At 38.9% G+C, this 487,587-nt stretch overlaps 2 protein-coding genes across 2 annotated transcripts; one reads left to right on the top strand and one right to left on the bottom strand.

Moving 5' to 3' along the window:
- Positions 1-524: 524 nt before the first annotated feature.
- On the top strand, positions 525-275,382 carry STK39 (serine/threonine kinase 39; the record flags this gene model as incomplete). The annotated part of the gene is given in 20 exon segments (XM_084231279.1): positions 525-724; positions 57,498-57,606; positions 73,113-73,221; positions 76,169-76,310; positions 78,323-78,378; positions 99,643-99,752; positions 99,996-100,097; positions 102,188-102,321; positions 109,989-110,037; positions 110,140-110,205; positions 155,657-155,666; positions 155,669-155,724; positions 156,179-156,301; positions 156,393-156,422; positions 162,367-162,429; positions 164,206-164,273; positions 212,611-212,663; positions 217,381-217,449; positions 268,919-268,983; positions 275,308-275,382. Coding segments are annotated over 20 exon segments (1,689 nt in total).
- An 88,536-nt stretch (positions 275,383-363,918) lies between these two features.
- B3GALT1 (beta-1,3-galactosyltransferase 1) lies at positions 363,919-364,899 on the bottom strand (the record flags this gene model as incomplete). Its single annotated transcript, XM_084229631.1, has 1 exon — positions 363,919-364,899. One exon carries the CDS (start codon positions 364,897-364,899, stop codon positions 363,919-363,921), a length of 981 nt encoding a protein of 326 aa, XP_084085757.1.
- Positions 364,900-487,587: the final 122,688 nt, after the last annotated feature.

The following is a 487,587-nucleotide window of genomic DNA, read 5'->3' as shown; positions in this document are numbered from 1 at the left end:
ACAGGAGCTGCAGGTCCCTCTGACTCTCCGGGGTCTCCCTGGCCCGGGAGACGAGGGAATCTGAGAACCTGGCAGCGGTTCAACGACCCCGCCCGCGGGCTCCCCGGGGGTGTCTTCCGGACGGCTCGCTCTCGGGGAAGGCGGGGAGTCAGGGGGCGAGGGACGCGGGCCCCGAAACGAGCATCAGCCCCCCTCGCTCCCCTGGGCTGGAAACTTCGCGGGCGCGAGCGGAGCGGAGCGGGCGAGGGCGGCGGTTCCCCTCGCGGAGGCGGAGACCTGCGCGCGCGAGGCCCGGGGCGCGCGGCGGGCGCGGCGGCCGCCTCCTCCCCTCCCCGCCTCCGCGGCGCAGCCTCCTCCCTCCGCCGGCGCGGCCTCCCTCGCTCCCGCCCCTCGTGGCTGGCTCCGGCGGCGGCGGCGGCGGGGAGGGCGTGCGCCGGCGAGAGGTGTCGGCGGCGAGGGCAGGGAAGTTTCGAGTGGAAGGTCGTCCCCGGCTGGCGCGCCCTCCGCGCTCCCCCGGCGGCATCATGGCGGAGCCCGGCGGCTCGCCCGCGCACGTCCAGCAGCCCCAGCAGGCGGCCCCGGCGCCCGCGGCGGCGGCCCCGGCGGCCGCGCCAGCCGCGCCCGCCCCGGCGGCGCCCGCGGCCCCGGCCCCGGCCCCGGCGGCGCAGGCCGTCGTCTGGCCCATCTGCAGGGACGCGTACGAGCTGCAGGAGGTCATCGGTCAGTGCGGCGGGCGGCGGGCTGGCCAGGCCGGGCGCCCGCGGGTGGGAGGCGCGGTCGGGGGCGGGGGGCGCGGGATGCTGGACGTGTCTGCGGGAGCCCGGGCGGCGGAGCGGCCGGCTTCGGGGCCTACCGGCTGCAGCAGTGTATATTTTTTCTTTCTTTCTTTTTTTTTTTTAAAATTCATTTGTGCGATCCGAGCGCGCGGTGCTGCAGGAGGCGGCGCGGCGGATGTGACTCGCGCTGCAGGCGAGCCGCATGCTGCAAACTTTTATCTCCCGGATCGCCGGGTCGGCGGCGCGGGGGACCCGGCAACGCCGCTGCATCTCTCTCCACCCGCGCGCCGGGGCCGCAGCCCGCGGCCGGTGGCCACGCGGGCAGGCGGCCGCGGGTGGGGCGGGTGGGGATGCAGGGGCGCCGCCCTGAGCTTCCAGCGCCCCCGCGCCCGGCCCCGGGGGCCGCGTCCTAGGGGACTCTGCGGGCGCAGCCGCGCCTCTGCTCTCCAAGCTCGCGCTGAGCCTCCTGGCAGCTGCCTCTTGCCTTGGGTAACGGGGCCACGTTACCCAGGAATCGCGGAGGCCCAGGTTCTTTCCGGAGACAGGGGAAGATGCTGGCCTCCCTGCCTGACAGCTGCCGCCCGCTGGCTGCCTCGCAGCCCGGCTCTCCGCGCCGCGGGGCGCGCCTGGGTATCCTTTTCTTTCGGTGCCTGGGCGAGCCGCCTGCCGCCCTACCCGGCCACCGGGGTAAAGCAGTCGCCCTGGCCTCCTGCCTTGCCCCCAGCCGATGCTTCGCTCTGGTCCAGGGCCAAGCTGCAAGGGTGAAACCTGAGGCTGTCGGTGATCTACTCCCTGCCTTTCGGTGCCTTGTAGTCGGCTCACAAATATCACCTTATCTTATATTTTTAAAAGCCCAGCGAAGTAGAAAGGCAAGAAGTCGGCTTTACATTTCCCAGGGCCAAGCACGTGAAGGGTAGGGAGGGGTGTTGACCCCTCACTTAGAACCTTCCCTATTGGATCACCCGGTTTGAGTCTTAGGGAAATCTCCCTGTAAAGTGGGCCGTCTGTCTCTAACCATACCGGCACTAGAAGGGGATGCTGCTTCCCCATATCTTGATGTTTTAGCATGCCGTGAAAAAAATGAAATGAAGATATTTTATCTTAAATGTTTTCCTGCTTTTCATGAAAAAAAAATTCACCCCTTTAAAAAAATTAAAGCATTTATTTACTTTGGATGTTTAAATGAGCCTTTATTATCTGCTACTGTGTGAATTGAACATAGCCCGTATGTCTATACCCAAATAACCAAAAATTAGGTATCTACGTAAAATTCTTTGAAAACGTGGACCTATCATAACTTTTGTATTTAATAACTTCGGAGACTTCTCAAAACCTAGCGTGTTCAATGAAAATCGTTTACACCTGGCACATGAACCCCTTCATCTTCCCAGTTTTACTGCCTGCCCTCAACTGTCCTAGGGGCTCATCTGGTTTTCCCTTCTTGGCTTTGCTCAGGCTTTCTCCTCTAAGTACTCATCTTTGTTGTGAATTTCGCTTCACTTACTTGGCCACAGTGAATATTCCTTGAGAGGCCTCTGCTTCTCTGGAAGCAAAGTATGGTGCCGCCTTCTGTGCCTCTTTATATGCTGTATAGCATGTTTTTATTTGAGCAATACAATCTGAGGGCCAGCCAATGTCCCATGCATTGTGCTAGGTGCTAGCAGTATAGAAATTAATAAAAATAGTCTGGCTGTCTGGGACTTCGCAGATTTATGTAAAGGGTTCTGTAGAATGTGAGGAGTGAGCCCTGGGAGAACACAAGGAGGGAGTGACTGGCAGGAGAAATAAGGAAGTGGGGTATTCCACAGAAGGCTTAATGTTTGAGCTGAATTTTGAAGCCTGAGTTAGAGTTTGTAAGGTGCTTGATTATTTCCTTGCTGCCATCCCTAACCAGCTGTGAGTTCCTGCAATCTTACTTATACCTGTCACCAACATGTAGGTTGGTCCCTAAAAGTTGAGTGATGGTATCTGCTATATATAGTTTTCCATAGGACTGGGACGAAGATTTCCTTACAATGAATTTGTGCTTATTGCATTAAAGGGGTTCAATGCACGTTATTTTCGAGTTGACCAGTTTTGTGAACTAATGAATAAAAATTTATTTTAGCTTAATTGAAGTGATGTGATTAATTGTAGGGCCCTTAGGTTCCCATAACGGTATTGTTAACTATGGCTGGTCAATTTAACAATTAAAAAAGAAAAAGAAATTTACTTGATGAATTTGAGAACAAAAATACCTGCTTATTCTACATGGATTTTTGCACATTCACAGTGCCGGAAGGGTTTTTTTACATTTTAAATTTATTTCAAATTTTTTTCCTACTAAAAGAGATGGCCTTTAGTGTGGAGGCGATGTTATCAAAAAGTCAAATTGCTGAAATAGGATTTTGTAAAAGTTAATGTTTATAGGGAATTACAAACCCATTTCCATTTAGCGTTTAATTCTAGTTGAGTAATTAAGCATTTTTGTGTAAACACTGCATGTAGAGGTGAAGTCAGTAGTTCGAACACTGAACCAGTTTCAGCGTGAATGAAAGTGGACAGCCTTCCCTCTCCCTGCCATAGGGCAGGTGTCATATGATAGGACTGGAGCAGTGTGGACCGTGACCAGCAGGAGGCTGCGATGTGCTTGAGCTGAAAGCCAATGTAGGCACCGTGTTTTGACTTTCCAGCGTGGCACCCAGCACTGAGCACTTTTTTTTTTTTTTTTTCATTTTCTTCTGGGCAGAAGTTTGGGCCTGGAGATTAGGAGAGAATAGGTCTACGAAAGTCCAAACAAAGCAGGTTCAGTTGTTTGACTTCTGTTTTAGAGAAATAAACACAGGATTTTGCATGTCTAAAAATATTTTTTTTCTTTGTTTTATTGTTGTTCTGGTACTGTACAAGATCAGTGAAGACTTTGTAATGCTCTCGTAGGGGTTATCGGGTTCAGACTTTTATGTATGACCTAGAAGTGATGTAAAATGTTGGGGGGATCTTTATGTTGAAAGGGATTGAAAAATGTGAAATTATTAAATTTCTTCCTTCAGGTATTGATATTCTTAATAGATTCCAAATTATTTCTGTCTCCTGTAAAGTAAATTCTCTTTGGAGGTTTTCAAGCCTCTTCCTACTGTTTAGCATTGTTAGTCTCCTCCCCATTCCCTACCATCTTACCTTCATTCCTTCTTCAGAAGTGTATGGGGCACCCAAAGATATGCGCATTGAAAAATTAGTTTATTTGTTGGTGTTACTAATAGAATCACCCGGATATGCTATTAAAGACTAAAAGGTGAATCTTGTAAATGTTGAACAACCTCAGGAAGCTTTCCTGTTAAAAAGTCGTAGTCATAGCAATATCATTTTCCATATTTGAATCAGATAATTTTCCAACAGGAACTGTTATCTTTGCTGATTTTCCTTTAAGCAACACTAAACAGATTTGTGCTTCAGAGAGCGTTTGGTTTTACAGTTTTTGCTGGAATGGACTCCGTGTAGTTTTGCTCTTGATTTTTCAGTATTGCTTCATTTTTATTCTGGATGGCCAGTTAGACTGATCTGAAAATAACACTTAATTTTCAGTCCTAGTCAACAAGGCAGCGTCTGCTTCTTAGAATCCTCACTGTAGTTTCACAGAGGGTTCCTCTGAGTACTGTATTTCTATTTCCCCTGAGCTGTGGTTTAACTATCTAGGTGCTTTTCCCCCGGCCCAGGTAATAGGTCCTGTGGCTAGGCCTTCAAGTAGTAACAGCCTTTCCTAAAAGGAGAACAGCGAAGAGTTCAGAGCACTCTTGCTTTGCCTTGTGCTCTCAGCGTTTCTGTGGTTTAGGAATTAGAACTGGTTTTATATAGATGTTCTAGAGGGGTCTTGAGAACAGTGGGGGCTGCACGCAGCCATAGTGGCTTTCATAGGGCTTCAGAGTCCAGGCACTGATCTCACACACCTTTAAACCAAGCTGCTTTGCTGCCTCTGTCAGTTGTTAGTTTGGCTTTTTTTTTTTTTTTTTTTTAAACTAAGATGCCTGAGGTTCTTGACCCAAGATAGGACTTTGATTTTAATAGCATTTCACAGTTTCCTTTTCGTCAACAGAAAAATGCATGCAGAAACATTGTTTTTGCATTTTAAAAATTTGTGGCAAAATATACAGATATATTTAAGATTTAACATTTTAATCAGTTTTTGAATTGTACAATTCTGTGGCATTAATTACATTCATGACAGAAATGCTCTTTTAAATGTGCTGTTCTGACTGTCTCAGTATTTAAACTACCACACGCGGAAAATTATCTAGGTAAAAAAGAAACTTATGATAGAATTGCTGTAATTCTTGCTTTATTTATACATTTGATTTGTGATGAGTAACATGATGGATTTTCCCCTGGCTTTTATGGTCTGTTTTATACTACATTTTTGATGGTGTTTAAGAATAAATTAAAACATTGTGGGCTCTGGAGTCAGATGGCCTGTTCTATTTCATATCCTGGCGATGGCAGTCACTGACCTTATGACCTTGAGCAAATTACTTAGATGTGTCTGCACTCAGTTTCTTGCTTTGTAACATGGAGATGATAAAAATAGGGTTGTGAGGATTGAGAGAATTTAAAGCACTTAGAATAGTGCCTGGCACAGGGTATGCTGTCAATTAAGTCTTTGCCACAACTGCTATAAACTGCATTAGCTAATCAGATTCAGGTTATCAAGAGAGAACACAGTTCTGTCTTTGGCAGGATTTTTGAGGTGGCTCAAAGAACTTCTCTGCTTGGATTCTACCAAGGAGGAAGCAGGGGGGAGAGTTTGCCTCCTGTCTCCTCCTTCCGGTGGGTGGCTAGCAGGTAGCTTGCAAAGGGCAAGACAGAGGTCCGCGTGGGGGTGGCTTCACCTGGCACCTCTGCTGCGGGGAGGAAGCTGGAGAGACCTGTAGAGCTCCTGGTGATTTGGACAGCTCAGGGGTTTAGGTGCCAAATGGCCCACTGACAAGTGGTGAGAGCATCCTGCGGGAAGGTTGCTGGGAGGACCAGCCCATTATGAAAGGGCTCTGAGAACAACCTGCTAAGACTGCACTTTTCTTCCACCTCTGAGTCGCCCTGCGGAGGCTGCCATGCTGGCAGGAGATGCTGCTGACTAAAAGAAATGCTCACTGTGTGTCCCAGCGAGTGAGAGGACAGGGGCATTTGTTTTCAGATAAAGTCATCACTATTGCTTCCCTATCTCCTTCCTTCCCTCTCTGCATTTCCCTCAGTTTATAAATATTCTTAAGCCTCCCCCTTATCTTTAACAACAAAAGGGAACAAAACAAAACACTCTCACTCCTCCTTCCTCCTCTCACTACTACCTTATCGCTTTCCTTCCTTTCACAGCCAAGCTGTTTTATTTTATTTTTTTTTAATTTTTATTTATTTATTTATTTGTTTGTTTTGTTTATACATGCACTGGGTACAGTCAGAAGCGCGGGAGGGTGAGAGAATTCACCAGAGCCAGAGCGGGGAGCAGAGCAGGCAGAAGGACTGAAGTACACTGCTGAGGGGAGCAGCGGGCGGCAGGGGAGAGGGGAGCAGCGGGCGGCAGGAGAGGTCTGCGCGCCATGTGGGACCCTCCTCCGGTGGCCGGGGAGCAACCGGGGATCGAACCGGCGCCGCAGAGGCCGCGGGCAGCTTCGCAACCCGGCGTTCAACCGCTGCGCCACTGGGGAACCTCCCATTCACTCTTAGCCCACTGCAGTCTGGCTTCTGCCCCCTTTCCAAGAAACCAGAGTTGCGCTCACCACAATCACTGTGACCCTTCAGAGACCAGAGCCAGTGGACACTGCAGTTCTTCTCCCTCCTCTCCCTCTCTCTGCAGGCTTTGGCATCATCTCTGCTTTCTTTTTCTATTTCCCTGCCTGCCCCTGCTCCAGCATCCACTTCTTTCTCTGTGTTTGAGGCTTCATCCACCAAAAAAAGCCGAGGGTCTCCCTAGTCTTTGGGCTGGCATTCCGATTCCTTTTTTATATCTTTGTTTACACAGTTTACAAACCTTCATACTCACAATTAAACTCATGGTCCCTCCACCTTTGCTTCAATCCTAGTCCTGCGCCTTCAGCCTTCTCCATTAAGATCCTTGGCATGAAACAGAAACATGGTCTTCATCCTGTGTTTTTCCATCTCTCTTCATCTCCTATATCTAATTGGTCGTGGGTCCTAAATATCCTACATACTTGCTACCTTCTTTGATCTGTCTCTGACCCTTCTTCTTGGCCATCACCAATTTGATTCAGGCCCTTACAGTTCTTATTGGGTTATTGTATTAACTTTCTAGCCAGGTTACTTGTCTCCATTCTTGCTATCCCAAGATTTTTATCAGTTTCCCCCAGTCCTCAAGATTAGAAACAAGATTGTGTCTTGACTTCCTTTCCAGCCATACTGTGTCATTTCCACTCTCAGGACAGACTCTGCTGCCAGTGGGAACCTTTTGCAGTTGCTGATATCTTCATGCTTCCCTAGCCTCTAAGCAAGCTTTCCCTCTGCTTGAAATACCATTCCACCGCCCTTCCCTTCCATTTTCAACTCTAGCAGAGAGCGCCTCTTAAATTTACCTTCACTAACGCTATATGTGCACACAGAAAAAGGGAGAGAGTATACCAGGGATGTATAGCTTGAATGTGTGTCTATAAATTGAACACACCCTTATCCACGCTACCTTTTAAAACCCGGAATAAATGGATTTCACAGAAACAGTCTCTGCTCCTGGAGCCTCAAATTAAGTCTCATGAATGTTTTCAGAATTAAGTTCTGAATTCTGGGTACAAATGCCCCCCGCCCCTCCTTGCGGGGAAGGAACATGGCCTGACTTCTGAAACTTTGTCTCTGAGTGCTGAGGGTTTGGTCTTGTCTCTGGTTAATGATGATGCTTAGTTAGTTGTTTTGGGCCAGTCAGCTTAAAGGGCTCTGTAGAAATTAGTTCATTAATCCTCTCAGATCAAGAGTAAGCGCTCTGAGTGCTTCCACCTGCCTGTGTTGTGCGGGCAGGCGGGAGGGCGCCTGGATTTCCTGAGGTCATCTGCTGGAGGTGGCCTCCCCGAATTAAAGGACTCAGTGTTCCCTGCCACAGTCGCAAGTCCTTTCACTTAGCCATTGGCGAACAAGATGAGGAAATCCCCCACTGTTCTCTTCTCCTCTGGATTTTTCCTTTCTTACGTGTACCAACGTTCCCTCTCTTGACATTTATGTATTACACAAACTTGAAGCTCTGTGGGGCCTTCTCTGGTGTAGAAATCAGGACTGTTAGAGGAGATCCAGGATGTATCTCGTTGAAACACAGGAGCAGACTTTTAGGCCAGGTGGTTTTCATAGGTTGTTATGATGGTGTGGGGTGGCAATTGTATTTTTATAAATGATAGGGAGGCGAGGGTGATAGCATTGATGTGGCACATGAGAAGATCATAGACCTGCGTCTTTAAGCCAAAACTGATTTCATACGTGTTATAATACTTTTATGGGATTTTTTTTTCTGTTTCAGTAATATTTTCTGTGTAATCATGTGAGGTTTTACATTTTCCTCCAGGATGGTTTGTTTAAATTATACCAAAACCGATTCCAGGATAATACAGGTGATTCAAATATTGCAGTGCTGCTTTTTCCAAATCTGCCTTTCATCAATCACTTGCTGCCTAGCTCAGGGACTTGCCTGGTATGCATAAACGCTATTGGTTCTTTACTTTTTGAGTCTAAAGAAGAATTCAATATACTAGTTAAAAAGGCATTTTAGGCTGGGCTTAACTTGGAAAGAGTAGAGAAATAAAGGCCTTTTAGAGAAGGGTTGGCACCATTTCTGTTCTAGAATTGATTTAGGTAAACACTTCGGAATCTGATGTAAATACTGACATATTTCAACTTTCTCCTTACTTGCCAAATAGTTACTTGAGAATAAAATGTGGCTTAGCTTTGAGAGTCTTCTTGAACATTGAGGAATTAGATGAACTGACCTTTTAAACTGATTGTGTATTTGATATATGGGGAAACATCACTTTAAGATGGCATTTAATATATTTTAAAAGATAGTTTTATTTTCAAACTTCTTCCAAGATAAGTAGCATGTAGTATAACTCTCAGAGGCCTATAGCACTGAAGGTGCTTATTCATTTCTTCCCTTAGGTGACATTTGTGGGGTTTAGGTGTCCAACTTTTCGTCACTGCTGAAGCCATTAACCAGAAGAACTAGTACAGTAATTAGAGATTAGTGGCTTTCTGCCATAGCAATAACAGATCTTCATTTGGAGGCTATTTTAGAAGCCAGTGTCCTGTGACAATTCTGAGAGTTCTCATAATCACTCTATGAATGGTTGTGGTCTTAGAAGAATTCATGATCTTATGTTAAACTGGTAACATCAGTGTTTGTACCAGGGTTTGTCACAAGGTACATTCCAATTACTTTTTTCCTTGCCCTGTTTAGTTTGGGAACTGAAAAAGGGTTATAGGTTGTGCTTATTGACCTATTTTGTATTGCTTATTGAAATATCTGGAAGAAAGGAAGGAAGGAAGGTAGACCCTCTCTCCCTCCCATCTTCCTTCCTTCCTTCCTTTTTAATTGTCAATGTTACCATCCTTTTTGCTTAATTATGGGGATGACTCAAGAAAGCAGGGAGAGAGTGCTCAGGGGAAGGAATGGTAAGGTCAGTGCTGGCTTTTATAAGTCACTTTCCAAGTGAGGAATGGCGTAAGACTATAGGGAGAATAGGAACACTTAATTTTGGAATAGACTGAAAAGAAAAGCTATTCCTACATTCTTATTTTACAGGCGAGGACTCTAATGGCCTAAGTTGAAGTAATTTGCCTGTGGTCCAAGCATTGGAATCGCAGACCCATGAGACCTACATAGTTCAGTATTTTATTTACTTACATCACATTGATTCTTTGTTGGTGGGAAAGAAGTTAGAAATATCGACTCAATGAATTAATTATATAACTGCCATTTTAATAGAGTAAATATTTATATGTTTTGGAACATAATTGCCAGGTAGATATCACAGTTAAATTTTTATTTATTTCCTTGGGAGTATTAATATATTTCTTTCTGATCAGGCAGTTTTGTTTAACATATAAACCTAGTGAGAAATAAGCATAAAATAGTTTCATTTCAGCCATCATCTTTTGCCTGATCTGTTAAAGCAATGTTTTTAATCTTTGCTTACAATCTGTCAGTGAGGTGGAGCTGGGGGTATGTGTGTGTCAAAGTAAAAGTTTGAAGAGCAACAAGTTGATGGGTGAAGAAAGTATATGGAAGAAGATGTAGCTCACGTATCATTAGCTGGAGTAACTAGAGTCAGTGCCTTTTGATGTTTATACCAGAGCTGCAGCAACATTGCTAGCAAGTGTCTGGTTCTATGCTGTCCAGTTTGGGAGCCGCTAGCCTCATGTGGCTATTACATTTAAAATGATTAAATGCATTTTTTTGAGGGGTGAGGCATGAGTTGGTGGAGCATAGAGGATGGGCAGGGAAGTGAAACTCTGTGTGACACTGTAATGATGGATATATGCCGTTACACATTTGTCCAAAGCTATAGAATGTACAGCAGCCAGAGTGAACCCTCTTGTAAGCTGCAGACTGTAGATAATTTCTGTCACAAAACAATTGTATTGGGTCATGCTGCATGTAAATTTACCAGAAATGTTAAAAAGCTGACTAAATATTTTTATGATGACTTAGTAGTATGAGGTCACCCTCCTGAGAGAATGCTAAGGCCTTGCCACTGACTTAGTAAGAAGAGGCGGACAGAGATGACCTGATTTACCAAAACAACAACAACAACAAAAACCCAACCCAAAATAAAAAAAAAAAACCCAAAATTTGTTTTCACTTTGGGCTGTTTGAAAGCTAATTGATTCATATTTTCAGAAGAACAATTATTCTTTTTGTGTTTTTGGTGAAACAGATATCCACTGTGGAAGTGGGGAGTTAGTTTTGAAGTGTGAGTTTTTATCTTACCCACTTAACTCATTCTGGGATGTTCTTGTGATTACTGTAAACAGAGAACCCTCCCTAAGGAAATCCAGCATTTTCAGAAGTATCAAAATGCTACATTTCCTGAAAACAATCACTTCAGAGTTTAGTTGTGGTAGACAGAGTCACTTTAGTTTGTCTTCTGTGTTAGGAAGGAAAGAACTGACTTTTTTTTTGGATGACACTACAATGAAGTTCTAAAATTAATTTAGGAAAAGTGATACCTTGCTAAGTCATTTATATGGTGATTTGAATCATGGTCCTTTCTTTTCCTTTTAATCCACAACCTTTTGGTGTTTGAGTAGTGAAAGGATTAATGCCTTAGGCTGTGTTAATATCACAAAGCAAACCAAACATCCACCAGTAAAGCAAAGTTAGTACTGTAACAGATTCAAACTCAATAGCAACCATTTGGGTGGGATACCTGCTTTGTTAAGAGAGGAAATTAATGACTGAGGGGTGGGAAAAAAGTCTGTATAGAGAGATTAACTGGATTTAAATTTGGGAAATTCAGGAACATTCTGTACTTTCTCATGTTTCGTGTCCCTTGGGTGACCAAGCCATAACAGGGAATGTTTTACTATGTAATCCTTTTTATTTTTCCTTGTAGATGCCCTTTCAAGCTTCTGGAGTCCTAAATCTAATGCCTGACCTTAAACAAGGCTTGTTGTGGAAACATTTTTTAACATGGCACCTTTCCTTGGCAGTTGGGTGATTGAAATAGGGCTAGGTAAAGTGTTTCTATGTCATTTCAAATTGTGACTATCAGGACAAGCTTAAAAGTAGTAGTATTTTAGGCATAAGTCAAGATCAGGGCTGGAATGTTTATCTTTACTGTTTAAAAAATGATGATCTCTAAGCTTGGGAGATAATGAGCCTCTCATTTCATCTCTAGTAATCTTCCTGATTGTTTTCAGAGAAGCGACAGGACTTTCTAATGTCCTACTCTTTTAAAGCCCATTGAAAATAGACAGCAAGCAGATTTGTAGCTTAAACATTTGCTTAACTAGTCTTGCAGACCAGGATAACTGACATTCATCCACTAGCACAGGTTAAAGTCATAAGTACTTGTTCTCCTTGTACTTACAGATTATGGCCCATTTAGTCTACTGTATTGAAAGTGAAAATGTTTTCACCTGTATGTAGTTGTTGAAAATTAAATCTTCCCTTGTCTCTTGGAGCTATTTGGAAGAAAGGGAGTGATAAATATGAGAAAAGCAGTGTTTGTGAGATACGCATGACTTTAAATTGATCATATCAGAATTTTTATATATATAAATATATAAATAAAATAACTTCATATATAAGACTTTTATATGAAGTTATATATATAAGTCTTATATATATGTTATATATAAATTATATGTTATACATATATACTTATATGTTATATATATATGTTAACTTATATATATAACTTTTATATATATAAAAGAAGTGTTATTTCCTTCAAGGGAACTTGGTGAGAGGGTATCCACTTATTACTTTATAAGTACATTTTGTTTTTGTTTTTTAAGATTTATTTATTTATTTATACATACAAGCACTGGGTACAGTCAGAAGCGCGGGAGGGTGAGAGAATTTACCAGACCCAGAGCGGGGAGCAGAGCAGGCAGAAGGACCAAAGCACACCGCTGAGGGGAGCAGCGGGCGGCAGGAGAGGTCTGTGCGCCATGCGGGACCCTCCTCTGGTGGCCGGGGAGCAGCCGGGGATTGAACCAGTGCTGCAGAGGCTGCGGGCAGCTTCGCAACCCAGCGCTCAACCGCTGCGCCACCAGGGGAGGCCCAGTACATTTTGTTTTAGGGCTTCCCCTGGTGGCACAGTGGTTGAGCGCTGGGCTGCGAGGCTGCCCGCAGCCTCTGCGGTGCGGGTTCGTTCCCCGGCTGCCGGTGAGGGTCCCACAATAAAAAAAGTACATTTTGTTTTAAATTAAAAAAAATACCATTTTGTGCCTATGAAGAAATGAGAATGATTTTTCTATTGTGACATTAATTTGCTCTTAGAATATTTCCAAAAATGTTTGAAGCAGTTGTAGCTTTATTGGAATGATTATTTAACCTTACCAGTGACTCTAGCCTGAAGGGTGCTTTTAGTTGTTTAAAGTCAGTTTTGTTTATTGTTTTTGTTAATAGGTTCTGCATCACTATTTCATGGAATTAATGAGATTATCTGGGTCTGTAGTGTGGAATTATTACTTGTTTGTCCAGAGGATGAGTACTACATTGGGGGGGGAGGGGTAGAATTCCAGATTCAGATTTATAAAGGCAGAGACAAGATGGGATCATCAAAAGGCACAGACTAACCCAAGGCAGCAAACGACCTCAGACCTCAGCAAGAAATGAGTAAGGGAGGAAGAACTTAGGGTTGTTTCCAAGTTCAAGCCTTGCACGGGGTCAGAGCAAGTATGGTAATTTTTCCAAGAAAGCTTCAGCAGCAGCCTTTACTGAGGTGGGCACCTCTTTTGAAATTTGGCCTTCAAGCTTTCTCTGACAAACTGTAAAGTTAAGTGAATGCTGATGATATGTGTGTCAGCTATGTATAGCTGTGTAACATCCACCCTGAAACTTAGTGACTTAATATAACAACCACTTTACTTGCTTACAATTCTCTTGGTCATCCATTTGGGCTTGACTGGGCTGGGCAGGTCTGCTGGTCTTGCCTAGGGCAGTGCATGGCCAGCTAGGATGGGGTTACCTATTTAAAGATGTTCTCACTTATGTGGTGGCTGGTCCTTTCCTTCTACTGAATCGCCATTCTCAAGAAAACTCCGGTACTCTATCCTTGGCTGCAGCAGCCTTCCAAGGTAGGTAAGATGGAAACTTCAGGAACTGTTTGAGATCTAGGCTTGGTAGTCACACTTGTTTCTCTACTTTGCTCACTTGGTCAAAAGACATCACAATGACAGCTCAGATTCAAACTAAAGGGAAATCCATTTCCCTATTTGTTGGGAGAAGTGGCATAATCGCATGACAAAAGGACATGTGTACAGGCAGGGGAGGATTCCTATCACCATCTTACAAACCCACTACTACAGCAGCTTGGTTCAAGCTTGAGGGTGACAGTGTACAATGTTTGTCATTCATTTAACTTTATTTGTAAGTTCCTTCCCACCCTGGTTGTTACAGTGTGGTTGATTATAGGTTTCATAAATTAATTTCTGTGTGGAGTGATGTTTGCTAAAATGACTTTAGAAAAGTATACCTTCCTAAAAAATATAAAGATGTTTTACTGTGACATTTGAAGGGCAAAGGGGTGTGTGTGTGTGTGTGTGTGTGTGTGTGTGTGTGTGTAATCTTGGTCCTTCTCGCCTTGAGGCATTTTATTCCAGACTGATCTTAAAACCAATAGTACACTAAAAATGTAGACTGTTTGCAGGCATGTGTAATTATCTTTTCTGCCACCTAGAAGTCAGTTAGATCTACACAACTCTAAAAATAGCGTATTGTCTATGAATACTCAGTTTATGGGTAGATTGTTTAGACAATTATGAAAAAAGTTTCTTTACATTAAAATCAATACAGCAGTATTTTACTGCTAGTTTTCTTTAAAAAAAAAAAAAAGCATTGCCAGTCTATTAGGATAAAAAGATTAGAAACCGAGTAATGTTGTAGAGAGAAGTTGTTCATTTTCTTTAGTTTATCATACACTAATGGCAGAAATAATAGGAGGACTAGAGAATTGCAAGGATACCACTTGCTAAATTGCAACATCTTTCTGGTAGAAGCCCTATCATTAAATATAATGTGTTTTTAGATGTGGGAAGAGGGCTAAGTATTATCTCTGTAAACTTAGAGATTTAAATGCCAAGGGGCTTCTTTATTCCAAAGGGGAGACAGATTTGTACATGGATTAGATATATGGAGTGTCCTTACTGAGGTTGGCTGACACCTCTTTCTCATGTATGGAAGAATGAATGAGGAAATGATGTTACCTTGACCCCTGAATTATTAAACTCTCTAAGCTTATTTACTTTGAACTCCCCAGATATAGTACACAAAATAGATGACCATTTTAGAAAATTTGGATCATACAGATGAATCAGTTACCTGATTCACCTTGGTCTAGATACTGTCTGAAATTCAGTGTGGGAGTATGGGTTTTTATGGGACAAGATTAGGAAAAAAATGTGAATTGATATTTTTTGACATTGGTACTTTTAAGCATTCCTAATACTGTAACACCTGCTTTGTTTAGAGTGAGAAAAGTAAACCAGTCTCAGATTAGCATCTGCTTGACTGAAGTGAGTTGTTTTTCAAGACTGTAGTACATGGTGAGAGTCAAGCGTACTGTATGATTACTGGACAGAGTATATTTGTGTATTTTTCTCATGCTTAAATATTTTCAGAATTATAGAATACACTTACAATCTAATCTTTAATATCTGTGTTACAATTCATTTCTTAAAAGTATCTTTTACGCTTTTGTCCCTCCTTGCTATGAATCATCTAGTACTTTCTTGATTGGAAGAGAAAACATTTTACAGAATGTTTTGGGGGTAGAGGGAAGGTAAGATTAAGTAACTTTCAGGTGGGTGTGTTTGAGCGTAGTAATGACTTTTATTTTATTTTATTTTTTTTTAATTTTCTAGAGGCATGTCTTATTTATTTATCTATTTGTTTGTTTGTTTGGTTTATACATGCACTGGGTACAGTCAGAAGCCGGGAGGGTGAGAGAATTCACCAGAGCCAGAGCAGGGAGCAGAGCAGGCAGAAGGACTGAAGTACACTGCTGAGGGGAGCAGCGGGCGGCAGGAGAGGTCTGCGCACCATGTGGGACCCTCCTCCGGTGGCCGGGAAGCAGCCGGGGATCGAACCGGTGCCGCAGAGGCCACGGGCAGCTTCGCAACCCAGCGCTCAACCGCTGCGCCACCGGGGAGGCCCGAGTAATGACTTTTAGATTTCACAGTGACTTCTTCTATCAAACCTAGAACTGCCCAAGTGAGAATTTTCTAGGTTCATTTTATGTATGCTATCTTTTTGTACAACTAGTTTTTTGATTTCATGGGCGAGTGGGAGAAATGAATCTCTAGGAATTCAATTTAATGATCTGAATGTTGGGATCTAGGTCTTTTAAATGTCAAGGATTTATGGTATTTTGAATAAAAGACATGACTAGTCTTTATTTTTATTTAAAATTTTTTTTAAATTTTGAAATAATAATAAATGATGGAGATGATAATAAATACTTTAATATCAAATAGGTGAAGGTAACAACCCTCAATTTCTTTTTTTTAATACATCTCATTTTTATTTATTTTTTTATATCATTGTTCATTTTTAAACAATATTTGCTACACCCTCAGGTGTAGTCCCCATAGAGTTTCCTTCACCAGTGCACCCGTGCACCATCACCTCAGTCCCCTGTGCGCCTCCCTCCCTCCCTCTGATCGCTCTTCCTCCTTCTCCCCTGCAGGATGTCTCTGGTTTATAATTGTCTGTTTTTGCTTTGTTGTGTTTTTTACTGTTACTATTTTTTCCCCTGATGTCTCATTTGGTTCCCCTATATTCCTGCTATAAGTGAAACCATCTGATATTTTTCTTTTTTCTTCTGGCTTATTTCACTGAGCGTAATTCCTTCTAGTTCCATCCACATTGCTGCGAATGGCATGAGTTTATCTTTTTTGATTGCTGAATAATATTTTATTGTGCATTTTTATACCATGTCTTCTTGATCCAGTCATCTATTTTTGGGCCTTTGGGTTGTTTTCCAGGTTTTACCTATTGTAAATAGTGCTGCAATAAACATAGGTATACAGGTGTTCTTTTGAATCAATGTGTTTGTGTCCTTTGGGTAGATCCCTAGGAGTGCAATTGCCGGACAACCCTCAATTTCTATTCTCCAGAGATAACCTTCTATGACCAGCCTGGTGTATATCCTTCTAGATATTTTTCTATGTATTTTTTATGTATTTTTCTATGTATGTATTTTTCTATTGTATGTGTGTGTATGTGAATAATGTAACTATTACACATGTAATGTTTAACTGCATATTATTCTACAACTTATAAATATTGCTACTACAAAGTAATATATATTGCTTATGTATTTTCTGTATATTTTCTATAGATATTTGTAGTAAAATATAAGCATTATAGATATTCACAGCTAATTATTCTAGGTCATTTCTCATAGGTCCAGCTCATTAAAAATGTGCCAGTTCACTTCTATGCTGGATTCATTTCTATTCTGTGGATGTACCTTCTTTAACCAATCCTTTATTGATGAACCTGAAGGTTGTCTCCAGGCTTCCATATTTATATATTCAGAAGTGGAATTACAGAGACAGATGGTATTGCATTTATACTTTGGATAGACACTATGATAATTTCCTTTTTAGGGTAATTAATTGCCTTCTGAGTTTTTCCCATTTCTAGCCTTCAAACTAGAAGAGAGGGTGAGATGGTACCTTACCTTCTCCCCTACTTGCCCACATTTAGAGTATATCTAAGAACTTTTAGGAAAAGAAAATGAATGAAGTGGGTGGTTATAAATTGCAAAAGAGAAAAAAAAATAATTTGAGTTCAGGAAATGAAAGTTGCATCATTTTATGGACTTAAAAAATGAAATGTCATAAAATCAATTACTATAAACTAATTTATTGTAAGATTTTATGAATTGGTATCAAGTCTGAATGATAGCAAAATTGATTAATATAGTCTTCTGGTTACAAGGACAAGGCACTCAATAAAATTATCCCCAAGTAATAGGGCATTCTTTATTACAAAAGATGTCGGAAATGGAAGACAAAAATCTTATCCATCATCCTATATTTGCCATGGCCCTCTGGCAAAGATTGAGGAAAAACGGAATACCTGGGTCTTTGGGAATTGCAGTCAAATGTCCTCATGAGCCATGAAAGTGGACAAGAAACTCATGAGCAGCAAAGATATTTGTATTCTCATCTCTGAATCTTCTAACCTTCGTGTGTCTTAGCTAGTCATCGTGCATCTGCTTTTGTTGGTGTCTACCTGCTCATCTCTTTAGCCTATAGTTTCTGCTGAGTCACAATTTTGGCTCTTCTGGCCTTTCTGGCTTCTCTTTTCCTCTTTTTCTTTTAGCAATAACTGTGCCTGCTAATTGCTAGACTCTTTCTTTGTTTCCCAATTTTATTCCCAAAGATTGCAAATCCCCAAAGATTGAGAATCCAGTTTGGACCAGGGTACTCTCATAGGACACATGCTCACCAGGGAGTGCTAGCCTAGGCTCAGGGGCCCTCTTGGATTAAAAATGTAACATTGGAAGCTCCTGTCTGGGAAGGGTATGGCAGGTACCACTAGGGTTAGTGTAACATTACTGGTAGGTGAGTACCTAGCCAAGATGGTATTCATCTTAAAACAGAAATGGAAAAGAAGAGAAAGACAGAGGGAGGGAGAAAGAAGCAATTCTATTCAGCAAAACATACTCCTAATTAAAGTACCTTTTTTTGTTTTTTAAAAAAAAAAACAGATCTACTTAAAAAGCAGTTTGTTCTTTAAAGTCAATAAATACTTCCTGGGGAAGCAACCTTCCATCTTCTGTATGGAGTGTAAATAGGGAAAACTTCGCTCCATCTCAGCTGTAAATTGCCTTCAATTCTGAACCACGGTTGCCTGAGCCGTGAGATATGGTCTTCCCTTTCCTGTTGGACTTTAAACTACTATGAAATAGCTTATCCTGTTTATGTAATGACTTGAAGTTCTGAAAAAAAATATACCTGGAACTTGATACGGCTGGAAGAACTTACTTTCCTATGTCAATAGTTTTATCTGAGCTGTATTATCTCTTTTGTGTATTGGGAAGAGTATCTGGTCATTGCTAATTTTATTGAGTGTTTGGCCACACAGTGTTTCTGAGTGGAAGGGTTGTTAATATTCCTTTGAAAGGTTTCTCCAAGCTGCTTTGTTTTCTTCTCATGGGTAACAGTCAAGTATGTATTTTTTTTTCTTGTTCTCCTGCCTCCTCAGTCTGTTTGCTCCTCAAAATCATGGCTGGTGGGTCGGATTTTTCAATGACTTGGAATTTCCAAGTCCTCAGAGACCTTAATTTTGGTGCCTATGTCCTTGAGCATCTCAAAGAGCAACTTTTCCTGTTACTTTTTTTTTTTTTTAAATGAGAACCATGCTCATAAAATGCCGCCTTAGTTTGGTTTCAGATCACTTGAAATGCAATCTGATTTGAGAGCAGCATTTAAACTCCTGTTTACCAAAAGGTTTTGATTTTCATTTTGTAAGAATTTTTTTGGGAAAAACAAAGATGAACAACATACTTGCCTTTGGAAGAGACAACTAAATGTCTAATATTCCGGAAAGTTTCTTCCAGTGATCTTGAATTCTGTATTGTAAGCTACTTAAAAATGCCCTAAAGTACATAAAGAAAAATATTATTTTATTAAAGTCTGTGCAATGGTCTTTATTATTTAGGAGAAAAATCTTTTAAATACATTTTGGTACGAGCACTTATAATTTAAGTCTTTCATTTTGACAGCCTGGTTTTAGCTGATAGGCATGTTAATCTCTATTTGATTGCTTTGGTGGGGAGCTGAAAATCACCTACCTAGTTCCAGGCTTAGAGTGTGCTTATAAATGTGCTCCTTTTTTGGTCTTCATTTTGTGAAATAATGAAGTGAATTTTCTTACATGTTGTTTTATTATAGATTTGACTATTTGAGTACCAGATTTAAAGGAAAAGTTTAACTGTTGTCCCTTTTGGCAGTATGTCCCTACGTTTGTCCTTTTTAAAATGCTCTGTGTGTGTGTGCATATGCATAGATGCCTTTAGTTACTTTGTAGCATGATGGTATACTAGGAAAGTGATTTTTGGTTGTCTTTTAAGTATATCCCATTCTTTTCTATTTTTATTTTTTTTACATTCTTTTTTTCTTTCCTGTGGAGGTGACAATGTGTGGATGTAAGATTGCATATGTAGAGTATATGACTTTTGTCATTGTGTGCATATTTGTATAAAATTTGACATGACCAAAGAAAAATGATTGTGGGCAATAAAAGTTATTTGACTCTTAGGGGAGAATCTTATTATATCTCTTGAGATATGGTAATCTTGGAAAAATTGAGAATTAAAATTCTTTGGAGGGCATTTGTCTCTAGTTCTAAAGACTTGTAAAGCCATTCTAGCCAACAAGATGATTATGACATAAATTAATTGAGTACCTGCTATCTGCCAAGAAGTCAACCAAGTCTTTTACATACTTTATGTACTGTCCTTACATCATTCTCCTGAGGATTGGTATGCTTACTCCAATTTTACCCAGTAGGAAGCAGCGATTTAGGCAATTACATCCTGTCTTGAAGGTGACATAGCTGGATAGGAAACCAGTGATGTTTGATTGTGAAGCCCCTCCATTTTCCAGGGTTCCCTTGACTGCTTCTGTTTTTGCTATCTGACCTGTGCTTAGGATCCATAAGTTATCTGGAGGAGGAGTTAACTTCCAGAATGAAGGTCCCTTTTTTCAGAGCAGCATCCCATGGTAGCTAGAGCTGAAATTTACCCACAATTTGGATCCCATTGGCACCACTTGCCAGTTTTGTGACTGTGGACCAGCTTCTTTGCTTCCTTGTGCTTCATGCTGTTTTATCATCAAAATCAGAATCATTGTGTCAGCCTTGTAGGATTGTCTAAGGATTAGACTTCATGAATGCATAATGTTTAATAACTAATAATGGTGGTAATGATTTTAATAATAACAGTTAGCACTGAGATGCTATTATGTGTCAGCCCCTGGGGTAAAAGCTTTTCATGGTCCATTTCATCTTTACAACAACCCAATGAGATAGGTACAGTTATCTGTTTTTATGTATAAAGTCCTCATTACGTGAGAACTGTTAAGATATTATGCTGGTGGGCCTCCCTGGTGGCGCAGCGGTTGAGCGCTGGGTTGCGAAGCTGCCCGCAGCCTCAGCGGCACCGGTTCAATCCCCGGCTGCTCCCCGGCCACCGGAGGAGGGTCCCACATGGTGCGCAGACCTCTCCTGCCACCCGCTGCTCCCCTCAGCAGTGTACTTCGGTCCTTCTGCCTGCTCTGTTCTCCGCTCTGGCTCTGGTGAATTCTCTCACCCTCCCGTGCTTCTGACTGTACCCAGTGCATGTATAAACAAAACAAACAAACAAATAAATAAATAAATAAACATGCCTCTATAAAAAAAAAAAAATTAAAAAAAAATAAAAATATCTTTAAAAAAAAAAAACATTATGCTGGTGTGTCCTTCCATTCACTGGTGTTAATAATGGAAAATTCACTGACTAGAAAATTCACTGTCATTCAGTAAACTTAAATTTATTAAGCACTTATTATATGGTTATTAAGAGTGATAAAATTTCTCTCCTCAGGTGTATATTTTATTGACTTTTTACAACCATAATGAATATTTTAGCAGATTTCTTTTGTGTTGTTAAAAATTGACACATCTTGGGCTGCCCCGGTGGCGCAGAGGTTGAGTGCTGGGCTGCGAAGCTGCCTGCAGCCTCTGCAGCGCCGGTTCGATCCCTGGCAGCCAGCGAGGGTCCCACATGGCGCGCAGACCTCTCCTGCCGCACCCGCTGCTCCCCTCAACAGTGTGTTTCATCAGTCTGCCTGTTCTGTTCCCCGCTCTGGCTCTGGTGAATTCTCTCACCCTCCTGCGCTTCTAACTATACCCAGTGCTTGTATAAATAAATAAATAAATAAATAAATCTTTAAAAGAAAAAAGAAAAACTAAAATTATAAAAAAAAAATTTGACACATCTTTTGATAACTCAAGCACTTGAACATTTCACAGATGGAAAAATCATGGACTGAAGTTCCTACATTGCAAGCCAATTTTTATGTGTCCTCGAAATAAATTAGGTTGGTAGACAGGCTTCCAGAGATTATATGAGAGGATGAGGCATCTTTTGAAAAATGCTCTGTCCTCTGTCCTCTTACCCTGTCTTTTTCATACAAATTTCCTAAAGTTACAGTTCATAAATAAGTTGCATAAGGCATTATCTTTATGACCTGCTACCCACCTAAATCAATGATTGGGAGGTTTGAAAAGTGTTGATGACTGATAGAACAGAGAATTCTGGCAGTGAGCTGAAATTTTACTACAGAAGAGAGAGATTCCCACACCAGGTGAGAAATTGGAGAGTTTTGCTCACATATTCCCAGCATTAAAACCAGACCAAAAAGCACCCACAACAGCAGACTGTTAAATATTTAAAAGAAAAAAAAAAATCTTATGAACACATCACTCTCTAAATACTCCTGTAATGTCCTGAAATCTCCTGGGAGGTGCAGCTTTCTCACACGTTGGAACCCAGTTTTCAAAATAGGAAAAAGAGTAGGGAGATTGGTGAATTTTTACAAGGATCTGAGCAACTCTGAACTGGCTGATGGTCAGAATTTATACCTCCCTGTTTTTACTTAAGCAGAGGGGGGTTGATTATCTTCCATCTATTTATTTGGTCTTCACTGAGCTCTAGTGTGTGCCAGACCTAGATACTCTTGGTAATATAAAGAGGAAGCTCCCCTAGGGGTCTGAGCTTGAGGAACTTAGAATGTCTATAGGCAAAAACAGACGGGGAACTGATTATCCCGCAGTGATGTACTTCTCTAGTGGAGGTGAGTAACAAACTTAGAGCAAATCTGCTAGCCCATCTTCAAAATCCTTGTGTCTTTCATCAGCGGCTAAGTCATACAGTTACTATCATAATCCTAAAGGTAGGAATTTCAAAACCACTTTGTGAAATTCCCACTATATACTGTGTTAGTTGTAGACATTGTTCCAAGATAGAATTATAGCAAAAAACAGATAACGTTTTGATCAAGCTTGGTAATTCTCTCTAAAAACAGTTGCTGAGATTTAGTGCTATTCATACAAACGGGTTAAATCCTAACAGTAGTTGACTATATCTGTAAGTATGTGTATAAGTATATACTATGTCTGGCTTTTTGATGTTCATGTATTAATTAGCATCATGCTTTTTATCTTGTATGTAAACTGTGGACTCTGAGACAATCAGTGTTTAAACTTTCAACAAGGAAAAGAAATAATGAAAAGGAACAAAGCCTTTTTGTTTTCCCAGCAACTAAATTTACCATTGTTCTGAGAACTCACCAAATGACCACAGGATGTGAATTTAATCAAGTTGTGCCTTTGAACAAAGGTGTCCTGGTTGTAGTGGAATTTTTTACTTCCCACCAGCCTGTTCACATATTCAGTTGCTTCCCTGTGCTAAAATCAATAGCAGTTCACTGTGACTTAACCAAGTTAGAGAAGAATAATTTCAATATAAAAGAAATGGCCTCAGGAAGCAGAAGGAACTATTACTTCTGATTCTGTCTTCTAGTTCAGTTTCGACGTCAAGGACTTTCACCTTTTACTGGGAATTTTTTTTTTTCCGGTAAGGTGACCTACTTTAAATTTAACCTTCAGTGCAGCCTTGATTTAACTGGAGGCATTGTTTGATTGGCACTGAGACGGGGCTTATAATCTTAATCTCAGCTGCACACATGTGCAATTCTATTATCTCAGACAATTTAAATAAAAGATTGGTTCTTCATCCAGAAGAAACTACGACATTTAGTGAGAATAGTTAAGAACGAAACTTTCTCTAGAAACATTGGCTTTCATTTTATGAACTGTTTTTCTCCATCCAATTGAAATGTCTTGGCCTTGAGTATGACTTCTCTTTGGCATTGGCTGTACATGCCACCTCTTTGGGAGAAAATCTCTATCCCCGTTGTTAGTCATCTCTTACACTTCATCAGTGCCGTATTAATAGCCACCCTGTCAAGGACTTTACGTGTACATTTCATTTAATACTCATCAAACTGAAGTCTGAAGATGAAAACAATTTGCCAGGCCAGGTTTGTTTTCTCTCTCTCTCTCTGGAGTCCACAGCCTTAGCCATGACTGCTGCATAGCACAGGGGCTTTTTCTCTGTGTCCAGAACTGTCACCAGGTAAACAGTCAGCACCCCCGCATCACTGCAACTGCTCAGAGGCCCTTGCTTTGCCATTCACTGCTGTTGTTAGTTGAGCTGTTTAGTATCATTCCATTATTTTTCTCACGCTGAAATTTGCTAACAAAGAGCAATGTTGATTATCACACTGATTCAAGTAGACAAAACGAGTACTCATGAGCCCTTCTCTTTCCCTCATGAATGTGCCACAACCTTGCCTCTATATTTTGAGGTGTGTTCCACAGTAAGATAAATAATGCTTGCATGACAAAGCTTAAATCAAGTTGTGAATCAAAATTGGCAAAATGTAAAAAAATTAGATGAAGAAAAGCAGGTTAGAGAAAGTTGTCCTTTATCCTGACATCAAGGGAAGCAAAGGCTGGAAGGTGTCTGTGAGTTGTGAAGCCAGTCTCATTTTTTAAATGTTGATTCACAGAAATAACTTTAGTTTGTTCCTAAACCTGGATGGCTGGACAACACTGAGATTGCTGGGAAAGCAATAGAGAGACCAGAAAATGTTTTGTTTTTTTTTTAAAGATTTATTTATACAAGAACCGGGGTATAGGCCAGATGTGTGGGATGGTGAGAGGCTTCACCAGAGACAGAGTGGGGAACAGAACAGGCAGACTGACCGAAACACACTGCTGAGGGGAGCATCAGGTGAGACAGGAGAGGTCTGCTGCGCCATGTGGGTATCTCCCCGGCTTCCGGGATCGAACCCGTGCCGCAGAAGCCGTGGACAGCTTCACAATGTTGCGCTCAACCTGCTGTGCCACCAGGGAGGCCCGAGACCAGAATGTTTTTGCATTGAAACAAAAAGACAAACTTGGTACAGACTCTTGAAGAGATCAGGGAGCATTGGATTTGCTTGCTTTTCTTTGGCTGAGGACATCTCTCCGATTGGCATTTGGTGTGAAGAGTGGAGGGGTCTACCAACAAACCCTCTGTGATTTAGTAGGAGGAAAGTAAAAGAAGCCACAGGAAATACCTTCTCCTTGAAGAAGGGGATATGCCTTAAGACCTCAGCATGGGGTGGACAAAGTCTCCCAGCTGTGACTTAACCTGTGCTCTGCAACAAACAAATCGAGAGTGAGTAAAGTGTATTAGTTGAAATTTTTCTTTTTAAATTGGTTTTCCACTTGCTGGACACAGAGAGACATGTTTGGGTCACTTCAGCTATTGCAGGAGTTGTAAGAGAATTGAGATTTTGCCTAGCCAAGGTCACAGAGCCCCATAAGGACTGGGGTTGCCTTCTTGGGTACCCAGTGTCATTGCTTATCTTTCAGACTAATTGACCACCTCTTTTCTCCTAAACAAAGCGTACTCAGTGGAAAAGAAACCGAGAAAAGCACCAGCCATCCCACATTTTGTTCTGCAATGTTTAATTTTATTTTGAAGGTGGGGCAGTCAGCAATACTCCTGGTGATGTTTGTTGCCTTGATGTATCGCTGCCCCTCGTCCTCTCAGCTCTGCCAGTTGCTGTTTGGGGACTTCATTTTTTTTTTTTTCTTACATATTATTTAAACCTCTCCATGCTCTGGTCCTCCTCTGCTTTTTCAAATCATCTGTCATTATTATCAACAGTACTATTTCCTGGTTCCTGAAATTAAATGGTTGGTGCCACCTTTTTGCCATTGTTGCTCTTGGTGCAATCATCTCTTGTCTTTCTAGAGTGCAAGCATTTCTTTTGTGTTTTTGTTTGCTTGTTTCTAATATTAAAGTAATAGAACTCTCTCAAGGTTCAACCCAAATACCCATCCAAAATTTTTAACTCATTCAGTTCTTAGGGAAAATCACCAAGGGCTGGATAATGTAGTTATTTGTCTTTTTTTTTTTTTCCTGCATTATTTGCACAGGCTCATGCCTTTGTGGTTATGTAATTTGTAAAGATATTTTTCATAATGTCTAGATACAGTTATCCACTTTATCATTTCACAACTAGGCTTCAAATGCTTGTCATTAGACTTATTTTTTTGTTTTTATTTATTTATTTTTTTTTACTTTTCTTATTTATTTATTTATTTATTTTCAATAATAAATTTTATTTTTATATTCCCCCATACAACTGCACATGCCCCATTCTGACCCCAATCCCTCCCCTCCCGGCCCCCACCCCCCAAAAAGTGTCTCTGGTTCATAGTTTTTTGTTGATTTTGATTTTTACTTTCTTATAGTTATTCATTTTCCTGATCCCTTATTTAAGTTTTCTAGATTCCTGCTATGAGTGAGACCATCCGGTATTTTTCTTTTTCTTTTTGGCTTATTTCGCTGAGCATGATCCCTTCCAGCGCCATCCATGTTGCTGCAAATTGCATGTGTTTATCTTTTTTGAATGCTGAGTAATATTCCATGGTATATATGTACCACATCTTCTTGATCCAGTCATCTATTTTTGGGCATTTGGGCTGTTTCCAAAGCTTAGCTATTGTAAATAGTGCTGCTATAAACATAGGGGTGCAGGTGTTCTTTGGAATTGATGTTTCTGTGTCCTTTGGGTAAATACCTAGGAGTGGAATTGCTGGATCATATGGAAGCTCTATGTTTAGTAGGTCCAGAAATCTCCACACAGCTCTCCATAGTGGTTGGACCAGTTTGCACTCCCACCAACAGTGCAGGAGAGTTCCTTTTTCTCCACAACCTCGCCAACATTTGTTGTTGCTAGTTTTTTTAATATGTGCCATTCTCACTGGTGTAAGATGGTATCTCATGGTAGTTTTGATTTGCATTTCTCTGATTACAAGTGATGTTGAACATTTTTTCATATGTCTGTTGGCCATTTGCATTTCCTCTTCAGAGAGGTTTCTTTTTAGCTCTTCTGCCCATTTTTTGACTGGGTTATTTTCTTTGTTGTTGTTGAGTCTCATCAGCTCTTTGTAGATTTTTGTGATCAGTCCTTTATCATTAGTGTTGGGTGCAAAAATGTTCTCCCAGTTGGTGGGGTTTCTCTTTGTTTTTGTTATTGTCTCTTTTGCTGTGCACAAGCTCTTTAATTTGATGTAGTCCCAGCTGTTTATCTTTGCCTTCACTATCACTGCTTTGGGTGATGTGTCTGTAAAGATGTCTTTGATATGCAAATCACGTAGTGTTTCACCTATATTTCCTTCTATGTATTTTATGGTTTCAGGTCTTATGTCTAGTTCTTTAATCCATTTTGAGTTGATTTTTATGTATGGTGTGAGGTAGTGGTCAAGCTTCATTCTTTTGCATGTATCAACCCAGTTTTCCCAGCACCATTTATTGAACAAACTTTCTTTGCTCCAATGTATAGTCTTTACTCCTTTGTCAAAGATTATCAAATATTTGGGAATAAATCTAACAAAAGAGGTAAAGGACCTATACAAAGAAAATTATAAAACACGGTTAAAAGAAATAGAAGAAGACACAAAGAAATGGAAAGACATCCCCTGCTCATGGATTGGAAGAATAAACATTATTAAAATGGCCATCCTACCAAAAGCAATATACCGATTCAATGCTATTCCAATCAAAATTTCAATGTCATTCTTCAAAGAAATAGAACAATTATTGATGAAATTCATATGGAATCACCAAAAACCCCGAATAGCCAAAGCTCTACTGAAAAAAAAAGAAGGAAATGGAGGCATCACACTCCCAGACTTCAAACTATACTACAAAGCCATAATCATCAAAACTGCATGGTATTGGAACAAGAACAGACATACAGACCAATGGAATCGAATAGAAAATCCACAAATAAACCCACAGATTTATGGTCAACTAATCTTTGATAATGTATTTATTTGGTCAGAACACTGGTTTGCCCTGGTAGCTTTTGAGTTCTGTATCATCAGCCTGGTTACTGCCACTTGGTGGGATCTGGTTAATTTGCTGAGTGTCTGCATGGACATCATCTTTTGATTTCCTATTAGTTTTTCTGTGTCCAAGTCTGACTTTCATTCCCAACATTTTAGAGCTCTTAGTATCTTTTGTTTATTTTACTTTTTGGGGGGAAGAGTTTAGCCTGTGCTTTTGCCTTTGCTCTCTGTGCATGGTCCTAGCTTAGGAGAAACAGGACACCTTTCTGATTTTGTCTCTTAGGTTTTCCAGTCTGAGGTTAAGAAGTTTCAGGACAGTCAGGACCCTGGCCCCTTTTCTCCAGCACCCATGTGGTTGGAGTATTTGCCATGGAGGCTGGAGACTAGAGAACTCGGGCACCTCCACCCTTACTTAGCTTGGTGCATGTCGCACTTTAGCACATGTGGTCACATTTTTTCCAGTCAGCTTCTTGGAAAAGGTGATATGTGTAGATGGGATGAAGGTGACCTTATCCTGAGACTTTATTTTGGGATTTTTCTTGGCTTTTATGACCCTGTTTAAGTAACTTGCCTACTTTGGATATCCTTGGCTGCTGGACCCTCCATAAAAACAAAACAAAAACCTGTGCAATCCTGTGGGCATCAGCAGTGCTGCTGATTCCGACTGGGCAGAGTACAGGACTTGGTGGTACCCTATTCCAGTGTATGCAGTCTAGTCCTGCTTAAGTCCTTCTCTATTAAGATCGCTGTCAGCAAAAGTCACACCAGAAATTTCCATTTATTGCCTCTTTAATGATACACTGCATTACAAGATGTTAATATGATCCCTATATTTCCTAGTATTTTCAAAGTAGAGAGAATTTTGGTGACTTGCTGCTAGTAGGCTTTTTCAGTCTAAAACATGGTGCTAATATGTACATGACCTTGAAATCAGTAGTTATGCTGTTTTTTAAATATCTTTTTATGAAACACATTTGTTACTAGGACTGACACACACACACACACACACTTTTTTATACAATCTGTTCTCACATAATAAAAAATATTTGAAATGTAAGTTGATATGGTTCTTTAATTTTTTTTCCAGATTTGTATTTCTGCTGTATAGAAAGGTGGTAGATGTTACTATAAATAAAATGTTGGAACAATTTAGCTCATCCGCTTCTTGCATCTTCAGAGTGGCCTTGTTCTGATCGTGGGGCTTTCTAACATGGCTCTCCTTCATGTGGAAGGTAGATAGGAAATTGAACAAAGTGCATCTACAGTGGAACACTTTCCCTGTGTGACTTAGTGAATCAGCAGCCTTACTTTCCAGGTACTCTTTGTGGAATATTCTTAGGGAACTTGTGAGAGTGTAATGCTTTTGCCTATGGTGGAAGAGATGCAAAAAAATACGTAATTACATATTTGGTTTGGGGAGTTTGTTCGGATTCATAAGGTAATGTCTTAGGGAAGCCCAGTCCTAGTACGGCAAAGAGATGTTCCTTTACCTGACATGGCACATACCCTAACCAGCAACCCCTGCTGCTGGGCTGACTTGACAAGAGCTTGCTCCCCAGACGTTGGGTGAAACTTCCTGTGCGGAGAAGGGAGGAACTGGGAGTCACCAAGCCAGGAGCTCTGCCGATAGACATGATCCAGACTTCTCTGGAAGATCAAAGTTCTCTGCTCTGAGATCATCCATTGATAAGAGGTGCCTCTAGGGGCATGATGTTTGCCATCAGAAGACTGAAAGGACACAGATAATGTCCTCTTTTGTAGGTGGCTTATAACAAACTTTCTGTGCCTCAAGACTGGTATTTCTGTAAGGTTTGCTCAAGCTAAGAATGGCGATTTGCCAGTTCATTAGATGACTCACCTCACTGAGAAAAGACAGTTAGTGCCTTCTCTGGACCATCCTGACCCAGGAAATTCTGGCAGGAATTCCAAGATCTTTAAGCAGCCAAACACAACTCTTCCCTTAGTGTGTAGGCACACTTCTGTTTCTGTCAAAATAAATTAGACTGGTAAGTCATAAATTAGGAAAATATTTTGTGACTTGTGTTTATTATTTTTTTAATAAGTAAAATAAACAGCTGACCTGAAAAAAATAAAACAAAACAAAAATGTAAACCTACCCCAGGTTAGTTGACAAAAGGTTGTTTTGCTGTTTGCCAGTGTGAGGTTTGTACCCTCTCTGGGAGAAGGGAAGTCTTTCCCCTGATACTCTGTGAGTTTATTCCTTCTTCCACTTCCATCTTCCTATGGTCACCTTGCTGTTTTCTGCCTCTGCCTTGGGTTTCGGGTGGGGAGATGAAAGACTAGGAGGGAGGTACTGGGAGCCCTTTCCGTATCTCAACTGTTTACTTCCCATCTTTCTGCCACGTTACAAAGTTTCTCCTTACTTTGCTTTTATCAAGTATATGAATGATCCCCTTTGTCAAGATTATTGGAATGCCCTGTGGGAGGGATGCTATGCAAAAAAAAATTGTATTGCATAACTGCCCAGTCCTTAGAGATGCCAGATCACCCTTGGCACCGGAACAGACCCTCCTCTTTGGCAGGTCCTAGGAGAGCAGGGTGCAGTGCATTTGAGAAGTGCCTCTGTCCTCCACCCTGGTGCCATAGGGATGACCTTTACCCCAGCTCTGATAATAGGCTTATTTTAGATTTCTAAAATGCTAGTCTTTCCTTCGCCCAGAAGGGAATGTTTCTGTGTGTGGTGTGTGCGCTTTCCCTGTGTGCTTCTTTCCAGCTGCCTTTTCTTCACAAATGTCAAGTTTGCCTCTTCTTTGTCACCTCAAGGCAACTGACATTCATGACTAATTATTAAAAAGGGCAGCCTTTTAGTTTATTTTGACGAAAACAAAATCTCAGAGAGCTCTGTTATAAACACTATAATTGAGCAGGTGACATGTTGGTGCTTGGGAAATAGATTCAGGAGAAGTAGAGGTTTTTGGCATGGTAGCTGGTGGAGACAGATGTAACTCCAAGGTGAAGTTTGTGGACTTATTACTGACACTGAGTATGTCCTCTGAAGCTATTCCAGGCCTTTAAACTTAATACCAGACTGTCAGACCAGGCAGTCACTGGGCTTAGGTGACACCCATCTATCTTGCAAAGAATCATACAATGAATGCCTGTCCGCCTAACACACACGTTTTTCCTTTTAAAATCAAATTAAATCAGCCTCCTTCTGGGGTATCATTGCCCTGTTTGGCGGTGGCAGTAGTGGTTGCTGGGAAAGATTTGGCTGTGAAGGTTTTGTATTATAATGGCTCTAAAAATTAAACTTATTTCCAAACAGGGTTTTATTTTGGTAGAGGCAGTTGTAGACTGTGTTTGATCCTTCAGTAGGGAACTTTCATTTCTTGGCATGTTTTGGGTGATCCAGTAAAGCAAGTGGAAAATGCATGGTTTGTGTTCATCCTGGAGCTTCCCGAACACTGTGATGCAGGGAGATGTACTAATGTGAAAAGAGCTCCAGGTCTACACAGTAGGTGGGAACAGCAAAAGAAGAACAGAGGTGGGCACTGTGTATTTAAAAAAAAAAAAAATGGGAAGGCAGCCAACACAGTGTTTCCCCTCTCAGGTGTGGCAGCCGTCCTACCTCCCATCAGTTCCTGGACCCTGTTATCAGTGGGCTGGACAGCCTCCTCGCAGAATTAAGCTGTCACATTATTTTTTGACTGTCGTTTATTCTGCTCACTCCTTCCCCCTTTCAACTTTTTTGAATGTTTATGTTTATCTTTCAATTTGTATATGCTCTTGTGAAATGTGTTTTGCATGCACGTGCTTTTTTCCTCCCCTAAGGTGAAGTTCATACAACATGAAGCGGACCTATTTAAAGTGAACAGTTAGTTCAGTTGCCTTTAATACATTCACAGTGTTACGTAACCACTTCCTCTGTCTAGTTCCAAAATTTCCATCACCCCATAATAAAACCCCAAACCCACTCGCCAGTTGTTCTCCCTTATCCCCAGCCTCTGGCCAACAACAATCTGCTTTTTATTCCTAGGGATTTAATTAACCTCCCGATATCATATATAAATGGAGTTATACAATATGTGACCTTTTGTGTGTTGTGTTTTTAAATCAACCTAATTAAGTTTTAATTTATATGAAGAAATTGTACATTTTCTCTTTAGTGGAACTCATGCATAGGTCTTTTTCTTTTTTTTTTTTGGATCTTTTGCATTCATATATAGCAACTTATGAGACAGGCACTACATCATCACCTGCATTATGCAGCTGAGGACTGAGGCTCAGGGGGCTCTGTGATTTGCCTGAGGAGGCATAAGTTTTGAGGCATTGGGGCGGGGGCGGAGGGAGATGCTGAGAGGCCATACTGCTGGCTGCTGTTGTCCACAGATGCTCCAGTCTCTTACACATGCCATTCCCGAGCCTGCTTTCCCTCACACAGTAGCTCTTTTTCCCACATTGACCACAAGTTATTGGGTATTTTGGATATTTTCTGTTTGTATGTACCATAATGGAATTATTTCTCCATTATTGAATTTTTAGGATATTTCTATTTTGTTTTTCAGTTATAAATCATATTGAAAGGAACATGAGGGCAAAAAAGATATGTAAAATTATGGCTAAGCAAGAAGAATAAGCCAAAACGTACATATAATTCCCATCAGAGGTAACCACTGTAAGCATTGTTTAACATAACTTTTCAGTCTCATTTATACATTTTTTTTTTAAATAGGGAAAAAGAAACCCCTTTTGGAGAAAGAATGATATGATAAATGATGTTTTGTTAGGGTTTACAATATACTGTGAACATCTTTTATCTTCTAATTAACAATAGTGAATATTTACTATGTGCTTAAAATGTGACAAGGGATTATTTTAAGTGTTTTACACATTTTCACAGAAGTCATATGGGAGTGTGGTGATTTATGCATGTCTTAAATTTACATAAATGGTTTTGTACTCTAGCTCTTACTGTTTTATATCTTTTAAATTCAGCACTATGATTAATCTATTTACTTTGCTGTGTTTACCTAAACATTTGTCCCCACTACAGATTTCCTTATCCTCTCCTGCAGTTCCAGGTCCAGCACTGCACAGCAGGGGAACATCCTTGTCCATTTCCTTATGGACCTGTGGGAGGAACTGCTGGCAGCAGGATAAATGGATCATGGGGATATATACAGGCTTATGACTCAGTGTTGACAAGGCAGATTCTTTTCCAGAATGATTATACTGGAGACTATACCCCTATGCTAGATGTTTTCCAGAATATGTGCATAAATACCTAGAGAAAGGGCCGGGAGAATGTATACCAAACTGCCAACATTAGCAACTTGTTCAAAGGGACAGGAGGGACAGGATGGTGGGAGAGCGCTTGAGTCCTATTGGTCACTACTTGACACTATGTACGGAAAATATCTTTGTGTGTAACTTGTCACTATAATATACTGATTTTAAAAAAATGTCTAGAAACAGGACTTTGACCCAAAGTTTACTGTTGTGTGCTATGAACACATTTGGAATTGTGAATGTGTGGGTTAAGATTAGTCATGGTGCATGGGATGAATTCTTTTGCGGCTTGGTGCTTTTTGAGGCATATGCAATACAATTATCCAAGTAGTAACTGTCAGCTCTCTTTAGACTTTTAATCCAGGTGCCCCACATTTCAGGTGGGCCAGAGAGGTTATGTGATTTTCCCAAGGGCACGGGGTCGCGAGAGTTTGCCAAGTTCCAAGTGGAATTGCACCTGAGAGGCGGGGCTGGATAGGTGGGTGGAGCAGAAGCCTTCTTTCTGGGGAGCTGGGGAGGATGTCAGTGCTGTTTTCCTGCAGGTGAGGTGGTGAGGAAACAGTCTCAAGAACAGTTTAGTTTCATTAACTTCCTTGTGCAAACAGTGAATATGTTTGTTTTGTCTATTTACTGAGCACAAGGTATTAAGATAATCTTTGCCTTTCAAGACTTCTCTGTAAAATGAAGGTGTGTGGTCTTCAAGTTAGAACTTAAGCTTCTTTCTTCCTCTTTTAAAGTGAGAGAGCGAAGGTTCTGGATGACTGAAAAGATACTTTTTAAAGGTGCCATTCAGGAAGTCACTTCTGAAATAACTGATGGAGTGGACTAGCTACCTGCAAGGACCTCTCCTATCTCTGGCTCCCTCGACTTCACCCACACCCTGACGATAGTGCATCACTTGGTGATGCATCACATTCAGAACCACTGAATGTTTGTGTCAGAATTTTACTTTCAGAACTGGGGATAGCTATTTATACAAATGTACTGTGCAGAAGGAGGAGGCGTTTGCACACAGCTCTACATGGATACGTTCTTTCCCACTCTTGCCCAGTGATAATACATGGTTCCTGGGATGTGCTCCTTGGAAACAGAAGAAGGGTGGTTGATGATGCTTTCTGCAGTGCATGTATGTTTTCTACTTACAACTAAGTCATGTTTAAAAATAAGAATAAATTGGGAGGCAGTTGCTGATATAATGCCATATTTTTAAGACAGGGGTATGTATTTTTTAAATACCAGTATGTATTTTTAAAATTTTTTATTAAAGATTTTTATTTATTCATTTTTTGCATAGAAGAACTGTGGTACAGGCCAGAGGTGAAGGGAATGAGAGGATTCACCAGAATCAGAGTGGGAAGCAGAGTAGGCAGATCTACTGAAATACACTGCTGAGGGGAGCAGCAGGTGAAACAGGAGAGGTCTGCTGCGCCATGTGGGTTAGCTCCCTGGCGGAGGCTTGAACTCAGGGCTTCCAAATGGGCCTTCTCAGTGGTAGCCCTAAGACTTAACCCCTAGGCCACCAGGGAGACCCCTTCACCAGTATGTATTAACTGGCACTTGTTGGTTTGGAGGTTACAGGTATTGAGCACTGTTGATAAGGTAGAAATCTGGCTTATCTGTTGTCCCCAGGGGTGGTGAACTCTGTACAAACTCTGGAACACAAATGACCCTTATAAATAGGTGCGCATGTGTGGTAAGTACTGATGAATGTGTGCTAACCAATAAATAATTAATACTGCTTCCTCTTGACTCATGTGGTTGAAATGAAGGCTAGTCACTCTCATTGCAGTATATACTTGTGTTGAGCAGGGAAGTTGAGCAATCCTGCTGTGTTTAATAGCACTTTTGAGACCAGGTAGGGTGGGAGAGTTCCCAGGCATGCTTTGCCTTTTGAATAAATCTAAATTAAAACCTTTTTATGGTCTAGATTTATAGCTGCTTGACAATCTCTTGCCCTGCAGTGCTGAAAGTGCATGATTTTTAAATTCAGTTAAGAGGAATTGAAGTTTCACTTCAGTGTGATTAGATGACCATAAAAAAAGTGAACTAATTAGGGGGTTAATAACTATAGAATGCCTGTTCATGATTGAAACTTTGATGAGTGAGTTTTTGCTTTATTTCAAAGAAAAACAAGTGGAGTAATAATTAAATCGTGCAACGTTTTGTGTAGATTGTCTTTCAGAAGAAAGGAAAACCTTCCTTGGTGTTCCCACAGAAAACAAAAAAGAGATTAAAATTTCTTCTGAGTGAGGATTTTTGACCCATTATTCAAAGTGTGACAATTTGCTTAACTAGTAGATAAACAAAAGAATTGTGTGTCTCTGTGTTTCTCTGTAGCCTGTATGGTCTGGGAACTGGTAATGAAATCTGCAGCACCTCTAAGCTAGAAATTTTTATGAAACCACAACATATATATTTTTTTCATAGCTGTTCTCTGAGCCTGTGTGTAGGCCCCTTTTCAAGTAGTGGGAAAAAAAAGTGTGATAGATGACCTTTGAAGTGAACCTTTGATATTTGCATTACAATTCTGTGGGTTTAAGCTTTTTATTTTTAAGATTGTGACTTATTTCAGGACTATCTGTTTCCATTGTGTTCTGAATTGTGGTGATATGACACTAAAAAATGTAAACCCATTGATAAACCTGTTTTATCTGCTCTGATGTTGTCAGTCAGCTTGTCCTTGCGGCATAGATAGAAATTGAGATTTTTCTAATTACATTAATAAGAGAAACTATTTAAGCAGCTTCATGATTGAGCCTTATTTTTTTTCCAAAATAAATGTTCTTTTTTTTCCTTCATGGGCTTAATAATTTCCAACATTCCTTTTAAAGACTAACTTACTCAAATTCATTTGACTTTTGCTTAAAACTTTCATCGCCAAGAATAAAAATCTATCAGACTGCTACTGTGCAGTTTCTTCATGAAGGTCTCAGGATGCAAAGGAAGAGGGGAACACCCTGGTTCTGGGAGTTAATCAAAGTAGAGGGGAAGTCGGTAGTCTGGATTTGGATGGAAGGCCTCTCTGGATTTAGGTGGAAGAAGGTGGAAAGTTTGACGTTAAGACAGATTTTTGGTTCCCCTGGCATTTCCACTACCCTTGTTCTTCAGTCTGCAGAGGCTTTGGTAACACAAATACATTAAGCTCCTGAAATCACAGGAATCTGATCCAACTGGAGTGTATTTCTCATTCTCATACTCCTGTGTATCTGGGAGATGCTACATGTCAGCAGCGGTCCTTCCTGAAACAATTCAGTGACCCAGGCTGCTTCTCTCTTGTGACTTTGAGAACCATAGGAGGGGAGGAGTTGGCAGAGCAAGGTCTTGCTTGTGCCTCAGAGATGATGTCTTTTTTGACAACTGACATTTCCTTGGCCGACCAGTCACATGGCCCTGTTGTCTATTTCCAGGTACTGCAGTGCTCTTGTGCCTGGGAAGGAGTTATTGGTGAGCCCTGGAAAGTTCTGTCACATGTGTGTGCTTGAGGATTGGGACCTCAGAGAAAAGATTGGACCTGGAGATGGGGATTTGAGGGAAATCACTTACAGAAAGGAAAACATTGAAATTAACTTAGTAGGGAGAGTATACACTTAAGGAGGGTTCAATGTTCCAGTTTCTCTACATAAAGCTTTCTTCATAGCCCAGGCAGTATGCTGCCCTAGAAAAATGTAAGGCTAGCTATCTATAGCCACTGCCAGGGAAGTCAGAAAGGTTTCTTGGTACTGTTGTTGATTTTCATGTTCTGTTGACCCTATCTGACTTCAAAAGTGTACTTGCACTTGGTTGATCATTTTAGGGTGGTGCAATCTTGTAGGTCAGCAGAGCCAAAGTGTTGATGACACCAGGTTGTCTTGGTCAGAGTTTAGTTAGTAAGCTGGTAAAAATGATTTCATTATTATTTTTCAACCTCATCTTGCATTTCCTACCCCTAGTCTCCCTCTTCAGCAACTCCTCTTTATTCTTCCCTCTGTTTTTGCTTGTTCAGGGCATCATCTTTGGGAATAGGCAAAAGCTGACTGATTAGGTCCCTCCCCTGTGGATGTTCTGGTTCTAGTGGAAGTATGGCCATACATTGCAATGTTGAGGTCAGATAATGAACAGTCTTGGAAAGCCAGTATCCTCATAACATATAACATGTGTTAGAGTACATATAACTCTCTTAATAATCTCACTGAGATTGAAAATTAATAATGATATCAAGTGAGTGTCCTTCACTCATTGCAGTATCTGTGTATTACCTTTGCTGCATGGTGCAAGTAACAGGTCCTTCATTAAAGGTCAAATTGAGTCAAAATGAGATAGAAGGGGAGAGGGCTCTACTATAGTTATTAAACAGTGTCTCTCCTCTTCCCACACCTCCCCGCCTTGGGTAAAATCTCATAAGTTGGAAAATATAACTACCCTAGAAATAAGACTCATTTTCTTCCCTGGTTAGAGTACATAGATGACTCTGTTTAGGTAATCGAAACCTTAATGTAATAATTAAAAAGGAAAATTAAAGAAGTAATGAAAAAGTGTAAATAGCATAAAAGGTTATTTATCACAGCCACAGTCATAAGGAGTTCACATGTGCTCAGAGGAAAACAATGTGATCTTGGTCATTTATGTCACTGAAAAGGTGACTTATTTCTCTTGTTCTTGCTTATTTCAATTGGTTTTGCATATGGGAAGTTACACCTGTTAAAGCAAAAGAGGGGTATTAAATGAATCTCTCCTGAAGTTGAAGTCCCCTAAAGATAGTGGATTCACCCACTGTTATGCTTTTATGTGGACCTACCTTGTGTTAATGGGAGTTGGTTTTTTTCCCTCTAGAAGGGCATCCTTGGTCTTTCTGCCTCTGTTTCCAGGGCATCACACAGACCCTTTTTCTGCTACTCCCCTGGCTTGGATTGATCATCTTTGAACATTTGCTTCTCAAAGATATCCTTGAGAAAACTTTTTTCCACATTCCTTTATTCTCTTCTATTATTGAATGGAAAGTTTGGTGTCTGTCTTGAGATATATAACACTATAAAATATATTTTTTTAAAGATTTATTTATCCATGCATACAAGAACTGGGATATAGGCCAGAGATGTGAGGGGTGGGATGTGTGTGTGTGTGTAAGAGGATGCACCAGAGACAGAGTGGGGAACAGAACAGGCAGACCGACTGAAACACACTTTTGAGGGGAGCAACAGGCACGACAGGAGAGGTCTGCCTCGCCATGTGGGTTGCTCCCTGGCCAGCTCGGGATCGAACTCGTGCTGCAGATGCTGCGGATTGCTTCATAGTGCGATGCTTAACCCCTTGTGCCACCAGGGAGGCCCCACTATAAAATATTAAAGAATGTAGAGACCTTAGCCTACCAAGACACATGCTCCCACTTTATGGTCATGTCATTTGCTCATCCATGGAATGAAGTCTTGAATCTCCTTATGTCTGCCACAATACTCATCAGCGGTTTTTGTTTTTTGTTTTTTTAGCTTACCCTAGTAGATAGGTGCTGTGCAGTATGCTCTGGACAGAGAAACATGGGTATATGGGCCAGCTCTGGACTTTTCTGGAGGCAAAAGGAGGCCCCCATGAGAACACTGCTCTCAAGGATTGTGCTAGGTGGTGGTGTTGATAAACCCAATGGCTATGTGGGGATGGTAGTAGTACATGAATTGGGGACTTTGATTTTAAAATCTGCTTAAAAGGAACTAACTGCTGAAACACATTTCTTGTTTCCTTTGCTTTGTTAAAAATGGTGCTTATAGGTTTCTCTTCTACTGGGCCACTATAAAAAATCTGTCATGGGGACTGAATATATACATATATAATGTATATATTTATATAATATTTATAATTATAAATGTGTATATTATTATAAATTACCATATGTTATATAATAGGTATATGTTTTGTTATGTGTGTGTGTATAAAGTTCTCAGTAATTCCCAACAGTAATTTAGATTTGACTTCAGAAATTTATTTAAAATGTATTATAAAGTAAAATTTTAGTTAAAACATAATTGACTTATAACATTATATTAGTTTCAGGTGTGCGACATAACGATTTGATATATGTATATATTGCAAAATATTCACCATATTATTTCTAGTTAACATTCATCACCATACATAATTACAAATTTTCTTAAAGTAAATTACTTGATTGCAAACAAACATACTAATTCAAGAAAAAATGGAAAATATAGAAAAAATAAAGAAAATAAAAGTCAACCATAATCCCATCTCTAAAAGATTATCACAATTAATGTTTACTGCATATTCACAAAATTAGAATTAGATTGTACATAATGTTTTATAACCTTTTAGTATTCTATTAAATGGCCTTGTATTTCCTCGTTATTACTTATATGCAATGTTATTTCAAAATTGCTTTCAACATTTTATTTAAAAAATTTTCAAATATGCAGCAAAGCTGAAAGAAATTTAAATGAATGCCCGTATGTCCATCACCTATATTCTACTATCAGCATTTTACTATGTTGGCTTTATTACTCATCCATCCATCCATCCATCCATCCTTTCTTCCATCCCTTCATCTAATTGCCTTTCCCCTGCATTTTAGATTTCAGTGTAGTACTTTTAATCAAGCTAGTTTACCTTCGTAATTGTACTTGGTATACATCAATATTTAAAGGAATTTATGTGATTACATAAAGGAAAGTCCAGACAACTTGCCAAAAAAATTTTGTTGGGCGTAATGAGAAAGAACATCTAGGGATATAAAAGTTGCCTTGGTGCAATACCATCATTAGCACCCCAAGAGGCAAATAACGAACCAGGAAGAACGATCTCCTTCTCACTCGTCTGCTCTTATGCCTAATTCAGACTTTAGCATGGAGACAAAGCAATCTTTAGATTTTTTTTTTTTTGCCTCTTAGTTCTGAATTCTGTTAGCGACCTCCTCCATGAGTGATAAATAGGATTAACTAATTGGTTGGAAAAGCACTTCAGCGTGGTTGCCACCAGCCTCCAGGTGGAGCCCATTGACTCCCAGATGCCTTGTGGGACCTGAGACAGCGTCCACCATGCTTCCCTCCTTGGGTTCCCTGGGCAGGGGATTGAGGGTGTTGCTCTGCCCAGGTGTGAACAGGTTTCCTGCCCATTTACCCTCTTTATTTGACAGATACTTTTGTTTTGGCAGGCACAGAAAACATCTCTTCCTGTGTTTCTCCCATTCCTGCTTTTATATCCCAAGGCAGGGGCTGCGACTTTGCCTTTTGTACAGTTCCTGTCCTAGCACCTTGTGTATTTAGCCTCTTAACAATTGCTGGTTGACAAGTAGCCTGCCCCGTAAACCTTTCCAAATTCCTATAGTTGTTCTGCTCTGCAAGCATGCACTGCCTTTCACAAGCATTTCAAGAACACACATCAGTTCTTCAAAACTTATAACCTTTTCTTGTGTTTTCCAGAGGCTGTAGGCTTTGGGTATCTCCCCTCCTTCCTTGCCAATGTTTTGCATTCCAGGGTTTTTAACCTCAGTGTCACATCAGCGCCATTTGAAACGATAAGAAGCTTCAGCTCTGACATTGGTGACAGCTCTGACATGTTCTTTCTCATAAACTCAACCTCAGCTAAAATGCCTGCCTAGATATCTGTGGAGCCCTGGCTTTACATAACCAGGTCCCATAAGGCAAAGCTTTCCTTCTTTTGTCTCCATCTCTTCCTTTGTTCTCTTCCTGAGGGCAATTGATTCTTGGCCATATCAAGCAGATCATCCAGTTTCTGGTTTATTCAGGTTCCTTGATTTCTCCCTCAGGCGATTTCAGTTCCCAATGACTGGGTTAGCATGGACCTTGATAGCAGAAAGGACAGCTGGTTTCTCCCCACCCTCACCTCCTTTCTGTTCTCTCAGGAGGAACCCTCTCTTATTCTTAGAGCTGCAATTCTCTACTGAGAGAGAAGTTGCCCTCTTCTCCCCTCACCCTCTGGGATATTTGACAATGTCTGGAGACTTTTTTGGTTGCCACAGCTAGGGAGGGCTGAGGGAATGCTACTATCCTCTACAGGGTAGAAGTCAGGATCCTATAACACAAGGACAGGTCCCACAAAAAAGAATTAGCTAGTCCAAAATATCAATAGTGCTGAGGCCAAGAAGCCCTGTCCTAGGCATAAAGGTGTTTTTTTTTTTTTTTTAAATCTTCCCATCAGTGGCATTATGTAAACTCCATGCCAGTATTAACACTGTTCCTTATCAGAAAGTTCTTCTGTACATCTAACCTAAGTTCCTTATCCTTCAGTCAGTTGCTCTGAAGTGGAAATGAAAACATGTGCTCACCATCTGTTGCATATGATGTCTCTTCAATTGTATGACCCAACCCAGAGAAAAGCTTCTAGCAATTTAGCCATTGCTATGTAAGGTGGAAGTGCTTATTTTCAGGGTGGAATTAATGGGGCATCAGGTCCAACCATGTCAATAACCAGTGGGAAAGCAAGGAAACTGTTACTTCTCAAGTTATTCATGAAAAGTGTGACTTTGGGCCTCAGGTTTCTCAGCCACAGAGAGAGATAAAATACCTGAGAGGGTTGTTGGAGTATATAATGTGGCTGGGACTGTGTCTATGGGAATGATGGTTAGCACTTGTGAGTAAGTAGGAACTTGGTGTTTTATTTTGCTGTGTCTGTGATTTCTCTTAGAGAAGAGAGTCAAAACTTTTGGAAATCCACAGAGGCCCTCTGAGTTTCATGGTGGTTTTCAAACTTCTTTGTGCAGAAGAGTTCCCAGGGAGCTTGTTGAAGAGTGCAGATCCTCAGGCTACACCCCTGGGAGTCTGTATGGAAACTTTCACCAAGTCTGCGGGCATTTGTCTTTTTCACGCTCACTTGGGTGGCTGTGATGCAGGTGGCCCACAGTAATGCTTGGACAAGTCCTGGCTTTCTGGCTACCAGGGAAGCATAAAGGAAGGACCTTAGTCTTCTTAGGAAGTTACTGCCTTTTTTTCTGCGACCACTGACAGAGAACAATCTTTTAGAACTGTTTCAAACAGGACAAAGCTGTTCTTTGTTTTTGCTTTGAATGACAACTAGAGATATCTTTTTATTGGATGGTCTCCTCAAACATTGTTTTGACTGTGAGTCCTAATTCTTTGGGAGCCAGCTTGGGAACCTGGGCCGGAAAATTCTGCTTATTGGCTGATGGAATTGTGATACGGGGTGGGGATGGGGCAGGTTGGACAGAGGTGGTGTTTATTCTCAGTGGGGTTCTTGGAAGATTTTGGGGGAAAAAGGAAATGAAACATGCATAGGATTTCTCCTAGCCTCAGATTGCATTCCTTTAGAAATGGGGTGAAACTGTCCATATTCCAGCAAGTTGTAAATGATCTCTGTCTGGTTATCTCTTCTTTCATTGCATGAAGCTTGGTGGTCTAGATATTGACTGCGTTAGTATTCAAAGAATTTCTTTTTCTGGTCTGGCTCCGAGGGGTCCGCTGCCTCACTGAGTAGATTGGTGATGACCAGGGCTTGCTAACGCCTGAAATGGATGTTTATAATTTCCACACATAAGGACAAAACAAACATCCCAGGCTTGCCCAGAAATTTATTTCAGTGCTTCCCCTGGGCAGGAATTCTGGGTCTACACGTGTTCTCAGAGAGATTTCTTTCCATGGAATATGTTTCACCCACAGCTTTCTGTCAGGCACAGCATTTAGCTGCCGGCTAAAATTTGGCCACTGCAGTGTGGACTGTGAATCCAAAATATTTAAAAAGAAAATCTTGGAAAGAATTTCCATCATTTATTAAATGAAAGTGTTAGGTCGAAATTAAAAGTGAACTGATGAGTGTAGTTGGAAAATGTAAACCTTGTAAGATGTTCCTTTAAAGTTTTAACTCCTTGTTGGCAGCTTCCTCCCTCAAGCATTCAATGAATGTGAAGCTGTGAATGTGTATTTTGTAGGCAACGTGAACCAAAGCAGTCAGGTGCTTCTGGGTTGGTATTGTCCAATTCCCACATATAGGATGTTTGTAAAGTAAGTCTGTTTCCCTGAGTTAATAGATTGTTCTGTCTGAGAATATTGCATCCCTGTACCCATGGCAGGTAGACATTTGTGGGGATTTCATCAAAATAAACCCAAATAGAGGACATTCAGTTACTTATAAATAATAATTGGTGCATGTCCAGTGATCACATGGCAATGAAAAATGAGCATTTTCTCAACACAATAGGTTTTTTATTTCAATTTTAACTTTTGGTGTCCTTTAACATTTGCTTTAGAGTTGAGAGGGAGGTTAAGTTGGTGGGTGGGTATGTATGTGTCTTGTAGATTTGTAGATTTAAAGTGTGGTGGTCTCTAAGATTGCTGGCATGGCACTTAACATTTCCCCAGGGTTGGTTGGTCTGTTTTTGTCTTTGTTTTTTATTTATCTCATCAGTCATAGCCTTTCCCACTTCTTAAATACTTTGATATATAGTTTTTGATTCATAGATGGAAAAAAAAAGCATGGAAATGTTATTTTAAAGTTCAAGAGAGAAATGAAGGTGAAGGGAAAAATAAGCATTATGTTGTTAGCCCTATTTGGTCATTTTGGGTCTAGTTGGAGAAGGAGAGAAATTGTAATGCAGATCAGATGCTATCAGGAAACACAATATGACATCCAGATACTCTTGGAGCCCAAACATCTCCAAGGCCCTGCTGACAGCTTAATTATTTCAAGCAATATTTGATATGGCCAAATACCAGTTGTCCAAAGAATTTGGACGTCCTCTGGTGTCTTTGTCCAGTGTAAGCCCTGGCAGAAGATGTGAAAATCCTCAGGGTTACCATTTCCCTTTACAGAGGGAAGCATGGCAACCCTTAGAGTGGCACTGTGACTTCAAATGACTGTACAGTTTGCAAAGCTGATGGTGCTCAAGTTCTCTCGTGTGGGACCTGGTCTATAAGTAGCCACATTTTGGGTTTTCCTCCTTTAGACACGCTCCCACAATAGTTAGGCTCACACACAGGGACAGTTAATAAAAGCCAGGAAGAAGCGGCATTCTCGTCTCCAAGATTGGTGACATTCTTCACAGGGAGGCTGCTGCTGGCCTCCCTTTGAGGCTGAGCGCAAACTGCAGTGGGGCAGCCTCATGTCCACTGGATGGCCTAATTTCTTAAGTATCGGGGTATCAAGCGATATGGGACTTTTCTTTTAAACATTTCCTGAAGCTAAGGCTCCTGAAGTGCCCCTTCTCTGCCCTCCCCCACTTTCAGCTGTAGTGCTGTAGTGAAGACTCTGGAGGACAGCTGGGAAACTGGTAATTGTGTGAGCTGTGACTTTTTTTTTAGACCTGCATGGAGAAGTTAGGAAGCCTTAAAGGAAAGACACCTTTAGAATACAGTGTAGTATTTGCTGCCTATGGAACATTTATCTGTATGTTATATATATAGTTCTCAATTACCCACACATTTAAATATAGTAAACCATTTTAATGTAGAACTATCCTTGAAACATTCAGTTTTTTCTGCAGTGAACTCTTGCCAATAATACTTAGCCATCTAGTAAATTCTGAGACAGGCGAAATTACAGAGAACTTGCTGTCCCCTTAAGTCCATATTCCATTCACTCATTTTTTTTTTTAAAAAAAAAAAACAGTGCCCAACGTCTGGTGCAGGTTCAGCTGATTTCCTGTTGTGTTTTGTGCCTTACTGTGGTCTCCTAGGTAAATAATCCCTGAGTGAAATTGATGTATTTCTTTTTACTTGCTTGGTTTGACAAATCATTGACAGATAAGTGATTTTATAAGCAATTTAATGAGTTACCAGATACAGCTACTATACAAGAGCCTTGAAGTTAACACATAGGGCATTGTTGTAGATTTTCTGGCACCAAGGGTGGGTTATCCCTTTGAAATTATTCTATAAAACCAACGGAAGACAAATCAAATGCCCAATTGTAGGGTTTTAAGTAATAGTTTGTGGCTCAATAACATGATGGAATGTTGTGTTGAAAATAATGTAATTATAAACATTTTAAAATCATGAAAAATGTTTACAATCTAATTCACAACGCAAGTAGAATAATATGGTCAGAACTACTGTTCTGTATATGTGAGTGTGTGTATACATAGAAATAAGCTTCAGAATGTAATACACAAACGCTTTGTAATTGTTATTTTGTGTGGCTTAAGGAAGGGAGGAAAGAACATTCATTTGACTGGTTAATAATTTCTTTTGAGCCTCCAAAAGAAAAAGAGGGGGATGGAAAATATTCAGAGGGCCAAATATCAAATACTTAGATTTCTTCCTTTGGCATTATAAAATATTTCTTCATCAGAGCCAGGACACACAAATATTCACTTGTAAGAGATGACAATAATTCTTTCACCCTGAGACACCTCTGGAGTCTGGGTTTCTCTTCTCACTCAGCGCATGGGCGACTGCGCACCTCAGTCCCCTGCACCTTCCACCCTCCCTTGTTCTTGATACTGGAGCTTGGTTGTCAAACCTGGTAGCCCAAGCATTTTAAACCACCAGAAGCAAGCAGGATACAATCAGGTAAATGACCAGCTTTGTTGGCAGAGTGTTGGGGAGGATGAAAAGAGAATTGAGATACTCACTGGAAAATGCAGTGAAGATTGGACTAGAGATGATTACATATTTTATGTTGGTTTCAAAATGTTTTCCCCCAATTAACTTCCAATCTATCAGCATAGCCTGCGGTTCTACCTCCAGATTACCCCAAAATCCTACTACTTTCCTTCTTCTTCACTTTAGTTACCCTACTCAGGCCGTCACTAGTTTGGACCTGCATGTTATGGCAGCTCCCTAACTAATCACGGTCTGCCTGCACCTGCCCCTCACACAGCCTTATCTTCACAGAGCAACCTGAGTGAGTGCTGTAAAATGTGAGCCAGAACACATCATTCCTCTTAAAATTCTCTAAAGCACTTATTTTGATATACAGAACCTCAGTGTCCAGTTTTTCTAGCCCCCTTTTTATCCATCTGGCCATCTCTTTTTCTACTTGCCCTCTCAGTCAGCAAGCTTCAGCTACACCGTCCTTGTATCTGTCCCTGGAACCCTCCAAACTCATTTTTGCCTCAGCCCTTTACATGTGCTGCCCCTTCTTCTTGGAATGTTCCTTCCATGGATCTTTGCATGATGGCCCTGTGTCATTAGTCCAGACGTCACAGCCTCAGAGAGGCTTCCTGGCCATCATACTCAAGTCTTCTCCTCACCAGTTTATCTCATCTGCTTTATTTTTGTCATAGCACTTACTGTAATCTGAAAATCTGAAACTATTTTATTCATTTACCTGCCCCTCAGACCCCCATTAAAATGTAAATTCTAAGATGGAATGCACATTTTTGCTCACTGCCTTCTTAAATAGTGCTTGGCACATCCTAGAGGCTGCAAAAATCTGTTGAATAAACAAGTACATAGACTCTGTTATTATATGGTTGTACAAGCTATAAATTGAGGTTCTTTCTAACTCCAATATACTATTTTTTTGGTGTTGAAGGCATTATTAAAATTGTTATATATTGTAGGTCATGTGCTATTGCTTTTTCCTTCCCAACCCTTCCCCATTAATAGTGGTGGCATTATTATACCCTTCTCTCTACTTTGTTCTTCTTACTGGCCCTGGAGGTGCTAAATAACAAAAATGAAGCCGGCTGAGACATGAGATAGTTGAATCTGAAACTTGGACCTTCTCAAGACTCTGGCTCTGAAACTAGTAGACTGAAACCCACCACCTAGACCTCTCTGCAGATTTCTATTAAATTATTTGCAGGAAGAGTGATTTTTGCTGTAAACAAGGCAAACCAATGGTGTAGGTAACTGCCTTCTGATTGCTTAGAGTTCAAGGTGGAAACAGTAGTTAACCAAAAAGTTAACAACACAGACGTAAAACTACATACTTCTTAGCATTTGTTGAGTAAATGAATCAGAAAGGAAATAAAGAAGTTTATCTATTAAAAGATCAATTTAACGAGTGCTTATCAATCTAATCAGGCTAGCTTAAAAAAAGAAAGGTAACAAATGAGTGACTACAAGTCATATTGAAATTTATGTACTTCTAAGCAGCTCTCCATAAAATATACTTTGACTTTTCAGTTAGAGATACGGCCACACATCCGGGGACCTAGGCCTCCTGTTGCAGGAAAGTCGTTTCAATGAAAAACAACAACAACAACAAACAAACAGTATTTGTAATGATTCCTTGTCTTGGAATATCCTAACAGGTAATCTGTATATGCAAAATGTAGGCATGTATTGCTACTATAAAGTTTAATGGTTTAATATGAATGTGACTGGGGAGTCAATATATGTTAAATGAAAACAAATATGATCTAGCTGTTAAACTTTGTTTTCTGTGCATCTTTAGTTACCCATAATATTTGAGGAATCCTGTTTTCTAGATTAATAAAATAAATTTCCAGATACAGAAGCCCAACATCATTTCAGCCATATTTGCTGGACATAATTCTGAAGTTTAATTGCACTTTGTCTACTGAAGCCGGAGGGACAGCTGTTCTCCAGCTTTCATTTCCAGTGAATTTCTGAAAATGTACCTAAACAACCAAATAATAAGTTTGTATGTCAGGGGAAGGGAGGTTGAGTCTTCATTTTTGAAGAGCTAAATACACATAAAGTCCCTCAGTGTGGTTCCCGGGAGAGGGATTTGCTCCTTCTGGATTCTTGGTAGGCTGGGCTCCCCTACTCCAGACTGACATTTCTCATCCCTGACTCCCCAGCCACCTGCTTTCTTGTGGCTCACCCTTTCTCCCCAGTTTACACAGGAAACTAGGAGGTGGATCAGGAAGCTTCTAAACTCTCTACCCCTCTCTTAGGAGGGAACCTGTGGGGGTGATTTTGGGAAGCTACATCTTTATGATCCAGCAGGTCAGAGTATGGTCTACCATTCCACCTGAGCACCTGTAGAAACATACAGCTTTGTCCTCCACCCCAGAGGTGCTAAATCGGTAGTTTACATTTTCATGCTATACCCAGTTGACCCCTTATGCTGTCAGCACCTCTTCCAACTCCTGCATAGTTCCAGCAGGTTGGCTGTTCATGCCAAGACTACAGGGCAGAAGGAGGAAAAGAGGGAGTTCTCTTGATGTCCTGCCAGACCTCCACCGTTGGCAGCTGGGAACTTGCAGGTGGCATCCATAAGGAGGACCTAGGGGGAGGGGCTAGTGGAGCCGGGGCTGATAGCTTGCTGCTGCTGTCATCTGTGCCAGGGGGCTGTCGAACCCTTCTTCAGGCACTTATTCGTTGTCCTCCTCACTCAGCCGTGTTCTGAGGGCCTGCTGGGGTTACCATGACTCAGCTTTCCACCATCTGGGACATTTGGGTTCATGTAGTTAGAGCTGCTCTTCCCTCGTGCCTCCTCTTTTCTGCTGTCCTTTCAGACTAGGGATCATCCTCCTGCTTCTGGGAGACAGCGTGTCAAGAGCAGGGGAAGGAAGATTTCTACCCTTTGGAGGTTGTCCTTATTTCCTGTTGTGTAACTTTGCAGAGAACCTCAGGTTGCCAGGGGAGACCAGATAAACAGACGTTCAATTATGAGGAAAATCAAATGTGTTGAAGAGGTGGGAGGGGTTGACCGTATTCAAATGAATGGCGTTTTTTTCCCCTTGGTCCATGAGTTAGAGAGATTTTTTTGGTTACTTGCTGCTTTATGGATATAAGAGCCAAGGATATTTAAGTAGATCTTTAATAATGAATCAGTTCCCTGCATAACTTTCTGTCTAAACAGTCCTTACTGGGGAAGAGTGAGTTGTCACTGCTTGTTACTGGGAGTGGGGTTCCAAGTGGTGGAGTTAGTAAGAAGGAATTGGGGCTCCTTGGGAACAGAGGTGGTTTCAGGGATAGGGTAGAGAACAGTATTTTTTCAGAAGCTTGTAGTAGACCTATTTCTAGTGTCCATCCAGGTGTCTGGGATAATTATATTGTAGAGACTATTAATACTAATACAGTCAAACTATAATTCAGTACTTACAGAACAGGCATGCTCATTTATTAGCATTGATTTGCATGTATTATCTCAATATTTATAAACTATCCTGTGAGGTAGATATAGTTGCTATTCCTTTTTTGTAACCCAGGAAACTGAGGTACAAATGCACAAGTAGCTTGCCTCTGATCACACATCTGGTAGGGTTGTCTGGTCTCAGGCACCCTCACCCCTCAACAAATACAACATGAGCAAGAGTAAGCATAGTGGACCTGAGCTGGGTTTAGAAGTTCAGAGTGTTAGATATTAAAAAGGGTCATATTAGAAATTCTCAGTGAAACAAGAATTAAGGGTAAATAGCCTGGCTTGTGTTAGGTAGAACTTTGAGTATGTGCTAACCTCTTGTTGGAGCTGATGGACATGATACTTCCTTGGCTCCTTATTAAACGATTGTCTTTGAGCTCTGCATAGACCTTTCTAGACTCTGCTTGTATATCAGATTTGGCCCTCAGTAAACCTTATTCCTCCTTTGCCTTTGTTAAGCTAAGCTTTGCTAATGGGGGCCCTGGGTGGATTCTGGGAGCCTGGAAGAGGGAGGAGAGCCACACTTCATCCTGTTTGCTGTGTGTCAGTTTCACTCCAGAAAGGGTCTGTCACTGTACCTGCGATGGTTAGTTCTAGTTTCCATCTTCTTTCTACATCTCGGGATTACTCCTGGCTTCCTTCAGTGATGCTCTCTTCAGCCAGTCCTCAGCAGTTCGAGTCCCAAACCCACATGACCCTGATTGAAGGTCCTCAGGTGTTAGCCCCTACTTCTTATAGCTGAGTCCCATAGACTCAGAGGTCTCTCCCTTAAACTGTGAGTTGCAATAATCCTGCCTCCTCCCTTTGATTCTCCCCACCCTCGGGTGACTGTGTATTACTCATGCCCTTTCTGTTCTCTACCACCTTTACAACCATTTCTACATATCGGATACTGTCTGCTGCAAAGCCTATTATTGTTTCTTTTATCCTAACTGGCCTCTGACTAATAGATTTTCCCAAGTCCAGAGTTTCCTGGCAGGGGAGGGAGAGAGAGAATCTAATACCCAGAATCTGAGTTCTTAAACTTAATAGTGTAGGGAAATTGTTAGAGAAGCTTATTTAAATGCTTATTCCAGCATGCCAGTTGCAAATATTTCAATTAAATAGCTTGGATTTGGGCTAAAGAATCTGCTTCTTTTTTTACTTTTTTTTTTAATATTTTTTTTAATTTTTTACATCATTGTTCATTTTAAAACAATATTTGCTTCCTCCCCCCACCCGCTTCAGGTGTAGTCCCCATAGAATTTCCTTCACCGGTGCGTCTGTGCACCATCACCTCAGTCCCCTGTGCTTCTTAATAGACACATTAGTGTTTCTGATGTAGTTACCTTGGCTTAGAAACTTTGTACAGAACAATCTCTCTAAATCATGGAGAGTTTTTTTTAGGTCTGGGGTTGTTGTTCTTGGGGTGTCGGAAAAAAAACTTATCAAATTTTTTAATAGGATGGAGGCTATGGATATTCTAATCTTTGACTAAAAGCTAACAAGTTTCAACATTGCTCCTGGAGGCTGAACATCCAACCCTTGATCAGCCCAGAAAGCTCTGATGTAGTTAACTGGAGAAAGGAGCTTTCCTCACTAATTGTGCATTGTCTACTTCTCAGGCCTTCCACCTCCAGGTTTGGGAGTGCCCATCCAGAGGGACATCTTTTTATAAATTCATACAAGGCAACATGCATGCAGGTGGATTAAGGTTGAGGCAGCAAGAAGTCTGAGACCACCTCCATATCCTGTGAAAATACTACGTTAGAACCAGGACACGTGGGTCCTTTGGACTTTGCCAGTGGGTGTATCTCTTTATCTGTATGAATAGCAATGGACATTCCTTTGTGGAATGCTGGCTTCTATTTGGCTGATTTAATCAGAGAAATGAGTGGGTTTTGTGGGAGGACTTGGACTGCCCCCTCCGAGCAAAACAGGAAGTTTTTTAATTCTTCCAGATCATGGTACTTTGACTTTGCAGGGGGCAAGGACTTCAAAGTGACCTTTAACTGAATATAAAAATCAGATGTGCTCTTAGGAATGTCTCTCTCCCCTGCAGTCCAGAGCCTGATGCTCTGTTTCCTGACACGGGTTTGGAGGACTGTCCTCAGCTCCTGTCTCTCACCTCTTCACATTGTTATGTGTTTTATATCACCTTTGTATACTCAAGTAGAATCATCGAAAGCCCTGCTTTGTATTAACCTGCCCCATTTTTATGTGGCTCTTAAATGCTGAGCCGTGACCCGGGGATTCAATTTTTGAAAATCAAGGTTCCCAACTCTTCAGTATGAGCTTTCCTGTGACACTTAACTCCAGAATTGAAACAGATGTTCTGCAAGTCAGAAATGCCTTCAGGCAGGCAGCCTCCCTTGGTTCTTTCCTTGCAGTTAACTGCCACATCCCGCAACTGCCTTCTTGAAAATGCAGTGAGCAGTGCACAGATAACATATAGAGTGAAAGTGCTCTTCCTCCTTGGCTTGTAGGTTACATTGCCTGCCAGGGCCTTCACTCCTCTCTGTAGACCCAGCATCTCACACAGTCCCATGGCCTAGTGTATAGGTGGCCTTGTACAGTGGTGGGTTGACGTGATTTCACACTCTCTGCACACACTTATTAAGGGCTCCGTTGTGCTAGACAAGGCCTTGGGGAAGGCTGATTCTAAAAGTAGTAAGACTCAGGGCAAATGCCCCATGAGTGTGCTAGGGGGAGGCACCTTCTCGGTTCATGGGAGCAGGGAGGACGTGGCTCTGCCTGGGGCTGCCAAAGAAAGCAGGTGATTCATGGCCAATCCTCTGACTGCTGGTCAGTCCTCCCCTTATCCTGCCATCTTTCTCCAAAAAAAAAAAAAAAAAGTACATTCACAGAGAAATTATATGCTTTGTTCCTGGTTACTTGGTCATTATCAGCATTAGTATCAAATCCTAATACAGTTTCAGCTTTGACAAATCTAACCTCTGAGTGCTCTTCACACTAATTGTTAATTTTTTTAAACTGGCAAGTCATCATATTCACAGATTGATTCTTTGTTATGTTTCATTAAGAAAACAAAAATGTCTAAGAATTCATCCCTATATCAATCACATTGAAGCAGAAATTAGAATCTGCCCCTAACTGCCTTCCCACATACATTCCACTCTCTCTTCTGGTGCCAGCATTTACTCCTGTGCACCCTAATAATTTGCACTAGTGATTTTCTGTTACATGAATCCAATCCACATACCTTCTGAGTTTATTAAGTGTACCATCCTATTTTAAGTGTGTGTTTGTGTTGTGTGTGTGTTTAGTTGTTACTTTTGATGTAACTTGAGGTCCAAGGTGAGCTTATTGACATTCATTCCAGTTTGATTCCACACACCACTTTCCTCTATCTCTTTTAAAATCAGAACCCCAGGCTACATTTTGTTTTTCTGTGGTATTATCAGATGGCTCTTGCTGAGTTACAGACAAGCACTGCTTTTCTTTGGTGAGGTCTGTGACCTCAGTAGGTTCCAACAAGTAGGTTCCATGCCTTCCCAGGTAAGGTAGTTTTTCCATGTCAGTGGTGAAATCTAAGTACACGCATTGAGTGGCCATCTTACCCTGGCCTTTGTTTATTATCATTACATTTTTTTTTTTTTTGCAGTAAATTCTAAATCTGCTCCTACAACCCTAGAAAGAGACTTTAGCTCGTTCTTTTTTTAAAAAAACTTTCGATGGGGACAACCAGCTTGGCTGTCACATGAGCAGGTCACCCAGAAGAGTTACCTGCTGTGTCTGGCCGGGTGTGTCCACACAGTCTGTATACATTGATCCAGAGAGGCCAGTAGTAGAATCTTTGTTGTCAAGGAAATCATATAACTCATCGAATGTAACACTTTCTCACAGTTTTTGTTGCTTTTCACTCAAGAATTTGCTGTGCACATGATTCTCTCACACACAGGGCACTGAAAGACAAAAATAGCTTCCCTAGTTTCTACTTTGTATGAAATGATACAATGAAGTGGACAGCAACAGAGCATGAGTTCATTTCCATATTCTCTTGAACCATAGGAAATGTGACCATTTTTTATTTAGAAGAATGGCAACTTCACATGTGTAATTTAATAAATAATTTAAATCTTGCAACCAAAAGGCAGTGACATAGGGAGGCAAAATGTGGCCTGTGGTGAGCTTCACTGTGACTTACAATAGTACTTTCATATTTTTAGAAGATGAATTGCTAACCTTATCGTATTGGGGGAGTCACACAAATTTCTGGATTTTCAGCTTTTCGGTAAAAATCAGACTCTTGCCATGCTATGTCAGTCATCTCCCATGGAGATAATGGACTGTGGCAGAGTGGCAGCTGCGCCCCTGCTGAGCTTGTGTGTGTGTGTGTGTGTGTGTGTGTGTGTGTGTGTATGTGTCCGTGTGTCCATTTACACCCTGGCCAGCTTTGGCCCTCAGGTGCCATGAATAGCGACTTCATGGGCTGTGAGGTTGGACACTTGATATAAATAGAGCGCATAGGGTAAAGAGAATTGGAAGAAATCATCTCCTGGATCAAAGCCATGCATTTTGTTTATTACACATTACAGCCAGCACCTCTAAAAAGAAAGCCTGAAATACAGCTCTGGGCTCTATGCAGTGAGAAAGAACAAGTAAGCATAATTAAGGAGGCCATTCATGTACTAGGAGATGGGCAAACTCCTGTGGAAGCTTTGGCACAGTGCTCCTCATTTAGTAGGATGTGATGACAGATCCTTCCCTGGCTACCACTCATGTCAGAGGCCAATGTAATAACTTTCATTTATTTGTTTTGTAAATCTTGACATTTATAGGAAAGGGTAACTAGACAATTGACCCTATCTTAACTTAAACTAAAGAAAAGTTCCTGTGAGCTAATACATAATTTTAAGAGTCCCAGATTTTTATTGCTGTGTTGTTCATATTGGGGGTGGGAGGCGAGGAACTGGAAATAAAGAGAATACTCATGAGTGGAAAAAAGGTTGAATAAGTTATTCAACAATAAGTTATTGTACATCAACATCATGAAATGTAGCATTAAAATGTCAAATTGGCAGCATGCCAGTTGACCTGGAGGGATTTCCCTGAAGAGTAATAGTAGCTAACCATTTAATTAGTGCTTCCTATGTGCTAGACCCAGTTCCAGGGGCTTTCCATACATAAACTCATTTGTTCCTCATAGCTACCTTATGAGCATGGTGCAATTGCTGTGGTATTGAAGAAATTGAGGCATGGAGAAGTTAAGTAAGTCATCCAGGAATAAGCAGTTAGTATGTGGTAGGACTAGAATATGAATGCATCCATTCTGGAGAGACAAAGATTTAAAAAACAAATTTTTTTTTTTAAGGTTTGAAATCAAAGAAGAACATGAGCACAAAATTTAGCAATAGAGTACTAACACATAGCTGTTGCTGAAGGCTCTGGGTTATTTTCTTATATTTTAGGTTCTTTGACTTAGCATGCTATGTCAGACCTTGGAAATCATTTAGTCTTTTGGTTTCCAAATTAGCCCTCTTCTTCCCCACTTTTAAGCCAACTGAATCTTCCTGGTAAGAAAAGTGAAACTTAGTATTGACCCAGAGCTGTGCTGCTAGCTCTCAGCTCCCCTGGGTGACAGATAAACTGCAAATATAATCTTCATGTCACAGATGGAGAAATGAGGCCCAGCACAAAAGCCAAACACATTATGTTATTAAGGCTCACAGGTAGAGTTTATTATACTTATTAAGAAAACAGAGGTTTAGATAGAAATTGGGCCCAGTGTCACAAAGGGAGGACCAGGCTTGGTTTGAATTCCAGCCTAAACTACTTTTCAGGGATCTTACTAGCATTGGACAAGGGAACTATAGGGATCTAGTAGAGACTCTTCAGTTGAATCTTGCCTCTTGTTGGTTTTTTTTTTTTTAAAGATTTATTTATGCAGGGTATAGGCCAGAGATGCGGGGGGTGAGAGGACTCACCAGAGACAGAGTGGGGAACAGAACAGGTAGACTGAATGAAATACACTGCTGAGGGGAGTAGCAGGTGGGTTGCTCCCTGGCTGGCTGGGGATCAAGCTCATGCTGCAGAGGCTGTGGATTGCTTCATAGTGCATTGCTTAAGCCCTTGCTCCACCAGGGAGGGCCTTGCCTCTTATTGTTGTTGACTTAATTAGGAAGGTAGGCGACATTCTAATTTGTATGTCATAATTTACCACAAGTGATAGTGGGAGAATGACTTAGAATACACAATAAAAGGCTTTTGTATTCGTCCTTTGGGCGGCCATAATAAAATGCCATGGATTGGGTACCATAGCAACACAAATTTATTTCTTGCAATTTAGGAGGCTGGGAAGTGCAGATCAAGGTGCTGGTCAGTTCAATTTTTGGTGAGAACTCTCCCTCCTTCTCTCATCTAATAAAAGGCGGGGCTTGATGGTCATTAAAACTCCCGGCACCTCTCATGTTGTGTTTGATCTTTCCTGTTGTTGAAGGAAATCTTTGGATTCAAGGCAGAATCTCTCACTTTGTCCAATGAATGCTTAAAGCCCTTCATGCTGTAACCATAATCTCAGGTCATGAAGTTTCATATTTATTCTCTAGAGATGGGAAGCTGCCAGTTGTTCTTTAGTCAGCTCAAGTTGTAAAGCAATAACAACTCCTAGTTGTAAAGTTCTAATAAAGCACTTTCTCTATCACTCCCTCTCTATCTTTAGAAGTCTTGCCTGTGTCCATTTTTTTACATGTGTCCATGGAAGTCAGGAGATTTTTATATTCAAGGACTTAGTTTATCATGAGAGGTAGCTCTGTATTACATGCATGTGTTTTATCCTTTCTGGGAATTTTTTTTTCAGTTACTCTGATTTGGGAATACTCTGGAATATAGATGAAGGGTTAGGGGAGATTTACAAGTAGCGAGCTGAGCATGGCTACTCATCAGCAACTGGTTAAAGATGTTTGTTGATTTCTCTGCTGGGTACCAGGCCTAGTGCTAACTAGCTACCTGCTACTTTCTCTGTGGTTCCCTTAAGTGATGGTCTCTTGTTCTGGAGACCTTGACTGGAAAGTACACTTTGCTATCAGCAGGCCTCTTTGTAGTGTTTGGCTCTGTTATCTGGAGCATTCTGGGTTTAACTCAACACGCTGTGATCCACAGTGCTGGTGAGGCCAATGCTGGGGGACTTGGAGTAGCCTCTGATGGAGCAAACTGCGAGATTAGGGAGCGGACGGGCCTTCGAAACACCCTCTGACAACAGCACTCTCATCTCAAACTGAACTCTGAAGAGATTGAGGCTTACTTGAATCTTCCCTCTAGGTTGTTTCTCTTCTGTTCATCCATCTAGGACAAAAGGCATTATATTCCTAGCAGGACAAACCAAATGAGGAAGGGAAGGATGTGCGCTGGCTCATGCATGTACAAAAATGCTTGGACCTTGAGGTCTGGCCGCCCTGACTCAGGGCCCAGCCTGGTGTTTTCTGGCTGTGTGGGCAAGTTTTTCAAGTTCCAGTTTTCTCACATATAAAATGAGGCTAATGATTAAAAAACACACAAGCCTGTTATAAGAATTCATTAATAAAGTGCTTACTGTACAGTGTGGAATTTCTTCTCCAGTGAACACAGATTGGACAACCTGGGACTGGGATTCTGGAGGTTGGAGACCTGGTACTGGAGCATTAGGGTGATCTGCTCATGTCACCAGGCTGCTGATGGGACGATAGGGCTGAAGAAAGGACAGGCCTTCTGCTCTAAAGACACCCGTCTGGGCACTTCTTTTGGGGGGTGGGTGGGAAAGTCTTGATTTGCACTATAAATGTCATGCCTTCCTGTCCCATACATAAGGAAGCCTGTATAGATCACTCCTCCTTATGGCCAAAAGATGGTCCCCTGCCCCTTTTTGATGATGTTTGATGAGTCATTTGGGAAGTAGCACTGGAAGATAGACTTTATGGAGAAAGGTAGATTATCATATCTAGTCCCCTTCTGCACCGTCCTGACGGTCTTGCAGCAGTGGAGGATTTATGTGACTAGAATAAAATTTTTGGTATTATTTGCAAAATTGAGATGCTCTAACCTAGAGGTCTTTTTGCCCCTATGGAATATAAATTGGATTAGGAGCTCTTTGTGCTCTGCCACAAATCATTACATGTCTACATTTTGCTCTTATGAAATATGGATAATGACATGACTCCGTCTCCTAGGAATTTGAGTGCATTAGCTAATGATCATGAAACCTTAGAAATAGGAAATTCATATGAATGCCGAGAGCTTTGCATCATTTTGCTTGGCATCCTTGAAAGTTGTTCTTTCAATATGAGAATACCGGGTTGATTCCTGTTCTTTTAATTGTAGAGCAAGCTCAGAAGCAAAAAGCTCAAAGAGTGCTCAAAGCAGATCAGTTGTCACAGTGTTTCATGGAAGCCCTCAAGTAGTTCAGGCTGGAGTGGTTTGGCTTGGACTGAAGTGGAAGAAGAACTTAAGATATTTTACTGGCACTGAAGTTGGAAAATATCAGGATCTGAGGGTAATCCTGCCAGATGATCCTGCAGGGTTGTGTTGAGATGCTCCTGTCCCTCATCCCTGTGTCCTCTGCTATGTCGTTCATTCTGAGAGACAGTGAACACACTCTACTGGAATGGGCTTTTTTGATGGGGGTCCCCTTACTGGATTGTCCTTCTGTGGAGGACAGATTCTTTGCATCCTCTAGCAAATTCTAGTTTTTCCTTTTTCTTTCCAGATAATTATTTTAATACCTAAATTCTTTAAAAAGATGTCAAATGGAACAAAAGAAAAGCAAATGACCTTGATCTTAAATATAAGACTTTAAAAGAAATAGGTCTTTACTTATAAAGAGGATCATGCATAGTTCCAGCCTGTGTGCCATTTGATAACCCACGTTGTTTTGATTTCATTTCAGGCAGTGGCGCTACGGCTGTAGTTCAGGCAGCTCTGTGCAAACCCAGGCAAGAACGTGTAGCAATAAAGCGGATCAACTTGGAAAAATGCCAGACCAGTATGGATGAGCTATTAGTAAGTAAAAGTCACTGTGTCTTCTGATTACTTTTCCTAACTGATGGGTATGTGGAGATGGGTGAGAGAAAGAGGAGTCGAAAGAGCAAAGGCAACTTGGTGTTATCTCCTTTTCTGATACACACATTTCTTGGAAAGTGTTTTCCTCCCCTGATTAATTGTAACATATCTTATGATTGCATTGTATAATGTATAATTTACCTTGCTTCAACAAATAGTACTTTGCTCAATTCTCATAACCACCAGGTGCTGATGGTCTCAGTGTTGACACTGTTTCATAAAACGAGGGAACAGACTCAGATGACCTGAGGTCATGTGATACTGCTGAGCTTCTGGCCTCAGTCTAGAATTGTGATACAAACAGGAATCTCTCCCAGTAATTTGTTGGTGATTTTGGCTTACATGAATTCAAGAATCATCCACGTATCTCAGGTATTCAAAATACTACAGCATAGTATGTATTTGGTTTGTAAGAGGAGTCGGTTTTTCGTACATCACAACTTGTAGTTCTTATCTAAATGAAGTATATTACATAAATAATTGGAATTTGCCAGTGTGACTATGACTGTAGTAGCATTAGTTGGTTGAGGGAACATTTGCTTTTGGCTTAACTGACTCATTATTAAATGAATAACTTGGCAAATGGTGATTAGTTGCCCAGCAAACTGTGAAGGGTCTGAGAATTTAATCTCATAAATATAGTTGTCGTTCTGCCTGCCAATTTTTTTTTTTTTTCCATTTGGTCATTTATTTGAGGATAATAGAAAACCGCATTGGAGGAGTTAACTGATTGGTTATCCCAACACTAATCCCAGTACAAATATTAGTCCAATGGCACCATACAAGCTACAAAGTATAATGACAGTTGGCTCCAAATGAAGAAGCCTTTTGTTATAGTCTACATTGGGAATGGAATGTCGTTAACAAGAGCTTTTTGTCTTTACTCAGAATATAGCTTTTATTTCAGGCTTAATTATAGTACACTATAGTATAAATTAAGTACAAGGATAAAAAGCTGTACTTTTCCAAATATCTTTGGCCTTACATTTTAAATTAAGCTACACAAGGCATAGATTTCACCAGAATCGAAGCAACAGATTATCAGCAAAACTCTGATTAATAGCAAGGGCTTCCATAATTTAATGTTACTTTCAAAAATTGGTGTATATGTAAGGCTTTACCCTCTTTAAAATTTCAGCTGTGCTTTGCTCTTACTGAAATTATTACTGCATTTTTCTGTTGCATGTTATCATGGTGACCTATAAGATTGTTCCTATGTCATCCAGCCAGTTTTCAAAGTCACTTTCCCTGAGTGGAAAAAGCTTTGAGCAAACTCTAGGGATAGTTGGGTCTAGCCTCTGCCACTAACTTGTTTATTAACTTTAGTCAAGTTACCTAACAGCTCTGCACTATATAAAAAGAGAGTTGAATTGGAATCTCTAGGATCCTTTTAGTAGTCCTTAAATTCTATTCCTATAGTAAGTAAATATATTTTTGAGTTTTTAACTCACGCACTGTTTGGAAATATCACTCAAGAATTGGGCCACAATAATTGTGTTTGATTGTGGTGCTCTGTTGGAGGTCTCACAACTATCTTTTTGCAACCAGCAGAAACTTTTTACAGAATTTGTATAAGACTTGTGCACATTTGTGTCTGACAGTTCAAGAACCAGCTTTTGGGTGTGGTCACTGTCTGTACCAAGTTCTTGGTACCCACAACCTCCAGGATTGCCTTCTGCTGGCTTTTTATCAGTTGTCAGCTGCCAGTGACATGTAAGGGTCTGAGAGGAAGTTAGCAGAGAGACTGTCACTCCAGGCCCTTTTGTCTGTTTCCCTGGGACACACCAGTGTCATTTGGAGGTATTCTGAATTCAGTCAGCAGTGTCAGTGTAAGGCCCACTGCTTTTATGACTTTGTGCTTGGCTGCATTAATCTTGGGGGTTATGCGTTTCTAATTAGCAGTTAATTTATTTCTCTCATTATTTTGTTCCCTGTAATGCCCATCTTGTGTTAATAGAGTATATAGCATGTATGCATAATTATGTTTTCCATTTAAAAGATATATTGATTTATTGCTTTGGTCTATCCTTCATGTAAAACTCTCAACCTTTTGATGTCTTGATGTTTCCAGAGATCCAGGGAAATGGCAGTGGTTCTTCAGGATGTACTACTCTTAGGTCCGTTCCAAGCAAAAAGAAATGGATTTACATTACAGTCTGCCTAATGTTGAGGCTTTTCTTTGTTTTGTTTATACATGCACTGGGTACAGTCAGAAGCGCAGGAGGGTGAGAGAATTCACCAGAGCCAGAGCAGGGAGCAGAGCAGGCAGAAGGACCGAAGTACACTGCTGAGGGGAGCAGCGGGCGGCAGGAGAGGTCTGCGCGCCATGTGGGACCCTCCTCCTGTGGCCGGGGAGCAGCCGGGGATCAAACCAGCGCCGCAGAGGCCGCGGACAGCTTCGCAACCCAGCGCTCAACCGCTGCGCCACCGGGGAGGCCCTGTTGAGGCTTTTGTGGCCTAGCTCTTGGTCCATGGGATTATGTAGAGGAAAGTCAAAAGTTATCCTTTTGACTTCTAATACTGCTGTTGCTCACACTTTTATTATTGTGGTGGGTTCACATTTTAGCAGTGTTTGAACATCCAGTATCCTAATAATCCTTTAATTCCATGTGTAGCATTATAAAAAGGCCAGAGCTCTGCATCATTTCATAAATTGTGTTAGGTGTTAACTGGAAACTGTTGCTGCTATAGGAAACAATGGCCACTGGAATTTTCATCTGGTGAGCGTCTTAAGGCATAGAAGTCACAATGAACAACTACTTACTGGCTGTTGGAACATCAGCCTTTCTTGCTGAGACTGGGACACCTCCCACCCCCTACTCCCTGCCCTTTTCCTACCTCACTTGCCCCAACTCCCATAGTAAGGTGAGATTTACACACAACGGTCAAGTGTGATGGCACAAAGCAATTTTGGATATCTGACTCTGGACTTTGCTTCTTTATGTGGCGGGGGCTGTCAGGAGATTTTTTCCCTATGATCATGGAGCTCATTCCAGATTTACCTGAAGCAGAATTGAAGTGGTCGTGACTTCTGAAACACAATGCTATTGACAGTTTTTCTGAGAATGGAGGAAAAGTAATTTTAGATGAGATCATTGGGACTAAATAATCAGTAAATAAAATTTATATTATTGAAACAAGTACTGCAATGTTCCTCAAAAATAACTGAGTTCCAAATCTAATATGTATTAATTGATTTATTTGGTAAATACTTAATGAGTTTCTATATTGCACCCAGCCCATAAAAAGGATGAGTTTTAGGTGTATAATGGGAGGACAAAACTATATGCTTATTAAAAATTCATTTTGGTTTTAATAGCACTTCAATTAGAACACCCTAGAATGAATCTTTTCCTTGGAATCACATAAGTAGAATTTAGTTCATCTAAAAACTAATTATTTTTCCATGTATTCTTTTACATTTCCATGTATGTCTTGGACTTTGACCTCTAGCTGTATTTTCATCTCTGGGTATGATGATCTTGGTGGTTAAGGTTGCAGGAGCCAAGAAGGTGTTACTGGTCTGTCCTAAATTCCTGACCATCTATCCTAGACTGCCCCATCCTGACCCATCGAACCTGGGTGCTTGATAATTTCTGAGATTTGTTAATCCATCTTTGTTGTTAACTCCACATTTGTTAATCCCACAGACATGTAAATGCTTGTTGTAATTAGCTTAACATCCTCTGGGAGATATTTATAGATTTAAAACAGAACTTGACTCTAATTATTAAAGCCTAGTAGGTGCTAGGTACCACACTAGGAGTTGGGCTAAGAGGCATCCTTTTTGTTTTTGTATTTGATTGATGAGCTTTTTGAGCTAGGGATATCTTTCTTCCTCTTTTCCCTCTATTTGCCTAGAAATGATTTAGCAGATTAATAGACAGATTCCCTAATGTGTATTTCAAAGAAGGAATTCTTGCTTTCTAGTAGGGGTTTAGGGCTTGCTAAATGGGTCTGACCCACTGTCATGCAGACTGGTAAATTCTGTGTGAAGATGGCCTTGAGGTTTCTTGAAAAAGCTTGGCTCTCTGGTTTTGTGGTCAACCTCAAAGGTTAGGGATGCTACTCTAGGGCACACTTGGTTTCCCTTAAAATATATTACACGAGTAAAGAATTTATCTGCCTTTTCTGAAGTCATCTGTCTTTTCAGTCTCTACCACCAGGTGACAATGGATTCCACAAATGTGAAGGGTCCTTCCTTTTATTTCTCTTAACACCACTTTTTACAACTTTTAGGCGACTTTATTTTTATCCAGGGATTGATAAACATTTTGGTTCATCATCTTTACTTGACTTTATGATTTTTACATTGTAACCATATCCTCACATATTTTGTTCTGAATTCAATTCATATATAATGTCTTTGTTACTTTGTAAAGAAAGCTTGGCAGCATTTTATCATTCTTTTACATATATCAATGTCATCAAAACTCATACTTTAGTTATTATGTTAGGAGAAATCATGGCCCAGGGGCCAGGCAAAGTACTTATTTATTAAGAGAAAAGTAAAGATGTCTAATCAACGTGATTATTATGGAATAGTGTGTGTAATGATCATTAAAATATTTTAGCTTGTGCTGAGTACAAATGTGAGCTAAATCATTTCAAAAAGTAATGGCTACATCCAAGTAATGAGTCCTGAAGCTGATAGAGCGAAAAGAGCTCCTTGGGTCGCATAGCCTCTGTTCTTCTCTTGGATCATGGACTTTGGATGAATCAGTTTCTCTTCTGGTCCATCTGAAGACCTCATTCCTTCAACAAGGAATTACATTCGATGGCAAAAATTTATTTTCAATGCCTGCGTTCTAAGATTCTGTGTATTTACAAACTCTTTTTATTAAATCTTTTTTTAAAATCACTTGAACAGGGGCCTACCTGGTGGCGCAAAGGGTTAAGCACTGCCCTATGAGGCAGTCTGCCGCCTCTGCAGCACGAGTTGGATCCCTGGCCAGCCAGGGAGCAACCCACATGGCGTAGCAGACCTCTCCTGTCTCGTCTCCTGCTCCCCTCAGCAGTGTATTTCAGTCGGTCTGCCTGTTCAGTTCCCCACTCTGTCTCTGGTGAATCCTCTCATCCGCCCCCCTCCCGCCCCCGCCCGCATCTCTGGCCTGTACCCTGGCTCTTGTATACATAAATAAATAAATCTTTAAAAAAAATCACTTGAACAGATATGCAGATTACTAGCAAAGAATGCTTTCTAATTCAAGGTGGAGTCAAGTCACTCCAATATTGTGGTGTGACAAAACTCCACTGTGAATTCATAGATTTGGGTACACATTGTGCCACCTGTTTCCCTAAGTACATAAAAAAGAGTGTCCCAGTCTTGAACTGGAAAAATTCCGGCATTTACCCTTCTCTTCCTGTTTAACTTTATGTGGAGATACTTGGCTTTATCGCACTGACAGTATTTGTATATAGATAAAAAGCTTACTTTACTCAGAAAAAAAGCTACTGCCCTTATTTTCCTTTCCTCTCTAGCATTACTTTATTGATTATTTCTCATTTCTCTTGATCTGCTCTTTCCTCCTTCTCTTTAAAAGGAATGAATTATCTATGATTTATAGGTTCTTTTGGAGAATAAAGGAGAATTTGCCTAATGATCATTTGAGAAAATGGCTTAGTTTTCCCCTAACCATTAGCTGACATAAATTTCTCTCATCCTTTTGAAATTATATTTATGGCCCTCTAAGCTGTTCCTTCTGTCAGAAGTCGTGCCATCCCTTTTAGCTGCGGTTTAAGAAAAATAAATTTTAAAAATTGCACTGGTTTAGCTATTTTCTGTCATTGTTGATACTATTGTAGGTCTTGCTTATTATAGAAAAAAAATTTATGGTTTTGAGGAAGTCAGCTTTAAAGGGCTGTATGCTATAATGTGTTTTCTTTATTGTATTGATGAAAGTATTTTTCCATTCTTTTTGAACCTAAAATTTTTCTAATTCGTAAAGAAATTATTCATATCCCAGCTCATTCCTCATCTTATGTGGTAACAAATTGCATTTGACTGTTTCTTGAGTCTTTTATACCAAGGTTATAGCGTTAAAATGCAAACCTGTTTCACTGAATATACTTCTGGTTTGAGTATTTCAAGTCTCGAACATTAAATTTTGTATTGTCATCTGACCCTTGCCACTTTGCTTTGTAATTACTTTCATATGACTTGTTGTTGTGTTTACCCAACTGTAGTCCAGTCAAAGGCAGAATTAGAAATGGCAAAATTTGGGATATTTTGAAGACATACATGCTTAAGAAATTATGGAATAAATGCCATATATGCAAAACTAATTTACCTTTACAGTTCTAAAGTTACATTAGCTTAGGAATATGTACGATATGTTGGAGAAAATTTTCATTTTTGGAACATCAAATTTAAAAGTTTTATCATAGTTGACTCAGATAATAATTGGATATGCTAGTGTTTTTATGGGCCCAGCACGCTTCCGCTGCGCGACTCTGCTTATGCTAGTGTTTTTATGCACGTATTAGAAACTGCTTGCTAAATTGTCTAGCATCTCATTTGTTTTCTAAAAAGCAAGTAAATATTAACATTGCAGGGACATATGTTTCTGGACTCAACATATACTCAGTAACAAAGCGACCAGGTACATAAACATTTTCAGAGTAGGAGAAAATTGGGAAAATATTTCTGGATTGAAATCAACTTCAGTTACATCTCAGTTTTAATACCTCACTTTTACTGTTCTCAAAGATCTCTGGGAAATGTTGGTTGGTTTGAGATAAATGGTTTTGTCCTTTCCTGCAGTGTCTTCTTTCTTATTTTGGTTTGGTTATTTTCATGATTAAATAAGCGGCTGCTGAAAAAGGCCTCTGAAATACTGAGGGGCGAGGTTGGAGGGTCATGGGCAGAGTTGCAGTCACTTTTGCAGGAAGGTTATTCCTTGTTAGGATTCTGTGGGTCATATCCACAAGAAAGAAAAAGATGCATTTCACCTCACCTTCTCTTCCTTTGGTGATGAGGCCAAGTAAGGAGTGGCACTAGCAGCTGGCCTGGAGGTTCCAGCAGCATAAACTGGCCAAGAAAAATTGTTGGTGTTCAGTTTTAATTAAGTCTTTTGAATTTACTATTTCTAGTCCCCCCCATCATCTACAATTAGACTATCCAGCAGCAGCTGTTGATGACTGAGTCTGATGCAGGTACATTGATGGCCAGCTAGGCGATTTCAACATCTGAGGAACTATTATTACTATTTGTGGAACAACTTTTTTAGCCAACTCCAAAAGAAAAATGGTTTTTCCTCTAGTATTGGGTTTTCCGGTAGTATTTTTATGTTTTTGTTGTATTTCTTGCTCTTTTCTTTCACCTTGTTTTTTTTTTTGAAGAAAATAACATATTAGTGTTTTCTAAGCAACATCATTTAGTTTTTTTGAGGCAGCTTTTCAGAGTGCCCAGCTCTGTGATACCATAACCAAACAAATAGGTTCTGGGATATGCATCCAATTACTCTGTGAGCAAGCAGACACTTACCCATAGTGATTCCCTGTTGCTTTCAAGACATTTTCTAGACTTCCAACTCCCATGACACATAACCTTGTACACCTTTCCTCTCCAGCTTTAAACACTTCTCTACAGACATTGACTAAGGCCATCACAGAATCTATGCTTCCCTTTTTCTAATTTCTTAAAAATGTTTCCCTGTCTGCAAAATGTCTAGACTTTTTCCATTTTTAAGCATGCTTTCAACTGGCTTGCACTTGGATAAACACAGATAGCAAATCATGACAAGAATTACGAAGTTGAGCAGAAAGGGACATTGGTTGATTCATTTGTAAGTGGTCCAGGTCAGGATATTTGGCATACCTTTCCTTGGGTAGGTTTTTCCCCTGTTGGTACTCTTATTCTAAAAGAGACAAAGCTTTGCTGCATACATGGCATGTAAGTTTTATAATTAAAAAATATCTTGTAATCACACTTGCCATAAAAATGACAGTCTAAAAATATATCCCTCTTCTACAAGTTTTGTCAATCTTTTTCTTCGATTTTTTTAGATTTATTTACTTCTTTATGCATAGAAAAACTGGGGTGGAGGCCAGAGGTGTAGGGGGTGAGAGGATTCACCAGAGACAGAGTGGGGAGTGGAACAGACGGATCCACTGAAGTACACTGCTGAGGGGAGCAGTGGGCAAGAAAACAGTTCTGTTGCATAATATGCTGGTTAGCTCCCAGGCCAGGGATCTAACTCAGGCCAGAGGTGATAGTGCTGATATTTAACCCCTATACCCCTAGTTTCATTTTCTTGGCTATTTGAAATCATTGAAGTTTATGAGTTTTTCTTTTTTAAATTCTGCTACTTGTAGTATTGGTTTATTTCTGAATATTAATTACTATTCATAATGATGCTGATGTGATGGAAATGCAAACTCAAGAATGACCTTCTAAAAACTGTTTTTTATTTAACACAGATACTCTCATTATATTTTAGGGATTCTTTAAATGTTTAGAGAGTATTGCATGCATTTTAAAGATGTGTTTGGTTATCTCTTGCATTTGGAAATATATAAATTATTTGATAGTACTTGTAAATCACAGGTGACTTTTTTTTTTCCTTTTAGATTCAGTTGCAATGTGCAAATGTGCCTTAGAGGTAGATGTTTCTTTCAAGATTTCTTTGCAAGAATAATGCATCTCAATGCTCAGCTTGAAGATAGTGGTTTGTGGCTTTGGCTGCAAATTAGAATCACCTGGGGACTTTTGAAAAATTTCATTCCCAGTCTGTATCCTAAACCAATTTATATCAACATCCCTGGGGTTGGAATAAAGGAATTGGTAATTTAAAAAACTCCCCAGCTTATTTCAACATGTAGCCAAGGTTGAGAACCACAGCTTTAGAACAAAGTTAGAAATAGCAGATTTAACGTCACAAGATGTTGGAGCTTGAGTAAGTTTGATTTCTTAAGTAAGGCTGAGTAGGATATTTTGTCACCAATATCAGATAAGAATTTATTTCGGATTTATAGAACTTGTGAAAATATGCTAATTTGGTTAAATATATAGTTTAATATTTTGAATTCAGACTCCATTTAAATCGTTTCCTTTCAGAAATGAAATCTCTTTCCTTTTCGTGCTTTGTGAATCTCATGGTCTTAAGGACAAAAGAAAACTAGGCTTTAACTTTTTCCTATTTCTTATATTTTCAAACTCCTTTATTTCTCTTTGTTTGAAATCCTTTGCATAAGTATATATTTAGACTGCTTATCCCAAAAGAGTTTGAGCAGCTTACCAGGATATGTGCAATGAGACAGGATGGACATTTTATTTTTATTTTTATTGAAGCTCCATTGTTGAAAAATCCCTGTTAGTGTTTTGACAGTGTAGGATTTACTCCCTCAGGTATAATCACTGTAACACCCCCGCCAAGGATGGAATAATTCATCAGTGTGCAATAATTACAAATAATATAGGTTGGGGACGATGTAGAGTCAGAAATGAAGCTGAAAATTCATGGCTCAGTGACCTATAAACATGTTACCTAGGTACTCTTAGAGCCAGCAGGGCATGCTGAGCTCTTTTTTTTAAGATTTATTTATTCGGGCCTCCCCGGTGGCGCAGCGGTTAAGCGCTGGGTTGCGAAGCTGCCTGCAGCCTCTGCAGCCGGTTCGATCCCCAGCTGCTCCCCGGCCACCGGAGGAGGGTCCCACATGGCGCGCAGACCTCTCCTGCCGCCCGCTGCTCCCCTCAGCAGTGTACTTCAGTCCTTCTGCCTGCTCTGCTCCCCGCTCTGGCTCTGGTGAATTCTCTCACCCTCCCGCGCTTCTGACTGTACCCAGTGCATGTATAAACCAAACAAACAAACAAATAATAAATAAATAAATAAATAAATAAGACATGCCTCTAGAAAAATTAAAAAAAAAAAAAAAGATTTATTTATTCATCTAAGAACCGGGATACAGGCCAGAGGTGCAGGAGGGTGAGAGGATTCACCAGAGACAGTTTAGGGAGCAGAATAGGCAGACTGATTGAAATACACTGCTGAGGGGAGCAGCGGGTGCAGCAGGAGAGATCTGCTGCACCATGTGGGTATCTCCCGGGCCGGCCAGGAATTAAACCCTCACTGCAGAGGCTGCGGACAGCTTCACAGCACTGCACTCAACCGCCTGTGCCGCCAGAGAGGCCCGCATTGAGCTCTTTATGTGACATCTCTTTGAAAGAGTGAGTGCTTCTACCTTAAAGGCTTAGTAGAGAATATGGGACGGTTGACATTAGTGATCAGTAAAGGGGATACGAAGAGGAAACTGAGAGACCAAGAGACTAATGTTTACCATTTGTGTTACGCGCCTGCATTTTGCAAGGAGTTCCACAGAGTTTGTTTTGCTTATTTTGCAACAATACTATATAGATGGCATTATTAAGTCCCTTTTACAGAAAAGGAAACTGAAGCTCACAGACACTGGATAAACCTGCCCAGGCATAGTCAGTGGCATAGGCAGGCTTCTAACCAGCTCTTTCCAGTAGGGAGTCCTTAAGCCACTCATGGTGGGTCATGTCCCTGTCACTCCCATTTGCCACTTGTATTCAACATGGTTTATAGGATAAATTATTTTCCTTAGGGGGGTTGGGGGGACAAACGGCACATAACAATATTAGAAAAATCCCTCATAGATATTTATTTTTTTTATTTTATTTATTTATTTATTTATAGAGGCATGCTTTATTTATTTATTTGTTTGTTTGTTTGTTTTGTTTATACACGCACTGGGTACAGTCAGAAGCGCGGGAGGGTGAGAGAACTCACCAGAGCCAGAGCCGGGAGCAGAGCAGGCAGAAGGACCGAAGTACACTGCTGAGGGGAGCAGCGGGCGGCAGGAGAGGTCTGCGCGCCATGTGGGACCCTCCTCCAGTGGCCGGGGAGCAGCCGGGGATCGAACCGGCGCCGCAGAGGCTGCCGGCAGCTTCGCAACCCAGCGCTCAACCGCTGCGCCACCGGGGAGGCCCCCTCATAGATATTTAAACATGGTTATTTTCCCCATTTTTCCGGTTTTTTTTTTTTTTTTTTTTTGGTCATTTTCTCCCTCCCAATCCATCACATATTCAAGGGGGGTGATACCATATGTTTCTCGTATCCCCCACCAAACCTGGTAGGCCCCACGTGAGAAGCCTGAGTCCTGCCTGGGTTGTGAACCTGTGGTGGGGGGCGCAGCAGCAGTGTGTGGGTGTCTGCTCTGCTCTGTCTTCCATCCACGTGGCTCCCAGCAGAGGGAGTTGCTGTGGCTGCCACTTCACTTTGAGCAGATGGAAAGGCCTTTACTTGTCACTCCATTTTAGGTCGGTTTTCCCACTCTTGTGATATGTTGCTTGTGATACACCTCCCATGAAGCTGTGTGAGCGGATCCAACTCTGTAAGCCATGAGGAAGATTAAACACCGTGCCGTAGCTTGCTGAGGTGCTTGCTGACATATCTGAGTCTTATTTTACTGCACTTCCAAGGCAACCACTGTTACATTCCTTGACTATATTTTCGGTGAGTGGGTTGCCTTAATTTCAGAGTTTCCTGTGAGTTCTGACGTTGACCTTGTATGTTTTTCTCTCCCTTTGAGTCTTTCATCCTTTCCCGTACTTGTGTGAAATCCCGAGCACTTTTATTACCACATTCTCCCTTATTTCTCTCTTTGCTTCCTACCTCTTTGTTCAGGTTAGACTGAGTGAGGCAGTCCTGCTGGGCCTGCTCTCCTTCTGGGCCCATCTGATCCATCACCTTTGTTCTAGTTCATTTGAGCTTCTCATTTTCACATTTCCTCCACCCTAGTGCCTCTGGGCCTTCCTTTTCCTCCCTTGCCACTCAAAGTCTGGTTTCTGGACCAATAGCATCTGCATCACTTAGAGCATGTTAGAAATGCAGCATCACCCCACCAGGGACCCACAGGATCAGAATCTGCATATCTATAAGGCCCCTAGGTGATCTGTGTGCATATTCAAGTTTGAAAAATGCGCACTCTTCTTCCAATGATTGTGCCCTGATTCAGGAAATAGAGTGTTAGAAGCCTTTTTTCTTTGGAAAGACTTGGTATTTTTAAAATTGTATTTTTAAAAATTGTATCCATTTCTTCATCTTTGGACAATCCTTTTGTTATTTTAAGAGTAGGAACAAATGAGTATTTTGGGAATAAATGGCATCACCTACCTATATGGGTAAAGTTAGGACGTTGGGAAAAGCTTGGATGATTTAGTTGGTAAACTGTTTCCAAGGAAGGATTTAAAATAGCAACCATTATCACTGTTTTGAAAAGAAATGGAGGTGATAGATCTGTGGAAGGAATATTTGATTCAAGACATATTTATATTTCTCAAAATATAAAATATATGTAAAATTATCTTAATCTGTTCAGAGTGCTGTAATAAAAATACCATAGGCTGGTGTCTTATAAAAAATAGAAATTTATGTCTCATAGTTCTGACCTGGGAGTCCTAGATGAGGGTGCCAGCATGGTTGAGTAGGGGGGCCTTCTTCCTTACATGGTTGAAGAGGTGAGCTGGATCTCTGGGGCCCCTTTTATGAGGACACTAATCTCTTGCACAAGTGTTGGTGGGAATGGATGTCCTGAGCAAACTCCACAAATAGGTTTTATGGACACCCTTCCCACCCCTTTCCCCCCCCCCCCACCCGCCCAGACCAAAGAGATCGAAGACACCAAGGACCTCAAATCCCATAATGTCATCACCACAGAAGGGAGAAGGGAGAATTGCTGGGAACTGAGGGTGGAGTTAAGCAGCCAGGCTTGGTATAAAACCAGACATGGGGGCCTTGGGGATGCTTGGTTTTTTAGCAACTTTCAGCTTGCTATTGGGGTTCCAGCTCAGCGGAACTGGTAGGACGCATTCACCAATTTATCTCTCTCTCTTTCTCCCTAAGTTCTTCATTTCTTCATTTACCCTTTTTGTAAATAAACCCTTTATTAACTTTTTTGTGTGTGCCTTCATTGTAAGTCCCTTTTAAGCATGTGGATGAGGACCCACAGTCAGACCAACTCATTTCACATTGGGGTTGCCCTATAATACAAGGACTTCACTCTCACGACCCCAAAGCACCACCTTTTAATTCCATCAATTCAATTTATGAATTTGGGGGTGGATATTGACATTCAGTCCATAGTGAAAAGATAAATTCTAGAAGACAACTAAACAAAAAGTTTATACATAAAATAAGGGTTAGGTAGGCATATAGGGCACTATTTCTTTCCTTATAAAAGTGTGTTTCTACTAATTTGTAGGAATATTACTTGTTGTGGGTGTTCAATGATGGCTCAGGTCATATACCAAGGCATTGTAATTTATGTTTCTCCCCAGGGCTAGTTTCATCTTGTCTTTAGGCACTGGAGTCTGTATTTCAGGGAAAGGCTGTGCAGTTAAATGGAGAATGCAAGAGTGGGGTGTATGGACCCCCTAGCCACACAGTGAAGGGGGCAGTGACACTTAATGGAATAAGAAGTCAGTGTGAGTGATCAGACCATGCAAGTCCATTCCCAGGTCCCCACCTTTTCTGTGATCTGTCCTTCTAGTGTTCCTGGAGGTGTATTAGTAGTGGTGGTGTCTATTTCCCCCGCTTCTATCCTTTAAATCCTCAGGATCTTTAAATGTGCCATTGGTATATCTAAGACCCAAAATTTTGAAGGAATAGAATATGATTGGTTATATCTATCGGTTATTTAAAAGAGTTAATCTCTCTCTCTCTCACATACACACACACACATACAACCCCTGTAAGAGAATCTGATCCTCTGGGTAGGAAGTGACACCAGTCATCTAAATGCAAAGAATAAGAAAACGTGTTTTTCCAGACTCTGACCCAACTTCTCTTCAGTGCAAAAGAATTTCCTTTCATATGAGCATTGGTGGTTTATGGTGCACTTTGATTAATGATTTAAAAGGTTGCAGTTAGAAAGCTAGAAAGGCATTCACTTACATTGAATATAACATGATGAGAATTTAGCACACAACTACTTTTTGGAAGTATTATTCTTAATTCTATGAACTGGGGGGCATTGTTCACAGTGGACTCCACCTAATGCCACAGGCCTTCCAAGTGGGCCCTCCCCACTAGGAGCAGATGCTAGTGACCTGTAACAGCAGTGGCCTGAGCAGTGTTCCATTTCTCTCTTCAGATGCATCTGAGTATCAAAACCTAACACCAGAAACAGATGGAAACTAAACCTCAGGTTTCAGATCTTGTTCAGAACAGGAGTTGCTAAATTCAAAGGGTTAGATTTAGGAAACCTGTAATCAACTAAATGGAAGAAGGAAATGATGATGGAAAATATTGTGTATATAATGAAAAGAAAATAGAGGAGTGAGTTTATTCTTGGTAAAAATCACTTAAATAAACATATGTTCAGGTGTGTATGAGTTACATGTCACAGTGTTTTGTCCAAGTTACCTGACATATAAGGACATTTTGGTTAATTGAAGATTAAATAGTAGTACATATGCAAGCCGATCCACCCAAATTGGAATTTTCTGGTAAGTTAATTCGAAGTTCATTATTATTAAAATTAGTTACAGGATACCCTACATATACTTTTACCATAAATACATAGGTTTTTCAATAAATAGGTTTCTCTGGTGACTTAGGTTATTTCTTGTGGTTTTTGGGCAACACCTTGAAAGCAAGTTAAACAGGTCTGGTAGTTTTGATTGAGGGCTAGCATTTGACTGAAGCGATGAAGGAGTCATCTGGTGATAACTTCACAAATGAGATCAATTTGAATTTGAGTATTGCAGAAAAATATGGCTTATTGAAGTTTCCCATTTATTTGATTTCAAAGCTTTGTGTTTTATGTGTCTATATAAAACTTCTTCCCCTGCAGCAGAGTTTTCTAAACCGTGACACACGAAACATCCTTTTCCTGTGTTGTTGATGTGGACTCACTCAAATATGACAGTTTATCTATTGCAGAACTTATCAGATCCTTTGGCAGCACTAATATTCCCTGTGACTCTTATAGTGGAATGTAGTATTTGGTGTTTCTCAAGCTTATAGCACTTTGCCAGAGTGCCCCCCACCCCCTTGTATTTTTCCTTGATGGAACATATACCATGGAAGATAGTTTAGGATATGAAATTCTAGCCTTTTTCTTATATATTTTTCTCATTTGCCGCTACAGCAGTCCTGAGAAACAAAAATAGTTTTATTTTCCCCTTTTAGATGAGTTGGGTTTCTCTAGGTGACATGACGGCTGATCTGAAGAGCCTCAGGTCTGTGGCTGAGCCACAGTGCTCTATCTGTGTTCCTCTGTTGAGGCCCTTCTAATTCTAGCCAGTTGACAATGAAGGTGAGCTAGTCCTCCTGTAGTTGCTTTGAAGTAATGGTTTTGGCAGCTCCTGCGGTATGCTTTTAAGTAGGGACGTTACCCCAGGCCCTCAACTGTGGTTCAGTTGTGTTCTGCTTCCTGATTTTCACTCCACGATACTATGTCATGTTTTACTCTCTTTATAGAAAGAAATTCAAGCCATGAGTCAGTGCAGCCATCCCAACGTAGTGACCTATTACACCTCTTTCGTGGTAAAAGATGAACTTTGGCTGGTCATGAAATTACTAAGTGGAGGTAAGTGGGTTTTGTTGTTTGCTCTTTTTTTCCCCTTTTGTGCATGCAGTTCACTTGGTAAGAATTTACATTTGATCCCCTTGCTGCTGTATTTAAAAGTTTTGTGTGGTTCATTTTTTGTCTAGAGGACAAAACCAGATTTCTTTGCATTGATATTCAAAGTCTCTCATAATTTGGCTTCACCTCTTAGAATATATATGTCCCTCTCCACTCTGGCCTTCTTGGAGTTGGTGGGGCTCCCTAAATACTCTAGCAGCCTGGTGTCTCTGTTGCCTCACCTGGGCTGCTCCTCAGGCCCAGATGTCTGTCCCACAAGTCCTGAAATGTCATATTCCTTCTGCAGCCACCCCTTATTCCTTTCAAAAAAGATAACCACTACTTCTTTAAACTCTGTTTCTAACGTTATGCAAGTCCTTCACACTTGACAATATGAGTTATTTCCATGCCGTTTATTGAAAGTTCTGTGATGATGGAAATGATCTATATCTGTCCTATCCAGTTTCTACTAGTGACATGTAGCTCTTCAGCAATTGACATGTGGCTAGTGTTACTGCAGGACTGAATTCCTATTCAATATTAATTAGCCTCTATGTAAATAACCTTAGGTGACTAGTGGCTATGGTACTGGATGGTGCAGATTCAGGTTGCAGATTTCATGAAGAAGCATGGTGTAATGCCCTTCAAATTTATTGAACCTGGCACCAAATGGGTGCTCAATAAATGTTCCAGTGCAAATGGAGAGACCCCTTCTGTGTGCTGTTCTCATCCTGTGTTTACATTTGGAAAGAAATCTCACTTTCCCTCTCTAGTCTCAGGTCACCCAAGTTATATAAACTGTTGGGCAGTTGAATTTAAAAGTCACTTTCACATACCTGTAGTTTATTTCTTTTGATCCTTTAACATCATGATTTGATAGGACAGTAATGATAACTGTAACTTTATTGACTACTCACTCTGGTTAGTTCTTGTTCAAGGCAGTTATTTAATCTGGAAAATATCCTTGAATGGCGGGTGTCACCATCCCTGTTTTTCAGAATGTATACCAAAGCTCAGGAGAGTTCAGCATCTTGCCCAAGGTCATGCACATGTTAATTGGCAGTGCTGGAATTTGTGACTGTAGGACCTGTTGAGTTAAAAACTCTGCTAAACTGCAAGTATTATCACCTTCATGTTTCAGACCAGAAAATTGACACTTAGAAAGCCCAAGTGATTTCCTTTGTAACACCTAGCTTGCCCACATCTCCAGCGTGTTCTTTTCCAGGGTGTCACACCCTGAACATCATTCTGAGATGTGAAGTTTGCTTTAGGAGCAGAGGAGAACATTGTGCCACCTGGGTGGGTGAAGCCAAAATTGATACACATTGTAGAGCCCATTTTAATGTACAGACTAGTTTCAGCTAAGGCGGAATGAGGGAGGCATCTTATTTATTTATTTTATTTAAGAAACTATCTTGGATCAAGCAGAAACCCAGAATTGAGATGAGGAACATATTGTAATTGCCTTGGGTCTGCTTGTGTAGGTCTCAGCAGGGAGCCTGGGAGAGCTTAGTTCAGTTTTGTTCCCAGTCTTGTCAATCCTATTAGTCATTGTTTCCTTGAGTGCCTACTTTGGTTCTTAATTAAAAAGAAAAAGAAAAAAGGAAGGAAACAAGATAAAGAGAGCCTGTTGGAGCAGCACTGTGTTATGGAGTGCTGAGAGACAGTTCCTTGGTTCCGGGGTAGGGGCTCTTTGTCAATAAGAGGATCTTAGTCTCTTCTTGCAGGTCCACAAGTCTGAGAGAGATTCTGATGTTAGGGGTCCCCAGAGAGCCCCAAATGCTCTATTCAAGCTGAGGATTTTACTTCCTGTCTTTATTTTTATCCCATTAACCTTTTGGAAGCATGAGAATAACTCCTGTCCCCTTTCCCAAGGACTTGATAAAAAACTTCATTGTTTTTAAAGAAATCCAATTTACTTTCCCTGTGCAGAGAAACAGGGTTTAAACAGGTTTCCACAGGTGAGGGGAAAGTGGGCAGTTGTGGACTTTTGCTCTTTTTCCTTTCATCAGGCCAAAAATGCACACAGGCCTGTTGTGGTATCTCCTTATGAGATAAAAATAAAATGTTTTGGGATGTATCATTTCCTAAATGATCCAAAAATTCAAGAGTCAGTGAATAAACAAATGTTTCTTTCTGAAATGGAAAAAGATAGGTATTTGTTTTCTTCTATAGAAGTTTATTACATCAAATCTCTTAATGAGGGGCGTGTGGCTAGATTGGTGGAGTAATATCTGATAGGGAAGGTCAATCCTCTTAGTTAAGCAAAGAGAGCCTGGGGCCAGAGTGGGTCCTGAGGTAAGCCATTTGTTAACTCTACAGAAATGTTGACCCCTCAGGTAATTATGGCTTTTAAAATCACCTTGAGATTTGGAATATTAATTAATATGTGTTGAAACATGAATTCACAGTGCCAAGGATACTAATCTGTTTATTGTAACAAAGTCCTGGGTATTTATTTATTATAGAAGTCAGCACATTAGGCATTAAGTAAATGAAACTAGTTAAAAACTGAGATCTAGAGGCAACATGATATTTTTCCTCTCCTCCCACCTGTATCTTAGGTGTTGAGAGCAGTGAGTCTTTCTCCCAGCAATTCACCAAGTTCTTTTCTCTTTACCTCCTGGTCTTTTCTTTATCAGTTCAGACCTCTTTTGTGTCTGCAGTCAGTTGTATGTCTGGGGAAGAGGGACTAACCTCTTCAGGTTTTTGCTCCTGAATTCTTTTCATTAAGTTCAACTGAAAGTATGTTTGCAAATTGGGGTTTGGTGCCATGCAGTTGTTTGTATGCTTTGGGAGTATTTGTGTTAAATAAACAGGGAGGGAATGTGTTTTGCTGTTCCTTGGTGAGTTTTTAAAATTGGGAGCCCTGTTCTGGAAAAGTAATAAATTGTTCTGTCTGTTCACTTAGGTTCAATGTTGGATATCATAAAATACATCGTCAACCGAGGAGAACACAAGAATGGCGTTCTGGAAGAGGCAATAATAGCAACAATTCTTAAAGAGGTTTTGGAAGGCTTAGACTATCTACACAGAAATGGTCAGATTCACAGGTATGGCTTCTGCAGGGATGCTTAAATTCAGCTGTTTCTTTAGTCCTAGTTTGTGAGACGCTTAAGGAAACAACATATTGCTGGTAGGTATCAACATTATTTCTGACTTAAATAAGCTAAATTGATGTGGAAAAAAATATCCTCAGGATTAATTTAGATGCTTTCACTGAAATAAGAGTAGAATATAAAAATCATGTTGTGGACACATTAAAATCAGTTAACATACTGTTTTTGGGTTGGTTATTAAATTTTATTTCATTTATTTTAAAAATTATATTATTTTGCACTGTGGCACTGTTGGTTTACAACACCATATATGATTCAGAGGTACAGGCTTACACCTCTTCAGATGTGTGTTACCATATCATGCTCATCATGCTCTACATAGTTCTCTGGGCTCCATCTGCTCTTTACTCTCCACCCTCTGCTCTTCCCCTCTGGTCACTTCAGTTTTGCACTGAGATTTGTAGGATTTGCTTTGGTTTAGTTTTATCTGTTCCTTTGCTTTCTCTCTCTCTTTTTTTTATCCTACATGTAAGTGAAGACCGCTTGTATTTTTCTTTCTCCTTCTGATTTATTTTGCTTAGCATAAAATCCCCTCCAGTTCCATCCTGTTGTTGCAAAAGTTGTTTATCTGTTTTATATATATAAATATATAGCTGAGTGGTATTCCATTGTGTCTAGATAACATATCTTCTGAACCCACTCATTAATCATCACTGGGCACATAGGTTGTTTCTCTAAGTTGGCTAATATTAATAGTGCTGCAATAAATGTAGGAGTGTATATATTCCTTCAAATTAGTGTTTTTACATTCTTTGGGTAGACACATAGAAGTGGGTTGCAGGATTATATGGTAGATCTATTTTTAATATTTTTGAGAAACTTCCATACCGTTTTCCATCGGGGCTGGATCAATCTTTGTTTCCACCAATAGTATACGAAGGATCTTTTTTGTCTACATCCTTGTCATTTGTTTCTGGGTTTTTTGTTTTGTTTTGTTTTTGATGTTGGCCCTTCTCACAGGTATGACGTATGTTTCTGGTAGTTTTGATTTGCACACACTCGGAGTATACTCAGTCAAACTGGATGACACATCTAATTTTCTAATATAGGAGAGACTTTCAAAATTGCAACATGTTAATTATTTTTAACATTCTTGTTTTGACATATCGTTTTGACATTTTGGTGAGAGGAAAGGAGGCCCTGATTTCATCTTCATTTGTGACATAAAATGCCAATTCTTTTAAATAGCCAATAGCATAGAATATTAGTACCTGTTTCAAATGGGTTAGTATTACTTGGCCTCTTAGGAGTTGTTTATCGCCTAAGTAAATAAATAATCAAGTAAATAATCACTTACCAGTAATACTAACATTGTAATTCCCCTACCCTAAACTATGTGAGCTATATATTCAATGATATCTTCTGTGTTGTCCAATAATTAGAAAAAGTATTACTTTAGCAATCAAACTTATAAATTGTCATTTGTCTTTTTTGAATGTTAAGGCTACTTAGCACAACTTTCATATAATAGAGAAACATATTAGAGAATATTATAAGAAGTATTTATAATCAGTCTCCCAAGAGAAGAGACTGATCAAGTCCATTGTTTGAGACGGAGGATTAATGTGGAGTTACAACACAGACAAATTTGCGTCACAGTAGAATGACTTTATACAGAAGGGGCTTTAATTCTTGATGAAATGATAGTATTGTGAGTTTATGGATAATCTCTAACTCTGTAACACTAATAATTTCATTAAATCTAGGTAATGACTTCACATAAAATACTTGTTGCTAAAATCCTAACCATTCCCTAGGAGCAAACTATAAAATCACAAATTATCCTTGTAACTTTAAAAGTCTGTGATATAATTCTTAATATTTATAGCATAAAAGTTTGTTCAAATAACTGCATTATATGACGTTAAAAAAATCTTCCCAAGTGAGTTAATGCAATAAAATGTTTGTATTCTGTAATTCATTCTCTTTTTTTTTTTTTTTAATAGGGATTTGAAAGCTGGTAATATTCTTCTGGGTGAGGACGGTTCGGTACAAATAGCAGGTAAAACTGATAATCATAAAAATTTCATGTGTTTATACTGTAGTATTACAGTTTTGAAGAATGTGGAATCATTCCTAATAAATAAGTGCATGTAATCTGTTTTAAGAATGTATCTAGGCTAGCCTGATATAACATGTTTGCATCTGAGGCAAAACATGTTTTCCTATTATTTCGATAAATCTTTGTTTTCCTATTGTTTCAATAAACACTATTTTAGCACATTGCCTTTTGGTGAAGAACAATTTTACTTTGAATTTTACTATACTTTCCACCTTTCAGAATAAATAATGATGATATTTGTGTAAGTGCAAGAAAACTACTTTTGAGAGTTGTTTGAGGAATTTGAATCATTAAAATATTATACAGATTTGTTTTATTTCTGAAGAGGTGACTGAAATAATTGTGAGCTCTTACAATCAAGGGCTTGTTTTGCTCTTAAATCCGGCCCTTCTTAGCTATTCTTGATGGCTGGTAGGCATGCATGCTCGGGAGATGTCTCCTGAGTGCCTCAGATAAGCACCTTCTATGTGCAGCACCTCATTTTGCTACCAGTCCTAGAGTAACCTGAAAGATCTGGGATAAAATGTAGTCATATCTATCACAGCTCCACAAAAGTCCATGAAGGTCTGCCTCAGCAGTCCCCTCAGTCATCGCTGCTTTTGGCGTTTTTTTTTTTTTTAAATAATAAATTTATTTTTATATTCCCCATACAATTGCAGCCCCCCCCATTCTGACCCCAATCCCTCCCCTCCCGCCCCCGCCCCCCTAAAAGTGTCTCTGGTTCATAGTTTTTTGTTGATTTTGATTTTCACTTTCTTATAGTTATTCATTTTCCTGGTCCCTTATTTAAGTTTTCTAGATTCCTGCTATGAGTGAGACCATCCGGTATTTTTCTTTTTCTTTTTGGCTTATTTCGCTGAGCATGATCCCTTCCAGCGCCATCCATGTTGCTGCAAATTGCATGTGTTTATCTTTTTTGAATGCTGAGTAATATTCCATGGTATATATGGACCACATCTTCTTGATCCAGTCATCTATTTTTGGGCATTTGGGTTGTTTCCAAAGCTTAGCTATTGTAAACAGTGCTGCTATAAACATAGGCATGCAGGTGCTCTTTGGAATTGATGTTTCTGTGTCCTTTGGGTAAATACCTAGGAGTGGAATTGCTGGATCATATGGAAGCTCTATGTTTAGTAGGTCCAGAAATCTCCACACAGCTCTCCACAGTGGTTGGACCAGTTTGCACTCCCACCAACAGTGCAAAAGAGTTCCTTTTTCTCCACACCCTCGCCAACATTTGTTGTTGCTAGTTTTTTTAATATGTGCCATTCTCACTGGTGTAAGATGGTATCTCATGGTAGTTTTGATTTGCATTTCCCTGATTACAAGTGATGTTGAACATTTTTTCATATGCCTGTTGGCCATTTGCATTTCCTCTTCAGAGAAGTTTCTTTTTAGCTCTTCTGCCCATTTTTTGACTGGATTATTTTCTTTGTTGTTGTTGAGTCTCATCAGCTCTTTGCAGATTTTTGTGATCAGTCCTTTATCATTAGTGTTGGGTGCAAAAATGTTCTCCCAGTTGGTGGCGTTTTTGACTGAACACTGCTTCTCTGTCATTGCAGGGCATTCAGCTTTTGGTTCCCACATATTAACTATTACTAGCAGCAAGTCCTTGGAACATCCTTTGTGAGAATCACTAATCTGCCTTCTGTTGTTGAAGAATGTTGACATTTGCCTCGGAGATTTTATCAGCCTCATTGTCCCTTTTGGAGTTGGTGTAGAATAGGCCTCTCTTCTGGAACAGGGTTAGGGTCTTCACATATCCAGTTTGTGTCTATGATCACAAGGACTAGTTAATCATAGTGTTTGGTCACAGCCTGGTTTCTGGACAAATCTGAGGAGCTAGGGTTATTATTAGAAATTCAAGAGTTCACCAGAAAACAAAACACACCCCAGCACACAGGGCAAGCCCTGGGTCATCTCCTTGGCTTTCTGTGTGCCCTCTCCAAGGGCCAGTGAGCCTTTCCAGTGATGCCCGGTCTGTGCAACACACTCAGCAATATCAGGCTCTGTATTTTGTTAGGTTCACTTAAGAAGAAGTTAAATTTTTTAAAGGGAAGAAAAGTTTTTGGGGAAATACAAAAGGGAAATTGGAAATTTGTTTCAAATCAAATATTTCTGCCTTGAAGAACTAATAATGAAAGTGGTATCTTTTATTAACCTTTGAAAAGATAGATTTGGTCATGGTTTAAGACTGCTGGGGTGATACCCCATATGTCAGAACCCTCCTGTGCCCATCACTTGGCCTCGGTCATAGTCCATCTTTGGCCATTCTACATTCATCTGTCTTCCCCCTCCCTACTTTGGTGGCTGTTCTTGTGGATGCTGAGATTTGTTCCTGAGCCACTCAGGTTAGTGCCTTATGCCTGCCTATCTTGCCCTTGCTCTGGAGAGTGGCCTTCTTCCAGAGGCCAGGGGCAGTTTGAAAAACTCCTTCAACTAGACAAGTAACAGCTGAAATATTTGTGGACAAAAACTTCGAACTAACACCAGAGCAGTCTAGTTGTTAAAGAGTACAAGCTCTGGGATCTTCGGGCTTGGTTGAAATTCATAGGTCACACTCAGACTCTGTGACCTTGGTCAGTTTACGTAACCTCTTTAAGACTCTTTTTCCTTAAAGAGGGATACAGATATAATCATCCTCATCTTTTCTTGTGAAATCAAATGAGGCTCTTCGTATCCAGTGATTTTAATTAACAATGACTGGCACCCAATAGACATGTGGTAAAGATTAACAACTACAAATCCACCACAGTGCTTGCTGCTGCTTCTGATACTGCTATTACTACTGTCACTATGACTCTGTTTTGCCCGGCCTCGTGTTCATTTGTACCTCAAATTTGTCGTGTAAGAGATTCAGCTCTGAGGATCTTTATGAATTATAAAAAGGAAATGCTTTTTAATTATGGAATTTGGAAGTCAACTTGTCATTGATCTTGCTTTAAGCTAATAAGGAAGTACAACTAATTTTCTCTGTTTCGTGATGAAATGATCATTTCTCACTCCGAGGAGCAAAATAGCAGTGAATTGCCTTTGAAATGTGAAAGCTGGCGGACCCCAGTCTTACTCTGCTTGGTGCTTGTCCAGTCCCCTCAGCCCATTATTCTTGTCAGATGATTTGAATGCCGTCTCTGGGTCTTCTGGAACCCATTGTCCTTTTCTTTTTCTCCCTTGGGCTCCCTTGCAAGTTAGATTTGGTGACTTTCTCTTTCTTTCTCTCTCTCTCTCTCTCTCTCTCTCTCTGGCCTTTGGTTTATTCCCTCATTGTGGGTAATGCTGTTGAGTGTAACCCTTTACATAGTCTAGAAAGCCACTGTGTGGGCTCCTGTGAGGACTAATGGAGTCAGTGTGGGAAGGGCCTAGAACTGTGCGTGGCAAACTGCGAGACCTTGCGGCGCTGCCCTTGGCTTTCCTTGGGTCCTTCCTTTTGTGCAGCATCTCGCTCATGTAGTAACACTGCCTGGAATGGCCATTTCCCAGAGGCATGTTGGGGGATTAGCAGGCAGTTTCTTCATCTCTGGAGCTACAACTTTCTTGAATTTCACATTTCTTTTTCTCTGATCTGAGTCCAACACTGAATTCATACAGTATTTAAAATTAAATTAAAAAAAAAAACTTTTAAAAACGATTTGTTTCTTTGGACCAGATAGCATCTGCTGCTAATTCCATTTTATAGGAGTGTGACTTGATGCCTGAACAAATTTGGGACCAGGAGTCTTTGGGTATTTGCCCAGCATCTTTGTGTGGAGGGTGAATCAAGGGAGGTAAGTGGGAGGGTTGAAAGCAGAGACTCACAGGAACAGGAGCGCTAAGAGTTAGGCCAGCTCTTCTGGTTGCTACCTTTTATATCTGGACAAATAAATGCACTGCTTTTTCTCTGACTCTTTGTACCCTTTTCCATCTTTATGCTCTTTAGGCCCTATTTTCTGAAATAAACATTAAACCTGGGAGATGTTTGCATTTTTCTTTGAATGCAGTGTGTCTTTACCTTGAAAGTATTATCATGAGCATTCTTTCCTAAAAGGGTATTTTTACTATTCTAATAGAAAACATAATTTTTATTAGAAAAAAAATTGTGTGTGTATATCCTTTCTCAGAATGTTTAGAAAAGAGAAAATTAAGGGGTTTGGTTGAGACCCTAAGAAACTCGCATGTTATTATTCACCCAACAAGCATGCTGAATAAGGCTAATATGCTTGGTTCTCTTTGACAGTACGAATTCCATGGGAATTACATAGCATCTATTGACTGAATATAAAATCAGTAACTATAGTGACTGAGTGACAGGCTAGGTTCTGTGTGCAAGTGTAATATGACTCATTCAGTCCTCCTCATTGCCCTGGGGGGAGGTTGCTATTTAATAAGCTGATTTCACAGATGAGAAACTAAGGTTCAGATGGGAAAATAAGTTGCTCAGGTCACATGTATAATCCATAGTAGTGTCAGGCTTTAGATATACACAGACTGGCTCAAGAGCCTACGACCCCAAATTTCTAGGATTTCCAGGAAGAAAGCCCTAAATACACGTATAAATGATCTCGGTTTCAGAGGAAAGAGTGGTAGCAATCACTGGCACTTTTACATCTCTGCATAAATCAATCTACATCTCTGTATAAATTGATTCCATTTGGGGGCCGGGGAACATATTCAGCCCCCATTCCCTCCTTGGTCCATCTAGTCGAGACACATAGGCTCACTGCTTAGGCTTTGGGGATAGGACAAGCAATCATCTTAGGTGTCCTCTGGTGCAGAAGTAAGCACAGTAGTCATACTGCAACTCTTTTCAGATCAGAAAACTTCAGGTTTGATATAGTGAATTAAGACCTGGGCACCGCCTATTCAGGATTTAAAAGGAAACACTTTATTTATATCATCTGTGCTCAGAGAACTTGTTTGTGTGACTTCCTGACAGAAAACTTGGGTAGGGTGCCTTGGTAAGTGTAAGTTTTTGCTGTAATCCAGGATGGAAGAAGTGGCTCTTTAAAAGTCATGCTTTTCCCATGACCTGGCATTTTTCGTTCCAATTCTTTGATGTTCTGTCATATTGTGAAGAAGTGCTTAGAACTTTGACAAGCGGCTAAGCCTGTTTGTCCAGAATTAATGAGAGACACTATTTTACCAAACAGAAATTCATATAAAATATGTCACTTTCCTGAAACCATAAAATACATAGAAGGAAATATAGGCGAAACGCTACATGATATGCACATCAAAGACAAATTTACAGACACATCACCCAAAGCAGTGATAGTGAAGGCAAAGATAAACAGCTGGGACTACATCAAATTAAAGAGCTTGTGCACAGCAAAAGAGACAATAATAAAAACAAAGAGAAACCCCACCAACTGGGAGAACATTTTTGCACAAAACACTAATGATAAAGGACTGATCACAAAAATCTACAAAGAGCTGATGAGACTCAACAAAAACAAAGAAAATAATCCAGTGAAAAAATGGGCAGAAGAGCTAAAAAGAAACTTCTCTGAAGAGGAAATGCAAATGGCCAACAGGCATATGAAAAAATGTTCAACATCACTTGTAATCAGGGAAATGCAAATCAAAACTACCATGAGATACCATCTTACACCAGTGAGAATGGCACATATTAAAAAAACTAGCAACAACAAATGTTGGCGAGGATGTGGAGAAAAAGGAACTCTTCTGCACTGTTGGTGGGAGTGCAAACTGGTGCAACCACTATGGAGAGCTGTGTGGAGATTTCTTGACCTACTAAAGATAGAGCTTCCATATGATCCAATTCCACTCCTAGGTATTTACCCAAAGGACACAGAAACATCAATTCCAAAGAGCACCTGCATGCCTATGTTTATAGCAGCACTGTTTACAATAGCTAAGCTTTGGAAACAGCCCAAATGCCCAAAAATAGATGACTGGATCAAGAAGATGTGGTACATATACACCATGGAATATTACTCAGCATTCAAAAAAGATAAACACATGCAATTTGCAGCAACATGGATGGCACTGGAAGGGATCTTGCTCAGTGATATAAGCCAGAAAGAAAAAGAAAAATACCAGATGGTCTCACTCATAGTAGGAATCTAGAAAACTTAAATAAGGGACCAGGAAAAACAATAACTATAAGAAAATAAAAATCAAAATCAACAAACAACTATGAACCAGAGACACTCTATGGGGAGTGGGGGGCGGGAGGGGAGGCATTGGGGTCAAAATAAGGGGTTCGCAATTGTATGGGGAATATAAAAATAAAATTTATAATAAAAAATAAATTTAGTTTCCTATGGAAAAAAAATATGTCACTTTGGGGATTGTCATTGTAAATATATTTGCCATACAATTTTTTAAAATACCACTCTTTATGTACTATTAAAACAAAGATTTCAAAGCATTTGATTTCTGAAAACCTTCTAGAAGCGTATTATTGCATTATATACGATAGGTCTTATGCTCATTTTTACTTATTTTTGCTTTTTAGGTGTGTCTAAGTGTGTGATTGTGAATGTACCAGCCCTTTTTTTTCATAACAGAAATCAAATCTGAGCTAAAGCAGCCTAGAACTCTAGAAAGTTACCGCCACATCTCAGTGTGTCTGAGCCCATTCAAATCAAGTGTATGGTGTAGATTTTTCACCAAGGCACACTGGGTAGCACCTCTGTTTTCTAAGAGGGAGAGTATATCCTCACTTGGCCTTTGAGTACATTTTCAGCTTTAGTCTGCATCTTGATCATTGAAAGCCCTATGACTAAAATTTCTGCTAGGAAAACATGCAACTAGACTTAACTTGCTTCCAGTGCTCAGATACCATTCTCTAGGAGCCAGAGGAGGTGTGCAGGGTGATTGGGTTTTTATACCTGTAGTTATTAGTTTCTTGCATTTTCCTTCTGTGATCTTTGGTACTTAGAGGGAAATTTTTTTTTAAAAATTATTTCAACATAGAGAAGAGAGGCTGCTGCCTCCAACAAGGTGAGAGGGGCTCCCTGTGTGCACCAGAAGCAGATTTTGAATAGTATCAGAAAGCTCTGAAAGCCTCTGAGGCATCCAGACCAGGGAATGATGATGTCAGCATATTAAGAGTATATTATGGACTCCCCACACTGCAGGGCTTCCTGGCAGTCCTGCTTTTAGCCATATAACTATTTAACTGTCTCAGTTTCCACATCTATGTAACAGGGATGGGAAAATACTACAGGGTTAAAGGAGTTTGCACACATTCCATTTTATAATGTCACTTTGCTTTGATATTAAAATGGTGCCTTAAATTATTTAGGGTGTAGTAGGTTCATGAGGCAGCCAGGGAAGTGAAGCTGGAGGGGCCCTATTGATCTCCTGTCATACCATTTTGCTTTCCTTCTTCCTTTACCCCATCAATTTCCCCAGTATCGCCAGCATGAAAATTGTACAAGGCAGATATCTCCATATTAGCCCCTTTATCAAGATAAAACTGTTGCCAGTGGTATAAAGCCCCAGTTCTCTCACATTCTCGCACGTGGAGTCCTTCCCTATTTTTTTTTCAGTCTTGTCCTAGCATGCTCTCTGCTTCACTTATTTGCTATCCCACTCAGTTCTCTTTTGTGGTTCAATTTAGAATGTGCTTTTGCTGGGAAATCTTTTTTATCCTTTCCTCTACCATTCCCATCGTCCCTGGGTGAAGCACCTTTTCCTGTTGGTTTGAACCCTTTTCACACTCCCAACTAGATCGCCTATACAGGGTATTGCAATTGGGTCTCTATGTCCCCCTCTTTTCTCCAGACTGTATATTTACCAGTGATAGAAACTCCATGTTGTTCATCTCAGTATTCCCCAAAAGTGCCTGACACATGGCAGGTGTTCATGAACCTTTGGTCCAGGTGGCCTGAAGTACAAGTATGTAGATACTCATTGGCAGACTCTGCAAATGCACATGCCTATTGCTGTAGAGGATGCACCTGTACGGCTTAGCTGCAAGTTTAAATAAGACTTGATCAGCTTACCAGAGAGGAAGGAGAAAATATTGAAAATATTTAGGGAGTTATACAGTGCATATTTTTAAGGCTGAAAATATTTGTTAAACATTTATTGTGGCAGTAAATGTATATACATGAGAAAATAGTTTGTTTTAACGAACATTTTCAGCTCTGATTTTAGGCAAATGCTTCCTTAGTTGGTTAGCAATAGAATGATTAATAACAAGAAGGAAGAGTGTAACACAGTCTGCAAATTACACACACTCAAAAATGAGAACACAGGCACAAATTTAAATATTTGGGAGGTGCTTCGTCGTGAACCAAAACATATGTTTTGAATTTCAGGAAGTTTATAGTTATGTGAATTATAGTTTAATGAGTTATGGAAAAATTCTCATATATTCTTAATTTTTCTGCTTAAGTAAATAAGGACTGCGAGTGAACGGAACTCCCTGAATGATGGGATCTTGACATGTGGTCACATTTGGTGAAACCTCTAGCATGTGAACCAAGAATGTAATCCATTCTGGAAACTTAGTTTTCCATTCCATCTGCCCACCATTGATGAGAAATATTTGGGGAGGTTTTAAGCAGCTTCCTGCCCTTTAACAGCTGCTAGCAGTTGTTTGAGTAACAACTTAAGATTAAGTCTTATTGAGTGAACCTGATGGGGGGAAATCACTTTGCTCCTCTGCTGGAATTTCTCTCAGCTGTGCACATTTAGCTGCATGTGCCACAGGACTGAGATGCAAGGATTGTGTAGGAGGATGTGCAGCAGATGGGACTCCCTCGTCACCTTCTTTCTAGCCTCCCTCGTCACCTTCTTTCACCCTTCTTCCTCTTCCCTCCTTTTTTACCCTTCCCCCTGCTCTCTCTCGCCCCCCACCCCTTTCTTCCTTCCTGCCTTTAAGGGCTGCAGTGTCATTATTAAATCAGATTTTGTGTATTACCAGAGAGCTGCTGAGGTCTGGGAGAAACAAGAGTTTTAGACTAAGAGCAGAGCAATTCAGTGCCGTTTATGGCATGATTTTTTTTTTTAATTTACTGTCCTGCTTCCCAGAAATTCCATTTGTTAATAGCAAAATATACGGTCCTTCCCTGGCAAAAAGGTGATCATTTGGTGATTTGGGTTCAATATATCTTAAGTGGTTAGTTGACAGATATTTATTGAGCAGTTGCTATGTCAGGTGGGCAGCAATGGAGGCGTCATGCCTAGCATGAGAGTTCACAGTTCCATGAAAGTTTAATGAAACAGACATTAGCCGTTAGCTATTGAATTTAATGCTAAAAATTTTTAGTGGCAGTAAATGCGTATACGTGAGAGATTTAAGTTAGCAACATTAGGTCTAGTCAAATAAATTGTACTGGAGATAACTCATAAATATGTATTGTAAATATGAGTAATTTGGGAATAGATGATAGATGTTTTAATCAATAACATCTTAAAAGCTAAGTATCATACATAGATTAGGCATTTTTAGAAAATTTAAATAGGAGTAACATAAACATATTCTTTGGATTAGAATTTGACACTTGCTGAACCAGAGTATGCTCCAGGATGTAGCAGCTAAGGATTATCTAGGTCCCGGGTCATTAACTTACCCTCTACTCTCATCCAAGCTCTGTGCTGACCATAGTATCTTCACCTAAAGTGAGGGTTCTTGGGCTCTCAAGTTTCCTTTCAAATATAAAAACCCATAGAACACAGAACAACTCTGTAATCCCCGTGCCGCCCAACTAGCTGCCCTTGTCTCTATCTTACTGCTTTTAAGGATGGCAGCTCCGCCTTTCTCTATGAGTAGGCCAAAAGCCTGGTGTCCTGTGGACTTCTCTTTCTCTTACAGCCCATGCTTGCTGCTGCCTCAGAACCATTGCATCAGTGACTCCCTCTCTCTGGAACATTCTTCAGTACCTCCTTCAGATCTTGGCTCAACTTGTCACATCAGTTAGGCTTCCATAGCCCATACTCCTACCACTTGATAAAAATGCAAATTCTTGGGCTCTTGTCCCCCAGACCTGCTAACACAGAAGCTCTGGAGGTAGGCCCTAGCAATCTATGTTTTATGAAGCTTTCTGGTATTTCCAGTGCACACTAAAATCTAAGACCATCACTATATACTGTGCTTAGTAATCTTGTTTATTATATCTGTTTACCTCTCCTTTCCAACCCCCCCCAGGATAAAGATCAGCTCCTCGAAGGCAGGGATTTTGGTTCTGTAATCCAGTGTTTAGAAGTGGAAATGACACTTAGAAAGAGCTCAGGAAATAGTTGTTGAATGAATTAATGAACATATGATTGTGTAGTAAGTTCACATTAAAAGGATACTGAGCCACAGTGTTTAATATGTGATCTTCATATTTTAGAGACTCTTCAGTATTAGTAGTTTAAAATGTGAGGGTTTTTTAAAATCACAGATTAAAAACAGCCTCCAGATTCTTTGAAAATTGTGTTAGCCTCCACTAATTCTTCTCAAAACGGTGGAAATGATGTAAATTATGGCTTTAAATAATTTTGTGGCAATTGGAGTTGTGCTATTTTAATCATCTCCTTTAGGGGCTGTCTCTTTTAAAGTATACAGATGGGGTTTTCTAGTTTTCGGGAGGCTTCTGATAGTAGAACTACTTGAGCAGAGATTTGTATTAAAAAGGCCACCTGCAGGTGTATGAATATTGCATTGGAAATTTAGACTTATTAATATTTGATCTAAGTTGCTTGCGCCTGTCTTAGTGGGTCTGGTCAGCCCAGGAACCCCCACTGACTACAGAGTATGCCTTTGGCTTGGGAAATGAATAATATGTGTATAATATGCTTACCTAGTGCTGTTCTCACAACTGTGTTAATTCAGCAGAGTAGGTCTTAAATATGAGGGGAATGAGGACTGCTGAGTAAATTAGACTGTGTGAAGTCATTCTGAAGGTCGTAAAAACAGATCTCTCAACTCTCCTGATTTAGTTTTCTTTCATTTCCTTCCCCCAACCCCCCTTGCTCCTTTATATCTTTTGGATAATTCAGCTGCACCCAGGGACACATTTTTTTTTTGTTCAGTGTAAAATAAGAAAGGTTGACAAGATGGTCTCCAAGGACCTGTCTTCAGCATAATGTTTGAGTGGCCCTTCATTAGCCTCAGTCACTAAAGACATTCTGGAACCCATTTTAAACCATTTAGGACAGAGCATGGTCCTGGGCTTGGAGGGGAGAGCAAATCAATATCTCTCCTGTGACTGGTTTTACCAGAGCATCTGCAAAAATATCCTTCCTAACTTGCCCTGGGGAGTCAGGGAAAAATGGTTTTGCAATTTGGGCATTCTCAGTGCTTTGTCTTTGTTCACTGTAATTATCATATTTGATAGAAAGTTGGCCACTGGTGAGCTCTTGCTCTTGAGAAAGGCTGCTCTTTCCTGGCACCTTCAGCACAGCTGGCCTAGGATTACTGCTCCAGCTTCTTTCTGCCACCCCCAGTTCCCTTTTTGCAACTGCCGTAACAGGAATGGCCACTGGCTCCACTACTCAACAGAAATCCACCTGCTTTGGAGATGAGTTCTGTGGCTCTGACATGGTGGGTAGAATCTCTGGGATTTGCAACTATCTTAAAACAGTATTCTTCATGCTATGGCTAATTGGCTATATTAGTCAACTGAACTGTGAGCCAAATGTGAACTGACATCAACCACCACTTGTTCTTCTATCTTTTTGTCTGTTTAAGCCTGTATTGTCTTGGTTGTGAGAATGGTTGAGGAATGGGGAAGGCGTGTCCGCTGCATAATCTTGGCATTTTCACCAAGAGTCCTGTTGAATTGCTCTTGTAATTTGTCTGTCTCATGAATTGATGTTGATTCCACATACAAAGGACAAATAAGTTCTAAAAACTTATCCCTTATAAGTGAAAAGGTAGCATATTTGCAAAGAAACCTGTTAAAGGCAATTGCTAGAGTTTACCTACACGAGATGCCAGTAGTAGGAAGATTTGTTTCTTTGTGTTTCTTTTCTTTTGAAAGGTAAAACCCTACCTTTAGGGAACAAAAAGATGATGCCTTCTGATTTCTTGCTTTCTTTTGATGTCAGAAAAGGTTGTGAAATTGTTATTCTCTGATGTTTCAAAGAAGGTCAGGACCACCTCTCCCTCATTATTAGATGGGAAACATGCATGGATTTGTCTAGAGCAGCTGAGGAGTGACTCTTGAGGGTCGAGATTGATGAAGTATAGCAGATTGTATTTCCCAACTGAATGCCGTCGGGCATCAGGATGCAGCCCATAAACTCAAACAAGGCCATCAGGCATCATCTACTTGCCAAAGGAAACAAATACAGTTGAAAACCAGAGACTGATGGCAGGAAAGGAGATTGGGTAGAGAAAGAGCGTTTCAGAGAATTCTCTTTGGCTCTGTCTGGTCCCTCCATCCCGAGCAGAACAGGTGCTATGTCCCTATCTGAAGTGAAGTGGTTGGTGTATGAGTAATTGATTACTAACAGTGGATAAGATGCCAACATGTTTATTTCTGACTTGCTTAAAACATGAGTGGGTTGAAAGTTATTATTTAATAATATCATTCTTGCACAAGTACACTAAAGTTTGCATGAGTGAGGGAGAAAGGAGTAGGGTTATTAACATCTGTGCCAGGAATGGAGCTGCCCCTGACCTATCTCCTCTGTGTCCTGGCACTCCAGCGAGCAGGGCTGTTAATAAGTATTATGATTATAAACTATTTTATGTATAAAAAAGGGTTTGTGCAAATCTGAGTATCCCCATAAAGGGGTAGCCTATGTGTGAATTTGTTTGTCCTGCTTGACACGTTGACACATTTGGGAGGTCTGGTTCAGACAGCTCTGTGCAGGATGTGATTTGCATGGTTAATATTGCCCTTACACATACTGCATCACAAACTGCCCAAATGGACACACACAAATACGTTTTTCCCACTACTCTCCACTCTGTTGTTTTTCTTCATCTACATGGTAAAGAGGGAAGCCATACTTTGAGGTCTTCCAGCCATACCTGATCATGCACAGCACCTCGAGAAAGACAGTGTCTCGAGCAGTGCTTTTCCACCCTCCCTGTGCATTGATCAGTGGCATCTTGCTATAATGCAGATTCTGCTTCAACAGGTCTGGATGGGGGCCACCTTGGTGGTGCAGGGGTTAAAGACAGCTCTATCAAGCTGTCATCGGTCACTGCAGGATGAGTTCGATCCCCAGCCAGGGAGCAACCCACATGGTGCAGCAGACCTCTCCTGTCTCGCCCGCTGCTCCCCTCAGCAGTGTATTTCAGTAGATTTGCCTGTTATGTTCCCCACTCTCTCTGGTGAATCCTCTAACCATCCCCCACCCCCGCACCTCTGGCTTACATCCCAGTTCTTGTGTGCATAAATAAATAAATCTTCAAAAAAATAGGTCTGGATGGGACCCAAGATTCTGCAATTCTCAGAGGCTCCCAGGTGATTCTATGATTCTGTTCCATAGCAAGAGTCTGGAACAGAACGCTGAAGGTACTTCTATCCCTTCTTTTCTTTTCTTAAAACCTTACCTTACTGTTACATTTGTAGTAGGTTTATGTAATTGTAGCCCCAAACAGCAACTCTTGGCAAAAAAAAAAAAAAAAAAGTGAATTAGACTCTTCCTGCAGGATGTTTATTTTTCCCTCCTCTTGAGATGCTGTGCATTTATTCGTTTTGATTTGTGCCCCTGGCGTTAAAAGCCATGCTTAATATTGAAGCTGTTTAAAACTCTGAAATTGCACTGTGTGCTAAATTGTTTCCTTGTGCATTTTTACCAAGTCTTTGTGGGGACTGCGGTGACTTTGACCTCTGATGCAGTAGTTAACCCTTCGAGTCAGGAAGTAGGACTCAACCTAACTGCACTAGGGAAAGGCAAGGGACTCTAAGAGTTAAGAAGCCTCTGGGTACAAATACCAGAGTGCTTGACAGGCAGGAGATTAAAAGCCATACAGACATTTAATTATCTCGCTTAACAGAAGTCTGCTGCATTTGGTTCCAGGCTTGGTGCAGAAGCCCTGGATATCACAGTGGTCATGGGCCCTTTCCTGTTTTCTGTTCTGTACCTCAGTTTGTCAGGCAGCACCTGTCTCCATCGGTTGCTCTTGCTCCCAGCATGACCTCTGCACATGACAGCGTCTTAAATAGACAGGAGAGTGCGGTGCAAAGGAGCCTTGCAGGGTAATTCTGTTATTCAGGCGAAAAATTTCCCCATAAGAGCCTGCACTGTTTCCCCTTTGGATTTCATGGGCCAGGACTAGGGAAGAGCCTCAGATCATTCACCGGTGGGAGGAATCAAGTGCCATGATTGGGTTAGGTCAGTTTAGTTAATCCCTTTAGTCTTGATAAGCATCAGGATCCTGGTAGAGAAGCAGCATATAGAATTGATAGGCAACCAGAAGTGTGTGCCATTAGGACTCATATCAAGAACCTACTACATATATTCTGAGCTTCCCATTTTGTAGCTTGTGAAATTGATGCTCAAAGAAGTTAAGCAAATGAGTAGGGATCACACTCAGCCTGTCAACTGCAAGGTACCTCTTCGGGGTGGATTTCTCAGTCACTTTGGCCTCCCCTGGAAGGCCTTTAGTTTCAGAGACTCCCTAGGAAAGGTCAGGGCCCCACTGGCATGCCTCTGATTGGGGGGCACACCTCTCACATCAAGTGTGTCACTTTTTGGACTCTTGATAGTTATGTTCACATTAGTGAAGTGTGAAATGGCACAATTGGAATAGAGAGAAAAGGACTCTTCTGTGGACAGGAGGATTATTGCAAGAGGAAAACAGTCCTGTGAGTATTGTTGGCTACTACCCTAAATTTTGCCACGTTCTTTCTGGACCCCCTGAATTCTGGGCTCTGCTTCTTGCTTTGGGTTGACTGAGTTCTGCTGAGCAAGGGGCAGGGACCCAGACATGCAGTGTCTCCCTGGAAGACATGAGGTGTCCCCTCTGCCACCTCCAAGGCAGTGCTGCATCACTCTTTCTCTTGTCTCAGTTTGTAGGATTCCCAGCAGTAAGTTGGGCAACCCTCCCCCACTTCCACTCAGACTTGGCTCTTAGAGCCCGGAAAGCTGATGACACTGTGAAGATGGCAAGGCTCCAGGAGTGTGAGAAGATATTCCTATTTTATTTAAAAGCAAAAATAAAACACACAGGGAAAATACTGGGTTTAACTGAAGCTCTGGTTGAAAAGACTAATTATATATTAAAATACAAATTTGAGAAATGGTAATTTGGCCAGTTGAAGAAGCTAAAAGCACTCTGCTGAAGATGTGCTAATTGTGTAAACAGGGCAATCAGGAGGACATGGTACTGGAGACCTGTTGGCTCCAATGTACATGGTGAAGTATGGCCTGGGATGGGATTCTTCAGGTGCTTGATGGGAAGAGAGATTTTGACCAGAGAGTGCTATATGATCAGCACTATATGAGAATCAATCTGGGTGGACTAAGAAGTCTGGATTTCAGTTGCAAGAAGCATGCCTCTGATTCTATAACTGCAGAAGTTGTGATTTTCCGTGGTCTATGGTTTTTTTTTTTTTTTTCACCAAGAAAATCAGGGGTATTCAGAAAGGACGGGAGATACAGGGGGGACAAGCACCTAGAGGTTACCAGTAAATAGAGGATGACACCTTTCATCCTGAGTATAGTATCTTGGCCATATTAGCATATTTCTTCTATCCAGGTTGCTTAGGTCATGTAATTGTTACTCCATTTAAATTAATATCTTACTTCCCATGTCAGCTCTTTGTAGAGGGCCAGATTGTGTCTAAATCAAATCTGTGTAACTCCTGTGGTGTCTAAACCCATGACCTTGAGACTCTGTTGTGTACACCCCATGCTCACATAATATAAGTAGGGTACTGCCCCACTGAAACACGTTCTACTATAAAAACATTTAAAAAATTCATTATTTAAAACAAAACAATTTTCCCTAGTCTATTCCTAACAGTATTAAGAAAATATTTGCTTCTGTTTTATAGCCATTATTATATAATTTACATAATTTAAATCACGCTTCTTTGTTTATCTAACATGAGTGGTTTAACATCGTAAGGAAATTTGTGGGATGCAGGGAGGCTGGATGCTGGCAGCCCCAAAAATGTGCCTGGGCATTTAGAAATACATTTCAATTTTGCAAGTAAAATCTTGGGAGTCTCTCATGAGAAAAGAAACTGGGAATCAAACCAAATGGGATTGTTTTTGATGATATAAATATGACATTTAGGATTAACTAGAGAACCTCAAACTAGTTTTTCTGTGTTGGGTAATCACAGCTTGATCTTTACTCAGGGAAGAGCTTAGGAGTTGTAGAATATTAACCCCATTATTCCATTTTTCAGTATGTATTTCCTTTTCAGTACAGGAAAATACACTGAATTTTCCCTAAAAGGAGGCTGAGGCTAAATTACTAATTCCTCTGTGAAGGACTATGGATTTTATTCAGACCCCCAATAATGTGTTCCAACCAGTCACTTAATCTTTCTTACTCCTTCCTCTTTTTCAATTCCACTGAATCATAGTATTTTCTTAAAAATTTATAAATCTTTGCCATTTCCAGAGTCTTATTCAACTACGGACCCTGTCGATTTTACCCCTGTCCTATGGCTGTGATCGCCTCTGCTTCTAGTCTTTCTCCTTTCCAGAACATCCTGCAATTATCACTTTGCTCAAATTTTCCACTTCCCTAGACAGAGAGCAACAATAATCCTAGGATACTCATTGGATAAAATTCACCTTTCCATGACTGGTACATAGACTCTGTGGTAGGGCTATTCAGCTGTCTCAGTTACTCCTCATTTTTTTCTACATCATAGCCTTTGGGGGCAAAGAGGCTGCTTCCTGTAAGGAACTATCAGGGACCCCTGCAGTCTGAGGTCTTTTGCTGGCTTAGACTCCCATCCAACCACTTAGAGGCCTGAGGGATCGATCTCTCTCATATCCCACTTTGAAAACATTTTAGAAAACCCTGAACTCTCAATTGATGATTCTGTTACTTTTTAGCCAAGTGTTGAATTGACCTGTGCCAGTCTTTTTCATGACAAATCACGTTCCTTTTTGTCCATATTAGTTGATGTTGTGGATGTTTGAGTCAGGTTAGGGTTGGCTGCCACCCACAATGTCACTCCCAGATTTTATGGAAATGAAGTTTCAGACCAGAGTTGGTCATTCATTAGCCAGCAAGCCCCTAAAGAGTTCTCACGATGTATGCTGGCAACTCAAGGAAATTCCTGCTCTCTGTCCTTTTGGGTGAATGGCAGATTCACTTGCAGCAAACCTACCAAGACTCCAGTTGCAGTTTGCTTGGACCCTTATACTTGGCACCTAGAATCCAATTAGACATAGAACTGGTTAAGGATTTAGTTTACACTTGAGCCTGGCTAGATTTCTTCATTCTATTCATGCAAGACTAGGGAAGATATCTAAAATATTTTAGCCACTCTCGACATGCTATCTTTACTTTCACCAGTGAAAGCCCATTTCTAACATGCATCATGCCTATCAATAGGTCATTTTTTTCCCCATTAATGCCCCTTTGGTGCATTCACCTGGCTCATAGTTATCTATACTTAGATACAGATAGTGGATAAACTTTTAGCAGCTGCCCCTGGCATCCTGAATCAGATGCAGCCAGAATCCCCCACACTGGGCATCCTGGATCAGAATGCTGGCTGAACACCTGGTTTGTGTCTCACAAATATTATGTTGCATGGTATATGTGGAAGTATTTTAGGTAAATTTTAGATATGGTAACAACACAATTGGCAGACTGGTTTTGCCGGCTAAATCAAGGAGGTAAAATTGCTTTATTTGTTTTACCTTCTGTTGGGGAGAGGAAGGAATGAATCTGTTGCCAAGGATCGTAGAAAAGAGAGATTTTAAGTAAAGATCCTGATGCTTGGCTTTCTCTGGGAAAAGTGGGAGATCTGCTCTATCAGGGTCAGTCTTCTGTGACAATGTTCTTTCCAGCTGAGTAACAGAAGCCTGTGTTAGACCTGGGCTGGGAGGGCACAGAGGAGACTCTTGCTCCCCAGGGCCCAGCCCTTCCTGATGTCTCCCTACACTGAGACCAAGTGTCAAGTGCCTCTAAACCATTGAGACTGTGCTTTAAGGATCCCCTTCCCTGCTGTTTTCCTGAGGCCCCTGTAGGCATTTGAGTTTTTGACCCTAGCAGCTGTCAGACAGTTTTTCTTCTTGACTCAACACTGGTGTTTTACTCAAGCTGTTTTTTTTTTTTTGGAATGTTGTTTCCTGTTAGGCTTGCCTGTCCAAATCTTGGATGTGGGTCTGAGCCATCTTCAATGCCGGGTTCAAGGCCCACTGGATGCAAAATATTTCATGGCTATTATGGTCCTAGCTGCTCTGCTTCTGCACAGAACTTAGCAGGACATTTGATTTTACACTTTCTTGTTGCTTGTTGTTTCATGCTGTCTCCTTCCTAGATGGTACTACTCTTAAGGTCAGGAAACATAGCTTTCTCCTATTTTATCTCTACCATGGTAAAACTCAGTGCTTATCCCTTTAGCCTATCGGAAATGCAAGAACAGTAACTAATTGATCTACCCTAATAATTATTGTAAAGCATATTTATACATTGTAAAAAGCAGTAGGAGAGGGTTATAAATATGAAAGTAATAGAAAAGTAGGCATCACCAAGAAGCCTGATCAAGTAACTGAGGCCCGGAGAGGTTACAGGTCTGGCTGCAGTCACATGGTAGGGGGGTAGCCCCATCTTCAGACTCTGCATTATTGTACCCACCCTGGCCAGTTAGGACTTTGCTGTTTGCTAGAGGGTTTAACACTCTCCAAATCACGTAGCTTTACTACAGAATCCTGCAGATCCTCTTCAAGGCTTAGCATTCACACATCAAGATGAGATAATTCCCTAAGTTACTTAAATCACACAGAACAAAGTGGTCAAAGGTGATGAATATACATCAGAGAACCATTTACTAACACAGTGGAGGTGTGAACAAACTCTCAGGCACCAAGAGTCAGGATGCTGAAGCTGCTTCCACCACTAATATGGACAGACCAAGTGTCCTCTGCCCATGGTCCTTCCCTTAGTGGAGGAGGGAACATGTACCTAGAGCACAGCAAAGCATCGTGTGCAGGGCCACACTGGTGAGGATAAAGGTGTTGATGGAGTCAGGAAACAGAGTAAGTAGGTTGGCAGTGCTGGAGTTGAGGGTCTGTATTTGGGAATAGTAACAGATGAGAAGGACAGGAAAGGGGAATTAGGTTTGCATATTACCCTAAGGCCTTTTGACTGTACAGTGAGGAAGCAGGGAACCTTTAAAGACCAGGTGTATGACATAGAAAGGTGGCGGTGGAGCATGCATCTGGGAAAGCAGAGTGAGGACTTAAGAGGCCACAGGAATCTTGGCTCCCACTAAGGCAGCGGCAGTGGGAAGGAGAGAAACAGATGGATTCAGATGATGTGAGAGGCCTCTAGTTACCAGGATGGTAGCATTCTTTCTGGTCTGAGAGGCACTTATTCCTGGAGGCGGGAAGATGGCCTGGCTCGCTTTATGGGCAGCATTTCATTCTGGTTGCCAGAGAAATGCTCATGGTTTCTGACCCAAGTGTGTCTGGCTCCACTCCCTTTTGGCTCTATAGATGTAGCCCTAAGAAACAAGGATGCTTTTCACTGTTAGTGCTCCACCACCTCATTCTCGCTGTCATATGTAAGCTGTCTCAACAGAATATACCAGTTTTCCTGTTTATATAAGCACACTGTGTACTTTGGTCAAAATGTGTTTCTTGGTTCATATAAATCTTTCTTTATACACATTAACCATACATAGGAGCAAATTGTGTACTTATTCTGTACTCAAAAGGGTGAGTACATGTTAGTGTTTTCTGCCTCTGGAATCTTTGTTTTGAGCTTTAAAGACATTTAACCATCTGTTTATGACTTTAAAGTGAGTGTTCTAAGAAGGGGCTGTGAATAAATACGTGAATCATACTGCACAGTCTGCTGCATTGTTTGGAGGTGCTGACTACCTTTTTAAATATAATCACCAGGTTACCAGCAACCTGTTATTGAGTTGGCTTTCACTCATAGGTCTATCCTAGCCCTCAATAGATGGCACTTTAATTTATTAGCTAATTTTAACCTGTAGTAAAAATGGAAGCAGAAATGATAACCACTGGGTAGTCCCTTCTCTGCTGTCAACATACAGGCATCATTTTTGCATATGTGTGTATGAATGTCTCATTAATTCATCTCACCAAAAGAACATCTATATCTAATGGGTGTTAAGAATATTATTTAAATTCTACATACCATTCCATCTATTCAAAAATTGTCCAGAAAGCAAACATTGAAAAACAAAAATCTTTGCTGACAGAGCTTTTCTTTTGTGTTGGTTGCTGCACCTGGACAAACCTGGGTGTGGTAGCTTTATATACATGGATTTGTGGGTTTGCCACAGTGATCCTGACTGAGGTGTTAGAGAGCACTGTTTCAGCAAGGACACAAGAATGTGGAAGATAGGTGCTATTCATTCTTTATTTAAAAAGATAAATCAAGATCCTAAAGAGAATGTGTAATGGGAGGCTAGAAAACAATCAAAATAAAAGAAAAACATTAGAAGAAACTACACTACACACTACCTACTAATTTTAACAGACTCTTGTGCTGTTTTTATAAATGGTTTTCTTTTTTAAAGATTTATTTATTTATTTATACAAGCACTGGGTACAGTCAGAAGTGTGGGAGGGTGAGAGAATTCACCAGAGCCAGAGCAGGGAGCAGAACAGGCAGACTGACCAAGCACACTGCTGAGGGGAGCAGCGGGTGCGGCTGGAGAGTCTGTGCACTATGTGGGACCCTCGCTGGTGGCTGTGTATTGAACTGGTGCTGCAGAGGCTGCGGGCAGCTTTGCAGCCCAGCGCTCAACCGCTGTGCCACCGAGGAGGCCCATAAATGGTTTTCTAAAAGCTAAGATCCTTTGTATTTAGGCCTTTGGAAATAGGTTTATATTTTTAATTCATGTAATACTTAATGATGAGTTATGAGTTGATACTTTTATGGTACAAAATATATTGGGCACTCTGAGCTGTGGGTCTGACGAGCATGCAGATGCTGCCCATGATGGTGTTCTCCAGAGTATCGTGGGTGTCAGAGGGCAGGGCCATCCTGGTGTGGACCTGAGAGAGCTCCGTGAACATGTTTGGAGCATCCATTACCATTGCAGAGCTTGCTAGGAAGCAATGTTCATAAAGTTGGAGTGCGTAAGTAATAATGTTTGATATAAAATAACGGTGTTTTTTTTTTCCTTTCAGATTTTGGGGTGAGTGCATTCTTAGCAACAGGGGGTGATGTTACCCGCAATAAAGTAAGGAAAACATTTGTTGGCACCCCGTGTTGGATGGCCCCTGAAGTCATGGAACAGGTAAAAAAGAAAGTGGTATTTTGTGCAGTAGTATATGTATCATTAACACACTAACATGTCATTCAAACCGGTCATTTTACTAGCATGCATCATGTAACTAAGATTTAATTCCTGATTGCTGGACCTTAGCAAGATCCTGTCAAAGTTGTGCATATGCCACTGTGGACTTCCAACGTAATGTGGACTTCATGATGTGTAACATGACTGATGAATAATTGTGTTTCCTTCTTGTTCCTTTCTTAGGTGAGAGGCTATGACTTCAAGGCTGACATGTGGAGCTTTGGAATTACTGCCATTGAGTTAGCAACAGGAGCAGCGCCTTATCACAAATACCCTCCTATGAAAGTAATTACTATTGGAAATACTATGTTGGGTTTGAAATATGATTGAACTTAGTCACTTTTGGAGTTCTCTTAAACCTAGTCATTTTTCTCCTAGACCTGAGGAGAATTAATGGAGGCATGAAGCCAAGTTAAATGTTGTCTGATTTTCTCCGTGGACAGAATAGGACAAAAGTGGAGTAATTCCCAGCTTTGAAGCTTGTTTGATATTCTTAGCACAGAGCTGACTTAAGAATGTGATCAGATTGGTCGATGGAGTTTGATAGCTCTGACAAATGTTGGCCATTACCCTTTTGATACTAGAATCTCTACTCCTTGCCTCAAAAATCTAAAAATAGATTTAATGATGTCATCTTTGCAGATGGATTCCCCAAATTTTCAGCCCTCTCCCTCCCCTTAATGCTCTATAATATTTCATTCCTATTCTTACAGTGTCATGTTGATAATGCATCTGAAATAAGCAAACATAGTGCTTTTATGAAATAACGTATGTTTGGATACTGCTTTCAGATTTTTGTTATTTTAACTGCTAGCTGAAATCTTTTGTCTTAGTTCTGAAAAGATTTTGCTTTGAGGCTGAAATATTTGAGTGGAAAATAAGAAGGTATTTTATCAAGAAACATGGTTTATGTTGTCCTCAAATTTACTTAGGTAAATATTAGGAAAATTTAGGCAGATCAAAAAGAAAATCCAAGAATTAAAAAGTTAAATTATTCCATTGATTAAAAAGTTCCTCATTCTTATCTTGAAATTTTGGAAGTATAAATAACAATAAGGAAGAAAATAATTCTCCATAATCTCATTAACTACAGGCAATCCCTGTCAGGTTTTAGTGTAGTTCATTAAGGTGCTTTTCCGTATATATTTATATACATGTTTCTAACACGGCTTATGTTCTGGCAGTAGGGTGGGGTGTATCCAAACCTGATTTTGTTAGCAGAAAATTTAAATGAAAAAGAAAATTTTAAGTTGATAATTAGATTGACCTTTCAGAGGAAAGCACAAAGCAACTCGGAGGCCTTTTCCCTCATGCCCCTTTTTCTGTATTCTTTTTCTTAATTGTTTTCTTGCTTTCCTGGCTTCCTGGTGCTTCCCACCTGAATCCAAAGTCACACTGCTTATTCCAGCCTGAAGTCCTGCAGGACTGTTCTTCAACCCTCATAGTCCCCCGCTGTCTGCTGTTTGCTATTATGAGCCACAAACAATAAACTGTCCCTTTAATCCTTCATCTATTCACACATCTGAAAGTGTTTAAGAGTCTTGGCATGTATAGCATTTGCATAAATTAAGGCTGATTTATGCATTAGTGAGGTTTATTCATTTTATAGGTCAATAGTTTACTACAGATTTTTTCCTTTTTTAAAAGCAAGTGATTTGATGTTAGTGTGAGAGAGGGATTTTTACCTTTTTTAGTTGAAGCTGTATTTTGATTTTGTTTTGTCCCACTCTCAGAGAAGCATAGCATAACTTTTAGCTCTCCTTATGGTTTTTAGCAACTCAGTTGTATTCTGGCTATCTTTCAATGTCTTACTGTCTCAATTTCGCCAGACTTTTGAACAAGTTTCTGTACGTTTGTCCATTTGGGGAAAAAAAAAACAAAGAGGAAGTCATGTGTTACCTCCTGGGATGTTGTGGATTTATTTTTAGGGTCGGTAATGTGTTACAGAAGCTTTGAGTACAGGCGGTTCTCTGGTTATGAATGACCTGTCCACATGAGTGCTCACTGCTGCTCTGGCCTCTCTTTTTCTCCCTTCCGCCACCCCCTGTCAGAGTCCCAGCTACGTGCTCCTCCAGGCTGTGTGAGGGCCAGTTCCCAGGAAGCGTTCCCGGGTAGCTTTGGGAGCTCATTCTTAACACACAGAGCAGATTTTCTAAGTTCTGTCAATGGAGTAACAAAAAGGTTAAAGGGCACATGGACAGATTTGTGCAGGGAAACTATTACTTCCATTACACACTTTCTGGAAAGTTAAAATCATGGGAAAGTGCATTTGTGCCTAATCAGGGATGGTTCTTGATTCTTTTAAGAAACACTTAAAACTTGATTGTAGTAATTGCTATACTGAGACTCTGTCTTCATGTTTGTTTCTGCTGCAGGTGTTAATGTTGACTTTGCAAAATGATCCACCCACTTTAGAAACCGGTGTAGAAGATAAGGAAATGATGAAAAAGTACGGCAAGTCCTTTAGAAAATTGCTTTCACTGTGTCTTCAAAAAGATCCTTCCAAAAGGTATGTCCAACTTAGTGGATGAATTAATGATCTGGTTTGAGTCATGCCAAAGCTCTGTTTATGGAGGGGAAAGGCTGTATGAGGACACCTAAAAGGTACTTCCAGTTCAAGGGAACTCCAGCTCTGGCCCCCAGATCTCCAACTTGTTAGTGCAAGACAGATAGCATGAGTCCAAGAGTGAGAGGAGTGAGGAAGAAGGAGGCAGAGGAAAATTGTTAGCGCTAATAAGATTCACTGTGCTTGTTAGGTATGGGCTCTGTCATCAAAGGAAATGAAGTAAAACAGAAATCAAAAGAAATTGGCAGTGGTGCACTGACTCCGAAGCTGCACTGTGTAGGTTGAGCTGACCTCTCAGGATTTGAACATCCTGCTAGCTCCAGTCCCAACCAGGCAGAGCTATTGAATTTTGCATGAGCTTTCTTTTAGTTGCAGAACAAGTTGTTTGTGCTGTTTGAAAGATTATCAGTAAAGAAGCTTAAGAATTTTACCTTAGAGAGATTAATCATATAAACAGAAGCAAATGGTTTGAAATTAACTTTAGTGTTTCCTCTTTGTTCTTGGGTTATTACCCTGCACTGTAGTGTGTCTATTTTCTGAATTTGTTCCTTCCTTCTTAATTTCAGTGACTTTGAAATATCTTGGGTAGTGATAATAGAGCCCAGGGTTCTTTATCATTTAAGGGAGAGTATTAATGGTGTGAGCCACATGTAGGCCTTGCCTGGTGTTGTCCCTTGGAGGACTTAGTTGTATGTAGCACCATCCTAATATGCCTTGAACTGGGAAGTTAATGGTTTTCCTAATCCATCCAAGGGTCCAGGTTGATATTTATATTTTAAAACTTAAAAACTGGTTTTCTCTTCTGAAACTTTCTTTTTCAGGGAAGGATCCTGCTTTTTAAATGATTCCTTTATTCTTAAGTTCTTCATGAAACTTAAGCCTTTTACCTTTACACAGTAACCTATTGTTTGAGTAGGCTGCCTTTCTTGAGGTTAAAAACAATCTCCGTTATTTCATTTTACTCATTCATTGTCTGCTCTCTTCATGCCTTTACATTCTACTGAATTTGCCTTGCATCTTTTTCACATCAATCACCTTTCTCATGGAGCCTGCTCTAAAGACTGCTTGCTCTTAAGCATCTTGAAATTATTTATTGTAGAAAGAATGCTTATTTTGTCACACCTATAGGCTCTTTCTGCTGAGCACCTGAGTGTCCTTTATATTTGATTTATAGGACTTTTTTTCCTCTGAAGTTAAATTAGCCTATCTTTGAGGTCATTTTTTTCACCCTTCTATTGAGTGAAAATGTTCCTAGGTTCTAATTTTGGTCTACAAATATAAGGTGCCATCTCCAAACATAATTTTTTGGCATCACCAAGGAAACAGTATTTGATCTTTCATAGTCCAGTCCAGTGAGAGAAGTATTTGTCTTCCCAGTTAGCACTGGGTATTACCGAAGGCCTTTGATTCCTGAACTAGTTGAGTTCCCACCTAATGGTGTTGCTGTGGAATGTCACACAATTCCAACTCCAGAAAATGATTCTGTAGTGTAGAATTGTTACTGTAATGAATGATAGAACAATTATTTCTCTGGGAGACCTCTAACTGGGTTAAAATAAATTAGATTAAATCATATATTTAGAAAACCATCCTTCTTTTATAAAGACTTGAAAGTCTTTCCAGATTTTATTTATTATATGAGATCAAATATCCGGTACCTACCATTCCTACTCCCCAATAATCTTTGTAAGAAAGAACCATAAGTCATATATTCAAATTCTTACAGTTTACCCCTTAGAATACTCTATCTGAGATTATTGATCTACAAAGTATGAATAGTGTAAGAAGTTCTTGTAGAAATTCTCTTTGTAACAATGTAGTCCCACTACTATGTGGTTGTCCTCTGTAACATAGTGTCAGTGGTGGGTGCGCCAACTTTCCAGGTGCCTCTTTAAATGAAAAGACATGGATACAGGGAAGTTGGGGGAATAAGATTCATGAAATGTGAGAATGGCAAAACACAATATTGATGAATTATTTATTATATGGGATGCATTTTTAAAAATGATATTCATTACTAAATTAATAAGTAATTGCTGCACAATTACTCTGAAAAAAATACTTCCTGCCCTCTGTACCTTTGCTCATATTCTTCCTCTTCCTCTGTCCCCCCTTTCACTTGTCTTTCAACACTTAAAAGGACCCATCCTCTTAAGAGTTAGATACATCTGGGTGAGATTTCTTGCTTTACTTTATCACCATGTGCAGGGCTTAGCTTCCTGTCTGTAAAAGAGGACTCTTATCACCAGCTTGGTAGGATTGCTCTGAGGATGAAGTGAGATGTTGTACTGAAGGCAGAAGTACAGTGCATATACTGTACTATTTGTATATTTGTCTTTTTACCCCCTGACCCAGTAAAGTTGTTGCAACTTACAGTTTTCCTCTAGTATGTTGAAGATGTGTCTCTTGTCCCACTTATCACCCTTTATTCAATTATTGACTTCTACATCCAGTTCCCTCGTGAATTTGTAATTTTTTTAGAAAGGGAGCCTCTGCCACGCCTCTTTATATCTTACGTCGTCCACAAAGTTCAGTCTATATTTACATACTTAGTAGTATTTCTTGAACGAACAACTGGAGATGATTGGAAACTTGCAATTTGGGGATCATTTGGACCCACTGAAAAGAGTTTCAGAAACAAGCCAGATTCAAATGGGTTGAGGGATGAATACAAGATTTTTAATAGTTCATATTGGTTTCTGTTGCTGAGTATAGATTACCTACTTGTAATCTCAAACTGGTTGCCTGGTGAGTTCCTTTCTAGTCATGAGTTTAAAAATATTATAGAGGAACAGTAACCAGGACTCCTATGCAGGGCCCTCTGGCTAGCCGAAGGGGCTGTTTTTTCTTTCACCCGTGAAAACTCATAAAACTTTTCCTAATAAAAGAGAGCTGGGGTGTTGGAATTATTTTCTGTATGAAAGTCTGTATTCTACATTGTTATAGAAAAAAAGTTACTGATAATTGCATAGCAGAAAAATTTTCTATTTCTTGGGGGAAGAAAAGAAAGAACTTTAATCTTCTAGATTGCATGCTTCCTATGGAGGAAACTAAAGAGGAACGAGCATTTTCTTTGAGCAAAAAAAAAAAAGAGTAGAAGTTGGATAGACAAAGCCATTAAAAATGAATAAAACTTGAATATTTCTTTGGGGAAGATGGGTGGGGTGAGATATTCAGTTCTGCCTGAGATCAGTGAGCTGTTAGAAATTATAATGCAAATTATTAGACCTATTTAAACTCTATCATATTCATCCTGAGCCTTTGAAAATTATTTTAAGTCTCAGTGGACTTTCATTCATCCATATGTATTAACAGAATCCTCGAAGAGCTTTTCTTCTGAGAATGTTGGTACTTGCAGACTACAGCATTGTTTATAAGGATTTAAAATTTGAATCATCATTCAAAGCCTGCACCATTATTTGAGTTGCTGGTTGGTGTAGCATTTAAGCAATTCTCATAAAACAATGTGTGTATTTATGTTACATGGTATTGCTTGATAATTGGCAGAGGGTGAATAAGATATGACTGTATTTGCAGAATTCTTTCTCCTATAGTGCTCAGCTAAGGGGCAAGTCGTTTTGAGGCTCTATCTTAATGCTCCGCTGGTGTTTGTAGCATAAAATTAAAACAAGAAACTCACAAAGCTGCAGTCAAATGGGCAGCATGCACCTTAGCTTTTCTTGTACTTTTTATCATTTTCTTCCCTCCCTGATAGTCCTCATTCCTTCCAGTTCCAATTTTCCATACTTTGTTTGGAGATAGTTTGGCACATGTGAAATTCTACTCCAAGGTTATAGACACTTGAGCTAATTTGAGCACAAAAAGGACCTGCTATTTTGTTCTTCTCTGTTTAGAGTAGAAATTGCCAATTATTTGATATAAACATTAAGGCTACAAAAAAGAGAATTGGCTTCTTGAAGCCATTTTGCATTTCTTATGTTGTTGTTTTTCTGTATTTATTGATGAAGCATAGAGTGGAGAACAGAGAAAAGAGTTTTCGCTGCAGCATGCTTTTCCCCTTTATAGTTTTGGTTACCATAGAAACGACCTTGCTGGGAAGAGAAAGTATTTTCCCAGGCCTCTCTCTTAAGTTATGTCTGGCATTTCCCAGCCTTCTCTCTACATTGGTGCTACTCTAGGCCTTGATGTACGATGGAGGAGGTGGGGGGTGCAGAGGAGAAAAGGGAGCATTTTGACTCTTGACCTCACTACCTCTATTGTGCACAGATTTTCCCTCACCCTTTTTGCTATCATTGTATTCATTGTGTCCTTCTGCTCCCCATTTTTTCTGAACGAGACATTAGAACTCTGTGCTAGCTTCAGGAGTTGTGGTTCTGTGTTGAGATGTTTGATAGCGTCACTTTTACCCCATGTTTGATGATAGTATGAAATGTCAAGGTTATTAAAAATGAATACCATGTGGTTCCTGTCCTGGAGGGACTTATAACCTAGTGAGGTGGAGGCAGGGAGAAAAGAAACAGATAGTTACAAAATAGGGGAGTGTGGGTATGAATGAAGCATTGTATGAAGATGTGTATGAAGCATTGAAAAGGGGGCGATGAATTTAACTTACAGGAGCTGGGAGAAGTACCTCTGAAGATGGATGATATTTAAATTGGTTCTTCACTGATGAACAAGGGTGTGCCAATTGGTTACAAAAAGAAAATCCAAGGAAAGAAAAGCAGTGTTTTCTTTGTCTTGAGTAAGCAAGAAATGGATGAAGGCATCATTGTATTTGGAGGGCAGGTTTAAGTTACATGGGCTGAGATGAGAAAGTGGGCTGGCAAAGTCAGGATCTCCCAAGTCTTTAAAATCTGTTAGGATGGATAAGAAATTGGGATGTTCTAGAAGCCAACGCAGGAGTAGTGTGGATGATAGATTGAAATAAGGAGGAGAGAAATGGCAAGGAGACTACTGGGAGGCAATTACAACTGTATCAGCTAGAGACAATGAGGATTTCAGCTCTAACTTTGGATTCCTTCATCATTTTGTGGTTTTCTTCAGTTTCTTTTCACTTTTCAAAACTCAGTCTAGGTTATTTTATATGCCTCTTGGTTCTTTAAATTTGGTTTCATGTTGTGAGGTAGCAAACATGCGTGGTCCATTTTATGAGGGTTCTCTGTTTTCTCAGTAACCCTCTCCTCCCACCCAAATGCAATTTTAAAATGTTTGAATGTTCCCCTTATAGTCTTAGCAGTACACGCTCTTATTTGCTAGTTTCTAAGTTGTTGGAGGTAGTATTTACGTCTGCCGTATTAACTGCCATATGCCTGTCACCTAGATAATGCCTAACAAATAGTAGATGCTTAATAAATATTTATTGAGAGAAGGGAAGGATGCATTTGGAGTAACTGGAGGCCAAAAACATTGTGATGTATATGCTAAAATAATAAACTGAAATCATGTAAAATAGTGGTATCAGTTCTAGTGTTTTGTTAATAAGGTACAACTGCTTGAACTTTAACCAGCTTGCCAAGGGAGATGGCACACAAAATGATCTGTTTATTGTTCAGACCTTTTTTTAACTCAAAGCAATTAGTAATCATTGGCTGTTTATTGTAGGGAATGTGGTGATTCGAGATTCTTTGCCGGGTACCTGTAACCAACATTCCACTTGAAACTCAGGAGAAGGGTGATACAGTTTAAGTAGAAAAGTTCTTTGCACAGAAAGCCAGTTTACAACCCCTTTAGATTTAGACAGTTTGCATACTGAGCCACTTAATGACAGTTCCTAATTCTTTAATTTAAATTTTTTAAAGATTGATTTATTTATGCATACTAGAACTGGGGCACAGGCCAGAGGCATGCGGGGGGCTGTGGGAGGATCCACCAGAGACAGAGTGGGTAACAGAACAGGCAGATTGACTGAAATACACTGCTGAGAGGAGCAATGGGTGAGTCAGAAGAGATCTGTGGCGCCATGTGGGTTGCTCCCTGCCCGGGGATCGAACTTGTGCTGCAGTGGCTGCGGATTGCTTCATAGATTGCGTCTTAACCCCTTATGCCACAAGGGAGGCCCATCCTAATTCTTTTATATGTTCAAGTTTGGTCTGCAGAAGCTTTTTAGTGGAACTTGCTTATTCCAGAGCAGTGGTTTCTAATCTTTTCAAATACAAGGACTCCTTTTAAACTTACATACCCCTCAACATAATACTGCTTATCCATTTGGAAATCACAATATTTAGTATTACTTTCTTTACTTCTTCCCAGTTTTTTTACTAAGAAAAATTTAAAACATACAGAAAAGGTAAAAAAAAAAAAAAGTAGTGTTACTTACTTCTATACCACTACCCAGATTCAACAATTCCAACCTTTTTCATATGTTCTGTATTATTTATCTACATTTTACTTGCTGAACAGATTGAAATAAGTAATAGGCTTAATACCTGGGCTTGCATTCCCTACTAAAAGACATGTTCCTACTTAACCACAATACTTTCCACACCACCAAAGAAAATGGACAGTAATTTCCTAAAATTGTCTAATACCTAGCATATCCCCCATATGTCTAAAAAATCTTCAAATCTCTTTGGTAGTCTCTTCCACTTTATCTACAAATGCAGCAAGCAGGCAAGGGGTCACACTTGACCTTGGTTTGATGATTCTTTAAGTCTGTATTAATCCAGAACAGTTCCCTCACATCTCTCCCTTCCCTTTCTCTGACACTGAGTTTTTGAAGCGATCAGGCCAGTTGCCTTGTTGACTGTCCTATGCTCTCTAAATGTATCTGATTCTTCCTGCATGATCTTTTTTTTTTTTTTCTTTAGAAGGAACTATTGATGAAGGAAACTATTCTTAATGGAAGAATGCCCAGATAGTAAACGGAAGGAGTGCTAGAAGTACGAGTCAGTGTTCTGTCACCTCCTAGGAAATAATTACTTAAGACAAAGATGCTACCACCATTAGAAGAAAGGTTTTTGGCAGCAGGACATTCACCCAATGCCAAATGCTGGATTCAGCCTAGTCAAGCTTTCAAACCTACCTTTCAGTTTATATGGGAAACATGAGAGAGAAACAAGTAAAAAGACACTGAGGGAAAAAACACCCATCCAGTAAAGCTTTGAAATGAAAATGCAGGCTTTTAATCACCATCACATTTCCCTCCCCCAGCAATAGTTGTCCACACACACTTGAGACAAGGTTACTCTGGGCAGACACAGCTTGTCTACCTGATGTGTAGATTCCTTTAGAAACTGCCACTCGTGGGGAGTCATAGAGCACTGGAGACGATAGTTTCCCTGACAGGGTCATATTGCAGCTTTTACGGCTTCCTAATAAATATAGGAATTTAGCTCACAGACATGTCAGTCTGCCACCTTTTAGAAACACTGAATTCACTTAGTGAAGTGTAAGGATGAAGGATGGAAAATTGATCATGCCCCAAATATTTAACCTACAGGAGTTTATGTGTTTTGCAGTAGAGGTGTTTGGAAAGAACTGGAAAATTGGCACTGTTTTGTTTGGTGCCAGTTTATGATTAATTTAGTTTCTGGTCTTACTATTCCTAAAACTGGTCTTCCAGAAATAATCTAGGGTTGCGTTGTTTCATCAAGGCGGTGTATTTATTGAGTGGTCATTGTTTCAACTCTAATTTATTATTGATCTTTCAGGCCCACAGCAGCAGAACTTTTAAAATGCAAATTCTTCCAGAAAGCCAAGGTAACATGCTTAAAAACCCAAGTAAATCTGCTATTTTGAAATCACTATGAATTTCTATGTATTGTATCTGATGTTAAACTGTTGGGAATATTTGTTTTGCAGAACAGAGAATACCTGATTGAGAAGCTGCTTACAAGAACACCAGACATAGCCCAAAGAGCCAAAAAGGTAAGCACGTTAGTCTTCTTGGCCCAGTAGGAGCTGTGCCCCCACCCAGAGAAATGAAATGCATAAAAAAAGAGGAGAAAGATTTCCACACAATCTGGGATATCTTATTTAGAGCTTATCTGCTTAGTGATTTCTCAGATAACTGCATTTTGCCTTTTGGTTATCTCAGCTTCCTGTTATGTGTTTGGGTGTGAAACTCAAATGAGTTCCTTTCTGCAGTTTATCAGCTTTGCTTCAGGAGGCCATAGAGGAGGGGATTGTGAGGAGGTTTAAATATTGGACAGGTAAAAAATATCCTTGACTATCTTTCCTTTGGATTTTACAGATGAGGCGCCACCATTTTTAAGCAGTTTCAAATCTTGTAGAATATAGGTTCTTTCCTCAAACAAGAAGAAAAAAACACGGTCCCTTTTATAGGCTACCTTATGTTAACTGAATTATATTAATGATTACCTGAAAAACTATCCACTTAGGTTTTAGATGTGTAAAATGGTGGTACGTGTGAATATATTCGTTTACGTATTTATTCTGAATTTTATCTGTTTGTAATTACAGATTTTATTATGGTATGAAACCTAATAAATCTAACCTCTGGTTGGGTTAGCTTGGTTTTAAAATTGTATTAAAATTATTTACTCACAGATTTGGAGAGGACGGTCCGTTTTTTCTTTTTACAGTTAATAGTTGTAGGGAAAGCTGATATGAATCTGAGTTATCTGCCCTGTAAATAAATAGGCACTAGAGATTGCATCTCATCATGCCAGGTTTTAAGTAACCCTGAATGTTAATTTCCAGGCATTGACTTTTCTAAAACATTCTATATGAAATACATTTAGTGAATGTATTTCTTCAAGAAGTGACCCACTCTGTACTGTTGTATAGAGCAGGAGTGCCTATCCTAGACTGGGATTCTGTGGAGTGAGCTGTGCTTGGGGTGAGGCCTGGCTGGGGCTGGGGGGTTGTTGTGTGGACTGCAGAGACCCAAGCTGGGCTGGTCTTTTGGTGTCTGTCTGAGGGAAGGGGAGAGCTTGGCAGATGGTCCTTCAGAGCAGCCCACCTCAAGGGCAGTACAGAGAAGCTACAGCTTCCATTTGAGGTAACAGATCCTTGAAGTGCCCTCCCAGAGCTTGAAGCTCCCTACGGAAAGCTAAAGAAGGTGCCTGGAGAGATTCCCTGGGGGTGTTGGAGTCTGGCATGGGGCCTTTTGATCAGATCCCTAAAATGTCAGCCAGAGTTGAAAAAAGTTCTTAGAAAGACATTAACTTATATAGAATGTGTCCCCAAAGGACTTTTTTTTTTTTTTTTTTTGGGTCTCTGCTTTTTTTGGTAAAAGTTTTGTGTGATCTCATCCTGAAGCTGTTCCATGAGAGGGGCTTTTGAAGGCCTGTTCTCTCTCCAGAGAGTTAACTTCACACCTCCAACTTCTTGTTTAAATGGCTGACCAGTGGGGTGTTTCTAAAAGCTTTGCTTTCCCCCCCCAAACCTAATTTTGCTGTGCTGTGTATTTCTTTCTAAGTCACCCAACCTCAGAACACTGGGATTATTATTCTATCTGGAACCTCCTCACCTACGCCCCCCCCCCCTTCCTTATCTATTCACTCTCCAAGTCTTTCCATATTTCTTTCTGCAGCATTGCTTGGGACATTACCCTCCTGCTTTTCACTGGACAGTTGTAGTAGATTTTTGAATGTTCTCCCTCTACTCCTCCTTTCTATTCTTTTGACACTATTGAAAAATTAACTTTCTGATCATGTCATTTAGTTGTTCAAAAATAGTTTCTAAATTAAACAAAAATAACCACAGAGCAAATAAATTAGAAAAAAGATTTTATCAAGTAAAGGTCAAAACTTAGTCTTGAGTTCATTATTGTAACTTCAAGTTTTATATTCTAAATTCCAGCTAATCTCTTGCTATCTAATCCATACTCTCCTGTGAGGCTTCCATAAATTTATGAAAATCAACAATCTCTTCAGGCTGTGACTTTATTTCCTTTCTTTCAAAATATAATTATTACATGTTAGTATGTGATGCCTTGCAAATCCCATTTTGCATGTATCTCAAACCATAAGTGGCTAGAGCTTTGGGAGATGTGATTTTCCAAGCATTTCTTCTGCCAAAGTTGCACTTTGATTTTGGACTTAAACCTCAGGGCCTGTTTTGTTACCCTCCCCTATAAATGGAAAATGGCCACACATCTCAGAGTCACACAGAGGAGCAGAAGGAAGAATATAAATGAGTTCTTTCAACATCTTATGGAAAAGAGAGTTGGCCCATTGTAATATTATCCTGGCTCTTTAACTTCATTGAGTTGACTTTTCCTGTCATGTTTTTTATTTTAAATCACCCTTTGGTTATCAGCCACTCTCCACTCTGGGTCTGTGGATTTTGTGGCAAGTATACTGACCAAAACAGCACTGATTTAGGTGCATATCTTGTTCACAGAAAGTACCTACAAACTTTTGCTGATGGAAAGAGCACATGTGCTGGGTTGTACCAGGGAAAGTCCACTTAAAACTCTTACTTTTACTTATGTGAAGCTCTGCAGTGCTTGCCTTGGGCTGGATCCTGGAATTCTCCTGTGAGTAGGAGAAAATCCTTCCCTCCCAGGAGCTCTCCATATTGGTGACAACTGTATTGCTTCTGATTTGAAACTAATCATGTTATCTAGGCCACAGGGTAGTCAGGTTATTTTAATCGCCATGTGCATTGAAAGTCTTTGCTGGAGGATGTCTTCATGTATTGTAGATTCTTCTAGTGTTTAGGTCACTTTTATGTAAAAGTTGGTACAGGGGAGTGTATAGCCTTATTCATGTTAATTGTTTTGGGGATGATCTGTAGGGACTTCTGCTTCCATTTGCTCAGGGGTCTCCTACTTGATTGTGCTCTAGTCTTCCTGCTGTAGATTTGTTTCTCAGAGCCTACTTGTTGATGTTGGCCCTTTGGATTTTGTCTCCTCAGTTAGCTGTTTTTAAGCTATTTCCAGATAGTCCATCGATATATGAGTGTTTTCATGACAACTGGGCCTGTTGGCAAAACTCTAGAGACTTAGATAAACATGGACACAACCAACCGTGTTGATTTATTTATTTATTTTGAAGATTTATCCATTTATACATACAAGAGCTGGGGTACAAGCCAGAGATGCCGGGGGTGAGAGATGAGGTGGGGGAGGTGAGAGAATTCACCAGAGACAGAGTGGGGAGGAGAACAGGCAGACTGACTGAAACACACTGCTGAGGGGAGCAGCAGGCAAGACAGGAGAGGTCTGCTATGCCATGTGGGTTTCTCTCTGGCTGGCTGGGGGATTGAACTCGTGCTGCAGAGGCTGCAGATTGCTTTATAGTGCGGTGCTTAACCCCCTGCGCCACCAGGGAGGCCCAAAGCAAAGATATTTTTAATACATTTTCTTTACCATGAATAATTCTCATATTTAAGAGAGGGTGGGGGCTGGTATTGTATCTGCTCTCAGGGAGTCCCAGGTGCTCACCAGCACTGTCCTTTGGTGTAAGAGAAGCAGAGACCTATCACATTCATGTTTGGCCGTAACGGAAAACATTGGTCGGAAGCCACAGAATTCCATGAAGTTATGTAGTCTTGTCTTCCTATAAATTTACTCTTCTAATCAGGAAAAAATATTAAAATAACTGAAACAGAAAGGTGTGGTTTCCTTGGTGATATAGTGATATAGATGGTTTTTGTAGTGCAGTGGTTAAGAATGCCTTGATGAGAATGCCTCTTTTTCATGTGACTTCCTAGGGCCTATTTCCTGCAATCCTGTGGGGTTTGACAGTTTGTGTGGTGGCTCTTTGCTGCCTGGATTCACTGGGTAGAGAAGGGCGCATGTCACTCTGTTAAAATTGAACACAATGGAATACTATTCAGCAATCAAAAAAGATAAATTATTGCCATTTGCAGCAACATGGATGGAGCTAAAAGAAGTTATGCTCAGTGAAATAAGTCAGAAGAAAAAAAAAAAAACACCAGATGGTTCACTTATAGGAGGAATATAGGGGAGCTAAATAAGGCATCGGGAAAAAAATAGTAACAATAAAAAACACAACGCAACAAAACAAAAAAAAATTGAATGCAATGCTTAGGACAGAGCCCATCTTCTGTAGGAGCATCTAAGCATCAGAGTTGGCTGATGCCTGAGCTTTAAGTTGGCAAAATGAACCTTGAGTCACCACATTCACACTTATATGCACACATTTTCTGTGGCTAAAACTCATCGGTGGCAGGTTGGGGGCTCAGGGTTAGGAGCTACACAGATGTCTAAATGGCAAGCGCTCAGCCAGTAAGCATATTGGTTAGAGGAGGTATGAGGTGAGGAATGTTTTGTTTGTTTGTTTTTATTGTGGTTGTCTGTTTAAATGGGAAGAAGACTCGTTGGAGAAGTTCTGTTTGAATTTTCTCAATTGTGAATTTGACAAGTTAGAAATTGTTAGTCATTATCAGGAGGTGGGCAGTGATATTGTATCACTGCTACATTTGGTGTGGCCACTGCACATTGGGAAGACTGGAACGGTATGAGTTCTGGCCTTTCTTACATCAGGCTGTATGATTGGTTAAGGACCCAAATCTGTTCCCAGTTGATCTTCCTATGTACTCAGAAATCAATGGGTAGGACTATTATAGCTCACATTTATTTTATACTTGATGTGTTAATGTGTCCTGTTTTCATTTTTTATTTTGAAATAACTTTCAATGTAAAAAAGTTGCCCAAAAAATAGTGCAAAGAATTTCTGTGTATAATTTCTGTTTTTTGAATCATTTCAGGGTAGGTGATGGTGCTCTTTATATTTAAAGATAAAGGTGTAACCTGGGGGTTTCTTTATTGCAAAAGCAGTTCTTGATAGGAGGGCTACATTATCATCATATTCAGTATATTAAATATTAAAATATAGACTGAATGTACTTCTTGTACTGGCTCCTTGGTCTGTTTTTAGAAAACCTGGCTTTCTTGTATGATTGTATATTTACAGGTTATTAATGATAGCATTTTCCTATGATTTATGGACAATCTTATGCAATCTTATGGACAAGAAGCACATTGCTAGTGTGTGATGTTCAGAGTTAGGTAGGAAGTGGGAAGGGTGCAGCTCCAGCCTCTCTCTCTAGCAACAGCTGGACCAGTGACCTTCACCAGGTGAGCGGCCTAAACTCTCTGGCCTAATCTGTCCAATAGAGCCAAGGACATTTAAGTTGAGTTGCCGGGAGGATGGGCGATGAGCTGCATGGTATGTCTGGTGCTCTTTTTGACACCATGCTCAGTCAACTGTGGCTGCTATGACTCTCATGTAAATAAGAGCATGATTGCCCTGTTTCCAGAAGATGAGCATTTTAGAAGGATATAGTGAAATAGGATGTGAGAAAAGCATCCTGGTAGTGAGGTGGGTGGGGGTGGGGGGTGTTGTTCTCTATTGCTGTTGCTTGGGTGGGATAGTGAAGAAGCCTGGGGAAGCCTATAAAAAGAAGGAACAGGATTGCAATTGTTATTTCATTGCTGCTGCCATTGATCTGTCTTCATGTATTCTTTTCTGCCCCATCAAGGCGCTGCAGTGGCCACGAGCCAGGGCTTTCCCTCACTGCAGCAAACCCTCTCTGCTATGAGAAGTGCAGGGTGTGTGTTTGTGGAGACCTAAGAATAGTAAGAATTAAATACACACATAGCTGATACTCTTTTACAACTTTTAGATCCCTTTCCTATATGCTTTATTTATTCTGACCAGCTGTGCTGGAAGATAGGCAGGGCAGGTGTTAGTATACTTCAGGGATGAAAGTATGAATGCTGAAATGACTTGCCTAAAGTCACATGGCTAATAAAAGGCAATCTTGTTTCTGATTCCATGTTCTTTCCACTAAATCAATCCTCAGAAGGAAGAAGGGAGAGGATAGGAAGGAGATGTAGATGGAGAAGGTAAACAGAGGTACATGGCATAAGTAGCAGAGGGGGGTACATTTGTCCTTCCTGGAACATTTTGTCTGCCATTTAACACACATAGGGGCTGTCCACACCTTTCGTGGTGACTATGAGATGCTAAAGTGTCAGTGTAGGAATGTGGGGAGTTTATCAGAGTTCTGGCAGATGTGGGGAAGAGTAGGGTATAAAAGGGCTTTGGAGATTTTGAAGGGAAGAGATGGAAGGTGAGAGTTTGGTAGCATCAATAGCTTTTAAAACCCATCAGAAACTCAGTCTCACTTATAAAATGGGAAAAGTAGTAATAGCTGCTTTTGAGGACTAAATTAGGTCACGTATAGGATGTATATAGCACAGTAGTTGGCTCAAAATAATAAAGGCACAAGTTATTATCACAAATACAGTACATTTTATTTAATAATCACATAAATTACATTATTGGTTTTGTTATTATAATGGGATTTTATTGTTTTTGTAACATATTTTATTAGTGCTGCTGCTCTTCCCATTTCTGCTGGTGCTCTCATAACTGCTACCATTGTAACCACCACTTTGAGGTATAGGCACTGAGGTATGGACGGATGAAGGGCCCTGTCCAGGCAGAGGGGTGCAAACACATGGACATAAAATGTATCCTACAGGGGTGGGAAAGGTCTGGAGCTGTGAGATAGGGGATGTAGGGAGAGAAGACAAAAGAAAACTCATACTTACTGTGCACCTTCAAGTACAATGCTAGATAGCTGGCTCCTGCCGATCTCATTTACTTCACACCCTTATAACATACAGTGAAATCCTGAGTAACCCAACTGAGGGTTAGATATATTAAATTAATAAGACTGATTTTAAAACAGCTATAAATATTTTGAAGTATGACCAGAAAATAGCAGCCAGAACCATAAATATCTCCTGATCAGGAGTCTTCCATTTGCAGACCTGAAATTTGAGACCTAGGGAGATGGTCTTGACCAAGGTCATGTCCTCATGTCCTCTAGTGGCAGTCTGAAGCCAGTTTTCCAGTTTGCTGTCATTTAGTGCCTTCTTTTAGTTGACAAAGGAAGAAAATAACTCTGCACTTGTGAAAAGTTGTGCTTTCAAGAATCTTATTTTTAATTTATAAGCTATTGAAGGGTATATGCTATCAACAAAACTGGAGTGATTTCAACTGCTTGACCTATGCAGTTTAGCTTTTGTTCCAAGTCTTCCCAGTAGAGGGCAACAGTGAGTTTAGTTCGGTGCTGTTTTAGAATGTGAACTGAGCAAAAGAATTTTGCTTTGTGGAAGGATTCAGATTTGGAACAGAAGGATTGAAGGTATGTTAGGTTTGTCCGAAGATCTTAGGAAGGATTTTTTTTTTACTGGGCTGGGGGTTGAAGGGTAATGGTAAAGTACTTTAAATTGTTACTCCTTTCATTTTAAATTATATATTTCAATTATCAAATCAAAATAAACACGTTTTTATTTTACATAATTCATGTGAAAAAACAAAAATCTCAAGTTTGAAGACAGGATTTTATGAAGAAATTAATAGTTATGGGTGATGGCAGGCCATTTTCAGAAAGTTCTTTGCTTTTTGTAGTTCTCCTGAGAGCTGAGTAAATAAAAAGGAGGCAGTGTATGAGGTCTATGAAAGAGAAGTGAACTGACTTCTATCATGACATATGTAATGAATTTAATATAAAATTCTCCTAATGATTCAGGCGGGCCTGAAGATACCACAAAGCCTGCTCTCATATTGCTTTGTTTTTGTTTTCCTCATAACCTTATGTATTGGTAGCATATCTTATGAGGGACTCAAACATACTCAAAGCAAGAGGACTCCGCTGGTTGAGAATGTTATTTTTTCATGTTGTAGAGCTGAGAGAACGGTTGGCCAGTTATGTTCAAGTTATTGGTTTAACTGGGACAGATATTCCCAGATTATAATGTAATTGATGTTTTCATTAATTTTTAATTGTTTTTTTAAAAAAAGCATTGCCTTCAGTCAGTTTAGCTCATTTGGTTGGAAAAGTGCTTTTGGTCACTAGGGGGTGCTATCAGAATAGTTCATTTATTTTAAGAGTTTGTAGTCAGAATCGCTTACTAGTGTATAAAAACCCTAGCCCTCATAGGTTTCTTCCTTTTGCACTTTGCCTGTTGTAAGCAACTTGACTGGTGTTTGTGCTGGGGGTGAATTAGCAGAAAGAACAAGATTTTTCTCCATAAATTACTTTCAATTCAGTTGGTGAACTGAGTTAAAAAATGCATTTATTCTTGGTAAATGCCCTCTTTCTGGTGGCATTTGACTTGGAAATGAAACGATCCGCTCTAGAAATTGTGATTTGCCAATCCTGGCAGCCCCATGTAAGGGGAATGTCTATATTTTTAGATTGAGGTAGCTTTTAAAGATGCCGTTTGCTTACGAGAACTTTAAATCTTCACAGATCATAGGGATCCACTTTTGCACATTTAAAAATAATAAAATACTTTCTCAAAAATTCTGTTTGCATTATTTTCATTTGTAGAGAACTGATTGTTTTCTTACTGGAAATGAATAGGCAAAATCAATGACCTTAGTTAACATCCATTTAGGTTTTTGAGATCTGAGTGTTTACGTGCATTATGTACCTCCTTTTTGCTTTTGGGAAGTTTGCTAACTTTCCCCAGAGCACATTTCCGGGAACATGGTGTGCACGTGTGCACGTGCGGAGAGCCGGCGGAGTGTCTGCGCATGTGCACTGCTCACGGCGCGCACTGATGACGACAAGGTACCAACTGCCACGAGGCAGTTTGCGTCCACTCACCTTCCCACCTCACTCCAGTACTAGCCATACCAGCTCTTTAAAGTAGACAAGCCGCAAGAGTGGAAAGGACTTTGGCGAACGTTGCAGAAAAACTAGTAAGATAACAGAAAAGTTTTTAATCTTGTTGATACTCGAATATGACTGCTCCTGCTCCCTGGCTTGACGTCTTCAGTGGCTTCTTGTCGAGCACAGGCTAAGCTCCAAGTTCCCGCCTCTTGACAGAGGAGGCCACGTCACTTGTCTGGGTTCCCCAAGACCTGTGTTTGGGCCACCTCTCCTGCCTTTAGTTCAGCCACTCGCCTCACCCCTGAGACAACCTGCCAGAATTCCTGGTTTTACTTTTCTTATCAATGTTACTCTTGAAACCCCACATAGGCTTTCCAGGAAGCAGCAGGCAGGTACTGCCCCTCAGTTTGGAGGGCCTCGTCTGAACGTGCAGGTCTCCAAGTCCAGCACCTATTCTGTAAAAACGCTCTCATACCATCTCTTCCCTCACCGCCCCAGAATTCACCTGTCTTTTATATGTATTGCTTCTGTACCTTGGGTATTATTCCCTTGATGCATTTGGAATAATTGGTAGCTTGTTTCCTCACCTTTTGCCTTCTGTACCAGACTGTGAGCAATTTGGGTACAGGAATGGTATCATATTATTCTTTTTGTGCCCAGTGCCAGCACAGTGTCTTGGTCAATCAATAGTGTTTCTGGAATTGAAGTTTAGCAAGCAAGAATGAGAAGGAATGATGATAGCTTTTATGGGAGTTGATATGAGGGCATAAGAGGAGGCAAAGCAAATCTGCCTTTACTTTTAAAGGAGATTATTGACATGTTTTTCAGTTGGTGGTATATTCTGATATTTCATGTCTACGTTCAGGGTTTCTCTGATTTCTTCTGCTCTTAGGTAATCCTTTGTTATCGCCAACTTGCACAGTGTCTTGGGTGAGCCAATTTACTTGATTCACTTTTACCACCTTAATATAGAATGTGGTTAGAATGATTAAATTTTAGTGCATTATTTACTTTGGCTTATTTGACAGCAAAAATTTAGGCTCTATTTCTAAACATATTGCACATTGTTATTTTCTTTGCCCAGCCAGAGTATATATATCAACTTTCCTATTACTTGAGGCCACATTTAATTAGAAACATATTCCAACAGTAGATTTAGATTATTTTCTAACTCTGGATTACCTGCCACTTATCCTTCTTCTAGGGAAGTAATTTAAACTTAACTCTTTATATCATGATGCTATAAATCTTTAAAAGGTATTTGACATTTTGGAGACGAGAAGGTGAAGGAGATTGAAAGTAATGGAACTTTGGGAGAGATTAGACTGCACCTTGTACCAGAAGCTAATCAATAGAGTCTGTTATTGAGGTCCCCGTTAGAGGTCCTGAACTCTTAAGGGTCATTAAAAGTAGCTGGGAGAGAGCGTTGGTGGTGAGAAGTGTGGGGAGTCCAGGCTGTTCTTGATAAGGAATTAATGGTTCCTTTCCTGACCTCTTAAACTGTGGTCATTCACGAAAAGTATGACCAGCAGAGGGCATGGTACACATACTAAAAGATTCAGGGAAGGGGGAAGGACCCAGATTATTTTATGTTAATTAAATTTGATTGACATTATTGAGATGCATGCTTCTATTGTTTTAAGCAAAAACAAAACCCCAGAAATGTTTTTCCAGTTTCTTTTTACTTTGAAAATTGAGTGGTTTCAAAATAAATTAGAATTCAAGAGGCCCAGTGCACTTCGTACTTTGATATAGGGTTTTCTGAGCTTCACACTAAATTACTTCTCAGAAATTCAAATACTGACTTGGAAGAGTGTATAATAACTTTTATTTCCCCCCCACACATGTAGACACATAGAAAGGAAAGGAGCCCTTGTACAACTTACAAAAGAATAGTAGAGCTAAGAAGTTTAAACAGAGGCCTTGAATTTAACCCAAACTTAAAAGCCCATTTGAAATTGTCTTGGTTGTTAAGCAGTATACTTATTAGCTGAGATAATTCACTTGGGAAGGGGAGTTAAGTTTTATCAAGGTAAGTGCCCCTGAGAGGACAAGGGAGGAGTGCCAGGTGGTGGGCTTTCTCTGTGACTTTATGGAAAGCTCTAGAAAGTAGACAAGGGAGACCGAGGAAGAGGCAAGAGAGAATTAAAGCAGGAGAGTACCCAAGAGTAGATGTTGTTCAGGAAGCTGGGGCCCCACAAGCTTGTGCTGTGAGGTAAGACCAAGCTTGGGCTCTTTAGACAGGCTCTGGCTCAACCCCTGCTTGAGGGTGACCATAGCAGCAGGAAGGCACAGAGCAGGATCTCTAGGACCCTATGCAGATGGATGAAAGAGAGGAGAGTCCTGGAGCCCTCAGTGGCTTCTTCAGGCTTTATTGAAATTTTACCAGGTACATGGCAGGCGGGCCTCCTAGCCCCCGGCGAATCTTCACTCTTTCTGGGCTCTCTGGTGTTCTCTTGTGGCCTCTGCTTCTCTGGTGGTTCTGTTCTGCTCTCTCGCTTGTTCTGGTGGTTCTGCTCCTCTGGCATCCCTGTGATGCCGCTCTCCTAGGCCCCATCTCAGCCCAGGTGTACTCACCTACGTAGGCCCACACCCTATTCCAGGTGCCAGCTATCAGGCATGCATTCAGGACCACAGGGATCCATCATCAATCCTAATGGCAGGAGGGCAGAGTAGCCTGACCATCATTTACCCTCCAGTGACCTTGTGCAGCCATTATACTTCCCCCGGGCCTCCCCTGTGAAATGCAAACTGTTCGGTGGCCTCTCAAGGATGATCTAGCGTGAAAAGCAGAATCTTTGCTCAGGCCCGCACGATGTAGCATTTGTTCAGTTGCTTTCATATTTTGAAGACTTCTCTGGGACTCCTCACCCCTAATTCTTGTGCACCTTTGCCCAAAGCCCTTATGAGTGCTCCTTTTCCCTTTGGAAAGGTCAGCCCCTCCTCTTCAACAGACCACAGTGTTAACTCAGAGTCATTTATGCAGAAAATGAAATCGAAGAACCATGCAGTATTTACTGCTTGGTGACCTCCTTGCATTTTCATTTATGATATCTGTGTACATCTTTTTGCGTCAACATAGATTTACATAATCATTTCTAGTAGCTGTATAATATTCTATTGTAAGAACGACTACAATTAATAATCAGTTTTTTCTTGATGGACATTTAGAATCTTTCCATTTTTTTTGTTGTTGTACTCACATTGATGTATATAATGAATATTGTTTCGTTATATGTCCCTAGGAATGGAATTGTTTGATATTATTTCCATAATTATTGATGCATATTGGTACTGATGTTTAAAATGTGGCAGTATATTTCAAAATCTAAACCAAGTCTCAGATCTCTCCTCTGTAGAATAACATCTCCCCCCCTACCCCTCTCTCCGTCTCTCTGTCTGTCTGTCTGTCTCTCTGTCTCTCTCTCTCTCTCACACACACACACACATACACACACACGCATGCTTAGCCCTATGCCTGCATATAGCATTTAATATTAGAAACATATTCCAACAGTAGATTTAGATTCGTTTTTAGTGTTCTCTAACTCTGGATTACCTGCCACTTATCCCTCTTCTAGGGGAAATAATTTAAATTTAACTCTTTATATCATGATGTTGTTTTTTGATATTGACATGTTAACCCATATGCATTTATTTTGTTTCATTTATTTCTAGCTATTTTTTAGAGAGAATTCTAGGTCTTCTTTAGCTTTACAACTGTGAGACTTTTAGTAACTTTGGGAGAGGTTAGATTGCACCTTGTACCAGAAGCTGATCAATACAGAGTCTATTATGAAGGCCCCAGCTTGGGGTCCTGAACTCTCTTAGGGCCATTAAGTGTAGATGGGAGTGAGCTTTTAGTGGTGAGAAGTATGGGGAGCCCAGTGTGTTCTTGGATAAGAAATTATTTTCAGTGTGGGGACAGAGCTTATTGTGCAGTAATACCAGGTCTATTTGCCCATTATTCTGTCACTGTAATCTCTTCTGTCCAGAAAAACAAATGATAAACCAGCTGCCAGCCTAAGAGTGATACTCAAACCCTTTTCATCATTCTTTGGTTTATGGTTTTGGGGTGCGTTTCGTGGGGTCCATTGTCAGCCCTTGTGCTGCTGCACCTGGTGTTGTCATGTCTGTCAAAGGACAGCACCACAGTTCAGAGGCTGAGACCTCTCTCTTTTCTTTACTTTTGCGGCATGCTAGTGTCCTTATTCAGATCCCCCATAATCTTACCATTGTATATCTTTGAGAATTGGAGACTCCATTTTCCTTTGTTTTGGAATCTTTGCATAGGATGTTTTAAAACTTAAAAGTGTAACTTGGAGATTAAATCCTCAGTGCCCCTTGCTGGCTTTGAGCCTTGGGTGAGTCATCCAACCTCTCTGAGCCTCCATTTCCTAAACTTCCAAACCTCTGAGCGTTTTTGAGAAGTTTAAATGTGACAATTTATATCAAATGTTTATGCAGTGTCTGGAACATAACAGGAATTCTCTGAATGTTTTGCTTTCTCTCCCTTCCCTCAGTGTGCACTGGGGAATGTTTTGTTCAGAAATGAGTTGTATATTATACAAGGGAGCATAAGGAAGTATTTAAATGTCATATGAGGATTGTCTTTTATTTTCTTAAGGAAATTAATATTTAAGGTTAGTGAATTTCATCCCACTCTCTCCTCCTTTCTTCCTGTCTCCATAGAGCCCAAGCAACTAACCCTTATTCTACAAATAAATGTGTTCTTGCTCTTCTGCCAACACATACAGTCATGGTAGTTTTCTTAAGGAGTTCAAATTACTGAAGTTTATTTAGTATTCTGTTATTTATTTCTGTTTAAATTGTAAGACTTCCGATTTCATTATTATTTAGTTTCATTTATTCCTAGACCTGTAGTTAGCTGTTTTGTAGAGAGAATTCTAGGTCTAGGCTTACTATTGTATTTTTAAGAAATGATAATGAATATGTATGTTAAAACAAGTAAAAGGTTTCTGAAATAAATGACATCTAAATAAGCCTTTCTCCCAGTGAAGTTTTTTGGTTATATGATAACCATTTCTGTGAAATTCCTCCCACTTGTCTCTCTTTCTCTGTCTCTTTCTGTCTGTTGTTTGCTCACCCACACCTACCTACACACACAAACATACATATTAATATTTTAAAGTTTGTTTTTTATTTATATTGAGTTAAAATATTGGCTTAAAATACCATGTAAGTTTTAGGCATACAGCTTTAACTCCCAGCAACTGTTTATGCCACACCGCACCTACCACCAAAGGCCTAGTTACCCTCTAGACATGTTTGCCTGTTCTCTTTCTTTACAGAAACATAATTATTGTTATGATACTTCCTGCACATACCCAGGCTCCTTAACTAAAGATTCATGTTCAGTAGGTCTGGAGGTATGACCCAGGACTCTGCATTTTCAATAAGCAGGTCAACTGATAGTAACACAGACCCTCTGGTTTATCTCTTTGTTGGAAAACCATATTTCTAAACTCACTTGACAAAAGTTATTTAACAATCTTGCTTTATGATTATATAGATGCAACTATATATACTTTTCTCCCTTTGCATATGCTGGCCTTACAGCTTTGTTCTTTGCTCCTCTAGTTATTTGCAGTTCCCTTTTTTTCATTCCAAATGTCACTGGGGCAGTTTCTCCTAGACTGTTGCATGCGAGATCTGTCTTAGCTATGTTCCACCAGTGCTAGTTGGGCCATCCCATGTGAAGCTGAGCTGCAGTATCTTCTTAAACCATAGTTTCTTTTGGTATTATTTTAATGGGTCTTTTATTATCAAACTGCATATCTGTCTTCAGAATGTTCTGGTTTTGTTAGATTTATTAATTTTGGCACTCATTTTCACCATCTTCATCATGCTAGTTTCTTTAATGCATAATATAGCAAGGTGGTTTGGTCGTCTTTATATCTTGAGAAGGCACAATGACTGAATGAGGCTTTGGATTACCCTAGTTCAGAGTGGGAGATAAGTGACATGGAGAGCTTACATTTGAACAATAAAGAGAGGATTGGGAAACAGTTTGGGGCTCATGTTAAAATCATGAATGAGCAATAGAATTGGGCTCTAGCTGTCATCTCAATCAGAACTTCCCAACCAGTGCACAGCACACCTTGGTATAGGGGAGTAGGCTACATATAAACCACGTTATTTACCCATCGTCCCTCAGGACAGTTGAGCAGGATATGGGATGCTGCATTTCTGAGGCCAGTTGCTATGAATTGCTTTAGCCAATTATCCCAGGATGCTGTATAAATATGATCATTTTCTATATATGTGTCATGGAGTGCTCAAGGTTGTAAAATGATTATCCTCTGGTATTAACATTTTGTGAACCAACTAGCCTATAAAAGAAAAAAAAATACTTATCTGAAAGTCCAAAAGTTTGTGCATAGGGGCTTTTGAGGAAGCGAATGAATTGAGTTCAGTTTGAAGATCACTGGTCTGAATCGACCCTCCTAGGGTAGAGAGCATACACTGAGTTTTACCTGAGTTCTGTGGAGATGTAGTGGATGATTTTTAATCAGTGACCAGGGCCTGGATGATTGCTTTAGGCTCCCGGTTCAGAGTTCTTTTGTATTGCTTAGCCAGGTAACAAAAATAAGAAAATTAATGGATTATAAGTTCACTGAAGAATAGAGTCCAGCCTATTAGGTTAACTTCAGCTGCAACAAAACAGGTGCATTATAGATGTTGGGAGATGAGCAAATGTGATGGGATTTCTTTTTGTCTGTACTAAGAAATTAGACCAGAAGTCTCTCAAGCTTCCTCCATAAATGATTCAGTGATGTTCTTATTCCTTATCAGTGCTTGCAGAGGAGGAAGGCAGGTTTTTCCTGTTAGAATTGAGGATAGTCAAAGTTCTTACACTGAATGTCACAGTTAAATTTCCAAGACTCTTAAGAAGTACAGGAGAATTTGAAAGCAGAATTCAAATAGATATTGAAATCTTTCCCTTGAATTTTATAAAGAGAAAATTGCTCAGTTTTTGAATTAATTTTGCTATCTTTAGAGTATTTCCCCCTTATTTTGTACATGTGAGAAATAAGCTGAGTTTTCCAATAATTAGATCCTGCCTTAAACATAGATTATATTACATTTTTGGATTCACAAAAAGTAACCCAGAAAGATATGTAACAATCTAAAACAATAAAGATAAAAGCCTGGAGGCTGAAATGTGAGTGATGTGAGAGTAAAGGCCCTTTTAGCTTTGCAACAGCAAAGGAGCAGAACTGTGTCTAGCCTGGTATGTCATCCATACCCTGGTGATTTACTTACTTTCAAATTTGACAATTAAAAGTTGAGCCCGAGACCCATGAATTAAGCTACTAATCTTGAGACTTGAAAGATGAGTGCAATATCCCTAAGTGGATGTGCCTCTTGCTTTTAGCAGAAGCAAGCACAGCTCTTCCTTGAAGGACTACTTTCCTCCAAAGATAAATAAAACATTAGAAATAAACAACTAATTTAGATACTTTTGCCCCTTAAGGAAATTCAGATAGTGGATAATCTGTATTATATATTCTATATAAAATAATCACATATGAAGTAAGACATGAAAGTGAATCTATTAATAAGCATGCAACAAAATATAAAAAATGCTTAGGCAGACTTGAAAGAGAAGTAACTTTTAGATGTGAATCATAACTGTTAAAATAATAAGAAACAAACATAAACTCAATGGAAAGATTTAGATGTATATTTTTTTAAAAATATGATTAGGCCGAATGAATGAATGCACACACTGAGGAAATTCCAAGAGTGCAGCACAGGGATATATGAAGAGGGAAATTCTGGGAGAGATAGTAATAGATATAGAGGACATAGTAAGTAATTGTGACATAAGTCAAATTGTGGTGTCAGAAAAACAGTAGAGAGAATGCAGATGAGGTAATATTTGAATATTTTTCCAGAAATTATGAAAGATAGACACCCACAAAAACAGGAAAAATATTGCCAACAATCAAGATAAAAAAAATCTGTACTTTGATGTAAAACATAAAACGATCTTAAAATCAAATAGATTAATGGAAGAGATCACCTCTAAGGAGCGGATAACTAGAGGAGAGGATAACTAGGCAGCAGAATCTCAGTAGCAACAATCAAAGCCTAAAGACAGAAAAATAATATCTTCAAAGTGATGACATGAAAATCTTCAAGAATGAGTTTTAGACTTCTTAAGAAAAAATAAACTGAGAAAATATATACCTAGTGGACCTACATTCAGGAAGAAAAAGTGACAAGCTAATTTGAATTAGGAAAAGATCAATGTTAATCTAAAAAAAATGGAAGAAAAGAGTTGGTAAAGGTAGGAGCAAAAGTTAATGAAAGTTGAAACAACAAAAAGGTATCCCACAAATTAAACAATAGTTTTATTAGCAGGGATTAAAAAGAAACTGTAGTAATGCTGTGAACTATTGTAAACCACATGCCTAAGGGAGAAAGATAAATTCTAAGAAAATGAAAAGAAACTTTGTCAAAACAAAGTCAAGAAGAAAAAGAAGAGAAAAACTAAGTATTCTATAAGTTAAGAGAAGTGGATATTATTTATTATGTCTAGTATCTTATTAAATAAGTCTAACAAAAGACATAAAAGAATTTTAGGAAGAAAAATTACAAAACCTATTGAAGACATTGAAGAAAATCTTATAAGTGGACAGAAAAAAAGCTCATCAATAAAAACTTATCATTTAGTAAGAAAGTCAGTTATCCCTACATTGCTCAACAATGTCAATGCTGTTCCAAAGAATTTTACAAAGGATTTTGAGAAATTTGACAAGCTAATTCCAAAATTTCATTGAAGAATAAAGGCTCACAAATACACAAAGCATCCCAACAGGACACTGTGATATTGAGGATAGATAAAAGGTTATGAAATAGAATAAAACAGATCCTTGTATATGAAGAAACTTGATATATAACAGAAATATGTTGCAGACATGTGGAGAGAAGAGAGACCCTACTATTAATAGTTCTGAGAGAAGATAAATGTCCAAATGGGAAAAAAATTCTGTCTCACTCCATATATATAATTTCATTCCAAAATAATCAAAACATAATGTAAAAGACAAAACTTGTAGAGAAGTAAGATACATTACTTTGTAGAATAGATGGTTTTCTTAATCAAGATTCTAGGAGTCTAACTATTAAAAAAAGACAGTTAAAATCAGCTGCATTAAATTTCAGGATAACTGTTCATCAGAGCACACCATTCAGGTAATAGAAGGATATACGTCGAACTGGAAAATATATTTTGGAGACATACAAGAGACATGTGATTAATATCTGAAATTTTTTAAATTCTTAAATTCTTTAAATTCTTAAAGAATTTCTTCAGATCAATGAAAAAATGAACTATAAATACACAAATAGATATTTCCCAGATGACAAAATACAGATGGCCCAAAACGTACCCAAAACACTTAACTTTATTAGTATTCAACTGCATGTAAGCCAAAGAAACCACTTAACCTCAATTAGATCAGCAAAAGTTAAGCAGCCTGATAATGCCATTATTTGTTCAGGATGTAAACCTACTGTGCCTTTTATAAATACCTGGTGGGAGTGAAAAGAAATACAACCAATTTGGAAGAGAACGTGGCACTTTCATATAGAATATATTTCTATGTTCTATAACCTGGCAATTTCACACTTAAAGAATTCGATATCCAGAGAAACCTTTGCCCACCATGCCAAGAGACATTTACAAGAATGTTGAGAACAGGAGTGTTTGTAATTGTAAACACAATAACCTAGACATCCTTATCCAGTAGAATGAGTAGGAGCCTGATGTGAATATGGGCACATATTAGAATATCATACAGCAACAAAAATGAATAGCCTAGCTGAGTCTTGGAAATGTAATATTGAGTGAAAATAAGCAGAAGATTCTAATCAGAATGATGCTATTTTTATAAAGCTCACAAATAAGTAAAATATTATAAAATAAATGTGAAGTTCATGAATACCCAATAAAGTAGGAATGTGCAAAAACAAAAGAAAAAGCAAACAAAACTCTATGATATGGTATTTAGGGATATTTGTTGGAGGCATTACCTTTTAAATCTAGGTATATAACGAATAGACGATTCAAGGTATTGATCAGTACTGGTCAGAGCAGGGGAGTGCATGTTTCAATGTAGCGGTGTTTTAAGTGAGATAACGTGTTTCATAATTTATATATATATGATATATATATTTTGATATATCCATTTGTTTGTGTCAAATAGTGTATAACTTAATAACATACAGAACTAGACTACCTATGTCCCAGTCACATGGCAGCTCTTTCCACTAAATATTCACAAGTTGATGGACAAGTAATCTAACTTCTGAAAAATGGGTTGATAGCAATAGCATCTGTCTTATTAAGTTGTTGTGATTATTATAGGAAACTCTACAAGACTTAAGATAGTGTTTAATGCAGGGTGAATGTGCAGCAAATTTGGCTGTCACTTCATTATCTTTTTCTTAAAACATGGTGTTTGACGTTATATTTTTCTTCTAGAATTAGATAGTACTCCCACACAAAATGACCTTCTGTTCCAATAGTCTGATGTTCACAATATGCATTTAACTATGCAACAATGACATTGATTAATTCCAAAGGGGTAATGAGTAAAGAAGAGACCTTTGGAAGGAAGAGCAAACTGTATATTCTTATGTCTAATATTCTGGGATATTAGCAAAAGTGCTCCTTCATTTCTTGACTGCAGCAAGAGAACACTAGAGAAAGGCAGTTTTCCAAAAGCAGGTCACAGGTTGCTACACCATGGGGGAGCCATCCCCAAACTGTGCTCTTGATGTGGAGGTAATCACATTAACTCCAGGAGTTATGAATGGGTCTCTGCGACACCAGAAGATATTTTAGACAGTGTGGAATTTCAGTGTATGACTTAAAGTGGCAGGTATGTCCTGTAATAAGTAGGATTTTGTGGAAACAGCTGTGTTGGAATTAAGAAGAGAACATTTAAAATTTTGTTGCTTTAAAATTGATTGCACACATCGAGTAACATTAAAATGGACTAATCAATGATCACTTTTTTTTTTGGTGCAAGAGCAGGAGTCACTATAAAGTTAATGATTCTTGGCCCCTCTGCCTGCAGCTTGAGAATGTATAAATTTTTTTTCATTTTGTGTGGTCACAAGACATAGTCACTGTACAGTACACTGAGTAGCGTACAGAAGCTATTACCATGTGGTAGCTTAGTCAGAAATGTGAAAATGTGTAAAATTCCCAGGGATGTTCCAGAGTTTGAGTTACACTCACACATATTTTCAATTTACTATTCAGGATAACTGGGATCCCTCCCCCCAAATAAAAAGGCCAGATATTTCACGGGGCTGTCTTGTCAGCTACAAGTTGAACATAGGTACATAGATATAACTTTTTTTTTAAGGTCACCTAGTAGCTAGTCAGTAAATCCAGATTTCCTTTATTTCTTGGCAACTCCCTGATAAATGCTTGAGCTAATTCCACATTTCAGTGCTTCACAGAGACTGACAAAGGTGGTGTGTGCAAGGCACTAATTATAATTATCTTAGTATCTTTTAAAACAGATTTTTTTTTTCTTTCAAGGAAGCACATGTAGGTGGGGCATCATTCTGGAAAGCTCCAGATTTCCAAAACCTTTCAAAAGATTTCCCTGTGGTAAGCTGTATTATGGAAGAGTCCCAGAGCTCAAGACCTAAGGGTTTTTGAAAGACCAGTTCATCACATTGTGAAGCTACTCATCTGGGAATTAAAATTAGAAAAAAAAAAACAAAATTCCCAAAGTTTAGAATATTTGAGAATAAGGTCTAGGGACCAAGTCGTCACCCTCTGATTTTCTGTTTAATAGCCATGAAGTTAACTGATTATTTAGAAAATATTTTGTAAGCTGTATCATTACTGCTAAATCAATACTTATGGTAAAATAACCAAATAAATGTTTAAAACCTAAAGCCTAAGGCATATGAAACAACTACCATTTTCCAGGTAACTCATGTATTATAAAAATAGTCTATTACCAAAATGATTTCTTGAATTTTGTTTGAGTTTTATATTATTGTGTATTCCATGAAATTCTGGATTATAGTTTAAACGTTAGCCTGGGGCCTCTTAATCTGAGACACTGTTCTTTTAAATTTTAGTTGAAATGTGTATATAGTCAGTAGGTGTTAAGAATATCAGTAACAAGCATAATAGTAATGGTTAATCTTCATTGAGCTTAAATTGGGCCAACCAATGTGCTAAGTATTAGACTGATGTTTTCTCATTGAATTTACAAAATCCTGATGATGCAGGTACTATTCTATCTCCTTATTGCAGATGAGAAAACTGAGGTGTATGGGATGTAAATAATTTATCTGGGGTCTCACAGCTGGTTAGTGTTAATGTGAGGGTTTGTAGGGAGGCAATGTCACTCTCAAGCTGATGTTTTCAAATTTTTTGTAATCCTGCCCCATGTTGAGTAATGCTTACTGTAAAAAAATATATGGGAGTCTTGATATATTACTGTTCTCAAGCTCTGTACTCTAGGACTGAAAGGCAAGACAGCCTAAAACGAAACCCTCATTGTTTCTTAAGACAGAATTCTTATCTTGAATTTCTGTGCTCAAGTGAGGTTCTGGAATAAGTACAACCCTTGAGTAGGACAAGCTGATTTCATTTCTCCAGAATTGGAGTCATTACTCACGCAGGTCTTATTCTTTTGGTTATGAATGCTGCAAAATCTCAATTAAAATCTCAATTACATGTGTACAGCTCCACACTGACCAACTAAAAGCCATGGTTGGTTTTTCCTGGGTTGTAGGCTCCTCCAAGAAGTGATGTTTGCTTATTTTAAAATTTCCCTTTAAATTTCTGGGTTTGTAGCTGGCCCTTGTCAGCCCAACATTGCATTTGAAATTGATTTTCAAGTCCAGACTCTTTTCCCCAAGACTCTTTACATCTAAGCCAATTAGGTACCTCACATTGTGGGGATTTTCTGAAGTATGTGTGCCAGAACCAGGAGTTTGCCTTTCTGATGACTGCTATGCTCACTTGTTTTATAAATTGACTTCATGATACCTGCTTGGGCTCGAGCTGGTTAGGAGTTTGCTGAGTTTGAGTTATTTTGTCAGTAAATGATGCACAGGACTTGTTTTGTTCCCAGCAAATATGGGGTTGGAGAAGGGCTTAGACTAGGAAGTCCTAAACTTTATAGGAATGAGGAGGGTAGACTTGAGTTCTCTTTCATTCTTATATTAATGAACTTTCTGGCAGAAAGTAGAGTTTATATTGAAGAAGTACTTTGAAAATCCAACCTGCCTGCCTCTGCTAGAATTACCTTTGTGAAATTGTTTTTCACATGTTTGCCTGCCCTCTATGAGTATTTATCTTTCTGCTACAAACAGTCTTAGTTTTTGCTCATTTTAACCCCAAAAGGTAACATGTTACACAGTTCTTTGCCTCGCTTTTTTTCACAGACTGTGTTTCCAACTCTGTACACACCCTCCTCATTCTTTTTTATTGCTACCTCATATTCTATTACAAGACTTTATAATTTATTTAAGCAGTTCCCTAATTTTGGGAGTTTTGGGTGTTTCCAAATTTTTGCAGTCACAAACAGTTATTGCTTCCCTGGTGATTCTTGTATATGTGTCATTTTGCACATTTACATTTTTCTGTAGGAGAAATACTCAAACTAGGAATGTAAGATCAAAGAGATGTATATGTAACTTGGGGTAGAAATTACCAAATTGTCCTAAAAAATGTCATGGGTTTTAGAACCCATATCTCCTACTCTTCAACCAGAATTTATTTATTTGTTTCTTTGTTTAAAAGATTATTTATTTATTTATACAAGCACTGGGTACAGTCAGAAGCGCGGGAGGGTGAGAGAATTCACCAGAGCCGGGAGCAGAACAGGCAGACTGGCGAAGTACACTGCTGAGGGGAGCAGCGGGCATGGCAGGAGAGGTCTGCACGCCATGTGGGGCCCTTGCCGGCAGCCAGGGATTGAACTGGTGCTGCAGAGGCTGCAGGCAGCTTCGCAGCCCAGCGCTCAGCTGCTGCGCCACGGGGGAGGCCCTCAATCAGAATTTAATTAGAATTCCTAACTAGTGGCCTTGTAAAATAGGATATAGATTTTCACCACCACACTTGTTTTGTGAATTTTTGAAAACACTATTTGCTTCTGTGCCATTCTATGCAGGAATCCTTCCCAAACATACACAGAACTTCCCTCTCTGTGGACTCACATTTTCACAGTTCCTGTTGCTCTTCTTTCCTGAATTTTTATGGTGTGCACACACTGTACTCATTTTGAAACCCCATCTTGTACTGCTTGCAACTAAATTGTTTCTTTCGCAATGTCTGGCCTTCCCAGCAGGAATATCAGCTGTTTGAGATCTCTTAGCTCTTCCCCCCCCCCCCCATTTTGTATTCCTTCTTAATACCCAGGACAGTGCTTCAAACATTGTGGGATTCTTTTTTTAACCTCTGAGGAAAAGAGACTCACTGTTTGGTAAAAAATAATACATGCTTATTATGAGGCAAAAAATGATATAGAGAAGTGCCAGAAGTAAAAACTCCCTGAAAGATCCCTATCCAGAGATAACTATTGTTGGAATTTTTTCCACATCCTCCCAGTCTTGTATTTATGAAAGCATATACATACATACAAGTATATATTCATCTTTATATACATACAGATGACCTCACAGTATCCCTGTTTGGTACCCACAAACTGTTGGGTACCTTTTCTTCAATGAAAGATCTAGGTCTTTCCTTATGTCAACTGGTACCATTCTGTATAATTTTTTCATGGCCATATGGTAGTTGTTTCTACACACATAACATAGTTTGACTGACCAGTGCTGAACTTACTGAGACTTTGTGGTTTATATTTTTTGATCTGAGTGGATGCATCTTTCTGTACAAGTGCAATTATCTCCATAGGTAAGGTAAAAATCTCAGAGATGAAAGTGCTGTGTTAAAGCACCTCACACATAGTGGATCTAAATAAAGTACTAATAAAAGAGAAGAAACTTGAGTACTTGAGTACTTTTGAGTACTAATAAAAGAGAAGAAACTTGAGTACTTTTTCCTAGGCAGCTGTCAAATTCTTAGAGTTAGTTGTGAACTTTAGTACTGCATCCAGTCATCAAAACGTATCAAGAAATTTTATACATAAATAACAGAAGGAAAAAAACCCTCGAAGAGATATCTAGGAGAAATAGCCTTTGCATGTATTCATGAGTGTACAAATGCATCATTGCTTTCTTCCTTTTATCCTGCTGGGCAGCGACTACCTGTCTTTCTCCCGCCCTAAACTGTTTTGGAAAGCTTGTCTAATTTAGAATATTATAAAAGCATTTTCCCTCCTGCCAATATACAGAGAAGAGCAATGTTTTCTGTTTCTTGGAGAATAGTTTGCTTAGGCAAGTACACGAAAGGGCCTGCAGCTGTGGGCTATTTTGAAGCCTACTTAAAAACATTTTGGTATGTTTATTTCTGTACTATGTCACTTAATTTCAGAAAATATTTGAGGTGGCTTACAAAGATTCAAACAAGGGGCTGGGTAGAATTTATTTGATAAATGAGAAAAGGTAAGGTAGAAGTAAGGATAGGAAAGTAAATAGAAAGCTAGGTCTATGGTTGGTTCACAAAATGCACATGCAACATGATGAAATTGCCATCCTCAGAGTTCCCGAATGGTAGACCAAGGGTGATTTTGTATGATGCAACCACAATATTAAGTCCCATGTACCTGCTTGAGGTGAGTGTCAGATTTGGCCTTGTGACGGTGTGATAGGGTTGTAGCCTCATTATTGCTATGTTGAGAATACAAACCTCCTGCTCAGAAGTCCAGATACGCCTGATATTGAGGTTAGAGAGGAAATTCACCTAGAAGAGATATTTTAAAACAATAAAAATTTATGATCCCCCAGTGTCAAAGCTAGAAGGGCCTCCAGGACCTGCTTGTTCAGTTTTCTTAGGATCATTTGAGACCCTGTAGCAGCATTACAGGGCCATGGAGGGTGCTGAGTCTTCATGTAACTATGGCCTTGAGTCAGTTGCTTAACCTTCCCAATCCACAGTTTATTTGTATATCAAATAGGAATAAGGATTCGTTCTTATTACCTCATAAGGTTGTCATGAGGCTCAAGTAAGATAATACAAGAGAGGGAGAGGGAAATGCAAATCAAAACTGCAGTGACATACTATCAATATATCATACCCATTAGTGTGCCATAATAAAAAAGGGAATTGCAAATGTTGGCGTGGCTATGAAAAAAGTGGAAAAACTCATACACTGCTGGTGGGAATGTAAAATGTGCAGCTACTTTGGGGGAAAAAATGTGGTAGTTCTTTGAAATGTTAGCATATAGCCCAGTAATTCTAATGTTCGTTATGTACTGAAAAGAAAAATTCCAAAACTTGTATTGATGTTCATAGTAGCATTATGAATAAGAATAGAAAGTGGAAACAACCCAAATTTCATCACCTAGTGAATCGGGGAAAAGAATGATATAGTGTATGATTCTATTTATAGAAAATGTCCAGAAAGGGTAACTCCATAGAGAATAGTGGTTGGCTAGGGCTGGAGGCTGGGGATAATAAGAAATAACTGCTAATGGGCATGGAATTTCTTTTTTTGCGGTGGGGTGATAACATTTTCCTAAAATAGATTGTGGTGGAGGTGGCACAATTCTGTGAATATATTAAAGCCACTGACTTGTATGCTTTTAAATGGGTGTGTTGTATGGTGAATGAATGATATTTCAATAAAACTGTGTATAAGAAAAAAAGTAATGCACAGCAAAGTTCTCATTTAGTGCAGTAAGCAGTATACTGTGTAAGCCCTGAATAAATGTAGGCCTTTTCTCTATTAACAAATAACAGAATGGAATCCCAGAGAGATTAAATGTGTTTTCTTGATCATATGGCTTTTCCTGAAGACCATAATCAGCAGGAGAACAGTTTCTGGGACTGGCCTGGTGGTGCTCTCTCTTCTGATGTGGTCCTCGATTCATTTGACTTCAGTTGACCTTCGTTTGGTCTTGAACCTTTCCACTGTAATGATTTTCAAGTTTCCCAATTGTGGATGCAATATAAACCTTGAAATAGTCAGCAAAAATTTCAATTAACCATGATAAACTGTTGGAAAAATTGATTCATGGCCCTGCCTGCCATTGACTTTTCAGAGACTGATTAGCCCATCTAAGAATTACCCAAGCACTTCGCTTTTTTCCTTTTTCTCCGAGAGGCCTTTGCCCTTTCACTTTTCAAACTTCTCAAGTTGAAAGAAGACTTGGAAATCAAAAACAGTGGAGTTCCCTAGTTCTTGTGTTTTCTCAGACACAAATCTGGCATAGCATTTGAATTTGGTGGGAAGCGAGATTTGCATTTCCTATTAGTATTTTTTGGGGGTGTGTTTATGTTATGGTATTTTCCCCATCATATCATGTTATTATATTGAAAAAAACAACTTTCTTTGGTCATTGTATCTGGGCATTCCCAGGTCATTATGACATAAAGAAATGATGAAGTATCAACCTGATTTTCTCAATCCTGTGAAATTGCCAGGGTTAATATAATTTGAATCATGTTAGTTTGGTGTTAAGAAACACAAATTCTCATCAACCTGAGCAAAATGTATGTTTAATTGTAGAGTGCTTATTGCATTAAAGGGTATAGTTGAGGGTTTGGCAAATATTACAGTAAAATGGAAGCTTTTTCAGAATTAGATTTCAGAAATACTCAGGTTTCCAGAATAGCTCTAACTTTAGAAGAAAGAATATAAAGTGGTAGAATCTTTCTTTGGAGCATGAAAGTAACCAGCAAGTAATAAACATTAATGGAAAGTTAATGAAGAGGATAACTTCACATTAAAGACTCTACTTGTGTTTGCATTGATAATTTCATTCCATAGACGTTAAGGCACAATTTGATGTGTTTGGTCACTGTTAATTATCTTTATCTACCTGTTATCTATTACTTTTTAATGAATCATCTCAAAATGTAGTGGCTCAATTCAGCAGCAGTCATTTCCTTATTAGCTCGGATGGGTCTGGGCATGACTGGGCCTGGCTAGATGGCTCTTGTTGGACTATCTCATGTATTTGCAGTCATGAATGGTGGTAGTTTTTGGAGACTGATTCACTCACATGACTGGAAGCAACTGAAGATGGTTGTTGTCTGAGACCTCAACTGCGTGGCTAGCTAGATACCTGCGCTCGGCCTTGCCGTGCAATTTCTCTTCCTCGTGCATAGTGACTGGGTTCCAATAGTGAGAATTCCTTTGTGAAAAAGATCTGAAAATGCGTAAGATTTAGTAAGAAGGAGAAATGTGTACAGAACAAGTATAGTCAACCGTGTGTCTCTTCAGAAGTACCATAATATGTCAGACAGATGTAGTGTGGTTTTGGTGATACTTGTTAATTTCAACCCATCCTGGTGTTAGGAAATCATATTTAGTAGGACTAGGAAATACAGTAACATGTGTTAAGAAAGGGTCTTAGAATAATAAATTAATAGTTCTTCTTTTTCTACTATAGTATTTTGACAAAATTGTGTCCATTGCAGGATTTTTGTCCTGTGTTCACAGATTCAAGATATACATTCATTAAGAGTATAATTCCAAATACAAATATGGAAAAGATCTCATAAGGAAGTTTATCTTTAACTCAGACATTATATCATTAATACTTTAAATCTCATTATAACATTATAACCTGAGCGCCACATCTTTCTTCTTGTATGGAGACCTTAGAGAGAAATAGTGGCCTGATGCCATCTTCATCCACTCATTTATTTGTAATATCTTGACCTCAAATATCCAAAAATAGCTATATGAGGCCATTTATTTCTAAGAAAATAGAAGTTTTTAAACAGAAAATTTAAAAACTTCTCATATTTGGATATAGTGCACAGTGATTGATTCTGAGAGTTCTTGAAACTGAGGACGTACACTTTTTGGTTTTTCCAGAGTAGAATTCAATATAAACCATAATTTTTTGAGCACATACTAAGTTTTGGACACTGAACTAAATGTTTAATGTGATAACCTGATGAGCTAAGTATCATCACTCCATTTTACAGGTAAAGAAACCAAGATTTAGAATAAGTCACTATGTGCAGTGAGAGGTCAAGTTGGAAGTTGCTGTCACCTGTGTCTGATGCAAAACTCCTGTATTGGGAAACACTCTGTTGTACTTCAGCTAGTGGGAGGCCCTCTAATTCTGTCCTGGTTCTTTTCTCTGTTTCCTAAATTTTTTATAATGTGTATCCATTTTATATTTCACCAATATAATTTTTTTTAAGATTTATTTATTTATGCATACAAGAACTGGGGTACAGGCCAGAGGTGTGGGGTGGGGGTAGAGGATTCACCAGAGACAGAGTGGGGAATAGAACAGGCGGATTGACTGAGTTCACTGCTGAGGGGAGCAGTGGGCAAGTCAGGAGAGGTCTGTGCGCCATGTGGGTTGCTGCTGCTGCTGCTGGGGATCGAACTTGTGTTGCAGTGGCTGCGGATAGCTTCATAGGTTGCATCTTAATTCCTTGTGCCACCAGGGAGGCCCCATATTTCACCAATATAATTTAAAACGTGTTAAAATTCAGTTAAGTTTAAAAAAAGTGTGGGGTGTGAAAAATGTAACAACTGTATGAACCTGAACACTCTAACCCTGTGTTTAGCAATTAAATAGATATTATAATTAATGCTTAAAGTAAAATGTAACAGACAAATAAGTATTAAGGGTTCTGCTGCAGTTGTTTTTCTTGGGAAAGTAACACCTACTGATTTAAGATATTCAGTCCGAGATTTGAAATTGATTTTCCTCTGTCATTGTCAGCATGATTAGGGAGTTGTCTTTTGAGGAGGACAAGAAAAGCACACCCTTCATCTTTGAAGGCATTTATGTATACAGAAAGGTGATAGGTGATTTTTGAGGAAGTTCAATAATGAAAGGAAGAGAGAGATACATGAGTGGCCTGGAAGACTCAGCAGAAGTTTTTGATGATCCTGGGGATTTGACCATCTCCCTGCTTGCCCCCCTCTTTTTTTTTCCCCCTGCAGCGCTATGATTTGATTTCACAAGCAGCTATTAGTACTGCAGGAGACAAATTAATTGTAGATAATTAAAGCAGCTAATGTTGGTCATGGAGGTTCTGCCTCAGTGAATCTTGGGTAGGACCCAGAAATCTGCATTTTTAACAAATAATCTATGTATATTTTATGATTGGGCATATTTGAGAACCCCTAGGCTAGAGTAAAGCCTCCATGAAGATAAAACAGGATTGGGTTCAGAATGTGACAAGCCATGGGCCATGGATTTGATGCTGTTTGCTGTGGGGGACAGAGGATGGGATACTGAAAGTTGGTTTGGAAGGCATAGGAGAGTAGGGGGCAGTTTAAGAGAGGAGATAAAGATTCAGAGACATCTTGGCTGAGGTATTTAGGGTCTGAACTAAGAACTGTGTGAAGGAAGGGGGGTACATGAGTAAATGCCATTGAAGTGCTTAAATTCTAAGATTCTGCTAACTGATTGGAGGTGGAAGGCAAAAACATAGATGGGAGGAAGAAAATAGAAAGAGTTTGAGGCTGCACAAATATGAGGATGGTGGTAGGGGGATGCTTAGGAGGGAAGATAGAAGTCAGCTTGGCGGCATCTGTTTGAGTTCGAAGTTGCTTCGGGGCTTCCATTTGAAGGTATCTGGTAGGCTGGTGGAGACATGTAGCTCAGAAGAGGCTATAACTTAGGAAAACTATACTTGGCCTTTTCTTCCATGGAGGTAATTATTGAAACCATATGACAGATGAGATTGCCAAGGAGAACATTACAGAGAGGATGGAGGAGTCCTGGGGGAACAGGATTAAGGGGAGGTAGAGGATGGAGAGAGCTGTGGAAGGAGAAATGGAAAATGCTGTCCCAGGAACCCAAGAAGATCAAGGTAGTCAGCAGTTCTGAATTGTGCAGAAAGGTAAGGGAAATGCGAATTTATAATAGAACATTGGATTTAGCTCAGATTTATATAGCAAGGGAAGAAATTGTAGAACAGAAGCTAATGAGTAAAGAGATGATGGGGATGTGCAAGTGGATACATTTTCAAAATTTGATGGTGAAGGGCAGGTAGAGACCTTCATAGCTTAGGATGCGGGAAGGTTTTTTAATTTAGTGGAGACTTTTGTATATTCAAGAATGCAATATGGAAAATGAGAAAGGTAAGTGAAGTAGATCCTGAGTCATGAAGAATTCTAGAGGGCATTTTCACAAGGATAACTTCACTTGGTGCATACTTATTTTGCATGTGTCAAGTGCCAGGACTCCAGTAGGCCTACAGAGACAAGAGTTGGTCTTATTCTGCAAGTAATCCAAGAGAAGAATGAAAGTTGACTGGATGGATTTGAGCCTGGATGACATGAGGGGTGGAGGTCTCATTGACATGGGGATTACTGGGTCAGTGATCGAGCATTAGGATATATGCTTTGATGGAATGGTGCATGGAACACTGGGTGTGTGTGTGTGTGGTGGGGGGCACAGGGTGAGGTAGCCTGGACTTCCTGGTGCTTTTGTAGGACATGTGGCAGTCTTTGCCACAAGGCAAGGAAGCTCATCTTAAGTGGTAGACCAGCAGAACCAAATTCTTGTAGTTGTTTTGGAAGTGCAAATGTTTGTATGATTGAAGTTGACAGAAGGTACTTGGAGGTGAGACTGGAAGGGTGGCAGGAGCCAGAACAAAAAATATCTAATGTGTCTTAATGAGGAGCTTGGTTTTGTTTTTTGTTCTTCTTTTTTTCCTTCGTAAGAGCTCTGGGGAACTGTGGTGAGAATTTAAGCAGAGATGTGCAAGTGACCCACTTTGCCTCTAGAAAGACCACCCTGGCAGCAGTGTAGAATATGGTTTAGAGAGACAAGACTGGAAGCAGTGGCCAGGTTCTTGGGCTGGTGTTTAATCCAGGTAAAGATTGTTGGTAACTGTAAACAGAGCAGGCAGAGAACAGTAGCTGGGCAATTCCTATCTTGCCCTCCTCAGAGGTTTTAGCCTCCAGTGGAAACCACCTTATGGGGACTTTCTTGTTCCCTTACATATTTGAGTCTTGTGAATGAATGAGACATGGGGTGAAAACCTGGGGCAGAGGGATGTGTAGAGAGATGAGATGGAGTAGAATAGGAATTTAAATGTGAGCATGTGAACCTTTATCAGTTTAAACTTGTGTTGAAATTAGACCCTTTACTTTTTCACATCAAAGTGTAAGTCTGTGCTCTGTGTGTGCACACATTTTGTTTTTCTAACTATATTATTTGACCCGAAGTGTCTGCCCTTTGCAGACTGCAGGGTAACGAAATAAGTTAGTTACAACGAGAACATGATTTCAGTGAACCAATATGGACTTGTTTGCTTCTTTGAATTATTCCCAGCATGGTAGGATGTCAATACATTGTCTCAGAGGCAGATGGAACCATCCATTTTCATCATCACCTTTGCTGTTATTTGGCATTTCCTCTATGTCTTTCCTCTGAGGCTCTTCAGATGCTTAGAAGAAAGCCCAGAGTTTTCATGACACCAGCTGCTGCTTTGCTAAAGCAGGTAGAATTAATTAAGCCCTTTATCTCTCTATCCTCCTCCCCTTTAACTACATCACCACATTGGCAAGGGTCCACGATGACAAGGGGTGGTAGTTTTCTGAGGACACTTACAATAAAATGCCTTTGAGTCACAGGTGGAGCTATCTTGGCTCAGAACTTTCCTGTTCTTTGTGTTTTAGTTCAGGATTACTTGTTTGTTGATTCGTATGTTTAACTAATGTTTCTTAAGTATGTATTGGCATTAATGGTGTCTCTAGTGGATGCTGGTTCACAGGAGTGAACAGCTTGTAACAAAACAAGGTTTGCTGTTCACCACAATAAATTTCATTTATGCTTTGGGTTGGGGGATTATGGATATGAGGAGCTGTAGAGGTTTTAGGAACAAAAGGTTTCTGAAATTGCCTTTTCCCTGTTACCCTTTGGTAACTCTGAGCTGTTATATCACTGGTTCCTCACATTAGGTGGGAGAAAGATAGACGTTCCCTTAAGGAAACCTCCAGATTTGCTTTGGCAAGGCCTTCTTTGGGCAGCAGAAAATGTTATTCATTCATTCAACAAATATATTTTTGATACCTATTAAGGATGCTCTAAATATAAGGATTCAGAATAGGTGGAACTACATCCTGACCCTAGAATATGTGTTCTCCCAGGTTTACTTACATGCCAGAATATTTTCTTAATGCCTCTGTAATTTTGTAGCAAATAGCAGATTAAAAAAAAAAACAAAAACAGAATTCATCATCCTGTAGACATACATGGAAGGACACAAATTCATTACCTGCCTAAGAGAAATGGAAAGGCAGGACATCCATTAACTCCTATATCATATTTACTGTGTGTTCAAAAATTCGATGATCATTTTATTGACTGGATTAGTGTGACTGGATCAATGGTGAGTCTTCATTTCAGAATTTGTTGGATAGAATCAAAAATGAAAAATGTTGGAAATCAACATTAAAAATAAATGCTGATGAACATAAATTAGTATTCTTGTTTAGACCCTGTTGTCATGTAAGTTCTAGGAGTTTTTTTTTTTTTATTTCTAGTTCTTAAAAAGTTTTTAGGCTACAAAAATCTTTCCAGTACCCCCTCACTTCTAGTAAAAGTCACAATCTTTGTATATTGTTTAGAAGTAGGAACTGGTTACTTTTGCTTTCTGTTTTATACACTACCATGTTTAATTTTTTTTAAAAGAGGTATGTATATCTTTAATTTTTAAATACTTGGGTTTTGACTGACACTATCAAATAATAATGATTAAAGGATGCAAAATGATGCAACTTAAAATGAAACAAAAAGAGATACTGAATGAAGAAGGCAGGGAAATATTTCTCCTCCACTACTAATGTTCCTTTAGTAAAACATTTTTGACCTCTCTCCATGTGGTGACTCACTGGTGAGTTTAAAGGGAGAAATCCGGCATGTGTGGCCAACACCCTTCCCTCTCGGCCTCTTGGAGCTGCCTACTTCAGAGAGGTGCTGTTGCTCAAGTCACCTTAGCCCTGAATGTATGAGAGAGGAATGTGCTGGTCAGCCATGCTGGTGACTGATTAGGTAAGTCTTGTCAAAATTCAGGGATCAGTTCATCACAGAAGGCTGCTTGCTTAACACTTAAGCCACATTCTCAGATACCACCATTTAAGGTAATAAGGTGATGTGTTCATGTCTTTATGCATATTGGTCTTATTTTGAAATTAATTCAGACCTAGAGAGGGGAAGGGAGGTGTTATTTATTGTGAGTTCCTTAAAGTATACAACATAGTGAAAAGGAAGTCCCCCTCTCAACGCAAAAGCCATCACCCAAAAGTCATCAACCCAAAAGTCATGTAAATCCTTCAGAAAGTGCTGTGTGCATTTACAAATGTATGCGATGATGGCCTCTCTGTTCCCTGCTAGTTTTTATCCACTTATTATTCTCTGTTGGCTTTTTCCATGTAATTGTTCTCTACTAGCTTTTTATACTTAATGTATTGTCATGGTATATTTGATATATGTATTGACTGCATACTAGTCCATAATATGGAAGTATTAATTTTGTGAACAGAGAGAATAAATGTGCTTTTGTTTGAACCTCATACCCTGATAAACGGTGAGAAACTATAAAACTTTGCTGCTGAAGGGTAGCTTTCCCTGCTTTTCTTTTTCTTATGGAAGGTACATATTATATATGTCAAGGTTATAATACTTGGTAGTGGAGAACATGCTAGAAACTTACTCTTAGGGACCTATTGCTGAGAACCTGTTGCTGACACTAAACTGGAAAGTATAAGCTGAATAGTAGCTAAAATGTATCGTTAGAGCAGTCAGTAATAATTTTTATGAAGATAGTACTGATATCTACAAGATACTCCTAAATATGTTGGTATAAATATGTATATATTTTAAAAATCAGATATCTTAGTGAAATTATAATGGTGCATATGTTTTTTGTATTACATCCTGTTGCTGAATCTGGATGCGGTTTCAATTCTCCAAGACTCACTGCATTTGGGTATTTTTTGTGGATCATTATTTCCTAAGCACATTTCATTCATTTTTTTTTAAGATTTATTTATTTATGAATACAAGAACTGGGGAACAGGCCAGAGGTGTGGGGAGTGAGAGGGTCACCAGAGACAGAGTGGGGGGCAGAACTGGCAGATTGACTGAAATACACTGCTGAGGGGAGCAGCAGGCCAGTCAGGAAAGGTCTGCTGCGCCATTTGGGTCTCCTCCCTGGCCGGGGATTGAACTCTCTGAGCACATTTCATTCTTGCTGGGTTTCCCAAGGTGGTGGTGTTGATTATATTCCTCAGAGTTAACATAAATGATGTTTTACCAATAAACCCCTGATCTTTTTGTTGGGTGTCTTAACAAGGTCAGAATCTAGTCTGTATTAAGTTTTGGTATTTCATATTATCTTAGTTATTTTTCCTTTTATTATCCTTCCTGTTCTGCTTTCTCGTTATATTTCATTTGTAGACATTAACATACTCCATTAACAAAAACTAGTGGCTGCTGTTATTGGTATTGCTCTTCTGCTAGCTAATTTGCCTTTTGCTTTCAATACTATTGTGAGCTTGCTGGATTTAGTGTGTGTATCAGTCAGGCTTCAACTCAAGAAACAGAATCAGTAGGAGATATATAAAGAGATTTAGTGCAAGAAATTGGCATACGATTATGGGGGCAGGCTAGGCAAGTCTGAAATCCATGGAGCCAGCCAGCAGAAAGGGCACACTGGATGACTGAAGCTGTTATCCACAGGTAAAATTTTTTTCTTCACAGAAGCCTTAGCTTTGCTCTTAAGGCTGTTCACCTGATTGGATCAAACCCACCCAGATTATCAAATATAATTTCCCTTATTTAAAGTCAACTAGGGACTTTAATCATATATGCTAAATGCCTTCACACAGCCCCTAGATTAATGAATAACTGGAATGGAGCATAGCCAAGCAGACATTTAAAACTGACAAACAGCGTGTTTCTCTGTTCTGGTCTGAAATCTTTTGGTTCCATGGTCAGTTATGCCACCGTCCGGGAGCTGTATTTTGCTGGCTGTACATTCTTCTTTCGTATTTCCTACTCAACCTGCTTTTGAAATTAAGTTAATGTTGAACTTACTACTATATCCAGAGCACCTTAGACTCTGCTCCAGTGCCAAACATTTATTTTCTCTCTTTTTTTTTCCCTCTTGGTTTTACAGGAAGTGCATTTTCTCATCTGTGTTATTTGTCTTACCAGGACAGACTGTTCCTATTGTTTTCTTTATTAGCTGAAGTTACAGATCAGCTTGGCACCCATTCCAGCAGGAGCTTTAGTTCTTAAAGACAATAGTTGCAAAATTGGATGCTGCTATCTTGGCTCCTTGCTGGTGTCATTGTTCTTTGTCACCCTAACTTGGGGAAATGCCGTATTGGAGGTTTGATAGGACTAAAACAGAATAAGAAATCTAATTGCTTCTCTGTGTTTTGTGCTGTTGCTTCAGTTGTTTCCATCCTACTTCCAGAATATTCTCTTTCAAGATGTTGCCCTTTCATATTGGATTTCCAAAGTTATAAAATTCCATTAACATTATCTGAAGAGCAACATTTATCAAATTTGGTTCTTTGCACATTAGAAAATGTTGAAGAATTGCAAGGAAGTTGCTGCAATTGTGCCACTGACCTAGCCTAGTGTGTTGAATTGTTATTAAATTATAAAAACCTTCATTTCTCTAGCATTTTTTTCTAGTTGGCTACAGAAAATTTTAATACCCTCATTCTTTTATTTTGTCCTTTTACTTTCTAGAAAAGGAGAATGCCAGATTTTAGCAGAACTAGATAAGCACTGAATTCTAGGAGTTTAAAAAAAAATCAATGTGAATCACTGGCAAAATGTTCAAGATTTAGCTGTAGCCACTTATCGCTGATGAATAGAAATATGCTTTTCTCCTCTTGGTGTTTTATTGTGTAATAAATGGTCAGATGGCAAAAATTTGTGAGTATAATAAAACCCGAGTATTCAGAGGCCCAGTATATCCACAGTCAGAGAATACTGACTACAAAGTAAACGTGTGGCACAGAATCTGTTACCTGCCATGGTAAAGGGTATCAAAGAGGACCTACTAATTTTCAAAGATTTACTTATTATGTAAAAATGAAAGTTAAATTCAGTAAATCACTTTATCACCATCTGAGTTCTGATGATGTATTGCTTAAATCTTGCAGCTTAAGACAACAGTCATTTTAGTAAATTTTTGTGGGTCAGGGACTTGGGAGAGCCTTGGCAGATGGGTTTCTGGTCTCACAGCTGCAGTGGGATGCAGGTCTTCCTGCAGGTCAGTTCAGATATGCTCTTCATGGTGCCTTCTAGTCTGGGCAGCTTCATAGAATGGAGGCCTTGGGGCAGTCAGACCACTTATGTGATCGCCACAGGTGTTTACTACTAGTATTCCAGTCAGCAAGGTGAAGGTTGCCTCACCTCTTCTGACTTAGCCCCAGATTACACACTGCGTAGTTCATTTGGTTACAGGTGAGGCACAAACCCAGCTAAGATCAAGGAGAGGCCATGCACTCCATCTTTTGATAGTGGAGTGACAGGATTCTAGAACATGTGGAACAGGCGATATTGTTATACTTTCAGAAAAGCAAGCTGCTGTGGTCTACCCTCTGACTGTAATAATTCACTTCCCTACCCCAGATGTAAAATATGGCTTGAGCATCCAAGACTTTGCACACGTCTTTCCCCCATTGTGGCATCAGACTCAGGTTCAAAGTCAAGGACCTTGCCATCTGATTGGGTCAAGATACATGCCACACCTGTGAATTGAAGAGGCAAATGATCTCTCCATATTACACCTAAAACATCATAAGGACAGGCATATCAACAGCCTCCCCAGGAGGGGAGGCACACTTGTCCATGGGAATTCTGGGATCTTGCCAGGTCCATACTGCCACTTCCTGTTCCGCTGTGCTCCGTGGCTCTTGTTTGCTCTTTAAGTCATCCTTCCTTGAGCTGGTGTTTTCACTGAGTAACCTTCTCAGAATCCTTCCTGCAAGTCAAAGCTTGAGGTTACAAAGGCACTTTTCCTGTTATACTCTTTCTTTTGGTTTAGCATGACAGTAATTTCATAGTACAAATATCTAAAAAAACTTTGTTGGTTTTCTGTGACTCTTAGTGAGTTCACTCCATTATGAAGAGTCGTGGGCACGTGATGCTTGTCTGCCTTGGACTCCCTGAGAGACTGCTGGGGGACAACATCCACAGATTATTAGAATCCTTATTACTTAATGCAGAGTTTCTGTAGTACATGGCTTAAGATCATTAGAAGGCCTTACATCTGTTTGAAAGTGGTCAAACAGATACACCCTGGATTAGATCCTTGCTCTGAAACCATTTTTTTTTTTAAATTTCAGACACATTTGACTTTTTTTTTTGCTTTTTTTATTTTATACATTTTTTACATCATTTTTCATTTATGCACAATGTATGCATTTTCATCTTGGTTATAGTTCCCATACGATTCCCACCCCCCTTGTTTTGACCCTACTTCCTCCTTCCCCACCCCCCCATAGTGTGTCTCTGGTTTATAGTTGCTTGTTGATTTTGATTTTCACTTTATTATAATTAGGTTTTTTCCTGGTCCCTTATTTAGGTTTTCTAAATTCCTGCTATAAGTGAGAACATCCAGTATTTTTCTTTATCTTTCTGGCTTATTTCGCTGAGCATGATCCCTTTCAGCTCCATCCATGTTGCTGCAAATTGCATGAGTTTATCTTTTTTGGTTGATGAGTAATATTCCATTGGGTGTAAGTACCACATCTTCTTGATCCAGCCATCTATTTTTGGGCATTTGGGTTGTTTCCATAGCTTAGCTATTGTAAATATTGCTGCTATAAATACAGGTGTGCAGGTGCCCTTTTGAATTAATGTTTCTGTGCCCTTTGGATAAATACCTAGGAGTGGAATTGCTGGATCATATGGAAGCTCCATCTTTAGCAGGTTGAGGAATCTCCACACACCTCTCCATAGTAGTTGGACCAGTTTGCACTCCCACCAGCAGTGCAGAAGAGTTCCTTTTTCTCCACATCCTCACCAACATTTGTTGTTGCTATTTTTTTTTTTAATATGTGCCATTTTCACTGGTGTAAGATGGTATCTCATTGTAGTTTTGATTTGCATTTCCCTGATTACAAGTGATGTTCAACATTTTTTCATATGCCTGTTGGCCATTTGCATTTCCTCTTTGGAGAAGTTTCTTTTCATCTCTTCTGCCCATTTTTGACTGGATTATTTACTTTGTTTTTGTTGAGTCTCATTAGTCCTTTGTAGATTTTTGTGATCAGTCCTTTATCATTAGTATTGTGTGTAAAAATTTTCTCCCAATTGGTGCGGTGTTTCTTTGTTTTGGTTAAGGTCTCTTTTGCTGTACAGAAGCTCTGAGGTGTATGTCATGTAGTGTTTCGCCTATATTTCCTTCTATATATTTTGTGGTGAAACCATTTCTTGATTTGAGAATTGTCTGATACCTGGAGAGGCTGGGATAGAGAAATAGTTTCATATTGAATTGTATGTCCTTCAACTCATCCTTCTGCTCACATTTTATATCATAGACAGGGAGCGGAACCTTGGTGTCACTTTAAGTATTCTCCCTGGTAATCTCTTTAGCTCGATCAGTGAGTTCATTAGGTCCATTTCTATTTCCCACTTCACCACATATGTCAGTGTTGCCAGGCTCTCTCTGTCAGTGCATAGCGGTGTTTTCCAGGCCTCTAGCTTCCAATAACAGTGTTTTCCTTTTTCATTAAGCCCTCACTGACAGCCTTTGTAAAACAATGATGCTTTCATTATCTTGTGCTGTTTTTGTGTGTCACAAATTAGGGTAGAGCTTCTCCTAACTCAGAGTCCTCATGTGTTGCTGTCAGAGTGGAGCTGTGAAGCACTTGTGGTAGGTCCCTGAACACCGAGGAAGCAAGTCTCTTTGCCACGGGGCTTCTGTGACTGTCGCCTGCTTTCAGTTACTCAGTTTTGGGGTGTGAATTCCATGCCAGTAGTAACTGGAAGTGTTTATAATACTTTTTTCTTTCTGGCCTTTAGTCACCCTTGGGGCCCTGTGTTCTGCTTTCAGGAATCCTAATTTGATCATTCCCTTTCTTCCCAGGCCTTCTCAAGAGGCACTGTCTGAATTCTAAGCCCTCTGACTTGGTGTGCCACAGAGGGTATGACCCACAGGGTGGATTTGTCTCACCGACACTTCAGTCCTTGTGCTCTACAGAGGAATCGTTTTTAACTCGATGTACTTGTTAACATTAAAAAGCAAGAGCATTCACACAAAAATACAAATGGTCTGCTTCATCAGAAGAACCAGAAGATCTGGCAGCACTGGGATTGACTTTAACAATTTTTGACAGGACATGCTCTTAACTTTTATATGCATAAAAAAAATCAGTTTCCTTATAACTTTTTTATAAGAAATGCTATCCAAGGCCACATTTATTAAATTGATTAACTTTGTGATATTCCCCCCCCCACGCTATGTTTGCTACACAAAAATCAATTAGTGCGTTGCTTTTAAAGGTGAAATTTGAGAGACTTTACAATGAATTTAAGACATTTGTCATTGTAAAGTAGTTATCCCCAGCAAAGACTACTGAATTAATGTTAAATATCTTTGTCTAATTTTATGTTTCCATGAGCTAAGTCCTAGCGTCAGTAGTGTGTTAGTAAACGTTGAAAACTCTGACAACGCTGGCAGGGGGAGCATAGATTCTCTTTTGTACTGTATTCCAGTTTCTGTTGCGCAGATACTGCTAACCTGGCCAGTCGTAAACTATCATAGAAATCCACTGTTGTGCAAATTTCTGAAGCTTTAATATTGGGCTCTCCTGAGCTGGTATGAGTCAGCTCCAGCATGGCAGATTTAAGGTAGACAAGACTGGAAAAGTATCAAGATGAGGCAAGGGGCAGGGCTGTAGAGCATTAACAGGGGTGTTGGAGATGAAGAACTGGAAATCGAAAAGGTCTTATCCACCAGAGCATTTGGAAAACAAGGGTAAGAGATGTTTCCAGAATAATCAGTTCAGATGCGAGAGGGGACATCAGGAGAATATGTGTTCACTCAAGAGAGAGGTGTTGTGTCTAGTGAACTTAAGACAGGAGTGTTTATGGTGAAGACAGAACAAAGAACAGTAGCAGATAGAGAAGGACAAGAGAGGTAGGAGAAAAATTATGAATAGATTTGGTGAGCTGTGAAGTACAAGAATGGGGCTCAGTTTTGAAGAGCATTGAATCACACAGTTTGAAATCATTAAATTTTAAAGAGATAGAGAGTACTTTTGACTTTGTGGGGATGGATAATAATTTGTATGTGATTACACAGTGAAGATGGATTGAGGATGTGAGGGCCCAGGAATTAGAGGCAATCTTTAGAAATGATGATAGTGAAAGGGAAGAATGATTGTTGAAGAAGTAGAATGTGAGCACCTCCAATTCCTGCTTTTGGTAGAAGTATAGGTGTATGGTAAGTGAAGTTCCTCAGGCTTTTATACCATTGGCCTCTGTGGCTATGACCTGCAGCCTTGTCTTGTTAATGTAGAAGGCGCATGGCGGTGGGGCACATGTGCTTGATTATGGACAACTGTGTGTGGATGTGTGCGCATGTGCGAGTGTGCACACCTGTGCCCAACAGGGGTATAAGGACAGCCGAATGACTACAAGAGGAAGAGACCACGAGAGAACGTGAGAGAGAGCGCCCCTAGAAAAGAGCATATAGAGATTCGCAGGGGCTCAAGTTGCAGTCTCACTGCTGGCTTGTTTCCCCTGCTTCCCATTAAAACCTGTGAAAATGATGCCAGGCGCTCCAAAATTCTTCAAATTGCTGGAACCCATGTTGAACCTACCTGGCCTGGGATGGTTGCAAAACAACAGGAGAGACTTAAACATGTTTATAATGGTTGTGGAGGAGCCTGGGCCTGGTGGTAATTGTCTTGAAGGAATAAGTGACTAGATAAAGGATGCACACAGCAGGTGGTGTTGGTCTTGTAAGAACAGGAATCCATTTTCTTTGCACAAGGAAATCAGGCTAAGGGGGGTGAGAGTGCAAAGAAATTAATTAGGAACAGAAGACTGGGGTGTAAGTTGGGTGGATTTGCTGCTCTTTCGTAGCAGGTGACGTTATTTGAAGTGATGTGCTGGGTGAGGTGGGACAAGCTTTTAGCAGCAGTAACAGACTGGCAAGAGAACTGAGGTGAGGCACATCCCTAAACTGTCACTCTGTGGTGTGAATCTGAGTTGGTTGTTTTACTCCCTTTGCCTCAGTTTTCCCTCTGAAAAAATGGGGTAATAAAAATGATTCTCTGCTTGAAAAATTAAATTAGTTAAGACAGCTAACGTGCACAGAGTGTAGTGACTATCAGTGCATAAATAACAGTTGCTGTTATGGGCTGGGAAGAGGGAATAGCCTAACAATGAGGAAAATTTCCAGCACAGCAGCTCTCAAACTTGTATTAGAATGTGAATCACCTGGTGACCTTGTTAGACAGACAGTTCTGATTTAAAAGCAGGTCAGGGTGGGACAGAGATTTAGCATTTCTAACAAGTGCCCAGATGATGGATGCTGTTGCTGCTGGTCCAGCGACCACACTCTGAGTGGCAGGACTATGGCAGCACCGATGCCCCAGTGAGGAGTGGCCAGTGGTGATCTGTCACGGCACCAGGCAGCCTGGCCTTTTGGGCCCAGCATGTCTATCTGGGCTGAGGGCGTGACTTTCCTCCAGGTGTGGCTTAGAAGAGAGAGGAACGTGGGGTGTGGTGTACTAATATTGCAGCATCAAAAGAGTCAGCTGTGGGTTCCAGGCTTTTCTGTAATGGAAGTGAAGCCACGAGAAACGGATAGAAGAAGCCAGACAGAGAAGACCTAGGTTGGAGCACACGCCTCGGACCGACAGTAAGTGTGGGAATGGAGCTGCCAAGGCAGATGGCGGTCACAGTGGTCAATGCCAGGGTGCGAGATATTTACATCAAAAACCTTAGTGAGTCAAATTTTGTTAGTTTTTGATGATTTAGAAGGCTTTTTGATTGCTTGGCAGTACCTCAAGGATGTTATAAATAGCAATTGATTAGAAACATTTTTTATGCTTCTGGTCAGTGGCATGCCTGCTCAGAGATAAAAGTTGCTGGGTGTTGCTTTCTGCCAGTGTGCCCTTGCTGGACAGACGTGAGATGGGTAGGCTCCCCGGGTCATTCTAGTTCAGGCTGCAGTCTGACTGGCGATATCTTCAAGTAGAGAAGTGGAAGTGGCGTGCAGGATTCCCAGTGATGCAGAAAGCTTTTCCAGAGAAATTCTGAAATCCCATTTCGTGAGAAACAAGCGTGGCCGTGGAAGAAGTTGGTGGGTGCCTTGGAAGGAGGGGGCATGCAGGATTGGACAAATACTACTAAATCTTGGTCAGTATGTATTTGAGTCACGCCCATCCTTTGTTCAGAAGTGTGTTAGAGAAATAGACTTTAATTTCTAACATCTAACAGCTTATGTAGAAAGCTCCTTCTTCGGCTCCCTTACACTCCTCACGTCCTCCTTCCTGTCCGGGTGGGTGTTGGGGCCCGATGGGAATCTGAAATGTTCTGCAGAGGTCCTGGGTCCTGATGCTTGGGGAGGGCTCCTGCTCAGAGGGGCCCTGCTGAGAGGTAGATGGCTCCAGGCACTATTTTCCTCTCCCTGCTTGCTCTTGGCTGCTTTCTCCTAACTCTGCCTCGCACATTCACTCCTCCCTTTCCTGCCCACCAGAACTGGCCATGGAGGAGCCTCGTTACTGTCGGTCTGAGCCTAACTTCATACGGAATCAGAATTTAGGTTCATTTCTTTAATGAAAGATGCTGTTTTGAGAAGGGAAGAAAATATTACTCTACTTTTCAGAGATATGGTATTAACAGAACTGTTCAATTGTATTTTATCCCAAGTCTTGGGAATAAATTGCTGAATGTAAAACTTTGTCTAACCTCACTGTTGCCAGCTCTGACCTGAGGAATTTGTGGGTTTATGACTACCTCTCTTGCTTAAGTTGAGCTCATTTCTCCGAGAAACAATGCATTTATTTTTTTTAAGCCCCAACAGAAAATAGCGAATAAAATTCATTCTCTCACCTTTTGGCTTTACTAAGTGGGCAAATCATTTCGTAGAACAAGAGCAATATAACAGTAATGCAGTCAGAGTTCTGAGGGTGTGTCACCTCTATTCTCCTCATTGGAGGAGATGGGGCAGAGAGAAGCTTTTACACATCTTTTTTGAGATTTTACTGTGTACAGTACTCTTCAGTTCCTACCTTAGAACCCCATTTTTTAAGCAATGTGAAATTTAGTTGCCTTGACCCTAAACAGAAGTTGTTTCCTGTCATCCCTAAAGCGCCCTGCAAGTATTTGACTTGGTAAGATTGCTTTCAGGTCTCTTCAGTAGAGGTCAGTGTCACATGAAGTACACCAGTGAAACCTGGGTTTCACATTATTCTGCAAATCTTTTCCTTCTAGTAAACTGAGAGGACATTCTTAACAAACTTGTTTTTTTATTCCTGTTGCATTGAAATTGAATCAAGGAAGCCTGATTCAAAATGGGGCCGGGAAGCTCAGAATGGGGGGATCTCAAACACCTGCCACTCCTTAAAACTGACAGGCAACCTTCTCCTCCTGGCCACAAGCTGCCCCCAGCTTGCAATCAGAGAAGCTACCACAAACCTCAAACTCTGAATCAACTTGTATTCTAAACAGCCTTTCTGGTTTCCTTCTGAAGCCTAACAAAAGCCTGCCTTCCACCTGCCTCCTTGACCTTGCCATAGTTCACTTGTCCCAGATTGCAATCCTTTTGCTATACCCAAATAAACTGAATTTGACTAGCTGAAAACCTTATTCTTCATTTCAAGGTTGGCACTGTTACACCAGTACACTCACTACCCGACATAGATTTTTGAATGTCCTTTGTCTTACTTTGGTTGACATTTATACATTTATTTGTTCAGCCAACATTTATTGCTTCAAGGTCCATCCCACCTTTTATTTCAATATCCGGGGCTATAATCCTGGACATTTTGCTTTATCTTTCTCTTTCAGCAAATAAAATTGAGAGAGGCAGCTAGGATTCTAAAATAAAATAGAAATGGAAGAAGATGACCATTTTATTGTCTGTAGTTGGATATTGCGTATAGAAACAAAGCTGACAGATCTTGTAAACATAGAGTGAGAGGGAAAAGGACATAAACTAAATTTTAGGGTGTGAATCTGTACTGTCTATTTTCAAAAAGGAAAAATTTCCTTAGTGTAATCTCCTGGGACGAGTACTTGAAGAATACTAATTCATCACCTGTACTTGGTTTCTACAATTTCAGTAAAGGTACAGTTTTGTTTCTGATACTCATTTTTCTTGGTTTCTCACATTCTCGTGAAAAGTATGTTTTGTAATAGATATTGATTTAAATGTTTTCTTTTTAAAATATAGTCATTAACAGATTTTCCTCTGTTGCTTATCACTGTGATTAGCGTTGCTTAAAAAAATTGTGTCAACAGATTATTTTCTTTTATCCACTTCTTTGTAGTTTTAAAATGCACAATCTGTTCTGAAAATCCTGACATGCAGTTCAGTGTTTTTGTCTTTGGTGCTTTGCCATTAATATCACTATCATTAACCCCTGTGCCTCCAGGGCCCGGTTCTTGTATGCAAAAATTAATAAATGTTTTTTAAAAAAATCACTATCATTAGAGTAGGAATTTCCAGTGACTCAATGCAGTCGGAGGAAATATCTTATACCAAACACAGAGGGATTTACAAAGTGCTAAGTGTTTTGAAGGTGAATTAGTTAACAAAATGTTATTTTGGAGTAGAGAAAAATTTATTTTGAATTGAACCTGTTTGCAATTATGCAAGAATTTTTCCTTTTTAAATTTTCATGTTGGAGCTAGAATATTCTAGACAAGGAGTCAAACTTTTACAGGTTCCACATGGTAATGCAGTAATTCAGATATCAAACCCAACCTTGAGCCTGTGTTGTTCATGACTTTACACCGATCTGACATTGTAAACACTGACTTTACACTTAAATGTTCTGTCCTTTCCCTTGGGGTTAACAGGGCTCCTATGAGATAACTACATAGTCTTGATTATGGAAAATAGTCTTTGTTCATATTGTAATCTTTTAGCGACCTCACAGGACATTTCTAGACATTTCTTTTCCAGTAATTCAGTGGCATAAGAAGACTCGCACTTGAATGGGAATCTGAAGGCTTTGTTCCTTGACTTATTTTAGTCCTTACTGTTGTGTGCTCTTAAGCTCCTTCTGGAACTCTAATTTATACTAATTTCTAAGGTTGCTTTCCACTTGAAGTTTTTCTGAATCAGTGGGTCATTGGCAGTTATAGTCACATCATTGCTTTAATTGCATTTCAGTACATTTTTCTTTTTTAGGAAATTTACTTTGGTCAGAGGCTCATTCTCAGTCATCCTCTTAAAAGTTTTGCTTTTTCAACCACGCAGACATTTGGAAAGCACGCTCCATGGCTTATACCTCTACCCTAGTTAAAAAAATACGTTCAAGTAATGGCACATGACTGATGACCTATTTACATTATCTGGCAAAGATGGTGATTGTCTTGCTGTATTCCTAGCAATCTCACAAGTCTCATAAATACTGCAAGTTATTTTCATAAGGACATTCTTATGCTGCTTATTTTGTTCAAGGAGGTTGATCAAAATATGGGAAAACAAGCAGGATGCCAGGCTCTGAAAAAGAGCAAGGTTGCGACAGAAGGGTATTTAAGTTTTTTTACTTAGATCACTGATACCTCAAGTCTGGTATGCCTCATTAGCTGCCTGGTTCCCCTGTCTTCCCTCAATCAGCAGTCTGCTGCTTGTGTGAATTTCCTGGGGCAGTTTTGAAGCCTACCATGTGGCCTTTTATGTGTAGTAATTAATAAAGTGTTAACTGAAGCAAAAGTGAAAAATGAGCCTGATACCTAATGGCTTGTGTGTGTGGTGCTGTTCCAAGATATTTTGTTTTAAATGTGTTTCGGAATCTACAGCAAAAACCTGGTATGTCTGGGAAGAGGGCAAGTGTAGAAATCTGGTGGCCTTGCAATCTTTGGGGATAGCAACTGCTAGGTATCCCTAAATTTATAATCATTTAAATTATAACCCATCAGCAGTGCCAGCAAACACTGTTTATGTTCAACTAGTGAAGAATTGGGTGGGTTTGTTTTGATTCAGGTAAGAAGAGTTCCTGGGTCAAGTGGTCACCTTCATAAAACTGAGGACGGTGACTGGGAGTGGAGTGACGACGAAATGGATGAAAAGAGTGAAGAAGGGAAAGCAGCCTTTTCACAAGAAAAGGTAAGTGACATTGATTAACTAATCCTGTGTGAATTTTATTGTTATGGTGTGCTTCTATGTGTGCATTAATGGATATATGATTATTTTACAGTCACGAAGAGTGAAAGAAGAAAATCCAGAGGTGAGTGGTGGTAATTTGCCACTTTATCCCCTTCTCCCCTTTGTGGTATCAGTCTGATCCATTTAGGAAAGAAACTTCAAAATTTGGTTCTCATGGAGCAGGAAAGAAGAGAAGGTACATAGTCATTGTAGGTCCTGATTCTGAGTTACGTTGAGCTGTATAAATGGGGCAAATTATTTTCTGAGCCTCATTTTCTTCCTTCAAATGGGTACACAAATGTTGCTATTGAGCACTGATAAAATCATGTTCATAAAGCATTCGGGCACAGAGTATTCAGTTATTTTAACTCTTCGTATTACTGTCATTTAGAAAACATAGTAGGCATATAGGCAAAATTTTTTACCTAGATTTTTTTTAAAAGATTTATTTATCTATACAAGTACTAGGTATAGTCAGAAGTGCGGGAGGGTGAGAGAATTCACCAGAGCCAGAGTGGGGAGCAGAACAGGCAGACTGATGAAATACACTGCTGAGGGGAACAGCGGGTGCGGCAGGAGAGATCTGTTCCGCCATGTGGGACCCTCGCCGGCGGCCAGGGATCGAACTGGCGCTGCAGAGGCTGCGGGCAGCTTAGCAGCCCAGCGCTCAACTGCTGTGCCACCAGGGGAGGCCCTAGATTTTTAATTTAAAATAAAGCAAGATATTAAAATGGTTAGAAACTCTAGTTGAATCTGTTAGTCTTGATTTTTAAATCTCTTGGTAACTTAGGTCAGGAACTCTCTTATCAGCTTCCCCTTTAGAACTGTTCACCTATTGATTAGCTTTCCTTCCTCCATCTGTTAAATTATCCTAATGCCTAATGACGAGTATAGTTCAAAGTACTTGCTAATTCTCACAGCAGAAATTTGAGCATATTTAAATAACTGAAAATATTTTACAGTAATGAACGTGCACCTTGATACATTCTCATTAAGAAAAAACAAGACTTTAGGTTACAGATGATATGTAGCCCAACTATTTTTTTAAATACATTTCCTTTTGATAAATGGACTAAATCTAATCAGTCCATTTTAATTGATACTAGCCAGCTGGTCCTTTCAAGAGCCACATACCCCTCTTGTTATTCTTCTGCCCTCTCCTCTATTTTGATCCTTCATGCCACACTGATAGGCTTTTCTGAGGGAATTTTCAATCTTGCCTGCCTTCTATGGGTAATTCTGCTTCAGATCCTATTCCTTCTATGTTTATCATATGAATCTAATCTTGCCATTTCTTACATAGCACAAGCTTTGGTCAAGGGAATTATCCCTCTGTTAGAAGTGATGAACTCCACAGTAATCATGTTGGCTGTACAGCTGTCCTGCTGGGCTTTTAGAATGATCTTAACCAAGTCTCATGAACTCTGCCCTCTTCTTGCCCACTTTACTATTTCAGCTAAAATACAGAGTCAAGGTTTTTAAAATCTATTTCTTAGAGTATCTGTAACTGAAAACATTCTGCTTATAAATAGGCCAAATAATGTAAGTCCAATAGCATCATTGACTCTAAAATAATTTATTGTTTCACAACAGAATGATCCCTGTATTACTTGTATAGACTGATACAGGTCTTTCCCCATAAGGACCTAAGTTTATTGTGACAGTATCTAATTGCTTTGATTGGCTTTTTGGATAATAGGTGTTTGGTTTTGTTTTTTTTTTTAAGCAGTATATTCTGCATAGACAGGAAAGAGTAATGTCAGCTGATCATCAAGCGTCACTATGACTTTCTTGAGTAGGATTTCAAGATCTTGGGCAATTGACTGTATCTAGACTCATATGCTTTTCCAGTGGCATATGTCTGTTCCCTTACTGTTTTATAATTAAAGAAGCATACAGATAGGTTGCTTAATCTTTCCACATTTGTTGCTGTAGATCTACCTTTCAATATTTAACTGTTGTATAGTATTACAATAGGATGGCTTGAGGTGGTTTTTTTTTAAACCATTTCCTTCTTGGTGAGCATTTAGGTTGCTATACAGACTGCATCCCATTAACATTTTTGGATGACATTTTCAAGCACACATATGCAAGTGAAGTATAGGTACATAGAATTGTGATTGCTTTGTCTGAAATGTCTGGTGACTTTGAATTTTTATAGCTGCTGTCAAAAGTGGTACCACTTTAAATATCTTAGTTTTATTTGTCGATTATGCTGCCATAAAGCTGGGCGGGGGGGAGGACTACCAGCATCTACACAGTCTCTGACAGTGTACCTTAGTACCTTTAAACATCTTTGAGGAAGAAAGTGCTTTTCTGTGCCAAAGGCACATTTAAATGCCAGAATGTTTACATTTTAATAAGCTTTTCAATAATGGTTGTCATTTAAATTACAGTTCAGTTATTTACCTGACTATAAGCCACAAGAGACTAGGATGGTATTCATGTCTGTATTCACTTTACAGCTAATAGACATTCTGTACATGTTTGTTAGCAACATGAATACCCACACTCTGAAATAACAGACTTTAAACAAGTGTGTGAATAGGCATATCATATTTATGATTGTCTCAGAAGTGGCGTTGTGGGGAGGAAATCAGAAAATGTTATGTAATTGAGGCGAGGTTCAGAAAAGAGCTTAGTAGTTCCAAGTTTGGACAAAGTAAGATGCCACAATACAGGAGAGGGGTATTTTAGAAATGCTTTCTTTGTGAGAGGCCATTGGCATCCTGGGAAATATAAGGCACAAAGTCCAGGTATTACAACATTAGTTGGAGAAGAATGAGAAAGTCACTGTGGGGTATAGGTCAGTGGCACTCTGCATGTGCCTGGACTGGGCCATATTTGGAGATCCTCGTAAGTCCAAAAGAAATTCAACGGTAAAGGTTTCACCACTTATCTTGAGCATCCTAGCCAAAGCAATTGAGAAATTGGTGCTGTGTTCCTAAACTGATTGTTTTAGAAATAGCCTTACAAGGTACTAGTCACCCACAATTAACAATCTGTAACATATCATTTATTATCTTATCACACTTGGATGGTGGAGATTAAAGGTTGATAATGTAATGATACTATTAATAATACAGTTAGTTAACTGAAAATTATTTACTATGTGCTTAATTTCTACATGGAGCTGCCTTTGGCACCATGGTATTATTGGGATCATACAAAAGTAGAGCCTGCTCTCTAGAAATTTCTCATGTCATCGTGGTGGTACTTGTAAGGACTGACGTCCTTTGGTAGTTTTCTAGATTACATAGCATCTTCATTTATATAAAACCTTTCAGCTAGTATCCCAATATTGATCTTTTTGACAAGTGATTAGGAGAAATCTTTTTTTTCCAGACTTAAAATAATGTACATTTTTAAACATTTTGGTCAGTTTTGTTTTATATCCTAATTTTCTATTCGAAAATAAAATTGACTATATTCATTTAACAGAAGAAGACATTTGCTAAGACTTCTATTAAACATTGTTTTTACAGCAGCCCCTGTATTTGGTGACATGAAAAAAAAAAATAATAAGGTTTGCATCCTGGCTCCACATCAGAAAAACTGAAAGCTGTAAAAATGTGGATGGTTTGGTAGTTAGGAGTGATGTCCAGGTTACCTTTTAGAAAGCTGCTCACGTGGTTGTGATACGTGGCTAGAATCAAGGGAACTGACTCAGACAACCACAAGTCATCCTGAATCCAAATGTCCAGTCTAAAATCCAGGACGATTGTGTGCTCAAAATTTCTGAAGATTTGTTTTAAATACCTATCAGTTGTCTCAAAAAATAAAGACATTTCATAACCCTTGGAAATGTTGTTCAGACTTAATCAAGTCAGGGCCACTTAGGCCTTAAAGGTGGATTGAAGAATTTTGTTAGTCTAGGCTAATTGTTTAAATGTTTCTGTTCCCCAACTCTGAGAATTTGTTCTGAGAAAATACATTTATTGTGAATTTAGATGGAGTTCGTTTTACTAGCGATTAGATACAATGTGAAAGCTAAATTTATTGCTTATGTGACTCATTGCTGTTGTCTGCTGATTGCCCCAAATGCCTTTAACTTTTAAAATTTATCGCTGATGACATGAATTGTGTTTTCCAAATGTCTGTCAGCTCTCGGACATTTGTTTTATAGATGGAGAGAGATTTGATACTGCCCCCTAAGTTTATTACACTTAGCTTTAGTATCACAGGTGATTTTATAGAATTTTATGATAACACTTTCTAAAAGGTGTTCTTATTGGAGATGACTGGCATTCTGACTAGTTGTGATAAAAGTTAGATTTGTGATCCAAATTCTTCCGTATTTCTGAAAATAAACCTTTTATTTTGGAATAATATTAAATTGACTTGAGAGTTGTAAAGATAGTACGGACTCTGCATTCATTTGTCATAACTGGGGAGCCAGGGATGCTGCATTAGTACCAGCTAAACACCAATGTATTTGTGTTTCACTAGTTTGTCCAGTGACTAACAACCTTTTTCTGTTCTAAGATCCAATCTGTAATAACATGTTACATTTAGCTACAGTGTTCTTAAAAATAGAAAATGAGAAGATTAGGCAGAGCTCTGTAAAAATTGGAAAGCAGAAGCTGTCCTTTTCTTCTATCCATTTTGAGATATTTTCCTCTTTTGCACTATCCCAGGGCTCCAGTATGGCATATTTCCAGGATGGTGTCCAACATTATTTTTTTTCTGCCCCTTATATCCATGCACCCATTCTCTGATTTCCTTCTTACAGTAAACTGTTTCAAAGGGGGAAAAAATCACCAAGAGTAAGGGAAGGGGACAGGAGATGGATGCTCCCTAGAGGAAAAATTGCTGTCGCCTCTAATAAATGCCATTAGGTTCTCAGGTTATAGAGTTCTGTGACTAGAAGTAGGATGTACTGTAAGTACTGATGTGCCTTTGGTTGTACCTCCAACCTTAATACTGAGGAAGCAGCTGAAAGATCCTGTATATCATTTGGTGTAGGCCCAAGCCCCTTCACTGATTAATGAATATAGGTAGTTTGTTCTGCTCATTTTTCTGCCAACATTTTACTATGAAATTTTTCAAAAATACAGCAACATTGAAAGCATCTTATAGTGAATATTCACATACCTATCAGCTAGATCCTACCATTAGGGCCTTTGCCTAACATTAGGGTCCTGCCATTAGGATGCATTGTTTTATCACACACATGCTCATCTGTTCATTCCTCAGCCCATCTTCACTTTTTTGATGCATTTAAAATAAATTACAGGCAATACATTTCCCCCTGCTTCATTACTAACATAGTTATTTGGGGGGAAGAACTGAGTAAGAATTGCATGCTTTTAGTTTTTAGAAAAGTCTTGCCACAAAGAATTTCTGATGACTTCTGATTGTTTTAAAATTGGTAGTAAGTTTAGAAATAGGAACTCCATTTCATTCTTTTAATTGCTGTTGTCCTTTGAGTTGTTTTCATCTTTCCAACTTAGTTCCAAGATACAATCCACAAAATTAGGACTGGAAGCACAATATTTTGGGTATCACATTAGGGTTGTTTTCAACTTTGAGAGAAAAATATAACCTATCACTCTGGCATTTCTTTTGGGGAACTGTTTATTAAAAATCCAAGTAACCTAATATATTTTTGAAATCTGCCGAAGAAATTATTGAATAATGATCAGGCAGGTTTTACTAATCCTAACATCCTTTTGTTAGGTGGTTCTTTAGATGAAATATGCAACAAGGAAAAATGATCCTATGGCATATTTTGATAATCAAATTTAAAATATCAAAAAATACTTTCCTTAGCTGAGTGGTTCACTCAGAACATACTTGTTAAAGATAAGATGCTCTCATCCACTTCCATGAAATTCTGAATCATAGGTTGGGTTGGGGCCCAGTGATTCCAATGCAGATTGCTAAAGGACCACACTTTGGGAAAGGCTGCAATAAAAATTACATGAGTTATTTTGATTTTTTTACTCTGATAATTGGGATTTAGTGTAACCACACTGATCTCACTTTGGTTTTCTTAAATGCTTTCATGGTGACTCTCTTCACAGATGGTGGTGAATGCCAGCAACATACCCGAGCAAATACAGTCCCTTTCTGTGCAAGACTCTCAGGTACGGTTTTCTGCCAGTCATTTTATGTGTGAGATGCTTTGCAGACAGATTTTTAGAAAAACCAACAGTTTAGCAAGATAGACAATTTCAGGGTAGTGCTTCCAAATCAGGGGCTTGTAAACTCTCTCCTTTTTTTTTAAATAGGTATGGAGAAAAAGAGTACTGTTTATATTGACCGTGATTTTCAGGACCTCCAACCTTTAAATGATAGGTTCAATAGCAAGAATTGATTACTAGACTGTTTCTGAAATTGCTGGTACTGTGTGAAATAAGAAAAGGAAAGAAAATTAGTTTCTGTTCTGTTAGATTCTAGCCACAAAACATTGTCATTAATTGATACTTGTTTTTTTTTTTTTTTTTGCTCATGGTTGGATTTCTGTAACCCCTTTTCATAATTCTTTTATCATTGAATTTTATGGACGGATTTATCTCTACAACTTGGCTTGTAAAAAATAATAGTCTATGACTGTGAAATATATTTATGTTAAGTTATATGACAGAAGATGTGTGCGGTCAATCATGTTAGGTGGTAATTAAAGATGCTGAACCATTCAGAGGAGGGGTGTGTGAACATCAAACTATAGTGCAGCAGGCCCCATTCTGACTATGGTGAATAATTAATAGGCAAAACCTTTGCTCACAAAGTGGCTATACAATGGAGTGTCACCAACCTTGGAATCATAATCTGTTTTCAAAATCTGCATATTCCATTCATATTTGCTTCTCGTCTACTGATCCATAGTTTATGAACCAGCTGTCTACCAAAGACATGGTTAGATTGACAGGATTTTATGGTTGCAGGAAGTATATTTGAGGTATGAGGGCAGATAATTAGTCCTTGGCACTTATTTTATAGTTAAGGAAGCAAAAAATTGCAATGGTTAAGTGACTGACCCCAGGCCATGCAAATGGTTACAAGCAGAGCCATGCTTCAGTTTAGATTTTTTACTCTATGTAGAGCAACTCTGGAAGACTCCTTGAGATAAACTGTAGGGATTGGTTGAATAACAAAAGAAAAATTAAGGATAATTAGTTAGAAGGCAAAGAGAGTAAAGGAAACAGGGAAGGGGATTTAGATAACAGTATATAACATGCTGTTTATGCAGTAAATTTTGAGGCAGATATTGCTATTTTATAAATGAGAAAATCGATTCAAAGAATGACTTGACTATGGTTGTGTTGCTGGTCAGTAGTAGAGCCAATATTTGACCTGAAATATCCCTTATTTCTCCAACCCAATGGAAAAATCTGCATATCTCCAGAGATTTGTAGTAGTATTGAGGGGCTTTGAGGTAGAAGCTTTCATGGTTGATCTATACTCAAGGAAATAGACTCTAGGTGAGAAAGGTAGGAAGGTAAACAATGGCCTGATCCTCTGGGTTCTACCTACCTTCATAGCTTGAGGTTTAAGGTGCTAATCTTTGTGCATTCCCAAAGCCTGGTGGGTATAGTCCATGGCTTAAGTTGCAAGGTACCCCTCTGGATAACTGACCCATCTCTGAATTTAGTGCAACTTACCAATTGTTCATAGTGCCCATGTTATGACTAAGGCTTTCTATATGGAATATGTGAAATATTTGTATCCACAATTGTGATGGAAATTAGGCATCATTCCATCTTTCATACAAAGGTATTATGAGATCAAAGGAAACCTGCATGTGTAAAGACCTAATTTGAAATTTCCATAAAAGACCGTATGAGTCAAGGATTATCATGATTTTATTCCTTTGTTTCCCAGTAAAGTTTATAACCCTGTTTGCTGTTTTGTTTTTGAAGGGCCTACCCAATGCTAGTGAAGACTACAGAGAAGCTTCTTGTGCTGTGAACCTCGTTTTAAGATTAAGGTAAATAATATTATTTATTTTGTTATCGCTTTTTATATCTTACAATATTCTGAGTCTCCTTCATTAACTTTTCATAATATTAGCATGAAATAAAATTGTTAACTTATTTGATTTCCCCAAACAGCCCTGTGTGCTGTAGTCCCAGGACTAATTGCTCTTTTCTAATTGCTTACTAAAGAGTAAGAAAGAAAAGTACCACGTGAGTGTGTCTGCAGGCTCTCTGTACCCTTCATTAAGTTTTTTCCTTGCCTTTTCTTTCTTAGATTTTTTTTTCTACAATGTAAGATCACAGTAAGAGATTTTTAATGAGTTTCTTTCACACTTCAGCAGTCAGTCTCTGACAGAAATAAACTATGCTTGTACTACAAGTTGCCTGTTCAGAACATTTTTCAGTGGCAGGTTTGATCAGCCACTGTGGAGAAATGACAGATATAATTTGAAAGAACCCTCAGTCTTCTAGGAAATAGTTACAGATACGGTGCTCAGCAGTAGCGTCTCCATATCTAGTAAACGTAAACTCTCAAGAAAATTTTTATATGGAAAGATCTATCTTAATGTGTACTCTGTTAAGAATTTGGTGTCTTAACACAAAAGAAAACCACTTAAATCTAATTGTAAGTAGCTAAGTTACCAGGTCAATCAGAACATCACCTTTTAAAATGTATTTTAAAACAAATTAGATAAGTTTTTCTTTCACAAACAAATAAAGCATAAGGTTAATGGTCCATTTTCAGAGCTGTGAGGGTCAATTTCCAGCCTTCTGAATTATCAGTCTCTTCGGGTAGACTGTCATGACTGTATCACTCCTTTCTTCTGATGGTCATTTACAACCTGCAATGCCTTTTCACATACTTACCAAGGGAAGCTCACATCCATCTTTGGTGTGATTTAATTCAGAGTTGATTTCCCAGTCAAGAAGTGAAGTTATTACAAGACTGTTTTCTTTATACTTGAAAGTAGTCTAGAAGCTAAATTCACTAATTGTGAATTAAATAATCTGTAAAGAGTGCTACCTACCTTTTTGTTGAACTGTGGAACCAGGTACTCATTTCACTTGTTAGTCACTTGTTTGTTTATTCATCTGATCAACCAGTATTTTAGCAAAGCCCATTCCATGCTAGGCTCAGTGTTTGTCCTTGGCATATAGATTGAGGGAGACTGCAGAAGTTATGGTCTAGCCCTCTGAGTGATGTCATTTTGGAAGTGACCTTTAGAAATCTGGTTGTCCAATCGCTTTGTATATGTTGGAATCTTTTATCTCGTGTCCCTGTTGGATATTTACCTAGCCTCTGTGCGTACTTCAGCTCATTTTGCATGATCACCTATATGATACTGAAAAGTTGAAAAGCTGTAATTGTTATGGTTCATCTTCCTTCTGAGGATTCAGTTGATCTTCCCTGTCTGGGATCTGATGGGTTCAAATTCTGCTCCTTAGAACAAATATCAGACTCTCTGGACAAGTTTCCTAGACAGTGAGTTAAAATGCATATTCCTGAGCTTTACTGACAGATATTATTTTTGATGAGAACAATATGGAACAAATGCATTTCCTGACAACCATTTGTATTTCACAAGGCTTGTTCTTTGCTTTGCTTTTCCTAGGTAAAACAGTGCAAGTAATTTTGCCTTTCCTTCTCATAATAAGTTCTACATGTTCACCTGCAGTTTTTTTAATATTTTTATACCATTTCTAAATGATTATTTTCCTGTGCTTGTTTGTGACTTAGATCACTAGTTCTATAAGATGCTCCATGAAGAAATGGTTCCATGTTCAAAAAAGTTAAGAAACAAGGCAACAGTGCATAATATCCATTTAGTGTACATACATATACACGCATACACACACAAAATGCCCCTTTTTTTGAAAATCACAGGGAACATTGACATTAAGTGTTCTAAAAATTTCTGCTGGGGAGGAATTTGATAACTTTGTTTATTCCAAATGCTATCTGGCCTCAGAATTTTTCATAGAATTATTTTCCAGTTTCATAGAATAATTTTCCAAAATTATTTTTCAGTTAATTTAGCACTGAAATTTAATTGCAGAACTCAGATGTGATCTGAACAGTAGTAAGATTGATTATTTTTTGTGACACTATTTTCCTAATTCAACCCAAGTTTTAACTGCCTTTTGAAATATCTGTGTAATTTGGTGACAGATTTAGCATTACTAACAGTCAAACAAGGTCTCGATTTTTGTTTTTTCCATGTCATAGGCTATCAAGTCTAATTCTGAACTTCAACTTGTGTTTAAAACTCTTCATGTTTATCATGATGTTATGACTCATTGCTTAGTTTTGACTCATTGCTTGCCCATTATATATTTCGCTCATGAATATTATATATATCATATTAGTTACAATGCTTGGATATATGTCACTTGTCAATCTGAAGTACATATCTTTTACATCTTTATTTTAAAACATTGATTAACATGTTGGCAGTACATACAGGACAGAGGCTTCAGGCATTTGTAGAAACTGCTTACTTTCTGAATGGCTTTCAATAATGAACTAGTATTTATTTATTTTTTGTTGCTCAAGCATAAGCATATCCTACTGACTCTCCTGCCTTTTAGTGGACATTTAATTATTCAGAAAGAAATCATAAATAGATCCATTAAAAGCATTGCTGAAATTAAGATATATCATGGTACTTTCCTGGATCCTAACTACCTGGGGATGCTCTCAAAAAATGGAAATGAATTTTGGTATAATTTATTTTCAGTGAACATCTGCTGATGCCTAATTGTTTGTATGCATTATATAATTACATTGACAGCAAATACATTTATTTAAAAATATTTATTGAGCACTTAAGATGTACATGGTACAGTTCTAGGTGTTACAGAATAAGTGGGAAAAGAAGATTCAAGTTCTTGCTCTTTAGAACTTATATGCTAGACCAGGGAGAAGAGCAATCCAGATATTCAATTTATATATATATATATATATATATATATATTTCTTGAAAAAAAGAATAAAAAGTATGGGGTGGTGCTATTCCATACTAAGGAAGACATATCAGTTTCTTATGGCTGTGTGACAATTTAGCTCATGCTTAGTGACTTAAAATTGTGTTCATTTATTATCTCATAGTTTCTGGAGGTCAAAAGTTGGGGCAGAGCTTAACTGGGCCTCTATTCTCTCACAAAGCCAAAATGAGCTCCAGGTCTTCTTCCAAGCTCATTTGACTGTTAGCAGATTAGTTTCCTTGGAGTTATGGACTGAGGCTCACAACTCCTGCAGGCAGCCCAACTCCACAGATAGTTCACAACATGACTGCTTATTTCAAGAACAGCAGGATACCATCCCCCTCTGAACCTCTCCAAAGTGTCAGTCCCTCTGAAAGGTTTTTTCACCTGATTAAGCCAGTCCTATCTAGGATCATCTCTTTTGATTAACTAAAAATCAACTGATTTAGAGCCTTGATTACATCTGCAAAATTCCTTCACCTTTGCCACATAACATAACTTAATTACGGGAGTGATGGCACATCATATTTTAAAGTCCTGCTCACACTCAGGGGAGAGAATTATGCAGAGTATGTGCTCCAGGGGATGAGAATTTTGGAGGCCATCACAGAATCTAGTCTACCATCAGGCGTCTCTTTATAATGTGATATTTGAGCAGGCCCCTAACAGAAGTGAGAAATAAGCCGTTAATTTGTTTGGAGGAAGTGAGTTCCTAGCAGAGCAGACAGCTATTACAAATTTTCTGAACATGAAGCATGTTGTAAACAGTTATAAAAATCAGTGGAGGAACCACTGTAACCAGAGTGGGAGGGCCGAGGTCAGAGAGTTAGCAAGTAGAATCATGTAGGATCCCATAACCCGTGGTGAAGACTTTGGATTTTACTGTTAGTGGGTGAAAAATTATTAGAGGTTTGTGAGCAGAAAAGTTATGCAGTTTGAGTTAAATATTTCAAAGAGCACTGTGATTATTTAATGCCAATTGCATCATAGAAGGTAGAAGTGGAGAGTGCTGGCAGGCTGTTTTAGTGACGTGTAGCATGCAAGGCATGACTGGACAAGGTGGGGGCCAGGGAAGGTGGCACACAGTGACTGGATTCTAGGTCAGAAGGGCAAGAACTCAGAGATGACTCAAGATTTGACCCTGAAAAATTTGCAAGAATGAAGTTGCTATTTCTTCAGATGAGGAAGACCATTACAAGTTGGGGGATAATCAAGAATTCAGTTTGGGTGTGTAAAGTTTGAATTGTTGGACGTGGTGATGTCATGTAGGCATTTAGGTATATAAGTAGATTTCAAAAAAGATGTATTTCTGAACTGGAGGTAAATTTGTCTACCAACACGTGTGGTATTCTTAAAGGTATTAAGTTAAATGAGATCACTTAGGGAATGGGTCAGGGGAAAGGGAAGGTCTCTGGCACCCTCTCAGCTGATGCATGGGCGAGGGGCAAACAACTGGTTGATAAGGAGAGGCTGGAGGGGTGAGGGAGAATGTGGTGTCATGTCAACCAAACAGAAGTGCTATCTCAAGAAAGGAGTGAAAAGTTGCATCAGTTGTTACTAGTAGATCAAGTATGGAACTGTGAATTCACCATTATATGGAACAAAATAAACCACATTGTTGATCTTGGCAAGAGATGTTCAGTGGAGCAAGGGGAAAAAGCCTGACTGAACTGGGTTAAGGACAGAGTGAGAAGAGTGATCCCACATGAAGCAACTAAGTTAGGTACCTTGTAGGTCACAGGTATTTCTTGCTACCAGTTTGCTATACGGGGGAATAAAAAGTGGGTTGGTAGCTTAATGAGAATAAGGGGTAAAGGGATTTTTGTTTGTAGATTAAATGAAGTGGTCTAGTAAGAAAGGAAAAATGGAATGAGAAATGGTCAATGCAAGACTGTTCTGAGATGGGTGGGAAGGGATGATAGACCCAGACATGTCAACAGATGCCAGCCTTAGGAAATTGGTGGATTTGGGTGCTGGTGTGGGAAAGTCCTTTTCCATTGTTTTTTTATTTTCCAGTTAAAGTAACTGTTATCATTTGAGACTGAGAAAGGAAAGGGTGTTCAAGGTTTGAGGAAAAAGGACAAATAATTGCATAGAAGAGAACCAGTAAATTTAGCAGAAAAAATACGGTAGGATGAACGGACTGCACCAGCAATCACTAAGGCTAACAATAATGAATTTAAAGAGTGGTTGTTATATTCCTGAGATGGATATTATCCTGATGTCCCAGAATCTGTGTGATGTGTGTGTGTGTGAAGCAAAATTTGAAAATGTTCATGGTGGATTTTAGCATACTCACAGTCCCATTTTTAGAATCCTGGTTTCAGTCATAATCAAAAAAAATTTATAGAATTGCCTTCAGTGATCCCTGTGGTATACGGGGTGGCAGTTTCCTTCTCCTCTGTCACTACCAGCACCCCTTCATCAGTCTGACTTCCTTCTCTTAGAACCTTAAAAGCTACATGCTCTTTGGGTATTGAAAACCTGTTATTCAGTGTTGGTGCCTGACATGCAATTCCTTCAAGTCCTATTCCTCATTTGAAATTTACTGTGAATCATTTGTATAACTTCTCGGCACAGGCAAGCTCTCCTTTACACCAGTGTGGAAAGAAGCTGGAAGATTGTTCTGGCCAAATTTCTTTCAGAAAACACTTACCCTTCTTTGCCTCCACTCTCATTCCTTTCCATCTTCAGGTCAACACACAGCACACACATATACATACCTGTTTACACACATACACGCACACAAACATGCACACACACAGGCACACATACCCTTCTTTGTGAATCCCTGGTCTAGACACATGCCACATTCTGGTTCTGGAAAATGGCATGCTTACCTTTTTTGTCTCCTGGGGCCATCTGGGATGACACTTAAATGTATTATACTCTACAGGCTAGTGGGTATAGACTTCAGTTCAAGTTGACCTTTCATCAGCTTTTAACTAATGTTATATGGGTGGCTGCCCTCTCCACCTCTTGGAAAGGTCACTCCTACTTTCTTTTTGACATAGCATTTACAGACCCACCTGCTAGATAGATGACTTTCTGCCCTCCTCCTCACCCCCAAGATGCCAACTAAACCTCACCTTCATTCTGCAAGTAGGAAACTGGGAAATATTTTACTTTTGAAAATGTCATTCTACAAGAAAAGACAAATATATTGGGTCTGCAGGTAGATATATTTCTCCATTCTTCATTTCTGGTGGTTATAGGGAGAAGACTCATGAGGCAAAAGGCTCATTCCTTCCTTAATAATATCTATGTTGCTTTAAAATTGATTTGTATATGTAAGGTTAGAGAAAAAGTTTAGAATGTGGGTCTGAATGTTATATACTGGAAATAAAGTGCAGATTTTTCTTTTTTAAAATGTACTTTCCTGTAAATTTTCTATTCTCATTGTGTGTTTTATAATGTCATTGATGTTATCCAAAAATTGACTATCATAGGTACAAGATAGGGAGTCCTCTTAAATACATCTCAGAAGATAAATACCAAGTGGGCCACTTCATAAATTATGTACTATCAGTAGATACTAATATAATTTCTGGTTTGAGTTCAACATTTTACAAATATTTTTCCATTAGCATATTTTTCTGTAAAATAAAATAGTCACGTATTTGACATTAAACAGTTTTTTTTTTTTTTTTTAAGAATCAGGCTCAGTGATTTAGAAAAATGATAAACTTATCAGTTAAATTGCTACTTCCTTTGTGTTAGATGCTGTTTATACTTCCACAGCTCAGCCCTATGGATTTCACAGATTTGCTGAAGGCAACCTTGACGATTGTAGTACATTTATGCTCTGCAGTGGTATAGCGTATGGATTTGCTCATAATGAATTTCCCTTGTCATTATACAGCAGTGTCTTTAGACCTTGGTGGACCTGTGAATGACCTCAGATCAACAAAGCATGCTTGTAGAGAAAAATGGTATCTGGAGTAGGATATTTTAACAAAAATCCTTTAGTGTGACTCTTTTATCTAATTTGGCTTATTTTAGTTTGTCTATTAAAGGTGAACTTAGCTGTTGGTAAAGAGTAGACTTAAATTACAATTTCATGAAGAAAACTGAAGCTGATAAAAACATTGTTGATCACTGTTTAAGCATCAGAATGCTTGAATTCTAATTCCATTTTATCATCATTCAGGAGGGATTAGAATTTTTAAAAGCCTATAAAATGGGGTTAATTGCATAATTCTTACTAGTCAAGTGTTTGGGAGACTTGATTAATTTTTCCCCAAAAGGTTAAATAGCGTAGGCATAATGTTCAATTGTGGTAGTGCTTTTTTGTACATGTCCTTTTTTTTTTTTTTTTCCCCTCAACAAACTACTTATTTATGGCTTTCTTTGTACAAGGCTTTGTTGGAAATCCAAAGATGAATAAGACAGGGTTTCTATACTCAAAGAGCTTACCATGTAGGCGGAGAAATGAGACCCGGCACAAATGACTCTCACACAAGGTAGTAAGTGACAAATGTAATAAAAAGACAGATGAAAGAAGAGCTATGGGTAGTTAAAGGAAGGTGAGAGCCCTTTTGTCTGAACGTTATCTTTGGGTTACTTGTTCCCATAGAAACCAATGTTTATTTTTTTCAACATCCGAATTTTGAGAAGAGCAATGGTTAGGATGAGTCCAGGGACACTGACAGACTGTGGGCTTTGGTAAGGGCTTTATCAGACTTAAATGATTTCTGACAAGACCACATTGGGTTTTCAGTAGAGTGTATTATTACGTAGGCACCAAGTCATTAGAAACCCAGTTCTTCATGAAAGATACTTGCGCATCTTATTTTTTTTTTTAATGTTCTCTTTTGCTTATTTCCTTTTTACTGAGATTTGGAGTCATTGTTGCAATTCTTAGTTTTATTGTCAGTGATATCCTTCAAAATGTGGAGGTGCCTACTCTGTGCTGGGCACTGTGATGAACACCGTGTGTGCTCTGTCTTGTTTAACTGTCATAAGAACACTACATCATCAATACTATTGATGCTGACAGTTTAGTTGAGGAGATCAAGGGGTAAAGTCATGGGCATGATCTCTACAACACGATTTACTCAGAAGAAGCAGAAGTGGGTCTTTAACCTAAGTTGAACACTCTTTGCTCGTTTCTGTGCCCATGATCCTGTGGGCATGCTCTGTCAGTTGCATTTTGCATGCAGGAGGAAACTCGTGCTGTTAGGATTGTTATAGCCACTTGCTTCTCATTAACATTTCACTTAGATATTCCTTTAACAATGTTTCCTGATAAACTCATCATTAAATATTGTGACAGTAATATCTGGAAATATTTTGGAGGAGATATTAAACAAGATGATGCAAACAACAGCCAGCATTTGTAATTTTAAAACTTTAACAAAGCACTGCGAAATCACTTGTCTGACTCAATTTTGCCATTTGGCCTATTTGTTGTCCAAAGATGACAATATTAAATTACTTTCTTTTAGTCACAGAGCTAATAACCCTGGTCTGGAGACTGAGTCTTGTGATATTAATCCTGGGTTATTGGTGTTATGGTATAGGGAGATCATAGAAATATGTCTGATAAAGAATAGTGTAGGGTATTGGTCTTTTGTATGTATAAAATCCTTTGGGTAAACATGCTAAAAGAATGAAAAGGAAGCAAAATGGAATGAAAAGGAAGCAAAATTCAAAAACCATTGTGAGATTTTTTTTTTCCTGACAATGGAATGAGAGGATATTTTGATTACAAATACTTTCAACAATAGGGAATATACATAATACTTTAAAGATGTTTATTACTTTTTAATTTTATTTTATATATTTTTACATCAATTTTCATTTTTGCACAATGTGTGCATTTTCATCTTGGTTATATTCCCCATACAATTCCCACCCCCCCTTATTTTGACCCTAATCCCTCCTCCCCCGCCCTCAATGTTTATTACTTTTTTAAAAGATTTATTACATACAAGAACTGGAGTGTAGGCCAGAGGTATAAGGGAGTGAGAGGAGTCACCAAAGACAGAGTGGGGAGAAGAACAGGCAGATTGACTGAAATACACTGCTGAGGAGAGCAGCAAGAGAGACAGGAGACGTCTGCTGCGCCATGTGGGTTAGCTCCCTGGCTGGGGATCGAACTCATGTTGCAGTGGCTGATGATAGCGTAGTAGTACTGAGACTTGACCCCTTGTTCCACCAGGTAGACCTGATATTTATTACCTTATTATCAGTGACATGGTCATCTTAGAAATTTGGAAAACTTGGAAATTTGGAAATTAAAAGACCAAGAACAATAAAATCAGTCATAATTACACCTTTCAGAGATACATCATTAGTCTCCTGATAACTCTCCTTATAATTTTTTCTATATGCATGTTAATATACACTTTAAAATTTAAAAATGTATTGTGTAAGTTGTTTTATTTCACATAGCACATAGTGTTTTATAATCTTCTCAGTTTCGTATGTCTTGGATCTGTTTTATGTCAATGAATGTAAAATTACGTAGTCCTTTTAAGAGATTGCCTTATATTTTGATTGACGGTGTCAAAACATATTAGTTAAAAAGTTATTTGATATTTATGGAGTTTCTGCTTTTTCAGTATGGCAGCGTATAAAAACTTTATGCATGAAAATGATGGTTATAAACTGCCCAGTAGAAAAGTCCTTTTTAGCATTGAATTTTGAACTTACTGAATTTTAACCTTAGTGAAATGCTCTGACGCTGAGAAATCTGGAATAAATGAGTAAGCCTAGTATCAAATTATGTGGGGATCATAAAGGTTGACTGAATCCCGGATCAGCAAAGGGTGTCCCTGTTTGTATAGACTGACACTGCTTCCTCACTCTGATAGGCTGAGTTTTATAAGGCTCTACACTGAGAAGCCACAGAAACGAGTGACTCCTGAGTGTCATGTGCTTACCAAGGATAGAACACCAACCCTGGGTTTCATTTTACAGTCACTTGGGTTCTGGCTGCAAATGTGTATTCTTTAAGGAATCTTCCTTTGGTTGATTGCTCTGAGCACCATGGGATTAGAGGAAGTGACATGTGTGGCACATAAAACAGGCGATGAGAGATTGCCTTTACACTCCTGAAGTCTGAGCCACTGCCACATGTGGCATCCGTATTAATAAATGCTTGTTACGAGTGCCAACTGAATGATTTTTAAGTGAAGCCATGCTTCACAAATTTTAATATTACAAATCTTTATAATATTTTACAGTGGAAATGTGTACAAAATACCATACTTTCTAGATACCATACCTTATAGATTTTCTTAAAAATCTCCAAGCAAATTAACGCATTCAATATCATCACTATATTTTGTTCTTTTAAGTATATATGGTCCTCAGGCTACAAGAACAGGGTGACACATTTTCTGTGGCAGGGACGGAAGTCATGCTGAATGAGGACCCTTACGCGAGCATTCCCTGCCCTTCCTGTATCGCCCCTGGAGTTGGTACAGTAGCCATTGACCCTTTCTACTTCTGGGTCTCAGGACCAAGCCTCAACATGTGAGTGTTAAAGTGTCAGTGAGACATGCTTCCCACAGACTTCTCTCCGGTTGAAGGCTCTCTGCTTGTATAGGCTGACTGCTTCCTCACTCTGATGGGCTGAGTTTTATAAGTTTTATAAGTTTTATAGTTTCTCTACACTGAGAAGCCACAGAAACGAGTAACTCCTGAGTGTCATGTGCTTACCAAGGATAGAACTTTCTTCAAGTGAAGAAAGTTTTCCTCATCCCCCTCCCCAACTTGAAGGATGGTAGGTAGAGCCAGACTCTGTAGGCAGCTCAGAGGGGGAAGCTGGCATGCCTCTGTGGAGCATATCCATGGCCATCGCTCTGATGCAGACTATTTTCATCTCTCAGGTAACCTCAAATGTAGTGAATTGTGCAATGTCACATGCAGTGACTGGAGGAGAACCCCTATATCAACCTGCAGAGAGGCGGTCTTCCTGCTCTCTTCCCGTCAGTTCCATAGTCCACTATGGCCAGAAGTTGGATTTATTTGCTGGACCAACTATTTCTTCCTTTTTCTGGGATCTGAACTTTTTCTCACAAGCTTTCTAATGTCATTGCACAGATAGGCATGAAGAGAAAATGTCATAAATAGTGGGTGCCTTCAAAGCTTTGGTGGCACTTAAGGCAGTGTTAATTACTCGATACCTTACCTGATGATAGCCTGGAATTTTAACAAATGTCTTAGTATTTTGTTATCTTTCCTGTCACTCTGCAGAGCCTGCTCCCTTATACTCTTTTATATTCCCCCTTTCCTAGCTGCTGATGAGGTAACCTGCTGCTCTTAGCATTCTAAAAATTCTCCTCTTCAACTTTTCCGGGAAGGTTCTCTCTTAGGACTTGTCCTCTTGATCAGAGCTGAATAATTTTGAGGCCTGTTTGCAAAGTTATTTCAGGTTTCAGTTACCATATCCCTGGAGATAATGAGTAGTAAGGTTTCTTCCTCAAAGTGTTGAGAATGGAAAAGTAACAAGCATATTTCAGTTTGGAGGCTTTCTTCACATTAACTTTTCTTTCCCATTGAAACCAGACTCAGGAATATACTTAAAGCTTTATTTTGTGATTCCCAGAGTACGAGAAAGCTTTATTGTCTTTGGTAAAATTCATATTTAACTGGTGGTATTATGGGAAATCTCTGCTACCCAGTGAATTTCATTGGTTGATCCTTGTATTCATTTTCTAGAGAGCCAAATTACCACAAGCCTAGTGGCATAAAACAACACCAATTTATTATCTTACAGTTGTGACGGTGGGAAGTCTAACATAGTTCTCATTGGCCTAAAGTCAAGACATCAGCCAGACTCTGTCCCCTTCTTAGAGGCACTAGAGAATCTTTTTCCTTGACTTTGGTTTTAAGACCGTTTTTTTAGAGCACTTTCATGTTAGCAGCAAAATTAAGAGGAAGATACAAAGACTTCCCACATGGCCCTTTAACCCCACCCATAAAGAGCCTCCCCTGTTATCAGCATTCCCCAACAGAGTGGTACATTTTAGAACTAGAATTGAAGAACATGCATTGACACATCATTAGGACCCAAAGTCTGTAGTTTACATTAGGGTCCACTTTGCATGGTGCCCTTTCTTTTGGTTCTGATAAACATATAATGACATTTATCTATCTGTGTATCATAGAGTATTTCCTCATTTGCAGATCTGGAAAGTAGAAGTTCTCCTGCCTTTTCCAATCTCTAGTCTCTAGGTTCTGAATCACATCTGCAGAGTTGCTTTTGCCACATAGGTAACATTCATGGATTTGTGAAATTAGGTCATGGACATCTCTGGGGGCCCATTTGTCTGTTTACCACATGGTAAACACTGCAATGGTGGTGATCATAGAGAAAGACTTAAACTATGTCTCTTTAGCTCGTGGTGTATCATTTCTTTTCTAATTTATATTGTTTTTTCTTCCTGATCCCACATTTGTTAGTAAAGAACTTGGTACTCATTCCTAACCTTCAGACTCCCCAAAAGTTAGGCTGTTAACTTAATGGCCTTGGATTATTATTTTGGAATACTTGTTGGGTGTCCCAGTGTATACCAAATGATACAAAGAAGATATACATGTACATAAGTCTTTTTATATCCCCATAAATATCTGAGACAACCATACAGAAATCTTCATTGCTTGTTTGATTCCTTTAGTTTAAGAGGGATTGTCTGAACACAAAAAGTAATTTGTAAAGGTAAGCCTTCTCACATTATCCCTGAGGTGGAGGTCTGAATCCATGGTTCCCATGTGGACCCCTCCTTTAGAATCCATCACCCCCTTCTCTACTGGTGTACATCTAGAATTTTTCCCACTCATCACTATTACAAACAATTCTACCTACACATGTCTGATTACTTCCCGAGGAAAAGTGTGAGCACAGACATAGCTCAGGAAAGAATAGGACAGAGTCAAATAATTGTAAGTTCTCAGTCTCTGACTGCAGCGCTAACTACTGTAATAGAAGTGTTTACTGCCTACTAACCACATGCAAGACCACATGTATAAAATGGCCACTGTCTTACTGCCTTTGCTTCTCCTAACAACCCTGTGAAATACATACTAATAATATTCTCTTTAACAGAAGGAAAAATTCCAAGGCTCTTGCGTAGAGTCACAGTCCTGTTTAGGACCAAAGCAGGAATTTCAACTTGTGTTATCAGATCCTGGGCACTCATGTAAATATTTACTTTCATAGCTTGCAGTGAAAGAAAAGGGCAGCAAAATACATGGGTAGAGATTCAGTTATGGATTTTATGCTATGGGATTTGAATTTTCTGTAGGTAAAGGAAAGTGGTAAGAGATGACATAATAAACGAATTGTCAGGACTTTGCTTACTCAGAAATTGGAATTAAAAATAAATTCTAGATGCTAAGGTTACTAGGAGGGAATTGGTCAGCTAAGGGGGTCTTTGTATTCTCCAGTTTACTCTGATGGACCCTGAATCTTCGGTAATGCTTGTATCATGCCATTTCTTTTTGTGCATCACAGTTCAAAGGCATCTGGGTAAGCATTTGACCACTGTATCTCAAAGCTGTCACTAGTCACTCATTTTGCAAATGGTAATGGAAATCTTCTCCATGGCACTCATGAGACTGTAGCTAGGGTTGACCGTATTTAATCTGGGGGCTGCCGTTGAGGGTATCACATGGGTAAACGAAGGTCTGCTCCTGGCAACTAGAGATTGCCCCTTACATATGGCTAAGTTTACCCCAATATTCATGAAGTACTGTTTGTATTTACCTGAACGGAAAAGCGGAGGCTGAGAAAGAGGTAGAACATTTCCACTAAATTTAGGAATCCATGGCAAAGTGAAAAAATATCACTTAATAAGAATTCTAATTTAATCAGAATTTGGCTGCATAGAATAACTAAAGATTGCTTTCTGAGCACCCAGCCGTGGGGCCATATTTTTCACAAATATGAAAAGTATAGAACACTGCACTGTCCTCTTGGTAATCTACTTATCTCAGTGAATTTCCCCAGTGAGATATAAGTAAGAAATTTTAATCTTCAAAAGAAAGCATGAGTTTTGGTGGAGTTTTTGATGCTCTAAAAAATGTCCCTGGTCACAAAATATTTCTGTAAGTCTTCAAAATACTTTGGCTCATTTTTATTTGTAGAGATGTATATCTTTTCAAGAAGGAGGGTTTCAGCTCTGGGTAAGGAAGAAAACGATTCTCTTTGCTGGGGAGTGCCTGGGGATAAAGGGTGGCGCACTCATCCCCCTCAGTTGAGGGCCTGCAGCTTGCAGAGATCCTAAACACCCTAAATGTGACAGCATGCTGTGGCAGATATGGTAAATGCTTTTAAACTCCCTAAGTGGAGAATTTGCAAGTGTATAAGCTGATGACCTTTGTTGTCCTGATTGAGACACTCAAGGGATTTTGTAAAGCCAAACTGCATGTTTGTCTGGAGTTGGTTCTAGATTTTCTTGGAGTGGAGTTGGATACAAGCTCAGCTCAGTGAATAAGCTGTTAGAATTCTTGTACTTTGTTCCATTCTCTTCTGTGGCTTGATTGTACCGTTTTGTTCCTTCCCCAAAGAGAGCTTTTCTGAGATTGTTCAGATGGAGTATTAGTCCTTTAAAAGGCTTAAAATGAATGTTTATTACCACAGCATGGGCTACACCGTTTTAAACTCTTACATTGTAAATCACACCAAGAGCCCTCGTCAGGTTGGCCATTTGACTGCATTAGGCAAACTGCTCTGTCGCAGGGAAGTATAATGTTTGCAGGCAGTATTTTTAGCAATATCTAAGTAGCTCAGATGAAATTTTTTTTTTTGTTTCTCAAAATATTCTGTCTCCCTCACTTCTTTCCTAGAAGCTCTAAATGTAAACAGGGAACAGGGTGGGGTGGGAGAAGATAGTGCTAGGAGATATTTAATAATCATTCTTTTATAATTGGTATTTAACAATCTCTACTTTTGGGTGGTGGTGGGGGCAGGACTGTGAAAGTTTCTTTTCTTTTACCATCTTCAAAATGCTTTGAATTTTCCTACCTTTCTAATGCCATTTTGGGCATAAGGCCATTTTTTTCCCCAGCCAGCTAGGATGTAAAGTTGAATCTACATAGAACATCAATTTTCTATCCAGTGTAGTCTTGATTCCCCCCTCCTCCACTTACTCTTCTTTCTTAGGAGGGGACACAGTTAGCTTGTGGACCCTTTTCCCCTTCCCTTCCTGTGCTGCTTTCCGCTCTTGGTTGTCACTGTTTTTCTAAGACCAGCTGGTGCCAGTGTCCTGTGAGGCAGGTGTGCAAAGGCTGACTGTTTGGCCAGGATCCCTGTGGACCCTCTGTAGAGTTCTGGGAAAGTCCTACTCTTTCCCTTCACCCAAGGAGGTTGACAGACAGTCCTCTGTGGTAATGGCAAACTGGCTTGATCCTGGGTACCTACCAGTTGGCTACTTGGCACACCAAGCCATGAGTGTGTATGCAGACTCTGTGGCTACTCCTTCTTCTGGACACCTCGTATGGCACCAGTTTCCTTTTCCTCATTCAGGTAGTTGGAGGAAGAACAATGGGTAAGTCTGCTCCATAAGCAGTTATCTACCTTAGAAATCAACTGCCAGCCTTCCCTCCTTGTAGGCACTTCTGATCTTTGGAGTAACTATCTGGGAGAATCCTGCAGGGGGCTTGGTAGTAGGAAGTCCCAGCATACTCCCTGGACTAATATTTCATGACTGAAGATTCTCTGTCATTGCACATACCTACCCCCATATTTAGTTCGTAAAGCTAGATATTGGGGGAGTAAGGTCATGGTTGGGGGTTAGTACAGCCTTTCATATCTTGAAGAAGTGGCTGACCTCTAATATTTGCAGCACTCCTTAGAATTCAGGGTACCCAGTATCTGTTCATCCTAAGCTTAGCATTCTGGGGACCAACTCTGGGGAAGCAAGAAAAGATCCACTCAATATTCACTGCCATAATCATTCATCCCCATGTAGATTGAATTCCTTCTGGGCAAGTTATTGTGGGGAATGTTAAAACATTATCCTTGGCCTTTAAGGGTCACATTATATTTTAGTTTAAGAAAGAGATATAAACATAGCAAATATTAACTGTATCGAGCAGCATGCGATGAATTGTTTAAGTAAATGTAACTGAGAATAAATGGTGTCGTTTTTCAAATATCATTGTCAACTGAAATAGCCCTCCAGGTCTACTTCATGGACCTGTTACAGAGAGTGGAGGGTGTGAGAGTGGGTGAACTGGGAGGTGGTGGAGGGAGTAGCTATGCTATTAGTGATGCCTTTCAGCTGTGTTACTCAGCTTCTAGCTGTGCTCTGCAGATTAAAAGGGAGGAGGAAATATGAACAAGTACTGATGCACAGTTTTAGGGCTAACTAAATTTTTTTTTTTTTAAGGAGAGTCAGTTTTGAAATAACATCATTATAATCTTGTTTATAAATCGGGAGGGGGGAGGGTGTGGTCTGTTAGTTTCTAAAGCTGTAAATGAGCAATGAAGATGTGAGACTCATTCCTTTTGAGCATTAAGTAGAAGATACAGGAATTTGTTTATTGGGTGTTTTTCCTTCTCATCGCTTTTCATGTTGATTCTTCTTCAGTGTGCTCATTTATTTTTCCCTATATTTACTTGAAAGGAGAATTTCAAATATCCCCCCTTTTGTCTGGAGGTCCCATTAAAATTGGTACCTATTTGGGTTTTGAGATATGGTTGGTTGACTGGTTAGATGCCCCAGGCTCTGACATCTGTGTTCTCAGCCTCCTTCCTAAAATCTGTGTCTTCTGTGACACGTGCCCCACATTGAGGTCACCTCTCCTCACTCTGTAGAGGTGATCTTCACTCCCCTCAGCAGAAAGCTGTCATTGCTTTCACTGAGTCTGCCCCATCAAAGAGTCACAGAGAAGTGTGTAAATTGGTAGAGCATACATTTGTAATTTCCTGCTTTCACCCCCTTTTTCTTTCAGCCTCCTAGAGAATTATTAGAGACCACACTTTTGAGTGTCTTTTTCTTTTGTAAAAACAGCCTTTGGATCATATTGCTGTATTTTATCCATATTACTTTAATGACAAATCGAAGTGATCCTCAGTAACCTCTGTAAGGCTACAATTGACTTCATGACATTCATTAAATCACCATCTCAGGACTCCAAGTTTATCTTCAGTGGCCTTGGACTTCAAGTTGCATAGTTAATGATAGGAAAAGGACATATATATTTTTGCATTTTATTCTATACTATATTATCAGTGTTGAAAATAGAAAATCCCATTAAGTTTAAGGTTACCTTAAAAGGAGGTTATCTCTGCCATTAAACTGATGTAGTCAGTAGTATTATAAGAACCTTTCCCCGTCCCTCAAGCGTCAGCTATTATTTACTTATGGCCCAACATAACTTAGAAAAAAGGAGTGGTATAAAAATGATACATTTTAATATGCAGCGGATATGACTAGCTTTTTAAAGTAACCTCCCTAGAGAAAGGAATAATTATTTTTATAAAATGCTGCCCTCTCTCCAATTTGAAAGGTTGCTTTCCAAAAGCAAAATCCTCAATAATAATGTCCATGTCTATTATTATTATTCTGATAGAGGGAATAGCAAATGTGGGGAATCATTTTATATAAAGAGAGTCTCCCTCTAGGGGATTTCTATACTGGATAATCTGCAGCCTCCTGAGCTCAAATAAAAAATGGAAATTAGAACCCTGTAGCTTCAAGTGTACATAATAATGCTGAAAGTGCAAGGTCAGAAATGGTGAGAAGATGAGAATCTTCACAATGTAATATAAACTTGTGAGAAATTCTGGGGAGAAACCAGGGAAAGGACAAGAAAAGGACAGTGATGCATTAGCAGCAGCCTGTGTTTTTGAAAATGGTCAGAAGTTGTGTCTGCCTTGTGCTTTTGACTTCATTGTCAGCTATTGTCCTCCTTCCTGCCGTGTCACTCCTGCAAGGAGAATTTGCAAAGAAAGTTCACATTTGCATTGCTTCCATGTTGTAAGATGTAGAAGCAGCTGCAACATGATTTAATCAAGCTGAGAAATATTGTTTAGCTATATTTGGGGGCTTGTTTGTTTGCTCTTTTCTGTACATACAAACTTAATTGCTCCTATTACTGCAGTTTGTATTTATTTTCAATTTAAAAATTTAGCAATTATCAGCCTCCAGATTAGACTTGTGTCTTAGTTTATTGGTGACTGACTTTTTTTTAATCAATGACTAATAGATGGAACTCCTCAGATTAATTAATTCCATTTGTTCAGCAGGATTTTTGTAGTGCCCACTATATGTCAAGCACCTATCTTGGGGGTCAGGAATGAATAAAAGAAGTTAAAAGTTAGAGAATTATGCTCTAGTTTTTGAGTGAAAGATGGCCTTTGAACTGTGTTTTGTGTATCTGGTCAAGACTCATAGTTGAAGATTGATTGAGGAGAGTTGGGCAGAGAGGACAGATGGATGGAAAAGTAATAGTTCTTAACCCCTGTGAGGGATGGTGATAAACATTAAAAATCAGATTAAAGGTATGGCCTCTCCCTCCCCAAGTGCATATTTAATATTTACACAGCATTTGAATACAAATTAGATGGGTTTGCAGATCCTCATTGACCTGCCATAGACCTCATAGGTCTCCTCAATTACAAGGAAGGAAGCTAGAATTAAGACCCTTATATCCTGTTACTGCTCTTCCTATAGACACCATCAGAGCTTGTCTGAACTGTGCTAACCTGACTTGAAATATAAATTGTGTTGCATGTATTTGTTAGCTTTTTCAAATACATTTATAGAAACATAAGCTATGCAAGAAGATGACTTCCAGAGCAAGAACTCTCTGTAGAGAGTCGGTTAGTTCTGAGGGAGACTGACCTGATGGCAGAGAAGGATGGAAACTGGCATAAATGTTTAGAAAATAATTTCTTTATCTGTAACACCATTGCAGTTTCCATTTCTGCTTATTGCTTATCAAAATAATTAGATATTTGTGACAAATTGAGGGAGTAGATAAGTGCTGATATCAAGCCCAGAGACATGAAGAGAATTTTAAAAGTCAAAAACTCCAATAAAAGTTCAGGCCCCATTGAAGTCCCACAGGCTTCAGTGAGTGATCCCAAACTTGGGAATCTGACCAGGATCACCCCATTGACATTTTGCCTTCTGCTTGCTTCCCTGTCACCATTCCCAGGTTCCTTGATCTCTGGCTTCTCAACTTATTTTGGTTCCTGCTTAATATTTAGTTCTACTTTCTCCTCAGGATCTGTGTCCTCCTTTCTCAGTGACCAGAAATACCCCACTTGGGCCAGCCAGTCCCCAGCTCTCTAGGGAAGGGTGCTGGTAGAATAGACATAAAATTCATGTGAGATTATGGCAAGGCCCATGTGCTCTGTGTAATGTGTTTTGAGACTATATGATCTCTTGGAAATAGGAGAGTAAACATTATGGGAAAAATATATTTTAAAGTTAAGCAAAAATGATTTAACTAAATGATGTGCTTAACTAACTAAAGGGCATAATAGATAATAACTTGGAGAAAGAATTGGTGTGATGTACTGTGGAGCTATTAAGAGGTATCAAAGCTTGACTACTGACTTAACTACATGATGTTAAAAGAATGATCTGTTATTTCTACTTTGCCTTTTTCCAGAGGATATTTGAGATAACTTTCAATATTAAAATATAAAAGAAAAGAAGTAAAACAAGATTTTGAAACTATTTTGAAAATGGAAATAGAACTGGATCATTGACTTTAAGTGATGTAATTATAATCAATGAGAAGTGTATTTAGCTCTCAGATTCATAGGAACCAGGAAATTATAGTTGTTGGTATAGTTCTCCCGTTCTGGTACAAGTAACCCTGAAACATTAAGAGATTATGTAGAGGGTCTCCCTGGTGGCGCAGGGGGTTAAGACGCAACTTATGAAGCTATCTGCAGCTCCTGCAGCCAAGTTCGATCCTGGGCCAGGGAGCTACCCACATGGCACAGCAGACCTCTCCTGACTTGCCCGCTGCTCCCCTCAGCAGTGTATTTCAGTGGATCTGCCTGTTCTGTTCCCCACTCTGTCTCTGGTAACTCCTCTCATCCCCCACCCCCACACCTCTGGCCTGTACCCCAGTTCTTGTATGCATAAATAAATAAATCTTTGGGGAAAAATTATATAGAGAGGCAAGCTTTTGCTTGAAACTAAATTCAAAAAAAGTTACTCGTGGTTCCTTTTATAAAAAATATTGGCTAACAAAGCAGAGAACTTGACCTACTGTATTTTTGAGAAAATGCTTGTGACTTTTCTTTTCTCAGAAAGATTGTCCTTAGAAGTCAGGGCTTGTCCTCAATGGATTAGTTATTTCTTTAGGGACTAAACCAGGTTCAGGCCTATGCTCTTTTTGCTGATAAACTCTGAGAGAGGGCCCTGAGTCAGAGCAGTTAAGGAAATAATTTTGTCAGGGAGAGGATAGCAGTTTTTCAAGTCAAAGAGTTCTGACAACCAAAGTGTCCTTTTGCAGTGTGTAAATAGAAGGGAATCCTTCTGTGTAGATATTAGATGAACAGCTGTCAATGTTCCTATTCTGACAAGAACATGTAAGAAGCTAATTTTTATATAGCCCAGATGGAGAGCTCTCATTTGCAAACAAGCACCAGAGAAGGAACGTTGGGTTAGGTCATGCAGTGTTTTAAGAAAATGAGCCTGTAACACTTTCCCCAAGTAGTCAGTTTTTACCCTGTAATTCCAAACTATACCACAAAGGAGAAGTGCTTTTAATGTGGGCAAATGACTCTTCAAGTAGATGCAATCAATGACTCCCTTTTCCATCAGTCTTTGGAATTTTGATTATATTAAATGCATCTCCCAGTGTCTGACTTTGAGGATTAAAGACTTGCATGTTTTTCATTTTACTGTTAGAAAATGCTTATCATAAATACTAACATTCACTTTGTCAGGCTAACATTGAACTTGTAGAAAACAAAGGCAAAAGAATTGGCAGCTCTGGGAGACTCCTTGTGTGATGTATCCTGTGATCTTCCCACAGACAGTAAGCTCCATGCAGGCGAGGAACTCAGTTTTGTTTGTTCCTGTTCTGTGCCTAGCACGTTCCTGCCACAGGAGAGCTTATTAAGCACTGGTTACAAAAGTAGATGAAGCAGATTCTGACCTTTTGATATGCTATGTTAAATAGGCATAACATCCAGTAATTTAAAAAACAAGTTATTTTTTAGACGTATTAATTATTGAAATAAAAGTTGGAAAAAAGTCAGTTCAGAGGAAATTATTTTTAAAGATTTATTTATGCGTACAAGAGCTGGGATGCAGGCCAGAGGTGCGGGAGCCAGGTTGAGAGGATTCACTAGAGACAGAGTTGGGAGCAGAGCAGACGGATTGACTGAAATATACTGCTGAGGGGAGCAGCAGGTGAGACAGGAGAGGTCTGCTGTGCCATGTGGATTAGCTTCCTGGCTAGGAATTGAACTCGTGCTTCAGTGGCAGCTGATAGCTTCATAGTGCTGAGACTTAACCCCTTGCGCCACCAGGGAGGCCCCCTGTTTACAGGAGAAAGTTTTCTGCTCATCTTATTTTGAGATTCATCCATGACATTGTATGTGTAAACAGTTTATTGATTATTGCTCAGTAGTATTTTATTACTTGGATAAACCATGTTAGGTTTATTCATTCACTTGTTCATGGACATTCAGGCCTTTGATTTTTTTTTTTAACTTTTAGAATAATGCCGCTATGAACATTCATGTACAAGTCTTTATGTTGCCTGTATTTTGGTTTCTCTTGGGGAAATAATTGTAGCACACTGGGTCAGCTGGCAGGTGTGTGTTTAACTTTCTAAGAAACTACCTAATCATTTTTCCAAAGTGGATTTTTTGTTTTATAACTTCATTAGCAGTATATGAGAACTCTAGTTCTGCCTCATCTCTGTCAGTACTTGGTATGGTCAATTTTTTTTTTTAATTTATTGCATATCTAGCTAGATATGTAGCAGTATATCATTGTGTTCTTAATTGCTATTTCTCTAATTAGTGACATTGAGCATTTTCTCATTTGTTCAATAGTAATTTATATAGCTTCGGTGCAAATCTTGTGTGATATTCTCTTGAATTTTATTACTAAGTTGTGCAAATTCTTTGTATATTTCAAACATAAGCCCTTCGTCAGATATATGTGTTGTGAATGTTTTTTCCTCATACTGTACTATGGCTTAAATTTTTGTTTCTTTGTGGTGGCCTTTGAAAAACACGTTTTAAATCCTGATACAAAGTTTATTTTTATTTTATTTTACATTTTAAAAGCACAGGTTTATTAGGAAAAGAGAAAGGAAAACAAAGAGGCAACTCCATAGACACAGGTGGGCAGAGAGCTGGTGCAACTTTTCAAAGGGAGAGCTTCTTAAAAGTGACACCTGCATAGACACAGGGGACAGTCCTGGAAAAAGAGCTGCTGAAACTTTATTTTTTATGGTTTGTGCTTTTTGGATACTATTTAAGAATTTTTTACTTCAAAGTTGCAAAGATTTTCTCCTGTCTTTCCTCCCATCTGTGCTTCTAGAAGTTCTATCATTTTCATTTTTACATCTTGGTCTTTGGCTATCTTAATTTTTATGTATGGTGTAAAGTAAAAGTCAACACTCTTTTTCTTACAGTTATTTGGTTGTTTTAGTCTCATTTGTTAAGTGAACTGAACATATATAGTAAGTTTATTTGTCATAATAAAAATGAGTTTTTTTAAAGGGGAGAATCCAAATGAATAAACTCAGATAGTCTCCTACCTAAGAATATATTAATATTTTGGTGTCTTTTTTAAAAGCAGTTTCTCCAGGATTGCATGTGGGTTTGTAATATTACAATTATAGTCAAGGCTTTATAACCTGGTCTAGCTAACTTCAGGTACTATTTCTCTGATTGTTTCAGATTGCAATCTAAGCTTCACCCACAGACCCCTTGTTCCACTGCTTTCTTCATTGGTCACCAAAAACACTTACTAGCATTATTTTTGTTTTTGAAGTTTTAGTTGATTCCCTGCCTTTCCTTTTAAGTTGTTCTATTTAACCCAAATGATGATGAGTCATTGTAGCATAGCTTCTCTTTCCAATCTTAGTAGATCTCTTGAAAGGAATTTTTCCTGCATTATAAAAGCAATTCATGTTCATTAGAGGAAATTTGAAAAATACAGAAGGTTATAAAGAAAATGATTACTCATTGAACCATCATCCAGGGACAAGCACAATTTACTTTTTTGTGTATTTCCTTCTATTTCTTTTAGTCTGTATATATTTTATTGTTCAAATTATACTATAAATGCAGTTGTGTGCCCAGCTTTTTACATTTAATATACATTAATAAAAAATTTCTCATGTCATTAAAATCCTTTATAACAGCATTTTAATAGTTATGTAATACTGCATCCTGTGGTTATTTCACTGCAATTTATTTAACTATCTCTCTGTCATTGGAGATTTAATTTAGTAACAGATTTTTGCTACAAAATAATTACTCTAAAATCTAGTCTGATATAGGAAATTGTCAAATTTATAACTTATTTTACACGTCAGATTCATAGATTTGGAATTGATGGATCAAGAGATATAACTCTTAAATTCTGGAAACATTGCCAAACAACCCTCTCAAAAGGTAGCATCAATTTATACTCTCGATGGCCCTAAAGAAACATTAAATATCAATGGACTCTCTCCTTACTAGTGGTTCATGTTTCCTAGTTTAATTTTATAATCTTTAGTAATTTTACTTGCTAGATTAAAAAGTAGTGATTGAATTTTGTAGTTTGCATTTCTGCTGAACCAAGTCTCAAAATCCCTAAATAGACAAAGTTGGGAATGACATGAAAAGATCTTTGTTTTAGGATTTCCAAGCCCACTAAAATAACTTACCCCATATAAGAAGAAATTGATACTTACATTATTCTAAAAAATTCATACCATGTCCCAAGTGCAAAGCAAGCCTAAGGCTTTCTCTTGAAATTGAAAAGTTTATTATAATAGCAAAAACGAAATTAGGTTATTCTGAATTCATTTGTTTTTACCAATTACCTGAAGTCCAGTGATCATTATTTCCTGTTTGAGTGCTCTCGTATTATCTCTTTAATAATGAGATGCTGCTGAAGAGCAGTATTTTCATAGCAGTTTTTTTTTTTTTATAAATTTTATTGTTATATTCCCCATACAATTGCAGCCCCCCATTCTGACCCCAATCCCTCCCCTCCCGCCCCCGCCCCCCTAAAAGTGTCTCTGGTTCATAGTTTTTTGTTGATTTTGATTTTCACTTTCTTATAGTTATTCATTTTCCTGGTCCCTTATTTAGGTTTTCTAGATTCCTGCTATGAGTGAGACCATCCGGTATTTTTCTTTTTCTTTTTGGCTTATTTCGCTGAGCATGATCCCTTCCAGCGCCATCCATGTTGCAGCAAATTGCATGTGTTTATCTTTTTTGAATGCTGAGTAATATTCCATGGTATATATGTACCACATCTTCTTGATCCAGTCATCTATTTTTGGGCATTTGGGTTGTTTCCAAAGCTTAGCTATTGTAAACAGTGCTGCTATAAACATAGGGGTGCAGGTGCTCTTTGGAATTGATGTTTCTGTGTCCTTTGGGTAAATACCTAGGAGTGGAATTGCTGGATCATATGGAAGCTCTATGTTTAGTAGGTCCAGAAATCTCCACACAGCTTTCCACAGTGGTTGGACCAGTTTGCACTCCCACCAACAGTGCAGAAGAGTTCCTTTTTCTCCACACCCTCGCCAACATTTGTTGTTGCTAGTTTTTTTAATATGTGCCATTCTCACTGGTGTAAGATGGTATCTCATGGTAGTTTTGATTTGCATTTCCCTGATGACAAGTGATGTTGAACATTTTTTCATATGCCTGTTGGCCATTTGCATTTCCTCTTCAGAGAAGTTTCTTTTAAGCTCTTCTGCCCATTTTTTGACTGGATTATTTTCTTTGTTGTTGTTGAGTCTCATCAGCTCTTTGCAGATTTTTGTGATCAGTCCTTTATCATTAGTGTTGGGTGCAAAAATGTTCTCCCAGTTGGTGGGGTTTCTCTTTGTTTTTGTTATTGTCTCTTTTGCTGTGCAAAAGCTCTTTAATTTGATGTAGTCCCAGCTGTTTATCTTTGCCTTCACTATCACTGCTTTGGGTGATGTGTCTGTAAAGATGTCTTTGATGTGCAAATCACGTAGTGTTTCGCCTATATTTCCTTCTATATATTTTATGGTTTCAGGTCTTATGTCTAGTTCTTTAATCCATTTTGAGTTGATTTTTGTGTATGGTGTGAGGTGGTGGTCAAGCTTCATTCTTTTACATGTAGCGACCCAGTTTTCCCAGCACCATTTATTGAACAAACTTTCTTTGCTCCAATGCATATTCTTTGCTCCTTTGTCAAAGATTAGTTGACCATAAATCTGTGGGTTTATTTCTGGATTTTCTATTCGATTCCATTGGTCTGTATGTCTGTTCTTGTTCCAATACCATGCAGTTTTGATGATTATGGCTTTGTAGTAGAGTTTGAAGTCTGGGAGTCTGATGCCTCCATTCCCTTCTTTTTTTTTCAGGAGAGCTTTGGCTATTCGGGGTTTTTTGTGATTCCATATGAATTTCATCAATAATTGTTCTATTTCTTTGAAGAATGACATTGAAATTTTGATTGGAATAGCATTGAATCTGTATATTGCTTTTGGAAGGATGGCCATTTTAATAATGTTTATTCTTCCAATCCATGAGCAGGGGATGTCTCTCCATTTCTTTGTGTCTTCTTCTATTTCTTTTAACAGTGTTTTATAGTTTTCTTTGTATAGGTCCTTTACCTCTTTTGTTAGATTTATTCCCAAATATTTGATTTTTTTTTGTTTCAATAACAAAAGGGATGGTTTTTTGATTTCTTCTTCTTCAGATTTATTGTTTGTGTATAGGAAGGCTACTGACTTTTGCGTGTTGATTTTGTATCCTGCCACTTTACTGAACTGATTGATGAGTTGAATTAGCTTTTCTGTGGAGTTTTTGGGGTTCTCTATGTATAATATCATATTGTCTGCAAATAGTGATAGTTTGACTTCTTCTTTTCCTATTTGGATTCCTTGGATGTCTTTCTCTTGTCTTATTGCCCTGGCTAGGACTTCCAGTATTATATTGAAAAGCAATGGTGAGAGTGGACATCCTTGTCTTGTTCCAGATCTTAATGGAATTGCTTTCAGCTTTTCACCATTGAGAATGATACTGGCTGTTGGCTTGTCATAGATGGCCTTTATGATGTTGAGGTATGTTCCTTGTATCCCAAGAATTTCAAGGGCTTTTATCATGAATGGGTGTTGCACTTTGTCGAAAGCTTTCTCAGCATCTATTGATATTATCATATGGTTTTTATATTTCTTTTTGTTGATGTGTTGGATAACGTTGATTGATTTTCGGATGTTAAACCATCCTTGTGCCCCTGGAATGAATCCAACTTGGTCGTGGTGAATTATCTTATGGATACATTGTTGGATTCTGATAGCTAAAATTTTATTGAGGATTTTTGCATCAGTGTTCATTAGGGAGATTGGCCTGTAGTTTTCCTTTTTTGTGTTGTCCTTGTTCGGTTTTGGTATTAGTGTAATGTTGGCTTCATAGAACGTGTTTGGTATTGTCCCTTCCTTCTCAATTTTTTGGAAGAGTTTGTGAAGGATAGGCACTAATTCGTCTCTGAATGTTTGGTAGAATTCATTTGTAAATCCATCAGGTCCTGGGCTTTTGTTTTTGGGGAGGTTTTTGATTACCATTTCAATTTCGCTAATTGTAATTGGTCTGTTTAGGTGTTCTATTTCTTCTTTATCTAGCTTTGGGTGATTGTAGAGTTGTAGGAATTTGTCCATCTCCTCTAGATTGTTAAACTTGTTTCCATATAACTGTTCATAGTAGTTACTGATTATTCTTTTGATTTCTGCTGTGTCCGTTGTGATTTCTCCTCTTTCATTGATGATCCTGTTTATTTGTGCTTTCTCCCTTTTTTCCTTTGTGAGCCTGGCTAGGGGTTTGTCTATTTTATTGATTTTTTCAAAGAACCAGCTCTTGGTTTCATTGATCTTTTGGATTGTTTTTTTAGTTTCAATTTCATTTATTTCTGCTTTGGTTTTTATTATTTCTTTTCTTCTACTGGTTTTGGGGTTTTTTTGTTGTTCTTTTTCTAGATCTTTGAGCTTCGAGATTAGGTTGTTTCTTTGCGTTCTTTCTTGTTTCTTGATGTGCGCTTCTATTGCTATATATATTTCCTCTTATTACTGCTTTTGCTGCATCCCATACATTTAGGATATTGGTGTCCTCCTTGTCGTTCAATTCAAAAAATTTTTTAATTTCTTCTTTGATCTCCTCATTAGTTCAATGGTCTTCCAGTAGTGTGGTTTTTAATCTCCATGAGGTAGGAAAGTTCCTTGCCTTCTTTTTATGGTTTATTTGTAGTTTGATGCCTTCATGGTCAGAAAAGATGGTTGATATGATTTCAATCTTGGTGTATCTGTTGATGTTTGTCTTGTGCCCCAGTATGTGATCGATCCTGGAGAATGATCCGTGTGCGCTTGAGAAAAATGTGTACTCCGTTTTTTTGGGGTTTAGTGTTCTATAGATGTCTGTTAAGCCCAATTGCTCTAGGTCTTTATTTAGAGCTTTGGTTTCTTTACTTATTTTTTGTCTTGTTGATCTATCCATTGTTGATAGTGGTGTGTTGAAGTCTCCCACTACGTATGTGTTTTCTCTGATGTCTGTTTTCAGAGAGGACAACAGTTGTCTGATATATTTTGGTGCTCCTTCGTTTGGTGAGTATATGTTAATGAGTGTTATTTCTTCTTGAAGTATTGTCCCCTTGATCATAATGTAGTGACCATTGGGGTCTCTTTTTATCTTTTTTTGTTTGAAATCTGTTTTATCTGATATAAGTATAGCTGTTCCTGCTTTCTTTTTTGGTCCATTTGCTTGTAGGATTGTTTTCCATCCTTTAACTTTGAGCCTATTTTTATCTTTTGTAGCTAAATGTGTTTCCTGGAGACAGCAAAAGGTTGGGTTTTGTTTCTTAATCCAGGCTGCAACTCTGTGTCTTTTTATTGAAGAGTTTAGTCCATTTACATTTAGAGTTAATATTGATATGTTAACATCTGTATTTGCCATTGTGTTTGTCTTTCCTTTGATTTTATTTATTTATTCTTTTAATAACTTTTTTTTTTTTGGCCTTCTTTCATTGTTATTCGTCGCTCTGAGGTTCTGGCTTTAGGACTCCTTGTAGTATTTTTTGGAGTGGGGGTTTAGTTGCAATGAAATTCCGGAGTTTCTGTTTGTCTGGGAAGGTCCATATTCTTTCTTCAAAGAGGAAGGAGAGCTTTGCGGGATAGAGTATTCTTGGTTGGCATCTGTTTTCTTGGAGTCTGTTGACTATGTCCCTCCACTCTCTCCTTGCCCGTAGTGTTTCTTCGGAGAAGTCTGATGTCAGCCTGATTGGTTTTCCTTTGAATGTTATCTGTTTCTTCCCTCTTGCCAGCTTCATTATTTTTTCCTTGTCCTGGATTCTTGGGAGCTTTACTATTATGTGTCTTGCTGTATTTTTCCTTTCGTCGTGGAAGTTTGGTGTTCTTCTTGCTTCTTGTATATCAATTTTCAGCTCCTTCTTCACATTTGGGAAGTTCTCTTCAATTATCTCTTTGAATATTTTCTCTGTTCCTACATCTCTCTCCTCTCCTTCTGGTATTCCTATAACTCTTATATTTCCTTTCCTCATGGAGTCAGATAGTTCCCGAAGTCTTTCTTCGTTCTTTTTCCTTCGTACTTCTCTTTCCTTTTCTGTTTTGGTTCTTTTTATTTCTGTGTCTTCAAGATTACTTATTCGTTCTTCCATTTCTTCTATTCTGCTTTCATTGCTTTTCCCAGAATTCTTTAGTTCTTCCATTAATTCTTTGATCTCCTGCATTTCTTTTACTTCCCTCTTTAGGGACTCAATTTCTTTCTTCTGACCATTGTTTTCCCTCTCTAGGGACTCAATTGCATTCTTCTGATCGTTGATTATTTTTCCCTTATCATTGTTTTCCTTTATGACTTCTGTCAGTTTTTTAATCACGGCAATTTTAAATTCTCTTTCTGGAAGGCTCAGAAATTCTTCCAAGTTATTGTCATTGCAATCTGGGGGCTGGCTTTCTTTTTGTGGTGTGCTTTTTCTCTGGAGAGTTGCTAGGTTGCGTGTGGTTCTTCTCCTCCCTACTGTCTGTTTTCTAATTTGCCGTATGCGTTGGGACACTGTGTTGTTGGGACTGGCCGGCATCTTGGGTGGGCTTCTCTGTTCCCCTCTGGTTCTTCCAGGAGTCATCTGTCAGTTTCAAGCAGCCTTTACTGGAGAAAGGTCCCTGTTCTAAAATGCCGATGTGGGGACACACTCCCTTGTGCGCCTGGTCTGCCCCGGCGGTGGGTTCCTGCTCCCCTCTGGGCTTGGACTGCAGGCCAGAGGGGGTCTGGCGTGGGCGAACTTCCCCCGCTCACCTCTGGCTCCTGAGGAAGCCTTCTGCAGGTAGTCTTTACTGAAGAAATGTCGCTGTTCTAAAATGGTGATGTGGGACACACTCCCTGTGCGCCCGGTGTCAGGCACACTCTTCTGCGTGCCTGGTCTGCCCCGGCTGTGGGTGCTCGCTCTCCCTGTGGGCTCAGACTACTTGTTCGGAAGGGGCCCGGTGTGGGCTAACTCCCCAGCTGGCCACTAGCTCCTTCAGTAGCCTGTGCTGGGGTCAAGTCGCTAGGTGGCGCCAGAGATCTCTCCTAGAGCCCTTGGGGAGCTGATTTTCCACCCAGTGGGACAGGGAGCAGAGCGGGGATGGTAGGGTACACCTCAACGGCTTTGGGGTGCTGTGTCTGCCTTGTGCCCCACCGTCGTGGGGAACCCACGCCCCTAATTTCGTGCCCCGGGTCTCAGTTCCAAAGCCCTCAGTTCCAGGACGCGGGCTGTAGCCCAGATCAGTGGCGCGGGAATGGCGCCTTTTGAATCCCGCTCCCCTGCCTGGGCACCTTGTTCCTGCTCACTCAGGGAGGGCCTCTGCCGTCTCCCCGCAAGCCTAGGTCGCAGGCGCGGGGACCTGGGCAGCTGCAATCTGAGCGCCGCTTTCGCGCAAGCTTACCGGGTGGCCGGGGCTGTGTGCTGGTGCTGGTCTCCTCCTGGGGGGCGGGGCTCTCTTTAATGGCGCCTGGAGCTCACCTCCGTGGCGGATCCTGCAGGGTTCGCCTCAGCTCCCGTTCACGGGGTGTGGTGGCTGAAATAGTTCCTTTCCACTCACAGTCCCACTTGCTGCGTCCGTTTTTCTTGTTGGGCGTTTTGGTTTGTTGTTTCCCTCCTCTCTGCTGGTCGGAGAGTGCCGCCTCTGTGGGCGGGGGAGGGGAGCAGGCTTCTGAGCTTCCCTCCCTTCTTGTCCTCTTTTATGGCAACTTTCTTCTTTGGGCAGTTTGCTGGAGTCGTCCGTTTATCTTCCGTGTCCCAGTTCTCACTGGGACCTGCCGCTTTTCCTCCCTATTAACTTTTTTTAATGGGAGATCTTACTCGCAGCGTCTCCTCGCCGCCATGTTGCTCCCATAGCAGTTTTTGTTTCTTTCTTCTGAACTTTCTCTAACATCACTGCCTGCTCTTGCCCTTGTCCTCACCCTGTCAGTTGTTTGCTAGTTTTCCTGACTGCTTGTAGAAAGAAGCAAGGTGTCTGAGGGAAGCCCTTGTCTTTTGTGTATGCAGTAGGTACTGCTGTTTAGCGAGCTTAGCCAGCCTGAGATACCTAGATGAGTCTAGAAATAGGTCAGCTTCTCTCTTTAAAATTTCTACTCCTAAACCTGTGGTCTAATTGTAGAGGGTAGTGTTGCTGCTCCACTCAAGAACAGTATGCCCTTTTATGGAGAGTATAGCAGAGCTTCTGGGCCAACTTGAGTGCCAGAATCACTAAGCTTACCTGACTACCACATCAATAATATGGCACCTGTTTTCCCCAAAAGATGAATGATGCCATGTTCCTGTCACCGGAGTTCTAGAGGACAACCTCCTCATGATTGAAAATGATGAGAATGGTTGAGGATGGGGATTCTATTCCACAAGCCTTCATCTCTATCTTTATCATCTTTCCATCAAAGGCAACAAATCCTCTTCTGGCTCAGTTTCACAGTACTGTGGTTTTGGTATTGGTAGAGTAACCACCTTGATTTGAGCTAATTACACAGTAAAATATTCTGAGGTACACATTGTTCTTGGTAAACTTGGCCTCATTTATCTTAATGTAAGAAACCTGCAAAGGGACATTGAAATTCTTTAATCATTTCCTTCTAGTTTGATAGGCTTGAATTTTCTCTATGAGAAGCATTTGCCAACTCATTTTAGGAAATGTGAAGGTTAGGAAGGATCTTGGCTCCATTGCCTCTTCTTTTGTAGTTGAAACTGTTTCCTTGCTTCCCAAGTGTATGTGTTTAAGGAGAGGGTTTTGGTACTGGGGAATAGCAGGGGATGATAAGGAAAGCAGCTGTCATGGTCCCAGCTCCTGAGGTGAGAATTCTCTTGAGGACAGCACACCAAACACCTCTGATGCACTTCAGTCTGCTCAGCTGTAGAGTGTCTTTCTGACTCTAAATTCTGTGACGGTGATCAGGATCAACTCTTTGAGAACAGCCTGCTGGTTATTTCACCTCTGCTCTCTCCTCCTGTGTCTCCTACATTGCCTGCATGTCCTGTGTAGCTGAGCTGAAAAAGTTTCTGTGCTTACCTTATTTTAAACTCACCTATCAGTGTAATATCTGTCTTAGTTCCCAGACAGAGTGGATCCCATCTATTCAATTAAATGGCTTGTTAATTTTTTTTTTTGAAGTTGAAAGAATTACATTTGATGAATATTTTAACTTAATGGTATTTTTGGCAGAAGAGAGGGAAGGCAAAATAAGGAAGGATCAAACTCTTCTCTGATTTGCTTTTAAGAATCCCCACTAGGGTGTTTTAGTCTTGCAACAGGAGTAATATTTTTATTTTCAACTATCCTAAAATTGAAAGAAACTCATAAGAAAGCAAGTTGGTGATCACATGTCAGGTACAGCAATGAAATTAAATCAAGTCTTTATGTGTTCAGAGCAAAGCAAAACCATTATCAAAGGCATACTTATTTCTGGCTTTTGAAACTCCTCAAGAGTGGATTTTTTTCCCATTTGTAACCAATCAAAGCATGAACAAAATTCTGGATACAAGAGGTTCCCAGAACAAGTTCGCTTCATTAATGGCCAACTTTGATACCAGCTCCAAGTCTTTCAAATACACAGCTGCTTGGCAGCCTGCTCCAGACTGTAGTTCATAAAAAGCCTTTACAGGTCATTTTAAAATGTTTTATTAATGACCACAGCAACCGACTAAAGGAGGTCAGTATGCTGAGGAGCAGATAAAAATGAGTATTGTACTTTTCTCCCAGTTGGCACAGTGGGAGATCTTATTAGTGCTCAAAAAAAATATGTAATTAGCATGGGACCCATTGCTCATTTGGTGAGCCAAACTGGTTTTTTATGTTCAGAATACAAAACATAAAATGTCATCTCCATAAAGTTCCATGCTGTCACTGATAGCCAAGAGCATTTCTGAATGACAGAGCCATAACAGTGATGAGAAGAGTCACAATTAAATAGCACTCTGAGCTTGGAGCACTGTGCCCTCAGGCCTGCTGTGTCTGAAGAGGCCCTAGATGGTGAAGAACACATAATGTGACTGATTCATGTGTGCAGTCTTCTGGTGCAAAGGAAGGAAGTTGTCAGAAATGCTCGCTGAACCACAGTGAAATGTGTGATTTTCTTGTCTCTTTTCTCCTGAAATTCCCCTAATCTGGCACTCAAGATTACCTGTATACTGTAGACATGTTTTCAGTCTTCTGTTGTACCTCTCCACCTTACATAAATGATAATCTTTAGTTTGACTCAGTCAGGTGAATAATTTCAAATATAAGAGAAATTGTAATGGAATGGATTATCAGGAGACCCCCTCAGATCATCGCAGGCTTATTTCACTCTGTATGTTATCAAGGATAATGGCTCCATTGCCAGTCTGTTTCCTTCAAATTCTCAGCTGGAGAATACCATACTCCACCTCCAAATGGTCAGGCCCTGTTTTTGCAAGCATTGTTGGAATTCTCAAGGAGATAGAGAGACCTGTACCAATCAGACTCTTCTTTAAAATATAGGGGTTTGTGGTTGAAAGCTACTCTAGGCCTCAGGGGAGGAGTGGATACCTACATTCCAGGTGAGGTGAAGAGGCAAGAAGGAACAATGCAGGGCAAGGGTCGCTGTGCAACATGGGGAACTCAGCACTGAATGACTGTCTTGCTGTTGTTAATACAGTAACTAATACTGACTGATGTGGAACCAGACATAAGTATTCTTAGCCATTGCTTTGTCATTTTGTATGTAACTGCCATTTTAGAATTTTAGGTTTTGCTGTCCCAGGAATGACGACTGCATTCCAGAGACAGTTTCGACCCTCACTCCACCCTCGCCCTCTGGTCACCAATGAGGGCGAACTTGCCGTAATTGGAGCTGCATCTCAGCCGGGCCAGTCAGCTTAGAATTATAGCCGGGCAAAGTTGAAGAACGCATCCTTGTAGCCAATGAGTAACTGCCAGCATGATTTAACCCTGTAAAAAAAACCCTGCTTCCTTTGTTCGGGGCTCTCGATATTTGCCCCTGCATTGGTAGGTGCCGTGAGCCTGGACTCGAGTCTGTAATAAACTCCCTTTTGTGTTTGCATCGGCTGTTTTTGGGTTCTTGGAGGCTATGCTTACAGAGTCTGCTGATCTTGGGCACAACACTGACTGCTTGCTGTATGCCAGATGTTCCCCAGGCCTTCCCTCATCTAATCCTTTTAGCTACCTGCGAAGTAGTTACACTTTATTTTACAGATGAAGATACTGAGACTTAGACTTAGAAAGTTAATTATCAGGAGGTCTCACAGCCAGTTAATCTCACAAGTCATTGTTAAAATTGGTATTTATTTATTTTTTAAAGATTTATTTATTTATTTATATAAGCACTGGGTACAGTCAGAAGCGTGGGAGGGTGAGAGAATTCACCAGAGCCAGAGTGGAAAGCAGAACAGACAAATTGATGAAGTACACTGCTGAGGGGAGCAGTGAGCAGCAGGAGAGATCTGTGCGCCATGTGGGGCTCCCGCCCGTTGGCCGGTAATCAAACCGGCGCTGCAGAGGCTGCGGGCAGCTTCGCAACCCAGCCCTCAACCCTGCGCCACTGGGGAGGCCCTAAAATTGGTATTTAAACTCCAGAATGTTGTCTTCAGAAACACTGCAGTGACAGGCTGAGGGAGGCTGGTAGAAAAAACATTTTGTTGTCCTTTGACTCCCCATGAAACCATCTCGACCATTTTAAGTAGATGGGAAGAAAGGATAAGAGGTGGAGAAGCAGCCTGTTATAGAGACCTGCTTCCTTGCCTTCTCTGCTTACATGAAAATAAGTATGTTGTAGACTTTAGCACAGCCATTTCCTGACCCAGGGCATAAATCTTTGCAGCCACCCAGAGCTGTAGCATCAGAAACACTGGTTCACAGCTTATTTTTACTGCTCATCCCATCCAGGTTGAGCCCACCACCCTAGATGTTGACTGTTGGCTTACTGCTTCTGCAGGCTGGCTTTGGGGCCAGATAGCTCAGTGTGACAGACTGCAGTTCCCTCTCCTAGATTCATTCCTAATGTGATGTCTACTCTATTGATCAGAGCTCAGCACAGCAACTTAATTGCCCTCAGCCCAGAAAATCTTTTTGTTGTTTTTATTTTTGGGCATTTATATAGGGTGAGTTACTTCCACACCTAGCAGTGTGCTTATATTTAGTATAATGTTAGGCAGCAGCTAAGGAGGAATAGTTAATGTACTACTTGAATCAGTTCAAATTCTTGACTAGTTATTGCGAGTTCTCTCATGTGCCAGCCCTGCTTATGTACCAGGCACTCTGGGGAGAGACATGTATGGTATCACAGTCCCTCAGGGCCATCTTTCAAATTCTGTGAATTTACTAAGAATGATCATAATTGTTCGCTTTTACCCCTCCCTTTATTGCTCTTATGGATGTGCAGTAAATTGCTCATTTTATCAACCATTCTATTAAATTTGGCAAATAAAAGTTATTTTACCTTAAATCAGTAGAGATACTGGCTCTTGTGTTAGGTTAATCATTTTGGAAAAGGCCAGTTGATTTTTCATTCTAGAACCTTTCCCCCCTTCTACTCTAGAGCACTGTTTTTCTACTTTTATAATAAATGCATTTCTCAATTTATAGACAAGAAGTCAACAGCATGAAGTTGGCAGGATGCAAGTAGAAATATTTCTGTAGATTGATAATTCTTTTATTAAACCTGTCCCCCTTTCTTGAGTTTTAGCTTAAGTCAGGAGTTGTAGAAAGCTGATTTAGTCTTTAAAAAAATTGTTAGGTCAAAAGATAGGTCAGTCACTGAAAACACCATCATGAAAGAAATGATGGGTGTGGCTTTTTTACTCATGACTCCTAGATAATAATATAATGATCCCCGCGACTTGGAAAGTATTTCACTTTGTGGTGCAGATATGTGCATGGGGGTTGCTTATTAAACATTTTTACGCATGTCTTTCAAAATCATCAAAATGTGAGTAATGGCTGTAAAATATGGATTCCATGACTCACACATGAAAGCCATTTTCATTTAACTATCATATGTATCACACAGGCAAACAATTGCTGAGAGCATGTGGGGTAAGATTATATATTACCTTAGTCTGCTTTTAAGGTTTGCCCTCAGATGTGTTATTCATGGAGAAGGTGGTGTGGGCCATTGCAGAGTAAGCTTCAAGATATCAAGCTACAGGCCTTTCTAATTTTGTTGAATTATTGGTACTTGGAATTTCCCAATTAGAATTGTCTTATTTCTAGAGCAAGTGATAAATGGCATTTTATTTACATATCTATGACTGTTGAAGAGATGGTTTCATTCCAAAATGTTATAATATTGAGTGCCGTAAATTGGTGTTTCAGAGGCTGAGAACAAATTTAGCTTTTGTTGAAAAGCTAAAGGTTGACATTTAAAGATGTGCTGGGATCCAATGAGAAGGAAGCGGAGGCCACCAATTACAGAGTGGCACAATTTTAAGCACCACCTTAGAGTGATGAGAAGACTTGTGCAGTCAAATCGGCAGTGGGGCTGTCAGAGGCATCTGTGGAAGGTGATGAGACTCAACTTCCTATTTCTCTTCTCTCACTTGTGGCAATCTTCAGTTTTTAAAAGAAAATCAGTTTTGTAAAAATAGCTGAAAACATTTTCAAGAATTAGTCCTCATTTTCAATCATATCACGCATATAGCTAAATGCTTTACATTCCCTAGCCTTTCTGGGATATGTGAACCCAAAGGAAACTTTCCATTTGCTGCTCTCAGGCACCTGCCCTGCTCTCTGTGAATTTTCAACACTGTAGGTGTAATTGGGGAGTCATATAACTCCAAGCTTCAAAAGCAAGTGAATGAAATTTTTTTTTTTCCTTGAGAAAGTTTTTGGATTTTTTTTTATATTATTCTGCATGAAAGTGTTCTCCTAATCAGTCTGGTGAGTCTCAATGTGCTCTAATATGCTTATACTTTCTTCTGATGCCCATCAACAATTTAACAGGTGCCTAGTAAAAATGTTACTTTCGGTGTAACTTTGTAAATAGTCATTTTCTGAGATAATTTCAGAAAAGTCTAACTTGAGGATTTATAGTTTTTTTTTTTGGCTAACGGTCATGAACACTAGAATGTAAACACAATTACTTATAGGCCATTTCTCTGAAACAGATCAGAAGGGAAAATACTTGGCTAAATCTCATTTATTATTAAATTTAATTGTCTGACGACAACACCTATGGAACATTCTGTAGTATAATGGACTTGGCATGTATGAACTTTGACTAGAGGACACTGGTATTTACACTCACTATTTGTTAGTGCTTCATAGTTTCTCCTTTGTGGACAACTGTCTTAAACCTTATTGCAAGTAATCATTTTCCCTTACATTGGCTTATCTTTGACATAGCATGCCCTGGTTTTGATTGTACATATAAATTAATAGGAAAATTACAAGAATAGGAGTTAAATAATACATGGTTCTGTTTTTGTGATCACCTGACAAAAGTTTAAAGAACTTCATTGTTGTCTGTTCACTATTTTTTATCACAGCTATACCAAGGTTTTCCTATGGCTAACTCACTTGATTAATGGCACATGTTTTTCCAAAATGTTTCAGCATAAAAATGACCCTTTCTCTGCTCTAAAACAACAGAGGTTGGTGTTCATTTGAGAACATGAGCAAGTTCTTGGCCAGACCCAGAGCTTCCTTTTGAAGTTCAGATGCCCTATAACCTACCTCCCTTAGCAGTTAGCCAACTCTCCAAGAGAGGACATAACTACAAGTCAGTCTCCTACGCATTCACTGCAGAATGTTCCCTCTGCTTCCTAGCTATGTTTTAGTCAAAGTGACAGATCTATGTTTAATCAGCACATAGGCCATCAGACTCCTTAGAATACTGGTCTGAGACTTCAGTCATGAAATAGTCCAGTGCAGCACACGTCAAAGACCCTTTTGGGGCAGAAGGAAGCAGGCTCGTACAGGCCATCATTTCTCCAGGTTCTTTGAGCTCCCTCTATTGAGGTAAATCATCAGGAAACAATGTTCCTCTGCCACATTATTTCAGCTCCCAGCAGAAATGCCATCAGTCAGGTAAGATTTAATATCATGCCTTCAGCATTGGGGAGAAAAAATTCTCGTCTTTTGTGCCACATAGTAGCAGACATTTATATGGAAAAAAGTTTTCTGTCTTTTACAATATAGAGTTGAAGGCATTACTCAGTGTCCCTTATAAAGGGGCTTCCATAAAATTTCTCCTTAAAATTAGTGCCAAGGGAAAAAAAGTTTGCCTTGCATGTTTGTTTTCTGATAAATAAGAACTGTATTGTGTATTATTTTGCCCTTATTTACAAGCAAACAAAGCTAAATTCAATGCTCAGTTGGAATAATTGACATCTCAAGGGTGTAGTAATCTTTCACCATTTATTTTTAATAATCAAATGTTCAATTATATATTTAATTTTGAAAATGACTACCATTCTTTTTGCAATAATTAAACCAAATAAATAGTTGCCAAGAGAGATAATTGTCTGGAGAGTTTGTAACAATTTATGATTTAAAGAAGTAAAACCTCCATTATCTTGTCACCCACCTCCCCTTATCCTCCCAGCATAAATTCACCTACCAGCACACAATGTCCACAGCCCAAATGGAATTTACCAAATCCCTGTGGTAGAGATGTCTTTACATTTTTAGTGTAATGGACTTAGCATGTGTGAACTTTGACTGGATGGTCAGGTTTTTGCTCCTATAAGCCATACACGTGGGAGTCTAGTGTTTATGTGGTCACTCCATTCCCCTTCTGCCCTATTGGTAAAAATCAGCCCAACAGATCTATTCACTAGATATCCTAAGTGCTGGAAAGGACTGCTATTCATGAAAATATAGCTCCATAATCTTGACAGGAAGCAGAGCCCTTGCACAATAATGTTTGCTCATGATTTACCACAGCTGGATTTTGTACTGTGTATGTGAAATGTTATGAAAATTTTATGTATTAAGCTCTGAAGTAAATATGACAGAATGTTACATTTTAAGAGTTCTGGGTGGTAGGCATATTGTGTATTTGTTTTATTACTCTGCACTTTTCTGTATGTTGAAATGTTTTTCATGATTTTTCCAAAGTGTGTACTGGAGGAAAAAAGAAGCTTGTTTGTTTAGGTTGGAGAGTGAGCAGGGTAGGGGGAGGGAATCAGCCATTTCCTCTACCTGGCAGGCACAGTGATCTTGAATAGGTTTCTGTTAAGGAAAGATAATAGTTTGGATTTTGTCCAGATAAAAAATGCTTTTTGTTTTTCTTTAAGTAATAAAAATTTCATTTCAGGATTAACATAGTGATTTTGAATTAAGGGGGGAAGCAGGCAGAGTGTTTACAAATGAAAATTGTATTTTAAATTGTGGTAATAACCACATAACATAAAGTGTATCATCTTAACCAGTTGTAAATGTCCGGTTCAATAGCTAATGTGATAGGCAAACCAAGAGAATTTGATTTCCTAGAAACCAAATGACCATATACCAAGGAGAAGAAAATGATCAATTGTATTCAAATGCTAGTAATAACTGAAGATGAACTTTGGAAGCTGTTCTTTTTAGATAGTAAAGGCAGTTATTTATGATAGTTTTCTCTGTGTGACTTATCACAGGTGTCAGCATTCTGTAGGACATCAAAAATTTCTATATGCCAGGCTCTGCATATGTACCTCTAATTTAGGTGTGAAATTATATGAAGGCAGACTGCTCCCTACAGCCTGCAAGTCTAAAAAGGTCCTTCAGGTTGCTCATTGGTCAGTAGGATGTGTCAGAGTCTTTAACGTGAGGTTCTAGTTGCAGGAACACTTGCAGAAATTCAGTATGTTAAGGTCAAGTTGTTATTTGAATAAAACCTATGTAAGTGAATGTTATTCCCCACTCTTCCCCACTCTTTTTTCCAAGGAAACAGTATGATTTCCTGATCTGACATCGATCTTATGCTTGGTGGTACTACATGACTTGATGTAGACTAGAATTCTGGATGCTACCAACTTACATTTTCTAGGATATGGCCATATTTGGGGGTGTTTGGAGATACAGTGTTGAGAAGCATTTCCACTTTCACCTTTTAGGGGTCTGATCTAAAAGACTTTCAAGGCAAGACTACTGCAAGGCCTAGGGGTGGGGAGGGAAGGGTAGGTATATAACTCAATTATTAGTCTCAAACTCTTGGGGCGTGCAAAGTTTTGGAGCATACAGTTCCTGGTATATGGAAATACAGACATTTAGGAGATCTTTGATGTCAGGCATGGCTTTGGGACACAGTGCTTATGGGTCTAGCAGCAGCCTTTATTTCTATGACCACATCAGTCCTATGTGAAACACACTCCCATTTTTAATGTTCTTATTGCATGCTATAATTCTTAATTGGAGTAGGGACGCATTGGGGTGGGGATTTTCATCCTTTAGAGACTGCTCCTTCACTCACCTTGCATGCAGCCTGAAAATGTTCAATGTAGGATAAAAATCACTTCGCTGTTAGTCTAAGCCCCAGATGTGGGTGTCATCTCTGCCATTAACAGCTGCTAGGAGATACCTGACACCTAGTGGGTGATCAATAAGTATTTCTAGAGTGTTGAGTGAATTAACCATCTGTGTAATCTTAGGCAAGTCACTTACTCTCTTCTTTAGCTTTAGTTTCTTCACCTGAAGAATGAGGAAAATGGATTAGGTGACCTCTAGAGCCCTTTTCAGTTGTAAAATTATATGAGTCTATGATTGGACCTTTACCTCAGATGAAGATGAATTTGACAGGAGCATGAAGGATGGCTAGAGGGAGAGCCAAGAGAGGGGCAATGCCATCTCTGAATTAGTCTGATATTTCCCTTCCAGTGTTCTTCGAGCATGTACTTTACTTGTGGTTTCCCCTGTATACATCTGCTGTCATTCTCTGGGCACAGTGAACCCGTTTTTAAGGACTGAGCCAGGACCTCCCTTTATCTACATTTTGTGTGTCTCAAAATATAAGGCATCACAGTGCGTGGCAGCAGTGTGAGGGCCTTTGCACTGTGTTTTCACACAGCTCATTTAGACTGTTGAAGGGAGCATTATTTCTTCTTTCCCCGAAGAAATGAAAAGGTAGAGGGGTGAAGTGGCAGACAGAACATCAGCACTGGTGAGCTGTTGCACTGCCTGCTGAGCTCACAAGCCCAGTCCCGGGTTAGAGTCTAGTTCAAAAGGCCGCGTACTGAGGACTCTTAGACTCTGCTCCAGGAAAGCCAGAGATGAACGTAAACCAGTGACAGCAGCCATGCCTCAGCTACAGGAAACTTCTCTTTTCTTTTCTTGATCCTTTTATTTCTGGCCTTATTTTGTAGCTCTTTTTTTTTTTTTTAACCTTTTTTTTTTTTTTTTTTTTGCATAGAAGAACTGGGGTGTAAGCCAGAGGTATAGGGGGTGAGAGAATTCACCTGAGACAGACTGGGGAGCAGAACAGGCTGATCTACTGAAATGCACTGCTGAGAGGAGCAGTAGGCCAGAGAGGAGAGGTCTGCTGCACCATCTGGGGTTAGCTCCCTGGCCAGGATCGAACTCAGGCCATAGTGGTGATAGCGCTGAGAATTAACCTCTAGTCAACTAGGGAGGACCTGTAGCTGTCTCTCAGTGTATTGTTATATTTGCATCATTTTTTACATCTCTTAGAATACAAAATTTTTCTTCCTGGGTTGCACGTTCATCTTCCAAGGATTACACCCTGACTAGCAGCTCCCTCAGTGGTCTATGGCTCTTTTCCTTTTCCTGTGCATCTTTAGCATCCACATCTGTGTTCTCCATGTGTATTGGGTGGTGTGCGTGAGTGTGGATAATATATTCTTTTTTCATTAAATCACTTATTCTCATCTGTACCAGATAACCATGACCGGCCCTAGATTGGTAGTAGTGGAGTTTTAGTGTCACAGATAACTGGACAAATCCTAAGGAGGTGTGACTCACAGGCTGTAGTAGTTGGCCCTCACCAGCCACCATTCACTGCCTTAGCAAAGAAGTGAATTTGAGAGTGGAAATGACACATTCATTTTGGGTATGCTGAATTTCCCAGTGTCTGTTTCAACATTGCATGGAGCGACAGCCTATATGTAGTTGTATAATGGGCTTCTAACTCTGGGGAAGTATCTGGATTTGAGTTATGGACTTGGAATTAGTCATCCAGGGAGAAAATGAGAAGATGGTAGAAGATGGGACATTAGCCTTGAAGGGACATACAGAAATAGAGTGTTTGGGGCCACGTAGCTGAGAAAGATGAGAAGATGGTATCACGGAGACTGAGAGGGTCTTCACAAAAAGCAGGCTTGCAAACTCTTCATTCATTCAGGCGTTCATTCTTTCAACAAATACCATCTGTGCACTCCCCAGGCACTGTGCCTGGTACTTAGGGGAAGAACAGGAACAAGGCAAATGAGGGTGTTCTTTTGAAACTTACTATCTAGTGGAAAAAGAGACATTACAGTAATAAGCATATAGTTACCCTTGTGGAAAATGTGATGTATCAAGCACAGAACTGGCACTAGGTGAATAGATGGGAAGGGGCCTTCCCCTCATCGTGCCACCCTTCCTTTCCTGGTCTCCCCCCAAATGACAACAGGCCTAGAGCATGATTGAAGTAAATCAGGTAAGGGAGGAGAGTGACAGGAAATTTCCAGGCACTGGGAGAAGCCAGCTCCCCCAGGAAGCTGCCGCTGACAGAAATAATTCTCTGTTCCCTCCATCATCAACTTCTGTCTTTACTAGATATGTCCTACTAGCACACAAATACTTTTCCCCTCCCACCTTACAAAAGCCATTTCTTTACCTCGCCTCTATCCCCTCATAGCTAAACTCCTTGAAAGAATTGCCCCTAATTTCTATTCTTTCCCACCGCTGCTCTTGAAAACCACTACAGTCAGATATATGCCTCCCCTCCCCCCGCCCCACACAGACTGTTCCTTACAAAGCCATACCCGTGCATGAGGGCTGATTGGGAGACGACAGCAGGGCGAGCAGGGAAGGAGTACGCAGGAGACAGGCAGAAGCAGGTCTTGGATGGTTTTGAATTTTGTTTTTAGAAGAGGAAGAAAATGGAGCTTTTCAGCAGGGGAGTGACATGGTCAGTTTTCCATGTAACAAGCTAACTGATTCCTCTGCAGATTGTGAACTTGAACGTGGAAATACCAGTTAGGAGCATCTGTACAGTCAGGGCAGGCCAATAACACCTGGCATAAGGGATGTGCGCTGGAGAAGATGGGTAAATTTACTAAGTTGAAAATTCAACTTGATCTGCTACTTATACACATGAGGTTGGGTATATGCTTTACCCTTTAAGGGCTCAATTTCCTTGCCTGTAAAATAATAGGGGATAATAGTTGTCCCAACCTCAAGGATTGTTTTAACCATGGAGTGAGATAATATGTGTGCAGCGTGAAACAAGTACCAGCTAATAGTAAATGCTGTTAATTATTAATCCCCAATCTCACAGTTGAGGAAACATCATGGAAGCTCGAACAAATACTGAGAAGGGTTGAATGCAGACCCTTCTCTCATTCTGTGCCATGCTGCCACCTTATGTGGAGATAAATGCCCAACCAGCTCAGAGGGTGCTATTGTCCCTTTCTCCTCCTAAATCTGTGGGAAAGGACTTAATTTCCATGTGGAGAATAGGAAAGCACAACCTGAACAAAAAATAATGTCCTTACTGACTCCTAACTCGGCTTTTGGACAGGCCCCTTCCATCTTGCTCTCCAATAGTGGGACACAGTCAGAAAGTGTGGGGGCTTCCTTTCCTGGACATCAAGCACTTCAGTGGGACCTGTACTCTCAGGTAAAGCAAAAGAGGGCTGTCGACTCTGCTGCTAAGGAGGGAGAGGCTCTCTCCAATCTCTGAGAATCACTGTTTCTGCCACCCTTATAGGGACCCTGGTGGTGCTACCCAACTGCTTCCTTCTGCCTCAGAGCTCGGGGGTGGTTGACTTTGAACCTCATTCTCCAGAGCATCCCTGTGGTAGAGGGTGTGCAGTGCCAATGGCACTTAAATCATGTCTCTGACTTTTGGACTTTTTCATGTCTTTTCATTGTCCTGGTTCTTAGGGTGTTATGCCCCATACATTTGTTGGCAGGAGCTAAGAGACATTAATGTGAAGCTGAGGGATGCAGATAGTCCTGAGCTGGCATTTTGGTGTCAGAGCCCTTTGGGAGGATTAATTCTGTCAGATAATCCTGACATGGTGCTTTAAGAGGTACAAAAAAAATGCTACATCCTATAAAAATACATACTTCAACCACAGGGCCTTCCAAACCTCTGCTGCCAGGAAGGGATTTATGCTCACTCATGTGTTCAGCTTCACCCTCTCTTAGCCAGCTGCCTTGTTTCAGTGATCACTTCTCTTGCAGATGAATTGAAAGAGCAAGAATAACCTTACACATACCAATCTGTATCTCTAAACTTCTCACTTTGAATGGAAATAGCAAGAAGAAATTTTTTAGCCTGGTCATGACCAGCTGGTGCTGAGTAGTGGTTGCCCCCTTCAAATGTGGAATAAGCTTTTCCAGCTGGTGTAGTCCCCATGTGTCACCAGTTTGGTTTTTTTTTTTTTTTTCTTAATACACTTCCTGCCTTACTCATGTAAGGTTTCTGTGGTGGTGCTTACAAATTGCTTGTGAGAGTGTAAATTGGTACAACTTAAACGAAAGGGAATTGGACAATATAAGATTGCGAGTGCCTGTCTCCTTTGACCAAGCAATTTGCTTCAAAAAATGTATTTTTATACTCATTTATTTGCAAAATGACATGAGAACAAGTTTATTCATTGAAGCATTGTTTATAATAGTAAAAGACTAGATAGAGACAGTTCATAGAATGAGAACTAGTTTAAAAAAGGAGATAGCATACAATAGAATGCTATATAGCTATTTAAAGAAATGAAAAAGCTCTATGCAAACCAATATGCAGAAAGCCAAGGTATATTATTAAGTTAGAAAAAAAAGACGATTTGCAGGACTGTGGATATGGTATGCTACCATCTACCATTTATTTTTAAATAGGCTAGAGGGAGCTGTGTTTCTGTATTTGCTAATACATGCATAAAACATATTGAGAAAAATGCACAAAAAGCCTGTAGTGTTGATCTCCTTTATGGGAGGGGACCAGGTAGATAAATGACAAGATTGGGAGGACTAGCTTTCACAGTACCCTATTGTACCTTTTGATTTTTTTAAACCCTGTGATTGTATCACCTATCTAATAAAAAACAAAAACAAACAAAAAACTTCCTGCCTGAGTGCTACAGACTTTTGCCTTGGTGATGCAACATGTGTATAAAGAGAAACAAGAGGGGGTTTTTTTGCTATTTTTTTAGGATCAAAAGTCTTTAATAGGAGTTGTCAAAGGCAGCCTGTGTTTTGAAACTGCAACTCTTCATGTTTTTAATATTTCCTTTCTAAAGCTGCACAGACTTAGTTTCTGGCCTTAAATCATACTTATTTTCAGCTTTCCTGAAATCGAGAGTATCCTGTGCCATATCAATTAAAGTAAATGTACTTTCAATTAAAGGTGTTAAGTATGAGTCTGAAAAGATTAATTCTTTATAAAAGAATGACCTTCAGTAGTTAGATCCAATTAGGCATTTTTCCAACTATATTTCATCCTGATGGGACAAGTCTACTACCCACAATCAATCACTGTGATCTTTTCAAAGGTGAGTATTTTAGTGCAAATGGCCAACAGGCATATGAAAAAATGTTCAGCATCACTTGTAATCAGGGAAATGCAAATCAAAACTACAATGAGATACCATCTTACACCAGTGAGAATGGCACATATTAAAAAAACTAGCAACAACAAATGTTGGCGAGGGTGTAGAGAAAAAGGAACTCTCCTGCACTGTTGGTGGGAGTGCAAACTGGTCCAACCACTATGGAGAGCTGTGTGGAGATTTCTGGACCTACTAAACATAGAGCTTCCATATGATCCAGCAATTCCACTCCTAGGTATTTACCCAAAGGACACAGAAACATCAATTCCAAAGAACACCTGCATGCCTATGTTCATAGCAGCACTGTTTACAATAGCTAAGCTTTGGAAACAACCCAAATGCCCAAAAATAGATGACTGGATCAAGAAGATGTGGTACATATGCACCATGGAATATTACTCAGCATTCAAAAAAGATAAACACATGCAATTTGCAGCAACATGGATGGCGCTGGAAGGGATCATGCTCAGCGAAATAAGCCAGAAAGAAAAAGAAAAATACCGGATGGTCTCACTCATAGCAGGAATCTAGAAAACTTAAATAAGGGATCAGGAAAAAGAATAACTATAAGAAAGAAAATATCAAAATCAACAAACAACTGTGAACCAGAGACACTTTATGGGGGGTGGGGAAAGGAGGGCTTGGGTTCAAAATAGAGGGTTGTAATTGTATGGGGAATATAAAAATAAAATTTAAATTAAAAAAACCAAAGGTGAGTATTTTAGGTTCAGTGTCATAAAAGAATGACTTGACTAGGCAACCTCTTTAACTTGAGTCACAGTTGAGGTTGGTAGAAGTGATAGGTGTTGGCTATTGCTTTTGCAGCATTAATATTAAAAAATCAGGATGTGCATGAAGATATCTGGGTAACTTCTTATACCGCTCTATGGTCTTAGTGCAACAAACTCATTTAGATAAGAACAATTGAAGGAAAGAGTAAAGAAACAATGATGTACACTAATGTCAAATCAAGTTCCTTTTTTATTTTCCTCCTGTCATTTAACCATTAAGTACACTATAAATATTTGCCTTCCTAGTGATCATTTTTTTTCTTTGCTGTTAAGAAAAATTAACCTTTGCTAATGTTCAACAAACAGAACCAAGACTATTATATAAATGCTTGCTGATCATATTAGTAATGTGCAACATCTAGAGGGATAATTTTCCTCAAAGTGAAAGGAATTAGCATTTCTATTTGTGTTAGGTATTTCTGATACAGACTTGTTGGTCTCTACCCTTCCACTCCTTAAGTTTGTAAACTTGGAAAAGCCATTAAATATATTCACCTAAAAAAACAAGTAATAACTGCTTTGCATATCTGAGACTTCTTGGTGGATAAAATGGAATTTGATTCATTAGGTTTGATATCAGTGTTCAGAAGTACAGTTTTATGACTCCTGGGGATCCTTGAAAACCTTTCAGGGAGCCTATGAAGTCAAAACTTCTTTTGGGCCTCCCCTGGTGGTGCAGCGGTTGAGCGCTGGGCTGCGAAGCTGCCCACAGCCTCTGCAGCGCTGATTTGATCCCTGGCCACTGGCGAGGGTCCCACATGGCATGACAAACCTCTCCTGCCATGCCCGCCAGTCCCCTCAGCAGTGTATTTCTTCAGTCTGCCCGTTCTGTTCCCTGCTCTGGCTCTGGTGAATTCTTTCACCCTCCTGCGCTTCTGACTGTACCCAGTGCTTGTGTAAATAAATAAATAAATCTTAAAAAAAAAAAACAAAAATCTTTTTACAATAATGTTGCATTATTTACCTTTTTGCTCTTATCCTTCAACATGTATATGGTGGAATTTTCCAGCAGTTGGCATCAAGACTTGTAGTGTTGCAAGTGTGATTTAATATAGGTACAAACATAAGCCAGCAATCTGAAAAGCCAGGCATTACAGAGGTTCATAAAAATAGAAAACAGTATACTCTTTTCAAGGATTTGTTGTTCTTTTAGAAAGTAATTTTCACAAGAAAAATTTTACATGAACCTAATAGGTTATTGTCTTTTTTCAAATAAATTAATATTTTTGAATGTATCAGTTTTAGTTTCTAAGATAGTAAATGTTGACAGCTACAACCAGCAGAAGCTTCACAGGGGTCCTTATACCTTTGACAAAGGTAAAATGGGTCCTAAAATTTGGAAAGTGTAAGAAATACCAATATATATGAGAGCACTGTGTAAATATGTGCTGACATTGCTAGTAAGACTATCCAGGCTGTTTAGACATATGCTGTGCAAGGAGGCTGACTTGGGTGGTTCCTTGCACCCTCCACCTCCAGGCCAGAGCTGCTTAGTCTGGGGTCCATTGTGGTCGTTCAACCATGTACAGTTGTTTGCAATTTCATGTGTTGGTCATGCATCTATTTTTTTTTTTTTTTTTTTTTGGAGATCCATAGTCTTCAGATTCTCAGAATGCCCTAAAAGATCTATAGATAGAACTATCTATAGATAGAACTATTGCTGGATGTACCCCAGTCCCATCTTATCTCTGAGGATAAAAAGACACCAGGGAGGAGATGAAAAATACTTAAAGTTCTTTCTGTAACCTGTTTCTTGAGGTCTTGATTCTTTATTACTCTGTGTGTGGAAGGATGCTAGGTCAGCTTCTCCAGACACTGGAGAGAAGAGCTTTCTCTCAGTCAGTGCCATACCTTTGGCATCTTTCTGGTTCCCTTTGTTTCACTTTTAAAAACAATTTGACAAAATACCATTTTTCCAGGAAAAATGTGTTGAGTAGTATTCCCGACTAAAATATTCTAAAAATTTTTAATTTAGTGGAGAATCTATAAAATGAGCATTTTGAAGGCAATTTTGTGACATAAGCATGTTTGTGTAAGATAAATCATATCAATTAAAGTTCCCTTTGTTATTATCATCACTATCTCTTCCAGTTGAAATATTTGGAGATAATCAAAACCATAAAATGCTTTCTGCATGGTAGTAGCATCTTGTAAAAATTGGATACATTTAATTTGATTAAACACTGCTTCATTAGATTTTAATGTGCTATATATGTTATGTGTTTCAGAAACTCCAGAAAGGAACTTAATGACATACGATTTGAATTTACGCCAGGAAGAGGTGAGTTTTAATTGAAATTATTTTTTTATTGCTGCAAAGAGCATTTCAGAAATTGATTACAAGCATGTGGTTATAATTTACTATTCAAAAATGCTTTCTCTAAAAGTGAAGGTAGGAAGGAGGGAGGGAGAGTGTAAAGGATTTGTGATAATTGTAGGGAATTCAAACTGAACCCTTCCTGACTACATGAGGTCCACTGAAATGTGGTAGACAGCATATATACATGTGTAAAGTGAATACATTAGCTTGACCATGAGCAGAAACACCAACACATGATGAAAGGCCTACAGTAGAGTCTGATGAGTGTAATGTGAAAGCATAAGCTGTCCCAGGAAGGATTCATCAGCAAACAACGGTAGACAAAATGTACATTTTTTGCCTTTGTTCTCAGTTCAAATGACATGAAGCCTATGCTGAGGAGTGGCTGTCGCCTCCATTTGCTGCAGATCCACTAAGCTTGGTGGGAACAATGTCAGTCTAGCCACTGAATTCAATTTTAGTATTTTAAATGGTCCCTAAAAATAATTTAAAGACTGGGCTAGCTGTTCTCTTAGCTCCCGGATGCCTGAAGTCAGAACCATGTCATTTTTTTGGTATCTCTAGCATCTGGCAAGAACATGGCATACAGAGAATTTCAAGTACTTTGGTGAATTAATGATAAATAACATATATTAACAGGCTTTTGAAACCACCAGATTAGTTTTTAAGCAAACATTGCTACTTCTACTAATGAGTTTATAAACAACACAACCTAGAGAAAGGAAGATCAGATACTAATGCTAAGATTGTACCTGCTTTTCTTGATCTCTGGTTTCAGGTTTTTATGTGTGTGAAAACAGTCTTGAGGTCTATGTTGAATATCTTCTAAAATACATCCACCTCATGCATGAATAAATAATATATGTGCCCTGAGAACTCTGTGTTATATGAATGTATTACGTACATTTTTGATTGATTAAATAAGTTAGATTACCCTGAAGCACAATGATTGCTGACTTGGTATCTGGCCATTTAACTGCTTTGACCTCCCTGTTTTTACCCATAAGAAGATCAAAAACTTGAATTCAAAATGTCAAAGTCAATGGTGGAAACTTCAGGAAACCAGAGAGCTCTGAGCTGGCCAATTACATTCAGGTTCAGTTTTTAAAAAACACTGCCAGTCAAACAAAATAAGTGCCTGGGCCATACATGGTTATAGACCCACTGGCCTAGTAAGTCAAAGAACAGATTTTTATTTTAACCTTTTTTCTTTTCATCTGAATGTTTAGAATTGACAATGGCAATGAGAATCAATTTTAATTTGGAGTGATAACAAAGTAATGAATTAATAATGTGTATAAAGCAGTCCTATCAAAATGACATGGCCCTTTGTACTGGCTTTGGCAGTGTCTTTTGCTACAGTTAGATTTGGAGTACTCTGCTTTTGCTGCCCAAACAGAAACCATAGCTTTGGTTTCTTTTTCTTTTTCTTTTTTAAAGATTTATTTATTTATACAAGCACTGGGTACAGTCAGAAGCGCGGGAGGATGAGAGAATTCACCAGAGCCAGAGCAGGGAACAGAACAGGCAGACTGACGAAATACACTGCTGAGGGGAGGAGCGAGCACGGCAGGAGAGGTCTGTTGTGCCATGTGGGACCCTCGCCGGTGGCCGGGGATGGAACCAGCGCTGCAGAGGCTCTGGGCAGGGATCGAACTAGTGCTGCAAAGGCTGCGGGCAGCTTCACAGCCCAGCGCTCAGCCGCTGTGCCACCAGGGAAGCTTTGGTTTCTTGACAATAACTGGCCTTCACTGGGTAGAGAGCAGTAGTCCATTAGTAATGGAAATGCCATGGATGTATCATTATACCTGTGTGATTACTGAGGCTGTCTGCATTTCAGATGTTGTCTGCTCTATATCTGTGCATGCGTACTACATGTGTGCTATGTTTGTGCTGTATGGACACATTAGTATGTGTGTATATATGGCACAGAGTGTATGACATAAACGTATCAAGTATTCTGTCCTTGTTTGAGGGCATGGCCTTTGTGTTTATCATGTTGCTATATGCTCCAGAAACCTAATGTTTACACATTAGGAATGTTAAACAGCTTAAAGAAAAAGAAATTACCACTCTCAAGGGTCTGTACCTACCGTATTGCTGCTATATTAGTTACATACATACAAAATAACTTGAGTAACACACACAGAATATTTCCATTTTTGTCTAACCAGAATGACCATTATCTATTTTAGTGTAACTCGTCTGGTACCAGGAGATCTGAAAATAATAAGAGATGCTGTATGTGTTAATCATTTAGGAAATGCCATTTGATTTAGTACTGTCTCAGTGCTCACCCTAAATATGACTTTTTTGATTATTCCATTTTCAACTACATTATGTGATTATAGCCCCTTACTCAAATGTAAGATGTTATAGATAAACTTGGAGATTATCGTAACAAATTCAGATGCATTAGTAGGTGATCATTTAATAGAAAAGTAATGACTGCCTACTGTGTGTTCTGGTAGCCACTTGACTTCAGTATGCTATTTCCTGAAGTTTCAGGTGTTATCCAGAAAGATGGAGATTTATGAGACTGAAAGTTTTAGCCAACTTCACAAAACTAAATAATATTCATAGTAATCTTCATTTTGCTACCCTTGATTCCTTGCTATGGGATCATTTTATCCCTACAAGAGTATTATAAAATATTGTTTGTGCTTTTGGCACTAAGGACAGACCCAAGATGGACCTTCCTTATATAAAATCTCATAGATTAGTAATCAGATGCCTATATTTCTTTCTCATTTTCTTTTAATTCCATTTCATTCATGATGAAATGGAATGAATAAAATACTACAGCTTTTTTTCTGGAAAGGCAAACAATATATCGACTCTCAAATTTTTATTGGAGATTTGGGAATTTGAGTGATGTGTGCAAGGGAGAAAGAGTGCACAGAAGCAAAAGCTGCATTTCAGGTGATGATTAGATACATCAACATGACTGTTACAATTTATTGAGTAATTGCAATGTGTCAGACACTAGGCTAAGCACTTTAAAGTTTATGAAAATTTATTGTTACTTATGAAAGATCTATCTCCAGTTACATGCTTACATATATGCACTGAAATGCACACTCACACACGCATACTTTCTAGCTTACTTACACAATCACCTCATTTAAAACACAGATTAGGCAAGGAACCCCTATGTTGAGGACAAAGTTTGGCATAGCAAACTACAGTTCAGTGTAGATGCTTGTTTGATCCAGCAGCTATATTTTCATGTGTTCCCTGATTTTGGAAGTCACTTACGTCAAACCTCTACCTAGATTGTTACCAGCTACTGAGCTAATTTCTCTTATCCAGCAACAGTTCTGGATATTTGTGAGAATATCCAAAGGTCATCAAGACCATGTCACCTCCCTTGTAAAAACGTAGGGGTTTATAATGGTTCTTCTGAGAAGACTGGACAGTTTCTCCTTAGAAAGATTTCAGACTTCTCACTATTATGTTCATTCATAACCTTTCAATTAGGTAATTTTATTATATTCACCTGTTTAGTCCCATCTTTGTGATTGCTAATTCCTGTCACTTATCATTGGAAACTATATATATATATATATATATATATATATATATATATATATATATTTAAAGATTTATTTATACAAGCACTGGGTACAGTCAGAAGCACAGGAGGGTGAGAGAATTCACCAGAGCCAGAGCGGGGAGCAGAACAGGCAGACTGACGAAATACACTGCTGAGGGGAGCAGCGAGCGTGGCAGGAGAGGTCTGCGTGCCATGTGGGACCCTCGCTGGCGGCCGGGGATCAAACTGGCGCTATAGAAGCTGTGGGCAGCTTCGCAGCCCAGTGCTCAACCGCTGCGCCAGCAGAGGAGGCCGAGAAACTATATTCTTCATGTTTTCTAAAAGAATGAATCTTGCTATCAAATGAGCAACGTCATGTTAAAGGTGTTTCTTAATAGCATAAATTCAAATATCTCATCCTGATAGTCCAATAAGCTCTTAAGTTTACTTAATATAAGGCAGTAGTAAATGTTACCTGTTCGACCTTTGCCATAAATTCTAACTCAGTAACTACTAATGATAGAAAGGATTGATCATAACTGGAATTAACCTTAGCAAGAAAGAAAAGCAGTGTCACAGGGATCACTTATGAGAGAACTTCAAAGGATTTGAGCATTAATTCAGACAGTGGCCAAAGGGCAAAAGGTTCTGGGCAAATACAAATTATATTAGTACAAAATTATTTGTATCAACTTCTATTGCATAAACATCAGGATGCAAACTATACATGGCAAAAAGTATACATGTTGGGCCTCCCTGGTAGTGTCCGCAGCCTCTGCAGTGCGGGTTCCATCCCAGCTGGCTGGGTTGAAACCCACAAGGCGAGGCAGACCTTTCCTGTCTCACCCACTGCTCCCCTCAGTAGTGTATTTCGTCTACCTGCCCGTTCTGTTCCCTACTCTGTCTCTGGTGAGTCCTCTCACCCTCCTGTGCATCTGGCCTGTACCCCAGTTCTTGTATAAATAAAAAACTTTAAAAAAGTACACATGTTGCTTTCTGATTTTTCCTTCTGATAGAAACTGAATTGTTAAATTAAAAAACAAGGGTGATTTTTGTAAATGAAAAACACATATTTTACATGGTACTGAATTGTTTATTTTTATTTTATGGTTACTAATACATATTCATTTCACATTTGAACAGATACAGCAGATGGCGTTTCTCAGGAGCTCTTCTCTGCTGGCTTGGTTGATGGTCATGATGTAGTTATAGGTAAATCATTTTTTAGTATGCAGTATCATTTTGTTGATGCATCAAATGGAAATGCATTTAGAAATAAGGTCTTCATAAAGTTAAAGTTTATACTGAATTTAAAAAATATTTTGAATTATCTCTTATGTGAAAGACATATGAGTCATATCTAGCTATTTTTTAAAAGCTCTTAATGCAGTTTGTGCCATTTATCTAAATATGATTTATGAAACAAGGGGCCTCAATTTTTGGAAATATAACAAAGAACTTGAAAGACCCAAAAGCCCATGTCATAGCAAAGATAAGATGCCAAAAATTCCACATACCAAAATAAGCTACTCTCTGAGGTCCTTTGTCAGAGTTTCTCTATTCTTTGTTTAGCCATAGTTGTAATAAGCTTAGTTGTTCGTTTTCCCATCTGTTAAGCTTCATCATGAAACCTTAAGGTTGGATGGACTTGAAGGTCATGCAATCTAAATCTCTCATTGTGTAGAATAAGGAAGCAAATTCCTAAAACATTTCAGTGGTTTGTGCAGGGCCTTGCGGCTGGATTGTGACACAGCTACTTCACTTTGAGACCATGGTTTGCTGCACCACTTTTAGAAGCAAGATGATTGTCTGGGAATAGGGCATCTTGCTAGATTCAGGCTTGCTGATACAGGAGCAAAAAATTACTGGTAACCTCCTGACAAGGTAAGGGAGGCAGAAAAGCTATAAGAGGCTGACACTGTCATCCAAGAACGAATGTAGCATATTTCTGCTTAGGGTGAAGAGTGGATACCGCCACACACTGCAGCGAATTCTGAGCTTATGAAGATTATATAATGTAGTCAATTCTGGATATCCATCTTGGTGACCTTAGTAATTAAGATTAGTTAACATCATGTTAATACTTTGTATAATACATATATATATATATATATATTTTTTTTTTTTTTTTTTTTTTTTGGTGGGACCCTCACTGGTGGCCGGGGATCGAATTGCACTGCAGAGGCTGCCGGCAGCCTCACAACCCAGCGCTCAACCGCTGCGCCACCAGGGGAGGCCCTACTTGGTATAATATTAACTATATTTTAGGGAAATGTGTATTACAAGCCTTTTTCAAAAATATTCAGATATCTGTTTAATAGGATATGGGTCCATTAAGTATAATGTTTTAACTGAAAAAAAGAATCACTAGAAATAAGTCCTCCTCTAATATGCCAGGGTATGATTGAGAGAGAGCTTGAAGTAGATAAACACAACAATCAGAATAATTTGTTCCTAGAAACTCTATAATGTAGATCTTTATAAAAAGAATTATTTAAAGAAAAGTAACTGGGATTTTAGTAGGAGATTGGAATTCTAGCTAGCTAATCAGTTTCTATGTTACCAATATATGCACACTATATCATACATCTGAAGATACAAATATATCTTTATAATTAGAAAAAGTCAAATTCTTTTTCTGTTAATGACATGTGAAGCTTGCACATTGATTTCACAAGGGCGTATTTATTCCTTTGCCTATGGTGTGCCTATATATGGTGATGTATTTTAATGGAAAGTGGCATATATTTTGTATACACACACATATACGTATATGTGTGTGTGTCCTTTATATTTCACACTTTAAGATGTGAGATGTTATGACCAGCTAAATTCTTACCTATATTTTTCAGTATTTTATTTTATATAATTCTTACATCATTTTTCATTTTTGCACAATGTATGCATTTTAATTTTGGTTATATTCCCCATACAATTGCACCCCCCCTTATTTTGACCCAAATCCTTCCTCTCCCCGCCCCTCCCCCGCCCCTTGCAGTGTGTCTGTGTCTCTGATCCATAGTTGCTTGTTGATTTTGATTTTTACTTTATATTAATTAGTGTCTTTCCTGGTCCCTTATTTATTACCTTTTTTTTTTTAATCACATGTGAGGGGAAACTGAGTGAAAAAGTCAATTCAACTCTGGTGTCTACTCTAAATTCCATCTCAGAATTCTTTATGTTAATAGTTCCTTGATAAAAGTAGATACTCTCATTCATATCAGAAAAAAATAAGTGCCCAATCCTTTAAGTCTTAGTTTACCTGTAGAAATAATGGGAAAAGTCAATGGTTAGATTAAGATACCCAGAAAGATATGTTTTCCTTAATGAGAGCTATGTTTCATATAGTGAGCAGCCAGAATTAAAAATTAACTAATGAAAACAATAATCAAAAACTTATTTTAAACAACTGCTAAGGTTTCCTATTAGGCAAGAAGTCAAGGATCAAACAATCTTTTGATTTGAGTTAATCCTGGCAGGTGGTAGGGAACATGGAGGATAAAAGAGATTCATGGAAAGATAATAGGTCACAGTTTTTAAGCACGGTCTTGTTTCAGGCCTACAGTCAAATTTTAGTGTACTTCTCATTTTGCCCCAGGCTCAGCTGAATCTAAACTGGAGGGGTTTTTTATGGGTGTTACGAATTTTAAACCTGGAAATTAAGGCATCATTCATGTACTAAAAATTTAACATGTGTTTTAAATACAATACATAGCCAGAGTGGTTACATTTTTCCATGGTTTATTCTTCTAAAATTTTTTCATTTTCCCCTTTTCCCCCTTCTTGGGGCTAAAATGTAGAAATCTGGGTTAAGACCAAGCATGTGCAGTTCTTTCTGAGCTAGTAGCACTAAAATGCCATAGAGTGACAGACATCACACCAGAGAGTCACAAACAATGTTTGCGTATTCCATTTGATCATCACAGCAATTCTTTAAGGTAGAGGAAGGAGAGGTTGTTTTTCACTGGTATTTTGTGGATGAAAACTGAAGGTCAAAAAAAGTTTCTGGGGGAATTGCAGCTTGTCATAGTTTTCGAACTTGGGTCTTGTGTCGTCAAGCTCAGATTTTAACCTTGACTCTTGCACTCTTTGTACAATTTATTTGATATCTTCAGCTTGACAGGTGAATCCAGGATAATATTAAGTGATGGTGGTTTTGTATCACCTAGAAAAAAATAGCTTGTCCTTACTTGTTTTTCCCGCTTCAGTAGATGTCACTTTATATCTTAATTCTTGATTATTTGATAAGCAGATAAAATGTTTAATTTTGTAGCCACAAACCTGTCTCAGCAATTCTCTGCTTCTTCCCTTATCTATTTCCCTCTTGACTAGATTTCTCCCACCAATATACTAAAATGTTTTTTATTTCTCCCATGTTAAAGGAAAAAAAAGGAAAAAAAGAAACCTTCTCTCTACCTCACCTCCCATTAATCTCTTTCTCTCCATCACACTTCTGGGAGATGAAGTGGCAAATAGCATTTAAAAATGGGAGATGATGTGGCTGGCATGGAGTAAACAGGAAGGAAGAGGGTAGAAGATACACTAAATACAGTGCTTCATTCTTAGTCCTCAGCACACATGATATGTGAACAGCAAGGGGTGTAGTTAACAATACTCACCTCTGTGATAGATTGTTTTTTTTTTTTTTTGTAAGTTTTTCATTTAGTTTTCAAGACTCCATTCTCTCTTGATTCTCCCACTGTGCTGGTGTTTTCTTCCTAGTCTTTTTGAGGAAAGGAGGTTCCTCCCCATTTCTTTGTCCTGTAAAGATTGACATGACCAAGGGCTCATTCCTTGGAACTCCTCTAATTATTAGGCCATGATGGTGATCTTGTCAGCTTTCATGGTTTTAATACCTTTTATTCTCTAATCCCCAAATTTATATTTCTAGCTCAGACCTCTCCTTTAAATTCCAGACTCATATCTGGCTCTCTCTTTGGCATCTTAACTTGGAACGTTAATAGATATCCCACAAATCTCCAGAATGCAGCCCCTCTGTGCCTTGCACTCGGAAGGCGATGTCAGCCCCGTCACATACTCAACCCAAAACCCTAATTGTCCTTTACTTCTCTCTTTCTCATACTCAACATCCAGTCCCTTCAATGCACCCAAGATATGGCTGTTGTTCACCATCTTCCTACCCAGCCTCTTTCAAGCCCCTCGCTCCTCTCGGGCAGGTGGCGGCGTTCACCTCTGCTGGGCTTCCTGCTCCTGTCCTCCTTGACTACCTTTAGCCCGTTCTCATCTAAGCAGCTGGAGACATCCAAGTGAAAAGTAAGTCAGATACTAAAAGTCACAGCTAATGTGGTTTTGATTTATAAGAAATGGCAAGAATACACGAAAGCATAGATTCAGAAAGTAGTTAGCAGTTGCCAGGCCCTGAGAAGGACAGGGGAAAGAACAGTAACTGCTAATGGGTATGGCATTTCTCATTGGGGGTGACGGAAAATTCTGGACTTCTGCAATAATGGTTGCACAACCTGTGACTACTGAAAACCACAGAATTATACACTTTAAGGAGGTGAGTTTTATGACATGTGAATTATATCTCAATAAAAAGCCAGATAACATTAATGCTCTAAATAAAACTGACTTTCTATCACACATCTCAGGTGCTTGCAATCCCCTACACAGTCTGTCCCCAAGTTACTTCTCAGACCTCTCCTCTTCGGCCCTTCCCCTGTTCATTGCAAGCCAACCATGCTGGCTTTTGTAGTTGTTGTTCCTTCTGCCAAGGTGTTCCTTCCCACCACCTGCCCACATGGGCCTGCCCTGACCAGCCCACCTAAAACCACACCCCACCCCCAGCTCTCTACCCCTTCCTTTACTATTCTCCAAGTCACTCTCTATCAAACAGGCTGTGTGTTTCATGTTGTTAATCATATAGGACTTTCCTTTGAGCATAAGATTCTTGAAGACCAGGGATTTTAATCTGTTCTGTTAACTTCTGTGTTCCCAGTGCCCCAAACTGCGTTTTATGTAGTAGTCGGTCCACACTGATTAGACATCATTCCATTTTGAAATATACAGCTGATAATATTTACTTTAGAAATAGGCTATTTTGAATAGAGGATCCCAGTACTTTGAGAATCTTACTTTTGAGATGACTGAATTCAAATATCATTTAAAAATGTGAACTGCAGTCACCTGACAAGGGCTGTGCTAAAAACAGAGCAATTCAATTTAGAACATTGGCATATAGAGGTTGGAATGATTTCTTAAGTGTGTATTTTTACAACTTCTATAATAGAAAATAACATTTAAACAGATTAAAAATCTTTTTTTTCCCATCAGAATTTTCTCTTGAATTGAAATAAATGCTTAGGGCAACATGAAAAAATCTGAATAAAACAGTCATATGCATTGTGGAGCAACGAATGTTATGACTTTTACTATAATGTGGCAAACAAATGCTACCAAAAAAAAAAGCTTCACTCTCTGGCTTCTGGGTAATCTGCCTTCAACAGGCGGACCTTTGCAGGCAGTGTGTGGACTGAAGCAGGACTGGTGTGGTGACATGGAGTGATTGCCTTCAGAAGCACAGCAGGGCAGAAATTAAGTGAAGTAATTGTGGACTGAAAGCATAAACCCACTTCACTTGTGCTTAAATGCAGCTTTACCTTAGGCAAGACACTGGAACCACTTTTAAGAATCATGTAAATGGAAATGAGATAGGATTGGCAAGGCCTCCTGGGTAAGTGTTGGTGTAGAAAATAAGTTAACTTTACAAGATGGCCAAACTTGATGTTATGTTTGTATAAATCTGCTTATCTTGCCTGGCTGAGATGGGTGAAAAATACACCAGATCCCAAACCCCACTTCTGTTGTTTTAAAGAGGGATCCCAAGGGTGACTGAAAAAATAAACTCCTATGTATAAAAGCAGACAGAAGTGCTGAATGATATTCAGGCCTTGTGATAAATGATTATTTTAGTCTCTGTAATGAGTGTTAGTGCCTCAGCAATAGGAGCTCCTGAGAGTAAGCCAGTCCCTGCCTGTCCTGCTCAGCAGCTCCTACAAAGCTGCTGACCTCTGACCTGCCAGGCCCAATCCAGAGGGCCACAGTAGGTGAATATGGGGGAGGAAGCCTCTTGGCAACTGCCTTGCAGGGAATGGTCTACTGGCTGATCTTCCCTGGTTTTTTATGCCACCTTCTCCTGGCTTGGTAACAACATATGTCTAGATTTTTCCTTCCTTTAAGTGGAGTTAAGAAGCAGATGTTGGAATTTGTGTTTTCTGAGATGGGAGTGTTTCTGCATTCATTTGTACCATTTTTCTTTGGTGATTTTTCAGCCTAGCTGAGTAGTTATTACTGCACTGGAGGCTGATATTCGCTATAGATATTCTCATAAGATCTTTGAGTGAACTTTTGGACATGCTGTTATGTCTCCAGGGTCTTCTTTTCTGGCACAATAAGAATCCTGTTTGACACCAGTCTGCCCTTTGAAATTCACCAGAAGTGCTGCCTCTACGATGCTCTTGCTGCTACTCACACCCTCCCTAAAAGAATCTAGAGGACAGCTTTTTCTTGTCTTGAATGTCACAAAACTGCATTTTTAGCACCATTAGTGACATATGGCTTTTATCCTACTGTGTTTTCTGGTGTCTTTCTTTTTTGTGTGGAGAATGGAGGTATCTTCAAGGTTGGGCCACCTTCTGTTTTACTGACTACCATCCTTGCCACACACAGGCACTTAATAAATATGCCTGTGGATAAATGAGTATTTTTAACTCCATTTGGCAAATTGAATTCCAGAATGGTTCATGAATTTGATGATATAAATATTGTTATACCCCCTTAAAACTGGAGTCATTTATCATATTTTATGTTTTTCTTTGTCCCTTTTTTCTTTTCTTAAAAATTGACTTTTCATATGAAAAATCCTGCCTCTTGGGAGAAAAATGTGGTTGGCCTAGAAGGTCTTCTCGTGCTGCTTGCTGAGATTCACAGTGTTTGTTTCAAAGTATGGAGTGTGAGATGCCCACGTCAGAATGTTGTCTATGTATTAAAAAGGCATATTTCTGGGTTGCAGCTTAGAATTACAGACTCTGGAATCTTGGGTAAAGAGTATGGAGATTTGCATTTTTAGTGAGTATGCCAGGTAATTCTCATATGCACTAGAACTTTGTGACTACTTTTCTTTGCAGTAACCTTTGAAGATTGTTTAGCTCCTTTTATAGTCTGTATCTTTCCAATATCACTAATCACCTTTGCTCGCTGCCTTGATTCTCTTTTCCCTTTAGGAATCTCTTTTAAAATTGTGCCAGTTAATTTTTAAAATGTGCATGTGTGTGTGTGTGTGTGTGTGTATGTGTATGCAAGCATGCGTGCACAAGCATAAATGGAACAGATATGTGAATGAGCCTCATTGGCATAAATTTTTACCATAATGAGTCACTACAGTTTTTATTAAAACTACTATTGCTGCTCAGGGTGCAGTAGATCCTCCAGGTGGCCTTCAGCTTTTATGTTTCTATAGAACAGCAAAATATCTCTAGGCTCCAAAGTATGCAAGCAACAGAATCTTTGCTCAGTTGTGAGCATATGGTCGGATATGTGAAGTGCTTTGTTCCCCCAGCTGTAGCCAGGGATATTTAAGTCTGTTGTGAGTGATCTGGGATTTACTGAGCGGCAGGGCACCTTTACAATGAAAATCTTGGAAAAGAGTGAACATGTTCTTATATTCAGTTCAGTGATTGTACTGTGAAGTTTACTTACATTGAAATTCAGTGAAGGAAAACTTACAAAATAGTGTCTCTGTTACACAGCTGTACTGTGATTTTAAAATGGTGACAGATAACTAAAACAGGAAGAAAAACCCTTAAGCCATTTCTGGGTTGAGACAGATCTGGGCGTTAGTTGGTTGATATCAGTAAATACAGTTGAGTGGTTCCCGATTAAAAGTTGTCTGTATGTTAATTTTAACAGTTAGGGAATAAGGGACCCTAAGTGACTTGGGAGAACTATAGTGATTGCTGTTATGTTTTTTTTTTTTTTCCCCCAGAGGTAAATGTTGAGTGTTTAATATGGCACAGGGCTACCATTTTCCAACAGCTGCTACTGTCGATTTGATTTTAACTCAATGCCCCTGGTTTCCAAATCTTCATTGAAATATTCTCTAAATAGGAAAATTTGTGTTAATTTTAATATTAAAATCATCACACTAAAATTACTTTTAAATAATTACATTTAGGCTATACTATGCAATGTAACTGCACTGAACTTTTTAAATATCCAAAGAGCTACTTGCTCTCTGTAATGTTGGGAACCTGGACTTAATCACACACACACACTCACTCAGCCATTCAGCATTAATTTGGTCACAACCCTGTATTTCTTTTTTTTTTTTTCTTTTTTTTTTTAAATAATAAATTTTATTTTTATATTCCCCCATACAACTGCAAATGCCCCATTCTGACCCCAACCCCTCCCCTCCTGGCCCCCACCCCCCAAAAAGTGTCTCTGGTTCATAGTTTTTTGTTGATTTTGATTTTCACTTTCTTATAGTTATTCATTTTCCTGATCCCTTATTTAAGTTTTCTAGATTCCTGCTATGAGTGAGACCATCTGGTATTTTTCTTTTTCTTTTTGGCTTATTTCGCTGAGCATGATCCCTTCCAGCGCCATCCATGTTGCTACAAATTGCATGTGTTTATCTTTTTTGAATGCTGAGTAATATTCCATGGTATATATGTACCACATCTTCTTGATCCAGTCATCGATTTTTGGGCATTTGGGCTGTTTCCAAAGCTTAGCTATTGTAAATAGTGCTGCTATAAACATAGGGGTGCAGGTGTTCTTTGGAATTGATGTTTCTGTGTCCTTTGGGTAAATACCTAGGAGTGGAATTGCTGGATCATATGGAAGCTCTATGTTTAGTAGGTCCAGAAATCTCCACACAGCTCTCCATAGTGGTTGGACCAGTTTGCATTCCCACCAACAGTGCAGGAGAGTTCCTTTTTCTCCACAACCTCGCCAACATTTGTTGTTGCTAGTTTTTTTAATATGTGCCATTCTCACTGGTATAAGATGGTATCTCATGGTAGTTTTGATTTGCATTTCCCTGATTACAAGTGATGTTGAACATTTTTTCATATGTCTGTTGGCCATTTGCATTTCCTCTTCAGAGAAGTTTCTTTTTAGCTCTCCTGCCCATTTTTTGACTGGGTTATTTTCTTTGTTGTTGTTGAGTCTCATCAGCTCTTTGCAGATTTTTGTGATCAGTCCTTTATCATTAGCGTTGACAACCCTGTATTTCTAACTTTATTTAACTGTAATAGAAAGAAGATAAATGTGATTCTTGTTTAAATAACATATCATGACCAGACTCCCTTCTAGCCCCCCAAAATTCAAGGGAATTACACAGAAAAGTGTTCCTAGCAAACTAAGCCACAAACTAATATAAGGTGCCCCACTCTTGTGACTGAATCTACTGTCAGCCTTAGCCATCCTCTGTGATTCTTCAAAGTCTAGTGAAAATGATGTACTATTTAGATAAGGGTTAATGACTTCATAATTTTTTTTTTTTTTTTGGTTTAGGGAGGCAATCAATTCAAATTACAATGCAAAATGCAGACCAGTGTTATTTCTAGGAAGTTCTGTAAAACAAAATATTTTCTCATTTCTTGTTACATGATTATGAATCAGTGCAGCAGCAAAGCACATTGTAAGCCCTTATTTTCTAATTTTGTCATTTTTTATTTACCTAGGAGTTTTGCATCATCTTTGAAATCACTGACATAGACTCCAGTTAAGATTATACTTCATTTCACTTAAGTGAAGCAAGAGCTTACTAATGGGTTAGTCTTAGACAGTCACTAAAAGTCAGTAGAGTCAATTACTTTAAATTGTTCAGTTATGTTAATCTGTCTCTTAATAGTAGAACCAGGTATGTCTGAAGACTACCCTCAGTCTAGCCAAAATTTCTGACTATAGAATTACAATATGCCCCATATACCCAGTCCTTACTTGTAATCTTTCTGATGGAAATAAAATTTCATCTTCTGCAGGAAAGTTAGTATTTCTGATACACACTTTTCTAACATCACTGGTTCTATGGATTTTAAGTTAAATGTCTCTCTACTCCATTAGTAGATTGATCTCTTCGGCTAGTGTGTGCCTGCGTGCGTGTTTACCCACTTCAGAAATATCTGGGTCTACAAGAATTTAAACTATCATAACCATAGTACATATAAGTAAATATATGTACATATAAGTAAATAACCATAGTAAATATAAGTAGATGCCCAGCTGTACTTGTTAACACATTGACGAGATGATTTCCTAATCCCAATCCAAATGTTTTTTAACTATTAGTTGAGATTAGGTAAGTTATTACCACCTAGATTTCTTATGTTTCTGAAACTAGAACTCCTTATTTACCCAATCAAAATGAATAATAAAGCCACATCAATTTTTGACAAAATTTAGACTACCACTGTATTTTTTTTCTAATTGTAAAGAGCCTGTCTATTGCTTACATTTGGTTATTTTTTTTTTTTTGAAACAGAACTTTCTTAACCCAACTATAAGAAAACCTAATTCTTGACCTTGTTCAACTTAAGTTTAGCATCCAAAAGTATATAAGAATGCTTTTACACCAGATCCATTTTAATACAAAGAGAGACCTGGGTTGGTCACATTCTAATAAATTTTGTCATCAGGTTTACACTTAATTTGTTACTCTTGTAACATCAACATGTGTGTATAATTTTGTCTTGCGCTAATATTTTCCAGAAGTACTCACTGTAATATGTAACATATGGTAAGCATTCCATAAATGCAGGTTTCCCCTGAGGTTCCCATGATTGATGAGCCATAGAACCACTCAACAGGCATTTGCAGTCAAGAAAGAACTAGAATAGCGCTAGTCTCAGCTCTTGGGCTTGGCTCTACACCTTTTCTGGTCAGAGGACATTATAGCAGAAAACGGTAGGCAGGTTTTTTTCTTTATATTGCCTAATTTTTAAATAGTACAATGCTTTAATCTTCACCCTTAGGGTACTTGGTCAGCCTTGAGAAGTTTGTTACTTAAAATAAGGACATAAGGTTCAAAGTATCTTTTCAATAATAGACCCACAGGAGGGCAAAATTTATAATTGATTTTGAGACCTCTTACAAGTGTGATTATAAGTTGCCTCTTATGAAAGTCAATATGCTCTTGTCTCCTTTCTTCGTTTGGATAGATTTGGGATCAGAAATCTACTATACTTTCATCTGTTTGTGATATACAGGGTCAGAAGTACAGGAAAGGACTTCTAAATTGCTCAGGCCCTAGCCTTCCCTATATGTTGACTATTTTTCATATATCCTTCTCACTGTTTTACAGCTAATTCTTATAGTTGTCAGTAGAACTGAGTGATCACATGAGAAAGTCATACGTTAGAAATTTAACATCTAATAGAAAGAGGACATGATTTGAACAGCACTACTCTTGGGAAGGTTAAAAATGCTATAGATTATTGTGCCTCTGGGGCAGTGGGTTTGCTAGCGCTCTCAGGATGTTTATTTTTAATTTAGTGAAAATTTTTATTAGGTAGGGAATAGGTGTGAAAAGTTTTTGATGTATTTTCAAGATAGATAATTTTAGGTAAAATATATAGTGCTCTGAACTTAAATCCAAAAGTGACTTTATATACTTAGCAATAATTAAATGTAAGAGCTCAAGCCTCTTGGCATAATCTAAAATAACAAAGCAGTGCAAATGTCTGCAGACTAAATAGTTGATAGTAATAAATACTCCCTTGGGTTATTCCTAGGTGTCCCCAGGGGGATGTGTCCCAGGGATCCCTAAGTCACTGGTCGGTTGTTGGTTGCCATGTGCTGAGCCCAATGGCTGCCACTTGCCTCAACTTAAGAGAATGCTTGAGGAAATCTCACCAGTATCACAGCCACATGAGGGGTCTGGTGCCCACAACAGGGATGCTGCTTCCAGAAGGTCTAAGGGAGCTTCCTGCTGTTAACCAGAGTGATACTTTAATGCAGAAGTGGGGATAGGTCCTTCTACCACAAAATTTGGCACCCAGTCCCCAAAGCTTCCCTATTTCATTCAATAAATAAAGCCTGTGACTTACTCTGTACTGGTAAAATAAGACAAATATTACATGGTTCTTGCCCCCACTAAGCTTCCAGTGTAACAGGAGTGGCAGATAATAGCTAAGTCAATGCACAGGAAATAGCAACATTGCAAATCGTGAGATGTACTTTGAAGGAAAACTGTGTGCTATAAAGACAATAATAGAGGGTCCTCACTTAAATTCAAGAGCAGAGTATGCTCCTCTGAGGGAGAAACATCTGAGTGGAGTTTTAGGTTTATCCTGTCTACGCTGGGCAGAGGCACAGCTTTTGCAAGGAACATGAACCAGTGTGGTAAGAACAGGTGAGTGAAGAGAGGGAGATATGGAACAAGGCCAGGCAGCAGGCAGTGCCCTGGTAGTGCAGGGCTTTGTAATAGCCACTGGAATTAATGCCTTGAAAAACTAAATCCTGCTCCTCCAACTTAGATTAAGGTTTATATAGGGAACATACAACTCGTGCACTTTTCTTGCCTTTTTCTAACCAAGAGGGCAAATAATTTTCTTTAGTCTCATTCATTCTTTAGAATATCTAAATATACCTGGTTTCAAATCCCTTTGTTGTCTGGATTTGATTCCCAAATGAGATGAGCAGGGCACAGAAGGATAAGACAACAGCCTGGAAGGCTTGAGAATAAAAACTGAAATGAGGTTTCATCATTCCAGGTTCATTCAAGTTTGAGAACATTGAAAAGCAACTTGTCCTTGAATGTTTGGTACCTGGGGGAACTTCAGAGATACCTTCCAATAATTCTGATTCTAATTATTCTATTAAAGGGAAATTAGGAGCCCTAGGAAAAGCAAAACTTGGATATGAGTTGCAGGCATTTTCTGTATATAACTGATAACTAAAGAACCTTCCTGTATATTCCCAAGGAGAATGAAGTATATTTTTCCATTTCATAATATTGCCTTATTCTTACACAAACTGTGGTGTACATAAATAGTAGAACTACTATCATCATAATATAGTACAGAATACATAATAAATTCATGTTCATCAGATTAAAGCAAACTTGCCATTTAAAGTCCATTAATTGCAGTTGAATTTAGTGAATTTTCTTTCAGAGACTAACTCTCTAATTACCTGAATTAAAGAAGGTCTTCCAAATGGCTTCATGTTCCAAATGCAAACATAGCAAAGAAGTTCTTGCGTAGCTAACCTTTGTCCTAGTGATTGGATATAAGTTGGGACAACGCTTTCTCGTGGTGGTGATTTTAGAGTGTTTATAACTACTAATCTGATAGTATTGATTATACTTTTTTTTAACCTTCTCTTTTTGACTTTATTCTCTATGCAGTAATTTTACCCTAGGGAAAAATTTTCAAACTCATGAGTAGAGGTAATAAAAACATTGAATAGTATAGATATTACTGTGTGTGTGTATATATAAGTTAATAAATAATACTTTATATATATACACACATTACTAGGCTCCACTAATCGATACCCCTGTAATTGTGTAAATAACTGATAGCCGGTTGATGGTTATTGGTAAATTTTAGCGAAATTAAATTTTACATATCTCTTGTGTGGCTGCATGGCTTTGCACATTATTTGCTTTTTGTGATTAAACTGATGAAGCACACCCATCTTATTTATTAGACTCTCAGAATTTAAAATACATGGAAACCTTGTAGTATATGGGAGGAGTGTTGACTTTCAGTTGAGACACATGGGCGTTCAGACCCCTGTTCTTTCATTTATTAGATGTGACTTTGGGAAATTTCCTTATCTCTGTAGTCCTCAATTATTTCTTTACCAGAGTGATCCACTTAACACACAGTTTTTAATGAGTCTTATGTGATTAAATGGTGAGTCTAGTGTGTAGAGAACTGATAAGAAGCCCTTGATAAGTGCTAGTTCTTTTCTCTTTCTATTTTGGAGTCAATTCACCTGGCATCCTATATCCAATATAACACTTATTTTATGAAATATCAGAGAATGTATGGTAATCTGACATTTCCCCATATAAAATGAGATGGTGGTCCCTGGAGGGGAGTGGAGGTAGAAATGATTTCATGAGGGGAAAGAGGACTGGAGTCTGAGAGCTGAGAGGCATCATCGTTACCTTTACCACCTTGGTGTTAGCAGTAGGACTTCCTTTCTTCTCTACTGCTGTGACCCAAACAAGGCTAGAAAGTGGTGTTAAAATAAAAAAGAAAACAAAGGAAATGGACACTCAGGAATAGGAAACTAGATAATTGGTCCTACAGAATTGTTCACTTATGGTTAGCCTGCAAGTGACTGGGAACACCTGGCTTTCTGTCCCCTGTGATTAAAGTTGCCTTTTCCTGATCAAGCTGACAGGCCTACTTACTCTCGTTTCTGTCCTCTGAAATAATGCAGGATGCATGTAATCCCTTTTTCCAGTGTTTAATCAAATGATTTCAACTGCTAAAGCTTCCCTTTATCATCTTTTTAATCAACTTTCTTAGGAAGCAAAACTGTTTGAAAAACCTCTTTCCATCTTGTGTCTCTTGATAGTCCCTAGTTTTTCTTTCTCCTTCTAAAAGGCAGCTCCCATCATTATATATAAAACTACAAATTCCAAACGTAATCTGGGGGTGGCAGAACCTGAGGATTCTTCATTCATGACAGAAATACTAAATTTCTCTGAATGGTGTCAAATATTACAATTTTGGATAATACCTTTGTTTCACACTGAACTTAGCACTGTTTCTGTTTAAATTTTTTAATCACCCCATTGAAGATTCTTTAATGTTTCATTATGAAATATTTCAACTATCCAAAAAAGTAGGTACAGTACAATAGACTTAGCCATTATTGAGATTTAATTGTTACCGGCATAATTGCTTCAGATCTCTTCTTCCCTCCACTCTCATCACTTTTTAAATCTTTTTCCAGCTATGTACCCGATGCACTCCTATTCTGTATTTGTATAGATGGTTTTTGTAATCTAAAAGCTTTAACTTTGATATTTTTCTTTGGGCACATACAGAGTCTCTAATTGTACTGGTACTTCTCTCCAGGTTGTTGTGAAACCAATACTCTTTCTGACATAATTTTTAAGTTTATTAAAATCCTATGAAATGAACCCCCAAAGGCATTATACTAAGTGAAAGAAGTGATACACAGAAGGTCACATGTGGTTCCATTCATATGAAATATCTAGAGTAAATAAATCTGTAAAGATAGAGAATAGGTTAGTGGTTGCTGGGAACGGGGGGGGGGGTAAATGGGAATGAGGAATGACTCTTAGTGGGTACTTTTCTTTGGAGTGATGAAATGTTTTAGAACTAAATGATGTGGTGGTTGCACAATGTTTTGAATGTACCAAATGTCATTGAAATGTCCCTTTCCTTCCTCTCACCCTTATAATCTCAGAGGCCTCAGTGTTTATTAATGTTCAGCAGTTTTAGTATTTTACTTTAGCAAATCATCTATGTAAATACTTAGTATTTTTACTAAAGTATTTACTAAATACTAAAAAAACTATTTTACTACAGTATTTTTAACTTAATATTTAAATTTTTAAATATTTAGTATTTTAAGCATTATGATGTGCTTTACTACACATAATACTCTCAAACTCCCTCCAGTTTGCTGAAAATGAGAGCATTTCATCTTAGCTAATGGCTAGATAGTATTCCATGATGTGGATGTAACATATTTTTTTGACCCAGGTGTCTATTGATGGACATTTAGCTGCTTCCATTTCCTAGATATTGTAAATAATCCTACTATGAACATCACAGAACATGAGATTTTTGCATTGATGATTTCATACTCTTTGGATAGATGCATAAAAGTGGAATTGCTGGTTATATGGTATTTCCATTTTTTTTTTTTTTGCTATTTCCATTTTTAACTTTATTTTTAAGGTAAATCAGATTGCTTTCCATAGTGGTTATACCAGCTTACATTCGCCAGTGTGAATAGGGTTCCTCTTTTTCCCCATCCTCTCCAGCACTTGTTGGAGGTTTACCATGGCTTTAATTTGCATCTCTTTATGAAAGATGATAAATATTTTTTCTTGTCTGTTGGCCTTGTGGATATCCTCTTTGCTGAGTTTTCTATTCCTATGTGCTTCCCATTTATTGATTGGGTTGTCTTTTTGTGATTGTGTGAGTTTTTATATATCTTGAATAGTAACCCCTTATAAGCTATATATCATCTGAATATTTTCTGCCATTCAGTAGGATGTCTTTCTAGTCTTGTATTCTTTGTAACTGTGTAAACACTTTAATTAAGGTCATCCTTATTATTTTTGCTTTATTTCCCTTGTCATAAAACATCTTTATTATTGATGTCATGGAACATATCACCATTTTTTCCCCATATATTGTCATAGGTCTTACATCTAAATCTCTAATTCATTTGTAGTTCATTTTGTACATGGGGTTAGAGTGATCCAACTTCATTCTTTTATGTGTAATCTTCCAGTTATCAATGCTACTTGTTAAAGAGTCGTAAATAGCTGCTTTATCATAGACTAGGTGCTAATATGTATGTAGACTTATTTCTGGGCTTTCGGTTCTGTTCTTTTGTCCATATATCTATTTTTGTGCCAATACCATATTGTTTTTAGTGCTGTTGGTTTGCAGTGAAGTTTGAATTCAGGAAACAAATCCTCCATTTCTCACAATTGCTTTTGTTTTACAGGGTCTTTGGTGATTCTGTACTACAAAATTTCAATATTTTTTGTTCAGTTTTTTTTAATATTGCTGGTATTTTAATGGAAATTTTGTTAAATTTATCCATTATTTTTGTTAGGATAGGCACTCTGATTATATTGATTCTCCCTATACACAAGGATGGGATATACTTCCATCTCCTTATGTTGCTGTTCTAGCCCTATAGTAATGGCTTGCAGTTGTGCTATTGTACAGGTGCTATCTTAGATTAATTCTGAGATGCTTAATTTTTTTGGAAGCAATTTTAAATGGAGTTATTTTCTTGGTTTCTTTTGATCCTTTGTTATTTATATGTAAATTTTACATATTTATATGTAAAACTGCATTATTTTATGTTGATTTTATAACCTGCCACTTTGCTGGATTCATCTATTGTTTTTAATAACTTTTTGGTGGAGACTTTAGGATTTTATACATTTAATATATCATCTGTGAATATAGGCTTCACTTCTTTTCTGACTTGAATTTCCCTTTTTTATCCACTTTTTTATCTGATACCTCGGACTAGATCCTCTAATACTAAGTAAAATAAAAGTGGTGACAATGGGCATCCTTATCTTATTCCTGATCTTAAGAGGGAAGCTTTTGGTTTTTCACCATTAAGTATTATATTGATTTGTAATTGGTTGATTTGAGGTAGGTTCCTTCTATTCCCATCTTGTTTAGAGTTTTATAAATAGGTACTAAATGTTTATTAAAGTCATTCTCCTCATCAATTGGTATTAATCATATAATTTTTATCTTTGTTGATTTGATATATTACATTGATTTATTTACATATATTAACTCATCCTTCCATCACTGGGGCAAATCTCACTTGATTGTATGTATAATCCTTGTGATGTACTGTGCAATTTTATTTGCTAGTATTTTGTTGAAGATTTGGGGTTCGATGTCTATTCAGGATATTGATCGATAATTTTCTTTTCTGTAATGTCTTTATCTGGTTTTGGTATTAGAGTAATGTTGGCATTGGAAAAAGTATTAAGGAGCATACCCAGTGGTTTTTTTAAAAAATAATTTGAGCTAGATGGGTATTGGTTCTTTAAAGGTTGGATAAAATCTATTTATAAAGCTGTATGGTCCTGCGGTTTTGTAGTGGAGATTTTCTCGTTCCATTTTCACGCTTGTGATCATTTTTGTTTTGTTTTCATATATTGTTTCTTCTTGGGTTAGTCTTACTAGACAATAATTGACTGAGACATTTGTCCATTTCTTCAGGTTATCAAATTTATTTACATGTAGTTATTCATAATTATCTGTTACCATTCTTTGTATTTCTGTGCTATTTGGGATAAAGTTTCCTCTTTCATTGTGATTCTGTTTATTGATGCTCTCTGTCTTATTAGCTTAGCTCTTGGTTTTGTCTAATTTGTACATATTCTCAAAGCACCAATTCTTTGATTTTTGTATAGTCATTTTTGATTTCTATTTGTTTCTTTTGTTCTTATTTTTACTATTTCCTTTTGCTAAGTTTGGGTCTTGTTTGTTACACTTTTTCAATTTGCTTTTGATGTAGTATATTAGCTTGTTTGGAATTTTTCTTCTTAACATGGAACCATATTTCAGTTGTATTCCTATCTTAGGGTCACTATTGCTGTAGACTGTATTTCTGATAGCTTGTGTCATTTTCATTAGTGTCAAGATTTTATTTGTTCTAATTCCTCTGTTATTCAGTAACTAACTGTTAAACAGCATATAGTTTTGTCTCCATGCAGTCATTGTTTTTTTTTGTTACAGTTGATTTCTAACACTATAGTATTATGGGCAGAATGGGTGCTTGGTATAATTTTGAAGTTTTATAGACAATTCACTTGTGTCCCAACATAGGGTCTACTCTTGAAAATATTCCATGTACACTTGAAAAAAGTGTATGCAGTGGTTTTGGGGTGAAGTGTTCTGTATATTTCTGTTAAACCTATTTGATCTAGCTCCTCGTTTAAGGTTACTGTATTTACATATCACTTTTTCTTAGTGATCTGTGTGTAGTTGTAAGTGGGATATTAAAATCCTCTAGTATTGTTAATATTTCTCTTTAGTTCTGTTAATTTTTTTTTAAACTTTTTTTTTTTTTAGAGGCATGTTTTATTTATTTATTTATTTGTTTGTTTGTTTGTTTGTTTATACATGCACTGGGTACAGTCAGAAGCGCGGGAGGGTGAGAGAATTCACCAGAGCCAGAGCGGGGAGCAGAGCAGGCAGAAGGACCGAAGTACACTGCTGAGGGGAGCAGCGGGCGGCAGGAGAGGTCTGCGCGCCATGTGGGACCCTCCTCTGGTGGCCGGGGAGCAGCCGGGGATCGAACCGGCGCGGTAGAGGCCGCGGGCAGCTTCGCAACCCAGCGCTCAACCGCTGCGCCACCGGGGAAGCCCTAGTTCTGTTAATTTTTTAATGTATCTCAGTGCTCCACCATTGTGTGCATATATATTTGAGTGTTGTTTCTTCATGTTGTATTAGACCCTTAATCATAATATAGTATCTACTCTCTCGCTTACTAGCTTTTTAAATTGGAAATCTATCTTTTTTTTGATTGCCAGTTGCTTGTAGGGCTGCTTCCAATCTCTAACTCTATGGTCATACTTTATTTGTTAAGATGAATTTCTTGTAAACAAGAGATGGTTGGAATTTCTTTTGTAATTCTACCACTCTACACACTTTTGACTAGTGAATTCAGGCTATTTCAATTTAAGGTTGAGACATAATTTAAATTTAAAGTCATAAATTTAAATTGACACATAAATGCTCATTGTCATTTTGTTATTTGATTTGTCTTTTTGTTTTGTTTTGAAGTCTTCCATGTTTTGCTAAGTTTCCATTTTCATTGTCTTATGTGTTACCTCTCTGGATTTTTGTTTGAAGATTCTGATGTGTGTATGGTGGTGTATGATAGACTATTTATGTGAACTCACTGGGCAGTCTGGTCTCTCTGACTTGTTCCAGTGAGCCATGTTGTCACTTTACTCCTCTGCCTCCATGGTCTACGATTTTGGTTTCTTATCTATATTCACTGCTGTGTTGCTTTATAGTAGCACCTTTAGGATTTCTTTCATGTGTGGCTTGGTGTTGATAAACTTTTTTAGTTTTTGCTTTTGAGTGAAACTCCTTATTCTTCTGCCTTGAATATTAATCTTGCAAGGTATAGGGTTCTAGGCTGGAAATCTTATTCTTTAAATACTTTAAATATCTTCTGCCAATTCCTTCATGCTTATAAAATTTCTACTGAAAAGTTCATTTACAGTCTGACTGGTATTCCCTTCTAGGTTATACTTTTTCCTCTTGTTTATTATTCTGTCCTTGTTGACTTTCAGCAGCAGCTTCATATAGAATGTGTTTTGGTGTGTGTCTGTCTGATATTATTTCATTTAGAGTTCTTTGTGTCTCTTGAATATGGTTTGTTTTCCATGTCCAGATGATTCTAAGCAATTATTTCTTTCAATTTTCTGTGTGTTTCACATACACTTTTTCTTCTGGGACCCCCATGCTATAGATATTATTTCTCTTCAGGTTATCCCAAAAGGCTTTTAAACTATTTTCAATTTTTTCAATTCCTTTTTTATCCATAGTCTTCTAATTCTGTGTTCCCTGACATTGTGCCTTTGAGCTCATTCACTCTGTTTTTTGTATTTATCTGCTATGGAAGGCCTCAACTGTATTTTTCAATTTATAGTATTTCTTAGCTCAATTACTTCTAATTGTAACTGCCTCATTTTTTTTTCAGTATTTGTTCTGTTCCAATTTTACATTCTTCACTTCTGTTTAAGTTCTATAAGCATTATCTAACTGTTGCCTTGAACTCTTCAGTCATGTTCCACAATTGTGCTGAATTGAGATTCCTCTAGGGTGTTTTGTTTCTGTTTGCTTCAGCAGTGGTAATAGGTATGTTCTTCTTTCTCTTCATTTTTAGTTTTTATAGGTTGTAATAGGAATAAAATTTCAAGCTGTTGCCATCACATAGCTGTTGAAATAATTGGAAAGCTGGGAGTAGTAGTAGGTAAAAAGTAGTAGGTAAAAAGGGATTCGGTCTTCCCACTCTGTTGTGGGTGCCAGTGTTGTTGATGGGATTTCACAGTGACACCCCCACCCCTTCCTCTAGGCCAGTTCCTTTATCTCAGTGTCTCATGTCAGCATCTACCTCTTGGCTATCTCTGAGTACGAGATGCTGCGCTGAGCAAAGATTTTAGTTGACACAGGGTCACAGGCTACTTGTCTTTTTTTTTTTTTTCTCTTTCCTATATTGAAGTTTTTGCTCCTGTTAACAGGTGCTTAAACTCTGGTTTATGCACATGTTTACTTGTCTTGGTTTTAGCCCTGATGGGGAAGGGGTGGCAACTGTTTTGAATATCCCAGCCTAGGTTTTGAGCAGTAGCCTCTTAAGAGGTAACACAGGTGATAGAACTTGTTTCTCTGGGCAAATTCTGGCCCCAGCCTTTCTATGTTGGTCTCAGGCTCAAGCCAATAACACTTACTCTGTATCCCCACTGTAATAGTGCTCCAACAACATACCCTCTGTCATTGGGGCCAGCTCCGAACACCCCCTAACTCAGTTTCAAGAATCTTTGATCTTGGCATGTGCCCCTGAATTAGCTACTGTGTAAATTCCACACCCTTCCCTTCTGTGGGTCCTGCTACCCTGGTATCACTGTTAAAAGTTTTTCCTACCCCTTCTTACTGGATCATAGCTCCTAATGTGTGCTCTGATTGTGTGTTTTTCATTCACAGGGGTTAGTCTTTGTTCTACTACAGTCTAGTTGTGAGAATAAGGAGGAGGCAAGCTGGACATCTTCATACACCATCTTGCCAGACTCTCATGCTCTTCCTAGTTTGACTTTTTATGGCCTTTACTAAGTAGCAAGAAAGTTTCTCTCTTAGCAGCCCCCAATAAGCCTTTCCTCTTCTTCATCGGTCCATATTGACTTCCCACCATCTCTAAACAGCCTCGGTGGTGGTAGAGAAGGGGTTGAGATCTTCATGAGGTGATTGTGGGATTATCAACCACAGTATTCACATCTGATCTCATATTATTTTTGTTATAGTCATAGGTCTTTTTTTTTTTTTGGAGTATGCTCGATTTGTTTTAATGGATTAAGAATTATAAATGTTAGAAAATGGTGAGATACTTTTAAGCTATAATTAAAAAGGTGGGCACATAATTGAAGTAGATTCTCTGATATGCTGCCAGGTATCCCATCAGAAATGTCAGCAGAACTATTGTTTCCAGTGCTGATAAGGGTCCCAGGAGGTATGTCTCAGCTTCAGCCCTCTTTAAGGATTGCTTCAGTTGAAGAAAATGATTTAGCCCAAGGCCGTGTTTCTTTCTTGGAGCTGTGCATGTTCAATGATTGCTCAATATAAGGGTGAAAGTCCAAGTTCCATCATGCCACATTGGACCTTCCCAGCTCCAGAGTTTCCTTTTTTTTTTTTTTTAATTTTATTGTTATATTCCCCATACAATTGCAGCCCCCCCATTCTGACCCCAATCCCTCCCCTCCCGCCCCCCTAAAAGTGTCTCTGGTTCATAGTTTTTTGTTGATTTTGATTTTCACTTTCTTATAGTTATTCATTTTCCTGGTCCCTTATTTAAGTTTTCTAGATTCCTGCTATGAGTGAGACCATCCAGTATTTTTCTTTTTCTTTTTGGCTTATTTCGCTGAGCATGATCCCTTCCAGCGCCATCCATGTTGCTGCAAATTGCATGTGTTTATCTTTTTTGAATGCTGAGTAATATTCCATGGTATATATGTACCACGTCTTCTTGATCCAGTCATCTATTTTTGGGCATTTGGGTTGTTTCCAAAGCTTAGCTGTTGTAAACAGTGCTGCTATAAACATAGGGGTGCAGGTGTTCTTTGGAATTGATGTTTCTGTGTCCTTTGGGTAAATACCTAGGAGTGGAATTGCTGGATCATATGGAAGCTCTATGTTTAGTAGGTCCAGAAATCTCCACACAGCTTTCCACAGTGGTTGGACCAGTTTGCACTCCCACCAACAGTGTAGAAGAGTTCCTTTTTCTCCACACCCTCGCCAGCATTTGTTGTTGCTAGTTTTTTTAATATGTGCCATTCTCGCTGGTGTAAGATGGTATCTCATGGTAGTTTTGATTTGCATTTCCCTGATGGCAAGTGATGTTGAACATTTTTTCATATGCCTGTTGGCCATTTGCATTTCCTCTTCAGAGAAGTTTCTTTTTAGCTCTTCTGCCCATTTTTTGACTGGATTCTTTTCTTTGTTGTTGTTGAGTCTCATCAGCTCTTTGCAGATTTTTGTGATCAGTCCTTTATCATTAGTGTTGTGTGCAAAAATGTTCTCCCAGTTGGTGGGGTTTCTCTTTGTTTTTGTTATTGTCTCTTTTGCTGTGCAGAAGCTCTTTAATTTGATGTAGTCCCAGCTGTTTATCTTTGCCTTCACTATCACTGCTTTGGGTGATGTGTTTGTAAAGATGTCTTTGATGTGCAAATCACGTAGTGTTTCGCCTATATTTCCTTCTATATATTTTATGGTTTCAGGTCTTATGTCTAGTTCTTTAATCCATTTTGAGTTGATTTTTGTGTATGGTGTGAGGTAGTGGTCAAGCTTCATTCTTTTGCATGTAGCGACCCAGTTTTCCCAGCACCATTTATTGAACAAACTTTCTTTGCTCCAATGCATAGTCTTTGCTCCTTTGTCAAAGATTAGTTGAGCATAAATCTGTGGGTTTATTTCTGGATTTTCTATTCGATTCCATTGGTCTGCATGTCTGTTCTTGTTCCAATACCATGCAGTTTTGATGATTATGGCTTTGTAGTATAGTTTGAAGTCTGGGAGTGTAATGCCTCCATTCCCTTCTTTTTTTTTCAGGAGAGCTTTGGCTATCCGGGATTTTTTGTGATTCCATATGAATTTCATCAATAATTGTTCTATTTCTTTGAAGAATGACATTGAAATTTTGATTGGAATAGCATTGAATCTGTATATTGCTTTTGGAAGGATGGCCATTTTAATAATGTTTATTCTTCCAATCCACGAGCAGGGGATGTCTCTCCATTTCTTTGTGTCTTCTTCTATTTCTTTTAACAGTGTTTTATAGTTTTCTTTGTATAGGTCCTTTACCTCTTTTGTTAGATTTATTCCCAAATATTTGATTGTTTTTGTTTCAATAACAAAAGGGATGGTTTTTTTGATTTCTTCTTCTTCAGATTTATTGTTTGTGTATAGGAAGGCTACTGACTTTTGCTTGTTGATTTTGTATCCTGCCACTTTACTGAACTGATTGATGAGTTGAATTAGCTTTTCTGTGGAGTTTTTGGGGTTCTCTATTTATAATATCATATCGTCTGCAAAGAGTGATAGTTTGACTTCTTCTTTTCCTATTTGGATTCCTTGGATGTCTTTCTCTTGTCTTATTGCCCTGGCTAGGACTTCCAGTATTATATTGAAAAGCAGTGGTGAGAGTGGACATCCTTGTCTTGTTCCAGATCTTAATGGAATTGCTTTCAGCTTTTCACCATTGAGAATGATACTGGCTGTTGGCTTGTCATAGATGGCCTTTATGATGTTGAGGTATGTTCCTTGTATCCCAAGAATTTCAAGGGCTTTTATCATGAATGGGTGTTGCACTTTGTCGAAAGCTTTCTCAGCATCTATTGATATTATCATATGGTTTTTATATTTCTTTTTGTTGATGTGTTGGATAACGTTGATTGATTTTCGGATGTAAAACCATCCTTGTGCCCCTGGAATGAATCCTACTTGGTCGTGGTGAATTATCTTATGGATACATTGTTGGATTCTGATGGCTAAAATTTTATTGAGGATTTTTGCATCAGTGTTCATTAGGGAGATTGGCCTGTAGTTTTCCTTTTTTGTGTTGTCCTTGTTCGGTTTTGGTATTAGTATAATGTTGGCTTCATAGAACGTGTTTGGTATTGTCCCTTCCTTCTCAATTTTTTGGAAGAGTTTGTGAAGGATAGGCACCAATTCGTCTCTGAATGTTTGGTAGAATTCATTTGTAAATCCATCAGGTCCTGGGCTTTTGTTTTTGGGGAGGTTTTTGATTACCATTTCAATTTCGCTAATTGTAATTGGTCTGTTTAGGTGTTCTATTTCTTCTTTATCTAGCTTTGGGTGATTGTAGAGTTGTAGGAATTTGTCCATCTCCTCTAGATTGTTAAACTTGTTTCCATATAACTGTTCATAGTAGTTACTGATTATTCTTTTGATTTCTGCTGTGTCCGTTGTGATTTCTCCTCTTTCATTGATGATCCTGTTTATTTGTGCTTTCTCCCTTTTTTCCTTTGTGAGCCTGGCTAGGGGTTTGTCTATTTTATTGATTTTTTCAAAGAACCAGCTCTTGGTTTCATTGATCTTTTGGATTGTTTTTTTAGTTTCAATTTCATTTATTTCTGCTTTGGTTTTTATTATTTCTTTTCTTCTACTGGTTTTGGGGTTTTTTTGTTGTTCTTTTTCTAGATCTTTGAGCTTCGAGATTAGGTTGTTTCTTTGCGTTCTTTCTTGTTTCTTGATGTGCGCTTCTATTGCTATATATATTTCCTCTTATTACTGCTTTTGCTGCATCCCATACATTTAGGATATTGGTGTCCTCCTTGTCGTTCAATTCAAAAAATTTTTTAATTTCTTCTTTGATCTCCTCATTAGTTCAATGGTCTTCCAGTAGTGTGGTTTTTAATCTCCATGAGGTAGGAAAGTTCCTTGCCTTCTTTTTATGGTTTATTTGTAGTTTGATGCCTTCATGGTCAGAAAAGATGGTTGATATGATTTCAATCTTGGTGTATCTGTTGATGTTTGTCTTGTGCCCCAGTATGTGATCGATCCTGGAGAATGATCCGTGTGCGCTTGAGAAAAATGTGTACTCCGTTTTTTTGGGGTTTAGTGTTCTATAGATGTCTGTTAAGCCCAATTGCTCTAGGTCTTTATTTAGAGCTTTGGTTTCTTTACTTATTTTTTGTCTTGTTGATCTATCCATTGTTGATAGTGGTGTGTTGAAGTCTCCCACTACGTATGTGTTTTCTCTGATGTCTGTTTTCAGAGAGGACAACAGTTGTCTGATATATTTTGGTGCTCCTTCGTTTGGTGCGTATATGTTAATGAGTGTTATTTCTTCTTGAACTATTGTCCCCTTGATCATAATGTAGTGACCATTGGGGTCTCTTTTTATCTTTTTGAGTTTGAAATCTGTTTTATCTGATATAAGTATAGCTGTTCCTGCTTTCTTTTTTGGTCCATTTGCTTGTAGGATTGTTTTCCATCCTTTAACTTTGAGCCTATTTTTACCTTTTGTAGCTAAATGTGTTTCCTGGAGACAGCAAAAGGTTGGGTTTTGTTTCTTAATCCAGGCTGCAACTCTGTGTCTTTTTATTGAAGAGTTTAGTCCATTTACATTTAGAGTTAATATTGATATGTTAACATCTGTATTTGCCATTGTGTTTGTCTTTCCTTTGATTTTATTTATTCTTTTAATAACTTTTTTTTTTTTTTGGCCTTCTTTCATTGTTATTCGTCCCTCTGAGGTTCTGGCTTTAGGACTCCTTGTAGTACTTTTTGGAGTGGGGGTTTAGTTGCAATGAAATTCCAGAGTTTCTCTTTGTCTGGGAAGGTCCATATTCTTTCTTCAAAGAGGAAGGAGAGCTTTGCGGGATAGAGTATTCTTGGTTGGCATCTGTTTTCTTGGAGTCTGTTGACTATGTCCCTCCACTCTCTCCTTGCCCGTAGTGTTTCTTCGGAGAAGTCTGATGTCAGCCTGATTGGCTTTCCTTTGAATGTTATCTGTTTCTTCCCTCTTGCCAGCTTCATTATTTTTTCCTTGTCCTGGATTCTTGGGAGCTTTACTATTATGTGTCTTGCTGTATTTTTTCTTTCGTCTTGGAAGTTTGGTGTTCTTCTTGCTTCTTGTATATCAATTTTCAGCTCCTTCTTCACATTTGGGAAGTTCTCTTCAATTATCTCTTTGAATATTTTCTCTGTTCCTACTTCTCTCTCCTCTCCTTCTGGTATTCCTATAACTCTTATATTTCCTTTCCTCATGGAGTCAGATAGTTCCCGAAGTCTTTCTTCGTTCTTTTTCCTTCATACTTCTCTTTCCTTTTCTGTTTTGGTTCTTTTTATTTCTGTGTCTTCAAGAGCACTTATTCGTTCTTCCATTTCATCAATTCTGCTTTCATTGCTTTTCCCAGAATTCTTTAGTTCTTCCACTAATTCTTTGATCTCCTGCATTTCTTTTATTTCCCTCTTTAGGGACTCAATTTCATTCTTCTGATCGTTGATTATTTTTCCCTTATCATTGTTTTCCTTTATGACTTCTGTCAGTTTTTTAATCACGGCAATTTTAAATTCTCTTTCTGGAAGGCTCAGAAGTTCTTCCAAGTTACTGTCGTTGCAATCTGAGGGCTGGTTTTCTTTTTGTGGTGTGCTTTTTCTCTGGAGAGTTGCTAGGTTGCGTGTGGTTCTTCTCCTCCCTACTGTCTGTTTTCTAATTTGCCGTATGTGTTGGGACACTGTGTAGTTGGGACTGGCCGGCATCTTGGGTGAGCTTCTCTGCTCCCCTCTGGTTCCTCCAGGAGTCATCTGTCAGTTTCAAGCAGTCTTTATTGGAGAAAGGTCCCTGTCCTAAAATGTCGATGTGGGGACACACTCCCCTGTGCGCCTGGTCTGCCCCGGCGGTGGGTTCCTGCTCCCCCTCTGGGCTTGGACTGCAGGCCAGAGGGGGTCTGGCGTGGGCGAACTTCCCCCGCTCACCTCTGGTTCCTGAGGAAGCCTTCTGCAGGTAGTCTTTACTGAAGAAATGTCCCTGTTCTAAAATGGTGATGTGGGATACACTCCCTGCGCGTCCGGTGTCAGGCACACTCTTCTGCGTGCCTGGTCTGCCCTGGCTGTGGGTGCTCGCTCTCCCTGTGGGCTCAGACTACTTGTTCGGAAGGGGCCGGGTGTGGGCTAACTCCCCAGCTGGCCACTAGCTCCTTCAGGAGCCTGTGCTGGCTTCAAGTCGCTAGGTGGTGCCAGAGATCTCTCCTAGAGCCCTTGGGGAGCTGATTTTCCACCCCGTGGGACAGGGAGCAGAGCGGGGATGGTAGGGTACACCTCAACGGCTTTGGGGTGCTGTGTCTGCCTTGTGCCCCACTGTCGTGGGGAACCCACGCCCCTAATTTCGTGCCCCGGGTCTCAGTTCCAAAGCCCTCAGTTCCAGGACGCGGGCTGTAGCCCAGTTCAGTGGCGCGGGAATGGCGCCTTTTGCACCGCTCCCGTGCCTGGGCGCCTGGTTCCTGCTTACTCAGGGAGGGACCTTCACCTCAGTGAGGACCTCCGCGCGTCTCCCTGCAAGCCTAGGTCGTCTCCCAAGCCTAGGTCGCAGGCGCGGGGATCTGGGCAGCCGAGATCCTGGTCTGCACTTGCTTTTCAAGCGCGCCGAGCGCGCCACTTTCCATGCAAGCTTACCGGCAGCCCGGGCTGTGTGCGCCTCTCCCGGGGTCTTTGTTTTTCTCTAATGGCGCCTGGAGCCGTTCGCTCACCGCCGCGGCGAATCCTGCTGGGTTCTCCTCAGCTCCCGTTCACGGGGTGTGGTGGCTGCAATAGTTCCTTTCCACTCACAGTCCCACCTGCTGCGTCCGTTTTTCTTGTTGGCCGTTTTGGTTTGTTGTTTCCCTCCTCTCTGCCGGTCGGAGAGTGCCAACTTTGTGGGCGGGGGAGGGGTGCAGGGTTCTGCGCTTCCCTCCCTTCTGGTCCTCTTTTATGGCAACTTTCTTCTTCGGGCAGTTTGCTGGAGTCGTCCGTTTATCTTCCGTGTCCCAGTTCTCACTGGGACCTGCCGCTTTTCCTCCCTATTAACTTTTTTTAATGGGAGATCTTACTCGCAGCGTCTCCTCGCCGCCATGTTGCTCCGCCCCCCTAGTCATAGGTCTTTACGTTGTCTAGCTTCTAGGCATAGAACGGCTTTAAGAAAATTATGTTATTTTTAGGTTATGCCATGGTAGTATAATATAGCTTTGAAATGAGTTAGTGAGATGTGCTATTTGCAGCCCATTTTCAAAAGCACAGATTTATGAAAGAGGAGGAACAACCAAAATGTGCCTTCATTTGTGCCTGTATTTCATTGGTGAGTACCTCATACTTGACAGGAGAGCAAAATCTAATTTGTTTATGCACTTTAAGTTTTCACATGCTATGTCGGTTTGTTTTTAATAAACAAACCCTCTTTTAAAGTCAGTGTACATTTGTTGCTTCATTGCTGATTATGTTGTTTTGTTGCATTTTCTGGACTACATTTGGCATGCAAAAATACAACCTTAATTATATATTATACTTTCCCCTGTCTTTAAGCCATGACTCCTTTTGTTTGAATGTTAAAAAGTAAATCCCATGCTGTGAAAGACTGAGTTTTTAAATTATTTCAGTCCACATTTTCTAGCTTAAGTCTTAATTTAATCATAGTTCTGGAGGAAATGAACCTAGGCCATCTTAATTGAGTAGCTCTGTGTCTATGGAATTCCTTTCCTCTGTCGGCATACCAAAATTGAAATCTGTTGAGCTTGAAGATTTTACCGCAAAGCCTCTGAACCACATTTTTGCCAGTCATTGATGCAGCATCCCTTTCTGTTCGGACTCCAGTTCCTCGGTTTCTTCAGGCTTTTTCTATAATGTAAAGGTTGCAACCTAGTGGCCAAGGTTTGGATCGTGTATACAAGTGTATTCTGTTTGACTTAGAAAATGTTTTTTTAATTTTTTGAACTAGTTGCCAACATTTAAAAAGTGAGAGTTGACATGAGAATTCAGTTCTGGCTTATCTTAGAAACACCAGAGGATCTAAAAACAATTGGGTATAAAATCCTGAATGGAGAAATTCCACTATCTCCTCTCTGAGTGATTTACATTATCTCCTGGCCCCTGAAGACATCTGAGTTGCCCACCCCTGTAGAGTGCATTAGTGCTGACTGGTGCCATCCTGTTTTCGTCCTACACACACAGCATGTCATCTCTGTAGACCTAGATAAAGAATTTTTTTCTAAGCAAAGCACAAGTGTGATTGTTCCCTCTGTGCTCAGGTTATAGAGGTAAGTCTACAGCTTTTTTTTTTTCCCACCTCCTTATACCTCATTGGAAATAATTATAATTCCTTCCCGCTCATTGGAAATAATCATCATCCTTAGACAAGACCTTGGATCAGAAGAATTCAGTGTGTACCAAATTGCCCAGTGTGGGAATAGATTTGAAACAGTTTAATTACAAGAGCAGTAAAACAAAATCCTAAGCCCTTTCCCAGAAGAGAGGAGTTGTAGGTATCCATGAAGACTGATTATAGCTAAGAAGACACTTTATTGTCAGGAAGCAGACCCTTAGTTGTCTTTTGGGTGCCTTCAGGATCACCTAATTTAAGAATGCCCGTGGTGAGGGTCACTTATGCTGATGAGTCTCAGACAGATCCTCTTGTCATTTATTAATACTTAATTGATAGAGCTCATTGGCACTAAATTCAATTAATAAGTACTCCCCATGTTAACATGTAAAACAGCAGCATGGGTATGCATGCCATATTCATATGATTAGAAAAGAAATACAGCAGCCACAGTGTTACTGCTCAAAGATAATTGCTCAAGGATAATTCTACCCTCCCTTATTGTTCTCGATGATTAGCATTTGACCCAACTCTGAGACCTCTTCCACTCCCTTTAGACAAAAGCAATTTATTTATTTTGAAGTTGTAAATTCTCTAATTTACCTTGATCTTTTTTTTAGGTTGGCGACTTTTTAAATTAATTTTTTAATGTGTGTGTTTTCTTTATTTTTTTTTACATTAATGACATATCATTAGTTTTCATCTTTGTTTTTTCACAGTATAAGATTCCTCCTCTTAGGTGTGGTCATCATAGTTCTCCCACCACCAAAGTACCTGTAGTCAGTTCTCCCACCACCAAAGTACCTGTAGTCTCCCACCATAGTCCACTGTGCTCTCCTTCCCGCTGTCTTCTCCCCTTTCTCACTCATTACCTCCTGGATTCTCAGATCTGTGGTCAGTTGAGAAATTCATTTTAAAATTTGGCTTCAAATCTTTCTGTTCAGGCAAACTGTCACTCCTCAAGTCAACACCACTCCACTCCCTTTCAAATACCAGGGTGACACCCAGTTCTGAATATTGTAACATAAATGAAAACCACAGACTAGGCACTCAAAGTAATATTCTCTTCTTGGCTTACTTTTTTTTTTTTTTAAGTCTGATTTACATGTTTTTCATGAGAATTCTCATCCGTAGAGAAGTATGTAAGTTGGAAGAAACACTTTATCTCAATAGTGATATTCTGGCAAAATGCCATTATAGCATTTTGATGATTAATAGGATTTTTTGCAGACTAGCAAGTTTTGAAGTGTTTTTAACATCTGCTAACCATCCCCATATAGCAAACATTTGTTTAAGTTACCCAAATAAGTAATCTGGATTGTCCTTAAAATTGAAGTGAATTACTCTACACCATTTCACCATGATACCATTCATGATCTAAGTTCCTAAGAGGCTGTTGCCACTTTGGATTCTGTTACTATGACTAGTAATGCCTGGTAAAATGTAATATTTGGAAGTGCTGGTTGCTTATTGGCTTCGTTGAGGTTACTGATCACTGAACTAAAAGCTCATGTTCCCAGGGTTTTTTATCTGTTTTGATGACTGGCGTACCCTAGGACATTAGAATACCAACTGGTACTTAGTAGGCACTCAATAAATATTTACTGAATGAATGAATTATTCAGTTAACTTAAATCATACCATTGTGGATACTATAAAAATGTACGAGGTTCTTTTTGCTATTGGGTTTTGTTGGTCTTAATCAAATCACTGGCATGTGTTCACCACAAAAATTGGGGGGTCTGCATTTGTATTGTTCAGATTTATAGACTAAGCAGGATGGGCATTCCAGAGGTTTCTATCTTCCAGATTTATGCCCCAGAAACTGGAATGCAATCGTTTTTTATTACATTATCCAGGCAAGAATGAATTCATCATTTTTATCTCACCATTTCTCATTAGAGCCCTAATGCCAATACCTCATCCAAAACAGTGCCAAATTTCAGACTCTGCTAAACTAAGAATTGGATGTATGTTTGAATAGCACACTGTGGGCCTATGGCAGATTAACTCTTTGGAAATGAAAAATATATATATATATTTGACTGACCTCCAGCTAGTCACACATATATCCTCTGTATAGTCTTGCCAAAATGTCATTTGGTTGTGAACAGTGCCCCTCATTTGTCTTATGAGAGCCTGCATATGAAGTGCCAAGCCACTGCAGCCTTTCCTGCTTCTCTTTTGTTCTCCTAGGCAGCTGCATCTTTGATAACTGGATTGGTGAAGAAATCATGTCCTTTTCTTTGTCATTAGCTGTGTTCTTACCTTTTTGAAATATCTGTCACATGAGGATTTTTAAATGTTTATTTGCTTATAAATAGTTGGTGTTTAAACATGCTTCTAGCTTATTTTTAAGCATTCATCCTATTGCTTCTTTTCATTTAGTCCTGGCATTAGATCTCACAATAAGTTCTCATCTAATAGCAGCCAGAAATTTTAATATATTATCGCTAGGCTCAAAAATAGGTTCTGCCTTTGGGGTGGACAAATTTGATCATGATTTCCTACCACTTAACACTTTGTTTAAGCTATGCTTTTAATAATGGGTGACTGACGTTATTTTCAGTTTAGAATGTCCTGCAACATAAAAAAAATTCCATTCTAATATGTATGATATAAATAATACTTAATTGGACTTTTTAATTTTTGCTTTTTTAGGGGAAAACAGTCCCTCTTTCTGGGTATGTAAATGGGGATGAAAGCTTTTTAAAAATGCTTCAATTTCATGAATAATTATTCTGCACTTAGAATCCAAATCTTCAACTCAGCCCCACAAATTCCATCATCCATCCCCACCAGAGATCTCACAGGTGTCAAGTTCATCAGCTCTCTCCCAGCATTGGTTGAATATTTAGCATGCTTATTTTATTTATTTATATGTTCTTGTATAGAAATCTAATTAATTTTCTGAACCAGGAGGTGCTTTCTTTGGAGATAATGGGTGGGAGTGTATGGTTAAAGAAGGAATTCTACCTGAGAATATCTACTTCCTTGGTGATTTGCAGTGAGGACTACCTCCCTGATGTTATTTCCAAGTGCTGGACTTTTAAAGCATATGTGGTCCCACATTTGTCCCACTTTTATTCTTTGTTTTGGGGGAATGACTAGCTTTATTGATTAGAGGCTGGGAGTGGGCTTAAACCCCTGAAGCAGCTGATGAATAAGGACTATTAATAATACCCTTCATCCCTCCTTAGCCCAGTCTCTCTGTACCAAACTGATGGATGTCAGTATTGAAAAAGAAGTGACAGGTGGGAGTGCTATTTACCCGTGGTCTGTGGGGGCTTAGCACTCAGGTCTGAGGGTAGCTGATGTTTTCATTTCTGCTCTGGTTAAAACCAGAGGTGTTGATTGCTCCCTATCGTGTGACTGTCCTTTCACATAAAGCATTGACCCACAGACAGGCAATTAAACTGCCTATCTTCTCACCCCCTTCAGCCTGCTAGAGCATTTTTCTGAACTCAAATAAAAAGGAACAGAGGTACTGATCTTCTCCCTGTCCCACCCAGTTGAAAATCCAAGTATAACTCTTGACTCCCCCAAAACTTAAAATCATTTCCTAGTATCCATGGGTTTAAAACTGATCCACTTCCCATACCAAAATCCAAGGATGCTCAATTCCCTTATAGTTGAACCTCCAGTCTGCAGGTTGCAGTTGGTTGAATCTGTGAATATGGAATCCATGGACAAAAGAAAAATTTGTATATCAGTGAATCCACGTGGTTCAAACCCATGTTGTTCAAAGGTCAACTGTATACCAAGTGCCATATTTTTTAGGTGGTTTTAAACATGATTTTAAAACCAGGAGTTTTATCTGCTTTTCTAAAATCACTAATGTAAACTAAGTCAACTCTGTCACCATCTATTTCAGCAACTTTTTTTTCTCATATATTTAACAAGAAGTTTTCACCTAGGGAAAGGTGATTTTTTCTTTTCTTTTTTTTTTTCTTTTCTTTTTTTTTTTTTTTGTGTGTGTGTGTATGTGTTTCACTCTTAAAGCTGGGAAAGCGACATAGGAGCATCAGCAACAAAACAATCCTCAAAGCAGCTTTACTTTTCTACAGTTTTGCCTGGGACCAGCTGTCAAGTTTTTGAGTGTTGAAGTGTTTGAAAAATCTTGACTGAAAGGCACTAAGATAAAAAAGATGTGGTATTTTATGTTGGGAAGTATTAGCCCCATTTTTTTTCTAAAATGGCCATTCTGGAGAACATGGAGGGCTTTTTGATGTGTTTCACTTCCTCTCTTAGTTCACTACTCAGGTCCCCAAAGGGGATCTTTATCTAAGCCTTATGACGGCTTTGCAGGAACAAAATCAGCTTTTAGAGGAGACAGAGCCACAGTAGCCCCTGATCTTTAATACAGGGGAGAGGAGGCTTATGTGAGGGGCACCCATAGTACATCTTAAGTCCTGGTTTTTATTTTAAGTACCTGCATTAAAATGATAGCAATGTATTTTAAGAAGACATCTCAGAAGCAGCACCCACTCTGGTCACAGATACACTTGGTGGAAAGTCAAGCTGTCTGTTCAAATCCTGCCTCAGCCCCTCAGCTCTGTGACCTTGGGCAAGTACCTCATCTCTGGTGCCTCAGTTCCCTCACTAAGAGCAAATGCTAGTTCCATCCTTGCAGAGTGGCTGTACGAATTGATACATGTAGAACTCAGTAAATCTCAGTAAATATGGTATCATCAATCAATAAATTTTATTTATTTAGAGGTATTTTATAGTTGCAGTTGTTTGTGGAATTTCTCTTAAGCCCAGATGAGGAACTGTCAGCTTAGACTTGCTCAACCAGTGGTCATCAGCAATCAATGTAATTAAAATCTCACTAAAAGTAAAACAAGAAGACATGATTATTTGGGAGTTACATGAAGTATATGCTTGGTGGCTTAGTTGTGAAAACCCCAGTATCCCAGCCAGCTGGAGTTACTCTGTGTGATTAGAATTTCAGGGGTCATCTCCTTAATGATCGTTTTATTAAGTGATTGAACAGCCAGCCCATCAATTTCAAAAAATATATTGCTTATCTCTTCTCTAGATAGAATATATTTTTCTCATAAGTACACCACAGGCCTGCATTGTTGACTGCTACCATAGAGGTTTCTATGAAAAGTGAAGTTGTCATTGAGTTGGAAAAGGCTGAAGTCTACACCTTCTGGCTCTTCTCACAGGCTAAAGTAGTTAACTCTCTTCTTACAACCCTAAAATTCTCTTCTTATAACCCTAAAAGACTATGATAAGCCCAGGGGTGGGGAAGAGAGGTTGATACTTCTGTAGTAGAACTACAGTGGGGCTGAGAATTGCATTGTCTTCACTTGAGCCTTGCCTTTTAAACCAGGAATTGACTTGAATCTTGGAGCTTTTCATTCGATTTCTTCCAAGGGTAGGAAAAGCCAGATCTGCCCAAAGTTAATGAGATCTTGCTGACTTCAATAGCATCAGAATAGGCACTGCTGACTTGTTCTCTCTCAGGCTACCTGTACAGCCCACAGTCTTGTTTGCCCTTTTCACTGCTGTCAGACAGTCTTCTGATTTCTGTTCCTTAGTGCATTATTGATGATCATCCCCGAGTCAGCGTCTCTTTCCTGGCTCCTCTTTGGTATTTGATTGCTTGTGACTCCTCTCAGTCCTCGGTCTCATTACTGCCCACCACATGAGCCCCCTTTCCTCATTCTCCCACAAATGGCTCCCTTTGCTGAGATCATCAACAGTTTTATTTACATGGGCAGCAAACTACTGGCTCCTCCTAATGACTTCCCAGTGTTCCTTTCTTGTCTATTCCCTTGCCAGAAATATTTTGTCTCCTTCTGATTTTATTCCCCAAATCAGTGTGACACCTATTCTACCTATTTTTTTACCTACTGTTTGTCATAAAATGTCTAAGTCCATTTGTTGTGCTCAGCTATCTAAGGTTCAAAGACAGCAAATTAACATCCTCTCCCTTAGGAAGGGAATGGAAATCTGAAATTCAGATAGTTTTATTATGTTTCATAGACATGCAAGGAACTGATAGTGACCTATTTATAAATTCTCTAACATTTCTGAAATTTTGGTGATCTTCTAGTTGAGAAGTTACACTATCACTTCAAGAATCCAAGCAAAAATTAGTTTTCCCTGAATGGCTTTGGGGTGCTCTCTTGAAGCATAGTCCTTGGAGACCCAGCACATCCCCACTGTAGGCTGTCTTATTTCCCCTTCCAGTCTCTTGAATAATTTCTAATAACAGCAACAAACAAATATTTGTTGATAATTGACACTGGTTGACTGTGGTTGACATTAAGGGCAGTGTTCCTGAAGCATACATTTTAAGATTGTCTTTGCATTCATCACCCCAAACAAGATTGGAATTCCTAATAAATTGGTGTATTGTGCAAGCTATCAGCATTGGCTCTGCCCATATAACTGGTGAATCTAGAAAAATATTTGGATAAAGACTCAGAAAACCTATAAAAATAGATACTATGATTTTTAAGTAGTTGGTATACTCAGTATTTCTTCACAAAATACTGTGGTTTATTTAATGGATATGGAAGTACAAGAACATTACCACAGTGAGGTCACTAAGTGTTTTAAATAAAAGAATGTTTTGAAGCTATTGAATTTTTAAGATATTTGTGAAAATACCTTCTTAAGGACATTAGTGCTAAATAAATGTCTTCATACCCTAAAGCATGCAAGGAAATATTGGTATTACTAGAAACTGTAATGCATATGTGGAGACTGGGTTTTACTATTTAGATAACCACTCTCCCCTAAATTAATGTCACATATCCACATTCAGTAAAGCTAGTGGCTTGATGAAGATGCACTTGTAGGTAATAAAATTATAATCAGTGTGCTATGGAAATGGGTAATGACGGAAGAATGTAATGTCCCTCTGTAGAAAATCTCAAATGTAGGATAAGCAACTTTCTTTTGGTCTTAAATGATGTACCTGAACAGGACTGGAGTCAATGATCCCTTGATATTCCTTCTAATGTCAGAACACAGTAGAAACCTTTCCATTGCTAAATTTATTCACATAGTGTTGTAGGGAAACAAATGTACAAACAAAAATCAATTAGAAGCTTTTCCATTGAAGATTTTTACCCCCAGTGATGTTTTTATATCTTCTTTGCAGTAACAGTAATGCTTTATCCACTACCCTGATGGTAAGGGAACAATATTAGGGGAAAAAATGAATTCCTGGTAGGGGATTTCTTATGTGTTCAATTAGGGCAACTAATATAGTGAGATGCAGTGATTTCTCAATTAATGAATCATCTGGGGGAGGGGGGAAGTGCCTCTATATGAGATTAGTACACTAAAACCCACACCCTATACAAGCAGTGTCTTAGAATATGGGGAAGCAGAGCTGTCTGCAGGGGTATTAAAGTCAGAATTTAATGCCTATATTAATCCATGCAATGCATTTTATTAATGTTTAAAACATTTTATGTGAAATCATTTTACATAAGCAGTAAATATGAAGATTGGCTGTAAATATGCAAAGCTTTCCATTTAAAAATGTATTTATAGGTTGACATGTTTAATATGTTTTAATTCTAATCAGAACATCATGGCTGCTAAAATACTTTTATTTTTACAATGGCAAACAAAAATGGTAGCTTTCAAATTTTCATGTTTTTCAGTGTTTATAGTTAGCATTAACTAGTGTCATTTTATTTTTGCCTTTATTTGGTGGGGCAGCATTGGTTTACAATAATGTATGCTTCAGAGGTGTAGGTTCACATCTCTTCAGATGTATGCTATCAACGCCATGCCCACTATCATGGCACCACTAGTCCCCACCACAGTCCACTGTGCCTCTACCCCTGTGGTAGCATCAATTCTACAATCAGATTTCTAGGGTTTGTTTTGGTTTGGTTTTGTCTGTCCCTTTGTTCTGTTTTTCTGTACTCCACCAGTGAAACCAGCTGGTATTTGTATCTGGTATTTATATTGTTCCTTCTGACTTATTTCATAGCATAGTCCCCTCTAGTTCCAACTATGTTGTTACAAATGGCAAGGTTTCATCTTTTTTATTGCTAAGTAGTAGTACATTGTGTTTACATGCCACATCTTCACAATCTACTCATCTTTGTTAGAAACCGGGTTTTTTCTGTAACTTGGCTGTTGTAAATAGTGCTACAGTGAACATAGGATTGTCTATATCCCTTCAAATTAATGTTTTTGCATTTGTTGGATAAATACCAAGGAGTGGAACTCCTGGATCATGTGGTAGATTTTAGTATCTACACCCCCGCTCGGATTTTAATATTTTAAGAAACCTCTATAATGTTTCCTTAGAAGGTGTACTATTCTACGTTCTTACCATCAGTGTGTAAGGGCTCTTTTTGCTCCACACTCTTGCCACCGCTTGTTTCTGGTCTTCTTTCTCTGCATCTCTTGATATGATCATGTGATTATTAATCCATTTATTGATATGCTGATTTACAGTGATTGATTTGCAGATGTTGAATCACCCTGTGTCCATGAAATAAACCCCATTTAGTCATGACTTATAATCCTTTTTAATATATTACTGAATTCAGTTTGCTATGAATTTGTTGAAGATTTTTGCAATATATTCATTAGGGATATTGATCTGTAGTTTTTTGTGATATCCTTGTCTGCTTTGGCATCAGAGTAGTATTGGCCTCAGTAAATGTGTTTGGAAACATTCCTGGTTCCTTAATTTTGGGAAAGAGTCATACTTGAAGATCTGGTAGAACTCACTAATGAAACTGGTTCTGTGCTTGTGTTTTTGGGGGAGACTTTTTACTGTTTGAATTTCCTTGTAATTGGTCCATTTAGGTCTTCTATTTTTTCCTAATTCAGTCACAGAAGGTTGGATAGTTTCCAGTAATTTGTCCATTTCTTCTAGGTTATTTATTGGCATATAGATATTCATAGTAATCTTTCACTACCCTCTGTATTTCTGCTTGATTTGTTTGATTCTATTAGTTTTCTCTATTTTTTTTTTCTTTGAGACTAGAGCTTTGTCTATTTCATTTTTCAAAGAATCAGCTTCTTGTTTCATTGATCTTTTAGACTATCTTTTTTATCTCTATTTTATTTCTGTTTTAATTTTTACTATTTACTTCTACTGACTTTTGGTTTTGTTTTTAGGAACTTAGTACCTTAGGTCGATGGTTAGATTATTTGGGCTCTTGTTTCTTGATATGAGTCTGTCTTGCTATATACTTCCCCCTTAGTAATGCTTGTGTTATGCTGCGTAGGTTCTAGTAGCTATTTCATTTTCATTTTTCTCAAAATGTAGTCTGTGCTGTCAAGTGCACTTCCAGGATCAGTATCAATTCCAAAGGGTGGAAAAGGTGGGCACAGTGCCTCACAGACTGTCCTGTTCTTTTCACTAGAGATGCAGCCTACTGGGAATAGCCTAGGTCCCCAGCACACATTTCCCCTTAGTCAAGAGCGTATGCTGCCATACCTCTCAGCTCTCCCTGCCCCAGTGCCACTGTTGGGGCAACAGTGCTATCATTTGGCAGTCTCATCACTCCAGCCCACAGCCTCCAGGCATTTCTTGAGTCTTCTTGTGTCCCCTCGGGTGTAGTTTGTGCTGATCTGACGTCCAGACGTGTTCCAGTTTCACCCCAAGTCATGGGACTCTGGATGTAGTGCCAGTCTGGTTCTGGTGTCATATTTACAGCCGGCTTTCTGTAAGACAAAGCTCACATTCATTAGTAGACGGAGCCTATATTTGACCTTTGCCAGCTCCAGTATCAATCCAGGGAGCAAACCCCTGCAGGCCAGATCTCAGACTTGCTCTGCTTCAGTCTAACATGGTTTTCCTCTCCCTGGAATGTTCCCATTCACATGAAACACTTACTCTTCTTACAAGATGTAGGTTAAGTATCCCTCTTCCTGGAACCCTACCAGAATTCTCCAGTTTGCATCTGCGCTGTTCTTGCACCTTCTCACCCCTCCAGCAGCACTCATGGGATTGTGCTTGAGCATTTTTTATGAATCTGCCCACATACACTACTGGGCAAACCCAGGGGAAAAGTGATGACTCAGTTTGTGAGCACTCACACCAACACTTAAGAAAACAGGACAAGCCCCACGAGCAGATTTATATCAGGAATAAGGAGAGAGAGAGCAGAGGACTAAAGAAGAAAATTTAATGTCCACATGTGGCACAATGCCTTCTGCCTTAGCAGCAGACGGCATCAACTGAGCGGAGCCCCCAGAGAGGTGAGGGTGGAGGGAGAAGGAGAGAGGAAGAAAAAGTCTGGGTGGTGGGGAGGCCCACCTGTATTCAGTCTTTTTAAGTTCCACCTGACAGCTCCTTTCCTAGTTTCCAGCAGCCCCTGTTCAGGGAGTCGGGGTGGAATTCAGAAAGCTCCACCTTTTACTATCAAATTAGATATTGATAGCTTGTGTAACCCACTGGCTCAAAAGTTATTTACTATTCCTCTTATAATAACGTATAGTCAAGTTTTGCATTGCTTATGTTTTTATGATCCCACCATCTAACAGAAATTGGTTTATGATACTTATTTTTGTAAGAATTTAATAGCTGCATGATCGTATTTTATATATATATATATTGAACCCACCTCTGCTTTAAGAAGAACTTCTATGTCTTCATAGGCAATAGCTTTAATTTCCTTTTACAAAACTTTTCAGTACTCCATCCCTCTTATTTTCAACCTTTGACCCACAGCATAGATGGGCTGAGTTCCCTGAGCGTTGCTCATGAGCTACTTTCCCATGAGAAATTATATCTCTGAAGGATCTTTGAATAAGTACTAATGCCCACCTCTGCAACCCTCTTCCCTTTAAGACAAGAGGTTTGGAAATACCAGAAATTAAGGCTTTGAGTTTTCAAGTGAAGGGGGAAAGATAGGCAAAATTAACTCAAATCCAGTATTATAATGTAGAGAGAAAAGACTCAGGCATAATGTCAGGGTAGAAAAGCACCACACATCCAGCTCCCCATATCTGGATGTCTCATGTTCAAGTTCAGTGTATTATAATCAGAAGGCATACTTTAATGTCTGAACTTTTTTTCTTTAATTATGTTTGAAATTTTTTAGGATTAGTTGAATTTGGGGGAGAGCTACCCTATCCCTTCCTTCCATAATAAAGTATTTCCATATCAATTCATTTCTAACTGCCTAACATATTTCTACTATGAAATTCACCCTTCTATCTGTAATGAGAGATCAAGTCTCATTAACTGCAGATGCCTGGAAGAGTCAACTATTATCCTCAACAAAATCTGTCAATTTATTTTAATTCATTCCATAATTATTGATAGGCATCTTCTGTGAGTCAGGCCCTGTGCTGGCTATTAGATGTACAGCTGTTAGCTAACCAGAGCCTCTCTGTTAATAAGGTCAGGGAAGTTACTTCTGTGGAATGGGGTGGGTAATGTGAAGTGGAATCTGGAGATTTGAAATGACAAGCTTTTATAACTTCATTTGGATCAGCGCTATATTCAGCTTTGGTGGTGGGGGTAGGGGGTCAGGGGAGATATTAGTTTCTGAGCACGTACTTCCTAATTGTGGCAACTAGGTACTCAAAAGAAAGTGAATCTTTTGTTCATTATTTAGCACCCAGTAGGTGGCAAATTCAGTGCTGGGTACTGCTACTGGAAATCTAGAGGTAACAGGTGGTATCTACTTTCAGGGAGTTCCAGGCCAGTCCCTCTTACATAGAGTGACATCAATTTCTCATACAAACCAAGGTGTATGAGATTACAAAATAGAAAAGCAGCTCTTGGTGATATGTAAACATTCTTTCTACAACTGTATCTGTTAGGTCTTTTTCTTCAGTTACCTCTTGATGTTCTTGGGGTCAGTGATATAACTACAGCCCCCAGGGTAGGTGGTAAAAAATTGACGTTTTGTGTAAGTTACATGACCTTCGAGAGAAGCAAATTCAGTACTTAAGTTTTTCTTATATGTGCACTTTTAAGAAGTTCACTTTGCTGAAAAATGTTTAGTGCAAAATGAAAAAAAGGATTACTAAATGAGAAAGTAAATCCAGGGCCACTGTAACAATGTTCAAACTTTCCTTTCTATACTTGCTTGACAGTAGGACAGGTCAACCTTTAACTGTAGTACCATTTTATGTTTACTAACCTCTGATTTCCCAATGACTCCAGCAAATGGTGACTTAACAACTTCTTGTGTTGTACTTCCAGGTGTCCCTCAGCACAGCTAGGCGGTACCTCAGATTTCTAGCAGGGCCATCAGCATTGAATAATTCTGTTCTGCCACCCTAAGCAGAACATTTTGCTGTCTCTAGCCACTCCCTTCATGTTACCAATAAACTGCATGCTGAGCTTCAAGGATATGGTGGGGGGGAGGTTATAGATCTGGCCTTTCAGATTTAGTGTTAAAGTGAGACCTTTGTTCCCTGCAGTTAAATCTCAGTTTATTATATAAGATCAAAGCTGCAGGTATAAAGTAAAAGTCTATCAAAATCCATCCAGTTTATTTTCATACAGCAATAATAATGAGTTAAAAAAATACAGATGTTACATTGAATAGAACACTGAGAAAAGATGCACCTTCATGGAGTTCTTAATTTTTGTATTGCATAAGATTTTTTCCACATTTGTTATTTCCCACTTCATCTCATATTTTACCATCAATTATTTTGGAAAAGTTCCCATTTAAGTATTTTACCCTGTTGTTGGAAGTATTATTTAACAATTCCAGTCATTTTTCTTATATTGATCCTAACCAATCCATCAAGAATGGTAGAGGAAGGATGGGCACTTAATACTATTTTGGGAACAGTCTGTAGCAGTGCCACTCAAGATGTGATCCATTCCATAGCTTATGCCACATTGTCAACCAACTACATTATTAATGTTAACTACAGCTAAGGAAGTACTCAGGAATCCTAAACTGTTAAGGGGAGTAACTTCATTTTGTATGGTCTAAAAGGGTTTGGCCATCGATGCACTCAATGTCAAGAAAGCAGATTTTTAGAATGCTCAGATATCTTCATTTGGTGTGAAAATTCTCATACAGTGAGAGGAGAGTATTTTATTTAAATAACAGATTTCCAGTAGAACTCCAAAAATTACTGACCTCCTTGTGGGCAAATGCCCACCAAAAACAGGTTGAGCCCAAAGCAGGACACTGACGCCTGAAAGTTTGCCACAAGGAACCTTCAGGTAGTGAGCCACAAGAAAAGGGTTAGGCTGGAACAGAAGATATCAGAAACCCAAAATGTACCATGTAATCCACACCAGGCTGCCATTGTCGCTGCTAAAATGCTAAAGTCCAAGGAACAGCCTCTCCACGTGTTTCTTTTCCAAGTATCTCTCCGCCACATGTATTTCCATTATATCAATATATCTGGCATGCTCCTTTTTTAGCTGCCCCACTTCAACATTGCATGCTGGAAACTGTAGTCCAAGGATAGGGGAGGAAGGAAAAACGGTGCCTATTTATTGGTCTTTGATGCTTCTCCTCTCAGAGCTGTACACTGTGAAGTTCTGCTGACCTTTTTTTTTTGATAGCAAGACTTTCTCAGTGAAGAAAGCAATGGTTGACTTAGAATCTAGTACAAACTCCTTACCTCATGTGAACTGGTAAACATTTTGGCAACTAGCTACTTTGCGTTTTACTTGTCTCAGGCACAAGAAAAGTCATTTTCCAAAGTTTCACATTAGTATGTAAACAGGATTCAATTTCCAGTTTTCTTTAGGCTATGGCCTAACCTAGAGTATAGCCAGCACTTGAATTGATGTGATTTCTTCTTATTGAAGTGGTAAAATTTGTATTCAACATTGCTCTGTATATTTCATAGACTACTGAATCCTTATTTAAAATACTTAAGAATCTACCACCAATAAAAGATTAAAAACTCAAGAAATGAAGATAAAATAAAGGTCCCTCTCTGGGGCAGTGCCACATGATGTAAACCTGCACCATGCAGGCTAGCCACATGTGTGAGAAATGCTTCTGTTTGGAAGCCTGCCACTATGGGCTAAGTTTTGTCCTTAGGCCAGATGGCTCTGCCTCAGTTGGCTGCGTTGGCCCATAATTTAAGTAGCATTCCTCATATCAGTGTATTTACTGTCTCATTAATTTTAACTTTTTCAAAGCTTTTCCCAGTCCAGAAGCCACTAGGTTAAATTTCAAGCTGTGTATGACCTATTCATATGTGACTATTAAAAACCCTCTTTAAAAGACATATCAAGGTAAAATAAAAAGGATGATAAGAAAGAGTTGATCTTCTGAAGTGTTTCATTTCTCTTGGGCATATTTCCTCTGCCTGATTATGACCTTGCCAAGTCATAAAAATTCTAGCAAAGTTCTAAAGACAGCTTTAAGCTTGTTTCTCTAAGTGTTTTTAATCAAATGATTATAAGTATTGTAGGAGACACAAATTGTATTTAGTCCTAGTCACAGTGTGTTGGAGAGCAGTTGTCCTGTTTTCTTAAATTGTTGTATTTTTTTGCAATGTAAGCTTTCCCTCAACAAGAGTTGGAGATTGTCATCAGAACCCCAGATTATGTTCTGCCTTCATGCCTTATATAGTCTTATGTAGTCTTGTTAATATTTCCAGAACATGCTCCTGGGTATAAGACTCTTCTCTTGGAATTAGATATCAAACACAGTTAAATAAGACCTTATTGCTGTTCACAGTGAAAACTGGAAAAGACTTTTCTTTGTGCCTCTAGAAATCAGAGATGGATGGCTTACCTGTATCTTACCTGCTCTGATTATTTGCATTCCTTCATTTCCTCTCAAACTCGTGAACTACACATTTAAAAATCTCTAATGGTAGATTGCTGAGGCTTCTGAACTGTAAGAGAAATATAGATTTTACAAGATGTGGATTGATCTTGCTTCAGCTCTCTGATAAATACATAAATGTGTGAATATGCATACAGTTCATTTACTGGAGAGATTAATAGGTGTTCTGATGGATACTCACTGAACATCTTACCTCTCAGATGAAGAAATGCTAATAGTTCCTTAAAAAAGACTTTTGGTTATTTTTAGAAAACAACAAATTTCACTGAACTCCAAAATACACACTTGCATTTATGGAAGACCCTTAATGCTTTCATTTTCACAAAGTGGTTTTAAAAAGACTCCATCAAAAAAATAAATACACGCATACACATGTGCAAAGATCTTCCATTAGGGAAAATGCAAATTAAAACTACAATGAGATACCACTATATATTATTTAGACAGGCTAAACCTAAAATGAGTGATCATACTAGGTGTTGGTAAGTATGTAAGAAACTGGGAATTCTTATATACTGTTGGTGTATTGCTTAAAATTATTTCAGCCACAATTGTCAAAGCTTAACAAATGATAATTTGTTAAGTTAAACCTACATCTTCCATATGATCAGCCATTTTACTCTTAGGTAGAGCTACCCAAGTGAAAGGAAAATCTATGTCTCTACAAAGACTTTTACATGAATGTTGATGACATTCAACAGCAAAACCTGAAAACAATCCTATTCACTTCATTAAGAGGTAAATATATAATCAAATTGATATATTCATGCAGTGGAATACTAATTAGCAATAAGGAATTATTGATAAATGTTACAACACAGATGGATTTCAAAATAACTGATATGTGAGAACTATCAAGACAAGATGACTATGACTGAGTATTGTATGATTCCATTTGCATAAAACTGAACTTTAGAACATGCAAACTAATCTATAGTGAGAAAACAGATCTGTGGTTTCTTTAGGAGAATATAAAGAGGAGCAGGAAGGCAAGAAGGGGGAAATCAAAAAAGTTCTCAGGAAATGTTTAGGTGTGATAGATGTATGTTGATTATCTTGCTTGTGATGTTTTCTGTATGTGATGACATTTTTACTGGTCAAAATAGCTCCTATAAGCTGTTTACATTAGTATAAAAAAGATATTAGTATTTGAGGTGGTGATTGTTAAGATTGTAAAGGACACTACCCCCACTGGGAATCTGGTAAAAGCTACAACCTCTACCCCAGAAATGTGCTCACATTGTTTTGCCTACAATTTAGAGGGTTTCAAGACTAGAACCCCAGGTGAACATGCTTAGATAATTCTAATTTTTGAAGAAACAATGAGCTTTTCAACAGCCGTGACTCCCAAGCAATACTTCTCACATTCATTTCATATGAATGCTGAGTATTTTTGGCAAGCATAGCTTTAGAGTTCATCCATTCTTCATACAGTATTTTTTTTTATTTCATCCTCATTCTAAAGAGGAATTAAATGATAAACATAGTGGTATGTCATTCCACCAGCTAAGTGAGGCCACAATCTCATTGATTATACCATTTCATTATTCTCAAAATGAGCAATAATAACAATGATTATTGGACACTTCCATTACTATACTGTGGTCCAGTTCATAAAATTCTGCCTTAAACACAGTAAAGGAAATTCAGGATCAAAATGTCAATTTCGTGATTACATTTTAAAGGACAGATTCAATACTAGCCAGTTTTTTCTAAACTGCTTCCAACTTTTTCCATTACGTCAAGGTAATACTAATAACTGGAATTTACCTAGTCCTTAAATAGAATGGCAAGTCTATTTCTGTTTATTTCCCATAATCCTTTCTGCTATATGTAAATACTAATGTTCAAGTCTGTCTGACATTTTAGTCTCAAATACTGCTTGCTTATAATACCTGTAACATTGCTAAAATCTTTTACCCCTCCTTTTTTTTTCCATCCAGAATTCTAATTCTGAGTAAAATGCAAAGAAAAATAGCATGTAATATATTCATTTCCCCTTTTTTCTCTAAGTCTTATATTTACACTGTCTTGAAAATTTGATAATGGAAACACCTTCTAAGGAGCCATAAGATTTTCCAGGAAAAAGACCCAAAGACATAGATTTGCATATAAGTAGCACTTAAGGAGTATTTTTTTGAACCAACAAACTGTGAGGCAGTAAAGGAACTAGACTTTGGTAGATGAAGTAATTAAAATTTTACTCAGCCACCACACAGATCTCAACTAATTCCACAAGATATTTTGGATCTGTGATGACCCTTAAGGTTGTCCCACCCCCAGGCAATGGGTCTTTCTACTCTCTAGGCCTAGTCATTGTGCGCAGACTGCCTTTGGAAAGAGGACCTGACCTTGGGTGGGATAGAACTCTGGAATTTCCAAAGAGGACTGAAGCACCTCTAGCCCTAGAGACAGCTGCCCCAGCTCTCAAGATCTCAGTTGTACACCAAGTAGCCACTACATCCCACACCTTGCATTACTTGGTCCACCAGAGAATAGTTCCTCCAGGAGTGGCTGGTCTTTTTTCCTGGGGGAAAAGATAAAAGAAGGAAGGGTAGAGGTAAGACTTAGTCCCCACTGTTGCAACTATCTTTGATGTCACATTGATGTTGATCGTGTCCATCCTCTACCCATTATAGATTCCCTTTAGGTTACTTCCTATATTAGTCTACTGGTTTGTCAGGTGAGTGACTCATCTCTGGGGGAAAACAAAAAAAACTGAGTGGAAAATGGCAAATCTTTAAAATCACAGTTGCTTAGCATATCTAATATTCATTTGGGATGAGTTAATTTGCTTTCGTAAAACTAACTAGGATTATTACTGAGGAGACACATTTGTAAAAAAATTCTAAGTAATTCTGCTATAAGAGGGTCTTGACTTGGGGTTTGTAAGTCTTGGAACCCTCTCAATGCTGTCATACACTAGGAACAAACTTGTGAACAAAACAGAACTCTTAATGGAACTTAATTAAGCTCTGAGTGTGTGGGGGTAAGTAAAGGGCCACATCCAAAAATAAATTCATAAATACATAGTGTGCATGGTGACGATAAATGCTATGATAAAGATAGAGAATGGTAGGGATGTTGATAGAGCAGTCAGGGACATGTGAACAGAACACGGAAGGGAGGACGGGGACAATCGTGGAGAAAGAGCATTTCCAGAAGAAGGAATAGCAGGTACTTAGGCAGCAGCCTGATTTGAATGCTCAGTGATCAGTGTGGAGGCTACTGCGGATGGAGCAGGGGCAACGAGAAAGGATGGTGGTATCTTGTGGCTTTTAGTCTAGGCTGCAAAGTTACCAAAGGATTTGAATAGAAAACCTTGGTTTGATTATTCATTAGAAGATGAAGATGAGGCCATTGAGGAACAAGGATGGGAGCAGGGAGACAACAGGCTATTGTAAAAGGTGAGAGATGATAGGGTCCTGCTTGGGTAGCTGCAGTGGAGAGAAGCTGTCAGTCTCTGTACATGTGGATAGCTTTCAAAGACAAAACCTTTTGCAGAGGTGACTAAGATTTTGCCTGGCTTATTAAAGAATTTGAGTTTAGCCGTGACATCAGATCAGTAATGGATTATTTCAGTATACAATGGTAAGAGTAGTGGTGGAGATGGGGGAGGGGGCTTGAAGTATTTTCTGTAAAGTTCAGGGTAGGAATAGGCAATAGTCAAAAGAAGAAAGTAGGTTGAGGCCACTCCATGGAGGGTCTTAATGGACCACATTAAAAACTTGGATTTTATCCTGAAGTTGATGCCTCCTTAGGTAATATCGTTATGTTTGTATCAATTTCACAATATTCACATTTTACAGATAATATAGCCTCAAGAGACCAGATTTCAACTCAGCTCTCTGGCTGAAGAGTTCAGGCTTGTACACTATGCTACACTCATCTCATGAAGACAGAGCCTATAGGTTTAGGGGAATAATGGTGAATATTTTCTTCAAACTGAATTGTTAATGAGCTATAATTTTGCATTAGTGTTATATATAGCATTTTCCATTAGCAAACCAGCTTCCTATCATCTTTTCTCCTCACTTACAGCTTGGCTTCTCTTTTGCTACCCATGTCTCTCTCTTTGCAATCTCATGCTGCCTTTCTGCAGCAATACAATAAACAGAGCAAAATGTTCAGAGTGTGTCATTGAGAGGAAAAAAAAAAATTGTGAAGTTATCACCTTGTCAGGTAACCCGCGTTTACACTTTTGTCTCATCTCGGAACTTCTTACTAGGAGAACATCCCACACTTGGTATTTACTGGTGCATTTTCTGCCATTTTGGTTAGGAATAGTTTGAATTAAGCAAATTAACTCATCGTCATCACAACAGCAGTACTCTGAGACTGTTGTAAAATATACTTCTCTCCCAAGATACCAGTGCATCTTTTCACTAACCACTTGGAATACAAACACAGGCTGTAAATAGTCATTGTATAACTGTTACTTTTCTAACTGTCAAAATGTGGAGAATTTGACTAGTACAAGGCGTTTATAGAGAAAACAGCACCTAGAGAATGCCTTAGTTTGCCAAATGAACACTGGCTTTGCTGTCTTGCCTCTAATAGATTACCCCCAGGACAGTCTTCTCTGTTTAGGTTCAAAGAGGTGATGAGCATCAGTGCCTTTTTCATGTGGCTGTTAATGATATTATAGTTTCACAAAGCGCAGTTCTTATCATACCTTAGGCCAAATATTATCCATGAAAGCAAATAGAAACTTCTAGCCCTGACAGGTACTTAAGGCTAAATTGTGACACTGGGGCACAAAAATAGCAAGAAAGATACTGCTTACACAAGAGCATCTTGTAGCCCCAGTACCAGTGTAGTGCTGACAAACCCTGGATCTCAGCGAGTATTATCCATGTACTTTTTTAGCCCAGAGGCAGAGAAATCACTGTGACCAAAGGCAGTGTGCTGGGGAGGAGAGATGAGCTCATAGGAGATGACAGCTTACATCAAAAGCCAAGTGAATGAGTTTTATTTAGGAAAGCTTGTAACAACTAGACATGTTGATGGCCACTGAGTATGCAGGATTCAGAAGCCCCATTTTTTTTTTTTTTTGGAAACTAGAGTACCTTAAAACATGAGGTGCATACTTATAAAGCTCTATATTACCAACCAGCCTTCCCCAACCCTTCCTTCTCAGCTCACGTTCCAGGTAAGGAGCATTTTTATTTTTGAAATCCAGGTGCACAGTCAGGAGAAGGGAGAAACAGTGACACCCATCTTTTTAATGAGCATTGCTACTGGAAGAGAAATTAGCATCACCCTGAATTTTATGTGATGTCAGTTAAATGAAGGTATTTTATAGCACTTTACAACAAATTAGAATCAACTAAATTGAAAATAAGCCTAGCAGCTGGGCTAAGTAATCAGGTAAGTGGCCAGTTTTGCTATTTTTGCTTTGAGCTGAAGACAGAATTTGAATTTCTAATATCTCTAAGGTGTAGGATTTACAATTGGGGCGTGTGGTTTCTGGGATAATTGTTTAAGATTCTAGTAGCTCAATAATGCCCTCTAGTCTACAATAGGTTAGTCATGTTCCTTGGAAACTGGCCCTAGCACTATGCAGGTCACCGGAGACCAGGCTGTGAATTGGTATAGGACAGAGTTCTGATTTTGGTGGAACATTAGAGAACAGACTGGAAGTAGATGACCCAGAACAAGGTGGTAAGTCATCCACATTAACAGAGATTCTAATGAAAGAACTAAAATTCATATGAAGACTTTATGGCTCCTCATGAAATAAGCCCATATTGAAACTATTAGAACATTTTTATGTTTTAAGAAAATGGTGATATGTTCAGTTACTTCAATTTGCATGTGCTCAGTGTGCCCTGGCATAATAAATACAGGCTTTGGTGGACAGTACATTGCAGCAGAGCTTTGCACTCCATAAACCAATGTTTTTGCATGGGTTGCTGGATGATTTTATATATTCAGGAGACTGTTGAGACCAAAAGAAGATTGGTGCGGCCCAGGATATATGTGTATTTAAGTTTGCTTGTATGGACAAAAGAAAGTGCAGGGAAAAATAGGGGGCTGAAGGAAGGGTTGTTACCACAAATGAAACATTGCAGATTACTTAAGGAGAGAAGTATTAAGAGGGCAACTGATAAAGTGATACTTAAAATATTTTTTTCCTCCTCTGCAGCTAAATTAAAGGAATTAAGCTTTGGGTGCATAAAATGCATAGATACAGGTTGTTTCAGTCAAATTTAGAGAATTACAAAAATTGCACAGATTTCTTTCTAACAAACCTCCTGCTTGAAACTTATCAAAATATTTGTTTACTAATCTTAAAATATTCAGATAACTTTCCTGATGAGAAAAAAGAGAAACAGGACCCTCCTTTCCATAGCCAGTAGCCCTTACTTGACCCTCATTACTTTAGATATTTCAGGTTTGGATATGGAAAGAGCAAGGTTTTTAATTTCTGTCCTCGTTACCCTTTGATAATCCTGCTCATAAACAGTAAGAGTAGCATGAAGAGTGGATGGCTCTCTGATGAACTTGGCTAATTCTGAAAACATACCTTCACTATTGCACTCCAAACCGACAGTCTCTAGTGCTCCACCCTGTTCAGCAGACTTGATATATTGCTCAAGGTGGCACTTCTCTAAAAAAAAGCCACAAAAGCATGAAAACAAATGCCCACGTCATAAAAGTTATCTACTGTATTTGGCTGCTTTGTTAAAAATGGGTTCAGAGAAGCAAGCGAATTTTAAGGAGAGTAGTTCAAATGTGCTGACCTATTATTTCCAGAGAAACAGTTCTTGGCAATACCTTGCCTCTTGTTTTTGTACTGCCCTCTACTGGCTAATGAGTTTCTCGATAATGAGCGTTGAACCAAAAAAAAAAAAAAAAAAAAAAAAACAATGGAGACTGGTATTTCCTTCAATTAGAAAATAATTTTTGATTTTCTATGAAATGTATGGCCAAGGTTTTGTGATTAATTTATATGTGCTGAAGATATGACCAAGCAACTGACATTTCCTACTTACAATATTCTGCAAAATAATTTTTTATGTATAAGTATCAGTCAAATTTTCTGAATCATTAATGTGGAAATCCAGTGTTATTGGAAATAATTTGGACACTTTCTCCATGTTTATATATTACAGTGGCTGCTAATTTACAGAAGATTGTAGATGATCCCAAAGCTTTAAAAACATTGACATTTAAGTTGGTAAGTAGAAAGTTATGGAAAAAAAGGTAAATATTTTGCTTTGTTCTGCCAGCAAGGAATAGTAATGCAGTTTAATCACCTGCTCTGTTACTGTTTTACTTTGGGGTATTTCTCCTCTTTTGCATTTGTTACTTGTTTCTTCAACATGTGGGAACATTTTCTTACCATGACTGGAAATTTCCTCTTTTGTGAGCATAATTTGTTCTTTTACCAATTATATCTTTAGAAGTGGCCATTTGAGAAATCTTCAAGCCATTTTGCATGGCAACCTGACAGTATAGACAAAATAAAACAATTCTGTAACCTAATAAAGCTTCTCTAAAGTGAAAGCCAAGTGGGACTAACTTTGAAAACTTGAGGCTGATTGTTGTAGAAATGGTTTAGGTAATTAGATGCGACTGTAGGATGGCTCACTGAAGGCTAGTGAACAAAGGCCTAACATTTTAACTCCACATTTCAAATCACAGTAAGAGATTCTCATAAAGAGGAGATATTCCAGCATGCTTTCTGCACTAGATTTTAAATTTAAGAGCCAGGGTGGCCACAGAGATTGAGAATACTGAGTATCCTGTGGTCATTCCAAATAGTCAAAAGTGACTCTTCCTGAAAGTTTTTTTTTCATTTTTAAGTTATAAATCTAATCAAAGGTCAATCAGAATGCCACCAGCAATTGAAGATCTAGGCAACCAATCCTTGCTGTGCACAACATATATTGATCTATCTCTATTTCCCATGAAAACTCTAATAGAAAATGTGTGTTTGAAAAAAATGCTAAATGATTACTTACAGTGAATGTTAGCCTGGTGCTAATTAGCTTTCTGGGTCTTGCTTCTCATCTAATTTCAGAATGGCCAGGCTGTGTGATAAAAACAAAAGATTGTCACAGAAAGAATCTATCTAAAGAAATTCATTTTGTTGCAATAACATTTTATTCATAGAGTTAGCAAATTGAAAAATTCATCTTTTCACCTCTTATGTTTCTAATTCATCTACACCTTGTAAACTTTATGAGAATAGATTGATGAAAAATGGTACCTTGTGTTGGTAAGCATTTCAAGCCAACATACATATTTCTTTATACTTTCATACTGGCTTATTCCTTCTAAAATCGCTTCCTTATAAAACAAGAGACCCTGGCCTTTTCCTACCACCGAAGGTTTTGTAAAAATATGTATATAGTATAGGTATTTTAAAACTCCCCTTCCTTTACCAGTTTATTCCTTAATTCTCTCGATTCTGTCTTCACTTCATCCCCATTGCTAGCACCTTAGCAGAATTCCATTTGGCCTACAGTTAGCCACCAGCTCAGTTGACCACTCTGTAAATCTACAGTCCCCAAATGCTCCACTTTTGTGGCTTTTTATTGACCTCTTCTAAAATGGGTCTCCTGCTTCACCTTTCTTTATCTACCATCTTCTAATTTTATCTCTTTTACTTTATATATAGTCCCCCAATTTACACAAGATACTTCTTTTATTTTATCGACACACTGAGACATGTTTTAATTGTGAAATTTTGTTTTCTCCAACATCCAGTCTTGACTGAGATACTGTGCCTATCCTCTCACCCATGGGGTTGTATTATATTAAAATTGTGTAGAATCTTATTAGATACAAATAATTCTAGAGATTCCAAGCAGGCAGAGTAACTGGAACATAGCAGGGACCAAGTCAAAGTTAAAATACAACAGAGTAACAAAAGCCTGATTTAGAAAAACTTTAGCCATCAATGTTTCCTTTATAATTTGTTCATATCCCTATAAAAGAGGATGGTGACATCTGCTTCATGCCCTCTTTTCAGAATCCCTGCCTAGACAAATAACAAGAATAACTACTATTTCTTGTATGTCCACTTTATCAGGAAATCTTGAGTTTTGCATACTTCATTGCAGTTAATTTAGTCCTCATGAGCTCAGGACTTAAAGTTCTGTGGGGTTCACTTGCACAGGATCATGCAGTGCAGGAGCTACACATTCAGCTCTCATCATATTCTTAACAACTATTCATTCTTAGAAGCAGAATCCTGCAGCTTCATGGTTGTGTTCTGTTTCTTTGTGGAGTCGCTCTTTAGACATTGGACACATTGGTTGAGACTGTCTCCATTGTACCTTAAGATCCAGATTGAGTTATATTGGCTAGTGTGGCACAAGAGTTTTCTGTTTACAGAAATGTGGTGGTCCCAGTAAATGGATATTGATGACTTTTTCCCCAAAAGAGTTACTATTAAAGCCAAGTCAGGAGAGACCTGCTATGTCACTTAACCTCTTTTCATACAGCATAGTGAAGACCTGAGGTTTCTTTGTTGGTAACAGTTGCCAGTCAGTTTGAGATCCATTTAACAAAGCTCATTTAAACTGATTTTTGTCCTAATTTTCTATAGGATACTGTGTGGTAGAACCACAAGATTCAAATGTATTTGCTTCATCAATTTGGTTATTTTATTGAAGAATAAAAGATGAAAATATTTCAGAAGCATTTTTCCTCAAAGCTACTGCTCCTGTGGGCTTTTTTCTCAGCTATTCATCATTTTACTCTCAGAACTTTCTTTGCTTTCTAAATGAGACTGTCACTGTTTTCTTAGCCAATTTTCATGACACTGTCTTGGTACTGTGATTTTTTTTATACCCTACTGCACAATGATTTCACTTGGGGTGGTAGGGACACTTTAAAAAATTACTAGAGCCTGGGTCCTGTCCTAGGACAGCCTAATTTAAGTGCTCTTCATTCAGCCTGGACTTCGGGAATTTTAAAAGCACCCCCTGACAATTCCAAAATTTGGCTCAAGTTTAAAAAGGTCCTTGTATATCAAAAAAGCAATGGCCCAAAGGGCAGTATATTGGTTATATAAACAAGTGCAATTACTTTTTCCTCTGCCCAGTGAGATCTGTAGCTACATTGGACAACTAAAATATTAAGTATGATTTCCATTATTGGCATGGCGATAAGCCTTTTTACCACATCTAATAAAGTGGTTTAGCCACTGTATTATCGCTTAAGTATTATATGCTCTGGTTTTGACCTGTTAGCAATGTGTTGGAGTTGTAAGCTTTGTTGCATCTTTATGTTTCTTAAATCCTTAAAAAAATTGCTATTTTGCAGTTATATCAATGAAAATACGAAATAGGACATTTGTCTTTGAAGGTAGAATTCAAATTCTAATTACATGTAATTAACATCCAATTAGTACACATTTACATGAGCATTATAGATATTAGTTACTGAAGTTTAATAACACACATTGCAAACAGGAATTTCCTAAACATTCTGACAACAACTAAAGGGCCTATTTTTAGAGGCTTTTAGCTTAGGAATAGTTGGAGGCCACATGATTATCTGTACTTCGGATAAATGTTGCCCTAAAGCCAAGACTGAATGGTAGATTTTAACCTCATACAAGTATAAGCTTTCTCCTCCTACTTGGGGCAGAGAAAGTTGACATAGGAGGTTCTCAGCTAAGAAACTCCATTTAGCATTGTCTCAGAGCCTCCTGCTCCTGTCTAAAACAATATGTGTGTGTGTGTGGTCCCCAGACTGGGGGTGTCAGCTTCACCTGGAGACTGCAACTTGATTAAAAAATGTAAATCCTAGGGTCCACGCCAGGCCTAAGGAGTCTATCCCTGGGGGTTGGGCACAAGAATCTGTTTTGATAAGTGCTCCCAGTGATTCTGATTAAAAAAAAAAAAAATGAAAACCACTGATCCAAAGGAAACTTGGAGTTCTGGAACAGTTTTCAAACTCTACCGAACTTTTGGAAAATCTCAGTGCCCATACTAATTCAGTCACAATCTCGAGGGTGGCGCAGACATTGGTAATGTCTTCAAACTCTCTGGGTGCTTCTAAAGTGCACTCATTTCAGAGGGAGAAGAAATCTTTGTGATCAAAACTGGAAAATCCACATTTCAGCAGCTCCTCTAGATACAGGCCATACCTGCTGGCCTGGCAGAAGGAGTGAGATGGTGTGGGGTTTTTTGGGACTCGGAATACAGACATTTGAGTGACAGCATGCATGGTTTTATACACTTTCCTTTGAAACCAAGGTTCACAAATATAGCCCTTTTTCAAAATATAGTAAGATATTACCTTGCTTGGTGGGTAAAAGTGCCGGTTACAGTGAATCAAGGCAGGGCATCAAACTACTAGCGTCATGTTCTTCAAAGCCATGCATGTATTCAGTCACTAAAATACAAAAAAGGTCAGTGTCCCTTAGAATTTTCCTAGTAACACAGGAAACATCCAACTTGAGTACACATTATTTTAAAGTTCTATGTGATTAAATTGGAAGCACATCTTCAATACAATGGTTGTCTCCAGGAAAAGCACTTAACAAGATTGCTTGAGTTGTGAGCTGAACTAGCCAGTGTTTTTCCTTTTCAGTGAACCTTTGTCATTTTATACAACAGTTCTTTAATAACTAAAAGCTTTAATTTCTAAAACAGTACATACATATAACTTTAGGAGTGTACAATAATTTTTAAGAGTTTAATAAAGTGATCTATTGAGAACTACTGCACTAGGGTTCTCCAGTTCCCTTTCTCTAGATTTCAGAATCTTGCCTGTTTTCCTCATCAGTGTCTCCAAGCTACAGTAAGAGCCACCAAGGTAGTGGAGGAGGAAGGACTAAGCCAGACAACTGTGGCTTTTTCCAGGAAACATTTCAGAGAAGCGGAGGCTGTATGGAGGGATATGAACACTGTAAAGATTCCCGATGCAACGTACCCACAAAAAAAAATCACCCATTTCCTTTATTCTTTTTAAGAATATATATATACACATATATGTTTTACTTCTAGTTAGAGCATTGTTGAATATTTTGTTTCTAGTCATAACTTTTGCTGTTCATGTCAACTTTCTGGTATAGCTTTGAAATGCTTTGATGTTCTTTACATGTGCCAGTCTAATCTTTTTGTTACTACCAGAGGAGCAGTTTGTCCTCAAATGTTTGTCAGTTGCCAGTTAATTACACAAATTGTCTGTCTTCATTTAGTGGGTTAAGTAAATGATGCTGTGAGCAACAGCTAGGTAAAAGAATAAAAGCGAAGGTTTAGAGAGAAATTGATAGTGGGACAACAAAAATGGTAGAGGAGGTGAATATTACAGTATTAGTACGACCAGTACCCACTGGAAAATTTCAGTTTAAAAGCCTTGCAGGCCTACATTATGTTAAAAGTGCTCAGGGAAAGCATGTTTCCAATCTTACTTTTGCTGGCAACTCAAAACAATGAAAACTATACTGAGTTATTTAGTCATAAAACTAGAGAAATCATTGGGCACAAAGTAAAATCTTTGAAATTCCTAATTTTTATGCTATTAACTGATTTTCTTATATGTAGCTACTCCCATTGAATGCTGTATTAGAGAAGTTGTTTTAAAGCATTTAAATTGCATGACTATTTTAAAGGAAAAGGCTGGGATTGACAGAGGGCTGAGTTTACAGACTGTTTTTGGAGCAGAGCTAAGCAAGTTCATTGTAATGATTGGACATAGCTTTTTCCAAGGGAAACTTGGTTTTGACAATTTTGCCTAATTCCTGCTTAGAAAAGGTTTGTATAGTCCTTCATAAATAATTGCTCATTCCCAGTCAAACAATTTTCTCTCCACTAGTGGTGCTTACATGATGTCAAATTTTGATTCACGTACTATAGAATAGAGGCAGCTAGGCATGGTGATCCGAGTATTGTGTGAGTGAAGGGAAAAGTAATGAATTAGGGCAAAAGAGATTTGACAGGTAATGGTATGTTTCTAATTCATTTTGATTTTGAAGTAAAGTATTTGACACTATAATTTACAATTTTAGGTGAATTATTACAAGCAAAATCTATTACCAAAAAAGTTATGTACCTTCCCTTGTAAAAGTTACTCACCAGCACTTAAATAATGGTTATCTGTCATGAGCTGTACCAATTTTGGGGGGGCAGTTTTTTCTGGCCAGCTTTACAAAGGACATAATTCTGGTAAACACCAGATTACCCCTAAGCGAACTATTAAATCACTTCTCCATGTATTTTCATAATATTAATTTTTAAATTGGTAAGGATTTAAAATCATTTTATTTAGTCATTGGAAATTAATTTCTTGGCAGTCATAAGGTTCATTATTCCATTAGTCATAAGCTTGGGCCTGGTGGTATTTTCATGGGCAACAAAACTATTCTCTTTTTTTGTACATAACCCAGTAAGTCATTCAAGAAAGTGACTTTAGGCTTCTCCTAGAACATACGGCCCAGCACAGACTGTGCCTTTGCTTGGATCTGCCGTCATAACAGCAAGTCTCTTAACCAGCAGTACCAAACCAGCACTGATTTTTTTTTTTTTTTTCCCCTTTTCAGGCTTCTGGTTGTGATGGGTCGGAGATTCCTGATGAAGTGAAGCTGATTGGGTTTGCTCAGTTGAGTGTCAGCTGATGTATGTCCCTTAACATCACCCTGATCTGTCATACCCCCTCACCACACTCCCCTCAGCCTTTCCCTGCCCACCCCCTCACTCCCAGCAAAATCAGAAGATTGTGAAGAGGCTGGCTTTGACCAAACAGGATAAAATTTTTTTAAACTTACAGCACTCCAAGTTCTGCTTTATTCTCTAGCAGTCCACAACATGAGAACAAGCAAATGCCACAGCTGCACGACTGTTGCTAATTTTTCCAAAAGCTATTTAATATTAGCAATCAATTCGGATAACCCTTAAGTGAAAAGAATCTGAAAAACACTCAGGTGGTCCTATTTATTGGTAAAAGGAATTTTTTCTATCAGAAGCCTATTCTTTCATTGTTGTTCTTTCTGTTATAATACTTTAATTGTACATCTGACAATACTGCCTCTTATGTTGTATTTAGAAATTAATAGAAATTAATACTTATTAAATTAAGATTTATTAGCCAAACTTGAATTCTAGTTTTAAAACTGACTGTGAATTTTATTTTTCATATATTTATGCATTACACACCTTGGCTATAAGAAAAAAAAAGGTTTTGATTATATGCTTCTTGCCGTTAATCTCTTGTTATTTAAACAAAAAGTTTCAGGTCTATCTTTGGAGTATTTATAACTTCTGATTTTTGAAATGACTGAATTAGGAATTAGATGCTTTTTTGGGTTTGCCTAAAAGCCAATCCACAATCTGATTGTCTCTTGGGAGAGGGAGGTGCCTTGCAAACTTTCATATTAAGAATGTACCTGAGGCTGCTTTACTCTGTAATAGCCTCAGATCTAAAATTTCCTCTACATAAAGTGGCATATGTAAGTTTGGCTTCATTGGAACATGTAGAATGCTTTATAAAATGTTACCATTCTATTAGATTGCTAATTATGTACCCATCTCTGATTTGACTTCTCTTGAGGTTAGACTTTGTCATTCCAAAGGCGATAAACTTGAAAGTAACCGGAATCTGAGTTTTACTTGAACTTCTGCAGAAGGCCCAGGTGGAGTAGAAAACAGGGTTTTGTGCAATGACTGAAGAGTAAAACATTGTGAAGTTTCAATAATAAATACTTTCAACCCAAGTAGCCCTCTGCTTAACTATATATTATGGAATAATAAACCTTAGAATTTTCGAAATTGGCATCTAAACTTGCAGGGGAGGTGGGCTCCCAGGGTCGTACCATTGCTCTTTCCTAGCTAACCCTAGATATGGCAGCTCTTTCATGTACTTTAAAAAGCAAATATATATTACTAAGGAAAAAAGTTATTTATAATTGCCTTGTCATGATTGTTAAGGTGTTCTAGAGCCATTTGCATACAATTTAATGTAATTTCATTCCATTCTATTGTTTACACAAAGATTACTCGAAGATGACTGCAAAGGTTAAAGGAAAATAAAAGTGTATTGCACAAAGAGATGTGTCACCTTGTTTTGGTATTTAACACTTCCGGGAAATGCCTGGTGAGAAGGCACTGGTGGGAAGTGCCCTACTGGAGGAACAGGGCATCCGTTCAGTCACAGAGAGGGGACAGTCTCACTCCACATAGGCAGGCCTTTGAATCAGAGGCATAGGACTGCAAAGAATAACAGAGTAATTCCTTACAGCCACATCAGTTCAGCACTGAGACCTGGAATGGTACAGTGACCATTCCTCAGAGAGCTCAAAACAGTTTAGGAAAAGACTCTTCTATTCAAAGTAAAACACATGAATAGAGAACCCTAATTTTGCAACCCAGTAATATCATTCATCTAAATTTATGACCCCTTGACAAAATCCAGCAGGCATTTATGTTAAAACATTTCCCAATACAGTGGTTATTGAAGGAATGTACCTTACATAATACAGGCAATATATGATGAAACCACAGTAAAACCATACTCAATGGTGAAATACTCTTTCCTCTAAAATCAGGAACAAGACAATGGTGTCCACTCTTACTACTATTTAACATAGTATTGGAAAGTCTAGTTAGAGCAATTAGGCAAGAAGAGAAAACCATGTAAACTGGAAAGTAAAATATCAGTATTTGCAAATGACATATATAAAAATCTGCATAGACCCCACTAAAACCTATTTGGGGAAGTTAATGAAAACATGGTAGATTTCTATATACAACATGGACTGGCAGAATTACACTGTTAAAGTGACCTTATTGCCTATAGTGCTATACAGAAGCAACATACAATTCCAGTTTAAACCCTATCAAAGTCCCAGTGTCATTCACAGTAATAGAACAAAAAAAAATCTTAAAATTTTAAGGACCCGGGCCTCCCCGGTGGCGCAGCAGTTCAGCGCTGGGTTGCGAAGCTGCCCACAGCCTCTGCAGCACCAGTTCGATCCCGGCTGCTCCCTGGCCACTGGAAGAGGGTCCCACATGGCGCGCAGACCTCTCCTGCCGCCCGCTGCTCCCCTCAGCAGTGTACTTCGGTCCTTCTGCCTGCTCTGCTCCCCGCTCTGGCTCTGGCGAATTCTCTCACCCTCCCGCGCTTCTGACTGTACCCAGTGCTTGTATAAATAAATAAATACAACACATTAAAAAAAAGTTTAAAAAAAAATTTAATGACCCACACGCTACCCTAAATAGTCAAAACAATCCTGAGAAAAAAAAATGAAGCTGTCACACTCCCTGATTCACGCTATATTACAAAGCTACAGTAAACAAAGCACATGGTATTAGAATAAAAAGATGTACAGAAGAATGAAATTACAATCCCAGAAATAAACCCACACATATAGGACAACTAGCAAAAATATTTTCTACAAATGGTGCTGGAAAGCAACAGCCACATGCAAAAGAATGAAACTAGAACACTAACTTATGCTATACACAAAATTTAATTTGACATGTATTAAAGAATTGAATATAAAACACAAGGAGAAAGGAGGCTACATGCTCATGACATCAGCCTTACAGATGCCTTTAAGGATTCACAAACAGAAGGGACACAAAAGCAAAATTAACAAATGGGATTAACATCAAACAAAAATGCTTCTGCACAGTAAAAAGAAACCACCACCAAATTGAAAGTTGTGAGTAGAGAGGACATTCATAACTCATACATCCATTACGAATTAATATCCATAATATATAAAGAACTCATAAATCAAAAACCAAACCACCCAGTTGACAAAGTAGGCAGAAGATCTGAATAGACACTTCTCCAAAGAAGGCAACAGTCTCCTGAATATTCATCATCACTTATCAGGGAAATGTAAATCAAAACCAGAATGAAATGTACTCTCAAATCTGTGAGGATGACTCAACAAAACAAGAACTATTGGCAAGAAGGAAACACACTCTTGGTGGGAATGTAAATTGCTACAGTCACGATGAAAAGCAGTATAGAGATTCCTCAAAACATTAATAGAGTGGGGGCCTCCCTGGTGGCGCAAGGTTAAGACACAACCTATGAAGCAGTCCGCAGCCACTGCAGCATGAGTTCGATTCCTGGCTGACTAGAGAGCAACCCACATGGCGCAGCAGACCTCTCCCGTCTCGCCTGCTGCTCCCCTCAGCAGTGTACGTCGGTCAATCTGCCTGTTCTGTTCCCCGCTGTGTCTGTGGTGAATCCTCTCACCCCCACACCTCTGGCCTGCACCCCAACTCTTGTATGCATAAATAAATAAATCTTAAAAAAAATTAAGAGTGCTCATCAATGAATAAATGAAAATGGGAGAAACACAAAGAGAATACTATACAAAAAGAAATCTTGCCATTTGCAACAATATTGGTATTAGTGAAATAATTCAGAGAAAGAAAAACACCGTATGATTTCATTCCTATGTAGAAAAGAAATTAATAAAGCGAATAAACAAAGAAAGCCTCTTAAATACAGAGAACAGATTACTTGATCAGAGGTGAAGGGGCTGGGCGTGAAAGAAATGGGTAGAGGGCATCAACTGTGTGGTATTGGATAGAAACTAGACTTTTGGTGCTAATATGACAGGGTGTGTACAGAAAGTTGTAATGCTGTACACTGGAAACATGTATGATGCTATAAAGTATAAAGAAATTTATTCAAAAAATACATGACTAAATTAGAAGTAGTGACAATAAGAATTAGCAAGGTGAATGCAAAGGTTAAGGTCATATATAGAAATTCACTAGTTTTTGCACAATTGTTAGGCATGCACAGATTTGGGTTAGCGTGTCCAACCCACTATAGTGAAGAGGAATATCTGATCACATACGATTTATTCTATAACATTTCTTCTGTCCCCCACTTTCCTTAACAAACTGCCTTTGTTTCTTTTCTTCTTTCATTCTTTTCCTTCTTTCTTTCTCTACCCTCCCCCCCTCCCTTCCCTTCCTCCTCTCTCTCAAGTTAGAAGAAACACGATTTGCTGTTCCTGAAGTCTGAAATGACATTGTTCTAGGAAGTCAGTTATTTATTCAGCAACTTTAAAACTCAAAACCACTGATACAATACTTCCATGCAAAGTTTTGAACACTTTTCTTTCCTAGAACCTTCAGTGGGAGCCCATGATGGGCAATATCAGTCAGCAAGGAATTACCAGAGTGGTCCAGGTTGTTACTTTCATTTGTGACTGCGAAGCACACCATAATGCAAAGTTCATTTTTAAAGGAATGACTGAATTACATACAGAGGATTAGGTGATCCTCTGTTTCTCTTAGCTTTTCATTAAAGATGGCATACACCAATACAATGGTTCACTGCAACAAACTGCATTTTGGTAAACACAGATATCTGCTATTACTTATTTGGACAGCTTCATATACTTTGACAAAAATGAAAGAGGGTCCATAACCCCTGGGTAAAATCCAGGCACCCATGTCTCATATCCAGATACATTCAGAAACCATTCTGCAAACACTGCGCCTCTGACAGTTAAGTTACAAAGAAATAAAATAGAAAAACAGTCTCATTATCCATTTAAAAGCAATATATAGTTCTTATTTGAATGAAATGGTTTTGTGTATTTAACTTTTAGCAACAGCTACATATTGTGGTGGTAAAAATTTCTTAATTTCTTTTTCCAAAAAAATGGTCCTTATAAAGTTCCCTGTATGTCGTATTTTATGTGCTGATTAATATGGCAGATGACAACTCATCTTCAAGACTGAGTAAAATAGTAGTAGCCTTTAGGGAAAGAGTCAAGAATTTCCTCAAAATCCAAATCCAGTACTGTATACAATAATCTTGGCATGGACAAAATTTCATATTGGAATTTTCAATCACTCATTTCAATAATGCACCTATGGTCTGTTTAGTGTTAAGCAGACACCTTCCTGATGAACTCTCCAAGTACTATTAGTAGGCAGAACGTATCACTGACACTGATGGTGACTGGTCGTGAATATAAGCCAATTAACACCGGAGGATTGCTGCTCAAAATTAGGATTTGCCTATGACAGCAAATGATCATAGGTCTTTTCTTTTTCCCTATAAAGTATATAAGAAAAGCTATTTTTTAGTGAGGCCCATTTCATTTGTGATGGCAATATCCATTTAAAATAAAGTATCAATTTCTTATAGCAGAGAACTCGTTTAGCTCATTCAAAAGGGACTTAATACAACTGTATTCAAAATAAAGGGACTCTAGGGCCTCCCTGGTGGTGCAGCGGTTGAGCGCTGGGTTGCGAAGCTGCCCACAGCCTCTGCAGTGCCGGTTCGATCCCCAGCCGCTAGGCGAGGGTCCCACATGGCCCAAAGACCTCTCCTGCCGCCCGCTGCTCCCCTCAGCAGTGTACTTCGTTACTCTGCCTGTTCTGCTCCCCGCTCTGGTGAATTCTGTCACCCACCCGCTCCTCTGACTGTACCCAGTGCTTGTATAAATAAATCTTCAAAAAAAATTTAAAAAGCAAAACAAAACAAAATAAAGGGACTCTAAATATACACTTGTGTTTCTGCTGCACACATTTATTGTACAATCTGTTAGAAAATCCTGGATAACAAATCTGGCTTTCACTGGGATAGTCAGGGGCAGGTTGGATACAAGTGGTGTGCCAGGGAGCGTGGCATTAGAACATTCCCTCAAGGTCAGAATATCTCTGCTTAGAAGTATATAATGAGTTTGATTATAAGAAAGCATTTCCTTTAAGTTGATGCAGTATCTCCTGGCATTTGCGACTTGGGATAGGCACTACCAGGAATAATTAAGATGTTTAATGCATATAAAGTGTTATGGATTGTAAGGACATATGTTTAAAATATAATAAAGTGACCGACTCCCTCAGGGACCCTAGGTATAATATATATCAACTAACACCAAAATACCACAAAAATAGGCAGGCACGCCACTGGAAAAGATAAGTAATTACAAGCAAGTTGTAATGTTACGTATTTCCCAAATGTCTAGTGATTACCTAGATGTTCTTTTGTAGCAAAGAAAATGCATAGTTAATTACTAGTTACATCACTTTCCTTTCTTTTTTTCTGCCTTGTTCACCAAACCTAGATGGGGTTAGTTTGGGGATCTAAGACAGTGAAGAAAAATTTGCACAGCTACTGTGCATCTTCTGCCAAACCAATGGATGTTGTTTTTATTGAGCGTATAAAGATATGTAAAATCTCCTCAAGCATCATTAGCTGAAAAGGTTTATTGAGCTCATACAATTTATCTCATAACTCATCACTGGGTAAGGAATGTTATTAAAAGTTACAATCTTATGCTATTATTTAAATTTGCTACAGAATGATGAAAGGTCAATAATGATCACTCCTATAGCATATATTTCCCTCAAATTGAGAAACCGAGACTTTGTAATTTATCACAGAAAAAAATAACTGGCTTATTATTTAGGTAGAAGTTACAGTAAACTCACAGTTTCACATTCTAGGAGAAATAGGATAGTATGTACGTATTTGAAAAGAATGGTCGAGACAGTACTCTAGGCCAGCCTTCACCCTGTTGAAAATTTGGTAGTGAACAATTCTGGCAGTAGGACTTCGATGTGTTAAGTAACATTAAGCTCAAAATGGACAGGTGAGCAGAGTGAGACCGAGTATAATCAGGTAGATTTTTTTTATCCACCTCAATCTTTTTTTTCTCCTCTCTCCAAACATTAAGGAATCCTGAAAAAGGAAATGATTGAATCAAAGTTAAATGGAGGATTAAGGAAAAGTATAAGCATGTGGTGCACTGACATGTCGACTGCTTGTGCAGATTAATGGAAAAGCCCAAATTCCGAAACAGTACTCTATCTTCCCATTCTAGAACAATAAATGATGCTTGGACACAAACATCAAATTTGATTCACAGTACTGTGATAATGCAAAATTTATTTCCTATTATAGGTTGTAGCCAAAAATGTTTAAAAGCCACTATTTTAAGCTATCTTGAATGTTTCTGTTACTTGCAACCAAAAGCAGTCACTCCAGGAAGCACTCTATAGCATCTCATTTAGTCTTAACTCTGCTGCTTAGGTTTTATTATGCTATTCTAAAGATGAGAAAATTAAGACTCAGAAAGGCTAAGCTATCCAAGATAACACAATAAGTATTAGAATATGAAAGCAGGAATTTCAATGTAGGTACATCTGGTTCTAAAGTTATACTACCAGACAACCTCTCTACACAAAATACAAGATACGCTTTTTTACCAATTTATTTTAAGCCAAGAACTAAATCCAAGATTCTACTTCACCTTGTTAATCCTTACAACTAATCTTGGAAATCTGTTTGATTATCTGCATTTTATAAATGAGGAAATAGACAGCACAGGTATCTTAAGTAACTTCTCCAAGGTCAGCCAAGAATTAGAGGGTAGAGGGAAATGAAACCCAAGTCATACTGACTCCAAAGCATTTCCACCATACCCTGCAGAAGTGCCTCTGTGATGGCAAATGCAGGTTTTATAGTTTCTGAAGTTTATAAAATTTGACGTAGGGGACTCTTTAATTTGGGGTATAAAGTTATTAATACAAAATTGATTACGAATGGAGGTGCTTCAAGAAGGAAGACCCTGAACTCGCCTCCTTCCACAGATATTGACAACTAATATGAAGAATTCTCCTTCAAACAGAACTCAAAATTAGCTAAAAGCACATCCACAGCAAAGGATAGAAAGACTCCACTGAGAATGGTAGGAGAGGCAGAGACATCTCTCTCCAGGAACCCTAGCACAGCAGTTCACAATTGGGAGGGATCTCATAAACTCAGAGCTTCTGCCTCAGGAGCGAATGGTCCCTGCCCTACTTCAGATACCCCCAGCTCTTGGGACCTGCACAGGACAGAGGAACACACACACACACACACAGGGGAACACACACACAGAGGAAAACACACACACACACCACCCCACCCCCCACCCCCGATTTAAAAACCAACAATGTCAAGGGAGCATGGAATAGAGAGTTCTCTAGGACTAAAAGGCAAGTGTGTAGATTCACTTGCCCTGAGTGAGTTTAGCAATTTTGTAAAGCCCTTAAGTATATAGAGTAGAGTTATTAGCTAATCATAAAACATTGGTGAGTGTGGGGAGTACAGTCTTTTGGAATGTTTTCCATGTATGGAGGCACTGTTAGTCAGCATTTTTGCACATGCATTCTACCTTACTAGAGTCAGGCTGGAGGTCAGAATTTTAATGTTGCCACTATCTTGGAATAGCCAGTGGACATGCTACACACCTGTGTCAGTCTAATGCATCAGCACCGAAGCTGGAGCAGCTCTCAAGGAACACAGGTTAGGGAATCCTATCTCTGTGCTCACCCTTGGCCTTGCTATAGCTCACCTACTTTCCAGAAAAGAGATCATATTCTCGTTTATAACCCTGTTTCTTATAGTTTTTCCCAGTAGCACATCTGCATGTCATTGGGTCTGAAGACCAACAGAGCTTATTTATGACTGCTGCTCCACAGAACTATACATATTTGGCACACTTAGAAGGGGATACTTGAGGATCTGGTCTCCAATTAGCCTGTAACTAAAGTGCTAAAAGGGATCTCCTTTTGAAACACTGATAGTGTCAACAATGGGAAACAATCAAGAATAAAACGAGTTACATAGATAACTATAAATATGTGAGAAACAACAACAGCAGCAGCAAAATAATGAGCAATCAACACCTACCCAAGTCTGGGAGAAACAGCTGTTTTACCTAATAGATAGGACCAGAGAGGTAAGGTAAATGCAGAGGAATATGCATCAATGAAAGAATAAATTAAACAGAGAAAAACCTTAACTAATGGGTAGAAACAATCAACCATAAAAAGAAATCACAGTAGCAGTCATAAATATACTCATCACACTAAGGAGCAGAATGGGTGAACAAAGTGAGAACTTCAACAAAGAGATGGAAAATATAAGAAAGCATCAAAGAGAAGTCACAGAATTGAATGATACAACAACCTGAAAAACAGAGAGGTTCAACATAGAACTGATGAAACATAAAAATGGTTAAGTGAGCCTGAAAATAAACCAGTGGAGTTCATCCAAATAGACCAAAAACAAAAAGAATGAAAAAAAAAATTAAACCAAAGATAGCTTAATGGACCTATCGAACACTTATCAGGTGGTATAAATTCTCAACACAGGAGTCCCACATGGGAAAGAGAGAAAGGGATAGAAAACTTGTTTGGAGATATAATGGCTGAAAATGTACCCATTTTAGCGATGGAAACAGACATCCAGGTACAGGAAATAAATTTCCAGGTAAGATGAGCACAAAGAAACCCACACCATGACATATTATAATGAGAATGTCAGAAGTTAAGGATAAAGAATCTTAAAAACAATAGAAAACATATTGCATATAAGGGCTCCTATAAGCAAAATTTTCATCAAAAACTTTGCAGGCCAGAAGAGAATCACTCAATAATAAGCTTGGTTATCACTCAGAATTGAAAGAACAATCAAGTCTTTTCCAGATAAGCCAAAACTAAAAGAACTCATCAACACTAAACTAGCTTTATGAGAAATACTAATGCTGAAAAGAAATGCAAGTAAGTTGAAACAAGAAAACATAAGAGAAAGGAAATCTCATTGAATGTAAATATATAGTATAGGTAGTGGATTTACTACTTATTAAGATAGCAAAAAGGTTAAAGAGAGAAGTAGTAATATTAATTAAAACTACAATAATGAGGTATACACATAAAAGGTTGCAAAATATGATGTCAAAATTATAATACATGGGGGAGTAGTAGAAATGTAGTTCAAATTCGATTTAGAATGAATTCAAAATTAAGTTGCTGTAAGCTTAAAATAGAATGTACTGGATTCCTGGCGGAGCAACATGGCGGCGAGGAGACGCTGCGAGTAAGATCTCCCATTAAAAAAAGTTAATAGGGAGGAAAAGTGGCAGGTCCCAGTGAGAACTGGGACACGGAAGATAAACGGGTGACTCCAGCAAACTACCCGAAGAAGAAAGTGGCCATAAAAGAGGACTAGAAGGGAGGGAAGCGCAGAACCCTGCTCCCCTCCCCCGCCCACAGAGGCGGCACTCTCTGACCAGCAGAGAGGAGGGAAACAACAAACCAAAACGGCCAACAAGAACAAATGATGCATCAGGCGGGACTGGGAGTGGAAAGGAACTATTGCAGCCACCACACCCCGTGAACGGGAGCTGAGGCGAACCCTGCAGGATTCGCCACGGCGGTGAGGGAACGGCTCCGGGCGCCATTAGAGAAGAACAAAGACCCCGGGAGACGCACACACAGCCCGGGCTGCCGGTAAGCTGGCGCGCTTGAAAAGCAAGTGCAGACCGGGATTGTGGCTGCCCAGGTCCCCGCGCCTGCGACCTAGGCTTGTGGGGAGACACGCGGAGGTCCTCACTGAGGTGAAGGTCCCTCCCTGAGTAAGCAGGAACCAGGCACCCAGGGAGGGGAGCGGTGCAAAAGGCGCCATTCCCGCGCCACTGAACTGGGCTACAGCCCGCGTCCTGGAACTGAGGGCTTTGAACTGAGACCCGGGGCACGAAAATTCGGGGCGTGGGTTCTCCACGACGGTGGGGCACAAGGCAGACACAGCACCCCAAAGCTGTTGAGGTGTACCCTACCATTCCCGCTCTGTTCCCTGTCCCACAGGGTGGGGGGAGGCGAAAAACAGCCCCCCAAGGACAATAGGAGAGATCTCTGGCGCCACCTAGCGACCAGGAAAAAAAAGTCACTAACACCCCATAGAACAGGAAATTTCTTAAGACTGCTTGAAAAGGGCAGAAGGCTTCTGGAGGACCCAGTGGCCAGCCGGGAAGTTATTCCACGCCAGGCCCCTTCCGACCAGCAGTCTGAGCCCACAGAGGGAGCAGGCACCCACGTCCGGGGCAGACCGGGTGCGCAGAAGAGTGTGCCTGAAACCGGAGGCGCAGGGACTGCATCCCGCTTTGCCATTTGAGAACAGGGACATTTCTTCAGTAAAAACTGCCTAAAACCAACAGAAAGCTCCCCCAGAAGACAGAGATGGCTCCTGGAAGAGCCAGAGGGGAGCGGAGAAGTTCACCCAAGATGCCAGTCAGTCCGAGCAACACAGTGTCCCAACGCATACGACAAATTAGAAAACAGACAGTAGGGAGTAGAAGAACCACACGCAACCTAACAACTCCTCAGGAAAGAAGCACACCACAAAAAGAAAACCACTCCCCAGATTGCAACGACAGCAACTTGGAAGAACTTCTGAGCCTTCCAGAAAGAGAATTTAAAATTGCCATGATTAAAAAAGTGATAGATCAGAAGAAGGAAATTGAGTCCCTAAAGAGGGAAAACAATGGTCAGAAGAATGAAATTGAGTCCCTAAAGAGGAAAGTAAAAGAAATGCAGGAGATCAAAGAATTAATGGAGGAACTAAAGAACTCCGGGAAAAGCAAGGAAAGCAGAATAGATGAAATGGAAGAACGAATAAGTTCTCTTGAAGACTCAGAAATAAAAAGAACCAAAACAGAAAAGGAAAGAGAAGTATGAAGGAAAAAGAATGAAGAAAGACTTCGGGAACTATCTGACTCCATGAGGAAAGGAAATATAAGAGTTATAGGAATTCCAGAAGGAGAGGAGAGAGATGTAGGAACAGAGAAAATATTCCAGGAGATAATTGAAGAGAACTTCCCAAATGCGAAGAAGGAGCTGAAAATTGATATACAAGAAGCAAGAAGAACACCAAACTTCCACGACGAAAGGAAAAACACAGCAAGACACATAATAGTAAAGCTCCCAAGAATCCAGGACAAGGAAAAAATAATGAAGCTGACAAGAGGGAAGAAACAGATAACATTCAAAGGAAAACCAATCAGGCTGACATCAGACTTCTCTGAAGAAACACTACGGGCAAGGAGAGAGTGGAGGGACATAGTCAACAGACTCCAAGAAAACAGATGCCAACCAAGAATACTCTATCCCGCAAAGCTCTCTTTCCTCCATGAAGAAAGAATATGGACCTTCCCAGACAAAGAGAAACTCCGGAATTTCATTACGAATAAACCTCCACTCCAAAAAATACTACAAGGAATCCTAAAACCAGAACCTCAGAGGGACGAATAACAACGAAAGAAGACCAAAAAAAAAAAAAAAGTTATTGAAAGAATAAATAAAATCAAAGGAAAGACAAACACAATGGCAAATACAGATGCTAACATATCAATATTAACTCTAAATGTAAATGGACTAAACTCTTCAATAAAAAGACACAGAGTTGCAGCCTGGATTAAGAAACAAAACCCAACCTTTTGCTGTCTCCAGGAACACATTTAGCTACAAAAGATAAAAATAGGCTCAAAGTCAAAGGATGGAAAACAATCCTACAAGCAAATGGGCCAAAAAAGAAAGCAGGAACAGCTATACTTATATCAGATAAAACAGACTTCAAACTCAAAAAAATAAAAAGAGACCCCAACGGTCACTACATTATGATCAAGGGGACAATACTTCAAGAAGAAATAACACTCATCAACATGTACTCACCAAACGAAGGAGCACCAAAATATATCAGACAACTGTTGTCCTCTCTGAAAACAGACATCAGAGAAAACACATACGTAGTGGGAGACATCAACACACCACTATCAACAATGGATAGATCAACAAGACAAAAAATAAGTAAAGAAACTAAAGCTCTAAATAAGGACCTAGAGCATTTGGGCTTAACAGACATCTATAGAACACTAAACCCAAAAAAAAACGGAGTACACATTTTTCTCAAGCTCACACGGATCATTCTCCAGGATCGATCACATACTGGGGCACAAGACAAACATCAACAGATACACCAAGATTGAAATCATACGAACCATCTTTTCTGACCACGAAGGCATCCAACTAGAAATAAATCATAAAAAGAAGGCAAGGAACTATCCTACCTCATGGAGATTAAAAGCCACACTACTGGAAGACCACTGGACTAACGAGGAGATCAAAGAAGAAATTAAAAAATTCTTTGAATTGAATGACAAGGAGGACACCAATATCCTAAATGTATGGGATGCAGCAAAAGCAGTAATAAGAGGAAAATATATAGCAATAGAAGCTCACATCAAAAAACAAGAAAGAACTTAAAGAAACAACCTAATCTTGAAGCTCAAAGATCTAGAAAAAGAACAACAAAAAAACCCCAAAACCAGTAGAAGAAAAGAAATAATAAAAACCAAAGCAGAAATAAATGAAATTGAAACTAAAAAAAAACAATCCAAAAGATCAATGAAACCAAGAGCTGGTTCTTTGAAAAAATCAATAAAATAGACAAACCCCTAGCCAGGCTCACAAAGGAAAAAAGGGAGAAAGCACAAATACACAGGATCATAAATGAAAGAGGAGAAATCACAACGGACACAGCAGAAATCAAAAGAATAATCAGTAACTACTATGAACAGTTATATGGAAACAAGTTCAACAATCTAGAGGAGATGGACAAATTCCTACAACTCTACAATCACCCAAAGCTAGATAAAGAAGAAATAGAACACCTAAACAGACCAATTACAAGCAGCGAAATTGAAATGGTAATCAAAAACCTCCCCAAAAACAAAAGCCCAGGACCTGATGGATTTACAAATGAATTCTACCAAACATTCAGAGACGAATTGGTGCCTATCCTTCACAAACTCTTCCAAAAAATTGAGAAGGAAGGGACAATACCAAACACGTTCTATGAAGCCAACATTACACTAATACCAAAACCGAATAAGGACAACACAAAAAAGGAAAACTACAGGCCAATCTCCCTAATGAACACTGATGCAAAAATCCTCAATAAAATTTTAGCTATCAGAATCCAACAATGGTCCATAAGATAATTCACCACGACCAAGTTGGATTCATTCCAGGGGCACAAGGATGGTTTAACATCCGAAAATCAATCAACGTTATCCAACACATCAACAAAAAGAAATATAAAAACCATATGATAATATCAATAGATGCTGAGAAAGCTTTCGACAAAGTGCAACACCCATTCATGATAAAAGCCCTTGAAATTCTTGGGATACAAGGAACATACCTCAACATCATAAAGGCCATCTATGACAAGCCAACAGCCAGTATCATTCTCAATGGTGAAAAGCTGAAAGCAATTCCATTAAGATCTGGAACAAGACAAGGATGTCCACTCTCACCACTGCTTTTCAATATAATACTGGAAGTCCTAGCCAGAGCAATAAGACAAGAGAAAGACATCCAAGGAATCCAAATAGGAAAAGAAGAAGTCAAACTATCACTATTTGCAGATGATATGATAATATACATAGAGAACCCCAAAATCTCCACAGAAAAACTAATTCAACTCATCAATCAATTCAGTAAAGTGGCAGGATACAAAATCAACACGCAAAAGTCAGTAGCCTTCCTATACACAAACAATAAATCTGAAGAAGAAGAAATAAAAAAAACCACCCCTTTTATTATCGAAACAAAAAAAATCAAATATTTGGGAATAAATCTAACAAAAGAGGTAAAGGACCTATACAAAGAAAACTATAAAACACTGTTAAAAGAAATAGAAGAAGACACAAAGAAATGGAAAGACATCCCCTGCTCATGGATTGGAAGAATAAACATTATTAAAATGGCCATCCTACCAAAAGCAATATACAGATTCAATGCTATTCCAATAAAAATTTCAATGTCGTTCTTCAAAGAAATAGAACAATTATTGATGAAATTCATATGGAATCACAAAAAACCCCGAATAGCCAAAGCTCTCCTGAAAAAAAAAGAAGGGAATGGAGGCATCACACGCCCAGACTTCAAACTATACTACAAAGCCATAATCATCAAAACTGCATGGTATTGGAACAAGAACAGATATACAGACCAATGGAATCGAATAGAAAATCCAGAAATAAACCCACAGATTTATGGTCAACTAATCTTTGACAAAGGAGCAAAGAATATGCATTGGAGCAAAGAAAGTTGTTCAATAAATGGTGCTGGGAAAACTGGGTCGCTACATGCAAAAGAATGAAGCTTGACCACTACCTCACACCATACACAAAAATCAACTCAAAATGGATTAAAGAACTAGACATAAGACCTGAAACCATAAAATACATAGAAGGAAATATAGGCGAAACACTACGGGATTTGCACATCAAAGACATCTTTACAGACACATCACCCAAAGCAGTGATAGTGAAGACAAAGATAAACAGCTGGGACTATATCAAATTAAAGAGCTTCTGCACAGCAAAAGAGACAATAACAAAAATAAAGAGAAACCCCACCGACTGGGAGAACATTTTTGCACACAACACTAATGATAAAGGACTGATCACAAAAATCTGCAAAGAGCTGATGAGACTCAGCAACAACAAAGAAAATAATCCAGTCAAAAAATGGGCAGAAGAGCTAAAAAGAAACTTCTCTGAAGAGGAAATGCAAATGGCCAACAGACATATGAAAAAATGTTCAACATCACTTGTAATCAGGGAAATGCAAATCAAAACTACCATGAGATACCATCTCACACCAGTGAGAATGGCACATATTAAAAAAACTAGCAACAACAAATGTTGGCGAGGGTGTGGAGAAAAAGGAACTCTTCTGCACTGTTGGTGGGAGTGCAAACTGGTCCAACAACTATGGAGAGCTGTGTGGAGATTTCTGGACCTACTAAACATAGAGCTTCCATATGATCCAGCAATTCCACTTCTAGGTATTTACCCAAAGGACACAGAAACATCAATTCCAAAGAGCACCTGCACCCCTATGTTTATAGCAGCACTGTTTACAATAGCTAAGCTTTGGAAACAGCCCAAATACCCAAAAATAGATGACTGGATCAAGAAGATGTGGTACATATATACCATGGAATATTACTCAGCATTCAAAAAATATAAACACATGCAATTTGCAGCAACATGGATGGCGCTTGAAGGGATCATGCTCAGCGAAATAAGCCAAAAAGAAAAAGAAAAATACCGGATGGTCTCACTCATAGCAGGAATCTAGAAAACTTAAATAAGGGACCAGGAAAATGAATATAAGAAAGTGAAAATCAAAATCAACAAAAAACTATGAACCAGAGACACTTTTTGGGGGGTGGGGGGCGGGAGGGGAAGGATTGGGGTCAGAATGGGGCGTTTGCAATTGTATGGGGGAATATAAAAATAAAATTTAATATTAAAAAAAAAATAAAATAGAATGTACTATAGTAGGATGTTATATATAAACCTCCTGGCAACCACTGGCCAAAACCTATATTGGAAAAAAATGAGAAAGGTACCTGAACACTAACACTAAATAAAGTTATCAAGCCACAAGTGGAAACAGCAAGCAGCAACAACAGAGAGGAAATATAAAAACAAAAGCAATGAACAAATTGGTAATCAATACATACCCACCAATAATCACTGCAAATGTAAACGGACTTAGCTATCCTTTCTGAAAACATGGTCATGGCTGAATGGATTAAAAAACAAGGGGTGGGGCTCTCGGGTGGTGCAGAGGTTGAGGCTGGATTGCGAAGCTGCCACGGCCTCCGTGGCGCCGGTTCGATCCCCGGCTGCTCCCCGGCCACCGGAGGAGGGTCCCACATGGCGCAGACCTCTCCTGCCGCCTGCTGCTCCCCTCAGCAGTGTGCCTCGCTCCTTCTGCCTGCTCTGCTCCCCGCTCTGGCTCTGGTGAATTCTCTCACCCTCCCGCGCTTCTGACTGTACCCAGTGCATGTATAAACAAAAACAAACAAATAAATAAACATGCCTCTAAAAAAAAAAATAAAAAAATAAAAAACAAGGGGTCAAAATAAGGGGTTGTAATTGTATGGGGAATATAAAAAATAAAATTTAAATAAAAAAAACAAGACTCATCTATAGTTGCCTACAAGCGATCTATTTTAGCTATAAAGATACACACAGTGAAAGTGAAGACATGTAAAAAACTATTCCATGCAGATGTGAATGAAATGAAAACTATAGTAGTATAGCTATCCTTGTATCAGAAAAATAAACTGATTTTATTAAGAGACAAAGGACACTGTATATTGATAGTGTGATCAATCCAACAAGAGGCTGTAACAGTTGTAAATATTTATGTACCCAACACAGGAACACCTAAATATATAAAGTAAATATTAACAGAAATAAAGACATTGATGCCAATACAATTAAAATTCACACTGAGCAGACTGACCATGAAAAAAAGAGGACAAAAATCAGAAATGAAAGAGAAATTACAATTTATAAAACAGAAATGCAAAGAATCATAAGAAACGCCTATGAACAATTACGTGCCAATCTTCTAAGACTGAATCAGAAGAAACAGAAAATCTAAATAAACCAATTACCAGTAAGGAAACTGAATTTATAAACAAAACTACCCCTAAAATAAAATTCCATGGCCAAATGGCTTCACTGGACAATTCTACCAAATAAAGAAAAGTTAAAACCTATATTTCTCAAATTCTTCTAAACTCATTTTACAAAGCCAGCATTACTCTGGCACCAAAACCAAACAAACTACTCACAAAAAAACAAGCTAGGGCTTCCCTGGCAGTGCAAGGGTTAAAGACACTGTAGCATGAGTTCTATCCTTGGCCAGGAAGCGAACCCACATGGCACAACAGAGCTCTCCCTTCAGCAGTGTATTTCAGTAGATCTGCCTGTTCTGTTCCCCACCTCTGTCTCTGGTGAATCCTCTCACCCCTGCAACTCTGGCCTACACACCAGTTCCTGTATGCTTAAATAAATAAATCTTTAAAAAAAAGAAAGTTTATGCCAATATCCCTGATGAAGATGGGTGAATTCTCAATAAAATATTAACAAGCCATTTTCAACAATACATTAAAAGAATCACACACCATGATCAAATGGTGATTTATTCCTGGGATGCAAGGATGGTTCAACATTTGCAACACAACCACATCAACAAAATGCAAGATAGAAATCCCATGATCTCTCAAGGATGTAGAAAAGCATTTGACAAAATCCAACATCCATTTATGATAAAACTCTCAGCAAAGTGTGTAATAGATGTAACATTCATTCATTCTCTCTCTGTGTGTGTCTGTGTGCATGTATATGTGTGTAGCTAACATTATGTTCAATAGGAAAAAGCTGAATGACTTTTATTCAATATACTACAGAGGTCCTAGCCACAGTAACTAGAAAAAAAAGAAAAGGCATTCAAATTGGAAAGGAGGAAGTATAACTGTCACTATTTTTGGGTGACACGATTTTATAAATACAAAACCTTTATGACTCTACCCCAAAAGTGTTATTAAATTAACTCAGTAAAGATGTAGGAAACAAAATCAATACACAAAAATTTGCTGCATTTCTATATGAAAAAATGAACTATGAGAAAGAAAACCAATCCCATTTATAGTCTTATCAAGAAGAATAAAAATACCTAGGAATAAATTTAACCAAGAAAGTGCAAGATCTATACAAGTATTATACACTGATAAAATAAAATGAAGACAAATAAATGGAAATATATTCCTTGGTGATGGATTAGAAGAATCAATAGTTACACTGTCCACATTATGGTGAAAAAGGAATCCTTTTATATTATTGGTAGGAAAGTAATTCCTACCACAGCTACTACGGAAAGCTATGTTTAACCAAGATATGGAACAAACTAAATGCCCCAAAACAGAGTGCTTCCCGCTCTGTCTCTGGTGAATACTCTCACCCTCCACACCTCTGGCCTGTACCCCAGTTCTTGCACGCATAAATAAATCTTAAAAAAAAAACAACTTGCAAGCTGACCACAGATCTGAAGCATTCAGGAGGGAAGGGAATGAATCAAAACAAGGGACTATGGTGATAGATCAGGGGTACTAGCATGGTGGGTAAACTATGGCGACTACATGTTGGGAGAGAAATCAAATATTGTCCAAAAATGAACAATGTTGTTAAAAAAAAAAGGTACTTCATCTAAAGCTAAACTTAAAAAATAATAAAAGAACTTGAATCAACTCTAAAAACTATTTGCCCAAGGCAATCTACAGAGTCAATGCAACATCTGTCAAAACTCCAATGACATTCTTCAGGAAAAAAACAAAGTCCTAAAATTTGTATATAACCACAAAAGATCCTGGATAGCCAAAGCAAAGCTATATTGGGAAAAAACTAAGCTGGAGGCATATTCTCTGATTTCATACTATACTATAGAGTAATCAAAGTAGTATGGTATTGGTGTAAAAACAGAAGCATAATCAATGGAAAAGAGAATCAATTTATTACAACAAAAGTACAATGGGGAAAAGAATCTTCCACATGTAGTGTTGGGAAAACTGGACACCCACATGCAAAAGAATGAAGCTGGACAATTTTCTCACACCATACACAAATATAAATTCAAAATGGATTAAACACTTGAATATAAGATCTGAAACCATAAAATTCCTAGACATAAACATAGGTTATAGTAAGCCTCTTGAGATTTATCTTAATGATGCTTGTCTACATTTGACCCCAAAGTCAAGAGCAACAAAAGAAAAATAAGCGAAGGAGACTACATTAAACTAAAAGATTCTGTACAGATAAGGAAACCATTAATGAAATGAAAGGTAATCTACTGAATGGGAGAAGATACCATATATTCAATAAATCATCTGTCTAATGTGCAAAACATATATAGAAATCACGCAACTCAAAACAATTCAAGAAAATGGGCAAAATAATTAATATTTTTCCAAAGACTTACAGATGGCCTAACAGGCACATGAAAAAAATGCTCAACCTCACTAAATTCAGGAAAATGCAAATCAAAACCACAAGGACATATCACTTCACTCCATTGAAGATTATTTCTAGTAGCTTTGCTATTGAGTCATAGATGTTACACTTGCTTTTCACTTTATGATTTGTATCACAACTAACTTTTATGCTCATCAGAGCCTTTTGTGGTGTGGCTTCCTCATATAGGGAGGTAAGTAATTTACCCAAGATTAAAGCACCAGAAATAGTAGTTTGAGAAAGGACAATTTCAATCTTATTATCTTAAATGCCCATTTAGAACACTAACTTAAATAAAAAAAAATACATTCTTTGGTAATATAAAATCAAAATGACTTCTGCTCAGGTTTTGCCGCTCTCTGTGTGACATCACCAAAGTTCTATTTCATTTCACTAAGCCTAGTGTACTCATTTGTAGATTAAAGGGGATTAGCTTATCATTAACTTCCTTTCTAACATGAACATTCTAAGGGCCTTATTGAGCAAAGGAAAGAATCAACTAATTGCTGCTTGACTGAACTATTGGTAAACTGGTCTTAGAAATTCCAATCAGCTAATTAGCATTCTTTGTTATAGCAAAGAGTTGGCCAGCAAGAGTCAGGACCCACCTACTGAAAGTTAAAAAGTTGGATATGTTAATTATATCAATTGTGATTATTTCATTGTATATCTATATCAAAACATCAAGCTGTACACCTTAAATATATGTAATATTTATAAATTACACCTCAATAAAGCCTGAGGGAAAAAGGAGCTGTGGGTCACAGTTCTAAACGTAGTTTGATTGCTTTCTGCTTCTTCCCCTGGAGCCTCTTGAAAACAGCTGGTGAGTGGGAGGAGAGGGGGCAGGAAGAAAATAGCATCATCTTCAGGTTACAGGAAGTGTTGACAATTCTGGACTCCCTCTTTTCATAGTTTTCTCTGGATTCTACATTAGCCTATGAACACTGTCTCAACATTTCTATTTCTGGTGTTATGTTCCAAGCACACAACACTTCATAGAGGTCATTCCTGCAAGCTCTTTATTTCTCCCATAAAGCTCCCCTGTAACTTACAACAATGATGACAGGAAGTGCGTTGAGGAAAGGAGAGGTGAGTAGGGAGACACCTGGCAAAGGATCCTACCCACTTCTCCTGCAATGCACAGGTAAAGCAGCCAATGTCTTATTGACTCCTAAGACCTAAGTCAAAACCAAAATCTTGGAAATTGCTATTCTTAGCAGTTTAACATGTGTATGTTGTGAATTGCTAATGATTAAAATTATTAAAAATAGTTAACATTCTCAAAATTGTAACCACAGAATACCTACCATAGTTGATGTGCTTTTTCAACTGTATTATCACTCTAAATTTTATAATGATACAAAGATGGTACAACTATGTTCAATTTACAGATTAAGAAAATGAAGTTCAGAGAAATTATGTAACTGATGCAGTCAATAGCTAGTAAATGGCAGTACTGGAATTTGAACTGAAATATGGATTCCTGCCAAACCAGATTGCCTCCAGTTAAATCTACATTTTCCCTATATTTATTATAATGTTATTTGATTGCCTTTCAACTCATCAATAAACTATAAGCTTCTTATAGAAGCTGTTTCAATGCAGATTAGTAATTTTAAGTTGTCTGGTACAGATCCCAACTCAATATGTATTGGATAATGCAATAATTTAACTGGCAAAAAAAAGTCCATTAGTAGAAATATATTGTTGAAACAAATGGTTTCAGACAGACCAGCAAGGAATTTAAGCCTATAAAAATTGCAGATAGTAGTTGCAGACCAATCATGAAAAGGATAGTCTGGATAGCAGCATTTGCAGATCCTCCCATGCTGGTAGCCTTTCAAAGGCATGCAATTGTTAAATGCATTAGTCCAAGGAAGAATGCAATAACACATAGTCAATTGTGCAAAAGGAACGTAAAATGACTGACAGATGAATAGACTCCAAGTAGCAAATTGTGGAAAAGAGCAGCCCAGAACTGTGAATTATAGAATGATACTTTATAGTGTAGATTGAAAGAGAAAGAGTTGGTTTATCTATCCCTGGGGTCACCTTGAGGATCAGTCAAGTATTTCATCAACTCCTCAGGACCACCATGGTATAAAATAAGGTTAAACATCTCCTTGCAGATCTTCAGTGCCCTCTTATGGCAGTGAGTGGTGGTGCCCCATTCCTCCACATGTGTCTCATTTAGGAGAAATGGATGATTTCTAGTACAATATATCTTCACAAGCAGCCAGATAGAGACCAAGGAGAGGAGAAGCTGCAGAAGGTGGCATCAGAGAAGGTTCCTCAGTTCACTCCTGGGAAAATAACTTAAAAAAGTCCAGAGAAGTACTGAACTCAGAAGCTTCCATGACTCGGATCAAAAGTAAAGCACCTTATGTACATCAGAGACCAACCCGACCACATGAAACAGAAAAGACACTGAGGAAATGCAACTCTAGGCAACCATGGAGGGTGGAGAGAGGTGCTGGCTGGCTGGAATGGAATCCACAGTTCATAATCATGGTCCTGGGATAGGGCAGTAGCAGAGAGGGCAGAAATGCTTAGTGCGGACCTAACCAACATGGAGGGGTGTGCGCAAAAGTGCTGGGGTGAGTGGGGTGATAGGGCTCCCAATGAAGACAAAGCACAACATGGCATGACTCTGCCCCACCTTCGCCCAGGCTCTAGTAGATATTGTGAAACAGTGCTGGAAAGTGTTGCTCAAAGTTGCACATAAAGTCCTGTCCACAGACATCAGAGATTCAGGTCTGAAACCCAGAGAGGAGAGCTATCAATCCCCCCTTTCCCACCTCACCCCATACCCAACATTCACTATCTATGAACCCCTCCAGGCACCTCCTCCAATCCTGGAAGAGGCAGCTACAGATTAGGTCTCCTGGAACACAGCATCATTTAGTAAAAAAAAAAAAAAAAAAAAAAAGTGGGCGCTCTGCACCCTAATAACTTTAAAAACCTAAAAGCGAGAAGATGGAAAAATACAACAAATAGCACCTTGAATCCTCAGGAGAATATTTCACCACAGAGAGAGCAAATCTCCCAGTTACAAAGACATGGAAGATCTTTGTCTGCCTATTAGATATAGGAGTTCAAAATTGCCATGATAAAGAAATTAAAAGAAAGAAAACACAGAAAAATTGATCAAAGATATACATGAAAACTCAGAAACAAATGAGTATCCTAAGAACTAAGATTAATGAACAAAAGATCAAAACTGAAATGTTAAATAAGAACAGAAAATCAGGTTGTAAAAAGATCAACAAAGGAGATTAAAAACTCTGGGGAAAGCTATGGAAGTGGAATAACCAGATGGAATCTGTGACTGCAAAGATGATAAAGAATTCAGGTGGAAGAAATAAAAGTGGGGGAAAAAGAAACCCTTTAAGAATTATCTGACTCCATGAGGAAAGGAAATACAAGAAAAGTCAGTATCTCAGAAGGGGGAGAGAGAAGGGAACAGAGATCATATTTAAACAGAGGAAAACTTCCCAAACCTGAAGAAGGAACTAAATATCCAAGTGCATAAAACTAAAAGAACAGCTGATTACCTATCCCTAATGAGACCCATACAAAGACACAACTAGTAAAACTTCCAAGAGTTCAAGACAAAATTAAAGCTGGCTAAGGAAGAAGCAGCAGGTAACCTATAAAGTAATCCTGGCCATGCTTACATCTGACTTCTCTAAGGCAAAAACTATGGGCACACAAATAATGGAGGGAGACGAACAAAACAGTTAAACACTGGCAGTCAAGAATACTCTGCACATAAGGGCGGAGCAACATGGCGGCGAGGAGACGCTGCGAGTAAGATCTCCCATTAAAAAAAGTTAATAGGGAGGAAAAGTGGCAGGTCCCAGTGAGAACTGGGACACGGAAGATAAACGGGTGACTCCAGCAAACTACCCGAAGAAGAAAGTGGCCATAAAAGAGGACTAGAAGGGAGGGAAGCGCAGAACCCTGCTCCCCTCCCCCGCCCACAGAGGCGGCACTCTCCGACCAGCAGAGAGGAGGAAAACAACAAACCAAAATGGCCAACAAGAACAAATGATGCATCAGGCGGGACTGGGAGTGGAAAGGAACTATTGCAGCCACCACACCCCGTGAACGGGAGCTGCTGAGAACCCTGCAGGATTCGGTGGTGAGGGAACGGCTCCGGGCGCCATTAGAGAACAAAAGAGACCCCGGGAGACGCGCACACAGCCCCGGGCCGGCCGGTAAGCTTGCGCGGAAAAGCAGCACGCTTGGTGCACTTGAAAAGCAAACACGGATTGCAGCTGCCCAGGTCCCCGCGCCTGCGACTTAGGCTTGCGGGGAGACGTGCTGGGCCCTCACTGTGATGAAAGTCCCTCACTGAGTGAGCAGGAACCAGGCGCCCGGACACGGGAGCGGGGTGCAAAAGGCGCCATTCCCGCGCCACTGAACTGAGCTACAGCCCGCGTCCTGGACCTGAGGGCTTTGGAACTGAGACCCAGGGCACGAAATTCGGGGTGTGGGTCCTCCACGTCAGTGGGGCACAAAGCAGACACAGCACCCCAAAGCCGTTGAGGTTTTCCCTACCATTCCCACTCTGTGACCTGTCCCACTGGGTGAAAAAACACAGCTCCCCAAGGGCTCTAGGAGAGATCTCTGGTGCCACCTAGAGACCAGAAAAAAAGTCACTAACACCTTTCTTCAGAAAAGAGTGCTTGACCAGCAGAAGGCTCCTGGAGGAGCCCGTGGCCAGCTGGGAAGTTAGCCCACCCCAGGCCCCTGCAGACCAGCAGTCTGAGCCCAGAGGGGGAGCGGGCACCCATGGCCGGGGCAGACCGGGCGCACAGAAGAGTGTGCCTGAGACTGGACGTGCATGGACTGCGTCCCGCATCACCATTTTAGAACAGGGACATTTTTTCAGTAAGGACTAACTGCAGAAGGCTCCCTCAGGAGCCAGAGGTGAGCGGGGAAGCTCGCCCATGCCAGGCCCCTTCTGGCCTGCAGTCCAAATGCAGAGGGGGAGCGGGAACCCACCGACGGGGCAGACCAAGCGCACAGGGGATTGTGTCCCCACATCGGCATTTTAGAACAGGGACCTTTCTTCAGTAAAGACTGCTTGAAACCGACAGATGGCTCCTGGAGGAGCCAGAGGGGAGCGGAGAAGCTCACCCAAGATGCCGGCCAGTCCCAGCAACACAGTATCCCAATGCATACGGCAAATTAGAAAACAGACAGTAGGGAGGAGAAGAACCACACGCAACCTAACAACCCCTCAGGAAAAAAGCACACCACAAAAAGAAAACCACTCCCCAGATTGCTACGACAGTAACTTGGAAGAACTTCTGAGCCTTCCAGAAAGAGAATTTAAAATTGCCATGATTAAAAAAGTGACAGAAGTCATAAAGGAAAACAATGACCAGAAGAAGGAAATTGAGTCCTTAAAGAGGGAAGCAAAAGAAACGCAGGAGATCAAAGAATTAATGGAGGAACTAAAGAACTCTGGGAAAAGCAATGAAAGCAGAATAGATGAAATGGAAGAACGAATAAGTACTCTTGAAGACACAGAAATAAAAAGAAACAAAACAGAAAAGGAAGGAGAAGTACAAAGGAAAAAGACCAAAGAAAGACTTCGGGAACTATCTGACTCCATGAGGAAAGGAAATATAAGAGTCATAGGAATACCAGAAGGAGAGGAGAGAGATGTAGGAACAGAGAAAATATTTAAAGAGAACTTCCCAAATGTGAAGAAGGAGCTGAAAATTGATATACAATAAGCAAGAAGAACACCAAACTTCCACGACGAAAGGAAAACTACAGCAAGACACATAATAGTAAAGCTCCCAAGAATCCAGGACAAGTAAAAAATAATGAAGCTGACAAGAGGGAAGAAACAGATAACATTCAAAGGAAAACCAATCAGGCTGACATCAGACTTCTCTGAAGAAACACTACGGGCAAGGAGAGAGTGGAGGGACATAGTCAACAGACTCCAAGAAAACAGATGCCAACCAAGAATACTCTATCCCGCAAAGCTCTCCTTCCTCTATGAAGAAAGAATAAGGACCTTCCCGGACAAACAGAAACTCTGGAATTTCATTACCACTATACCCCCACTCCAAAAAATACTACAAGGAGTCCTAAAGCCAGAACCTCAGAGGGATGAATAACAACGAAAGAAGGCCAAAAAAAAAGTTATTAAAAGAATAAATAAATAAAATCAAAGGAAAGACAAACACAATGGCAAATACAGATGCTAACATATCAATATTAACCCTAAATGTAAATGGATTAAACTCTTCAATAAAAAGACACAGAGTTGCAGCCTGGATTAAGAAACAAAACCCAACCTTTTGCTGTCTCCAGGAAACACATTTAGCTACAAAAGATAAAAATAGGCTCAAAGTTAAAGGATGGAAAACAATCCTACAAGCAGATGGACCAAAAAAGAAAGCAGGAACAGCTATACTTAGATAAGAGATTTCAAACTCAAAAAAATAAAAACAGACCCCAATGGTCACTACATTATGATCAAGGGGACAATACTTCAAGAAAAAATAACACTCATCAACATATACTCACCAAACAAAGGAACACCAAAATATATCAGACAACTGTTGTCATCTCTGAAAACAGACATCAGAGAGAACACATACGTAGTGGGAGACTTCAACACACCACTATTAACAATGGATAGATCAACAAGACAAAAAATAAGTAAAGAAACAAAAGCTCTAAATAAGGACCTAGAACATTTGGGCTTAACAGACATTTATAGAACACTAAATCCAAAAAAAAATGGAGTACACATTTTTCTCAAGCGCACATGGATCATTCTCCAGTATCGATCACATACTGAGGCACAAGACAAACATCAACAGATACACCAAGATTGAAATCATACCAACCATCTTTTCTGACCATGAAGGCATCAAACTAGAAATAAACCATAAAAAGAAGGCAAGGAACTTTCCTACCTCATGGAGACTTAAAACCACACTACTGGAAGACCACTGGACTAATGAGATCAAAGAAGAAATTAAAAAATTCTTTGAATTGAATGACAAGGAGGACACCAATATCCTAAATGTATGGGATGCAGCAAAAGCAGTACTAAGAGGAAAATATATAGCAATAGAAGCTCACATCAAGAAACAAGAAAGAACTCAAAGAAACAACCTAATCTCGAAGCTCAAAGATCTAGAAAAAGAACAACAAAAAAACCCCAAAACCAGTAGAAGAAAAGAAATAATAAAAACCAAAGCAGAAATAAATGAAATTGAAACTACAAAAACAATCCAAAAGATCAACGAAACCAAGAGCTGTTTCATCGAAAAAAAAAAAATCAATAAAATAGACAAACCCCTAGCCAGGCTCACAAAGGAAAAAAGGGAGAAAGCACAAATACACAGGATCATAAATGAAAGAGGAGAAATCACAACGGACACAGCAGAAATCAAAAGAATAATCAGTAACTACTATGAACAGTTATATGGAAACAAGTTCAACAATCTAGAGGAGATGGACAAATTCCTACAACTCTACAATCACCCAAAGCTAGATAAAGAAGAAATAGAACACCTAAACAGACCAATTACAAGCAGCGAAATTGAATGGTAATCAAAAACCTCCCCCAAAACAAAAGCCCAGGACCTGATGGATTTACAAATGAATTCTACCAAACATTCAGAGACGAATTAGTGCCTATCCTTCACAAACTCTTCCAAAAAATTGAGAAGGAAGGGACAATACCAAACACGTTCTATGAAGCCAACATTACACTAATACCAAAACCGAATAAGGACAACACAAAAAAGGAAAACTACAGGCCAATCTCCCTAATGAACACTGATGCAAAAATCCTCAATAAAATTTTAGCTATCAGAATCCAACAATGTATCCATAAGATAATTCACCACGACCAAGTAGGATACATTCCAGGGACACAAGGATGGTTTAACATCCGAAAATCAATCAACGTTATCCAACACATCAACAAAAAGAAATATAAAAACCATATGATAATATCAATAGATGCTGAGAAAGCTTTCGACAAAGTGCAACACCCATTCATGATAAAAGCCCTTGAAATTCTTGGGATACAAGGAACATACCTCAACATCATAAAGGCCATCTATGACAAGCCAACAGCCAGTATCATTCTCAATGGTGAAAAGCTGAAAGCAATTCCATTAAGATCTGGAACAAGACAAGGATGTCCACTCTCACCACTGCTTTTCAATATAATACTGGAAGTCCTAGCCAGAGCAATAAGACAAGAGAAAGACATCCAAGGAATCCAAATAGGAAAAGAAGAAGTCAAACTATCACTATTTGCAGATGATATGATAATATACATAGAGAACCCCAAAAACTCCACAGAAAAACTAATTCAACTCATCAATCAGTTCAGTAAAGTGGCAGGATACAAAATCAACACGCAAAAGTCAGTAGCCTTCCTATACACAAACAATAACTATGAAGAAGAAGAAATCAAAAAACCATCCCTTTTAGTATCAAAACAAAAAAAAAATCAAATACTTGGGAATAAATCTAACAAAAGAGGTAAAGGACCTATCCAAAGAAAACTATAAAACACGGTTAAAAGAAATAGAAGAGGACACAAAGAAATGGAAAGACATCCCCTGCTCATGGATTGGAAGAATAAACATTATTAAAATGGCCATCCTACCAAAAGCAATATACAGATTCAATGCTATTCCAATAAAAATTTCAATGTCATTCTTCAAAGAAATAGAACAATTATTGATGAAATTCATATGGAATCACCAAAAACCCCAAATAGCCAAAGCTCTCCTGAGAAAAAAAGAAGGGAATGGAAGCATCACACTCCCAGACTTCAAACTATACTACAAAGCCATAATCATCAAAACGGCATGGTATTGGAACAAGAACAGACACACAGACCAATGGAATCGAACAGAAAATCCAGAAATAAACCCACAGATTTATGGTCAACTAATCTTTGACAAAGGAGCAAAGACTATGCATTGGAGCAAAGAAAGTTTGTTCAATAAATGGTGCTGGGAAAACTGGGTCACTACATGCAAAAGAATGAAGCTTGACCACTACCTCACACCATACACAAAAATCAACTCAAAATGAATTAAAGAACTAGACATAAGACCTGAAACCATAAAATACATAGAAGGAAATATAGGTGAAACACTATGGGATATGCACATCAAAGACATCTTTACAGACACATCACCCAAAGCAGTGATAGTGAAGGCAAAGATAAACAGCTGGGACTACATCAAATTAAAGAGCTTCTGCACAGCAAAAGAGACAATAACAAAAGCAAAGAGAAACCCCACCAACTGGGAGAACATTTTTGCACACAACACCAATGATTAAGGACTGATCACAAAAATCTGCGCAGAGCTGATGAGACTCAACAACAACAAAGAAAATAATCCAGTCAAAAAATGGGCAGGAGCTAAAAAGAAACTTCTCTGAAGAGGAAATGCAAATGGCCAGCAGGCATATGAAAAAATGTTCAACATCACTCGTCATCAGGGAAATGCAAATCAAAACTACCATGAGATACCATCTTACACCAGTGAGAATGGCACATATTAAAAAAACTAGCAACAACAAATGTTGGCGAGGGTGTGGAGAAAAAGGAACTCTTCTGCACTGTTGGTGGGAGTGCAAACTGGTCCAACCACTATGGAGAGCTGTGTGGAGATTTCTGGACCTACTAAACAGAGCTTCCATATGATCCAGCAATTCCACTCCTAGGTATTTATCCAAAGGACACAGAAACATCAATTCCAAAGAACACCTGCACCCCTATGTTTATAGCAGCACTATTTACAATTGCTAAGCTTTGGAAACAGCCCAAATGCCCAAAAATAGATGACTGGATCAAGAAGATGTGGTACATATACACCATGGAATATTACTCAGCATTCAAAAAAGATAAACACATGCAATTTGCAGCAACATGGATGGCACTGGAAGGGATCATGCTCAGCGAAATAAGCCAGAAAGAAAAAGAAAAATACCGGATGGTCTCACTCATAGCAGGAATCTAGAAAACTTAAATAAGGGACCAGGAAAATGAATAACTATAAGAAAGTGAAAATCAAAATCAACAAAAAACTATGAACCAGACACTTTTTGGGGGGTGGGGGGGCGGGAGGGGAGGGATTGGGGTCAGAATGGGGGGGTTTAAATTGTCTGGGGAATATAAATATAAAATTTATTATTTAAAAAAAAAGAATACTCTACAACCCTCTCTTTTAGATATGAGGAAGAAATAAGATCATACAGAAATTCAACATATGTCAACCTCAGAGACACCTAGTTTGGAATAAGTTAGATGGGAATATTTGATCTCCAACCTTAAAGATTTACCAAGTCACCAGTAAGAGAAATTTTTTTATTATGACTGAGCCAGGGAATTTTGTCTGAACTTGTAATATGTGTTGAAATAATCCATATTAATTTCTTGTTCTTGAGTTTGCAACTGATGTCTGAGAGGTGGCCATATTTGCACAGTTAAGCTGAAAGGAGCTTTCTGACCAGAGTCCAACCAAATTAAGGAGAACCACATACTCAAATATGATCAATTTCTCTTCAAACATTTTCAAAAAGCAACATTTTATCTACTTAGCTCAGAATACATGAGGATGGGATATAGTTTTCAATGACTTTTCAACTTCTTTTTTTATTTGAATATGAAGCTTTGTATTACCTAATCTTGATCTTGAAAAACACAGTAAGTTCCTGGTCTATAAAAAAAAAAATCTTATGTACCATTTGAAATCTGTCTCCCTTTCCCCACTCTTGGTTCTTGTCATCTACCAAAGACCCTCCTGATGCCCTGGTTGTAGGGGTAGAGAACTAAGGATCCTTAAGTTGTCTGGCTCTCCAACACCCCTCCAGGTTCTCCTACCAACGTTCACAATACTGGTCTCCTTGCTGTTCCTTGACACCTGAGGCATGACTTAGTCCTTCTTTCAGACAAGTTTTTCCCAGATTTCTTTGGTTAATTCTTTCCCCTTCTTTGCATAAATGTTACATTTTCAATGAGGACTCCCTGGATTTAGCATTGAAAACTGTACACTTCAACACACCTACTCAGCATTCATAATGGTCCCTACTCTGCAACTTTATTTTCTCCCAAAACGCTTATCTTCTAACAGTCTAAAAATATACTTATCATGTCTAGTATATAGTCTCTCATTCAGTCCCCCAAGGTTAGAGCTATGTTTTGTTTGTTTACTTATGTGAACTCCAAGACAGTAATGAGAACACTGTAAGTAAAACTTGTTGATGAATAAAGGAATGAATTAAGGGAAAATATGAGGAAAGTTGTGCAACAACAGAGAAGCTAACCAAGGGAGTTTCATTCTGTGGCTTTTTATTTCCTTTTTTCCCCTCAGCCTGAAATTTCATAAATTATGGCTTTATTTGACTTGAGAAATTTTATCTTTTAAAATGCAAAGACTGGGCCTCCCTGGTGGCACAACAGGTTGAGTGCCGCGCTGTGAAGCTGTCCGCAGCCTTGGCAGTGCTGAGAATACCACATGGTGCAGTGGACCTCTCCTGTCGCGCCCGCTGCTCCCCTGAGCAGTGTATTTCTGTCGTCTGCCTGTTCTGCTCCCTGCTCTGTCTCTGGTGAATCCTCTCACCCTCCCGCGCCTCTGGCCTGTGCCCCAGCTCTTGTATAAAAATAAATAAATCTTAAAAAAAATGCAAAGACTGATAGTGGAGCGAAGAACTGTCAAGTTACTTTCACATAATTGTGAGTTGATTTGAGGTCTTCACTCTCACCAGCTTCCTGATGAGAGCAAGAATCCAGAGGAAGCTAGGACATTTTGGAACATGGATGACTTTAGGCAATGTGGAATCCTGCTGGGGAGCCAGTGTGGGGTGGCTTAAGACAGCATAACAGAGCTCAGTCTGGAGAGATGGGAACAGTAATGCCACATTTACATATTAATGTTTTAGCTTCTGTGATGCTGTTTTCAAAATCCCTCCAAGAAACGCTTGTTTAGACCATGACCTCCTCCCTTAAATCGTTAACATCTGCTGGCCAAGTGTACCCTATGTCCCAAAATATGCCCAGCAGGCACTTGTTTAAAGTAGTAAACGGGAATGTGACTGGGCATGTGGTTTCCTGGATCTCTCAATGTGTCTCTTGCCAGGAGACTGAAAATGCTTATCGGATTTGCTTCATCTAGAAAGAATGGCTCTATGTTTCCCTTGTAGCTCTCTATAGATAGTCCAGCTTATTACCTATCCAGCTTTCATTGCCTAACATTGTGGCAATTCTATAATTTATTTGGGCATCATGAATAATGCCAATATTACAGTCCACACAAACACCACTTTCTGGCTATTTTATGAATGTTGATGGTCAAACTGCTTTCAGAATCGACACATCATCCCACAGTATCCAGAGATTTCAGACCAAATCAAAGACCTGAAACGAACAACTCTGGGATAATGGTGAGGGGCTGGGTGGGGATGGCATAAACAACAGTACGTTGAAACATTCAGGCTTAAAGGTTTGTGGCCATTAAACTCATTCATATTGAATTCTCCTTGGCAAGCATTGTATATGCAAGATTGTGTTTAATCCTCATAATAGCTCATGGAGATGGGTATAATTTATTCCATATATTAATAAGCTAAGGTCTAGCTTCTGATATATTCCCACACTTCCAACATGAGAAAGTGGCAGAACTAGCTAACAAACTACTAGCTAACAGTCATGCCCTTCTTCATTTTAATCAGCCAGTCTTCACACAGAAACCAACAGGGAGCATTTAGGTCTCGATTCTGGAGAGTGTCTCGAGAGATTTATTTTAAACCAGAAATTGACGTCAGATTTTAGCATGAGAATTCCCTTAATTTTTGCTTTTCCCCCCCTCAAGCCCTAGGGGACAAAAGGTTCGTATTAAAGCAAAACAAACAAACAAACAAACAAAAAAACCTGAACTCACTAGATATAGATTCCGCTACCATAGGGAGAGTAAAGGAGCTTCTTTAAAGTTTATATAGGGCCTCCCCGGTGGTGCAGCGGTTGAGCGCTGGGTTGCGAAGCTGCCCGCGGCCTCTGTGGCACCAGTTCGATCCCCGGCTGCTCCCCGGCCACTGGAGGAGGGTCCCACATAGCGCGCAGACCTCTCCTGCTGCCCGCTGCTCCCCTCAGCAGTGTACTTCAGTCCTTCTGCCTGCTCTGCTCCCTGCTCTGGCTCTGGTGAATTCTCTCAACCCCCCACGCTTCTGACTGTTCCCAGTGCATGTATAAACAAAACAAACAAACAAATAAAAAAAAAAACCATGCCTCTATTAAAAAAAAATAATAAAGTTTATATACCTGTTGCCCATTTGCATTTCCTCTTTGGAGAAGTATCTGTTTAGCTATTCTGCTCATCTTTTGACTCTATTGTTTGCTTTGTTTTGTTGAGTCATGTGAGCTCTTTGTAGATCTTTGTGATCAGTCCCTTATCAGTTATATGGAGTGCAAAAATTTCCTACCAGTCAGTAGGGTCTCTCTTTGTTATGGTTATTGTCTCTTTTGGTGTACAGAAGCTTTTCAGTTTGATGTAATCTCAGTTGTTTATCTTTTCCTTCACTTTCTTTGTTTTGGGGGTTGGATGAATCTTTAGAGATGTTCCTGAGATGTATGTCGTGTAATGTTCTGCCTATTTTTCTTCCAGGTAATCAGGGAAATGCAAATCAAAACCACAATGCAATACTACCTTACACCAGTGAGAATGGCACATATTAAAAAAACTAGCAACAACGACAAATGTTGGCAAGATGGAACTCTCCTACACTGCTGGTGGGAATGCAAACTGGTCCAACCACTAACTACTACCTCAAACTACTAAAAATGGAGCTACCATATGACCTAACAATTTCACTCCTAGGAATCTACCCAAAGAACACAAACTTTAATTCAAAAGGATACCTGCACCCCTATGTTTACTGCAGCACTATTTAAAATAGGTAAGATTTGGAAACAACTCAATGCCCAAAAATAGATGACCGGATCAAGAAGATGTGGTACATATACACAAAGGACTACTATTCAAAGGATTGCTACTACTAGCAATCAAAAAAGATAAATTCATGCCATTTGTAGAAACTTGGATGGAGCTGGAAGGGATCATGCTCAGTGTAATAAATAAGAAGGAAAAATAAAAATATCAGATAGTTTCATTTATAGGAGGAATGTAGGTGAACCAAACGAGGGATCAGGAAATAATAAATTAATTAATTAATTAATAGGCAACTATACATCAGAGGTGTTCTGCAGGGAAGGGGGAGGAAGAGGGATCAAAACAGAGGAGGGAAGAGCACAAGGGACTATGGTGATGGCACATGGGTGAACTGGTGGTGGGAATTTTACGGGGACTATACCTGAGAGGAGAAAACAAATATTATACAAAAATGAACAATGATGTAAAATACATATAAATAAATAAATTTAATTTAATAAGAAAATAAAGTGTTTACTCTCACTGGATGGGCCTGTTCATGATCAGGAAGGTTCGTCTGGCTTCCTCACCAAAAAATGACATTCTTTTGCGCATTCCTAGAGTTGCCTTTCTATTTTCATCCAACAAAGCACCCTCACTATTGGTATCAGCAAGCTTCAATGAATAAAAGGCAAAGCAGATGAAGTCTCGGTTTGTTTCCTTCACAAAATGAACCAAATGTTTTCACTTTTGAAGCAAGAACCTAGAGAGTTGTCATTAGTTGGCAGCACTGATATGGGGATTATGAGACTTCATGTTGTCTCTGTAAGTGTTTTTAAAATGGGCTAATGTGGATGAACATTACGTTTCTGTGTTGCCAAATGCCTTTGGGGATGTGAAAATGAATAATTTGGGTAAAAACTCAGAAAATACATAAGATAAATGCTTTTCATTGATTGAACAGGGACAGGATGTAAAAGCCCTAATGCACTGTGATTTGGAAGGGATTCTGGAGAAGAGCCATGTCTTTAAAAATTAAATATATGTTCAGCTTTTACGGTAAACTTTATCAGTACTTATGCCTTCAGCTATATCACAGAAGGGAAGTTGAATTAGAAAGTCTAAAAAATACACAAGCAAAAGAAAAAAAATAAGAGTAAAAGTTTTCTTAATTTTTTTTCTTGATCCATAAAATGCCCTAGATCCATTTTGACTGTTTCTTGGAAAATTTCTTTACATTCTATATGCTTTTCTTGGTTCTATTTACAAAGTATAGCTGCCACAGGCTGCTGTTTTACTACAAGAAAATAAATCCAAAATTAAAACCACAGAAGACTATAATTCGGAAATGAAGTTTATATTTTTCCATGTATATTAATTTTTCTGAGAATTCAACACATAAATAGCGCATTTCTAAACTCCATGGAATGGTCAAACTATTCAAACATTAGTAAAATACTGTTCTTTGATAATGGTATTATGTTCTTTGTCTGAGACAATCCTAAATGGGAAAATTCTTCCACTTCTATCTTATTTCTATAATCCTAATTTGGAATAAGAATTTTTCCTTACTTTACAAAATGTGTAGCCAATAATTATTTTTACAACAGCACCCAAATGATTGCCAGGATTCCTTGATATTTAAAAAGAAACTTACGTGTCTACACACATACGGAAATACAGAATGCCTAGCCAATGAAACTCTCCATTAAACTAAAAGGAACATAAAGGGTCTGGATTTTCAGTTTTGACTGGAAGAGTTGGGAAAGAATTCTAAAGTGGACATATTACACCATGAACCTGCTTGTTTGCTCACGGCATCATGCTGCAATGCCCCATCAATGGAACTGAAGCTGGATGTCTTATTTCTGATGCTGGACATCCAGAATTTCAATTGCCAACACTAATTTTGGAGATGATGTACATTCTTCACATATTCAGTAATCAAGTTTTAGCAAGCAAATTATGGGATAAACTAAGTAGACACCCAAGAAATAAGAAATATCTGTGAATAAAAGAAGGAATAGACAAACAGCAAAAGAATCCAACTAAGCTCATTTAAAAATGGGTTTTTCCCATTTCTTGACACTAGAAAATAATGGACATATCACAATAACTGAGCTTTGACTCAGGAAAACCTTCTAACAAGAGTCATGAAATTTGAGAAATTATACATTCTGGTCATGTCTGTTCAAATATGAAGAAAGCTAGACTGAGAGAGATGGAAGTGCATTGCCCTTCACCACACAGTGTGGTTGTGGGAGTCAAGATTAGGGCTCAAATAACTTGACCCTCAGGCTCACACTCGTGCCCTGTGCCATGCTGCCTCCTCCTTTACTGTCACCAGAAAGGCAGCCTTAACTACAGGATCCCACCTGTATTATTCCCATGATGGGCTGGCTTTGTATAAACGCTAATCCATCTGACATTCTTGATCAAAGAAATACCTGAAGTTGGGCACTACTCTTGCCGAGTTCTGACTGTGAGCAGGCCACTGAATGGAGTCGAGGGATTGACACTGGAACCAGATCAGTTCACATCTGACCTGCCTTTTCTATCTGATATTTTTTCCTTCTCCAGCTTTACTGAGTTACACTTGACTAATAAAAATTACATATATTTAAAGTGTGCAACTTGTTATTTTGATATACATATAACCTTATGAATTAATCAGCTTGAAAAACATTTTTTATGGTGGTCTATAATCACACAAGAAATGCCTTGTTAGGAGTATTATTGATTCCAAAATGACAATGCTAAAGTAGCAAAAGAAAGAAACATTCTATCAGGCACATTTTAATATGGAGAAAGTTGATTTTTTTCCCCTTTGTAGTTCTTTTATGCTTCCTTAGCATAACATGTTTATAGTGAGACAGCAGTTAATATATTACCATGTGTCAGCCATTATTACATTCCTGACAGGGAATGGAGCACAGATAAATGGGCCCTTAAGGAGACTGCTAATTCTTGTATTTATACTAATCTGAGAGCAAGCGAAAAGGCAAAGCAATGCACATAAGTACAAATATGCATGACTGCAGTGGGGAGATGGCACTTGGGGAGTAGCAAAGCTGGATGAACATAGCTGTTACACACACAGCTTTAAGATGGGAGGGATCTTTTCCCTCCAATATAATCTGCCAAACAAGGTTATTTGCATTAGTTCGTGAACGGTCAGTTAAGTTGCTTTACCTTCTGTAGTAGGCTGCTGAGGCTGCCATAAAGTACCATAACTGGGTAGCTTAGACAACAGAAATGCTTTTGCTTACAATTTTGGAGGCTAGAGTGCTGGGTCAAGGTGTCACAAGATTGTTTCCTTCTGAGTGCTGTGAGAGTGAATCGGTCCCATGATTCTATCCTCATTTCTGCTGGCTTGCTGGCAGTCTTTACTATTCCTTGGTTGCTGCTCCAACACACAGATCATTCTTCAAGCTGAGATTAGATATCCTGACCACTAAGTTGTGAGCAGACAATGAGGGCAGGTGCTGGGCTACATCCTTAACGCAAGCTACTTGCCTCCACTGCTACTGGCCCTTGTCCCTCCAGCTAGAACAGACATGGCAGCTTTCCCCTTCAGGCTGGGCAACACCCTCGGGGAGTGGTTTCCAAACTCTATGCTTCCTGGACTCCTTTACACTCAAAAAATTATTGAGGACATCTAAGAGCTTTTGTTTACATTGGCTCTATTGATATTTATCCTATTTGAAATAGAAAGTGTGAACATTTTAAAATATTTATTTAAAAATAATGAATGCACTACATGTTAATGCAAATAATTTTTTTAGGGAAAGATGTCTAAAAGAATTCACTGAGAAACACAGCATTATTTTATATTTTTACAGAGCCCTTTAAAGTCTGACAACAGAAAGTTGGATTCTCATATCTGCTATTACATTTATTTTTTAAAATCAAATGTGATAATGATGTCAAAAACCCTATAGAATACTTCACTAAACACCTATTAGAAAAATTACATGAAAAAGACAAAAATGCCTTCATAGTCCTATAAAAATCATTTTTATCTTGTCCCTTGAAAGAGTCTCAGGGACAGCCTACGAGTGTCTGAACTAAATCTTGAGAATCAATGCCGAGAACAAGGTAGGAGAGACCAGAGTCTGCATGTTCCCAAACAGAACAGAACCCTCTAACCCCCCATAGCCTGGACCATCTATAGACATAGACCTTCATGTAAATGATAAATATTCTATCTTAAGTAAGTCATTCTACTTTGATCTCTATGTAAGTAGTCAAGTCAACATCCTAAGGCAGTCATCTGATTGGCAGGGTTGGTTTGCATCACAGTTAAGAATGAAGTGATATATGTTGATTCAATATGATGAACACCTTAAACAAATAATGTTAAAATGCAATGCTTCTTCAATTGGGGGGGGGGAAGGAGTGAAGTAAAACTTCTTGTACCAATCTGAATGAAAGGTGGAAAATGCTGTACATTTAGAAAGTCTCCATTTTCAAGGTAAATAGGAAGCAGTGCATCTCCTCATGGAAGTTATAAATTTTATAAGCTTTCAGATGTGAAGTATGCCTGTTTTAGCCCAACCTCCCCAATGAACATAGATGCAAAAATGGTCAAAATTTTAGCAAACCAAATTCAACAATGCATTAAAAAGATCATATATCATGATCAAGCGGGGTTTATACTAGGTACACAAGGACAGTTCAACATCCAAAAATCAATGTAATTCATATCAATAAAAGGAAAGACAAAAACCATATGATCATATCAATGGATGCCAGGAAAGCAGTTCATAAGATTTTACACCCATTTATGATGAAAACCATGGAAAAATTGGGGGTTAATGGAATATACCACAACATTATAAAGGCTATATATAACAATCCCATATGGAAGCCATAGACAGAGCAATAAGAGAATATAAAAGGAATCCAACTTGGGAAAGAAATAAAGCTATCATTATTTTCAGACAACATGAAAATATTCAGAGAGAATACTAAAGCCTCCTCTAAAAAACTAACTGAAACAAATCATTTCAGCAAAGTGGCAGCCTATAGTATCAATACACAAAAATCAATTGCCTTCTTATATTCAACCAGTGAACTAGAAGAACATGAAATTAAGCCAATCCCGTTTAAAATCACACAAAATTATATAGCTAGAAAGAAATTTAGAGGTGAAGGACTTATACAAAGAAAACTATAAAACGCTTAAAAGAAACAGAAGACACAAACAAATGGAAAGATACCCCATGATCATGGACTACAAGAATAAACATTGTCAAGAGATGACCATCCTACCCACAGAAATATACAGATTCAATGCAATCCCTATCAAAGTTTCGATGGTTTTCTTTCAAGAAATATAACCAAATTATTGGAATTGATATGGAACCATTAAAAACCCCCAAATACTCTGAAAATTTTGTCAGTTCTGATAAAAAAAGAGGAAGAATGGTGGAATCACATTCCCAGACTACAAACTATACTACAAAGTCATAATAATCCAAACAAACAAAAACACACACACAGATCAATGGAATAGTACTGAGACCCCAGAAATAAACCCCACATGTATTTGGACAAAGGAGCTAAGAATAAACACTAGAGCAAGGAAACTCGTCAATAAACGGTGTTAGGACAACTGGAGAGCGACATGCAGGAGAATGAAACTAGACCTCTGTCTCACACTATACACAAGAATCAATGCAAAATTGATAAGACATGGGTGAAAGACCTGAAACCATAAAATATATAGATGAAAACAAATGCAGAACATGACAAAGACTTCAGAGAGGTCTTTGTGGTTCATCTCTAGAAGCAGGGAAAGAAAGAATATCAGCTACTGGGACTACATTAAACTAAAAAGCTTCTGCACTGCAAAAGAAACTCAACAAAACGACAACCAATTGATAGTTTTTTTTTTTATATAGAGACATGTTTTATTTATTTATTTGTTTATTTGTTTGTTTGTTTGTTTATACAAGCACTGGGTACAGTCAGAAGCACGGGAGGGTGAGAGAATTCACCAAAGCCAGAGCGGGGAGCAGAGCAGGCAGAAGGACTGAGGTACACTGCTGAGGGGAGCAGCGGGCGGCAGGAGAGGTCTGCGCGCCAGGTGGAACCCTCCTCCGGGGAGCAACCGGGGATCGAACCGGCGCTACAGAGGCTGTGGGCAGCTTCACAACCCAGCGCTCAACCACTGCGCCACCGGAGAGGCCCAACGACAAACAATTGAATGTAAGAAAATATTTGCTCACTATAAATCTGACAAGGGACTGATATCCAAGATCTACAAAAAACTCTTACAACTCAATAAAAATAGAAAGAAAAAATAACAAATGACCCAATAAAAAATGTGAAGTTGAGCTAAATAGACACTTCTCCAAAGAAGACACACAGACGGCAAACAGGCATATGGAATAATGCTTATCATCACTATTGTCAGGGAAATGCAAGTCAAAATCACAATGAGATGTGAATCACAATGAGATTTCACACATGACAATGGCCTGTATCAAAAAGACCAGAAATAACAAGTGTTGGTGAAGAGTGGATAAAAAGGAACCCTCTTACACTGTTGGTAGGGATGTAGACTGGTCCAGCCCCTGTGCAAAAACAGTATAGATGTTTCTCAAAAGATTAAAGGTGAATCTACCATGTGATCCAGCAATTCTACTCCTAGGTATCTACCCAAACAATTCAAAAACACTAATCTGAAGAGAACATGGACTCCTATTGTCATAGCTGCATTAGGTACAATAGCCAAGTTATGGAAACAACCTAAAAGTCCAAATACAGACAAGTGGATCAGGAAGACATGGCATATATAGACATGATGGAATGCTACTCAACTGTTAAAAAAGAAACTCTTGACACTTATGGCCACATAGATGGAACTGGGGGCATTATGCTAAGGAAAAGAAGTAAAAAGGATAAAGACAAATACCAATGGTGTCATTTATATGTGGAATACAGAGATAACAAATATGCTAGCAAATAAAACCAAGCTAATGACGAACTCTAGAAATTTGATTAAAGAACTGTGGCTACCATAGTGGGAGAGTGAGTGAGAACAATGCATGAAGGAACACAAAGGACTCTGGGGGATGGACTCTGGCTGCTTTAGTGGTAGGTGTAGTACCTACCAACACCTGAAAGGGAAAATCCTATACCTCTAAAATGCAAATAATGATGTAAACTCAGTAATAAAGTGTCCCTGTTCTTTGCTCTTTTATGATACTTGCTGGCCCCAGAAGGCATATGAGTCAATAGAGAGCCAAAGTAGGTTATTTTTCAAAGAAGTAAAGGATTAAGATATTTTAGGAAGACCAATTTGACAGCCCTAAGAAAAGTAGAGTGGAAAAGGAAGCTAGCAATGGGAGAATGAAGCAGGTAGCTATCATAAAATTCAAGAAGAATTAATGAGGAATCTGGATTAGGTCAGGGAAGAAGGATAGAAGCAGCAAACAGCATAAAAAATATTAAATCTACTTACCTATATTGTAAAAGTTATAAAGAAACACCACATAGAGCACAGCCCAACTCTGCATCAGAATATTCCTTTTCACGGTTTGTTTTCAGGACTCTGTCTATTGGCTGGAACATGTAGGAACATCAAGGATCCCTTTAAGTCTTTTCCAAAACTGCAAAAACTAGACCCCACACTTCTTTCCCTAGGGCTTAACTAACCCACTCACATGCTGAGGGCATTTAAAGAGAGGATGCACTTGATCAAACTTCATCAAGTGTTAGCAGAGGAAAAGGGAGTTGCCCCTTCCAAAATGTTTACATTATAATTCTTGTAAAAGGTCCTGCCTCCTGGCTATGGGAGGAAACAGAAGTGTCGATGGCCCGTGTTGTGTCCCTTCTTCCTGTGCTGAGATATTCTTGGTGGTTCTAGAACTTATCATAGTTCCTCCCTCATGAAAGCTGACATGAAATATGAGCGAGTATGTGCTAATAACAGCTAACACCTAAGATAGTAGTACCTGGCACATTATAAACTAAGTATTTTATATACAGTAAGTTATTTAACAACCACTTAAGACAGAGACTAATATCATCCCCATGTTATAGATGAGGGAATTTAGGCACAAGATGTTAACTTGTCAGAGTCATATGTCTAATAATGGGAACAGCTTGGATTTAAACCAGGTCATTTGTCTCTACAGCCTGCAGTCTTAACTATGGTGTTCTATCATCTCAAATATGGTGCTAAGAGTTCAAATCTGCATTTTTAAGGGCAAAGACTTCCAAGAATGTGAGCAAAAGAGAAGGCAGGAAAGGCTTGATAATATGCACCTACTCCTGGCACCTAAAGCACAAGCCAACAGAACTGGAAAAAATTAAATTAGAGTCTCATTCTGTGCCTTTACACCACATGTCCAAATTCATCAGGGTCTCTTGTGCCAGAGATAGAATGGAATTGAATACAAGTCTAAATTGGTGAGTCTGGAATGCTGTGGGATTACTGGTTTTGAATCAAATCAGGAGCTTTCATCTCCAACCTGCTGAACAACAGGGAAAAGTATGCATGGTTCTAGGTGGCTCCTGTGTTTCCAGTTACACATCAAAGAATAACCCTGTTACGAGGGCTGACATCTTGCTACGAGGAAGTTAATGAGACCCTCCACTCTCTCTTTGTTGGGAGCTGCCTGACAGTCAGTCCTAGAATCTCCAGGTTTTTATCAATAGATGGTGGAAATTACCACATTTGGTCAAAGGCCATCATGTGTTTTTCTCCTAGAATGACTGATTTCTTATTTGTTGAATACATGGTTATGCACTTTGCAGCTGCCAATTTTCTACTTATTTTATTTACTTATGTCACATTTTTGTTTATAAATCTAACACTGAATTATAACATAAATTTAGGTGTGCATCATTTAAGTCAACTGACTCAAACCTTATCAATGTTGTAGTACTATTTTTTCTACCACATTTTCTACCATAATGGGCAGAAATCCTTTCCCCGGGTTTTCACAGCACCATGACCATAGCTTTACTTTATTTTTAGCACTTATTAAATTGCAGTATAAGTGATTATTTACAGACTTGCTCTTTCACCAGATTATGAGCCTCTCTAAGACAAGGACCATGCCTCATCCATCTTTGGGCCTCTGTAATAAGAGCAATGTCCTGACACATAGTAGGTCCTAAGGCTGGTGAAGAAAAAGTGGAAAGAGACCATGAGAGGTAAATAACAGCACTAACCCTCTTTTTAAGATTTGAGCTGTCCTGAGAATAACCCTCCTGTACCCAAAAATCTCCTTCCTGGCTTGCTTTTGTGTGTGTCATTCTACATTAATTAAGGAGCTGTGAAAATGCAAATAGCAATGGGAAAATTATTAATTCTTCACCAGTCCTCAGCTATTAGTTTAGGATGAAATCATTTTTTAAAAAGTTTCAGGGAGGAAAGACTGAGAAAGATTGGAATATGATGGTGCCCACATGGTCATCCCAGGTAGAAGGGAAAAGCTATTGAGTGTGGTGGCAAGAAAAGGAGGGAAGGTAAAAGTAGACATGGCGAATTTTAGACAAATTCCCTTACATCATAATTATGTCTAAAACTAGCCTAGAAGGGAAAAATATATTATGCATATCCCAATGATGCATTTTTGGAATCATGGTGCTGTTTTATTATCAATTTTATGTGTCGATATCAGAATTACACCAACTAGTCTAATCTCCCGGCAATGTGGGATCCAGAGAACCAACTGTTGAAGTGCATAATTCAGTGCTTTCAAGGCCAAAGCAAATGCTACATATTTAGCCTACTTTTCTGAATAAAGTGAGTAATCCGCATTTTCTTCTCACAGCCAAATCCTACCTAACATGATGATCTCTAGCTTCCAATAATAACTTTATTTAGAATTGGTGGTACGATATGATTTGGTAGTTTCTTAAGTGCTTCAAGAAACCTCCTTGACTGCAGGCGATGTGGGAAAACAAGCCACACTGAGCTGTTATGAAGTGTGGACGTGAGGCTCCTTTCTTTGGAAACTCCAGGATTTCCTCCCCCTGTCCACCATCTCACTTCTACTGTCATTTGCTTTGCCTCCCCATCACCATGCCCCAGCTGCCTAGCCTGGGTCATTTACTCTTTCAAAGCCACCTGCTCCTCCTTGCTGTTGAGTTCCCAAGTGTCAGCTCTCTAAGATCTGACCTTGTGTACTGCCAACTCCTAACTGGAATAGCTTTTCCCATCTGTAGCAAAAGGCATTTCAAAAAGCAGGGAGAGAGCTGGGCTTCTCATATTTCCTTTGCTGGATGTGTCTGTGGTTGCAAAAACCAATTACTGAAGCACAGCTGTAGGAAATGAAATGCATTTAGTCACAGGTAAAGTTCATGAACATAGTATTAGCAGTAAAATGTATGTGTGGCATCTTTTACAAATGAATGCATATCCTAGATCCTGTTTCTTTTACAAATAAGTCATCTCCAGAGTGATATTGATGGCGAAACAGAAACAAGTCTAATGACCTGGCAGCCTCAAAGCTGCTCAAAATAACGAGCTATGGCACATAGTATTTTATCTTCATCAGAATTGTCCCTCTGCTTGTTTAAAGCATCCGAAATGCCCATATTCCTTTGGGACCAAACGGGCATATAGCCCTGCAGGACAAACACTGCCCTCCATACTTTCTGGGATACTATTTGAAGCTGTTGCACCAAGAGAAATTGCTGCATAGAGAGAATTCAGAAGGCAGAGGTGACACATGTGGATATCATTTTGGCTCCATCAGCACCATCACTGAGAATGACTGTATCCTCCCTTCCAACTGGCCAAAAAACATTTGGAAAGTAAACAACCAAATTACCAGATTTAGATTTAGTTGCCTATTCACAATAGACACAAAATTGGTGAAAATGACTTTTTTTTTTTTTTAATTGAGAGGGCAACCTGCTTTTGATGACTTGTGGTTCCACAGAGAAGTTAAACCTGGAAGATCACCCAGTAACAAATGCTGTTCTAGATAAATGTGAAAGCTTTCTAAAGCCACAGATCTAAAAGGACCTTAAAGAGTCCTTGAGAAGTTAAACTTTCTGGTCTGCGGACTTATTATTCAAACTATTAAATGAAAAAGGACCTGTATGGGTCAAGTCTATCTTTGACTAAGCTAGGGCCTCTGCGACAATGGTTCTCCTTGGTTTGCCTCCTAATGGGAGGCAGGCTGACTTATAAGCTGTGTTGATTTTCACCACCAGTTCCCTTATTGATACTGTTAGTGGCACTAGGTTAATACTACTGGGTTGTCAGAAAAGTCACAACACATTTGCTTGAAAAACACATAAAAATACGTCATGCCTTTTCCAACAAAACAAAGGAATATTTTCTAATTGTTTTTAACACTCCTTTGTTCTTTATTTTCTATTTGGAAACATTATGGGTTTTTTTTTTAAAAAAAAAAAAAAACCAGAAGGATATTTAAACTTGATAAAACAGAATTTTTTATGAAAGTTAGCAAATGCTTGCAGAGCCTTCCATCCCACACAACGCTTCTCATTTTCAGCCAACAGTGTCCTTCACTGAAGGAAAACAAGTCCACAGGTGTGTCCTGTCCTCTCCGGTCTCTTACAAATTCCATCTCCATATGAATTCTCTTCTCCTTAGTCAATGTAAAGGTATTCTATTCCTTATTTCCCGTCAGTGACTTTCCACTTCATATTTCCTTTTCTCCTGGCACCTTCAGTTTCTACTTCTGCCTGGGTTTTCCTTCCCAGCAGCTTGCAGATACACATACACCTGAGCCTGGAAGACTTTCCCAAGCTCTCCTGCTAATTCTGCTCTTCCCTACCAAAATCCTTGCCCAAGTGCCACCCCACATCCACTTCCAGTAACACTAATGCTAATACCAAGTAATGATAAATAACATTTGAGCTCCTACTCCATGCACAAACTGTGTCAAACAATTTACACACACTGTCCTTAACAAACATACTATGAGGTAGGTACTGTTATTACCATTATTTCCCCTTCAAACATGGGGGAATAGGGATAGACAGCTTGTAAAAGATCATACAGCAAGTTTGTAGCAAAGATAGACTTGAAACCCACTTAGCCATAGATTACACACCTATTCTGTACTGTTTGTCACTTTCATTCTGCAATCAGTTCTTTCAAGCATTTTGTTTTTTAAAGATTTATTCATGTATACAAGAACTGGGGTACAGGTCAGAGATGCGGGGGGGTGAGAGGACTCACCAGAGTGGGGAACAGAACAGAGGGGACTGAAACACTGCTGAGGGGAGCAGCGGGCGTGACAGGAGAGGTCTGCTGCACCATGTGGGTAGCAACCTGGCCAGCTGGGGATTGAACTCGTGCTGCATGGAACTCGTGCTGCGGTGGCTGTGGATCGGCTCACAGAGCTGCGCTTAAGCCCTTGCGCCACCAGGGAGGCCCTTCAAGCATTCTGAACCCACATGCAGGAAGCGCACTCGCCTCATAAGGGCGGAGCCCACTGACATTATGAATTTGTTTTTTATTGACCTTTCTGCAGTGTCTGATAAGGATGATCTGTCACCATCTTCCTTTTAACCTCTCCTCTCCTTTGGCTCTCACAGCACAATACTATTGTAGTTTTTATCCATTTTCTCTGAACTTTCTGTCTCCTTAACTATCTCCATTTTCTTCTCTTAATATTCCTCCTGACTTCAACTGTGTCATCTTCCGAAGGGCTTAGTTCTATAGCTTTAGTGCTGTTGCCTCGCCCGGTGCCAGGCTTGGATTTGCAATTGCATATTGGACTTTTCCTATAGGTTATCTCACCTTCACTTCAACTTTAGTAGGGGTTAATACAAATGAATAATATTTTCCCCAAATTGGCAGGCATTGCTCCCTGCTCACCATGTTGGCTTTTACTCAACAGTACTATTACTCAACCAGTCCTCCAGGCCTAAACAAAGATGTCATCTCTGAAGACTCCTTCATTGTTACCATTCAGCACATCTGATCACAATTAAGTTTCTTCAGTTCCTTCTTTCATGATTCTTACAGCTTTCTCCCTGTTCCATTTTCTTTCTGCTGTTACCACCCTGTAGGTGTCCTTATCAGCTAATGCTTAGGTCTATAGCTGAAACCAGTTTCTGACCTTGCCTTTCCTGCTGACCCCAATCTATATGGCTGATGACCAAAATGTCAGCAATGTAAAATACTACTTCCATCATGCTATTTCCCTGCTTATAAATCTAAAGAAGCTTCCTATGAGCAAAACCCAAACTCATTAGTCTGACATTTAATGCCCTGTGTAATCTAACCACAACTTATCTTTCCAACTCTCTGACCTCTACTCGAGGTGGGCTCCAGTCTATAGCCAAACACTTTCAGCTCACTCTTGTGTCCACACCATTGCGCTCTTTCCCTGGCATGACGACCCCCCCACCCCCAGCCCCATTTTCCACAGATGATTTACCTTTCAGAATCTATCTTTAGTTTGCATTTCTTCAATCAATCTTATGACCACATTTCCCCCAGAAATCATTTCCTTCTCGGAATTCTACAATAATGATCATCTGTGTTATCAATTTATCATTGAGCATTTCCTGCCTCTTATTTTCCTGCGATATGGATTTCCTTCCCAGGTTTTTGTTTTGTTTTGTTTTTTAAACACATGGAGCAGTTGTCCAGTCTAGGTACTACCGTGTTTTAAAGCCACCATATTCTGGGAAAACAGTTCAAAACGACAACTTAAGAGCCGGGCTCACCTCCTTCCAATATACTGTTATATCTGGAACAATTTTTCTGAAAATAATCAAGGAGGAGCTACCCAGCTCCTCTGCAACAAGTGAAACGGGCCACAGCAAAATGCGCAGGAGGGACCGAGACGCAGCCTCGCCGAACCTCCCCACCCCAATGCAGGGACCCACAATTGCGAGGATCTCGCAAACCCCTAAGACGGAGGGGCTTGGGCTCCACATTAGGCACCCCCATCTCTTGAGACCTGCATCAAAAGACAGACTTCCCCAAACAACCAGCTGCGAAAAGCCGCGGGGCTTGTAAGCAAGTGGAGCAGCCAGAGTTCTCACAGGGCAGGACCACAGACAACTCAGGAGCCAGCACAAAAACAAGCTGGAAAGTACCTAAGTCATACTTGCAAGAGACTCATTAGCTAATCTTAAAGCGTCAGCTCGGGGGTTGGGGGTGGGGGGCTGGGGGGCAAGGGTCTGTTGGAGCAGCGTATGGGCGCTTTCAGCTTACCTTACTGCAGCAGACGCGGCAGGGCCATTTCAGCTCTCCTCGTAACTTGCTAGAACCAGCACACCAGCCTCGCTGAACACCGGCTGGCCAGCCACAGCGAGCACCCCCATGCAGACGCACACCTCTAAACTTGGCCTCACGCGCGACACTGCCAGGCGCGGCTGCAACGCCCAACTTGGCACCCGGGGGCACCACGCCCCGCCGGACGCTGCAACATAAATCACAGCAGCATGATCTGAAGCAGCTGCGCTCACCAAGCCTCGCTCCCAACCCTCCCAACGAGGCCCACCTGCACAGCGCGGACGCTGGAGGCACGCTCAGAACAGGCCAGGGAGATCATCTTTGCTCTCATCCTGAGGAGTTATATAGAGCTCCCCAGGCCCTCCCAGAAAGGAGGCGATACTCTCCTTTAGAACCTTGATTCTTCCAAGACCTTTCTCCAGGAGACACCTCTGCGTTGGAGGCCAGCAGAGTTTATGATTGCTCACCAACAGAACCATGCATACTGGTACACTGTAAAAGCCGACACTTGAGGGGCTGGCTTCCAATTGTCCTGAAACTCAGCACTAGAAGAGATCTCCCCTCAGAACACTGACAGGTCTTGGTACATCCTCAACAACTCGGAATCAAAAATAAAGTACGAAGGTTTGAAAACAACCATAAGGTAAGGCAGCGTTGAATGATAGGGTTCAACACCCATACAAGGTCACTCTTTGAAGACAGGGAGAGACAGAAGTTTTGCCTAATAAAAAGAAAAAAAAAGTTAAACAAAATGAAGAAAAGGAGGAATATGTCCCAAATAGAGGAGAGAGCGAGCAAGAGAGAGAGAGCCTCAGAAAAGACCTTAATGAAATGGAGATACATCATCTATAATGAATAATGAATTTACAGTAATATTCATAAAAATGCTCACTGAACTTGGAAGAAAAATGGAAAAATAAAGCGTGAATTTCAACTAAAAGAAAATATAAAGTTTCAAACAGAAGTCACAGAACTGAAGCATGCAAAGATCAACCGAAAAAATATAATAAACAGCAGGACTAATGAACCATATGAATGGGTAAATAAACTTGAACAGGCCATTGGCGCTCACTCAGAGCAACCACAAAAAGGATGAAATATAAATGAAAGCTTAGGAGACCTATGGAACACCACCAAATGGAAAAATATTCTCAACTTAGGAGTCCCACAAGGAAGAAAAGGAGAGAACAGGGTAGAACATTTGTTTGGAAAATAATGGCTGAAAACTTTCCCATTCTAGGGAAGGAAACAGATACCCAGGTGCAGGAAATCAGATAGTCACAAAAAGACACCCCCCCCAAAGCAAATAATCATATTTTAATAATATTGAGAAATAGGTATTTATATGTATTTTACAGATAAGGAAGTTGAGTGTGTAAGAAACTAATAAGCACATTGGGTAAGGATGCTGCTAACACATGAATCTAAGCAAGAGTTTCACCCAGAAAATGTGACTCTGGGGCCCATTCTCTTTTTGTTGTATCACATCATGTCCTTGCAACTTCCTAGAGGGCAATGACCCAGTTTTATATCTCCCTGTATACTCTGCAATACCCAGCACAGTTCTTGAATATATTTAGTGCTCTAAAATATTGCTACTTGAAAGATGCACTGACAAAAAAATAAAAATTTCCTAACATAAAAGACCACGAATAAAAATGTTTAAGGCATAAATAAAATGAAAAGACAATTTATAAAACTAAAACTTAAGAATGAGAGTTAACATCAGGAATACAGGCAAAAAAAATTTACACATTTTAAATGCAGTTAACTAATGCATTTTTATAAATTCGCCCTTCCTCCTTTTGAGATTCAAAATTCAAAAGGTTCAAAAGAGCATCATTGTTAGGTTGAGTACAGTGAGGAGACTCTGAGGTGGAAACTTGCAGGGGCAAGCTTATTGGAGAGAGCCCTGGGGTCATATTACTGGGGGTGTGAAAGAAACTCGGTTGGGCAGAGGGACACACACTCATGACTAATGAGTAGCAGAGTGCCTCCTCCATAAAAGTTGGTAAAGGGGCCAACTTTTATAACACCCTTTCTCCATTAAATTCACCAAGGCAGGTTGCTGTGGTCAGCTGAAGGCAATTCCGAGGGATTCACCGGAGAACTAGAGGCTTCTGGCAGCTGGGAAAATGAGTGCCTCTGCAGAGGAATCTGCAGAGGAATCTGGTGGTACATGACAGTGTCCCCTACAGAGTTATAACCAATGGTCCCAATAAGCCCATGTGCTCCAGGCCCCAGGCCACTTCCTCCAGAGGTAACCAAGGTTTATCCCTTTTATTTGTCTTTTTCAGCGCTATTTTCTTTATATATAAGCTAACACATATAGATAAAATTTTCCTCCATTTTACATGAATGGTAATATGTACAATCTGTTCTGCTCTTGCTGTTTTTGCTTGAATACTGGTTTTCACTGACGTCATTTTTTAAAAGAGAGCTTCATTTTTTGTAGGATGATGTTCTTATGTATATGCATAAGGATTTATTTAATCCATTCCCCACTGGTAAATGTTTAGGTTGTTTCTGATCACTTGCAATTATAAACACTGCTGTAACATATAACCTTGTATTAGTCTCATTTCATTCATATGTCAGTGAGGATATATTAAAAAATAAAGCGAGACCCATATATAACACCATACATGAAAACACACTCAAAATGGATTAGAGACTTGGACATAAAAGCCTAAAACAAAGTACTTGAAAGAAAATGTAGAGGACACACTACTGGGGAATACAACCCCAGCAGCATGGGAAACAAAGCAAAAATAAACAGTGGGATTACATCAAACTTAATAGCTTTTGTACCTCAAAAGAAACCATCACGAAAAAAAAAAAAAAAGGCAAACTACAGAGGGGAAAAAATATTTGCATACCGTACATCTGATAAGGGTTTAATGTCCAAAATTTACAAAGTAGTTGCACAATCCAATAACAAAGAAACAAATGACCCAATTAAAAAATGACCAAAGAACCTCAATAGACTCTTTTCTAAAGAAGGCACTCAGAGGGCCCATAGACATATGAAAAAAATGTTCAATATCACTTACTATAAGAGAAATGCAAATTAAAGCCACACTGAGATACCATGTCAGCCCTGTGAGAATGGCCCATATAAAATAAATGGAATTAAGAAATGTTGACAAGGTCATGGTGAAAAACAAACTCTCATCCACTATTGCTGGGAACGCAAGATGGTACAATCCTTGTGGAAAATGGTATGGAGAAGTCTCAAGAAAATAAATATGGAAATCCCATTTGATCCAGCAATACTGCTATTAGGTATCTATCCAAATAACATGAAAAATTTAACATGAAAAGATTTAGCTATACTTATGTACATAGTAGTACTAATTGCAATTGCCAAATCATGAAACCAACCCTTCAGCAGATGAATGGACAGAGAAACTATGGAGCATATACTCAATGGAATATTACACAGCCATGAAGAAAGAAAGTGGTGGCATCTGGCACAAAAATGGTGATTATGTTGAGAAAACAGTCAAAAAGTGCAAGACATATTTTTTAACGGTTTTCACTCATCTGTGAAATATAAATAACCAAAAAAGGAAAAACACTTACATGTAAACAATAGAAGAAATGTAAATTAGAACTTGGAAAAAAGAAGATAATGGTTACCAGAGGGAATAGAGGTAAACGCAGAGGGGAAGGGGAGGTTGGCAGATGGGATATGGGTACCGGTGGTTTGGTGGAGGCTGAAAAAAAAGGTTTTTGCTTTAAAATCTTCCCCACCCCATAATGATGAGATTCCCCCCACCAAAGAGACAATGGAAGATATGTTTCTGTTTCAATGCTACAGAATTATTTGTTCTTTGAAGATTTCTAAAAAAAATAAAAATCACAAAACCATTAGATTTTGTGTTTGGGGGGTAATGGAATAGGGATAGAGCTTTGAAAAGCTATTACTTTCACTTAATTAATATGTGTATGTATTGTATCTACACTTGAATCTGTTTTCATAAATTGTATTTACCTAGAAAATTATCTATTTAAGCTGAATTTTTAAATTTAGTTGATTGAAATTGATTTGTTTTATATTCCTTTTTTCTGTAAATACAATTTCCCTCCTATTACTTCTTACTTTTTGTATTTATCCTTCCTCTTATTTTCCTGATTACACTTGTTATTGATTTACCTACTTCAGTTTTCCAAATAACTGCTTTTGTATTTATTAGTTTTGCTACATGTTTCTTAATTTATTACTTTTCGCATACATATTGATTGTTTCATTTTGTTTGCCTTTGTTTATTTTGCTCTCCCTTTCCTAAATTCTTCTGTTGGACATTTATTGGGTTTGTTTTTATTCTTTTTGAAATTAATTTTATTGAAATCTCTGCTGCTGTACCCAATTACATAGATTCTGACATGTATCATCATCATCACTATTGAGATACTCTAAAATTTGTTTTGAAGTTTCTAATATGGGTTAAGAGAAAGTATATAAATTTCCATGGAGTTTCTCATTCTGTAATTATTTCCACATTATAGTCAATGATTATACAATTTCTACTCTTGAGACATCATTTTTCTTTGTGACTTAATCAGTTTTTATGCTCATTTTAGATTCTTGAAAAGTAGAAATGCTTGGTTTATCGGATATGGAATTTGATATCCATATTTATTGTTTTGTTCACTTATTGTCTGAGAAAAATGAATTAAAGTTTTCTTGTTAATGTATTTCTCTTTTTATCTTTTTTAAATTTCTGCAGTTTATGTTATGAATGTTGCTGTCAAGTAACTTGCTTCATAGATATTCATCCTATTGCAGTGTTACCAGGCATCTTAATACTATTAAGTAAACATCTGTGTCCTGTTAACTGCATTTGCTCCTGAATTATACCTTTTCTGATATTAAGATTGTGACCCCTCTCTTTTGTTTACACTCCTCTGGTGTCCTAAGCTCCTCTTTCATTTCTAGTCTATCTAAATTACCTTTTTTTCAAACAAAATATTTCTTGAATTATGAGTGTAGAGTTTGATTTAGCAATTCCAATTTGAATGATTTAGCCAATTTAAAAAAAAATCAGAGGTGTTTACAAAGACTCATGCAAGAATAATCATCAAAATTTGGGGCTGATTGAATAAATTATTCTATACTCAAAACATGTAATACCATATAAACATTAAAATCATATCAATAAAAATATTTAATGAATTAACAACACATTTAAAATGGAAATATATTTTAAATGCTATATCACATAGTGAGATAAAGTCAGTTACCAAATAGATCATGTAGTTTGATTCAGCATCAATATCCTTTCACATATCTTTAACCATACCCATATGGCTATACAGAGACTGGAAGATGCGCATAAATATTAAAAATGGTTATCCCTGAAGGAAGTATTATAGATGTTTTTAAGCTTTTCTATATTTTTGAAGTTTTAAAGTTTACATATATTAATTTTATATGTGAATTTTTTCTAAAAATAAAAAACAATCTGATTAACTATTTGACACTAAAATCCTGACATCTATTAAGCACAGGACTTTTCACAGAGGATTTTTAGGGTACTGAAAATACCCTCCATGTCATTATACATTTTTCCAGAAACTATAGAATATACAACACCGGGAGTGAATGCTAATGTAACCTATGGACTTTGGATGATCGTGATGTGTCAATGTAGGGTCATCCTTGAGCATAAATGTACTCCTTTGGTGAATGATACTGATAATTGGGGAAGATATGTGGGTATAGGGAAATCTCTGTTCTCTTCAGTTTTGTAGTGAAAAAAACTGCTGTAAAAAAAAAAAAAGAGGTATTTTTAAAAAGTGGGGGGAGTATTGCCACAGTCCCCAGTACTCTGGCAGAATTCTGAAAAGAATATAGTTTTCCTGTTGTGGGAAATCTGTTTTGCTAGGCTGGAAAGGACCAAATGGCATACTTACATAAAAGTGGGTGCAGATTTATTGTTACTATGCTAGTGGGCGCCAGATGGGAGAGGTTTCTCTCCTTGAAAGATCTGGGTCCTGAATGTTCACAAAAGTTTTCTTTTACACTCAGTTTAACATGGGTTACAATTTGAATGTCAGACGGAAGATGAGAAGAGAGGGCATTTCACTAAAGGGAGGAGGGAAAAGGCCAGCAGAAGATAAGAGTCTCCTTGCTCTGCTCTCCTTCCCCCTCTTGGACTGCAGCCTTGTCAGCATGAGGGGAACTTGCAAATGATAAGAAGGTAAACTTGCTAATTGCGCCAAGCGGAAATATTTGTGTGATGGGGCCTTTCACTGCATCAGTTGTTTCATTGCTTTCCCCTTCGCTATTTTTATTTATTTATTTATTTTTTGTGGGACCCTCGCCGGTGGCCGGGGAACCAACCGGTGCTGCAGAGGCTGTGGGCAGCCTCGCAGCCCAGAGCTCAATGCCTGCGCCACCAGGGGAGGCCCTCCCCTTCACTATTAATTTCAACATAACTTTGGGCATTTTCCACTTCACTCCTAGGGTGGAGTCCTCAAGACTTTGGTCCCAGAAGTAAACTCAATCAGTCCTCAGATTGTCCTGTAAGTTTCCATCTCATAGCCTGGAATGGGTCAGACGGTCTGTTCCTCTCCTAGGGTCCCAGTTTGCTTTCCGGCCTAGCACTCAGAGCCTCATTTAACCTACAGGCTTCTGTGCTGCTGATCCCCAAGAACTCATCGCAGAATAGTTATCCCCCAACACACCCAGGATATTCTTTTTCTTCCTTTTATTCACTCAGCAGTCTTTGTTTACTTGGGAGACATGAATATTTCTTAGACTAAAAACCTATCAATTTTACTTTTCACGCCTTCAATGGGTAATTTAACTGTCTCATTAGTATTTTTATGTGTGGATTCTACTAGGATTCCTTTGAGCTTTTGTTGTCCTTTTTCTAGATGATGTGGAGACACAAGCTATCATTATAAAGCCTCTTAAGAAATTAAAACCATTTCTCTAAAACAATCCCTATAAAGAAATCCCAAGATTTATTTTTTACATCTCAGGCAGGACTTCTCTTTGATTAAATTCTTCATTTGTCAGCTTCTGAGGCTGAAATGAAGCTTGTTGGTTCTTTGGTTGTATCTCTAGTTTTGAAAAAAGGTGGCATGAAAGCACTTGCTGTGTGTATTTTTGTGTTGGGATTTGATTTCTGCTTCTGCTTTGCTTTGTTGTTGTTTTTAAAAGATGTGGCTATTTCCATACAGGTTTGGACAATTACGTAACTACTAAAGGAAAAGAACTGTCTAGAAATGAAAGTAGACAAAACAAAATGTGCTCCTTCAAACCATTAATTTCAGCATCTCTTAGTATAATTTGGGGGTGAGGTGATATTCAGAGTAAAAACCTTTAATTTTGTTGTAAGTGTATTATATTCCTTTCTCCTGTTAAATTTCTATGTCCAATTCCCCAGTGAGTTCTTAAAGCAAGTGCTGTATTGATTAGGTTTTTATATCAAATCTACTTCTAGACCAAGATAAAACTGATCTAGCTGATAAAATCAAATATTTCATTCTTTATGTCTCATAACGAGGGCCAATTCTAGGGAGTGATATCATAGGCGCAAGATATTACAGCCTCTCCTCCTGTTTTGGTCCTTTCTTGGGGCCCCCATTAATAAACCCCAAATATCTGTGCTGCCTTAGATAACACCCTAAAGTAAACACAGCCCACAGGTTGTAATTGGCTGGCAGATATGTTATGTGAGGCCTGTACGCAGTTAATGACTGGCAAATGTCACATCATTCCTTTGCAAATGGCTGTCCATTTTTCCCAGTGCCAGTTTTGAAGGTTCTATCCTTTCCTCTCTGTATAATCTTGGCTCATTTGTTCAAAATTAGTTGGGTCTGTTTCTAGATTTCTATTTTGCTCTGTTGATCCATGTGTTTTTGTATACTAATATACTATTGTTTTAAGTACTTAGCTTTGTAATATTGTAGAAATAGGGGTGTATGATGCCTCCATCTTTGCTCTATTTCTAATGATTTCTCTAGCTTTTCAGGGTCTTTTGAGGGTCCAGAGGAATTTAGGGTTGCTTTTTCTCTACTTTTTTTCTGAACAATTCCATTGGAATTTTGATAGAGATTACAGTGAATCTATAGACTGCTTTGGGTAGAATGGACACATTACAATTTAATTCTTCCACTCCATGGACACAGGCTTTATTTTACATTTATTTGTGTTTTCTCTGATTTCTTTCATCAGTATTTTGCAGTGTTCAATGTACAGATCGTTCACCTCTTCAGTTAAAATTTTAAAAAATATTTTCTTCTTTTTGCTGCTGTTATAATGGTATTGCTTTCTTAATGTCTTTTTTTGAGCAGCTTATTGTTAGCACATAGAATATAAGTGATTTTTGTATGTTGAACTTTGTATCCTGCAACTTTACTGAATTTATTAGTTTTAGCAGCTTTTTTTGGGGGAAGACTTTCAATGCATTCTCTACATAGGTCATATCATCTGCAGAAATACATTTTTACTCATTTCACTCTTATTTGGATGCCTTTTGTTTCTTTTTCTTGCCTAGTTACCCTGGCTAGGGTTTCCAGCACTGTGCCAAATAGAAATGTGAGGATAGATATATTTTCTTGTTCCTAATTTTAGAGGGAAAGCGTTTAACATTTCACCACTGATTACGTCAGTTGTCTAAAGTATAAGGTTGTGATTCTTAAGCTTTAGCAGCTATCACAATCTTCTGCAAAGCTTTTAAAGCGTTGATGGTGGGGCTCATTCAGATAATGCTGTTTCAGGGACCACATGTTGATTAGCGCTGCTTTAAACTATTCCATCATAAATTCAATTTTTATTGCAAAGTACTTTGATGATTTACTAGTGATCAAATATATATATAGTTCAAATATATATATATATATATGTAATGCTTGATAATCAGGCAAACATTTACAAACTTTGATTTTGCACACAGATATATAATTACAGCTGTGCTAAGGCTGTGAAGAGTATTCTGTATGACTTCCCTGGGGATCATTAAGCTAATCTATGGAGGATAAAGAGGACTTGATCAGACAGGTCATGGGAAAAGCATGTGTGAAATTAGGCAGAGCAAGCAGTCTCTTGGAGCTGAATGATGAATCTCTAATGTGATTTCAAAGCCTGGGAGATATTTCAGGTTGGGATACTTCCCAGTCATCACTTCAAGGAGCCAGGTACCTATTCTGATGACTTTTGGAAATGATCGTTTCCAAAATCACAGGTTATAGAGCCAGAAGTTAAGGAACCATCAGCCCTGGCAAGCTGATCCATCAGTCCTAATGAAATGGCTGCCTAAGGGAGTAGTGGCAAAGATATTTTGAAATCCCCCCGTTCTGGGGGAAACCCTAGTGGTATGTTGGCAACTCATTTCAATTCCTATCTATTCCAGTTTCTGGGCCTCTGAGCAGTTAAGGAAAAAAATAAAAGATACCAAACAGCAAGATCAGACCATTAAAATTTTAGGCTCACGTCATCTGTGCCTCCGCCCTGGCTCATCAGTCCCTTTAGTCTTCATCAAATAAAACCATTGATGCCACAGTTCCCCTGCCCTCCCATCTCCAGTCTCAGCCTACCTTGGCTTGCCATTTCATTTGTGGATTCATCTTCCACGCCATCTGAAAATCATTTTAAAAATTTCTTTGGCTCATAGCTCCTTCTTATTCTCAGATACCTAAACAGAAGAGGCTTCATATTTGCTTGCTTTCTGTTTTTCCCTCTTGCTTTTTGCTACAATCTATAAACAAGAATACTTCTACTTTTTTTAAAAATTTTTTTCAAAGATTTATTTATTTATTTATACAAGCACTGGGTACAGTCAGAAGTGCGGGAGGGTGAGAGAATTCACCAGAGCCAGAGTGGGGAGCAGAACAGGCAAAAGGACCAAAGCACACTGCTGAGGGGAGCAGCGGGCGGCAGGAGAGGTCTGCGCGCCATGTGGGACCCTCCTCCAGTGGCCAGGGAGCAGCCGGGGATCAAACCAGGGCTGCAAAGGCTGCGGGCAGCTTCGCAACCCAGTGCTCAACTGCTGCGACACCGGGAAGGCCAAGAATACTTCTACTTTTAAAACATTTCCCCATTTTTTTTTCCTCAGATTTCTTCATCTAGTTTTTCTATATATTTCTGGCAAATAAAAAGCCTAATTAGATCTCCATATCTTTGTTTTTATTCATTCCTTTGAGAAAATAGATTATTTTTCACATTGCCAACCTCTATTGTCCACTACAAAAGCTGACCTGTTTTAGGTGCCTTCATTGTTCTTTATAGGCTGTCTCTGTCTTCACTTTCTAATATAGTACTTATATAGAATATTCTTTTTTTTTTTTTAAAGTTCTGATTGTGGTCATTCTGACTATTTTCATTTTTTTATAATAAATTTAATTTTTATATTCCCCATACAATTTCAACCCCCCCATTTTGACCCCAATCCCTACCCTCCCTCCACCCACCCCCCCAAAAGTGTCTCTGGTTCATAGTTTTTTGTTGATTTTGATTTTCACTTTCTTATATTCATTTTCCTGGTCCCTTATTTAAGTTTTCTAGATTCCTGCTATGAGTGAGACCATCCGGTATTTTTCTTTTTCTTTCTGGCTTATTTCGCTGAGCATGATCCCTTCCAGCGCCATCCATGTTGCTGCAAATTGCATGTGTTAATCTTTTTTGAATGCTGAGTAATATTCCATGGTATATATGTACCACATCTTCTTGATCCAGTCATCTATTTTTGGGCATTTGGGCTGTTTCCAAAGCTTAGCTATTGTAAATAGTGCTGCTATAAACATAGGGGTGCAGGTGTTCTTTGGAATTGATGTTTCTGTGTCCTTTGGGTAAATACCTAGGAGTGGAATTGCTGGATCATATGGAAGCTCTATGTTTAGTAGGTCCAGAAATCTCCACACAGCTCTCCATAGTGGTTGGACCAGTTTGCACTCCCACCAACAGTGCAGAAGAGTTCCTTTTTCTCCACACCCTCACCAACATTTGTTGTTGCTAGTTTTTTTAATAGGTGCCATTCTCACTGGTGTAAGATGGTATCTCATGGTAGTTTTGATTTGCATTTCCCTGATTACAAGTGATGTTGAACATTTTTTCATATGCCTGTTGGCCATTTGCATTTCCTCTTCAGAGAAGTTTCTTTTTAGCTCTTCTGCCCATTTTTTGACTGGATTATTTTCTTTGTTGTTGCTGAGTCTCATCAGCTCTTTGCAGATTTTTGTGATCAGTCCTTAATCATTAGTGTTGTGTGCAAAAATGTTCTCCCAGTTGGTGGGATTTCTCTTTGTTTTTGTTATTTTCTCTTTTGCTGTGCAGAAGCTCTTTAATTTGATGTAGTCCCAGCTGTTTATCTTTGCCTTCACTATCACTGCTTTGGGTGATGTATCTGTAAAGATGTCTTTGATGTGCAAATCACATAGTGTTTCGCCTATATTTCCTTCTATGTATTTTATGGTTTCAGGTTTTATGTCTAGTTCTTTAATCCATTTTGAGTTGGTTTTTGTGTATGGTGTGAGGTAGTAGTCAAGCTTCATTCTTTTGCATGTAGCGACCCAGTTTTCCCAGCACCATTTATTGAACAGAATTTCTTTGCTCCAATGCATATTCTTTGCTCCTTTGTCAAAGATTAGTTGACCATAAATCTGTGGGTTTATTTCTGGATTTTCTATTCGATTCCATTGGTCTGTGTGTCTGTTCTTGTTGCAATACCATGCAGTTTTGATGATTATGGCTTTGTAGTATAGCCTGAAATCTGGGAGTGTGATGCCTCCATTCCCTTCTTTTTTTTTTCAGGAGAGCTTTGGCTATTCGGGGTTTTTGGTGATTCCATATGAATTTCATCAATAATTGTTCTATTTCTTTGAAGAATAACATTGAAATTTTTATTGGAATAGCATTGAATCGGTATATTGCTTTTGGTAGGATGGCCATTTTAATAATGTTTATTCTTCCAATCCATGAGCAGGGGATGTCTTTCCATTTCTTTGTATCTTCTATTTCTTTTAACAGTGTTTTATAGTTTTCTTTGTAAAGGTCCTTTACCTCTTTTGTTAGATTTATTCCCAAGTATTTGATTTTTTTTTTTTGTTTCGATAATAAAGGGGATGGTTTTTTTCATTTCTTCTTCTTCAGATTTATTGTAAGTGTATAGGCAGGCTTCTGACTTTTGCATGTTGATTTTGTATCCTGCCACTTTGCTCTACTGATTGATGAGTTCAATTAGTTTTTCTATGGAGTTTTTGGGGTTCTCTATGTATATTATCATATCATCTGCAAATAGTGATAGTTTGACTTCTTCTTTTCCTATTTGGATTCCTTGTATGTCTTTCTCTTGTCTTATTGCTCTGGCTAGGACTTCCAGTATTATATTGAAAAGCAGTGGTGAGAGTGGACATCCTTGTCTTGTTCCAGATCTTAATGGAAATGATTTCAGCTTTTCACCATTGAGAATGATACTGGCTGTTGGCTTGTCATAGATGGCCTTTATGATGTTGAGGTATGTTCCTTGTATCCCAAGAATTTCAAGGGCTTTTATCATGAACGGGTGTTGCACTTTGTCGAAAGCTTTCTCGGCATCTATTGATATTATCATATGGTTTTTATATTTCTTTTTGTTGATGTGTTGGATAACGTTGATTGATTTTCGGATGTTAAACCATCCTTGTGTCCCTGGAATGAATCCTACTTGGTCGTGGTGAATTACCTTATGGATACACTGTTGGATTCTGATAGCTAAAATTTTATTGAGGATTTTTGCATCAGTGTTCATTAGGGAGATTGGCCTATAGTTTTCTTTTTTTGTGTTGTCCTTGTTTGGTTTTGGTATTAGTGTAATGTTGGCTTCATAGAACGTGTTAGGTATTATACCTTCCTTCTCAATTTTTTGGAAGAGTTTGTGAAGGATAGGCACCAATTCGTCTCTGAATGTTTGGTAGAATTCATTTGTAAATCCATCAGGTCCTGGGCTTTTGTTTTTGGGGAGGTTTTTGATTACCATTTCAATTTCGCTGCTTGTAATTGGTCTGTTTAGGTGTTCTATTTCTTCTTTATCTAGCTTTGGGTGATTGTAGAGTTGTAGGAATTTGTCCATCTCCTCTAGATTGTTGAACTTGTTTCCATATAACTGTTCATAGTAGTTACTGATTATTCTTTTGATTTCTGCTGTGTCCGTTGTGATTTCTCCTCTTTCATTTATGATCCTGTGTATTTGTGCTTTCTCCCTTTTTTCCTTTGTGAGCCTGGCTAGGGGTTTGTCTATTTTATTGATTTTTTCAAAGAACCAGCTCTTGGTTTCATTGATCTTTTGGATTGTTTTTTTTAGTTTCAATTTCATTTATTTCTGCTTTGGTTTTTATTATTTCTTTTCTTCTACTGGTTTTGGGGTTTTTTTGTTGTTCTTTTTCTAGATCTTTGAGCTTCAAGATTAGGTTGTTTCTTTAAGTTCTTTCTTGTTTTTTGATGTGAGCTTCTATTGCTATATATTTTCCTCTTATTACTGCTTTTGCTGCATCCCATACATTTAGGATATTGGTGTCCTCCTTGTCATTCAATTCAAAGAATTTTTTAATTTCTTCTTTGATCTCCTCGTTAGTCCAGTGGTCTTCCAGTAGTGTGGCTTTTAATCTCCATGAGGTAGGATAGTTCCTTGCCTTCTTTTTATGATTTATTTCTAGTTGGATGCCTTCGTGGTCAGAAAAGATGGTTCGTATGATTTCAATCTTGGTGTATCTGTTGATGTTTGTCTTGTGCCCCAGTATGTGATCGATCCTGGAGAATGATCCGTGTGAGCTTGAGAAAAATGTGTACTCCGTTTTTTTTTTGGGTTTAGTGTTCTATAGATGTCTGTTAAGCCCAAGCACTCTAGATCCTTATTTAGAGCTTTAGTGTCTTTACTTATTTTTTGTCTTGTTGATCTATCCATTGTTGATAGTGGTGTGTTGAAGTCTCCCACTACGTATGTGTTTTCTCTGATGTCTGTTTTCAGAGATGCCAATAGTTGTCTGATATATTTTGGTGCTCCTTTGTTTGGTGAATATATGTTAATGAGTGTTATTTCTTCTTGAAGTATTGTCCCCTTGATCATGTAATGACCACTGGGGTCTCTTTTTATCTTTTTAAGTTTGAAATCTGTTTTATCTGATATGAGTATAGCTGTTCCTGCATTCTTTTTTGGTCCATTTGCTTGTAGAATTGTTTTCCATCCTTTAACTTTGAGTCTATATTTATCTTTTGCAGCTAAATGTGTTTCCTGGAGACAGCAAAAGGTTGGGTTTTGTTTCTTAATCCAGCCTGCAACTCTGTGTCTTTTTATTGAAGAGTTTAGTCCATTTACATTTAGAGTTAGTATTGATATGTTAGCATCTGTATTTGCCATTGTGTTTGTCTTTCCTTTGATTTTATTTATTTATTCTTTTAATAACTTTCTTTGGCCTTCTTTTGTTGTTATTCGTCCCTCTGAGGTTCTGGCTTTAGGACTCCTTGTAGTATTTTTTGGAGTGGGGGTTTAGTCGTAATAAAATTCCAGAGTTTCTGTTTGTCTGGAATGTCCTTATTCTTTCTTCAAAGAGGAAGGAGATCTTTGCGGGATAGTGTATTCTTGGTTGGCATCTGTTTTCTTGGAGTCTGTTGACTATGTCCCTCCACTCTCTCCTTGCCCGTAGTGTTTCTTCAGAGAAGTGTGATGTCAGTCTGATTGGTTTCCCTTTGAATGTTATCTGTTTCTTCCCTCTTGTTAGTTTCATTATTTTTTCCTTGTCTTGGATTCTTGTGAGCTTTATTATTATGTGTCTTGCTGTATTTTTCCTTTCGTCATGGAAGTTTGGTGTTCTTCTTGCTTCTTGTATATCAATTTTCAGCTCCTTCTTCGCATTTGGGAAGTTCTCTTCAATTATATCCATGAATATTTTCTCTGTTCCTACATCTCTCTCCTCTCCTTCTAGGATTCCTATAACTCTTATATTTCCTTTCCTCATGGAGTCAGATAGTTCCCGAAGTCTTTCTTCGGTCTTTTTCCTTCGTACTTCTCCTTCCTTTTCTGTTTTAGTTCCTTTTATTTCTGTGTCTTCAAGAGTACTTATTCATTCTTCCATTTCATCTATTCTGCTTTCATTGCTTTTCCCAGAGTTCTTTAGCATCTCCATTAATTCTTTGATCTCCTGCATTTCTTTTACTTCCCTCTTTAGGGACTCAATTTCATTGTTCTGCTCATTAATTATTTTCCCCTTATCATTGTTTTCCTTTATGACTTCTGTCAATGTTTTAATCACAGCAATTTTAAATTCTCTATCTGGAAGGCTCAGAAGTTCTTCCAAGTTACTGTTGTTGCAATCTTGTAGATGGTTTTTTTTTTTTTTGTGGTGTGCTTTTTTGCTGAGGTTTTGCTGGGTTGCATGTGGTTTTTTTACTCCCTACTGCCTGTTTTCTAATTTGCCGTATTCCTTGTGACAATGTGTTGCTGGTACTGGCCAGCATCTTGGGCGACCTTCCCAGCTCACCACTGGCTCCTCTGGGGAACTTCTGCTGGGTTCACAAGTCTCCAGCAAAGAAAGGTCCCTGGTGCAAAATGGCGATGTGGGAACGCACTCCCCTGCACGCCCGGTCTGCCCCAGAGGTGGGTGCTGCTCCCCTCTGGGCTGGAACTGCAGGCTAGAAGGCGCCCCGCATGGGCAAGCCTCCCAGCTTACCTCTGTCTCCTCGGTCTTATATAGAATATTCTTTAAGATCTCCCTTAGTTCTGAAATATTATGATTACAAGGAATGTACTCCTCTTCCATAAAAATGTTGATTGAATTCCCAGATTTTAATAAATTAATTTTGGTTACATTCACAGCATCATCAGAAAAAAATGCTTTCCATTTTATATTTTATAACTTCTTTCCCTTCTTGTGAATTAATTGTAGCAATGCTACTAGCCAAAATCTTTTTTACGTGATTGTATTCTGGTATTTTAAAGTGGGTACTTAAAAGTAATGTCCAAAGTTAAAAAATTAAAGTCAGCATGTAAGATAACACTTTTAGGAAAGAACACATTTTTATTCCATCCTGGTTTTCCTCGAGGTGTGAAATCCTTAAGCAATCTTTCCTGTATGCAAAAAGTATAGCAGTCATAAGTAACTTTCTTCTCATAGTTCTTTTGGGAACACATGCATTTTACAAATCTGACCTTGTGCCTTTCCAAATTCATACCCCTACTTCTCTTTCCAATATAGAGTTCAAGGAACTTCTAGTATCTGACTGGTAATATGAACCCCCACTCAAAAATAACACCCCTAATTTCCCTTTCCCTAATACATATTTGAAGGAGGCATAAATTCCAGTGCCTAGTCCCCTTGTATCCAGTACATTTTTCTGTCTCCCATTTCATATATGACATTTGCCACTTTGTTTTCTCATGGTCTGATAGAATTGACAGTTTCAGCTTCTTTATTTATTCTAAAGATATTATTTCCACTTCAGCTAATTTCTATTTATTTGGTTAGTATTTCCTTTAACTTCACTTCTTATTTTAACTCTGAGTTCTAATTTCTCACCATATTGAAAGTACTACATTATTTCCTTCTCCTGTATTTGAAATTTGCCTTGTTATTTTTCTTTGATATTTTTTCTCAATGGTCTTGCCTTTTCTTCCTTCCCTAAGGATAGTTATGGGGATGTATCATTTTCCTTGGCTGACTTGTAAATTGTTCAGATGTTTTTAAATTCCATTACAGGTAATCTTTATGTAAACATGTTTTGATTTTTTTTTTTTTTTGGAGTTGACAAAAGCAAGAAAAACAAAGAACTTTGACTTTTGTCGATATAGGTTGAGGAACTGAGCACTTTCAAAATTACATCTCATTTAAAAATACATTCTAATGGTTATTATAAAATGGAACTCTTATTCAGGTTACTTTAAAATGACTATTAATTTAGTATTGTGTGTTTTCTCTTTTAATTTCTATATTTGAAATATGTATCTAGGGTCTCCCCGGTGGCGCTCGGTTGAGCGCTGGGCTGCAAAGCTGCCCGCAGCCTCTGCAGCACCGGTTCGATCCCTGGCTGCCGAATGATGGTCCCACATGGCGCGCAGACCTCTCCTGCCACCCGCTGCTCCCCTCAGCAGTGTACTTCGTCACTCTGCCTGTTCTGCTCCCTGCTCTGGCTCTGGTGAATTCTCTCACCCTCCCACGCTTCTGACTGTACTCAGTGCTTGTATAAATAAATAAATCTTTAAAAAAAAAGAAATATGTATCTAGTTAATAGTTGTATTATAAAAATTATAGTTGCTTAATCTTTTGTTTAAAAACTTTCAATCCTAACCATCAATCTCAGTTCTAATACTGAGCTTAGTATTTTATTCATCTCTAGATCAAGTCAAATATATTTTTATTTTTATCAGAAAAGTTCAGTCAAAATACCTGAGAGTCTCTTACTGTTGACTTCTAAGGGAAAAAAACTTGTAAATGAAACAGGTTTGGGGGGATATAAATGTGTTGCATTTAACACTGCTCCAAAGAAGACATACGGATGGCCAACAGACACATGAAAAAATGCTTATTGTCAGTAATCATCAGGGAAATGCAAATCAAAATCACAGATACCACCTTACACAAATACACCTTACAGTGAGAATGGTTCATATGGAAATAACCTCAAACAACAAGTGATGGTGAGGTTGTAGAGAAAAAGGAACCTTATACTGTTGGTGGGTTTCGGGGCAGGAATGGACACAGTGAGGTTTTCTGATCCAGCAGACCGGGTAAAGGAGGAGTCAGAGTCCTCAGTGGCTTTTTGCAGGCTTTTATTGGGATTTACCCGGTACACAGCAGGCAGGGGTGGTGGGGGGCCGGGAGGCTGGCAGTCCTCCCATCCCCCAGCAAATCCTCATTCTATCTGGGCTCTCCGGTGATCTCTGCTTCTGCTTGTCTGCTTCTCTCTGGGCTTCTCTTTCGGCTTCTACTGGCGTCCTCATGAAGCCGCCCTTAAAAGCCCAGTCTTAGCCCAGGTGAATCCTATCTACATCTGCCCACACCCTACTCCAGGTGCCCGCCATCAGGCATGCATTCAGGACCGCAAGGATCCATCATCTATCCTGATGGTGGGAGGGCAGAAAAGCCTGACATTTTTTCCTTACCTTACAGTGGGAATGTGGACTGGCCCAGCCTGTATGGAAAACAGTATGGAGGTTTCTCAAAAGACTAAAGATGGATCTGCTCTATGATCCAGCAATTCCACTCCTTGGTATTTACCCAGAAAATACAAAAGCACCAATGTGAAAGGAAACCTCACCCTGATGTTCATAGCAGCACTATTTACAATAGCCAAGATATGGAAACAACTTAAGTGCTCAAAAACAGATGACTGGATAATGAAGACGTGGTACATATACACAATGGAATATTACTCAGCAATCAGAAAAAATAAACTCATGCTATTTGCAGCAACATGGATGGAGCTGGGAGAGATAATGCTAAATGAAATAAGTCAGAAAGAGAAAGATAAATACCAGGTGGCATCACTAATATGTGGAATGTAAAGAAACCAAACTAAGAACCATAGAAAGAAAACCTTAAAAGCTAACTCTTGAAAACTGATTATAGAATTGAAGCATCCAAAGGGAGTGGTGAAGTAGGAACAAAGAGTGAAGGCAGCACAAAGGACTATAGTGGTAGACTAGGGGTGATTTAATAGTGGGTACCCCATAGGGGTGATACCTGAAAGGGAGAATCCTAATGGTACCACAAGCAAAAGAATAAATTATTATTAAACTAAACACATTAATTAATTAATTAATTTTTTGCTTTTAAAACTACTAAAGGGAATGACCTGGCCATTTCACATCTAGGGATCTACCCGAAGGACACAAAAACATTGATTCAAAAGAGCACCTGTACCCTATGTTTACTGCAGCACTATTTACAATAGGTAAAACCTGGAAACAACCCAAATGCCCAAAAATAGATGACTGGATCAAGAAGATGTGGCGTATATACACAATGGAATATTATTCAGCAATCAAAAAGATAAACTCATGCCATTCGCAGCAACATGGATGGAACTAGAAGGAATTACGCTCAGTGAAATAAGCCAGAAAAATACCGGATAGTTTCACTTATAGCAGGAATATAGGTGTAAGGGGCAGGAATGGACACGGTGCAGGTTTTCTGATCCCATGCAGACCGGGTAAAGGAGGAGTCAGAGTCCTCAGTAGTTTGCAGGGTTTTTATCTGGGGTTCACCAGGCATATGGCAGGCAGGGGTGCTGGCTGGGGGGCTGGCAGGCTGGCAGGCCTCCCAGCCCCCAGCAAGTCTTCACTCTATCTGGACTCTCTAGCGTTTCTTCTTCTTCTTCTTCTTCTTCTTCTTCTTCTTTCTTCTTCTTCCTTCTTCTTTCTCCTCCTCCCTCCTCCCTCCTCCCTCCTCCTCCTCCTCCTCCTCCTCCTCCTCCTCCTCCTCCTCCTCCTCCTCCTCCTCCTCCTCCTCCTCCTCCTCCTCCTCCTCCTCCTCCTCCTCCTCCTCCTCCTCCTCCTCCTCCTCCTCCTCCTCCTCCTCCTCCTCCTCCTCCTCCTCCTCCTCCTCCTCCTCCTCCTCCTCCTCCTCCTCCTCCTCCTCCTCCTCCTCCTCCTCCTCCTCCTCCTCCTCCTCCTCCTCCTCTTCTTCTTCTTTTCTGCTGCTGCTGCTGCTGCTGCTGCTGCTGCTGCTGCTGGCGTCCCCCCCGTGACGCCGCCCTTAAAAGCACAGTCTTAACTCAGCTGAATCCCATCTACCTATGCCCACACCCTATTCCAGGTGCCCGCCATCAGGCATGCATTCAGGACAAGGATCCATCATCTATCCTGATGGCGGAAGGGCAGAAAAGCCTGATATTTTCTTTACGCTACAATAGGGAAACCAAATAAGACATCAGTGTAAAAAAATAATAACAGTACAAAGCACAACAAAGCAAAAATGGACAATTATAAACCAGAGACATCCTGCAGGGGAGGAGGAGGGAGAGGGATCGGAGGGAGGGAGGGAGGAGCACAGGGGACTGAAGTGATGGTGCATGGGTGCATTGGGGAAGGAAATTCTATGGGAATGACACCTCAGGGAGTGGGAGGAAGCAAATACTGTTTAAAAATGAACAATGATGTAAAAAATTAAAAAAATAATATAAATAAATAAAACAACTAAATGGAAAAAACACAAATGTGGATCAACATAGGGCTAGTTAACTATATTATGATTCATCAATATATCAAAATACTATGAGATTATTTTTTAAAAAGAAACAAAAACCTCTCCATAAATAGTATGGAAAGACCTCCAAGTCAGAATAGTGATGAAATGGGTGGGATTTCTGGTGTACAAACTGGAAGATAATAAATTGGCATTGTTTTCAGCTGCTAAGTCAGTGGTACTTGTGACAGCAGCAATAGGCTACAATGGTTGGAGGGTGGATGCTCAAGGAGATGACTGGAACAAAAAAAAATCAAAGGCCAACTAGTTTCTCTAGTTTCTTATTTTCTGAATTATTTTTGGCATAAGACGACAAAGAAAAATTTGCCATGGACATTTGTTATTATCATCTATTTTTTAATATCAGAGAGAAGACTTGTAGGGTAAGGTAAAAGGTATCAGGCTTTCCTGCCCTCCCGCCATCAGGATAGATGAGGGAACCCTGTGGTCCTGAATACATGCCTGATGGCGGGCACCTGGAGTGGGTACACCTGGGCTGAGAGACTGGACTTTTAAGGGCGGTGTCACGGGGATGCCAGTAGCAGCAGAAGTCAAAAGAGAAGCCGAGAAGCAGCAGAACGAACAGAAGAGCAGTAGAAGCTGAGAGAGACGCAAGAGAAGCAGAAGCCGAGAGAAGGCCAGAGAGCCCGGATAGAGTGAAGACTTGCTGGGGGCTGGGAGGACTGCCAGCCTCCCGGCCCCCCAGCACCCCTGCCTGCCATATGCCTGGTGAACCCCAATAAAAGACCTGCAAAAGCCACTAAGGACTCTGACTCCTCCTTTACCCGGTCTGCTGGATCATAGAAAACCTGCCCTGTGTCCTGTCCTGACCTTACAAGACTGAAATTAGAATAAGTCTTCCTTTGAAAGCAACATATTTCTGTTTTCCTAAATGTGTGATTTCCCCACTGTCTGTACTTGAAATAATAAAATAATTCTATCATTATCCAATTAGAAAATTGAAGATACAAAAAGAAGATACAAAACAGAAGATACAAAGAACAACAATTACTTTTGTAATTAAACAGAAATCAGGATTATTTAGGTAGGGATCTTCACATACATCCTCAACAAACTTAGCTAATCTGGAGTGCCCCAACATCATCAGACACAATGATTTCATTCTGAAAACAACCAAATCCAATAGGAAAGCTTAGTAGCCCCATTACACAGATGATCAGCTCAAAGTTTAAAACAATTGAGTAATTTTTCCAAACTCATCAGTTTTGAATCCATGTCTGTTAACCCTGGGAGACTCCCTTTTCTCATGCTCAAATTCGGTTCCTTCCACTTGGTCTACAGGACCACTGTCCTCTACATGCTTCTGTTGCCTCTGGTCTCTCCCTACAGACCACACACTTCACCAAATTATCTATTTGCCTTCACATTCTGACTTTCAAAGCACTAATCCCCATTTTGCAACATCACCTCTGTGCTTTATTACTTTCAATGTAGCTTTTAATATACTACTATTGTCTCTGTGTGTGTGTGTTTGTGTGTAATTTGGGCTTTCCTTAATGCCCGAGCATTTCAAATAATTCTACATCTGAGCTTATTTTCTCTTCTATCTCTTGATTCATAAAAACACATAGGAAAACAGAAAGCAAATGCTTTCTAAATTTTTCTTGGGTTTTCTATGACAGTTTCCACCATATCCCTCATATTTGCAGCACCTGTTCGTATTTTTTGGTTTTATAACCCATGGAATACAGCTTTAATAGATAAATTGTTAGAAATTAATGACTCCCTCATCTTCCTTATTGAAGCACCTCCCTGGCAGATCTTGACTTGGAGAAACTACCCTGCGTTGATTCTGACAAGCGATCTAATTCAGCTCTCCGGAACTGAGGAAGGATTGTCTCCTGCTTCCTGTTCTGTCATATTAAAAGCTGTCTCACAGTTTTCTCTGGAATTTCTCTGAAATTTCAGGCAGAAGCATGACAAAATACAATCCCCAGAGTGCATTAGTCCCTAAACCTCCTTCACATGTTCTGTCATCCTCCACCTGCCTGCTTTCACCCTGCTTCACTGACTCTAGAACATCTCTGAATAAGTGGAAAAAGAGGTATCGATGAAGTGTCTATAAATGTGTGCCCCGATGTGTGCGTGCTACCCTTAGGCGTAGGACATATCTTTAAGGAAAGGATTCGTGAAGACAAAGAGCATAGATAAGAGTCTCTTTCTCTCCCTCCCGCCCTCCTTCCTCTCCACTCCTCTGGCTATTCTGTTTCACATGGTAAAGCATTCGCTTACACTGTTATTTTCTTTTACCTGAATTCATGCAGGCTTTGTCTAGTAGAAATTCCTTCCAGAGTGTCAAATTGTTGATATTTACTTCTGATTTTCAGTGCTGCCACCGCATTGTAACTGATTATAACCTTTCACTGTTAGTGCGGTGGGAAAGATCAGAAGAGTGAAGTGGTTCCTCTACCATAACCCAGAATCTAGCTTTGCTGCCTAAGTGCTTCTTGCTTTTTGTCATCAGCTTGAGCTGACATTCTGCACACCTAGCTTCTTGCTTTATTTTTCTTTCCCTGCTTTATTTGCTTACCATTTCTTTCTGAAGCCTGCCTCGGCTATCCCCTCTTACAGCACTGAGGACTTTCTGTGTTCAGTTGGGTAACTGTGCTCTGTAATCACTTGTCATCTTTAATTGCAGGCCTTTGCAATGGCGCTGCTTATCTGTCTCCCACTTGGGACCCTCAGCACTTTGCTTTCTTGTGGCTCCCTATCATCCAAAAGGCTCTGCATGTGATATTCTTCCCGCCCCCCAGAGATCCTGCTGTGCTCTTCTCTCCACTCCTAGCATTAGTCTCCTGGTTGTATGTTATACTCAGATGATTTATTTGAGCCTCATCTGTAGTGATTTTGATTTCCTTACACTCACCAAGAACCCTCTGTGTCCCTAGATGAAAAGCACTTGGCAGATAGTTAACCTTATCTTCCTTTGTCACAGTTCTATTTTATGCTTGTATCAATGAAATCAACTCCTAAACTCCGTTACTTTTACTGAAATCATCCACATGTCACCATCTCCTTAACAAGTCATAGGGTCATCGGCCATGAGGGTTGAAAAAGGCATTAAAAGTAGCTTAGTTATATGTAATGAGAATAGCATGGCATAAGTAAAGCAGTCATGATGTGAAACTGCATATATAATGTGGTCTTATAAATGTGTGTGTGTGTGTGTGTGTGTGTGTGTGTGTCCTGGATTCACACACATCACAATATTGACAGAGTTGTGTCTGGGTGGTATGATCTTTTTTGCTTTCAATCTTCCTTCTTAGCCATATTTTTACATTTATATTTTAATCTTTTTCTTACACTTACCTACATTTATTTTAGTAAGCATTTGGAGATTATAGCAAACACTAGAAATACCTGCCTTTACAATTCTGAGAGGAAATATTTTTATCTTAGAATTCTATATCAATCCAATTAATTATCAATGGCAGATTAGAATAAATGTTAGACATGAAACTACTAAAAATATTAGCTTCAATAAGCTCAGTGAAAATGATTTATTACAAAACTGGGACTAAGTCAATGAAGCAGAAGACACAGGATACAGGAAACAAAAAACTCAAACAAAAAAAGTATTTGCAGACATTACTAGGATAACAGTTACACAACAGGATGGAAAGCAACCGCCTAAGACAGGAGCAGAGGCTGAGAGGGACAGCTAGTTTTTCCTTTGGAAGAAATAAATAAGAATTAAGTTTCCTTATTAGAAGATAATAATAAGAAAACTTATTTCTTATATTATTTCTGTAAATGTTATTCAGTAAATGTTAGTAAAGTGTTATTCAGACATTTATTCGCTTGTACCTATTATTAAGCACCTATTGTGTGCATTGCTTTTCTAAGTGCTGAGGAAACAACAAAGAACCGAAAAAACCTATTTATGTAGTGTAGAAGAGAATGGCTATTATCTCCCTTAATTCCCCCCACAGTCTCATATTATAAATGGCATATTTTCCCCATGCTACACATACGTAAGGAAGTCAAGTTCTGAGGATTCACATTACTAACTTATTCAAGGCTGGCAATTATCAAGTGCCAGGGCTAGAATTTTGTGTGGACTCAGAGCCTGTGCTTTCTTCACTCTGTTCAAAGTTAAGTTTTCTCTTCATGGAGAAAAAAAGTCCTTGCTAGGAAATCTGCTTTCTTAGAATTGTATACTTAGCAAAAATGGTGAGGAAAATAATTTTGAAAATTCTCCTGGCTGGCCATTTTGCAGATAATGTGTCTGGATAAATCTGCACCTGATCGTCTGTGACAATACACCCCTGTGCAGACGGGTGCTCAGCAGATGAGGCTGCAGCACGCCGCCTGAATTACTGCCACACTGCCCAAATGTCTGCTCAGCATAACCACAAATTGAAAATAAACTTGTAAACCATTGTCAGTGATGTAGCTCACAGACTTTATGTGCTGAAGTGTCTTTAAAGTTGTTTTTCATTACAGTGTGCCCTTTTTCAATGGACAAAATTCATTTTCTCCCCTTTAAGTGTGCTCAGTGAGGGGAAAATGGATCTTGAAAGGAAGAAGCAGGTCTGATTTCCTGGTGCTGCGTGTGAAATGCATCCTATTCTTCACAGTTAGGGTCATTCTCTTCCTTCCTCTCCCCACCCCACATCAGCCCACCCTACATCACTTCACACCACCCCACAAAACTCCTTCTCCAAAAGCCTATCACTCTCAGACAAAGCTACTCCAAGGCACTCAAGCTCTGTCAACCCAAGAGATATTTGCTGGTTGTGGATGGATGTTTGCTTGATGCACAGCCTCCCTGATGTTAGGCCTGATATAAGCCCTACACCAAACTCAGACTCTTGTTAACATGGCGGTTTCAGCTTTGACACCAAAGCCATGACTACCCAGGTTCTAAGCCTAGCTTCACCTCTACCTCACTCTGTGACCCTGGTATAGGGTAAGTGAAAAATTATCAGGATTTTCCTCCCTCCCACCATTAGCATTAGCGATGGATCCCTGTGGTCCTGCATGCATGCCTGATGGCAGGCGCCTGGATTACAGCGTGGGCATGAGTAGGTGGGCACACCTGGGCTGAGAGTCTGGGCTTAATAAGGGGGGCCAACAACAGAGCAACAGAAGAGAACGAGGAGAAGAACCAGCAGAGAAGCAGAGACCATGGGAGAACACCAGAGAGCCCAGAAAGATGGAAGATTCGCCGATTGAAGATTGAAGGCTGCCAGGCCTCCCGGCCCCTGGAACCCCTGCCTGCCGTGCTCCTGGTAAAAGCTCAGTAAAAGCCTGATAAGGCCACTGAAGGCTCCAGGACTCTCCTTCACCCCTTTGCTCCCATCATAGAGATCTGGCACTACACCTGGGAAAGCTACATAGTTTCTCTGTGCCTTGGTTTTCCACAAAGGAATAACTAATAATAACAACAGTACCTCCTTTGTAGGCTTCTAAGGGGAACCACATAAGGTAGTAGATGCACTATAACAATGCCAGGCCGAGGGTGTGAGTTATTTGGGTTTTAATATTCTTTTCAACATGCTTTCCTATCCTCAAAATAATTTGCTCCGGTTGTCAAACAAAAGATTCCCAAAGGCTCCTTGATCTGTCTACAGGGAATTGACTCTGGCCTGGAAAAACAATCCCCCCTCCTCCCCCCACCAATGTGTTCTCCCTAATCAGAAGCTGTATCTCCTTAGGGTATGCAGTCAGCTAAAATGCTTAAGCCTAGGAAGTTCCCTCTCCTGGCTAGACTCCCACACACATCCCAGAGCGAGCACCTTTCTCTTTCTGCAGCCAATGCCTGCTAATTTGGAAAATGTGTCAAGGCTTCTGGTAAGAATTTAATTGGTAACTTTTTCAAAGTTTTACTTCACAAAGAGGTTTGTCATGATGAAAGCTGATTTCAAAGGGGAAAATACTTTCTCTCCAGCCCAGAAAATGTAACTAGTGCTTCCTATTAGCTGTCCCAGCGATTGTGTCTTCAGTTGTGACCACGAAAGGTGACTCATCTGTTTCCCAAACCTTCCCCAGGAGCTTCCAGGGTAAGGGCAAATCTCCTGCAGTTTGCTAAGTGAGAATCAAGAACATAAGCGTCTATCCAGCCTGCTCTTAACCTTCAAAGACTGAACATCAAGTCAACAAACCTGTGTAGGGAAAAAAAGCTCATCTTTTCCATAAAGATTGGGAATCTTCCGGAATCTATCAGCAACTTGTCTTTCTTCCTCCACTTCTCTTTTCTCCCCTCTTCTCACCTGACATACTCCTAAGGACTGTACACACATCCCCAGCTTAAAGAAATACCTGAACATTTTTAGGTATCTAGGGGAGAGATTCCATCCTCTCCCACGAAGGCAGACACATACTCTGAGGACTGGCCCCTTTCAAAATTAGGCAACATCATTATGCATTCAAAGATCAGGGCATGGGGGTGCCTCTTCAGTTGCTTCCTCTTTTCTCTGTGCTTGAATATTATAGATCAAGTTTCGAGCATTCAAGAGAAGAGACTGCTGCCTTGTACTGTCTCTTCTCTCCATGCAGCTGCCCTGCTTGGCTGCTCCAGGACCTGCAACTTCCAAGTAAACCGGCCACCATCTGCTGCTGTTGTTGATTTTCCCTGGACTTCGTTCTTTTCTCCATGGTTGGTCTGACAGGACTATGGCCCACTTTGCATGGGGTGGAGATTCTGCTCCCCATGTTTCTCTCTCTCCCTTCTCACCTCTCGCTATCTCTTTTTCCTACATAGCAGCTGAGCTAGGGCCACTGCGTAATTGGGGTTTGTTTTGTCTAGTTAAGCAACAGGACTTGAGAACAAATGTCCTTTTGTTATAGAGCAGCCCCGATATTAAAGGGGTTCCTGGCTGTGGGTCCTCACCCGCGCGCTTTAAAGGGACTTATGATTACTCTACTACAGACACACACAAAAGGGTTAATAAAAGGTTTATTTACAAGAGAAAAAGAAATAAGGAAAATGTACAACTCAGGGAGAAAATAGGGAAATAAAGTCTTTAATGCGTCCTACCCGATCCGACAACCTGGAAACCCAAAGTCACTCTCCGAGCTGGCCGGACGCTGCTAGCTGGTGGAGAGCCAAAATGGGGGGCCCCCCAAAGCCCACGTGTCTGTCTTTATACTCACTTGGCTGCTTAACCCCACCCTCAGGTCCCAGCCACCTTCCCTTTGGTAGTGATGGGATTTGGAGTTCCCAGTGTCTTTGGCTTTGACCTAGGGTGGGGGTGGAGTCCACAAAGCCTATATGGAATTTGCTTTGGGACATCCTTTTCCCCCTAACACTTTTCTTAACAAAATCTCTCTCTCTCTCTCCCTCTCTCGTTTAATTTTCACATGTACCTTTTACTGCTATCTCTCTTTTCCCCTCTGGACCTTAAGGATATTTTAGGATAAATGACGATTGCTCAGGCTTTAGCACCGTTGGCCTCTGTGGCTATCACCTGTGGCCTTGCATGCAGGAGGCGCTGGGGAACTGGGCTGGGGGTACACATGCATGAAGGCGGACCTGGAGTATGGTGTGGGCGTGTGTAAGTGGGCACGCCTGAGCCGAGAGACTGAGCATATCAGGGGTGGCAGAGGACACTGCGGAGGAGTGCAGTTGGGGCGGCGGGAAGCTGGGCAGAATGGCTCCAGACGAAGAGGCCCCGAGGTGACTTCAGAGACCCCAAAGAGAGAGTCAAGATTTGCTGGGGGCTGGGAGCCCTGCCAGCCCCTTGTGCGCCTAGCCTCCCTACTTTGCCAGCCTGTGGGCTTGCCCCACAACAGTTGGTGTAGAAAGAACATTAAAAGCCTTAAAAAGCCACTGAGAGCTCCAGGACTCTCCTTTACCGTCTCTCAAATCAATAGAAAACAAATGGTTGCTGGGATCTCCTTTGTTTAGGAAAGCACTGTTTTGCTCTCAAAATGAGTGATTATTTCGTTCATTAGCATTTTATTTGATCTTGAAGGCACTTGCAATGTAGCTATAATTTAGGAAGACAGTGCAATATAATGAGAAAACGAAGACTCAGATTTTTGATTCTGCCTCAGTCAATAACTAACTGTTCTCTCTGGACCTCCATTTTCTCATCGGATAGGGAGAAAGTCGAACTATTTTATTGATTTTCAAATAAAACTGAGCTGAAAAACCACCTATAAGCATCCCCCCATTGTTAGAATCCCTGGGGTTGAGATGTGGTAAGCCGTAATTTGAAAAACCCCAGAGGTAAGTTTTTGTAGTCAGCTAGACTGGCAAAGGGATGACCCCTGCTATTCCACGTCTAGATGAACTCAGAGGCATCTTTCAGTCCTAAACTGATTCTAGCAAAACTCTCTTTGGTTTATATATCCAGAGCCACCCCAAACCTCTGAGTGGGAAGAGTAAGTCTTTGAAAATATAGTTTACTCAGACCCCCCCCTCAAAAAAGGCCATTTCTGTCTGATTTTTGTGTAGTATTACAAAACTCAGGTGTATCTGTCCCCTCTCTCTTCAACCCCCAACACCCCCACGAAGAATATAATGAGAAATGGGAATTGCATAAAGGAAACTCACATCTTTCCTGGCTGACTGATAATTGAGATCAACAGAGAACTGCTAATTATCTGATAAAACAGGCTGACAGTGTATTTTGATCACTTTATAATTTCTGAATCTGCAAGCAAGTATCTGCTACTATTTCTTTCATTTCCCAATCTTTAGAGAAACAGCCTTTCCCAGCATGAACTTATTTTAAAATAAATTAAATAAGGCTTTGCATGCAAGGAAGGTGCACTGGGTTCTGTGAACAGGACATTGCTTACTTAACCAGTTCCAGTCTGTTTTCCTGGAAATAGGATGAAATAAAACCCTGAGGAAAATGTGGCAGATAGCTGCCTAGACCACGTAAGCATTCCTGCTAAAAACACAGGCATTCAGTTCCTTTCTGTCTATGAGAAATAAAGACCCACCTACATCCCTATGAGGGAAGCTGAGATCAATGTGTTGGTCTGAAAATACTATGCTTTCTGTGTTTCTAGAAGAGAATGCTTCTTCTGGATGCCAAAAACCAATATTCACCGAACTAGGCTTTCATGAGTCACACTTAAGTGCGTGGCAGGCTGCTCCCAAAGCACCAGTGATGTGCTCTGTTCTCCAAGTAGAACTGCAGGCTGTTCCCCTATCCACATCCTGGAGAACTTGGTGTTTTTTATTTGGCAGGTGGCAATTCTATTTTGAAGTCACAGAACTAATAATTTTAATGTCCAGTTTCCTAACCTAGTGATTCTCAGTGTCTTTGGAATGATGAACCACTTTTTTGACAGAAATGTCTGATAGTAGTAGACATTTTGATTAAATAATTTGTATCCCAGCAGAAACACAATGTATCTACTAAAAATAATACAGTTACAGTGTAGACTTACACATCCCATGTCTATAACGTTATAAATAATAAAGTTAGAATTCAAGATATGGAAAATATGCAAAATATACAATAAAAATATTTGAAGGGAATGTATCCTAATAAATGTGATCATAGTTTAATTGTATACCCATACATTTCTATTAGGTTTATATATATTAAAATGTTTTAATTCATAATGTATTAACAAAAATGGTGCTTCAGAATGCTTTAGAATGGTGGGATTAATAGCTGGTTTTAACACATTTTCATACTTTCTGTATGATGGTTTTTAAAAAAAATTAAAACATCACTATAACCAAGAATGAATGCCAATTGAATAAAGATTATCTAGGGATCTGAGCAGCCACCTCTACCTCCCTGTGTTCTGTTTCCTCACATATTCTTTCAGTCAAAGAATAACAAGGTGGGGCTAGTGCTCATTTGTGGGGAAAAGAGCTAGGGGTTGAGTTGATTGCGAGCTTAAGTGTCTGACTGTCATAGGCATAGGCGATTTAGGGATGATGGGCCACTGAGCATCCTACACTGTTGCACTAAGTATGCAAAACATCTGTATTACAAAGGGCATTGACCAAGTGAATGACAGGGAAACTGACTTCAGATGGGAGAGTCGAAAGAGGTCTCTCTGAGGACTGATACCGATCCCAAACTCTGCATGATGATGGAGTTATTCAAGTCCAGGGAAGAGGACAGTGAGAGAGAAGACAAAAAAAAAAAAAAAAAAACAGGGAAGAGAGCTTGTCCTAAGCAAGGTGAGGGCTGGGAAGCTTCGCAGAAATGAAAGACCAGGTTGGCTAAAACACAAGGAGGATGTGGTGTTGTGAAATGAGATTCTATACGTGGTCAGAGAGCTCATCGCGACGGGCCATGGTAAGAATGCTGTATTTGATTCAGGGTTATGTTGGAAAAACAATGATGTGTTTTAAGTAAGGAAAATATATGGTCTGATTTTTATTTTTTAAGAGTCACTCTGATTTTTATTTTTTAAGAGTCTCTCTGACTGTTGCGTGTATAAAGGACTAGAAGAGAGAGTGAACCCAGGGTGATGAGGAGGCAAGTTACTAGCATAGTCAAAAGAGTGAAAAAATTAGAGGGCCTGCTGATGAAGTCAAGCTGTGGGTAAGAGAGAAGTAGATGTCAGTGGTGGTTCCCAGATTTCTAACTTGAGGGACTGGGGCTGAGTCCCCAATGACTGAGATGAGAAACCAGGAAAAAGAGCAGACTTGGGGAGACGATAAATAATATCTGCAAAGTCCAAGATTGGTAACCATTGTTTTGGTCTACACAAAGGAGATCATCAGCTCTTTAAACACAAAGAGCAAAGGTCAAGGAAACCTTCTTTTTTTTTTTACTAATGGATTGATACTAGGAAGTATTTGTGATTTCAAAATTCTATTTGATAAACTTCCTATTTTGAGAGGCCACATGACATCACCAAATGAATTTATAAAGAATTTTGTATTTTGAGAAGTCCCACAACTTCCATAAAATAGGGTTGCCTGTGCATGCATGCTCTTTAAGTTACAGGAGGGCAATAAAGAACATCAACAAATAGTGTTTGCCTTGAGTCTTAAAGTTTGATAAACATCCCAGACCACGGAATAGCCACCTTGCCACGGCATAGGCAGAAGACTTTACACATGCCTCACTGGGCATGTCCGTGGAGTTTAAAGCTAGGTGAGAGATCGACAATTGCTGAGATTTTACACCACCTCCAACTGGACCTGCCAGGCTATAGATTGGACAAAGCTGCTGACTCAGGCCAGAGGGCTAAAACAGGCCTGCTCATATCTTATTACTAGGGAACGGTGAATCAAAACAACAGTGTGATAATATCACGCCGTTGTTATCCGAAAGACAAGAAATGTTGGAAAGGGTGTGGGAAATGAGAAGCTTTGCATACTATTGGTGGACATGTACATTGGTACAATCATCATGGAAAACAGTATAGCGATTCCTCAAAAAATTTAAGGAATTCCATACAATGAATTTATCCAATTTCTGGGTATTTACCTGAAAAATACAAAAGCACTAATTCAAAGAGATAGATGCACATCCATAGTCACTGCACATTATACATAATAGTCAAGAGCTGGAAACACCTCAAGTGACCAGTGAAAGATGACTGGATAAAGAAGGTATGATATACTATATAATGTACTACTACTCAGTTATCTGCTGCCATTGTAGTAACATTTGCAGTAACATGGATGGATCTAGAGGGAACAATGCTCATGAAGTCAGGCAGGGAATGACAAACACTGCATGATTTCATTTATATATGGTATATAGAGAAATCAAACAGCTGAATTAACTAAAGGAAAAACAAACTTTTAGACTAAAAGACCAGTTTAGTGGTTACCATAAGGAAAGAGGGAAAGAGGGGAAATCAAATAAAATGGGTCAACTGTATGGTGAAGGACAGAATTGGAATTTTAGCAGTGAACTTAATGTAGCATATACAGACATTGATTTAAAATAGTACATACCTGAAATTTTTATAAAATTATAATGCAATGTTATTTCAATAAAAATTTAAAAATGGATTCCCAAATTTATCATGGTAAAAAAAAGCATCAGAAACTTGTGTGGTATCCTGCACTCCTAGTTTGCATTTTAGCAAGACTTCTAGGTAAGTACTAGGCATACTGCAATCTGAGCAGTGCTGCCCTAGAGCCTGCGTGTCCCTTGTGCTATGCTTCCTGCCCCCACAGCCATAAGCCTGTGACCTGAACTGCCCCCCGACTGAGGAGCACATTGTTGTTTTTTATTTTTTTAATATTTATTTATTTATGCACACAAGAACTGGGGTACAGGCCAGAGGTGTGGGGGAGGGGAGGTGAGAGGACCCACCAGAGACAGAGTGGGGAACAGAACAGGCAGAATGGCCGAAACACACTGCTGAGGGGAGCAGCGGGCGAGACAGGAGAGGTCTGCTGCGCCATGAGGGTAGCTCCCTAGCAGGGACTCCAATTCGTGCTGCAGTGGCTGCAGAGAGCTCCATACTTCATAGGTTGCGTCTTAACCCCTTGCTCCTCCGGGGCACATTGTTACAAATGTGCTTTCTGAATTAATTCAGATCTTTCTATTAGTAAATTTTGAAGTTTGTAGTTGTGAAGTGATTGTTTCCTAAAAGAAATGTGAAGCCCCACATGTTGAAGAAACCAATAGAAAGGAAGCAAAGGCGTCAGAGCTCATCGAGTGTGGTTAGAGACAGGGGTGAAGACAAATCCCCCAGTGCAGGGAGGGCTTGCCTTTTAAATAAGGTAGGGGGTGATGGATGCCTGTCTAGATGATCCTTGCTTCCACAAAGGAAAAGAGTAATTGAACTTACAGATTGTCCTTTCCTCTCTACAGGAAGGTGTGTGTGTTGAGTTCTGAAGGATAGAAACTCTATTAAAGTTCCTAATGAGCTGGTCAAGAGACTCGGCAAGTGAGGTTATAGATTTTTGGGTTTTACCTTCTCATTAATATATTACATTTAGATATAATCAAATAGTGATTTATTTCAAAATATTTAAATCTTCTACCTGTACTTGCATGTTGTTTAACTATTTTCTTAAGTTTTTTTCAATTCTCTTTCTTTTCAGATTTTCTCTTTTCTTTTACCACATTGTCATAACGGGTAATCCAAGGAACCCCTTCAGAAATATTAAGTATTATATTTTATAACTACTGAATAAAAAGCAAATCTTATGTAAAATGAAGTTTGGAAAGAGAACAGTGATTGCCAGAGGCTGCAGGGGTTGATCACAAAGAAGCAAGAAGAAATTTAGGGACAAGGATTGATAGAATCACTCCATATTTTCATTATTGTGGTGGCCACCTGGATGGACACGTGTCAAAATTCACAGAACTGTACACCTTAAAAGGGTAAACTTTAAATGACTTAAATTAGCACTCAATAACAAAGGTGGAGGGATAGTCCTATTCGAAGACAAATTAAGTTAATTACACTGAGTTATAGTATAATTGGGTGTGTTAGAACTGGGGATATATTTCTCAATTTTTAGAGGCAACATACTGTATTGGTTAAAAACATGTTAACTGTATTGGTTAGACTGTATTGGTTAAAAACCTTTAGAGCCAGAGGACTGCCTCACTCTATAAGTTTTTTTTTTTTTAAAGATTTATTTATTTATTTTATACAAGAACTGGGGTACAGGTCAGAAGCGCGGGAGGGTGAGAGAATTCACTAGAGCCAGAGTGGGGAGCAGAACAGGCAGGCGAAGCGAAGACACTGCTGAGGGGAGCAGCAGGTGAGGCAGGAGAGGTCTGCTGCAGATGTGGGTTTCTCCCTGGCTGGCGGGGAATTGAACCGGCGCTGCAGAGGCTGCGGACAGCTTTGCAGTGCGGCGCTCAACCGCTGCGCCATCGGGGAGGCCCCCCCTCACTCTGTAAGTTATAGGACTCTCTGTTGCCTCAGTTTCCCCGTGTATCAGTTGAGATAGCAGTACCTACCTCATGTAACTATTGCTATAATTAAGCACCACTGACAAAGGCAAACCAGAGGAACAGGCACTGAAAAGTTAAGGCTGTGTAATGGAAGAAAGTCTCTGATCTTTCTTCACTTCACTGGGTGAGGTCATCCTTGTCTCTGCTGAAAAATAGTCTTCATCACAAACCCCCCACACGTAACTCTGCCCAGTCTGCCATATCAGGCAGCCACTGCTGAGTAAACACTCTGGAATAAACCTCAAAGAGAGAATAAATCACCTCTCATGCCACGCTCCCTCCAGGTGAGGACTGAGGTCATTGCAAGAGGCATAACAAATAGTCGACATAATGTACCAAACTAATAGATTCTATAAGGAAAACTAAATGGAAAATTTTTCTTCAGTACTAGGCACCTCTGGCTGAAGAGACAGTGAAGCCAGTGTTATTACAGATGTAGTTGAATCAATAACACTTTTTCATTCATTTCTTTTTCATTTCACAAAAATGCCTATTTTAACCAGAAAAAGAGGGAAGGAGATATTATCAAGGGCAATTTTTCATGCTCACATGGATTAAATTCTAGGACACATCGCTCTTCTAAATAGTCTCATTTCTGTTATTTTTCTCCTCTCCTCAGAAACATACTCAATTCTGTTCTAGCAGTGAGAATTCATCTGGAAAGCTATGACAATCAATTAAGTAAATGAGAAAATAGAATGCTTGTGATTATGATAATCAAGCTATATGAAACCCACCCTCTTAGGTCTAATACCCACACATCTTTAAGCAATATATTAATTAAGCTTTGGATAATTGTTACAATTAGGATCAAGCTTTTATAATTTTTAAAAATCACTCTGAGAGGAAAAGAGGAAATATTTTTAAAAGATATGCAGCTGTTGCTTTTTAATACAATTCATTTTCATGACTACACTATCGTTTCCTTGGCTGTGTGGAAACCATTCCAGCCTGCTTTATTGATGTGACTTCTCATCTACAAGTGGAGATATTTTGTGCGTAGCACTTTTTCAGTGTTTCCCTGTTTCCCTAAGATAGAAGTTGGCAAACTTTTCCTATAAAGGACTAGATAACAAATATTTTAATCTTGGCAGGCTAAAAGGAAACGTTATGTAGAAGTACTTAGATGACAGGAAACAAATTCCCGGTTTCTTTATTGATGGACTTTAAAACAAAATAAAAGTTGAGTACATTTTTGTTTTGGAAATACACATCTGCTAAGGAGAAGAATGGATTTCTTACTGCTCAGTTGGGGTTCAATGATAGCGGCCCTTCATCCAGTCATCACCAATGTTCATTGTGAAATTCTTAGCTGTGGGCAGCAGGCTAGATGTGCTTCACAGAGTGCTGTTAACCGCCCCGGCCACTGAGCATTGCTCACATCTTCAACGTGCATCAGAATCACCTAAAGGACTAGTTAAAATAGATTGCTGAGCCAGACCCCCAGACTTCTGATGGGGTCCAAGAATTTGCATTTCTAACAAGTACCCACATGATGCTGATTCTTTGTCTGGGTACACACTTTTAGCTGTTGGTCCTTGTGAAACATCACATTGAATACATGTCTATTGTAGGGTAAAGAAAATGTCAGGCTTTTCTGCCCTCCCGCCATCAGGATAGATGATGGATCCTTGTGGTCCTGAATGCATGCCTGATGGCGGGCACCTGGAGTAGGGTGTGGGCCTAGGTAGATGGGATTCACCTGGGCTGAGACTGTGCTTTTTAAGGTCAGCATCACAGGGATGCCAGCAGAAGCCAAGTGGCCAAAAGAGAAGCCGAGAAAGAAGTAGCAGAAGCCGAGAGAGAAGCAGAGAGAAGGCCAGAGAGCCCAGATAGAGTGAGGATTTGCTGGGGGCTGGGAGGACTGCCAGCCTCCCAGTCCCCCAGCACCCTTACCTGCTGTGTGCTGGGTAAATCCCAATAAAAGGCCTGCATAAAATGACTGAGGACTCTGACTCCTCCTTTACCTGGTCTGCTGGATTAGAAAACCTGCACTGTGGTCCTTCCTGCCCCTACACTATATATTTTATGTTTTCATCATTTACTTACATATTTCAGCTCACCTGATACTTTAACTCCTTGAACTCTGAGATACAGGGGTAGGAAATCCGAAGTCAAAATTCCATTAAAAAGTGAAGAATTAGTTAGCTAGCCTGGGGTTGATAATAAAAGGAACATTATCACTTAAATGTCTATTTGTCTCTTGCTTACAAAGTCAGGTATTAGGAAATAGCATTACTACAGTAAAGAATCTAATTCAATCACCTTTAAAATAGCAATATTCCAAAAGACATGTACATAAAGCATAAGAATGACAGTGTTGCCTAGATTTAACGTGTTGTAATTCACTGGATTATCAATATGATGTCTCCTAGATTGGAATTTGTTGGTGTTTTCAACCCATAAAATTTCCTGAGGTCCTCAAGGGACTAGGGATATGCCTGTCTCCTAAGTCCTGAAGTAACCCATGGTTTACTAGACCAAGTCATCTCTAGCTGAGAAGTTGCACTGGGCTATTACAGATGAGTTATGAATGATTTAAACTATTATCTCTATTGAGAATGTGGAGAAGGTTAATTATAAATTAACAGGTCATCAGTTAATTTTTAGGATTACATCTTACCAAAGAGAGTCTTTCAGAAAAGAAACAAAATGGAAAATATATTCTCCTTCTGTTTATTTGTCCCAATGTTTTAAAAAATCAGCTTTATGAAACCATAATCTTCCTCATGACAGATGGGCTTATACATTAGCATCGTGCTTTCAATCAACAGTTAACGTTTCAAGAGGAAGGTGAAAAAACTGAATTTAAGACATCTCAGCATCTATTTGTCAATTTTCAATTTTATAACATTGATACAAAAAAATAGTATTCTGATTAGCAGCTTGTTTGGCAACCCATGTAACCCTAAACAGTACTACAAACCTGGAGAGTGCACTTTTACAGACAATTACGTTTGGCGAAATAGTATGTACAATTTTGACAAATAAATACATAAATACAATCATTCATATATAACAATATACCTAAATGTCAATTATCATCAAGCGTTTCTAGTAAATTACTTTTTTCATTCACAAGTTACTGTTGCTTATAAAAACTATCTTCACCTTTACAGAAGAAATGACAGTCAATTCCCCCACGAAACCCACAGATTAGGAAAGGTAGAAAATGAATCCCCGATGCGTTAATGCAAATATTCCATTGTCTTTGATAGAAGAGATTTGATTGAAAAATTCCTTCCTTGACTTCTCTGTAAAGAGTTTATTTTCCCCATGTCATACCACCTAAAGGGGTTTTGTTGTTTTTGAATTTAATCCAAATCCAAAATGATCTTCATGTTTGATTTTGGTTACTTAAAAACACACCACTATATATTGACACTGGCATTTGCTCTAATGTAAGAAGACACAAAGCCACAAACACTAGACACCAAAAAATAAAACTTTTTATCCAAAAAGAAATTTCAAAAAAAGAAATTTTAAGAATACAAAAATTGATTACTGTTCCCTTTTGTTTTCCAATACACAATAAACAAAACAGGTGGGGGGAACAGTCAGAAGGTTTTGTAAAAATTGCCTGGATGACTCCTGGTACAATACTCTGAAATATCTGATGTCAAAGAAATGCTAACTTTTAAAAAATGACTTAAATGATTGACAGTATAATTTGACCAATGACATGAAATTAACAAAATATAAAATTATAGTTTTTCTGGATCACTCGACGTAAATATTTTTGAACATTCAAAAAACAAAGGGCAAACATGCTTTAGGCTGTTGAAACACTGAACCAATGGCCTTGCCTCACCAAGTTTCATGCAGAAGAAAATGTTACATAGCAAGCAGATTCTAGCTATCAGTACAATTTGGGAGAAGAAAAAAATGTCTTTAAAATATATACATATGGTCTCTGATGAATATTTATATGTTGGTCACATGGGCACTACCTAGCGTAAGAGTTAGGAAATAGTTCTTTAAGACATACGATGCTCTGATTTTTGCTCTGTTTAACGATTAGGGCTCTATTCATTATGTATACACACACACAGAACAATTCACCGATGTACATATATGTATGATGCTTATAATGTGCAATTCCTTCACACCAAAGGTGGCTTGACCGAGCATAAGGTAGTCGCAATATGATAGTTAAGACAGACACTTGATTTGCTGCATAACTGAAAGACGAGCCAAGTACAAAATCAGGAATTTTCAAGTGATAGGAATTCACAGCAGTCGAAGGGGGAGGGGTGGGAGGTGGCTCACCTTGTGTGGATCTATCTCCCCAGGCTATCTAATACCGTTTTCTAATCAAACTCAGCATTCCAAATTGCTGACTAAGATGAAAATGTATTAAAGGCTAAGAAGGGCTGTGTCATATTGGGTTCTTTTGGGCTGGGGATGACAGAGCCAATATTTTCAAGAAATAGTCCATGATTTCCATTTCATTTTTTCAACCTGTTTCCTATCAACTTTCACGGGGGCTTTGAAGAGTCACGTTAAAAAAAAAAAAGCTGTACTCTTTCAGTTGTGAGGCTTTCTTTGATTGAAACAGGTTTTCTAATGATTGGTATATGGTCAGTGTGTGGCTTTGCTGAGTGGCTACACTTCTGATAGAGGTGGATCACTTAAAACTGTCCTCAAGGTTCTCACTGACAATTCAGATGAAATGTTTCCTGAGATCTAAGTTGATGTGACACATTTTGCAAAGCAAGTACTTCAATTACAATATATCCTCAGTCAGAGGCTCCTCCCCAAAGAAAGGTAGCTGCCTCCACTTTCAGCACCCTGGAATATCAAGGCAATGTACTGAAGTAATAATGTATTCATTGAAACCAGACAAAATGACAGAGAAACTGAAGCTTCCCCAACACCTAACCTTTATCCAAGGAAAAGTGAATGTCATTGAAGGACTGATACACTACTAGTTCATATTAAATATTCTGGGGGTAGAATTTATATTAAGATGTTACTACCACTGATGACCATCACTGTCATAATTTTAGCATGTAGCATAATGCCCAATACACTGCATGAAGTAGCACCTTGTAACTAAGGGCATCAGAAGAGTTACCAAATGCAATTTGATCTCACAGCACCTGTGAGGTAGGTGTTATTTCCAGCCATTTTATAAGTGAGCATATTGAAGCACAGTAGGTAGGAGATTCTTGCTCACATACCCAGTAAGTACAATGGCATCCACGAGCCCTGAACCCAAGCTTCCCCACCCTTTGTTCTCCTGAACCTTCATCACCAAACCTCCAGAACACCTCCCAACAGCATCGCTGCTAGAGGTACTTAGGTGCTTAGGATGTTAGAGAATATTGTATCTATAAATTTCAGGGCTAACTCATTCGATAGTATTGGTACCCATGAAGAGATTTTCTCACGTGTTTTGCAAATGTAAATGTGTGGGAGGGGCATCTTATACTATTGCTAAACTTATGCTAATTATCATGTATACAGAAATTCATATTTTCTCCATGTGATTTATTGTTGTTCTGGCTTCTTACCAACTTATTTCTACACATGTGCCTATCTGAGCCAGATACTGTAAAATGCATTTAGCGACACTGTGTGGGGGGAACAGATGAGATTATGTTTGGCAAAGTCTCCTTGGAGGCACCAGGTAATGTTTGTTCTGAAAGAGCAAAAAACCAAATTTCTTGTTTACCTTGCTAAGCAGCATTTTATATACATTCCACCTACTGACTAGGTTTACTCCTTGGATGAGCAAGCAGAGCTGTCTTCCAAACACATAGAATATCTGAGTCTCAGGTTTAAATTTCCATTTTTTTAACTGCAGCCTCCTGCCAATACTAAGTTCATCTCTTGGAGGAACCAAAGATACTGTACACATTATATGGTAATATATGTAAAAATTCAATGTAACAGCACATACAATATTAATAGTCACATCTAGCAAGTCTTCCTGACTGTGCATTTCTGAATTGTTTTTGAAAAAGTTATTTACTTATTTTTTGCAGAGATGATATGAAGACATTACTGTTACAGTTTCCCAGAACCAGATTTTTTTTCTCTCAGATACATAGTATGTGAATCCTAGCAGTTGTTAGGAAGTTGCTTTTTGAGATCAATAGCAATGCCTTAGGACCTGAGGATGAGACCTGGTCCTTCTAACTCATGTATTGTTTCTATAACCAGAGTCTAACATTTGCAATTCCAAGAAAGGAACTAAGAACGGAAAGGAAAAAACTTTTTACAAAACCCCTCACCAGTTCATCTCGCCTGGTGACACCTGTAAAATATCAACACCCCAGGCCCCATTTCTTAAAAAAAGCAAAGAAATGTATTTACATCAGTAAAAATCTTAGCATTTGAGATGTTTCTTGCTTGACATGTCATTCCAAATTCTGTGCATTTCTTCTGGAGAGATCTGATGCACGGTGATAACTCGACGAAACCTACACAAACTGTAGGCCATTTTCCAGTGATTGAAGCCACTGTTCTGGAAGGGATGTATGCCCAGCTTTCGAAGACACAGTCCCACATACACATCTTCAAGGTGAAGAAGCCTTGTATGGAGTGAGGTCTTGTAAATGAGTTCGGCCACATCGCCTGAAAAGATATAGCCAGTCCCCGAGCAGAAGGGTGGGTAGTTACTGTCAGGATACATGTCCCGGGGCATATACCACTTACTGCGCACGTCCCGAATAGGCCCTCCATTGATGACATAGCCAGTGAAATACCTTCTTCTTGGCTTGGTGGAAGGTTTTAGTAGTTTATAAATAAGGTTGTCCATGTTTACAAAAATGTCAGTGTCTGTTTTCATGACATACTTGGCTTTTGAACAAAAAGTGGCCACCCATCTCATCCCCATTAAAGTTTTGAGGGTAAGGTTATGGTAGGAGTCAATAAAGTCCTCCACGATAATGTCATGGAAGATTTGGCTCTCTTGCTCCACCATATGGTTCAGAACAGGATCAGAGTTCTTGCCCAGGAGGAAGAGAGTTGCGATCTTAATCCCTTTAAAGTTGTTCTCATCTCCCCAAGTCTCTCGAATTGCCTGGCGGGCATCAAATTCTTTGTGGGTAGTGCTGATGAGGATAACAAGGAAAGGAATATTTTTCTCACATTTCTTGGGTTCATTAATAAGAAATTCAAAAGAATGTGGGTTTATAGGCCGAGTTCTTATGTTGCCAAAGGTGAAGTTTTTCCTAGCAACTATTAGGTGGCTGAAGGGCTTGGAGCCAGTGTAGGAGGAAGTAGGACGAGTTATACTCAAGTACCAGAGAGCACTGGCCCAGCACACAACTGTCAAAACATATAAGCAGGAGACTTTTGAAGCCATTGTCTTGAGAGCACGTCTACTCCAAATACTGAAGAATAGGCCTTGTTGGCATTAGCTTTTTTTCATCTTGCAGAGGCAGCATATTACACATAAATCTTAAAGTTCAACACAGAAGCGTGAGTGTGGGATTGTCCATGGTCTCAGTGGCACTCTGGCATCTCTGCATTCACTTTCCTTTCTTCCAAACCTGATGGAAGGCTCCAGGCCTCACAAATCTTCCTCTTAATTCTGCAAAATCAATAAAGTACAGTTGTCGTTCAGAATTATTTAGTCATTTCACATCTTCAAACAACATAAGAAGGGCATAAGAATTACCCACAATGACTAAAATAAACACAATTATCTGTTTCCATCAGTACGGAAAACTTCCTGACACAACCGTCTTCCCATTTCTTCCCTTGATAGAAATTGTTTATGTATAGTCATACCCAATCAACAAGCATATAGATTATAAACTCTAGAAGAATATGAAGTAAACTCAACAATTTAGTAATTCAAAAAGATTCCATCTTTTCACAAAAGGCCTTCTTTGCAGTTAATATTTTCTGACCCCAAAGTCCTCATTCAAGTAGGAGAGTCTCACAAACGACCTCATAATTCTTTTCCATGTTTTCCAAGTCTGGGTTTTTGTTTTCTTGACTCTGATGAAGTGATCAGTTCTCAGCATCTCTTGGCTTTTTCTAGCCCTATATTTGAAAATGTGTCAATCACCATGAGAAAATCTACTAACATGGTCTCTCTTGGATTTGACTTACAAGTAATTCCCAAATTTTTCTCATTTCCCCCTTCCTGTTGCTCTCACAAATGCTAGTTCCTAATTCTCAGTCTTCTGTGAGGCTTCATCTGGAGGATAATTTTATCCCTCACATCTGGAGGCCATTGCCCAAGTGTCCTTTCTGACGGCTGGCAGCATTCATGTTGGAGTTGATCTACATGGTATCACTTTTTGTGACTTTCGGCAACTCATCTTTATGTTCCTTTGATGAAATTATTCTGGCCCTTGTTAATTCTCTTGACTTAGTTACACTTGCCTGTATACGCAGGGGTATGATATAAAAGATGACTAAGACTGGGGACCACAAATTCAATGAAGGCAACGGGGCGCATTAATTGGTGTTCATATAAGAAAATTTGTCCTTCAGAACTCTAAGCCCTTCTAGAACATCAATTGCTATCATGCCATCTAAAAATATATGCCAGGTTACAAAGTTCATTCGTGTAAAAAATGGTCTCTTCCTTCCCAGTGAGACCAAAAAATGATAGTCATGGAAGAAAGAGATAGCAGATAATGGGTATAAATTTCAACAAAGTCTGCTTCAAACAAAACTATACTCTTGAATGTACAGACTGTGTTCAAAGAATTTAACTGGTTTATAGATTGAAAATGATGTTTCTAAGCACAATACTCATGATGAAATGAAAAGACACAATGGGCAACAGCAGAGATAATACACATCCACTTGTCTCAGCCAAGAGCTGACTGTGAATATAGGGCCCATATGAGATGAGCAGTAACTCACTGTGGTTACGGTTCCAACTAAATGAATATTAGAATGGCTTCAAGCAGCATGACTCAGGCATCCAACCCATAATAAATACTCTCCAAATACAGGCTTTGGTATTTGGCCTCCTGGCGAAAAATTCTGCTATAAGGTGCAGCAGAGCTGATAAAAAGAAGGATTTGATGTGCAGCAAGCTTTGACACCTTAAACAGTAAGCAAGCATAAGTGAGAGAAAACAGTAATAGAGAGTTTAGACAAGGGGTTGTCAATGTAGGAGACACAGTCATCAACTCCATTTGGATTCCAAAGCAACGTGAGTCTCAAAATGGTACTAGAACCACACTTTCTCCAATATTGTCCAAGGCTTGTCTCGATTCTTATAAGCCTAACTTGATCATCATAGAGCCCTTCTCATCTTCACACTAAATTTCAAGCCAACTGTCGCTAATCTAGTAAGGGACTCCCCAAGAGACTCACCTGGAAGAGACTCCTGTCAAATTCTCCACTGGAACCACTAAAAGGCTATTAGTGGAGGATAATGGTGTGCACAAAGTATTCAAAAAACACAGCAGAACTCATACTCCTCCAGAGGGAAAGAGTCTGGGAGGCAAGACTTCACGTAAATTATTAAAACAGTGTGACAAGCACTATCATCAGAAAGCTACAGGAGTACACAGGAGAGGTCAGTGGACAGACAGGGTATGGGAGAACCAGTCGTACCTGGCAACTGTGCCTGGTACGACTCCAGAGGGCACTACAATGTGAAATTCCATTTCCCAGCCCCGTCCTGCCATCAAACCACAAGGTTGTTTTGGGGAGCAAGTCATGGAAATTTCAAAAAGTTTACCTAAGATGAATCTTCAAGAACAAGTAGAAATTATCTGGATGAAAGTTAGACATTCTAGGAAGAGGGCCAAGCAGTGCAAAGCATAAGAGAGCACGGCATGTGTCAGAACTACAAATATTGGAGTAAAGGAAGAGCATAGGGTGATGGGGAGAGTAGGGATGGTGAGATTTGGGGATCTCCAGGGAAGCAAGGGTCAGCAGTGAGAGGCACTCAGAAACTACTCTCAGCTGAGTAGCTTATGACCCATCTTTGCAATGTAAAGGTCATAAGAGAGGAATGTACCATTTGCAAATCCTGTTCACTGATTTGAATAGCAAGTCACACTCCCATATTAAGGATTTCTTTTCCCCATAGGCCTATGCCTAAGAAGAGTGAAATTTGTTTTATCTAATAAAGGTCTGTGTGACTTTTTTGGAGGAAGGAATCTAAAAACACTGATATCTGGAAGATTTATAAAGAAGTAAAAGAGTGAAATAGAAGACAAGTAGCTGAGGGCATGAATAAAAGTTTACATATTTATAAATATTTTTTATAGAATAAGAAGCTTTCTTCCCCAGACAGCTAGCAAATACGATCCTTCTTACCACTGTTATCATAGGGTCTCATTTAAAAATGTGTAGTGTATGAGGCACTGAGCCTTGTACTATATTCTATGCTATGTGTTTTATACAGCCTGATCCTTGCAGTGTTAGAAGAAAGGTATTTTCTCCATTTTACAGAGAAGAGAATGGAGAATCAGAAGTACTAAGTAGCAAACTCAAGTAGACACAACTAGTGAGAGACTATAGTCCCAGATGCCTAAGGCATTAGGACAAAGGGCAACATCTTGGATGGCAAAACAGGGAAAGGAAGCACATCAGGCTGCTCTCCATTCATCAGTTTTCTTAGATGTGTGTCCATTGCTTGGATATTTTTCTAGTTCATTTTGATTTGCTACATATCATACCACATCAATTTTGTGGCCATTCTTTTTTTTTTTAATTTTCTTTTTATTGACATCATTGTTCCTTCTTAAACAATGTTTGCTCCCCACCCCAGCCTGCCCTGCTGTGTAGTCCCTTTTTTGATTTGAAAAATGAATATTTGCAAAGAACATATTAAAATTTGAAGATTTTGGGGATGGGGGAAGCTATAACTGTTGAGGAGGCTCAGAAACACTTTGCAGTTATTTTATTCTGAAGTCTACACACACATACACACACATGCAGAAAGAATCACTGTTTCTATTGTCTTCTTATTTAGATGTGAGAACAAAAGTAGTCACCATATTCCATCTTGGTCACTAGTAAATAAATAAAAACAGAGGATTTGAACTGTACAAAAGAACCACCTTAGATTCTAAAGAGCAGCCTGAGATAACATGGACCTACAACAAGGGGTGTTAAAATGTCCTTTTTGCTTACAACAAAACAGATTTTGCAGGTGGTCAGTTAGGTAGAAAAATATGCCTCTGGGCCAGAAATAGTAATAAAAGATAAGAGAATAGTATGGTGTATTTGGCCCTAAAGAGTAATTTCAATAATTTGAATTATTTGAATAAAGTAATTGAATAAAGAGTAATTTGAATGAAGTAGTTGGTAATGGGTCAAATGTCCATGTATTATTCCTGGAGTAATCCTAACTTGCTATCTGTCTTTTCCGTGCCTCAGTAACCTTATGTAAAAAATAAGGCCAAAAATAACATCTGCTTTGCTTCCAAATACATTATAGATATTGCTTCCAAATACATTATAGATATTGCTTCCAAATACACAATAGATATTGTTATGAATTTCTGGGGAAGGGTGCCAATGATACTCTGATGACAAAGAGGGTACCGGTTATGTTGGTTCATGATTTGGGATCCAAAGAACATATATTGATTGATTGTTCTAAATACATAGGGTTGTTGTCAGGTTTGTTTTTTTTTTCCTTGTTGTTGTTGTTTTTGGCTTAGTGACTGCACTGTACAGATATTTCTGCTAGAGAATTATGTTTTTATCCTGGAAAACTCAAAACCGAAGTCCACTAAAATAAGGAACTACATTAACTGAAAAGTTCTGGGGAAGAACTGAGTGTCACAAAGCAGAATCTTCTGGAGGAGTCTCTCAGTTTCACAAGATTAAATTTAAAAAGTCCTGTTTAACAGACACATTAATGTATAAATACAAAGCTGCACATCTAACATTTGTCATTCCTTTTAGCAGTCTTACCACAACTACAGACACTGATGCCACATTAATTTGTCATCCATTAAACACGAATTCCTCCAAAGAGAAACATTCAACTAGAACATCTGAAAGATTTCCCCACCTAGGGGCCTTAATGCACCACAGATTACATCATTCACAGAACTCTCCAGTAACAATCCACCTTCACCTGTCAGGAAGTTAATAGGACAGAATTTTCCATTTAAGAAGCAAGTTTTTCTTAGAAATTGCATGATTGATTATCTAATATTTTGAGTAATTTATTTTTTTAAAAGGGTTCCAAATTGATAAAGTTCTCCTGTTTTATATCCAGAAGTATGTTCTAGGAACAAGTGGGTAGTGGGTCTTGAGTGACCTGTGCATAACTTGGGGTGCCAAGCTCATGCTCTTCTCCATCATTGTTCAGGAAGGTAAAGTCAAACTGATCTCTCACACCTCAGCTGCCACTGAGTTGGCTTGGAATCATTCCAATGTGCAGGGAACCCACCAAGTGGCCTGCTGCCACTCCCTGAAGTCTCAAGGAATATACTATCTCCAAGTTCTAATCTCCCTTCAATTTTCAAAAATAGCTCACTTGTTCATCAAAGATGCACACAACACCCATTACATGCCAAGCACTGTTTTACAAGCTGGTGAGCCAGATGGGCAGCTTACTTTCTAGGAGAAGGAGGCAGAAATTGAACATATGAGAAATGAATGCAAATATCAATTTCAGGTAGTGATCAAAGTGAGACATAAGTTAAGTGGTTTAATGAGAAAGAGACTGAACAGAGGTGGAAGGTTACAAGCAGGGCTACTTTCAATAAAGTGGTCACTCTCTGAGTGGGTGACATTTGAACTGAGAACAGAATGCTCTGGCATCTGTGGTTCAGTCTTTGAGTCTTCATTAAACTTTTTGTTTCTTTCTTGCCTCTTTGAGATTCATGCTTCCTAAAGAATATATTTTTGTTTTTTGACCTCTCTCTCCCCCTGGTATTTTGACTATTCTTGGCTTTCTGTTTCCCTGCTGAGGCTACTCCACACATTCCTGCAAAGGCCCTCAGCTCCCAGAGATGCAGTTTATCTACTGTATCAGTGTGTTAGCGCTGCCATAACGAAGTACTATGAGCCAGGTGGCTTAAACATCATAAATTTATTGTCTTACAGTTCTGAAGAGGAGAAATCTGAGATGATGATGATGATGATAGAGATGGTTTCTTTTGAGGGCTGTGGGGGAGAATCTGTCTGATACTTCTCTTTTAACTTCTGGTGATTAGCTGGTGATGCCTGACTGGCAGAGGCACTCCCTGATTTGTGCCTTCATCTGTATATGATATTCTCCCTGTGTGCTCCTCTGTTCCAAATGCCCCATTTTTATAAGGATACCAGTCCTTATTTACAAGGAAACCAGCTATACATGAGCTCATTTTAATTACTTCATTTGATGATCTATGTAAAGGCCCTATTTCCAAAGAAGATCATATTTGAATTATTGGGCACAAGGAAATGAGGATTTCATCATATTTCTTCTGGGGGGAACAGGCCCACTGTAACAACAAAATGAAATACTTTGCTCTACAAGACTTCACTCCTTCATGTTTTATGGATTTCGGTAAACCAATTTTTAAAGGATAAGAAATTTTGTATTTAACATTCAAGGAAGAATGAAACATGAGTATTAAAAAGGTCACAAAGGTTGGTTTATTTTTACATTAAAAATAATGCTAGTTCAGATTTTTTTTTAAGACCATGTGAAGAACAATGGCATAGTTCTAAGCAATCCTTTTGATCCTATTTCTTTCTCTTTCCTTTGACCCTCTTAAGAACTCCATTAGTTAAGAGAGATAAATCAGGGCTGTGGCACATTTTCCAAATTGTTTTGACCAATAGTTCTTGAGATATTGACTTGGCTTCTAGAGAATAAAGAAAGTTGTCCAGTGTCACCTTGGACTACCAGCATTTGTAGTATTTGGAGACAATTTTGAATATTAGACCACATGGCATTACAAAAGTAGTTTTAACGTTCAAATCCAAATAGTAACTTTAAAAATATGAAGCAGATGGTACAGAAAGATAAATCATTTGAAAAAAAACTCAATTTTAAGCAGTTTCTAAAAAAAGGAATGAAAGGAAGACTCAGAAAAAGATTCAGAAAAGGTAAGGGGTGGGGGAGAAGCTGAGGCAAAGGGGAGGCGTAAGGAAAAGAGGGACAGGAGAAAACAATCGATGTGCTTGAGAAATGTTCTTGAAGAGGCTGAGAAATGCTGTAGAGCACAGCATGATACTGAATAAGGTAAAAGGGATCCATTCTGCAAGGTGTTTTGATCTCAAATGACTTTTCTCAGAGCTGGTATATGAGTGAAATCAAAGAATCTTCATTCTGTGGGGGAAATAGCGAACTTACACTGCTACAGAACTAATTGATAAATGAACCCCAGAGGCTAGAGACTACTTGGCTGCATTAATTTGGCAAATGGTTATCTTGATGCCCAACTCCCTCCCTTTCTCCTGCTCTTTTAAGCCTCCTTGGTGTGGAAGACACCATACCACAGAATTTGAAATCTCTGAATGCTCACTGAAGTAAGCATTCTGATTCCTTTGCCTTGGAAAGACAAAGAGATAATTTGTTCCTTTCAAAAATGCAATTATGAATCTTTTCAAAGAGACCCCAAAATTGAACTCACCCTACAGATCATTTACAACCAGGATGGCTAGGAAGCTAAAGGTAATATTCGTTATGACTGGGAAGTTGAAATCATTTCTCTCCTAAATCTTGAAGAATTTATGTGACCCCTTCTCCTTTTAGTTCAAAATTCACTGGAAAGGTCTTTATAAATCTCTGCATTCAGAAGAATGGGCCAACTTGAAAGAGGAGTGGTCAGGATGAGGATGTCTTTGTGTGGGTTTAGGGCTCTTGCTATTCTGAAAGTTGCACTCTATTTCACTGCAAAAAAGTGCACTTCAAATTAGAAGGGAAGATTATAGCTTTCTTCAAATCAATGTGTTGCCCTAGTTCTAGAATTTGGAGAATTTTAAAACATCACTACAATCCTCTCAGGGAAAAATGAAAATGAGGATATCTCATTATTTTAAATAAATGCTTGGCTTCCTTTGCAGTGATGGATATTGTATCCTGACTGCCCGACAGGAGACACATTTTTAAAGATGGGCCGAGCAATCACTTATTTAATCATAGAAACCTCAGAGCCTGGCAATGTGGTCAGGCCTTGGGTAGGGCTTCTCCACTGGGAAAGGAAACACTAGAATGTTTTATTACCGATGTGGAAGAGGATGAGAGGAAAGACATCCTAGTAATATAAACAGCAGCTGGGAGAATTTTAAAATGATGAGCTATGTGATACCGAAAGGAGTATTCATTTGGCCTATTACATAGGGGGAAGCTGATATAAATAGATATTTTAGAAACCAGAAAAGTGTTATTGAACTTACTATCTATAAAATCTAAGGAGATGTTTCTTTTAGACAACCCATTACAAAGAGGTAATTTTATTTTTGGCTACATTTCAAAGATGGATATTAGTACCATGCAGGAACTGATAACATATAGAAAAGAACTTACATTTTTTTTCCTTTTCAAACTCAAATGCCCCTTTATACAATGTCAAGATATTGGAACATGTAATAGCTCAAAATAACTTTATGTAGCTGATGTCAAAGGAAATTACTTTGTAGATAGTCAATTTGATGTCACCAAAAGATCTGGACTCAACTTCCAGATTTTTAGCTCTGAATTCTGAGCACCCCCTCTGTTTTCTCATCTATAAAATGTGAATATTAGTATCTGAGCACACATTGCAGGGTCATTAAAGATCAAAAGAGATACTGAATTTGAAAGCTGAATAATGCTACATGAATGAAAAATATTGGCATTATTAATATAAACATGACAGAGACAAATCCTGAGAAGATTGCCTATAAGATGTTTCATGAGCAACGATTAGTCTATGCATCTTAACTAATTGGTGCAAAAGCAGTTTTCTTACTTGGCTGCTACTCAAAAGGAAAAAAAACAAGTTGGCATTTCTACTTGGCTGATTTCACAGGAAGCTTTCCATATTATTATATAATGTCTATATAAGTAAAGGTCTTATATTTCTGTAAAATTGATATACATGTTAGAGAAAATGTCATTAGGAATATTGTGATTATTAACACTAATGTGATGCATAGTATTAGCATGTTTTTTTGGATACAGCTTTAGAATATTAAAAATCCACCAGATTTAAATAGTCCTCTTAGTAGCTGTAACTGTCATTCTTTGTACACCAAGAAATCCTGGAAAGGCTGTACCATGATGATTTTACAGATGTGCAAAACAAAGCCAATATAAAATCCATCAATTTTTTTCTTCATAGGCTCTTCAAGGTTGTAATAGAACTTATCTGAAATGACATATTACAAGGTATATCATTTCACTAAAGGATTTATCAATTTTTAGCATTAGAATCAGTTTTATACATTGTTCTAAATTCCACCCAAAGGAGAGCCTGGGTGACAGTAATAGTTTTGTCTGGCAGGGTAGCTTTTCAATCTTGCCCTTTTGTTTCTCAAATCTGTGGTATACTTTTAAAAACTAGTGCCTTCTGGCCCATCAGATGAAAATTCTACTTGGTTTCATTCTGTCCTTAGCCATCTATATTGTTTCTTCGAAGCCCTTACCTGTGCCAATTTTCAGCATTGCTCCCCACCTACTGTTCACCAAACACGTGCTCAAATTCATCTTCACCAACCTTTTATGCTTGAGGTTTCTATTTCTACACACTCCCTTCTTTATACAACTTCCTTTTGCTAAAGATTCTTATTTCCCCAGTGGTTATAGAGCCCATCTGCCAGTTTTCATCCTACTAGTGCCTTGAATTCTTGACCACAATCCACCTCACATAGCTCTTGAATCTGTCTTAGGCTATATTGGGCTCCTCTAAATTGGATTCCAAGGGCAGGGATAACAATATTAATCACTCCCAAGGCCTCTGTGGTTCAATTCTCACATCTGTGTCACTTTTTCATTCTCTTCTCACTGCATAAATTCCCCATGAAGGTCCATCATCTCTATTCCTATTCTTGTGACTTTAAATATTGTGGGTTTAAAGACTCACAATTAAAGAGACTGAGACAGTCTGGTCTCCAAGAAAAATCACAAGATGTCAGTCAACAGAAAAGGATTCAAGTTGTAGCTCGGCCATGAAATCTCTTTGGAAACATTTCCCGCACCCTCTCTCCCTAAAATCACGCTTAGTATTAAAATTGCAATATTCTCCACTGATCAAAAATTCTGTCACTTGTTTTTTTTCTGACTCACTGGATGAAGGATTCCCCTGCTCTACTGGGGATTTTGAGTCTTTCCATTCCCACTGCCTGTCATTGCTCTCTAGACATGTTTGCCTGACTTTGCTTTAAAAAAACCAAGAGCAACAATAAGGTCTTCTGTTGACCTGGGCATCACTTTAAATTATTGTCACATTTTTGTCCTTCATTTCATATCCAGAGTCTGTAAATGAGTGTCTTCTGCTTTTCTCTAACCCCTCACCTATTTAACTTGAACAATTTATCCACATGGCACACCAAATCAATCTGAAAAGGTCACAGGAACTCCCAGTCCAAGACTCCCTGTTCTCAGTTGTTTTTGACACACTTACACATATCTTCATTTTTCAAAATAGATTTTTGAGTTTTATTGACATCTTACATGAACAAGAAGTTGGGAATACAGTCACATCAAAGAACAAATTGTCACAGTTTTGACAGAGCATATTTCAAAACAGTTCGAAGTTAATAGTAACTTTTGCCTTGGATTCCTTCACTAAACCCTCCTTTACTTGCTCTTCACACTCTCCAAACCAATCCTCAGCCCTCTCTTCAGCATGGGAACTCCTTCTCTTGAGAAAGGCTTCCTCTAGCCCATTTCCAACAATGTTCACCACAAACATTGGTGGGTCAGAGACCAATAGGCTTTAATGTCCTTTCCCGTTTTCAACATTGTTCTCATTTTCAGACAAGTTATACATGTAAAGCATGGAGATACTTGCCTTCCTTCTGCTTTTTGGTATTTCATTTTCCTCATAGAAAACACAAAGTGAGACCACAATTCAATTTCTTAAGCTGGGAAGTTTGTATCATATGCAAACTTAACAGGCACACAAGGCCAGGTTTTGCTAACGCCAATAAAAGGTAAAAATGACTGCTTTTTGTTCACCTACATATTTAAGCTTTACTTTTTACACAAGGGATGTCAGGCTGTTTCGGAAATTGTTAAAATGTTACAAAGTTCTATTCAAAGGGCATTTTTACTGGGCCCATTAGAGATGACTTTCCCTGAAATTCTGAGGCTATTTTTTTGTTTAAAGACCGAATTCTAATAGTTATACTTTCAGATAGTCCTAGATAGATGGTGACTTTTCGAAGAGATTTCAAGCTATTTGCTTTCCTTATCTCTTATTACGTAATTTGAAAACCCCTCAGTTTGAAAGTTTATAAAAGTAGAATTCAGAAAAGGTCTCTAAGTATAATTGGAAACAGGTCAGTTGTAAAAGGAAGTAGTCCTTTCTAAAAAAACACATGGATCCACACAAATGTTAAGCCATCAGAAATTAAAGGGAAAAAAATTCTCAGTTGCCATTTTCTGCCCTATCTGTTCAGTCAAAACTATATCCATTTTTGTGGCTAGTAGATGATTATGGTATATCATTAAGATTTGTTAAATAAAGGTTGACATGTTTATCAATTATTTTGAAATAGTAAGTAATAGTTTCTATTTAATCAATACTTTATCTAGGATTACATACCATGATTCACAAATAACTCATATTATCTTACAAGCATAAGAAATAGCCATCCTTGTTTCCATTTTTTACACAGCATGAACTGAGACCCAGAGATGGAACAAACTGACCCAGTGTCATATAGCTAGTGAGTGATTAAACCTGAATTTGAAGAACTGTTAAACTGTAATATATGTGGGTCCAGATGCTATATTCTATACTTAACTTTTCACATGGCTATAAATATTTTTTTCTTTACCATGGAGTATTGTGAGAGGTAGGGGAAATGGACTCACTGCTACCATGCATCTTGCCATGGCTCTAGGCCCTTTCCAGTCCTGAAATCCTTAGCTTCATGACTTAGATACATCAGTCATTATTTTGTTTATTTTATTTTATTTTTTTAAAGATTTATTTATTTACTTATACAAGTACTGGGTACAGTCAGAAGCACAGGAGGTTGAGAGAATTCACCAGAGCCAGAGTGGGGAGCAGAACAGGCAGACTGACGAAGTACACTGCTGAGGGGAGCAGCGGGTGCTGCAGGAGAAGTCTGCGTGCCATGTGGGACCATCGCCAGCAGCCAGGGATTGAACCAGTGCTGCAGAGTCTGCGGGCAGCTTCGCAGCCCAGCGCTCAACCACTGCACCATGGGGAGGCTCCAGTCATTATTTCTTTTTTTTTTTTTTTTAAAGATTTATTTATTTATTTATACAAGCACTGGGTACAGTCAGAAGCGCGGGCGGGTGAGAGAATTCACCAGAGCCAGAGCGGGGAGCAGAGCAGGCAGAAGGACCGAAGTACACTGCTGAGGGGAGCAGCGGGCGGCAGGAGAGGTCTGCGCGCCATGTGGGACCCTCCTGTGGTGGCCGGGGAGCAGCTGGGGATCGAACCGGCGCTGCAGAGGCTGCGGGCAGCTTCGCAACCCAGCGCTCAACCGCTGCGCCACCGGGGAGGCCCCTCCAGTCATTATTTCAAAGAGAGAAATGGAGAAAAGATGAAGACCTCTCATTTCCATTCACAAGGCTACTCCCCCCTCACAATATTAGGATATCTAGAATATGAACTCATACTGATGCTGGAAGCTCGTATAATTCTAAGTCAAAAGGAAACAGTTGCTCTTAAGGAATATTTTACTTAAGCTCTAAAAGCCATGTGAGTTATTTATTTCTATCATAATGAAGTAACTATTCTCTCTTGGGTAGAGTGTAAGACACTGCAAATTACTAGCTATGTGACAGTAGTCAAGTAAAGTCTTCGTTTATGACAGATTTGGTAGGTTGGCCTACCTACTTCCCATTCCAGTGTTGCTTTAGCTTTTCTTCCAGAAATGGGCCAATTGTGAAAGAAGTTGAGATCTAAAACTAAATTTCCTGGGTCCCAACAAGCACAAAGATATATGACCTAGTTCCTCCAAATCAGATGCCTCTGGGCTAGACACTGACACCAAAATGAGCAACAAAGGACAGAAGCTGCTTTCTGGTTCTTTGGATTGACTAGAAAGCACCTGGAGTGACCAAAATATCTGATTCTTCTGGAAACATTGTGATGAAATTTCTACCTTACAAATGTGAACATCGTAGGTGTGAGTAGGTCATGCTGTTCTGGATGGTTAGTAACCAAACGTGGGTCTGGTTTTCCCAGAGATTCCATGAGCTACCTGATGTCTTTCCATAGTTCCTTTCTCCTTAACCTGATATACTAGAATCTGTTGTTTGCAACTAAGAATCTCATCACACATCACTCTCTCTACTTCTTTAGGTATAAAAATAAGATGATAATCTAATTTTCATACTGGTTATGAAGTATGTATAAAACTTGAAAACGACATACAGAGTTGAATTTTTGTTATTAGTTTTCAGCCACTTAATGCACTGCTTGCAAGAACTACCAAACACCAACCCTAAGTCCTTGCTGTACTCATCCTGTAAAATGCTAAATAACATTGCCCATGTGAGGAACAGCATTCTGAATTGAGGGTTATACTTGAAAACTGTTTTTTTCCCCTCTTTCTATGCTGTCTGGAAATATATGACATATGAACAGAAGTCACATGGCTCTCTTGTGATTTTGCTTAAAGCACGAGGCCCTAGATGACAACTGATTATCTCTGCCAGGGAGCTCTTGTGACCCTTTCTCCTACATGAATTCACTGAAACCATGTAGCCTGCATTTAAAACTAGGCTGCCATAACTGTGCTCTCAAAAAATTGCTGAAAATTCATTTGGTTTTTCTTTTCTCATTTGGTTGTTTTTTAAGATACATTTGTTTTACTTATATAATTATACATGGCATATATGTCTATCCTCAACTCAGGGGATGTGCTGACAACTTACTATTCTCTGTCCTCTTTTTTGTGGAGGAAGGTACAAAAAAGGGTTTACTTTGCATTTATTCATTCATTATATTTGACAATCCTGTGATTAAAATTTATAAATGTTATGTCATTTATACAGACTAAAATGCAAATTTCCTAACTTTATGGAATTCATAGTTATATTAATGACAATCAATGTGAGAAGGAGTAAAGAATAATTAGTTATGCTACTATGATTAAAATAGTTAAATCTTCATGGGGATAACGGGGCTAAATTTTTAAGATTTATTTATTTTTTATTTATTTATGCATACAAGAATTGGGGTGCAGGTCAGATTGTGGGGGATGAAAGGATTCACCAGAGACAGAGGAGCAGAACAGGCAGATCTACTAAAATATACTGCTAAGGGGAGCAGTGGGTGAGACAGGAGAGGTCTGCTGCACCATGAGTGTCAGCTCCTTGGCTGGGGTTCCAACTCTTGTTGCAGGGGCTGCTGATAGCTTGATAGTGCTGACTTTAACCCCTTTGCCACCAGGAAGGCCTTGGGCTAAATTCTTTAGAGGGATAAAAATTTTAATTGGAGCTCAAATCTAAAAAATAGAGAAATATCAATAGAAGAAAAATTTGTCAGAGCAAGAGACATTCAATGGTAAGATGAAAGCATACTGAAAAAAATAAAGCCTTTAAATGACTTATCTGGAAAATAGGGAGATTTTCAGTATGTTGGAGTGTTGGTTTCTTGGTAGAATGTAGCTGAAATTGAGAATGCAAAGAAAGTCATTGCTCATGAGTATATATTTTTCTCCACCATATTGTCATCATTTCTTCATCTTCTATATACACATAACTTTACCATTGATTGTATTTTAGATTGACTGTTTCTTTATGTTCCATGGAAAACCCCCCTCAATCAATAGTTTAGATTCCTCAACTGCTTTTTAACTGTGTCTCTTTGATAAATTGTAACCTCGTAAAGGAAAATATTTTATCTGGATTTAACACTGTTTTATTACATTTATTATTATATCTATCTTTATCACTATACTTGAGCATAAAAGCAGAGTGCAAGAAATATTGTAGTTGACGAATAAATAATGGATGAATAAATGCCTTCCAGCTAGCCATAAACAGTAATCTGTCACCCAATAGTAATATCAAGAGCCCTTTTCTGTGATATCATACATAATTAGACCATATTCTAGAGCAAGTATTTATGTGATGTGCCAGATAGCTACACCAAAAGCTGCTTTGTACTTTGAGTATAAACTATCTTCTCCCATGTGTGTCCTTTTCATTCAAGACAAATTTCTGTTTCTGATTTAATTCCTGAACTCATGAATTTGTCATAATGTTTCTAGATTAAAAATAAATTTTTTGGACTAAAGATAAAGATTCTGTGGAAGGCAATAAACACACACATGTACATGCACATGATATACACATAATAACCCAGCACAAATAAAAAAGAAACTCAGGAAACACCATATAGAATCTAAACCTTTCTTGGATGAATATTTGAAGTTTTTCACAAGTTGTCAATTGTCAAGTCCTTGAATTATTCTCTCCTGAATGTTTTTTTGAACTGATTTTTAAATAAATTATCTGGCCTCCTGTTGTGGTAGGTCATTTGTGATTACATCCATCTTGTCCGGTTACAGCAGTAACATGTGTAAATTGGATCTCTAAGGAGTGATAAAGTGATGCAAATAGTGCTTTTCACCTTGGGTTGCCACAGCCACAGTCATTATTTGCAATAGCTTTATGTTCTGTGTTCTTCTATGAAATCCCCTCTAAAGATGCTTCACCTCATGTCACATCCAAGGAACTGATACGACTATATCCACTGAAAAGTTTGAAGCTAACATAGTTTCACTGCCAAAACTGTCCTATCAGGGAATTATCTTTAGAGCTATTATCAGGTTAATTTTGATATGCTGGGAAATTCTTTATAGAGACCACATGTTGTTGCCAGATGAAGATTTTCACTTTAGGTAATAGGAATAGAGTGAATAATAACCTTCTAATAACTGAGAAGTTTTCATGGCATAAAACACAACAGCAATAATGGGCTCCATAGTTACTGGGGCCTATGGCATTCCCAGAAGGCTAACAGAGAAGTGTCAATGTTTCTGGGTCCCTGGAGAGCTTTAGGGCATGGTTCATGTTATAATTATCAGAAATGAAATTATTATTTATCTCCTACTTGGGTCAGAGCACTAAGAAATAAGTAGATGCTCAATGAGGTTTGAAAGAAGCTTTATAAAGTGCTGCCTTATAGTTAGAGATATAAAAGGTATATATTCCAATACTGTTATTACTCTGGGTTGTGAGATATGATTGGGTTTTGGAAGCACTAGGTTCATATTTACTTACAGCAAGACTTTTCAGAGCCTTTAATTTTATCTACTTCTTTAAGAAAATAAAGACAAAGATATGTCTCAGAGAATTTTGTTTCTGCTAAGAGATTCCTGAGAGCAGAGTGTGGGATGCCAGGCTATATTAGACAGAATACTCCCTGTTCCCTTTTGGAATTGTAAATGACTATCATCACTTTTTGCTAAACATCTTTTGTTATCTAAAAAAGGGTATAGAGAAGGCATGCAAGTTATAGGCTTTTGGTTATTTTATTGGGTAAACATAATCCTATTATAGTATCTATTTAAATTTTTTTTGCAAGTCTTGTAACTTATTATTCTTAATTATCTTAATTTTCCCCTAACAGTATATTTTAAGGATTTATTGCTTTTGAGAAAGCTTTTATTTTAGCAATAAAAACAATGCACACTTAAGGCAGAAAATTTAGAGTATCTAAATAAGCAAAAAGAATAAAATTAAAATCACCCATAATTCTATCAACAAAATCTAAACTAGATGTAGATATCTTCTCTCTTTACATTTTATGTATTTTATTTTTTTTAAAGATTGATTTATTTATGCATACAAGAACTGGGGTGTAGACGAGAGGTGCTGGGGGTGAGGTGAGAGGATTCACCAGAGAGAGTGGGGAGCAGAACAAACAGATCTACTGAAATACACTGCTGAGGGGAGCAGCGGGCGAGACAGATAGGGTCTGCTGCACCATGTGGGTTGCTCCCTGGCCAGCAGGGGATCAAACTTGTCTTGCAGTGGCTGGCAATAGTTTGATAGTGCTGTGTCTTTAACCTCTGCGCCACCAGGGAGGCCCCATTTTATGTATTTTCGTTTATAAATATAGGGTCATGTTGTAAGAACATTTTCATGTCCTTTTTTTTTCCAATTAGCAAGTATCAACACCTTTGCATGCTGCACCCTACTCATATGCCACTCTGCTGTCAAAGACTGGAATTTCATTTATGGAGGCCTCTCTCCACTGTTAGAAATTTAGTGTGACAGACTTCCTGCTTTTCCTAAGCTCACTTTGTTAGCATTCTCTGGGACTCCAGTGATGTGAATATTAGAAGAGATGACAGTGCTCTTGACTCTATAAAGCCTTGTCTTAGAAATTTCATATGTCTCTATAGTGGTATCAGGGAGCAAGGGCATCAACAATGATCTGCTGCCAGGTGTCCCTGAAATCAAACTCATGATGCTGCTGACAGTCATAATACCTCGACCTGGCTCATCAATCTGTAGCTACAACTTAATCCTGAGTCACTAATATTTCAAAGAAACAATACAAGCAATTGAAACCTGCAATTTATGGATCAAATCCATATAATAGCATTAAGTCAACAATCTGGCTCTTGGGATAAGAATAGCATGGGATCTGAGGGCCTTGAGGGTGACAGTGTGAGGCAATTCTCTATTCTGTTTGAAGTCTTCCAGGTTATCTATCTTGCAGCATATTCTGGGATGAATGCCTGCATCACTTACACCATTGGGGCAGTTATTAAGAGGCTGAAATGAGCACATCCAGGTAGTCTGTGCAATGAGCCAACTCCAATAATGAGTTGGGCTGGCTGGCAAGTCTGAGGATTCCTATCTGAAGGCTTGCCATAGGAGCTCTTCCAGGTATCTGGTCGAGTGAGACATGAGGGAACCTGGCGGGTTGGGATTCCTGACTCTAAATGGAGCTCTACTTTAAGCATGCTACATTGGGATGATAAGTTCTTACTTCCTTTCATTTTAATTTCCTTAACTGTGAAGCTTGAGAAAACATTTCATTAAAGAAATTCAAATTGGTCTAAAAAAAACCTTTGCTATCAACTACAACTACGAAGTTTTAATTTCTAATTCCCAGAATTTTGGATTTTGTTCAGTAATTTCAAAAAGTATTAAGGGACATGTGCCAAGAGGCAATGCGGTTAAGTTTTAAAACAATAGGTGGTGTGGTCGAACAGTTTGAGTTCAATGTCTGCCATTTACAAGCTATATCACTGTTCTGCAATCTTTTCTTCAGCTGGAAGATGGGAGAAGTGTGCTTAATTCAGAGTCACAAAAATGAAGTTAAATAAACATTAAGAATGTCTGTCAGTGCTGACACATGTTAGTGCTCAATAAACACTATTATTAAGTTCAATGTTTATATAAACTTATAAATATACTTAAATATTTTACTACCATTTGTTATCAATAAAGATGCTATCATTGTCTCTGAGATGTGCAGGCACTGTGACAGTTCCTGAGCAGAAAGTAGAATAATATACTAACATGTTTTCTAAGGAGTGAAGTTTAAAAAGTAGTCAGCTGTAGTTTATTTCAATAAACTGTTGTAAGTGATGAGATAAATGACACACAGGTATATGAGATGTGAAGATGCTCAGTGGAGAGAGATGTAAGGAAGACTCGGTGTAGTCACATGGCCTATGCGGTGGCATTTGAGCTGCCAGGCATCAGCATGGGTTAGTGCAATGTCCCTGCTTCCCTCCAATGTTTTCAACTCAGTTCAAATACAAAGAACTGGAGAGGCCTGAAGTGCTTTTGTTTTGATCATTAGCCTTTATTGTCTTACAGAAGATGTGATAAAAGCAAGTCTCTACTATTTTCTGCAAAAAAATAACTTTTGTAATTATATGTATCTTTATATAGCCTAATTCAGGGAGTAGATTTTATTCATTTGGGTGATTTTTTCACCTTTAACATTGACACCAAAACACATTCTATTCAAAGTATTTAAAAACCTGGACCAAGTTAATAGTTTCTGGTGTTTAACCAAAAACAAGTCAAAAAGATTATATTTTAAAGGAAACAATTAGATCAGGAAAATTACTGAAGTATATTAGTCTTCAATTCTTATTTCCTATGGTTTACTATATTTTGCTTTCTTCCTGAGGGCAGCAAACACAGAATCTCAAAGTCTGTACTCACTGCAACAATCTTTGTATCTTTGGGGTATTTTACTTTCCTAATTAGGAACAGGATTCAGCGGCTGCTGGCTAGAAAACAGCTTGGTATTACTTTTCACCCTCTCCTAGGAAAAGGGGGAGGCTGGATCAAGCCTTTGGTCCTTATTAGGTGGCTTATATGTTTCATTTGCACTTGTTTCTCAGAAACTGTTCAGGCAAGTGTGGCAGTGCCACGGTGGTCAGGTCTGCTAATTGGAGAATGGGAAAGATTATCCACATAATCTCCCTATCTGGGGGGAATCTGCCAAACTGGAGACTTAATTCCATCCCATCGTCTTTCTTATCCTACAGGCATTGAGAGGCGCTATCTCAAAATTTTGGTCTCCATGTACACACAACAGTGACTCACAATGATTAGATGGCAGATTTGTATGAACCACAATAGCCCTCCTTGCTGTGAGGGTGAGTCAGACCTTATTGTATTCTAACACTGGGTAGAGGAGACTGCATTTTTCTTTTTTAATGTTATTCAAGGAGATATGGAATCTCACATAGAAATGTTTGTCAAGTAATCATCTGCAGTGAAATAAATGACAGTATGTAAGGGAGTGGTTTGTAAAGCAGCAGCAGAGATTCCTAGCTTGCATAAAGGATTTCAATGCGTTTGTAACCATGATTCATTATAGAAGTTTTACTACTACATTGTATGGGGTGGGGAGAGTCTGTAGAGAGGGAAACCATTTGTGACCAAAGTAAAAGAACCAGGGGAATCTAAAGCCAGAACTTGAGTCTTTGATCAGAGACACCGTAATTTTCTGCAAAAGAAACCAACAACCAGAAAAAAGACTTAGCAAATTGTGGATTTGAAGGATGGACAAGAGAGTGTAAAATGGCCTTTCTCCATTTTCCCATGTTATGCTCTTAAAAGAATGCACACTAGAAAGACTATTATTCAGACAGGGCTGATTTTTTGTAAAGAAAAATCTAGGTTCTACTTAGGTGCCATCTATTTATTGACTTCAAGCTTACGTTTTCCATTGTGAGCACACATGTTTATACAGAAGACAGTTGCCTGCATTAAGTCCTCATGATACAAAATGGAGGCTCCATTTAGTCTGAGTACAGGTGAAGACCCTAGGATGCACAATGAAGCCATTTCCCTGACCTGATTCTATTTATTTTTGAGTTCTGACCTGCTTTCGAGTGATTTTGAAATGGGGACCAATATACCCTCTTTTGTCTAGCAAAGTTCTCTCTTTAGGTAACAGTCTACTTTACATTAGTGTTTAACTCTTCACTGATATGGAAATACAACACAGTTTGTTTAAAAAAAAAAAAAAAGCAAGCTCTGATTTTTTCCTTTTGGCCTAAACTTCAATGTTGGAAGTAGTTCTAAGAGAAGGTTTAAGATAAACACATACCCCAGAGATAAATTGTAACAACTCCAATATAAAAGCATCTCAGTTACAGGAGGAGAGTTTCAAGAATTTCCATTGGGTATTGGTACTAGGATTGTATCATGTTCGTTGAAAAATGTTATTTTTCACGGCTAGATTAGTTATTTCTATAATTTCAGCACATAACTTCCAGTTTTACCCTGGTACTTGGTGCAAAAGAGTCAAATCAATTCTCCATTATAGTACGTAGGGAAGGTTCGATCAGTAGCTTTCAGCTTTCTTTTCCCTACATACACACATACCCATTTCAATGGCAGAAGAAGAGTTCACAACACACACAGTTGTTTCCTTGTTGTCCAGTGTCACTTTTTAATGAGCAAATCAGGAAATAACTATCTTTGCATAGTGGTTTTTATTTGAACCATCTTCAAGCTCTTTTATTAAAGAGTTGCATTTCTATGCAAGCCTCACTGTATGATCTGCAAGAATTACTGATACCCCTATACTTGCCTTTGTTAAATTAATTTCCTAGTTGGGGATTTTGAGCTCATAACCTCTGCAAGGAGACATGACCATCTGCCATATAGTTTAGCCTTTGAACCATAGGCTTGGAGGAAGCAATATCTCTAGGACAAGGGAGCCAAGGAGGGGAAGCAGAACATGTTTATTTTTGCTGTTCATATTCAACAGGGGGAGTGAATCTAAACTCTGGCAGGAGACTGCATTAAGGACCAAACAGCCACTTTCATTTGCATAATGTGTAATCTAAGGTGTTGATTCATCTCTGACAGACACGTTTAGTGAGGAGAGGTGAATTTACACATTGCCACTCTGTCTGCTCCTTAGGAAACCAATCACATTCTTTCTCTCCATCAACTCCACAGAGTCAGGGACCTTTCTGCTCCACTGAACTTGCTTCTGTTTCTACTTAGCAAATTGACTCCTCCCCACTGCCTCCCATGCGCTGATAGTACCCTGTGCCTCTCCCAAAGGAAAGGAATGGGCAAGATGTGACTTGGTTAGTTTGGGGTGCATTTTTAAAAATTTTAAATTTGTAAAATTATTCTCACCCTACATAGGACTTACTCTTTGAAGACTGTGGAGGAACATAAATATCTGGAAAGTGATGTACTATTAAAATAGATGTTAATGACATTGTAGAGTAATTGATTTTACTAGGCTGCTTTTTAAAAGTGGGTGGTTGGACATATATCTGTTCATATGTTTATGTAGTAACAAATTATTTTGTTTTGATTGAGTACTCTCGTTTTGATCATATTTCTTACATTAAGTATCTAGGAAATTAGTAGTTTTAAATACACATTTAGCTAATTTTTAGATCTCAGGTTGTACCATTATTAATCTAGGTGGTTATAAAGGACTATGAGATACTGAAACTGAAGCAAAAAGGTTACATTGGTCTCAGATCCTAAAGTACAAGAGAGGAAAAAAAAAAAAAAAACCACAGAACTTACCTAAACTTATTTTTTTTTAATTTATTTATTTATACAAGAACTGGGGTACAGACCAGAGGCATGGGAGGGTGAGAGAATTCACCAAAGACAGAGCGGGAGCAGACCAGGCAGATCTACTGAAATACACTGCTGAGGGGAGCAGCGGGCACAACAGGAGAGGTCTGCCACACCATGTGGGTATCTCCCTGGCCAGCCGGGAATCAAACCTGCACCGCAGAGGCTGCGGACAGCTTCCAAGCACTGTGCTCAACCCACTGCACCACGAGGGAGGCCCCTAAACCTTTTTGACACTGCTTTTATAGAAACAGCAAAGGCTGGAGGTTTTTTGATAACCTGAGCTGAGCGCTAAGGCTGGCTGGAATGCAAAGGAGGATGTTGCACCCAGAGACAGGGTGCAACAACAGAAACTTAAATCTTTTGTTGTCTGAGGAAAAGCCTCTTCATACTTATATATGAACTTCCCTGTTAATTACACAATGAACTTCAGGCTAGTCCACATTTATTCTTTTTGCCTCTAACCCCTCTTCTTAGCCAATAAAATTGAACATCTTTGTTCTCAACCTTGGTCCCCCAAATCTATATAACCTCATTTCCTTTCTTAATTGGGGAGGTAGATTTGAGTTTATCTCCTACTTCCTTGCTGATCAATTTGCAAATAAATCTGATTTTTTTCCTCAAATACCAGATGTCATTATCGGTTCTATTTTGGGTTGAGGATCCTATAGGTTGGTAACAATACAATCCTTGACTCATTAATTGCTTTACACTCTATATATGCTAGTTTCCCAGCATCTACATAGTGCTTACTAACACTGAAACCTTTTTGGAATAGGTGAAATAATGCATCTCTGATTTCTCTTCCTCCTGTCTTTTGTCCTCTACCAGCTGAGGCTTTTCGATTTCAGTTTTTATGAAATGACTCAGAGAACACTTCGATAATTCGCTTTCAAATATTCCTCCCCTTTCTTTCTTACTCTATTAACATCTCATAGCCACACTTTCATTTCTTCCTTTTTCAATACTCTCTCTGCTCTAGAGATAATACTCTTTTTTGGCCACAGGTGTTTATCTCAAGTCCTTATATTGGCTATTTTAAGAACATATTTGCACATTTTTGAAGAACCCAGGTGGTTTTAATATTGAGTGTGTCCAAAAGATATGAATTTTGAGAGCAAATCAATGACTGCACAATTTATAGTGTAATTACATAGTAATTACTCAATTTGCTTGTGAACACTGAATCCTCTCCATGGGTTTTAAACAGATGTCACAGCAGATGCACTTCATTTAAAGGAGACTTTCTATTAACTGCAGCGGTAGTTGGCTTATTATCTTCAGTGGTGCTGAATTAAATTGGTAATAGAGGGCACTGTTGAAAACTATTAGGAAGCAAGATTCAGACAGGAGAGAGACAGAAATTGTCAAACATGGCAAAGCTCCCATGAGCAAGTGTATCAAATACAGAGTTAGTCTTTCAAAAGACTTGATTTTGAAGTTACTGATAGTAATAACTGAATTTGGTAGAGAACTTTCAGTGTACAAACTTATTTTCACCTATATTATCTCATTTGATTGTCATTGGAATCCAGGATGTTGGATGGAGTCAGGCTTAGAGGTCCCCCAGGGAGGGATATATGAGGTGAAGGGGGGCAAACCAGAACCCAGCTGCCTGACTCCGAAGTCAAAGCTCTTCTCATCACACGGATGCTGTTTCCTCAGGTGGACTGTTCAGTCAACAAATCAATTAGACCGTGGATGTGTTTTTAATCACATTGACTGACTTTTTGATTCATTAATTTAAAATCAAAGGGATTAAACCACTTGTTTATGAAAACACAGGTTAAGAAGCACTTGTTTATTTTTACATCAAATTCTCAGTTTTGGTAGTATATATTTTCAAACAGCTACAGTTTGAAATCAATTCTTTGTGCACATAGAAAACTGCCAGACATGCACCTGTTTTTTCAACTAAATCCATACACATCCAGGATAATCACTACTGGTAGGATCATCTTCAAATAGTAGAACACGGTGCCCATATTGATATTGATGGTTTAAAATTGCAGGCAGTTTGAAATAAAGGAATGTACACACTTCTTGGTTGAAATCTTGATTTATATTGAACTGAAGATTGAGAAAATCTTGCGTATATACTTGATTTTCCTTTCTGACTTTTTTTTTTTTTTTTAGAATGAACTGATCCTACTCCACCCCATTCCACTTTGTCTTTCCTCATACAAATCTGAACAATGGTATGTTTGCCCAACACGGCCCACTACGGACTCCTGCTCCCTGGTCTGTGAAAGAGGCCTGGCCTTATTGTGGCCTGTTATTCAAGAGGCTGCTCAAGTGGGGAGGACTCGAGAAATGTTCACTTGTACTTAGTCCTTGAAGCCATTTCCCTGGGGCATGACTTCCAGACACGGGTGCTGATTGCTGAGAAGGAGGGAGAGAAATGATCTGGCTGTCAGTCAATAAGACTCCCACACACATGTCAGACCGTGGCTGGGAAAGGCTGCTTTTTCTTTCTGACTGGTTTTCCTTCATAAAATTGTCAGTGCTCTCTGGGGTTTTCTTTCTTTTTTCCTCCCCTTCCCAAACTCTGTGGTAGCTGGTAGGCCCTTCCTCTGCCTTTTCAATTTTCTCACCTGATAGAGCTGCCACCCCACTGTGCTCTTTCCTAGCTTTCCTCTCACCTCACTGGCCTTTCTCCTATATTTTTCCTACTCGGGATTTGTACTCTTCTTTGGAACACTTAGCCACCTACCACTTCTCTTTCTATCATTTCCTGTCTTGTTCTCTTACCTTCCTTCTATATGTCTGAGGACTGTACTCCCAGACTATCTGATGATGGCCCACCAGTAAGCCAAGCCCCTCAGCTGAGGGAAGAGGTAGAAGTGAGACCAGTGGAGAAGGAAACCAGTTGAGGAGTGAAGGCATCAGATGAAACCAGCAAAGAGTGGGGGAAGAGGAAATTAGAGGACTGGAAAACTAGTGGGGCAAGATTTGGCTTTTCTCTCCTACCCCAATTTTATTTATTTATTTATTTATTTTTAAGCATTTATTTATTTATTTTTAAGATTTATTTATACAAGCACTGGGTACAGTCAGAACGCGGGAGGGTGAGAGAATTCACCAGAGCCAGAAGCAGAACAGGCAGACTGAAGTACACTGCTGAGGGGAGCAGCGGGCGGCAGTAGAGGTCTGCGCGCCATGTGGGACCCTCCTCCGGTGGCCGGGGAGCAGCTGGGGATCGAACTGGCGCTGCAGAGGTTGTGGGCAGCTTCACAACCCAGCGCTCAACCGCAGCGCCACAGGGGAGGCCCTCCTACCCCAATTTTAAATATAATTTTTGTATACCTGTTACATTAAAAATATAATGCTAATCAGTAATGTAAAAATAATAAAATAATTAGAATTAATATTAATATATTAGAAATAATTTCTGTAAAATGTCTACTATATTGAGTGGAACTAAGAGAAACAATAAAAGATGGTTATTTCATTATTTTTAAAGACTCACAGTGACTCAATTAAATATAGGAAAACTGGGTTCAAAACAGTTTTGAAAGAAGCAGCACTATATCCTCAGTAACATAATAACATAATATACAGGTTGCAGCAGTTAGCTGTGAGGCTGTCACAGGAAACTTACATACAGTGAGTCACCAAATGCTGAAATTTGAGTGGGATGATTTTCAGTCAGGAGAGTGCAGATATAAAGCCTTGGATTCCAGTCTTGGCATGCACTAGTCTTGGAAATATTCTGTAGGCCTCTGTTTCCTAATTTGCAAAATGAAGGTGCTCTAGAACCAATCACATGGGGCTGGTCCTAGGTCTGATGGGATCAGGAGGCAGATCTCACAGCACAGTGCTCAGCACAGTGCACATACTCAAGTTTATCACTGTAAAGACCTCAATTGTATTCACGTCTTCTGATTAACTTTCCTGAGACACAAAGAAAAGAGCACAACTTGGCCAACTTGTTGTTGGGAAATTCATTTCTTATATGCACTGCACAGGAACAATAGTCAAGAACCACCATGGTGAGTTTCTCATCAACTACATGACCTCACCTATCATAATTCTGGCCATTTCAAGTGTCCATAGACTAAATTGATTCCACTAAGTTCTGAGGAACATTTTGTGCTATTAGGAGAGGTGTGAAAAGCCATTTGAGGGATTTCAGGCAGACTTTATTGGTGAGGGAGGATTTGTTGACCATTTCAATATATAAGAAATTTTCCAGTTTCTGGAACTATATAGTTTACACTGATTCCTTTGGCCTACATCTACAGAGCTCCCACTCATTTCTGGCTCTGGGCTGGGTGCCAGGGAGTCAAAAGTGCATTAGATGTATCACAGCAATGTGAAACCTGGGGGCTGTGCACAGCGCTGAATAAATATTTGTTGAGGTGCCTAAGAAATAAGCCTTTCTTCAATCATATATGCTATTAGAGAGCTAAGAACAAGTTGCCCTAGCAGAGCAGGGGAGGGCGCAACTACTCTGAGTTGCGGTGGATTTGCTGCCTGGTAAAGTCTTTACTGTGCTTCAGGATCCTTCCAGGCCACCTCTCCAGGGCTCGGTGAACTCTGGTGAGAATGCCCAGGGCAGAGGCCTGGGACTGAGAACTGTGATGTGGTCAACCCTCCAACTCCTGCCCTTGGGGACTTTTCTTTTTTCTAATCCAAGGAATTGTGTGGGTTTCTGGTTTCCATTCCAGTTTGCTCAGTGGTTAAGTCACAGCTTGAGAAGGACTCTGGATATAGTGTATTCAAAGTCACGTACATGGCAATGCAAGCTCCTGGGCAACAGCCATAAGATGAAGGGGAATTGCCATGTCTGTGGGCAGAGAGAGGGGAGGTTATACCCGCCCTAAAGATGAGGTATGAGTCTCAGAGGACAAGGCCAGGAGTTAAGTGACAACCTGGAGCCAGATTTGTGACTGAGGCCCACCCACAGGCCACTTGAGGAATGTGGCTGAGAAATGTAGGAACCAAATGCAGAGAGTGTCCCCTGTTCTGATCAGCTGAATAATGTCAAAAAAGCCCCTTGTGAGGGAAATTGCATGACCCTAACCTGTGTCTAAGTAAAAGAAAATGATGCCTAAGTGAAAGTCTTAGCTTGCAGGACTCAATGAAAAGGCATCAGAGAGAAAACATGAAAAATTGGCTCAGAGTTTATCACCATCTAAGATTTTTATCTGTATTTAATTAAAAAAACCATGCCAAACTCTCTGGGAATACTGAATATTAGCTGGATAATCCTCCAATCTCTTAGCAATGTGTAAAGAAAGTAGGGAGTAAATCCCAATGTGCTGTGCCCAGATTGGGAACAAAGAAGGTACAGGAAGTACACATCATCGTTTCTCCAGCTGCCACCCAGCCCCAGGAGAATGGTGCTGTCCTTTCTGAGTGACTGCCCTGGGTGTGCAGAGAAAAGGGATGGATCCCTTCCTCAGAAAGGAAAGTAAAAAGGGGGCTCCCTGGTGGCACAAGGGGTTAAGCACTGCACTATGAAGCTGTCCACAGCCTCTGCAGCACAAGTTCGATCCCCGGCCAGGGAGCTACCCACATGACAGACCTCTCCTGTCTCGCCCACTGCTCCTCTCAGCAGTGTATTTCAGTCAATCTGCCTGTTCTGCTCCCCTCTCAGTCTCTGGTGAGTCCTATCACTGCCCCTGCACCTCTGGCCTACACCCCAGTTCTTGTATGCATAAATAAATAAATCTTTTTTTTTTTTTTAAAGGAAAGAAAATAAAAAGGATGGCCTAAGGGGAAAAACGATTTATAGGAAACTCAGTGCATGATATCGTGGCATTAGCAAAAGAACTATCTTCTGTTGGCAGCCAACCTCTGGACAAATTACTTTGTCTCACAATAGAGAAAAAAATACAAAGAGCAAACCTTAAGCTTAATATATATTTAAAATAAACAAAAAGAAAGAAAGGATTTGGAAAAATAATTCAAGGGGCCCCAGGAGTGAGTGACTATAAAGATGGAGGAGTGCACAATAGAAGACCCTGATGTGTGAGTGGGGGTCCCTGTGTCTCTGCTCTTAACATGCTCTGTTCCTCTCTATCCCTTCCCATCTACCTTCTTCTGTCTCCCACCACCGCTTCCTAGCTACCAGGTCTTTCTCAGTCCTACTTTTCATTTCAGTGGCACGAGGGCTTTGTTCCATTAGAACCTGAGTAGCTTATTGGAAAAGGAATTCACACAAAGCTATGAGAGGCTGACACTGGTAGTCCTTTTGGTAACATTTATGTTTCAACAGGGAGTCCTTTAGCACCTTATAAGAAAACAGTGAGGAAGAGTTTACTTCACAAGTGTCACAAGCCATTCACAGGGCAGGAATCTTTGAGTGAAGAAAAAGATGAGCAAGTTCCAGAAACTAATCGTAGGTGGACAGTTACATGCTCCCTCTACAGATCAGGCCTCATCTGAAATGAGATCAGGCACATCTCGCTTCTTTGCCTTTCTTGATATTGTTTCCTGCTTTGATGCTTTCCTGAAGACTGCAACTTCATGAGGAAAAAGACTGTATTTGTCTTAAGACTACGGATCACGTAACTATGTTCTGTCAGTTTCCTAAGCCTTTAATGTTTATTAAAACTAATGTTTTACCACCATCAGAGGCAGGCAATTCTATGCCCACCCTAAAGACGAGGCATGAGTCCCTGAATAATTTGCCTAGGTCACTGGGCAGGTATATGACAAAATTAGGACTCAACCTCAGCTGTCTGACTTCTAGACTCACGTTGTATACCACGAAATAGATTGTATTCCCAGTTTTTAGCACAGTGCCTGAGATATAATAATGATTTCTGGTTTTTCTTTTACAACTCTGTGATGGCTAATTTTATGGGTCAGCTTGATGGGGACATGGTGCCTAGAAGCATTATTCTGGGTGTTTCTACATGAGATTTACAGTTAAATGAGTGGACTTTTGAATAAAGCATATTGCATCCATAATGTGGGTGGGTCTCATTCCATTAGATGAAATCCTAAAAAGATCACCCCCCACCCTCAAGTCAGAGGAATTTCTCCAGCAGATTGCCTTTGAACTTCACCGAAAATGTCACTTTTCCAGCCAAGTGTCTTTGTACTGAAACAGCAATTCTTTTCTTGAGTCTTTAGCCCGCCATCCTTCCTATCAGGATTTGGGCTCAACAAGCCTCCACAACTGTGTGAGTCATTCCTTAAAATAACTCTGCTTATATATACACACATTCTATTGGTTCTGTTTCTCTGAAGAAAACTAATAGTCTCCTCTGTTAATAAATTTCTCAAGGCTAGAACTAGGCCCTCTTTTCTGTGCAGTGTGGTTTGCTTTTTAAGAAAATTTCTCCTGCCCATGCCCTGTTAGTGTCTACATGCCAATAACTCCTAAATTTACACTCTGGCTCAGAGGTATCTCTGAAGCTCCAGATGCACGTATCCAACTGGGTACTTGACATGTGTTCTCGGCTATCCGAAGGCACCTGAATGTAAAATCTACTAAGGCAAATTCATGACTCTGATCCTTTTTCAGGGTCTTATCTCTGTGAAATGTACTGCATCTACCCAAAAGACCCCGAGCTGTTCTTACCAGCTGCTCTCCCTTATCTCCATACTTAATCCATTATCATTTCCTGTCAGTGTTACTTCAGAAATTTCTCTTACATATTTTCACTTCTCTCCATCTCTGTAACTACCACCTTAATTTAACCGATGGGTAGGGTACTTCTTATCTTGATTTCCATGGTAACTTTTCAAATGGTCTAGATGCACATTCTGCTTCGTCTCTTATCCTTTTTATTCATACAACAGAGTCTACATGATCTTCCTAAAATATAAAGTTGATCATGTCATTCTATGCCAGTACCCACTTGAAATCATTTAATGACTTTTTATTGGCTTAGAAAGAAAGTTAAATGCTAAGCATAATCACACAGTGGTTCCCAAGGCCCTGTCTTGGGATAGTTTCATACTGCAGCATGTTCGTCCTTACTCTCTATACTCCTGTACCTTAATTTTTTTTTCCAGTTCCTCAAAATTCCTTCCTGCATCACTGGCCCTTTGCACTGTTATATTTTGTTTTTAATGTGGAGCATTATTCCCAACCTCTCAACTCTCATATCTAGAGATACTTCGAAGGGGAAAGTATTGTGTTCTACACACCCCTCCCTCTGTCAAGTCAGATGTACTTGTACTATAATCTCCTGGTATTTATTTAAATTAATGCAAATAATATCTAGGCTATTAAGTGTGTTTTAAGTTCAAATGTCAAGCACAGTGCTAAATAGTTCACAATCATTTGATTAAAATATAATTTAATGAAAAACTACAACCAATTTTGAGAAATAGGCAATACTAGTGTTCTCTTGTAGAGATGAAGAGCCTGAGGGCCTGGCTGGGAAGCTGAATGCATGTGCAGAAGGGTGATCACCTGTGTGTATTTGGCTCCCCTTTTGGACTGTCTACTTGGAGCCAGCTGGGGCCAGGTCTGTTATTGATTAGCACTGTTAGAGGACTGCTGGGCATGCAGAATGTGTCTAATACTTATTTGTTCATTGAAATAATGATGAATATTTGAACGAGTGATGAACTAGGATGTATTTTAACATGGAAACTAACTGCGTATCCCTTTCCTTCTCTACTCTAAATTAGTTGCCTATGAGATTATTTACAAAATTCTAGACAGTTGGTTGCAAATGAGAAAATGGCATTCCCAATACGAGGGATGTCTATGAGCATCCTCACTCTTCATTTTTATGACCATCTGCTCCATTTCCAAATGAGGCACCGATTTAGTTTAATTTTGCTCATAGTTAAGGAAGGTATTTTTACCCCTGTCCTTCCAGTGCCTCTAAAAAAGAAGGAATCACACACACAGAGACACACACTTACAAGCACATGAATGCTGTGTTAAGTTTACAATATTAGCTGTGACAAATAAACCCTACATTTCTGAACCTTCACACAATAGATGGTTATTTCTTATTTTCGAACCAATTTAATGGGGGTGTCCCTACAGAGTCAGACAGCTTTCTACCTCATAATTCAGAAGCCCAGACTCCCTCCATCTGTGGCTCCCCTACCTATGATGGTGATAGATTAAGTTCTCTCACTTGGATGGCAGCAGGGGAACGCAAGCATGGAGAAGACACAGCTACTTCCTCAACATCCTGGCCTCAAAATGAAGCATAGCACCTTTACTCATATTCCATTGCTAAAAATTCATCATGTGGTCATACCCAATTCTTAGGAAGGAAAGGATATTCCATCTAGATATACACCCCATAAGAGAGAGAAAACATATTAGAGTGAGTCATCAGCTATTTTCTCCCCACCTGCCATCCTTACAAGACAAGACAGATGATACAAGGTAAGTATAAAACAACCTAGAGCATGGGACGATGGAGTTTAATTTAAATAGTGAACATCTGAAAAAGACCTGTGGGAGATGGGAGTTTGAGCAGTCTTGAAGGAGAGGGTAAGTCCTTTATAGAAAGAAATTCTAACAAGTGTAACTAAAACTAGTGCCAAGAGAGATGAGGTCTGAAGCCAGGAGGGAGTTAGGATGTGAGATAAAAATGTATGCTTAGTGCAATGGTCTATGTGTATGTATTTCAGAATCAAGTGGAAATTATTTTAATAATCTCTTTCTCCTGATTTTCTTAAACTCCTTCTATAAATAATTAAACGACAAACAGAATTACCCCCTCCACCATGAGTATCTTAGTCCCTAATGTGAAGATATGAAATAATTACAGGGTATGTTGTGTAAGGATTTTAATGTCATGGAAAACTTCTATTTTCAAGACTGTGCTAATTATACAGGATGAGGCTGAACAAAGGGAAGATGTACAATTAACGGAGCTCAGCTTATTACAACCAGCTCTGTTTAGAGGATCTTCTGAATGTAGATTTATAATAAATCAATAATAATCTAGAATTTATCCTTTAGGAGACTGCTCTGGAGATCACAGAAATGTAGCATTTGATCATTTTGTACTTGACTGTGGTGATGATGTCAGGAGGCTTTTTAGACTACTTTCACTGCTAAACAGGAAAGAGCAGGGTTTTTAGAGGGATAAGAATTCTGACCCTTACTAGGTCTGCCACTGACGGGCTGGTTATAATCTCTCAAGCTGCTACCTCTGTTACAGATACACCTCCATGAAAGAGGGGGGAGCATATAATGGGCACAATTTTCTCCATTTCTACTTATATTCAGCTGCCTTTGATGCTAAGTCCCAGGATGCCATAAACTGGACTTCCTGAGTCAGGGAGCTACGGGAACTAGGGGTGGGGCTGAGTGGCCAGGTGGACTTCAACAACATGGAATGCAGGCAGGCCCATGCTCTTGCCTTTCCAGTTTTGATTTATACTCAGGTCTTGGAGGAGACATGTGGAGAGGAATCATGGAGAGATACTTGGAAGAGACACATGATGAAAGCTACATGGGAGGCTGTTCCTAGTCCTTGGCAGAGATAATGGCAGCCATTATTTTAACCTCATTGTGGATTATGTGTTTTATTTTTAATTTTGACTCTCTCCTTCTGTCCCAGCTCTCTGGGATCTACCTAACCCCTTTCTTGCGATTCCTTGCCAGAAGGCACCTTACACTTGTGGCATGATTTTGGGCTGCAGCAGTCCTGCCCAAGTCATTTACCCATAAGGGGAAGGTAAAAATGGGAGTTCATTGGGAAACTATTATTAGTAATATTCTTTCTTCTCTTCTCTCTATACACACTATAAAACATCTTTCACACTTTGCCTTTTGGAGCATGGGTGGCTGAATACTCTTGAAAGCATGCACCCCTTAATATTTGTGGTCCCTGGCTACCCACTGGTCACACATTAACACCTGTATGTGGACAATAGCACATATGAAGGTGTTAGCAGACAGAATGAGGGGCACCCCAGGACCCCCATCCACCACACAAAGACAAAGCATTCTCTTAGTGTCAAATAATTTAAATAGATTAGTGCAGGGAGATAAGAGAAGAAAGGATAATAGTTTTCCAATAAAACGCCCAAAGTTATCCAACCTCTCATGGGTAAATGCCCAGGCAAACAGGGAAGCACAAAGTGGGGTCACTGAGGCCCAGAAGCCTGCCACAAGTTTCAGATACCATCTGGCAGGGAACCACAGGACAGGGGCAAAAGGGACTAGGCAAATCTGAGAGGAAAGAGGCAAAATCAAAAGTACAAATTAATGGCTGCCATTGTCAGCCTCCCCATGAGCCTCTCACCCACATATTCTTCAAGTGCTTCTATATGTCTAAACTCCACTTGTCTCCTTCCACATCCCCCAAATCCCTTGTGCAAGTCCAAAGCTGAGAAGCAAGCTGGCCTTCCACAGCTGCCTCTCGGCTCCAGAGAGGGTCTTCTCCCTGCTCAGCTCATTAGGAGGGGCAGCAAATATGAAACCTTCCCTTTTTACGGAGATTACACTCTGTAATAAAGGCACCTGGTACTGAACCTAGATTATAGTAAGGACCCAATTTTTATTTTAGATCCGGTTCCATTCCCTTCTCCTACTTTCTTTTTCTTAAGAAGGATTTAATTCAACTCAATAGAAATCCTTAAGACTTTAACAACTATACAAGAATGACTTATATCAGATGGATGTACTTCCTCTAAGTCTACCAAACTTCAATAAAAGCAGTTATAGTATCAGTGGCTTTATCTCTTGGGTGTCAAGGATAAAGAAATACCTTAGTTGTCAAATCTCAAGAGCGCTGACTCAGCTCTTCTTTTCTACCAAAGAATATAAACTGCATCTCATGCAATTTGCTTTTTACTGGTTGGTTCTTATTTTCAAAGAAAATCTTAAGTGCAAAAGACAACCTCTCCTACATGTACACTAAAAGGAGTATAATAAACCCCACACAACTGAGCTCCAAAATGGTCTTTTTCCTAAGATTCTATAGCCAGAATATTAGAAATATTAGAAATTGATACTACACAATATTACATATTATAATTGTAAAATGCTGTGGGCTTCCTATCCCAAATCTCAGATCAATGGCCTATAAACCCACCTGCATTTCAGTACTAACTGAAAGGACAGAGACCAGACCCTCAACTCTTGACAAGGTATTAGGATTGTATTACCATATCAATGGCACATATGCAAAGTTCTTGATAAAAATGTTGATAATCCAGAGGCAAGAGAGAAAATGTGAGAGTTTCATTTGTATAAGCAAATCAAATCAAAGTCTTTTAGAGTCAAGCTATTTAATCTATTTGAAAGCATTGCCAGGAATACAAACACCCCACAACCTTGGAGCCAGGACAGGTAAGAGTTAGAGATAGAAGGAACTATAAAGACAGTGATTTTTTTTTTTTTCCTGATTTACAATCCAGCCACATTGGCCACATTTTGATACTGAAACCAGTCAACAACTCATTGGCAGGACCAAATCCCATAGCCTCATGGAATCTTAGGGAGATGAGGGCAATTTAGTCCTACAATCTGCCCCATAGGGACAAGAATAGGAGCAGTTCTCGACTCTCACACCTTCCTGACCACCCTCTAGAAGCAGGCTCCAGCTGTTCACTCCTCCACACCCTATCACAATTTGTAATTGTATTTTTTATTGAGTTATTTTATTTTTAATCTGTTTCCACTATTGGGCTAATAAACCTTGGAGAGGAAAGGTCATGTTAGCAGGCTAATTCTATGAAATAGTTATTAAAAATGGTCACTGCCGAATATATTTAAATTCTGAATACATTTGTTGTGAACTTGGAGGAGCCTATGGCAATCATGGCACATCTCAGTCTAGGTTCTTTTGCCTGTATGTTGATGCCTCCTGCCATTCCTCATCAGTGGATCCTTTCTATGTGATGGCAAAGGCTAAGGCAAAGGCAAATTGGGTTTCCTTTCAGCTGCTGTTATGACGCAAACTGTAAAGCTATCAACTAAAATCTCACAGAAATCTCCAAAGGTGCTGAAAAAGAACATACCTAGTGCAAATTGCTGTAAACTTTGTAAATAATGAAAACATGAAAAGAACTTGGTGAACCAGCCTTTTGTTGAATTTACTTTTGGCACTTTGGCTTGTAGGCAGTTATCTCAGATACTCCTTGTCCTCCTTTATCAGTTGTACTTTATTATCAAACAGCCTGGTATTTAAAAGGCACACTGAAATAACTATCAGTCCATTTCAAGGGTAAGGAAAGTGTAGGTTAGAGAGATTAAGTCATTGGCCCAAATTACAGAGGTGATGACAGGAAAGATAAAAATATTCAATTCAAATGATTCAAATTTCCTCATATTAGTGTGTGGTGTTTTTTTGTTTTTTGGGTGGTTTTTTTTTTTTTTGAGTTATATTCCAGAAAGACTGCGATTATTTTTAGAAATTTAGTACACTACTTAGGGCAAAAAATTAGTGTGGAAAGGCATATTCTGACTATCTGTCCCACTTTTTATTACCTCAAGTAAAAACATTTTAATTGTCATTTATTTCAGATACATTATATGATTTTTCCATCATTTTCTATACAAAATACTATTATTTCTAGTGAAATAAGAAATAATTGAAGTACAATTGCCTGTGGGACAAGGTTATTTCAGCAAAGAAGATTCAAGAATCAATTAGCTGTGGCCTTAGAGAAATGGATTTTTAAATAGGCATGGCCTCAGGTCACCAAGGGATATCTTTAGTTCCCCAATATTTCATCTTCAAAGAGGCCACTACTAAAATCAGTCAAAGGTTTCATACACACTTATAAATATGAATTTTTTAAAAAATGGACTCTTTTTTAGCTATTAATTTCTTTCTCCTCTATCATTCAGGAATAAGGCTTTAATGACAAGGGCATTTTATATACTAAAACAACATTAATTAAAAAACCCTGACATTCTTCAAATCCTACTCAGCTAGACTCCTTAGTACTTAGATGCTAATTTCTGATTTCACAGAACTGCTGCCTTTTTCCCCTACAGTGATGGGCTACCTGAATAGTGGGCGTTTCTCCTACCTGCTGGGCCAAGCAGGACACAAAAGATGGTCTCTGTGTGGTGAGGAGATTTGCAGTGGTTCATGCCAGGAGAATCTGCTGCTTAGCAAACTGTAGAATCCTAAGAGGACATGAAGAAGAGAGAAAACTTTAGGAACAATATAACTTAATCAGGGTCTTAGAAATGAAGACTGAATTCTATTGCTTAACAAATAGACTTGCATTTAGGCTTTAAGTACAATGCTTACTATGGCCTGGAGGTAAAAGCTGAATAGAAGCTGATCAAAGGAAACAAAGGATAAATAAATGACCACCTGGAGGATTGAAGTGCTTCCAGGATTGCAAACCCAAATGCCTAAGGTCAACAGGCGAAGTAGCATTGGGGAAGCAGGAGGAGGTATCTGAAGAGGGAGACTGTTGCACTAATGGTTTGCACTGATGCCTTAAAGAAAAAACAGGCCCCATAATGCCACAATGTCAGATTTTCAGGGAAGTCAGAAATACATCATGTATTTTATAAAATTAAAATAAGATGAAAAGTATCAGTCCTTTTTTTTTTTTCAGTCTAATTTCTAACATGTGATTTCAGTATTTAAGTTAGAGGCATCGCAACTTTCTAGAATATAAAAGGCATCCACACTCAAATGTTGGTTTTAGCATGCAAAACAATATTTCAAAGTCAAATAGAAATGAATTTGTTCATTATCTACTCTTTTGGATAATTGCCATTATTGCTATTTCTCCTTGGATGGATAATTGAAAATTGACTATGTAAAATGTTGTATTTTTCTGGGGAAATAAGCCTACACTCAAAATTTGTCACCCACATTTTAATCTGTTACAATTTTACCAGACCTAAAAATTATAGTTACTCTAGTATATTATTCTGTTACATTTCATTAATAGCTCCTCTTTTTTTTAAGCTTCATGTGGCAAGAGGAATATTGCCAGGGCAACTGATGTCCAAGAAACCCATTTGTTTTGTGTCCACATACACCAGAGTTAACTACGAAGTATTTCAGTGACAGAATTAGATAGTAATAATATTGGACATGAGATTAGTTTCCCCACTTTTGCTACAGCCTTCTTTGCCCCAACAAAGGTATTTATACCTTGAGTCCCTCACGCCGTCATCTAGCTACATTTGGTTCTGACTTGTGACCAAGGGCTTAAAGACTGACAGACTAAAACAGAAGCTGAGTTAGCTAACTAATTATTAACTTATCAAGATAAATTCTGTGAGTCACTGGCGTTAGACTCCTAAGGGATACAGGTCAGATATGGCACACAAGGATGCCTCATCCTGTTTTTCTGATCCCAGCCTTGTGATCAGTGTGATTTAAAAAAGCTAATTGGAAGAAATTTCTTGTTTCCCCTAGGCATGATTTAAATAATGTGCTGGTTCTTATTCCACATCCCTCAGCTCCTAAATTCACACCATGTTCCGAGACTATTAAGCATGCTGGTCCTGAGAACTCTAGCCAGGGATTGTGTTCAAGATCTTCTTTTTCCCAGAGGGAGAGACAGAGCTAAGAGTTTTACATCTATCTCTGAGATCATCCTCTGATCATTCATTGTCTGTGAAGTCTTTTCTCCCAGGAAGTGAGGCAAACCTTTCTACTGCCAAAGCTTCTAATCAGAGCATATCTTCTGATAAAGATACCTGAGGTTTGGAAATATTGAGTGTTATCGCAAAGATGATGACAGAGGAGGTTTCCAGCTTTGCTCCTGAGAAGATCATCTAACAGTAACAGCAACACTACACCCAGAGAGTCCTGAAGCTTGGGTGAAACTGGAACACCCCTTGAACATCAGAGGCAAACACAGACCTCACAGCAGAAACATAGAGGAGAGGCACCTCATTGAACATGAGGTGGGTGTGGAGAAACTCCAGGAGGCTGAGATTGGGGGCAGGGGACACAGATGGGCTGCCGGTTGAGCCAGGGGATCTGGGGAAGAGAGAGTGAAACAGTGTGGAGGTCACACCCCTAACTGAGGGTAAACCCATGGGGAGGATCTGGGGTGCTGCCTGCAGCCTGGGTACCCAGAAAAAGAATAAAGACAGTACTGTTGGAGGGTACCCCCCACTTCCCACCCCCACACTACCACATCTCCCATACTCCTAACACACTCCTCACCCCCACCCCCCTCAGCACCTCCCCAAGGATCCTCCCTCACTCCCATTCTGCCTCTCCCCACCCCCACAAGCACCCCCCCCCCCATCTCCCCAGGACAGAATCTGACCTCTTAAACTGCACAGAGCATACACAGACTGCAGAGTGTCAGATCTGGAACCTCAAAAAGGAGGGAGAAGCGGAACAGAACAAATTTCATGCCCCCCCCCACCACTCCTCAGCATATTCACAATAGCAGCTGGACCCCTTCAGGACCTGCCCCCTGTCTGCTGACTCAGCAACTGTAAAACAGCTCTTACTATCTGTGGAAACTAGCAAAGGTCAAAAAACTAAAATCAAATTAACTAAAACTAAGTGCTGCCTGCAGGAAAATTAAAAGCAGTTCAACACTTTACATTAGAGCCACAGACATTAAAAAATGAAACAAACTGGGAATCTGAAGCAGCAAAATGGGCAGATTAAAAAAAAACAAAAAAACAAATGTGATACTTTTAGTCCCAAAGGTAATATGACATCACAACGTAACACAGGTCCCTGTACTTGTAAAGAGCTTAGTCTCTCTCTCTCAATATCTTACTTGCAGATGACATGATGAAATAGGGCTAGGGCCACGTTTGGATTCTTAATTACTTTCCTATAATATCTATTGTTTCATTCAATAAAACTATGTTGAGTGTTTCCTATAATGTGGTTTTCTACTAGAAACTGGAAATAAGAGATGATAATACTCAGATAATGCAGTTACAGAGATACTGAAGCACAGAGGGAAGACCCTGAATATTCTGTGTGTGTGTTTCTGTACATTTCACATGTGTTTCTCCTGAATAAGGCATTCAGAATATTGATATTTAAGAGTAATAGCTTCATTTGCTCTAACTGTAAAATATGAAAGCAGCTAATGTTTTTGTTAATCAAAGAGGGGTTGTTGTGAGACTAAGGGATAGTAGGATGGAGCCCTAAAAATAGTCTATTTTCCCTAATTTTAAGACTGAAATACATCTAAGCTAAGTCTTTCAATAGATCAACATTATTTTTATTTTCCTTTTATGCAAACTTCAAATAATAGGTCCTGCAGATTTAAAGAGGAATGAAGAAAATTTGAGTTGTTTTAAAGTCTTACTAAGTAAGAAATTCCAAGTATTTGATATGCCATGATTCTTTTGAAGGTTTGACATGATTTCATGATACTTCTCATGAATAACGATACTCTAATTGTACCTTATAAAATTTTGGCCTTTATAAATGAGTTGTTCACAAATGATTTGGGCAGAACCTAAAATTTACCTATATAATATTTGAACACAGAACAATGGAATAGATTCTGCTTCTGTTTAACTAACAAACCTTTCAGCTATAGCTTTAGGTCTCTAACTTTATAGAAGGCAGAAACTGGTTCTGAAAATTAAGAGCATTCCAGGGCATTTGAGCAAAGGGATTTTGTAAAGCTTGCATACTGACTGAATCATCCACTGCCTACCTGGACCTTTCTGGTCATGTTCAGTATATCTTACAAGCATGGTTAGAATAAAGCATGCCATGTAAGCTCATGGAATTGGAACATGGCATCTGATTTTCACGTAGACTGTCTGCAACAAGTTAGCGCCAATAAGAATTGAGTTGGACCCACTTGTGGGCAGTTGATCTGCATTTTTCCTTCTGCTATTTATAGGCATTTTATTCTAGATCAGCCATGTTAGAAATGGATGTGGATTCTGTCAATAGAGACAATGGATGAGAAAATAACCCAGTGATTATACAAATAATCAGTATTATTCAAAAACAGCAAAATAAAACTAACAGCCCAAATATAATCCCCACCAACAGCTAAAGCAGCAATTCTATGTCTTAATTCAATGGGTAGCATCTTAATATGACTTGTGCCTATAAAATGATCCTCCTCCTGATGTAATAGGTTGCCTACCATTCCCAGGTATATTTGGTGAAGATGCCAGAGCTGTATTGACCAGACAGTCATGCAGAGAACATAAAGCAGATCCTGCAGAGGTTAGGAGGTGTGGACTTATGGAAAATTCCTACTTTGGCCTTCATGGATAATACTGAATGGGGATTTCTTTATTCCAAGACCAACACGAGTTACTGAACTAGCAAGGCAAGCAAAAGGCCTATTATAGGAGCAGTACACTTTTTCTTCTGAAACATAAAGCTCTTTTCTCAACCTAAGTTTTTACTGATAGGCACTTAAATGTGAAAAGAAAACACACATGTTACCAAATGGGGCACATTTCCCCAGCAGATCTTCCAAAGTTATGGGGAGTTATAGTTACCATTATGAAAGTGTTTTCTATACCTTGGCTAAGTTGTGAGACAGATCAATTTAGGTATGTCATGAATAAACAGGGAAATGGAGAGAGACCTCACCAAGATGGTTACAAAGGAGTTTCCTTGTTTTACTTTGGAGAGCAACAATTTCAGATAACCAGAGGGACTTTAAGCCCAATTCCATAGAAGACAAACCCACAGCTAACATCATACTCAATAGTGGAAAACTGAAAACTTTTCCTCTAAGATAAGGCTATAAGACAAGGCTGTCTACTTTCACCACTACTATTCAACATAGAACTGTAAGTTCTAGCAGAGGGATCAGCAAGAGAAAGACATAAAAGAATTCCAAATTTAGAAAGAAATAATTAAGGTGACATGATAACATACATAGGAAACCCTAAAACCTCCATTAAAAAACTGATTAGAAATAATAAATCAGTACATCGGAGTGGCAGACTACAACATCAATATACAAAAATAATTTCTGTTCTTATACACAAACAACAAATTAAGAGAGAAAAAAATCAAGATAGATTCCCATTTTTATCATATCAAAAGGAATTTAATACCTAGGAATAAACTTAACAAAGGAGGTGAAAGACCTGACAATGAAAACTATATGACATTGTTAAAAGAAATAGAAGACACAAAATAATGGAAAGATATTCCCTGCTCATAGGTTGTAAGAATTAACCTTGTAAAAATGGTTATCTTCCCAAAGAATTTTATTCTATGTAATCACTATCAAAGTTTCAATGGTACAAGAACAAACAATGGAAAAGAACAAACATTACTGAAATTTATACAGAATTATAAAAGACCCTGAATAGTCAAAACAGTCCTGGACACCAAAAAAGAACAACAGAGGTATCCTACTGCCAGACTTGAAACTATATCACAAAGCTAGAGTAATCAAAACAATTCAGAATAAAATTGGACAGTAAAATAATCTGTAATAAAAATGGACACACAAACCAATGGAACTGAATTGAGAGCCCAGAAATAAGCCCACATTTATAGGGACAGTTAACCTATGACAAAGGAGGCAAAACTCCTTTGGAGAAAGGAAAGTCTCTTCAACAAATTGTGTTGGGATAGCTGGACAGCCACATATAAAAGAATGAAACTAGATTACTATCTCATGCTGTACACAAAATTAACTGAAAATGGATTAAGAACTTGGATAGAAGGCCTGAAACCATTCACTTATAGGGGGAATGTAGGGGATCCAAAAAAGGGGCCAGAAGAAAAATAATTATAATATATAGTAAAAATCAAAATCAACAGGCAACTATAAAACAGCGACATTTTGCAGGAGGGGAGGAGGGAGTTCGATCAAAACGGGGGTGGGAAAAGCACAAGGGACTATGGTGATGGTATAGGGGCAAATTGGTGGTGGGAATTCCATAGGGACTATACCCAAGATGATAAAGCAAACATTGTATAAAAATGAAGAAAGATGTAAAAAACATTTAAAATAATTTTTTAAAAAATTAAAAAAGGGTCTTCCCTGGTGGCACAGGTGGTTGAGCGCAGTGCTGTGAAGCTGTCTGCAGCCTCTACAGTGCCAGTTCAATCCCAGCTGGCCAGCAAGGGGCCCCATATGGCACTGCAGACCTCTCCTGTCTCGCCCACTGCTCCCCTCAGCAGTGTACTTTGTCAGTCTGCCTGTTTTGTTCCCTGCTCTGTCTCTGATGAATTCTCTCACCTTCCTGCGCATCTGGCCTGTACCCTGGTTCTTGTATAAATAAATAAATAAATCTTAAAAAAGAAATATCCTTTAAAGAAATTAAAAAAAACACAACCAACAAAAACAGAAGGCCTGAAACCATAAAATACATAGAAGAAAATAGGCCAGACACTCAGAGACACTGGATTTGAGATCTCTATGGGGACTTGACTCCAACAGCAAGGAAAACAAAAGCAAAAGTGACAGAACTATACACTACTGAATAGGAGAAAATATTTGTACACCATACATCTGACAAGGAGCTAATATCCAAGATCCATGAAGAACTCATCTAACTCAACAACAACCACAAAACCAAGTAACTTAATCAAAAAATGGACAGAGAAGCTAGACACCTCTCCAAATAAGATACACACAAGTCCAATAAGCATTAGAGAAATGGTCAAATTAAAACTAAAATGATATACCACCTCATATATGTGAGAATGGCTCATGTCAAAAAATCCAGAAACAAGAAATATTTGCTAGTGTATAAGGAAAAAAGATCCCTGGTACACAGTGGTGGGAATGTAGTCTGATCTAGGCTGTATGGAAAACATTATGATGGGCTCTCAAAATATTAAATGCTGATCTACCATGTAATCTAGCAATTCCACTCATAGGTATTTACCTGAAGAATGCAAAAACAATAATATAAAGGGATATATATATATATATATATATATATATATATATACTATTATGTTCATCGCAGCACTGGCTACAGCAGCCATATTAAGGAAACAAAGTGCCCAAAGACAGATGAATGGATTAAGAAGATGTGGTATACACAATGGCATACTGCTCAACTCTAAATACAAAAAGAAGTATTCTTGCCATTTGCAAAAACATGGATGGAACTAGAGGGGATTATGTTAAATGAAACAGAAGAAAGACAAATACCAGATGATTCTCTCATTTCTGGAATGTAAACAAAACAATGGGACAGATCAAACTAAATCAAAACAATATTAGAAATATGACTGTATAACTTAGGCTATCCGAGAGGGAGAGTGGGGAGTGGTGGGCAAAACTGGAAGGGGCCTGGAATGGGTGGAGTATGTTGGGTGCTCTGGTAGTGCATGTAAAATGTTAACATACATCTGAAAAGTGAGCCTACATCCCAAAATCAAATACAGCAATGATTCAATAAAAAGTAACACAATTACAAAAAAAGGCCCAGGGAAATGGATAAAACTCATGTGAAAGAACACAAATCCTTTTATTTGGAAAACAAAGGTAGTTAAAGCCTGTAGACTAAGTTCATAGAAGGATGAAATATGAATGTCAGACATTTAAGAAATAGGTTCATAAACAGCTTATAATTTTCATAGCAACTATGGGACACGAAAGCAGTTTCATATCTGTTATTCTAATAGTTCAATTAATGATATTTTTTATTTTCTAGTTTTGAGATCCAGAATCCCCTGTTCACTTCTGGGAGCCCATACACCTTACTCCTTTGATGGTAATATCCCCTGGGCTGCGTGCTGTTCTTGCTGCCTTGAATTTCTCTGATGTTTGCGCGGCCCACTCTGGAGATGAAGGCAGGGTCAATGAATTACATCCTCATGTTTTCCTCTTGAGTTACTATTTTTGCCTGATTTCTTCACAAGAGGAAGCTGTACATTTAAACCAGAAGATACGAAGAAAAGAAACTATTTTTCTCCCAGGATAACAATCAGCCACCATGGCAATATGTGCAGTTTTCTGGAATTCTATTAAAAATTATCTGATAAGCTGCCTTCAGGTCTGTGTGTTGTTTTCTTTGTGTAGGTTAAGAAGTGGGTCCTACTAAGCTCAGTGAGCTTAGCTGAATGTTACATAAACTTGAGGCAGTAAACAAAGATGTGCCCTGTAGTGCACAGATGGCTGGAATGATCAATTTTACAGTTGGAAGTTACATTAAGAATTACCTGGTTTGGCCTTTAGTCATTAAATTTAGTGCAATAGTAACCCCAAAGATACGGTACCTTAAGCAGTCCATCTGTTCCTTCTATCAAAACCTTGGTCTGGCTCCTAAAAAGCAATCAGTTCACTTTTCTCTTTCAGTGAAAAATAAAAGAACCATTTTGAGAAAAGTCACAAATCAGGGCAACAGTGTGTGTACTTCTTGTAATATAGTCTCCCCTGGAAAAAAAAGGTAATAAATACAAAAGGACCCGTGAAATATGCCTCCATTAAAGTAAAATGCAACTCTTTCATGGGGCTAAGTGCGTAGAGAACTGCTCACCACTCAAAGGCACCATGATACATGCGATAGACCAAGAGTATAAATGGGTCACTGAGAGTGTACTTTATTTAAAAAAAGGTATTTCTTGGGAGACTTTTTGGAGAAATGGACTGAAAGTTCTTTTATTTCTGAGATCTTTCCTTAGGAAGTGAATGACAGCAAGAATGCAGAGCAAAACAACATGCCAACAGGCAAAGAGATAGGAGAACTGCTCTAAGCCCAGCCACAAGCCCCTCCCCCCCAGGAGGCCTCCGAAGGACAGGCCCCATGCCTCCTCCTCTTACTTGGAAGACTGCAGCTACCTGAAATCAGGCAGAAGCAAACATTTTCCCACAATCAATAGAGCTGAGTGCATTGTGAAATCCCTAGGCTGAAAGCACACATCACATGTGCCCACACTACAGCACCAGCACATCAACAGTTTTTATTTTTGTAACGCAATTATCAACTTATATATAAATGATTACAGTATTTGAGATCCAAGATCCTTAGAAAATCTGATGCTGCAATCAAAACATAATTGAGCTATTTTGGAATAGAAAGTCTATTTGCTCTTCAAAACACATAAATATCTAAAAGTTAAATGATGACCCATTTTGAACAATATTGCCTCGGTGCGATTTTTTTTTTTTTTTTTACAGATTTACATTAAGTAAACTCTGCTTAGCAGAAAGTTTCCATAATCTGATACTACTATTTCCCTACTGTGTGTGTGTGTGTGTGTGTGTGTGTGTGTTGGGGTGGGTGGACATGGTCAGCAATGATAAATGAATTTCTTCCAGTGATTGATTCAACAATCCATCTGCATACCAATCATTATTCGAAGCCTAAATAATGACCTGTACATGTAAGTACTATCATTTTAAAAATGTGTATATATGCCCCTATGATAAGAAAAAGTACTAATTCATTTCAAAGTATCGTTGACTTCATTGTAGATTTTTGTTATTACTATTTTTCAATCCATGAATTCTAAGAGCTGAGCAACTTGACTGCTTTATATGTTAAGAAGTTCTCCTTCCCATATTAGATGCACTGCAGTAATAACGTATTTCCAGAGTTACTGATAAAATAGTGACTTACTAGAAATACAGAATATAGCTGGGATAGGGTAGATATAGACAGGATTTTTGATTATGAATGATTTCTATTATAAGAAACATTAAGCCACTTGGTTACATTAAGTTCACATGTGTAGGCCAAGCCCTCAAATAAAAACATTTAGAAAACAATTAACAGTCATTACCTCTTGGGACAAGAGTAAAATCATGTGAGCAGCCAGTGCAAAGGTATTTCCTTCTATTTTATATACCTTTTTATTGTTTGAACTGATTGCAACAACCTAAGTTCAAACATCACTTTTATATTTTAAATAACAATTAAAAATAAAACCAATCCCACAAAATGAAAGAAACTTTCTCCTTGGAGCCCAGCGAGGTCCTGGCTCTCAGGCACACATTCTTTTCCAGCAGGCTTGCATTAGGATGTTGAGAATTACTTATTCCGTGTAACTTCGGAGGATCCTCCCAACTTGACAATTATGTTCACCACATGACACAGCCCTCTGCTGGGCACTAGGTTGCACACTACACTGCAGTGCAAGCTGTCATATCAACATGTCCATGTGTTTGGGGGCCACAGCGCTACAGGATATTCCCACCAAACTGTGTCTGATGACAGAGCTGCCTGGATGTAGAGAAAATGATTCTTGCTTCCTGCTACTGAACATGTGTTAGGACACCCTGGGGAGCATTTATGAAATCCCACTCTGTCCTACACCAGGAGGAGATTACAGCTGGCTGATTCATGGTATCTACTGCCCATGATGGTTCAATGGGAGCTGGTATTTGGTGTTAGGGATGTGTAGGGATCATGTGCTATTTACAGTGCATTGAAACTCAAAAAGCTGTAGCAAATTTCATGCAACAATGGCTAATACAGTAAGTTATTCTAAAATACTTTACATTCTGTCAAAAAAAAAAATGCTGCCATGCTGAATTACCTGATTATGTATGTTCATGTTGTACTATGGCATGATGTTCAGGTAGCTCATCATACCAAATAAAAACATTTATATCCTTTATGGATGTTTCATGAAAACAGCAGATGCACTCCAACTTTTTATTTTGTGCATAAATGATATCTTTAAATCTCAACTGTAGTCTGGAAGACATTATTTATGTATGTCAACATTTTTTCTTCTTTCTCCAAGTTCTACAATGATTTTTCTTATTCAATCAAAGGAGAACAAACAAGATGGGGTGATTTTCCTGATTGATGGGTTCTTTGATTTAGAAGCAATACACACCAGCTGACTTTGTTTTAACTCTTGCCCATTAGGATCTAATGAGAGCCTTAAACCTTGATGGGTACAGTGGAGTACTGAAGAATGCATCTAGTTTCCTTCCACAGTATGATTATGTAATCTAGCTTGGATAATTCAGTATGTCAGACAGTACATCAACTCATTATTCATATGTTTGATAGGTTAGTTTACATTTCACCCTGATGAATTTCTGTCACATAGAAATAATCCTCTATGGATATATTCAATAAGTGGCTTTTTGGAAATCGTTTTTTCACATATCATTCTAAATTTAGGTCCAGATCATATCTCCTTTCTGCAAATGCTTTCTCTAGACTCCACCTCTCAAAGCTAAGAATACAGAGGGCCCCTACGTTGGGGCATAAAAGCTGTGTGTCTAAGCTTTATGTGGCCTACAAGGATGCATCCAGGAGAAGTCACATTCAGATAACTGCTCTTCTGCAGGCCAGACTTTTGGTTCCTCAAAAGAAATCTCTTCTGTGAAAGTGAAAGGCATTTAAATAGTGTGAAGTCAAGTTGTTTTCAGAGGACTCTTATACTAGGGAATAATTCCAAAGACTCAGAGATGTATGAATAGCTAGGGAACCTGAGGTGCAGATCACACTTTTAGTGTATTTACTGCCTTCATTTTTGGTTGGGACTAGTATTTGCATATTCTTTATGTTCTGTTTAGATTTTGATCTGAGGCAAAGGGATCAGGAGGAGGGTACTGAATAGATTGGATGATAATGGGATGTGGGGGAGGATGGTACAGGTGGCAGCTTACTCCTCCTAAACCTTTGATTTAATGATAAGACAAGACTCCAGAGGTAATTTGATCTTGGGAATAAAAATCTTGAGATTCTCAATTTTAGAAGGCATCAGACAAGGATGCTGAACATTGACTTTCCTGGGAGCTGCTAGTGTGTCCCTCCTAGGCTTTCTGTCTCAGTGATTTTATGTCCATAAAATAAAATGATGGAAAAATTTTATTGGACTGAAATAGAGCTAATAACGAAATGCTATCATTCCCCCAGCATGAACTTTTTATATTCATTCAGCAAATGTCTAATGAGAATAGATTTGTGTCCGGCACTATTTAATGCACTTGGAAATGCATCATTGCACAAAACAGATAAAAAAAAAAAATCCCAGCTCTGGTGACGCTTATATTCTAGAGTGAGAAACTGTGTGTGTGTCTCCTGTATATGCATAATGCCTTAACAGAACTTTTATTGAAGTCAGAAATTTTATTAAAACTAAGAACCTTTGTCTGTGGGTCTTATACACATTTCAGATTTCATAAAGTAATTAGATTGCCCTTTTAACATTTGCTTTAAACTTTTCTCCTCATTTCTTAATGAGATTACAATCTCTTCACAGTTTGACAAAAGTGAGCACCAGGCACAAGGAATACAAACAGTAAAAGCCATTGAATGTGTTCCAGAAAGCATGACTCCTCAAAACTTTGATTTGATTTGAAACAACTGTTCAAACTCTTTACATTTGCTGGACAATTATTTATCTAGCAAACCTTAGTAAAGAAAAATTTTTAACCAATATATTTATATTAACTTTTCTTGGTTTCTAAAAATGATCGTCTGTTTTTAAAGGTTGATTTTGGTATACTTTGTCAAAGGCAAGGCAAATGCTTGGATGCAGGCTTCTTTTAATCGGTTAATGTCCCATTCACAGATGAAGTGATTATATAATCAAGAGACTACATCTAGCACCATATTAAGGAAACAGTATCTATGGCAACATAAAATGAGAGTACATTTATTGAAATCACAAGATTGCAAAGCACCTTGTAATATTTTTCATACAGGAATGCCTCTGACTAGATGAAAATTCATTCAACCTTCAAAAATACTTATTAAAGTCCTACTATGTATCAGGTATTGTGCAATACACTAGAAAGAACGAAAGCACAGGTCATAGTCTCAAGAATCCAATAGCAAGTAGAGTCAGAAATATAGACAAACTACAACTCTGTTGTAAAGATGGCATTTTGTAAAATGATATGAAAAAATAACCAAAACCTATCTTCTATTTCATAGACTTTCAAAATTGTTCCTCCAATTTCCATGAATCTAGTTTACTAGAGAAAAAAGTTTGCATTTTTACTAGTTACTGATTAATGTCTAGTGAATCCATCATGTCCTTTTCTTTATTCTGTTCTCAGAAAAAAAGTTAAAATAGAGCCTTCCCGGTGGTGCAGCGGTTGAACGCTGGGCTGCGAAGCTGCCTGCAGCCTCTACAGTGCCGGTTCGATCCCCGGCCACCGGCGAGGATCCCACATGGCGCGCAGATCTCTCCTGCTGCCCGCTGCTCCCCTCAGCAGTGTACTTCGTCGGTCTCCCTGTTCTGTTCCCTGCTCTGGCTCTGGTGAATTCTCTCACCCTCCCGCTTCTGACTGTGCCCAGTGCTTGTATAAATAAATAAATAAATCTTTAAAAAAAAAGTTAAAATATATAATTATAATTTCTTTATAAAAGTCACCATGTACTTTAAAACCAGAAAACTACTATACCTAAAAAAGACTTTCAATTCTTGAATTTACTTATATAGTATTTCTTTTCAACAAAGAATTCAGGGCCATTAAGCAGAAGGTATAATCATAAGGCAAATGAAAAAAAGATTTAAAAAATAGACACAAGTTATAAAACAATCAGGAACTTAACTATAAGAGTTATTGCTACTAGTTCAGGGTGTTTTTTTAGATTTGCATTTGAACTTCCTGAAAGTAAGTCCAAAAAATGAGAAACATGACAAGTTAGCTACATATTTATTAAATATAAAAGAAAGTTATTTTTGACTGAAACTATAGTATACTTTTTTTTTTAAGATTTATTTATACAAGCATTGGGTACAGTCAGAAGCACAGGAGGGTGAGAGAATTCACCAGAGCCAGAGCGGGGAGCAGAGCAGGCAGAAGGACCGAAGTACACTGCTGAGAGGAGCAGCAGGCGGCAGGAGAGGTCTGCGAGCCATGTGGGACCCTTGCCTAGAGGCCGGTGATTGAACTGGTGCTGCAGAGGCTGCGGGCAGCTTCACAACCCAGCGCTCAACCACTGCGCCACCGGGGAGGCCCTATAGTATACTTTTTACATGGAGAGCAAAGAGTAAATTATATAATGGATGCTATCCAAATGTTGACGCATATTTCTTTTTCTTTTCTTTTTTTTTTTTTTTAAGATTTTATTTATACAAGCACTGGGTACAGTCAGAAGCATGGGAGGGTGACAGAATTCACCAGAGCTAGAGCAGGAAACAGAACAGGCAGACTGACGATACACTGGTGAGGGGAGCAGCGGGCGGCAGGAGAGATCTGAGCGCCATGTGGGATCCTCGCCTGGCAGCCAGGGATCGAACCGGTGCTACAGAGGCTGCAGGCAGCTTTGCAACCCAGCGCTCAACTGCTGCGCCACCAGGGAGGCCCCAAATGTTGACGCATCTTTCATATAACCAGCTGTTAAAGCAAATTCAAAAAAGGCCAGGGACAAATATTAAAGTAAAATTTTGTGAAGACAGTTCCAGAAGGAATCGGATCATTATATCAACATGTGTCTTAGGACATAAATACATGGATTGATCAGTTGCCCTCCTTTTCCCTCAAATCATCTTTAACCTGTTATTAGAAATATCTGCTTTTTTCACAACTCAAGGTTAACTCTCTGGAAAAACCTTGGAGAGCTGGTTTTCTATAATGCTGACTGATGGTGGGTGGATGATCTAAAACTTTGGAATTTAAGTCAACCTGAGGTGGGATAGCCAGTTTACTGTGAAAGATGAAGAAACAAACTGGCATGGATATCTGCTTGTACAAGATAATTCTCCTCAGAGTATAGTGATGGATTGATGCAAAGACTTGACTAAATTGCTTAAATACTACCATAGGAGAGAGAGAAAATATATTTAATGGGGGAGATATTTTTAAGATATATGTAAAACACAATTATTTTAGTTAAATCAGGCACAATTCTGAGTTAACTGTAAAAAAAACCAGGACAAAAAGAAAGCAGCCCATTTGTGAAAGAGTGTTGTTCGAAGCCATTTTTAATTCTCCCAATTAAAATTTTCCAAAGGGATCACTGATGTCAGATGAATCTGTTACAGGGCAGGGAGAGGGGCACCCCAGACCCTGCAAACCTGCCTGCTCTAAATAGGTTCTGCCATCCGCTGCATCAACACAAAACATAGGAGACTTTAATGAAAGGAACTTTAATACAATTAGTAAACAATACAGGAAAGGCAAAGAATATAGTTTCTAAATCAAGCACCCAAAGTTACCCGTCCCCTCGTGGGTAAAAGTCCACCCAAGCAGGATTGGCCCAGAGCAAGGCCCCAAAGCCTGCCACAAGTCTAAAGCATCTTCCAGCGGGGACCCATAGAAAAGGATTAGAAACAACCAGACAAGTATGGGAGGAAAAGAGCAAAATCAAGACAAAAACCACCACTGTTACCTCCCCACAGGCCTCTCACCCACATCTGTGTCAACCAGTCCACGACCAAAAGGCAAATGCAGTTTCTTCACGTGTCTCTGGGCTCCATGTGCCTCCTCCAGGTCTCCTTCTGGCATCCCATCCTGCTTCCTTCCTTCCTCAGTCTCCTCTGCAGCTTATTTTCTCCCTGCTCAGCTCCACCCTCCTTTGGGTGTGGCAGGGAACCTGAAACCTCCCCTTTTCCTGGGGACCACCCTGTTACAATTCCAGAATATAATTCCTCTGGGGTTTCTGTTCTGGAGCAATATAATATCAAACTGTTTCTATCTTACCTTATAATTTTGATTCTCTTTTAATAATTTCTAAATCCTTTTAGCCATACATCTGCTACATAGGTTCTTTGGAAGACACACATTATAGATTGCCAGCAGAATTTTAATCTAAACAATTGAGAAGCAATAGAAAGTTGAGTTTAATAATGGAAGCTGTCACCATGCTTACTGAGAAAACCAAGGAAGGAAGGAGCTGACCTCTCCTCCTTCCCTCATTTGTCTGTGCTTGCTCAGAACACATTGTTTGCAAACAGAGAGCGAGTACTTGAGGCTCTGAAATTATTTTACATCAATCTATATATAATTTCAAAGGTGGGAAAGGAAAGTCATTTCTTTTTTATCTTGATATTGGTAATTGGATCTCCTTGTGACTGTTTACCTTGATTCTTCCATGGAGGCAGTGAGATTAAAGCAAGGCAAGAAATAACTTAGTCTTTGATCATTTGACTTTGTGGAATTGGGTGATCAGGATGAAAGTCAACAGTTTATCATATTAGTGCATTCCAACTTAAACTTTTTGAAAGTGGGAAATAAAAAGGATTTGTTCAACAAATTAGAAAATAGTGACAATGAAGTTGCCCTTTCTGTCACATCAAGGGGTGTTACTAAGTGCCTTATGGGTACATTTCAAGATTGAGAAAAACAATTGATACATAGCAAATTTTTGCATTGTTTTGCCTGTTAGTTCATTTAGAGAAGGATCAAAATCTTCAACTGTCAATTAAACTTGGAGCCTGCTAAATGTGGGAATTTTCAACATATCCTTTGTTTATGAAATGCTCTGGTTAATGCTGCACAAAATACACCATGGGTACAGCCATGCCTACTGTGGGCTTTGTTTTTTTTTTTTAACCAAAACAATGAAGCAACAGAAAGAATGTCATTATTTTACTTTATGTACTAAGGCAACCTGTTTTGGAGTGAGCATTTATTTATTCAGAATATCAAATTAAACTAGAATTATTTGAATAAGACATATATTCATTAGGCTCAGTATAAGTTTTAGCTTATTCAGTGATAACAAAGCTGAAAAATAATTGAGGTGGACTAGTGTTACACATAGAAGGGCAAATTTATATTTCAAGAAACATCAGAAATATTTCTAAGCTGTAGAGACAGACCTCCAGAATGTGAGAAGCACTCAGAGAACCGGCGCTTTAAAGAGCAAAACGTGAAAAATATGCCTGCTGAGGCTCCTTTTTACTAAAATATCTGGTGGTGGAGAATCTATAAAATTGCTCCTTTTTGGAAAACCTCCTTTGTAAAATGGACTAGTTTTGAGGTAAAGTCTTAGGTCGTATGTCTTTGGATATTATTGTGGGAAGGGAGTGAAGGGACTGTTAGAAAGAGGAATGGAATCCAGGGAATTTATAGAGAGACTCCATCTGTGAAGAAGGAGTGAATGTACATTATTCAGATGTTGGATAATTATTTTGGGCTAGATGCCATGCAGGTCAAATATCAGGTTAGAGGCCTGAATTTTCCTTTCTAAAAATAAAAATGATGGAAGATGTTTGCTTTATCCTCTGAGTCTCTAAAACATCGATCATTTGAGCTATTTATACTTAGGAAAGTTCTATTACCATCTTGCTTCTATATTTTATCCTTACATGATATCTTTGCCCCATGTGCCTGGGTTCTAGATTATAAGAGAATAGTCAAACCAATCATCTTCCCTATAGCAGACAAAATTAGCTCCTACCTGATCCCCACTCTTTTCTGACTCCTTAGTAACAAACTTTAGCCTCTCTGTCCTCCCTCCTGGTGCTCCAGGAAAGGCTGGCCTGGCCCCAGAGGAGTCATAGTGATTCAAGCTTATCCATTATGGCCTGGTTTTCTCTACCAGTGACTGGGTCAGGCAGGGCATTTGATTCAGTTCTTGCCATGAGACTTGAGTTATCTGGGTATGGCGTCCTTCACGCAGAAAGAGAGGCATTTGAGTGTACATCCTCCCTTTATGCTGCCACATGTCCACATGTAAAGTGTGCACCTGTGTGTGTGCACTACACAGTGTGTGTGTGTGAGCAGTGGAGACAGGGTAGACATGGAAGGAAAGGGGAACCTGAATTGATCAATCCTGAGCTCACCAGACTCCCACACCTGTGGTTATCCAAGATAATGTATTCCCTTTGGTTTCTGTTATTTCAGGTGAGATTTTTATTATGGCTGCTGAAGGTCCCTTAACTGATAAATTTCTCTTCTCAGAGAACGGCACTATTCACCCCACTACACGTGCCAGTTGTCAGCTAGTCACTTTCCATTTCTTCCCCTTCCTCCTCCCTCAAGCCAACTCTTTCCCCCTTTCCCTCCTCCTGCTCCTCTTCCTTTCCTCCTTCCTGCCCCCTCTTCTCCTCCTCTCTTGGTTTTATCCCTGAATATCTTTTTTGGGGGGCTCTTGCAATCATTTCTAACTGACCTTCTTGTCTGTGGGTTTGGTCTTTCTATTCATGCAGCAGACTTTCTAAAGGGAAACTAAATCACATTATTCTTCCACTTAAATTTTTTAACAATGTCTCACTATTTGGACTTGTGAATAGAAGTCCAAAGTATATGCATGTTTACAAGGCATTTTTACAATCTGGTTCTTCCATGTTTTCTATCCTGAAATGTTATTTCTTAGGCATTGTTCTACTTGTTCCTACTCATTCATTTTTTAAAGATTTATTTATTTATGCATATAAGAATTGGGGTAGAGGTCAGAGGTGTGAGGGCTGAGAGGATTCACCAGAGACAGAGCGGGGAGCAGAACAAGCAGAATGACTGAAATACACTGCTGAGGGGAGCAGCGGGCGAGACAGGAGAGGTCTGCTGCGCCATGTGGGTATCTCCCTGGCCGGGGATCGAACTCATGCTGCAGTGGCTGTGGATAGCTTCATAGGTTGCGTCTTAACGCCTTGTGCCACTTCTGAGGCCCCCCTACTCATTCGTTTTTTTTTTTTTTTTTTATAGAGGCATGTTTTATTTATTTATTTGCTTGTTTGTTTGTTTATACATGCACTGGGTACAGTCAGAAGCGCGGGAGGGCGAGAGAATTCACCAGAGCCAGAGCAGGGAGCAGAGCAGGCAGAAGGACCGAAGTACACTGCTGAGGGGAGCAGCGGGCGGCAGGAGAGGTCTGCGCGCCACGTGGGACCCTCCTCCGGTGGCCGGGGAGCAACCGGGGATCGAACCAGCAGGGCAGAGGCCGCAGGCAACTTCGCAACCCAGCGCTCAACTGCTGCGCCACCGGGGAAGCCCCCCTACTCATTCGTTTTTAAAGACATAGCTAAATATCTAGAAGTACCCTCTAAGCCATTGGCAACCTATTCTGGTCAACTGATTATTCTTTGTGCAACCTTGCTCTTTTGTAGGTTAATTTTATTAATAATTACTTCACAATATTCTCTGTATTTTTGTGTAAGTCTGCCTTATTCAAAAACCTGCACATTCTTCAAAGCCAGGGGTCATGCCTTACTTATTTATGAATCTCTTATGCTCAATTCAGTGATTTATTCATATTAGTTGTTTGATAAGTACAGTGAGTGCCTCTCTAAGGAGGCCTTCAGTGCCAAGTTGGATTTTTTAACTTGAGAGCTTAAGTTACCTTGAGCTAATAATGCCGATGCCATGATATTGGTGGAATCAATAGCACAATAGCCAGCATTAGAGTATATTTTTTTAATTTGTATTGATTTTTTTAAAAAAATTGAAGAACTATTGATAGATGGCTTCTCAGATGTCATAAATTACACTAAATAATGATCAAAGTATGAATTGTTAAATAGTTGAACCCATAAAGAGGTAGTTACTCCAAGTCTATAGTGTGTTCAATATTTTTGCCTTTTCATACATATTTTTCTACAAGCTGTTTAAATGACTGCCAATTTTCATGAATTCTTTTGAGAAATATATAAAATAAATACATGGCCCAATGATCCAAAGGTTAAAATGATGTAATTTTTATATCCATTTACAAGGAGAAAATACAATTTTGTTATGGGTGTACCGCAGTGTTCACAGAAATATGGCAGGCTGGATCTGTGCTCATTTTATGTGAAGATAGTTTATAGTTTTCTCTGTAATTTACAAAATGGATTCATTACAAGGCACTCTGGGCACATGTGCTCTGCATTAGAGGCCTGATCAAATGATTACTTTGACAGCAAAGTCAAACGAGAAAATAAAATTCTGTAATACCAATTCCTTCATGTTCATCCTTCAGAGATTACTTGATTAGATCCAGGCAAGCAGAAGGTAGCATATTGTTGCCAGAGTTTGGATTTATATGACTACTCTGAATTTGAAATCTGCCAAATTGTGACTTGGAATGGACGTTCAACCATTTAGAGCTCAGTTTCCTCCCATATCTAAATTGATGATAAAATTACCTACACCAGTAATTTTTTCCAGTGAACTAAGGGATGGGTAAGTGGCTGTATGACATAATCAAACAGTACTGTCTATTGCTTAAAGCATGAGCCCCAAAGCATGGTGCTTGGAGAATGGATCCTACTACTTACTAGCTGTGGGACCTCACTTGAGTTACTTAGACTCTCTGTGCTTTCATTTCCTCAAATGAAAGTGGGGTAATAATTATGCCTATCTATAGGTTTGTCATGAGGATTAAATGTGTTAATGTTTGTGGAAACACTTAGAACACTGCCTGGCACATAAGAAGTGCTATGTAAGTGTTTGGTGGATAAACAGTAATTTGTATTCATTTCTTGACACAGTTCTAGCAAATAAAAATCATAAGTAGAGATCTTTACATTTTGCCTCTCCTACATAAAAGGACAACTAGAGGAGAGTAATGTCATAATGTAGTTAGGAGTAAAGGGAGGCACCTTGCTTAAGAGCTTAATTAGGTCAATACAAATGGTAATTTCAAGGCTTTGGCTGGGCATTTTTTTCTTTTTTGTAACTAACTGAACAGCTAATAATAGGTAGAAAAATTGCTATTTAAAAACCCCTGACAGGACAAGGATTGGAACAATTAGATGGGAAAAGTTGTAACAGAGAGTTGATGGCAGGAGTTAACCCACGTTTGTGTAAGAATGAGGACACTGACCCCTTTCTGAGAAGGGGGAGGGAGAGATGGGATTCTTCTGCTAGAGAAATGCCTTTCTTCCTCTGCATCAGTCTCAGATCCCTACCTCAGAGTCTGTGGCTGGGAAGAATGCAGTTGTATGGGGAGGGAGGTGGGCATGGAGGATGTGGTGCTGGTAGGTGATGGAGGACAAAAATAGAAAAATAAAAACAACTGAGAAGGAGGTGGCCACAAGACCAGAATTCTGACTCACACAAGGAGGTGGGGGTAGAAGGGATTAACACAGTGACCCCTCCCAAACAGAAGACGACTATATCAGTGCAGTCTCTGCACAGGCTCAGGGCAGCACTCCCACTGCCCACCTGTGACTATGCAGGTGCCTCTTCACCAACTCTCTCCATTTGCAGGGTAGCAGCTTCCTGTCAAGGTCACCTGCCTGCAAACTGTCAAGGCTGCCAGCCTGCAACCATGCAGGCCTCTCTCAGCAAACCTGTCCCTTCTGGGGCAGCTCTTTCTGCCTGCTTGTGTCTATGCAAGTGTCTTTTACTCTGTTGTTCCTTTCCCTAATAAACCATTTTTTTAAATATAACATCTCTGTCTTGTGGAGAAACTTGCCTGGGAAACTTGCTGCATGTTGCTTAAATGGGAGCTCTGGTGAAACCTTTCCCAGTGTGAACCCAAGGACCCCGCACTCCAAACACACTAACTCCAAAAATGACAACAGTAGGGATGGGTGGTCTGTTAGAAATTAAAAAAAAAAAAAAAAAAAAAAGGACAGGTTGTCCACAGTTTATTCAGGTGCAGGTGTTTCAAGTGAAGGTAGACTTACAGCACCCATTCTGGTCTAGTTATGCCAACAGACTGAATATCTAAGTCCACTCCAACTGCCCGTGTTGAGGTCAAGTGGACTATTTGTTTAGTTAGTTACATTGGGAAAATATTTCTTCAGAAAAAGGAGGTAAAACTTTGTTGAGACCAACTCACTGTGTGGAATTAGGTTTTCAAAAGATGGGATTGAAATGTTCTTAGTAGAGAGCAAAAGGAGGGGAGGGCAAACGTGAATTCAATAGGGCAAGTTGGGAAAGCTGAGTGTGCCCTCAGGGAGACAGTAGGGAAAAGACTGCTTTCTTCTGGAGCTTTAATTTTACTGAGGGATAGTTTGAGGTAGAATTTGAAAAACAAAACTCTTGCTTCTTTTCTAATTCTCTTAAGGTATTGCTAACCTCCCAGAAGTCTGAACCATTTGTCCATTCCAGCTTATTGGTGGTTGTGCAGAAAATAAAGGTATAAGGTAAAGGGCACTAGCCCTGCCCCCACATTCAGTTTTGTTTATATTTGTGTAAACTTGATACCATTGTTCTCAGGGGCCTGTATCTGTACTTTCCACATCACAACAACTGGGCACAGAAATTGTGCCCAGAGCTGGAAGCTGTTGGAGGAGCAGGGACTGGAGAGCAGTGGTAGAGAGGAAATGAAAACTCCTGAGGGATCTACACCAGTCCTCTTTCCTAATATGTACCAGAAGAAAGTGTCTTTTTGGTGTTGGGGGTAATAATATTTATTATTGCTTACTAATAAACAGATCACTTTAAAAAGATTCTTTCAACAATTGTGATATTATTTTAATTATTACCATCATTACTATTTTATTGAAATCTACTCTTCTTAGCACTGGCATGCCAGGTACTGTGCTGGAGGCTTAATTTATACTTTCATTTAATCCTTCAATTCATTCTTTGAAGGAGATATTATGTCCATTTTGTAGGTGAGAAAACCAAGGCCAGAGGGGTTAAGAAACACACTAGAGTTGTGTAGTTAGTGACAAAGGCAGCATTTAAGAGCCACACGCCAAGGCAGTATTGGTAATATCTTCTATACTCCTGGATCTTAGAGGGTCAGGACCACTAGGAGACATGCACTATATAACAATGCCACAAAGACTTGGTACAACCTTCCTGCTGAGGTTCATGAAGAACTACAAGTGATCCAACAAGCTACCTTCTGATAGATCATAAGAATTTACTACATTATATGACATGCGAGCTAATACCTGGCATTGATTTAATAAATGGCAGAAAATTCTCTAGCTTATAAGAAATTGAGGGAGCTTTACAAGACTCAAAAGATCTGGTGCCATTTGAAGTCATATGTGTTCTTGAAAACACACACTGGCAAGGGAGTTCTGGTCCCTCTGCCCTTGAAAAAATATACACAGGATTGTGAAATGTCTGGATTAGGTGGGCTGCATCATGACATATCTTCATATTTTCTCATACCATTTTCCCCATATCTGTCTCTTTGGCTCACCCTTTCCTTCCCTTGACCACTATTTTGGGTTTAGTTCATAGATTTTCTGCTCATTTTGGGGCATTATAGGAACTTCACCTTCAAGTTATTGAAAAGTCAAATGTCATCTAAATCAAAACTCCAACCTCTCATCCAATTTAAAGAAACGATTTCCCAGCTCAGACCTGGCAGCAGTCAGGCAGGGATGAGGGCACTGTCTTTTGTCTCACTATTCCACTTGACTCTTTTACTCTCCACCACTCTCCACCCACTCACTGTGCTGCCCCTAGCTCCACCAGGAGGACGAAGGAGGGGAGGAAAGAAAGGGAGACAGCTAGGAAAGGGTCACTTCAACGTGGCTATTACAATCTGGCAACAATATTTTAGGCAGTGATAGATGCCCAAATGTTAACTCTTTGATATGGGGAAGGTGGGGTACAGATGCATGATTTCTTCAAATCTTTGCCTACCATGCCATTTCCTACCACCAGAACCCTGGCATATCACTCCTCATTGACATAGATGATGCAACCCCTCTCAGCTCCTGAACTTTGACCTAAGGTTCCCTAGCCCTCAAGGGAGCCTCTTAGAAGGATCTTTCATAGATGTATCTAGCCCAGCAGCATTTAGCAGCATGCCTTGCTCCTGAACAGTTGATGGAGTAAGGAGCCATAGAGCTATGTTCTCTACATCTTGGCATATCTCATGTGGATGGAGAAGCACCGCTCTAAAACGTGATGATACATGATTCCTAAAGGGTCAGTTTTAGGCCTCCACAGAGTCTTAAGATAATGAGAAAAATTCCATTTAATGTTTTGTTATTGCAAGAAAAATATTATCAGATACCACAGAACTACAATTTTCATTTGATTATCAAAGTATTAGCTTCTACTTCCCAGTTTTAGTGTCAAGGTAATTTTTCTGACCTCCTTTATTCAGTTCTTGTTTACTTTTGATGAGAAAATAGAGATCTCATTTGTTACATTAATTATTAGTAGAACAATGGTTCTTAAGTATCTGCTGCTACATATACTGTGTGATATAAGCTTCACAATCACTCTATAAGTGATCTTAACTCCATGTGCAGGATGAGAACACTGAGGTAAGATTATTCAACCTTGGTAACAGAATGGGGTCAAAGCCAGATTTTGCTGCACGTTAGTTCTAAAGTCTATGCTTTTCTTGCTATTTCATACTTCATGCCCACAACTCAATTTAGGAACTGTGGTAATGATGGTCTCCTAGTTGGCCAAAAGATGGACTGGCTAACTATAATCATGCTGTGGGATTTCTTACTTGTAGTTATTGCAATGCAAAGCAATTATTTGCAGATTTGATGGCAGATCTTTATCAGATGGGGAACTTAAAAGAAAAAAAAGACATACTTGAAATCCACTCTAAACCAATGTAGTCAGACTTTCTGGGCCTGGGCTTGTGTATGTATTATGCCAAAATTCTCAAGTTGTTTCCCATTATAGACAGAGCTGAGAACCACTCATTTAAACAGAGAAATAACTTTTATTTTAGGGCTTGCATAGGTGAGAATTGTGGTCTCTATGAAAACAATCAAGCAGGAGGTTTGAAAAGACATACTAATAGATAATCCCATATAATCAGCAGAGAAGTTGCAAAATAGTGCATTCTTAATATTTCTGTTATAAATGTTCTATTTCTAAATGCCACTTTGTATTAATACACATGATAAAGGAATAAAGAAACATTAGTATCTGCCACTTAACCTACTTCAATTTACTAAAAACTCACAACATAGAGAAGATCAAAACAGGAGATTTTTTTCCTGAGGCCACATTACTAAACTAAATAAGCCCTGAACAAGAGTTGTAAGAATGCAGCCAATATAGAAAATGAACATATCAACAACCAAAGTGCCACTTCTTTAAAGAGAATCAAATAATGCTGGAGAGCTTACTTACTAGCTTATTTCATTTGATCCTAATAACACACCAGGAATGCAAGTGATGCTATTATTCCTGTGTAACAGATGAGGATCTTGTGTGTGAATGACTTATTCAAGGTGGTCGCCAAGGTGGATCTAAAACGCAGGTTTCCATGCATGTCTATGTTTATTGCAGCACTATTTACAATAGCTAAGATATAGGAACAACCTAAATGGCCCTAAACAGATGTATGGATCAAGAAGTTATGGCATATATACACGATGGACTACTACTCAGTTACCAGAATAGAGAAACTCATTCCATTTGCGGTGACATGGATGGAGCCGGAAAGAACTATGCTAAGCAAAGTAAGTCAGAAGGAAAAAAGATAAATATAGGATGGTTCACTTATATGTGGAATACAGAGACCCTAAACAAAGTGTGAAGGGGAAAAAAAAAGACAAAATCATAGATCTGAGGCATACAATGGGAGGGGGAGGAAGATCGGTCAAAACAGGAAAGGGAAGAGCACAAGGGACTATGGTGATGGATCAAGGGTGCTATGGTGGTGGGAGAACTACAGGGACCACACTGGAGGGGAGAAATTCAAACAGTATCCAAAAATTAGCAAAAATATAAGAAAATAAATAAAACGTTAAAACAAAAAGAAAAGCAGGGCTTCCCTGGTGGCCTCGGGGTAGTCTCAGCACTACCACTCAATGGCCCACCTTGAGGGCCTGAGTTCAATCCCTGGCCAGGGAGTTAGCCCACAAGGCACAGCAAACCTCTCCTGTTTTTGCCTGCTGCTCCCCTTAGCAGTGTATTTCAGTACTGCTCCCCATGCTGTCTCTGATAAATCCTCTCACCCGCCCCCCATTTCTTCTATGCAAAAATAAGTAAAATCTTAATAAACACAAAAAACAACTTATGGCTACAATGCCACTTGCCCCAATGGCCTTCAAGCTGAGAGCTGGGAAGGAGGAATGGAGAATAAGGAATTAATGGGTTTCTTCATGTGCAAATTTCAAGGAGGCAGGAGAGTTAGAGAGGACAGGAAGAGCACAGGGCTGAGGAAAGTCAGGAGTATGTGCCTAATTCGCCTCATAAAACCTACTAAATAAAATGACGTTGAATCCAAAAATAAAATAAAACAATAAAATGCAGGTTTCCTGACTGAAAATTGTCCCCTTAGCACTAACAGGAATAACCTAGGTTCAAAAAATCTTTCATGATGTCAAAGCCAATCCACATTGAGAGTAAGAGGCAGACCAGCCATTTGCATCTGTGTTGATTTAATAGTTACAGTGATTCAGAAAAGCTGATTAGTGGGAATGAACAGAAATGAACCATAGAAATTGCTTTCAATGTAGCACCCATGAATCTATGGTTCTTGTGTACTTAAATAGTTGGAAAAAGATTACTAATATGAAATTGGAAGCAGTTGTAGAAAAGCCCTAATGATCTTTGTCAAACTTCACAGAGAGGACTTTTGACTTCTCATTTGACATCATGAACAAGAGCAGCAGAGTGAAACCAGATACTACTTCCTAAGCAAGAGCTCCACAGCAACAGGAAGTCTGGAGTTTGATCACTGAATTCATAAGGAAATCCTTACATGAATAATTCTAGATCCAAGTGCTCCTGTTAAAGATCAGTAAAGCATGACATTCACATATTTTATGCATTTAGTTCCAATTAGCTACTTGATTTATTCCAGCTATAGAAAAGAAAATATTTCTAATAGTATGACACAGAACAGTGTATCATGTGTCGATCACTGAAAATTATACTGTTTGTTTGAAACTCTGCAATCACATGATATCTCAACTGCAACATGACCTGATTGTAATGGGATATGAGCTCTTTGTGGAAAACCCAAGACCAGTCTTGTCCAGGAGGTAGCTGTGTCACTATCACTTGAAATCTGATAACAAGGACTACTGGGATAAAAGTTTCCTTCACATGACCATCTGGTATATAAAATCTTTCTTGTGACCTGTTCCTTAGTGAGTCCTCTATTCCAGTCTGTGTCTGGCTGTTCTTTCTTTGTTCCACACTACTATGACTCTGACCTTTCCACAAATTCTTCACCTATGCTTCTAATTCTGCTCTGGTGCTCTGGCTCTGATACTGTCTTTGACTATTCAGCCTTGGAATTTTTTTTTCCCCCTTGGAAATGCTGCTTTTTTTAAGATGAATTACAATTTTGATTTTTTCCCCTAAATTTTGTTTATTGAGGTAAAGTAGGTTTAAGTCTTTATATCTACTCCAGGGGTTTTAGGTTCCAACCTCTACAAAGTCTACTTTCCTATCTGCCTACTCACCAATCTTTCACCATGTTCCACTGGGTCCCTTCCCTCCCCCTATCCCACCCATCACCCTCCCCCTCCAGTTGCCTCAGATTTGTTGTCAGATATTAACAGTTTATTATTGGTTTGGTTTTGAGTGACCTTTTGTTATGTTTCTCTATATTTCACATATAAATGAGACCATAGGTACTTGCCTTTCTCCTTGTGACTTATTTTGCTTAGTATCATCCTCTCCAGTTTCATACATGTTGTCACTAATAGCAGTTCATCCTTTTTTAAAGCTGAATAGTCCTGTGTGTGTGTGGGGTGTGTGTGTGTGTGTGTGTGTGTAACCCTTTTTTTCTGACCCATTCTTCTGCCCTTAGGTACATAGGCTGTTTCCATAGCTTGGCTATTGTAAATAGGGCTGTAATAAATACAGGAGTACAGGGCCTCCCCTGTGGCGCAGCAGCTGAGTGCTGGGCTGTGAAGCTGCCTGCAGCCTCTGCAGCGCTGGTTTGATCCTCGGCTGCCAGCGGGGGTCCCACATGGCATGCAGACCTCTCCTGCTGCACCCGCTGCTCCCCTCAGCAATGTACTTTGGTCCTTCTGCCTGTTCTGCTCCCCGCTCTGGCTCTGGTGAATTCTCTCACCCTCCTGTGCTTCTGACTGCACCAGCACTTTTATAAATAAAAACAAATATTTAAAAAATAAACAAATAAACAAACAAACAAACAAATAAATAAATAAATAAATACAGGAGTACATATATCTCTTCAAATTAGTGTTTTTGTATCCTTTGAGTAGATACCTAGGAGTGGAAAGCCTAGGAATCAAAAGGTAAATCCATTTTAATTTTTTTCAGAAACCTTCATATTTTTTCCCATAGGGGTTCAACCAGTCTACAAGAGTCCTTTTATTTTATATTCTCACCAACACTTGTTTCTGATCACTTCAATGTGGGCCATTCTCACAGGTCCAGCCATGGAATTCTTGAACTTGAATTGTATCTTGAATTAAATAGTGATCATTTTGGAAGAAGGACAGTTTGTCCAATAAATGGTGCGGGGAAAACTGGACCACCATATGCAAAAGAATGAAACTAGACCACTACCTTTCACCATGCACAAAAATAAACTGAAAATGGATCAAGGAACTGGATATAAGACCTGAAACCATAAAATACATAGAAGAAAACATAAGTAAAACACTACAAGACATCCATCTTAGTAATATCTTTAAAGACTCATCCCCCAAAGCAAAAAAAGTGAAGGAAAAGATAAACAGCTGGGATTGCATCAAACGAAAAAGCTTCTGTCAGCAAAAGAGACATTAACCAAAATAAAGAGACACTTACCGATTGGGAGAAAATTTTTGTACTCCACACAACTGATAAGGGATTGATCACAAAGATATACAAAGTACTCACATGACTCAACAAAAACAAATTAAACAATCCAGTCAAAAAATGGGCAGAAGAACTTAAAAGACACTTTTCCAAAGAGGAAATGCAAATGGCCAACAGACACATGAAAAAATGTTCAACATCCCTCATAATCAGAGAAATGCAAATAAAAACCACAATGAAATACCACTTATACCAGTAAGAATGGCACATATTAAAAAAAACTAGCAACAACAAATGTTGGCGAGGATGTGGTAGGAAAAGAATTCTCCTACACTGCTGGTAGGAATGCAAACTGGTCCAGCCACTATGGAAAGCTGTGTGGCGGTTCCTCAGACTACTAAAAATGGAACTACCATATGACCCAACAATTCCACCCCTAGGGATCTCCCCAAAGGGCACAAAAAATATTAATTCAAAAGGACATCTGTATCCCTATGCTTATTGCAGCACTACTTATAATAGGTAAGACTTGAAAACAACCCAAATGCCCAAAAATAAATGACTGGATCAAGAAGTTGTGGTATATATACACAATGGAATACTATTCAGTAATCAAAAAAGATAAACTAATGTCAGTCACAGCAACATGGATAGAGCTAGAAGGGATTATGCGCAGTGAAATGTCAGAAGAAAAAAGAAAAATATCAGATGGTTTCACTTATAGGAGGAATATAGGGGAACCAAACAAGGGATAAGGGAAAAAAAATAACAACCAAAAAAACCCACAACAAAACAAAACTAAACAGACAACTATAAATCAGAGACACTCTGTAGGGGAGGGGAAGGGAGAGGGTTCAAAACAAGGGCAGGAAGAATACAAGGGACTATGGTGATGGTGCACAGGTGAATTGGTGGTGGGAATTCTATGGGGACTATGCCTAAGAAAAGCAAACACTAAAAAAAAAAAAATGAACAATAATATAAAATATAAATAAATTCAATGTAAAAAAATCAGTGACAATTCTATGTATGAAAGAAAAGTTAGCATTTACTTTTAGGTAAGGCCAATCACACATTATTTTAATGCATTGACATCTCAAGGGTCACCAATTCATGCTGGTCTTATAAGTCAGAAGTACACACCAAATGAATGGACAGATTAATATATGTGAAAGGCTTTAATGCTTTTTTGCATCTCAGTAATAAATACTATCTAAAACATTGTATTTTAAAACAGCATTATTTTTATGTTAAAGGAAACCAATCTTAAACTATGATAAAATGCAAAGTTCTCATTCACACCAAGGACAGATTATATATAAGATGGTGGCCTCTTATCACTGTTTAGATGTGGTTTTCACATTGTCAAAATAATACATTTTGTCATATTGTGCTTGAAATAGCATGTGTTCTCTTTTTTAATATATTTTTTTACATAGGCATTTGAAATATTTACATAGTCCCAGACATTCGTCATTTTTATTGTCACAGATTTTAACATTATATTAAATCTGCAAAGATTGCTTAATCACTCCTTAATGGTTGAACATTGGGGTTGATTTCAGCTAGATGCTGTTTCTAAGAAGATGGCTACAAACATCTTTCTACCAGTGGGATTTAAAGCTACTTTCTTTAGATAATATCTCAAGTTGGGGGGGCACTAGCTCAGAGTGTAATCATTGTATTCAGCTCTGGTCATGCCAGAATGCTCTCTTAAAAACAACACACTCATTAGCAATGCCACTGTTGATCAAAAAAGTCACCTGGGCATCTCCTTTTTTTTTAATCTCCATGAACATTCATACTGTCAAGAAAAATGACATAACCTCCGATGTCTACAAAAACAATGGGTTGTGAACAATACTTCTTACAGCCAAGTGTGCCCACAGGACTCCTCAGAGGTGCATAGGTATCCTTGTGGTTGGCCACTAATGTGCAGGCCCAGTTGTAACAAGGGCCACTCTGGATGCTGGTCACTTGGTCTCATGCCCTTAGTGCATTTTGGCTGGCCTACTGGAATTCAATACTCTGGGGACAGTTTAGGGAACAGAAGGAAAGAGGTTAGATAAGATGGCTGGGAATTGTCCCGACACGAACAGCCTCAAATTCCTCATGCCATCTATTTCATAGCCATTTATAGTTACTACTGTTGGTTCCTCTCCCAGTGTTCCCACTGTTGCCATTGTAAATGATCATGCTTATTTCTGCCCTATGTAGTCATCAGTCCTAGCTTTTGCGAACAGTTACTGGCCTGGAAAAAATGCTTTTAAATCTAACGAGATGGGTGCTCTCCTCAAGACAGGGAGTTAATGACTATAGTAACTTCACTGAATTCCATTTCACCTGACTGCTGGATTTTGCATTTGAAATCAAGATTATCAAGAAAGGCACATTGTTTCTTTGATCTCTATTCCTGCCCTCCCAGAGTCACTTGGGAGTTGTATGGACAGGATCATAGGATTTCTTTCGCTCTCCTTTACCTCATGCTAAATAGTCATCTCGCCCTCCCTTATTATTTGCTCTTAAAGGCATCAGCTATGTTGGGGATAAGAAAATAGATTCCCAACTAGCGGCAACAGTAAGAAAATGTGTGGAAAATGACTATACTTTTTTTTTTTCTTTCAGATCCCAGAAAAATAACTCCCACATAGTGACTCAGAGTCAGGCGCTAGGTGGAGGTGGGAAGGGAATATAATGGCTCTTGCACCTCACTTGGTTCAAGGAAATAATAATTGCATGGACTATCAGCTTTTACCATCTTCACCCTCACCATCATCAGTTGTAGCTGACACGAAGATAAATAGAAAAATGTTCCCTGATGAGCCACAGACAGTTGGCATTTCTTCTCTCCCTCCACTCCTATTGAGTTCAGTGATTAAACCTCATTGAAAGAGGCATTACATTTTTTAGCATCCTCTTTATTCTTTCTAATCACCTTTGCTTTTCTTTCAAATTTCATTTGTTTGGTATGAGACTGGGGGCATCACTGAAGGCAGAAGTGATAAATTTTAAATTGTCTACCATATTCCCATATCAGTGCTGTCCCTATAAGCAGCAGACAGCCTGCTTTCTTGTTCTCTGCCAAACCACTATCAATTAAATAAATATCCTTCCAGATTATATATTGATACATCTGGGAGAACTCTCCAGTAAGCAAATGAATCATAGAGTCAGAAGCTAAGTCTAGTATTTCATCTAAAATGCTTACTTCTTTCATATTTTTGTACTTTTCTCTCTTTATTCTTAATACTTAGATAATTTTGTGACCTTATAAACATAGCTTTTAAAGGGACTTAGATAATACAATTTTACTCATATATTTAAGATTTCACAAACAATCCAAATTTTTAGACATCATTTTTAGAAAAATGCTTGCAATCTTTTCTACTGAGAATCTTAAAGTGTATGCTCTGTTAAAATAATTTGCCCTCCAGGAGTTGGGAAGGGTATAGAATTATCTATTTTATTTATGGAATAACTGAGATAAAAAGGCCACATTGGTTTGGATGAGCAAAGTCACTTGTTGCATTTAAAAGGCTGGGGTTTTGATCTTGTTTGGAAAAGATATTGCAAGGTGGGATTCCTTCTGGGAAACGTGAATGATCTGCCCAGAGAATGGAGTGCTGTGCCTCTGCTTATGAGACATGGGCTGACATTGCTTGATTTATAGTTACCAGATTCCATGCCTGGCCTCCTTGGTCCTGGCTAGTGCTCAGAGTTGCTCCTACTTATCTTGCTGGGCCACTGTAAACAAACCCTGAATACACACCCAGGCCTAGGGATGTCAAATATATTACCAGCAGCATCACCATTCCAGGTGGGAATTACCCAGACCAACTTCCTTTGCTGTATTTCTCATTTTATTAGCTTCTCCCTCAAGTATGGAAACTTGGCTCATATACTCCAATCAGATTCTGAAACCCAGACCTATTATGAGACTTGCATTTGAGTTCTAACCGAAGGTTGGTCTATGAGTTATAGCTTCTGGTCTTTCATCTTGCTTCCCTCATCATAGTCTTGGGCAAGAGGCAGTCATGAACACCCATAGCCCAGTGTTCAGGCTGGGAGAAGTCAACCATGTTCCATTCTCTATCTGAGAGAGGCAGGGAGGATTAACTGAAAATGTCACATGGAGTCAAAATCCTTCTGCTTTTTCAGGTGCTTGGTGTCTTCATCTTCTTTGGTTCTTGAAGCTGGTGATCATGTGCCTGATTAAATGGAATGATGTACTCATCTGGGAAGCTTTTAACTTCAAACAGAAACAGGGGACAAACCCCGAACTCTGAGAAAAAGCTTGTAAAGAAACCAATTAGATTTTGCCAGGGAAGAGAGATGCCACCATATCTTCTTCTTCTTCTTTTTTTTTAAAGATTTATTTTATTTATAGAAGAACTGGGGCACAGGCAAGTTGCAGGGGAGGGTGAGTGGATTCACCAGCGACAGAGTGGGGAACAGAACAGGCAGACTGACGAAACACACCGCTGAGGGGAGCAGCGGGCGAGACAGGAGAGGTCTGCCGCACCATGTGGGTTGCTCCACCATATCTTCTAGAAGAGTCAACACCTAAAATATTTTGAAAATATTTTTGTTTGCATCCCCAGAAAGTCACAATCATTCTTTCTTCACCCCAACTTTGATAATATCACAGAAATCTGTATATGGAAAACCACTAACAAATCTATAGTAAAACTCATTTATAGTCATTCATTTGTAACAGATGACTGATAAACTTTCTTATGCTCATTTATCAATGGTTAAAAGTTAGATTTTATCAATGGTTAGGGTTTTGTGTTTAACTCTAGTGATACTAACGAAGAATTTTCATTCACCTTGTGCTGGACTAGGTGGGTTCTGAGCTCTCTCTAATGTTATGTTTCTCTGATTCCAAATTAAAAATTTTTATTTTTAAATTTGGCAAAATTTACATAAAACTAACCATTTAAAGCAAAACATTCAGTGACATTTAGCACATTTACAGTGTGGTGCAGCACCACTTCTATTGACTTCCAAAATACTTTCATTACCCCTCAAAGAAACCCTGTACCCATTAAACACTCTCCTTTCTCCCCTGGCAACCAGCAATTGACTTCTTATTCCAAGGGATTTATCAATTTTAGATACTACAGATAGATGGAATCATGCAAAATGTGATCTGTCCTTCACTTAGCATGTTCTTAAGGTTTACACAGGCCTGCATGTGTCATTAATAGTGTGACTCTTTAATTCCTTCCAGACATGACTTGAACAATAAATGCAAAGATAATAATCCACTGGGCCATATCACATATTCAACTTGCAGAAAACCAAAGTACTGTGGCATACCTAAGTGTTCCAGGAGCAGCAGGGTGCTTCTCTCCATCTTGTGGCATCCCCATCTACTGATGTTGTTGAAGGGATGAATAGCCTACATTCTGTTGGAAAGCTTCAACTTTGAAATCCTTTTATTTGAAAGAACTTTCTTCCATGATCATCAGTCTGGTGATTTACATATACAACAACCCAACTTCTGTAAGTGAATATGGGCCCTTTTGTCAGTGACAACAGAGTGACATCTCACACACTAATTCAGGCTGCCATTCAGGTTCGATAACAGCTGTAGAGCTGAAATCAAGTTCAAGTCCACCAACGAAACCTCAGTGTAGATGTAGATCACTCCTTCAGGACAATGGCATATTGGTATTATCAGGAAATAATTTCAGAGGAAAACTGTGCTCCCCAAACCAGCAATCTTCTCAATAACTAGGACTCTATCAAAAAAGTGTACATCTGTAAGAGTATGTCAAGATGTACTGAAAAAAAAAAATAAATGAAAGTGCTTGACAATGGACAGTTGTGTGTAGATGCCATCATAATAGCCTTCTTCTCTTTGTTAGTGACTTTTTACAATTTTAGGCTTGCTTTCTTCAGAGCATGATTACTAAACTTGATGTTGAAAGCAGCACACTCAACCTTTTCTATGCCAAAGCACACACAGGAACTTATATTAGAGCAGCATGTTGGGGTCAGCATTCAAAGCTAATCATGCCTGATTATGCCTGGACCGGGAATCCGGCCACTCTGGGGCACAGAATCCACCTCCAGGACTGAGAATTCAGGATCTCTGAACACCAACATGGAAGCTCTGATCTAAGATATTGCATGCAATGCAATATGGTCCATAAGTATTTGTTACTCAATTCTCTTAGTTGCAAAAAATCTATTTGTAAAAACCTCTTTGAAATCTTGACTCACTATCTTGAGGCAATGCCTTGAATATGGTGGAGGTTATATAGCGAAGCTAAACAAATAAATTGTTATGTTTTCTTGAATAATTCTGAAATGTGCTTGAGATTTTTTGATCCATGTAGTGACAGAAACCTTGGCAATTAGCAAAGAAATAATTTCCCTAACATTGCTGTTAATATTTTGATATTTAAAAAAATGTTGAATGTTTTTAGGATATGTAATATTAAGTGAAGGGGAGTACATATGTGGTAAATCTTTTAATAGTTTTCCACAATTCTCTGAACAGATGGCTAGAACTCTATCATCCACTGCTTACTCTGAAATTAATAACAGTTATGGGTCTGAGAGGCACTGTGAGAACAATACAATATGTGATGCTCCAGTTCCTACTGTTCTTTTTGATGGCTGTTTTCATAAACAGACATTTATATTTGGTCCTACTGGCTAGCACCGAACCTCAGCTCCCCTGGACACACAGAATGACCAGCACCAACAAATTAGTGAGAGGCACTAATTGCCCTTCAGAGCATGCAAACAAAGAGGCTTGTATTTCAACAGTCATTTGCTGGGTAGTAGTTATGATCAATAAATATGAAATAATGAAAAAATGGTTATTGATCAGGGTTAACTGCATCAGAAAAACAGGAAATAACCACGGATGTGTTTCACACAAGTCAGAGCCTTTCCATGATAGCAAATGCTCCTATCATAGCAGGTAACTTACATCTGTTGATCTTAAAATATTTACCAGTCTGAAACATTTCCACTACCTTCCTGATGAGTCTGCCATTCCCTTCTCATCATGTAGATCATTAAATTCAGATTATCTACACATGGAAAGCAATTTCAAGTGGCTCCAAATGCCTTCTGCTACATGCTTTGTTTAAAAAGCCTGGAAAAAAATATGTGGAAAGAAAAAAAAAATAACCTGGACATAATATCCAAGTATTTCACCTCTGTCTGGAATAAATGGATGAAAAAAGTGTCTGAAGAAAAAAGAGGCATTTCTACATGTTAACCCCCCCCATGCTTTTCTGAGCTTCTAGGAGATATTATAACTGCATAGATCTAGCCTCCTAATTCTGTGAGTAAAATCTTTGCATTCAATGTCACTGCTAATTGACATGTGTTTCAGGAAACTCTTGCTATTTTCTCATCAGGAAGTAAGCAGAAGATGGACATAATTATCAGCCTAAATACCTTGATTTTTGCTCCAGCTTGGACTCTTTAGCCCAACAGAATAGGGTGAGTTAGAGAAAACAGTTTGCATTAAGATTTTTATCAATCTCCAGAGCATTTCACACTAGAGGATCTGCCATCCATACCATCTGTGCATGTTCATATTCCCTTATAAGCTCTCTTTTCCTTGTGATGATGTGGTCTAAAAGAAAACACTAGATTCTGCCTATTGAAAGGATATAATTTACTGATGAATATAAAATTTCTCAAAATCCTAAAACAAAAGAATACTCAGTATATTGAAAGCTTCTGGGATTCTCTTATTCTCTTTTATATGCTTATGGGAGTAGCATACAGTCTATTTTTGTGTCCACTACAAATGAAATTTATTTTTTGTATTTTCACACAATTTATGCATTGATAGGGAAGAATGCTCAAGCCCTTAAATCTCAGAAGAGAGAAAAAAGGAGAGGAGATGAAAAATATAGAACAAAGGTGCAGGGTGGATTGTGGGAAAGACAAGAAGTTTCACCACGAGCAGCTGGAACAAGAGAAAAGGTAATGGAGGAGACAGTAGAATGAAATCAAATAGAATACAGGAAAGAAAGCAAGAAAAGTGTTGAACTGATTTGGAGGTAAGCAGAAAATCCTGGTTACTGTTTTGTTATTCAACTGCAAATGCTCATCCACCAAATGTCCAAACTAATCGTGGTATCTTGCACTGGCATTGTCAACAAGTGGAATGAATGAATAGAAATGTCACAGCTTATCCCTACAGTCATTCTTGTTCTAGATCAGTGTTTTTGATCTTGGAACTATTTTTTAAATTGTATATACTTTTTATTTAGGTATTGTTGGTTTAAAACACTGTATATGATTTAGAGGAACAGGTTCATACCTGTTCAGATGTATGTTACGACACCACATTTACCACCCAAGGTTGGTAAAATGGTAAAATTGTCCCTGATTGAGAATCACTGCCCTAGGCATATGGACATTTGGGAATATACCTGCTCAGTGCTATGAAATGTACTTGATAGTTGAAGACAATACACTATATATCATATACAACGACTTGTAATTGAGTAATCAGTTAACTGTTCCAGGGGATTGTCAATGTTCTCTTTTTTTTATTATTTATTTTTTTTTTTATAAATTTTATTGTTATATTCCCCATACAATTGCAGCCCCCCATTCTGACCCCGATCCCTCCCCTCCCGCCCCCGCCCCCCTAAAAGTGTCTCTGGTTCATAGTTTTTTGTTGATTTTGATTTTCACTTTCTTATAGTTATTCATTTTCCTGGTCCCTTATTTAAGTTTTCTAGATTCCTGCTATGAGTGAGACCATCCGGTATTTTTCTTTTTCTTTTTGGCTTATTTCGCTGAGCATGATCCCTTCCAGCGCCATCCATGTTGCAGCAAATTGCATGTGTTTATCTTTTTTGAATGCTGAGTAATATTCCATGGTATATATGTACCACATCTTCTTGATCCAGTCATCTATTTTTGGGCATTTGGGTTGTTTCCAAAGCTTAGCTATTGTAAACAGTGCTGCTATAAACATAGGGGTGCAGGTGTTCTTTGGAATTGATGTTTCTGTGTCCTTTGGGTAAATACCTAGGAGTGGAATTGCTGGATCATATGGAAGCTCTATGTTTAGTAGGTCCAGAAATCTCCACACAGCTTTCCATAGTGGTTGGACCAGTTTGCACTCCCACCAACAGTGCAGAAGAGTTCCTTTTTCTCCACACCCTCGCCAACATTTGTTGTTGCTAGTTTTTTTAATATGTGCCATTCTCACTGGTGTAAGATGGTATCTCATGGTAGTTTTGATTTGCATTTCCCTGATGACAAGTGATGTTGAACATTTTTTCATATGCCTGTTGGCCATTTGCATTTCCTCTTCAGAGAAGTTTCTTTTTAGCTCTTCTGCCCATTTTTTGACTGGATTATTTTCTTTGTTGTTGCTGAGTCTCATCAGCTCTTTGCAGATTTTTGTGATCAGTCCTTTATCATTAGTGTTGGGTGCAAAAATGTTCTCCCAGTTGGTGGGGTTTCTCTTTGTTTTTGTTATTGTCTCTTTTGCTGTGCAAAAGCTCTTTAATTTGATGTAGTCCCAGCTGTTTATCTTTGCCTTCACTATCACTGCTTTGGGTGATGTGTCTGTAAACATGTCTTTGATGTGCAAATCACGTAGTGTTTCGCCTATATTTCCTTCTATATATTTTATGGTTTCAGGTCTTATGTCTAGTTCTTTAATCCATTTTGAGTTGATTTTTGTGTATGGTGTGAGGTGGTGGTCAAGCTTCATTCTTTTGCATGTAGCGACCCAGTTTTCCCAGCACCATTTATTGAACAAACTTTCTTTGCTCCAATGTATAGTCTTTGCTCCTTTGTCAAAGATTAGTTGACCATAAATCTGTGGGTTTATTTCTGGATTTTCTATTCAATTCCATTGGTCTGTATGTCTGTTCTTGTTCCAATACCATGCCGTTTTGATGATTATGGCTTTGTAGTATAGTTTGAAGTCTGGGAGTGTGATGCCTCCATTCCCTTCTTTTTTTTTCAGGAGAGCTTTGGCTATTCGGGGTTTTTTGTGATTCCATATGAATTTCATCAATAATTGTTCTATTTCTTTGAAGAATGACATTGAAATTTTGATTGGAATAGCATTGAATCTGTATATTGCTTTTGGAAGGATGACCATTTTAATAATGTTTATTCTTCCAATCCATGAGCAGGGGATGTCTCTCCATTTCTTTGTGTCTTCTTCTATTTCTTTTAACAGTGTTTTATAGTTTTCTTTGTATAGGTCCTTTACCTCTTTTGTTAGATTTATTCCCAAATATTTGATTTTTTTTGTTTCAATAACAAAAGGGATGGTCTTTTTGATTTCTTCTTCTTCAGATTTATTGTTTGTGTATAGGAAGGCTACTGACTTTTGCGTGTTGATTTTGTATCCTGCCACTTTACTGAACTGATTGATGAGTTGAATTAGCTTTTCTGTGGAGTTTTTGGGGTTCTCTATGTATAATATCATATCGTCTGCAAATAGTGATAGTTTGACTTCTTCTTTTCCTATTTGGATTCCTTGGATGTCTTTCTCTTGTCTTATTGCCCTGGCTAGGACTTCCAGTATTATATTGAAAAGCAATGGTGAGAGTGGACATCCTTGTCTTGTTCCAGATCTTAATGGAATTGCTTTCAGCTTTTCACCATTGAGAATGATACTGGCTGTTGGCTTGTCATAGATGGCCTTTATGATGTTGAGGTATGTTCCTTGTATCCCAAGAACTTCAAGGGCTTTTATCATGAATGGGTGTTGCACTTTGTCGAAAGCTTTCTCAGCATCTATTGATATTATCATATGGTTTTTATATTTCTTTTTGTTGATGTGTTGGATAACGTTGATTGATTTTCGGATGTTAAACCATCCTTGTGCCCCTGGAATGAATCCTACTTGGTCGTGGTGAATTATCTTATGGATACATTGTTGGATTCTGATGGCTAAAATTTTATTGAGGATTTTTGCATCAGTGTTCATTAGGGAGATTGGCCTGCAGTTTTCCTTTTTTGTGTTGTCCTTGTTCGGTTTTGGTATTAGTGTAATGTTGGCTTCATAGAACGTGTTTGGTATTGTCCCTTCCTTCTCAATTTTTTGGAAGAGTTTGTGAAGGATAGGCACTAATTCGTCTCTGAATGTTTGGTAGAATTCATTTGTAAATCCATCAGGTCCTGGGCTTTTGTTTTTGGGGAGGTTTTTGATTACCATTTCAATTTCGCTGCTTGTAATTGGTCTGTTTAGGTGTTCTATTTCTTCTTTATCTAGCTTTGGGTGATTGTAGAGTTGTAGGAATTTGTCCATCTCCTCTAGATTGTTAAACGTGTTTCCATATAACTGTTCATAGTAGTTACTGATTATTCTTTTGATTTCTGCTGTGTCCGTTGTGATTTCTCCTCTTTCATTGATGATCCTGTTTATTTGTGCTTTCTCCCTTTTTTCCTTTGTGAGCCTGGCTAGGGGTTTGTCTATTTTATTGATTTTTTCAAAGAACCAGCTCTTGGTTTCATTGATCTTTTGGATTGTTTTTTTAGTTTCAATTTCATTTATTTCTGCTTTGGTTTTTATTATCTCTTTTCTTCTACTGGTTTTGGGGTTTTTTTGTTGTTCTTTTTCTAGATCTTTGAGCTTCGAGATTAGGTTGTTTCTTTGCGTTCTTTCTTGTTTCTTGATGTGAGCTTCTATTGCTATATATTTTCCTCTTATTACTGCTTTTGCTGCATCCCATACATTTAGGATATTGGTGTCCTCCTTGTCGTTCAATTCAAAAAATTTTTTAATTTCATCTTTGATCTCCTCATTAGTCCAGTGGTCTTCCAGTAGTGTGGTTTTTAATCTCCATGAGGTAGGAAAGTTCCTTGCCTTCTTTTTATGGTTTATTTCTAGTTTGATGCCTTCATGGTCAGAAAAGATGGTTGATATGATTTCAATCTTGGTGTATCTGTTGATGTTTGTCTTGTGCCCCAGTATGTGATCGATCCTGGAGAATGATCCGTGTGCGCTTGAGAAAAATGTGTACTCCGTTTTTTTGGGGTTTAGTGTTCTATAGATGTCTGTTAAGCCCAATTGCTCTAGGTCTTTATTTAGAGCTTTGGTTTCTTTACTTATTTTTTGTCTTGTTGATCTATCCATAGTTGATAGTGGTGTGTTGAAGTCTCCCACTACGTATGTGTTTTCTCTGATGTCTGTTTTCAGAGAGGACAACAGTTGTCTGATATATTTTGGTGCTCCTTCGTTTGGTGAGTATATGTTAATGAGTGTTATTTCTTCTTGAAGTATTGTCCCCTTGATCATAATGTAGTGACCATTGGGGTCTCTTTTTATCTTTTTGAGTTTGAAATCTGTTTTATCTGATATAAGTATAGCTGTTCCTGCTTTCTTTTTTGGTCCATTTGCTTGTAGGATTGTTTTCCATCCTTTAACTTTGAGCCTATTTTTATCTTTTGTAGCTAAATGTGTTTCCTGGAGACAGCAAAAGGTTGGGTTTTGTTTCTTAATCCAGGCTGCAACTCTGTGTCTTTTTATTGAAGAGTTTAGTCCATTTACATTTAGAGTTAATATTGATATGTTAACATCTGTATTTGCCATTGTGTTTGTCTTTCCTTTGATTTTATTTATTTATTCTTTTAATAACTTTTTTTTTTTTTGGCCTTCTTTCATTGTTATTCGTCGCTCTGAGGTTCTGGCTTTAGGACTCCTTGTAGTATTTTTTGGAGTGGGGGTTTAGTTGCAATGAAATTCCGGAGTTTCTGTTTGTCTGGGAAGGTCCATATTCTTTCTTCAAAGAGGAAGGAGAGCTTTGCGGGATAGAGTATTCTTGGTTGGCATCTGTTTTCTTGGAGTCTGTTGACTATGTCCCTCCACTCTCTCCTTGCCCGTAGTGTTTCTTCGGAGAAGTCTGATGTCAGCCTGATTGGCTTTCCTTTGAATGTTATCTGTTTCTTCCCTCTTGCCAGCTTCATTATTTTTTCCTTGTCCTGGATTCTTGGGAGCTTTACTATTATGTGTCTTGCTGTATTTTTCCTTTCGTCGTGGAAGTTTGGTGTTCTTCTTGCTTCTTGTATATCAATTTTCAGCTCCTTCTTCACATTTGGGAAGTTCTCTTCAATTATCTCTTTGAATATTTTCTCTGTTCCTACATCTCTCTCCTCTCCTTCTGGTATTCCTATAACTCTTATATTTCCTTTCCTCATGGAGTCAGATAGTTCCCGAAGTCTTTCTTCGTTCTTTTTCCTTCGTACTTCTCTTTCCTTTTCTGTTTTGGTTCTTTTTATTTCTGTGTCTTCAAGATTACTTATTCGTTCTTCCATTTCATCTATTCTGCTTTCATTGCTTTTCCCAGAATTCTTTAGTTCTTCCATTAATTCTTTGATCTCCTGCATTTCTTTTACTTCCCTCTTTAGGGACTCAATTTCTTTCTTCTGACCATTGTTTTCCCTCTCTAGGGACTCAATTGCATTCTTCTGATCGTTGATTATTTTTCCCTTATCATTGTTTTCCTTTATGACTTCTGTCAGTTTTTTAATCACGGCAATTTTAAATTCTCTTTCTGGAAGGCTCAGAAATTCTTCCAAGTTATTGTCATTGCAATCTGGGGGCTGGCTTTCTTTTTGTGGTGTGCTTTTTCTCTGGAGAGTTGCTAGGTTGCGTGTGGTTCTTCTCCTCCCTACTGTCTGTTTTCTAATTTGCCGTATGCGTTGGGACACTGTGTTGTTGGGACTGGCCGGCATCTTGGGTGGGCTTCTCTGTTCCCCTCTGGTTCTTCCAGGAGTCATCTGTCAGTTTCAAGCAGCCTTTACTGGAGAAAGGTCCCTGTTCTAAAATGCCGATGTGGGGACACACTCCCCTGTGCGCCTGGTCTGCCCCGGCGGTGGGTTCCTGCTCCCCTCTGGGCTTGGACTGCAGGCCAGAGGGGGTCTGGAGTGGGCGAACTTCCCCCGCTCACCTCTGGCTCCTGAGGAAGCCTTCTGCAGGTAGTCTTTACTGAAGAAATGTCCCTGTTCTAAAATGGTGATGTGGGACACACTCCCTGCGCTTCTGGTCTCAGGCACACTCTTCTGCGCGCCTGGTCTGCCCCGGCTGTGGGTGCTCGCTCTCCCTGTGGGCTCAGACTACTTGTTCAGAAGGGGCCCGGTGTGGGCTAACTCCCCAGCTGGCCACTAGCTCCTTCAGTAGCCTGTGCTGGGGTCAAGTCGCTAAGTGGCACCAGAGATCTCTCCTAGAGCCCTTGGGGAGCTGATTTTCCACCCCGTGGGACAGGGAGCAGAGCGGGGATGGTAGGGTACACCTCAACGGCTTTGGGGTGCTGTGTCTGCCTTGTGCCCCACCGTCGTGGGGAACCCACGCCCCTAATTTCGTGCCCCGGGTCTCAGTTCCAAAGCCCTCAGTTCCAGGACGCAGGCTGTAGCCCAGATCAGTGGCGCGGGAATGGCGCCTTTTGAATCCCGCTCCCCTGCCTGGGCACCTTGTTCCTGTTCACTCAGGGAGGGCCTCCGCCGTCTCCCCGCAAGCCTAGGTCGCAGGCGCAGGGGCCTGGGCAGCTGCAATCCGAGCGCCGCTTTTGCGCAAGCTTACCGGGCGGCCGGGGCTGTGTGCTGGTGCTGGTCTCCTCCTGGTGGGCGGGGCTCTCTTTAATGGCGCGTGGAGCTCACCTCCGTGGTGGATCCTGCAGGGTTCGCCTCAGCTCCCGTTCACGGGGTGTGGTGGCTGAAATAGTTCCTTTCCACTCACAGTCCAGCTTGCTGCATCCGTTTTTCTTGTTGGGCGTTTTGGTTTGTTGTTTCCCTCGTCTCTGCCGGTCGGAGAGTGCCGCCTCTGTGGGCGGGGGAGGGGAGCAGGGTTCTGCGCTTCCCTCCCTTCTTGTCCTCTTTTATGGCAACTTTCTTCTTTGGGCAGTTTGCTGGAGTCGTCCGTTTATCTTCCGTGTCCCAGTTCTCCCTGGGACCTGCCGCTTTTCCTCCCTATTAACTTTTTTTTAATGGGAGATCTTACTCGCAGCGTCTCCTCGCCGCCATGTTGCTCCCTCATTCTGTCAATGTTCTCTTGTGGAGGAATATAATTACAATGATAAGAGATTTTTGCTTTTTTTTAAAAAAATTACTTGGTAGATAAGACATCACTATTTGTAGTAGGTATAGTGATAAATGTTAATGGGTGTCATATCCATATTATATATGTGGCTTTTTTATTTGTTCACTTTACATTTCTGTTATTACAAAAACTCTATATAAACTCTGTATTCCCCAAATTCTATTAAATGATGGAATCTTATTTTTTAGTTTCCATTTAAATCTGGTCTTTGGCTGATACTCAGAAAAATCAAATGTGATTTTAATTCTCTTTTACTGTTTTAATAGTCATTGGGGAAGTTACCACGATCAGTTTTCACTCCATGTTTGTAGATCATTACTTGACTTTAAAACCAAAACTAAAAATTAAAACCAAAACCAAAACTTAAAACCAAAACTAAATCTTAGTCAGCATATAAACAGAGAACTAACGCACACAAATGGAGACTGAAGCCAAAAGAAAGTTTTATTCAGTTACAACAAAGTCCAATTATCCCAAACTCAATGTATACAACTTTAAAAGAATTCCTAGTTTTTAAAAATGTTACTTGCGATTTTCTTACAAGCTTAATCATATTTGCCATTCACAGTCTCTCAGATGCCTCAAAAGCAGAAATTAGAGTTCTATAACGATCCCATTTCACAAACCTGGAAACCAAGGCCAGAGTCTGAAGAAAACACAGTTTTTTTTTATGTAGTCTATCAAAGATCATGCCAGGTACAGAGAAGAAATGACAGTGAGCTCTTGGTCCACAGCTAGTGGACCCACATCCAGGCTTTGATTCCAATTTCAGCTAAGCTTCTGGAGTGCCTGTGCCGGGTCAGTGCTGGACCCACCTCTTCACCTGTGTTCTCTAATTTACTGCTTGGAAAGCCTGTGTCATCAGTTTTGTCACTGGTTCTTTAGAACACAGGAGACAGGTTGAGAAGGTAAAGTAACATTTCCATGTTCACGAGACTCCATGAGTGGCAGACTGAAATGTGGATAGAGGCCTCCTAATTCTAAGGTCAGGACTTTCCTGCTACCCATTGTTAATTTTCATGGAGGAATGGTTGGGGGTAGATGATGTGCAATTTTCCCCACAAAACATTCCCTCATGGGGTTATGCTTCCAGAATCCCTCATCTTTTGTATTCATGTTCAAGTCACATGGATGGCATAACTACTCAATGATCGGCGTGAATATATCCAGGTCTGGTGCTGAGGGCGGGCACAGAGGGTGGAGGAATAACTGTAAAGGTAGGGTCCCCAGAAACCTGTAATTCTCTCTTTCTCTCTCCCCCCCTCTCTCTGTGTTTATATAATTGTCAATTTATACAGTTACCTAATGCATTTTCTAATTTTCTTTTTGTATTCTGGTTTCTTTTATTTAATACAGGCCCCAAAAGGTAAGGACCCTTGTCTCTCTGAGAGCTTTTGATAGTGCTAGGGCAGAGCTCAGTATGTTATGAAGGCACTTTTCCTATTATTGTCTGTTTTACATAAAGACATTGCTGGTTATGCAAAGTGGTTAGTTGTGTTGAAGATGGACATAGATGCAATACTATTTACTCAATATTTGGGTTTGGAGGTACCTGTTTAAGTTTCATAAGATCCTGGGGAATACTATGTAATTAAAAAATTCCAATGTTGCATAATCTTCTTTGCAGGATAAATAGCAGCAAAATTGGGAGATGCTCAAAATAAGCTCTTTGAAAATCTCTTTAGTTAAAATATTGCTTTTAAAATCCTTTAAAAAATTAAAAAAATTATTAAGGTTACACTGATTTACAATCCTATATGTGATTCAGAAATATGGGATTCTGGTAATACAATCACACCATTACCAGAAAGAAAAAGACAGATGTTTAAAAAATTTTTAAAATCATGTACTGGCAGAGAAAGCCTTCTTTAAAAAATATAAAATGATTCTACTTAATAGTATATTTTGTACTCTTGCTTCAAATTTGGTTATCTTGTTTTGAAAACATACTTCTTACTAGACAAAAATGATGCCATATTTTGTATGTACTATAATTTAACTAATTTTATATTGTGAACATTCAACTAACTTGAAACTTTTGTTTCTAATAAACAGTATAAAGATCTCCCTTATTCTCAATTTTTTGTCTGTATCTATATTTATCCCCCTTTCTATGGAGTTCTAGAACTCTGATTATTGTGCAAAGTGGCAGAAACATTTAAAAGGTTTTTCATGAAGATTAAATTTACTATAATAAGTCATGTGTGGGAATGACTAAAGTAAACTCATCAGCATTAAACATTATCATTTAAAAATTAGCACTTCTGCTGTGAGAGGCAAATAATAATATCCTATTGCTACTTTACTTTGCATTTCTTTGATTGTTAGTGAATTTGACTTTCAACAAGTTTATTAATATAATTAAGAAAACCCAGATCATTAGCTTAAGTTCAACTTTAGGAATAAATACAGGGAAGCCACAGAAGCAAAGATCCAAAACTTAATATTTTCCATGTTCATACAGAAAAATAAAACTCAGAATAATAACAGCAAGGACAATGGTTCTTCAATCTTACATGTTTCAGTCATACTCTCATTCTGATGTGGACTTTAGGTGCTTCTCGGGGAAAGGTGTAAGAAAGGTAGGAGACTTTGGTTATTTAATTCAAATTTAGTCTAACACTGACTAACAATAAAAATTCAAATGATGATTGCTATAGAATTTGTCACATTAGGTCACAGTTTGTTTATTGTAACATGGCATTCCTGTACCAAATAGAAATTACTTTCTCAGTGATCATGTTATTACCTGCTTAACAGCCACATCATGGTTCAACAAATAAACAAGTTAACAATAGAGTATGAAAAAAAGTGCTGCAGACATAAGCAATAGTTTTTTAAGACTTTAAATAATGTGATGCCCACTATTTCCATTGGGATACGTAATACGTGAAGCATGGGTCTTTAAACTGAGCACTCAGATGTGGTAAATATCAGTTTATTTTTTCAATTAGCTTATTAAAAGATAAGGCTTGGGGCTGGCCCATTTCCAGGTCATTAGAATAAATCTCCAGATCAGCAGACTGGCAGGAATAAATGACTGTTTGGACTTGGATATTTTGCCCCCCTATGACTTTACTTTGGAAGCAGATAACAAGCATACAGAAGGGAAGGGAGATTAAAATACATATAGTTGTGGGTGGTTTCCACTACTTTTAGGATTCTTTACAGAAACATGGAAGTAAAGCAGCTCATGTGGAGTGAGAAATCAGCCAAAGCAGCCTAGATGGATGTGCTCCCTGACTTGTAACTTTAGCCTGGATAGTGTCATGTAGAATTGAAGAGTCTGACCACTACCACACAGGCATTGTCTTGCTCTTCTGTAGTTAAATTTTTCCTCCTGGTTTTACTCATTGTTGGCCTATATAAAATCCCAAATCTAACATTTATTAGTTGTTTGTGAATTTTATTGTTTCATACATCTTTTATGAAGTTGTTGTAGAGGTGATCTAGTTCACAGTAAACTATTTAAAAAGTTCAAGTCATGGAGATACCTGTGAATTTAATATCACATACAGATGCATAGCAAATTAGGGTGAAGTAAAATTTATACTAATCTTTTCCTTAAAAACATGTGCATATGTACATATACATATATAAATATTTTGACTCATACCTTCAATTATCTATAAATGTAGTATCAAAAGTCGTTTCTACATTATCTAGTTCTAAAATTATTGCCAAGTGGGCAAAACTACTACTCTATGAGTCAAAGTTTATAAATAGATTAATTCATCCACTCTTAAAAACATTTATTGAGTTAAAATTTGTCAATACACTCATTCACTCATTCATTCATTTATTCATTCATCAACACTACAGACATTTATTGATTCTCTCCTCAAAGTAATGAAGTGTGCACTTATGAATAGGATATTTCCCTGTCCATAAGAAGCTCAGAGAAATTTTTGATAAAAGCAATAGAAGGGGCTCTATATTGTCTCTGCCTAAGGAGTTAAGGAAATGTTTTCTTTGGCTGGAGAAATTCCACTTTTAGGAAATTAGAAAACATTTGGACTGCTATATTAAATGATAATTACCACTTGACAGGTATCAATAAAGTTTAATCAGCACCACTGCATATGTTTAGATGAGCCTGAGAAGAGTAACATACTTGGTATGTTATGCATTTAAAGTGCTAAAATGTTTAGGAGATTAATAAGGAAACATAAAACTAGGTTGACCTTTAATCTTGTAATTGCAAATTGAAATACATATGCACCTAATCAAAAGGGCCTGTGCTGCATATCTAAAAGTTAGGGAGCATTACTGATTCACAGGGTTTGCAAAACTGAGACTACTTGTTTTAAAAAGCATTTCTATACATTGTAAACTATGCCAAGTAAGGGATAATATATAGCAGTTTAAAGCAAGGAAAAAAAAAATACCACACAATCCACCAATACTACTGCCAGGTGTTAAACCAGAGAATATGAAAAAACTAAGAAAACACTAAGATGAAAAAGATCTATGCCCTCCTATGTTCATGGCAGCATTATTCACAATGGTTAAACCATGGCATCTATCTAAGTGTCTCAAAAGAGATTAGTGGATAAAGAAATCGTAGACTATATACTCAATGGACTACAACTCAGCTATTAAAAAAGATGAAATAGGGACAAAATAGATGTATCTTGAGGTAATTATGCTAAGTGAATTAAGTCAGGAAATGATAGTTACCAGATGGCTTCACTCATTTGTGGAATATAAATAATGAAAGAAAACAAACTAGTAAAGTACAATAAAAAGAATTTTTCGACTTTGTGAAAAATATAATGGTTACCAAAGGAAATGGGTTGGTGGGGGAGAGGGAGGCTGGATGAAGTAAGGGGATAGGGCAATGACACTGAGGCTTTGGTGGAGGGTGAGTGAAGCATGGCACATACCAAAGTGTGAAGTTATACTCCCCAAATCATATAGTAACATAAACAACTGACAAATTAAAAAACAAAACAACCTGCTTCCCCTCAACCCTACTCCAGGACTTCTCATTCCCCAGCCTTGAATTAAAATTCTGAGTTAGCCATTTATTAGGAATGTGATCTGGGGACAGATACTTAACTTAAACTTACAATTTCCTTATGGATAAGAATAATAACGACATTGACTTCATAATTATGGTACAAGAATTAAATGAGATAATGTATAAAAAGCCTCAATGGCACTGACTAGATCATGCAAGTACTTTATAAAAAGCATTATTATGAGAAAAAGTATACTCAAGACTTTTTTTGAGGTAATTTCTCAAAATCACCAATTTAAAGAGGGCCTCCCCTGGTAGTGCAGCGGTTGAGCGCTGGGCTGCGAGGCTGCCCACAGCCTCTGCAGCGCCAGTTCGTTCCCCGGCTGCAGGTGAGGGTCCCACAAAAAAATAAATAAATAAATAAAGAGTACTGCAAGATATTGCATTGGTTTGTCCTTCTAAACTAATTTGGGGTTTACATTGTAGCTATCAACCAAGCAACATGACTGTCTAGTTTACTAGCTTAAAGCCTTGGACCAGAAATTAGGCCAACTTTTTTTGGTTCCCCTAATGAGTCAGAAATGAGCTATTTCAAATAGAAAATCCTTTTAGTTCAATAAAAATGTGAGATATTACTAGAATATAGACTAACTGATATTTGTTGCATTATTGGTGATGATCTGGTAAACACGTTATGAGCAGAACACTTTCTTCCAGTTTGTATTTACTTATTAGGTAGCCTATTGACTGCCAGGTCCTAATTAAGACTACCTTGCCAATTCCTCTGTGTGTCAGAGGGGACTGCGTCCGAGGGCTTCATTTCAGGGTTTCTCTCTGCCTACTCATTCCCTTCCTTGTGCACAGTAAGGAGGACTTCTAAGGAGAGGACCTATTAAAAATGCCATTTGGAACTATTTTAGTTATCTTTGCTAAAAATTTGTGCTTACATGAAGAAACATTCAAACAGAAAATACAGAATATACTGATTCATAGGATGATAGAGGTTTCAGTTATTCAGAACCTGAGCTACTTGCCTGCAAATCATGTATATATTTAGGATTGAATGGAAAAGAGAAAAAAGGGAGAAAATAGCTTCTCCTACAGTTTCCAATATATGTCAGGCATTATAAAGACACTTTTCACATTTCAGTACCCTTGATTCAAACAAAGATCTTAGACTGTGGGGCCTCCCTGGTGGCTCAAGGGGTTAAGCACCGCACCATGAAGCAATCCACAGCCTCTGCAGCACGAGTCCGATCCCTGGCCGGCCAGGGAGCAACCCACATGGCTCCGACCTCTCCTGTCTTGCCCGCTGCTCCCCTCAGCAGTGTATTTCAGTCAGTCTGCCTGTTCTGTTCCCCACTCTGTCTCTGGTGAATCCTCTCACCCCCCACATCTCTGGCCTGTACCCCAGCTCTTGTATGCATAAATTAATGTTTAAAAAAATCTTAGACTGAATTATGTGTCCATATTTGTAAGTCAGGAAACTCTGCGAAAGAACTGAAGTAAATGCCTTGGCAAAGGCAGGGAACCAGTAAGACATGAGGCCATAATTTGAAGAAAGGACAAAGTGGAAAGCCTATCTTGTTTATACCACACAATGCTGAAATAATAAACTTACTTCTCCAAGAGGATACATCAATTTTTCATAAGTGTTTCTGGACCCATGGCTGCTGATGAGGATGGGGCTAGGGCAAGGCACAGCGATGTTGCTGTGGGAGGTAGCTGGTGGCTGCAGAAGAGACATACCCAGTATTAAGTGGGCATTAAAATTTTTTCTGACAACTTAAATTCTCTATGTACTTTAAGTACACTCAAAACTCATAGAGTATTTAATAACCTCATTAAAAGGGGGCATGTATATAAAACTACCCACTTTTAGAGGGAAACATAGGAGAAAACCTTTGTGACCTTGGGCTAGGCAAAGATTTCTTAGGCTTAGTGCCAATTGCATGATCTATGAAAGAAACAAGTTGATAAATTGAACTTAATGTTGAGGTAAAGTTTTTGCTCTGAGAGAGACATTGCTGAATGAATGGAAAAACCAGAACTACAGTGGGAGAAAACTCTCCAAACCACACATATGAGAAATGACTTGTACCCAGAATATCCAAAGAACTCTCAAAATTCAATCACAAGTAACCTAATTAGAAAAAGTGAACAAAAGAGTTGAATGGATGCACAAATGGAAAGTAAGTATTAAAAAATACTCAATCTTTTTAAGTCAGTGATAGATCACTATTTGCTTACCAGATCGGCCAAGATAAAAATTAAACAAAATAGGGGCCTCCCCAGTGGTGTAGCAGTTGAGTGCTGGGTTGCGAAGCTGCCTGCAGTCTCTGCAGCGCCGGTTCGATCCCTGGCCGCCAGGCGAGGATCCCACATGGCGAGCAGACCTCTCCTGCCGCCCACTGCTCCCCTCAGCAGTGTACTTCGTCAGTCTGCCTGCTCTGCTCTCCCCTCTGCCTCTGGTGAATTCTCTTACCCTCCCGTGCTTCTGACTGTACCCAGTGCTTATATAAATAAATAAATAAATAAATCTTTTAAAAAATTAAACAAAATAAACAAGGAAACCAAAGTGACAATACCAAGTATGCAAGAGACTGAAAAAAACAGAGCTTTCATGCATTGTTGGTAGGAAAGCCAAATCTCAAATGCATTACAATGAGCAAAAGAAGACAGATTCAAAAGGCTATATGCTATATAATTGCATTCAGATGATCCTCTAGAAGTAAAAAAAACTACAGAGACAGGCAATAGTTCTTTTCTGTTAAGGATGAGGGGAGAGACTGATGACAAAGGTAAGGATAAAGGATTTGTGGGCTTAATGGAACTAATCTGTATGGTTATTTGCTTCTGCACTTGTCAAAACTCATAAAAATATACACCACAAAGTGAATCCCATTGTACATAATTTTTAAAGAAGAAAATTTTAAAAATGGAGATTCAGAAAACTCTACGCATCCCTATTTGACTTGGGAGGGGGGCTAGGAGTTGGCTCTAGCACACATCTGTGCTCACAGGATTTGTGCAGGTTGAAGATCCAGCTATATGGTCTCAGTGCTCAGCAGCTTTCCCCTTCACTGCTCTGACTGACCCAGGGTCCTCACAGCTGCTGGACTGCCTGTCCATGGCACTTGGTGCCCTTAGGAGAAGCCAACTAATTCAACGCAATTCCAAATACATATTTTTACTGCCATTTAGTTCTGCAAAAATAGATTTAATAGGGAAAATTCTTCTGTAAGATAGTTCTTTAAATGTAAGAAATTAGGTTAATTCTGGAAATATATTACCACCTAAGAGGACTAGGATTCTGTTAGTAATTTCCTAAATAAAATAGCAAAGATAACAAGGTTTGAATTTGTGAACAAGGCATTAGTAAAAGCAAATACTATTCAAAAACATCTTGGCTGTTGTTAAAATCTTCCCACAAATGCTATCAAGCAAACCTTGTGATTTCCAAATATCTGTCATATAATTCAGGCAACTTTAAATGTACTTTAAAAGTAGGGAGATCTTAGGTGTCTGGGTTAAGCTGTTGGTGACAACTAGAAAAAGATGCATCTCATGAACTTGTCAGAGGCGAACACCTACTTTACACACTGGGAATAACCTTTGTTTTTCCAGATGTCATTTTGAGTATCTAACAATTTAAGTACTGACATCTTTGATAATAAATGTGTTCCTGTTATCAAAGTAATTGCCTTTATTATGAGTGGAATTTGTAACTGCATCATCATTCTGTACCGTTCACCTGGAGTAGATAAACTGCACAGGTTAACACGCTTTAGTCAGAGGCAATGTCATGAATGCTGAGTGAGGAGGTTTTTCTGCCCACCAGTTTCCAGAACATGATGAATTCATTTTCTTTAAGAAGAAAAGGAATTCTGACTAGATGCAAATAAACTAAGTCCTACTATTCAGGGAACAATTTTAGCTGCTGCAAAGCATGGAGTAAATATATTAATTCAATGTTTATAAGTTTCTTCATATATTTAACAAATACCTTTCTAATTCTGTAAAGATTTAAAATACTTTTTCCTACAATCTTATTTTGAGAAGATACTTTATAATAAAATACTTACTTAAAACTAAATTTAAGCCAAACTGCTTGTTTTTCTCCTCAAACTGGCAAGTCGATAAATATATATGATTTTGTTACATGGCCAAAGTTTCTGTTGAAAGGTTTATTTCCCTTAGTTTTATCACATTTCCCAGGAGTAGTGAACATCAGTAATGCTAGGGGACTCATGAAGCACTAGTACATTAACATCACTGAATTTTAATAATCCCTCTCTGCCAAATACAAATTAGTGTTTTTTTTTTTTTTTTTTTTTGTGGGATCCTCACCCGGCAGCCGGGGAACGAACTGGCACTGCAGAGCTTGCGGGCAGCCTCGCAGCCCAGCGCTCAACCTCTGCGCCACCAGTGGAGGCCCCAAATTCGTTTTTGAATACTGGTTGTAATGTTGATTTCCTTTCCATAGATCTGTCACCCCAAGTCACCAGCACCTTCCTTCTTTGGATACAAAACTAAGTAGGTAGAAAGACCTCTAGAGTATCAATAACCTAAGGGAGTCAAACCACTTTGCATTCAGCATCTCTCTCTCTCGCTGTGTGTGTGTGTTTAGAAGAATCTTACTCAATAACTCTTTCTCACTATTGCTCACTTTTGCACAGCAGAGCCTTGTAAGGTAGCTGGCATATTGGTAAAGGAAGTATGTTTTCAATTGTTCACAAAGGTGTCATTCACTTCTCAAATAATGTGTTTATAGATGACAACAGAATTTAATGTTTTAGTATCCAGGAGGATAATGTCCGCGATTTGTTAGTTCCATCTTCATTTGATAATGAAAAGGCACTTTCTAAGATGCATGATCTGAGTTTAAACTCGGGGTGTAGATCATTTGAAGTGCACTGTATGTATTATCTAGTCAAGTTTGATAACATGTTACACTGTCATGAAAATGTATTTGCTCAATACACTAATGATATTTTTTACTTGATACAATAGAGCAAGTCAAATAAGAATAATGTTCATTTGTCCAATGGTCAAATTGTAGCTATAAACCCAATTGCTTAGAAATAAAACCTATTCTGAATTACCTTGGATTGAGAGCAAGAGATTTATTGACCATTTCTATTTTCCCACTAGTAACATGTCATTTGTGCCAACAACCCTGACAAAGTTTATACCTGAGGGAGTCCCATTTTCTTTTGGACTCAGGGATTTGTCATAACTCCAAGTGGAACAAGGGTGGAGAAAGTTCTCGTTAAACTTTCTCCCTGGGCTTCTGTTTCCCATCAGTGTAACTGTTCATCTTCCATACACACATACATAATAACAGCAAGTCAGCCACATAATAATTCCACAATGGATCACAAATCACAAAGCAGTTCAACTGCAGGCTGGGATCCCCTGACACATGCCAGGTCTCCCAGCAGCATTTTCAGTTAAGGCATTGCAGTCACAGCGATCAAAGGGTGATAACAGACCCACTTGTCGTGACCTCAGAACTGCACAAGCCCACAGATCCTTTCAAAATGCCAGTGGAAGTGTTTTTAGAGTGGGTCAAGGTGTTTCCACATTATCTGGTGATGGGTCCCTCAAAGACAAGGGGTGCCAGGAATATCCCAAAAGAGAGCAATGTGACTATACCCCCGATTTGCTTTTTCTGACCTTTTTAAAGCATGAAATAGTAAGACTTCCCTGGTTCACACCCACACAAGTCAGTCTACTAGCCCATATCATGTTCCTATGTAAAAGACATTACTTACATTCATAGTCTTGTGTTCTAATAAATCTGTGGCTGAAGGAGAGCAATACACAGAGTCCTATTTGCATTCATTATTTGCTCTGTTATGTTTTGGACCCTTTAGCTAATTTGGAATAAATCAGGAAATAATTATTTTTCTTTTTTCTCAAAAAGAGTGTTTATCTAGGAATAGAATTATAAAACTCATTAAACTCTCAAAATGTGTTCATTTTACATATTTATAGAAGTGTATTCAAGATGCATAAGTAAAAATGAATGCTGTTTTTGTATTTATGCCAACCTAATTTAGACCTCTGTAAAACAATAATAAGGTAGGACTATTTCTGGGACTAACCCATCATGCCTTTGGGCTTCAGTGTACATCTGCACACTTACAGCTGGGATGAACCTTCTCCTCAGCTCTGCAGACAATTACTACCAAGTACTCCTATGTTGTAACTTATTTAGTAAAAGGTATGGACATAACTGAAAGAGAAAAATAGGAAGCCAGCTTTGAAGGACTGTTGTCTATTTAGGATTAATTGATAAATATGGCAATGGAGACTAGTGCCGGTACCCCAATGAGGACTACCCAGAATTTAATGACTTGAATAGACGAGAAGAGCTTTATGAAAGGGGCATTTGAAGCTAATGTAGACCACTGTGCTATCTGAAGTTCTTACAAATAATAAAAAAGGAAAAATAAAAAGGGAACTTTTTCATTGCATCAAATCTTGCTGTTGAAAATAAGGTTAATGTAGGGCCTCCCTGGTGGTGCAGGGAGTTAAGCACTGCACTCTGAAACAATCCACAGCCTCTGCAGCATGAGTTCGATCCCCAGACAGCCAGGGAGAAACCCATATGGCGAGGCAGGCCTCTCCTTTCTCGCCTGCTGCTCCCTCAGCAGTGTATTTCAGTCAGTCTGCCTGTTCTGTTCCCCACTCTGTCTCTGGTGAATCCTCTCACCCCCCACAACTCTGGCCTGTACCCCAGCTTTTGTATGTATAAATAAATAAATCTTTAAAAAAAAAGAAAAGAAAATGAGGCTAATGTACATACATACCCAGGGTACCACCTTCTCATAGCACTTAAAAATTGAGTTCTTTACATTGAATACCTTTTAAACATGGAGTTATTTTAAATTGGAGGGATTTTACGTTCAAAGGCAACTCCTGTATTTACATGCAAATGGATTTTGGCCATGTTTTATGCCAAACCTTTGGTGTTGTATGAGAACACATCAGGACTAGGGTCTTTGTCTTCAAGCATATGCTTGCAGTTTATATTTTCCTTTGTTCCTCTTAAGTCTATTTAGTACTATTTTAGTGGCCAGAGATGAATCCTGTCATCAAAAGCCTTTTATTTTTAACACAAATATGCTAGCTTCTATTTGCACACCTGAATAGTTTACTCAAATTTTCAAAATGACCTTTGGACATAGACTTAGGTATTGCAAAGGAAGAACATACCATCATTTTTTTTCTTTTTTTGTTTGCATACATGCTCTCCAGTCTATGCTTGGTTTAAAATATGACGCTATTATGTACATTCTAAAGTAATTATTGATTTTTTTTATTGATAAACTTTTTAAACCAACACTGTTCCTTTCTGCCTTTCAGATCATTAATAATATAAAAGGCTAAATGAAAGTTCAAAAAAAATTAGTTTCCCTGATCTTTAATTTTATGAATATTTTCAGCATTTACTCTATATTGCAAGACAGAGTATGCATAGTGATCCCTTTATGGCAATTTCAGACTACCTAATAGCATTCTATACACAACCTATGTAGTTAATAAGTGTTCATTATTTTCAATTGCTTTAACTATAAAGGCAGCTTAATTATTATGAAACCTAGAAATTACTTATAGAAAATACATTAGCACTTTCTACAAAGGGAACAACATTTTATTAACCAGATATAATTTTACTATGTGGCTGATGAGTTTTAGGTTTATTCACCTTCTGGGCAAGAGTAAAAGCAATTGTTTCAAAATCACAACTCTTAGCAGAACTCTTTTTGTGCTCTAAAGCAAGCATTTTTGGGAAAAGATCCATTTTTACAGAAGAGAGAATTTTGCCTTTGGGATCTTATTGGTTTTCTCACTATTTCAACCTTAAGTTAGCTAAATTGAGCCACTGCTGAAATCCTTCACACAAAATGTTCAACCTAAATTCCTCTCTAGTCTCTCAGGGAAAATTTGGTGAAGTTCGTTCTTCACAAAGGAGCTTGGACACATCCCAATCTCAAAGAAGGAAGAGGCGTGCAATCAATCAACATATAAATAAATTATTAAAGCAAGAATAGTTGTTGCTTAAATTTTACTTTTTTAGTTTATTAGCTTTTTGGGGGGGGGTGTCTAGAATTCTTTTGTATTCACAAATCAATTTCTGTCCTTAAAATGTTTTAAAACTCCAATGGCATTTAATTGACCAGAGTGGCAGGAGTAAGAGCCTGTTCCAGAGGAAGAAAACTCATTTTCATTTTCTTAGAAATTTCTGGAGTTTCAATCTTAGCATGGTTATGGGGTGGTACATTTCTTTTCAAAAGATTGTTGCAACTGCAAAGGGAATGGGAACAAAAGAAGGGATAGTTCTCTTTTGAAATGCCACAACCTTGGTCTAGTAATCTGAATTTCATGTACTTGTAAGTGTTGATATTGCTTTAGTGGATTTATATGAAAATATTTTAAAACCTTATTTTTATTTCAATTACATTTCAAGTGACATGTCATTGTGCTAAGAACTGTAGGGAATCAAAGTACACCATATTAAATTGAAAACAGACTGAAAACTTTGGGTAGGATTTAAATGAGATATTTACTTTTTAATTACTTGTTAAGCAGTACCTATATATTTTATGTATCTTTCCCTATGTACATTTATTTCTGTAAAGGAAAAAAAAGAAGTTGGAATCTGATTATTTATATACCTTTCAAACCTGAGGTTCCTTATTCCTTCAATGATCCAAGTCAATTAAATGAACATCACAGATGTGACTAGTGTGTGCCAGGCATTGTGGTGGGCAGTCAACAATGAAATGGAGAAATATTGTTGGAAACGTGTATGTTTAACAAAGATGACAGCCCCAGAGATGTGACCCTGTTCCTAATATGCAATGATTAAATGTCTTGATTGAATGTATTTGCAGGAGTCAGACTTTTTAACGTATAGAGATTTAAAGGTGGGAGAGAGTCAACTTATTATCTCTATTTCCAGAAGAAATGCCACTGCTTTGGAAAGATTTGACCATAAAGATTTGAATATCTGAAAAAAGAGCTAGAAGAATGCTTATATAATAGAAGGAGTTTCACTTGTCCTGGCTAGTTACAAACCTATGAACTACTGAATCATTGCCTTGAGTTACCATTTAAGAGCTCTTTCAAACAATCTCTCCTCATCTTATGCTTCTGTTTCCTTTTAAGTATTCAATAAATAAATGGAAAAAAAAACTGATTTATAGTATCACCGAACCGCACCATACTCTGGGTAAAATTAAATAAATACACACAGAGAGAAGAGGGAAATGCTGCAAATCCACTGACCTGAAATGCATTCTTCTTACGAACATGTGTCCAAGCTGTAATTGTATTTCTAACTTTTATAGATGTACTCTTTTTTCATGTATGCCACTGTTTCACCAGGGAGGATCTGATAATGGCGATAGCAACAATGTTCTGAGGGAAACTGTGCTTTGTCTCCATGCAGCAGCATGATTTACAAATCTATCTTTTCTTGCAGAAGAAACTGCTACTGAAATTCAAACTTGAGCTTGAGTTTATAATTACAACAAGGATGCTGATGATGACAGGCTAAACAATCAGTAGGAGACCACTAGTTCTATTGATTTCTCATTTGGAAAACAACTTCAAGTCAAACAGGCACAGTTAATATCAAATCATAAAGTGTCCACAGAACTCCAGCTTCAAAGATGCCACATCCCAATTCCTGTGTCCTGTGCATGCAGTGGTATATAAAATAAAAATATAAATACGGTAATATAAATGCCAAAGATATGAGTGACATTCTTATTCTTTTTCTTCCCTTTTGTAGAACATTAAATTATTATCACGTGATATTTATTAAGCATCCTAAAGGCATAGATGAAAAAATAAGAGTTATAATTATTATACAACAAAAAATTACCGACAAAGTCTAAGGATAAAAGTGCCAACTGCTCAGCCTATGTCTTAATAAATTTGTAAGGTAAAATTAATTGGATATAATAGAGGATAATTTCCTTTTGTCTAGAAGGAAGATGATGGGAGCTAAAAAAAATCAGCATTTTATTTCCTCCCAGAAATAAGGAGTGACTGTGATGTTGTGCGCTTGATATTTGGCAGATCCTTCCTGTCACGTTAATGCATTGCCCTGTCCCTGATTACCTGCTTGCTCAGCATGTTGCAGGTAGCAGGCTGGCCTGACAATCACAGAGAACAATTGTGGCTATGATATCCAGCTTTCTTCATTCATCACAACAATTCACTTTCCTATACCCAGGGTCCTTGCACTGTCAGTGATTCACAAAATTGTCAGTGTCATCATACATCTGGGCATGTTAATATTACAAAATGCAACCTCTAGTTCAAAGCTAGTTCTCTTGATTTGTTATAAAAGGGGATATTTTATTTTAATCAAAGCTTAAGCAAGTATAATTTTCCCCTCTGGTTAAAAGCAATCACATAGCAAAAATAAATCTTTGAGGCTATTACTTTTGTATTTAATTTTTCATGTGAAGTAAACTAAGTATGGCTGTATCCTTAAACGAACTTTCTAGTCCTTTTCTAATGACCTTCTTGGCTGTTAATTATATTTTCAAAGTAGTACCCTGGTTAAAACTCCAATGATGACAGAAAAACTTGAGCTAAATAAATCGAAGAATGCAGTCATGTATTTTTCATACTATGCTTTCCCCAGGAGCAGTTAAACTAAGTAAACAAACCCTCAAAATGGTTTCTCAGCTATAATAACACCAAATAGGCCTAGATGAACACAAAATCAATGTAAATCTATAGAAGTTCTGAGCGCTTCCATTATAACAGGATATGCATTTTGTAAGGTACCACAGTAGCTTATTTGGTGATAAAACATGGCAGCAGTTGTCCCTAACATGCTGGTATGACTCAGTTTTTCCTCTTGGTTCTGGTCAGGATGGAGAGAAAAGCTGCAACAATTTGGAATATCTCAGAGCAAAATTCCACCATTGCACTCCTGTGTTTCAGGTTTGGCCCGGTCAGCGACTGGCTTGCTCAGAACAACCAGCTCTCAGCAGGGTCTTTGCTGACCTCCACTTTGTTTTTTCCCCTTTCCATGGCACTTCACAGATACTTCCATTTTAGCTTTTAGATTGCATTAGGATGTACGTGCCTATTCTTTAGTAAGATCTTCCTGGGTGCCAAGTACTTTACACATTTATGGCTCATAATGCCATTCCACAGTTCAGTTCTTCACAAAGCACCATGCTGTGTGGTGCCCTTCCCCATATGTTCCCAGCACACCATGGTCCTTTCCAAATGAGATAAATATGTGAGCCTTCTGAAATAACTAAACTAATAATTAAGGATCCCCTGAGAATGTTATACGTACAGAGAAGGACTAACAACAATGTTATACGTACAGAGAAGGACTAACAACATCAGAGACAAAAAGGTGCTAAACAGAAGTCAAGAGACAAGGGAGGGCATGAGGGAGCTGGAATCTGGATGGGGGCAGAGCAATCGTGGGGAATAAGCAGCAGCAAAGTCAAATAGAGGCTGGAGTGGTGTGTGGCCTACAAGGGCTGCTGGAGAGTCCCCAGTGAAGACCCAGGAAAGCACCAGGCTTCAAGCTGCTGAGTCCACCTCCTGGGCTTCCTCCCTTCCTCCATATCCCCATCAGTGAGATCATCTCAGAATGTTTCAGAGCCCAGTTCCCAAGGAAGTGATTATAAAATGATGACAGCACATGATTCCAGTCTTTAAGGACACAGGACCTAATAAGGCATATGGAGATGTTCATAGGTGATTATAATCAAGACTAAAATATGCTTGGATGGGCTGCACTGTATATCAAAGGGCTCTCTAAACTGGGCTCCTGGGACATCATTCCATGTTCTCCTTTTGGGTCTATTTGGCAGAGCTGGGAATGGAGCGAAAGGAGAGGAAGGGAAAGGGTGGAATCTGGGAAGACTAGAAAAGCGAAACGTATTATAATTCTGCTCCCATTTGAATTCACATATTTCAGTAATTGCCTGCGGTGCTAAAAGAGAACCTAACCTTTTTCTTAATATCATGTTTAATAAAAACTATCTCTTAGAGTATTTTGAGTGAGTTCAGTGCTCATTAGAGTGAGGGACAAATAGCAAATGAATTACAGCACTGCATAATGAAGAAGGAACCTGTGACAACTTCTTCAGTCTTGAGCAGAGTAATTTGCTTTTTTCCTTCTTCTGGAGGACTGAAATCACACCCTGAATTATGGGTTGGCTTGATAATATGCATCCTGGCTGTCCCAGTGCTGACCTGGCTCACAGCTAACAAAGTAAACAGGATGTCAAATTAAATCAACCACAGGTACATCTTAGTTTATACAAGACCTGGGTAAGAAAAGGGAGTGTCTCTCTCTTTCAGGTTGAGATCAGTCCTGTCCTAAGATGATGGAGGAATCACACCCTTCCAAATATTTAACTGTGGGCTTTTCTAGTCCATGACCAAAGTATCTATACAGTCAGAAACTTGAGGTCACTAAAGGGCAGCTTTGAGAAATAGTGTATCTTGCCACTCTAGACTCTCTGGGTCATGGGGTGGCCTATAGCGTAATGATTTGACCTGGATGGGTAGATTAGGATGCTATTACACACTGCCCATTATTACACTGAACTGAATGGCCACACAAGTAAATTATGTCCCTTGAACTAATAACAGCTTACACTCTGCGAATGCTGAAGGAGTGCCAGGCCCCTAGAAGGCAGGTGTTTGTTACCATTTCCTCTGAGGTAGTGGATGATAATCACTATTATTAGTCCCATATTACAGATGGGGAGAGGGATACTTGAGAAAATAAGTAACTTGTCCCAAACAACTTGGGCAATCGATGGTGAAGAGATGAGATTTGAATCCACTCATTTGGACTTGAAAAGTCTCTCCATTACTCCAATACACAACTTTCCAATACTAGAAAGAAATATTTCTTACAAAGGAATATCTTAGAAAGATATCTCTTTCAAAGGGAATGAATGAGCGTCCAGCTTCTGAAGTGAATGCCAATAAACTGGCCAAACCTTCTGGGTGATTTCTACTCAACCCCAAGATTCTCTTGGAAACATATACTATCTCTTTCTCTTTCTGCCTCTGGGATTCTCCTGCAGCAGTAGGTTGGTTTTTTGTTTGTTTGGCCTCTGCAGATGTCCTTTGGTTGAAGCACAACACTGACCAGTAACGTGAAATGATTTCTTCTATCCCTCAAAGCTTAGCCTTTCACTTCTTTAGCGCAAGGTAAAGTAATGCATATTTCAAACTTTACTCCCTGAGTAGCCACAGTCTGCAGTTTTAGCCTTCTGGCTAAAATTAATTTGAGATGAGTATCATAATAGAACAGTATTGATCACAACATATCACTAAGAAGTATAGGTCTCTATTAATTAACACAATTCACGAGCAACACTAAGTGTATTTATATACAGCAGGGCTATTTATCTAAATATACCAAAATATTTTTCCATAGTGGGAGAACTCATTCAGAAATGATCCATATGTTTAAGTGCTTGTCCCTTTTGCCTTTATCTAAGCCCTGCCATCACACACACACACATTGGTGGCCTAATTGCCTCCATCTTTGTAGAAAATCTGAGTATTTGGAAGTGGAAAAATGGAAATTGTTGTTATAAATGTGAGACATCTCCTGGGGACAGACTAGAAGAGAATTCCTAGGCAAGTCCAGCTTACCTATAATCTCCCTTTTGCCAAAAGAATGTGGTTATTTTCCTTTAGGTTCATGTAGTTCTAGTATCATGGTATACTGTTTGCCATTTCAACTACTAGAGATTCATTTTTTTTTAAAAAGAAAGTAAACAGTATATTTTAAAAGGCAAACATCTCCTGGAAGTTTAAGAGGTTATTGATCATTTACCCACTCTGCCAAAGTTGTCCAAATTTCTTTTTATTCAGTTTAGTTCAGACCAGCTCTATTTGTAAATTTGAGTTTTGACATGGGGTGGGAGAGAGGAGCAGTAAATTTTTGTAGCATGGAATCCTCTGGAATGGGTGGAAAGGTAAATTTGGGAAGGGGGAGTAGAGTGCAGGAGGCCTATGGAGTTAACACTATGATAGTGAACAAAGAAACATCAAAATCAATCTTGTTTCATTAAAAAAATCTGCCCTAGGTTATCCCTAGGTTAGCCTCTTCCAGAGGCTTCAAGGGGCATCCTACTTCCATAACTCAGTTGGATAATTGAAATTCATATCTTAATTAGCTATGCTATGAATTAAAGAGCCATCAGTGAACTGGCCTGTACAAGGAACCATTGTTGGTAATACAGATTCTAGTGTAAACTATGATCTGAAGTTTAAACATCTAAGTTATAAATCTACCTTAGGGGCAGAACCTGTTTGAAACTGGGGACTGTCTGTACACGGTACCTTCCCTTAATACCTCACAACATACTCATCAGACACTGCCGGACTGATCAAGCATGGAAACACACATCAAAGAAGATTTGAATGCACTGTATTCTGCAAAGTGGAAACATCTGGATGAACTGTTGACTAAGTATGCTGACCAGATGTTTTAAAATAATTAGTAAGGCACACGCCATGTTCGTCTGATAGACATTTTCACCTCTTTTCCCTTTATACCATTGAGTAGCCCTATCACTGCAACTGCAGTGTTGCTTACTAAAACCTGCCTTTATTCCTGAGAAACAGGGAGTACTGAACTCAGTGGGTGCACTGAACACTGTATGGGATTACCTCTGCGGTCTTGTGTAAGAAGTACACTTGGTATGGGTCAGGAAAAGGGGAGCAAGGTGAGTGGCCTGGCTATATATATTTCTTTCTTTCCTTTTCTTCCCTTTTGGCACTCTACTCTGAACCAAAGGCTTCATGTCAACTCTGATTTCAGCTATTTTAAGCCTCTTATCTTTCTATCTTCTTTCTTATATATATGTCCTGTGAAATCTGATTCAAAGCAGAATGCACTCTATCCCAGTTTTCCCTCAAAATACAATCAAGGGCCACAAGCTTAGAAATGTGGCAGGTATTTTGTGTGAAAGCTGATTCATACACCCTCCTATTTGCTCTGATACAAAGTTTTTAAAGGACATGTGCTGGGAGTTTATCTTTGGAATAAACCCTTTAGGAGAGTCTAGTGCAGACTGAAGAGAACTGCTGCATTACAGCCTTGTTGTAATTATTCTGACTCATCAGACTTTCACTCTGCAATTTTATCAACCCAAAGAATCTAGAAATCAAGTAGCAGGAGTAGTTATAAATCTGAATATCAGGGTGTGTCTGAAAAGCTATTTAAGTTAGAAAATTGATAACAATTCATCACAGATACTTGCTCTAGGATCTATTCTTAAGTCTGTCAGGTGTTTTTTTAACTGAAATCTTATCTCCATAGATAATCAATAAGAGAATATTTACATTGACAATATGATAACCATTTATTACTTGATTTTTACAAAGTCTTGCCTCTAAGCAATGGGTGTTCAAAACAAATCATTCCTTCATTAGCCATAACGCTATTTTATTGCTTTTGTTTTGAGGTACTCATTTCCATTATCCCTGTTGTATAATATAAAGTAGACAGAAAACTAGCAAACCCCACTTTTTACAGTGCTACTTGAGTGGAGAGGCTGAATGATTGTGATCTGGTGGGGTTTTTCCCTCAAATTAATAATGGGAAAAGTTCATCTTTAAGAATCCCGAGATTGGTCTGCAGAGAATCCATTTGAATGAAGGACTGCAATGGTTGTATAACTTCCTGAAAGTAACTGATAAGCTAATTTATTGCAATTAAACCAATTATCAGGTGAGTTGTTTGGCCTCAAGCAAACTAACCAGTAAGTGAATCTTTCCACATTTCCATGGGAAGGGCAGAGGGAAGAATAGGGAGGCTGTGAGGAGAGAACACATTTCAGAACCGCCACAAGATGCCACCTCAGTAGAGGCATAAGCAGTCCTGGAAAGGAAAAAAAAATCTTCACAGATGTTTTTTTAGTGTCTCAGCCCAACTTTCTATATGGGAAAATGGGAGGTTAAACAAGTGGGTTAAGGACCAGGAACCTCAGAAGCAGATCTAAGGTGCCACTTTTCAGCGGGTTGTCTCGTCAGGAACAGTATAGCATGGCTTTAGACTAGCAGCGAGCACACATTAGGGCCTGGGGACCCCTGAGTGAGCTGTGGTTCTGGGTATGTCTCTAGTTTGGACAAGTGTGAGTGGCCTTTGCTATTACCCTAGTTTTCTTACATTTTTTTTTCATTTGCATAAAATCAATGCTACTCACATTCCTGAATTTCAAAGTCAGGTGTATATCTGATTTGGATTAGTTTCCATGACACTGTCCCTCATTTCAGTGCTCAGCAAGCAGTAAGAACTGTATCAGCACTTGTGGGCTGCCTGCATACAGCTGTTTTCCAGAATCAGCCTTGGACCCAGAGGTAGGGAAGTATTTTAACAAACCTCCTATCTAGACCCCACTTTTCACAGATTTCTCCTAGCAGTTGATGGAGCAGAGTACAATCACTACTGCTTGCACTTAGCACTCCCATCTCTCCTGTCTCACTTAGGAAGCATCTTTGTTCTTTTATCTCAAATTCAGCTCCTCTACTTCTGTCAGTCAAACGACAGCTACCCAAATGTGACTGCCTAAGAGCAATGTGACATCAGGTGTCAATCTTACTGTTTCTAACTAACATAAGGTTTGCACTGAGCGATTTTCTTCTTAGAGCTTTGTTCAACTAAGAGATGTTAATTTCTTAGGGCTGAAATGTGCTTTTCCTTTCATGCAATTTTTTTTAATATTTTATTTTATATAATTCTTACATCATTTTTCATCTTTGCACAATGTATTCATTTTCATTTTGGTTATATTCCCCATACAATTGCACACCCCCCCCTTATTTTGACCCTAATCCTTCCTCTCTCCCCCTCCCCTGCAGTGTGTCTCTGGTCCATAGTTGCTTGTTGATTTTGATTTTTACTTTGTATTAATTAGTCTTTTTCCTGGTCCCTTATTTAGGTTTTCTAAATTCCTGCTATGAGTGAGACCATCCGGTATTTTTCTTTTTCTTTCTGACTTATTTCGCTGAGCATGATCCCTTCTAGCTCCATCCATGTTGCTGCAAACTGCACCTTTCATGCAAATTTTATCAGAGAAACCACCAATTGTGAAGTTAAAGGATGGCTATTAGTTTCCACCGATGCCAAAGCATGCACTGTATTAAAGAACTAAGAAAGTACTGCTTTTTGGAAAATTTATAAAAGGCCTACACAAATGTCAACACAGCACAAGCCTATACAAAGTCACATGGGTCTCCTTATGGCTAGAAAAACTATACGCTTTGCATTTACATTGCTTTTACACAATTAATAGCAAGCATTCTTCACTCAATTGTAAGTACATTGAAATTCTTGTCACAAAAAGTGGAAATGTTTTATGAGTGTTTAAATATACACATAAAGGTTAAAAGGATTGTTCTCTTTATCTAAAAAAAATACAATATAATTCATCTTAACTTGAAATGTCTACTGAACATAATACCTATTATGCTGTTCTTTGTTTCCACTTTTCATCTTGAAAATGCTTCTGTTTTCAAGTTTCATTCTCACTGCATCTTTTAAAATCTTTTTACAATGTAAAAGTTCTTTATGTGTCAAAAAAAGGCAGACAATATGACTTTCAGTAGCTAAGTCTCTTAGGAAATAATGCGGTATTAGACATAGTGTCTGCTTTTTCTGTGGAGGTAAAACAGATGTTATAAAGAAAGAGAGCTCATTTCTGGCCTCCATAGTTTGGGTTCTATGTGAGCATTATGCCTAGCACCCTCATTTGGCCAGCAGCAGCCTAGTTCCTGGGTTTGATGCTATCCTTCCCCAGCTTCTGTTGGGTATCATAGACATCTACCTGATCTATAGCTCAGAAACTTGGTCACAACTTTCAGAGGTGCTTTAATGAAATCATGTAATAATCTAGGAATTAGGTTGCCTGAGAAAAATTCAGGTGTCTCAGTTAGCTACTGAAAAATACAAACTTTCACTTTTGCAAAGATCTCATCGACCCTTCTTTGCTTCTTCCCATGCCCTCACCTCCATAGACTTGGCCAGCAAGCCCTTTCCCCCAATGGGAATACCTTCTATCAGTCCCAAGTGCTGCCTACAGAGCAGTCCAATATCCTTAATGGGATTGACTGTCTTCTCTGAATTATCTACTAGGTTAGGATCCTATTAATTTGATAATGCCTATTTCCTTAAGTCCTCAGAGAGATTCTTATTTGGAATGGCCACATTGGCAAGAACAGTCCCAGGACGAAACTATTCCCACAATTAGATCCATCCTCTACTGCAACTTCAATGCAGTCCATCCCACATTCCTAACACCTGGAAAAACATATCAGGTTGGTATGACCTTCTGGTGCCTCTGCCCAGGTCTCACCTGGTCCTCTTCTGTTCATTTCTGAAGCCTTGATGCATAGGGTCCTGGCAGCCTTGGGCAAAGACTGGTTGGCATTAGAACCAAAAAATAATTTTATAGTATCTGAGGAACCCCCATACTTTCTCTGAATGAATATATAAAGAAAATTTATGTAATAACAATTTCTTTAGGAACATGCAAAATATGATCCCCAGATGGTTGGTAACTCATACCAGGAGTTAACAAATTATGGCACAAAGACCAAATCTATCCCTTTTTTGGTCAATAAAGGTTTATTTAAATATAGTCACAATCATTGCTAATTTGTGTGTTGGTCAAAGCCATTTTAGAGTTACACTAGCAGAACTGAGTAGTTCTGATGAGACTGTATGGCTCACAAAGCCAAAAATATTTACTATGTAACTCTTTATGGAAAAAGCTTGAATTTATATTCACCCATTTCTTTATCTCTCTGTTTGGATTCTAAAAATAGTCCTACCTAAGGGCTAATGCCCAGGGACTCAGATACCCGGTACTCAGATACTCTGATATGTTGAACTCCAAATTATTTACTCCAAAAGTACTGAAATATACTTCCAAATTAGTGACATCTGAGTAACAGAAAAACAAAACAAAACAAAACCCTGAAAGGTAAGCTCAAAAACTTTCTAAAAAAAAAAATCAGCCCTGAGAAAGGCAAATTTTAGATAAATTAATAAAAACTGTTGTAATCCAATAAGGAATCAGAAATGTCAGTCACTCCCTCAATGGGCACTTTTGTTTGCAGTTCATTTACTCTGGCCCCAACTGGCTTCTAGGCAACTGAATTACAGAGAAAATTAGCAATGATTTTTCCCCATTAAATAAAATATCACAAAGGCATGCTTATATAGTGAAATCACCAAGGTTTGCAAATAGAGAAGATTAATTTTTTTTCTTAACCTAATTTGCTAAATTGAACCTGATTGAAAGAAAGTAAAAATATTCATGTAAATGAAAAGACTGGATATGCTGACATTTGGTAGTCATTCTAGAAGAGTATACATATAACTACTAAAATTTAAAATGGCTGAAGGAAGGTGTTTTACACCCTTGTGCCAAGTTTTATTTTTTTCTTTGCACTGATTAAAATAAAGGAGTTATCATTGTCAATGGGCAGGGCCCGTTACTTTGCTTTTATCAAATGCAAGGAGGTGTAAATATAAACTGTAAAGTAGAAGAGAAAGATCATGACTCACTGTCTGACAGCAAAGCTATTAAACATAATCAAAGACACAGAGTGAACTCAAGTTGCCTTTCAACACATTGCTAAAGAATCCTTTTTGCTGTAAAACTAGCATAAAATGTCACAATCCTGACACCACTGCTGGAGAAACTTGGTTTAAGGCATTTTAAACAACTTCAAGACTTCAAATGAAGAGGAGTTACTTACCATAGGATAAGTCACACTGCATTTAATCTGGACAGAGGGCCCCTCAAACTGTAATCAATAACTGATTAAAAGTTGATCTTTCAGGGGACTATAATCTGAAATTTTAGGGCTCTTGGTGTTTAAATATATAGTCTGTTGAATGAACAAGGCCCACATATTAACAACAAAATCAATGTTTGTTGTCTCTTATGAAATACATGGACAATGATTTATCTCAGGATGTCAGTTGAACATGAGGTAAGGTACATAGTTCTATATTGAGAAGTGAAAATCCTGCCTATGGTGCAGAATTCCAGGACCTTGACTGAAGGGGACAGATGGGCAGGAGGAGGGGGCATGTAGGTGCAAGAGGACAGATATGACAGTACCAGAGTTCCCTGAGTGTTACCTAAAAGGATTCTTCTTATTTTCTGCTCATCAGTCCTGTAAAGACAGGTGTCCTCAAGGTCATTTGTTATAATAAATCAATGAAAAGGCAGTCAAGATTTTTTGTGATAAATCATGTCAGTTCTGTAGGAGGATTAGTCATCACGTTTATTTAAAAGTTGAAGCTAGTCTCCTCAGACCAACCTCACAAGAACACATGCATTTAGCTATGTCTGGCTACCCTGTGCTTTATACATACCCTTAGAACTCTAGCTTCTCCAGAGCACCAGCTACTTCACTTGACTCCACACACAATTAACTGGGAGCCTGGAACATACCAGTTGTTTAATAAAGGCATGTGATTAAGATGGCAGAATAAGTCTTGTGACTTATTACTAAGCATTGTGAGAACACAAAAATAGAGATACTAGTCTGTCTAAGGAACTACTTTTGTCAGGCAATTTCCGTCAGTCCCTGAATCAGTAATTTTGACTTCATACTTTTCTCCCATATAGTCCACAAGTTACAAACACAAGCTTTTATTGTGGGATCCAATGTGACTAATTTGTAGAATTTTGTTTTGTTTTGTTCTCTGGCTCCTTCTAAGTAAAGGCTTATTAAATTTCTCTTGAAATCCTGAACCACATACTTGCATATACTGTATACACTGAATATGAAGACTTGGTACCCTCTGCTACCTTAGCTCATAAGTCCCTGCCTCTATATTCTAGCACTCCACATCTCCTAGCCCACACCCTATCTAATATGACAAGGAGGAATCCTGGCCCAGACGGAATAATCCCAGAAAATTCTTTGAGAGATATTTTCTCTTTTCTTCTTTGGAGGCTTATGGATCTTTGGAATTTGCTACCAAAGAGAGAGATTCTTTTCTTCAAAGATGAATTCCCAGGATGTTCTGGTTAATTTTCATCTCAGTGGATAACTGATGGCTTTCCTTAGGTGATCTGCATGGAAGTAATTGTCACTGCCAACTGCTACTCTATAACAATCGTTGCACCGGTTATTTATAACTGAAAGTTTGAACATTATTTAATGCTTTTGGTATGCATTTTGGTAAACATTATTTAACACATTGTGCTTCATCTGTACTTTCCAGACAGCTTACATCATAGGCTACCTTGTATTATATTTATTGATTTATTTCCTCCTGCAGCCCTTACTAGCTACTTAGAGACAGTTTTTCCTTTTTTTTTCTTGTCGATTGTATTCCTAGAACACTAGCAATGAAACATATAGAAATAAGGACTCTAGAAATATTTACTAAATGTAAGAAGAGGTAAAGGGAGCATAAACATTACCTATTCTTGATTGGTGAAATGAAAATTTAACTATTGGACTGAAATAGAGACTTTGAGCAGTTTTTGTGCCTGGTTTTAATAATCATTTTTAGAATTACTTATGTGTTTTTAAATCTTGTAAATATAATAAACTTCTAGCCCCCTCCCCCACTGCACTTCTTCATGCTTTTTTTTTTATCACTTACAAGGTAATTTTTATTGATGCTTCTTACTTTTCATGAATTCTTATGTAATGCGAAGTCATGCTAGAAATTATGTTCCCTGCTCTAGGTTCATATGGATGCTTTCTCTTATTTAAGAAAAATAATCACACTTACGAGTAGGATGGGAAAAATTGGAACTAGATAAATTTCTTTGAGCCTTTTCTAACCTAGTTGTTCTTTCTTTCCTGCCTGCAGTGGCCTCCTACTGCTCTGTGGATATATCTGTGACCTCACCTACTCTGGAATCTCTTTTAAACTGAATTATCTCCAGTTTCTAGTTCTCCTTACAAAATATGCTCTCAGCCTAGTTCTGTTGGAAAGAATCCAACATATGAATTAGTCATATGATGTTAATGAATGATAGCAGCTTAAGGCATTTTCTGGCCCAGAGGGATTTCCATTTTGATAAGGGATAATGCCCTAACCCAAAGGGTCAAATTGCTAATGGTAGAATTTAAGTCTACAGGGATAGCATCAAGGGTCAGAATGCCTTCCAACCCATCATATTGATTGCCTGGACAAACTGCAAAGGATTGCCACTCCCACAACGCTGTCCCCCTTTGATGACCATGAATTATCAAGAAGCTCTTTTTCTATATAACTCCCAAAAGCTTGCACTGGAAAATGCTGAAATCATTATAGAAGAGAAAAACATCAACACAGTGACTCCAAATAATTCTGGATTTGGTGGGAGGATGAAAAGAAGGAAAGTAAAGCAAGAAAGGGGGGAGGGAAGCAGGAAAGGAAGACTGTCAATGTGGGGAATAAAAGAAATACTTCTTTAACCTGAATGTTATTACAATATGTTATTAGACAAATAGAATACATGTATGTTTTTAACACCACAATGAGATCAAATTGTACATATTACATTATTTTAATAAAACCAAAATATTAATTTGCTATCTGTTGGGAAGGGGAACTTGACACAAGTTTAAGGACTGTAATATGTAACATGTTAAAATCTAAAACAAATTTCATAATTGTAGCTCTGTATCTTAAGTTAGTGTATACAAGAAATACTAATTTTAATAAATAGGTTCCTTAGGGCTATTTATTAAATTATTATTACCTGAAGTGTAAGACTAATATGCCATTGCTAAAAACAATGGAAAGTCAGGCTTGCAGTTATTTATTTTGAAGAAAATCAGTAAGAAATGCATTTGCTCAATTATCAAGAGATTTCAGCTGTATTTGGTGAATTCATGACTTTTTTTTTTTTTTTTTTTTTTTTTTTGGTGGGACTCTCACCGGCGGCTGGGGAACAAACCGGCACTGCAGAGGCTGCAGGCAGCCTCGCAGCCCAGCGCTCAACTGCTGCGCCACCAGGGGAGGCCCTGAATTCATGACTTTTGAGATATTTCTGGAAAACAATAAATCACGCACTCACAGAAGAAGGTGCTGGTCCTCAGGCACACCTCTTACAGATGTGAGAAAAGTCTTGAGTGATATTTTGAGAGGTTATCCTACATCAAGTAAATTAGTGTTGTGAGTTTGCAAATGCATATAACTATATTAATTCTTAAGTTTCTTAACTAAACTTCGAAACTTAATAAAGATCTCATTTTGTTTTTTGAAAAGAAAAATGAATGGTCTCACATAACAATTAGAAGATGTGTTGAAATTTCTTTTAAAGTGAAAACTTCACTTAACAGGATAGCCTGACTTGTATAGTCTACGAGCAGAAAATAATGTTCTTAATGTAAGTTATTCTGTGTCCTCTATCTCTACCAGTTCCTAAATCATTCTTTGCTTCTCCATTTCTACCCCACAATCAATTTATGACACTCAGCAGGTTAGATGGATGATGAAGACTTAGGTCTTTTACAGATCTGATGCAGATACAAGAAGACAGAAACTATCAAATATATATTTAAGAGACATGGAGGATAATATAAAAATGTTAAACATGTATCTGTAATTGTAGTCCCAGTAAGAGAGTAGAAATTGTAGTCCCAGTAAGAGAGTAGTCCCAGTAAAAGAGTAGAAATAATGGATAAAATACAATTTTAGACTTGATATTTAGTCAAAAAAATTTCAGAATTGGTAAAAAACATGAATCCACATATAATAAAATCATACACTATGACAACAGAATAAATGTTTAGAAGTCCATAAACAGATATATTTTGTGAAACTGCAGAACATCAAAGATGAAGAGAAGGGGAAAAGCCAGACCATCTATTAAGAATAAAAAATTTGACTAAAAGACTGGAATCCATGAGCCAGTAAAATACTCTTAAAGAAATAAAAACCTTTGGAAATAGGATGGGTTAGTACATTTTAATGTATGTTATAACAAAATACATAACAAAAATTATATATAGTATAAAGAATAAACTAGAACTAAAGTTCTTTTGAAGAGTCTATTGAATAGTTAGTGCTCCAGTGCCAGAACAGCAAACAAATCTCTCATTATAATTAAAGATTTCAATACAATCCTTTAAATTATTAATAGAGCAAGGAGATAATATTACTAATGAGTATGTAAAAGACTTGATAAGCACAATTAACAGGTCTGATTTATTGAACCCTACATACAACTAGAGATAATGCATTCTTATCAGGAAACAAGGGGCACTTAAAAAATATTCACAGGGCCTCCCCTGGTGGCGCAGCGGTTGAGCACTGGGCTGCGAGGCTGGCCGCAGCCTCTGCAGCGCTGGTTCATTCATTCCCCCGCCGTGGGCGAGGGTCCCACAAAAAAAAAAAAAATTCACACACTAAGTTCTCAGACAAGTCTTTTTTTTTTTTTTTAAGATTTATTTATTTATTTATTTATACAAGTACTGGGTACTGTCAGAAGTGCAGGAGGGTGAGAGAATTCACCAGAGCCAAAGCGGGGAACAGAACAGGCAGATGGACCGAAATACACTGCTGAGGGGAGCAGCAGCGCTGTAGGAGAGGTCTGCGCGCCATGTGGAACCCTCGCCCGGTGGCCGGGGATCGAACCAGCGCTGCAGAGGCTGCGGGCAGCTGGGCAGCTGGGCAGCTTGGCAGCCTAGCACTCAGCTGCTGTGCCACCAGGGGAGGCCCTCAGGCAAGTCTTAATGTTGAAATTTCAGTATACACAGACCATTTTTTCTGACCATAATTCAAATAAATTATAAGATAATAAGCAAGGGTTAATAAAAAAATCACCATGTAATTGTAAATTAAATGCACACATACTGTGGAATCTCACAACTCAAATTATTTTTAAGGGTAATTAAAATATTTAAATGAAATGATAATGCTGTGTTGAAATAGCACTCAATGAAACTTTGCAGTCTTACAGCTTGTGATGAAGGCAAAAAATTACCTGTGAGAATGGCTCATATCAAAAAGATCAGAAACAAGTGTTGGCAGGATTTAGAGAAAAAGGACACTGTTCGTACACAGTTGCTGGGAATGTAGACTGGTCCTGTTTCATGGAAAACAGTGTGAGCGTTTCTCAAAATATTAAAAATGGATCTACCATGTGACCCAGCATTTCTACTCCTAGGTATCTACACAAAGAATGCAAAAACACTAATTTGAAGGGATATGTGCACTCCTATATACCTTTCAGCACTATTTACAATAGGTGACCTATTAAAAAAACCTAAGTACTCAAAAACAGGAAGATGTGGTGGATACGTAAGGATAAATCAATGTGACAGATTCAGATTGGAATATTAGTGATATAAATAAGTGAACTATAGCTAAAATAACCATATACCAATAAATTTATAAATAATACAGATAAAGCAAGTCATAAAGACTACATGTATCCTGGTATAATTTAAACAAAATATTTAGGTATATTTATATGCTAAGTCATTCCTCTTTTTGAAAAACAAAGACATGATAAAGTGAAATTTATTATTGCAGATAACTCTGAAGAGGAAGCAAAAAGCATCCTAGAGGAGAAGCAAAATACATACAATGGAATGAGATGTATTTTAGTTTTTTAATTTGGGTGATAATTTCAAGGATATTAATATTATTCTAAATATGCTTATGTATTTCATTTTTGATATATTCAAATATTATATAAATTGAAAAACAATTGTTTTTGAGGTTGCATTATTTTTCCTATGGCTCCTTAATATTTACTAAGTGAGTTTCTAAGTAACTAGATTGATGCCTCCAGATGAACTTCTTTTTGCTATGTTAAGTGCTCTTTCTGCAATGTTAGGACAGATTCTTTTTTTTTTTTTTAAGATTTATTTATTTATTTATACAAGCACTGGGTATAGTCAGAAGCACAGGAGGGTGAGAGAATTCACCAGAGCCAGAGCAGGGAACAGAACAGGCAGACTGACGAAGTACACTGCTGAGGGGAACAGCAGGTGGCAGGAGATGTCTGCGTGCCATGTGGGACCCTCGCCCGGTGGCTGGGGATTGAACCGGTGCTGCAGAGGCTGGGGGCAGCTTCACAACCCATTGCTCAAAGGCCATGCCACAGGGGAGGCCCCAGGACAGATTCTTTATCTCACATGTTACCCTTACTTCTAACCTTGCTGCTTTATTCTTTACTCTTCCTTATTGAAGATATATATTTTTATGCTCTTGTATCTTAAACTATATGGTCAGCTTTCAATACCTTCACTTTCTCCCCCCTGCTTATACAAATCTTATTCATCTGTTAGAACTGAGCTCTTGCTCATCTCCCCTGGGTGAATGGACTTTGCCAGTGTCAATTCTAACACTCCACATTACTTGTCCTTATATTGCCATGTAATCTGTATTCATTATGTAGGAGGTAGCCAAGCCATAATTGTGAAATAGCTATCTTCCAGACCACAATGGATAAAGAACACATGTCAAGCAATGCTGAAGTAAGCATTCTGTCAGAAAGTGAGAAAAGCAGTGATAGAGTAAGTGACCTCCTGGCGAGGGCTAGAGAACAGCCAGAGTGGGAGATGCACAGAATGGCAACGATGAGTTAAATTATTTTAGTAGGAATTTCAGAGTCATACAGATCATTAGTGAGTCTGTTTTCTTAGCCCCACCTGGCTAAGAGATGTTATTAGGTCCTCAGTAAGGAAAAATTGAAAGCATATGAGCTTTACACTTCATAACATTAATATCTTGTGGCATATAACTTTTCTTATCCCATAATACAACACCTTTATATGGTCTTGATAAGTTTCTAGGTTGCCTCCTCCATACTGCAACTGAATTAAATATTCCTTGTCGCCAACCTTGTTTTAGCTAGATAGTTCTATTCCACTTCTGCAATCAAGATTTTGGCTCCCTTACAATCAAAAAGCAGCATTCTTCAGAATATTTATTTCTGTAAGGGTGAGCCTCAAGCTACAAAGATGATTAAGAATGATTCATTGATAGTCATCTAGCAATGTACAAAGTTTTAGAACCAGAAGGAAAGATCCCCCTAGGCAGGAGGGAGTACTTTATCACTGTATTGACATTATTTAGAATTGAGAGAGCATGGAAATAATAAAAAGACTAACTTTTAGTAATTTTAGTATTTAAAATGATAGTTCTTTTTAAACAATCTACCTCCTTACTGCATCTGTGCTGGACCACTCTCCCAGCATTATAACCTCTTCTTGATATTTATTTTGTTTCTCCTATCATATTGTAACTTCTTTGAAGGCATGAAAGAGATCTTAGTTATCTTGGAATCTCAAAGCCTAGCATTTAGTAGAACTTAGATGTGTGTTAAAAAAAGGAATTGTATATTTGTTAGGATGTGCTTGGTGACAAATAACTAGACACCCAATTTAAAAAATGAGGCAGATATACTGACTCACAAAGGAAACTTGGTTCAGTGACCCAATACCCACTTTCTTTCTGCTTCTCCACTCTGTCTTCTGGAGTGTTAGCTCACACACACACACACACACACACACACACACACACACACACTGCTGTCCTACTCATGACAGAGAAATAAAGAAGAGCGAGGGCAGAAGTATCCTCATAAGAGTGAGAAGCTTTTGTAAATCATATTCTCCATCCTCATTAATTTGATTTGGGCCATGTGCTTACCCCTGAATCAATACAGGGAAGAAGGGAGCTCATTTCAGAGACTGGAAGGGAAACTAATTTTACCAGGCGAAGTGAGAAAGAAAGTTGAGGGGCCAGACAGTGCCCACCAAAGAAATAATGCATGATTGGCTGTACAGTGGTGTCTGAAGGTAAGTTTTGGTTTGGAACAGAGCTTGTGATATAAGGCAATGGTCGGATGTATTGATATACGAACCATTCCAAGAACTTTTTTATTATTTATATATTTGGTTATTTATATTGGTAACATTTTTTTCAGGGTATTTGCAAAAAGACAATCTTATTTCTGTCTTGTTATTATTCAGAGGGATAGTCAAAAAAGGTATTTCTATGCTGTACCCTTGATATTCAATTTACAATGTGGCTGATTCCTGTAACACATCTGCAAAGTTTCTTTAAAAGTAAGTTATTCATGATCATATCATAATGTTGTTTTACTTGCTACATTAGAGTTTGATTAAAAGGAAGTCCACGTAAGAGTTTACTCAGTATTACTTTGGATCTATGTCAAGATACTGTTAGACAAGCCAAAGAAATTTCATTATAAGGTGTTTTCATTGTTCTTCAAGAGCATGATTCCTAGAGGAAAATAGGCCAAAGATCTCTGAATATATGCTTTGTTTTCCGGCATGAAATTAGAGAGACCTTAGGTACCACCCATCTTTACTGTTGCAGAATGTAGGACGTCCTGGAGGATCTATTAAATGTGTTCCATTTACCCTAATCTGAGTAGTACTAACATTATGCTTTATAGGTTTCCCTAATAGAATTTTTTTTAAAAAGATTTATTTATTTATACGGGAACCAGGGTACAGGCCAGATGTGCAGGAGGGTGAAAGGATTCACCAGAGACAGAGTGGGGAACAGAACAGGCAGACTGACTGGAATACACTGCTGAGGGGAGCAGCGGGCGAGACAGGTGAGGTCTGCTTGCCATGTGGGTATTTCCTCGGCTGGCGGGGATCGAACTGGCACTGCAGAGGCTGCAGACAGCTCCACAGTGCTGCGCTCAACCGCCTGCGCCACCAGGGAGGCCCAATAGAATTGTTTTTATATAAACATGGATTATAATAAAAAAATGCTTTCACCATTCATTCATTTGATCACTTCCCAAATATTTACTGAACTCCTAGCATGGACTACTCTTTGGAATGATAGAGAACTTATGGCCTAGTGATATGGAGGCTAATAACAAACATAAATATATAATATGTTAGGTGGGGGAAAACACTATGGAGAAAATACAGTAGGCTAGAATTAGTAAGAAGGGAGAAAAATATAAAGTACTAGAAATTATGTGGATGAGGGGGAATATGAATCATTTTTGCATACTTTTCTAACTATGGGAAATAAACACATTTGACCAACAAACCTTTTGACAACAGCCTTCAGGAAGCATCCTTAGCTTTGGCACCATGGACAGATGTTTACTGATTCCCATCTCTACCATCTAGAGTAGTTACAACTGCCTGAATTGACTAAGATGGCCTCCTGTAATTCATGAGAATATCAGTGCATCACAAAATGTCAAAGAATCTTGGACATGGTCTCTTCCAGACCCTTCTATTCACAGGCTGATTTCATTCCCTTCACGGCACTTTTTTCAAATATCAGGAACATCTTGAGTCTTCTCTTCTGCTGGCTGCTTACATCCCTCTTCAGCTGAAGCGATCATGTGTCCATTGCCCTTTAAGTTGCTCTTTTCCAAGCACTATCCAATTGATCTGAATAACTTTTCAACATAAGACTCAGAACTGAATACACAATCCTTCCATGCTGACAATGATCTATTAACCCACACCTTTTGAATATGATCATTTGATCATCTTTGAATTCAATGAATACTGATTAAGAGCTCAGGCTGTGCAATCAGAAAGTCCTGGGGTTGAAGCCAAGCTCTTTTTATTTCCCTGTTTTTGCACCATTTGACACAGGCAAATTAACTAAACTCAGTAATTCATTGCTCTATCATCTATTGAATAGAGATTACATAGCACCTATCTTACATGACAATGCAAGCAAAATACTTAGCACAATGCCTGGCACACAGCAAATACTTAGAAGTTAAGTTCCTATAAGTTCATACTTGTCTGCCTATTGATATTGTGGAGATAAGAAAATTGGGAGTAAACATAGAAAATAATTATTGGAATAACATATACATATTATCTGCATTTCTTGTAAGGATAGCTTTATCCAAGAAAAAAGTGGGTTTCACTAATTGTTCTAATCTGGAAAAAGGGATTTAAATAGCAAGAGCTAATTGGTTTTATTCTACGTGGGATTCTAACATCTGGAATTTATTCAGTTAACACAATCTTTTGAATTTATTAATCCAGTTCAACAGCAAACTGACAATTCTGAAGGAGTGATAGAGTTACTGGATCTGACAATCCTGCAATTTTAGGACACATCTCTCTGTCCACCCATCACTACCTTGAATCCCCAGCATATTCTGAAGAAGGATTCCTACACTGTAGTGATGACACAATGTTATGAATACTTTCCAGGAAAGCCAAATTATCTTTTGACATAACCTTTTCAGTACTTGGACTACACTGGCATGCTATTTAGATCATGGATAAAAACAGAATTTTAATATTTCTTAAATGTGGCACTAAAACACATTCTCAGTGTTGAACTTCCATTGCAAATGTCTCAACTGGCATGGCTCTATGTGGATTTGGAGTTTTCAGTATGGGATCTGGAGCCAGTCAGCTATGGTTCAAATTCTGGAGCTTGTGCCCACTAACTTTAATTTGGACAGATTTTACTTCTACTGCCCTTTTGTCTCTCATCAAAAAAAAAAAAAAAGAGGGTAGTAATATCAAGCTTTAGCAAATTGTTACAAAGGAAATAATGCATCTAAAATAGTTGAGTGTCTGGGTCAATATATGTTAATAGCTCTCCTTTCTCCTTCAACTCCTTCTCCTACCTCCTTTCTCCTCCTTTCCCCCACTCCCCACTTTCTCCATCATCACCCTCACATGGATTCATAGATAACTCTGCCACTTATAAGGTGACAACTGCCAAGTTACTTAAACATTCAATGCCTCCATTTTCTTATCTTTTTTTTTAATGGGAAGGAACTTTAATACAATTAGTGAGCAATACAGAAAAGACAAAGAATATAGTTTCTAAATCGCGCACCCAAAGTTACCCGTCCCCTCGTAGGTAAAAGTCCACCTGAACAGGATTGGCCCTGAGCAAGGCCGGAAAGCCCGCCACAAGTCTAAAGCACCTTCCAATGGGGACCCATAGAAAAGGGTCAGAAACAGCCAGACAAGATACAGTTCTAAGTATGTTGTAGAATAATTGTAAGATTAAATGAAATAATATTCCTAAGCACTTGGGATAGAGCAGAGGCTGCATGAATCACATGCATTGCTCTTTCCCTTATCCTCAATTTTTTTTTCATTCTTTACTAATCTGTATCTCTATCTCTGTAGTTGTAGGGCTATAGGAAATGTGTGTTTATTTCCTTGTTTTTGGACAATTAGCTTTCAGCTAGTGAAAATGCTTCTCAAACAGTATGCTACATATTATCCAATATAAAGTTACCTGCTAAGATGGCAAAACAGAGCTAGAAACTAGAATTCACATTTGCTTTGTTCTTGTTCAGTGTTTGGTCCACTGAGATGTTAGCTGCTGTAGGGGCAAGAGGTCTCTAGACAGTCTACCGGAATTTCATCTGACAAATGCTGGAGTTAGCAGAGACCAAGGAAATATATTAAAAAGGCATGGCTCCCAGAATTTATTGGCAAGTCCAAAGTAATAAAAAAGCAAAATTTGATATAACCAGGGGCTCTTCATACTATTATTTTTCACCTTTGCCACCACCTCTCTAGCTGACCTAAGCTATTTCTAGTGTGGTTTTGGAAATTGGAAGGGGGGATTTAAAGCCTTACTTGATCATGCTTTCACTTGGCTTAGGCTGATTTATATTTAAGATTGTATACTTTTCTCCAGAGATAGTTGGGATATTATTAGAATGACTGTTTAAAAAAATAAAAACAAATACAAACTCAGTTACTTGAAAATGATGGCAGTAAAGCAAAGGGAAGAGAAATGAAATATTGAAATTATTAAAAATGAGAGAGATGAAAATAATCCCAATTATTGTGAGATAATTGAAAATAGTCAAAAATCAAGAAAAGGAACAATAGAAAAAACATGTAAAAGAAAAATGGGAAGAATCAAAGATGGAGGAATAACATTAAATATCATTAAAAATTGTCAGCTGACTTTGAGTACATGTTTCTGTCTCTTCACTATATTATCTACTTGATTTAATAGCAGCAGGCCAGGAATGATATTTGAGGAACTGGATGCTAAAGAGAGAGCAACTATAAAAGAAAACTTTGTATATTCATTCTCAGTTCTCTAAGATCAATATTTGAGAACATTTTAGAGTGACTACTGTGACTGGTGTGGCTGCCTGCATGACTCTGTGCCTCAGGAAAAAATGGATCGTGCTGCTGATTTCCTGGTCAAGGACTCACTGGTACAGGGGACTCTCACTCATAAAATCTGTTTTTTGCTGATGTGGGAGTAACCTAAGAAGTTTTCCTACACATTCAGGCCATGTCGATAGCAACTGAATATTTGCTTTTGCCTTAAAGCAACAGTGGTCTGGCAATTGTTTTACCTTGATGTTACTGTAGCAGCCACCAGTAAACAAACTTGTAAACTGATAGGAAATGAGATCAAAGACCACTGCTGTTATTTTTTCTTTATATTCTGACTTTGGTGAGTTATGACTGGACCAACTGATAGGCTTTAGGAAATATCACTGGGAAGTTGTTTTTTTTTTTTTTTTTTTCTCCTTAACATTCTCTGGATTCATGCTTCTGAATCTTTGTAGCAACCCTAATTTTTTCATACTCATAAACATGACACTCAAATGTCAGTAAACCAATTAGGTGGAGTAACATGTTACCTGAGAATTGAGCAGCCAGGGCTCTTCTCTCTGACTCACTCTATGACCTTGAACTTATTACCACCTGCTTCTTACATTCCTGGCCTTGCAAGCTTCACTTAGGTTAAAGCAGGAAATGGCAAAATGCCTAGAACTCTAAAGTGAATTTCCTCCAATAATATCACCATGTCAATATCACCACACTGACTTGCTCAATGGGGATTGGGGCGATGACAGAGTCTCACGGATCCTATCAATCACCACAGAAGCTCTCCTCAACATCATCAGAGACACAAAGCAACCCAAGTCCAAGATTAATGGTTCCAAAGAAGGCTAAATTCAATAGCAGAATGCAGTTCCTGTTCCCATATCGACTTTACCAGCAACCAGCTTTTTTTTTAAACCAGTAACCAGCTTTGCACTCTTGACAAGTCATCTGAAATCTCTCTGTGCTTCTGCTGCTTGTGTATAAAATGGAGAATACATGTTTTATAGGATTGTTAGTAATTAAATTGTGTTCTACAGACATGGCTTTAGAATAGATTATGTCAACACAGGAATTATTTAAATAAATAAGATAACAAGAGACAGGTTAATAAAATGGTTAAATGCATGCTGGAACTAAACTGGGTAAAAATAGCCAGGATGCCACCCATGTTAAGTGCATGGTTGGTAGGCACCAACTCTCCTCAGGTGCATGCTTCCAGAGATCCTGTTAAAAAAAATCAGGTTCTCCTTTCAACCCCATTCAACAACACAGGTCATAGCTAAACCTCCTTATTGCAAGATCTGAAAGACATTTTTCAGTCCAGCTCTGTCACTTACTGGCTGTGTGATTTAACTTTGTGATACTTTCTTCAGGTGTAAAATTGGAATAAAAATAGTTTCTAATAAAGCTGGGTACATGTCACTATACATTTGATCAAACCCACAGAATGCATGACATCAACAGTGACTCCAATGTAAACTGTGGACTTTGGGTGACAATGTGTCAATGGTAGTTCATCATTTGAGACAAATGTACCACTCTGGTGGAGAATGTTGATAATGGGAAAGGCTATCTTTGTGTGGGGACAGAGGGTATATAGGACATTTCTGTACTTTCTGTTCAGTTTTGAAGTGAATCTAAAATTGTACTAAAAATAGTCTATTTTAAAATAAAATAAAGATAATATTTGTTTCACAAGGTTTTCCTGAAGATTTTAAAAAGTAACATATCTAAAGAGCTATAGCATCCCAACATAGGAAAAACACTAAAAACTTTTAACTTGTTAACATAGCATAATTTTCACCAATCTTTCAGAGAGCATTGTTTACTCACTCCTTTTCCTCCCATTCAATTATCTTCTACATAGGGCCGCAATAGATTATGTCAACAGAGCATCATACTACCTATATGAGAGCAATACCATCCATTAAAGAACATTTTGTCTTGTTTACACATAGTAAGTAACAAATTGAACTGATTAATTTGTCTCCCTTTTCCACCCCTTGTTCCTACTCTAGTCAAGTGGGAATTTCTTACCAAGTTGTCCGTTGTTTCACTCCAATGTAGAGGCTCTGTGGACATACAGCAGAAGCAGCTATTCTGCTGAAGTTAAAACCATAACACCATCAGATTCAGCAGCGTCTATTCACTAGTTTATTTCCAGGTGAAGTTAAATCCTTGCAAGTGGTAGACCTTATTGAATGTTGGGGCCACTGCTGCGGAAAAACTCACGAGGACTTAATTCTGGCCATCTGCTGAAAGTTTAAAACTGTAATTGTCTGGAGGGAGTGCTATGAATCTAAATAGATTCAACTTCTAATTATGTCAGTACTACTCACAACTCTTACTGTTTTTTTTTTTTTTAATATGGAACACCAAAATGAGGAGATTTCATAAAGTCTTACCATAATATTTTACAATATCAATAAAGCTTATCCACATGTCCAATTTACAATTTTATGTCTCTTAATGTATTCCAATTTTGGTTATGTTGACTGTGTGGACTAAGTTTACAGGAATATTCAGATCATAAAACGTCTGTTCCAATCAAAGACATTTTGCATTTGTTTTATCACGATTACGTCAGGTCTGACATTGAGCTTGGAGATTTTGTTCTTGACCATATTCACATAGAAAAATGTAATATAAGTAGCAATACTGTGTTTAAAACAATGCCTTTCCAAGTGGGGACAGCATGGCTAACAATAGCGTTTCATTAAATCACTATAGGTTAAAAGCAGAGTGAAATATGTTGACGAAACTCTATGGACCAAGGGATGGGGAAAACAAAAATTTTGAGAAAAGATACCTGATAGACAAAAGGGGCTAGAAAAAAATATCCACTAAAAATACTATTATATCTGAGGCATTCTTCCTTGAACTAGTCTATCAGCAGAAAGGAGGGGACAGAAAAAAGAGGAGATGATCGTGAGATTGAAGTCTTTGATTTTAAATCACGTCATGTAAATGGGAGATGTCTATAGTGAAACAGCTTGGTTTCCTTCATGCACAGAGAAGCTATCTGTGCACCTTCTAGAAAACAGTCAAATGAGTTCTGGCAGTTTGAAGTAGATATGAGGAGATAGAGCAGTAATAATACTGGAAAACAAAAGGGGCTAGAGAGGCAAACTCAACTGAAACAATAGCAGCCACACCATCCTGATTCCATATGCAGAGAGAATTGTTCGGGTCCATGAAAGAAAGGAAAGTACCTAGTTTAGTCTTGGATGCTACTGACCTTGAGGACATAGGAATAGAGTTCTGAGCACTCAGTGTACAGAGAAACAACAATCTGGCAGACATAGTAGGACTTCAATATACATTTGAGATATAAATGAAGCTTGATGTAGTTAACTCTAAGTATCTGATAATAGTCAACATCTGCTGACTTAAATAGGTGCCAATCTCCTTGACTTATTTAACCATTTTACAGATGGAAAAACTGAGCTTTAGGCAAGCTAAATATTTGTCCAATTAAATGCAGCCAGTCACTGGTATGGCTGATACTATTTTTTATTCTTTTTTTTAATGGATGATATTCTAACACAAGGTTGATTACAAAATCAGACTCTTAATCCCTCTGGTTTTGTGGTAAAGCATGTATTCACTGGAGTCATTTTTCCTGAGTTCAAGTCCCTGGCCTATCACTTACAACTTCAAGTAGTAAGTACATTGTGAGCACTCAATAAACATGGGCTTTATTATCTTTAAAAGCAACAACTACTTTAGTGTGTGTGTATTGCTTCATGTTAACAGGAGTAAAAAAATTCCATAGCTTTGACTAAAGTATTCAATCAGAGCATCTTCCTAGACATGGGCATTTACTTAAATAATTATTAAATGATACTACTTATATTTGTGTTTTCCATAAGTTCTTGTGAGAAAACACATGCATGGCCACTGCAGAGGCAGCGCTATGTAATAAGAAAGGCATGACGTTTGGGCCCACAAGACCAGCTTTACTCACAGCCCTTTTAATAGCTGGGTAGCTTTTGACAAAAGCAGTCATGTCTCCAAGCTTCAGTCTCTGTCTGATAGAGTTCCTAATAATACTCCCTCTCAAGAGATGATGGGTTTGAAATTATTTTGTAAACTGTAAAGTACTGTACAAATATTAGTTATCATGTTAACACACTGAGGAGGCTTGGGAAAAAAAGCAAGAAAACAACACATTGCTGGTGAAGTTTGAAGCGCTTTCTAATTTGAGAACTGTTCAGACACCATTAAGAACTGAGACACACTGTACTAAATTTAGGTTGAAACAAACAAAAAAAATGAAATGTGATTCAACCTCAAAAAATGTAGCTTAGTATACATGAAGAGAGATTTTTGAAATAGATTCAGAGAAACCTAGAGAGCAACATTGTGGATGAACGACTCAGTGGTTACAGTAACTCAGAAAATAGATTTGCGCTTTTACAGTATCATGCAGCATTTAAAAGGGCAGTTCTATTTTAGGCTTTTATCAAGAAACAATAGGCCCTTTCTCTCTTTTGGAGCATGGCCAAGGCTGGCTGAGCACCCTTTTAGGCACTGGGGGTCAGCTATCAGGGCAGATCAACACACAAACACCCTCACCATACACACTGTGGGATCAGTCAGGACACTGCAGGTCAGCTGTAAGGTATAAGGCCCACACCCTCATCACCTTCCCCTCCATAGCACACAGGCACATACACACAAAATACTCATACACACTCAAGGATTCTGTCCATGAAAGAGAAATGGGTCTAGTTTGAATGTGGAGACCTGGTGAGGGCTTGGATACCACTTGCAGCTCTGCAGGTCAGTGGAATCACCTCAGCTCCTTTCATGCTTCTACTGGAGGGATTATGTCCAAGTTACTTCTATTTTTGATTCTTTTGCATCTGCTTGAATCTGATCTAAGCCTACAGATATCAGGCAGGAAAGAGGCAACCACAGAGAAGACCATTGAGAACACATTAGAAAGGAGGGAGGGGCATGATGAGTACTAAATATAGATCACATCATTTGGTAAGTCTACATGTTGAAGAATAAACCCAGATCTCATTCATTGAATATTTTTTTTTTAATAAGCTTAAATAATCGGGAGACGGAGAAATAAATGGGTCATACTCAGGCAGTTACTACGCTGAGCAGAAGTTTCCACCACTGACCCTGCTGAGATGCGTCCATGTACACAATTCTAGGCTGTCACCATCCCCCATGCTTACGATTATATTCATGAGCCACTGCTTCAGGCGCCATGCTCCCTCCATTTTACACAAATCTTTCCTATCACCCCGACTTCATCGTCATCTTTGTGTTCATTATTTGCAAGTGTCACTTTCTAGGAAAGAAATGGTAATGGTGAGCATGCCAGGTTACACCTGCTAATCTGCTGAATCTCCCAGAGTATTATCTGATTTCCTAGGGTATCGAATCTGAATCTCCAGGGTATATTTAGAAATTAGCAAAGATTGTTTTCTTTGTTTGCCAATGAAATTTCCATCATCCTCCATTGTTCCTTTAGCATCTGGCCCCACCTGCCTTTCAATAAGCTCATCCTCTAATGACTCCTGGGTGGTTGTCTGAGTGGCAGGACTGACTTTCTTTAACATTCTCTCTTAGTCAAGACCTATCCCTTTGAATGCTCTTCTCCCATAGTCCCCAGAACAAACTTTCTCCCTCAGGTCTTTCTAGTGCATTAAAACTAATTTAACAATTATTTAGATAAAGTGTTAGTGACAAATAATCATTTAAAGACTACCCAGTTTGTTCAAAAAAAGAAAATACTGGCAAGTCAAAAGCAGGTTGAAGAAATGTTCATCTTTTCTTTTATAGCTGAGTAGCATTCCATGGTATACATATGCCACATCTTCCTAATCCTCTCATCTGTCTTTGGGCACATAGGGCGCTTCCATAACCTGGCTATTGTAAATAGGGCTACAATAAACATAGGAGTGCATTTGTCCCTTCAAGTCATGTTTTTTGTTGTCTTCTGGCACATATCATGCATCTTTTTTTTTTTTTTTAATATTTTGACGGATCTACTGTTTTCTATAGGGGCTGGACCAGCCAACATTCAGATCAACACTGTAGGAGGCCTCTTTCATCTACACAACCTTGCCAGTATTTGTTGTTGTTGTTGTTGTTGTTTTGTAATATATATGCCATTCTCATGGGAGTGAGGTGGTGTCTCGTTGCAGTTTTGATTTGCATTTCCCTGATAACTGATGTTCAGCATTTTTTCATGAGCCTATTGGCCAATCTGTATGTGCACATCTTCTTTTTTTTTTTAATGATTTATTTATTTATGCACACAAGAGCTGGGTACAGGCCAGAGATGTGGGGGGTGAGAGGATCCACCAGAGACAGAGGGGGGAGCAGAAAGGCAGACTGACTGAAATACACTATGGTGGGGAGCAGCAGGTGAATCAGGAGAGGTCTGATGTGCCATGTGGGTTGCTCCCTGGCCAACCAGGGATTGAACTCGTGCTGCAGAGTCTGGAGATTGCTTCAGAGTGTGGTGTTTAACCCCTTGCGCCACCAGGGAGGCCCTGTATATGTACATCTTCTTTGGAGAAGTGTCTATTTAGTTTTT

This window comes from Talpa europaea (assembly GCF_964194135.1).
Source record: "Talpa europaea genome assembly, chromosome: 1".
Classification (NCBI taxonomy): domain Eukaryota; kingdom Metazoa; phylum Chordata; class Mammalia; order Eulipotyphla; family Talpidae; genus Talpa; species Talpa europaea.
Note: the sequence above shows the minus strand (reverse complement) of the source record. Positions and strands in the feature narration are given on the sequence as shown.